At 35.5% G+C, this 536,962-nt stretch overlaps 17 protein-coding genes across 23 annotated transcripts; 4 read left to right on the plus strand and 13 right to left on the minus strand.

Annotated features, from left to right (window-relative positions):
* Positions 1-4,593: 4,593 nt before the first annotated feature.
* Positions 4,594-8,382, minus strand: LOC142975049 (ecdysone oxidase-like). Its single transcript, XM_076117694.1, has 4 exons — positions 7,991-8,382; positions 7,181-7,305; positions 6,453-6,583; positions 4,594-6,120 (listed from the first exon to the last, which is right to left on the minus strand). The coding sequence occupies exons 2-4, from the start codon at positions 7,290-7,292 to the stop codon at positions 4,627-4,629; spliced, it is 1,737 nt and encodes a 578-aa protein (XP_075973809.1). The 5' UTR covers positions 7,293-7,305; positions 7,991-8,382; the 3' UTR covers positions 4,594-4,626.
* Positions 8,383-16,043: 7,661 nt separating this feature from the next.
* Positions 16,044-17,605, minus strand: LOC142974752 (sucrose-6-phosphate hydrolase-like). The gene has a single exon (XM_076117247.1). It carries the CDS (start codon positions 17,603-17,605, stop codon positions 16,148-16,150), a length of 1,458 nt encoding a protein of 485 aa, XP_075973362.1. The 3' UTR covers positions 16,044-16,147.
* A 1,413-nt stretch (positions 17,606-19,018) lies between these two features.
* On the minus strand, positions 19,019-20,855 carry LOC142975005 (sucrose-6-phosphate hydrolase-like). Its single transcript, XM_076117615.1, has one exon. It carries the CDS (start codon positions 20,835-20,837, stop codon positions 19,362-19,364), a length of 1,476 nt encoding a protein of 491 aa, XP_075973730.1. The 5' UTR covers positions 20,838-20,855; the 3' UTR covers positions 19,019-19,361.
* Positions 20,856-26,515: 5,660 nt separating this feature from the next.
* LOC142974838 (lipase 3-like) lies at positions 26,516-28,785 on the minus strand. Its single transcript, XM_076117391.1, has one exon. It carries the CDS (start codon positions 28,772-28,774, stop codon positions 27,287-27,289), a length of 1,488 nt encoding a protein of 495 aa, XP_075973506.1. The 5' UTR covers positions 28,775-28,785; the 3' UTR covers positions 26,516-27,286.
* Positions 28,786-48,526: 19,741 nt separating this feature from the next.
* FoxK (forkhead box K) lies at positions 48,527-116,441 on the minus strand. The gene is made up of 11 exons (XM_076117008.1): positions 115,640-116,441; positions 55,713-55,867; positions 55,140-55,279; positions 54,490-54,764; positions 53,826-53,981; positions 51,931-52,042; positions 51,458-51,554; positions 50,905-51,000; positions 50,337-50,436; positions 49,457-49,562; positions 48,527-48,691 (listed from the first exon to the last, which is right to left on the minus strand). The coding sequence occupies exons 1-11, from the start codon at positions 115,999-116,001 to the stop codon at positions 48,659-48,661; spliced, it is 1,632 nt and encodes a 543-aa protein (XP_075973123.1). The 5' UTR covers positions 116,002-116,441; the 3' UTR covers positions 48,527-48,658.
* Positions 116,442-117,101: 660 nt separating this feature from the next.
* LOC142974590 (GSK3B-interacting protein-like) lies at positions 117,102-126,331 on the plus strand. The gene is made up of 2 exons (XM_076117009.1): positions 117,102-117,280; positions 123,575-126,331. Exon 2 carries the CDS (start codon positions 123,581-123,583, stop codon positions 123,935-123,937), a length of 357 nt encoding a protein of 118 aa, XP_075973124.1. The 5' UTR covers positions 117,102-117,280; positions 123,575-123,580; the 3' UTR covers positions 123,938-126,331.
* On the minus strand, positions 118,071-170,755 carry Dnah3 (dynein heavy chain 3, axonemal). The gene is made up of 72 exons (XM_076117010.1): positions 170,682-170,755; positions 170,100-170,315; positions 169,432-169,545; positions 168,870-169,067; positions 168,407-168,548; positions 167,948-168,086; positions 167,350-167,525; positions 166,792-166,995; positions 166,146-166,382; positions 165,803-165,890; positions 165,405-165,612; positions 164,758-164,972; positions 163,975-164,165; positions 163,388-163,572; positions 161,689-161,951; positions 160,932-161,089; positions 160,359-160,551; positions 159,238-159,464; positions 155,782-155,959; positions 155,129-155,391; positions 154,628-154,829; positions 153,994-154,164; positions 153,521-153,668; positions 153,011-153,209; positions 152,304-152,472; positions 151,490-151,683; positions 150,661-150,789; positions 149,950-150,151; positions 149,388-149,540; positions 148,996-149,219; positions 148,383-148,551; positions 148,055-148,160; positions 147,698-147,867; positions 147,090-147,204; positions 146,547-146,761; positions 145,981-146,187; positions 145,574-145,645; positions 145,294-145,437; positions 144,834-145,019; positions 144,273-144,499; positions 143,028-143,208; positions 142,546-142,693; positions 142,279-142,367; positions 141,962-142,075; positions 141,524-141,649; positions 141,020-141,180; positions 140,099-140,242; positions 139,658-139,777; positions 139,084-139,249; positions 138,421-138,673; positions 137,972-138,098; positions 137,421-137,532; positions 136,838-136,951; positions 136,302-136,479; positions 135,897-136,001; positions 135,482-135,643; positions 134,914-135,100; positions 134,346-134,466; positions 133,800-133,967; positions 133,204-133,439; positions 132,606-132,789; positions 132,064-132,200; positions 131,620-131,757; positions 131,013-131,250; positions 130,386-130,593; positions 129,844-130,094; positions 129,270-129,427; positions 128,769-128,928; positions 128,146-128,328; positions 127,542-127,750; positions 121,946-122,156; positions 118,071-120,803 (listed from the first exon to the last, which is right to left on the minus strand). The coding sequence occupies exons 2-72, from the start codon at positions 170,296-170,298 to the stop codon at positions 120,507-120,509; spliced, it is 12,366 nt and encodes a 4,121-aa protein (XP_075973125.1). The 5' UTR covers positions 170,299-170,315; positions 170,682-170,755; the 3' UTR covers positions 118,071-120,506.
* Positions 170,756-171,077: 322 nt separating this feature from the next.
* On the minus strand, positions 171,078-187,905 carry LOC142974681 (transmembrane channel-like protein 7). Its single transcript, XM_076117145.1, has 15 exons — positions 187,819-187,905; positions 186,521-186,653; positions 182,242-182,413; positions 181,804-181,951; positions 181,072-181,311; positions 180,466-180,614; positions 179,656-179,806; positions 178,674-178,912; positions 177,881-177,995; positions 177,227-177,336; positions 176,563-176,755; positions 175,963-176,057; positions 175,165-175,323; positions 174,447-174,580; positions 171,078-173,982 (listed from the first exon to the last, which is right to left on the minus strand). Exons 2-15 carry the CDS (start codon positions 186,642-186,644, stop codon positions 173,699-173,701), a joined length of 2,313 nt encoding a protein of 770 aa, XP_075973260.1. The 5' UTR covers positions 186,645-186,653; positions 187,819-187,905; the 3' UTR covers positions 171,078-173,698.
* Positions 187,906-188,165: 260 nt separating this feature from the next.
* Positions 188,166-196,928, plus strand: LOC142974593 (protein C10-like). Of its 6 annotated transcripts, none has more exons than XM_076117016.1 (4): positions 188,166-188,337; positions 190,588-190,825; positions 191,346-191,495; positions 193,105-193,241. In XM_076117016.1, the coding sequence occupies exons 2-3, from the start codon at positions 190,609-190,611 to the stop codon at positions 191,477-191,479; spliced, it is 351 nt and encodes a 116-aa protein (XP_075973131.1). In that variant the 5' UTR covers positions 188,166-188,337; positions 190,588-190,608; the 3' UTR covers positions 191,480-191,495; positions 193,105-193,241. The 6 variants fall into 6 exon arrangements, with proteins under 6 accessions (XP_075973131.1, XP_075973132.1, XP_075973130.1 ...); XM_076117017.1 differs by having other exon boundaries at positions 193,112-193,234; XM_076117015.1 differs by lacking the exon at positions 193,105-193,241 and adding an exon at positions 192,438-192,568.
* LOC142974592 (uncharacterized) lies at positions 196,922-209,093 on the minus strand. Its single transcript, XM_076117011.1, has 7 exons — positions 208,651-209,093; positions 202,896-202,970; positions 202,288-202,454; positions 200,605-200,825; positions 200,074-200,210; positions 199,583-199,731; positions 196,922-197,724 (listed from the first exon to the last, which is right to left on the minus strand). Exons 1-7 carry the CDS (start codon positions 208,853-208,855, stop codon positions 197,554-197,556), a joined length of 1,125 nt encoding a protein of 374 aa, XP_075973126.1. The 5' UTR covers positions 208,856-209,093; the 3' UTR covers positions 196,922-197,553.
* A 1,167-nt stretch (positions 209,094-210,260) lies between these two features.
* Positions 210,261-302,793, plus strand: zip (myosin heavy chain 10). 2 transcript variants are annotated; one of them, XM_076117025.1, is made up of 29 exons: positions 210,261-211,049; positions 271,671-271,827; positions 276,479-276,600; positions 278,317-278,340; positions 281,338-281,430; positions 281,505-281,934; positions 282,005-283,344; positions 284,315-284,485; positions 284,961-285,128; positions 285,511-285,657; positions 287,055-287,183; positions 287,546-287,666; positions 288,293-288,526; positions 288,988-289,158; positions 290,337-290,499; positions 290,876-291,014; positions 291,967-292,098; positions 292,489-292,654; positions 293,066-293,169; positions 293,532-293,660; positions 294,222-294,470; positions 295,902-296,072; positions 296,495-296,749; positions 297,020-297,139; positions 297,422-297,571; positions 297,920-298,102; positions 298,716-298,879; positions 299,604-299,691; positions 300,617-300,755. In XM_076117025.1, the coding sequence occupies exons 1-28, from the start codon at positions 210,705-210,707 to the stop codon at positions 299,671-299,673; spliced, it is 5,847 nt and encodes a 1,948-aa protein (XP_075973140.1). In that variant the 5' UTR covers positions 210,261-210,704; the 3' UTR covers positions 299,674-299,691; positions 300,617-300,755. The 2 variants fall into 2 exon arrangements, with proteins under 2 accessions (XP_075973140.1, XP_075973139.1); XM_076117024.1 differs by lacking the exon at positions 299,604-299,691 and having other exon boundaries at positions 210,262-211,049; positions 300,617-302,793.
* A 1,260-nt stretch (positions 302,794-304,053) lies between these two features.
* Positions 304,054-306,787, plus strand: LOC142974599 (inositol monophosphatase 1-like). Its single transcript, XM_076117033.1, has one exon. It carries the CDS (start codon positions 304,223-304,225, stop codon positions 305,039-305,041), a length of 819 nt encoding a protein of 272 aa, XP_075973148.1. The 5' UTR covers positions 304,054-304,222; the 3' UTR covers positions 305,042-306,787.
* On the minus strand, positions 306,218-321,526 carry LOC142974598 (salivary peroxidase/catechol oxidase-like). The gene is made up of 11 exons (XM_076117029.1): positions 321,275-321,526; positions 315,182-315,316; positions 314,496-314,835; positions 313,957-314,176; positions 313,383-313,560; positions 313,022-313,149; positions 312,454-312,636; positions 310,999-311,326; positions 310,575-310,706; positions 308,785-310,383; positions 306,218-308,579 (listed from the first exon to the last, which is right to left on the minus strand). The coding sequence occupies exons 2-11, from the start codon at positions 315,232-315,234 to the stop codon at positions 308,423-308,425; spliced, it is 3,318 nt and encodes a 1,105-aa protein (XP_075973144.1). The 5' UTR covers positions 315,235-315,316; positions 321,275-321,526; the 3' UTR covers positions 306,218-308,422.
* Positions 321,527-360,128: 38,602 nt separating this feature from the next.
* On the minus strand, positions 360,129-369,106 carry LOC142974868 (uncharacterized). The gene is made up of 4 exons (XM_076117439.1): positions 368,966-369,106; positions 362,691-363,598; positions 362,246-362,378; positions 360,129-360,141 (listed from the first exon to the last, which is right to left on the minus strand). The coding sequence occupies exons 1-4, from the start codon at positions 368,977-368,979 to the stop codon at positions 360,129-360,131; spliced, it is 1,068 nt and encodes a 355-aa protein (XP_075973554.1). The 5' UTR covers positions 368,980-369,106.
* A 46,690-nt stretch (positions 369,107-415,796) lies between these two features.
* On the minus strand, positions 415,797-422,467 carry LOC142974565 (uncharacterized). Its single transcript, XM_076116980.1, has 5 exons — positions 422,330-422,467; positions 420,923-421,105; positions 420,149-420,268; positions 417,235-417,381; positions 415,797-416,818 (listed from the first exon to the last, which is right to left on the minus strand). Exons 1-5 carry the CDS (start codon positions 422,375-422,377, stop codon positions 416,306-416,308), a joined length of 1,011 nt encoding a protein of 336 aa, XP_075973095.1. The 5' UTR covers positions 422,378-422,467; the 3' UTR covers positions 415,797-416,305.
* Positions 422,468-460,052: 37,585 nt separating this feature from the next.
* LOC142974605 (ionotropic receptor 75a-like) lies at positions 460,053-476,866 on the minus strand. Its single transcript, XM_076117042.1, has 14 exons — positions 476,743-476,866; positions 475,897-476,090; positions 475,269-475,449; positions 471,451-471,638; positions 470,410-470,537; positions 470,030-470,087; positions 469,550-469,662; positions 468,869-469,077; positions 468,718-468,762; positions 465,962-466,146; positions 464,620-464,755; positions 461,596-461,758; positions 460,408-460,584; positions 460,053-460,253 (listed from the first exon to the last, which is right to left on the minus strand). The coding sequence occupies exons 1-14, from the start codon at positions 476,864-476,866 to the stop codon at positions 460,211-460,213; spliced, it is 1,944 nt and encodes a 647-aa protein (XP_075973157.1). The 3' UTR covers positions 460,053-460,210.
* Positions 476,867-527,551: 50,685 nt separating this feature from the next.
* On the minus strand, positions 527,552-529,897 carry LOC142974666 (uncharacterized). The gene is made up of 3 exons (XM_076117121.1): positions 529,815-529,897; positions 529,213-529,484; positions 527,552-529,027 (listed from the first exon to the last, which is right to left on the minus strand). The coding sequence occupies exons 1-3, from the start codon at positions 529,837-529,839 to the stop codon at positions 527,627-527,629; spliced, it is 1,698 nt and encodes a 565-aa protein (XP_075973236.1). The 5' UTR covers positions 529,840-529,897; the 3' UTR covers positions 527,552-527,626.
* Positions 529,898-536,962: the final 7,065 nt, after the last annotated feature.

Here is a 536,962-nt window from a genome sequence, read left to right on the forward strand (position 1 = left end):
GCGTGCAATATTTATCGAGATTATCTATACTAATATTATAAAGCTGAAGAGTTTATTTGTTTGAACACGCTAATCTCAGGAACGGTGCGAATTGAAAATTTATTTTACTGTTGGATAGCCTATTTATTGAGGAAGGCTATAAGCTATATAACATCACGCTAAGACCAACAGGAGCGCAAGCAACAGGAAAAATGTTACAAAAACGAGGGGAAAATATGACTCATTCTCTCTTATATGACGCAAGCGAAGTTGCGCGGGTCAGCTAGTAATTGATAGTCATGTGAATTTCTAAAATGAAGTAACTGTATCTAAAAGGCCACCGTTAGCTGCATACACCTGCAAGTTCAGTCATGTTTTAAATTAAAAATATTTTATACCTCCGCCAACTAGAAATACTGGTTACAAGGCTCTGTATTAGGTTGTTGGACTATAGTTTTTAAATAGTAATTTCACAGCACTTAGAGTATTATGTGACCATTAGAGACATAATTATTTATTTAAATTACATGAATGACGCACGAAAATGTTATCACATTTCAAATGGCTGCTGAAATTAAATGTATTAGTCTTGACATAAATAAATAATAATGAAATCTATACTAATCTTATAAAGCTAAGGAGTTTGTTTGTTTGAACGCGCTAATCTCAGGAACTACTGGTTCGAATTGAAAAAATATTTTGGTGTTGAATAGACCATTTATCAAGGAAGGCTTTAGGCTATATAACATCACGCTACGGCCATTAGGAGCGGAGTAGCAACCAAAAATATTACAAAAACGTGGAAAATTGTGGCCCTTTCTCTCTTAAGTGACGCAAGCGGAGTTGTGCGAGTCAGCTAGTTAGTTATGAATAAACTATCTTCTGCCCGTGACTTTGCACGGCAATACAAGAGGTAGCCAATTGAGTACTTGACTACCAGTCATATCGGCTAATCTTTAGGAAATGCCAAAAAACATTTTAGTATAGAAATACGGTGTAGTGACGTCACAGTTTCGTATCAACCTGATAAAATGTTTTACTTTGTAATAATAATAAATTCAACATTATTTACGAACATAAAAATGCAGACTGAACATTTCAGGTGATCTTTTTTAGAGTACAAGTTTAATCATTTTTCGATGATTCGGTGAACTACCCAATTGCAGGTTGCTTTGCATTCCTTTAAAATCTGTATTTCAGGCACGCAAAGTTTTAACACAACGGTTCATAAAGAATAATTTGAACACGTTTTTTGTAAAATAATTTTCATTACATTATATTTCAGTAAACTTTCCTGACAATTCAATAAATTTTCGTATAACTATAAATATACGAAAAAATATTAACTGAAAAGTAAAGATATCCGCAAAACACCACGCTTCATGAAAAAATTGTCGTTATAAAAACATAATTTTCATAAATATCACTGAAAAAGTCCTACATAGTATTATTTAACAAAACAGTTTGTAGAATATTTTTCTAATATGCTTTATTTTCCATTTTGTACGTAGAAAATGTTTCTTTCTTTTCATTTTTCTTTTCTCAGCAAAGACAAAAATAGAGCTGTATTTTTCCCTGTTAAAGGAAGAGTAATAAAGAGAAAAAGAGTGTACGGGAGGTTTTCCAATTGACGTCATATGTACGGCGAAGGTGGAGGGAAAATTATTCTCTTTCATGGAAACTTTTTGAGTAATTAATTATGACTCGGTCACTCTAAAAGCAACTTGTCTCTTTAAATTAAATTCTTGCTTCTAGTATATATTTTTCTTTTTACTGTATCTTACTTTTTCTGATGTTAGTGACTGGTTAAAATTTACAAGAAATTTGTTCAGTTTATAACCTAGATTAACTCATAAAATAGTTTTTACTTCGGGGAGTCTACACGGACGAAGCTCGTTTTATAATATTTCTAAATAGTAGGTATACTTAGATGTCAGTCAGGTCTCTTGGCCCGCTGTGAAGTAAATTTCTGACGCATTGGTATCCTAGATATGGACCTCTTTTTTTATGGAAAAAGCGTCCGAAGACTTACAATACAACGGATCATAATAATTAAAGTTGGAAAAACCTAAATAGCGTGATGGAGCGGGAATGACTGGCGTAAACGAGAGATGGCTTATGTACTGCAACGGGTGAAGAAATACTGCGGATAATGGTGTGTATCATTATATGACTGAACTTGACTGCCTCCGTGGCTCCGTGGTTTTGGTCGCCACGTCACTAGCATTGCGTCGGGAGGTCATAAGTTCGATTCGCACACGGAACAATTATTTGTGCGATCCACAAATAGGTGTATCGGGTTGCCTTTAAAAATTCAAACGTATTTATTCAAAACGATCCAGTCACAAAGAAAACCGCAACTTTAAACTAACAAAGTTAAAGCATTGCATTATAATATTCACATTTCAAATACAAAAACAAAGCTTTTGCATTAATTAGCAAAGATTTAATTAAACGAATGTAAGCAATAATGCAAATTACGAAAACACTAGTACGAACTACCGCTGAATTAGCATACATATTGTTATGAAACAATATATTGTAACATTGTAACAACAATATATTGTACCAACAATATTCCGGGTAAGGAAACAATATGTTCCCGGGAACTATGAGAGACGTTTTCCGGAAAACATTGAGTGTGTTCCGGAATTTATGGAAACTTTTGGAGACTAAAGTTTGGGATGAAAGTTAAATGAACGGGATGATTTCGTTTGTGACACACGAGCGAGTAAAACGGCAAACTAATGGGTCCAATTTGTCATAATTTTATTACTGTTAGTTCTATTTAGCGAATCTCAAACTAAACAGCACCTTTACACTACAGTGCATACAATAGATCAAAAATGTTATAGAATAACTATGGAATGAAACTGCTAAAATATACATAATTGTGCAAAAACTGTATAGAACATACATCATTGCTTTTGTTTAATATTTTCGCCAATGAAATATCACATCCATGATACTATTTACAGTGAAGTCATTCGAAGAAATGATCTGCTGAACTTTAAACTGTCATAATCCAGCAAGCTATTAAACAGATTACACTTTAAAGCAGCATCTACACCAGGAGGAGGAGCCGAGCACAAATTTGTGTAGTGTATAACTTAAGAGCCTCAAACGAGTGCGTTTTTAGAAGAAATTTTCATCGGCTTCTAGCGTAAACGCAACTTTACTTTACTCACACAATGCTCGCTAAACTTCAAACCCGTGAATCAGCCACCCAATGATAGATCCACAAGAAAGGAATACGTCTAATTATTAATTCAACCCCCTTTTATTCAGTGAACTGGCGCCATCCATCTTGTAAGAGTTAAGGCAGGGGGCAAGGAATCATGAATATTGATCAAGCCGCTGGAGAAATACGTTACACACTTTTTCTAGACTAAAAAACATTAAAAAGTGAAAAAAGTGGGAGAGATTGGTGAAGATTGAAAAACGGACTGAATGTCAGTACCCTTGGGAAATGTGAATAGATAATTAGAATCTTCCAGTACGGTACTGAAAATTAAATCAATGTCTGATGGACAACGAACAGCCGAAACTGCTGAACGAAAATTTAAATTTGGTTTGAAGATTCTTCAGGAAGTGTACAGAAGCACGGCGAGAGGATTTTTGAAAATTCAAGTCCGCGCGGCTGATGATTCCGGGCGGTTGCTAAATAAATAGTCTTATAGAGTAAGATCCCAGAGCTGCCAGACCTACGTCATTTTAGCAAAGCTGAAATTTTGAGGATTGTTAGTATAAAGGGTCTGTTAAGAGGTATGCACATCCACTACCTTGAAAGCGGGGCCGTTTCTGAGGAAGCGCGGAGTGAAGGGGCGCGGAGTGGATACACAAATATGTACTATAGATACACATTTACACAATGTCACACACTAATTCCCTATTAAACTAAAATTACGATTTTCCATATTTTCCATTGGGCATACGCACACTCGCGAGAGTGTCGCACTCATAGGGAAAGTTTAAAGGCATCTAGGGGACGAATGGCCCTTCGGATTGGTCTGTCCGCATACAAAGGGTCTTAAAATTGTACCTAAAATAACATATAAAATGTAACTATAACGTAGTTTACCTAATTTTTTGAAACATTTAAGACGTCTGGCAGAAGTAATGGCCCCGGGAAACGGTCTGGCAATAGTCAATTTTAATTCTACATAATATCATTAAAAACATATCTGAAAACCAACTTTGCTACTATGACGTAGGTTGGGTCGTTTTTTACGCACCTTCACTCCGCGCTACCTCAGAAACGGCCCCGCTTTCAAGGTAGTGGATGTGCATACCTCTTAACAGACCCTTTATACTAACAATCCTCAAAATTTCAGCTTTGCTAAAATGACGTAGGTCTGGCAGCTCTGGGATCTTGGTTCATTAAGAACAGCCTTAAGTAGAATGGAGAAACTGCATCATGAGAAATTGGTCACAAATTAGTAATTACTTAATAAAAGGTAAATTGGTGGTCTACCAATGGTCGAATGCAGAAAATCATAATATTTTAGTTGTTTTTGCTATGATAAAGACAAGAGATAAAAACAGTGGAATACTTAAATGTTACTGGAAACATCTACACTCCCTTAGTCTAAAATATTAAAAGAAAGATAAATAAAAGCTTAGTCAAATGTACAACTTTATTTAACTTTAAACCACACATTTTGCAGCTTTAATAATCTTTTCCGCTGCCTTCTCTGCTACAGCTACGATCGGGGCAAATGTAGCCCCACTTACAATATCAGGTATGACACTTGCATCCACCACTCGCAGTTTATGAACTCCTTTAACATATAAATCTGTATCAACCACCGTTCCCATAGCATTAGTACCTACATACCTACCATGACCCGTCATTAAACATAAAGAATAACACCTCCAAAACTCACGAGAATATTTTTCAAATTGATCGCATTTTTTCGTAGGTAACATAAATTCTAGGCCCATTTCTTTAAAGTAAGGCGTTGATACTACTTTCATGTAGTGTTGAATGGCTTTGACCAAAGATTCCATATCTCTATCGTTTGAGAAGTAGCCTGTTTTGATGAAAGGCGGGTCTTCTGGGTTTGTGCTTCTCAAAGTTATGTCTCCACTAGATTTGACGTCCAGAGTACAAAGCATTACTGTTAGTATCTGTGTACCATTAGCTCTATTGTAAAAATTATCACATATTTCACTGCTTAGTCCTTGCGTAAATCCACATAGAGATAGAAAAAAGTTATGATCATCTATTATATAGTTTAGTGTTTCATAAAACGGTCGACTAGTTGCATTATCAAGAGTCGCGTATCCTGCCAACATAGGGGACACGAATTTATGAGCATTGAACGGTTCTGGCTTAGCTGTTTTATTAGTTTTAAAGACTAATAGAGCACCGACCATGTTTTTAAGGTTTTTTCCTACAGGAAGATCAGCAAGACAGGGTATATTATACTTTTCTAGTTCCTTTTCAGGGCCGATTCCTGACAACATCAATAATTGTGGAGATTTGATAGGACCAGCGCTGATAATGACTTCTTTTTTAGCCCTTACAGTGATTTTCTTTCCCTTTTTAAGAAATTCGACTCCCACAGCCTTTTTATGTTTATTAAAGATTATTCTAGTAGCCAAACTTTCGTAAGAAATATGTATCTTTGGATTGTTTTTGATTGGTCTTACGTAAGAATAAGCAGCACCGACTCTGATCCCACTGTCTATGAGGTACAAACCTCGTGAATACCCTAGAAGACCATTTCCAATATTATCCAGAGGTACTGGTTGACCAGCAAGTTCAAAGCCTTTCAGATACTCATTACATATTCCTTGATTAGTATCACCAGTAGCATTTACTTTGCCTTTAAGACCATGGTACTCTTTATACGTGGAATTGAGAATGACAGGATCTTTAAGGCATTCGCTCATTTTGAAGTATTTGTCCATATTTTCCCATTTCCAAGATTCGTCGTCTGTAGCCTCGTACCATTTTTCGTAGTCTGAGGGATTTCCTTTGGCATAGATTAGGTAGCCGGTAGATCCTGCTCCTCCTAGAGCCTTGGGGACCAGCATTCCGCTGGACTGGTGGCATTTACCCAAGTAACCGTCTGGTACGGACGTATAGTTCCAATCCACACGAGTGTTCTTTATATATGTCACCATGGCTGGATACTGAAAGGTAAATAAATAATACATTTCTAACTTTCTAACCAAAGAAATATTTCTTACCTATAAAATTCTTTGGAACCTAATTTATTGGTGGAAGCTTGAAACCCAACAGACCAATGAATTTTTGAAGTCATGTGTGTATTTACAGTAATTATTTTATCAGTCGGTCTAACGGTGAAGGGAAGCATTGGAATGAAGCTTTTTAAACAGGCTTTGCCCCTCCTTCATACAGGGCGAAAACGATGTCAGCGGCGTTAAAAATATTATTTTAAACAAGACCTATGAACTCCCACTACATCACTCAGATAGATAATTTTCTTGTACTTCATACTCACATACGTCTCCAAAAAGGGCACTACACCAGCTTCAATTATGAGTACTGAATAGCCAGCTTCCACCAACCTGGCCGTGACCACACACCCTGCAGTACCGCCACCTACCACCACGTAATCATAACAATTTCCATCTGAAACAAAAAGGCTTGGCATTAGACCCTGAATCTACACGATATGTCCATCAGTCTAGCCTTTATTCCAACTATGTTGGAGTCGGCTTTCAGTCTTTTAAAGCAACTCAACACCAGTATTTCACATGGAATGATTGCCTATCGGACCTCCTCGACCTGGGACTTAACACGATACCCCTCGGCAAGACTGGTTGACAGACTGTCAAGCTTCTGACTACTGTTAACGACTGTAAAAGATCTTTGAAAATGACAGCCGGGATCCACAATTTAACGTGCCTTCCGAAATCTGAGGAACTCGATATGCATAATATCATGACCCATCTACAGAGCTATTTGGAGAAACGCAGCTTAACCTGAAAGATCGGTCCGCGCGGCTGTTGTTAGTAAGCCACGAGGGCCTTTAGATATGCAGTAATATGCACAATAGATTATTAATTTATTATTTGTGTTTTTAGTCTTTAAAAAAAGTATAACTTTACTTAAAGCAACCCTCGAAATCGAATCCATGACTTCAGCGCGCAGTCGTGGCAATATAACTACCTTAACCACTACACCACGATAGTCGTCTTCTAACTAAATATATGTTATCGAACTTACCTGCCACATCGGCATCGGATGGAAAGAACTTAGCATTCGGGTTCAACAATGCAAGGATACTCAGAGCTCCTTGCAACGTCTTGATTTTTGATATCACGGAGGCTGTTGCCATCGTAATAATTTAGCTGATAACAAAAAATAGAATAGTTATAGCTGAGTATGGACCTCCCACGCAAGTTGTAATATATCATCACGCTACGACCAAAAGGAGCGGAGTAGCAACGAGAAATGTTGACCCGCGCAGCTTCGCTTGCGTCACATAAGAGAGAATGTGTCATAATTTTCCCCGTTTTTGTAACATTTTTTACTGGTACTCTGCTCCTATTGGTCGTAGCAATTTTGCTACGACCAATAGGAGCAGAGTACCAAATAAATATTATTTTTTTTTTAATCGAACCAGTAGCTCCTGAGATTAGCGCGTTCTAACAAACAAACTCTTCAGCTTTATAATATTAGTATAGATGATCACTTTCTTGTTCTAACGAAGGAGGAAAACATTGTAATGCCTACACACATATTCTGGTCGACCATAATCACTGAGCAGCAATGTATTAATTGTCACTAATACATTGCTGCTTTGACGAAACGTGTAAATCATTATAATCTCTGAGAGTAAGCAATGTACAGCATAGTGGCTTTCGAATAGTTGTCAACTGAAATACCCGATATCCTGCCTGCTCACCCAAACTATATTTTACAAAAAGGAATAAAATTTCGATTGTTTTTCAAGAAACATATATAATAACGAATTTAAATACGTAAATACTTCATGAAATAAATAATTAGAATTAAACTCACTAGTCTACTTACGTATATATTCGCTTAGCCTTTGTTCCAAACTATGTTGGAGTCGGCTTCCAGTCTCACCGGATGCAGCTGGATACCAGTGTTTTACATGGAGCGACTGCCTATCTGACCTCCACAACCCAATTACTTGGGTATTAACACGATACCCTTCGGTAAGACTGGTTGTCAGACTTTCAAGCTTCTGACTACTGTTAACGACTGTCAAAGATCTTCGAAAATGACAGCCGGGACCCACAATTTAACGTGCCTTCCGAAACACGGAGGAACTCGATATGTATAAGATGGTCACCCATCCACGGAACAACCTCGGCAAGCGTAGCTTAACCTCAGAGATCGATCCGTGCGGCTGTTGTAAACTAAGCCACGAGCTCCTCACTCTCACTAGTCTACTTACGTGAAACTCCAAATTATTAGTTAAGACTTCTTTTAATAGAAACTTATTTAAAATGTCTTGATAACAATTAATTAATAGAAATGATAAGAACAATGCAAAAACAACGTAATAAGTATATCTAAGTAATTTACATGTAGTAATAGAAAACTATACAGTGCGTTGTTTTTGTCGCTATTTGAGAAATGGGTGGTGAAAAAAACCTTCATAAGAGAAGATTTTTATGTAAAAAAAATTGGCACCAGTTTGACAGATTATAAATAAGATTGAAATAATCTGACTGTTGGTAGTGTAACCGAACGCTGACCACGAGGTTTCGAGTTTGATTCCGGGGTCGGGCATAGTTGTTTGTAATAAGTATTCTAATATTTCGGAATGAACCCCGAAGTTTGGTAGTTCGATGCCCGGTTAACGATACTAGGCTTGCCTCTATTACTTGGGTCTAAGTCCACTTAGGCGCAAGTGGATAACTGCTGGAGCAGTCAGCCGCGCGGTTAACCAACTGCGCGTAAGGTGACTTACGATTTAAATCCTACCTTGATAAGACTTTAGTAATAGATAGACTCAGGTTTTTTTGTTGCTATTACTAATGTTTGTTATTCTCTGTTGAAGTGTAAGAAAAAACTGCGAAACGTGGCCCGTATATTTCAACACTACCTACAGTAGTTATATACTACTCATTAAGAGTATAATACATGTGTATGACTTTTCGAATCTTTGTGTATAAAAGTCGTGCGATGTCACCGGATACATATCAATCGAAATCAGCGTCGCTAGATATGTCGCTGGAATCATTTTGTGAGACATTTGTCCCGTATTTTATACATAACTAAAGACTCAAAAAAAGAAATCTTTACACTATTCTTCCCACAATGTCACGCCTGTTTTAACATAGAAAAAGGCTTATATAGAAACACATTGAGCTTAGAATCTTATAGACGCGCGAGGGAAATCGCGACCCACTTACTTAACACTACATAAACTTAAAGAAACTGTAATGTAAAGGTACTTTGTTAGTCATAAGCGATAGCGGAAATTACTTAACTTCTTATTCTTATCATATGGTTTGTGGTCAACCTAATGTCAAAGTTGTTCAAGCGACTACGCCGCCCGAAGGCCATTGACGTGACTTCACGACTGTTACCTTAATTGACAATAACTGTGACCGATTTTTAGCGTGCCCTCTGAAGCACGGAAACGCTCAGTACATATACCACTATGCGATCATCCATCTATGGACCGCGCTAAGGTTGTACTCATTTGTGATTCTTGAAGCCAAAGAGATTTTATTACAAGTTCATACATACTATAATGCGAAAAGACTTTTTCTCCGACTTAATATGTCTCATTCCACTCCGTCTATCAACAAAACAGGAGCCTTACGCCTCGTTCCCTCACGTCCCATTACCATACTCCACTCAGTTACAGCCCTTATTATAAGATTACTTGAACGAAGCAAACGATATCTTACAACTAGGCACCGCACAGTGGAATTATACAGTAAATTAATTAGAGTTTTAGTACATTATAACGCTAGAAACTTAGTTGTATTTGCCAGAATATATTTTGCTAAGATATTAGGTGCCTTTTACATAGGACAAACAATATTAATGGCGAAATGTGGATGTATTTTGTACATCTCTACCTAACCCTTCGGATATAACAGGCGTGATATTATGTCTGTGTACCTATACAATGTATAATATACAAGACTTTACACATACCCATAGACTAAAACTAACTATAATTTCTAAATCCCGACTAATAGAGTCTATTCACAATATTTAAATTACCTATCTCCATAACTCATGAAACACACAATATAAATTTGAAATGGCCACCGCATTCGCTGCAACTCTGACCAAGATAAATGAGCATATCGTTGCGCATAAAAATGTAAATCAGAACATTGCAACAGCCACATTCAGTAACCACGATTTATTATACGAGGAGAATTGTATATGTACTCGTATTTTTAAGGAAATAAAGCATTTTATATAAAGAAGAAAGTCTTCCAACTATGTTAAAGTCGGCTTCCAGTCTCACCGGATGCAACTGAATACCAGAGTTTTACATGGAGCGACTGTCTATCTGACCTCTGCAACCCAGTTACCTGGGATAACACGATATCCTTCGGTAAGACGGGTTGTCAGACTTTCAAGCTTCTGACTACTGTTAACGACTGTCAAAGATCTTCGAAAATGACAGCCGGGACCCACAATTTAACGTGTCTTACGAAACACGGAGGAACTCGATCGATATGTATGAGATGGTCACCCATTCACAAATCAACCTCGGCAAGCATAGATTAACCTCAGAGATCCATCCGCGCGGCTGTTGTTAACTAAGCCGCGAGCTCCTCCTTTGCGTACACATAATAATATGAAAACTAAAGTCCTGCACAGTTTTCTGGTTTCATTGAAACTGGCCGCCAAATATCGGCCATGGGGAACATTAATATTATTTTACAGTTTCAAGGTAAATAATATGTGAACAAGTACTACATAAACTACGCTCTGATAACCGCCACTTTACTTCTATGACTAGATACTTATCATTGAAACGTTAGTTACGACTATCTCTCACAAATAGTGTAGCGCAATTCTCTACAGTCCGTACTAACGAGTATCAAGAATTTGACATCTACACTAATCTACACTAATATTATAAAGCTGACGAGTTTGTTTGTTTGAACGCGCTAATCTCAGGAACTACTGGTCCAATTTGAAAAATTCTTTCAGTGTTATATAGTCCATTTATTGAGGAAGGCCACCAATAGGAGCAGAGTACCAATAGAAATGTTACAAAAACGGTGGAAATTTTTGACCCATTCTCTCTTATGTGACGCAAGCAAAGTTGCGCGGGTCAGCTAGTTTAAAATGTACTGCACGATTATTTCCCACGACCGTCGTTGGAGGCGCTGATTACGTTTTCGTACGAAATATCTCGATAGATAGCCGGTTGATGTTACTCGATAGTAATAGAGAATCGCGTTTATTGTTTATTGTATTTCAATGCAAATTCATGATGATTTTAGAAAAAATATTTCATTCAAGTGCTTTTTATCAAATACTAGCTGACCCGACAGACTTCGTCCTGTCAAAAAAATTTGTAAATGTTTTTTTGCCTACGTATTTAAAAAAAATCTCCTGAACAGAACCTTCACCCTGGTGATAGGACGTTGTGAATAAAAAATAATTAAATACAACATAATATATATAAGGATTTAAAAGTAAGTAATCGCTTTATTGTTAATCATGTGAATCATAATTATTATTATTATCATTGTAGTGCTTTGTGGTATACGATGTTTTTTGTTTAATTACCAGGCGCATAGATAAACAAATCTGATGGTTTTCCAACACGGGAACAGGCAACATACAATTGACCATGTGAGAAACATGGGTTTTCTAGATTAATACCACAAACACTTAATGATTGCCCCTGGGACTTGTTTATAGTCATAGCAAAAGCAAGCCGCACCGGAAACTGTAGTCGTTTAAACTCAAATGGCACATCAGTCGGAATCATTGGGATGCGCGGTATGAGAACATCTTCTCCTTCATACTTTCCTTTGAGTATAGTTGCTTCTATCACATTGTTTAGTAATTTTTTTATCGCTAACCGTGTACCGTTGCAAAGACGCGGTTGGTTGATATTTCGCAACATTATAACCACCGATCCAACCTTTAATTGAAGATTGTGAGGTGGCAATCCTGGCAAATCCAGCGAGTTTAAAAATTCCGGTGGATAGTTGACTACATCATCTTGATTAGTAGCCGAATCAACTGATTTATATATCCTCAATTCGCCTTTAATTTGTTCTTGAATTTTGAAATTTAATTCATTTACATCTATGTTTTTTGCAGCCAGTATAGCTCGTTCGCTCAACCAATCATAGTTTCTGTTATTTTGAGAAACATCTGGAAACACCTTTTGAATAAGTTCATCTTTTGATTGAGTTAACTGACAAAAACTTTGAGGAAAGTTAATGCAGCCAGTCAACATGTCTATAGGAAATTTGCCATTACCAATGTCAATGAGTTGTTTAGAGAATATGTTTCCAGATTGGTCATTTTGCAACTCGACGCGCATATTCTTGCTTAAATGTAGTACTTTAACATGTTTCCACAAATTGGAGGACTTTAGACATGCATTGAGTTCATCAGCTGGCGTTGATCGTGGAATCACTGGCAATGTTTGACGAAAATCTCCTGCTAAAAAAATCATTGCACCACCAAATCGGTTATTATTGCTCCGTAGATCTTTTAAGGTTCTGTCTAAAGCCTCCAAAGATTTTTTATGTGCCATCGTGCATTCATCCCAAACAATCAATTTACATTGCTGCAAAACCTTTGCCATTGCAGAGTTCTTCGAATCGTTGCAGGTTGGAGTTTCATTGCTTTGCATATTTAATGGCAATTTCAGTGCTGAATGGGCTGTTCGACCACCTTCAAGCAAAGTTGCTGCGATTCCCGACGAAGCGAGTGCAAGTGCAATTTTATTTTGTGAGCGAATTGTTTCTAATATTAATGAAATCAAAAAAGTTTTTCCTGTACCACCAGGTGCATCTAAGAAGTAAATCCCTCCAGTTTCATTATTTGTTACTTTCATAAGAGTTTCAAATACATACTTCTGTTGTTCATTTAACAGTGGAAGATTTGTTTGAATTAATTCTTTCAAAGCGTTGAGATCATACAGTTTTTCTCGATGCAACTCTTGGTTAAAAGCATCATGCATTGGACGATTGGGCGCGGTCAGGCCTAATTGAATTAATAGTTTGTTTGACATTATCAAGCACATGTCCTCAATTGAAATCAATGCTTCATTGTAAATTTCTTCACTGATTTGTATATTTGGATTTCCCATTCTATTCCGTATTTGATACAAAATATCATCACACATATAATCTTTGTACTTGATCCACAAATCAATTGGGTTTGATGGGAAGCATGTAGATATGATTATAGAAAACAATGTTCGTATTTGATGAGCGTGTGATGATATTACAGCATCATTGAGAGTTTGATCCCAATGAGCGTCATTTTCAAGCAATTGCAAACGTTGACAGGCTTCTCTGTAGGATCCGCACAATTCACCATCAACAGTTCGTAACTGTTGGAATGATGTTGGGCCACGTACATTGACTAATAGCAGTCGTAAATAAAAACATTCATCATTGCTTGGATGTACTGAATAAATCCGGCCAATCGCATCGGTGGAATATACATCTGTATATCCTGGATCTGGTTTTCCTTGTTTCCGTCGTATAAATCTCCTTGAGGATTGATTCCAGGTATAATATTTTTGCATTTCAGAATATAGCAATGTTTGTGCGAAATCATCGTTTTGGCATGTCTCAAAAAAACTGGTTAATGTAGTAGATGGTGGCTGAGCAGCTCTTTGTACTGCGTTCTGTGCTGTAAAATACACTCTTTGTCCATTTTCTAGCTGACCCGACAGACTTCGTCCTGTCAAAAAGATTTGTAAATGTTTTTTTGCCTACGTATTTAAAAAAAATCTCCTGAACTAAAACTGGTTAATGTAGTAGATGGTGGCTGAGCAGCTCTTTGTACTGCGTTCTGTGCTGTAAAATACACTCTTTGTCCATTTTCTCTTTTTCATTTTCATGTCACCACGATATACGAATTTGTTTCGTGTATTAGTTGACAAAAGCAAACTCAATAGGTTAGGTCACAGACAACTTTTTTTTTTTTCATTTGATATTTCTTGAAGTCAAATCCTTTTAAGCCGTACGAATTATTTTGTTTACGTAAAATTTGGATATTAAAAATAATAAAACACTGTTGGTAAAGCGATTTTTGTTTGACTGATGTAATGACGTGGAAACTGATGCATTTTATCTCGCGTGCCGAAACTAATACAAAAGAAACGCGAGTTTCGGAACGCGACATTTAAACTCCTCCAACTATGTATTCTGTGCTCCAACGAACACACGCACATTGTTTTGACAGATACGATCTTTGACTTTAGGAACACACCTACATTGCTTAGACAACAGTGAGTGCATGTAATTTTGATATGAACTTTATACCATAGCAATAAAGCTCAAATTGACTACGTTTTAGTTACAAATCATTTGTATGAGAAAAAGAAAAGGGTTATTTTTAGGATTTTTCCAGCGATAATTCTAATTTTTCTCGCCGTAAAAACCATCCTTAAACTTCAACGAACATTTTAAAAAAAGATTTGGCCAAATTGGTCGAGGCGTTGTTGAGTTATGCGCTTACCAACACATTTTGCGATTCATTTTTATATTATAGATTATACAGGGGGTTTTTCCCTTTCAACAATCTTTGATATTCTTTACAATTATATTCGATTCTATATAGATGCTTGATGTAGATATCCCTATATCTAACTCAAATAATGATAGAATTTTGTAAGTGATAGTTTTACCAGTGAGACCACGGCGGTTAACTGCGGTGAAACGTCAAGCAATCAGTACATAGTATAAAACAAAGTCGCTTTTCACCGTCTGAGATCTTTAAAACTGCGCAAAAGATTTTGATGCGGTTTTTATTTTCTTAGGTCAAGTACAGACACATATGATGGTCATAGTAGGTGAATTTACCACCAGTTCGGAAGTGCTAAGAAACTCCTGGCCACTCTTTTTAATCGGAAAATATTTTTTACAATACTTCTACTACAAAACATTGATTATGTAAGGAGCTGTTAATAATAGAGAGATTTCAAAAGAAAGGTTTATGTATAAAAAGTAATAAAGGTTTTTTTGTAACACTTTGTAAGCCGGGTGAAGCCGTGGTTAGCCGATATACTGCATATTTGTGTTAATAGTCGTTACTATCTTTGGGAAAAACCGTACATCTCAAATTATCAGCAAATATTCAAGATATTTCTGATAATATTACTAGGTATAATACATTGACGTATTTTACTTCAATAATTAAAAAATAAAATAGGGTTAAAAGAAGTGACCTGCGGAACTGCGTGACAATCAAAAAAATATCTGTAATGGCCTTGACAGTATCACTACTAACACAGTAAGATAATTTTATGATACCTATCGTATTATACTCATACTTCCATGTATGCCATATATGCTGCACACGCTTTTTTAAGTCAACTCCCACACTAAGACTTGTTCTTGTGTCTTTTACAAACATACAAACAACGGACACAAAGTACAACCAGACCCGAAACAATTAATTGTGGATCGCAAAAATAATTACCCGTGTGGGAATCGAACCCTCGATTTCTCGACGCAATGGTAGCGGCGTGGCAACCTGAACCACTGAGCCACGGAGGCGGTCTCTTATCGCGTCTTAAAGGTGGGGGTTCTGGCTAGTAGCCGTCTATCACTTCGGCCACTTGTGATCCTTTGTATCACCCCCTCCTTTGCTACTTCAAACGTTGGAGGGCCCCCCATCGCCAATAACTTATAATCTTCTGGTTTGAGACATCCGTATCCTAGAAAATCCTTTATTTTTCTTTCTAAAGCGTTACATTCACACAATAAATGCTTCATGGTTAAATAGTCACGCCTGTTATACCCGAAGGTGTGAGCAAAGGTGTTACTATCAATATATGTTGTTAAACACTGCTCGTACGTTTAGTTTAAGATATGAATAAAATTGATATAAAATTATCGGGAGGAAAAAAAAACACATGTTTATACGTAAAACAATCATTTTAATACTGTCGGCATTTATACCTAAATTTGAATTACAAATTAAATTAAAATTTGAGAAACATATTCATATCGCGATCTTGAGAAAAATGTTTAACTATGCTGGAAAACTTCTTCTCAACTTATACGCTACTACGTTAAGAGATTTTGGACTCAAATTGTTCACTAGCCATCCACCTTCAGGGAAAACTCTTGTACTGAACACCACCTCGCCTTCACCACAAAACAACTCCAAAGAACTTGCATCCAAGAACATTCGCCAGGAGTTGGAGCCAATGGGCAGCCATTCCACTTGTCTGATATCCCCTAACCTATCAACCACGACCTTCCGAGTTTCAGGGTCCCACTGTATCAAAACTTCTTCACCACCATTGCTACCTTTGATCAGCAATTCCACTTTCTGGCTTAAATCTACATCAAAGATCAGTTCACCTGTCTTGTCAAATGAAATAATTGCGTTGGTACTTAATTCTCCATCCCAAACAGTTTCCTCTCTAAGACTTGTCATCGACTCAACAGGTTTCATCAATAATCGGTTTCCCCGTAGCTTCAGTTCTCTTGGAATCGTCACGGCTCCTGACCAACCATCAACAGATTCAGGGAATGGAGTTTCCCACATTCCAAACCAAGCCAATACGTATCTTTTTCCATCATTCTCTGTGGTCTGAGACGCGTAGAAATCGTGGCCGAAATCCAGTTCTTGAAAACCACCATCAGGCACGAACTCAAACGTGTCGTAATTAAATTTCCCAATGATGTAGCCTGTCTGATAGGTATTCTTATACCTGTCGCCTTCAGGCTCCAAGCCTTGCGGGGACATCAATAAGATATGCTTGCCGTTCAGCTCAAAGAAATCTGGGCACTCCCACATGTAGCCCATATCGCCATTAGACTCTCCAAGCACGGTTAAAAAGTCCCAAGTCTTCAAGTCTAGAGATCTGTACAGCAATACACGACCTCTTCCGTCTACCTGGCTCCCGATGATGACATACCAGTGGTCTCCGTACTTCCATGCTTTAGGGTCGCGGAAGTCTGGCGACGCATTCGGAGTGTAGCTCAAAACCGGGTTGCCTTTGAACTTTTCAAAATCAACTCCATCGTCGCTGAACGCTAAATACTGTGACTCGTAAAAGAAGGGATCTATGTCTGTTACTACACGGCCTGTGTACATCAAAACTAGAGTGTCATTGTCAACGACAGCAGTTCCAGAAAAGCACATCTCTTCTTCAGGAATCAAAGCTGTTGGCAATTGTGTCCAATCTACTAGATTTGGGCTGGTCACGTGACCCCAGTGCATAGGACCCCATATACTGTCATAGGGGTAAAACTGGTAGAACAGGTGGTACTCTCCTTTGTAAAATACGAAACCGTTGGGATCGTTCATCCATCCCACTGGTGGCATCACGTGGTATTGTAATCGATACCTTTGGTTAATTTCTCCCTTCTTCCCTTCGATGTAAGCTTCCAATTCTGCTTTTGCATCGCTTTCTTTCAGTGATTTTAGGCTAGCAAGCCCGAGAACACACGCGAACACCAGAATCTTTAAAACAGTCATGTTTGATTGATAGCATCTCAGTTGGTGTTCCGTTTTTATACTGTATTTAAGATAAGATAGTTCAAGTGGTTTGTTTTTGAATTTTATGTCATTTTTAAGAGTTTATCACTGTTTCGTGACTGTGTTGGTTCTGCTTTGAGATTATTGAATAGATCTGTTATATAATTTATTTATTAATTTTGCCATACAAGAAATCATACATTCAGTAACCAAGGCCTCAATCTCATTATTGTTGGTTGGTATTTATATGAAATTAATTGATATTTAGTATCCTCAATTGTTACTTCCCAAGTGGTTGACAGTGCGTCAAAACATACATACATTTATCCCCACAAACTTTCGCATATTATTGGCATAACATCACTAATATGTGGGTGATTCCACCCCCTCGTTGAGCTTGCCTTAGGGCAGTAATAGTGGACCCAAGGACAGTAATAGGTATGAAAAATCATATATAAATGGTAAAACAAGTACGTAAGGGTGCTGGATTATCTCCTATTGTAAAGGGGGCTGTAGTTCATAAAAGGTTATAACCTATCTTCTAAGGCATGAGAACCTTGCATTAACATACATAGGTTTCCGCAAATAAGATCTACTTTCATTCATATTTTTTAGTGAAACCATCAAATATTATCATTGATATGACGGCCCCGGGCCCCCCACAGATAGCTGTTATCAAATACTTTATAGACATATGTCAAGGATTATGGAAATCTCTTCTTATCTTCTATACTACTCTTAAGCCGGCTTACAACTTAAAATATAATATTATATAGTTCGTTTCACTTTCTCTAGGGGCCGATCAATCTGTGCTATATTATATTACCTCCCGCTATAATTGTTATCATTGTGGCTCAATATGTAATTTATATTACATCCCAAGTCAAAAGCCTGTCTAAGAATAAGATCTTGTAAAATCATTTGACAAACATAAATAATCTGTGTCAGTCGGTCACGTATGCGACTGCAACGCGCAGATTCGATGAACAATACGATAACTTTTTTTATGATAATAGCTCCCTTTACACACAAACACTATCGCACGTTCTTAGGACCGTATAGGACAGGGGCTCCTAACCTTTTCTTAGTTCAGGAGCACTTTTATAATATTCTTGCTAGCAGGAACCACTACTTCGTAAGTATATTCAAAACAAAGTGTAATCCTGAAAATGTTTAATTTTAAAATCATTCGCGGACCATATTTTTGACTTCCACGGACCACTGGTTGGGAACCACTGGTATAGGATTATACGCGGGAAAGAAGTGCGGCGCGTGGTCTTTCCCGTCCCCTTACACGCGCGCTCTTTCACGCGCGATTGTTGTTTTATGCGCGATAGATTGTGTGTGTAAAAGCAGCCAATGATTTTGAATACTAAAAATTTATAAAAAGCAATCAACACAACTGAAATACAAATAAATTAAGTTAATGATTTATTCACTTAGAATATATTATACATCGATATAAATATTATCATAATTGGTATCATAATTCATAACTATAATAATTTATTGAATAAATATATAATTTGTATAATGACAATTAAACAAGGGTTCTTTGGGAATAGGTAATTTTATACTAAGCTAATTTTAAACATTTTGGTATAACCTCGACTATTATAGCTTCCAATCATACTTATGAAGTATTGTGAGTTTATGAATCTGAACCATATCAAGAAAAAAATCCTTTATCCCTACCCCTTCTCTGTATTATTTCAAATCCAAATAGAATATTATAAATATTATTATCCAGAAACATTTATAAGGGTACACTCCTATTCAAGTTATAAATAGTGGCAGTTAAATTCTGCGTACTCTTATTTTCTACTAACCACCCTCCTTCAGGGTACGCTCTTGAACTGAACACTACTTCGCCATCACCGCAGAACAGTTCCACTGAACTAGTGTCCAGGAAGATCCTCCAACTTGCAGATGTACCGGGGGTCCACTCCACCTGTCTGACTTCGCCATCTCTGTCGACTACTACTTTCTTGTTCTCCAAATCCCACTCAAGCGTGACATTGGAACCGCCGGTGTTGCCGGTCAGCAACAAGCTCACTCCAACGGTCCAATCAGCGCTTACTATCAGCTCTCCCGTCTGACTTAAAACCACTGTTTCGCTAGTAGTGAATGTTCCCTCCTTAGCTGTTCCGTTCCTAAGAGTTTCCATTGCCGCAACTGGCGTCATTAGAATACGAGTGCCACTCAACGACAGCTCTCTAAATATGGTTAAAGCTCCCGCCCAACCATCTGCAACCTCAGGAGCATACTCAGTACTGTTCCACATTCCAAACCAACCAATCAACAGTCGTTTCCCATCTTTCTCCGTACTTTGTGTAGCATAAAAGTCGTGACCGAAATCAAGTTCTTGGAATTCTGTTTCCACAGTGAACTGGAAGGTTTCATAGCTAAAACTACCCAGCATGTATCCAGTCTGGTATAAATTCTGGTACCTATCTCCTGACGCATTCATTCCTTGAGGAGACGTCATTAGAACATACTTTCCATCTAACTCAAAGAAATCAGGACATTCCATCATGAAGGCATATTCAGTTGCATTGTTCGCTTCAGCGATAACACTAAGGTACTGCCAGTTGAGTAGATCAGCAGTCCTGTACAGCAATACTTCACCTCTTTTATCAGCGGTTTTGCTGCCAATAACCACGTACCAGTAGTCACCATTCTTCCATATTTTAGGATCGCGGAAATCGGGTGTTATTGCGTCGGATCTTCTTAGAACTGGATTGCTTGCATACTTGTGGAAAATCTCACCGTCATCGCTGAACGCCAAATATTGAGACTGATCGTGGACGGTGTCATTGCCTACGTGGCCAGTGTATATGAGGCCTAGAGTAGTTCCGAGAACGAAGGCACTCCCAGAGAAGATCTGTTCCTCTCCTGGTATCAATGCCGTTAACAGCGTCTCCCAGTTAACCAAGTCCGGGCTAGTTGAATGTCCCCAAAACATATCTCCATGGACAGCTCCGTAGGGGTAGTATTGGTAGAAGATGTGGTACTTAGATTCGTAGTATATAAAGCCGTTGGGGTCGTTCATCCAGCCGATGGGTGGCGAAACATGATACTGAAGCCTGTACCTCGTGTTGAGCGTCGATCTATTAGATAGTATATATGCTTCTAGGTCCGTGCACTGCTGGTCACACTCTGAGGAGAGTTTGCAAGAGAGGCAGGTCGCCACGAGGGCAAAAAACACTGTGATAATCTTCAGCAACGCCATGATCGCGGACTGGTGGTACATCACTCTAATTCAAGTTTATATAACTTTTGCATCGTCCCTAAGTATTGATAAGATATTTGAAGGGTTTTGTTTTCTATGATTAAGTACTTCATTATGCACTTATGTATTGGTAGTGGAGTGGATATTAGATGTGTTGTTCGCGGTTACAGAATCAAAAGGTTTGATACGTAAAGTGTGATCGCGTGATTTGCAACTGACGTGCTCGTTGCAACTTCTAACAAGTAAAGTTGAAATGTACTTGTTAAGTGCTAGCAGAATTTTGACACGATGCGAAGGGAAGCGGTGGGGGCGGCGCGGTGAGGGCTGAGGCTCTCGCGCCACGGCCCACATCCATAGCACGCATTCTTCAATATAAAAAAAAACAGATCTTATTTGAATCCGCTGTTAAACTACATGCGTCAATGAATAATATATGATTAGTGGCTGTCAAACGCATCCACAGCAATTCGGCACATCTCTGGTGAAAGCAGATACATACTGGTTTTTCTTTTTTAATAAACGTCTATCAAAACGGTACTTTTTTATACTGGCTCTTGATGGAAATGTATGTAGTTTTTAAGGGCTAAAAGGAAAAGGGCATGAATTCAGTCATTGTACATAGTGCCTTTGAGCCAGTGGCGTATACGGACGACACGAGACGTCGTAAAGACACATTTAAAATATTAAACCACACAGGTTTAGATGTACGTGCGTGCCAATCAGCTAATGCATGTGCTGAAATAAAATATTTAACGGACTTTACATAATGTATGTATTACATGTAACTTGTTGAAGAAATACCTGAAAAAATCTGAATGAAAATCTATGAAGTATTTTGATTTGAGGCCAGGCATTATTCCCGCTATGGGGTTTAGCCGTCTATTTGAAACAATAATCGTTATGATCAAGCTTTTTTAAAATTGTCAATAAAACAGCTGACTTACTACCTACCTTTACCTACATCTACAAAATCGAATCATTTATTCATTTAGGTCAAATATTGACACTTATGATAGTGGTTACAATTACTGAATCTACCCCTAGTTCGGAAAGGGAATAGAGCCTTATGAGAAGAGCTAGCAAGAAACTCGGGGCCACTCTTTTCAATCGCCAAAAGATTTACAAGGTATATATATAAGCTTAGCCTTTTTCCAAACTATGTTGAAGTAGGCTTCCAATCTCACCGGATGCAGCTGAATACCAGTGTTTTACATGGAGCGTCTGCCTATCTGACCTCCACAACCCAATTACCTAGGATATAACACGATACCCTTCGGTAAGACTGGTTGTCAGACTTTCAAGCTTCTGACTACTGTTAACGACTGTCAAGGGTCATCGAAAATTACAGCCGCGACCCACAATTTAACGTGCTTTCCAAAACACAGAGGAACTCGATACGTGTAAGATGGTCAAACAATCAGCGACATCCATACTTCCATACTAATATTATAAATGCGAAAGTAACTCCGTCTGTCTGTCTGTCTGCTACTCAATCACGCCTAAACTACTTAACCAATTTGCATGAAATTTGGTATGCAGATATTTTAATACTCGAGAAAGGACATAGGCTACTTTTTACCCCGGGAAAATGACGCATTTCCCGGGAAAATTCAGGTAGCGAACGAAGTCGCGAATGAATTAACAAAATTCCGTTGTCATGGCAACTGTTTTAATGACGGATATGCCTTAGAGCAACTTCGTTACATGTATTAAGAGATATAAATGATTTAAAGAAAAAAGTATATTTTGTATCATCACGCTACGACCAATAGGAGCAGAGTATCAGTAAAATTTGTTACAAAAACGTGGAAAATTCTGACCCATTCTCTCTTATGTGACGCAAGCGAAGTTGTGCGGGTCAGCTAGTATGATAGAAAGCTGCAACTGGATTATAACGAATATTATTTTGTTGTACCCCGTAGCGACTTGTTCCTACATTCAGACACATAAATTTGAATGGTACGTACATGGCTACTGTCATGTCAAATATTTATTACAGCTGAGTGACCACTTATGTACGAAGGCCAATGATTCATAGTGTCACGTTTTAATATGGAATTTCCTTACAAGAGCTCTTTAATTACTGTTCTTTCGTTATCGCGTGCGGTATTACTGTTCATATTGTTACAATAACAATCGCATTAATATCAACCTTGGGTTTGTAAAGCGGTACACATTCTGTGATGTGCTTTTAAATACAACTCCCGTACTAATAATTGCTCTTGTGTCGCGGGGACTTTTACAAACATACAAATGACAGACGCAAAGTACAACCAGACCCGAAACAATTATTTGTGGGTCGCACAAATAATTGTTCGTGTGGGAATCGGACCCACGACCTCCCGACGCAATGGTAGCGGTGTGGCGACCTTAACCTCATCACACAGAGATTTGTCCCGGGTGGGTTTAGAACCCACCACACGCGGCACTACGGTTATTGCGGCGAGATGACCACTTTAACCACTGCGCAAAACGTGCAGTTAAATATTATCTAAGTTCAACTGGGACCTTTGGGAATGACAGTGACGGTTTCGCAAACATAAAAGGCCCTCTATCGTCAAAAGAATCAATATAGCACGCTCGTACAAACATCAAACAGCTTTTATTTGACTTACAGGCGAGAGAGGTTCGATTCTAGCGCAAAATTCGTTGTTCATTTTGCTCGTGGTGTGCCTTTCACGGATATTTTTTATCACCATAAAGCTGTATGGCAATACGCTTGACTTCTTAAACTAAGAACTATTAAATTAAATTAAATATTCTTTTTTTTAAAAGAGCCTTGTCAATCCTGGAGATTGAAGCTTTGCTTTTGCATAAGTAATAATAAATAAATTTAACCCATTAATGTCAAACTGCTAGGCAAGGGTCTCCCCCATGATTAGGGAGAGGTTAGGCTTTGATTCTACCATGCTCGCCAATTGCGGGTCAGGGACTTTGCATACCGTAGTAATTAAGTAGGTATCTAATATATAAAAATGAATCGCTTAATGTATTGCTAAGCCCAAATCTTGAAAACAGCTGAACCGACTTAGCTAAATTTGTTTTTATAATATTCCTTAAGGTACGAGGATGGTTTTTACGGAGTTAGGCGGTTAAGGCGGTAAGGCGGCAGCGGTACAAGGTTCGCCGGGTCACCTAATTTAATACATATTATTAGGTCGGGGAAAAAGTCTTTTCGCATTATAGTATGTATGAACTTGTAATAAAATCTCTTTGGCTTCAAGAATCACAAATGAGTACACGGTTCATTAGGCTTCTTTCAGTGAGCTCGTGAGGTGCCCAAATATCGAGCTTTTTTGTGTAGAGAAAAGATTTTATTCCAAGTTCATACATACTATAATGCGAAAAGACATAATCCCCGACCTAATATAATGTCAAAGATGTTTTAAATTGGCATACGAGCCTCATACGAAGGCCATCAGATACTACTGGGCAATCTTTACAAGATAAAATTAAGGAGAATTTGATCGGAAATAAGATTAGTGCTTGAAACAGTCGTATACACTAACATACTGTTACTAAGAGATGATAAATGCAACTCAGAATAATAATAATAAAGTCCTGCGAGTAAAGGCAAATGAGAACGTAGCAAGAGTAAAGCCCAAATACTTAAAAATTAGTTCCTAAGAAGCCCACTAGAGGCCTGAATCAGATTGTAATACAAGATTTGTCGATATTTAGCCGATTATCGACAGTAGTAGAGAGTCAATTCAATATTATATTATTTGGTATTAGGTCAAAAGTTCGTGTGATTATTTCCGTAAAAAACATTGCTTATCGGCGACGTCAAACATACCTAATTATCTGTTTACAATCTGTTTACTAGAAAAATGTTGTAAAATTACATTTGTTTTGCATTTTCTACATACTTATTACAGCCATACCTACCCTCTTATTCATAAACACACTATAAACCTATTTTAGGTAAAACGCTACTATAATATGTTTTCTCTTTTTCATTTCGCTAAGGAGTGAAAGAAACAAAACACTTTATAAGCCTTTTATAACTTCAAATATTTTTATGAATAAGAGGGTTAAAATACAACCAGTAGCTCGATTCTTTACTACTATCGACTACCGGCAACTGGCTAGCTATCGAGAAATTTTGTGTGACAATCAGTTTAGCGCCTCTAGCGGGCGTTGTAGAAACAATTTTTGCATCACATTTTAAATGTCAGACTCTCGATACTTGAAAGTACGACTGTACAGAATCGAGCTACAGTTCTATATGTGTACCATATTTCATTAAAATTGGTTCAGTAGATTAGGCATGACAGCGAAAAGAAACAGACATACTTTCGTATTTATAATATTAGAAGGAAAGTAGGAATTTTAGATGATTACATTAAAATGAAAAATGCCCTTGTTTTGTGTCCTTTTTGACACCAAAACACGCTCAGTATAGATACATTAGTAGGCGATAAAATCTCGCATAGAATTTTGATTTTCACCTACAATTAGTTTGGACATTAGCACGAACCGTAATGGGTTCAATTCCAATTGAAATTCAGAGTCGACGTCAAAGTTTTACAAATTACACATTTTTAGATTTATACTAAAGTTTAAAAGGGTGAGATAAAAAAATATGTAATTAATTTAGATTTTTATTAGATTCTAGTTAAATAATGTCTAATGTCTTTTTTTGTAAAAAAATCTAGTAATGATCGCTAGAGCAGTGTTAACTAATTATCAAAATGTTTTACTCAGGATTCGATTCCCGTTACAAACGAATCACGGTATTCTGCAGATAGATATTATGTCACTGTGTGAAATATTTTTTTCAGCGGCATCTACGTAAGTTTAACTATCAAAGTAAAACTATCGAATTTAATTTCAGTAATGTTCAAACTGTTCAATTTCACGTGCGAAGCCGGGGCCGGCCGCTGGTCAATAGACAAAAAAACTAAATATGGTGTACATAACTGAAAACATTCGTTTTTTTTAATCATAAGTTCAATGGCAGTCCTATCTTTGTAACAGTTCGTTCTTTGTCCGGTTTGAATTCATTTTTTCACCTTCAATATAAATTTTTAACTCGTCCTATAGAAAATGTAGACAAATTAATCAAAATAAAATATTCCGGAGCCATGAAGATGGAGATATTTCTCGGAGTTCAGATTATTAAGATATCGCTTCTCTTAACCTGTAGCGTTCATCGAATAGATTCCGAGAACTATAAACACAAGTGTCTTAGGAATTGATTTACTTATCACTATCTAGTTGACCTGGGCTGCACCCGACAAGTAGCTTATTTCATCCAATAGGGGAAAAAGGTTCTAAAGTAAATTGCGTGTTCGCGTTAATTCCCTTATTCAAATACAAATAATAATCGTGCAACGCAAAAGTTAAAAAGTTAGGGTGTACTTTAGGTCCGTTGTTTGTATGTTTGTAAGTCCCCGTGACACAAGAGATATATTAATTGCGGGAGTTGTCTTTAAAAAGAAAAATAATATAAAGATATTTGTTTAAAAATCACACGATATAGCTCCTTGCATTGTGGTATGTACAGTCCTCCCGCATTTAAGTCACGTGGTGGTATCAAGTCTTCATTTTTCATTAGCCCAGCAGGGGGAAGCAAAGAGGTGTAATTTCATTGTTTATACACGCAAAAATAGAACACTACTATCTAGAAAACAGATAATGAGTTCGTAGACTATAAGGTCAATGAATTATACACGTTTGTAAAACAACATGTTTATTATATAATTAAACATTTTCTCCTTAGACATAATTATTACAATTTACAATCAGCTATCACACGCTAGACCCGACCCCTTATCTAATTGAACCGGGTCAAGGCGTTTCCGAGAAAAACAATCGTAAACAAACTTACAATAATCTATATTTATCACAGACTCATCAATACTTAGTAAATGCACCATTTGTTTAAATACATCGAAATAGACACACCCATTTCTAGAAAAATGACCTAGATCACTTATTGCTTTAATATTTTTTAACAAAATAGAGAGAGAGAGCCTTGTGCGCCATGTTCGCAAATGGCGGAGGTATACAAAATCCAGAATTTAGAACATCAGTGACCCGTAGACTTATGCAACTGATAGTGAACTGTTTGACACAGCTACTTTAGGAGGAAATACACAGAATTATTTAATATAATGTAGATAAATCGTGTATGTCAAGAATCTCTGGCAAGGAGAATATTAAAGGTGCACATTTGATGTTAAGAGATCCCAATACCACTAAGAGAGACGTCAAGTTAAATTCTCAATTTCCTATAAACCTGTTCCAATGTATTTAATATAGATTCTACAATGATGTATTTTTTTCAATATATTACTTATTAAATAATATAACGTGTCGAAATGGAGTGGAAATAGCAAACTGAAATGCGTTCAATTGTCTTTTAATTTGTGCATCTTTTTTAACTTAGGATTATAGAATTTATAATTATTCTAGTTGCGCACAATGAAAATCTTCACAAGTTCTTAAAATCTTATCGAAAACAAGTAATTGTCCTTATTCATATAAGTATTTAGGGAATTTAATACCTCATTATTAAGTAGCCTTGGGGCATCAATAGCCCAGAGATAGTCCAAATGATTGAACTGAGCATCTGGTACTAAGAACATGTCAGGTTTGGTAGGAAGTTTCGTACTTAGCATTTTAACGTCTCTCTCGCTTGATAACAGGTCGTTTTGAGACCAAAATAGCTTTATCGGTAGCGTCACTTTCTTTAAGTCGTATTCCGGAGGCGAATCTGAGCCGTAAATCTTAGAATTATAGAAGGCTCCATAGTCGAAATATTGAAATTTGCCCGAAAGAATCTCTTGTGAAAAGTGCACTGCTGTCTTCCACGAAGTTCCAGTACCGATGTGCGCCAAAAACACTGGTAGCAGAGTCTTGTTATACTGCTTCTCATTAAAACCACATAAGTAGAATACAATGTTTTTGCAGACTAATGAGTCTACGTTCTGACCGTTGCAGGTATTCGAAATTTTACCTAAAGGCGAATTTTTGGGGATAAATTCGTATGTTCCCTGCAGCATATCCATCGATGCTAGATTACCAGCTATTGGCGCTAAAGACTTTAATGGAGACTTCATATCTGATAAATAAACTACAGGAGCTAAAGCGAATCCAGCGGTTAATATATTATTGTACTCTGGTTTCATTGATAACATTGCAAACAAGATCGTCGTTCCCATCGAATGACCGATGTAAGTAATTTTGGTACCTTCACCTTTCGTCTTTAGAATGTACTGAATGATTTCCGGAACATCATACAAAGCCACATCGTGCCACGAAAAGTTCCAATAAGATTTCGAATCAGATTTGTACCAGATATGTTCTTTGGAGTACCTGTTTCCTCTTATATTTGCCATCCAGACGTCGTAGCCTGCATCAGCGAGGACATAAGCTAAACCTTTTCCAGGTCCGTTGATGATCCAGTCTGCAGAACTTGCGAATAATCCGTGTTGAAGAAAAACTGTTTTAGACGGCACCTTAGTATTGGTTCTAGAATGCGGTATTCGATGTACATTTAATACATACCCTTGAGAAATGATTGTATGGGTCTCACAGATGTATCCGTGCCTGGATATGATCCCGGGCACTGTTAGAACTACATCAGGATTGTCCAGTAACGAGGCGGTGTCTCCTTCTGGAACGTACGACCATGTATCGGCAACTTTTCTCCCACTTTCCTTGATATCTTCGTAATAATTGTTCATCTCATTGACAAATACATTTTGCTGTTGTTCTACGTAACTCTCAACGGAATCCTTCATCTTCACGGCGTCATTGTAGCTGGTGGTCACGAAAGTCTTCACTTTATCACCTTGTTCTTCAAAGAAGTTGGTTATCGATGGTGGTTCTTTGAACAGGTCATGTATCGCGGGGACGAATGACCAGGACTTTGATGTAACGTGAGGGGTGACTGCACTTAGGAGCACGAGAGGTAGAAACACGTCCATACTGACTAATTGTTAGTTGTGACTGTAAGTGGGAGCTACTAGCACTAGTAATATAGTGTACCGAGTGACCCCGGAGATGGGGTCAAGACGTCACAAATGATAACGTTCATATTGTCTGAGTTACAAAAAAATTGCTGTTTAGCATGCGTGACTAATTTTATCAAAAGGGCAAAACAGGGTTCAATTTTTTGCCGACGGAAAGTCTCCACTAATTGAATATTATTTGCCTAACTACTTGCGTGGTTTTATATCCTACAGGTCTTTCTAAACAAATGGAACTAAATTCTATTCCAACTAGTAATTCTCGAGATGACCACTTTCAAAGAAACAAAATCTTCAAGTCTGTATTATTATACTAGCTGACTCCCGCAACTTCGCTTGCGTCACATAAGAGAGTATGTGTCAAAATTTTCCCCGTTTTTGTAACATTTTTTACTGGTACTCTGCTCCTATTGGTCTTAGCGTGATGATATATAGCCTATAGCCTTCCTCGATAAATGGGCTATCTAAGACTGAAGACTTTTTCTAATCGGACCAGTAGTTCCTGAGATTAGCGCGTTCAAACAAACAAACAAACAAACAAACTCTTCATCTTTATAATATTAGTATAGATGAGGTATTTATAGATTTAACTCACACTACAAAAGCCAGTTGTACGGAAGATACCTTTATAAAAATAAAACGGTGCACTCTTCCATTTTGTGAATAACATCGAATGATTGATGGGGTGCCGAACGATCAGTCCTTCTCAATGTTGTCTTATTTTCTGTCTTATAACGTGAGTGTACGTGGAAGAGGTTATTTCCCAGATGATATTGTTCTGGTGTTATGTTATCACTCGATTTAATACTAGCAACTGTAAATATAATTAATAAATAATTTTAATATCATTGGATAACTCACACACGGTCATCTGAATGCAAACTAAGCAGAGCTTGTACTATGGTAACCAGATAACTAAACTTACAAACACATAATAATATAATGTACCAGGCTCGGAACAGATACTCGTGTTCATTACACAAAAAATTGTCTCGGGTGGGATTCGAACCCACCACAATCGGCGCTACGGTAATTGCGGCGAGGTGACGGATAAACACTGCTAAATATGCAGTTATAATAGTATACTATTACTTCGAAGTTTTTGTTACGCATTACTGTCCCACTGCTCGGCAAGGGTCTCCTCGCAAACGAAGGGGTTAGGCCTTGAGTCCACCACGCTGGCCAAGTGCGGGTTGGGACTTTGCACGGCCTTAATAAATGTACTAAACAAAGGACTATGGGCAAAAATGTATGGGCTCCGTCCCCACCTACCAACAAACATGGAACTGATACCAACGTGTTCATAAAGTGCCCCCTATTTAATTAAAATCCTTTGTTTTTGATAAATCAGTGGGAATATATATTTAAAAAAAAACAATTTGTAATTATTATTTAACGTATATTTTTATTTTACATTTGTAAGTTATTTTAACATTATTGTTATATTACAGTACTAACTCATATGTATAATAATGTCCTCCTAGCCGATATACGGCTACGGCGGTCAGTTTCATTGAAACTGGCCATCTGTGCCGGAATTTGTTTATAGTGTCCAAGTGTGTGCACAATACACAGGTACACTCTCTATTCCATCACTCTCATAGTTTGGTGGGACGGATAACCGACACGACCAGTGAGAGGTCAGGCGCAGGACCGACGGCTTTACGTGCTCTCCGAGACACGGAGGTCTTCGACCTCAACTTCCTAACTCCGGGCAATCTCTAGGAAATTCTTAACAGAAAATCTCAGAAAAGACTGTTTAGCCCGACCCAGGATTCGAACCCGAGACCTCTCGCACCGCAGTCGCATATACTACCGACCGCGCCACAGAGGCACTCATATGTATATACTTATATCATTTCCATTATATGGTTAATACATGTTATTGATTTCATATTTCAATAATTATTTTTACTCGTCAATTATAATGCTGTCTAACAGATGCGCTGGCAGATTAAAATCTGATCAGATCTAAAATCGTGGGTTGGAGAGCGGGGGGAGGGGGTTATTTTGTACCCAGCTATCTTAATGTGCATGCGGCGTCCGCCGCTGTGCACTAATTAATAAATAAATGAGCATGTATTTTGGAATTAGTCGTCAATAATACGTTAACGAGATATTTGTTTAAACGTAAGATACTATGAGAACCCCATGCATTTGGGCAATGTCGCCATAGTATAAAAATATCGTCTTGCCAAGATATATCAATTGAGCTACATTTCATTTTTGTTGATGGGTGGGGACGATTCCGCCCATAGTCCTTTTTGGGCATGCAAGGTTTCATCACGATGTTTTCCTTCACCATTAGAGCAAGTGATAATTATTTCTAATACATACATAACTTTGAAAAATCATTGCTGTGTTGCCTCGGGTTTGAACCGTGGAACACTTGCGTGGAAGGTGCCAGTTTAAACTACTAGGCTATCACTGCTCTTCGAAGTATCTCAAAGTATTTTACACAGACAAATTCACGGGGAAACGTTAGTATGAATTTTTCATCACGTTACAGCGGTATTACATCTCATAAATAACAATAACAAACCCTTATTAGAAAGCCAACAGTTATCAGATTACGCAAAATTACATGTAAAATTACGCCGTAATTTACGCGGCGCGTAATTTACGCGTGAACGCGCTATAAACGTGAATCTTCCGTTATCTAAACTGAAATGTCATGTTATGGGTGAAAAGGATTGTAAATTTTTCTCATTTAGAAATATAAGGGCGTAATAGTGTTTGTAAGTTTGACTGTAAGAAAAAGAACGGTGAAGGAAAAGATCGTAATGAAATTTTGCAAGCCTAAGAGTTCTCTAAACTGTGACTGCCCCTGTGGTACAGTGAGTACGGTAACCACGCCGTGACCATTGCGTCGGTAAGTCGTGGGTTCAATTCGCACTCGGAACAATTATTATTTGTGCGATCTAAAAATAGTTGTTTTGGGTGTGGTTGTTTGTGTTGTCCACAAATAATTGTTTCGTGTCTGGTTGTACCCTGTGTCTGTTGTTTGTATGTTTGTAAAAGTCCCCGCGACAAAAAAACTATATTTATAGTGCGAGTGTTGTCAAAAAACAAGAACAAAAATATTTACGAGGTAAATTTTAGAATTTGATTTCCACAAGTCAATCCCGTTTAACCCGGACGAAGCCGGAGCGAGACGCTAGTTGTATTGCACTCCCTAATATCTTCTAATAAACTACCAATGTAAATAATGAGTAATTAACTATTTTGTTTGTATTTCAGTTAAATAAATATTATCGGGAATTACCAGTCAAGTAAATAGACATAATGCAGAATTAGGCGAATTGGTTTGAACACTATAATAATATAGTGAAAACCGATAATGATATATGAGTATTTTGAGTAAGTAATATTAAGTATGTACTAGTAATTTATATCCATACTATTTCCATAGTAATATTATAAATGGGAAAGTAACTCTGTCTGTCTGTCTGCTACTCAATCACGCCTAAACTACTGAACCAATTTGCATGAAATTTGGTATGGAGATACTTTGATACCCGAGAAAGGAAATAGGCTATATATCATCACGCTACGACCAATAGGAGCAGAGTACCAGTAAAAAATGTTACAAAAACGGGGAAAAATTTCACCCATTCTCTCTTATTGGACGCAAGCGAAGTCGCGCGGGTCAGCGAGTTATACATAAATAATATCACGCCTGTTATACCAGCAAGCATAGGCAGAGGTGTATGAAATACACCCACGTTTCGCAATTAACAATCATAGGTCATAGTCTCATTTATTAAGGGGCGAGGTCTTTTAGGATCGGATTTACCGGTACATGTCTAAACTCTGGGCTACTATGGTGAAATTAATAGTCTCATATAAATCTGAAAATGCCAATATTACTTTGCCCGACTCGGGAATCGAAACTAGGACCTCTCACTTAGCAGTTGGATACACTGCCGACTGCGACACAGAGGCAAATATCATTTAAATCTACTTAATAGTACCTAATCATTTTATGCCACGTTTCTGAATACTTAACAGTAGTTTAACAGTATTCAATTTCGTTTTTTTTGTACGAGTTTAAACGCTATTGAAAACATAACCTACCACTAAATGTACCCCAGAAACCGGAGGTTAAAGAGAAACACATATACATCCATACTTACAAATTTTTACTTCTAAAAGTACGTGGTATAATATTCTAGATCATCGTTCGCTAGATGCTATTTCATTAAGGCTGATCGTTCAACAAGGTCGGTTTAATTTATCATAATAGCTAATGTTAATAATGACTGCTGTAATAAGTATTTTCTAGTTAGTGATACTGACACTAGTTATGCAATTCAATTTTCTATGAATACAATAAATGACTAAGTAACAATATCCGCACGGATCGATCTCTGAGGTTAAGCTAAGCGTGCCGAGGTAGTTCTATGGATGGCAGACGATCATATTAGGTCGGGTAAAAAGTCTTTTCACATTATAGCATGCATGAACTTGTAATAAAATCTCTTTGGTTTCGAGAATCACAAATGTGTACACGGTTCATTAGGTTTCTTTCAGTGAGCGCGTGAGGTACCCAAATATCGAGCTTATCCATGTAGAGAAAAGTTTTATTACAAGTTCATACATACTATAATGCGAAAAGACTTTTTCTCCAACCTAATTATACATCAACATTGCATTTTTGCGGTTCCGTACCTAAAAGGTAAAAATTGGACCCTGTCACTAAGCATCTGATACTACTTAGTCTGTATCTCATACAATAATAAACCGTATTAGCTAGTAAGCTGAAATGTTCACAAATTGTGTATTTTCGTTCCCGCTATATCAAACAATAAACATAAAAAAATTAATATGTAAAATTTTGAGAGGGGTCCTCGTACAATAAACGTGTTTTTTCGTTTTTTTTTTTGTACGGAACACTTTGTGCGCAATTCCGACTCGCACTTGGCCGATTTTTAATGCCATTATCCCACTTCCTTTTCCTAATAATAAGATATCATTGGCAAATAATTAGATTGTCGAAAATAATTGAATTCGTTAAGTGAATTAACTTTGCATGTTTTTCTTCAGTCGCCATGATTTCTCATTTATCAAATTTGTTAAAGTACATAAGATTTATGATAATATTACCTCATCTTGAGACGGCGGAAGTCGTAAAAATTCCGGAAGCAACGCCAGTGGCGACCTCTGTGGCTTAATTAATTAACATAGTATTAAGAAAAATTATCATAATTTTAATTTTGGCGAACATCAAATGGTTCAAGTTTGTTTTCTACTGAAAGAATATTAAGTAAGTTTACAGACTGGTTCTCTCTTTTGTAAAGTGCTTATAGTCAAATTAGAAGATTACAACGAAACGCTTTGCTTTAATATCAATAATATGTTCGTAATAGATTAAATAATACGCATGTGTGTGTAATAATATAATTGTTCCGTGTGGGAATCGAGCCCACGACCTCCCGACACAATGATAGTAGCGTGACGGCCACCTTAACCACGGCACTACGGAGGCCGCCGATCCCTCATCTTACATGCTCGAAGCGTTTTAGTCATTAAAACTTCAGCGCAAATTATTATTTGATTAGTTTCAATAAAACTGTGAAACTACAAAACTAGAGGCTGTCCGCGACTTCGTCCGCGTGGAAACCCTTCCCGTGTAAATGACAATCCCTCGGGAACTCTGGGATAAAAAGTAGCCTATGTGTTATTCTGGTTCTTCAGCTACCTACATACCAAATTTCATCGAAATTGGATCAGTATTAAAGAGTAACAAACATCCATACATACTCACAAACTATCGCATTTATAATATTAGTAGGATTTCAAATGAAATTTGTAACTGAACAATTCAGTTACACAGATTAAGTAAATATGGTTGGATAAATTTACGTTTGAACAAAAGTTTTGTATGAGCTGTGGATTGGAAATTTTATTAAATGTTGGTGACGAAGGATAACCTACTAATTGTTGATTTTGATGAGAAAATTGTAAAACTTTTTCACTTATTAGTTTAGTTTATTGCTTATTCAATAGGCAAGTGGCATTTATTTACCTACAATGCAAAATAGGGAATTTTCCTCGGTCAACAGAAAACCGTATTGCCCAATAATGTATTTGAATATTAAATTAGGGCCATTTCACAAGTGCGAACTTAGTCATCTCATTTTATCGGAGTCTCTCGACACTCGCACTCACATTATCTCATTCCTATTATTTTTTTGATTATGACGTAGTTCGCACGTTTGTAACGGCCTGAGTATAGACAAATCATCTACTCTTTGTTATTGTAGATATCAAACAAATGAGTTATTTAAAAGTATTGAGTGATTGAGTATGTTTTCTGTCTGTAATAAATTATTAACGTATTTCGATGTAATGCGGAATACAGATAGTTTAACTAGATTGACACATACGATAGCTTCGATAGGTGATCACCGTGATAGATTTATTCACTCGGGTGAAGTTACGGGAAAAAACTAGTACTTACAATACGTACAAAAACGTCTCAAAATCAACAAACCAAAAGAAAAAGAGTTCTTCAAAGTTTCATGATTTTTCAGTTGGCAACTTTAAGATTTATGAACGACGAAGGATCTCAAAAGACTCAGACCACCTGATCATGCTTAAGTGTTTTTTTAATACCCACGTTTTTAGGTACCACCTGCACCTACCCACATTTAAAAGGATTCTTCAAGCTCTCGAGTACTTTCACTTGCCGTGATGTTGAATAATTTTAAAGTACCCTGCATTTTTTTACGTAGAAATGACGTCTTTTTTAGTTTTAAGGTGATAAAGGGAGATGTTTGTTTTGTATAAAATTAAATAGTATTTTTATTGATAATATTCTTAAACTGCTTGTGACTAAAATGTGTGATGAAAAGTGTCTAAAACTGTAACTTAGTTTTATAATTAAGTGTCTAGTTAGAGTTTTATGTAAGTGTTTGATACTATTTTAGAAAGGCAGAAAAGATTTTCTGTTTTCAATGTGGTTATCTTCTAAGCTGGATTTGGAAACATGGACTGTGATCATCGGTAAATGGCAAAATACAGTAAGTTAATTTAAATATATATTTATTATATGTTTTTCAATAACATACACATACTAATTTCTACAAAAATAACGACCCAAATTTGCCTTCTTTACAAATATCATTGTCCTACAAAAGTCCTCTAAAATTGGTTCACCTATTTTCAAGATTAGTCTAGAAAAACAAACGTACAGTAATTTGTCAGGATTAGCTCAGATTAATAGTCTCAGGCTTTTGTTTAGATTGTCTAGATAATTTCGGGTGCTAACAATACAAATGCCGAATTACATTAGCATTTTCCTTGTAATTGTATGAGGTCGAATAGGTGTGATGGTGTAGGCAGAGTTGTACGAAATACAACCATCATCAGTCTAGCCTTTAGCCTTCCAACTATTAAAAGGTCAAAAGCAAAGGTTTTACAATGTATATATAAGCTTAGCCTTTTTCCAAACTATGTTGGAGTCGGCTTCCAGTCTCACTGGCTGCAGCTGGATACCAGTATTTTACATAGAGCGAGTGCTTATGGGACCTCCACAACCCAGTTACCTGGGTTATACAGGATTTATGGTTGTCAGACTTTCAAGCTTCTGACTACTGTTAACGACTGTCAAAGATTTTTGAAAATGACAGCCGGGACCCACAATTTAACGTGCCTTCCGAAAACACGGAGGAACTCAATATGTACAAGATGGTCACCCATCCACAGCACAACCTCGACAAGCGTAGCTTAACCCCAGAGATTGATCCGCGTGGCTGTCGTTAAATAAGCCACGAGCTATATCTAATGGTTGTATTTTTACGATACAACCATTATTCTTTTATACATTTTAAACTTTTTCTTTATCATTTTGTATTTGCAATGTTAGTCACACGTAATAAGGTGCGAGTCTTTTCACATACCGTCATATCGGATACGTTACCATACTTCGAGCCTCTATTGAAAAGATTCGAAATTGTATCGGAAGAAATCCAATAACACTTTTAAACTTTGACACAGCTCTTTGAGTCCTCAGGAATTGAACCTGGAACATCCTACATACATGCAATCGCGCCACACTGTCACTACGTATGAAATAAGTAATATTGAAACGAACAGTTTCATTTTTTTATTCTTGTTTAGACTGCCTCCGACAGTGGTTAAGGTTACCACGACGCTACCATAGCGTCGGGAAATCGTGGGTTCGATTCCCATACAAAACAATTATTTGTCCGATCCACAAATAGTTGTTCCTGGTTGCAAATGTTTAGTGTCCATCGTTTGTATTTTTGTACAAGTCCCCGCGACACAAGAGCAAATCTTAGTGCGAGAACCTAAAAAATCGTTACACAATGGAGGACAAACACACCGAGTCTAGCTTTGTATGAGCACATTTTTTCAGCAACCAACCCTATTAGTTCAATTGAAAATCACTCTTTGATATTCATTCACTCACTCATTAATTAGCAGCTTTCTATTAGCGATGCGATTCCGTCCAACTCAAAGAATAGAGTGTCTTCAAGAATCTTTAATTAACATCGAACAGCCTTAGAACACTTTATGAAGCAGGTTCTATGATGGTCTGATGATTTTCTTTGAACGATAGACTACTTTGTTTGATAGAAATGACCGATGTTAAAGTAGTTAACAATATCTTCTTAGGCCTACCTATTATCTATTAACGCAGTACCTATACTGCGTTAATTGATACCTCGTTCTATTAATTGAAGTTTTACGTACGCGTCACTTAACTTTGTGCGTAAAAGCAGAAAGAAAACGTATCTATACTAATATTATAAAGCTAAAGAGTTTGTTCGTTCGTTTGTTTGTTTGTTTGAACGCGCTAATCTCAGGAACTACTGGTCCGATTTGAAAGATTATTTCAGTGTCAGGTAGCCCAATTAGGAAAGCTATAGGCTATATATCATCACGCTACGTCCAATAGGAGCAGAGTATCAGTAAAAAATGTCGAAATGATCGATTCTCTCTTATGTACGCAAACGAAGTTGCGCGGGTCAGCTAGTACGTGTATAATAGGTACAATGTACATACATTATAATAATGTCCTCCTGGCCGATATTTGGCTCCGGCAGCGTTTCATTGAAACCAGCGAAAAAATACGACGGTTTTTTTGCGAAATAAAAAGGTATTCCTTTCAACAAACTCTTATCTCTATCTTTCCCAAAAACTTCTTAATGATACTTATCTCAATGTTTTTTAAGAGTTTAATGTGATCAGAACAAGTTAATACCTAGATTTAGGTCCGGGTAAAAGTTCTAGATACTAATGCCTTCTTCACGATCTTATCTGAAAAACAAACATGTTTTTGACAAACGCTGAAATAAGGAAGGAAAAATAAAGTTTAATGAGGATTGAGGACCTTTTATTGGAGTTAGTTGTAAAATAGTGATTAACTTTGGTAAGATATGAAACTGACTATTTTTTACTAGGTAATTAGTGAGTGCTCGTTGCTCACCATGTTAAATAAAAAATAAATAAAATTTATCCCATAAATGTCCCACTACTGGGTAAGGGTATCCTGCCGTAAAGAGGGAGGGGTTAGGCCTTGAGTCCACCACGCTGGCGAAGTGCGGGTTGGGGACCACCATGTTACCAAAATAATATCTTTCTTTGTAGTGCGTCAATCTCGGGCCAAAATTGATTTCTAAGCTTACAAGGTGTATTTCCACATAACTGCACGTTTTGCCCAGTGATGGTCGCCTCGCCGAAATAACCATAGCAGCGCCGCAAGTAGAGTCTTTGAATCCCCTCCACGAAAATAAAAGTTCCTTAAGCTAGGTATTAAACATTCTTAAAGCTCACTTACAATAGGTAGGTATGTAACTTAGTATTCTCTACTAAAATCTTTTTGCAGAATTTCATGTACAGTAGCTCAATTCTCTATTACTATCGACTACCGACAACCGACCTGTCATTGAGAAATTTTGTATGAAAATCTCTACAGCGCCTCTGACGGGTGTCGTAGGAAATATTTTGGCAGTACATTCTAAATGTCAAAATTTCGATAGCTAGCTGGTTGCCGGGAGTCGATAGTGGTAGAGAATCGAGGTACAGTATGTACCTATCATCTATATTCAGTACAATCAGTACACTAGAATTCCGAAATCTATGTTAAAGGAACGAGGAATAAAATTTTATACGGTCCTTAACAAACTCCAAGTAAATCTCATCGGCATTAAAAGGCGTTACATTTCACGAATATTACGAATTGTTTCTTAGATTGAGAGGCGAGTGAATGAGATAACTCATTTCTACTGAACCCGGACTGAAATGTCTCGCTAGTGATGTAACTTTATCTTATCGATGCTGATTGTACGAGATTTTGATAGTTATCTCGTTATAGAACAGTGAATAAAAAGTCGAGTTATCGAACTCAAGACTCAACTATGATTTTTTGAAGTGTAGGTACGTGTTTTTTGCCCTTTTTTGCCTTGTAGTATGCCAAATTTTTAAAACAAAATAAAATGTCCTGGATTATGTTCCTTTTTGTAAGATATTTAGTAGCAAGTATCAATTGGATTAAGATAGAGGGCAAATTCTATTAACAGATAATCTTAAAATTCCCGTTATATTATTATGACAACATGTTGGCCCCTTATTACATGGGACTAACATTGTTAATTACAATGTTATACACCACGCGTTCTAAAGCCATTGAAATCTGTTATTTATGTACAGTACGAAGGTTATCGACAAGAGAACGTCCCTAAATTCGGTCAGTCTGTGGTTTAATATCGAGTGCAGGAAATGCATGCGTTTCCTCTTGTTTCGATGTATTAAAATTCTCGTGGCGAACGCTCTCTGTGCCATTGTTGTATGTTGTTCAACGAATACGGACGACTTTTATTTATGAGATGTTTGAATGTAAGATAAAATGCGGAAAGATGTTACGTAGGTACCTGAAATCTACGATGTGAGAAAATCAAAACGTGTTAACTTAAACGTATATGAAAATGTAATCAAAGGTAGAATTTATCTAAGTTTTGCAATCTATAGGTACCTATTGGTCGTGTGTGAAGTGGGCTAGTTGCGATGTAGGTACCAAAGTGATATTATTAATGCATTGGATTCCATATAATTATTGAGCTCGCTTACACATAAACGGTATAATGTTTGGGATTCTGTGTCACAGAGATCTTAGCATCTACATTCTACACCAATCAACGCGTGAATTCTGTAGAAGGTATATACTTAGGTACCTACCAAGCTTATTATAAACGCAGCTAAGCACAAAGATCTTGGGATTTCAATTAGGTTTCCGTCGTTAGTGCAATGGGCGCAAATCGGCTAGTAGTTTTTCACTAACCTTGCACCAATTATTACCCACTAATAGCAAAATATCGTGCGGTGTTATTATTTAAAATACTTATTTTTTGTTTCATAACAAGCGGCTAGAAATAGCCAAAAGAGTTTACACACGACATTTTGCGATTAATTTAGTATGAGGCTAATTTCTTAACAAAAAACTAGACTTTAAAGAATAACAATGGTACATAGAGTCATTCGGGTCAAGTGTGCGCACTTTCACCTTTGGGACCACATTGTGAATTAGAACAGTGTAATCAGTAAAATAAAAGTAACATATCAAAATAAACATTTATTAGACTACAATTTGGAAGACAAACCAAATCTGCAAGTATATTAGTTTTCATTGAAACAGACAAAAACAACTGAAAGTCGGAATGCGAACACTTGACCCGTTTTGTGGGTAAGTGTGCGCACAGCTATGGGGTAAATAGACGCACTAGAGGCAAGTGAACGCATTGGTTAATTTGACCGAAATTAATGATATTAATTAAATTATTTTACTAAAATTATCTAGCCTTTGTAGTAAATTTAATGAAAATTAACCAGAACCAAACATTTCCTTCTCAGAAAATCCAAACACCAAACCAACAAAACTACTTGAACATTCTAGGTATAAATATAAAAAAATAAATAATCAAATTAAATAATTTGTACTGTTTCTGGCTTAAACCGACCTATTGAAGATGCAACTACGTTTAATTTAAGTCTTTTGCGAAGACATGACTCGCTTATACCAATTGCTTTACTTTTACCCTGTTCAATTAGAGCTTTTGCTTTAGCGATTTGTTGTAACAGGCGCAAGTTCAGGTATTTTTCTAATATAATTTCGAGGCATGGCGCTACACTAAAACAAATAAGTAAATAAGAGTTTATTTGGTACTAAAATTATATAATTTTATTATTATCTATACGAATCCGGGGCAAGTGTGCGCGTGCGCCCACTTACCCGCGCACACTTTCCCGCAGACCCCAAAATTTAATATAAGAACCGCTGAGTCCAAAGTAATGAATATAACTTTATATCAAGCTTACAAATTTCAAAAACAATAACCATTTAATTAAAAAAACATGACTTTCCTGGTGTTGCTTTACAATCTTGCGTGTCAGAATGTTTTCCAAACAATAAAAAAGACACAATCAAATGGCCTAAAACAGTTTTTTGCAAATAAATAAACAACAAAGAGTGGTGCGGCGCACTGACATGTCGCAACTAGTTCGCGTCGCTTGCAGCTACGATTGACCAAAACAGTCACCCCCGCCCCCTCACCCCGATCAGAGATATAGGCCCTGCGCTCACTTACCCACTGCGAACAGTTACCCCGAATGACTCTATTTAGCTAAAGTACCTACCTACATAACTATTTTAGTTGGATTAAGTATGTTTATTGTGGACCGTTTTTTTATCTTACACGCATCCTGGTTGCCGGCCTAGTAGAAGATGATGAAATGGTCTATTCCTGAAACACATAAGTACTTAGACCAACTAAAAAGCAGCTTTGTTATTCTTTTACTTTGTGCCTTTGGTCTTTGCCATAGTGTGTAACACTGGCTACGATTACAAACGTTTTTTTGGATTCTTTACATTTATTTACTACTTACTTACTTATTTGACTTGTTGTAGGTACCTATGTAACTGCTAATTCAGGTTATAAAAATCTACAAAAAAGATTTAAAGTAGACACGGGAGTTGTGTTTAAAAGTAATCAAATAGAAATAGGTACTTAGATAATCAAAATAACGTGGATACTCATCAAAAACATGTACCTATCGATTTGATAAAATTATTTGCTAAGCTTAGTAAGATGTTCTTGCACTTTAAAGCGGGTTATTTGTGAAGGATAGTGCGGAAAGGTCAAACAGAAATACACAAAGGTCGTATCGGATCGAGACCTCGTCGTCTATTCCATTGTCCTATTTCAGCGTGAATAAACTTTGTAGTGAGCTATTCTGAAGTAATTTCATCTTGCTGTTGGGTGGAACTTTCCAGATAATATACTATGGTGAATGTGAAATGTTCACTCGACAAACTTACAGCAACAGAAAAAATAATGCAATTTTTTTTTAACCTGTACTGTCCCATTGTCGGGCGAAGGTCTCCCCCAAACTCCTCCACCGGTCTCTATCCTCAGCCATCTCCTGTCACCCTTCCAGATAGGTGTCCAGATGTTACAACCTCAGCCACCTTCCAGTTCGGCACCCACGCTGTCTACGTTTCTTGCATCCGCGAATCGAACCCGAGACCTGATGCAAAACAGTCGGCTGTATGTGCTTACGAGGCACGGAGTTCTACGAACGCAACTTTCTTACTCCGGGTAATCTCTGAGAAATTCTAAACACAAAATCTCATAAAATACTTTTTTAACCCGATCTTGGATTCGAACCCGAGACGTCTTGCGCGGCAGTCGAATACACTACCCACAGCGCCACAAAGGCAGTCATACTATGATGCGATAAGCAACAAGCGCCAAAGCATTTTCCCACATTGGCTCTTTCGCATACGATCTATTTAATAGTAATTTATTGACCCCCGGTTTCCGAGGTACATTTAACGGTAGTTTATCTATTAAAATTAAGTAAAACTCATATAAAAAAACGCAATTGAATAGATAAACTACCGTTAAATGGACTCAGAAACCGAGGGTGAGTCATAACTTTACTGTAAGGTTTGTAAATAAATAAAACGAACCGCCAAAGGAGATAAAATACGTTTATTTCTTAAAATTTGTCAATATATCATACGCGCATCATTACAACCATTATCTTCTTATGCATGGTCTTACTTTAGTCAATATAAACAACACGAATAATGTACGCTACATACATTGTTTACATAAGAGATATTTAAGCATTAAATGCCTTATATATATGCCTTATAGTTAGTTTATAATCTAAGTCGCCTGGACTATGACGCTACCCGAGCGCTAACTTTTATGTTATTTATATACAATTGCTCTGATGACAATACTTTATTATGCTTGAACACATACTAAGGCGTGTTTTGATAAGAGCTCTTTAACGCAACTACAAATTTCTTGAAATAATTTATACTTACTTGACTGGGTTTACCAAAAAAATTAAACGTTGTGTGGATAGAATAATAATTGCAAATGATTTAAATTATAAAAGACTTCTTACTCAAACATTTTTTAAAAGATACATACATACAGACATAAACATATTAATCAATTTGAGTTCAACCAAAAATAGAAATCCGTGACATTTTTGTCAGTTCATAGACAATAAGATTTGCTTTGTAATCAAATACCCTTGCGTTTCAAGCATTTTTTTTATTAGCAATGCAATTTAAGAAGGCATTCATCAAACTAACAAATATTTTTCGTTTACAAAACAGAAAACTTAAAAAACATAACTTAAGACAATTTATTTACTTTCAAAACAAAATAAACACTGGGTTATCTGACGAGTCAAGTCCATAACCTGCACTTGGCTAGCCTTATGGACCCAAATAACCCGTCTTTCAATACCGGAGTGGGCCAATAGTTGGCCCAATATTGGATCAAATGTATTTTAAAAACCAACTGTACATTTTGTACTTGTGTACGGCCAAATGTTGGTCATAAGTAGTTTGTAACTACAAACAAGTACTATTAGAGCTCGGGTAGCTAACATTTTAGATGTTCACACTTTTGGAAGTAAATTTTGGTCTAAGTTTTGTCCTAATAACGAAATCCTTGTGTTGTTAGAGAAAAATAATACCATACTTTTTTCTTATGGCAATTAGATTGACAAGCGTCAATTTTATTTAAATGATCTTTCATACTGTAAACACATAGCTTTTATTACCACTACAGTTAAATGAAAAATAATAGAGAAATACCGGGTTTCAAGATAAAACAACTGTTCTTTCCTCCAAATGCAAAAACACCTAAAAATAATATCATTTTTTTTTTCTATACACTTTTTTATACATTTTACCTTCTATCAGTAGTATTCAACCACAATGGGCGACCAAACAAAATATTTTATGCATTGCTTCGAGTTTTTTCTACTATAGGTTTAGTGTCATTTATGATAATGACGTGTCAAGTTAAATATTACACATGAGAAAAGTATATCGAAGTTCGATAAACATTATATCGACAATATTGTCAGTTTCATCGACATCATCGACATTTACATCTAGTAAGTCATCGTTAAAATATAAAAACTCATGTACAAGAGAATTTCATCGACAGACGACGATTGTTATCGAAGTTCGATACGAAAGAAGGTCAATTATTTGAAAAATACAAATTTGTTCTATAAGGTAAGCCTCTCGCTAAACAATTCACATATATACGCATATTAAATGCTAAATTATAATAACCGTACAACTGCGATCTTTACACTACCTACCTACCGTTATATTAATAACATATTACAAACTACTAGTGAATATAACTTTACATATTCAATAACTATATTATTATTTATTTATAATTATGTTTATACACCTAAACCGAGGGAGAAATTATTTGTTTTCAAAGGAGAAAAAAGAAAATTGTTCATTCTAATCTAAATCACAAGATCAAAGTAGGTACATTTGCCGGCTTAATGAAAAATGTCTTTAATTTATTACAACGATGTTAGCTTAGCTAGGGCACAACACAATGCCTTATATACCAGCTATTTAGATTCTTATAGCACTTACTTAAATGACGAACACATTCAAACTTTAAAAGAGGAACAGTATTTATTATTTCATCTCTTTCCCTCTCATATAAGTCAACACGGGACAGAAAGAGAAAACAACATTGAAGATGTTCATACGTCACCCTAGCTACGCGTAACGAGTTTGATATATAATTTATATCATAATATAGTGTCACATATATTTATTCAGTGTACGAACAAAGCGATATACAGACAATTTTGTGTATATGTACATATTTTTTATGTATTTGTTATTTGAGAATTGTATCTAATATATTTTTAAGGTGCAACGACCCATTTCGTAAATTTTGTATAATTTTACATCCCTGGTATGATATTTATTTGACTATGTATATTTAAATGTCTAAACGATATATATTATGACAATACGGTGACTTTAGAAATATAACATTTCGAACACCGCAAATTATTTTCAATAGGTTTTTTCTTCGAATATTCATCTATCTACATTTTTATCTATTTGAAAAATTACTATTTTTCTTATATAAACAATAGTAAGGTTTTGAAAATTCCGACATATTATTGAACTAGTAAAAATAGGGTCACTTTTACCAAATACGTCGGCATTAATCACACCATATCAACTTACTTTTCAATATTTCCCTTTCAGATTGCAACTACATACAGACAATTGATCAAAACTGTTTCATAATAATATGATACATCGCTTCACTGTATTAGTTTTAAACATTTTGACTAAACAATTTACTACTTACTCGTATCGAGAGTTTTGCCCAACAGTGGGACTATCTAAGGGATCGTTGCACCTCTTAACAAAGTATAACAATGTCTATGATCACGCTTTAGGGCAGATTCATATCTGACGGAACATACGTCACGTATTATCGGCTGCGTAACGGCAGAACAGACAAATGTATGGAAAAACACTCGACCGTTCACACTCAACCGATGATGCGTCGGTGCGAAGCCCATACAAATTAAGTTACGCCCGACGCATCTTCTGTCAGATATTAACCTTCCCTTATACAGTATGAGCAGTGCACTTGCGATTGTAACTTTGGTGAAAATTGCTCATCCTGTATATTGTTACGTATACGATATTTGTTGATTACTGGACATTATTGAAAGTAGATTATGGAAATATCAAATAAAATATTGAATATGACTACATAAACCTTATTTATTGAGTTATATAATATGATGATGATGATGAAAGTAGGAAATAATCAATGTATCGTTTTAACATGATTGTAAAAGATCCGGTGCATGCATATACATTCACGCATATGCACGCATGCCCATGCACAGGTATCCGCTCTAAATATTAAATCGATTTAAGAAATTAAACTTAAATTACCCAAAATTAATAATTAAACTAGACAAAAAAAAGTGCTAATTCCCTGAAATGAAATTTTCTTGTTTTCTTTTTTTCATTGATCCAGTATATCAACAAATATCGTATGTAAAACATAATATAGATAAATAAAATATCTATAAATCGTTTATATATCCACTCAAGACAGTATAGACATTGAATATATTACAATAACTCTGGAATATGATAGTATACTTTGTTATATTGGAGATTGACAATAAATCTCATATTTTTTAAGATATATAAAAACATTAAGTCGTGATGATAGTTACAATTTGAAAGTGTATTCATATGTTACAATTTCACTGCTAAACTGCTGAAATGATTTTAATAAAGTTTCAGCATGGAAAAAGTTGAACACCTGGGATCAAACATAGCCTACTTTCATTAAACTCAATCTTTAAGGGCTCAAAATAAGTGAAGCCAGTTTATACGCAAACGGAATCGTGCTGTTATATTGAAAATTAAAAAAACCATACAGATTCACACATTAAATTAAATATTTACTAAAGTAAATATGATATTATTTACTTTTATATATTTATTGTCAATCTCCAATTAATATTTTTATATATCTGTTTATCTACTGAACATTGACTATAATTGCTAGATGCCAGCCTCTTAAATATTCACATAATCTCGAGATTCAAGACTGTATATAAACGTTATATATATGTATTATATAGACACCCAATCGTTATACTAAAGTATGGCAATACTTGTTCCATAGAATATTTTCGAAGCTGGCAACACAGTACCGTAATGTAACAAAAGAAATCATCCCTTTTTAATTTGCAGCTTTATAATCCTATTAAACGTCTGTTTGTTTATGAAGGCTAACCTCAAAAACTGCCAAACTTATTTCTGTATGTATTTGATGAAGCTAATTATCATTTAGCAGTTTTTTATTCACACATTTAAATTGAAAAATAATTCCAAAGAAATCAACATTTTCTTTAGTTTTGAAATAAATCTTTACAGTTCAGGCTTCATTATAAATAATAGACACTTGCGATCTATACAAATAGACCGGATTCGATTCCCGTAATGACACAAAAATATTATTTTGTTCTTCTGATTAGACTTGTGGTACAACTATATAAGAATATCATTGATCTCGCTTACTCTTGTAGACTTATTAATATGAGTGAAAGATTCAGAGCATTGTTGCAAGCTCATAGAATTTTACAGCAAAATATATGTACTCACTAATCAGCTTGTGACCAAAACCGATGCAAACTAACGTATATAATGCGATAAAGATCAGATCTTTATTTATTAATAGATTTATGCCGTGTTTCAAGCGGAATATTGACAGATTTTTCTACACTTGTGCTGTCGGTTTATCCAGTAGATAGGGTATCCGAGACTATTCCATAAGCCGTGAAACTGGCTATTAAAATAACGGCATAATTGCTTATATCATTGTTACTTTCCCCATGTAGTTATACCACAAGTCTGAATCTCGCTACACACATTACGTATGGTAATCTTGCGTTGACACGCCAAGGCAAGATTTCACCTTCTACCAGTTCGTGTATCATTTTACTCTCTGTGCTTTAGGCCTCCCTTCCTCTTACGCTTGCTACGCACATGTTCCGGCCGGCACGTTCGGTTCGACTGTATTTATCAAACAACAAAACCGACTGGAAGCAATCACTGAACTTGTTTGCAGTTGCAGCTGTTGAATATGTGTGTAGCAAGCTTTATGATGATATTAGCCACATATTACAAAGAAACATGTATGCGAGCGATATCAACGTAAGTGGAAATAAGACCTTATTCTTCGTAAATGTGTAGGAGATGATAACAACGGGTTTGTAGCGAAGCGTATAAACAAATATAAAATAAGGGTGTCTTCACCGTGACCGCATCAATGTTTGTTTTCCTTCACCTTAAAGCTCGCTTGCCTTACATAACTGTTTTATAACTTAGAGTATAACTTAGCACTCACTAATCTAACACTGTCTCGTCCAATTGTTTTGCGTATCACTATTATTGCTATGTCCTTTCGCGATGACCGGTGACCGTCACCTATCAGATTTTCTTTATAAATACATTTTATTTTATGTAACATATGTTTATTATACTTAATTTCTGTATCTATTTTATTATAGAACAGAATTGATCGTTCCATCTTCGGATAGAACTAATCAAAGTTCTAATCAAGCAACAGGCCACGACAAGGTCACTAGACCAATATGGTTCCTACACAACCAATCAGCCAGGTGACCAATCGTGCAACTAGTTGACCATCAACTGATCGAACAACAAATTGCGCTCGCAGTTGAACAACAAGTTGGTATACAAGTTGGACAACATGTTGGACGACCTGTTGGGCAACCAGTTGGACAACAAGTTCGCCAATTTAGCTATACACAGTGAGCTAGTCGGTAAGGGGTGTATCGTGTAGAAAATCTGAAGGTTTGGTCTCCGGTGAGGGGCGCGGGCGGCGCGGGGCGCGGGTGTTAGTGGCGCAGGATGGCGGGGCGGGCGCGGGCGCGGGCGCGCGCGGGCCCGCGTCAATATGCGCGCCGCTCCTCCAGCTCCGACATCTGCAATGTACACATATTATAATATATTATCTGTATAATACAAGAACATAATTATCTTGAAACGTTTAAGGTCTTCTTACAATGTGACATGATGACATTTCTTTATCAAACTTGCACCGCGGGAATTGGAACAACATAGCAGCAACGTTCACAATAAATGATTATTTAATTTAGGCCAGCCATTAAGCGACTGGAAGCCAGGCACATTAAATTGGGATAACCACAGTTAAATTGTGGGTCTCGACTGTCATACTCAAAAATCTTCGACAGCCGTTCTCATTAGTCAGAAGCTTTAAAGTCTGACAACCAGTCTTACCGAAGGGTGTTGTATTTCATCCCAGGTATCTGGGTTGTGGAGGTCCGATAGGCAGTCGTTACATGTAAAATCCTAGTATCTATATGCATCTGGTAAGCCTGGAAGCCGACTTCAACATAGTTGGAAGAAAGGCTATTGAATTAGTAATAATCTATACTAATATAATAAAGCTGAAGAGTTTGTTTGTTTGTTTGATTGTTTGTTTGTTTGTTTGTTTGAACGCGCTAATCTCAGGAACTACTGGTCCGATTTGAAAAATTCTTTCAGTGTTAGATAGCCCATTTATCGAGGAAGGCTATAGGCTATATAACATCACGCTACGGTCATTAGGAGCGGAGTAGCAACGAAAAATGTTACAAAAACGGGGAAAATTTTGACCCATTCTTTTAGGTGACGCAAGCGAAGTTGCGCGGGTCAGCTAGTATATAATATAATGTGTGTATAGTTACGTTGGAGTGTCGGGCGCGCTTGTGCGGCGGGTCGTCGGGCGCCTCCTCGATCACCAGCTCGCCGCCCACCGAGCCGCAGCTGTCGCCGCCGCCCGAGTAGCCGCCGCTACACATACATATACACTTAGTATACAGATCAATGCAATGCTTAAAGCTTACACACAATATTGTTATGACCAATAAAACAAAATAATACTGTACGAATACCATACCAATGAATTAAAATAAACCAATAAAATAAAAGTAACATGGCAGATGTCATATTTCAAGACATACAGTCAAGTTGGGTAACTTTGAATCATTTGGGTAATATTGACAGTGAGAATTTAAACTAGTTTAGATTATTTTTTCCAATGAAAGCAACACAATTGATAAAGATTCATTTTAGTTTTGCAAACTTTTATCAATTGTGTTGGTTTCATATCAAACGTTGTACGTCCCGTTATACATAAACTGTCTTTCTGAAAAAGTAGCGTAAACTCTCATTAGTACGTTTGGTGGAAAAGTCAAAATACTGTAAACTAGTCAGAGCTTACACCACGTTTATAAATAAGACAGTAATAACACATGGACGTGTAAATTTCATAGTAAAGAGCGAGAATTAACAATTGTTTATTAAACCACCACAAGCTATTCAACTATTCCAAAGCACTAAATAATCTTTTATGCCGAAATATCTACATATTAGAAGTCATAGATACATTACACTATAAAAATATACGATTTTTTTTTGTAATTATGTTATGTATATTATTTCAAATACCTATCACCTATCAAATTTTCTATCTTAATCTTATTTCTAAATGACTATATTTTATGTCCCACAACACTCCCTTTTTATGTCAATTAAAACAATTACTAGGTATTAAAGTGCACTTACCCGTAGTAAGGCGAGTGCTGGTGTATGACGACGTTGGCGGGCACGTCCTCCTCCTGGATGGACACTAGGTTGCCGCCGGTCGTGCCCACCACGTACTTCTCTGTAACATCACAATACAAACATTATTACATGATTTAGACTTGTCCAATATGATATAAAAAAAAATATATTGTAGAACTATATACTATACTATAACTATATACTATAACTAATACTAAGAAGCTCGTGGCTAAGTAACAACAGTCTAGGTTGTGCCGTGTAATAACTGTATGAAGGTATGATAAGCAGTCGCTCCATGTAGAATACTGGTATTCAGCTGCACCTGGTGAGTCTGGAAGCCGACTCCAACATAGTTGGAAGAAAGCCTAGATTGATGATGTTACTATTTCGTCTTCTTTTTTTTCACCTATCTTAATGTAGAAGTATCATTCCGTAACAAATTACGTTACTTTCAATACAGGAACTAGGTTTATCTTTAGCCATAGCTTCACTGTATAGTATATAATATAGTTCATACTGCACTATAGTGTCACTATATACAAGAGATAGTAATAAATAGCGCGCGTACCTTCCCTCTCGCCGCCGGCGCCGTTGGTGACGACGGTGATCTGGTGTCCCGCCATGACCAGCGCGCCCGTGCCCGCGCTGTAGGCCAGCCCGTGACCTGCCACACAACGTCACTCGGTTACACTCACACAAATACTCATTGGTACATATTGTTTGTGCACACGCTCATTACTAAGTTATTTCAGTATCGACACTTTCCGCTGATGATTATTCGTTTAAATGTTTTGCAACGGCCGTTTGAGGTTTGTTCATCGTAGTAAGAATCTTTTGCTTAGAATGTACGATTATTGCTTATAGCATCACACCTGTTAAACCCGAACGTGTACGCAGTGGTGTACGAAATACACGCAGCGTCACAACTTTAACAATGGTAGTCGCATATAAAAGAGAGGGAGCCCTTTGATATGCAACGAGCAAGTTACCAAATATCCTAAGATATAAAGCAAAAGCACTGTCTGACCGGAAAATCGAAGCCGGGAGACCACACAGAGAGAAAATACTTTCGTAACGTAAATAATAGATAATAATGAATAGTTTATAATGTGTATAAGTACCGGGTGAGCCGGGCGCGCTCTGACTGACGCCGGAGCGCTGCGGGAACAAGTACTGCGTGGACTGGCTGTTGTTGCTGCTCAGGCGCTGCTGACTCGACTGCGAACATACACACGTTACTCACATAAACTTGTGTACTATTACTGGTCACTCCTATGGCTTCAATTAGAAATAAGTCTAATAGTTTGTACGTATTATGAACAGAAATAAGGCCTTTCAAGTATAAGCGGCATCTGTTACTCAATATAATCATATACATTTGTTGTATCTATGTGTTATATTTTTTTTTTATTTGCCCTTTTTGTCCCACTGCTGGGCAAAGGCCTCCCCTCTTTCTTTCCTTAACTGTCTGTCTCGCGTCATATTCTGCCACGATGGACCCGCGAATGCCGTTATATCATGATGCCACGTACGTCGTGGTCGGCCTGGGCAACGATGTCCATCTTGTTATATTATCAATGATTATAGTACGCACCTGTTGGTCCTGTTCCTCAGGCGGGAACAGGTCGGGCGTGGGCTCGCGCGACAGCTCCTCGGGCGTCACGAGCCCCGACACGCCCACCTGCGACGGAGACGTCGGCGCGCTCCTGCAATAACAACACAAACATACTCTATTAATAACCGTTACATTCAACATTTATTATGAGAAAAAATCAGAAGAAATTTGTTGAAAATATACAGTAGCCATTCTGTATAGTCTGTACCGTCAAGTATAGAAAGTTTGACATTTAAAATGTATTGCCAAAATAGTTATTAAGGAGCCCGGTAGAGGCGCTTCACAGCTTTTAGTGTAAAATTTCTCGATACCTAGCCGGTTGTCGGTAGTCGATAGTAGTAGAGAATCGAGCTAAAGTACGCGCCAATTTTTTTTTTTGTATGTGTGACTATAACAACCAGCCAGTGCAAGGCTTTAAACAGTAAAAACTAAAGACGTAAGAGAGGATTGCGGTTGATGGAGATGTGGAGGAACGAGGTGATCGTGTTCCTCCAACCAAAGGGAGGATCCTCCGACCAGGCGAGGTGATCGTGCCTGGTGGGCCTAGGCTGCCCGACTGTTGTAGTCGGGAACTTGTACATATATATAGTCAGTTGCAGTGCAAACTTCGATAGCGCGATCTAGGACTTGTGACGTCAGTCACACTGCGCGTGGTGGTTGATTGCGCGCTGGTCCCAGTAGATGTCGCTTGTTATGTAGCGAGCCGCTACAGAGATGTCACGACGGCGACGCTACCGGTCCATCACTTGCACTTGTCTTCTTCGTTTATTGTTTTTAATGTTTACCTTCCATGTAGCAACTATTCAGGTACACACAGTTGTTTAGCACATACATTACGCATTGGTTGATCATAATTATAAAGTAATCATTGCACTTGGATTTGTCGATTCACGTCCTACATATTTTATCTTAGATTTAAAGTAGTAAATTGCATATAAATTTATGTTGTCATTGATTTTTATAGAGTAGTGTGAAACAAATATCTGTATGACCAACAAATACTTGTCTCAGGCCCCCAGAAGTTACAATATTTATAGTGCGAAAGATAGTTAAATATGAATGATTACTAATAATTACCTTTCGTTAACGTTGGTCAGCATGGAAAATATAAATAAAGCCAGCATTGTTGTAAAATATCATTAGCTATGTACTAGACCGTAACTTCTTAAGGTAAAGGGTGCCTTTTGCATTGCAGAATAAGTAGATACTGAATACTATGTTTTCCTATCTATCACTTGATTTCAAAAGAACCTGTATTGTACTAATAAAACATCGTAAAATGCTAATCCAGAACTATACTATGCACTATCATTTTCTCGTCTTAGCATACTATCATTTTGATCAAATGCATGGCTGTTTTGTTTATAGGAATATATTCTATGAAAACCGTGATATTTAAAAATTACGCACTCATGAACTTTATATAGCTGACATTAGCTGGCCTTTGTCTAGCATTGCTTTTGATGTACTACAGTATGTAACTCGAGCCAGTTAACTTTGTGTCTGAATATAGTAGATCAACGACGAAGGTGTCATTCTGTTCAATCATCCAAACTTCTTGCTATTTAGCTTTTTGTAACCGAACCGGCTGATCGCAGAAATAACATTCAAAACTTGAATATTATTTATATTCTTAAATATTATGCTGTCATTACGACTTTTACTAGTAACTTAGCGACAGAAATGCTTTTGAGTATATTTTAAAATTGATCGAAGTTTCGCCGTAAACATAGCAGACGTATAAATTTCGTGCGTTTCTACGTCTCCTTTACCTATATGTCGCTTTTGATTGCTATATTCAGACACACAAAGTTAACCTACACATACTATAAGTGATAAAGCTCTTAATAATAAATAAAACAGTATATTTATACCTGGAGGACAGTCCAAAAGGTGCTCTGAACTGGACGCCGCGCGGACGCCGCGGGCGGAAGGCGAGCTCGATGAGCTTGCCCTCGCTCTGCGGGTCGATGCGCCAGAAGCTGCCCTTACCCGGCTCCTCCTGGCTGCGGGGCACCTTGATGAAGTATCTGGAATAACCAACATGACAAATATAAGTAAGCTATTCATTCATTAATGTTAAGATAAAAGTCAGAAATTTAACTGCCTCTGTGGCTTTAACTTTTTCATAAAACAGCCTAAATTCGTAATTCGTCTTCCAACTCCTCGGGTGTAATTTTGTCTCATCAAAACTAATATTGTATATTCGTAAGCCTTATCGTGTTTATAATCCGTTGACACTATTTCGCAAAATCAATTGCTTGAGTATATATGACGATCCTGAATTAAAAAAGGGTTTCCTTTACAAATCAACCTCTTAGTGCTGAAATATTGCAAGTCCAGTTACACCCGGTTTCTGAGGTACATTTAGCGGCCGTTTATCTTTTCACTAGCGTTAAAATTCATACAAAAAAAACGCTATTGAATAGATTAACTACCGCTAAATGTACTTCAGAAACCGGGTGTAACTGGACTTGCACTATTTCAGCACTAAGAGCTTACCGGGGGTGTAACATACCTATTTAGTGAGTAACATACCTATTGAGCGATAAATTGTGACGTATAGAATTCTGCCAGCCCTTATCAGCGGTGCGGTAGTAGGGGTAGTGCTTGGTGATGTAGCTGTAGATGCCGGAGAGCGTGAGCTGCTTGTCGGGCGCCGAGGCCACGGCCTGCACGATGAGCTGCGCGTAGCTGTAGGGCGGCTTGGCGTCGTCGCGCGCCTCGCGCACCTCGCGCACGTCGCGCACGTCCCGCACGTCGCGGACGTCGCGGGAACTGCCGTAGCCTGACTCTGAGTTTGATGATGTCGCCTGCAAGAAATTTACATAAGACATAGTAGAGGATGTAATATAAAAGTAACGACTAACCTATTAACAAATCAGTGGCCACTTAAAATACATAAAAATCTAGAGGTATTATTATACATTTCTATTATACATTTCTACTAAAATAATCTATAAAGATTTTTGGATCATTCCAAAAGTTGACGAAAAAGTAAGTCCTTTTCCACCACGCTGGCCAATAGCAGTATGTGCATTGCATTTCTAAAAGAACTCTTAGGCATGACGGTTTTATAGCGATCTTTTTCTTCGCCGATAAGACAAGTTAAAATTATTTTTGAAAAGCTCCGAGAAGTCATTGGTGCGTAGAACAACTAAAAAGAGGTAATACAAAGTGACACTCACCGCAGTTCCATTGGAGTTCGGCCGGCCGTGATCAGCGAGGGCCGCGTAGTGCGCGACCAGGCCGAGGTCGGCGTGTCTCCGGCCCGAGGAGCCAGCGCCCCGGGGAGACGTCGGACAACTGTTCGCTGCACTTATTGTACCTAGAAAGTGATGTATATGTTTTAGATAATGTAGTATCTGTGGGGTTATTTACACTTCCTACTTTCTTTGAGGAATTCTTCATGTTATCGGCATCTAACCTAACCAAATGATTTTTATTGCCAGACTTTCGACAGTTTAACGTACCATCTCTATAGATTATATAATGGTGATCAAATTTCGTCTCCTGCTTCACTATTCCTTGAGCTGCTACCTATCACTTTTGCTTGCTGGTCCTTAATAAAAATATTCAACAGCAGAATGCAAGGAGAATTGGGAGTGGTCGCCATTTATACTTATACCTTGCAGCTTCACCAGGAGACAAGACTACTGCCGACGACCTCATTCGCAATAAGAATGTTAGTTGAATCACGATATAAAAATAGTCTCATTTTATACTACTCTCAAGAATAAGTATCAAGTAACTCAACGGACCTGTAGGAGAAGGTGCTGGACTGCGTCCATCACTGTCCGTAGGTATAGTGATGCGTAGCGGCGGCATCGGCGCCGAGCTGCCGCCAGCGCCGCTCTCCTCCACCAGCGACTGGAACTCTAGGCGAATGTTCGTCGAAGGGAAGCGTAGTGTGCATCTGGAAATTGAGAATAACTTGTTAGGAAATCGTTTTATAATAACTTTATTGCAATTCCAAAAAAGCACATGTCTCATTATGAATGTATGAAACGTGTGCTCTTTTTATATTGGATGAACCAGAATCTTATATCAAATTGCAATAAAATTTAAAGGCTAGATCATCAGATGTTTCCTTCAACGAAAGTAAGTACATTATCAAGCATTATCTATGCGCAGCTTATCAAAAGCTACAGCTTTGAGTCTTGAAACCTTGAACTTTCAAACTTTCAACCAATACTATAACTTTAGCAACTGGTATTAAACTAAATAAACGATCATGAATCTGATAATTCAATATTCTTTTTTATGCTAGAACAGCCTGTATATTATTATTAAATTATCTAGTCTACTTAGTTCAATTATTTAGTTTCCATAACTGTCACGTAAGTTAACATTAATAATAGCCTTTGCATCGTTATTCCTCGCTATTTGGCCATCTGCCGACCAAATAAAAACATTAAAGGATTGAAACTGGTGCAAAACTACTTTTAGTGGAATAAATCAATAGTTGGCGCCCAACGTGGGGCCAAGCTTGGCGCCAGTGTTAAGCCTATAGTCAACTACATTGCACCGACACGGCTACATACGCAATTTAAATGACTACTAGCTTTGTAGAATTCAATGCATAATACAATTTTCAAATCGTGCATCTTTAAATTATCCAGTATTTTACTTACTTCACCCTTGAACGGTTGTAACTACAAGGGTTGTGTTTTAAATGGCACATTATTCTCTGTCCGTACCAATAGCACCGTGCGCAAAATACTCGTAACGGCAATGACAAAAAACTCTCGTCTACAAACAGAATTGTCCTGTCTTTTTTGTTTCGCACTGGACAACCTATGTCTATAGACACAACCGAAGCTTTGGCCTGAGTTCTACCTTTAATTAATGCCTACACGACAAAGCCTGAAATACCTTTGAAAGCATCCAGTCTGGGCAATAACAAAGCACACAGGCAATCGCACAATCAATTATTCATATCCCTTTGACGTTATCGATATGTTTCACATGTTTTCTTTGATATTGGCTAAAGGGGGTGAACCCCGTTACAATACTGCATAGAGTCAATACGTAATTACAAGACAAGTCTATTTCTTGTCAAGGAAATATACATGTAACGTTTACGATTTGAGCTTGAACTGGATATGTAAATGTGACATAATAGTTTCGTATTTGCGTGTGCGATTGTGAAACATGTATTTTAGATACATGAATAGGACGTCAGATTATCATTAATGTGATGAATGCTTATAAAAACTTTCATGAAACATTGAAACCTTAACTGAGTCATTTGAAAGCCATTATCAAAACTGAAACTATTGATTAAAATTTTAATATTCTTTGGCGCCCAACATGGGACTAAACACTAAGTACCCAACCAATATTTTTCTTTGCCTACTTTATCAGACGTTAACGGCATCCAGGCTAGTATTTATGCCCCACCCCTCACCCCTCAGGCAGTGCAGTGAATTCAATAAGCGAACAGACGTCGGGACGCAGCGGTCCGTAATGAACTGTCGGCATGACAACGCGCTCAATGCGCTTTAAACGGGACATAAGCCGTCTGGAGTACGCAGACGGAAAATATATAAGTTGATGGTAAAGAGAAATGCATACAAAAGAGAAATTGAAGTCTTAAAAGAATTTATGAAAATATCAATTCTTTGAAGTTAAATATTTGCTGCAATATGTAAGTGGAAGTAAAATCTAGTAATTGTTAAAATAACTTCACATTGAGTGAAACACAAAGTACGAATTGAAATGAGATTTCTTAAGTCGTAAACATTGTTTTTCACCAAATTGTCTGCCTTTTAAATCTACCCTAGCTGCTGAAATCTTAAATAAAGCATTCCAAAAAACCCACAACGTTTCATATTCAGTCTGTAATAATTCTATTAAACAACTTATGAAAACGAGGACACTCCTAAGATGACATAAACACGTGAATAGCCAAGACACCACACGATCGCACCCGCCCACGCGTCTATTGACGTCCATTCATATCCAGATCAATGCATCCGTGGAACTCTGAAGCTTGTACGATGTCAGCATTTCCGTTGCGCTCGTAGCAGAAATTCAACGGCACGTTTTAGTTTTGTAAATACAACCACGTTTTGTAAAGTTATCTACATATACTTATTTGGTTATACAGCATATTGAAGAAGCAATTTCCTCCTGTAGTCCTATATTCAGCTAAAAATATGAGGTAGTCCATCTAGATTCTAGGGCACGCGTTCGAAAAGCACCTGCCCAATATATGTATATACTGATGGGTACTCTTCGTGGACTAGGCTAGGTACTTTTCGTCAAGGTGCTATTCGAACGGGTGCTCTAGATGGACTACCTTACAGATATGTCTATTTGACAACTGGTGACAAGAAATTTACCCTTTTTCTTAACCTTTTCACCGCCAGAGTAATATTGAAAATCGGTGTTCCCCACGCCAAGCAATAAATTCCTTCGTTTATACCTACAAAATAATAGTCACGGGAAAAGTGTATATCGATAAAACTTCGATTAATTTTACGTGTTCTTATATTATGAGTAAAAATTGCATAAAAGTACCACAAAATTTTATTGAATTTCTCCCATGTGTCAACTTTACACTACTCAGTACTCATTACCCAAAAATAACAATGATATACACGAACAATTTGCATAAAAAAAGTACTTAATTCAAATATTTTATTCAAAAAGTCACAGCACTAATCCCAGTTGTGACGACACCTTTTGACGTTAAGAAACGCCACTGGCGTGGTCAGCGCTGCGATTTCAAATTTTGCCGCCTTATATTAGAGATGTACCAGTGTGACCCGCTCCTGCTTAGCACGGGTATTTAATAACAATATTTCTCCACTATTTCTTGAATGTAATATTATACATAAAACATTCCTTTTTAATCATTCTATCTATTAAAAAAACGCATCAATATCTGTTGCGTAGTTTTAAAGATTTAAGCATACAAATATACTATGTAGTGATAACATATTTCTAATATTGAATAACGACAAAAGTAGTAACTATACCTAAAAGGTACAATAAACATAGATAGTACGTATTGGCATGATAACTGTGTTTTTTTGTTAGTCCTACAACATTAATAATACCTTTATTGTTTGTTTAATGTATTCAAACAATAACTTACCTCTAAATCGTCACTCCTTAAAGATTCTGCTTCAGAATATGTAACATCATCTTCTACACCTTCTAACACTCTCAACAGCTCTTCTGTCGTCATTTGACTTGAAGACATTTTTGTGGCGCAGATGGTGTACGAAAAATTTATTATACACAAGAATTTATGTACCTATTATTAATAACGTATTGCAACAACACTACGAGTGTCCAGCAGCGCGGGTGACGTCAGAGCGCGCCGTCTGATTCCGTCAGTGGCGTACGAAGCACTGTAAGGGATTCCGCTAATAGAGATGCGCGAGAGTTGCCACAAAATGATCGATTTGCACTTATTTAGTCATGAGTTTATCACTAGATATGGTAGTTTTATTACATATTTAGGTTTGTATTGAATCTAATTTAAAACATATCAGACAAAAATTTTTTTTTTTCAGAAAGGAGTGAAGTATTTCAATTTGTTTTCGAAATATTGCATAAAGTGTTTAGATTGTAGTCCTTTTCCTTGCACATCACTAGTTGACGCGTCTTCACGTCTGTGGCGTGGATTTGCGGGCTAAATTTATACATTTTGCATGATGATTTACTTTGTTTTTTTTTTCAGGTACAACTGTCTAATTATTATATGTCTTTGTGTAATAATGTAATAAATATGTTTAGGTAATAATAACAGGAGAAAGAAAACACTTGAAACGTATTGTTGTATGTTTATTTTGAACTATAAAAAAGTGATATTTTTGACGTGCTATCACGTCGATGGCGTCGTGAGCGATTTTCAATTTTACGTCTCTTAACGTCCGTGGCGGTGAAAAGGTTAATAGAGATAGAAATTACGAATACGGAGACAATCTCAAGATGACATAAACACCTAAATGGCCAAGACATTTCTCGTGTCTATAGACGTCCATTCATATTATTTCATATACATATCAAAGCATCCATGAAACTACAGCATGTACGTAGTCAGCGTTTCCTTTATGCTCGTAGCAGAAATTCAACGACACGTATGTACCTGGGATTATAGAGCGTGTTCAGAACTTAGTATTTGCGGTAGATGTTACACAGGTGTTTCTGTTTTGTACTGAAATTGTAGTACGAATTCTAATGTTACGGTTATGGTTGCTGCCGTTACTAGTTTAGTGTTAAATAATACACGAATTAAAATACGAAATGCTCTCCATCCAAATGAAACTTTAATCCTCCAGAGAATTTAATTGTCCCAAAAAGCACCGTACATTTATTTTTCAAGTAAAATAGAATTTTACCGAATATTCAGAATAAGAAACGCATTGTTGCCATATCACGTAGAAAATGTTGGACCTAAGACAGGACGATTTCAATCAGTTTAAAGTGTAAATGAAAACATTCACGAAATCGACAGAATATCGTCGTAAGCAGAACCAAGGATATTAACTAGTACCAACCATTATACCGACTTACAATAGGTTTATTCCCGTAATCGATACTAAACCAGTGGTATTGGGGTTTCCCTATCTTAATTACATCGTCACCGATAGCTCTCACCCTAAAAACAACACATATTTACTTTGGACTCGAACACAATTAGTCAACGGGAATACCCCGGAGTGTTTCTTTGAATCGAGCATTGGGAATATCTGATAGTCCATTAAGCTATGTGCCTTTTAAGTTTTGCTGTTAAGTAAATAAATTAGGCTAAAAGCCGAAGTTTTTTTTTAGAAAACGTCTCCAAGCCCGTCTATAACTAGTCTGGTGACGATAATCCCACAAGTACTGTTTTGTAACAGCAACGTCAAAATTAACATTCATCACAAGCCTAGTCTTACTTCCAACTATGTTGGAGTTCTTCCAGTCTCAATGGATGCAGCTAAATACCAGTATATTACATTACAATTCACAATTTATATGAAACACTACATAGGAACAATTTGGTACACCCGTAAACTAGAGCTTTACTATCAATCAGAAGTACACTCTTTAAATCGTAAAGCGAAAGCTCCTTCAGTACGCAATAAGGCAAACCCATCACCTATCCATTTCAGTACACACGCATCTGTCTAAAGCTACATATAAATAAATCGCGCCGTACAGAGTGCCTCGTAACGCCTCCAGCGCGAAATAAACGCACATTCAGGTCACCACACATATGAGATTCGTAGTTTTAGAGAAAACTCGACAGCGCGATCAATGAAACAGACAGTTGCAAGCGTTTATTGAAAAACTGTTAGTTGTCTTGTAGCGAACGTGAAATGATGGAAAAGATTGCGAATTGAATCATGATTTAGCAAACTGCGTCTGCTTTGAGTATCGACTGCTGTAGGGTACTTGGTAAATTAAGCTATTCAATTCGGTATAGTTGCTATCATTCTTCCAAAATATTTCTTATCATCAGAAATCATCGTGCTCATTATTTAGTTCGTTTCACAGAGCTACTATATGTTCTGTTATACTCCTGCTCATAATATATACAAGTTTACTCGATGGAGCCGTAAGTTTTACTCGTAGTGATCGCGTAGCTCGATCGAGTAACATTATGATAGGCATCTTCAAGTTATCGATTTTGGCTTTAAACCGTATGTGAAAACTAACGCTAGATACCGTATATGCGTACAGCATAGGGCTCTAATGTATACCGACGTTATCAGAGTGCTATGCAACGTATTCGCGTGCTAATGTCGAAGAGACGTCGCTGGAAGTACGTGCGATATTTACACCGCCACTAATGGCGGAATAGTGTGTGGGAAATAGCCGTTTTGTAATATATTCACTGTGGTTTGCGTCAAACTAATGTTTGTATTTAGTGGCGCAAGTATTGTATAAACAGTTTATTAATCTATTAACCTTTTTTGTCCCTTCCTTTCCGTTCTTTAAACGTTATAATGTCGCAACGATTAACACAAATCGAGGGCCTGTCAAAAATAGAAATATCCACTAGAAGTCCTATGCAATACATTAATGTTTCCTAATCACGATACCAAAACTCACACGTCGATAACCACAAAAACACTTAACTAACATATACATAATAAAGAGATTTCTTGAAAAAATTTCAAACCTTCGCCACCCCACCGCCTGTTCTTCCAAGTTTACTAGTTTACATCGAATTCTAGATATATTTTCCATACAGCACAATTCCTTACCGAAAATCCAAAATACAGCTAATCAGCAGTCACATTCTCTATCCAAGCAGTCAATTAGTATTCACATTAATAAAACAACCATAACCCAGTAATAAAGTACTAACCGTATATTTTACGATGTCGCGGCGGCAGTACAATTGTCGTACATAAAAGCATTATGTATTTTTATCGCGATGGACGTTTTACTACTTAGTTAGAATTCGTGGGGAGATATAAAGTTTTTTCGGAAAAGCTTTTTGATAGTCAGGTAAACTAGCATTATAAAATTCGTTGCTAAGCGGATAGTCGTAAAATGTAGACCGAGTGAAATTCGAGGAAGGAATTATTACTTTAGACTTATGCCCAAGGTGGATACTGAATAACCGATTATGGCAATATACGAAGCCTAGGGATTTGCTAAATATAAAAGTAGAGCAGGAGCTAGGAGCTATAGATTAGGAAATCTATTCCTTTTTATCGTAAGCAGCATATTCTAACATAAAGCTTCAACTTGAAATCTTCAACTCAACAGCACATTCAGAATTCGAAAGCAGAATCTAGAAAATTAATTTCTGCTAGAGCATAAAGTTTAACTAAAAATACTTTGAATACACATCTCAGAAATAGGCAGGAAATTAATAACTATCATTAACCTATATAATAAGGTCATACTAAAACAGTACTAGGTAAGAACTTCCTCATAAAATTCCACCTCCCCATAGAAAATCTTTTAAGAGAATCGATCACCGTGATTAAAATTCCCACTACACATTACTGGAGGTTCAATCCCGTCTAGAATGTTCTCAAAGCCTGCAAATACCCGGCAGTTTTATCAGCTGCAATCGTATCGAATATTTCTAGTATTTTCTACTACACGTTATTAGATTGGACGTTTTCTTATTAAAGTTGCAACGCAATATTGACAGGCAGCTGCAATTCCGTTAGAGGAATTGAGGGAGTAATGTAATAGAAGAATAAATATAGTTTATTTAATGCTTATTCCTTTTTACTCTTAGGATATTTTCAAGAACAACTAGTTATTTTCTTCTGTCTCTGGTCTACACCTATGTGAAGAAGGCGTGTTTGTTTGTATGTAACTAGTTATCTTAAAGACTGCCTCCGAGTATACGCCATTTCCGAATACCATATTGGATTAAGCAGCCCAGAGTTCAGTAACTAGACCTTTAGCTAGAGTGTACAATGTACATCCCTTGGCAAATGAGTGATGAGAGTACTATATTTGCGTATTTCATACTCCATTCCTACACTGCTATATATCACAGACAAGCCATAAATAGTGATGCAACAACAAATAGCAAATTCCTTGCTTTTAAGCAAATGCACGCAAGAGCTACAAAAATTCAAAGCTCATCTAAAGTGCTTTCAAACAACAGCTGTGAAATCTGTGACGTACTCGCAGTTTCTTTGCAAACTATGTTCGATGCAATGCTCATTTATTCTGTTTACACGGTACAAGTATTGCAAAAGTTTGCTTCAGGTATTTTCATCATAAGTTATGGAAACTTCGCGTAACTTGCATTCTTTATTATGTCGCAGCGGCACGCTGACAAACCGCGCTCGATGCGACTTTGGAGCAAAATATGTTGCATATTGTGTAGAAAAGCTGATGTCGCATCAGCTTTTCTACACAATATGCAACATATTTTAACTTTTATAAAATACTAAGTTTCAAAACTTTATCTAGAAAAATTCTGGTAATTTTTTATTGAAAATTAAACAAGCTGTTCTTTATTGTTGTTGACAGGAAAGAATTAAAGTCGTTAAACGGCGCTAAAACATATCCGAAAACCAATTCAAATAAACCCATTTTTTATTGTCCTAATTGCATCCTAAATTCAAAACAAATAAACGCAATGCCATCTACAACCTAAATATCATACTACCTAACACTTAATTACATAAGTTTGATGTACAAATCAATAGAGGGCGTTAGTAGTCGTATAATCGTGATTGCGGCCGGTAATTTCTTGTTTACAATGACGTGGCTGGGAGGAAAATATTGTTGTTCTTTGTTTACGTTGAGCAATTCATTGATGATTTGATAACATTAATGATCGTTTGATTGGCGGACGGGTCATTGAGATTCTTTTTATTTGTATCTTACGATTGTAGGGTGTTAGGTCATGACTGCAGTTGTGTATAATTTTATTGTGTTCCTTTTAGAGGATATGGGAACGACCTTCTTTGAATCATTTTAGCGTTAGCGTAAACAGATAATGAGATAAGTAATTAAGTTATAAATTGCAACAATTTCTTGCATTTGGTTTTGTTTACAAAAATCATCTAACTATAAGCTGTTTATTGGAAGAAGGAAAATAAATAGATGTAGTGGTTTTAAGTTTATTATCAAAATAAATATTCTAAAGATTTTTCAACCGACAATTTTGTACTGTACTTTTCTTTTCTTTTCGAGACGGCAAAGGATTCACAAAAGTCAGTTAGAAATTACTTTACAGGGAAGCAAATAAAATATTTTCCCAGACAAAAAAAATGTAGATGCCAAAAACTTGTCAGAATTTAAAATACCCGTCAAATTACCACACATTGTTATAGAAAATAACAATAAAGTTAAATTTCATATGGACCCAAATCATGACAGACATTGAGACATTGAAGTTATTATTATAGCGTGTGACACGGGACGATGGGATGAGCATGGGTGCCGTTATTGAAACGCAGGCCCTTGTACAATTTACTATCAACTTGAGAAAGGTCACTTATAATAACATTAATACATACTAGTACAATATGTTAACTTAAATGCAAAAGTCTGTAGGTATAGATGTCTGTCATGATCTTGTGGAGATACCGCTGAACCGTTTTTCATGAAATTTTGGACATTGTACAAAACTCAATATAAAAAAAACGGATACATTATTTTTCTAAATCAATAATGTTGCCGTAATAGGAGATGAAAATTTTTAATGCGTGCGTCAGAGAGAGACTTTTGCATGTGTAATATCAATATGAACATGTAGGTTAATAATTTGATCTGAAGGTTGATTTTATAAAGATCGTAGCAAGCGGCGTTCTTTTATATATAAATGCATGTATTTAATTTTCCTATCAACAAACACAGCAAAAGGTACAATCAAACTTCAATTTGTTCATATTCACGATACATCCAATATCAGGTCACTAGCGCAAAAGAAAAACACACATATCATAATTGTTATTTAATAGTTTCGTAGTACAAACACTGCAATGTAATAGTGTTTCACGGAACCTGTGGGGGTTGGTCTTGCACCAACTGCACCCTGGCTTGCAGGGGTCGCCACTTCTGTGTAAAATCGATACGTCTGTATTTATCTCTACGACGCTGTGGCGCCCGTAAATACAGAAATGGAACGATGCACTTTGGTCAAGCGCGAGTCGTTATTTAAGGCAATTGTAAAATTAATTGTTTAGTAAATTAAATTAATGTCGGTTTTAGGCGTAGTGTGTTTGTTGAAAGTGCTGATCGATTGTGCTAATTATATTATAGTGTACTTTTACTGCAAACACGTTTTTCCATCTCTACCAGTTCAAAGCTAAACTTGATTAACGTTTATTTGCACATAATTAAAGTGCTAGCATTATTAACAAACCATCAGTTAAGTTTTAACTGAAAAATGTTCAAACTTCGCCGTAATATAATATCACCACTTTGTCGATAAGTCTGTTTTCACGCGAAATAAGCACCACAATTTTAATATTAATATGGATATCAAAATCGTTTGCTTTCGCGATATTAATATTATTATGATCCACAACGGCATGCCAAACAAAAACACGGCACAATCGTTGTTATCTCATAGATAGGTACTGTTATCAATCATTAACATTATCTAGCATATCACGGCGCCGCAGCGACGTCTGTTTCCAAGCAAGGAATATTTGCTCTTATCATAAATGTTGTAAATATTGTACTTTTTACTAGTACATATTGGATAGAAGTGTCGATAAATCCATTGAGCAACTTAAAAAAGAAGGAGGCATTCAAGTCGTCTTTCTTTTTTTTAACTTTTCGGAGTTGTGTGTATTAGAAATAACAATTATCACTTGTTCTAACGGTGAAAGAAAACATCATGATGAAACCTTGCATGCCTTCAAATTGTATAATACATTTCTTGTGGGCATGCAAAGTCCCCATCCCGCACTCGGCCAATGTGGTGGTCTCGAGGCCTAACCCTTGTTTGGGAGAAGACCATTGCCCAAGAGAGGGACAGTAATGGGTAAAACAAAGTATCTACAAATTCTACAAGCTTGCAGCTAACAGCATTATTTGGTATAGTTTCTCCTCTACAGGATAAAGAAGCCAAGCCCCTCCAGCAAGCAGAGTAATCATTTCAGCAATGGCTGACAAAATTTACATTACTTTATCACTATGACAAAGTCCAATTTACGTACGTCATAAGATAATATCAAAATCACGCTAAAGATTAAAAGGTTACTATAACTTTACGAGAATTGGTCAAGTGTTATCTGAGAATTATTTCAAGATTTATTTTGTTAGTGTTTATACAAAATAATTAAAACCGGATCTAAACCTTCTTTTTTTTCAAGAGGTTTCTAGGGGACTGTTAGAACATTAAGTACTGGCTAACGATGGATTAAAACTTATATTCATCTTGCTTATGGTTTTTGTCAACCGTTAGTCAGTACTCTTCGTTCTTGTGTTGAGGTCATAATAATCTGGTATCAAATTAACTTAATACATATAAGCCTATGTCTGCGGCAATGACTTGAGCAGGGTCTGTATGTGTCCTCTAGGTACGAAAAAACTAAGCTTTCCATAGTCAGCTACAGACTGGTTAAAACATGTAATTCATTACTGTCCCATTAATGGGGACCGAGTCTCCTCCCGGATTGAGGAAGGGGTTAGGCCTTGCGTCCTACGCTAGTCAAGTGCGGGTTGGGTATATAAATTCGTGCCAATGATTATTACTGAACCTTACTATTCAATCGTTTACCGACCGGTAAGCAAAGCTAGCTACGATGAGAGATTTCCATATGCATAGCATAATAGCTCTCTTAATTTGAAATATACCAAAAAACTATGTGTAAAAAGCTAAAATGTATTCCCAAAATAGATTTGATTGAAAAGGTTAATGGAATATTTATCGATCAATTTGTATAGGAGCTTCAAATTATTTCTATAAAAAGCACTGATTCTTTTATAAAGTGGTAACTGTTAAAATATTCAAATTGTATTTGTTTGTTCCGTTTCATATTGATGAATGAATTCTCGTGAAACATTCGAGCACTTGATTGATAAAAATATAAAATACCGCGTATTTTGAGTCGGTTGAAATTAGTTATGAAAAGAAAATATGGGATTTTAAATAAAATGTTAAACCTGTCAATTTAAAAAAAAATATCTTTACACATAAATATTAACATGATCATGAAACAGCGGCATTTCACGTCAAAATAAATACATATATAGACTGGATTAATTGCAATGCATTTGCATGTTGCATATGCATGTTCATTGAAGGCTTATATTTTCATGCATATTTTAGGTTTTAAATCACGAAATACTTAACCTGACCTCTAATTATACGCAATCAGTACAAGCTACTACAAAAATAACTTTATTTATCCAAACACCACCAAGTTCCTACTAGTTTCGAATTTTCAACTTTGCACGAATAAAACGTTTCAAACTGAACACAGCAACTTTAAAAGCTTATCAACAAAGTAAATAAAGGTGAGTACAGAATAAGCAATTGAAAAGCAACAACAAACAATGCTTGTAGCGACAGAGAGGGGCGAGTTGTCGTCGAGAAATCAATAGCACGCTTGTTTACAACTAAGTACACACGCACATGTGCGATTATCGTTGCGACAATACTAGACTTGAAGATTATGCGGATAAGTTGCGGACAGTTAAAAAATGACTAGTAAAAATATAGTTTTTTTAAGTAATGAAGGAAACTGTATTTCGTAAAACTTGTTATCGGCAACTATAATTTGTGAAAATCACATGGAAAGAATTAGTGCATCAATTTAGTGTACGTGTTTGCAAAGCACAGACTTTTTTACGTACTTTGTAGAGCACTGTAGGACATCACTGTTGGGCAAAGACCACATTTGGCGTCCAATTGTTTTAACTACGTACAGTAAAACACAGGCAACGGGGAGAAAAAATAGCGGATCTTGTATTAAATTAAAATCCACAGTCAATTTAGGGCACAATGCCTGTTTGCAGCACTTTTTCAAAGGAGTAGGTAATTACCTCAATCAAGGGGGTACTGTAGCCTGTTTTTTAGGGAGAACAAAACCCCTTAAAAAACAACACAAACAATGTTTGTCGCAACAGAGTAGGGGCATGTCGACAATCGTGAGAAATCAATAACGCGCTTGTTTACAACGCTAAGAGCGAATGCACGTTTGCGATTATGCAACGATTGAAATGTCGGAGCTTAAATATGACATTTCGTCGTTTAAGTTCTATCACCACGTGAGTAATTTTTAGCAACTTTTCAGGAGAGACAATTTTCAATTTCTTTCTTTCGATTCTCTTATAACACCAAAATGTCAAAACTTCCAAAATATGACTTACGAGGTGATAGAACTTACTACTTACTTAGAGATTTATGTTTTGTATCTCTGTCTATGGCTAAGTGTCGGGTAACCTACCCGATAGAAAACCATCATAAGACTAGCCTTTCTTCTAAATAGGCAGGTGACTCCCAGTCTCATCGGATGCAGGTTACCAAAGCAAGAGGCAAAATCAACAGAGACAAAATTGCCTAAAGACAGCCAATATATGAAAACTATCATCAAAATTCGTTAGATACCTAAATAATTCGATACTTATCCAGGAGAAGAAGCTGAGGCTTGAAAATGTAATAAGAAAGAGAAACAAGGGGTTTTAAAAGAAAATGAATTTAAAACCCACGTGCAACCTAGTTTAAAAGATTTTCATGTCGCCAAGAATCTTTTAGCGAGGTTTTAATCTTACAGTACATTTCAACCGTAAAGTTGGACTTCCGCTAGATTATTTTATTTTATTAATATTATTAACGCGAAAGTTTGTGAGAATGTACGTTTGTTACTCTTATTGTCATAGTTCTTATGAAATAAGATATAGAAAAAGTAAATACTTTTAAACCTAGTGAATCTTTTCAGCTCTGGATAAAAGTTGCAGAAAGAAAATGTTTCGGAAATCGATGAACACGTCCTGAACTGTATTTGACACCTATAGTTATTTATTTAGAAATGTAACGGCAAAGGTTCTAAAGAATAGCAAACTTAATCAAACTATTAAACGATCAAGTGCTTTCTAACAAGATAACTACTACAGTCCAAAAACTTACTTAAAAATATGCTATTATAAGTATACTAACTACTGATAAATTTGACGTCGGGCCTATATGACGAATATACATAGAATTCTTATTTATACTCTAGAAAAACTCGTGCATGCTGAAACTCTCTTCTAAGTAGTCGAACTATAGCTTTATCTTTACCTTGAAACAAAGAAGAAAAGACTTACAAAATGTACCGCTACATTGTTAATATACAAAAGGGATCCTTTGTAATACCTTTCATATACTTTACATTGTCTCATGAACATATTGAAGCGTACATCCTTGCAGAATGCTTTGAACGCTTTTCGAGATTAAAGAAGATAGAAAACTGTAAAGCTGTTTATAGCCAGTCTTTTGTTAAAAGGAAAATATTGTGATGGCATGACAGAGAATACTTTGAGGTTTAAGCGCAAATTATTTACGATGGGGAGGCGCAAAAGATCATCTATCTAAATGTTCCATATTGATGTTTTATTAGGGTTTAACGAAACAAATAACTTCATCGATCTTTACTCAAGTTACCTAGTTGGCAAGTGATTTCACAGTCACATAATTGTAACCCGGAAGGGCCTCCAGTATCAGACTTCCACTTAACTAGCTTTTATTACCCGCAAAGGTGCTATCATCCTTCCACCCACGTCATCCCATAATAAACGTTGGAGTTATTCAAATCCACGGCAGAATCGTCCGCTGTCATCGCCAACAAGTTGCTGAACCTATAATAAGCACAGCCGCTCAAAATTGAAGGAGTTCGCAGTCGAAACACGTCCACGACCAACAGGTCAACATACTATACGGAGAAGCGAAAATAAACTCTACCGTACTAAAAATAAGGCATGTATTTCCGTAGAAGGTTCACAGACAGAGTATCGATCGCCGATTTCCCAGCAAAACAGGCGTCCTTCACCTCGTGCCCTTTCGGTATAAACCGGCCGATTTACAATACAGTCTTGGAAGTAGGGAAATGAGACAATCAGGCTACTATGTTATTCGGTAGTATATAGAGCACATATTTTTTCGGCGTTCAGTCGCATGTCTGGCGAAAATAGATGGGGAATTTTGGACGGTTGTCTGGGTCAGACAGATTGTCAGCGCTGTCCGTCAATTCATCAATATTTATGTAGGAAATGATTTGGGTTAAGAAAGTTTCCAAAGAACTTAGATAAATTTGATGCATTTATAAAATAGTTTATACGTTCTTGGAACAAAACAGCTTTCGACCTTAAGTTGACAACTTACGGCCGTGGCCTTGAAAGAGAACAAAACATGAGAATACGCTAGTAACAATAAAAACAAAGTTGCAATTTAAAAGACCTCTGTCATTTTGCCGGGTATGAACTGATGCGGTAAATCTATCGTTCGCAAAAGCCGCACTGCCAATTTATCTCGCGACTTATTTCCTTCCTAAATCAACGTGGAAACTTCCCTAGCTTCCCTATCAGTTCCGCTCCGGAATTTCCAAAATCGCAACATCACAGGGCTCGTCTGTCAATCAAATAACGGATGCCAGAAAACTCGCTGATCCTTTGCAAAGTAAAAAGGGTGCTCTCTTTCTGTCGCTTACGTCGCTTCACGGTGGATCGATAGCGAATGAAAAAAGTAGGTAGAAAGTTACATAATCATGCTACCCAGGAACCCTAGTACATTTCCTTAAATGAGATTAGAAGACGAAAATCAAATCTAATCACATTACTTGATCCGTTCAGGCTATTTTTCAAGGCACTTTACCTGAATGAAGTTTTGATAGTCAAACTTATGTGATTCATTCGGTGACTAAGACGAAATCTGTTACCATATTTTATTTGTCTCACCGGCCTTTTGATTAGATTACGCGAGGGTTTCAAAATACTTCGGCTAATTTAATGGATTTCTTTCATACCCGAACTCGTTTGTTCCTGAAAATTTCCTTTATTTTTTCGGAACATAACAGACCTCGCGGACGAGGCGATAAGACATTATTTATAAAAATGGGAACACAAACTAGCAAGAAAATGTACCTTATAATGTAACTACAGACTGGAAGAGGTGTTTTCCTGAATCGACTACCGCTAGGTGGCTTACAGAGTACAGTATTAGAACTTATTCGCCCCAAAGGAAATAAGGCAAACATGTTTACAGACCTACACGTCGAGACGAATGCTTCTGCAACACATCGCTACAACCGGCAAAGCATTTTATTCTGCTACTAGTATCTCACGAAATGTACTAAACATGGGTATTTACGACTGTTTCCGTTTACCGCTAGGTTGCTTTTAGGCTAGGGATAGAAATGTCACACGTAAACCGACTTATGCAAATAGCAGGGTAGAACGACAACTCATTCTGGGAGAGCTTTTGACAAATGAGATGTTATTCTTTCCTTATAAGCCGCTTTATGGGGTCGTGTGGGAGAAGTGACGTCATCAAGGGTAAAACCGTTAGCGTGATGGCTTGTGCCGATCGTAAAGTTTTAGGTTAGCGTCAATGCGTGGATGTAGTATGTCAATGTTTTTCGTACATGTAGGTTATGATTTTTTTCAGCAATTTTCGTAGCCAGAATGTGCCAGATGATGCCAGAACGCGATAGAAAATTAAAGTTTTGAATACCTTATTTGTTTACCCGACGTTTAGATCGAATTACATCGACCGTGATCACGGGCTAACTCACAGTCAGAGACAGTACTTAAGTGTATAGTTTCCAATAATTTTGCAATAGCAGAAAAGGAAGTAGTATTTGATGATTTTATACACTTTGTTAAATGCATAAATGCCTCTCAACATTGTTACTTTGATGTATGACTTTAGAGTATCACCTCAATTTGAATTCTGTGTCCACCCATTAGTTTCTACAAACGAAAATTTAGAGCCCAAAAGCTGATTTTCAATAAACACCGTGTCACAAGTACCCCAAGATTATCAAGCTCAACAAATCACAGGTTGACATTTGTTCCCAAGCTCAGGCTTCGGCCGTCACCTGCGAATCGTCCCGGAACTAACCTATACATAATATAAGTACATTCTACATCCGTACCCTTGCCGAGGCTTATCTGAAACCGGGCACGTGTACTGAAAATTCATCTCGAACTATCTATGGGTAGACGGTTGTAGGAAATCCTAGGGGCGGTTTCTGCTTTGGTTTAGCTTTAAAAACATGAAAGAAAATAAACTTTTTAAACATTAAGGTTGAGTTTCGTTGCCGTACCTGACAAACTATTAAAATCATTCATCAAAAAGAGTTCATGATAAAAGGTGTGTTGACGCATTAGTTCTTGTCTCATAAAATTAATCTTATATTTAACTAGCTGTAAGATACATTACAATTTATAGTACGGTTTGTGTTTAAACCTAGTTTCAAAGGTGTTGAATCCGAAATTCTTTAACATAACTCACTACCGATATCTTGGCAACAACCAGGATTATTATACTAGCTATTCTATTCAGCTAAAATAGCACTAAGTGGTCACCCATCAATAAAATATTCCTGCTGAAAGCTCCATAACCCGCTGATATAAAGACAACTAAAACCAAATCTAACTCAACATAGAAAAATAGAATAACATAAAAGCAACATTTATCAGGTTTCCCATTCAAAAACAAAAAGGTAACTTTCCTCGTATTCATGTTTATCCGAGTTGTTTTCTCACCTTGTTCACGTAAATATCCATTGAACACTTAATTTCGCATGTAACATGCGTAGAGGATACACGTGGAGTGTAAGGAGGGGTGGTCCCTCCGTCCCTCCCCTCTGAGGTAAAAATAAGTGAGTGATAATTAACTGCGTCGTTTGAGGCGACGATTTGGGACGTGTAATTAAATATATCAAGGAAGATATTATTATACATATTATTGTGTCGTATTGTGGTATATTCGAACGTTGGTTATTATGAAAAAAAGTGTATTATAATAGTAGTGTATCCGGTTCGATGATCGGGGTATTTTCCAATTTATTTCAATACTTCTCAATAGTAACTCGGAGTTTTGTAAAGTGTCCGGAAAATGGCAATAAGCTCGTCCTCTATAACATATTTATAGGAAATACGACCCTATAGTAGATAGAAGAACATTACCAGAAAATGGTTATAATCATAACGCGTTATAAACTAAAAACTTATTACAAAGTAAACATAGTAAATATTAATAATAAATATAAAAAAACATAGGTATTAAAAAACCTTATCAATCTGTTCTGAGAAACATCAACAAAAAACAAGGGATAATCCCCCTGTATATTTTAAAAATTAATTAATAACATGGCGGCTACATCTGTTTATATATTTACAGGGTGATGTTTATTAATATTATTATTTATTCCAACATTTCAACCCACCAGGGAGGTTATTAGTCAGATTAATTTGTTTTGTTTAAGTTTCCTTGTTTTTGTTTTTCATTTTCATTAAGGAAGTTGGGGATGTGTTTAAAAGCCTTTCTGAGTAATGGTTTGTTTGAAGAGAGAAACGTAAAGAACGGTTTATTTATAACGCCTGAGGCTTTCGTATCCGTTATGTTGTCCAAAAAGTTAATCATATATTTTCCCCAGCGCACAATTTTTTCGCGCTTTGCTTAAGTAGGACATTTTGATAAATGCAAGTGTTCTTTCTCTAAGCTGTCGCATTAACAAATTTCTACGATAACTATATATATAACCTATGAGACTGCGCTTAGTTTGGTAAGACTTATACAAATATCTGAATGTCCTGACATCTTGCTTACCACAGACGTATGTGATTGAGGCAAGAGAAGTTTGTAAGGATCGTACCAAGTGGCGCTCTTGAGGATCTGCCTACCCTTATGGGAAAATGGCGTGATATTATGTATGTATGTTAAACAAACATTGTATTATAAAACAAAAATCCAAGGAAACATCGAAATTGTATCATAAACAAACAGTAAAACATTTAAAATATTTATTCAGCTCCATTTTAATTTATAAATAATATTTCCAACCGATTTAACTGAGCATATAAACGGAGATGAAATAAAGCATACATTTCTGCCTCATCATGCAACATCGTGCACAGGGGCAGTAGAAATAGGTCAGTGGATAAATCACCTTACATTTATACACGCCCAAAGATACAAACGTGTCTCTTGTGAAGGGACAAAGGGAGGCTATATGTTTATTTACTGTAGGGAGTGTGTTGGACAAGAAAATATATATTACTAGCAACTGCTCGACTTCTTAGGGTAAAAATTATCCATTGTTATTCCAGATAAACTTCATCCAAACAGTGACTAAAAGATATATGTACATAAATTCATCCTTAAAACTTTCTTATTTATTTACCGAGTAGGATGTAGAATAAAATACCGAAAGCGAAATCGAAAAATAATATGAAAATTCCAATTAAAACCATTTTTTATATATACACTAGAGCTAGGGGAATCATTTCTTACAGTCATCCATCTGAAATATATTTGCAGTAACATAACTGAACCTTCTGCAAACATATATTTCTATTCTATCACATACTTTAGCACAAACATTCTCAGTAGTCTCCTCCACTCGTACCTACACATAAAGTATTAAAATATCAAAGTTGTTCCAGTCGTTTTGGCACTATCTCGACATAACTTATTCACTGATCAAGAAACAATGCCTTATTCTATTCCTAGGTAATATCTATTCCTTTCACGGCATGCTGCAGACATTTACAGACTAAGTTTGGATTATACATCACTTTTATCTGCTTGAGCATACCATTGGTAAATAAAATACTTTTAAAATGTACGATTTGCAAATCGATTTCGATTTTGCAAATTAAGTTTGTAAAGATCGTATCAAGTAGCGTTCTCTGGTCTCTGCCTACCCCTATGAAAAGAAGGTGTGATTACATGTACGTATGTAATTTTGACAATATCGTTTTTATGTTAATGAAATGAATTTAATTTATCATTGTACAAAATAGTACACTTGTCTCATAGCGGATATTATATTGAATGAAGCAACTATCAGGACGGATATAGCCAGTAATAGGAAGCAGCAAAAAAACTTAATAGCTAATTAGTAGCTATACTCTCCTTTGCATGAAGTGGTAATTTGACTATTTGAAAATCTTCTTTGGAGCCAATAGTCACAACTCAGAATGTTATTAAATTAAAATATATTTATTTTCTTTCCTTCCTTCTGAAGTTTCATTACTAAAGAGCAGAATTTAGTTTTTTTCCGTTCGATTGGTCATGTTTCTTCCGTCTGGCCGATAGCCAATCTGGTGTTAGAACAATCCAGGCTGCTAACTCTCTTGGCAAATAGCCTTATGCATGGTGACAAGAAGATTAGCGTTTGTTTCCTTGACAAAGAAGGCCAAGTTGTGTGTTGCTATACAAAATATGCTCACATCAAATACCACAGAATATTGGTAGTCTTTGGCAAACATTTGCTTACGGAAAATGTCTTGATGTCACAAAAAGCCCAATTATTACTTCCATTTGACGTCGAGTTAATTTTTAGATATCCATTATCCATGTTTATATTGAAACATGATTGATTGTACTTACATACATACGTAAAATCACGCCTTTTTCCTATTAGTAGGCAGAGACCAAAGTATCGATTGATTGTAAGTAACAGAATCAGATTTTAAGGACATACTAAATATTGAACTTATTAACGTATTGTCATGAAGAAACAGTCATACTACGACCAGTATACTCCATATTTTCTTTATCATATCTTTAATTCTGTTTCTCTGCTATACCTACCTTCTGCTAAAACAGCTTACTCAACATACCTGCAACAAACAAAAGAACCATTACAAAATTGTAGCGAAATTACATCATGAAACGACAATGTAACCTATAAAGCAAACATTTGGTGTGCACGGCATATCGGCTGGCAACAGGGCAGGATGTCGGCGGGGCGGGGGGGGGGCGGCCGAGCGCGGGGTGGCTATGACGTCAGCCAGGTCGTCGAACTCCAAGGTCACGCGAAGACACGCCACCCCTAATACCCACGCGTTACGCCAATTCCGGCTGGATTTTTTATACGGATGTCGCTTTTTCCTTAAGACGCGAAAAGTTTGGTTTTCAAGGGTAGTAGGTAGAATGTAACAGGGAACATGAAAATTTTGGAAACTTTCAAACGACAAACACGTTATCGATTGTGTGGTTTGAAACGAATGTAAGGTCCACGTGGTTTAACATTGTTGCTATGAGGAACTTTATCCCTTCTTGTTCTTCTGTTATATATTCAACAACACCCCAAGTTGTCCTACTTTGAATCTATTTAAACAGTCTACAAAGGGACAGTCTACAAATGATAAACAAGGTACAATAGTATTTATCAAGACTCCCCTCCCAATGGCCACTTGAATAGGCAGCACTAACATACCTAGTACATTGTCAAATACTACAGATTTTTCTATAGGTACCTAGCTTCCATTTCCATCAGAATATTTCATACGTTTCCCTAACTTTTATACCGTCAAATAAAGAGCTAGTTATTGGCAAAATTTATAGATTTCCAATGTAAATGTCCCCCTGACGGGTGGAATGCCCCTGAAACGGTCCGCATCGACAGTTGTTATGTAATGGACCGATCACGCGACCGCTTCGAGTATTTCTAACACACCTATTTATATTTTGAGACGAATAAGGAATCTATTAATATGTTTTGAACAAAGATATTGTATGGTATTGAACTTTGAACTTAAATTTAACATTTTGAAACATTATTGAGTTGAATTTTGCTACAAAATGTGCGTAGCTAGGTGACGCTTCACAACGTGCCATGTGGTCAATTAGATTAAGATACATAACTTTTTTTTATAAAATCACACGCGTTCTACCCTAAAGAGGACAGCCGTTTATTACATCCACTTAAAATTTGACTCTATTAAGTCTCTTTTTCTAGATCGATACTGAAAATGTATTTTCAAAAAAATCTTACTCTAAAATAACTCTGACTTCGTGATTCGGTAAGATGTCTTATACCGAAGACCATCAGTTGCTGTTTCCAGAGAATAATATGATGAATAAAAGAAGCTGCTTTACAAAAAAAAACCCCAGACACCTCCTTTTTGCTTCGTGATTTAATCAAGTTCTTTAAAGACCGAAGGCCGATAAGACCATAAACTATGACATATCCTATGACTAACTAGTACTATAAAGTATTAACGCGTAATGATCGTCATCACAATAACAGTAGAATGTTGAACATTTCTGCGTATTTCTGTACACAAATCGCGATGACCATCCCTATCTGAGTCAAGCTAGCACGCGTGTGTGCGTGTTAAAGATATTGTATATGTAGGGTTGGGGTTACAAACAGGATAGGGACATTTTTGTGACGTTTTAACGGTTTTACTGTCTCCGTGGCGCAGTGGTTAAGGCCACCACGGCTTTACCATTGCGTCGGGAGGTCGTGGGTTCGATTCCCACACGGAATAATTATTTATTTTGTGTGATCCACAAATAATTGTTTCGGATCTGGTTGTCCTTTGTGTCCGTTGTTTGTATGTTTGTTAAAGTCCATGCGACACAAGAGCAATTCTTAAGGCGGGAGTTGCCTTTAAAAAAAAAGGAAGAAGGGTTTTGACGACTGACTATTCAAAGTTACCGACTTTACGTGTTTATAGCATTGTTGTAGATAATTTTATCAAATCGAAATATAATAAACGGGTGAGTGACGTAAATGCGAGTAGACTTATGACTTGCAGTGTGTAGAGAAAAACTATAAATGATGATTATGAAAATTTAGTTCTATATATCACTGTTATGTTCAGACCCCGATAATTATTTGCTTAGCTAAGCTATGTGATAATAATAAAAAACGTCAACATAGTTTAAAAGTTACATAGTACGTAAATCGTGAAAGTTAATTCTTTGGTCAACCCTGCTGAAGGTATGTGTGTGCGTATCCTCAAACAGACACTGTCTGGAGCTTAAGATTGTTGGAATGCCTAACACTAATATACAAGGGCTGGCAATGCGGTACACCAGTATTACAAACACCGTAACTTAAACAATTTAATTTTGAAAAACTAACACTCCTTGCAATTTAAAAATTGTCTCCATGACTGAAATTTGTAGGTAGTTCATATACGATAGGTTGTCTCTAGTGAAACTGAAATCATTCGAAATGAAATACAGGTAAAATAATTATACGCGTTTATACAACAACAACTAAACAATCGGAGAAGGGGCGTCGTTAAGATAGACTAAGAGTCAATGTTGACTAAATTCAAGCAAGCTAAATTACGAGCTAAAATCGGTTGCTCTATTAACATACACGATTGCAAGTAACGTAACAACGTTATTCGCTCACAACCCACCCTAAATAATCTGCACCCCTCACAATTACGTATTCATATAACCCGACTTAATTCCACGGTAACCAAAACGTAGTAACAACACATTTATTCCGCAAAACAATTACATTCACGCATTTCGACATGGAATAAAAACACTGCAAGGATCATACGCTTTTTATATACACCTCTCTTTCTGTCACCTTTTGTGGAACAAGGACAGTTGAAAAATAGCCTGCCAATCCTTTGGACCAACCCTGAAATCTATTTACATAGGCACGATGTTTGTCCATCGCCCGACGTCCCGTGGCCGCATAAATTGAATCCTGTTTGGACATGCAGTATCAACAGAATTTATACCTTAATACTATTAGTATAGAGTTGTTTCTCCTCTGAAGGTACATTTGTGCTGACTGTACATACAATGTGTTTTGTGCTTTATACAGTTATAAATAGAGTTGTTTTTCGTTTATCGTTGTTTTGAAGTAGGTAAGATTTATGGTCAGATATGTAGTGAGTTTGGTGCTGGCAGTAATCGTTTGTTTAAGAGATTACATCGACGTAATGATGATAATACTATTGAGAGATGGTTTGTTTATGTAATTGTAAGGGCTGGATCTATAAAGCGCGTGCTTTATTGTTATTTATTATACAATACAAGGTTCTAAAATTACAGATGTTAATCGGTGACAATTACTATTTAATGTAATGGTAGGTAGAACTTGAATATTTAAATACTTATGTAAAACATAGTGTAGAAATAGACCCTAAACCATTTATAAAATAAATACTCCTCACAATTCTGCATAGAGTAAACCTAACAAAATCGTGAAGAAACCTCTTTGCATCGAATCCGAATAGTTCATTATAGCATACCTTGATGGGAAATACATTATAGGATTTTTGCTTTAAATATTTCCCCATCGATGTACAAACATCGTGGATAAGAAAATGTACGAGGATCCGGAAGATTGTAAAAATCGTACGAAATTACGTGATTTGGTCGCTGCCTACCCCTATGTGAGAAAAGGCGAGATATTATGTAGGTATGTTTGTGTATGTATCCATGGCGGTCCCAATATAATTGTATTATCATTACCACCCTTATCAAAACACTAGCAACAAGCTAATAGTATAATTAGTATCATATTACATCGTCCCACATAATCTGTACAGTCTACAACAGCAAAACAAACATCGTCCCACAAACAAGTTCACTATGATTAACCCAATTATTAATAAAATCGTACATTCGCAAATTGCGTCATACTTATATCTGGGAGTGATCAGGCTGTGCGATGACGTCATCACATACGTCATAACGTGTCTGTGTGATAAGTGTTCCTACGCGTTTGTTCGGCAAGTGACTAATTTGCAGTCCCTAATCCTGCAGTAAAAGGTTTCTGGGGTGAATAACGTCATGAATACGTCATTGTGTGTTCGTATCAATTACTATCGCTTAAAGGTTATAAAAATCACAAATAGTACACAGAACATTAGGAAATAAATTATAATCATCAAAAAATACTCGAAACTGCTTTGAAGGATGCCCGAGGAATGTAGGCTAGAGATCAACCTAGGGCTAAAACATTTTATTGCAACCTTTAACTTGTCAAATATATAAAAAAACAACTTCGTGCCGTTCTAAACATAGATGACTGAAGCACAATTCCGAAGTCCCTAAAAGGGTCTATCTTTGGACCGGTTGAGCTAAAGGTTGGTAGCATTTCTCATTAATCGATTACCTATGTATAGATACGGCAGCCCATCACAAACATACGAAAGCCTACGCATCTATCCACGCCAAAAAATCCATGTCGAAAGAATTCATGTTCAGCATTTCATGTACGAAAACTCCTCACAAACTATTAATGCAAAGTCACGTGAATCAATGCCAACAACGGTGTCTGTCAAAAGAATCCATATAGTGCATTCTATATAGAAAAAATAAAATCAAAATGTTCCAAAGGCATCAGGCGGCATAGAGCTTACTATTTAATCAAAGAAACCTTGTCAGGGGCAGGCTCAAAGGCGGCTTCCAATTAACTCGGCGTCACATCGCCTCCAGTGGGTAAAACCTTTCATTCCCAGCGCTGGGAAAATCGCAGCTGCACTCGCAGACGCTATCGATTGGGAAATCAGAAGTACGGTACCGTCAGTGCCGTCTGGACGTTTTTTTGTTCCGTCATGTTTACAATGGAGCGAAATACTTTCAGGAACAGAAAATGTGATGAATTTAAAATTTAATAAAATGACATGTATTTTCTTGCTGTTTTATTGCTTTAAAAGCTTTCATTATGTAATTCATAATGCTTTTTACTAAATAGTTTGAAAAACTCTGAATAAAACATAGGTTACCTATAACCAAGAATTTCCTAAAGAAATAGTAAACAACCTTCGCCTAAAGCGTAATTTGAAGACCATGTTACATTGAATTCTGGTGTTAGCTTACGGCAACTTAAAAACATTAGTTTTACACCTAATTCTTGTTTACTAACATTCCAAGACAAAACATTGTAGGAAGGAATACTCTTCATACATAGATAAAGAAATATTCTAGAAGCAAATATACTTCTAGCACACTAGCAAAATTAAGTCAACAAAATATCCTACAAGTAAATTATTTTTTCGTCGATCCAGTAAGAAGCAGTTGTATTAATTCAGCCAGTCATCGCTGTAATATTAGGGAGTACATCGCTAGAACGTCTGGAGTCCTGAGTGTAACAGGGTCTACAGTTTCATGTTCCTTAATAACACTAATAACTTCGCCTCCGCTGGAAATAATAGCCTTGAGGAAGTTTCTTTTAATGAAATATTTTTTTTGTTTTTGAAAAGAGATCTTTCAAGAGTGATGATAACGTAGTCTTTGTGTCTATGTTCAGCCATTCTGGAGCGTATAAAAAGGCTGAGAAAAAGATCTACAATAAAGTGACATATTATCATGCCTCACTTGTACATATACTTAATCAAATAGTCTCATAGAAATATTTTCTGACACTTAGAAAATTTTGTCCCGAAGAAAGAAACTTGTAAGGATTGTGGCGCTCTTCGGCATTCTAACCCATTGGGAAAAGGCGTGATTTTATGTATGTGTGAAAGAAACAGACCTCAAGCTTAGAATCATATGAGAACATATAAGATAAGTGCATATTTAGAATAGCTACAATCAGAAATGTAACTCAAAATTCTAAACGAACGTGCAATTTAGCAAGTGCAAATTACGTTTTGAGAGATACTGGCAGCACGCTGCAACCATCCTTTTACGAGAGCAAAGCTTGTTTACAAAACATGAGTTATTTTCATCTCTGAAAGCCGGTACACCACAAATAGAGATAAATTACGTAGAAACGCAACGTCAACAGTGACGCGAGTATGACGAATCATATTTGTATGCAAACGTTCAGTTCGGAAGGTACGTGCCAAATATGTGATTGAGCTTGAAAAGTAGCACGATGACCCCTGGAGGACATTCTAAGGCATTCTCCTTCTCCTTGTAGATCCTCATGGACAATATTGAGCAAGGAGAACTGTCTATAAACCTCCTTTCGCATAGTAACTAATAAATGAATATATACTACACCTTAATTAACTGTAAAAGCTAAATATTTCAAGCTATAGAAACAATTATTTCAAAGGCAATGTATTTTTGTTACCTTGTTGTTAACCCATTATTTCTGTTAAGTTCGAAAAAATTATCGTAACGCCATCTTTTGGTAAACGTCTTCAACAATAGTGATTAACTGGGAGCATAGTTTATTTTTAACCTTTTATAATAGGACTTTACTCAAATAAAATGTAGACTATATAATTTTTTAATTGAAAAGTTCTTTTAAATAACATTATACCAGAGTCTCGCGCGAACTGCCGAGGTGAGCGCACGCGATAAGCTGAGATCGATTTTGTTCGAGCTTTCTATTTTCGCTCTACCCTCATATTTTATTTATTACATGTTACGCGATGGATAACATAGACTTTTGTGATTCAAGTGGAAGCGATATAGTGGAAGAAGAGATGGTGAAGGAGAGTGAGCAACTAGTTGAGAATCAGAATTCGAAGGGAGAGGGAAAAAAAGCAGATAAAAGAGTACGTTCGGATAACGAAGAAATAGTGGAAGATGAGGAGGGATTTATTACAGTGCGAAGGGATAAAAAGAGGTTAGCGAGGAGGCCATCAATAAGTTCTAATTGTGTTGAGAATAATATGGGAACAAGTAAATCAGTAGCTGACAAAGTAATAGTGTGTGTAACATCGAAAGAAATTTTACCCAAACCTTTTGGCATGGCCAAACTGTTGAGAGGAGAAAATATTAAAAATATTCTTAAAATACAGTATAAAAACCCATACAAAATTCTCATTCATTTTGAAGATCGAAATGACGCGGAGAGTTTGATTAATTGCAACAAGTTTCATAGTTTGGATTATAGATGTCAATTTATAGATGAAATTAATTTGACGTATGGTGTGGTAAAACACATTGACTTGGAGATTGAGGAGAAAGAGATCTTGGAAAGTATTGAATGTGAGAGGGAAGTCGTTTCTGTCAAGAGATTAAAAAGGCAATCGGATAATGGAGAATGGATTCAAAGCGAAACTATTCGCGTTTGTTTTAAAAGCACTACCTTACCTCCGTATTTGCTAATATACGGATGTAGGTTTATGGTAGAATCATACACATTTCCCGTTAGCCAGTGTTCGGGATGTTGGAGGTTCGGACATCTAATTAAAACTTGCCCAACTAAGAAGCTATTGTGTCCCAAATGCGGTGGAAATCACAATAATTGTGAAACCATTAACTTTAAATGTATTAATTGCAAAGGCCCGCATATGTCAATGAATAAAGTATGTCCTACGTTCAAGAAAGAAAAAGCCATCCGACAAATCATGTGTGAGGAGAACTGTACATATAGAACAGCAATGATGTTATATTCCGTTAAAATTGATTTGCAACAAAACACAGGATCTACACTACCTATTAATCTAGAAGATAATACAACTCAAACATTCCAAACCCCACTACCTGTTGACGAAGGAAAGTCATATAGAGATGCTTTATTGTCACAAGCTTACAATCAAACTGAGCCGACACATTCAATTAACAAAAAATCTTATTCGGGTGAAACAAGTCGAGATTTTATAATAAAGGAGTCTGCTACCTTGCAAGCCAATACAAAATCCAAAAAAGCAACCAATGAACGAGATGCGGTTTACGCGGCGGCGGTGCAATCTGCTGAGAAAGATCAAAATAAAGGAAGTACAGAAGGCCAACAGACATATACACCTAGGAATACATTTAACTTCAAAAAGTTAATGGACAAATTAAATGAAATTGTTTTCTCTAATTCGAGTATTGCAACTAAAATTAAGTTATTATTAAGTGTTATTTTTGAAGAAATCGTTCAGTATGTTTTAGGATTCGTTAAAAAAGGAGATTTGACTAAGAAAATACTTTCTTTGTTTAATGATGGCTCATAACACATTACGGGAATTCTCTCTTAATATTTTGCAATGGAATTCGCAAAGCATTAGGCCCAAAATCACTGAGTTTGAATCAATTTTGTTTAAAGATCAAATACACATAGCTATAATCTGTGAGACATGGTTAGATGAACATAGTTTATTAAGCATATCCCAGTACAATATTTATAGGAAAGACCGATGTGATGGGTATGGGGGTGTGGCAATTATGCTACACAAATCTATCACATCTGAATTAAAATTATCTAGTATCCATAACACGGGCATTGAAATATTGCATGTCAAGATTAATAATTGTAAATATCTCGAAAATATAGTCTCAGTCTACTGTCCATCCTCAGTCCAAACGACGCAAAGCGATTGGGATGAGTTGTTTTCTTTGGGCTCTCACAGAGCGCTTATAGTTGGTGACTTCAATGGGCACCACTCCAATTGGTCCTATAAAACCGATGCAAGAGGCATACAAATTATGGACTCGGCGCTAGAAAATGGGTTTATATCTATCAATGATGGTAGTGCCACTCGGGTTAAAAATGTGGGCAATTTATTACAACAGTCATCTCCTGATATCACCTTTTCTTCATCCGATATAGCTATTCATTTTTCTTGGCGAGTGTTGAGCGAAAGCTTGGGAAGTGATCACCTAATGATAAAAATTAAAATAAATTATAGGGATTCAGTTAATATGTTTAGTAAACGAAATTATAAAAAAGCTAATTGGTTGGAGTATCGTAAAGATATAGAACGGTTATTTCTTGACATTGATTTTAATATATGCGACCCCCAGATAATGTATAGGAGTCTTATTTCCATAATTAATAAATCTGCTGATAAAAATATCCCTGTAATTAAGTGTTGCAATAACCCACAAAATAATTTTAAACCTAAGCCGTACTGGGATCCTCATCTTTCCAAAGTTGTAGCCGAGCGAAGGCTTGCGTTGAAAGAGTTTAGACGAAACCCGACGCCGGCTAACTTAGCTGTGCTGGAGAATAAAATTTTGAAAGCTAAACAAGAAATTCGACAAGCTAAGAGAAATTGCTGGCAAGAATTTTGCAGTTCTATTGATGGCAATGTGACTTCATCAGAAATGTGGCGCAAGATGAAGTGGATGAAGGGTTATCGACAAGCTGGTTATTTCGTACCTATGGATAAAAAAATAGAGCTCTTGCGCAGTCTAACACCTGACTCAGCTCTAGTCTCTAAACCATTATTTTGTTCAAATAATGCTTTATTAGAGACGGAGTTTATATTGCAAGAATTAGAGTCATGTATTAAAAAGAAGGATACCGCTCCTGGAGATGACAATATCACTTATTCTATGATTTTTAACCTTCCAAATGTCGCTAAAATATTTTTACTCCGTATATATAACATCATTTTTAATTCTGGATGTATTCCTAATGAATGGCGTAATATTAAAATAGTGGCAATACCTAAAGTAGGAAATATTTCAAAATCTAGACCAATTTCGTTAATATCTTGTCCATGTAAGATTTTCCACTTGATGCTGGCTAAAAGGTTAGAATGGTTCATCGAACATAACAGTATATTATCCCCCAGTACGACTGGTTTTCGGAGAGGCCGATCATGCTTAGACTCACTCGCACAGTTAATCACTAATATACAGATATCTTTCGTTAAAAACACAACCACCTTAGCGTGTTTCTTAGATATTGAGAACGCCTACAATAACGTCTCAATTAGCAGTGTGGTTAGAATGTTAGATGACCTTAAAGTGGGCAGTCGAATATGTAACTATTTGTGGGAATTTCTTAAGGAAAGACATTTAATTGTTAAAAATGACACGGATCAGAAAGGTGATGTCATAAGATGGACGAATAGAGGGCTGGCACAGGGAGATCCGATCTCACCCTTGCTATTCAATATTGTAACTCATGAAATCTCAAATTTTTTCTACAGTAGTAATTTGATAAAAATATGTCAATACGCCGATGATTTCGCGCTTTTTGTTAGTTCAGGGAAAATAAGTGACGATGTTAATATTATGCAATTATCTTTAAATCATATTGTAGAGCTGATATCTAAAATAGGCTTAGAATTATCAGCGTCTAAATCACAGGTCTGCTTATTCAGTAGGGGACATAGAAGGCAAAATGTTCAGATATATTTAAATAATATTCCTTTAGTAGCGACGGATAGCTTTAAATATCTAGGTGTTTGTTTAGATTCTTCACTTCGGTGGGGCAAACACATCAACTTACTTAGTGAACATTGTCAGAAAATATTAAATATCCTAACAGTATTAGCTGGTTCGAACTGGGGAATGCATCCATTACACTTAAGACGTTTATATATTGCTTTACTAAGAAGTCGAATAGATTATGGCTGTGTATTCTATGATAGTAGTATTAAGTCTCGATTATATAAATTAGATAAAATTCAAAACAAGGCAATGAGAATAGTTGGTAGTTTTATTAAAACTACACCAATTCATGTGATGGAAAGCGAGTTGTGTTTACCCCCATTACATATTAGACGCAAATATCTGGCATTTAAATTCTGCCTTAAGGTAAAGTCATTTTCCAGTTGTCTGACAAATAAATGTCTGTCAGATCTTGGAGCTCTTAGTACAAACAGATATTGGTCAAATAAAAAAATGCCTGTGTTAATGGATACATATAATATTATCAGAGAAGAAAAAATGTACGCCTCTAAACCACTAGATACGTTTAAATTAAATGTTTGGTGTAGTTATATTGCAATTGAAAATGTAATTAAGGTTAATTTAAAAACTGTGAATAAGCCCAAAAAGTCATTTGAAAGTAACTGTTTGAGAGGTGATATCTTAAGAGAATTGAGTGATACATATAATGGGTGGTATACAATGTATACTGATGGTTCCAAGAGTTCTCGGATTGGTGCTGCATTTTATGATGCAGCTACTAAAACAAGTGGATGTTTTAATCTTGTATCTGAGGTTTCCATAATGACAGCAGAATTGTTTGCCATTTCTGAAGCATTGTCTTATATTGCTACAATACAACACGATAATATTGTGATATTCACTGATAGCAAGAGCGCGCTCCAGCATTTGGCTCGCTGCGCCTCTGGACACAGAGGTGTATCGACAGCCTTTGCTGTTTTGAATAAGATTCACAAAATCCTACTAAATAAAGTTAATTTAGTTTTACAGTGGATTCCGTCACACATTGGTCTACCGGGAAACGAGGAGGCTGACAGACTAGCTAAGATGGCGGCAACGTCAGGCGTAGAGGTTTTTATATTACCAGTCCACTCGGAAATTTTAGCAAAATTCAAAAATTATTGTTATGATGCGTGGAAACTTCATTTCCAATCTATAACCAAAGGGTTATGGTACAAAACCATTCAAAGTGAGCCTCCTCGGGTTCCATGGTTTAATAGTTTTAATGTAAGTCGTAGAATTTTGGTAGCTTCTTTCAGAATTCGTTCTGGGCACATGCCACTTAGAGGCTTTGCATTTCTTATGAGGAAGGTGGATTCTCCTTATTGTTTAGTATGTGATAATAAAGTAGAAGATGTATATCATCTTTTAGTGGAGTGTGTCAGGAATGAGCACGAAAGAAGTTTTTTGTTTAGTAGACTGAATATTAATAAGTTAGATGTCGGTATATTTAATGTTATATTAGCTAAACCAATGTCACCAGAGGCTGCTCTAGTTTATTCTTTAGTTAAATTGTAAGTTTGATGTAATTAGATTAGTCTACGATGGAACTAGCGTAACATATTGTTAAAAGTTCCTTAAACAAATAAAGATATAAAAAAAAAAAAAAAAAACATTATACCAGAAGCAACTACTACTGGCCAATTTAAAGAGGTGAATATTTAAACAGTTTAAGTTTCACGGCATTCAATTATAATGCCAGAAGGGCATAATAATGATGACCAACTAAAACCTGTATGACTCAGACGCGAAACTAAGCACATCATTGCAACTAATCTGATGTCCATTTATGCTGATCACTCTGAATCTCGCATTTAACAAATACAGGAAGATAGCACATTATATTTTAGGATAAAAATTACTTCATAAAATAATGAAGAAGAGAAAGTAGGCGATAGAAACACATCGTGAGGAATAAATTCATATCAAATGTATATTTAGTACTGTACTTGAAGGAAGCAAAGTCCCTTACTCGGGTTTGACAAACGTAGTGGACTTAAGGTCTAGCTTACCTACAAACCTTGCCTAGCAATAAAACTGAATTAAATGTTACGACAAAACTTCTTCTATACATTTCAACAGCAGTAACCAAAGTCACAATACTGAAATCATACAATTAGCACACAATATACGAACCGTATACCCATCGACGCATGAATGGACGGATGGCGAACCAAAAAAATACTATGAGAGTATTCTATATCCTATCGGATGACGTCACACTGAGTCATCGCCCGCAGACGTGTCCTGGCGCGAGGACCTTGGCGCATAATGCCGCTAAATTATCAACTGAATCATAGGTGAAATATTCCTAGCCATGTTTGGTGCGTATGTTTTGTATATTTTCTGTTGTGACTCCGTATTTAGGTGGATAATTTTAGCCTTATTATAGTAGATTGTCTCCATTTCCACTGGGTAACATGTTCTTTAATTTGTCCCCAAAGAAGTCCCATTATTAAGGGCAAAGGAAGTAGTTGCACCAGGCATGATCATCATCAAATTATGTTATTTTTAATACATCCTTTACTTATAACCGGATCCCAAGATGAAACCAGCATCCGGTAAAATAATAAAAACGAGTTACTAGGACTTGTTAGGATAATGTTTGTTGATTTAATATCTTCTATTTGTTTACGAACGAATAGTATCCTATTCTTATTGGAACAATGATGTAGATGCACTAAGCATTATCTGATTGAACTATAAATAGAACATCCTTCACCTATAACCGGATTCAGAGACGAAACCAGCACCCAGTGAAAGAAAGAACGAGACAGTGATAGTTTGGAAGGACAATGTTTTAAACCTAGGCTAAGAACAGACGAGTGAAAAAGTAATACTTATTTATATCAAACGAAAACATAAACTTCGTAAGTAGGCTGTCAAATGGCTGTAGGTTTTACCTCCTTTATTTAATGGAACCTGACTAAATACCGCTGTGAATACCCTTCCTAATAACTAATAAATAAATGATTGTATTTTGGAATTTCCTAAGCTGCGTCGAGCTTAACTTTTGTTTATATAATGTTGAGAACTAGCGGCTTTGTGTACGTTCACACGATGCATTGCATAAATATGGCTACAGTGTTGGATGTAATTTAGTTGCATTCTAATACAAAACAAAATTATTCGCCAACATTATTTCTTTATTATACGACTAGTTTTACTTGTTTTGTGTATTCATTTAAAATCGTAAAACTGCAGTTTCAGACTTTAAATTTATCTCAACGTTTTTATAAAAACGTTTAGTTTACTATTGAAATGCAAGAGGACTCAGTTTTACTTCTGAATAACTTGAGTTATCGTCATCTAAATCCCTCTAGAGGAAACAAAATCTCTTTGAAATATTGCCAGGAAGTGGAACGAATTCCCAAAAGGAGAAGCAAGCACTAAATCAAAAAATACTTTATCTCTGCCATTATAAGGCACTCCCTCCGTAAAACAGTACCACCATAAAATCGTCAACCGGCTATCATTAAAGGCCAAAAACGCGCAAAAAAATCGCCAAGTGTCCGCCAAAAGGCAGAGCAAACTCCGCCGACAGTCATACCAGACAGACTAAGATTGATAATAGGATCTGTTGCTACCCGAAAAGGTACGAAGCAAAACGAACTTTAACGACTTGACAATAAAACTGCAATTGTGCAAAACTCATTCATGTGGTACACGTTGAGATCAGGTTTGGTGTCAAAGAAATTTGAACTGAAAGTCTTGGGGTGTTCGGTTGACATTTGGCTTGGTGCCTGCGTGCTCCACTTTGCCTGGCCATGCGACTTGTACGTCACTGCACGGGACTCGTTACATTATGTTAAATGTATGTGTAAATAACGAGCAGATAGTTCGCCACTGTGTCATATTGATTTCGTTACTTTCATACGTGTTAATTTTAGCATCAGGACTTTGATTTATACGTCAGGAATCTCTATCACGTTCTAAAAGGTTATGTAAATCAGGTGTGATCGGTAAAGAAAATCTGATGCCATGAGAAGGAAATCCAAAAGCAATCTCCATGCAGGCAAGGAATCCAGCTTACAAGAAAGGTTTCATGAAGAATCTGAGCGACAAAAAGCATCAATACTGACCAACATGTCCAAATGACACAGTAATACGTTGTTAAATCTTAAGAGGGCATGAAAACAAAATGTTTAACCCCATGCAGACATTAGGCGAGGCAATAAAGGCACCGCGTGGCGTCATCTCGTCTCGGGGGATCAGTGACCTCGCTCGCGAAAGCTATGGTGGATAAAGAATGCGTATGTCCACGTCGTTTCGTAAACGGTGGACATGGTGCACTTTGTTATGCGAAAACTGGGTTTGTTTTAAAGCAATGTTGCCAATGTAGACTTGGATGACTTTTCAGAGGCCTGCGAAAGACGTACTATACTATAAGTGATGATATCTAGTAAATATAAAGAAGGAATACTTTATTTGGAAAAGAATGCTCTTTGAAATTATGGGACCGATTCTTTTATTCTGAACCGATGCTAAATTTGGACTCGAGAAAGGCTTTATTTATCTAGAAGACAGAAAAAATATTCAAGCAAAAATAGTGCTTCTAAACATAGTTAAATTAGAAAATAATAATCTACTTAAGAATAATTGGAAGCAAAAGATCCAGCAACTTAGTCTAGGCAATTTTAATAAAAGGAAATATCATTACACCTTGTTTAATTTTTTAAATGCGAAAGTTTATAAGTATGAGTGGATGGACGTATGTATGTTACTCTTTCACCGAAAAACTACTGAACAGATTTAAATGAAACTTAATACATAGATAGTTAATAACCTAGATTAACACATAGAATACTCTTTTCCACAGAAAACCTTTTCACGCGGACATAATTGCGGATGGAAGCTAGTACATTTATTTCTTCTGCAACAATAACGTCGCGTTGTCGAAATAAATCGTGTCCTATTTCCATATGACATTGCAACGCATTGTATGTCATGTTTACGTTTGTACTCTCTTTGTCAACTTTATAGTACACGTAATGATCTTTGATTTACATTGATGTCAGCCAAAACGGATGTACGGAACAGTGTCATCTCTTTGTGATGCATACTTTTGATGGAGATTGCCAAGATTAGAACGCGAATTCGGGAGCTTCAGACATATAGACTATAGTCTAACAACTTAGTACAGGGTCTTTGTATGCAAGATTCGCTGTTTGCCGTGACTTGTACAGCTGACGGTGATCTGTTTGGTTTAAAAAAAATATTATAGAAATTCAGAATTATTTATTAGGTTCTAAATAAACTGTGCATAACAAAGCTCTCTACTATTACGCACTATAACTATTACGTCTCGAAACTTTCAATTAATATCCGATTTGAAGATCTAAAAACAGATTCCGAGACACAAAGAAAATTTACGTACATATGATAAAAGAACGAGCCTTGAATAAAGTAATCCTGCTTGTGAATATTTGTCTGTCTTTGCTTCACATGAAAAAGGGTGGAGCCAATTTGAATGTAATTTCACGACACAGTTGTTTACGGCCCGAGAAAGAAATTAGCCTAGTTATTTACCCCTAAGCTTACGAGAAGAAGACAAATTCTATCTAAACATCACCACTAATATTGGCAACTAGATCAACGTTTCATCCATTCATTCATCCATCACAATCTCCCCAACACATATAACCAAGTAAATTCATCACGTAGGTATGTCAATCACACATTCCTGCAGCCGGGAGCCTTTGTAAACAAATCATAGAGCACAAATAGGTCGTCGCGCATCGCGAGCGCCGTGACGGACGGCACGACGGATATTTTCGGATGTGCACAGTTGCCAATGACACTAGACACATAGATCTGTAGACTGTTTATTTATCGTTAAAGTATTGTGAGTTGGTCAGCGTCTATCAACACAAATGAAGAGTTGAAGTGATTATCAGTCTTCTAATTTACAACTGTAGTGGTGAACTTTGGATCGTAATCGTGCCATGATATTGACAATATTGTCATTTTTCAACGAGTTTATAAAAAACCTTAAATAATTTTACACTTAGACCTACTGTTCTACAACTGTCTGTATGTCCTTTGGTGTAAATCGGATGAAAATCTGTTCAGTTATCTTAGTGTCTATCAGGAGTCATCGTGCCGGGCTTTTATAATATGCAGCAACTATATTTAAACCACTAAAACCACTTACGTTGAAATGTCGAAGGAAGAACGGCCTACATATTACAGAAAAGTAGTGTCAATTGTTCGGTTAATGTTTTAATGAAAAGATCGTATCATTTTCAGTATCATCCTACCCATTTCTCCCAAAGAAGAAAACTGAGATGTATCAATAATAACTTCCTTAATAAGAAACAACTTCTATTATCTAAGTATTTATATTTGTAGTTACTAGTTTTTTTATTACCGGGTTGAAACTAAGTGAAAAAGGGTTAGACTTTTCATAAGCTGTAGCATATTGATTGATGATTTGAATGATGATCGCAAAAAAATGGCGGTGAGTTTCTTGTCGTCTCTTCTCACAAAGCTCCACACCTTTTCCAAAATTGATAATAGATTCAGTCTCTCTAAAGTTTATCAGAAATGTTAAGTGTCAATATTTGACTTAATTAAATATTGTCACAATTTAAAAGCAAGCTAATTTCTATGAGGACGCAATATGCACTAGTATTTCTATAGCAACTAAAACTTATCTTTATAATCTTTTGATTAAATTTATTTCCTAAAACTGATTACCTACTTTTTACACTTTGTGTTTATAATAACACTCATTATCTTTTCACGAAGAATTCCTTTTACATTAAGCCGTCTTTGTCCCACATATGGCATAATTAATAAGATAGATAAAGACACAATATTATCGAAAACGGTTGAAATACACTACACTTTATATCGTCGCATGTGTCTGTTTGTCTGTTGTCGAATAAATTAAAAGCTAATAGATTTTTATTGTGTTTTCACCTGTGCCTATAAAATTTGGGCATGAATTTCTTGCCAGCCCTTCTCATTGGCCCTACCTTTGGAACTGGCGGTAAATTCACTATCTGTATTAACTATCATAAGTGTCAGCATTAAACCTAAATGAATAAACGATTTGATAATTCGTTAATGTTCTGTGTATAACAACTGTGTAACTCTGGCAAAGCAAGGGAAGGCCGCTAGTATTTTTCTAATTATTTTTAGCAAGCATTTGGACTTCAAGGCGAAAGTTAATGTATGCAAACAAGCACTGCAGTACAGTAAACGTACACTGTACTTAATAATATGGTAGAATTACACGTAATTATTGTGAAGGAATTATGTCCTACTGCATTTACGGTTAGCTAACTGTTACATAGTTATCCGATATCTGATACCTACATAAGTAAAACGTTGCCTCAACTAACCTAGAGATAAATGTCTTGTATCTGCAAAATGTACAAAAAATATTAGGTCAGTTGTTTTTCTTTTTTTTGTTAAACTTGTTTCTGTGTCCCACTGCTGAGCAAAGGCCTCTCCCTTGAATCCAGTCCCCTCGGTCGATTTTCAAGATACGCGTCCAAGTCATCCTACCATCTCCGTTTGTCAAAATAAAAACACAAACCGTAATAGGCCAATCGTTCGGTAGACCCTATAAGATGATTTGTTCAAAATATAATTTCTGTCTAGAATCTATCTCATTACAATTTAATAAATGTAGCGTGCATCAAAAAAATCATTTAATTTCACTGTCAAATAAGATAACAAAAAATAATAGACAGTAGAAACGCCATTGAAAACAACGACTGCAATAAAATCGATATAAAAACAGACACGTGAAACGAACGGATATACGTGAACAAAAACAGCTCTAATTAAGCCAATTCTCCCATACATTTTGTGAAACATTTCATTCCAGTTAATAGAGATACTTTTAATCTACATAACCGTTGAAAGGCCATTAGTATTCAGCCTAGATCCGCTGAAAACTGCTGGTAAATAAATACAGGCCTGTTCCGTTGCATTTTGTCTCGCATGCGATCGTTATGCCAATGATTCTGGCATAGATTAAGTGAAAAAGCTGATCGCAGATGTATCGGATTAAATTGATTTAGCAAAAACGGAGTGCTGAGCCGCGATGATGGTTTAACTATTTCATAATTATAGCTCTTTCATTGTGTATTACTGCATGTTAAACGAATAGAAAATTGTTTTATCGTAAACTAGTATAAACGTTTAATTTTTATGTTCTTCACATGTTAATGTGTAGAAAGAAACTGCCATAAACATTGAGCATATTCCTGGCACAAAGTTAATCGATTGTCGCTAAAAATCGTTGGGAAAAACGGCTTTATGATAATTCAAATAAAGGCTCTGAATGAGCTTGTATGTTTTTGACTAGATACAGCACATTAGAGATGTCATTTTAATGCTTATTTTCAAATGAAGTTTAGATGAAATATCCTTCAAAATATTATTTACCCATGTGAGTAGCGAGCAATATAGAAGAGGCAGTCTTGAGGGATTATATTTTCATCCGAACGAAATAGACTTCATGTTGTGCATGAAATTGTGTTGAATTACGTACAATATGGGACGAAGGAGGCGAAGAAACTGAGTTTCACGTTTCATCATTATTTCGGCTAGTAGCACCTACTGTATGAACATATTAGAAGCATGTTCTTCCAACCGAGGCATCCCCAAATTAAGTTTTCTATTAAGCTCAGCGGTTTTGGGTTTAAGCTAACGGAATAATTTTAAATGAACATGCTCCATTTATTTTGAAACTGTGCCAAACATACGCTTAAGGGACCTATATTAAATAGACACAAAACTATGTGAAACGGACTATCTAATTCTAATATAATGAAATCTAGTAGGTAACAACTGGTATAAATGCCTTTAGAATAAGGACAATACCGTTTTGGGTCGCAAAAATCAATTAACAGAAAATTAGATCAGGGAATAACAATGAAAAGATAATGAAAATATAAACTACGTACCTAAAATTCGATTACAGCTAGATAAAATTACGCTTGAAAAACCAAATTGAAAATGTTCTGTCTTCGAGGAATTCCCAAAAACAACATTATATTGTTTAAACACGTTTGTTGATCTAAGCTTTTTATAACAAAACCAATACGGTAATACCCATAAAGAACATGTTCTAAAACAAAAATATAATGACGAAAGCGGCCTTGCGTAATTCCCTAGTAAAGTCATCGACCTGGTGATAACCTCTGCAGACTTAGACAGGCGCTAGCTTACTTCCCTTGTGTGAGACCGAACTAAAATAGACGTGGCACGTAAATATGGACATATTGCTACAATACTGTGAGAAGTTTCTATTTAGAGCAACGTTTAGAGATAAGCAATATAACTGGAAAGTTCTATAAAAGCAAACATAGCACAGCACTTGATCTATTTAGAAGTTAACTTTAATGTGATATTTTCGGAAATTTGAACATTTGAGATCTTTAAGACCCCTAGGAAGAGGAAGTTCGTTTTTCTTCTTCTTAAGACCATCAAAATTTTAGTGATAGGTTGAAAAGAGTACTGTGTAAGAAAAGGCTTTTCCCGTAACACCTTTTCAAGTTTCAGGCCTTTGATCAACATTTTGTTATTCAGATAATCTACGGTTTATTACAATTGTAAGCCAAATAAGTAGATTTTAATAAATGCGAAGAATTACGTATTTATATTTGCATCAGAAATAAAGATTAACAGTAAAGTACCAAAATTGAATCCATTACCTTAATTCAAGTAAAATTCTTACCATAAGACTTCATATATCATTAACAAAGAATATCAAATCACGATAAACAGACTCAAGCTACACAAAGAGATACACGTACTTCATAAAGTACATACATCTAGGCATAGGGCCAACAGTACATAAATAGTGCAATGTACGCCCACCAAGGGTCAATCCCTGCACCGACATACTTATAATCGTTCCAAATATGACTCACCCAGAAGGGGTGAACTTTTGGAACAAGTGTATAGATTTGCTACTTAAATAAACGTGATGTTCTGTCGTCTTCTATCAAATTTGAAAGTATGTGTGAGCGAGAAGGATAAAGTATAAGCTTTTGCAAGCGATTTCGTCCGCGTGATTGGATTACCCGAAGAAGAAAATTTGACGTGTTAATTTAGGTTATGAACTGAGTAACAAAACTCATGAAAGTCAGTTCATTAGTTTTTGCGTGAAAGACTAACAAAAGTGCTTCCATCCTCACGAACTTTCGCATTTATAATATTACTTGGATTGCATAACCAAAGCAAGAAAGACCCAGACCAGGCAAGGAACAGGGATAACCGACGTAAATGGGAAGGTGTATGCACTGCAATGAGTTCCTAAGTCCGTGCAAAATGATATTGATAACTATTCTGAGCTTATTAGTAAGGTAGTGAGTATTTAATTGTAAGTGCCAGCTTCTAAAATCGTTTTATTCCCGTAGGAGTGTATCAAAATGTTCAGATTCGAGAATAATTTGATTGAGACTGGCGCTAATTGATTGAATATAGGTCAAATGTCAGGTCGGGCGAAAATTTATATTTGTGTACTCGATGTTTAGACAAACAATCTAAATGAATTTTAGTTTACGTTACACAGTGTGTTATAAACCCCATTTTTGTTTCGTCGTCTTTTTATTGAATTAATCGATAGAGTATACCATTCTGAGGATTAGAGTAAAACTCCGGGCTCGCTAAGACTTGTACTTTTTTCGTTATTCAGTGTCAAAGTTCCGGAATATCCGACTATTGAAAAACGAAAAAAAATTAATTACAATTTAACGGAAGTACTTATTCCAGAATTTATTTATTATATCGAAAGAAGATATAATAACCGACCATTCCACCAATTCCTGAAGCTTTAGCATGAATAGGTCGAGAGATGTGAAATTTTTTCTCATTTTTCGTTTTTATTTTTTTATTCATCTAAACCACCGTAGTAGGTGGTCATTCCTACATCAAAAAATTGCTAATACTTTCTTTTATTTGCAGTATTATTTCTAAAACCTAACTCGCTGGTTTCCAGGAGATATTTGAAAGTTTAGTAATATCCGAAATATCCGCACATAGGGCTGCCACTTCAAACAAAATTTATTAAATTTATTTTTATAAAGTTTTAGCTTTTATATCACGACCATAACAAGATATCATAATTTTGTGGCTTAAAATGGCAAAGATTGGGTAATTTTATAAAGGAAATTAAAAAACAAATTAAGAAATTGTATGATGTTGATTGATACACTTATTTGGAATCTGTCTATAAATTCTAACTCAAAAGACTCAACTTATAGTAAATGAAAGAAAATCCTTTCCGATATCTCATAAGTATACCTAAAAATCAACATTCAACATAAGTACTATTACAACATTTTGTTTTTTTTTTTAATATTTTTAGTTAATTTATTTAATTTTACAATTACTTTTTAAATGAATTTCATATTATTTTTTGATTTACAACTACTTTTTTTTAAATCAATTTTATTGTAATTTTTGTGGTATAACAATTTTAAGAATAATTTTTAATGTATTTTATATATCTACATGAATTATATACCTATCTATAATTTTAAATCAAATCAAATTTTATCATGTATGTACATCAATTGTGTCGATTTTTTTTTTAAAAATACGATAAAATTATTTTCGTCAACTATTTATTTATTATAATTTATACACATATTATGTAATTATATTTGTTGATTTTTTTTCTAAAAAGCAAAATCAATGGTTGTTCCATCTGGAGTTGGAACAATTTTAGGGGACTGAGCGCCAGTCAACCTTAATACCGTAACCGTACTCTGCACTTCAACAACCTCAGTAAGGCGTGACTGAGGTACGTCGTGCAGAACTACGGCCGGGGGGCTTGCCTTAACTTTTTTTTCAAATAAAGGTTTATAATCTAATATAATTTTCGGATACTCGAAAGTGACAACCCTAAGTAAAATTTAAAATTTCAAATATCTCCTGGAAACCAGCGAGTTAGGTTTTAGAAATAATACTGCAAATAAAAGAAAGTATTAGCAATTTTTTGATGTAGGAATGACCACCTACTACGGTGGTTTAGATGAATAAAAAAATAAAAACGAAACATGAGAAAAAAATTCATATCTCTCGACCTATTCATGCTAAAGCTTCAGGAATTGGTGGAATGGTCGGTTATTATATCTTCTTTCGATATAATAAATAAATTCTGGAAAAAGTACTTCCGTTAAATTGTAATTAATTTTTTTTCGTTTTTCAATAGTCGGATATTCCGGAACTTTGACACTGAATAACGAAAAAAGTACAAGTCTTAGCGAGCCCGGAGTTTTACTCTAATCCTCAGAATAGTATACTCTATCGATTAATTTAATAAAAAGACGACGAAACAAAAATGGGGTTTATAACACACTGTGCGTTAACTTGACTTGATTCGGAGAGAGAAGTAACCATAAAAAATGCTAAGTTAGCGTACGGAAGATTATTTTTTGAGACAACTCCTCCACTAAGTATTGCTCTTGCGTCGCGGGGATCTTAACAAACATACAAACAACGGACACAAATAACAACCAGACCCGAAACAACAATTTATGGATCGCACAAATAATTGTCCCGTGTCCGGACCCACGACCTCCCGCCGCAATGTAATGGCGTGGCGACCACCTTAACAACTGCGCCACGGAGGCCGCGATTATAGACACAGACATAAATATTGGTATTTTCTATACTTTTTTGTCAAAATAATACAAATTGCAAGCATAAGCCTGTAGGTAAATAATAAGTAAAGACATGTCGTATCTATTCTTTAGTGTTTGAGTGTCAAAACGTAGCGTGTATTCGGCGTCTACCGTTGCATTGTTCATGATTGTTCTGTATCGGGCACGCTCTCCTTTCTCATCGCGCACCGTACTATGTTATGCGACCAGATTTTATCCGAATGATAAACGTCTTATTGATTTTCACACCCGATTGTATAAGACGACTAAACATGGCGTAAAAAAGTTAATGTTTTTAAAGCAATTTATTAAATTGATTGCTGTAATATTCTCGTGTTAGAAATACGGTTTTTGGGACCTCATTATAATGTTATCTATACATGTTATACTAATAGGAGAACTATAGAATGGACTATATTCTGGAGTACATTAAAAACTTGACTTATTTGACTGTTTCCGTGGCGCAGTGGTTAAGATCGCCAAGCCATTGCGTCGGTAGGACGTAGGTTCAATTCCCACAAGGAACAATTATTTGTATAAGTAGTTAGTTAGGATCTGGTTGTACTTTGTGTATGTGGTTAGTAAAAGTCCCCGCGAGACAAGCAAGCACAGCATCGAAACAGCTTTGCTAAATCTGTCAATTTACAAAACTCTACTCTTTACTTAATTACCTTCATATACAGAACCTCATAACCACTAGTCGTATACACTATTCCATGTAACCGACGTACCTACTAAATTATCTGCACACGTATCTCTGGATATCTACAAACTGTATCTATTTGATAAAGTTTGCTCTTTGCAACTGTGAACTAATTTAGTGCGGGGTTCCGATGAAACGGTTCGTTTTCACTGGGAAATGGAAAATAATTAACTTAATGGAGCTTGCGGTTGAGCAAATAATACACGAACGTATTTATATATGTTTTCATTATAGTTTACCTTAAAGTTTGGGATAGAGTGGACAGTTCTTTGTATTGGGTAAGGTTATGCATTCCGATCGATCAAATTGTCAGAATAATCCAGATTAACGATAGATAAGATTAAGATATTTCACATTAACCCTATTCTGCGAATAAAAATAATTTCAACTTATTTTTAAACGGACAGTTTTATCCAATTTATATTGAAATATTTTATTTTTAGTATTCTGGGGTTTCGTGACATGCCTCGAATAATGTCAAAAGGTCAGTTTCTCATTATTTAGGACTAACATAATAAGTATTTCATACACCATTTTTTTAGTCTTGATATTACAAATAACACTGCAAATAATAACATTCCAAACTTAACCCAGAATTCTCACAAACCTCCCGAAAACTTTACCATTCGTTGACAGACAAATGACGTCACAAGTACCCAAATGACGTCATAAGCCCCTAAAACACAGAATCAACACAGGAATAACTCCTGAAATAGTCCGCCGAAGCAATTTAGTGTGAAGGTCGCCCACTATTATCGCACATATAATTAGCAAGGCGTATTTTGATCACAAAATCTGTGTCGAGATCGGCCGCTATCGGAGCATAAACACGCGTTATCAGTGTTGATTACAACGTCTGATTTAGGTTACGATAACCACTGACATGGTAACAGATTCTGCTTTCAACTAGATATTGGAGATGAGACTTTGAGTAGGAATATTGTGTAGCTTCATTGTGTATGTTTCTTTTAAAGAATGTGTTTCGGTAAACTTGATTCAAAGGTTTTTATAATTAATTTCAAAGATTATTTTTTTAATACAATGTTATTTTTACCATGATTTTAAATGATCTCAGTAAATTAATAATATTTTGGAGTAGTACAAGCTTTTGAATAAATCAAATCAGTTTACTAGTAATCTTTGTGTGTAATAATCTGTCTACGAGTTCAGTTAAATATAAGTCGCAGTTCGCCAATTTTACACTCGTTCTGGATTCATTAATACATTTAATAATTTCGGTACAACTACATTTAATAATACAATCAAATAATTTCGGTACAACTATCTTACCCAAATCCAATATAGACTAGCTTTTACGATATAGAATATTATATTTGTATCTGTGGTCAATCTGAACTGCAGTGGGACTCCCTTTATCAAACGAGTATCGAAAATTTGACATTAAAATTGTGGTTGATATAGTTCCTACAACACCCGCTAGAGGCGATGATCACATATTTATACAAAAGTTCTTGGTAGCTAGCCGGTTATCGACAAAGGTATTAAATCGCTCCTCAGATTTTAATGTTCATTTCACAGGGAACATTTCAGTACGTTTTTTTTTTACAGTTTCAGACTAAAAATCTATATACAAGTCTTAAGTGCTGTATCTAGCACAGCGTACACTGAACTGTAGCCTTTTGTTGTATATAAATGTGCTGACTAGTTACTAAGCTAAGTTTTTCATACGAAAAAAATAGGTTTAAATTGCCTAATAGTAATTTAAGTCAAACATATGTTAAATTCCCAATAAGCCGGGATGCCACGGGCCGATGCAACTCGGACCGGTAGAATGTCGTTGGCTATTTGCTCGCGCTTTACGCATGCGCTGTACAGACTAGAACGTGCGTAGGCGCACGTCGAGACGACGGATCTTTTCGCTTTTTTGTTAATAGCTTGCAAATATAGAAGTTAATACGTTTGTCTTGGTCGCTTGTGGTTTTAGAACTAAGTAATGATGAAATGAGAAATTGATAGTTCAAGCTATAAGTACTCTTCTTGAATAATATTATTTTTTGAAAATTTTGTAATGAGATGAGAAAACTATAATAAAAGCTTGAATGTAAGCCTGTTTACCTTTTACGATTACACGGCAAAACAGCTAAACCAATATAGATAAAATTTAGGAAGGAGATAGTTGAAGACCCAGTGTGACATACACGACCTACTTTTCAATACTCGCCTGGATTCTCTCGTGTAATAGAAAGCCTTTGCTTACAGCCTTTATAGAGGACAGTTGCATGAAGTAAAATAACTAAGTATTTCTCTAAGATAATAACATTACAATGTAATTTACACAGTACAACCTGGGTCCCGAGCTAAGTCAGAACAACGTTAAACCCTAGACTATTGAAATGGGAGCTAGTGCGGTATCTAAACGACCTCTCGACAATAACCCGTCGGTTTACGACTGCTGTTAGACCCTTTACTGTTGAGACCCGTGTGAATACCATTATGCTAAGATAATACAGAATGTAGACGGTCTATGTTTAAATTGTACACATTTTCAGTGTATGTTACTGGTTATGTAATAGGGAGCCCATGGCCAGTTGCGTTCGCCGGTCGGTAAATGATCTGTGGGTTAAGCAACCCTTGGCGCGGTCATTTCATGCATGCATCATGATATTCGAACGGGTAGGAAATCGGTACTGATTTTTGTGACTAAAGATTACAGACTTTAAGCTATGTTAAAAGCCTTCGGGCGGCTTTAACAAATTTGACCTAGTGTCAAAGTTGTTTTGATCACTAACTATACCATAAGAAGAAGAATAGGGAGGTATCAAATTTGGGTTTATAAAAATAAACGCTACACTTTGCCATAGTCATCACCGAGGAAGCGAATGGGCGTGATCTGTTTAAAAATATGTTTCTGAGGTAGACAACTAAAGATTATAACATTCTAGAAGCAGGAAGCAGCAGGAAAGTATGTAACAGCGGGTGTGATACACGATAAACTTTGTCAAGATGTTAGCTGTTTAGGACCGACCTACCCAAAAATTGAGATGACCTATGAGCATAAAGCGTCTTCAAGAACACCAAAAAATTTTAGCTAGGTATCTCGTTTTGATGCCTACAATATACAATTCCACTATTACGTCCATCATCTACCCAAAATATCTCTAGAAACCCTCTTTAAAGCGAAACGTCGTGATAACAGTATGACGTTAAAGCTGACATGTCAACGTCCTTATCGGTAACAAAAGGTAGGTATACTATTCAGATACAAACAATCGGCAGTAGGTTATTAAAACCGAATGCGAGACGAAACTATGAACAATGGTTTTATAGGTATGATCGATAAAATTATAGTGAATTCATATATATATAAACAGTTCAGAGGACAGAGTGAATGTGAAGACAGACAAAAATGTCTTGGCTACTCTTACTTAATTTCCGATAAAAAATAAAGTTGTATTCAACAACAGTTCAAATACATTCAATGAGAAGAGATTGCAGAATCTCTTGGCCCTTCTTACTTTACTTATCGTTATTCCCGAATACCTACTCAATTTTAAGTTAACCCAAAACTTTGATGTGAATTGTAACAATAGTCAAAACGAATTGCATATAAACTTCGAGCGTCACTTATTACTGAGTGTCGTATGAGTATTTAGCCGATTCACAGCCAAACCTATTTACTTGTTTGTTAGGTCTTCAATAGGCAAGTCTATGCCACAACAAAATAGTGCAGAGGACATAAAACTGGCGTATTACAGCCTGTACGGCGGGAGATCACGCGATCGATCTATGTAAATAAACTAAAAGGTGTTTGTTTTCGGCTGTGCAATGTTTACGTAGCGCTGTCTCGCTCACACTAGTGTATTATTAGTATTTTTATCTCTCTTCCGTTGACTGCAGAGCGTTGATTTCGTCTGGCTAGTAAAAGATCATAAATATAGTCAGTCTATGGATTGTTGTTGACTGCTAAATAATGTTAGGAGCTAATTCTTTGAAGTATATTATCTCTAAGACATTGATATTGGTTTCTAGTTAAACCACGAAGCATGTAAAAGCACAAGATTTCGGTTAGGTTTGCGGGTGCATCCACCAACACACAAACAAACATTCAGAAGGTTTCATAACTGAAAACATTCAATATGTATTAATTTCCGTCTAGTGTTAATCTCTTTACAGGAACAAAATAAAGGACAAAATGTACTTGCTGTCATTTACTTATAGTCTTCAATGACAATTAGTACACTAGCTGGGATATGTTCCTATCCTTTCCATATACCTTCTAAGCATAATGGATGGAGACGTGGAATTCTAGAGTGAAACAAATAAAGAATACAGGTAAACATATAAACGTTAACGGTAAACACGAGGCCGGTGCAGTACTGATAACATAAAGCACCTGCTCCACTGGAATGCTGACACGCATAAATATGGCTTGGGAACTCACTTTTATTTTGTTTTATAGTTTAGAAGAGTCAGCAAAAAGTACAATTTCTTGTTTTATTAAAAAACATTAGCAACTTTCAAGTGAAAATTTGGTAACAGCTAGTTCGAAAATGAATATGAGAAAAACCGGAAAGAAATTCTAGGTTCGCTACTTTTACTTTTCAACCACTGGGATCTTACTGGTACCTACAATAAGATATAAGAATAATAAGATATACAATTGTAATATACTGTATGTTGTGCATTAATAAATACAAATAAATAAATTCCGACAAATAGTCCGTATAAAAAATATCATCATCTATAAGCAGTTCTTGTATATCCTTCCATGAACAAAAGCAGTTACAGAATCCAAAACTGTCTTAAACCAGGACCCAAAGAAGGCAGAAAAAACTTTTACATCTAACAAAAACATGACATTATAACCTATCACTCTATTAACAGGTCAACAGCACGACAACCATTAAAAAACCAATTATCACCGAAAGGAACCCCAAAGGGCCTCTTTAAAATCCATACCGTAAACGTAAAATTAGTTTTAATGCTATACCGACGCTATAATTTACCGCCCCGACGGGACATACTACGACCGGCATAAGTATAATCTGAGTGACGTTTACTAGGTCGCCAAACCTGTATCAAAGATAAATAGCATGAACATATAGCTACAGCAATATCAACTTTATTACACATGTGATAAAACTGTTTATAGATTGTTAGGTAAAGAGATGACCTTCAAAAGTTATGCGACTCCAAACGATTAACAAGCATCAAAACAAATAGAATTTTAAAAGGTATAGAAATAAATATCATGACATAATTCTGTTGGAGCCGAGTCGGTTTTTGTTGAGTAATTCGATTTATTTCTGTCGTTTCGTTTTTGTTCGCTATGTGAAAATGTGCTGTGATAATGAAGTAAATGAGCCGTTGTTGAGTTAAAATAAATGATAAAGTAATTATAGAGGTATTCCGCCATTGAAATTGATTAGAAAGGGCACGTCGCAAAAGGATTTCGGGGGAATGAGATTACCGCGAAATGAGGTGTTATGAACTTCTAGACGGAACGTTTTCCATTGTTTTCACTCCACGTGTTTATGCGCACTTGTATATAAACATATTTTAATAATACGCAATGAAAATGTATAACTGCAGTCGTCTGCAGTCATTACAAAGGTACAAAGGTGGCACGTTCTATAACAAACACATCACAAATATACCCAATCAACCTTTCCCAACCCTGACAAGTGTATAAATTACAGACGACGGTCTATCTGGCGCCCCCCTCCTGGCCGCCTCCCCCCTTCGGCGGCAGTTGTAAATAGACGAGCCTGCCAATAAGTCGGTTAGTTCGCGCGTAAAGATCCCACTTGTTTACCAATAGTGTGTCATTGCGCAATGGATCGTTGGCAGTGCAGCGACGCGCATGCGTGGCGGGAAACATACGGGTGGACAATGCGCCTGCGCACGACCGCTTACTAAGCGGTTTCTTGTTATAATTTGAAATTTAACGACAAAAACATTAGAATGAGTAAACAGAGCAGTAGTGATTTAGAGAGAGGACGAGTAGAGATAGGAATTCTCAGCCCCTTTTTTGAGGCAGTCGTATGAAAAATACAAAACATACGGCACAATAGGCGACAACAATAGATATACTAACTAATCTTCGTAAATATAGCTACACAAGTTTTAAATATCTCAACAAGAATACGGAACAAGCACTAGTCAATATACATAACAATTCTGCAGGCCCCAAAACCCGATCAAAACAGCTTAAAAAACACACACATACTAAAAACATTATTCCTAAAAATGTAAATCAAATAGTTCGGAATGTTTCTTCAATAAATATTTATCGTTTTATAGCGTCCACGTGTTACAAGGAACATGATTGGCTGTAACTTTGTATTCTAATTCCGTATTCACTTGCTGACACGCGCGACTTCGCTCGCGAGTAATTTGGGCAAAAGAGTATAAAGAGTTTTGACCGTTAATAGAATCTACGCACGCCTAAGTTTTATAAAAACAGTTCTTAAAGGTATGCAAAATCTTCAAGCTGCACTTGGTCAGCGTAGAAGACTAAAGGCTTAGCTTCTTTCTTTCTGGGAAGAAGACCCTTACCCAGCAGTGGAACAGTGGTGGATTAGACAAAAAGTAGCTTACAGTCTTATTCCGGGCCTTTATCTATCTCCATACAAAAATAAATGAGGTACTTCAGTAGTTTAGCCGTGAAAACGTAACAGACAGACAGACGGACTATTTATTATTTCAGTATATAAGTATGTATATAATACGTGATGGCATCCAGTTTGACGTTTCTAATATTATATCAAGTGGGTGTCACTCGTTTGTTAATGTGGTGTTATCAATGATCGTCTGAATGAGGTTAATTTGGCAGCATTAAGTGATGTGGGGAGATATTGATAACAGTCGATGAAATATAATATGTTTTAGCTTCTACGTGGATTATGTGAGGCTGTCTCGTACGAATATTTTGAAGGTTTTTACGCAGTGTTATACAAAAAAAATGTGAAAACTGGAGGTAAACAAAGACGATTACCTACATGCGACAAAGACATTTTGGCCTATTCGTTAACTGTTAATTACCTAATATTTTTTCTACAAACGCACTTTTGTTATCTGTCTTATATGTTCGTACTAAACATTTGTTTACCACCGTTTCGGAAAAAAACTGATCGTCGTGAGAATTGGCCAGAAACTCACGGCTTGCTCTTTTTTAGGGTTCAGTAACCAAAGGGTAAAAACGGAACCCTATTACTAAGCCTCTATCGTCTATCCATCAGTCACCAAGCTGTATGTCATAAGCCGTAATAGCTAGAAAGCTAAAATTTTCACAATGTTTAACTGTGTAAACAGAAACATGCGCGCACACAATATCGTTCCGTGTAGTACTCGCGCAGACGTACAAACAGTCACGCCACTTGTAAACACCAACACAACGATACGATTATATAGCGAGTAGTGAGTACTAATGGTTGCGCGTGCTACTATTTACTAGAAAGGTAATATAATACTTGTTATGTTAGAGAGAACTAACACTGAATTCTATACGTAACAAATATACTGCAACTATTTGTAAAATTGAATTTACAACTGTAATACTGAATGCCACCCAAAAAAAACATTTATACGTACACGGAAAATTTGCAATTGCAACATATTTTTTTATTTTATCTCCAAAGTCTTCAATTTCTCCCACTTAAAAAAGAGAACTAAATGTAAACTTTTCTTCTCTATCAATTTTAATAAAACTAAAGTCCTTTCTAACTTAAACTAGCGGTATAATTTCATTTCGTAAGCAAAAATAGTCCAATACCGAAAAACCAGCAAACAACAATAAATATCTGGTACACAGTACCCTCTATTAATGTATATCATCCCTACAAAATCACAAATGACTATACGCGTAGAATCAGTCACGCATGATACATTACCGTTACAGTTTAACATTGAAACTTGTGCCACGTTGTAATCTATCAACATCTGTAGGGCGACCTACTTAGGTACATTATCAGCACTAAACAATGTTTATAGGGCTCCCACGTGACTGTTTGGAACTACAAAATTACTAACAAGCTAATTTAACAGATGATTTTGAGTTTAAGGCCGAGTATTTTGACTCATGGATAAGTGTCGCATAACCTATCCGATAGAGAAAGTGTATGAAAAATTTTCCCTTGATAAGTTGACCAATATTTATTCGTAAGTGGCGAAACAAGCCATTAATCTATCTTCAAACTTAATTTGATGGATTAGTTTTGTTCAAGCATTACTCCCACCTTTTCTTGGTAAGGACACGTGACAAGAACTTTAACAAACATACAAACAAAAGTCACAAAGTGCAACCAGACCTAAACAATAATTACTGAATCACACACTATTACTAAGTACCAAAACATCCACCATAAATACTTCCATTTTAGCACAGTTTTAAAAGGTGTCCCTAAATAGATGACCTGGATTATGAAAGGCCGGCCTAAAAGGGGTCAAGGTACCAACTAACCCCTTTCTAGCAAGACCGACCTCTTGCTTGCAACTTAAAAAAAATGGCTACCATGAAATGAAGGCTCTAATTTTATGCAAGAGCTTTATACATTCACTTACTAGTTTTATAGCAGAAGTATACTTTCAAGTTGTAATGTAATAAGTCAGAAAACTTAAAGAGACAGTCCCGAAATTAACAAAATTCTAATTGTCTGAGACATACCACCTACTTAATTAAGCTACCTCATCACTGAAAACAAATTATTCATAAATACGTATATCGTAATAAGTATAAGGCTTTGTAGCAGTTTTCGTCTAATCTATGCCCTACTCGATATTCGTCTTTCAAGTGACACCTTATTTCAACCCTTGGATACCAACTCGACAAACGTTCTCTTTATTTCCCGTTATCAACATAAAATATTGCCTAAAAATTTGCAGTAGGTAACTAAAAACCTTTTGCAGCAGCCCTACAAAACACAGAACATTAACTGACAACATAGGTGTGCGCCCCAGATCGAACAAAGACCTAATGTGTGTTCCCAAGTTATTTTCCACTGCGAATTACTGAATGGACTAACGTAAAGCGTACAGTATACATGTCATCAAGCCAATGTGACGCTAAGGACAGGTAAACAACATGTTTTGCTGATGCAATTGTTATTATACAACGTAAATTATTATGCAGCGGTCAAGGAAAAAAGGAAAAGTAATAATCTCGTAAGTGGAAATTCTCTTTGCTGCTGTGCAAGTAGAAAAGAATTGGTAAAGTATGCAAAAAGTTAGCTATTGAGAAGAAGCGGATATTTGCACGTGAGTAAAACAATACGGACATTTTAAATGTCGGTGTTTGGTATACGCTAAAGGGTGCTCTAAACACGAGTTTAAGTATGTATAGAATCTGCAGCAGTTAAATCAAAGCAAGCCTGCTTTGGGCTGCTGATAAACTACCTTAACACCAACAATACGAAACACAAACAAAGTCAGTTCAATGACCTACGATATAATCTTTCACCCTCAGATCGATCGAGACAATTCTACTAATCTTTTCAACCACGGATTCCGGAACTCTTCATGATCCCATCGTGAACCCTTCGACGATGATGCAATTTACAAGCCGGTAGTAAAGGGATCGGACCAATTGCATCCAATTGAATAAACTGCTTCCGCAACTTTCCTCTTCACGAGACCCGCTGGACCAGCACCGGTTACCATAGCAACGGCCTTTAAACCGCATTTTTTTAAATCTTTTGATAGGTTAAGTACGAATTCAACGGATGGAATGCACAACCGGAACTGCGGTAAGAGATGGTACGAATAACTAATTGTACCGTTTAAATGAGGATCGAAACTAAACTGATTTGAACACCCTAGACCAAAAAATTATATAATATCATGGATAGGGAATCTTTTCCAAGAAGTATGATTAAGTAGTTGTAACCTTTAATTGATAACATTAGGAACAATCCATCAAGTAGTGCCCATCATTACGCAACATCTGCCGCAAAAATGTATAAAATGACATAAGATTGTTCACAAGAAATGAACGCCAAGTACAAAGTAACTACTTTCACTTTTGCCTGCACTTGTCATCGTGTGCAGCGTTTTCCTGTTCCACTTGGAAACTGGCACGACACAGGTTAATTTAGTGGGCACGCCGTGGTGGAAGGGCATGCCCTATAAATAACATCATCTAGGTCAGGTGGGGTGCAGTTTGGCAAGTTTTGGTTTAGATTTAACTATTTCTTTTCTGAAGTTACGAAAGAAAGAACTTTATTCTTTAGAAAAATATCCAGCCGAAGTCTAAAAGGTACTATTGATGAGTCTATATAGATCTTTACTTTTTAGAAAAAGGGTACATAGTAAACAAAACTCCGATTTTAAGTTATCTGACTTAATACAATTTAAACCGAGGCACTTGTTAATGCTTCAATTAACAAATGTTTGTAAACATTTCAAGTTTATATTTAAGTGCAAAACCCTTAGCTATCTCACTTTAAAGATAATGAGACCGCACAAAAAAAAATCGTCGTCTTTCCACAACTTTCCCACCTAATTTCCTAATCTAATCATGCATACTTATTTGTCACCATTTCCAAATAAAAAAAACCAACATAATCCATACTAATATTATAAATGCGAAAGTAACTCTGTCTGTCTGTCTGTCTGTCTGTCTGTCTGCTACTCAATCACGCCTAAACTACTGAACCAATTTGCGTGAAATTTGGTATGGAGATACTTTGATATCCGAGAAAGGACATAGGCTACTTTTTACTCCGGGAAAATATCTCATTCCCACGGAAAACAGCGAAAATCTGAAGAAACCGCTCCACCGCTTTGCGGTTGCACTGGTGTTTTCACTAGATGGCGCTACTGGCAATATTAAATCGCACTATCATTACGTTTTATGTCTTAGCTGGGTAAGCCTACACTTTGGAGATTTTTAACCGAAATTTGATTATTATGCTACTTACGTTATTCTAATCAGTTGAGGTTATACTTTTTCGAATTGATATTAGTTTGAAATAGTTTCCACTAAATATTTCGTGTTAGTTATAATAAATTTGTTTGTATATTCTTTTAAGTACTTAGTTTTAATTACATTATTTTCGTATTTAATGTTAATATTATACCCATTTGGTAGAATTTCGTGTTAGTTTAATTGTATATTTTTTTTTAGTAGTTATGAGTATTATATTATAGTATATGGTCACCCATCCACGGAACAACCTCGGCAAGCGTAGCTTAACCTTAGAGATGGATGCACGCGGTTGTTACTTAGCTACGAGGTTCTCTTATCTATACAAATATTATAAAGCTGAGTTTGTTTGAACGCGCTAATCTCAGGAACTACTGGCTCGAATTGAAAAAATATTTTTGCGTTGACCATTTACCGAGGAAGGCTATAAGCTATATAACATTACGCTTCGGCCAATAGGAGCGGATTAGCAACGAAAATTGTTACAAAAACGGGGAAAATTATGACCCATTCTCTCTCATGTGACGCAAGCGAAGTTGCACGGGTCAGCTAGTATCCTATAATCTAACTCTTGAGCCAAAACCAGCCAATCAGATTCCCACTACCAGGTACAAGCTCAAACATTCCATATACAACACAGAAGGCAAAAAATAAATGATCATCAATGTTTCGCCACATGTCTGTTCCCGCTATAACCTAACATCTATGCACCATATGCACAGGTAGGTGGCATGAAGGCCGACGCTAAACGCAATAAACGCATGTGACATAAATATCCACGCAATACAAGGTAATGACACGTAAACAACATTTTGTGGCTCCGAGACTGTTTAGATCAAGACCTTGGGCTTCTTCGATGCATCTTAATGAAGCGTTTAAAGAAAGTCGAGAAGGAATTTCCGTTTTCATGTGACTTAAAACGGGTTATAGGTATAACGGCTGGCCAAAACCTCAATGAAATACCTAGGTAGTTAAAGTATCGTAAACCTGATCATAACTTCATGAATATGGGTGAATCTACTTATCTAAATCCGTAACGAGAAGTCTTACGGAAGCGTTTTAGGTACCATCAATATAATAAATGTACATAATAAGCTGGCACACAAGAACAAGTGCAATTTCAAGCTATTTTTGACGAAAATATTTGGAAAGCTTCACTGTGCGCTACAGTAAAAAGGAATCTTAACTGCCCCACAATCACTTGATAGTAGTAATCTGATGCACCAGCGCAAACATTGGGAAAAAACCAGCATGAATGGTGTGCATAGTAATGATTTCTGTGGAAACCGTTATGGGAAACACGCGATTTGAAAGCCACGTGCTTGAACCAGGATGTCTGCTACACGTACATATGAACTATGAAGTTAATCAACAATCACCACCCACCAGAGACAGCAGACATCACTTTCTCACGGCGTGATTCCCAGACGGTGACGTCACCCGTGCCGAACGGTACAAGCATCGATCAAGTTATTTGCTAAATGCCTAGTCACCGTTACGGCAAATTTCTCAAAATGTAGACGGAGGTTTTGGTACCATAAACGTGTTAGTACGGCTATAACGAATAGCCATGTGTAAGTATGTTCTAGTCACCACAGCTTACTTTAAAAAATTCAAAGTGTTTCAAGAATTTCTAGAAGTCATCACCTTTTTTCTACTAGGTGGGTATGAAATCATAAGCCTCACGAATTACGATGACAAAAAATAATCTCAATTAATAATTTGAAATTCTGATTATATGGTGACTACAAATAGTATATTAAATACATGAATAATTGCCAATACAAAAGAAGATATAAACAAAATTCTACTAGACTTGCTAATCCGTAAAAAAAACAATGCTAAAATCACCCTTTGTATCCTTGTTTACCTTCAAAAAGCGATTTGAGATAACACAATCAAAACAGATAAAAAAAGACAAACACAGTTGAACGACCTACAATGACAAAATGTAAAATATTGATTAATACACAGTTTGTTTATACAATAGGTAATCAGTTTTACAGCTTAGTGGGTCAGAGTGTCGTTTATGTAACCATTTTAATTAGTACCAGTTGTTTTTTACTAGAATATGTAGTTAATGACTGAATGGATAACATAGTTTTAAATAGATGGCGCTAGTTAGGCTTAAGGTAGAATAAAATAATAAATTGGATCTTGTTTGGTATAGAATTTTGCTTCTCAATAGGGATTATAAGCTTGATATTGCAGTTAAATACATTTGAATCCTTAATTGAGCCCAAACAATTGATAAAAATCAAAAAAGAATTAACCCATCAAAGACCCACTGCTGGACAAGGGTCTCCTCCAGGAATGTGGGAGGGATAAAACAATGAATACCAGAAAATTTATAAACTGTTTACGTTTTAAAAGTGTATGATGCTTCTTAATTGTACTAACTAATCAAAATGTTAACCAAAATAATATCAAAATAATTTGTGAGGCATAGGTGTAATATAAGAGGAAGGTTAAATTATATTTTTCTCATGTGTACGTTGCGTCATAGTGAATATCTAAATACTGCAAGGTAAAGAAAACAACAACATGTAATGTATGCAAAAGTGATGCAATTCTAGTAATGCTTTTCCTCATAAGGGTTTAAGAACATAAATCAGGTACCTATGTAGGTACCTGGATATTTGTGAATTATTTATATTTGTTTCAATTCACCTACCTAACAGCGACCCTACATGAAAAGATTGATGGATGTAAATGAGGAAGGGGGTGTTGGTAAGGAATGCAAGGAATTCTTTGGTCTCTGCCTACCCCTATAGGAAGTAGGCCTGATTTTACTTTGCCAAATGTGTGTTGGAAATGTTACTCCCTTTTCTCTTTAAAGGACTCTCAAGTATGCAAGGTTTCCCCACAAAGATTTCCTTTTACACTTTCAAGAACCACTTCAAAGATGAATAGTCAAAAATTTTGAAGTAAATGTCAGGTAGCAACCATTTTAGACTATAAATAATTATTAATTATTCATTTTGTTATTCACTCTAGACTTATCTTAATTTAGCTTCCTTCTAGTACTTCCTTCCTTGTACATTATGTATCACATTTATACATTGTTATTGCAATAAATAAGGAAATATGGTTACCCAATATTGAGACCAAAAAGCTTGTTATTTGTGGTGAAGAAATGTAGGTGATGAACATGCTTAGTTATTTTTATGTGTGTACCTATGTAGGTATTTCATTACCTTCTTCAAAGATAGAAAATTATTAATTTTTCAGCCTATTATGTCATTCTGTACCTGAAAAAGCATTCTCTAGATTTAGTAATGAGAGGAAAGCTGGAAAGAGCTGCAACCGATTTGACAACAGAAGTAATACCAGTTAAGAAGAATTGAGATCATGCAAATAGACTTTGGAAATAGTGAAATAATGTGGGCTTACAGAGACATGTAACCGAGACATGAGTTTTCCAATTGGAGTTTCTAATCAAGGAACAAATAATGTTTTCTTTCATAACGACCATAACTTTGGCATGTTTCTTTACAATTAAATGTTAGACTTCAATATTTGCAAATATCTTTGAAGTCAATACATCCTGTATAAATAATTTATCTGCTATTTAATTTGTACACAAAATTACCATTTTATTTTATTTCCTGCTAGCATAACAAGCCAATTAGAAAAAGAATACAAAGCCATACATCTATGCATTTTATCATTGACTTTGGTCAAATTAGATTAATTTAAATGTCAATAAATATTTAAATGATTTTATAAATAGGTATGAACATAAGTGGGTTGTGTTCTAGTCTATGTTCAAACTACAAATACTGTTATTAGGTACTATATTTTGGGTTTTATTGATTTAGGTAATATTTTTTGTTTAGCATGGGTTCCAAGCCTGGTTGTTAATGTATGTATATAATATATGTATATATTTAGCAGTATATAAGATTCTGCTACTACAGTAAAAATTCTGCTTAGTTTGGAATCAAATGATTGTGTGTGAACTATCCAATGATATATTTATTCTGTATATCTTATGTGTTATTATATATATATCTTCAGACTGAGAGCAAACGAAGTTAGACTGAGTGTTTAGTTCTGTTTCTATATTTCTAACGATTGCTCTTTGAACTTTGCCTGTTGGTTTTGTTGTTAACTCGAAAACTGCTTTATTTCTGTCAGTACGTTTTGAGGAAATTCGTATAGTGATATAATATGATCACTTAAACACATAGGTATGCATTAGTTGTTTAGGATTGTATGTGTGTATGTATTAGGTAGTTGAAAAGAGTACCTAGTGTAATAATATGCTGTATGTTTTCGTTTCACAAGTATAAGGATAATAAATGAAAGTAAACAGCGTCATATAAGTCCAAGATAAGAGTACTGCAGTTAGTCACTCACAAAATTATCTTTATCAAGTACGTCTAGATACTCAACAAAAAATTTCATATTTCAAAATGTCAATCGCTTGTGTGAGTCAAACAAAAAATACTCGGCACACAATGACTTGCTATACTTCAATAATAATTTCCATTGCATCATGTAGTACACAAATGTTTTGGATGTATCTTATCAAGTAATAACATCCAGCTCAAAATAACTACTAGCAACAAACGTGATAATTGTTATCTAACTATTCATTAAGCTTCAATGTTGATTGTGAAATTGCAAGATTCTGTTTTTGTTTACCACTACTGATAACACAAGTGTGTGCTTCCAATAACACTCACTACACTGTGCATATTAACAAATTAACTTTGGTGACTAATTATATTCTCATACTACCTGTTATAAATGAGTTCACTCAAGCTTTGTGTGGAGGTAAATATTGTAACAAATGACAATCGGCATGCAAACAACAGAAATAGCCACACATTACACACCATCATATAGTGTCAGCAGCTCACACACATCCAAGTGGCTAATTATACACAGTCTGTATCATACCTCCAAGTCTAGGAGCATGATTAACATAAGCCACATGTGTCAACAAAGATTATGAACACTACATTTTTTTAAACAAAAATACAACAGGTGGGTTGAACATAAACAATATGATTTGTTTACAAACAATAGCTAGTGTTAGGAGAGAGTGCAGGAGGGCGGCAGCGCGGGGGCATGCGGCGGGTACTCACCTCTTGGGCAGTAGCATGGCGGCGGAGCCCTTCCGCTGGAACACGCCGTCCACCAGCACGCCGTTCTTGCTGTTGCACGTCAAATAGAACTCCGGATGGTCATAGAACAGTTCCAAATGCCTCCGCGATATAAAACTCGAATGTCCCATGTTAACGTCCACTTGTCCACGACTAGAGTTCCGACCGATGATCACCTTCTTCTGCCGGATGAGGTACTCGAAGTCGCGGCCGTCGAGTCTCGCGATCGCGATGGGGGCCGGCTCCTGGGCCCACTGCACCTTGGAGGGCGACGGGGGCGCCTTCAGCGAGAGCAGCGCCCACGCGTCGCTCTCCGTGCTCCGCGTAAACTGAGTCTGGGCCATGGCAGGCGCGCGCGGACCGATATCACCAACGCTGTCCACACGCGGGGCGCGAACGCCTTGCACGAGGGCACATCACAATACCGCCGCGAGAACCGCTGCCGCCGCGTCGCGACCCGGATATCCGGAACCTGCCGAACCCGTGCCTTTACAATTTGAGGTTACTGACGGGACGCACATGCGCAAAGTTTCTACTTGTGCGGTAAACAAGAATTATATAAACCACCACACCACCACGTGATAATAATGTATACATATACCTAGTCCGGAAGAGCGGATCGATACTATAAAGTACGGATATGTCTTATATGAACGAAATATTAACCTTTTAGTTGTTGCACAACTGAATTTTCGCAATTGGACCGAAATTAGACACTAAAGTAAACACGAGGCGAGAACAAAAATAACCAAAAACGTCAGTTCGGCATACGCAGTTTACAAGTTCGCCGCGCCATCTATGCAACATAGCAACAAATTGTAAATATGCCATTTCATTTCACGCATGTATGTCAACCGATGTAGAAAATTATGTTAAGCTTCCGAATGATTGACTTTTTTAGTTTAAATATAATGGTTGTTTAAATATATTAAGTGCTTTAAAGGTTTTACAAATAAAACGAGGGCTAAAATTTCCCTACAATTGTGTCAATAATAAAATACTACAAATTGCACGGCAACATATTTGAGTGAAACGAAACTATACTAATAGTGACATCCAACGGACATCGATTATTCAAATATCGATTATAAACATAACAAATTGTATAGCTGAAAGCAAAACAAAAAGCTGAGACCCTAGTAATTTTACCTTTAGTTGTTCGAAAACGAAAAATATTACTAACGCACGTTGCTGAAGAGACAATTGAGGCAGTAATAATCGTTCTATTACAGTTTTTATTGGACTCAAGCATTTCTTAGTCGCATACAAGATCTCATAAAATCCGTTTAGTTGCTATAAAATGTTCCTTTTAACAACATTATTAACTCCTAAAATTAGAGTTACTAAATTCAAGAAGAATGTCTGTGTTAATAAAAGAAAATAACGAATCGATTTAATTGTCTATGAAGTAATCTGGACAACACTAGCGGAAAATACGCTGACGTCATCCACTTTAATCTTTTTTACTCTATAGACTTTGTTGACATTTTGAGACTGAGTTTGTATTACAAATTGTGTTTATATGAAACTTTGCAATGAAAACGATAACATATAATTCTCACTAACAGATAAGGTGTCAGTTAAAAATTGTAGCTGACTGCAGTATTAAAGACAGAAATAAAGGTGAGTGTCGGTATTGTACTATTTGACCGCGAAATTCGAATTAACCCTCTTATTCCTTTTGGCACAACTTATTTTTTTCTTTATCTGACCATAAATAACATTTTTTTTTATTCCGGCTTAAGAACTTCTTAAATCAATTAGGAAGAAAATTGAATGTGAAATCACTCTTGCCGCTAGAACCATGTTTCTCACGTAGTTCATGCTATTCTTGTGATTTTCACACGACGTGGCGCAGCCGTATCTACGTGCAAATTCTTGTGGATATTATGGCATATTAATAGACCACCTGCATAATTTTATAGGCGCTAGATTCTCGCGTTGGAATCAAGCCAGAACGAATAGATAAGTTGATCTAATCTTTTTATTTTGATTCAAAACACATGACTGCAAGTCATTCATTCCTTTCATGGTGAATGGCATACCAAGTATATTATTAGTGCTACATATTCAGTGCTCCTCTAATTCTGATATATTATAGAGAATAATTTTTGTCTCAAATTTTATGTAATTAATTCTCTAGTTATAAAAGCATATTTTGTGGCTTCTCAGTTCTGTAATATAACTGCTAATTAACTGTTTTATATTATGTCATGAGCCAAAGTTGGTAGGTATGTCTTTTATATAATTATGCTGCTGTATAAAAGAATTTAAATATTAGAATTATAAGTTTAATAGTAAACTATGTAGTCAACTTATTAGGTTGAATAAAACAACAGAATAAATCCACAAAATAACTTATATTTGGCAAACATGATTATGACAATATCACAGTTACGATTAAACATAAAATTAATACTAAATAAACGGAAAAGGCTGAATAAAATGTTAATCTAAAACATCCACTGCCTATAAAATAAGTTTTAATTTGATTACAAATCTAAATAAATTATTTATATTCTGAAATAAATTATAATAAACATGAAATAAAATTCACAACATATAGCCTTGACTAGAAATAAAATAGGCTTTTTGTTTGTAAGCTAACAGACTTACCATTAGCTTAAATCATTATAGCATTGAGAAACCTTTGGAACACACATAAGTAAAATATCAAAAAGTATAAATGCTGTAAAGAGCTGTTTATACAATGTCCATTGCAGTGTCTTCGTTAGGAATATGTTTCATCCATGTTTGCATCAAGAAGATAGATATCTAAGTTCGAGTTAAGAAGATAGCACCCCTGATTTCTGAGGTACATTTAACGGTAGTTTATGTATTCGATAGCATTAAAACTCCTATAACAAACACTATTGAATAGGTAAACTACCGCTTAATGTACCTCAGAAACAGGGCATTAGTAAAAATATCCATTGCAAAGTTAGTGGTCAACGATGCATCAAAGTTGTTAAACACACTCAAAGGGGCCTGTGGCATTTTAGCAATTGATACATCTTAATGCCATCAGTAAATCTGTTTCAACTCGGTAGGTTATTCTATTAACTACTTATAATTTAGTTAATAATTCAAAAACCTTGTAGGACTTTTTGATTTTTCTTTTGTTATGAATATAAATGTTTTGTTTTAAAAATCTTATGGGTTGTCAATCTGATCATGTTAGTGACCATCAATGCACATCAAATTGTCCTTCATGTAAAATTATATGACATGTGAGTAACTGTGTGTGCAAACAATTACTTTTAATGGCTTTAAAATGAGGTCATCATAGTTAAGGATTTTAAGATGTCTCATGTGATTATTAGTACTACACAAAACTATGTTTAGTTTATAATTTCTGATAAAGGTAAAATCAAATAATTTATTCATTAAGATCAAATGTTGACACTTATAATGGATGTTACAATTACTGAATCTACCACTAGCTGGGAAAGGAGCTAGAGCTTTTTAAGTAGAGCTAGCAAGAAATAAATCCATGAAATCTAGGTAGGTACCTATTTGGCAACCATATTGTTATAATGCAAATAATATCGTTTAATTAGTGCCTTTTAAGTGTTTTTGTTTTAAGAAGTCCTTGTAGTAGGTACAAGGTTATTATAGATTCACACCATCAGTTTGTATAGACTTGTTTAGATAATATTTATCAACCAAAGTCATTTTGGAGGTTATCCATATAAGGCACATTAATACAACACTTCTATCAAGCCCTTGTACTGGCTCCAATGTCATTGGAGTTAAACAATCAACAGTTAATGTATTGTCATCACACAGTAGGGAACCGATTTATCAAATTCAGGTCAACTGAATTGGGTTACTGAGCGGCTTAGAGTATAATTTGTAAAGAAAAACTATATGCATCGAATGTATTGTATATGGTATATGGGTATTGATCACCCAAAATCATTTAATTTACACCACGACGCAGTATTTGGGTAAAGCCTAAGCTTTTATAGTTCCCATTCTTCATACGCAAAACCAAAGTGCTACTCTCCGAGACATAAATCCTGGTTCCATCTAGTAGGGAATAGTAGGGATTCAGGACAATATAAATAAGAATGGATGGCAACTCTGACCAATCTGAGCTTGTCTTTAAGCCCGGTTTCCAACGCGGAAGAGACCCATTAATGACTTCGCTAAACTCGCAAGCGCAAGCTGCATACTTGTATTTCCACCAAAGTGGAAACCGGGCATGCATACTATGGAGTATAAAGCAGAATGACGAGTGGGATAAAGAGGGGGGGGGGGGGGTAATTGATTAATGACGGAAACAGTGTGTTGACAAATGCGGCGTGAACTTTGACTGTGTTATGTAATGTCGTGAGAACATACGCTTGCGCAATCTGTTGATGCAATCACAACACGTGTCGATATTTATTTTGTTTGAATTATTACCCGCCATTTATGTACACCGGCACTGTGCATTAACCATAAAAGGAATTAAAAGATATTATATTTCGGTACGATCTACGTTGCGTGTCTGCACAGTTATACGCGTAAAAACTATGCCACTAATGAGGACAATTGATAAATTGCGCGTGTCATTGTATTTATATTTTAAAATATAACTTGAATCGGCATTACCCGGCTGCCAATGAAACATGAATTTGGTAGCAATATGTTCAGCTGCTTATAGTCAGAGAACTAGCAAACATTTTATACAAAAAGTAATTTGAACTCTTATATTTTGGCGATACCGTTGCGTTATATTGGGTGAATTTAAAGTATCCGTTTTTGAGAAAAGAGTGCATTAATTTACAACAAAATATCTGGCATACCAGGTGTACTTTGTGTACCAATTTTCCAAGGCTAAAAACTACGTATTCGTTTGCTATTAATCATCCAACTGTGTCAAACTAGCCACTCCTCTATTAATCCAGTGCTTCTCCTTCACTTCGGAAGGCAAAGTAATATACATGACAAAGTTAGAGGAATGTCCCGTAGTGGCCAGCACTCCCTTCCGCTCGCTCGTCTTGTAGATAGGACAGAAGTAGCACGGCGGAGGTCGGAAGTTCCCTATCAGAGCTGGCTGGAACCAGATGATTGGGATCGTGTCGAATAAGATCTTAGGATATGATTCGTCTAGTTGCATCGTCTCACGGTTCCATCGTGCACCTTCAAGGAACAAGCCCTGTGAAGAATAAAATTCTGTGTTATAACATTTCTAAGAAATTGCATTTTTGGTTTTAATTTTCAAGCCATACAATTGTCTTAGTAAGACTATAAGCAACCATTTCAATAACCTTTATGCGTCAAGAAATAGTCTACAAGTTCCTACTTTGGCTTGTCAATAAATAACCATTATTAATGTAAACAAAATTACATACTGCGAAAAATAGATGCCTAATCTCCGGTAGAAAGACGGCCAATCCCTTGAAGACGATGGCTTATTGAAAGTTATCGTAAGATCATAAAACCACACCATGCCTTACGCTAAACTCACCCAGACGAACACACTGTGCTCGTGATCCTGTTTATCCATTTCCATAGTTTGCTGCTTGCACATAACAATACAATTCATAACATAGAGAAAACTATTTATTAAATTAAAAATAATTCCCATATCGGAAACTAAGTCCATTAGCAAATTAATTGCTAGTTCAACGGTTTAAACTAGATTTTTCCACCATGACACAACATTATTTAGGGAATTTGACGTCAAATTATATTCTTAGATTATATCTTATTAATCTCTACTAATATTATAAAGCTGAATCTATACTATAAAGCAACCAATATTATAAAGCTGAAGAGTTTGTTTGTTTGTTTGAACGCGCTAATCTCAGGAACTACTGGACCGATTTGAAAAATTCTTTCAGTGTTAGATAGCCCATTTACCGAGGAAGGTTATAGGCTATATATCGCGCTACGACCAATAGGAGCATAGTAGGAATAAAAAATGTTACAAAAACGGGAAAAATAATGACCCATTGTCTCTTATGTGACGCAAACGAAGTTGCGCGGGTCAGCTAGTTTAAAATAAAGTGAACTGTGGCGTTGCTATATAAATCTGCTCATAGAACGAGTAGAAGTACTTAAATATTTTTTTACGAAAAGAAAATATACGTTCAATCACCCGTTCTTCAATTAAATTACAGAAAAATCTACACTGATAAAAGCATACATTCAGTAGAATTTCAACAAACGAGACAGATCTATCTTAACATACAAGTTTTTCACAATGATTGTGTACAGTAAAAACCATGAAGCCAAGAGGCATACCTACCCTATTTTTTGCCACCAGCTTGCAGTAAATAAGATATAAGAACCCACCTTACAATACACCCCGAAATACGGTTGTTCACTGCTCTCGGACTCCATGGAAGTGAGCACGAACTCGAAGTGCACTTGATCTATGGGTATCTTGTTGTGTCGCGAGTAATTCTGCAGCACCCCCGTCAAGAACGACTGCGTGAAGTAGAAGCCCGAGATCCAGAACACGATGGGTGGCCCTTCGTCTATCCAGTCTTGTAGGAATTTCAGCCTAGCAGAAATAAGAGAAGACGTTATCAAATAGTCAAAATTATCTTCTTGAGTGCTGCTAAAACAAATTATATTGCCTGTTTTTACTTTTTGATTCTAATTGTGGTAAATAACTTTCTTTTGTGGCCTTAATCAAAAAATTCATCCTATTTAAAAATAAAACCGAATGACTCTGATAAAACCACAATTTTCGTATCAAAATATATAGTAATTTTGGCTAAAGGACCATGCAAAAAAATGTATGGGCAGTGTCCCATCCCATCAACAGACATGGGACAAGTTTCAATATCATTATTACGTCCCATGAAAAGTCAGTACCAATTTTTAGTTCGGAATTCGACGGGGTTTTTTTTAAAAAAGACTTTTGACAAAAATAAAGTATTTTTATTTTAAAATAAAAAAATACATTTTAGACGATAATTACAAAAAGCAATTGTTCAACTAGACATTTTAAGTATTAATAACACAAAAACAATTGTGCAAGTAGATACTTAATAACAACAGAACTATTATCCAGACAAAAATAACGCTATATTATTCATCTATTATAATAGTCGATAACAATGCCGCTGGTAGATTAAAGTCGATATGTCGACCTTTGCCCATATACCATACTAGCTGACCCGTGCAACTTCGCTTGCGTCACATAAGAGAGCCATGATTTTTCCCGTTTTTGTAACATTTTTCACTGGTGCTCTGCTCCTATTGGTCGTAGCGTTATGATATATAGCCTATAGCCTTCCTCGATAAATGGGCTATCTAACACTGAATGATTTTTTCAAATCGGACCAGTAGTTACTGAGATTAGCGCGTTCAAACAAACAAACAAATAAACAAACAATCATACAAACAAACTCTTCAGCTTTATAATATTAGTATAGATAATTGATATTATATGGGCACAACCTCCAACCGTACGCGCCCCTGTTAGGCATGTGCAATACCACTGTTCAATAGCGGGCGCAGGCGTCGAAAGGGTGCGGTCGGGGTAACGGAGCAAGGAGGGAGGGTAAAGTACGTCTTACGGCTGTTCTCTCTCGAGTTTTTTTTAGTTAAATAGTACCTTTTCAATTCAGTTCTTAATACTTAATAAAACTGTATAAGTATAACATATTTTTTTTTATTGCACGATAACCCCATATCCTACAGTGATGTCGCCATAGTAAAAAATAATCATAATGTCGAGATGTATTTAATGAGATATGTTTGGCATCTGTTGATGATATGGGACGATTTTTTGCATAGTCCTTTCGTGAAAATAAAATGTATCAATTGTAGCAGAAGTTTCACCAATAATTTGCCAATTAGTTAACGTGATAAAATATTATCTTTCTAAACCAATATCATGTTTACACGCAAGTTCACACAATATACTAAAATGTACATCAGTATCATTCATAATTACTCTTCTACTTTCAGACAAACATGTCGGAGCCAGTCCTGAACGAGGAGACCTGGCCTCAGGAAGCCGAAGCGGCCATCAGCGACATCAAGAAGCACGTCAAAACTGCGTGCATTTCCCCCATACTGCATAGCAACAACCAGAGAATCTACATCAATCTGACTACCCTGGAGAACTCCGACTACTGTATTGAAATGTCAGCAGCCGGGTTCAGAGTCGTCGGCAGAAAATACGATGACACCAGCCTCTCTAGTATAGAGAACATGAACTATGAGACTCCTTACGCTTTACTGAACAATATTAGTCAGAAATATCGGGAGTCTTTCGGCGGAGAGCTCATGAACAAGCTGCTGGACCTCGCCAGGAAAGCCGAAGGTTGAATACTTGAGCATGTTTAAACCAATCGGTTATAGGCCTAACCCCAAGCCCAATATCAGTGATGTTCGCTTGAGTTTGAAAGTGCAATTTTAGTTTTAATTTAATTATATTTTGTGGTGAACTTTTGAGCGATAGTTCAATAACATTGGTTCTGTTCAGTGTCATTCGCATATTAGTTTAATAAAGAACCAATACCCAGGGTCCCAGATTCGAAATATTGTTGGCGACGTAGTCGAAATTGTTAAATTTAGAAATTGTGTCAAATGTCACCTGTCAGTATTCACGTGTGCTATATAAATGTTTATAACTAAGTTTATATTTGTAGTACTTTAGTAATACTAATGCGACTAGTGCTGAATGCTATTATAGTTGAAATAAACAAATAATAATGTATGTATTAAATTCAGTGTATTTATGAATAATGGATGTTGTGTCAATGTTTTCAGTGCGTGTATAATGTTCCTACGTTTCTAAGAATGCATAATCAATACGAATTTTGTTAGAAAATGTGACAAACATTCTGCACTAGTTCGCTGTACAAATCTGTATTTATAATCTGAACTCTCTGACAGTAGTTATAAGAATCTCTTTTCGTTACAGTTCGCAGTACTTTATACTACTACTACTATACTTTGAATATAAAATATAATATATATCGATTTGTTTAATCTATGAGTTTAATGATATAGAACAATCTCCTGCAGTAACTGTCTTGTGACGTCAGTAGGTACTCAGCATGCTGTCGGAGAGATCAGACAGTTATAGAATTTTCCAGAGGTTGTGTGATCAATCTATGAGCTTTTTAAACCATTTGCGATAATGTCATGTAATTTTTGTAATTCACTGTTTATTGAATTCGATTTTATCTACAATTCCAGCAAAATGGCTTTATGAGAAATACCTATTAACATAGAGTTCTCATCTGTGAAACTTGAAAAAATAGGCTTCGGCATCAATCGGCTTACCCGGGCGGCAAAACCTAACATGTGTAGGAGAACCCGATCAGCACGAGCCGGCCAAGTCAGTTCTAGCATGCCTGGCAAAGCTGTTAAAGTTAGGCAGTAATTTTGAATTATAATTGTATAGTTTAGTGAATTGCAAGAATTATAAAACTACCCACATTTGGTGAAGACTTGGTGTTAAACTAGTAATATTTGATAGGCTACTCGCAATTTGACACGTCACTCTGTGTTTGCCTTCACTGTGTTGTGTCCTTAGAGGATGGTTCAGTTAACTCGATTGTTACTTGTCATCGTGGATGCTTCCTAAGTGCATTTAGATTGAAAATATGGCCAGTAGTTAACTTAGAACATCCACGTCACATTTAATTTAACTATATTTAGAAGCATAATATTATTATGACGTGCATCCTCATTTGCAGCTACCTATATGACAAAAAATAGATAAAATCATGTCAATTCTTTATACATAGTTTTTTTTTTATTTTAGATGCATGGAAATTGTCCTACATGTCCATGACAACCTAAGGAATCTCTATTTCAATACCTGAATTACGTGTAACTCGCTTTCAATGCATAGATTTGTATTGAAAAGTTCTCTAAAAGAGCGTTGCGAGCAGCAACAACTATATATGAGAAAAGTCGCTCTCTACGCTGCTCTCATTGAACAGTAAAGTTAAAACTTGATTAGTAACAATCGATGTTAACACGTAGCGGCAAATCACACCCTAAATAAAGGGTAGTAGTGACTGTTTTCCAATACATTATAACCGATAGATATAATTAAAGATAGTTTCGGCGGCCTATCGCTTCACGTGCTTACTCACGTGCACTCTCGGTACAATTGTCGACGGACTGAGTACAAACTTGTGTACCTCGTCGTTTGGGGACATGTGATAAACCTGCTGCATTTTTTTTCACAGTTATAACTTGTTCTAATGGTTAATTCTATGTATAATGGTGGCTAAAAACCTAGGAGTTCTTTAAAACTAATTAACTTACTTAACTTAATCTTAAATCGGTGCAATGTGCTAAGTGTCCAACTCGCACTTGGCCAAACTAAAGACCTAATATACATATGACTCATTCTGGGAGAGGACCCTTTTCCAGTACTGGGATGGTAATGGATTTAATTTAAATTAGAAATTGGTCCTGAAACGCGACGAAAATCTTACAATACCTTTCAAAAGCAAGAAGACAAAATTCCAAAACCTAAAATTTATTATAAAAAATGTATATCTAAATCGCATATCAATAGCATTTTGTATTAAAAACTTTTCTAAAACTAGCAGGTTATCTGTCAATTGTTCAAAGACTGCAATAGTAGAGGTAAACTATAAAACATCGCATGTGCCCAAACGATACATTTCTTTAGACGTATATACACGATATAGAGTAGTCGACTTGTTTGTGATAGTAATATAAATTAATATATTATATTTGTGTTTTATTTCAACAACCTGTATGTTTCTTTTAAATTGGCTTCAACTACAGGATGTATAAAAGAAAATCATGCACAAAAATTATCTTGTGTCGCTGTGGGGCTGGCTTTGAAACAACAGATTCGAATTACAACGTGCTCTAAAGCTTTGGGAATAGAGCCTTGTGCGCTAAGTTACTCTATTGTAAGCTCTATACCATCACGCTATACGACAGGCGACATAATAGAAAAATAATTACAAAAGTCGATTAGTATCTATGTTTAAAAACGACTCATACCTGAGCAACGTTTTGTCAGTAATCAATAAATAATGTATTTCTATTATTTAGATTCATTGTCAAAGCCTTTAGCCAACAAGAAGCTATGTCGGCTCCACATGGAAGTTTAGACGTCTAATAAAATATTAAAAAACAATTGATTGAAAAATTAAGGCGAATATAATTGCTAGTCAATTTCTTATGGCAACACTTTGACAAAAAATCCTCCTGAAAATCGATCATGTATCATTTAGAAACTCAGCTTTTAAAAACCTGAATAAATTGTCTACTAAACCTCAACCTATAACTCTATTCGCAATGTTTCGCAAAGCTTGCTATTATTAAACACAGTCGATACAATCACGAAACAAAGCTGCTATCGTAAGTTATTCACGAGTCAATCAAACGATCGGCGATACCTATTGCAAACCACTTATGATCTCGAAATAACTGACGTTTGACATTTATGTGTGTGCAAATATAACGCCGGTGCAGTTTCAACATTCATGATTGGTGCTAGTCGGAAATTGGGCTTAAAATGGTAAAGGTTAATTTGGGTGGACTAATTGATTGAGACAATATAGAGGTAACAGAGATAGCAAAGGTCTGAACTAAAAGTGGCTTCTTCAAGCCATAAGGCATGTGGCGAAAGGCTGTTTTAAGTACTAGTCAGAAGTTTAATTTTGAGATGCTCTAGCGAAGTATCTGTATTATAAGGGATCCAGGATTTTGCTTAGTTATTGAAATTATGGTATTGGGTTCAGTGACTTTAGGGTGTAATGCTTCATATTTGATCTGGGGTATCATTTGAGCGATGAATCAATGAGATTCTCCCCTAGAATCGCTAGTGCGCTTACAATTGTATCTTCTTCTTCGCTTTCAACGTCACAAATTGGTCAAACAGATGATAATCTAGGTAATTATCACAGTCTACTAGTTATATCCTCACCTAGCTAGAAGATCAGCAACATAAGACCCCAACGGCTTCATAGATGGGTAAGACTTGGACATCCAGGCGGCCGGCACGATGCCCTTGATGAAGGCGTTGTTGCAGGACTCCAGCTCGGCGCTCATGATGGCCAGGCCCTGAGCCGCCATGTGTACTCCGTGGAGAGTGCGCTTGACCACCGCGATGAGGCGGTTGTAACGGATCAACTCCTGGGAATAAACATAGGGTAACAAAACATTGGTATTGGAAAATGCCTGACATATTTAGGGACACCTAAATCTACTATTTCCGAACATGTAACGTAACAAAATCATAAAAATCCTAAATTGTTGATCTTAATGTTTTCTTTCTGCTAACGAAATTTAGAAGGTGATAGATATGCGGAGGGCCTCGTGTGATGCAGTGCCATCGCATTTCCGATTTAAAGATAATTTCTTACACAGGTAGGTAAGTCTTCAAGATTAAGAAGAGAATTTTTGGGAGTATTACGCCACCTACTGCCTTAATTTGATATCTTTCGAAAAATTTACAGGCAAGTACATAACTGAGTTGTAAAAAGATCACGAATGCTGTGAAGCCTTAAAGAAGATAATTAATACTTTACCTGTTTTAGCACCGTATTCATGCTGTTATAATACATGACGGGGTACTTGAGGGACACTTCGAACACGTCGTAGGACCGGGGCAGGCGGCCGAGCATGTCCTTCGTCATATCGACGATGCCGCCGCCTTCGCCGCCGCCCTTTGCTACTATTGTTGTTTGAGTCAGCAAGGTGCCGAATAGGAGCTAAAACAAAGGAAATGTTACGATTACAAATTTGCTCCAAATAGGTAATTAAAATATGGGCATGGGTTATGGTAAAAAAGGTTCATCCACGTTTATAACAACAAGGGAAAAGTAAATTTTCCCAACGATTTGCTTTGTCAATTTCGTTGCAGGTAAAAGTTATTTTTCAGTATTGGATGGTTATGACCGATGATGATGAACTGATACGTAAACTTAATCCTGAAATCTTTCTTATCAATGTTTGCCTTGCAATTAGCTACAATCATTATGCTAAAGCCAACCTTCAAAAAGCGTTATAGGTTAGTACGTTTAAAAGCCAACATTTAAAAATGATCACTTAAAATACTAAGATAACTATGTCAGATTCAATATGATATATCGATGTACTTTAATAGATATCATTTATAGCTCATTAACAACACGAATAACATCAAACTCACAGCAGCAGTCTCCTTATTATCCTTAGTAATGTCAGCGTTCTCATGTAGCCCGAACACCTCAGGTTTGGCAATCATGGGCAGAGCTTTGATGTGCTCCAACACCGAGTTATAGTCCATGCTCGGTGGCATGCAGTAGTTGCCGCTAGGAGAGAACGAGTACCTGGGAAAGAAGAACACCTCTATGTGCTTTCATGAGAGATTTTTGAAACGTTTTTGTACGATAACTTTGCCCCGAAAGGCCTGACCCGGACAAGACACTAGAGGAATTACCACCCCGAAGTTAAAAGACATTATTTGCTGACAAGTTTAAAGGAGTTTACACGAAATGCAAACTCCTATAACTTTTTTTTATAAAAAAACAATCTTAGAGGAATATAGCAGGCGACACTGTGTACCGTGACCTTATTGAAAAAATGCAGCACTTAGGATTACTTATTTAAATTGTGAAGTGTTTCGATATATGTATATATTTTAATAACCGTTATTCAAACTACTACTTACTCTGGATTAGTAGTGACTTCATCATTGTAGAAGGTAGAGAGTAGAGACAGAATGAGTCTTCTGTCCTTGTCGTCAGTCACTCTTCCTCCGTAGTTACATTCTCCGGCTAAGTAGTTGAGCGCATCGAACGGCGTCTCAGCGTATTCCGTTAAGAACATCTGGAATAAAGAAGGTACTTTTGAATTCAACTACTCAAAAATAAACAATATGTATCGTTAGTAAATACGGCAGTTTCATTTAAGAATACCTACAAATGTATTTAGGTACCTACTTAGAAACAATTTAAAAAAGATGAGGTTTTGAATTCAACGGTAGGTAAGTAGTTTATTTTTCTATATCTCGAAAATATTATACAGCCAGTCTTTAAAATGTGACGTTCCTTTTCGTATTGATACGATCAGCTTTAATACCACTAAACGTCCACTCATCTTTAGTACGATCTCGCAGAAGGTTACTTAACCCACTTTAAACATAACATCTAGTAGTAGGTACTTATTACGCGAAAAGTAATGGTAACTATTGCAGAAGCGTATCAAAACCAGCTAAGAAACGCCACTGAAAAAAGATTACCAACCTGCAACTGCATAATACAGATCCTCAGATCGCTCTCATTGAACTCATACTGTATGTTCCACCCTAGAGGTCCGAAGGCTCTTCGCTCCTGTACTATAGCGTGGAAGAAACACAGCGCGAACAGCAGGCGCCGCCAGTCCTCCGTGCGAGGACATGAGATGTAGAACTCAGGGTCGCAGATAGGATCAGATATGTATGACCGAAAGATATTGTTCTTTAAGCCTTTGGGCGCTTCGTTTGTCATCTTTACACCTGGAAATGGTAAATAAGTAAGGCCAGTTTTATTTAAACCAGCCCATCACTAAGGAGGTAATCTGTTATTATGTACGTGTACGTGGTCTCCGAAGCACAAGTGCACACTATAACTTCATCATTGCCAATTACGGGCACACACTGAGAAAACCTTAACAGAAAAACTCAGTGAAAGATTTAAGTTCGACGCGGTATTTGAACCCAATACCAGAGCGCGGCAGTTGCATACACTATTAAACACGCCAACGGTACAAGATTCAACTTAACTAGAATCTTAAAACCGCTACTTACCATTTTGTAGCACAGTGACTGGGAAAGCCCTGCTAGGATACGAGGTCAGCCAGCACCTGAAGTTATGATGCGTGGCCTGAGGGATGATGACCTCGGCACAGATGCGCTCCAGCTCGCCCATCCAGGAGTCCATCACGTGGCAGTTCTGCAGCACCACCCAGCCGCCCGTCACGATTGCTTGGTTTATCATATTCGCTGCTATTGGACCCTAGATTTTTAAACATACAAGTTAAAAAATATCGATTAAGAATCGGACTATATCAATTGTCAGCACGAATACGAACAAAATCCAGCAGAAGAAGAGCATCCTTTTTTGTTCAAAGCTATCTTCTGCTAGAATGAAAAACTACAGAAAGTAAGTAAGAGGAAATCTGTGTCCACAATTGAGGTCCAACTGGAATATTCTATTAGCTAAATGCATAAATAGAATTTAGTCTGACCTAGAAATAAAATCCTAGGCCTCGATATCGTAGTCTCTTCAACTACAGCAGATCGCAGTGGTAGTATCAACCACTCTAAATATAATTAAATCAATTAGTTTTACATATTACCTCATGCTGGAGTCAAAAAAATATATACGATAGGACATAAAACCTTCCTCCCATTCAAAGTCTCTTGAAAACACACCTGTCCTTGCCCAAGGGAGATGGTCTCAAAAGACACGACCTTCTTCTCCATGGAGAACTTGACCAGCCCCGACATGGGATCGGACCCGGGGGACAGTATGAAGATGAGGGGGGAGCAGCAGTTGCTGTCGTTGTATGACTTCTCCAGGTCGAAGGGAGGGGGCTCGATGTACTCGCGACCCATTTGCTTGACCACGAACTGTTGGACCAGGGGGATGAGCTTGTCTGGACGGATGCATCTGTGGAGAGGGTGAATATTGTTTATTAGGAAGTAAAAAATAAATCTCGTTTATTTTTATAGGCAAGCAATACAAAATGGGGTAAATAGTTAAAATTCTGTTTACTGTAGTTACTGTATCACCTATCAATTGATAAAACTCATGCTTTTCCTGTTTTTAAATAACAAGCGATCAAAAAAAATTGGTCGTAAATCCATTCATTACATCTATAAAAGACGTGGTGTAGAGTGTTGTGCAAGTAAAATTACCACTAAAAATACCATTTAAAAAAAATGTAGCAAATATAAGTATTTATTTAGTTAAGTAAATGTAGAAAGTTGAGGACAATAAATATAAAAAGTTGTTCACAACCTAATAATAAATGTTTACCTTAAAATAATCAGCTTGGCAATGCCCTCAATTCTATCGAATGGTTCCGGGAAGGTGCCCTCGTGCGGCGCCGACAGATCGTAGAGGTCCTTCCATAATGATATGTTCTTTTCAAAGTGTTCCTTGAATCCACGCAATCTAGACAAATATAATGAAAGCTTACATTATTAACAGAATAGGTACTAAGTAGTCAAGTAAATACGTCGTAGACTTTAGTGGTAGACTAAGCATCTTTTCCTGATTCAATAAAAAAATATAAAAGCAAAAATCATTGTAAAACGCATGATTGTATTATTTCCCGTATAATCAAGTTAAGATTTTTAATAAAATGTCGGGGGTAAACTTTATTAACAATATTTCTATCCAGAAGAAATATCTTCAGAATGAGCTATTTTTCTAATGTATAGTAATTAGTACAACTACAACTAGATAGAAAGAACTTACTCTTCCAAATTGCTGCAGCGTACGATCTCGGACCAGGCCTTATCAGTGAGCCAGGTAGGCGCGGGGTTCTCGTAAGGGTTCTCTAGAGCAACGCCACCGGTTAACAGGAAGGCAACCAGTTCGTCGTCTATGTTACCCTGTGAAGAAAATAGTCATTGAGGAAAACTTTCAAACTAACTCTTGCAACCCGCAGAATTTCACAAATATACAAACAACGGACACTAAGTACATCCAGACATGACACTCTTTTGTTTGTTGTGACTCACATCAACATTTGTATCGCATGATCAGAACTATATATTGCTATACATTGTTAGTTGTCTCTGCACTCAGAGCTAGCTAGTGGTAAGTTGAAAATACGGGTAAGTCTATATAATTACTTGACCTGCAGTAGAAGCTGAAAAAAATGCCTGTTTCCATTCCAAGGACATATTTTCTCACCACGCCAAAACCAAATCGATTACGCCGTTTTCATCATAAAGAAACAAACGCACTTTCAATCGTATTATAGTATTGATATTAAAGCCTTAAAAGATTTTTACCTTAGCCCTTGCGATCCCAAGTGTTAGAACGAGAGAGAAGATAAGCTTGTCCTTCTCAAAGAGACTGCGGCACACGTTATGGTAGATACTCTTGGTGAAGTAAGCGTTGAGGCCGGCGAGGCGCTCGTCCAAGATGTCGCTCTTCTCCGAGTTCACTATCGCTTGGTTGTACAAGTTTATGAACCTGAGGACAAATGAGGGTAGAATGAAATTAAACTGTATGAGTGGAGGAGATAGTTTTTAAGCGCGTCATATCGACGACCCTATATAGTGATGAAGCCGCTGACAAGAAAGAGTCGGAGATTTTTGTGTGATGAATCATATAATTCTTTCTTTCACATCTTTTTTCTTAAAGGCCTTTTTGTTAATTGCACAGTACGTACACTTTTACATTAATGATGCTCAAAATATGTATGTCGCTACGATACACTTTAAAGCGACAACATGATACTTAAAGTTGTCAGACATTTCTGAATACATCTGCATAATGTGCAAGAACAGTAAGCACGCGATATCAAATTTAAATTAAACTGCACTTTTCTATACAGTAAAAATAACATTACACAAAAACTAGTGGATATTTGGAACTGGTACTTACCATCCTAAAGAATACTGGTACATAGGATCAATATTGGCCAGGTCAGATATACAGAAGAACAGCACAGAGCTGTGAGCGGACACTGGCACGTATAACAGTCTGGCCTCGTCTATCTCCTTCTCAGTAATGGCGGCCGCTGCTTGCTTGGCCTCAATCTCGATGGACAAGATCTTTGATGATGATAGGATCTGATTCGCTGATTCGTCTTCTAGAATATTTCCGGCGGAGGATAGTACCTGAAAGAGGAATAGACATTAACATTTGGTTCTAGGTGATCCAGTGACTTATTAAGGAAAGACGAATTATTAAAGTGTTTAGAAGTGTTTTGTAGATATCGTGACGACTTGAAGTCGTCTTCTTAAACGAAAAATAACTTAAATTTAACAACAATTACAGACAGAAGAAACATATAAATGACTCATTTCATCCCAATAATGACACTAGATTTTGACGTCATATACAAGTACTTAACGCCAAGAAGCTTTTTTGCCATTTCATAATGAGTAGCTGTTTTGACTAATATGACAATTACCCTATTGACTTAATAGAGTGTACTAATTTATTAATCGGTATTATTTCTAATAATACGATCTTACTTCCAAAATCTTGTCCTCAATTTCCTTCAAAGTCCTCTTATTATTGGCTCCCTCTACAATGAGCTGGTTCTTCTTCAGCTCCAACTCAGGTCTGTCTTGAGCTACTACGATACCTAGCAGCTGATCTTGCAATCCTTGAGGGGTTATCATGAAGTTCAGGAGAGTTACCTAGGCGACGAAAAGTAAGTCAAATATTAGGAAGTCAATGGAAGAGCGTTTGGCCAACAGTGGGACTTTGATATGAGTTAGAGAAAAACATCCCGTTTGATATGAGAGGTCAGGAATTATTAAAAATTTTGAAGTAAGTGAAGAAGATATATAGCCAGACTTTAAACGATTTTCGCAATATTTTCTATTAAAAAAGTGGCACATAACGATAACAGTGTCACACTACGTAGGTACCTAGTTTTCTTCTCACAAATCTATAATATGTACTGTGACAAGTTGTTTTTGCTGTAAATATGAATGTAAAAAATGTAAAAATAAACGTTTTGTGTTTTTGTGGTTTGTATAATAGTTAGTTGTAAATAACGTATTTAACATTACCTTGACAGCAATTTCAGGCAGGTAGTGAGGGTTACTCAGCCTGGTGGTGATGTAGAAACGGAAGTTGTGATTGTACTCCAAGATATTGTCGCCTAGCTTCAAGCAGTCGACCCCACCCGACCTAAGGAACAAAAAGTAAATCAGTTGTCATGTCATCAAGAGAAAAACGCCACGAAAACCGCTCTCAGCTGTAAAGTAAATGACATTCAGAAAATAATGACACCCAGCTACAAAACGAGGCTAGGAGTACATAATTATATTACAAGTTTTATTCATCGGTTAGTGAATAGTTACGGGTACATTAGCATCGACACTCCCTAGCTGGCCTGCTAGTTGGGGAGTATCGCAAGAGCAAGGTTACGCTAAGGCTAAACCTCTACGGGTTACTGTCTCCTTGCTGCTGAATGTACATTAAAAGACAGCTCCATCCATCGTTAATTTTAATAAAAGAGCTTTGTTACTTGTCTATTCAAAACAAATAATGATGTGAAAAGAAATTCGACCTTTCTGTATTATAAAATAATTGCACTAGCGTTAACAATACGCTTGCAAGACACAATGTATTTACCTGAACACGTTCCTTAGCAGCACGGGTTCCATGACGGCGTCGAGCGTCTCCCTGATGTTCTCGAGTATGACGGGCAGGCCCAGCTGTATGGCGTTCTCTAGCACTCTGATGTAGTTACCGTCAGTCAACTTGATCACCTTCATCTGATTCTCGCGCTCCATGTTCTTTATCCATTTGTTGGCTTGTTCTGAACAAGATTTTGATATTACGACACGAATTGGAAATTTTTGATTCCAGTTTTGAATAGTACGAGTAAAAATACATATTGCGGTCTTTTTTCGTTAACTTTTAACGTAAAAACTTTCATTTTATCTAAAAACATATTTCCACTACAAAATGTTCAAGAAGTTGTTGTACAAAAAATCTAAATCAAAATTAAACGGTGACATAAAATATCGTGATGAAACCTTGCATGTCTAAAAGTTCTTCAACACATTGCGTAGTTTTCATGCCCATTTCACTTGGCTACCATGGTGGACTGAAGGCCTAGGGGCTAGGCCTTCGTTTCGAGACCTTTGCCCAGCAGTGAGACAATAACTGGTTGAAAATACTGTGAAACTTTTGTTACCTTGAGGATCGATCATGAGCGCCCACCGCCTAGACTTCTGCACGATGATGCCGTTCTCGATGGAGAAGGCGTCCACCGGCAGGCCGGCGATGTTCCACGCGCGGATGATCACCGGCTCACCCAGGGTCGTGATCAGAGAGAACTGCTCCGAACAGGGGATGTCTGGAATTCGATTAGTTTCCACTAAGTTATGAAGACTACAAAAGAGCCTTTAGGATGTGGAACATTAAGAAAGATGAAATCAAAAGATGATGATATGTTACGGTTTGATTCCCGGATAGAGTGTACTATTGGTCTTTTATAATTTCTATCAGAATATTTTTCAACAGTAGCGTAACGGAGAATGGTAATGTACCCCAGTAAATTGCGGAATATAAACGTTTAGACTTAACATTATTATAAAAAAAAAACTCACTGAGTTCCCTTGATCGTTCGTTCCACACAACAATGATGTCTTTCCTGTAGTTCACAGTGTAAGGGCCCAGGTACGCAATGCACCCGGCTGCTAGCAGTACATCACCTAGAAACAATAATGTAGTGGTAGATAAAAGTAACTCTCTTATTAATTGGATTGGTTTTACGTTACAACGTGGGGGACGTCGCACCTTCTTTACAGTATGGCTATGCGGTGTGTTGCACTAGGGACCTCGGACCCAGATTTTTTTAAAATTGTGTCTTGTGGTTTGGTTGTAGAGGGCCCTAGTTTTTAACGCCCTAGTCTACTTAGCTACACCACTGCCCAGCAACCATAATTTGAAATTGGCCATACGAATAGCCATTGATATTATCACTAAACAGTTTCTTATATATTTTCACTCACCAATAATATTAGACAATAACTCTTGAAGTTGGAACGCAAGTTCAGTCCACCTTGCCTTCTCTCCTCCGAGACCTCCGATAAGTTTCTCAGCACGCTGCAACTTTGTCGAGCAGAGTGCTATCTCATCTTCCAAGCCCTTCTTCTTACGGGTCATCTCCGCGAACTCATCGTTAAGAGCCTAAGGAGAGAAGAGTTTACACGAGTCATCTTACATTCTGCTTTTCAAGTATACTTCTACATTATGGATCCGAAATAGTTACGAGCAAATACATGCATAAAAATGTAAATTTCTCAAACTTATACTAATATGTACGAGAACAACAATACAATCTCCGCATATTTTAAGACTGATATCACAATGTTTGCAAGACAATTTTGAAGTCAACTGGATAAACTTTTTAATTGGTAAAAAAGAGCTTGAATATGTAAAAAGAAAACAGCTTATATAATCCGATAAGATAGGTCAAACACTGGATCTCTATCGAAAATAGGATAAATGTGAAAAATGTTCACGTGTTATGTTGTTATAATCATACCTGTAATTTGTCCAACACAGCTTGCAACTGTGCTCTCTTGGCGTTCAACGTGTTCATCTGCATCTGTAGTTCGGATTCGGCCTCGGCCAACGCTGCTTTCTTCGGCGCTACCACCTAGGATGAACAACAGAACATTTAAGAAATTTCACACATGTATTGCGTTCTGCATGCTTGATAGTTGAGTCAAATCCCAAAAAACATAGTTTCTGATCTGCACTAGGATCGCATATGACGGACTCAATGCTTCTGAGGTGTAAGAACGTTAAAAGACGGCCCCAGTCCTCAATTATCCTACTAATATTATTATTATAAATGCGAAAGTTTGTTACTCTTTCACACAAATACTACTAAACCGATTACGATGAAATTTGCTATGTAGGTAACTGAAGACCCAGAATAACACATAGGCTACATGTTATTCCGGAGTTCCCGAGGCATCGGGATTTTCGGGAAAAGGTTCGCAGCCCCTAGTGATAACAACAATTAGGATATTTCGAAATACTTTTCGGCGGTTTAATTAACTTTACCACTAGATTGATCACTTAATTAGACGATAAATAAATAAAATAGTGATCTATACTACCTTGATGACTCTGTCGTACACATCCATAGCTCGCACCCAACGGCACAGACCTTCACAGGCAGATGACACCTTGGCTATCACGGCCGGGTCGAACTCACGATCTGGGATATACCTGTTAAATACAACGTTTTTATAATTGACAGAAAATAAGGGCAAACAGTACTTTCGATGTAGCATGGCATTATCTGAATTTAAAATACGCAGAAGTAATCGAAAATAAGGAATTCGTAAATGAAACATGATATTATGTAATATGTGGGAATATATTTATATAGAATAGCTGACCCGCGCAACTTCACTTGCGTCAACAAGAGAGAATGGTTCAAAATTTTCCCCGTTTTCATAACATTTTTTACCGGTACTCTGCTCCTATTGGTCGTAGCGTGATGATATATGTATAGCCTATAGCCTGCCTCGATAAATGGGCTATCTAACACTGAAAGAATTTTTCAATTCGGACCAGTAGTTCCTGAGATTAGCGCGTTCAAACGAACAAACGAACTCTTCAGCTTTATAATATTAGTATAGATTAGTATAGATGTAACACTGACTTGTCTCTAATCTTCTTCATGACAGCTACAGGTATGTTGTCTTTGTCGTAGTTCTTCAGACTTTCTAAGAATTTCATGTCTCCAAGCATCTTCTGCGACGGACCCCAGAAGTCCTCGAAGGGTTTACCTGCAACAGAATATACATTTAAATTGACTTTCAGAATTTAGAGTTTGAAAGTAAACATTCATATTACGAGTGATTCGCCGGCTAGTGTGGTTAGCCGTTATAATTTAAGGTTTTAATTTAGCGTGTAATTAGTTGTCATCAGCGAACCAAAGTTATCAAAGCGCCTATACCGACCTAAGACTTAATAGACAAAAACCAGTACCGTATCCCGACGAACCCTTTTAGACATGTGTCAAATTATATAAGTGTAATGTATCGTATTTTCACGTGCCAAACGGTGTTTAACTCCCTATAAAAAGATGGCAGATCACGATCATCTCACCGTTAGCATCCATCTTCCTATCACCCTTAATGCTCTTCATCACACAGACGGCCTCCATCACCAGCTTGACGCCGGCGGGAGGGTTCTTCATACTCTTCACCAGGGTGATGTCAGCTGGCTTCAATGTGTTGAGCGCGTTGAGAGCAGCCTCCAGCGCTGGGACTGCTTCAGCCAGGTCAGACTCGCAGTCGTCCTTGATAGCCTGGGCCGCTGCTGCTGCTTCGTTGGCTAGAGCTTCGTCTGCTCCTACTATCTGTTAAATGACAAGTAAAAGCGAGGTAAAGAGTGCTTGCAATATTTATAACGAGATTTGTACTTGAACAATTTACAGTAGGTTTAGCAAATATTACATTTGAGTAAGTAAATGGCATACAATATTCTCTCCTTCCTTTCTCTCTCTTACTGGGTATTCGTTTTTTTATGGTAGTGATGAAGTCAACCCTCTTTATACTTAAACATTAAACAGTTTTACTCGTTTTCTTAGTTATTCCTGCAAAGTTGGTAAAGCTTTGAGTGCTCCCACTCACACATCAATATGTTCTAGTTTTTACGAGTTACCTATTCTTCGATTATGAATATTGTTTCTAAAAAGAGAAATGAAGGTTCTACTTCAAAGTGAAGGAAAAGAAACCCTAAGGAGTTTGTAAAATTCTGCTATATTACCTCCTTTTGCTTCTCCACAACGACAGTATCCTGTTCAATCTTGATCATGAGTTTCTCAGTCTTGTCTGAAGTCTCCACCAACAGTGGCTGTAGATCTCGGAGCTGTTGCTGCATCACAGCCACCTGGCCTGCTGCGAAGTCTAACTGTTCTAGACCCGTTTCATACCTGGGGGTCAAAAATGTGTTGTAGTCTAACAACTTAGTAGAAAGCCATATACGATTTAAAGAAGTCAAACAAGCCTTCCGCTGCATAATTTGCGGGTGATTGTCGTTCTATATCTATCTTTTATATATAAAAATGAATCCCTATTTCTCTTGATCACGCCATCACGCGTTAAGGGCTGGAACGATTTCACTAATTATTTTCTATAATATTCCTTGAAGTACGGGGATGGTTCTTACAGAGAAAAAAAAAGTTTATTGAATTATTTATTTATTAATTTAAAAATTGGCTGTAAGACAATACGAAGTTTGCGGGGTCAGCTAATTCTAAATATTGTATACTTACGTCATTCGCACACTTTGCAAACGGGGCTCTCAACTAACCAGATTGATAGTGAATAGATTTCTTTACCTGATTCTTGCGTTCGTAATTTGGTTGACCTTCAAAGCGTAGAGGTTCTGGAAAGCCTTGATCAGTTCCAAGTAGCTTGTTGGAGTCACATACACCTTTCTTTTCTGCTCGTTGTAGAAACTGAAAACAAATATCGATATTAGCAGAAGGGCTTGAATAGTACAAAAGTGCACACACACTATTCGTTTATTTATGTTTCGACTTTTGGACATTCTAAAATGACTTTTGCTGAAAAAATAAAGTGTCATTAAGAACATTAATGCAGAAAATGTAAGGATATCATTAAATTGGTATACAATACAATATAACAGTCAATTTTATTTATTTATCATCAGTTCAGTTGGGTATCATTTTTTAATTCCGTACACCAAATCGAATTAAATCTTCTCGCGGTAATATAACTCTACTAAATGGTCTCCAAGAGGCTATTCTAATACATACTCATCGCTTAGCTTGACGACAGTCATATGGAAGAGCTGGCACATCTCAACGCAGGCGATGCGCAACTCATCCGTCACGTTCTCCATCTGTGCTATGAACATCTCTGCCACGCGCTCTAACGCCTCTGGCGGCCAGGCCGTGAACCTAGACCACAAAGAATCAATCTTGAAGTATAGCTTGTTGATTTGAGTACTATAGTGAAGTCATGATATTGTTAATCTTTGAAAAAAAAAAAATCTTGTACAGCAACAGTTGACACCTCCCACGCCAATGGTCGCAGGTTCGAACCCGAGGCAACACACCAATGACTTTTCGAAGTTATGTGTGTATTAGAAATAATTATCACATGCTCCAACGGTGAAGGAAACCATCGTGAGGAAACCTTGCATGCCTAAAAATTTGTTTAAAACATTTATTGAGGGCATGCAAAGTCCCCAACCCGCACTTGGCCAGCGTGGTGGACTCAAGGCCTAACCCCTCCCTCATTACGGGAGGAGACCCTTGCCCAGGAGTGGGACATTAATGGGTTAAATTTATTATATTATTATATTACAGCAACAGTATTTTTTAATTATCTCAAGTCACTAGTAGGTATATCTCTGGTAAGGCCAGAAAGAAAAATAATATCACGCCTGTTATACCCGAAGGTTTGGGTAGAGGTGTTCGAAATATACCGACGCGACGTTTCGCCGATAACAACAATAAGTCCCGTGTAGAAGAGAGCCTATTGCCATTTAGCAGTTGAGCCATTAAACATCGGGCTATTATTGAAAATTGTCTGATATAAATTAAAAAAGTACTATGTCTGACACTGAAATCGAACATGAGACTGTCGTAGCTCTGACTGTAGCAGTCGGAGACACTACCGACTGGGCCACAGAGAAAATCAACAATAAAAACTGAAGTAATGTAATGTCTTACCAATCAATAGTACAGCAATTAATGAGTGAAGGGAACATTCGGAGTCGGTTCCTGAACGAGTCTCCGATGGGTGACATCGCCATCACTATACGTAGGTTAGCCTTCACTCGCTCCACGTAGAAGCCGAACATCGCTAGAGGAGTTGTCTCGATTTTCCTTCCCTAAAACAAAAAATATTGTTAACTTATGCATGGTCTATTACCTACAGTCATTATACTTATTTTTTCGAAATTATTTTTATTATTCATTTCTATTCTTTCGTCGACTTTTTCTTGGTCGATCTAATTTCTTTTCAATTTGTGATTAATCTAAGCTACAGTTAACAAGTAAAATAATGTGAAATTGAACTCTGTACCCCACGAGAACGACCCATTAATATGTTCTTTTTAAAAAGACTTAAAGGTATAAATGAAACTTCTGTTAAGCGTCTTAATTCTGAGCCAGTTAAGGGTAGAAAACAAATGCTAATTTAGTGTAAGACTTGTATTAATAAAAGTTACTTACAGCTTCTCGCACGGCCGCCTGCATCTTGTCCAATATCTCAACCTTCTCGTCCATACCGTACAAGTTTGGTATGTCGCCAGTGTTCAGCAACATGTTGATGTCTTCCACCATACCCTCGTACATTATCTGAAGTCAGAAGGCATAGCGTATAGAACGGGCATTTTGATATTTTTTAAGTATTTGGTGGCTTCTAAGCGTTAAACAAATCCTTTTTCAAAAGTCTTTTTTCAATCAGGTTTATTGGGTGGAAAATTAATTTAATTTTAAAACGGCATTTTGAAGAATTTCATTCATCTAGTTCATTTGGAGATTTCTAGTCCTAAATAGTCTTGGCTCCCGAATGCATAGTGCTTATGTACATTTTTTGAATTAAAAATTCTTACTGAAACTTCATAAAAATGTCTAAATACGTGTATGCCAAGGGCAGGTTGTTGTTACCTGATTGTCAGCGAACAAGAAGACCAGTGGTTTCCCGATGATACCGGCCTTCATGAGTAACTTCCTGATATCATCACGCCACTCGTTCTGACCATACACTCGGGATATTTCTATCTGTGAATTTGTATTGAAAACATTTTGTTAGACACGTTACATAGCCTAGCCATTACCTACAATAATAATTATCACAAAAGCTATCATATAACATAATTTTTTCAAGGATGCTTCAAAATAAAAGCAAAAATGCACGCAGCTTCTTTAGAAACTAAAATACTATGGGTCTTAAGTTTCATTATGTTTTGCTTGGTGGCACTTACTTGAATGACATTCATTTCTAGGATACTAGCAGCTAATTTCACTGCACTGCTTCTACCGCTGCCACCGACGCCGACCAGTAATAAGTTTCCTAGGATTGAGCAACATATTAATCTTAAACCGCTCATCTATTAAATAAAGATAAAGCCTTAACATCAAAACAAAGAAAATCTGCGCCAAAACGTCGAGCAAGGTAAGTTCGATATTAGAATAAATACAAATGCAAATATGAAAAGGCTAGGTTGAATAAAAGAAAGTTAAGTGTTCACCGTTATCCTGCAACAATACTCGGCAACATCTGGATATATGATCGAGCGCGTATCTGAACATGACCAGCGCCATAGGAGACGACGACACCACGTTGTACTCCTCGAGGTAGTACTCCATCTTTACCGCCATGTCGTCCAGGTCCAACACCTAGTGAGATCAGGAGGGATAGAATTTTCTTGATAGTATTCTATGCGTCTCTTAGTCCTAATAGATTTTACAAGTTTTATATTGTATCCCATACTCAAGGCCTTGTCTAGGCTATGCACTACTATGCCCAAACCCTTCCCCAAATATATTACCTAAAATAAATTATAAAAGTCTATTAGAAAAGAAATTTCGTTTAACGTTCTTAAGACCTAGTCTTCTCTTTCATTTCGGGAGTAAACCCTCTTTAGCAGTGGGACAGTAATGGGTTAATAGCCTTATGGTTAAATTGTCATTACGTGAAACATTTAAAATACCTAATTATGTAGATTCAAACCTGATCATATATCTTAGGATCAGCATCAGGCTCCATATAGTTTCCGAAGAATATGTTGGCTGCGTGTCTATTGGCGCACTTCTCACCGTCCGGTATGTAGCCGAGCTCGTTCATCACCTGGTCGAAGTGCACGCGGAAGTTGCCGTACACCGCCTTGTATACCAACTCGAAAAGACGCTGTCTGTGGAGAGAAAATAATGATAGACAAAAATCTATACTAATATTATAAAGCTGAAGAGTTTGTTTGTTTGTTTGTTTGAACGCGCTAATCTCGGGAACTACTGGTCTGATTTGATAAATTCTTTCAGTGTTAGATTGCCCATTTATCGAGGAAGGCTAGATAGCGATGATATATAGCCTACTATATATCATCGCTACAACCAATAGGAGCAGAGTACCACTGAAAAATGTTACAAAAACGGGGAAAATTATGATTCTCTTATGTGACGCAAGCGAAGTTGCGCGGGTCAGCTAGTCTTTAATATAATCTCTTTATTGTCCACAATGTACCAGAAAAAAAAGAAATACAATAAATTAAAACAGTGAGAACTTAAATATAAATGAAATACTAATGAACAATCGGCGGCCTTATCGCACAAGTCAATCTCTTCCAGGCAACCATGGGATGGAGAGAGAAGTGTAGATGTAAAAAAAGGGGTAGAACTTGTATACACAAGTAATATAAGCTTAGATACATGAGTAACATAAATAAAGATAGGCCATAATAGCGTCTCGTTCCATCAACAGTTTATTGTTATTGCTGTCGTCTTAAATAATGCACTTACCCCCGGTTTTTGAGGTACATCTAGCGGTAGTTTATAACGTTTAAACTTATATAAAAAAACGCTATTGAGTAGATAAACTACCGCTAAATGTACTCAGAAACCGGGGGTTCGTTTTAAATCGACTAACGACCGAATCAAAGAAACCTCTCAACGACGTTTGACGTCTATCGCATAAAAGAAAAACGTTTTTGAGCATGATTTCATTTCGAATGATATAATATATGAGATTTCAGTTGATTGTGAGTTTCGATAATTATACTTCTTAATGTTATATTAAGCCACTTGGCTAATTAACAATTGGACTTGTGAAAAAATGGTGCTTTTCATTTCAAATCTGTGCTAATAACACATTTGGGTGAAGCAAATGTACAACCACGTACGAAACTGAAACGTAAAACTTCAAATGTTATACTATAATAACTACTTATATTTAAACAACTTAAAGACTATTTTAACTTACCTATCAGAATCATCAACCAGCCTATCATAGAACACCCTGTAGGTTTCATGGACCCACAGTATGACGAGTTTGTTGAGCTCCTTCAAGTGAGTGGAAGGCACTAGAAGGACTCCCTTGATGACTCTCGCAAAGTCTCGCAGATTGAACAGGTAGTGACATTTGCTGGGCGTCGGCAGGAACTGGTACGTGACTGTTTTGTATACTTCCATTGTCGCTCCTACTACGGTCTGTAGGAAAAGTTTAAAGTAAGAGACTTGTATTTGTTTTTTTTTTCTGTTATGACATTAATGACTTCATCTTTAAATCGTACAAAATAGTTTAGTATTAAAGAGAGGCACTGCATTGATATGATAGATACTCATGTGGATCTAAACTACTAAACTTCTTAAACTGCCGCGATAGTTAAATATTACTAAATGGCTAACTATATTTTACACGTAGAAAATTTTAAAGGTTTCGATACGAAAATCGTCGACGAATCTTTTTAATTTTTATCGCGTTTCGTGGATGCATTTCGCAATTTAATCATTTATTTTACTCTATATTTTTCGAAAACCGTACCTTTGACTGTCTCATAAGCTGTTCAGGGAATCCTTTAGCAAAGTGCCAGTCCATGATAGTGATAAAGATCTTGTTGAGGGTGTTGTCTTCGAACGAGTCCAGTGTCACCAGCACCATGTGGCGAGTGAGACGCGAAGAGATCAGGTTGGACCCTCCGCCGGGAGGTAACATGGCTGATACGAAGAGCTAGAGGAAAATTTGCGATGTGAATATGATAGACTGTTAGTAATTGGAATTTGTTAATGAATACCATCAACATAATATTATAATGCAACGGGTCTTATACGCGATTAAAAATTTAAAGGTTAGGATAGCTTATTTGCTGCCCGACGTTTCGATCGCATTACAACGACCGACCGTGGTCACCACGGTCCTTTTTTTTCAACCACTTTACAGAAACATGAGAATCAAACCAAGAGTATTAATTTGTTATTTGATAATAATCTACGGTGTAACTCACCACATCGACGACTTCCTGCCTCACCATCTCTTTCAAGTCGTACCAATGTCCATGATCGATCCATTGTCGTATCAGCTCTAGAGGAGGCTGAGCGCCGTACTGTTCCTTTTGAGGCATACTCAAATCGTCTACGAATAGGACACACTGAAAAGGTTAACAAAAAATTACGTTTTATCATACATATGTTTTTAATTAATTAATAAATTATTTCTTCATAGATCATTTCCAATACAATAATAAATAATAATTGACCTGTAAATAACAGGAAAATATAACGAACCTTTTTTCCCATAGATGGTCCAAAGACACCTTTTCTCCTTCTGTCTACTTTAGACATAATAATGTCTTGGGTCTGAAACATAGAGTAAATGAGGTTTCATAACATATAGCACAAACAATGGAAAGTCGACAAGACGAGCTTTTACCTCCGAATATTATTTCTATTTAGGGACCCAATAGGAGATTCATCTTGTGTCAAAGAAACATGCTTAAGGAGGCTATATGGTGTAACATAACACCATGAGTCTGGTGCCTCTCAATTAATATGTTTTCTCTTCGCTTAATCCTATCATTTTTAACATAGGTAGAGGATCGAGATAGGTAAGATTTCAAAAGCTACAATAAATATCAATACACTTTAATTAAAACTATCACTTTTATACGGAGGTAATTTTAATTAAAACTCACCTGATTAGCAGTGGTTCTTGCGGAGAAATTGATGGTATTAGTGATATATCTTTCCTTTGGCAAAGTGAGCAAGAAGTTCAATATGAGCGAGGACTTGCCAGTCCCCGTGGGACCCACGATCAAGATCGGGATGCGGGACTTTACCATCTTTTGTACGAAGTAACGGAGACAGGCGTTCTCATTCGTCAGGATTATTAGGTCGCCCACCTAATGCAATCAGATTTTGATGAGGAATGCTTTCGCCATTGTTACATTGTGCATTTCGAAAATCACTTCCTCTCCGTGACTTGCGGGTTTTTTTAATATACTTACATTTTTATGTCACGTACTTTAATAGAATAAAGCAACGAAATAATCAAATCTATTAAATATTAGCTTTGGCGATAATTCCAATAAAAAAATATTAGATATTTCCAACTAATAAAATAGCAATCTTATTTAACACTCATAGTTAGTGGAGGAAGGAAATATGTTTTAATACGCCAGGGGCACTCTTTGTTTGTTGATAGCCGATAGTGGCCGAAAATCAACCCTATTTACCGACTCTCATTTACACACTTACATACCTTAGCATTCGGAGCCAAAGGCATCTCCTTTTCCAGTTCCATCCAAGGTATCCAGGTGCCATTATTTCTCTTATCATAGACGTAATCAAACACAGTATCCTTGTCTTGGAACAGCTGGTTCTTGGTTAACTTGAACGATTTCGGTTTAGGGAAGGCCGCGTTGTTCCCTTCTAATAGTTTGCGGAAGAACACGTCGAAGCTCTTACGGCTTTCACCTATTGGGTAATATAAAACAAGAACTTTAGGAAAAAAAAAACGTAATTCCTGTAAGTGTATCATATGATGGTATAAGCCCTCAATTATTTGTTTTAAGTTACGAAAGTCTAACAAAGTATTAAAATTCAAGCTTGAACTTCTTGATTGTGCACGTAGCACATTCCAACACCAATTTTAGTACTTTATTAACGCAAAGCCAACTAACAATATCAATGGAGTTTCTTATAATTCTATATGGCTTCTTTACGTTATATTACTCCTGAGTTCACCATTTTCCAGTCCCAGCCGATATTGGATACGTAGCAGTATGTTTAATCTTTTACTCACCGTTGATAGTAGCACAGAGTCCCCATAACAGCGCAAATACAAATGTACACTGTAGCCATACAGTGCTGAACTGACCCTCGCCTTCCAGCAGACACGTGAACAAACGCGTGAACGACTGTCCAAAGAAAGATAGAACTGTTTATATCTGAAAGAAAACTAACGGGCAGATGCAGGAAGATCATTGTATTTTATCTGATGATTAAAGTATTTTAGTCAGTAAAATACACCTTAAAGTGACAAAGACTGCACGATACTTAATGATACTTGAGGGTATGACGAAGAAATGTCCAACAACATTCTTAGTATTATAGTTTGTATGTATATAGCTATGTGTATTTATCACTATTTATGTATATTTGTATACTTCTTTCCATTTTCATCTTTCTTAACTATTTGTTTATCTTGTTCAACTCACTCCTTCACTTCTATTATACACCTACTTCTTCTTAGCTCTGCATCACCCGTAGGTTGACTGGTAGAGAATGCCATTGGCATTAAGTCCGCCATTATACAACGTTTGTATATAAAGTAAATAAATAAATAAACATTCGGCCGTAAAAGGGAGATGCAAAATCTTAATTGCTAATTACTTTTGCTACAGAACTCACGTCAAACTGATGTATCTCGCCAACACTGACGAAGTGTGTGCACTTAAACTGTAAGATCTCGAGTATAGGTGGCACCAGCCACTCGATCAGCTCCTGTATCAGCTCGTACTGCTCCGGGATCAACTTCTTTGTCAAATACACGTTGTATGACACGAGGAATGCCCGCCATCCTACGCACATATGAAAATGGAATATGAAAAATTACCCAAAGTACATAATAAAGAATTTAAACTTGTTTTGTTCTTGCTTCGCAATCAATATTCTCTTAAGTAAGCTTAGTTTTCACACTTGGAAATCTTAGGAAGACATGAAGCATTGTATATAAAATAAAGTATCTTAGCTAGCTTATATTCTTACCTAGCTGTTCGGGTTCCATGTAGATCATGCCGCATCGAGACACGGTGGCCGGAGACGCAAACTCCAAGTCGGCTGGCTCGAAGATTAGGTTCATTTTATTTGTCATCTACGCAAAGTTAATACACATGATTGAATTGTAAATAACACGTATAAATATCTCATTTTTTTTTTTAAAAAGAGTATTAGTTTTTATTCTCATTTTAAACCAATGAATTTAGTTTCCTTCTTTAACGAATAAAGTAGTGAAGATAACGAGAAAGGACTTGTCCTCAGCATTTGCGCATATTTAATCGTTTAGGTTAACACTCTTTCATAAAACTTTTCCCACCTGAATAATTTCTCCGCTCATTAAACAGAGTTTCTTGTTATCATCAAGCACTGTGTTCATGTTCTCTATCCACACAGCATCTACGGGTCCATCAAATAGAATCCACTTGCGATCACGAGTGATTGACATGGCGTACTCTCGGAACGCTATGGCTAGGACACCATCTGACCTATAAATTTGATATACAGAACAAATATTATACGTTCAAACCATTGTAGAGAAAATAATAATTTTCTAAGCGAATTAATGCGCTTAAGAAAACTCTTGAAAAAAAAATCATGTATTGTTACAAAATATCTGAAAAAGCAGGGGAAAAGAGAACTTCCTAACAAAATTTCGAGCGTGAAAGACAAAAATTAGATTTTCGCAAATGACATTATCGTGTGATTTCAATACTAAAATATGTATGTCTGAAATAAACTTCTCAATATTATTAAATGCTCCTATACCTATGGAAAAAGGCGTAATTTTATGTTTAATATATACCTTTACACTTCCTAATTTAATTAATTATCGATGAAGACAACGATTCACTGCATAAAAGACCACTAAAATAAGTAAAAAGAGTGCTTATAAACTTGTTATTTTAGAATAAAGAAAGCACGGTACGTACCACTCATGTGAAGCTGGATCAAAACACCCATACAGCTGTCCCATGGTGATCGCTTTAGGGTTGAGTATCCGGTATATAGCTCCGAACTCCTTGTGTCTCGGCGGTGGCTTCATCAGCTGAAGGGCTCGGAGGGAATCCGCTAGGGATTGGTACGCTTGTGTCTTGCCACCCATAGGGGGACCCACTATCATGAAGCCGTGACGGACTAGCATCATCTCGTAGATCTGGGAAAAATACAGACGAATGTTAACGATGTGACTGCCTCAGTGGCGCAGTGGTTAAGGTCACCACGCCGCTACCATTGCGTCGGGTGGTCGTGGGTTCGATTCCCACACGAAACAATTATTTGTGGAATCCACAAATAGTTTCAGCAATTAAGTGAAATGTTATACCTGAATAATCTTTTCCAGGTACCAGTCGGTTGCCTGAAGATTCCTCTTGTCTAGGTCTTTCTTGATACATTTTAGTAGTTCAGCACGATCTGGTTGAGGTATTTCCACGCCCGGGAACAGATCCGAGTATATACCAGCGAATAGTGGCACGTCCTGGGTAATGATTTGAATTAGTGGAAATAAACATCAGATTAAAGAGTCTAGTATTGTCTCTAGGTTTTTAACTTTATTATAAACCCTTTTTCTTCACCACGTATACCAAAATCCATTGAAAAGGTAAGATTATGATCGACAAACTGACTGTCAACTTTGACGACAGTGTTTGAGATAGAACTATAGCAACATAGGTTTATATGTATCCTTTGTTAGAGATTCATAACATGAATAAATAAACTTATACTTTTATTTGAAAGTTTTTATAAAACTAAGCCTAAAGATACAAAACCTGAATAGAAAAGCTGTAGAGAAATCATCCCCCTCATTTTGTACAATCACCCACACCCAGCAGCGAAACTGGAAAAGCATAGCTCAAAAAGGAATAAGTAGCAAATTATTTATTTACCTGAGACAAGAACTTGGGCATATTAACATCAATAATAGCCCTCAGCACGAGCTGCGACTCGTCTTTCTCCGGGTAGTTCTTCTTCAAGGCTCCCGAGGCCAGGAGCACTGACTTGACGGCTCGCATGCCGTAGTCATAGTGGTTCTGAGATGACAGCTGTTCTGAACACAGCTTGTATGCTTGCACGATCTTGCGGGCCAATCTGGTGGAAATTGAAACCGTATTTTAATAAACTTAGAGAACTGATTCTGAACTAAAGTTTGAAAACATATAGTAGCTAAAATCTCTCGTCTCATCTCATCTAGGTAATTATTTTCTTGGAACCAATAGATTTACTTCTGAACGAATGTTTAACTGATCGATGTTAACTGGTAGTTACAGTGATGAATCTTCTACCAGACGCAGAAAAGTGCTCTTAAATTCACATCATCTGCGTTCACGAGAAGACCTATTTTATATTATATTGCAGATTAAAATCTCTTGCAAGTAAATGGTCTATTTTATAACATTCTAGACAGCATCTAGCAATCTCTACTTGTATGCGATCCGAAATATCTTATGCTTATAGTTTACGCAATAATCCTACCATTATTTTGTTAGCCTCCACTGTCCCACTACTGGGCAACGGCTTCTTTCACTTTTACCCAATTATTATCATCACGACCACAAATCCTATCATACCCTCAATACATCTTTATAAAAAGTACTCACGGTCCAGCATTAACGAATCCGTTGGAGTACAGCGTGATCTCTCCGATCATGGCGTAGTCCGGCACCATCATGGCTACCGTACGGAACAGCACCTTCAGATTGTCCGGCAGCTCTGTACGACCCGCGTACCTGAGGAACAATAATAATATGATATGTGTTAAATTATTGACAATGAACTCTCAATAATAGCCTAGAGTTTGTTAACTTGCCCGGTAAATGGCAATAGGCTCGCCCCACATTACATGTAACTAACAATATTAATAGAGGGATATATTATATACCTTTGGATAGTAAGTCAGTTACACTGGATGATGAATAAAGGCACAGTAAAGTTCAGCAACATTAAGCGCATGGTTTAAAAGCGGTTCATTGCAAGTGTTAAAAAGTGTTTAAAATTAACAAGAAGGTGTTAATGGCAAACTATTGGTGTCGAAGTAGATACAAGACCACGCAAAATTAAATGGGCATGCTGATAATCTCGTCATGCTATACTTACATAAGTCCAATCCTCGGCGGTTGTGCGTAAAAACAATAATTGGAAAGAATTTTGAAATGTCATTCACAAAATTATATACAAAGACATAATTATCGACAGAAATGTACAAAAAGCCAACTTAAATCACGTCCCTAAAATCCCTTTAATAGCAGTTTGTCAGTTTTTTCTAGAAATAAACCATCCATCCCTTTCCTATCCCCGGTTTCTGAGTACATTTAACGGTAGTTTATCTATTCAATAGCGTTTTTTTATATGAGCTTGAATAGATAAACTACCGCTAAATGTACCTCAGAAACAGGGGGCTAATTGTCTACTTATACATACTTAACTTACCCAGGATTCATAGTAATAAACACGGAACAGGTCGGGTTGAGACTGATCTCCGTGCCTTCAAACACGAAGCGCTTCTCTCTCCTGAGGATAGCCAGTTGGATGGAGAGGATCTGCTGCGCCACCACGGATAGCACTTCGAGCTCAATACGGTTGAACTCGTCGAAGCAAGCCCAGGCACCCGATTGCGCTAGACCCTGGGAGTCAGATTAAAATATTAGATCAGTAAATAATTAAAATCGGGAATTCGACAACTAATGGCTGATTTCTGAAATATATCTCTATTAGTAACGCTTCGTGATGGTAATGTGTTTCTAAAACGCAACGTTTCTAAAACGTTTCTAAAATTGTGTTAGTGACCAGTTTTAGCTGTAAAATTATTTAAAAACAGCTATTTACTCAAAGTTCATGTTATAATCCTGATACCTTAAAAGTTTAATAGTCGAGCTGACCAAGACTATTCTCACTGGCCTTAAAATGGCTTACTTATGGACTACGATACTAAGCTTGCAAATTTAAAACAGAAAAACTTTTAATCACTGCATCTTTACTAATATTATAAAGCTGAAGAGTTTGTTTGTTTGTTTGTTTGAACGCGCTAATCTCGGGACCTACTGGTCCGATTTGAAAAAAAAAATCAGTGTTAGATAGCCCATTTATGGAGGAAGGCTACAGGCTATATATCATCACGCTACGACCAATAGGAGCAGATTACCTACCGGTGAAAAATGTTACAAAAACGGAGAAAATTATGATCTAATGTGCCGCAAGCGAAGTTGCGCGGGTCAGCTAGTACATAATATTAAGATAGACGAACCTTAAAGAATTTGCCGAGCGCCTTATAATCCAGTCCATCAGAACAATTGAACACGACGCACTTCTTGGCGACTGCCTTAGCGAGATCCTTGGTAGTCTCCGTCTTGCCAGTACCTGCTGGACCCTCGGGCGCACCTCCCAGGTTCAACTTCAACGCACTCATTAATGTTCTAGGGAATAAAACAATAGGCTTTTTTATGTCGGAGTTTTTCAAATTGTTTGATTTTTGAAAGACTGTAGGAACTTTTCCTCGTATCCAAATAACGAGAGCAATGGTAATATAAAGTGCCATCAAGCCTGTTATAATTTTTTAAATAATTGGATAATCGAACCCCCGACATTCGTGCACTGAGGTAGGAGTGTGATCAACTTAACTACTGCGCTACGGAAAGGAGTCGTCATTCAAAATTATATATTCAACTCTTTTCACCACATTTTTCCAATCAGAACAATTTGGACTGTTCTACTTTTACTAAACTAAAATATAATTTCTAGATAGTATTCATCTATCTGTCATTTTATCTTCAACGTAAATAAATGGTCAGAAAACCAACTCAAAACAACAACAAATTTAACCCATTATTGTCCCACTGCTGGCCTGCTGGGCAAAGGTCTCCTCCCGTAATGAGAGAGGGGTTAGGCCTTGAGTCCACCACGCTGGTCAAGTGCGGTTTGCGACTTGAAATATCATAAATAACCGACATTTACCTAAAGCAGCGATCAGTGAGCGGCGTAGCGACCAATCGCCCAATGTTCCCAAGGTACTCGAACCCGTAGTCGACTTCAGTGGTGATCATGGAGCATGTCATCTTGTCAGCGCGCAGGTAGTAGCGCAGCTGAGAGATCCAGTTGAAGTCTGATATATCTGACACGTTCTTTGATACCATTTCTTCGAGGATCGATCGACCTGAGAGAAGATAGAAGTAAAAATGCTTATCTGCTTCCGTGATGAGAGTAGTAATGTGAAAAATTGGAAATATTCTTAACAGAAACCTAGATTTAAAGTTTGTTATCAGCTTACTCCGAACGTAGGTGTATCAGCCTTCATTCAACTCTAGCTTCAAGTTCGAGAAACGTAGAAACTCTTCTAATATTGTAAATACGAAAGTCTGTCTGTTGCCTATTAACGTTGAAACTAGAGAAAACCAAGTATCAACGATATTTTAACAAAGTTACCTCGCAGGCGCATCTGCTGGAAAAAGTTAGTATATATTTTACCATGCACATCAAGCACGATGAGCGCTTCCACAGTGATTCTGTTGCCAGGGTCTAGCTCCCCTTGTACCAGATATACTAATCCAGTGATCTGTTCTGTACTGCGCTCTACCAGTTGCGGCAATGAGTTCGTCTGGATTGCTTCTATCGCCTGGGTAAAATATAATTGTGCAATAATTTTTCAGGATATAAAAAGTCACTTAAAGCGCCAAAAATTTCTTCAAATACAAGATTTATACAATAATTGTAATCGTATCTCTTTATTAATTAACCTTACTAATATAAATACGAAAGTTTATGGCGATATTTGCTACCTATTTCTCGCAATTAACTACGAATGATTCCACTTTACAGGTATAAACTTCTAGCTTAGACACTAGAATAACATAGAATACATTTTTATCGGTAATAAACTATTTTTTTATTTGAATATCATGCGAGTGAGTTCGGTCAATGAAGGATATAAGGCGTCGTACCTCTGTAGTATACTGTACACAAGACCCAGCCTGCACAATCTGCCCAGGCCAGATGAGCACCCATTCCTCACGCTTAGTAGACGGGTACGCGTTGATAGACTCCGTGGCCACGTCCCGAAGACTCACGATCATTTGGTGTTCCAGCTGTTGCAGCCAGCGTTCCACCATACCCTGAGTGAAATGAAAAGTATCTAGTGTAATAAAACCCGTATCTATTGATATATATTGCTTTATTTAAACCAAAAAGCTGCTTGGAAATTTAAATCGCTATTCAAGTTTTTCGAACAAAGTATACATTTTTTAACATTTTTGCGATTTTTTTAGGATATCATTCATTTTGGATAGGAAAGAGAAAAAGAGTACTTTTAAACGTCAACATGCCTACGGGCAAAGAAGGAGGGGCGTGAGTTTAAAAAAACAATAAAAACATCACGTTATTTCAATAAATTTAGTCATTAAGGAGTCAATACTCACTAATGACTTATTGAAAATAATAAATGCATAACCCTCTTCTTACACTAGGGTAAAAACAATTTAGCGATAGTTTAGGCATACTAAACAATCGCGTAATTGTTCATCTAACCTCTAACTTAACGTCTTACTTTATCTGGTACCAGTCTTTCAGTTAGTTTACCTTTGCATCAGCAGGCTGAATACTGGACGAAAGCTTGACAATCTCGCCTTCAGCGGAAGCCATGCCTATGATCTCCTTAGCGTTGTTGAAGTCTAATGTGTAGATGCCCTCGAAGCACTTCTTCAAGTGAGGCTGTACGCGCATGGGATCCTTGGTCTCTGACAGGATCTCCAGCAACTCGTCGTTAGACAAGAAGAAGAATCTGTAGCAAGAAATTTATCCTTCAAAAATGTAGTAAATGTGTTGTTTCCTAGTATGCTACTACCATGCCTACTTTAAAAATACTACACGCAGTTTTTCCTGTTCCTGAACAGTCTGCCTGGCTGATCAGACAATCAGCTCCATCATGTACACATGTCAGAAAACAAAAGATAAGGTTTCTTTTGTTTGAGGAGATTGTAGAAAACCACTAGATGGGAACACTCTTTGGCAGGACGCATGCCCTGTCGTGGACGAGTATTAGGTCAAATTATTCTTATATACGACAAATGTATTACAAACCTTGGGAAGAACAGCCTCTTCTTCTCCAAATAATCGTTGAGTCCTCTCTGAATATCATCCAGCAGTGCATTGCTGTACCTCAGCTTCTTCAGAAGACCAGGGTAGTCTGTAGCTGGCAGTACCATTGGGTCTTTGGCGGTAGCTGCCATGATGGTACGCCACTCCTTGTCCACGTCGCGGAAGTTCCTCGCTTCTGTAGGCATTTGACGCATGATGTCTTCGGACGAGAAGATGGGCTCCAAGTACATCCATGTAGCTTGACACTGAGGGATTAAAGATAATGATATGATCATAAAGATAGCCTTATTTAAGACCACTCGCCATTGAAGCGATTTTAAGGATAATTTTAAGACTCATGGATACGTGTCATATAGTGATCCGAACCAATTTAACTCAAAAACTAAGTAATCGGTAGACATTTAGAAGTATGAAAACCAGAATGTAAATTCTCTTGTTTTATTCTCCAAAATAAAACAGTGTTCTGTGCCATGACATGGTTGGCTGGCATAATTCACCTCTGTTTCAGTCAATTAAAGCAAAAAAAGTTCCAATGAATTGTGCTTAATCTTTATAAGTAATAAGGTTTTGTATAAATCAAACGCTTGTAATTTCCATTCTTAATTAACTGTTAAGCAAATCTCTGTTTCAAGTACCATAAGCCACTGGTCCAGTATATCCTGCATGCTGATGAGCTTCTCCTCCCATTTGACCATGTCTGTCTCGAACGCCTTCACGTACGGGGAGCCGCGCATCGTCTGCGATTTGAGGATGTGGTCGTCCAGCTGCTGTTGGATATCATCTAAACCAGTCAGGATGCCCACACCAGTGTCCCTGGTGAATAAGAAAACAAAACCATAAATTTTGAATCCCTATGTGGCGTGGTCGGTACCGACCGCCGTTCATTACCCAAGGTTTCGATACCCAAGTCGAAAAAAGTGCTATTGGTCATTTCTAATTAACATTAAAATATTACAATAGTAACTTGTTATTGATACTAATATTAGCGAAGCTTATTATCTTCACTGAATACCAAAAAGTAACACTACACCTAACTATGTAGTCATTTAAAGCGACAAGGGTACAAGAATAAATAAATATTATTTTTGTGAATAAGTCTTCCACAGAATAAATTTTAATAAATAGTTTGAAAAGCATCGGTTTCTCTGAATTTCAATTGCCATCCAATGAGTTCATGTAGGAATTATTTTTACAATATCATAACAGAACGTTTGTTTAGTTTATTTACAAGGCATTCAATAAAATACCGCAAGGGTACGTTTCTAAAACCAGTCATGTCAATGAAGGGTTGGATAATGGGGTGCCCCAACTGAAACAACCTCTAGCGGTCAAACTTGTTACCGTTCCTCTTGATTTTTTGTATTGTTATGCTATAGTACAAGGCTAAATATTTCAGAAAATTATATTTTTTAATAACAAAGATCTGAAGTCTATGGTTCATTATATTTTTCAGCTTTTAGTAAGCGCCATCTATATTTCGCTCGTAGAAACCTAAGTCTACCCTTATATCTGAGGGTGGGTTTTATTTTCAGTAGGTACGGAATTTGACAACAGATGTCTGGAATCAAACACTTTAAGGAGAGACTTAAAGACTGAAACAGCGACTTATTTTACAAACATTTTTTTATAACTTTGTATGATTAAATATAACTGTAACAGGGAAGTTAGAAGTTAGTGACAAGCAAGAATATTTCAAGTAAAAACGCATCCCTTAAAGCGCCCTCAGAGAAAACGAGAAGCTTCAACGCCGGAAAAGCACGAACTTAACCGAACGTAGCTTAGAAAGACGACATTAGGGTGGAAGGGGAAATCCTTTCCCTTTTTTATTCATTTTGTCTGTTTAAATACGTTTCTAACTGTTTTTTTGGGTATAGTACTCTAGAAAAAACCGGCTTATTTTTCTGTAGAGTATGAAATCAGAACATGGGTATAAATTCTCAGGGAAAAGGGGGAAATTGTTAAAACCAGTTAACATTTTACAAAACTTACTGGACGATAACATCGCAATGTAGACAATGAGAAGTCCTATAGAGAATAGATGGAAAACACTTGCTTATTGTTCAAAAATGTCTTCTGCGACAAATACGATCGACTATTTCTTCATTCCACACAAGAGCTCGTTAGCTCAGCGGTGAGAGCGCCCTTTAATTCTAACTCTAGAGGTGGTCGGGGGTTCGAATCCCTCACGAGCTGATATTATTTTTATGCTTTAGGACATTTTTTTTAATATTCCCCAGAAAATTATGTAACTTTGCGTCAATTGCGATACATTTCGTTAAAGAGAAAAGGCTTTTTCTAATCTACCCGGAAAGGAAAATAAGAACTCGTCTATAGATACATATAAATAATTACGTATCTTAACAAATATTCAGTTTTAGTTTCACTTGTAATTTTGTGGAAAATCGGCACCCTCATCAAGGGCGGGGACAATTGTCGGAATATAACGAGGTTACCCGAACTAACCCGAATGTGAACTTCATTCACAATGTCGAATAACGCCAATACCTTGCATTTTCCCCATTTCCTCTTGTTTATTAAATCCTTTTAATCATTGTTCAATGCGAAATATAATGTGTGTTATTTTGTGCCTGGTAAAACAGTACTAAAGGGGTAGATATATGAATTATGACAAATACAATCATGTATTTCAACCCCTTAAAGTAAGGCTCGTTAGCTCAGTGGTAAGAGCGCCCAAATTTTCCGAAACTAGAGGCGGTCGGGGGTTCAAATCCCTCACGAGCTAGCTCTTTTTTGATGTTTTCCTTTTTGATACATAGTTTTATTTTTTTAAAGGAGTTTGTAGGGATGTTTCTAGTAAGCTTCCTTTGCTTGCCTCTATGAAAATAAAACGTTTTCTATGAATGAGTATTTTTCAAGTTTTGTAATAATTTAATATTTTGTCTAATGAAGAAGGTCGATTTGAGGAGTGTAGTATTAACTTTTCTTCAAAATCAATAAAAAATGTTGGATTATTTTAAAATTAATTTTGATCCTATATTTAGAAAATGTAGAGTGAATTTTACTATATACGGAAACTTATAGCCTGATAGTTTCCGAAGAACGTTATACTATTTACTTAAAATGTATGCACAATATTGCAAGAAACAATACACTCAAATCCCCGCGCTTCAACAAACAACCCAAATGCAAAGCTTGATAAATCAGAACCATACAAAGATTACCGAACTATGCCGAATATAAATTGAATGGGTTTCTAACTACAACAAAGGAAAAACCCCTCTTTCCTACACGCGAATGCACGCCCCACACCCTTCACGTCCCTTTGTGGAAAACGTGAAAATCGGAATCACACGAACTTTGCCGAACTATGCCGAACGAAATTGAAAGGAATCTACGCTACGTCGATTTCCAAAGCGTTTTTTAATGCACTTTGTATACTCTATTTGACGAATGCATTCGACTTTTTGAAATTCAGTATTCAGAAGCTCGTTAGCTCAGCGGTCAGAGCGCCCATTACTCATCACTGTGCTAGAGGTGGTCGGGGGTTCAAATCCCTCACGAGCTAAATATATTTTTGTCTCTTTGAAATATAGGCGATTTTATTTTATATATTATTATATTCAAACTATTATTACGAGCTACGACATACAGAATACTGGATGTTCTAATGTCATATGGCAAATTGAGTATTCTTTTAACAAACTTAGATATTGGTTTCCATAACAGATCTTCGGTGTAAGATATGCTTACAATAGTTTGGTTTTTAGTCAACATCAGATTCAGGCATTATGAATAAAAATATTTAGGCAACTCAATTGTAAACCCGCTTTAAATCTCATTAGTTTAAATACTAAACCTTCTCTTCGTTTAATTTGAATGTATCGTTATGTAACAATGTATGAAATTGTATCATCGCCTATCAGAAGTGTCAGCATTTGACTATAAATAAATGATTTGATTTTATTTTTTGCTATTTACCAGGTGGACAAAAAAATTTAAATAGTTGTCATCCCTTCTGCCTAATTATAAGTAACTAGCTGACTCGCGCAACTTCGCGCCAAACGTTAGGCATTTCAAGGTAAAATGCGTGTTCCCGTATCCTATTATATAATAAAAATATGTTCCCATACCTGTAGGGCATAACCTCAAACTTGACTCCAACCCATTCCTCCTTCATCTTGTTGAGCGCCTTCTCGAGGGCGTACTCCTTGGAGGCGTACTGCTCGATCTCCTCGAGCTGCGCCGCGTACACGTGCACGCCCTGCTCCACCATGTCCGCCAGCGTGGTCTCCGGGTCGTGGACTACTTCCGTGCCAATTAGCTCGCTGATCTTAGCCCAGTGGCGGTCTCGCATGCCCTGGGAGGAGAGTTGATTTAAGGTATGGAGTAGATAGGTGGACAAAGGGGAACTAAATGTGGAATTTCGTAGTGGTATCATGAAATGGATAGGTACTATAGTTAGTTATTTTATAATGGTTTTGAGTTCGAAAACAGTCTGTTATTGGGTTTTAGCATAAGAAAAAAGAAGATTCCATAAGTTTAATGAGACAAAACCTTAATTCATGTCATGTTAACTATTATACCAAATATTTTTTGTTCGAATATCTCATAACTTTTAAACTCTCGCGTTGCATGTTTAATGTATAATAGAATACGGGAATTAACGCGAACACGCATTTTACCTTAAAATGCCTAACGCGACACTAACCGTGTCCCTATTCTGTGTTAGTGTAGTGTGTGGTGGCAGTTGGAAAATTCAAAATATGAGGGATGGACATTCGTCCGCCTCATATACACGAAGTCCTGTCATCGCTGCTCCAGTCAGCCTGGGACCACGGCGAGTGCAACCTGCGCCGAAACGTTAGGCATTTTAAGGTAAAATGCGTGTTCGCGTTAATTCCCGTATTCTATTATACATCGAATATCTCACTCCAGGAATAAGCAAAAGTAAATCTTGTAATTAAAAGTAGGCAGGTATTACGTTTTGAGCCATCAAGTGAGAAAGCTAAAAAGTTAGAAGTTCAGTTTCGGGAGACCAATCGTTAAATATACAAACGTTTATATGTAAATCACAAACAAAGTATCGCTTAATAAAGCTATAATCGGGCCGTTATAAACGAACTACGTCATAATCAAAAGAATGAAATAAATGTGACAATGTGTAGCGACACAAGGTGCGAGCGACAGACTCCGAAAAAGTGACATGACTTAGTTCGCACGTTTGAAATGGCCCGAGAATAGTACAACTCACCTTATTACAAATAGCACAGAGCACCGGCAGCAGCACTTTAAACTTCTCCACCTTGTTCCTCACCATGTCTGCTATTCTCTTAGCGCCGGGGTACTCGTACATCTGCTTACCCAACTTGTACAGCAGCTTCCACCACGCTTCCACGTCTTCTGCTATCGTTTCCGCGTCTAGACCTAGGAACGGGCCGTGGTACCTGGACAACGATATATCGTGATAGATTACGAGCAAAAATGTGTCTTGTGATGATTAAGGTCCTTTTTTTAAATTAAAAATTTTCACGCGGGCTGAGATGCGAGTAAAAGTTAGTAAACAATTTTGAATATATGAGTGATCCTTCATTTACGTGTAAATTACTTATTTGAAATCTCATTGAAAAAATAAACAATTAAAAAAGCATCCATTCTGAAGTCACTCATTTGTACCTATAAATTAATAGAAAAATACTTGAATTATCATTTGAATCATGACAAATCTGCCGCTTATTCTTTATTTCAAAAAACAACAACTAACCCATAAAACAAAAAGACAGTTTTGACAAATTTACATTACTTTGTAATAGTTTTCTCCACTCACCACAATTCATATCCCTCATAGAAGTCGTGCGCGGTGTGCCACAGTCTATGGAACGGTTCAATACCAGTCAACATGGTCTGCAGACTGAAGTACACTGACTGTTCCTGGTCTAGCAGTATCTCTTCGTTGATTATGTCCTCGGCTTCTCGCTTGTCATCCTATTATGAATATAGAAACAAGTACTTGAGTTTTGTAAATCTATACTTAAAATTAAAAAGCTGAAGTTTGTTTGTTTGAACGCGCTAATCTCAGGATTTACATATCATCACGCTACAACCAATGGGAGCAGAGTACCAGTAAAAAATGTTACAAGTTGCGCGGGTCAGCTAGTTACTAATATACAACATAGACAGAGTTCTTCTGTTGGTAGGCGAGGAGTAAGGCCTTTGACAATTTGTATGAAGTGTGGGTCTAAAATGATGAATGCAAATATTTAAAGAACTTGACAGTAGATTTCTGACCAACATGTCTTAACATCAAAATGTCTCTTCGTGTTGCCTTGAGGGAGGAATACACTAGAGGAAAAATATTCTGTGACACGTGTCACCAGCGACATCGAGTGGTACGAGGTTGTACTTGTACTACGCTTCGCTCGTTGCTTCAGACATCAGTTGCACGATGTAGTTAAGCATATCAGCGAAATCGCCCGGCTTTGCCTGACAAGTAGTCGTTACTTATCGTGAGCCATTTGTTCCCCTATATATGTATGTACCTCAGAGATAAAATTACTTAAGTATCATGGCTTTACAATACTTACAAGTAAATTATTATTAATCTCATCAACTCGGCCGACGACATCTTTCAAAAGGTCCACATTTAACAACGGAGGATCAAATCGTCGGAACAGCTCCAGGTCTTTCTCGTGTTTCTTCAGCTTGTCTTCGAAGATGGTCTTCCTGCTCCTGAGCTTGTCTTCCGCCATGGTCTTCTTCGTGTTGAGGGTCTTGAGCGTCAGGTCTATCGTCTCTTCCATGTCCAGCGGCCAGAGGAACACTCGGGTGTTCAAGTTTATATCTTCAACTACAATGTAAATAAACATAAAGTGATAGCTGTACATAATTTTTCATCGGAACTTGTTAAAAATTGTAAAGACATTTTGTTTAAAACCAAAAAAGTAAAGAGAAAAATCTAGGAGGTTAAAGAGACTTCATAAATCAAAGAAATATAAATGCGACGTACCCTATACCTATTCTTCATGAAAGGAGAATGGGCAAAATAGTATGGAGCCTGGGCGATCCGCGGCCAAACTTGATTTTTTGTTTTTTTAATGTAGTTTAGTCCTATAATTACCGTGTAGAAGTTTTATTGCCGCGACGCACTTATATGACGAACAAAATACATTTTTGTTTTTGAGCACTTTTAATAGTATAAAAACATATTTTTGGCTTATATTCGGAGATTAAATAAAAAGTACTATTCATATTATTGCATACAAATGTAGACATTATTAATATTCGAACAATCATAACATGTAAATATATAAATATCGTAACAAGTAAACATCTTGCTCTTCTATAATATATTCACTGAGACGACTTATCTGTCTTGAATGCTCAGCTTAAAAACGAGGCGTTCATAGCCAGTTGCACTCACTGGTCGGTAAACGATCTGTTGGTTAAGCAACCGTTGGCGCGGTCATTCTATAGATGGGTGACCGCATTGTGGTATTTGAACTGAGCTTCTCCGTGCTTCCGAGGGCACGTAAAAAGTCGGTCCCGGTTGTTGTCAACTAAGATAACATTCGGGCGGGTTGAACAACTTTGAAACTAGGTGAACCATATGATAGATAGATACGAGTTACGATTATTGTTCATTTTGATGGCATTGCAATTGTTATAAGAAGATGTAACGTTATTACACAACATTAAATGCATTACAGACATGAAATAATTGTATTTGTTCTATGAAATTCCATTATATTTACATGTCAATATATTGTTTCCTGAAAGGAATGCAGCGAAACGTTCTTAGTAAAAGTTGTTCCTAGTTATCATTACTTTAATTTAACACTACTTTCATTAATGGCCGCCGACCGCCCAGGAGTGCCCATTCTCCTTTCTTAGTAAGTAACTATCGCACTTTTAAGAATACGCAATACTTAACAAAAGTCAACACATCATTTAAAACTGACTCACAATACTTTGAAACTTTTGAGACAATAGTATTAAGCAAGCAAGCTAATACTATAAATGCGAAAGTAACTCGGTCTGTCTGTCTGTCTGTCTGCTACTCAATCACGCCTAAACTACTGAACCAATTTGCATGAACTGAACATTTGGTATGGAGATACTTTGATACCCGAGAAAGGACATAGGCTATATATCATCACGCTACGACCAAAAGGAACAGAGTACCAGTAAAAAATGTTACAAAAACGCGGAAAAATTTCACCCATTCTCTCTTATTGGACGCAAGCGAAGTTGCGCGGGTCAGCTAGTAAATAATAAAACTCTTACATATAAGATGCGCATGCTGCATCAGAAACAGCACATACTCGGCGGTGGTGCGCGACTTCTCTTTGAGGTCAAACATGGCGCAGTCTCGGCTCTCCTGTATGAAGTTGATCAGCTCTACCAACTGAGCTGTGGTCTCAGGACTCTCTGATGCTCGTGCTGCCATCTCTTCGTATACGTTGCAGATGCTGCAGGTAAAAATTGTGTCAAAAGATCACATTCATGTTAGTTGATTTAGTTGGTCTTATCGCAGAATCTCGGGATTGATTCTAGGGCTAGACAAAATAACCAGTTTCAGCTTTTTGGACTTTTAACACTTTAAATGTCTGGAGATACGTAACTTTAAAGATCCTTAACCAGTAACCTGTTAACTTGGCCGTTAAAAAAACGATACAACTATTTTTTTTCTTTAAGAATTCGTAAGAATAATATTCTGAAATTGTTTCACATTCAGCCCCTGAAATCATTTACGTTCGTAGATATTCTTTAGTTCTGCTCAAAATCATCTGCTAAAAATATCTATCATAATGTGACTCTTTTAGCAAGATCTTGCTTCACAAAACATACTTCCAATAAATAAATAAACTCACGCTCTGTTCCACTTCCTATTAACAGCAATAAAATGATCAACAATGTACTGTCGGAGTCCGTCCACGATCTCCCAGAGCGTATCATTGATGGGCCCACAGTCCAGCATCACCATGTTTAGCGGAATGTCTCGGCGAAGGAACAACACCTCGTCGCGGAGCTCTTCGTACATGTAGATACGGGCTGAGTAGTCCTGGAGACGAGAGACTTGTTATTAAAACGGTTGCAAATTACGTTTGTGATATGGGAGCAGCCTTAAACATTTATTTTAGCATTTTTTTTTGTATTTATTGTTATAGCGAACATTATAATTGTGATGTTATATAGAAATATATAATCTGTTTAAATTTCAACTGTCAAATTATCATGTTTCACTCTCTCACTCTCCTTCCTCTTTTTAACACCTACATAAAAATCTCTGAATCACCCCAAGGTAGACTGGCAGAAAATGCCCCTGGCATTAAGTCCGCCTTTATACAGCCCTGTATATAAAGTCTGAAATAAATAAATAAATATACAGCCTTGTGAGAGCGAGACAGAGAGACAGCGAAGTGTCAGTGAAAGGGACCCGTTTTTACCCTTTGGACACGGAACCTTCATAAACTGTCGCCAACTTCAAGCTCGTGGTCGACTATTTAGGTGTGTATACTCCTAACAGTAAGTAAAGTTAGCGACGGAACGATGCAAATACAAAGAATTTAACACAAATAACCTTTATGAATACGGTTGACGTCGTTTTTGGCTCTCGTAGAACAAAAGCTTTTAAACGATAACTAAATCCATACCTTCAAGTATGGAGCTGGTTCCATAGCAAAGAATCTCAACAACTCCTGCTTAGCTTCTCCATTGAGGATATAGAAGTAGTCATTGTAACTGCTAAGGAAGTTCTTGGGACCAGCTCGGTTGATACCGAAGTAGTGCAGGGTCTTCTCCGTGATGTCCTTCATGTAGGCCTCGTCGGGAGATACGCCGAGCAAGTACGGCTTTGGACGATTTACAGCTGAGAAATAATATTGAAATTATCTTGTACATAACCTAATGTCAAAGTCTATCAAGCCTTTGATTTTAAAAATTGGAAACAGCCAGTGCCTACAAATGAAGCACCCGGGGCAGTTTAAACACATAAATCAATAAAGATAACGAAAGAAGATTTTCAAAGGTTCACTAAACTCACTGCGCGTTTAATGACAGGTAAATGCAAGTAACTATGAAGATAGAAGTTAAGTAATACATATGCAGTTGATGTTTAATTATCTAATTCTATTTTACTCCACTCACGGTAGGTAGGTTTATCCCAGCATGTAATTAACTATCTTACTAAAGTGAATCAAAATCGATTCAACCTTTTTAACATGAAAGCGGCGCATACAAACAGTCACATTTTCAAATTTATCACAATATACGCATGGGTCGAAGTTCTATATTCCCTTACCAGGATACATAATCTGGTCAACACTGGGCAGCTGATAGTTGACATTGATGATGGTCTCAAACCACTTGATGATGTAGTCCTTCATCTGAATGAGGGTCGGCTCGAAGGAGAGGTTGTTGGTGCCGGGCTGGCCCAGGACCTTGATGCGGATGAGGGGACGCTTGATGAACATGTAGTCGCGGTAGGCGCCTTCGTAGTCGTTGCCTTCCTGGAGAAGGAATTACGGATTTTAGTGGGATTTTTCTTCTAGAAAATGGGGTACGTTAAGACTTTCCTTCTACCTTGAGGGTTAAGTACGGCTTAAAATTCAGGAAAACTGTTGTATTTTTTGTTGCTGCAAATAAATGGCCTTATTTTTTGTAGATAATACATGGAAAGAATTATATCTTGTAACTTACAAAATAATAAGAGAAATGTTCAGCGAAGTGGTAGACGCTCCTTTCAACTAGGTCTCGAACTTGCTTTGACATCAACGAATGAATGCATCTGAAAAAAAAACGTTTAAAGACTTTATTGTGACTATCAAGTGACCATCGCCTGTCGACAAACCAGTCAGCGCCCCTTACGTATTCCGCAAGAACTATTTTCAAATGCCCCGCTACTAAGAAAAGGTATCCCTCATATCCCTAAACACCTGCAGTTGGTCTTGTGCAATCCATTGTGGACAGCGGGGGGACACAAAAGCAGTCAAATCTAGTCGATAGTACCAACTGAAAAAATAGCGCTACAGCTTCAAATTACCTAAAGAACTGTTCAACTTGAAACGTAGACTCTCGTCTCTTCATAGCCACATACACCGACCAATGCTTCCTCATCTTCACCATAGTATCAGCGACGTCTATCAGCCAGTTATCCTGCAGCTCCTTCTTCGTCTCCTCGCACAGTCTGGTGAGGTTCTCAGTGAATTCTTGCGGGTATTGCGGGAAGGGGACTGTGGCTTGCATTTTTTGCATGTCGCAGATGAACATGTTTTGGTATCTGAAAGGTAGTAGGAGTAAACCTCTAAGATCGTTGCCCTTCGGACACCTCAACCAAAACCTGTTTTAACTTGTCATTTTGGTACTTCAAAACTTGAACATGCAACAAATAAAATTAGTATGCTGCGTGCCCATGAAAAATGACATTACGCTGTATAGCTAGTATCATAATAATTGAATATAATCACTTGCTTCTACGACAAAGACAATATTTTTCAATTTAGATTCCTAAATTCTTCGTGATATAGTTAGAAAAAAAATATTCGTATCATTATTATTACTTTTACGACTATCAAACAGTTATTTAGTCAGCACATATACATTTTTACAAAATCTACTTAATCATGTTTCCAATGATATCGTGAACGAATTCCCAATATTTAAATGATAAAATAAGCAACAGGCCTTACCTCTCATGCCACATTCTCCTCAACTCAATAAGCACAGGGTTTCCTTCATAGTACCGATACCACATCGCCTCTTTAGCCTTCACCAGTGTCGTGTGCCACGGTACTGGGGCCCTCACAAAATGTGCCGGCCATAATGGAGGGATAAATGCGATCTTCAGCCGTTCTCGCTCTCTAGGGTCTTCGAGCACGTATGTTAGAATACATCTAGGAAGGAAAATATATTTTCAACACTGTGCATTAAATGAATAAAGACTGACAAATTAAATTAACTGTGCGGAAGTAATCAAGAAGGCGTTCTAAAAAGACACAAACAGATGATGTCGATTATATGGCACCGAAAAAATATTTGTCCAGTGGTCCTCTATGACAAGGTATATGAATGTATATTAAGCAAAATAAGTTTGTAGGAATCTTGGCAAGTGTGTGTTCATTGATCCATGTCTGTATTAACAATATTGTTACTGTGCACTTCTCAAAATTTTCTTGCACAAAAGGTTTTGAACACAATCAAATATCTTATCTTTAATGTGCTGTAACCCAAAAATGAGATACTTTTACCTCTTCATTGCCATAACAAAGAAATCTCGTATGTCTGCCTCGCTCTGTCTCACGCAGGCCTGGTAAGTGAGAATGAGAAGGCGTCTCTTGATGGCGATTGTCTGCTTGTCTACTTCTTTCTTCGCTCGTTTGTACAGCTCTACTGGGAAGTCTGGGATGTGCTGGTTGACTATTGCCTAAGAAATAAATAAATTATAATGTGAATCAGAACCAAAATAGTAGTAAGAGTGTCATATGAAATTTTACAGAAGAGAAATCTTAAATTTCCCCGCACACGCCAACCTTTCCTGCAAATGGTCAATGGTTAGAACCCGAGGCAACACACCATTGACTTATCGAAGTTATGGGTGTATTATTAATAATTTTATATCCCTTGTTCAAACGGCGGAGGAAAACATCGTGAAAACCTTGCATGCCTACATACCTAAATTTGTAAATTTCTTGAAGGTATGCAAAATCCCCAACCCGCACTTGGCCAGCTCGGCCAGCTCTCTCGTTGATTTAGTTTAGGCAATCATTTTAAATCTGTCATGTTTTCTAGAAATTAACACTGGCCTATTACACATTAAATAACTGACTCAAATAAGATTCTTCTAACCTTTGTCAAATAGAACTCAATCCTGGCGAGATCGTCCTTGTGTATAGGCATGTAGTGTTCCCGCTCAGTGACTTTTAACATCTCTTCCTTCTGCTGGTCAGGGTCACGAGGTAATTCGAACTCTAACTTTTCAAGGTGCCTTGAAAAATAATAAATAAGAAATCAAGATAATTTTAAGTTTCTTGCGTCGAAAATATTATATTTGGATAGTATAGATCCACTGTAAAATAATAATGTTCCATTCTTATTTATACAAACATACTCAACAGTCAAAAAATTTATCTAACTACCCACTTGTTTAAAAAGTCCCTTTTAGTATTACTTACTATCTACTTTTGAGTCCCTTAGACATTTAAAACAGAGCGTATTATTATTTAACTTTCAATCAACCCAAGTAACATAACAAAAGAAAAATAATTATTGTAAAACCAAAAAGAAATTAATAAAGAAACACTTTACTTTTTCAGCGCAATGACGGCAGCTTGTTCGGCAGCAATTTTTGCTTGTCGTCTCTTCTCAATACGTTGCCTCTTCGCTTCTGCTTCTGCCGCCTTCTTTCTGTTGTATTCTCCAGATACAAGATCTTCTAGTCTTACGAGACCTAGGTATATTTTTTTTATATTCATATAAAATTTTGTAAGTGAATTGATATTTTTTGCCTTAAATGCTATAATGATATGTTAAACATTCAATGTAAAGAAAGATAGCATGTTGACTGCATTAATCAGCAAGCTTAAAAGGAGGAAACAGCAAAACGATTATAATAAATGCCCTATCATGTTGAGAATAAAATATCTCTGCTTAACATACTTCTTTCACTTCCTCTCCTAGTCATCTTCAATGTCATCATTGCACACCTTCAAGTATTAATTTATTACCTTCAAAACCTTATCTTAAGTTACTAATAAGATACGTAAGTTACCTTTCTGCAGCTTAAGTTTATTCCTCTCTTTCTCAATATTTTCCAGTCGTTCCTGCTCTCTTTCAGCCCAGGGCTTGAGTGGCGGGAACTGCGTTTCTCCGTTGGGTCCTAGAGGTCCGTACAGCTGAGGAGGCACGCGACGTTTCGGCGGCATGTTGATCAGACGCATCGTTTTTGTTGCCGGAGTGTAGGCGTTACCTGTATTAGAATTTTGTTTTAAAAACTTTCGTATAATTAAAATGCATTTTGCTTGCTAAAATAAGACGCTAGTTTTTCCCTTGGCAATTTGTTTCAAAGTAACGCAAACGTAAAGTAATGATTAGAACAGAATAGTAACAGTAGAAGTAGTTCAGCGGGGTACCTATGCGACTGCCTATTATGAAATTCATAGACTGGTTGTATTAGATCAGTAAAAATAAAAAAAGTACTCACTTTAGACGACGATCGAATACACAGTTAACAATCAAAGTACAATATGGCGAGTGACGGTGTCGCTTCACCCGTTTGTATACTGCTACTAGTGTTAGTAGGATATTTCAAACTTTAAGAAGAAAAATTTTACCAATAGAGTTAGAAGGTTTGGTGTGTTCAAAACTGTCACGGTACGGCACTCCTCGCGTCCAAGACCTGCCTTGCATCAATGGCGGGAACTCGCTGCAACCACCGTCGTTTTCTCCTACGATGTTACAGTTAAAAAATATATATAAAACAACTGAAGATACTATCAAAAATAACATAGACAATAAACTTTATATTTAGCAGATAACTACGCTAAAAGTCAAAACAATTCAAATGTGATATTGTATTATTGTCAGGCTACAATTGGAAAAACATCGGGTCGTGACTTTTATGCATCTACCTACAATTACTTTCTACGCGATTTTCAACCTGCAATGGGTGCGACTGATAGTCACGTATTCCTATTGAATTTAGAGCCAAACATTGATATTCGGGTTTCGATCTGTAAAGAAAATTCAACAGCAGACGCTGTTGTGGCAGAAGTCTTCGCTAATATGTTCGCTATGCACGCCCGCTGCATCACTTTTTAAAGTTGAAATTATAACGAACCACATGGTGAGAGTAAGTATGGTTAAAATCCTAACCATCACCCTTTGAATATTTTTCCACCACAATCCCAGCACAGTCTACTTTATCTAGATATTTCATACTTCCCAACAGTAAAAACTTAAACCTTTTTACTTCCTACATACTGACATAATTATAGCATACCTTCAGGGTAAAAGTTCTTGGCAGCTCTTAGCAGTTCGCTATCCCTGCCTACTTCTTCATCGTAGCCAGCCCTGGGCATCCACGGCAAGGTCTTCGGCTTCCTCGCCGGTGCAATGAACCGGGATGGACATAGTACGGTGTCTGATGGCAATGGCCGCTTCTTAACGACTTTTTTACGTTTGGAGTCGCCGCTTGCCATGTTTTATTCATGGGTTTCTAAAATATGCATGAAAATGCTGAATTGTTTTGGTTTGTTTGAGGTACCTATGATTATTTAAAGTATATATTGTATATTATATTACGTTGTCTTGTATACTCGTCTCTATTCAGTGCTTGTAGAGTATACTTATACCCACCTTATATCACGCCTGTTATACCCTAAGACGTAGGCGGATACATGCACGTTTCGCGATTAAACATGCCAGTCCCAACAATAGTGAATTTTTTACAATTAAGTACTATCCACAAAATACAAGTTTTTTAATGCAAGCAAATAGTTTCGCGCAGTTTTGAAGAAAAAAACTGCTGTAGATACTGATTTCTATTATGGAAATTACTTTAGTTTGTAACGTAGAAACTTACCTTTATACACTAAGATCTTTACACACTATCTAAATAATATAATACTATTATTTGTAACTAAATGAAAAATAAATTATATTATGTAGTACCCTGTCACTAGATAAATAAACGTTGCTAAGGACGCGTTGTCGTGGCAACCGATATGTCATCTACTAATGCCACGTGAGTGCCTGGCCGGTAATAATAGAAAAAGGAGGTTCCAGAAAAAAGGTGAAATTTTTATAATTACTGTATGTCTGCTTATAGACAACGATAATATTGCACACTATTAGTAGCCTTAGGTTTACATTGCGCATTATAATATGTGTGTAATCGTTTCCTTTCGTTTTGTTTCAAGCAAGGTGTAGGTTCTAGTTTATTGAGTTAGGCACACAAAAGAATAATAAAACAACAAACTACAAATAATAATTATTAATTTATTATAAAATTCCATCCACAAATACCTTCATCACATAAATGCGATACAAATATAAAATGCTTATAAATAATTCATCAAAAACATTTTTATTTATCTCTGATACATTGATTTCCTTGTACGAGTTATAATTCAATATAAAATATAAATTCATCGAAATTACCGCAAGATTTATTTCATTATAATACTTCATAATCTCTGGTTTGTAGAAATAGGAACATAAAATCAACTAAATAATAAAAAAAGGTACGAAATAAAACGTTGACATATCTACACTCATGCGCTGTTGTCATTAAAATGCATTAATAATGTAAACAAAAAACAAAAGTTCTCATGCAATTTTTGTCGTCTTAGGTCCAACCAGCGGAAACTCGGCGAAGATATTGAGAAATATTTCAATTAAAAATAGACCTTAACACTTTTAACATATGGATTAAAACGGCATGTCAAAGGTCCTCATAACGTGAGTCCCGGCACGTCGTCTTGCTACTATGTTTTAAACCATACGTCATAGGAGTTAAAATTTATTTTAAATTGATTTATTTCTCATTATTTTGGCCGAGTATTTGCTAGTTTGCGTTGGTCTTTCAAAATATAAACGACAATCTTGGTATTCATGTATGTTTGTTACTCTTTTACACAAAACTACTGAATAATTTTTAAAAAATGTACCGTGACCATAAAAGCGCATCAAGATGTATCCTTATTTCATTACATCAATCGAAAATGCAAGAACAATCGCATGAGAGTGGATAAAACATTTAGTAGTAAATTATTATTTTCAAATACTATTTTTATCACAATATACAATATGTTAAATAAATGCATATAGCACCATAGTACACAATTATTACAACAGTTACATATTATGCTTATATTAATTATTATATTTCTTATATTAGTACTCTGTTGGCTAAGAATAATATAAAATGAACTTTGAATAAAAGAAGCAGAATTTTAAATTTGTTATGAATGTATAGACATATTTTTTATAGAGAGAAACATAGGGTGATACAAACATGCATGCACATACATTTATGCGTGCATGCTTATATCAAAAACATTTATTATATTAATCTAGCATATATTATGAGCACGCACATACGTATTACGTGCATGCTGGTATATGCTAGATTACATTTATGTTAGGAAATAAATTAATTAGGTTAGAACTGAAGGACTAATCTACAAGTAACCAATACAATTTTATTAGTTTTGTATAGAAATTTGATCCATTTTGGCAAGTGAAAAATTATTAAATTCACGTAATTTAACTGACTTTGCCATAAAAAGTTCTTTAGAAGTCATTTGTTACAATTATTTCAATAGGTCTATCTTATTCTATTATTTATTATATAATAATATTATGTATTAAACCACACAACCACATCATTGACACAATAGAAAAGTATTATAAGAATCGGATTCTCTCGTTTTCGCACGTATAATTCGCCCTGAGTGCGAGCGAGAGGTCCGATAGAAATTCACGTATCACAACCAGTCTATTGACTATGTCACAATAAATGCTAATGTTATAAAGCTTTAGAAAAACTACGATTGTTATAGTTGAAATATAATACTGAAAAGAATTCATTTGGCACAAACATATTATTATAAAGGTTTTCTAATTTTGCAAAGTATAAATCTTTTCATTTCATGTAAGTATCAATATTGACAAAGATACTATTTTGACATTATGACAAAACTATATTATAAGTCGATTAAAGTTTACTGAATCTACCAAAATTTAAATTACTTCTTGAGAGTAATTACATATTAATAAATTTTATGTTTGTAAAAGTCCCTGCTAGACAGAAATATTTTTTTTGATTAGACAAAAATTTCATACTATTTTATGCTTTCTAAATTGCACTGCGCCGAAGTCGAGTTTAAAACCAAATAAATAGAATTGCATCTAACATTTTTATAAAAACATTGAGCAGAGAAAGTTCTTAGATAAATATAGGAAGACGTTTTGCCCACTGTTGGGACAAAAGATATCACACATACACCTATCTCACTCTTAGCAAGAATATAATACTAATATGACAATATGGCAAGTACAGTAACTCATTTAAAAAGTCACCTTAAAATTTCAACGTTAATCTGTTCCTTATACTTCATGGCAAAGCTGTTGATTAGAAAAAGCCTCGAAAAAGGACTAACGGTAAGCGTTCATACAAGTCCCTGAGGACGAAGCCACGGGTAAAAGTACGTATCATAAACTTCAAACTGTGTTAAACCGTGTATCTTTTTAAGAACTATTCTTAAACGTTCGCGCAGGTTTTTTCAGTGATATATTTATTATGATTAATTATTATTATTATATTAAGTATCGATTGTATACTAATCCATATCAATTTAGACTCAAGGTCTAATCCCTCCCTCGTTTGGGAGGAGTCCCTTGCCCAGCAGACAAGTGGGACAGTAACGGGTTTAAAAAAAATTAGGCGACGAAATTGACCTCGAAAGCACTAGGACTATGATAGCGAAAGATCGGGAAAAATGGAGATCATTGGGGCTTTGCCATCAGTATCATAATAAACATATCAATATATCTAACTTGCCATACTATCCTATAACTTTATAAACGGAAGACTCATCAAATCCACTGTCGATCACCTTCCTCGCTCTTATTCAAGTAATTACTAGAACCTTGCCAGCTGAACGAGCTGTCAGTGTCTCCGTCCTCTGGTTTCTTCTCCATGTAGCCCGAGGACCTGTTCTCTTTGGCATAAGACCGCGGTCTGCCCTCCATCATTGAGTGACTGAGTCGGGAGGCATCGAAATGGAAGCCGGAGTTGGAAGGCTTCCGGACCTCCCGGAGGTACTTCCATGTGTGACTGTCTGGACCTTCGTCGTTTGGTTTTGGACTGTATAGCCATTCTGGAAGAAGAAATATGGTAGATCACATACCTGTGAAACTATGTATGTCTGTCTATTGCTGCACGGAGGAATTTCGCATAGAGAAAGTTGAAGATCCTAAAATAACGGGGATCCTAAGGGATTTTAAACCAAAATCGGCAAGTGCTATTCTTGGGCTATTTCAAACGTGCGATCCAAGTCATGTCATTCTTTCGGAGTCTCTCGCTCGCACTTACACATTGTCTCATTCATTTCAATCTTTTGATTATGACGTAATTAGCACGTTTGTAATGGCCTGATTATAGTATAATTTTCACTAATGAGTAGTAACGCTAAGGAGGATAAATAAACTTCGCAAGTAATCTAAAGTAATTCACATAATCTTGACTAAAATGCCCAACAACATTTTGAAAATGGAGATGAGAACTTATTTTAAACTCTTGGAGTTTTTTTTTGTTTGAATAAGATTTTTTATTGTAACTGACCTCCATTAGACACTTTAGAGATAGCATTGAGTAGGAAGTCCTTGTCTTTAGCTTGCAGCACCAACATGTGCCGCAGTATTCCCACCATCGAGTTCTGTGCGAGGGCCTTAGCACGCATGTAGTACACTGCCACACTGAGGAAAAAAGTATACAATATTACATTTGTTTGTTATTTCAATGTGCAGGTTATCTTATGGCGATATTAGCTAACTTTTCAAAGTTTTAAGTAATAGATGTCGTCAAGTTTGTAGTCTTATAGACCTTTATTTAGGAAATCTATTCAATAAAAATCAATCACTAAAATGTATACACGCGCAATGTTGAACAACTGAACTAAATTAGATTTTTTTAAAGTGTGCCGGTGTGTTTTTTTTAAACTGTCGGAAACTGCCGTATGGAATCGACGGGATCAAAATTCCCGTGGAAAGGGAATCAACGGGATAAAATTGTACTATACACCCGGACGAAGCTGGGCTAGACCGCTAGTATTTATTAAATTTGCATATTGACTTATACTCAACACATACATTTTACATACATTACAGCACTTCTTGATGCAAGTTTGTGACATTTTGAACCTTTGTCCCTATATTTATTCAGCTTATACGCAGCTGTAAACAGTTTCTTGATGGTTCTTCTGTGAATAATCTGCAGTACTATTTAATCATCATCATAGTACGTAGTTGATTTTGTACTGTAAAGTGTGTTAGTTATTTACCATAAAGACAGCATAACGAAGGCAATAACGCCAGGTCGGACAAGGAAGCCGAGTATGGCGCGCGCCGTGTGCCGCTCCTGCAGCTGCAGCACGCCCTGGCTCACCACGGAGTACACGAACTCGAACTGACGGAACGGACCGCACGCGTGCGATGATGTTCTGCGACAATACATAGCTTTATTACTATAAAGTACTGCTTAGTTAACAATATACGTCGGAATATAGCAACAAGTGGTTGCGTTTGTTGCTATATTCCGACGTTGGTATGCAGAAAAGGAGGAAGTTCTCAATTCGACAGTATTTTTTTTTATATAATAGGATACGGGAATTAACGCGAACATGTATTCTAACTTAAAATATTGAATTGAAGCATTTTAATGTAGAATGCGTGTTCGCGTTTCCCGTATTATATATTAAACATGCAGTGCGAGAGTTTAAAAGTTATGGGTGTTTTTTTCTGTTTGTTACCTCATAACTTATTACTGAGTGGACCAATTTAGATTTTCCTTTTTTTTTTTAAAGCAAATGTATGCCATGTGGTCTCATTTCAATTCCGGAAAAGAAGGGTGGAAAAGGTTGAAATAGCGAATGAAAATTCGTCATTTATAGAGATACCGTGAAACGTTGTATTTAGGCATTTGATATATCACACAGATTCGCTTAAAACTTTATAGTGCAAAAAAAAGGTGGAATAAGGGATGATTTTTTATTTCTTAGTTTATTTCGGAATATTGTTTGTTTGATTCTGTTATAGATAAAGATATTGTTTTTTACCATAAAATCCAACAAAAGTCTTACCTAAAGAACAATGATCCGAGTCCGAAAAGCGTTGTAAACATAGATAATGTCACAAACATGTACAATATAGTCTGCGTTTGCGCAGCGCGCCACACCTGAAACAATCAGCGATTGCTCATTTACCCATCATAATTATTAATTATAGCACATTTATCAATACAAGTAAAATATATTAAAAATGCGTATCTATATAAGGTAAAACAAGATAGAGATGATTATTAAGACACTATTTGTGAGTTAAGTAAATCTTGGAGCGGTCATTCCATAGATGGGTGACCGCATAGTGGTATTTGAGCTGGGCGTCTCCGTGCTTCGGAGGGCACGTGAAAAGTCGGTCCCGGTAGTTGTCAATTAAGATACCAGTCGTTAAGCCACATCAAACGCCTGCGTGCGGCTTGAACAACTTTGACACCAGGTTGACCACTAACCATACGATCAAGAAAAACCTTTAAATGAGAAATAGGTTTAATTATCTATCTTTTTTTCACGTCAAAGGCTGAACATATTTCAATAATATTTGAAGAAGGCATGACATAAACATGCAAAAAATAAAAATAGGTAAATTTATGCTACAATACTACTACTATGATTAAATAATACCTTAGTAGCAGGCTGGCACGCTCGGAGCGCGCACTCCCGCTTGAGGTAGAAGAGTGCGAGGAACTTGAGAGTGACGGCCACCACCAGGAGGGGGGAGAACAGCATGCCGAACCACAGCACGGCCTGGTTGTAGATCAGCGTGAGCGAGTTGTACGCGATGTTGAACTGAGGTGCGCTTGATGATGGACTGAATCTATAGAGAAAAAGGTAAAAAAAAATAGAATTCGGACCACAAAATAAATTAATGTTATACATCTATGTATGCTATAGCAACACTGAAAAATATTTCAACATATTTTTTTAAACAATTTGAAGATTAGGTAATATTTTGTTATAAAGTTAGGTGACAAATTTACTTTTTGATATGTGCATTAATGAGTTTATACATAGAGTGACTAGAGCGAGCAATACAAACATAATGTTGCATAAAATATTAGGTGTGAATTTTTTGAACAGCTAATTTTAAAATGAACGTATCTAAACAAAATAAGATACTTTAGTATCTTAGGTAAGTCAAGTGCTATACAGTGCCTTACTTCTTACCGTAATAAAAAAACAAAATTATTAATTAAACGAAATATAAACTTCTGGAAAAGGCAACGCAATTGTTTATGACAAAAAAAAACTGAATTTTGTACAAAAAATAAAACATTGTGCAACTCACTTATGTATAAAAGACCTAGTGAACTCAAAGAGTGGCAACACAAGCAATGAAACGATCGCGTCTAGCAACACCAGCCGGTACGTCTCCTGACCGAACGACGTTTCCCAACACTGCAAACAAAATATATAATAATTGTGCGAGAAAAACAAGCCGTGAACTTTATGTTACAATTTTGTATATATGTACAAGTGTGGTAATGCTCAATTTCATATACATACTGAACCTACGTTTATTATTTTAGTGTTGTGTAATAGAAGACAATTTTTACGTCAACAATTCTTACTAATATTTAAAACGCGATAGTACGTCTGTCTATCTCTTTGCAATGCTTTCGAGGCTACACCGCGTAACTCATTGATGACTTAACATGTTGATAGTTGACGATCCGGATTCTTCGTTAAGGAGCGGAAATTAATGAATAATGAGATTGATCCGAGCCGTGCGATAAGATATTGATTAAAGAGATTCAAACTAGGTCTAGGATTCACATGACCGTAAGACAACAAATGAAATTGGGCATTACAGTGTAGATACAGGCTAGTAACGTAACTCATCACTTTACGTTTGCTAACAAATCAAATAGGTACTAAACAGCGAACATTATTTAAGACGACATGTGTATTAACGTAAGTGAAAAGCGGTTTAAAGCCATACCTCGGTTCCAGAGCGAGACCAGAAGACCAGCAGTAACATAAGAGTACCGATGTCTAACAGCCAAGTTCTAGCTATAGTCACGTATAACGCTGTACGGGGCTTGTAGAATTCTAACCTGCGGAATAACAAGAAAACACTTATTTAGTCATTCTATCATAGTGCCGTAACAACTGCTATATTGGGCTATGCGTAAGGTAACAGTCCAACAATGTTTTTTATATCCCATTGTATTTTACTGCTGGACAAAGGAGTCCCCTCGAATGAGGAAGAATTAGCCCTAGATTCCACCATGCTGGCCAAAGTATGTGTATGCTTGTATGCCTTCAAGAAATTGACTTTAAAGTAAAGTAAGTTAAATAACTTTCTTGGCATGCAAGCAATAAAAAACCACGGCGAGTGCAACCTGCGCCGAAACGTTAGGCATTTTAAGGTAAAATGCGTGTTCGCGTTAATTCCCGTATTCTATTATACATTAAACATGCAACGCGAGAGTTTAAAAGTTAAAATTGAATACCATTTTTTTATTATGTTCGAAACTGTTACGACAAGATTTGTACTGGATCAACAATCCCTCGGGATAAAAATTATACTGTACCGGGACGAAGCTGGGCCAGTCCGCTAGCAGATAATTTCTACAGCTGCGTCTACGCTACGATGAACCAAGCAGAGCATGAGACGAGCTCAATTTTTCCAATAACACCGTCGTTCGCGGCTCTTAAGTCAGTCCACACTAAATAAACTTGTGCTCCACTCGGCTTGGTTCGTCTAGCGTAGTCGCAGCCTAAAGACTCACTTGACAACAACATGAAACAGCAGCGGACAGAGCGTGAGCACGGCGGTGAGCAGCACGCTGACGAGCAGGTCCCAGTGCTGCGTGCCGCGCGCGGCGCCCAGCAGCAGCCACAGCGCGCACTCGGCGCCCACGATGAGCGCCAGCACGAACACCGACATCACCACGTTGGTCACGCGCTGACCTATCTTGGCCCAAGTTGTCAGAGATACTTGGTTCTTGTTCTGTTCGCTGAGTAGTTCCTGCGAAGATGCATTTTTAGTACAAAGCGATGTGTGCACTAATGGTGATAGAGTGGCTAGGAATCTTAAAGTTCAATAACCCTACAGGATAATGTAAGTCAAAAAATTTGGGACAAAACATTGGTATTTAAATAAATAACCGGATTTTTTTACATAAAACAAATACAATAACACGTAACAGTATAGAGTCTTTACCATTTCATAATTTACATAATTTGGGTCTATACATACTATAGACCCAAATTATTTCAATATTTATGCCTTAAGCTTAAATTGAATTCTGTAGGCCAAAACATACGTGAACAAGACCTAAATATGTACAAGACTTTTACACAAAGTTTTATAACAAAAATATCAACTAATGTATAATAGAATACGGGAATTAACGCGAGCACGCATTTTACCTTAAATGCCTAACGTTTATGGTCGCCGAAACGTTAGGCATTTTAAACACATAAAACATGCAACGCGAGAGTTTCAAAGTTATGAAAATATCAACTAGTCATTGACTCTGAAATACTCATAAAAACTTCCAATAACAGTCTATATTATATAAAAATGAATCATCGAAATCTATAATTCTTGGATAATCCTTTTTTTATATGTTTGTAACTGTCGGGACAAAGTGTGTATGGGATCGATGGGATCAAAATTCCTATGGGAATGGAATCAACAGGATAAAATTGTAGGTAGTCGGACGAAGCCGGGCCAGTTCGCACGTAAACAATAAATATTCTACGTACCTTAAATTCGTTGTAAAGACTGTTAGCATTAAGCGCGGCGGCTTGAGCCGACACGACGCCAAAATCCCACCCACAGAACACTTTGTTAGCGAACACGTGACTCAAGCCGCCTGATGTCTCGATAAAGTTCACTCGATATGAATAAGCCGTCCTGTGAACAAACAAACATAGACTTAAACATAATCATTATAAATTAGTTATGACAACATTATGAACTATGAGAAACCTCATACAATAAAACCTAAATATGTTTTGATTATTAGTACAGAGAATGCAATTTAAAGCGATTAAACTTGGCAATTGTATAGAAAATATTGTGTTACGTGCAACGTGTTCGGGTGCTGCGTGTATTAAGCCGCGACCACACTAAGCGAGCAGCCTGGCGAGGCAATATCTCAGTCTCTTTTCTTTAAAATCGAAATGAGCGAGACCGAGGTATTTCCTCGCCAGGCTGCTCGCTTAGTGTGGACGCGGCTTTAGGCGTGCACGAGCAACAATGTATACGTATGATTTTGTATGTGATCGTCTTAGGTCACGAATAGTTATAACTTTGCACAAAAATATTATAAGGCAGAATCACCGTGTCTCTCTGTACAGGTATTCGCAAGTATCTTTACAAACAAAACTTATTTCGGAATATTTAAGCGCACAATTTAGTACGGTATTTTACAATTTATATAATGACTATACATACTGAGTTACGGTAATCATTTTGGGAAGGTCAGTGACTCTTAAGACTAATATAAGTTATAGATAATTGGTACCGCATATAACAAGGGTTAGTATTTTGGTAAAGTATACACGACTCACCTATAACACAGTACTCCAAAGAAAGTGATGTACACGGAGACCATAGTGAAGAAATACGCGTACGGCATGTTGTACGTCAAGTTGCCTCGCGACGATATGTCGCCGTCGTGATAGTGACCGTAAAACAACATGGAATCTTCTAGACCACCCTGTAATCAAGGTTATTTTATTTTCTTCAAATTTTATACTCTAGCAAAACTAAACAATTAGTGGACTGAGATATTGCAAAAGCACGATGCTTAACAGAGGGTACTATCGAGTATCGAGAGTTTGACATCTAAAATGTAATGCAAAAATAGTTTTTACGACACCCGCTAGAGGCGCTGATCAGAATTTCTTCTTCTCATCGGTTGTCGATATTAGTTGGAAATCGCGCTACAGACTTCGAGTTAGGGTGAACAATAAAAATCGGGTTAGATTTGTATATGGTACAATCAAGAGTCCTCACACCACTTCCCCGATATCGCACTCATTTCATGGTCGTACGTCACCTTACCACAAAATCTAAACACCCTCCATCCCTAAACACATTCCTGGGCCAAGGCCCATCTTAAACTTTCGCTAGTCTAATAAAAAATATCTCTCTTTCCAATGTAATAAACCTACCTTCCCAGTAATAAAATCCAAGAAGCTAATCCTGACAGGTTCCTTCTCCTCATCATACAGCGCTTGAGGTATGACCACGAAGGCGATGACGAGGGTAGCCAGCACCAGGTCCACGCAGAACAGCCAGCGTAGGAAGTAGAAGTACGAGCCTACTGCTGATCCGAAGTGACCCTCGATGTTGCGTATAGCTTCGTACCACAGCTCGACTGAGAAGATGAGGTCACGGAGACGATCGCGCATCTAGAAAATAGTTTATAGAGTTATTATACAAGGTATGGCTGAGCAAAACTTACAGGCGAGTCGGCCACTTCACCGGCCTCCTCAAGCAATGCATTGTTACATTCATTCATTCGTTAATATTCTTGATCTTTATTTTAATGATAGACTTAGATTTTTTTCTTATTCCTCACAGTTTTAAACTAGTTTCAAGGTTGCATCAAGCTTATATTTTTTAAATTTTATCCTAATTGTAATTGCTTTTACATTTTGTACACATTACTAATACATAAATACGCCTTGCAGTAGGCAACATTTTGGCCTGAAACCATACAAATAAGAACATACAATACGATACGTGCCGTAAAGCGTCGCCTGTTTCATGCCGGAAATAAAACCGCTTCAAATTATTATTTTACTCCTTGTCTCTTTAAACACTTTATAGAGGAATCCCAAAGTTAAAAAGAAACAAACAAAATGAAACTTATAGTCAAGAGAAGGCAAAGGAAAACGTACCCTTTTAAAAGCAAAACTGATCCTGTATTTCATTCTCTTGTACATGGATATGGGTCTCCTTTTAGACCTGAGACTAACAGACGCTGATAGCTTGGCGCGGACGTTTCTCTTCATCGTCAGACCTTGCGGCAGGTCTCTAAGGGCTTCCCTGAAAATATAGCAAAAATATGTTAACATTGTTATATTCGAAAAACCTATCGTTTTGATTTTGTTTAAACCAGAAAAAACCATCTCAACTGGCTCTCCCCGTAAGAGCTGCTTAGTCTCTGTGAGCCACAACGTTTAAATCAAGGTCCACATTACCATTACGTTAAATAATTTATAATCATAGCTAAAGATACATTCATCACCAGTTGCCATTGACTTCTCAACCAATCAGGATTATCAATATGTTCTAAGCCCTGGGGCCCTTTCACACTGGATCCATTCTTGCCTTACCTCCTCAACTCCTCAGCAACAGGATCGTTTTCCATAAGTCTCTTGTGTTGTTCCATCTCTCTGACGATGATGTCAGCTTGCTTGTCGGCCGAGTCAGGCGCGTCGGCCGCTCCACCAGCCTCCTCGAGCAACGCATTGTGTTCTGAGTTGTTGCGACGGAGACGGAGAGTACCTTTGATAAAAAATATGAATGTATTTCTTTTGATGTGCATTTATTCTCCATCGGCAGATTTAGAGTTTTAGTTAAGGCAACTTATGATGTTTAAGGGTGGTAGCGTGACATTTGAGTCGTGATACGCTTAAAAATGTTTGAAAAGTATATAACGTAAATATCAGATAGTAAATACATTCAAATTATGCTAATATTATCAATTTCCACACTTTGCTCAGTTGGCCATACGCCCCCTATTACCCGGCTATCTATACTTATATTATAAAGCTGAAGAGTTTGTTTGTTTGTTTGAACGCGCTAATCTCAGCTTTCAGTGTTAGATAACCCATTTATCGAGGAAGGCTATGGGCTATATATCATCACGCTACGACCAATAGGAGCAGAGTACCAATAAAAATGTTACAAAAACGGGGAAAAATTTCACCCCTTCTCTCTTATGTGACGCAAGCGAAGTTGCGCGGTTCACATATAAGATGTGTCTTCGTAACCAGCGATCTTGTATAACAAGATGTTTGATGATTGTGACTAAAGTAAAATAAGTAGTAAGTGCCGTTCATCTTCAGTCTAGTCTTCTTTCAACTATGTCAGAGTAATTTTTCAGTTGATTTTATGTTTGTAACGAACAGTTAAATTGTTTCTTTGATATGCTCATATGCTTGAGACATTTGTAGTGTAGGTACAGATTTGAGCTAGAATTTCGGCTTATTAGTTGAGGAGGAAAAAATATTTATACAATACAGTTAAGGTAATAAGTAAATGAAATAATTCATAATCCAATAGGTTTTGTGTGTTATTTCAAGGATAGAAAACAGGAACAATTGCAAGGAAGGAAGGTTACTGACCAATTTTACCAACACTTCCTTAATCTTAAGCTTTCAGCGTGTTCAGGACCAGATTTCTTTACGGCCTATGAATAAGTGCAGAAGAACCTATCCAGCAGATAAAGTCCCTGCTACTTTGAAATCTGTTAATCTCTACGTAAATAATACTTGTTCAAAAGTAATGAACCCTGGTGTAGTTACGAAAGAAGCACTTGAAAGACAATGTGACAGAAAAAATGGCACGTGAAAATATCTGTCAAAATACTACCAATAAGTAAACAAGAATTAATAAAAGGTGGTAAGACATATCGTTCAAGGACTTACCTCTTCTAATAGTCTTTAATTCAAAGACCTCATCATCATCGGCAAACATGTTTCACAACACATTGCACATTAACTTGAAAACTATTACAAAAATATATCCAGAGGTACAAGACTAAATGTATTAACAACCACTTTGATTAAAACTTATTTATACCAAATGAAAGAGACATAATAAGCCGATATAAACAACAATAAAATAAATTGAACACTCTAATGTCCCACTATAACTGGGTAAGGATCCTCTTGCAAAATTAGCAAGGTCTTAGATCTTACACCACACTAGCCAAGTACAGGTTGTAGATTTGACCTATCGTCAAGAATATACAATAGGTACACGATAGTCAATTGAAATCAAATGGTCGTTATTACATTTGGCTTTTAAACACAAATAAACTAGTTGAATATAACATGTGTATTTCTGTATAAGGTAAAACAGACACTGGATAGAACTACTAATTGTAATTATTAAATCAAGTGTTAAAGGTTATCGCTCACTACAGTGTAATGACACGAGCGGCGTTCTAAGCCGTCAGTGGTCGAATGTTTGTGTCCTATATTAAGAAACTTGATTGGTTTTTGCATATTTTCTACCTGAATTTAAAAGGATTTGTTGTTGTTTGTTCCGGTCGGAATGAAGTTTTTTTATATGAATTGATATAGACCTAAGGTACACTAATGCAATAAGTGACGAATTTATATTACGGTCTCTTACGGAAAGAAGAATTTAACGGAATGCTGTCGTCTGTATTTAGAAAGAACTTTTTAGATTTACATTATCTGGTACTTTATCTATAGGATAGGCTAGTCATCACTTACAATTAAATTTAAAACCAACTCAAGTCCAGGGCTTCTGAATTTACATGTGACCACTTTTATTATTTATTTTTCGTATTATTGATAAAGGAGAATGGGCAAAATAGTATGGAGCCTGGGCGATCCGCGGCCAAACTTGATTTTGGTATTTTTTAATGTAGTTTGGTCCTATAATTACTATGTAGAAGTTTAATTGCCGCGACGCACTTATATGACGAATAAAATACATTTTTGTTTTTGAGCACATTTAATAGTATAAGAACATATTTTGGCTTATATTCGGAGATTCAATAAAAAGTACTATTTCTTATATTGCATAAAAATATATACATTATTAATATTCGAACAATCATAACAAGTAAATACATAAATATCGTAAGAAGTGAACATCTTGCTCTTCTATAACATATTATTCACTGAGACGACTTATCTGTTGTTCATGATCTTCTTCTTATTAGAAGAAGCCTGTCTTGAATGCTCAGCTCAATAACGAGGCGTTCATAGCCAGTTGCGCTCACTGGTCGGTATACGATCTGTGGGTCAAGCAGCCGTTGGCGCGGTCATTCTGTAGATAGGTGACCGCATAGTGGTATTTGAGCTTGGTGTCTCCGTGCTTCTGAGGGCACTTAAAAAGTCGGTCCCGGTAGTTGTCAACTAAGATAACAGTCGTTAAGCCATGTCAAAGGCCTTTCGGGTGGCTTGAACAACTTTGACACTAGGTTAACCATATAATAGATAGATAGATAGCATAATAACTACGAGCTAACTTCACTTCATACGTACCCAAAGTGAAAAAGAATAAGATCATCTTGTGACAGATTTGGAAAATCGTCGAGAAAAAAGGCTGATCGCCGGTGATACTTTGGAATGCTGCTCTTTGTCTATTGTTACGATTGTTGTTTATGTTGATGGCATTGCAATCGTAATAAGAAGATGTAACGTTATTACACGACGTTAAATGCGTTACAGACACGAAATAATCGTTTTTATGTTGTATGAAATTCTATTATATTTACATGTCAATATATTGTTTCCTAAAAGAATTGCAGCGAAACGTTCTTAGTAAAAATTGTTCCTAGTTATAATTACTTTAATTTGACACTACTTTCATTAATGGCCGCCGACCGCCCAGAAGTGCCCATTCTCCTTTTTAGTTTCTATATTTTATAATTTAATTTATTATTACAAATATTCAAACATATCTACATAAATCACAAATAATCACCAAAGCTCAACATTACACTATGGTCAGCAAAGACCTTAACAGTAATTAGTGGTTGTTAACAACCGCCTTGGTAATGAGTAATGAACCCTTATTAAATTTAACTGGGTTACTGGCCCTTTACTGCATCACTTATCAAATATTATCGAACTAAATATGAATTGCCAAAAGTGTTGGTGAACACAAAATTCTAAAACGGCACAATAATATCATCTCTTGTTGTCATATTTTTTATGAGGCACAGCAATTTTAATGGGTAAAGATAAAACATAGAGTAAGAGTTTTAAGATAAAACAAAAAAAAATAACTTTTAAAACAATTACATATGACAGGGGACGCATGCCTCGACTAGACTAATACAATACAATATAAACTAAATGTGAAATATAATAAAAACTTCCTGCTTATCGTAATTTGTGGAAATGCATAGGCAACTAGCCAGGAAATTGTTTTAGGATGATTCAATCATGGGACTTTACCGACGTTAGGGTGTCTGGAACCATGTTATTTGTATGTTATTAATGAGGATGGTAAGGATGTTTGAGAAAGCCTAACTGGGTACTTGAATACTTGATCATACCTTAATATGTTTGCAGAAATATATGAAATACGTCTACATTTCACCATTTACAATGTTAGTCCTATATAATAGTTGCGAGTCTGTTTCAATCTATACTTATAAAGCTGAAGAGTTTGTTTGTGTGAATGCACTAATCTCAAGAACTACTGGTTCGGAATGAAAAAATATTTTTGTGTTGAATATACCATTTATCGAGGAAGGCTTTAGGCTATATAACATCACGGTGCGACCAATAGGAGCAGAGCACCAGTTAAAAAAAAAGACTATATTATGATATATTCTCTCTTTCGTGACGCAAGTGAAACAGGGCGAGTCGGCTTGTTAGTTTTTATTATGATAAAACTTACTATATGGTAGTTGTCTAGATGGCATGAAGTTGACAGCCACCTGCCTTGCAGCATTGTTCCTCATGGTGAATGTACGCCGCACACTTGAAGGTCTTTGTTCCATCTCCTCAATCTCTTCCTCCATGATGACTGGCTGTAATAAAACAATGATATTCATCAAAACTTACTTTTTGATATCATTAAGTAATTTAGCTGTAAAAATAGGTGACATGAGAAATGAGAAAGGGAATACAGTTGAAGATTTCCCAACTGACCAAATACTAAAGAGTAAATCAGACACAAATAAGTACAACGCAAAATCACCCAGTTATTTAAGTTTTTGAATGATGTAAAGAGTGAAAGAATAAAACTGCATTTATTTCTAAAATATTGGGATTTTATGCATGTCTGTTTGATGGAATAGAAAATCTGGAGGGGCTTACACTAGCAACGCACACAAGTCAGTAAATATTCAATGAGGTCAACAACCCCTTTAGAACTGACAGTATATGATATGGATGGCATATGTCTCCATTCTTTACTGGGTATTACAATGAAGTTATTGTATCAAAACAATGTATTAATAACCATATAAACTAATCATAATCAAAGATTAAATTTAGTCAGGAAATGTTTAAAGATAAGATAATAAAAGTATTTTGATGTTTCTCTATTGTTTGGAAAAACCTATTGTTTAGTTTAATTTCTTAAAGACAATACAATAAAGGTACTCTCAGGAAGTATTAAAAATAAAGTTGTTAGGTCTACTAGAGATGTCCCACAGGCTTACTTAAGCATGCTGTATTTATGAATTGTTCAATTAAACAAATATAAATGAGTTATAAATAAGAACACATTTTGGTATTTTTGTTTCTGTCCATATCTATCTAATCATGTAAACAAAGTGTTTATCTATACACATAATAATAATAAATAACTTTCTTGTTTTACAGTAACAAACTGTACTTAATTGTTTTAATATCATGGGTTTTCATGCTAAAATGTACAGACATGAGTCATGAATAGGTACAATTTTGATTAATAAATAATGAAGGACATAGCTTATTTTATTAATATCTTAAATCTTAATGAGTTCGTATCTAAGAAACGCGCCTGATACAATCTTCGCTCTTCTTTTTTCACACAAAGCTTTGAAATAGGTAATCATAAGTTTCAGATTTTAATAAGATAAACAAATAGTAACTTCAATAGACTACAAAGTGTGGGTTTTGTATGGCTATTGCTTATTCAATCAAATGGTTTGTATTTTCTTCAAGAAACCGTATACAATAAGTCAAAATAAAATAGTAAATAAATACCTGCGTGTGTGTTTTTCTGATTAACCTGACACTGACATGACGGATAACAGAATTTGATTATTTGACAAATCTGTCAGTTGATTGACCTTGCAACGAATGAATGAAATGAAACAACGGAACGTCATCATCACCCTTCACTCTGTATGATGGCAAAGAAAATAAATAAGTAACAATAGAGGTCGTAATGATGCTACGGGCACCATGCTCTAATTTACCATACTGTGTATTTCATACACTGAGTATTTCGGATAGCGACGATACCTATCATATGATTAAAATACCTCCTGCGTGAAATGAAATTCCTACAAGTTCAAGCGCTACTCTTACTCATTCATTCATAAATCTGTCATTTTCTGTTTCATGAAAAAGCCAGCCATACCCGATTCTTAGAAGATTTTTATTCTATTTATGGAAATACTGCAATTTTTTGGTTCATATCCACTGTGTGTTTGAATGCTGCAATTATATTAATAGTTCAGTGAAGTAATTCCAGCAATTGCGCATGGAACGCTATAGAAGGTAAGCACAAGTCATGTGTCTTTAATACCACAATTATTTTTATAAAAACTAAACACCTTTTTTATGAAAGCGTCCTGTTCATTTGATACAATTGAGGACACGTAGTGGTTTCTATATTTTAAGCGGATGTTCGCTGTGGTAGTTTCAATTTAGTACTCACATTTTGTTCTTTTGAATAGTTGGTGACTAAGTTGGGGATAATCCTTCATGGGTCACGAATTCACGATAACGCAACAGGCTAGTTCATTTTATTGAAAAGAGGATAATTGGTAAAATAAATATGCGGAGAATTAAATGTGCTATGTATAGTAAAAAAAATACAAAAAAATAATGATAATGGAAAATAATGTGCACAAAGAAATATATATTGTCAGCTTTAATTAGAGACCAATATAATTAGACATACAAATTCACAGTAGTGGCTAGCTGACAATATTCATGATATTATGTGCGTAACTGTGTGTTAAAATTATGGTAACCATGCACAATGCACATAATAATTGCAACAAAATTCAAAACAGTAATAAACTATCAAACAGGACTTATACCCTTTAACAATTTTAAGGCTAGCAATACCTTATTTGCCACACTTTAAGACTTGTTTAGTAATTTACTATTATGCATACAAAACATGGAATAGAATCTATGCATTTAAATTTAATAAAAAATCTAGTTCATTAGTAGTCTTATCTGTTCATTCTACCATGTGTCAGATGTCCTAACATATATTTATTAAGGTCACAATACTGAACACGGACAGACAAAATTCAGTCCAAGTTAAATGCATCCTCATTTGCTTCAACAAGACGTTATGACAATATCAATTGAAGCAGTTAGTGTAGGAACAACTGATGTCTGTGTTATCTATGTAAATGATCTGCGCCTGACCTTTATATGTTTATGAAATAAATCATTATGTCTTGTATAGGTTTATTATAGAGACGTCATATGTTTGTTGCAGAATAAAGACTTGTCAGAGCTCTTTTAAAAAATCAAAAAGGTTATCAAAAGGTTTTAAAATTTAAGTAACCATAATTATATTTTTAATTGGTGTTGACACTTTTTACATTCTTGTTGGTTACTGTAATAGATGTACTCAAACAAATATGGGTAGAATCTCTTTATTCAAGAAAAAAGTTTGTACAATTTCCTTATAATTTAATTTTAAATATATCTTGTGAACAGATCTCAGCACCATTTCTATTCTTCAGATCTTCAACAGTTCTAATAGTTGCAAATAGTTCTTCGTGACTGGGAATAGTCTTGCAAAACACATACGCTGACGTTGGTTCCCGTTCACTGTACTCTCCACGTCTTAAAGCTTGATACACCACAATATATCTAGAATTTATAGAACGAACAACTGTACGAGATTTATACGTTTGAGAGCCGCATACACAAGTAACATTTACATTCACTTCGTCAAAAGAATCTACGGCCATCATTGGTTGCTTTTCTACTTCTGATTTCATACTATGTTCTGCATATCCGAATACTGTTAGCGTTGCGTTCTTTCCATCAGCACATGTACACATTGTATTGCTTGAATCTCTAGCGAAGTAGTAAGTAATGCAAATGGGAGCATATGTTCCTACAGGATAAAATACTACTTGAATCCATTCTCCGAACAAACTGTCTATATTAGCAGGACTTGCAGCCTGAACGGTCAACGCGAATGAGAGAAGAATTACTTTCCACATGTTGCACTTTAGTAACTTGTATTGGAGTTTACTTATGCTGATGTTTAATGTGTATATCGGCTTTTATATGTTGTTTTATCATGTTACCTTTGACATTTCTGATAAATCTTCGTTTATTTACAAGATTTTGATGGGCGAAAGAAACTGACCTAAGTCTTGTCTTTATTATATTTGTACTTGTTGACTGTTCGCAAACGAACATTCACCCCTTAATTTGTTTGACTGATATAACGAAGAATTATTAAACATGTACTCGTAGAAGATTCATCTCAAATGCTCGGGCTACGTTATTAGGCACTCATATGATTCCACCGAAAATACGGTATCGTGACGTCATTACACTATATTCCTACAATGAGCCGCTACCATGGCTTATTTTCTTCATTGTATGGGTAGTAATAACAGGGTCTACCATATACTTGAACTTGAACTTCTGAAAACAATAAAGTAGGTAAAAAAACCCTATATGAGTAGCTTTACCTCATTATTTAATACCTGCCAATTTTTTACTGTATTTTTTACTGAAACACATCTATAATTTATCTTCCAGTAGCTAAATGCCACAGTTAGCATGGCATCACCACAGAACATCTCGGTGGACCAGATGCGTCAGATCCTGGGCGAAGTGATAGATGCCCTGGAGTCCCCCGACTACGCGTCCAAGCTCGACGAGGCCAAGGAAGCTGCCGGCAATGAGATGCTCAAGATGATGCAGATCGTCTTCCCCATGGTGGTCCAGATCGAGATGGAGACTATTAAACGACATGGATTCACTAATTCTAGAGAAGGTTACTTTTTTTTATTGTGGTATTTCAAAAATAGCGCATAACAGGCACGTGTGTCTTTTTAAATTTGCATGTTCTTAATTTTCTTCTTTTAAGAGGCTAGGTACGTTTTCTATAAAATCTAGGGTGTTGATAGAACCTTTAAAGAGATAATAGATTGTAGCGAAATCGAGAAATGAATTCGAAATCCCACATATCAATAATGCTGGCTAACTTTCAGATAAAGTTATCTTTAGAAAATATATTATGTAATTCATCTTAAAAGCGAGAAATTTTATTGAAGCCTTAGTGAAGGTTCATATCTGACGTAAAATATGTCGGGCGTAACTTAATTTGTATGGGCTTCGCACCGACAAATCATCGGTCGAGTGTTTTTCTATACATTTGTCTGTTCTGGCATTGAGCGACCGATAATACGCGACGTATGTTCCGTCAGATATGAACATTCCCTTAAACTTTAACCTTTCCATTTCTCATACTTTACACAGCTTAAAGATAACTAACCCACATCTTCATATTCCAGGCATAGTCCAGTTCACTCAGTTAGTCCGCGAGATGGAGAGCCTGGACGGCGAGGTGGCGCGCCTCCACACACAGATCCGCAGCCACTACCTGCCTCCTGTCTCCATCAGCTCCACTGTGGACACCTCGCTCTGAACTGACTAACATTCAGGTATATAAAAAAATACAGTAAATTTTCAGAACAAACATCATTCCCATCATCCATTAACTGCAAGTTTGACTCATTGCTTAACCCGGTGGTGACCTCACCGCAATAACCGTTGAGCCGCGTGTGGTGCGTTCGAATCCCATCCGGGACAAATATTTGTGTGATGAGCACGAGTATCAGTTCTCAGCCTGGTTGTTATGTATTTAGAAGTATATAGGTATGTTTATCAGTTGTTTGGTTACCATAGCACAAGATCTGCTAGGCTAAGAAATAAATCATTACTGATTCATACATGAGCTCATTAAATCTAAACGAAATAAACATTACATTTATTTATGTTCTATGTGCTTTCGACTGAGGTCGGTTCAATTGACTTATTAAAATAAAATGTCTGCCTGGGCTATATGAATATGAACCTATAAATCTCTATAAATTAACTTGCAGGTGACATATTATTACAATAACGAATTCAATATAACAAACCTTTATGAATGAATGTTACTAAAATAAATTGTTTGTACAATCCGATTAGTAACTTTATCTGTGAATCACACAAGCACTTAAGTGGTCTGTCAGTAGGCACACATGATAATGTTCTTGGAGTAAGAAATAATTAAAATTATAATATACTGTACTTAAGGCCTAACCCCTCCCTGATTACTTGCCCAACAGTGGGACGTTAATCGATTAAATTTATTATTCTATATTAAAAACTTCTTTATTAAAGTTACTAAAATACTTTGTTAAATGAATTAGTTAAGATCTAATTTTCGATCGCCAAATAAAATTATTAGAGGCATGATAACTAATCTAAAATGAAACACCTGTGTGTAGAATACTTCAGAAATAATTTTAATAAAAGTAAAATATATAATACCATTGTTGTTTATAATTCCGTCCCAGAACTTTTGACTTACATAACTGACTGCAAAATAATTGTTATAGGTGGTTGCCGGCAGCTCCGACACAAGGCCGTCGAAAGCACATAGACAGTAGCGACATCTATACCCAATACATGTATTATTTAACGCTTTAAACATAAACGCATTTATTTTGTAATAAACTATCTACTAGTATCTTATCTTTCATTGCTATCTTCAATTGCTAGACCTGCCTAGTATGCAGTTTGAAATGCACTGTGTTAGTGTAATAGAATTTGTAACATGCAGAATAAAATATGGAACGCAAGCAACGGAAATGTAAATATACCTTTTACTTAAGTTAATTTTTAAGTTACTTGGGACTTTATAAACATACAAATCAGAAAGTGAATTATCAAACAAATTAAAATTTTAACAAATTAACTCACAATTTTTGAGACTGAAAACTGTGAATAATTTGGGTGAGTTTGGGAGATTTCTGAACTCAATGAAAAATTATAAGCGTAAGTGTTATCACAGCCGCTCAATGCATACTGCATTGATAACTGCAGAATTACTAATACGTTGACGTATTTGTCAAAATAGTAATTCTATCATTCTGAAATAATAACTTTAGAAAACTTGCAAAGTGCATTTTACTTTTACGCTGGTCATCCCAGCTGACTGAGTGAGTCATCAAATTTAGTAATAGTTTGTTATGAATAAATATGTCTTCAATATAACCATCTCAGTTTTCAGATCATCACAAAACTATATGGATCTCAAGGAAATCTCAAAACAGCCGGGCGCCATCATGAGGCGACGTAAACTTAAATACTTTATGTGTGCGTGTGTGCTACTATACATATACTATTTTTTTGGTGTGAGTGACTATTTGTATTCAAAGAGTTTCGACGAAGAGTTCGATTACCCTTTAAACGTTAATATAAAGAACATTGTGGAAGATATCCTCGCGGGTAAGAAAGCAACAGTGACCCCTATCAACTACTACCCTTATAGATTCCTGAGCAACTCAGGAAAATGCTCAACAATAGAAAAACTAGATCTTTTCATCGCTGTCAAGTCCGCTATGGACCACTTCGGACATAGGAACGCAATACGACAGACATTCGGCCAAGAAAATCTTCCAGGAAGAATCATAAAGACTTTGTTTTTCCTAGGAATAGATGGGAAACCAAAATCTGATTTACAAAGGAAGATAGACCAAGAGATGGCTGAATACAAAGATATAATTCAAGTGGATTTCAAAGACGATTATTACAATAATACTATTAAAACTATGATGTCGTTCCGGTGGGTGTACGAGCACTGTTCTACGGCCGACTTTTACTTATTCACGGATGATGACATGTACATATCAGTGAACAATCTCTTAGACTATGTGCATGATAAAATGGAGCCACGGAAGTCTAACGCCGTGTCCAAGTTAGAGGAAGATGAGTTTATGCCTGAAACTACTCAGGCAGAAAGAAATGAATACTTATTTGCTGGCTACGTCTTCAAGTCTGCTCCTCAAAGGTTCAGGTCCTCAAAGTGGAGGGTTTCGTTAGACGAATATAGGTGGAATCGATGGCCTCCGTACGTCACAGCAGGGGCTTATGTACTATCAAACAAAACAATCAAAGTAATGTACATAGCAAGTCTTTTTATAAAACATTTTCGTTTCGACGATATCTACCTAGGTATTGTGGCTAAAAAGGTCGGTATTACTCCGACCCATTGTGAAAATTTCCATTTTTATAAAAAGCCATACAGTAAAGAAGATTATAGGAATGTGATTGCGTCACACGGATACAGTGACCACGAGGAGTTGATTCGTGTGTGGAATGAACAGAATAATGTTACTTAGTGATTTTGATACTTTAATGTGTTGTTTATTCTATTGGCTGTCGATTCTAAGTCACAAATTCTCGAAATATTGTCAATTACAGTATTAAATTTTGATCTAAATTGCATGTTTGTTTGCGAAAACAAAATAAGAAAATGTTATTTCATATCTGAACGAACTGATCATTTTATTGATCAATCTGGCTAAATACAGAAAAACAAATAAGTAGTATGATTTGAATAAAGTGTACAAAAACATGAAATAACATAAAGACCAAAAAAAATATTGTTGGTTTTTTATTGTGTTTTCGCAAAACTATCAGTGTATCATAGGTCTTTTTGGCAAAATATCTGAATTTTACATAGCTTGGAAAGCTTTGTAAAATAAATATTAGAAGTACATATTGTACAATGTGATATTGCTACTCAAAAAATATAATTAATCTGTATCTAGTTTTAACGTAATTCTATTTTAGTGTAAGTAAGTATATATTATTATTATATCTATGCTGAAATATGTTGCAGAAAAGTGAGTTTAGGTATCTTTAGAAAATTAAGTTAGGTATTGACTTAATTTCGTTGTTTTTTTTTTTATATGGCAACACCTTTCTGCTGCATGTTCGCCATTTAGCTTTATGTGTCTAAATATAACATCAAGCTGTTATTCAAGTGAAGAGTTAACCAGTATAAGGTAACTTAACGGAAGCACTTGTTGCTATATTCAGGCATATAATGTTAAATCTATACTAATATAATAAAGCTGAAGAGTTTGTTTGTTTGTTTGTTTGAACGCGCTAATCTCAAGAACTACTGATCCGATATGAAAAATTCTTTCAGTTTCAGTAGATAGCCCATTTATCGAGGAAGGCTATAGGCTATACTATAACATCACGCTACGGTCATTAGGAGCGGAGTAGCAACGAAAAATGTTACAAAAACGGGGAAAATTTTGACCCATTCTCTTAGGTGACGCAAGCGAAGTTGCGCGGGTCAGCTAGTGCCTGTATAAAAGGTAACCAATAAAGACCGGATTATTATTAAAAAGTATTCAGATGAAGTACAATTCAAAATGTATGTAAATGAGTGCATTTAGCACCTTCATTTTTTAAAATAACTTAAGCAATGCTCGGGTCTTTTTCAGTAACCTTATAGTTATTAAAATACCTCGTTCCTGTGCGAAGTACTTGAGTATAGATTAAATAATTAAGTTAGCTTAAACTGCCATTGATTGGTTAGTATGTAAAGATGAATTAAATCTTCATAAATATTAAAATATTGCTTTATTCATCTACAGGCACACATCTAACCCCCGGTATCTGAGGTACATTTAGCGATAGTTTATCAATCCAATAACGTTTTCTATGAGTTTAAACGCTATTGAATAGATAAACTACCGCTAAATGTACCTCAGAAACCGGGGATAAGTCTCGCTCTACACATATTTGGTTCAGCAACATTTATCGAACAACAAAACCGACTCGACTCATTTATCCGGCTTGTGCCGATCGGGTTCATTTACACATATTCGGTTTTACCGCCCGGTAAGGCCGATTATTGTCGAACTGAATATGTGTAGCAAGATTTATGATCTGTACTCACGCGCTGTTTTACTCAAATAAGCCGTGAGTTTCCAAGTGATGCCTGGATAGAGTAAAAGTCTATACGATAGGCGGCTTCAAGTTATGAGTTTGCGTGTCCGTAGATTTGAATGAAGCTTTAATGTGTAAGTACAGTTTATTTTGTTATGAATTAAATCGAATTAATGAACACAAATGCTCAATTTGTTTTTAAAACAAAATGTGTATCAAATAATATTTTATTAGTCATTCCGCAGTTAACTTGTTTACAATAATGTTTGTACGGCGTCTGTATTATTTATTACTCTCTCAAGCAAAACTTCATAAAAATTATGATTGGTTACTATACTTCCCAGGGATATAATCTGTCTTTGAGGCGCCCATAGCCAGATGCGCTCACCGGTCGGTAAACGATCTGTGGGTTAAGCAACCATTGGCGCGGTCATTCTTTAGATGGGTGACCGTATTTGGTACTGGTGGAACTGGGCGTCTCCGTGCTTCGGAAGGCACGTTAAAAGTCGGTCCAAGTTGTTGTTTACTAAGATAACAGTCGTTAAGCCACGTCAAAGGCCTCTCGGGCGGTATGAACAACTTTGACTTGACACTAGGTTGACCACTAATCATACGACAAACAAACAATCTGTCTTCTTGCTGAGTTATTTCCTTAAGCCTTTTGGGCTTAATAGGATTGCTAGATAAATATTCGGGTCTGCATGAATCGGCCTAGCCGGGCGGTAAAACCTAATGTGTGTAGATGAATGTTCAGGATAAAATGCTTGGCGAAACATTCAATATTGTAAATAAGATAATGATAGTCAATAATAAGTACATCACGTCGGTATAAACCTACGTTAAGTTCTTAGTGCTGTCCTTTTCCTTTTTACATGATTTGTAATATGTGGAAGAGAGATATCAGATATAGTCTAGTTATAGTTTTATGAGTAAATGAATTTGTACTTACTTAACTATAAGCATGTATGGGATCATCCTTTAACCACGTGAAGCTATAAAAGAGAATGCTTTAAAAATAATCCGTTCGAAAGGTCTTAAACGCGTATCAATATAAAGGTTTCTAATATCATCACGTGATTGATGGATGATCCCTATGTATAAAGTAAATTTTGTAAAATAAAACCCATTGAAATAGAAAACGACTTGATTTATTATAATCCATGTATATTATTAATAATATATGTATATTACATAACAATTTTAAATGTGGGGCAGTAAATAGCTTATATTATAAAATATATTCTTATACACACATAGTGATATACAAAAGTATCAAACAAAATAATTATTCCTTACAGTACATAAGTGTTTTTTGCGCTTCTATAGTCCAACAAGTTAGTAGAGAGCCCCAAAGGCAAGTTCGCGAGTGACAGATTAGAATGTCACTCACGTCACATGCTTGCCACTGCTTCTTTTTTGGACAAACACAGAATTAATACTTTTTTCTTTAGAAAAACGACAATGACTCTGACAATTGACTGACGTCAATGACAATTGCTTTTGTGTCGGGGGGACTTTTACAAACATACAAACAACGGACGCAAAGTACAACTAAACCCGAAACAACAATTTGTGGATAATTGTTTCTGGGTGGGAATTTTGATTTCACGACCTCCCGATTCAGTGGTAGCTGCGTGGTGACCTTAACCACTGCGAAGGAAAACTTATACTCTACTATCTAAAACTCTAAATAAATCGTGCCGGCCAAGGGTCCCTACTAAGTTGTAAGACTATATGAGCGTATCACATCATTATTGTTAACACTTAACACTTGCCCATGGCGTCCATTTCCCTGAACACGTAAGTAATCTTCATGATAGCGAGCCACAGAGCTTCGTCGTTGATCTCCCTGTGCAGTACTAGACGAAGTCGCCTCTCGTCTAACGCGAGACATTTCACTATGATGCCTTCATCGTCCGGTGTCTTGCAGTCACCCTGGAAATAAGATGTACATTATAATATTATTAACTACAGTTATCTGTACTAACTTTATAAAATTGTAGTTTTTTGTTTGTTTGGTTGAACACGCTAATCCGAGGTGGTGGTGCAATCTACTGGTGCGTATTGAGAAAAATCTTTAAATGTTTGACAGACTAATTATTGAGGAAGGCTATATGCTGTATAACATCACGCTACAACGAATACGAGAAGAGTACCTACCAGTACAAAATGCTACAAAAACGGGGTAAACTATTACCCATTCTCTCTTATGAGACGCAAGCGAAGTTGCGCGGGTCAGCTAGTTCTAGATAACGAGATGTCGTGTTGGAATCCGAATGGTTGTGGTGGAACTCAGTGGTACTTAGGTCACTACTTATATTTTGAGCCTTGACGAATCTGATTGTTTTAGACCCCATTTGGTGTTTTCATCGTAAAGTTTGACCTTTTTGAGTACTACATTCCTAAGAAAGTTTTGGAATCTGCGCTGAAAATATTTTCAATATCGTCGATCGAAAATTGTAAGTGTGCGGGAAAATGGTATTAGGATGATAAAATTTTCGTGCAAATATTTTTTACGACTTTCGACGTGACTTATAGAAACAGTCGTGTCTATATCGACTTATTTATTATTTTGGTGATAAAGTCCGATCTTTTGAAAATTTAAAACGTGCATATGTAGAGTTCTATTATGATTATTTTTCCCTCACCAATGAAATTCCTGAAGGGCGTCCAAGGTCACCAGTTGTGTCCGGAAAAATCGATGCTGTGCGAAAATTAATTATGCATTTTCGTTTTCTGACACATCAATAGATCGATACAATCCTATACATTATTTCCACTCTTAGATATAAAATATTTGGAGAGAATATTTCCGTTTAGAAGTTTTTTTCTAAATGAGCCAATTTTTTTTCTACAAGAATTCGCAAAGGTACTCGCGCCGATTAGTGCGAACAAATGCTTGAAAATTCTATCGTTTCGCTTCAAAATACATGTATCAAATCGTGACAGATCACAGATCTAGGATCTATGCGCATGAGCCCAAAAATAAACGTCAGTCGACTTTATGGATGCTTTAAGATATACCAAATCCAAAAAAAGTTTTTCGCGCTCGAAGCACTTTTCAACAAATAGTCCCTTGTTTTTTTATAAAAACTTTGTCACGGCCCAAAATGTCTTTTGAAAAATGTAGAATGGTTAATTCTTATTGATTTACAATCAAAAGTTTACTGAAAGACTGGTTTAAAATATGGAAAAGCCACAAAATCCTACAGGTCGAGTGCCATAATGACAATGCCCGCCGTAACGCATCTTGTTAAACAACCGGCTGTTATGTGCACGAAAATAATCGAATAAATTAGTTTCTCGCCATACACTACAGTTTGACATCAAATGACTTTATTTAGTTCCAAAACGTCAAGAATAAATAGCATTAACCTTGATTTTTCATCGGCACAAGAAACAGGTTATGCTTTTAAACACCCTGTTTTTGAGGGGTCTTCGGGAAAGAAAAAAAAATATTAAAAAAATATTTCGACCAGATAAAAAATTATCTAGATCATGCATAAGAATACCCGAGAACACGATAAAGTAGTTTTCACTCACATATTTACCGTTTTTCATAGTTAGGCTCAAAATATAAATAGTGGCCCACGTATTTATTCGAAGTAGATCAGTGCAGTAAGGCTTTTCTAAGTCGTTCGTAACGTGCTTGATATAAAAAAAAATTGAGTGACTAGATAAAGCAACAATATTGATCAATGTTCAGATAGAGTACCTAAGTAGTTTTCACAAAAAATCTTCACTTTGTTAAGCAAACACAGACATACTAGTAAGCAATTGATTTAATGATTACCTGTGTCTCAGAGAGGCTGACTTGTTCGAGCCTCTGTACCACTTTCTCAGCGTTGAAGGGACTGTTTTCTGATATGGAAATGAACAGAATGTTCGTGTGAACGCCCTCCACGTCTACTGAGAACGACTTGAGGAATAGACCGTTGACCACTGGAAAGGAATCAAATTATAAATATTCATTAAAGCTGTATATTCAGTGGACTTTATGCTTAATGCCATACTCTCCCAGTCAACCAAGTGATGCATATATAATCTTACTAAAGTATTATAAATGCGTGAGTTTGTATGAATGTTTAATACTCAATCACTTCAAAACCAACGAACGTATTTTGATAAAATTGGTGGTTTAGAATCTGGAGATTCTGGAAGTAAGGAACCGATGTGATAAAATTATTTAGGTATGTGTTATTTGTTAACATAGGATACTATTTACTCCGAAAAATCTTTTCACGCTGACGAATATAACAAAAATGTGTATGATAAAGAACATACCCATAGCGAGTCTCTGTGCCCGTTTGTGGTCAAGACTGAGCAGCGGCACCACCTCGTCCAGGGCGACGATGGCGGCGGCCGCCAGCACTCCCACCTGCCTCATACCACCACCCAACATCTTGCGGATACGACGAGCTCTGGAGGACAAGGTAGTTATAACTTTGTATATTTTGTATTAAATTAAAGTATCCGAACAAAGTTTCACTTCAAACTTCTTAATAAAGTTAAGATTAGTGCAGGAAATGCTCGCTAATGGCCAATCAGCCTTCTGAATGAGGAATGAATTAGGCCTTAAGCCTACACATTAGTCAAATACAGGTTGCTGACTTTGCACCTTCAATAATAGTCTTATGTAAATCAAAGAATAAGTATTCAAGGTTGCATCACTACGTTTTCCTTCCCACTTAGAAGGAGTGTTAGTTATTTCTAACACACAACTTCAAGTGTTTAAAACACTGGGTCAACAACAGTTTGGGTCTCAGTTAAAGTTCGACCCGTCTAAAAAGTCAACCACATCACTCCTGTACTTACTGTTCAATAAAATGGCAAGATCCCACCAGACATGATCCCACTGGCGCAGACAGTCCCTTGCTGAAGCAGACGGAGACACTGTCACAGTCCCTCACGATCCTGGCCGCCGGCTCCTTGGACTGCACAGCCGCGTTGAACAGCCTCGCCCCATCCATGTGGAGAGGCAGGTTGTGTTTCTTACATATTGCTCCCAGGTCGTCCAGGAATTTCAGAGGAAGTACCTGCAAGATAAAAGTTTTGTCTGTAAAAGTTATGTTCCAAGATAACACTTTAAGAAATTTTCAGTGAGTGAAATAATCTAATAATAACAAAATTGTATTTACGATAATAATGTACCACAATGATTCTTTATCATAGGTTCTTTATCTGTACCTATTGAAACCTCCTCGAACAGAAGTTATTTATTCACTAAAATACCTAACTGAATAAGATAACTTATAACTTCAGACAATAACTAAGTACTTAAAAGTTGTTAAGTTGTAAAAGAACTTCACACAATTTCACTTTATCCAAATAATAATTACTTACGCTGACGTTTGTAAGGATATGACCTTTTTAAAAGAATTGACTATACAAAAGTTGCCCGTAGTGCCCGTATTATAGCATCTAGTGACCTGATAAAAACTTTGCTATCAATTTACGGTCCGCACCTAATTACTTAAAACAATAAACTTCTTTCGAAAATGAAGTCCAATACCAAAAGGTTATCTCAACAATCGCTAGTGGATTCCAATACGTCGATTCTCTTTTCTCGAAGACCCGATACCGATGGTAGGTATTATCAAACCTAAGTAACTGAATGTTTAAATTCGACTTATTACTTACTGAAATAATTAATTTGCATAATGCGTGGATAACGAGTCCTCTAATAAACGAAGTTTAAAGGGCAGCGTAATTACAGTCCCAAAGGCCCGTTAAAAAAAATTGTTCCGTTTATTGGTTACTGCTAAGTATTTTGCTGATCATTTTATCTGAACTAGATCCACGATGTCCTTACTTCAATCAAAGATAAATCTTAATTACAATTTAAATTTAAGTACTTAATCTCAAATTTTATCTGCATCATTATCTAAATCCGATTCCCATCTTACATAGCAATAAAGATTTTAGTCTGATGATTCTGTAATTATTAATTACGTTTGCTAAAATCATTTACAGATTAAAAACTTGATAAAATCATACATTTCAACTTAGTTTAAATAATAAGACAAATAAAATAAGATATCAAATCGAAAAGAGAAAAAAGTAATTAGGGATCTTAATTAATTAAGTCGTGAGAAGATCTTGGCAATAATTCGATAAATTCCAGTCACCTGCTTGAAATAGCTTTAAGGTTAAACAAGTAGGTAAATGAAAATGTAAAAAAAGGAAGATCATTGAACTACTTACTTATTAAATAATTTTCTTAATAGGAAAGCGGAAAACGGAAAGAGAGCGGGTGGCGGATCGGAAGGACGCCATGTTGGCACTTCCCCGTGTAACCCGCGCTCCTTGTTTCTACTTAGAGTTACTTGCTCTACAGTTCGCCTACTGCGCACCGGCTTGTTGCTATGTTTTGATACACAAAGTTAAATGGCGCGTCATATTAGCTACTAACAATAAATACAACTTATTTAAGACGCAGATTCCTAATAAAATTACTGCTATGAAGGACACTTTGAATTTTGTTAGATTATGATTTACCTTTCCACCGCAAACATTATGCGTATTCTCAACAGTGACGAGCGCTGATATAGGTTCATGGATATCTGTTCCCTGGATGTGACTCTTCAGGTACTCCAGGTCGAAGGTGCCGTCTGGTTTGTTCTGCAGCACAGAGAGGTGCACGCCAGCTACGTGCGCGGCCGTTGCTGATGAGATTACATGCGTGTTTTAAAGTGTTAAATATGTAGATTTTCTTTAGCAAGATGTAGGGAGATAAAAGTAGTTAGAACAAAGAAGCTCTATTATCGTATGTTCCAGAAATGAATAAATAATGGTTGCCTGGAAGAGATTGCTGGTGTGTGATAAGGCCGCCAATTGTTCCTACATACCTTTATTTTAATTTTATCTTTCTGTTTTTATTTTGTTTTATTTTTATTTTATACATAGGTATTCAGTGTAGAATAAAGAGATTTAATTTTAAATTAAGTGGGTAAGAAAACGGTAGGTAGGTAAATGGTTAACAATAACTTTTATGGAGAGAATCATCCGTTGGTCAGGCGGGATGCAATTCCCGATCGTGGCCGTGGCTTGATGGTCACATATCACATGAGAATAGTTAATATAATAGTTAAGACGTTAATACATACCTACTTCATATTTGTAAATATGTGACATGTGTCCGACGAATGCCTCTTGTCCGCGTTTCTGACAGTGCACCATTACTAGAAGAAAAATAAATAAGTAGATAATAATCATTTGAATAAATTCACCTGGTCACCTCGCCGTAAAACACGAAAAAGCGCCATGTGTGGTGAATTTGAACGTTTGGTTGTGAAATATAGAATCTGGGGGCACGGCAGTGCCCCCGCAAGTCGAGCAAAAAAAAGCGGCACGGCCGTAAAATACTTTTCTCGAAGCAATTCGGGCTATTTTTGACACCCCTATAATTTCGTTGTGGGTAAAACAAGAAGCCTGGATTTTCAGCAACTAATCAGTCATTGTATAAACACGGTATATTTAAAATTTCAGTCAATTTGAACCAGTAGTTTAAGAATGACAACTTGTTAAAATTTTGAATTTTGTCACTCACTGATTCACTGACTCACTGACTCACCGATCATCAAAAGTCTAAGGTACTTCTAGCAGACTTAGAAGCTTAAAATTTAGAATACAAATAGGGTTTAGTGTCTTAATCATGGGAAAAATTAAATATTTTCTAATTTCGGTCCAGTTTTCTAAATACACCAACTGCAACAATAACTTTGTAATCCCATATAAATGTATAAGATTACAAGGTTACATTTGCATTTAATTATTATTACTGTAGAAAATAAATACTTAGGTGTAAATAGGTACCTACTATATGAGGCATAACGGGAGGTGGTATAGGGTGGGTAAGGGTGTTTAGGCCATGAAACTGAACAACATTCCCGTAGGAAAATATGTTGAATTATGAAAAAAAAACGTCTTTCCATACAAATTGGACTTATGTTCGCTCTACAAAAAGAAGTGAGATGCCATCAAAAACATTCTGTAAAAACCACAAGTCTCGCCGTAAAAAGTTGTGAGATCTATATAATACCAAGTCGATTAATCTATTTAGTCTCTACTTAAAGGATCTTCTGTCTTAAGTTATTACGTATGTTATTATCATGCCAATTTAAAAAAAATACCTTTAAAACAAATAGATCGACTTGGTCATCGCATGAAAACACAAATTCGCCATTATTAACATTTCAGGAGCATTAACTTCTCGTCGTGCTGTGTAGTGTGATACAAACTAATAATCAAATCATGCGATGGCCAGGTCGGTCTATTTGTTTTAAAGGTTTTTTTTTTAAATTGGCATGATAATAACATACGTAATAACTTAAGACAGAAGATCCTTTAAGTAGAGACTAAATAGATTAATCGACTTGGTATTATATAGATCTCACAACTTTTTACGGCGAGACTTGTGGTTTTTACAGAATGTTTTTGATGGCATAAGTATTTCAGTATGAATTTAGGTTACTATAGTACAAGCTATGCTTAGTCTGGAAATAAATCTCCGTGTGTAAAATGTCCAAAGATATTCATTGATGGGGTAATACTAGAAGTACCAAGATTCGTCTTTAAGAATAAATCAGGTTGAAGAATCGTGTTAGGATTTATCTCGATATGATTTCTGCAAAATCGAGGTAATAAATAAACTAAGTAAAGTTATAATAGCAACGTGACTAATTATACTCATTATTATGACAACGATTTTCTCTTAATTATCTCTTGTTCAGATTAGATAAATGATAACGGAAAATTATCTATTCTCCAACACCTGTGGCCTTTCCACAATATATCGGTTTGTCTGTAGATATCTCATTATAATTGATAATACAATCTACGTATAATTCTTTCTGGTTTAAAAAAAATAAACAAAAGCTTTAAATGTCTTTCGACTGCCTTCGTGGCGCAGTTGTTTGGGTCGCCACGCCGCCGCCCGATACCACTGCGTCGGGAGGTCGTGGGTTCGATTTCCACACGGAAAAATTATTTGTGCGATCCACAAATAATTGTTTCGGGTCTGGTTGTACTCTGTGTCCGTTGTTTGTATGTTTGTAAAAGTCCCCGCGACACAAGAGCAATTCGTAGTGCGGGAGTTGTCTTTAAAAAAAAACATGCTCGCTGGTGGTCAAAAGTCCCAAACCAATATAACAGACGCCAACGAATTCTTCAAACAACAGTTCTTAGAGGAATACAAAGTCTTTAACTTGCAGCCTAACCCCTTTCTCATTCCGGGAGATGACTTTAGTTTAGCAGTGTGGCAATATTAGCTGATGAGGGTTGCAATTTAAAGTTAATTATAGAATTGACACCAAAGTCTATCTGATTTCTTACTAGTCACACGTTTTAAGAATTCCGATAGACTGATAATACTATTAAAAGCAATTAAATACAAATCTATCAATCGTATTTAATCCTCCGTTATTGTATTTCAAATTTTCGATTGCTATCGCTCACAGATTAACACTTAAATATTTTGTGATTATAAAACGTAAGTATCTATTTAAAATACAATAATTATACAAGATTACTGATATCGAAAACAATTAATCTTAAAATAATTAGGGACTTATATCTAATTACGAAGTTTTTTTTAGATGAATTGATTGTTTTCTTATTTTTAACCTATGGAACTAAAGTGTGGCGTCCTCTAGGTTCTAACTTCCTACCCCTATTGTTAGAAGGAGTGATTTTATATTTACGTAGGCGAAGTGGAACCGAAAAAATTTCGTGGAGTAACAAACACATGCTCTATTTCTGCACAAGTTTTTACACGAATAAAAAAGCATATTTGTCCAGTATCAGTTATAAAACACAGCTGGAGGTTATTGAGTAGGTACACATGAACTGCATAACGGATGACAGACCCTGACGCAATGTTCCTCTTCAATTGGCAACACCCTTGACCAGTATGAAACGGGCAACGATCCTTCTGATGGATACCCAGTTATGGCTTTGACCGAATATAAAAGGTCATGCTATCAACAGCGAGGCGAAAGTGCGGACCTATATCTGCCATTACTAACCCTCGGTTTCTGACGTACATTTAGCGGCAGTTTATCTATTCAATAGCGTTAAAACTCATACAAAAAAAAACGCTATTGAATAGATAAACTACCGCTAAATGTACTCAGAAACCGGGGGTTAGTCTTTCATTTTTGGATTATCAATTTGCATAAGATATGCGGCAGGACTCATGTAACTATAATTTTTAAGTTAACAATTCAAGTCTTACCAAATCCCCCGTTCCATCAATACTACGACGCATTAGTTTTGATATGATTTCGGATTCGAATTCCAGGACACGATCAATTTATTGCTCCAGATGATGTTCCATCCAAGCTAGTTAGTGAATACAAAATCATCAGCGATTCCGATAATCGTCATATTGTACAAATTACCTTTCTGCTCTTAGAAATTCCTTACAATTCTTACAGGATAGCACCTTACTCCAATCCTACCGTGTTTTATGTAGACCAACAATTTAGTAGAGAGCCTTGTAGGCAAAGTTCTCGACTTCCTAAGGTACTTTTACAAAATTCTGAATTTAGGACATCAGTGACCCGCAAGCTTATACAGCTGACGGTGTTTGTAACAGCTACTTACTCAATTTTGGAAATACATAGCATTAATCATAATTTTAGATGAATTGCCAAGCCAACGCTCTATTCTAAGTTATCATTACCTTTCGTGTGATTAAGATAAATCCTTATCCTATCCCATATGGTTGGTTGCGCTTAAATCGATTTCACACGACTAAAGTAGACGCTGCTATGCCAACAAAATGATGAAATAATTATCATATATTTCGTCAGTATTTATAGACCAGGTACTCAAATAAGATTAATTGATAAGATTTATGATACACTAAATGTGATGTTAAATATACAAATGCTGATCATAAAATAAGAAGTGATCGTTTTTATCTTGAGGAACGATCTTTTAGGCAACCACTTCTTTCAATTTTATGGTATGTTGTAAATTAAAGATATTCTTGTGAAAACAGAATACTAGGAAGCTAACAATGAAATTATGTTTATTATTTTAAAAATTAAACAGCCGTCATAAATGTGCACACGCGATTCACGGATAAAGATATCTTCGTAACTAATGTGTGCATTAATTTATTGCTTTTTTGGTGGTATTACGTTATTATTATGTTGATATTTCCTTCTCAAACAATAGTTACAAGCTGAAGGCTATTATAGAGCTGGTATTACTACAGGTGTCTTGCTAGAATCTTTCCGATTTTCCCAACGGGACTTCAACATGGTCTCCGAGACATTGAATTCAAAAGTAGGTAGGTACCTAAAGATCGCTGCATCGTGCTCTAGGTCCTGTTTAGACACTGAAAAGTATTATTCAAAACGTAAATTGAACAAGCACCGCGATCATTTCTCGTTCAAGAAAATAAGAGCAAAATTTTTATGAAATCTCGTCGCAAATCATTTAATTTTAATGCAATAATTAATGTACTTTGTACGACCTTGATTGTCCTGCTAGTCCTGTGTTATTTTTATTTACTAGAGATCTGCTAGTCATTATATAGTTTGTGTTACAAGACACAAACAAATGACTAGAGACTAGACCTCTGTTTTGTGTAATTTTAAAAAAGGCACATGACTTATTTCTTTGTACCTAATATAAAATCGCTTTTCTCAAAATTACATATTCTTGATTAAAGGAGATATAAATACATATAGTATAATTACTTTATTTTGGTCAGATTTCCGAAGAACACTCGAGAGGAACCTGTTTTTAGGATATTAACAAATCCGGTTGCAGCATTCGTGTGTTTTATGTTTTTAAAGTGCCGCTAAGGTCATTGTACAAAAGTACAAAATCCTTAACTGTTACGGGAAAATGTCTTCAAAATAAAATTATTGGTAGTAACGAGGTTTTTTCGTTGGATGACTAAATTAAATGTTTTTGTGAGAACTATCTCGTTTCAGCAGGTGTGACTAATTTATCGCGAATATCGATATCTATGTTTTGCTGCTTTTATTTATTTTCTATTTTACTATTGGAAATGTAAAATTGCCGTAAAATGTTCGAAATGCCGTTGATCTTTGTATAGATCTTTTCATATTGATTTTGACTTTCAGGCTTTGCAGACCCTGTTAATAATAACATTTATGAATATTGCATATCAGTTAGCCAGTTAACCTTCGCGCTTTTAGCGATACAGCAAGACATTTTTAGGTTTATTTTTTTTTGACAGGAAAATGCATTACAGCATGTTCCGCTCCAGGGAGGAAGCGGGGATCTGTCGGGCTCTCCCGTACCTTTACCGGCGTTAAATTTGGGCATACCGACTAAAAACCTGACGGTGTTCCTTCAGCAGTCACCTTATAGTGGCCAGGACGCGGTACCTCCGATCGGACCTGTTCCCAGGTTTATTTTGTACCTAGGTAGGTACCTACAGATTGCTCATTAATCTGTTTCATTCCAAATTAGAGTTGGTTGTGTTGCGATGAAACCGAATTTCATTTCCCTTCTTGTGTAGTAATAAGGGTGTATACTGTATAGAGTTACGTTTGAACTAAAGTTTCCAAGAGATGCGATAGATTTTTATTGTAGCAAAAAAATATGCATTTCGCTTTCGCACAAAAAAAATTGATGAAGTAAAATTAAAGTTATATTTAAACCATTCAAGTTATATTTTTACCCTATACACAAGCAACTCGAGTGTTATTTTAAGTTTTCAAGTAATACAGATCCTCTATCCTCAACAGATTCTGACCTTAGTGGGCCAGTTGAGCATAAAACGGAACTAAATTGGAATCTTTCAAAGTGGAAAAAAGACAAATCGATGAACTCTGACCCTGCACACAGGCCACCAATAAATAAATAAAAACTCACATGCAATGAGGTTGGACATGGTACCCGAAGGCACAAACAGAGCTGCTTGCTTCCCCAGCAACGCTGCTACTTTAGTTTCAAGGGCGTTCACCGTGGGATCCTCTTCGTAAACATCGTCTCCAAGAGCTGAGTTCACCATCGCATGTTTCATAGCCTCTGTAGGCTTTGTGACAGTGTCCGAACGCAAATCTACTATGTAGGCCATAGTTCTGAATTAAATTTTAATTTTTAATCAACAATAACAAAGTCACATGCGATGTAACCTCACAAGTGACCGGTTAGAATGAACGCCGGCTGTTAAATAGTCGCACTTTCAAGCGAGACTGACTACAATGAGATAAATAATTGAATGATTCTCGCGTCTGTTATCGTACCGTAAAATATTATCAATGTACTCGTCAACACAGTGACTTCAGATAACTCTGTAATCTGTCTAAATAGGAACATTCAAATTCTCATACCAATTTGAGGTTGGTTATTTTTGTTGTTCAATGATTGATATAAGATTAGGTAATGAAAGGAATAATCGCTCAGTCAAATGTGGACTTGATGATGCTAGACATAAGGACAGTTTTTCTACAATTTGTGTTGTGAAATATCATTAATTTATGTACTTGTGTCATGCGATGACGTTGACATTATTGACAGATCACAATCCGTCATTCATGTCAGGTGTGACAATTGTCTTGACAGTTATTTTCTAGATGTTGGCAGCCGAATTTACTCTACGGTTACACCACAAACTAACAAATTGCGCTAGCAGCGACTGTTAAAACCTATTGAGTCTTGCTTGAGTAATTTAAATAAAAATAAGCTGAGTTAATCGTTCACATTCATAATATTTTCCATTTTAAAACAAGTAACTCTCTGTGCAATGTCTCCTAAAAATGTTTTGTGATACCTGCTTAATTTATGACTGTTTACTTTATCTTAAGTATCCGAGAACAAGTGCGAGAACAAACGATAACATAACAAAACTGTTTAGTCTTAAAACAATTTAATGACGCCGAATTTTTTTGAATATTATTATATTCGAAATTGTGACGTTATACGAATTTAAAACTCAAGTGTGTCGCCGTATCTCAAAATACTTCTAATGGACTAAGAACACTTGCATAAAATAAAACCTTTCTCCTTTTGGGTAGGCAGAGGCCAAAGAAAATCACTTGATAAAAAACTTCCTTTGCCTGAGTAATTTTTTGTCTTACAGGTCCACCGATTACAACTACTGACCTTTTCGTGGTATGTCCCCAATCTGATCTGTGTACGTTCTTGTAGTGCATCCTTCGGTTAGTTAGTTTTAAAGTTTTTTTCTATGCAATTTTAGAGTATAAATCTCCTGTATTTATATTACTCCAAATATTTTCGTTCAAAATGTATTATAATTTTCACTTGTGTGTGTATCCAAACACACATAAAAACTTTTGGAGAATCATGAACGCATCTATAGTTTGTTCTCTTATATGGCTTACATGACAGCTGACAGAAAAGTACCAGTGATTGGCTAGCTTGACGTGCAATGTGTATTCATCGAAAATATCAGCCAATGGGAACGACTACAATTTAACGGTCATCATTCGATTGGCGTAATTGAAACCAAACCTTAACGACAAGAAAGAAGTGTCGGCGAAAAGTCGTTAGCTTATTTTAGTTGTTTTTTAATTACAAAAGTGTATTTTACTTGGCTATTTGCGGCATGAACACGTTCAACGCATGTACATTATTCAAATAAGATAAAAGTCTAGTTTATAATTAAGCAAAACAACGAAAATCTGTGTTCTTATTTGGGCTAAAATCAACGTGAATCGGGCGTCGACCGGTTCATCCCTCCTACTCGTAACCGTCGCCGACTCGCTGTCAGTCGCTATCGTCATTTTGTACGTATCAGCGCCGTGCGCGGTCACGGCAAACGCGAGGTAACAGGACAACGCCGTGTGTATAGCAATAAGTCGGGACGTGTGTTGTGGTGTGTCGGTCTGAGTGACCGTTTAATGTGGTATCTAGTGCCGGTGTTGAGTTGTCGTACGGGCCGCGCGGCGTGATTGGGCGGCGCGATGGTGGACATGGATAGAAACGATCCGGAACTCCGGTACTTGTCGGTGGATAGAAACAGCTTCAATGACCCGGCCACACAGGCGGAATGGACGCAGAAGAGGCTGGTGTGGGTGCCCCACGAAACCCAAGGGTTCGTGGCGGCCGGGATCAAAGGGGAGCGGGGTGATGAGGTGGAAGTTGAGATAGCGGAGTCAGGGAAGAGGATCCTGGTCCCAATAGATGATATACAGAAAATGAATCCACCCAAGTTTGACAAAGTTGAGGATATGGCAGAGCTGACATGCTTGAATGAGGCCTCCGTGCTGCACAACATCAAGGACAGATACTACTCTGGACTCATTTATGTAAGTATCTTGTACTTTTTAAATTTGACACCTCTACAGCAATATGTATATCCTGAATTGAATAGATTCCTCAACAGGACTACCAATCATTTACTATTTTAGAGTATTACACCACAAGTTAAGTATATTATCTTATCTACACATACTTAGGTAGGAAGCAATCTAAACATTTATGACTAAATTGATGAGTAAGGGACTCATCTTAGTATTAGGATTATTTGGTAGGTAATAAGAGGCAAACAGGGTACATATGAGAAGGCTGCACAAGGAACACATAAATATGATGATCTTTCAGACAGTTTTGGTAATAAGTACTGTTTAAATTTACAGGATGTACAACATATATTTTTCAATAACTAAATTTATTCTGAAACATGTTTTACTTCAAGTAGGTATTTACCTAAGAAGGTACCAACTTCTGAAAAAGAGCTGAATAGGATTGACTAAAGAATTTAGATAGCATTAATGACCATAGGTGGACTATCAATCTGGGAATTACTTATATACAATAAGCTCTTAAATAATTAAAATTGTCCTTATTGACTATTCTACCATATATGTACTAAAGTATATACCTTACGAAATATTGATGTAAACTTGTAAGAAAACCCCTCAATTTATTGTTAAGTAAGAAACCAATACTAGTAGAGTCTTTCTTCTTGACCATAGTCTTGAAGGAGAGCCTTGACCAGCAGAAGTACAGAATTAGTTAAAAACCTTCCAACAAGTCTTTACCCAATAAAATATTATCTGACTTTAAACTACCTACCTAACGAAACAAACTTAACTTTTGGTTATCTACGCAACTAATACAGTACTCCATTAGGAACATAATTACGTACCGAATAACTCTAATGAGTTTAAAACCAAACCATATTAAAAGAATGTATGAAGCTATGATTCATTCTTACATAAATATGTGTGAGGTCATACCTGTACACACTTTTTCTTTAAACTAAGGCTTGGTTTTTAAATAGTACCACCTTATATTTTTCTTAAATTTGGTTTGAAATATACCTGTACATACATTATTTGTCATCTTTGGTTCTTTTTATGATTAAGAGAAGAATTCTATACTTATTTATGAGTTAGAACTGATTTGGTTATGATATATGCTCCATTTTCTTCATTTTCAAATACAAAACTTTTTTACAGTGCTTAAATTCACTAGGAATTAAACTACGAAATAAAATAAATTATCTAAAATGTTGAAATAGTAAGTCTTTACTACAACTCTCTGAAGGATTGAGGCATTTCATTGCCTTTTTCCATTATTGTATATATATGATTCAATCTACCTAGTCACCAATGTATTTTCCTAGGTAAGAAACTTTTGAACACTCCCAAGCCTATGATATAGCCTTTACTGTAATAAGGTGTGAGAATCTTCACCAACCAGTAAGCTATCCTCTCCTTACAACTGACTACAAACTCCAGAGTCTTAGTTATGTGGTTTCATTTACTTACCTATTTACACATTTGCTTCTCAGCTTATCTAAATACACAGTGCCTGCATTCCATAGTAATATTTATATAAATACAATGTATTTCAGTTAATTAAATCAAGGTAGACCATGACAATAAACACAATACAACAAATTTTCCTTACATTTATAGTATAATTTACCGTTTCAACATTAGCATTTGTCCTATATTAGTTGCGGTTCCTTTAGTATGGTGTAGAGGATAAATATAGGTTTGTAATATATTTATGTCAATGGTGACTTCACCTTTACTCTTTATAAAGGTATTCGTCATTGATAGTGCTTTTATACCAAGAATTTGTTATCAAATTGTACTTATTTGATATTTTTGTATCAACTCTTTGATTATAAAAGTAAATATATTAGTCACTCTAAATTTATGTCATCAAGTATGTAATTTTATTGATAGTGTAAATTATACATGATATAATTTAAATAGATTACATACTTATTTGAGGGGTGTAGAGATACAACTTTCATATGGTTTTGTAAAAATATAGATTGTTATATTATAGAGTTGCTTCAAAGCCCTTAGGCTATTGTACTTTTAGACAATTTGTTAGTAATGTGCTTAACAATAAAAAAAACACATTAACAATATTTTTTTGTTGTAATTATCCAAGAAAATAAATGGGTTGGTATTTAAAATGACAGAGTCATGTGTGATGGGTTGTTAAAATCTATATAATGGCATACTGTAACTGGAGTCAATTCTACTTCTATGGGGAAAACATACAAGTACCTATTTAAAATTCTTCCTCAACAACACCATAACGGGCAATATACTAACAAATTGCACTGAAATGAACTGACAAGCCATCACCGCACATATGGCTGTTTAATTTATACTAAAACGATTATATTGACCATATGGTCTGCACAAAAACATCAACTGCTCATGAAAGTATAAAGCTTATGACACATTATACTCGTCCTAATATGTACAGGTCACAACTGGCCGTCTTGCCATTTTAGTTACCAATTTACAAAGTCATATATGGAGTGAGCACTGATTGCCCTTTATGTTACCTAGCTTGATGTTTGTGCGGACAATTAAATGTTTTTTTAAAGATAATTTGAGGATGAATGTGTGCATTGCCTTGGCATGGTTTGTGAATTGAATACTTTTGGAATAATTGAACGAGGATTTCAATATGTTTGTTTATTGAAGGTTTTTGTATAATTTTACGGTAACGTATGCCCTTCTTATAATTACTGGTCTAATTACCTAAGTACAAAGACAAAGTTATTTCGACAACTGGAGCAGTAGTGGTTCAGTTGTTAAAAGATTAATCGGAATTGTGTTCAAGTCGTCAAAATTTCGAATCTTATGCACATACATACAAGCTTAACTAGGGTGGTTAACAAGAGCAAGTAGTTGAGTTGTTAATGGTTCCTATCATTCATCCTCATACAAAACAACTGAGTCTAAATTTCATTCACCTATTAATGAGACTAAGTATCTCCATCAAGAACCTAATTCCTCTATCATTATTCCACTTATCACAGATCAGTCTATCTGGGTGGTGCTTCACGTCCACCACAAATAATGTACAGCACAAAGGTTCATATTACACGTACTGTATGTCGTAACCGCCAACGTTTCGTAGTTCATTGTGCGTTGCATTTAGCTGTCATGTGCTTATCAGATAACAGCTTACTTATTGCCCTCCTTGTTACCACTGACGTACTTTGAAGTTCAATATTAAGTTCCTTGAAGTACCTACCTATATAAGCTACTGCTTATATAAGCCTTTGGTTTTTCCCAGAGTCATGCTAGTCCTTCCTTATTTATGTTATCCTGGTACATTACATACAAGGAATGGAGACGCTGATTACAGGTGAAGCTGAGCTCCTTCATTTGTCCTTTTTTCGTCTAATTTGGTCACACTTCCTCACGGAGTCACAATACGTTAAGTGGTTTCTTGAGGGTCTAATTTTAAAGCTTAACTTTAAAGAAAACACTCTAAAAAATATCTAAATTAGCCTTGCTATACCAAAATCAGCATCCCCTGCACTGCATACGAAGATGGCGAGTTTAGTTTCTCCCTCCAGCAACAACCTAGAATCTCCTCTCGTAAGCTATCTATCAAGAATTAATTATTCACAATTCGAGGAAACGCTCACGGGCTAGCTATTGGATTATTCAGAAGATCGCGAGTGCTGTTGCAGCATCCATTTGTGTATATTTACATCTAAGTTAGAAGCACTTTTATAGATATACTGTGAGGAAAATACTCCTATATTTTTTAAGTTACGGCTATCGAAATCACTCGGTCTCCTCCTAATAATGTGCTCTACTATTTCAATGTAAAACATACATGGTACCCTAAAAAAATCATCTAATCAATCCAGACTAAGCTTTTCAATCCATGAATGTCCTCATTCCAACATACTTTTGTTTCAAGTAGAAACTTTCATACTTTTTCAAAATATTGTCCAACTGTTAATAGCTTACTGTATACATAAGAAGACATTACGATCAATTTACAAGACAATATTGAACGATCAACGCTGTATGATTCTCGTCTAGCAACTTAAATTATCATTAACTAAAGGGTGACCACGTTCGTTGTTCTAATTCGCTATTATCTCTGTAAAGAACCGGTTCCGATATCTCGAATTCTCCGGAGGTAAAAATGTTGTCTTTCGAATAAGTAAACTTAAATACACTTTGACTATCGTATTAGTTTCGAAAAATACTCGCCTTTTAGTTCAGAAATATTTGAATTTAGCTGAACTTAACCGATTAATTATAATTCAGGAATAGACCAGCCTCTATTTTTAAGGCTAATCTTAATATAGTTTAAGCTATCATAACATCAATAAGACGACTAGCCTTTGAAATAAATAGGCTGCCGTGTTATATTTTTTTAACCCTGCAAAATAATAAAATCGCTGAAGTCGTTCTGGTATACCCGAACTTCATATACACGCCTTTTAGGCCGAGAAATATACCTAGTATTGAAAGAATAAAGTAAAAAAAACACTACATTAATTCTACTGGAATAAATTTATAGTTCTACACTATAACTAGTTGCCACAAGTACATTTGGCATACAACCTCAAGTGTCATCAATTAAGCCAGTTCGCGATATTAAATGGGGCGTGAAATCCTTCGATTTACATAACAAAAGGTGCCACCATTCATTGTCGGACAGTCACCGTCGATTGTCCCCAGCATGCACAGATTTCGTGAGTATTCGACATTTTGTCCTTTACAATGACAACACGTATCAAATCTTGTTACAGAGTTATTCTTTGCGACTTATTACTTTGTATTTCTGTTGAAAAATTCTTTGTACGAAGGAAGAAATCGGAAAATGTCCAGAGATTCACCCCTTCTCGTACGATTTTCTGAAGCAGATGTGTTTAATGTGAATGGGGAGGTTCTTGATTCGACTGTATTTTTATATTACCCTTAAAATTTACAATACGTCTTCTGCTTTAACTAATGTGAAAATTAAATAGAGATAAAGTTAGTAGCCAGTCAGAATACTTCCTATTGATAGTTGATTCTTACGAAACTACGATCTGATAGAAAATATCATTTTCGCAATGCCTTTTGACTTGCAAATGCAACGTTGTCAATAATCCCCTATATTTATTCCAAACATGGTCTTGATTTACCACTTAATTGTAACTTTGCATACCCTTTTATAGACGTAGCATAAATTAGAAACTTGTTCGAGCGATTTGTCGCATGAGATCATTTTGTTTCGACATGCGAAATTCTCTAAAGCTACAAAGCTTTGCACATAAGTGCCATGTGACTCATATTTTAACAATGGTGGTCCCTCGAAATATTTTTGGGCGCATTTTTTGGTTTCTTTGTAGTCTGTCGCTTTGAAAATATGAAGTTTTGGTTGCAGTCACTGTACTTTGTATACCAATGGAAGCCTGTGGTTAACTTGGCTGTTTGCTTGCTGGTTGTAAATTTTTACTGCTCTTTCTATTTATGTTGTTATTTTTCATGTAAGTTGATAAGACAGCATTTCGCATGAACGACTCAAGTAACCAAATGATAGCTCAGCATTAAGTTCGGAAAGAATATTTGCTGAAACAGGTGTACATATAAGGTCTTCTGTGAAATTACCACAAATCACACGACAAATAAAAAAAGGTAACCTCTCGTACGTAATTTAATCATGTGCCGGTATTTTTACAGATGTCGACAGGTCACGTAATTCGTTAAATAATCGCACTGAACTTTAACTCCAAGGTTCCACAATAAAGCCGACTCACATTTAAAAGACCCCGATAAATTCACATAAATCGATATTATTGTGCCACAAATTGCCAAATTATACCACTTTATCAGCTCTACCTATTATTTTACGATACGAAATGGTAATTAGGACAGACATTTTCTTTTAGTACACTTTTTATTGCGTGTGTGGTGCCTTGTGTAACTCCAGTTTACATAAAACAGAACTTGGAACGTTCCCCTAAAAACATAGCAGCAAAAATATTGTACCTCTCAACTCAACGCAGAAAAACAACCGTAGTCTTAACTCCCAGATAAATAAAGAATCACTTATCTCTAGTAAACTTAGTTACCGTTACCCTTTGAAGGTCGACCCTACTTTTGACCGCAAGGAACACGGCTAGACACATTGATCCAGCTGTCTGGCTCCGAAAGAGAAATTTTATTACGAGCTTTATCGTTTTCTGGGCATACGACGCTTCTTACGACTTCGTAATGGTTTTCCTTGTGTCGGAAAATAAATGATACCAACTTCCAGATAGCGGGAATGGTGACGCATATTTGTACGTGGGATTCATACTTGTAAATGTAGGGGACGCCTACTTAAATAATGACATATTATTTGATATGTTATCGGCGAGGCCCTTCAAAAAGGTCAGGTGCGTAGTACTCGCAATCTGCGAGCGTCCATGACGTGTGAATTTGAAGTGTACGAATCCTTTAAAACCGTAATTAATGACTTGTATATTCTTAGCAGAAAGCTGAATTCAACATCTCCATAATTGAGTATCGCACAAATAAGCCCCGTTATGCTTGCGCTGCTGTACGTGTTACACGGAATTAATTAGTCAGCTCCTAAGCGTTCAATCGTAATTCATATTATCAAGCCCCAAAACTATAACCTTTATTACTGTAAACTGTCCTCCTTCGGTTGTCCAATTGTTTGACAAATAATGGCCCACAGTCGACATTATGAATACTTCATTATATCGCGTATAACAAGTTTGTATACGTACCTACTACGAGTACATGCGAAAATATTTTCTTGTTAAAGACTGTTGACCTCTGCGAATAGGATTAGAGGATTTGTAAGTTCGAGTATGTGGTGACGTCACGGCCAGTATGTCGGAGCGTTCCTCGAAGGTTTTTCCTTTTATATAAAATATTTCTATTATATGCAGATTGTTTTACATAGCTGACTCTTTGTTCGTTACTTATCAATTTAACTGATGAGTCACGTACTTACAATGAAGATAGGAAACATCGTCCGATTGCAACGAACGCTCCTTATCTGCGAGAGAAACGAGAATTAATTTCAATTTCTTCATTAGAACGAGCATCGCGTACCAGGATCACATAGAGCCGTGTAGATCGTCGCCACTCACCGAAATGCAACGCGACCGATTTGAACGGTCGTTTAATACTATACAAGGGTTTAATCTAAACCGTCGTTCGAAAGTTGTTCGAGTTAATTCAAACGTTTGGCTAAAGCGTCGTGCTCGAGATGAATGTCAAGGTGAGGCGCGCCGCCGGCCGAAACGGCCGCGGATGTCATTGACCCTGCGGGGGCGCGGGGGTGTGAGGGGGGGACGGCCCACGCGAATATGTACGCTACGTTTCAACCTCCACCGACGTTCTAACATCCTGGTACTTGTGGCAAACTTGACTGTTAGTCCTTTTCACTCTCGTGTGATTTTTTACCAGTTTGTTATCACCGATTCGCACAAATGTTTACTTGCTGCAAACAAAAAAAATGCGTTGACTATAAACGTGTAGTCTAGGAAGGGAATTGCGTTTAATTTTTTCTTTGAGTCTGTCTACGTGGACTTTGGCCGGTGTTTCTGCTTCGTTAACAATCTTCTGACGCAATGTAGCAAACAAAATAAAGGAAAGTTTTTGCCGGGACATAAAATACATGGATACGGTGGAAACGTCAATATGTTCCCGACGTTTTTGATTGGACTGTGTTTACAAAAGGCTTGCCAAGAGTAAGGTTGAAATTATGCTTGTATCCGCTCAGGGTAATATTATAGTAACTCACGTCTTTTCTTGAGATCGTAATGAACCACTTCTGTTTAATAGCGACTGCAGGACTAGACAACATACGGTAGTACCCGCCTTCAATATCATAACAATAGGTGATTAGGCACATTGCCAGATATTGTAAGGCTAATGGTATTGAGGACAAACTTACTAGATGCAACTTTCAGACTAATTTCTCAGTTCCTGCCTAAAATATGGATACCACTTAATAAAAGTTTGTGTTAACGATCGGCCATTGTGACTACTAAATCACCGAGGCGATAATATTATTCTTCAGTAGCTTAATTATACACCTAACAGGCATTGATAGATAGTCATCACATACGGCATAATTAAGATGAAAGAAACGGTCCTCTGTTAGCAAGTCGCTGACCTACTCGACTTGATAGTGTATGAATAATCCGTAGTAAACTCCCACTCATAACTTCCTGAGAAACCAAATACTGAATCAAATGAAGATAGTTTAAGAAGAAAATCATATTTAGCTCTACTGCTTCACTGCATGATCTAGACAAGACCCCAATTACTTACGAAAATGTTAAAATCGACTATTTTTTTAAATACTCTCTTGTTGGTATTAAAAGAGGAAGCACCAGCTAGTGCAGAAACCATAGGTGGTAATAAAATTGGGGTTTTAAAAATAATACACCCATTCAACATTTTTCAGAATCAAAACAGTCCCTTTATTTGCTGCATGCGATTATAGAAGGCATTTCTGAATGGTATGTTTTGATAAGTATGTAAAATGGAAATACATATTATCGAGTGTACTGACTCAGCTTCCGCCATACTGAGCTATTAATGATACTGGAGTTTTATTTATAAAAGGTGATTAATTTATGAATAAATTACTCGTTATTTACATTTAGTTACGCAAAGAAAGCTGTTTAATGAAGTATACGTAGCTTTTTGGTACTTATGAATACAGAAATGTACTTACATATTTTTTAAATTTCAAAGTTGTGTAAACTTTTTATTTTCATGAATTAGTAAGTAGTATTAAAGTTTCCTAAGCTAAGAAGTTTTATTTATTGGAAATAAAAACTAAACTACAATATTAAATTATTGGTACCAAGAAACTATATTTTTGTTAATTAAGGATAATGTACCTAGTTACTTAACTATCCAAATCTTGGTAGACTAATTTCTTCAGCAACTAGGCTAGGAGTGAGAAAGAAATATAAACTTAACCAAGAGGTTAGCTCCTTCCTAATGTTCTTTTCATTATAGGCTCTTGTCCGAATAATTTCTTCGTAACGGTACATCAACATTCATAAATGTCCATTTGTGACCTTAATGCTGATAAATGATTGTATTTTTTAACGATCCCGGCTTTGTGAAGCCTAAAGGCAATTTTATAAACAGCTTAGTATCTGTCGTGTATAGAATAGGGTCAGTTATATGATAATTATAACGTGATAGTTGTACTAACGATTGCTAAGATATTTTGCCTACAAGACAAATTGGTTGTGCAAATAAATATAAGCTTGTCGTGGTTTTAGATATACGGCTTAAGATAAACATGTTAAATATATTTCCTGTACATTTTCATCAATATTTGAAGACGACATTAACGTAAATTAAGCAACCAATGATTACAGTTAAGATTCTTTAGGGTAGGTACAGCTACATATGTACATATCTTTGAAGTTCACCAGACTTAAACATAAGTAAAGTAACTAGTTACGTGCTGGTGTCAGTAATTCTTCTTCTTATCGTATGGTTAGTGGTCAACCTAGTGTCAAAATTGTTCAAGCCGCCCAAAGGCCTTTGACATGGCTTAGTAATTAAAACTCGGATATTATAAATTCGACCGGTCCTTGCAATTCAGTATAGCAGTTTCCCCAAAATTAAAGGCAACAGCATCTCCTGTTGCGACCGCACCATCAATAATTCATAACAGACCATATCACAGGTATTTCATTAAGAGAATCACCCCCCTGAGTCTTCTCCCTGTGCTGTGTATGTACATATGTAGTTATACCACAGGTCATTCCCATTCGCTGCTCGCTTTTGAGTATTCCACTTTTGGCACCGATTTTATCAATATTGATAGTGCACTGTAGTCGCTGAAAAAAATGGCACTGAAAAAGAAATACTTCCCCGTTTTAGGGCTGAACAATTGGACTCCAATATAAGTATGTTATTGAGGCATAAATGATTCATGGTTTGATTTACTTATCAGATGCTTGAAGTCTTCTTCCGGATTAACTGGATACGGCTGATTTATCAACTCTTCGGTGTCAACAAATTGCTCATGATTTGGTCTTTATTTTATTTATGTCATGTTTGAAGCGCACTTCCGGCTTACCCAGATACCTACTGTACTATTAAGAGGTTGCCATAGAGAACAATCTTCACGTGGTCATATTTTGATAAGAAGTCGTGCAAATATCTTACGTATGGTTATTATAAGTCTGGATTAAATATAATTAATCAAATTAATCTACGAATAAATTGAATTCCGCCTTCGTCCAAGATACCTTTGCATAATAATGACGTCAAGTAAAATCGCATTTGCATCGATAAGCTAATAAAACTGATTTAGGTTTATTAGTCAGTCACGTATTGCATTTGCAATGAACTTTCGAGAGCCTGCCTGTTAAAAAGTTGTAAAGTTAAACTCGATTAGAGCATTACTTGTCCTGACTGCTATAATAAGTAAATGAGTAATGGTAAATTATGTCAATTTATTAATATAAGGATGTATTTACAAGTACATAAGGATGTTTATCAGTTATTTTATTACCATAGTACAAGCTCTGCTTAGTTTGGAAGCAAATGACCTTGTGTGAGTTGTCCAATGGTATTTATTTATTTCTTTATTTATTTAAAGTCATATTGTGACAAAGAACAATATTGGTCTATAAGCTCATCAGACAATATTATCTCATGACTTTTCACAAAGTCCTTTATTACCAACTAGCTGACCCGCGCAACTTCGCTTGCGTCACATAAGAAAATCATAATTTTCCCCGTTTTTGTAACATTTTTCACTGGTACTCTGCTCCTATTAGTCGTAGCGTGATGATATATACCCTATAACCTTCCTCGATAAATGGGCTATCTAACACTGAAATAATTTTTCAAATCGGACCAGTAGTTCCCGAGATTAACGCGTTCAAACAAACAAACAAACTCTTCAGCTTTATAATATTATAGTATATAGTATAGATTTCAGTTTTCAGCATATTCAGGGTTTAAAAGATAAATGTACAGTGATAAACCGAATGCACTACAATTGTACATTTTTGTTTTAAAAGCGAATTGTACACAATCACTACATATACGCTATTTATAGGGACGCTGCCCCCGCCGCCGCGGCCGGCCCGTACCGTGCCGCAATACTAATATCGTGATATCTCCTAAACTATATGTCTAAATAACACACTGTAAACTGCAAAAATAATCTAAATTAAATGCTCGTGATGATGAACTTACTTATTTTGATAAGGATATATGTATTATTGGTTATATCACCAGTTAAACATCACCCAACGAATTAAATGTTTTTTTAATACAGAAAAGTAGTTTTTGTGACTTAAATAAAAAAGCTGGATATATGTCATCGCGGACTTTTTTGTAGAACTAATAAAGACCAATGTTTTTGCTATACATTGTTCTTACTTGTATCCAACGGTATAAGCGGCGCACGCACAAATGCAATCTTCAATTAGATTTTTTTTCTGACTTCTTGGACATAAATCGCTATAACTCAGCTAATATAGTTTCAATGTATTTCAATTATATATAAAAACCTGTCGGAGAAAATACTCTTTCTATTAGTGAAAACCGCATCAAAATCCGTTGCGTAGTTTTAAAGTTTTATGCATACGAAGGGACTACAGATAAAATGGGCGACTTTGTTTTATACTATGTAGTGATACAGCCACAAGATTGTCCACAAGCGTCTGTAGAAAAAATCAAGTAAGACTCCAGCATAACTGTCTCGTGTGAACGTACCGTTAGCTCAGAATCTGCGTGTGGTATCTAAAATAGAACATGCAGATTGTCGATATTCGCCTATACACGTCTCTTAGTGAACATACGCTTATCTCCGTTATCGCTAACACTTATCGCAACGATAACGCAAGAATCTTATATGTATTGTAGTTTTTTATCAATAGATTTGGTCTTTGGACGGAATTTAGATCGTTTTATCTAAAGTCTGGTGAAAAATTCTTGACCATGTTTACTCTTGTTACTTTTTATGATTTTCAAATTATTTTTCACCAAAGTGCGTAAAGTAAAATAATAAATTCAGAGACGCTGTAAAATCGTTTATATTAAATCTTGGATTCTTTCACACAAACGAATAGGCTTAGTTGTATGTAAGTCGTCTCAAATCTTTCTACCGTAATTTAATTTTATCTTTTACATTTCTTGCTAATACAGATTCAGTTTGATCGAATTAGTCCATATAGCAAAAATATATTATACTGCAAACAGTTTGATAAAATAGTTTCAACCCTTCTTTGTTAAAGTGGTTCAGTCTTCAGTAGAATACAGATAGCGCTAATTACAGGAAGAACCACATAGTTGTATCCACAGAGACATGGTTTGAACTTTGAATGCGTATGAGCCTTGCGTCCGTCCTTCCGTTCACTGCAATTATCTCTCGCTGTTTAGATAACTGCACGTACTACAGAGAAATGCATTTTTATTACTATGAGTAATATGTGCCGTAGGAATGTCTATTATTGTACAAATATTTGCCCATTGTTTACAGATAAATATAGGTATTTATGTCATAGAATATTTGCTTATTGCATATTTTAATAGTGACTGACGATTCGTAAGTATTTTGATAGAAACAACGCCATCATAGGTATGCATTATAAAGTCCCCACATAGCAATCCTTTGATGATAGCATAAAAATTAATCAGACATATAACCAATAAAAAAAGCAATAACCAATAGACAGAGACTCAATAATAAAATTAACCATCCTTATCAATAAGACAAAAAGCTTCAAAATTCCACCATATTTGGTGTGAATCACCGCAAACAATAGTGCACGGTTGTTTCCACTTAGTCATCCATTAATTTGCCTACCCTCAAAGCAATCAACAGTGAAGTCTGGACGCGCCCTCCAGACACCCTATCCCTCCCTCTGGGGGGTTGCAGACGGGGTTATGAAACTTTCAGGCACCGAGTGCATTGAGGACTTTTATAGATGACGATGCGACATCTATACCAGTTTAGTGTCCATAACTATAGATGAGTGATTCAGTGAAGCATCAAAAACTTTGTAACTTTAAGTCTTTAACCCTTTTCTTCTAGCTTTTCTATAACTATGATTTTACTGTAGCTTATGTTGCATAATATAAAATTCGCAGTCATCAAAGTATTCTAAAAAAAGTCGTTTCGATGTCGGGTAGTGTAAAATCTTGCACCCAACTCACGATAATTTATAGGGGTGCCACGGCAACATATTAGGGAGCTTTTCTTTCAATTTTCAGTGAAAGGGTATGTTTCAGCGACAGGTGAGGGGATGTTGAATGGAAGTCTCACAGTTCCGGCTTGTGTTGTCTCTTGTGTTACGATTCAGGATATTGTTGTTTACGATGAAAGCAGTTGCGTAGTTGATGTTTCTCATAACAGGCTGGTGTGAATTAAAAATGATTTCAGTGACGAATCTTTACTGTGTTTTGACTGAGTTTAATGTTTGTTTAGTAATTGATTGATATCATCATTGCAATTCAAACTATTCAGACTGTAATCTTGTAATGTCCCCAAACTTTTGAATCACTTTCATTTAATTTTGATTTTGTTTTTTTTAATGAATATTTTTTTTTTCGAAATTATAGGAATAGAACCGCAGCTAGTAACTGTAAACATTTGGTACTACAGAAACGTACTAATTTTCTTTAGAGTTTTCGATTCCATAGTATTCTAAAAGTTCAACCGAGCCCAAAAACCCACTTCGCTTCATTATTTTATGTGCTATGTAACCGGTTAAGCGCCTCGTTTAAAAACAATGCTTACTCATAGCCATTACACATGACAACACGTCATTTTACACTTGTCACTATGTAGAAATCCTTGCGAGGACCTCGGCCTCATACGCGCCCATCTGCATGCAAGTCACCTACCTAACTTTGTGTTTTTCTAGAAGACTCTACTGCTTTTGTGCAATTTAATCCGAGCTTAGAATGTAATTAGCTCTGAGTTTATATAGTTAAACTTGAGTTGGATATACTTAGATACTTTTATCTGCGAAACAAGACTACAGTTTTATAAAGAATCTTCTCATGTGAAAGGAAAACGGAGTAAAAAAGTAGAATGTGTCCTTGCCAGGGCATCTATCGCCCTGCCAAATTGTATCCATATTAGTTGATCTATTCGTTAAAACTAACCCTCTTATTCATCAAAATATATGAAGTTATGAAAGGTTTCTCTTTTTCATTTCACTTAAAGAAACAAAACACTTCATATGTTTTGTTTCTTTTAGTGAAATGAAAAAGAGAAACCATATTATAGTAGCTTTTTAACTAAAGTAGGTCTATAATGGGTTTATGAATAAGAGGGTAAATATACAAACAAACTAAAACATTCATAATATTAATAGGGATATAAAACGTCAGAAAAAACATTAAACTTATGACGGAGTGAAGGATATTTGTTTTGGCAGTCAACACGGTAATGCACTGAAACACGACACTGATGCTTCATGACTTGCGAATGATATTGAAAGGACTTTTTGTTTTTATGATTGTGGTATATCAACTTACATGGAGTTCGCTTGTTGTATTTACAGTTGGATTGATCAGTCTACTTTAATTAGATTAACGGATTGATAGGATTTAGACTTGTCTCAATTTCTTAACTTAAGAAGATGACAGTGAAGACTGAAAGCAAAATAAGATTTCCATCGACTAAAAGAATCATGAATAAGAAATGAGCGCTATTTTACGCAAATGCAAAAAAATGCTACGTTTCCTTCTAAAACATCGCATTTATCAAACCAAGTGGGCACGTGCAAAGCTAAAATGTTGCAGCGAGCTTTCCCCTATACGCTCTTAACTACGTCGATTTATAGTGCTCTCATCTCCCCTGCACTGCAGATGCCGCTGCGGCCAGGTATCCGCATAACGAAGTGGTTTGCCCCAGTATCATTCGCCAATTTTACATCCACAACATTCATATTTGATTTTAGACCAATTTGCAACATTACAGGCGCCGTTCAATACCAGTTCTTGATTAGCTTTCGATGGAAGCGTTTAAAATCAAACCGTTGTTTTAATTAAAGTGTGAAATTCATTAGTTTTTGGGTGATTGCGTATGTCTATTTTGAGGAAGTTTAATTAAAATCCAGCTTGCCTTCAAAACAACGTTTGCTTTCATGTACAAAAGATCCCCCTAAGATATTTTTTTTTATTTAAAAGTTACCCTAATGTTTTTCTTTCATGATGAGGTTGTTTCCATATTACGTGCGTTGTAATCAAATAATAATAAGGTTTTATGCTCGCCATACAAGATCAGGTTATTTTAACAAGAAACTACAAAGAATTCATTATAAAAGACCCTAATCAAGTATCAGACCTGTGTAGACACTGTAATTCGGCCCCGGAAACTATCCAGCACATCACCGGCGCGTGCAAAGCCCTTGTACAGTCTGACTACAAACACCGCCACGATCAGGTAGCAGCAATAGTTCATCAACATTTAGCCCATAAGTACAATTTCATTCCTCAAAAAACGCCATACTATAAATACAAACCTAACACTATCTTAGAAAATCAAACATGCAGAATTGATTGGGACCGAACAATTATAACAGACTAGCTGACCCGCGCAACTTCGCTTGCGTCACATAAGAGAATCATAATTTTCCCCGTTTTTACAACATTTTTCACTGGTACTCTGCTCCTATTGGTCGTAGCGTGATAATATATAGTCTATAACCTTCCTCGATAAATGGGCTATCTAACACTGAAAGAATTTTTCAAATCGGATCAGTAGTTTCTGAGATTAGCGCGTTCAAACAAACAAACAAACAAACAATCAAACAAACAAACAAACAAACTCTTCAGCTTTATAATATTAGTATAGATAAAACAGTACATTACAACAGACCAGATATCACACTGCACGATAGAAACACTAACACTATATACATCATTGACATAGCCATCCCCAACAGCCACAACATACAATCAACAATATCAGACAAACTCTCTAAATACCAGGATCTTGCAATAGAGTTAAAAACCCAATGGAGAGCAGATACAGTCCACATTGTCCCAATAGTCATTTCATCAACTGGTATTATACCTAAATCACCAACTCAAAGTTTAGACATTCTTCACATGCCCAAACACTCACTACATCTACTACAAAAAGCCACTATTCTTAACACCTGTCGTATCACTCGCAAATTTCTTACATCCTCATCTATCTCATCAACATTTTCTATTTAGCGTGTCACGCTTAGCTTCGGCCCGCATGGCATGTAGCTTACCCCTTCAAAAGAGGGAGATAATAACACTCTTTTTAAAATAATAATAATAATATTTATTTACTTCAAAAGTTCAAAAGTTACATGACAAGTTACATTTAATTGTATATTATAATTTTACATAGTTATTATGACCCTGCCTCTCAAACTAGGAGCTATCCTGTATCTTGAGAGGCAGTGTTCGGCTATATATTTATTTAACAATCTATAAAAATACAATAAATAAATGCCTCGATTGCAATAGAGCTTAGCCACTAATGCTATTATTAATCCCACATCTCATAAAATCTAAATTCTCGGTGCAATATTGCGGTGCCGAACAACTGGTTTTACTTACAAGTTCATTTTATACCGCCTTGTCTTAATTAAAGCTAATCACTCAACATAAAATCACGTTGCTCCTATTCAGTTTTGTAGACTTGTGAATATGTAAATCTCGTTTGTAAACCACGTAGTCTAAATTAGGAAATAAATTTTCGAGTCTCTAATTATTGATTTTCTGACAATGACTAATGTTTCGTGTTGATTAATGCCGATACCATTAATAAAGTGCTTTATGTCGTATAATCTATTTTGCATTGTGAGCGTTCGATAAAGTCCTTAGCAAAACTGGGCGAGACTTCTTGGTGGTCCGACTATTTATCACTGCCATCCACGATAGAATCTAAAGCTCGATACCGTCTCATAAGATGTGATAGATACAACTAATGTATTGACTCATTGGCTACAATTTTGCACGAAACATATGGTACGTTTGTTGCTATTTCCATATGAATGATGTAATCCTTGTTTTTACTTACGAAAGTCTTACATCCATACCTAAATATGATTTAACTTGTTTATTTTCGGATAGCGTTGAGCCAAGTTTTATGTAAATTCATTCAAAAGCAACAATTCTACCATCTGCGACCTTCCACCAGTCGTGATCCACGATCGACGGACCACACGTGCGTGTAAAATTATTATTGAATAATTGACTATGAATGAAACTGTTGTTCATTGCACTAGGAATATTTCTTACCGTATCTACCGTTCCCTATATACTTAAAGCTATTTTTGGTCCAGTCACGTTGGTATGTTATCTGATATGTTTGGAATGCAAATGTCGTGGTCGATTGAGTTATTTTACAGCGGAGTATTGGTCTAATTAATATCACAATAATAGGTACTTGTATATTGATTTATTGAGTGTCGAGACTGACGTAAGTTTCCGATTCAGCATATTGTGCTATTGCACGTTTATGATTTTAAGTGGGGCAGTGCTAAATTATCGCTTACTATAATGAATTCGAAGCGAAAGGTGTTATTCTTATATGATTTATTAAATCAATTAAATAAACTGCTGTATTTTGGACAGTTATTAGGGTTCAGTATAATTTGTATACATCTGGGCGGCAAATTTAATTTTTAGAATACACTTTGACACTACATAACAACTAGGTAAATATGTACAATTTTGACAGCTACGCCAGATGAATTCTTAAAGGCAGTTGAACCCAGACTACATTAATATAATAAACGTAAAGATAATTGCGGACCCAAGGTATTGCCCTGTTGAACACCGCATTATGTTTAGAAAATACTTCCTTTGTTCTCTTGTTTTACTCATAATGAGTCAAGTTATCTGTAAACGCGCCTCGCAAATAAAATACCGTATAAAATATTTAATCATTTATTTGCATGTCCGTTGTAAAATACATGCATTCGAACAAATAATTATGTGATATATTGTCGAAAGCTTTGGTAAAATCTATTGTCATAATAAAGATAAAATAGATCAATTGCTAGTTCGAAGATCTAAGAACGTTATAATGATTTATTTTTCTAGTCTCTACAGTTACTTGTCTAACGTACTCGTCAAATTAGTTTTGACATTACCATTGTCGGTATAATAAATGAAATTAATTATTTTCAACACAGCTTTGTATGAAAGAATGTATGATTGTACGTTGTAAGTCAAGCAGTTTAATTGGGTTAGTATGTTACATGTAAATGATGAGTCAATATCTGACCTCGATACATAAGGTATTGAATATTGAGAATTAAATACTTGTGTTATTATTTTATTGATTTATTTTATGAGGAATGCGATTTACTCGAAATAAGTCCCGCGTTTGTTTGTGTTTAAGTATTATCAGACGTATATTCGTGTGACTTGAAATCACCGAGCCACTAAAAAGCTTAGTCTCTGAGTTATTTGAATGTTCAACAAAGTTGACTGGTTTTGGTCGTCACGAAGGTCGTGGGTTCGATTCCCGCACAGAACAATTATTTGTGCGACCCACAAATAATTGTTTCGGGTCTGGTTGTACATTGTGTCCGATTTTAAAATGTTTGCAAAAATTCCCCGCGACTCAAGAGCAGTTCTTATTGCGGGAGTTGTTTTTATAAAAGAACAGAAAAAGGATTATTTCAATAGATCTTAGTAAAATCTGGGGTAGAGTAAAATCTGAGGTAGTCTATGAAGTCGAAGTCAATGTCTAATAACCGGAACAGCAAGTTGTTAAGTTCAATTAATTTATTCCAGTAATAAATATGTATCCATAAAAGCTCATCTTAGTTAATATACAGTTTACTTTGTTGCATTGTTACGTGTTGTCTAGACTGTAGACAGTCGTCGTAAAACCTAGACGTTACGAGTATTACGAGGCTCACCCGCCTAAGCCTTGCAGCGGTACTTCCGGACCTTCCTTAGTAAATATTTGTCTGTCTGTGTTTTGCTTTTGTCTAAATGAGTTTGGTTTTATTTTCTGTTTCCAATTTTCTTTCCATTTATTTTCTTCGATTTCGAAAATGGGATGTTTCCTCTTTGGAATGTTTGTTTATATGATGTTCGCTTTAGGCATTACAGGAGAAGTCGTCAATTTATATCGTTAGTAACTGATTATTATAAATTAAAAAATTTCGAACTGTCTTGGAAGTAAGGCACTTTTACTCTACCGTTAACAAGCTAAGGCAAAAAAACTGGACCAGAGTTTTACTACCATTCAAAGATTACCTAGAACGTCCCCTGTGGTCTGAACATACTTACATAAGTGTTGGAAAAATAAATGGTATACAATTAAAGTGATTGAACCATTCGTACGATTCGAAGAATTCAGTACGCGTAGCCTCGTGTTAATTCTGTAACGAGTTAAGTAACTGTTTATACATGAGAATGCTGATTATTTAATTTATTTCACTTTAACTTTAAGGTCTTTTTAATAAGGTTGTGGGGATGGTGTCAGTAGATACCGTTTGTCGATCTTTGAAGTAATTTGATTGAATACTTGAAGGTAGTAATTCATGGATTGATGTTATCACCAAAACCGGTGACTGGAATTTGGCAACTTTGTGCACTGTACAGAAACTACAGTACTCAAAATACACATATAAATGAGATTAATAGATTTATCATTAAACGATCAGTCGTAGTCGCAAGCACAACAGAAATAAAATAACTCAAGACATTTCGTTACTAAAACCTTCACATTACGTTGCCTTAGTGACTATAGCTTTAAATCCTACTTATTCTAATCACAAAACTATGCCTAGGAGTGGGACAGTATCAATATTACCACAATTTATACAATAAAATTGTAAATATCAGACATTTCTTACATCATGCATTTGCATAAGGTACGCAAGCTCGCACAAGTTCCCACAGCCGATAACCGACCTTGTCGCCTTAATATAAAGTCTATATTTATAGGTCGATTCGTCTTGATACTTTGACATAATCAGCCCTTGTATTTGCGCTGGACATATGTTAATTGAACTCTTTATTGCTGTAGGGAGATAGCATAATGTAATTGTTAGTTAGAAACTATAATCGTTTAAGTTATTGTATGACTAAGATTATCTGAAGGGGAAGTAGTTCTTCAAATGAAGTATAAAGAATAATTAAGATTAGTTTCTTATTGCATACTAGCTGACCCGCGCAACTTCGCTTGCGTCACATAGAATGGGTCAAAATTTTCCCCGATTTTGTAACATTTTTCACTGGTACGCTGCTCCTATTGGTGGTAGCGTGATGATATATAGCCTATAGCCTTCCTCGATAAATGGGCTATCTAACACTGAAAGAATTTTTCAAATCGGACCAGAAGTTCCTGAGATTAGCGCGTTCAAACAAACAAACAAACAATCAAACAAATAAACTCTTCAGCTTTATAATATTAGTATAGATTATTATAATGTGAAGGTAAAACTGGAGACGCAAATATCATAAAAAGAAAATGGATGCGATTTTTCTTATCTCCTGTATTGTTTTTTTCGTTTGTAATGGCTTGGTATCTGAAGCAAACTAATGCGTATTATTCTATAACCACATGTTAATCAAAATGGAAGTCTAGTGAGATGGAAATAAACTTCACAAGTGCAGTATCTGCGCAATGATGTTGCAAACCAGAAAAAAAAATATTTTGCCTTTTAGGTGTTATCAAGATTAATACTTGTATGGTCTTTCAACTTTCTATGTTCAACCGTTTTGGAAAGAAAACGGTAACAGCTGAATTTGATTATGATCTTACAAGTTTTTTGGTGGGCAGATATAATTTTAACGAGATTCTCAGAAAACGTTATTGAAATATTTGATTTAGAGCTCATTTTTCTGTCAGCAGATAACTTTATTGGAGGACACCTTTGGCAATTTCAGGAGTATCTGCAAAAATCTGTCCAAGAATTATTTAATTAAAATCTATTAGGAATTGAAACTGCTTACTTTAATTTAGATTCTACATTTTACTCATGTATTGCGGAACTCCAAAGCCGTCAGTTCAGTGACAGGGGTGCAGCTAATCGCGGCGATTCTTATCTCTAGTGTAAACTCACTGGAGCGACGTGTAACTTAATCTATAACATAACAATGGCGTGGTCGCCGCTTGTGTAACGGTGACGACATAGCGACAACCATAACACTGCTCTTTTATTACTTTACTATGAGTAAACATAGAAAAGTAGCTTCTATTTATTTAGGTAGTTTACTGCTGAGTAAAGGCCTCTCCTCGGGTCTTCCAGGAACGCATTGATATCATTCTGCCACCTCCGTTTGAGCCCAACTAATGTCACCTCAGCCCGGCGATTCTTTCTTCCAAATAAAATGTAATATTTTTATTTGAACCTACAGTCGAACACTGTTCTCTCATATCTTGGGTTTCTTAGTTCGAGATACTCTAGTCCGTCTGATCTCTATAGTAATTCTCATATAAACCAGGGTTTATGGATACGCCAGTATAGAATTTTTTGAATCCTGATTCAAGGTATGTGAAATAGCACTGGTATGCAAATATCTTATATATTTTCCTTCTCTTTGATGTTATAATCCGATTCAACAATAATAAGTTAAAATTATTGTGAGAACTGTGTGAAGACTTGCATTCTTGGGACGACGTAGGAATCGACAAGCTGTATCATATACCAAAGGGAAAGGATGTTGGGTTTCCCCACACACCAAAAAGGGTGTCACAGGACATTACCAAGAAAAAAGAAAGCCGAAAACAAGACAATCCGTCATCTTTATTCGAAAGCTTACATTGTCCGTTTACCTTCACTCCATGACATGTCCATACATCATGTACATGTCACAAACACTTTTGTACAATTCGTCGAACGAACCATATGTGCTGCCTTATATGGTGCTGTTTTAGTTCGCCATATGCTCTGAGTACTGGTGACTTGCTCACGACTGCCCATTGCTTATTACACATGGTGCATTGATTAACTGTAAACGGAGTGTAATCAACGCCCGTATTGACTAAAGATGACTTTTTTGTTAGGATTGATATTGATACGGTGATTTGATGCGAGCCTCATATTTTTCTTCGCATGTTTGGGATGATTTCCACTGATTTAGCGTTCCTAATTTGGAATGAGTAATACTGAGATACAGCCTTCACTGGCCCTTTATAGTCGACCTAATTTAGGTATGATTTACATGCTCTCAATATTTCACATGATACTTATCTAAGGGGTTAAGGATATTTCCAAACAAAACAATCTTTATTATGTAATTTTTTGTCTCGAATTGTTTTTTGCCGACCGTTATACATTACACGTCAAAACATTTGCATAAAATCGCTGAATTATGTATATTACTCGCAGATTGTTATCTCGATATTTCTCGCCCTTTACAATGTTTTTACCATATTCGCATTTTTACAACCAGATTTATGTTTTAATCAAACGAAATTCTTCACCTTATATGGTCATGTTTCCAAGATTTAATTGTGTATAATAAAATATGAACAATACTGGGGTTTTGCACAGAAAAGCGGCTTGCGTAACCCTGTAGTGCCTTACATGGCAAAAGTCGGTCCGGTCTGTGGGACCTTCAAGAAGTGGGTCGCAGTTAATGCCATCTGGTCGGACAGGGCGCGATGCAACTGTGGTGTAACACCACCGTAACGGTACCGACAGCCTGCCGAGATCACCACCAGCTAATTAACATTCTGACGGAACGCCATTCCGGTTTTGATCCTTTTACGATTCGTTCATTTACTTGTATGCCACGTTATGTATTCGGGTTATGTAAAATGTATGAAAGCTTTCACGGAGATCAATATGTAATCAAAGGATTTTTTCGGTCGTCTTACAGAAAGAAAATATTTATGCTGTTATAAAACCAATTACGTGACGATCAGTTGTCATCATTAGACTAAACTTGACTATGTAACACATACAATAGAGACGCAACGACGTACAATATCAAAACAAATAATTTTCAATCACATCTTTCACAATCCTGCCAATAAACACATTGGATTGTTTGACAGAAACACAAACAACGCTTTAATATCTCACATATTTACTGATCTGTTCGTTTGCGTATCGATATTGTATCAATAACATATGGTTATGAGTTATGACTCATTGTTACATGGAAGAGGCCACATAGAATTTATTGGTAGCTCTTGCTAACGACTGTTCGTGGACTATAGTTATATGGTTTATGTTATGTCTACTAGCAAAAGCTTGTATTTAAATAGCCTATGAGTTATTCTTATTCGTTAGCTACAATACAGTAAAGTTTCATCAAAATCTGTTCTGTAGATATGGCGTGATTGAGTCCCAAAAATCTATTTGAATTTTGAATTTATAATATTAGTATCAATGGCGCTAGGGGCAGGGCTGCTATGGAGATCTAAAGTAATGTAATTAGAGCTAGTAGCGTATAGGAAGCTTGAAACGATGATTCAGGACATCAAAAGCAGCTATCAATTATGTTATTAATTGTAAAGGATCCAAATCGAGTAGTCATGCAAGGTTTTCTTGACATAAAAAGCTGTAGGCAATCAAAAGGTACATTGATAAGCAAGGCGTAGATTTAGTAGACTTCCATAACGATCAGAATGTGGGTGTCAACAGCAGTTTTGAACTAGTAGTTCTATATTGGGTTTTAGGGAAATCTTAAAGGTACGTAGTCTAAATCTGTCAAGCTTGACAATCGAAGGCAACCTTTTATGCTAAAATGTACCTCCCACAGTTTCACCACGTACCTAGCTATTTTATATAGTACCATAAGTTTTGATGCAAATATGCCTATATCACATTGCCAAATATTTTTTCAATCGGTAGTTAACCAAACACTTTTACTGCATTAAAACACAGCTACTTTCGTTATTAAAGGCTTATTTAACGATTTATGAATATGTGTTCGACAACTATAGATAAAGTGTCAGCAAATATACGGAACCAACTGTCAAAATTCCATTTGATACGTTAAACGATTCTTTTTTAAATGTGAAGAAACCAAGGCTCAGTATAATAATAGGTAGAGAATGTGAAGTAATGTTTAGTACAAATTACAAACTATTCCGCACACCACATTCCGAATTACGTTGTACAAACATACGATATTCACAGGTGGTTCGATTCTTCCTATTGTTGGAGCTATTGTGTGACATCATGTTACCGATACTCCGTTCACATCATTGTGGACGTATTGTATAGTCACGAGCGAAAATATCTATACACTGTCATACATTTTCACCCATTTTTTCGCCTAAAAATATAAATTTGGTTACTGCTATTAGTCGCGGTGATTGTAAAATTACTTTAAAGGTCAAAGTAGAGTCATTCCATTATATTTTTTTTTTACAAAATAGCTGCTGAAATATGTCTGCGTATAAAAACATACATGCATAAAAATCACGCCTCCTTCCCATAGGATAAGGTAGGATAGTCAGAGACCAGAGCCACTCGGTACGATCCTTACAAACTTCTTATGCTTCTGACACATTCTCCTTCTCCATCTTGTCATACAGGACCGCTGTCATATGTCGGTCCGGATATCAAAAGATCGGGTGCGATACGAGTCGCACATGATCTTCTTGCAAGACATCGCCGATATGATCTGTGTATTGTCATTGTATACCAATTTTTGCTTTTGCCTGTACATCCATATTGGTGCGACGCACACTTGCACTTTTAGATTTACATTCTGTTATAGGTGCTTGGGACAATGTATCTGTGATTGTCAATGGGTGATTGTCGTATACAGTTTGGGGAATGAGGAAAAATATTTTTGTTGATGAACTTTAGTGTGAAGCAGCCCTAAGACTGTCAAAAATATTGCGCAAAGAATTGAACGTCACTTTGAATCTAAAACTGGCTTTATTGAACAATAACTTTAATCAAACGTGGAACTGTCTGCTGCAGTGGTCAATGAGTGCTCCATGTCGAAGACAGCTAAGTTAACTGACTTCTACAGTGATGTAAAGACCAATGTATGAAAAAATCTAAATTGCAGTTTCTATTAGGCCTTTGTTTTACCACTGGGGTCAAACGATCCAGGCAGATTTAATAATGTACAGATTTTATAATAGTTAATAGGTTGTTGGAAAAACTATTATTGCATCTAATCTCTACCAGACTTTTTAAAGAAGACATTCCAAATGCGTAAGTTGTATTATATTTTTAATCAATGTACTAATGTCACATTCCTTTTTTCCAGGTAAGTTCCCGTTTACTCTCAAATAGCATCAGAATTTAAGGTTAAGTAGATATAAAAGCAATAAAATAACGTTTCCACTTTCGTTCTTAGTAACGAGCGTTATACACTCGGTAATGTATAAAGGTCGTTTTACTATAAAATCAATGCATTGTGGGGAGCGAGTGATCAGAGAAAACCGGTTGCTTTACCGTTGCCACTGGCATTTCGTCCAGGGTTCTGTGTCCATGTGATTTTTACTTAAGAAATATCGTCCTTGCTGTTATTTGTTTAAATTTATAAGATATATTTAAAAGAAATAAAAAAGAAAAATAATTTTAGGACAGATTAATTGTCTTGTAAGGGTATTGCGACAAATAATTGAAGATGATCTCTGAAATTGATGATACTTTACAGTAATTTGAAGTGAAGATAAAGAAGTTTCTGCTAAATGCTTTTTATTTAAATTAAACTTTCGCTGGTAAATAACTTGGATTGCGTTTAAAAGCAAATCTAGCTAATCATTGTGTTCACATTACTGCTTACCATCTCTAGTAGAACTAGTGGGTATAAAAATCAATACATTAGGTCTACCTCCAATAACTAGTTACATCATTACATCCAATTCAAACAGTAAGTATCCATTATGGCAGAAACCCTACATCATACCATTTACGGTCAAGTAAATCCCATCTGTTCTTACCTAATTGAATGGCTTGTAATCGGTCGTTCCGTTACGTGCTCGGTCATTGTCGTCGACGCAGGTCGGAGGCCATTTCGAGTTATACTTCTTTATTGTTCGTTACTTCTTTGTACTTGTATTGTTTAGAACGTTTTTCGTCGAGAAAATGTTTCATTTTTATCGGTTTATTATTGCTTCAGGATGTTACTCCTCTTAACACCTGTTTCTGAATACATTTAGCGGTAGTTTATATATTCACACTGTAATTTTTATAAGAGCTTACACGCTGTTGAATAGATAAACTACCGCTAAATGTACCTTAGAAACCAGGGGTTAGAATAGAAAGTGTTTGTGTATCATGTATCTCAGTTGATAACTAGTGTACGTCAAATTGATGGTCACTGTTCAGTTCGTTGCTGCTTTGACGTAACGTGTTAATCACTATAATCTAAGGGATTAAACGATGTACGGGATAGTGGATTTTAGATAGTTGTCAACTGAGATTCATGCTTTCAAGTCGAGCAAGATCAAAATATTCTTCTTATATTTTTAAGCTGCACATATTTCTTGTCTATTTTTTAATATCACTTCTGTACTATTTTATTATTTATCCACTTGTCCTAGACAGTTTTTATTTATGGTGTCTTTTACAAGCTACGCCATATGGCGTACTGGATAACTTATTCCACTATGATGAATTGTTTAGTCACAGCTGCTAGCCCAATAACTGCCGTAGTTTAAGCACCCACCCGTTCTGAATTCTAATGTCCAGACTTACCGAATAACTATCTGGTAATCCTCGTTGGAATTTGAACCGAAAAACAATGGGCGTAAGGATTAAATGCGATATTTGGACATGATCTAACTGGAAATGTAGCAAGGTGCGTCAAGGACATCACTTAACGTTTGACTGTGGTTGTTTCAAGTTTTTTTTCAACCAGTTCGTGTCTTGGAGCTAGGGCTGGTCACGACAAGATTTAGATCCACCAACCGCCATGCCGCTACCATTCCGTCGGGGGGTGGTGGGTTCGATTCCCTTACGATGTTTGTATGTTTGTTAAAGTCTCCGCGACATAACTCTTAGTGTGGGAATTGTCTTTTTTAACTTAATATAAATTAATCAGCAACTTCTTAAAAACCTTTCTCGAATGTAATAAAACAGTCACATACTCATGTAAGACCCCACGCTATCTGTAATTACAGATTAAACTCTATAAATATCGTAATACCTCGATTTGATTAACGCTATTAAAACATTATTATTACGAGCTAATGGGCACCACGCATTTGAATTTATTACTTCCGTTGCGTATAGTTATTTAATTGATGTTCTCGAACTGGTATTTTTTCTGTCACATTATTGTTCTACTGCTAGGTCTTCTCTGAGACAAAAGCTGTATTAAATTTTCATAGATACATACATAAAATCAAGCCTTGTTCCCACGCGGGTCGGTAGAGACAAAAAAATACTACTTACTAACTCTCGCTGGTTACAAGTACTACGCACTTGTCTTTTTGCGAAACATCACCTATATGGTCTATGTATGTATGTCTTTCTAGGACGACCCCTTTCTGTTTCAATTTAATTCAAAGTTTCGAATGTTTTAAAATGATCTGTGGTCCCAGTGCCAGCCCTGTCCCCACCGCCCGCGCCTCGCGGCGTCCTCAACGCACGAAGGCCGGCGCACGCGCACCTCCTCGAATTTTGAACATCGTACAACAATATACCACTTACCGGATATGTCGCACGCTTCTAACGTTTCGCTAATAATAAAATTTTTGACATTATACTGATAGACATAAGCCTTCTCTTGCTATTAGAGATCATGAAGGTCTATATTGAATAACGAGAAGACGACATTTTTTCAAGGGACAATTTGCCTATCTTCTAGAAATCTTGACGTTTTTCTTCACACAAAAAGTTCTCTTTTAACCACACCTGTTTTCGTTTTCCAGAGATTGCTCGAGATTCTCATACGAATCTTCTAAGCGGAAAATCAGTATTAATATTCAATAATGTCACCCGGCTGTCGCGTTTCGCCAAATTTCTAAACGGTCTTCCCATTGTTTAAACAAATTGCTATTATGTATACAAAAAGAGCTTTTAGGTGTGCTTGTTAAGTGAAGCTTCGGATTGGCGTGACGTATGTTTTTGTTGTTTAATTGGATTTTGATAGTAATTGGTCATGGCTGTTTGTGGAAATGACTCTATGGGCGATGGTGCCGATGAATGGGTTTACGGGAATTGTGACTTGCTTGTAGAAACAATAGCTTGGAATGTGAGGCTGCAGTCTGAAAAAAATTGGACAAAAATAATGTTATACCTTTTTTTGGAGTAAGTGAATCTGATCAATTTTTGCTAAGACTAAAGTTCTTAAATCCTTCTTTTTTAAGTTGGTTTTTATCCTTTAGCGACCAGATGCGGTCCTGTGTGACAAGAATGGATGATAATGAGGTAAGGAAAGTTAAGGATCGTATCATGTGGCGTGCTCTGGTCTGTGCATACCCCTATGGGAAAAGAAGCATGATTTTATGTATCTTATTTGTATCTGTTCTTGTAACGAAAAATATCCATATTTGTGAGGTTAGTATGATACTTTTGTTTTATAAGTTACTGCTGAATAAAGTCATCTCTAAAATATGTATTAGTTAAAATATAAGTTCCTTTTTCATATAAACAAACAAACCAGACTAAGAAATATGTGGAATATTGTAAAATAACGACTCGGAACATTAAGAGGTCATCGAGAGACGTCGGTTTATCAGTCGCCTAATTGAATAACATGAATTATATTAATTAAATTATTTGGTACGTGTATTATTAATTGGTATTACAATTGTTTTGTTCGGTTATTTCCTACGAATACTTCAGTAGAATATTAGTTTAATATTGATACTTAGTTTGTTTACACACGCTGTCGGGTAGGTGTGGTCTTAAAGCCATGGTTTCTTTAAAACTAGATGAATACTGATATTTAAAAAAACGATCTAAGAAACACTTAGCTTGCTACATTATTGTCCAATCTGGCTTAGGATTTTGGAATCTGGAATGTAGTCTAAAAGTCACATAAAGACAGGGATTGAATTGATTTTCGTATCAATCTGTATATAAAGTTATTATTTGTAACTAAACATTGATGAATCTGCTATCCTCTAGGTGGTAAATAGCAACTAATGATATGAATAAGTTATAAAAGAATCCATATTCTAGTCCATTTTCAACATTTCAAAAAGACGATTAGTGTCAGGTCGCTCTAACGAACATCAAAACCATATAAGGTGTTTTTAAACATACAAGTTTATCACAGAATTAAATAATTTGAGAACGAGATAACCAGATGGCACCGAATATCTAGTTGAACGAGAAATGCAACTAGTTATACCGCTCTATAAAAATGTCATAAAACATTACCGTGTTTCGGAGACTAAATAAAAACTTTATTTGATTATGTTTTTATTATATGGCACGTTTTGGATTTGTAGATTTTAGTGTTCGATCCTAAATAATTGCCTCCGAAAAAACTGATCCTGCTTAGGCTCCTGATAAGGATTTCTTTGAAATCCTAGTTTTCGTATTTCCTTGCTTCGTGGGCTCGAACCCTCCGAGGGCTTTAAATAGATCTTTCATTTGCTACAAGCTCAAACAATTATTAAAATTGCTTAATTAAAGTTCTAAAATAGGGTTTATGAATCTAGTACTTAGGTCACTATTTATATTTTGAGCCTTGACGAATCTGATTGTTTTAGACCCCATTTGGCGTTTTCATCGTAAAGTTTGGTCTTTTTGACTACTACATTCCTAAGAAAGTTTTGAAATCTGCGCTGAAAATATTTTCAATATCGTCGATCGAAAATTGTAAGTGTGCGGGAAAATGGCATTAGGATGTTAACATTTTCTTGCAAATATTTTTTACGACTTTCGACGTGACTTATAGAAACAGTCGTGTCTATATCGACTTATTTATTATTTTGGTGATAAAGTCTGATCCTTTGAAAATTTAAAACGCCAATAAATAGAGTTCTATCATGATTATTTTTCCATCACCAATGAAATTCCTGAAGGTCGTCCAAGGTCACCAGTTGTCTCTGGAAAAATTGATGCTGTGCGAAAATAAATTATGCATTTTAGTTTCCTGATACAAGAAAAGAATGACACAATCCTTAACATTATTTCCACTCTTAGATATAAAATATTAGGTAACAACATTTCCGATTAGAAGATTTTTTCTAAATGAACCAATTTTTTTTTTACAACAATTCGAGAAGGTCCTCGCGCCGATTAGTGCAAACAAATGCTTGAAAAGTCCATCGTTTGGCTTCAAAATACGTGTATCAAATTGTGATAAAACAGGGATCTCGGATATAGTGCGCTTGAGCCCAAAAATAAACACCAGTCGACTTTATGGAAGCTTTAAGATGAACCAAATCCAGAAAAAAATATTCGCGCTTGAAGCACTTCGGAACAAATGGTCCCTTGATTTTTTATAAAAACCTTGTTACGGTGAAAAGTGCCTTTAGAAAAATGCAGAATGGTTAGTTCTAATTGATTTACAGCCAAAAATTTACCTAAAAAAATTACCTGGTTTAAAATATGGAAAAATCACAAAATCCTACAGGTCGAGTTCAATAAAAACAATACCGGCCGTAACGCATCTCGCTAAACAGCCGGCTATTATGTGCACGAAAAAACTAATTAATGAGTTTCTCGTAATGCCGTTTCAGTTTGACATCAAATGACTTTATTTAGATCCAAAACGTCGAAAATAAATACCGTAAACATTGATTTTTCATCGCCTCAAGAAACAGGTTATGCTTTTAAACACCCTGTTTTTGAGGGGTCTTCGGGAAAGAAAAAAAATATTAAAAAAATATTTCGATCGGATAAAAATCTATCTAGATCATGCATAAGAATACCCGAGAACACGATAAAGTAGTTTTCACTCACACGTTTACCGTTTTTCATAGTTAGGCTCAAAATATAAGTAGTGGCCCACGTACAATACTGTAATGTCTATTGCAGCTTTCTTTAATTGCCGTGGCGCGGTCGGTAGTCGTGTGCTGATCATGAGGTTTTGATTCCCAAGTTGGTCAAAGTACTATTGGTCTTCTCTATATTTGAATATTTCTCAATAGTAACCCGCAATTTGTCATGTTTACTGCTTCTTTAATGAATGAAAGTAGATTAGCATTGCAGCTTTACAACTGCCTACAAACGTCATAAATCTATCTCATTTACATCAAGTGTATACTAAAAATGTTTCACGTAACGAGATGAGTTGTTATAATTGAACATAAGCCCACCCACCATGCTCAGGCGCCGGTTCAACGACCTCACAATAATGTGCGAATGTCATTGTGCAGAGGATAATTATAAGTAATCGTTCACTAATATAATATTATAGCCGAACTATATTTAATTACACCGGTACATATACTTAGTATAACTGGTGGCCAGCGTGGTGGACTCGAACCTAAATCCCTTCTTATTGGTTCTTATGCTGGTAGAAGCTATTGGCTGAATTAATCCTTTTTAACGCTGCTCTACTGTAATACTTATGCACGTCATGTTTTCTTATCTCTTTACCTGCATTTATCCAGGTCCAGGTTTTAATATTATATGTTTCGTAGTTATCTCTCCCTCGGGATTTTACATAATTTAAACGGGTTTCTAGCCTTTGAAGAGGTTTATGTCCCATTTAAATTATATACATCTAGTCTTGTTACGAAAACAATAATGATTTGCACACTGAGTATCAAGGAAACAAGCCTAACAAAATTAATTAGAGTTCCATGTTATCGTCGTTAGTAATAAACACGGTTCATGCAATTAACTAATACGTATGGCAATATAATTCCCGGAAACATAGATTTCCTACTAGTTTTTAGCAGTTCTCACGTACGGAGTCGATATAAGCTAAGTTACGTGACAATCGTGAGTTGTCACGATGTTTCATATTTACCAGAATTACTACCTAATGAGGTAATCAGGGAAACTTTCTCGAAACACCAGAAAGTCTGCTTTTATTGCGAATATTCTATAAAATTTCGGGTATTTTTCTTCGATTGTTATAATTCTATCAAAATGGAAGTTAAACTGTAGTATAGCATCTATGGTACCATAATCCAACCCTGCATGTTCCATGAACGTAAAAATATATAAAAGGTCTAAAACATATTTCTTTAAGGGTCTTAAAAATCTATTTTGTTTTACAATGTGTTGGTTCGAAGATCAGGAGTAGGCTTGAATTTAAGTAGTACCCACGGCCCACGCAGAATTGGCCACGACTTGTCGTCGGTCGTTAGGTAAAAATACTTAAGAGACATTTTAAAAATCATTTACACAGACCGAAGATTATTTTTTGCAGTCATTTCAAATCTGACAACGCATTAGCGTTTTGCAAATTATCACATTTACGCTTTACTTTTTAAAAGTAGGCTGAAGGCTTTGTTGAATTGATGATCGTGTGGAATTATCTGTATAAAAAAGGCAGTTTAAAATCACTTTAAAATTTTGTCAGCATTAATGTATGTTTCGTGTTAGCTCTATTTATAACTAAATAAATTTAACCCATTAATGTCTCTGCTGGGCAAGAGTCTCCCCCTGTAATGAGGGAGGGGATAGTCCTTCTTAGGGTTTCTCTAAACATAACAAAATATTAGTAGGTAAACCTGTCTTAGTACCCTTATTTCACATTTGGATCTTCAAATTCGCCTACTATTATTTCTCCTTTAAATGATTTATTTTGAAATAGCAATTAGCAACAGAAAAGTTAAACATGCTTTCAATCTCACGTCATCATTATAGGAAGTGATACAAAAGCGATTTATACAATTCGACAGTATTAAACAAAAATAACCTACATTCCAATAGGACAGTGTTGATCTACGCATAATCGAAGTGGTTGCTAGTTGCTCAACGTCTCAAGACAATAGTGGCGCCTGCGTCTGCGCCGTCGTGACCCCAATACTTTGCGGCTCGCAGTACAAAACTAATTACTCTCATTGTGGCTGATCGACACCTTTTGGACATTGATTTCGTGATGCCTATGTAATACATATATTTCCTTATTCTGCTACTAGGAAGTATAATCATTAAGTACAAATAGGACTAGGATATGATGAGAAGAGATCTATTGACTATTTCTAGAAACGAGCGATCTGGTTAACCTGTATGATCGTATTGCAAAAAAGATTTTAATCAATTTTACAGATAGCACTAATATTATGAGTTTAGGTTCTGAGATATTTTGAAATTTAGTTTGAATCTACCTAAAATAACCTAATATTGTTATACAGGAAATCTTTAAAAATGATAGTTTCAATAATATCGAGAACTAAAAATACTCTCAAATTACGTTATCAAGCAGTGATAAAGGCAATGTCAAGTTTTCTGCCATCGTCACCTAGTCCAGAGATAAGATTAATTTCACCTACTATCTTAATTAAAAACGTCACCATTATCTTTGATACGGAATTTCAATATTGCGTTGTGTATCGATAAACTCGATAAATTATAAAACCTACGAAAGGAATATTTTGTTTTAAGGACAATGTTTTTAGTATTTAAAACTGAAGCTGAAAATGTAATTAATAGATGACGGGACGCCTGTAGTTGCGTAGTTGTAGAAAGTGTGTACATATACTCACACAAAGGAGCTTTCAATTTAACCCAAAGAAATAAGTAATTAACTAAAACAGGCCACGATAAATTCAATTGACTTGATTCACTAAATTAAAAGAAAAATAGACGATATTTATAACCTTTGTATGATTTTCTTTTCCACTTACCACCTAAATATCTTTTTATAGAGCTAAAAAACTAGGTATTCTGTTGTTACGTTCTCAAACAAAGTAGAAGTATTATGTTCACCGTTATTGTTCTCTATTATCTAGTTTCGTGGAAGTCGCCTCATATTGCATTACTAATATTTCTAATAAATGATTGTAAGGTGTACGTGCTTAAACCACAATAGGGATCAGGCTCATCTTAAAAGGCTGGCCTGGTTTTTGTTTTTGCAGAAGATTCTGCTATGACGTCAATTTTGACAGGGACATTGGTTATATTATAGGAAAATACGTATACATTTGTTCTTTTTTCTCCGCTGCACGTAAAAGTCATTGATCTACCATTCGATAAATAAGAAAACTTTTAGTTTTTTCTTCCTACAGTTTGAATAAATCACGTTGTCATCGTGATTGGAAGTTTTTGATAAGAATTCTTTATTTGCTGCAGATTGTTGTGAGTGTCAATACGTTTGATACTACACAATGAAAACTAGATGTAACTGGTCTATTATTACAATGTAAGCTAAATAATCATGAGCTAGGAAGAATCAATGATAGAACTATATTATAAACTTACTCGTACTCTTTCATACTTAATTTTTCTCTCTGCATCATCTCTGGACTGGCAGAGCTGATTCAAAGTTTTTCCATACAAATCTGTGTCCGAAGTAAATAAGATAAAATGACGTGGTTGAGTACATCTTTGCATTGAAAATCTAATTAGTTCTATCCTATTCCAATAGAGGAAATCTATCAAATGATCGTATCACTCCGCAGCTAAGAGACGCTCAGGACAGCGCCACGTCTATTTATTCGACAAGTTCTCTCTGGCGGCCGTCCAACTATCCAACACGCAGCTTTTAAGGGACCGCTACATAAAACCGATCGTGTTAATAGTTTTACTACTGTTTATTATATTTACTTGCTATCATGTCGTTAGAAATGTCTCTGGAAATGAGCTTGCTAAGATATTAGATAGTTCGTGTATTATTTTGGAAGTTTATTGAGATTGATCTTGATGGAAAAGAATTCGTGCCGGGAATTTTGGTAAAGGAATGAATAAGGGACCTTAGAGGTGGCCTTAAAGTTTGTTATCATGGATATTTGGAAAATACTTAATAAATTATGATTGATAACTCAGAATGTTCAAGTATAAGGCTTAAGATTTTATTACCTATAGGTGAGAGTACAATTACTTAGCAAAAACGATCTAAATAATTAAATTATAATTGCACCTGTATTCTGTTGCGGCTTAGATGTCCCCCACAAACATGTTTACAAATCAATTTCTAATAACCATAAAGCCATTATAAATCTATATTTCTAACTGACCTTAACTAAACATGGGCAGTGCCGTACGCAAAACCAGTACATATTTAGTCATATGAGTCATTTTAACGGTCTTTGCGTTTGTCCAGTTTTTACACAACAACTTATAAACTAGACACATGTTGCCGATCTCTGAATCATTGGCTGTTGCCTGTGTGAATTGTTTCCGTTGGTATTGCGCTAATTTTGGACCAGCTTTCAGTGAGTAGGCCTACGCGATTTATGTGCTTTAGATCGTTCGGGATTAAAGTAATTATAGTAGTTGTTAGTTCATACGGTTTCCTTTTTGGTCTATACATTTTTTTGATCATATTCTTTCAACTTTTCATGTTTTACCCTTTGTCCTTCGTATTCTGGAGCGCTTGCAGCTTGCTGTTAGGAAAGTTTTAAACCAAGATTGCAACAAGACTCGTCTTTAACACCAGTTGTTATTAAAGAAATACCTATTTATTTGTAATATTAATTTTGTTATAATATTTATTCCATTTCTATGAAATTTTTAGACAAAACAATCTCTTCTCCCTATCAGCATCCGTTTCCTGCTAGCTGCATTCGAATATGATATATGTATATTTGAATGCAACTTATTATTTACAATTTGCGATATTTGAGTATAGTAGTAGTATAGATAGATAGCTTTTTATTATTGTAAAAGAAATTATATTTAAACATATTTCAAGAGTAGTTCTTCCTAAGACATAACAAAGAAATGTCAGCGCCTCTGATGAATCAAACAACTGTTCAATTAGCATGCTGAACCGGAACTTTGAAGACAAAGGAAATGTGCTCACTTCGTTCTAATGCAAGTTTTATTACATACCCTTTTGTGAAGTGATAATTGTTTCATATCATATTGTTTAAATATGGATTTGGGAACCACGTCATAATCGTGAAATCTGTTTAAGAGTCAATAAACAAAAAATTGTTTTAAATTATTTCTTATAGGAATGCATTTGTGTAATGTGACACATGCATTGCATAAGATTGTGAAAGGTCTTAAATTTATCGATTCATAATAATATTGATCCATGGCAACTGTAGTTACAATAATTTTACTGAAGCAGGTAATATGGTATTTTTATCATTTCAATTTCAAGTTTTTTTGTTGCTGTTCACATGGCCTTTAGCTTGCACTAGATACAATAAATTATTGAATTTATTACTGTCAAATATATAATATTAAATTTAATTTCAAAAACAACTCCCTTGAGCATTTTGCAACATTTTAATTAAACAAACATACATATAATGAACAATTCACACCAATTACAAAGTTATTTGCGGATATTTCGCAACCCACACGAATGTATTTTTACATTGCAAAAGTTAACCTTATTTCTTGAATACCAATAACGTAAATATTGTAAATCTGTGTACTAATATTACCGCAAGTATTGTCTCGTGAAGTAAACGTTTTATTGTTGTTGGCTACGCCGCGTTTTGGCGGTCGATACACTTGCGCGATAAAGTACTGAGAGTACAGTCGGAAGGACAAATTACTGACAGATTCACGGCTGTGACTCTTCATGTTGCCGCACGATGTCATGTGCTGAAATTAAAACTGAAAAATATAATTTAGTCAACAGTTGATTTGTATTAAACTAGTCCCAAAAATTAAGGGATATAAAAAAAGAATCCAAATTTTTGGGTGATTTTCAACAAGCTGTAACTCCGAGGAAAATGGTCGTACAGAAAAAATAAAAAAAACAAATTGTAGCTTCAAGTGTCTAATTTTTAGATATGACCATGAAATTTTTTTGTCATGGCCAGGTCTGGAGAAATCCAACGAAAACTACCAAAAAAAAATATTTCAAATTTTTTTCCCTCCTAAGAAAAGGTCCACGGGCTTCAAAAATTTTTTTTTGATTCTTTCGTTTTAAATTTCTTTTAGAAAATTTAATCCTCTTTAATTTGCCGTATTCAAAAAGCCTGTACGACGATTTGCCACGGAGTTATCGTCAATCAAAGCAAAAAAGTTATTTTTGACTTTGATATTCAATAACTCCGGAAATAATGATCGTACAGGAAATCAAAGGAGGGTTTTGAAAACTGCACAATATTCTCTATAAGAAAATGTAAACATCTTCTAAGAAAAAAATTTTTTTTGAATTGAAACCTCGGACTGAAAAAAAGACAAAAATTCGCGAAATTAAGGATATTTGGATAACTTGGTATAACTTTGGATAAAATCGATGAACGAAGAATATAATCGGTAATTTTTCAACCTCAAAGTGTCCCCTAATATCCCTCAAAAATTCAAAGCGCTGCGATTTTTTTTTCATTGTGCCCCGAAGCTTCAAATTCTTTGTTGTTGCAAAAATCACCATTGTGAGCAATTTTGTGATTTTTATTCATTTTTTTAATAAACATTTTTTTTTCTCTCTAAAATCTTTATTTTTTCGATTAAAAAGCAAATCGCAAAACGAGAGATCGTCTATCGCTGCCATGAAGTCAAAATCGAGATTCGTCAGTCCATAAGACACTGGTCCACTGTCTACGACCCCAATCGTGATGGTCATGCGCATAAGCCAATCGGGCTCGACGATGTCGTGGAGTGAGCATAGGCACGCGATTTGATTTTTAATCGAAAAAATAAAGATTTTAGAGAGAAAAAAAAATGTTTATTAAAAAAATGAATAAAAATCACAAAATTGCTCACAATGGTGATTTTTGCAACAACAAAGAATTTGAAGCTTCGGGGCACAATGAAAAAAAAATCGCAGCGCTTTGAATTTTTGAGGGATATTAGGGGACACTTTGAGGTTGAAAAATTACCGATTATATTCTTCGTTCATCGATTTTATCCAAAGTTATACCAAGTTATCCAAATATCCTTAATTTCGCGAATTTTTGTCTTTTTTTCAGTCCGAGGTTTCAATTCAAAAAAAATTTTTTTCTTAAAAAATGTTTACATTTTCTTATAGGGAATATTGTGCAGTTTTCAAAACCCTCCTTTGATTTCCTGTACGATCATTATTTCCGGAGTTATTGAATATCAAAGTCAAAAATAACTTTTTTGCTTTGATTGACGATAACTCCGTGGCAAATCGTCGTACAGGCTTTTTGAATACGGCAAATTAAAGAGGATTAAATTTTCTAAAAGAAATTTAAAACGAAAGAATCAAAAAAAAATTTTTGAAGCCCGTGGACCTTTTCTTAGGAGGGAAAAAAATTTGAAATATTTTTTTTTGGTAGTTTTCGTTGGATTTCTCCAGACCTGGCCATGACAAAAAAATTTCATGGTCATATCTAAAAATTAGACACTTGAAGCTACAATTTGTTTTTTTTATTTTTTCTGTACGACCATTTTCCTCGGAGTTACAGCTTGTTGAAAATCACCCAAAAATTTGGATTCTTTTTTTATATCCCTTAATTTTTGGGACTAGTGTATATTAAATCAATTTGACATGACATTGTACAAGACAACGCTAGTTACCATTGTACTACTCCATAGAGTCGATTTATATTGGAATAAATAATTATTTATGCATTTGACATAGCTACATCCTGTTGTTTTCGAGCATTGAATCGTCATTAAAAAGTTTGTGAGCATTAAGTAAATGAGACACCACAGTTAGGAAGCCAAGAAATCTTAAGAGAAGGAACTAAGACACAACACAACACCAAGAAAGAATAAATTCTTCTTCACAAAGTCTTAACGAAATTGAGACCTAATATTTGTGTATGAGAGCGTACTCAGTGCATTGGTCGGTCAATGCTCGGCGCGTCGTCACAACAATGGTGATTTTACACCGCACACGTGGTAACGTTTGTTTTAGTGTTAATTGTACCAGATTGGGATAGCTACTGCTTTTTACACTGCACTTATCACTTTTTACACCACTGGGGAGTAATTAGGTGTAGCTTTAAGTTGAGAGATTTAAAAGATTGCACTGTATTACCCTGTAATTTGGTCTGAATTTTATTCGGATAAATATTAGATATAGATGTAGATACTCATGTTATCAATGTTCCCTTGTTCAGGAGGATACCCTTGGCCAGTAAAGATACAGTAAAATAAAATAACAGACAGTAAAAAAATGTACATATCTCGACTCAAGTTGTTAGCTTTTTAGATCTAACTGTCGTATTCTGAAAAAGGCTGAAATTGTGTGCCGAAACTTAAAACGAAGTCAAAGACTTCTACTATTAGACGACCAAAATATTGTTTTATTTTTTCATCTAATTAAAAAAACAACAGAACACTTTGGCATCAATTCCACAGCCACAATTGTCATTACATCTTCAAATTAATTAAACATTATGTGCCAAAAAGATAAAAGTTTACGTTTAAATTGTAATGCGCAGAACCTCATTGTCACTTGCGTAATTTGTTTTTATATAGAATTTATGTATTCAGGCCAATGAGTAATGCTTTACCTAGTTTGGTGATATTTCTTTTCAAGAATTGATGACTTATCCTCAAGTAATTAATGAGAAGTTTTCAAGTGACGTGGAAGGCTAAAATTATTCGGTTCCCCGAATGGCTTTATAAGGAAATATTATTTACAGACGCTTTGTACGTTGCAGTTTCTAATTATAAAGTTATTCGTCTTTATAGCTTGGGTATTAAAATTTTCGTTGGTGCAGTTTAAGGCGAAATTTTATACTTGCATTAAAGAATAAAAATTGTTAGTGATGCTACCTACTTTTACATGATCAGAATTCGAGCCATGAATAAGCTATCAAACAGCAAAAAGTGTTGACGACCAATTTGTTACGGTACAGAACCATTTACATGTTCATTCAATAAAAATCGTATTAAATTCGGAAGTCTTTTTTATCCTGGGAATTGCAAAAAATCATGTATGTATGTCCCAAAATTCATCGGAAACTTCAAAAAATCACCACAGGACATAGAAATTCATACAATGCGTGGAAATCAATGAGTCACCGTATAAGTTAGTTGACGAAATACGAGGAAACGCTTGTTGAATTCAAATGAGCGTGACCGTTTCAAGAGATAGTTACACACACATGCAAACACCGCGTATTTTCCCATACAACGTTCTCGAGTGCCTTTGACAAATGTACTTTGAAGTGCTATCGTGCTATTATCATAGTACATTCTTAATTGGTTTTCAAATTAGTGTTTGTAGTAAACTGAAATAAGAACATCGCACTATATTATGAGTGAGACAAATTTTAAAATACTTAATAGAAAATATTAATTACTTTAAAAATCTTAACAACTCATACACTTGAGTCTTCTTCAGGAACTGCTTTATCTATTGGTGAAAACTGCATGAAATTCCGTTCAGTAGACTCAGTAGACGGAGTTAACACTAACGGACAGACAGACGCGGCGAGGGACTTTATAATATGTAGTGACACAGTCATTGATGTCTTTTTGCTTGAATACCACTGATGGATGAAACGAAATTGTATTACATATTTCACCACTTAATTTTTTAATAACGGTACATTTTGAGTACCATTTTGGTCAATTGGAAAGATAAATGACAAGTAGTTATACGTAGTACTTAATTATAGGTGTATGAGTACGATCATTTATTTCTTTACTGCTTGTACTAGGAGTCGTACATGGTGTTCGAGAGCAATTCTTAGTCCGGGAGTGTATTAAAAAAATGGTTCTGATGATACTTGATATAGGAGATTTTACCTGATTTGTAATGATAATGGGGTTAAACGAACAGTAAGGCAACAAGACTTCTCGGGAATATTTTGAGCTTAGTCTTTCCGTGCTTTGAAGAACAAAATTGTGTTCCAAACAGTGTCTGTTGTCAATAAGCAGCCAGTTACATTATGGGGACAAGATTTTCATACAGACACACAGGAAAGGGCTATCCAGGTAGAAAAATCGTAATATGTTGCGTAGTATCCAAACCGTCATCTATTCGAATCTGACGATAATATGTTTATTAGGTAAATCGGCGGTTAAACTCTACCACTGATCATAAAAAAGTAACATTAAAACCAGCCAAACATCTAATATCAATGAGTCAGAGATAACAATCTCAATATTATTCTTTATTAAACGTGAGTAAAATAAATATTTGTCGAGTTAGCTCACTTCAACATACTTGGGGGAAAGGCTGCGAAATACCTGCGATGACTCAAGACGAGATGAATGTGTGACCCCAATGATACTTTATGGCGAAGTGAATCACTTGCCAAAGGTTTGACCCTACTCAATTATGACACCTTGTAAGGTATGATTTTATACTGTATTTGAACTTTAAGACTTGGTCTCACTACTTGGATAAGTGTCAGATCTTATTAGGTGGAGTTTTGGCAGATTTTTTTTCATAGTCATCGTATTTTTATATGGCAGATAGGTAATCCGACACTTATAAGCTGTAAAACTGAACCTAAGCATTTTCAATAAGGCATATGTGGTGATAACAGGGTTGCGTTTTATGCCTCTTTTCTTCTCATGAAGGTTCTTGATAAAGTTTGTATTCTTTTACTGATGTCACCTTTTTAAAGGGGTGGTGAATGTAGTGTTGGTGAATAATGGTTATAGCAGCGTTCGTAGTTTTGGACTTATGTAAATTATATTTTAGTATAACGAGCTGCTCCATGCTACCGTAACAATTGTTGCAGATGTGATAAGATTATTTATTCTAAGGAAACAATATTAAAAAGAAAACAGTCTACTTTTATTGATAAAATCATACACCTAAGCTATAAAAATAAAATAAGTGGTAGTTAAACCACATCGAATAGAATCCACTTTCTTTGTTCATCGCTAACGATAATTTTATCCAGTTTGATGACTAACCAACAATTTATGTAATAGGTTTCTTTTATTTCTTAGCTTCTGGTTTTAAGCCTTACTCATTGAAGCTCTCAAACCTGTAGTATATGACGCACAGATCTGACGCAGATTTTATTGAGAATATGCTGTTCATCGAAATTAACTGTTTTTAGTACAGTGTAGTACACCAATGACGTTTACAGTGGTTCTTTAAATGAGGTTAAGGAGAAATATGAATCGGAATAATTGACCACATCGATCAGTCATTTTAAATATTGAGTTATTTTTAGGTTTTACTAAGCGGAGGACGTTTTGCAATGGGTTTTACAAAGATCTGTTTTTTTAAGTTACTAGCTGAGTGCGAACTTGTCTTTTAGTTTGCCGCTGTACCAATCAAATTGTAACTCATAGGGTTGGTTCACATCTGACGGAAAATACGTCGGGTGTACCACATTAAGTTTGGTATTCGTATCAACAAATCATCTACTTCTCTGTTCTAGCGTAATACGACAGATGACATGACGCATTTTCCGTCATATATGACCCAACCTTTAAAACTGCCAATAAAAAATATGACGAATTCTTAGAACGTGATTTTCCTTATTTATCGTTGAACTAAGATAAGGTACTGGTAGGAATGTTTCGAATGTGCAACGTATTAGCATGTAATCTGTATGTTAGACGGACATATTACCTTTATTTGATTGTAATGAGAGCTTCTGTTTGAATATTGATCGTTCTATTGAATCAGTAAATAACGCACAAGTGGAGAAATAATTTTAATCGGTGATACATCAAAGGAATTATCTGTATGATAATTTTATGTCGTAGGCGTATTATTCTTTAAGTTTGTTACCGAGTGATATTAAATTATAATCGAGAGAAGAGAAGACCATTAGACTAGAAGTAATTAGAACTTCCTGATCTGGGAGTTAACCTTATAATAGATCTCCTATTATTATTTAACATAATGCCTACTGCTGGACATACGCCTGCTCCGAAGGTTTTCATAGGGTTTTGTCCTGGGTAGTCCTAATTCTGCGGACTCCAGTAACCCTTACGACGTTCTGTTTGTATCAAATGACAACATTGACTAGTATCGAAAGAACGAAATAATTGATTCAGTTTCTTGACTTCCATCTAGACGTGTCGTAGAGTCCTAAGTCTAACGCAATGTCTAGTACCTACCGGTATCTTATGAATAATTAGAAACAAGCAGTAATCTTAGCCAAGAAGAACAATAGCTAAGAATGTAGTTTAACGGGAAACAAGCACCAACAGTAGTGTTTACTGAATTTAATAAATATCACTACACAATACGGTGAGCGTCAGACCGTGAAATTAACGCGACTCGCTGAAACAATCAACATATGACTGTTTTTGTTGGTGACAGCAGCTATGATTCTTCAGAAGATGAAATAAAAAGAGACACTGGGCTAAATGCTTTTATTCTATGGAATGTCTTAGGCTTAATTAGTGCCTTAAACTAAACAGGATCTTGTCTCCTTCGTTGTCACCAAAGGAACGCTCGCCAAAGTACTAAATACCAGATGGTTAAAATATACAATACAACTGATTTAGAGGTTATTTGGCTGTCGTAAAGTTATGTTGGTATAGATTTTTTGTGAGTACAATATCAGCTCCTCGTTATTCTGAGTACCTACCTATGATTTGAAGCAGACTATTTCTTTCGGGTACATTCATAAAACTTTCATGCCAGAGGGGTTCTAGAAATGTATTGTAATGTAAACTTGACAACTCTCCACTTACGGGTGCTTTTGATCCAGCTTTTAAAATCCAAGGGTTGGATAAATATTATAACGTTAATATCATCTGATACTTAGCGTTTAATCTAATCAAACTTTTTTTATACCGATCCAAAGCATAATTGATGTGCAGGTTTGCGTAAAACGACAACAGGTCAACCCTTTTATATTCAGATGCCTTCACTTGAACCTCCTGTTTATAATTCTTTTATAAAAGCACGTGCCAGTACTATAAAAATGGGTGCATAAATAAAGTTTACACTGAGGGTTGTGTTATGATAGACCGGTTCGGCGTTAGACCGGAAAATTGGCGTGCGACGTCGCGACTCGACCCGACTAATTGAATAACACCTTTAGATTTTTTTATTGCTTTGTGACTGTTATAGAAATGGATGTTTAGTGATTTACCGTAACTTACTAACAACCGTATTTTATTCAAATCGAAGCATTTATTGGCGATATATGGGTATTCGAGTTCTTGATACGAATATAGTGACAAAATTGGCATTTAACGTATTTTTCTCTTTAGTCAGTATTCAACCCACGTTTAAAATTGTTCCAACCACCATCAAATTATTTTATAAGGTCTAAAGATTAACAACTGTAGATACTACATAGTCATAAATAACCAAACCTGCTATTAAGAAATTAAAGAAAAACAAAACAGTAATTATAAGTTAACAGAATTTCAATCGCATTTAAAAACACCTTTGGAACAAATAAGGTACCATATCTCACCGAGACCAATAAGTCATGCGCCGTCTTCAAAAGAAACCATTCAATATAAATCCAGTTTTGATATTGAAATGTCTCCGAATTTATTTTGTTAACAAAACCGGCAGGTGGTTGTCCTCCCCCGCCACCCCTCAGGCCTCAGGGGCAGGTGCAATGCCCCACGACCCTCCCGCCAGAGATTATGGGCTAACGTGAAAGTCAAGAGGTAAATGAATGGGGAACATTTTTTGTCATGTCTCTTCGGAAATATTTTTGTGTACTTATCAGGATTTTGGTTGTAACCTACGTGTATTTGGATAGTATCTTCTGGTTAAAATGAAAAGGTCGTCTCCATTACACACTGTGACAAAAATTGCATTTTGTAAACATTACGCATTTTCATACCTACCTACTATAATATTGTTAACTCAAAATTGCTACAACTATCCTTGAAAAAGTTAAAAACATATTTGAAGTAAAAATAATTTGCCACCTGTTAATTATTGTTTATTTATAACCAAAACAAACTTTCCACAGCTTTCTTCTTTATTAGCACCATTAATTAGGGAGAGGTTAAAACTATAATATTAATGAAGTCGTTACATTTTCCTAATGGATTCAACTCGTAGGCCGCTCCTACTGCATGTATATGGGAATGCCACCAAAAACATTCTGTAAAAACCTCAAGTCTCGCAGCGCAGTCTTTCTGGCGTAAAAAGTGGTGAGATCTATATAATACCAAGTCGATTAATCTAGTTTGTTATAATGTTTGTTAGCTCTTCAAGGAAAATTCCTGATCGGATTTGAAATAAAACTAGCAACTATCTATGTGCTAGATTTATTTGTATGTAGGGTTATATATTATATAGTGTTCTATAGTATATTATTTACACCAACAAACATTTCTGCACTGATAAAGTTTCAGGTAAGAACCGACCTGTCATCGAAAAATGTTGTATGAAAATCGGATGAACACCTCCGACGGGCGTCGTAGAAATGTTTTTGGCAGTACATTCTAAATGTCAAAATGCCGATAGCTAGCCGATTGTTGGTAGTCGATAGTGGTAGAGAATCGAGGTACAAGTCGCGAGAGTTTAAAAATGATAAGTCTAATGGTCATATTAGAGCTGAGAGTTTCCGTGTTTCAGAGTACAATAATAATAAGTATTAGAGGACATTGTACGGTAACTTAGTAAATAAACTACACAAAAATAGAAGCAAATAGACTAACAATCACGTAATAGAAAAGGCAGGTATTCCCAAAAAAGAACTTCTAATATAACTTGGAGAGAATCCACGTTTCGTGCAATTTCAATGCCACCAAAAACATTCTGTAAAAACCTCAAGTCTCGCAGCGCAGTCTTTCTGGCGTAAAAAGTGGTGAGATCTATATAATACCAAGTCGATTAATCTATTTCGTCTCTACTTAAAGGACCTTCTGTCTTAAGTTATTACATAAGTTATTATCATGCCAATATTAAAAATATTTTACGTTTAAAACAAATAGATCGACTTGGTCATCGCATGAAAACACAAATTCGCCATAAAAATTTCAGTAGCATTAACTTCTCGTCGTGCTGTGTAGTTTAATACATACAAATCATGCGATGACCAAGTCGATCTATTTGTTTTAAACGTAAAATATTTTTAATATTGGCATGATAATAACTTATGTAATAACTTAAGACAGAAGGTCCTTTAAGTAGAGACGAAATAGATTAATCGACTTGGTATTATATAGATCTCACCACTTTTTACGCCAGAAAGACTGCGCTGCGAGACTTGAGGTTTTTACAGAATGTTTTTGGTGGCATTGAAATTGCACGAAACGTGGATTCTCTCCAAGTTATATTAGAAGTTCTTTTTTGGGAATACCTGCCTTTTCTATTACGTGATTGTTAGTCTATTTGCTTCTATTTTTGTGTAGTTTATTTACTAAGTTACCGTACAATGTCCTCTAATACTTATTATTATTGTACTCTGAAACACGGAAACTCTCAGCTCTAATATGACCATTAGACTTATCATTTTTAAACTCTCGCGACTTGTACCTCGATTCTCTACCACTATCGACTACCAACAATCGGCTAGCTATCGGCATTTTGACATTTAGAATGTACTGCCAAAAACATTTCTACGACGCCCGTCGGAGGTGTTCATCCGATTTTCATACAACATTTTTCGATGACAGGTCGGTTCTTACCTGAAACTTTATCAGTGCAGAAATGTTTGTTGGTGTAAATAATATACTATAGAACACTATATAATATATAACCCTACATACAAATAAATCTAGCACATAGATAGTTGCTAGTTTTATTTCAAATCCGATCAGGAATTTTCCTTGAAGAGCTAACAAACATTATAACAAACTAGATTAATCGACTTGGTATTATATAGATCTCACCACTTTTTACGCCAGAAAGACTGCGCTGCGAGACTTGAGGTTTTTACAGAATGTTTTTGGTGGCATCTCACTTCTTTTTGTAGAACGAACATAAGTCCAATTTGTATGGAAAGACGTTTTTTCTTATAATTCAACATATTTTCCTATGCGAATGTTTTTCATTTTCATGGGCTAAACACCCTTACCCACCCTATATCCCCTCCTGTTATGCCTCGTATAGTATGTACCTATCAACACCTATTATTTATTATTTTCTACAGTAGTAATTATTCTTAACTGCAAATGTAATCTTGTAATCTTATACATTTATATGGGATTACAAAGTTAATGTTGCAGTTAGTGTATTTAGAAAACTGGACTGAAATTAGAAAATATTGAATTTTTCCCATAATTAAGACACTAAACCCTACTTGTATTCTAAATTTGAAGCTTCTAAGTCTGCTAGAAGTACCTTAGACTTTTGATGATCGGTGAGTCAGTGAGTCAGTGAATCAGTGAGTGACAAAATTCAAAATTTTAACAAGTTGTCATTTTTAAACTACTGGTTCAAATTGACTGAAATTTTAAATATACCGTGTTTATACAATGAATAATTAGTTGCTGAAAATTCAGGCTTCTTGTTTTATCCACAAAGACGTTATAGGGGGGTCGAAAATAGCCCGAATTGCTTCGAGAAAAGGATGTTACGGCCGTGCCGCTTTTTTTTGCTCGACTTGCGGGGGCACTTCCGTGCCCCCAGATTAATTAGCTAAGCGAACTCGCTACAATTTGTACTCGATATTGCTAATATATGGGTGCAATTTGTTCGTAAACGCGCTTACTTATTTTATGTATTACGTTTAACATAGAAATTAAGGTAAATATTTTTTAACAAGTTTTGTACAGGATGTTAATTATTACGATTTCTGCATATTTCTTCTCCTTATTTGTGTTTTTCGTTAGCCTTATTTGACTGCAAGGTGTAATTTTTTATTTTGTAGTCGGCTCGGCGGTTCTCTATGAAGGACTCTGATCGTGTATATTCTCCCGTTTTTTGAGAATTTCGTTTGCTAGACAAAACGGTTTCACAATGACTTTTTGATTTTTTAAAATCATCATAGTATACCTATTTACTTTAAAAATTATGAATGTAATATGTTGTATCAAACACAGCAGATGTTATATCTAAAGGGATTTCAACGTTTCGTATGCCTCATGTCTCCATAGCACAAACAAAGTCTGACGTCACCGCTATAGCTTCACGGCCGTAATTACATCATTCACTATCTATATCTCTGAACGTATTGAATGTTTGACAACGGACTCTTGTAAACATTACCACTGTTTGTATCCCACAGAATAATAACTAAATGCATTATGTAATAATTTATTAGCAATCGATTTAGTTTATTGATGTGTACGGTTCGATGTTTAGGTGTATATGCTCATGTCATAGCTAGCAAGCAATGATTGAATTTTGTTAAACCAGAGCCGCTGTCTTTGATTTGGCTTAATGACTAACATCCTACACCAGAGCTAATTGCAAGACGCACACACTCCAAATCAAATAGTCGCTCAGATCTAACACCACAAAGTAATTTCCTATGCATTGAGCATAAATCGAATGGTTTCTTCCACACAAACACACACACACACACACGTTTAAAATGCTACAGCTTATAAGCACCGGCTTTGTTGCTGTAGTTTATAAAACCGTCTTTTCTACGCTACAGTGTTCCTCTCCAGAAAGTTCTATGGCCAACAAGTACCATTCCCCAAGAAGCCGTTACATCAGATCCTCAAGCCGGACCTTGAATTAGGACCGGACGCAAATGATGTATGTCGTTATTACACGTTATTTATTTTTACAGGCACCAGCTGCCAGAACCGTTACAATAATAAGAATTTCGTCATTTTCAATGTACAAACTGTATGCGTGGTTCGTTACGAAATTTGTCCTAGCAGCCAATAAATACTAGAAAATATAAGGCCCTTATAACAAGGCATTACTGTTTATATCTATGTTATTACATCAATTGCTTGGTGACAGCACATATTATATGATATCATGTAGGTATGTTGTATTCGAAACATGCATCTGGACTGGGACTTTACTAAATCAATCCTCAACTTCTATGAAGACGCTCCCCACAATTTTTTAAAGAACATACCTTGCCACTCTTCTGATACAAATATTAATGGTTCTTCCAGGAGCTTACTTATTAATCTATTCCATCTATCCATATACGAATCCTACTGCTCACATACAGTACGCATTAACAAGAAAACTATCTCACAAACACAAGATCATGAAATAACCATATCACTTTCCTCAATGGGCCCATGAATGAGCGATTACTACTGCCAAGTAGTAAACAACGTCGTTGTACCAATTGTCTTCTGCAATACAGCGAAATTGCAGGCAAGAACAAAACGCTCTTGTATCACGACGGATGCGCAGATATGCATGTATCCTGCACACACACGGTTCAATGACCACGATTTTGATAAATATACTAATTATCAATGTGGTGTTAATTTTTTTTTGTTGAGTATTTTTATTTGTATCCCTTTTTTGCGTGGGAGCTGCTTAGTCATTGTTGATATTTGGTTGTCGGTTTACTCCCTCGAGAACTGTTTGAAATTGGGATTTTACCGTCTGATAGCCTGTACGGATTAAATTATTTCTGAATAGTACACAAGCTGTTAGTCCTGAGCCTAAGAATTATAGGAAGCATTTAAAAGTATGTGTACCAGAAACCCTTTATTTTCTCCTAATACTCACCTATTCGTTATTTTTCCTTATTTTTGAATCAATCTCGTACATATTCGAGCGTTGATACCAGCTCTGAACTCATACCTTAGTCCCACACCTGTATAAATTACTCTAAACTAAGACATCACCAGCCCCTATAATCATCAGATCACAAACATAACGTTTATGCAAATACTTAACGTACAATATAATATAAATCAGTCAAATAACTCGGTCCGTTTTGGAGACACGTGGGCGACGCCATTGTTATGCATGCATGAATTACTGTTGATCTAATGTTAGATCGCGATTAGATAAACAGCGGTATGTTTATAGATACAATTGAGATAAATTGACGAGACGTTTTGAATGGGAAATGTTTTTGAAAGTATGATATTATTTAGACGATGTTTTTGTAGAGTAATGAAGGAATCGAAGGAAATGACGCTGTGTTTGTTTGTGACAGTCATATACGCTCCGGTCTACCTGCATGAATATACCTGAGTGTACATGAATAAGTCTTCAGTAGACTAGAGCCGTGGCTGTTAGCCACTGTCTATCCCAAAAGGTATAGGTTGTAGGCTGTTCTTATAATATTGTCATGATAGAAGATATTTTGAAGAAAATAGCGAAATTAAGTAAGGTACTTTACAGTGGAAGAACTCAAAAGATTCTAGTAGTTAGGAAGTTTGTAAGGATCGTACCAAGTGGCATTCTCTGGCATGATTTTACGTATGTATGTTTGAGTAGTTGGTTTTTTTTTGCCATAGGTATACAGATGACCTACTTGAGTATCTCAGTGCATCAGTAGATAAGACTGGCATAAAATTAAAACATGGAACTTTGAGTGGACGTTGATTAGATTAAATCGATAAGTATTTTGAGGAGTGCAAAAATAAATGAAATAAAATAAAAATCGCGTATTACTCTAATCTTATTATTTAATTAAATAAGAAACCCGTGTGATTCAAGTTCAAAAGATCAATTAGTGTTTGTTAATTGGAGAGTAAGCCTCCTAATTCGCACCTAATCATTTATTTACTGTAGGATTATTCTAGTAGTCGATAAACATAGTTATCTTATCAAAGCATCTGAATCATTGTTACAGTTTTCCGAACAATCTCCCTAAGAGCTGATACAGCCTAAAGAAAAAGTATCCACTGACTGCAATTTCACCACACAAAAGCAATAAGCTCGCATTTTTCAAAATATACATACATATATGATTATGTGTATATGAAAATAATCACCTAATCCTCTGCTTTTCAAATATTACCCTTCAAAATCATCTATTGACTCTACAACTCAAGTCTTACCTTATAAAAAGTACACTGTGATCATGTGAAAACACACAAATGCCCATATAAGGGCAACACACGTATGATCAACACACGTATGATCCATAAACGACTAAACAATGACTCATGCGCACTTCACATTACCTTTACACTTGTAAAACGTAATTTCAACTTTTTCCCAATACAGTTAAGGGTGATTTTTCTTTGGCTTTTCGTAATGTGGGCGATAGATAAGGTTTTCTGTCGTTAGCTCGTAATGTACTAATTATATCGTCTTTTAGGAAGTTCGTGGAGGTATCCGAGGCGAATTGTTTACAATGTTGCGTGTTACAAGTACTTGCTGAAATTCATTAATAGTTTCTGCCGGTATTTGCATTTGAACTATACAATACTATACTTGATATGCAACTTAGTTCTTAGAATTATTAGTTAGTGATTACTTGCAGTGATACCTATAAGAAAATTGCTCAAAAATGCTGTCAATCGTCATCTTACTTTTTATAGCTAACCGTCACCAGTTGTACAGTAAATCGTTAACGAATACAAGCTGTTACGATTATTTTGCAAATGAGAATTCGTAAAATTATTAATACATTTTTATGTGATCATTTCTAATCAAGGCACAAAGATTTTCTCAAGATATTTTCCTCAATTCTAACAAAATATAAAATCAATGAATACTCTGACGAAACATCATTGCATGCATCAATACACTTTACTATATGCAGCTCCTTAATTATGAAAATAAACCTGTCTCAACGCATAAAGCTACACAGTAATTACATCTTAACATCTCAATAAGCCATCAAGTCCAAATATGGTTTCCACAATATTAATAATGTCTAGATTCAGTAGATACCGAAGTACTTACGGTGCAGTAATTAAAAGGCGGCCTCGCGCGGCCTTGCCCGCTGTTTGAACAGATGCGAGCACTAGCCCGTGAGTCAGGATTCTGAACCCTTATGACAACTTTTATGTATAAATATTGTAGTTATTTATTTAATATTAATCTGTAAGCGTAAAATCAGGTTATGTGTTACAGTACTTAAATAATATATGATCCTTTTTTTTAGTTCGTCGATATCAGGGTAAACCTAGTTGAACAAATTTCGCGTGACTAGTTTTTTTTTACACATTAATCTGATTTGTTATATGAAATTAGAAGTGTTAATTTGAAATTTATAGATTTTTCCCCATTGTGGAGCTCAATTTCAATTTTATTTTGATAGAATCATAAAAAGACATTACCCACCTTTCCTAAGGTTAGTTTTGATAGAGTTTGTCGATTCTCCTTCCAGAAATTCGAGCCAGCGACCGTTGCGGCGGCGTTATTAGCCATTTTAGCCTCGATTGCGGACGACCTCTAGGGATCCATTTCAATAACAATTTGATGAAGACACTTAATAATTTAATTATGTCTTTTTACACACCTGATATAGTAAGTACCAACTAGATACCCACAAGAGCTGTTCTGGGAAACACTTTTCGCGATTCTTGTATTCTTGGACAATGTGGTTTCTCAAAGAGATATAATATGCCTTGAAGGAGAGCTTATATACCAAGATACGTATCAATAGACTTGTAAAGCATGGTTTTAAGAACCTTTTTTGTGTAAAGTTGAACAGTAATTAACTTAATTAAATTAAAACTTAGAACCAAATGGGTTCTTAAAATGTGCTCCTTAGTTGATACCGGTGTAATAATATAGACCTTTGAAACATTTAAACAAACACAAGAAACTATTCTGATTCGAATTGAATAATGTAGTCTCCATATTAATTAGGAGTAGCCATCAATTTGTCTCATGTCTTCCATTTAAAAACAGTATTAATAGCCTTGAATGTGTTTATAACACTTCTGTTATGGTACCAAGGTAATTGTTCATGGTTTTAAATCAATTATTATGAATCATTGTTTGATTATGGCATTTTTTTGACCATATGGTATCTTTTTGCTACTGATACAAGTAGCTTCTTTGTCATAGAGAATTTCGATAATAGGTTTCTGAGTTCTGTGTTCTTGAAGAAGTTATAATCTCTTCTAAAATATGTAGTCACTAGTGCCCGGTTTCTGTGGCACATTTAGCGGTAGTTTATCTATTCAAGCTGTCATTTTTATATGAGCTTAGCTTACCGTTAAATATACATCAGAAACCGGGAGCAATAAGCACAAAGTGCTAAAACCGATAAATCGTTGATATATTATGGCTAGAAGAAATAATACTGTCTGTAATCCTTCGCAATCCTAACTATCTATACTTATAATAAATCTGTAGAGAGGTCAATTCTGTACATTGAATATATTTAAAAAAAAACCAATGGGGGATGTTTAGTAACGGATACTGATACCGAATCTGCAATTTATAATTTTCTTTTCTGTCTGTCTGTCTGTCTGTCTGTCCTCCGTCTGTATGTGTCGCTATCACGTAAAAACTACCAGATAGAATGCACTGAAATTTGGTATATGCATAGAATAAGTAGTGGAGCAATTTCTAGGATACTTTTTATAGCATACAATTTCAAAGATTTTTAGAAAATTGAATAAAATACGTAGAAATCGTTTGAACCTGCGTTTCCCTATAGAGACCATAGATGGCGTTGCAATTCATTTCACAACATTCGCATAGTGAACGCGGCGCCTGCCGTATCGATACCTGTTGTTCGCACCAACCAATAGATGGCGTATAACGCCATCTATTGGTTGGTGCCGGAACAAAGCATGTTTTTTCTAATTAATTTATTTTGATGGCTTTATTGTAAAAAAAATACCTTTGAAACATGCTATACATTTATAAGATTATCAAACATAAATGTTGTATGATATATTACACAAAAATGTTGGTTTACGTGGGTCCGGTGTGGTCGGGATATATCCTAGATCTATGGCAAACCGAGTAATTTCGTTTGTTGTCGTTGTTCGCAGCAACTAACAGATGACGTTGTTGTTCGAAACACATAACCAAATTAATTGGTAGCATTAAGGAAATAAATTGGATAGCTATGAAACAGACTATGTGGTAAGTTTTAAAAAATAAACAACGGATGATATATAAAAAATAATTACGGGTTACGCGGTTTCGGACGTATCATCGCAAGTATACATTATTACGCGTGTGAAGAGCTCCGGCGCAGATAGGTCTGTCTGTACCTGTAATAATATTCTGAATCCAGACGGGTAAGCAATGGTCAGTCTATAATAAGGTATTATATTTTACAATGTAAACTGCTACGGATACAGACGAGAGCGGAAAAGAAGGTAACCACAGGAAATCAGGCCTGCCTGAGCCTGTGTCACATTGTGTGCCCTTCGGGTCCCTTTCGTAAATAACCATTAGATGACAAAAGAGTTGTTAGCATTTTTATGTGTAGGTGTATCGAGTGCTTCGCAATTCACGTGCTCAAACGAATAAGCAACAGTACGAAATTCACGCGAGCGGAGCCGCACGGGTCAGCTAGTTGTGAATATGTATTACTAGCTGACCTGCGCAACTTCGCTTGCGTCACATAAGAGAGAATGGGTCAAAATTTTCCCCGTTTTTGTAACATTTTTCCCTGTTACTCTGCTCCTATTGGTCGTAGCGTGATGATATATAGCCTATAGCCTTCCTCGATAAATGGGCTATCTAACACTGAAAGAATTTTTCAAATCGGACCAGTAGTTCCCGAGATTAGCGCGTTCAAACAATCAAACAAACAAACAAACAAACAAACAAACAAACTCTTCAGCTTTATAATATTAAGTATAGATGTTCATAGGTACTATAATATTTGCATAATCGAGCAAATCTTTCACTTAAAAATCGCCAAAATTCGCACCACAAAAATACAAAAGAAGATATTTTTCGTCACACAAAAGAATTTATCGTTCGCGCTCGTAAACTGGTCCGTAAAATATGTTAGCGGCCATTTTCGTTTGCCGAATGTCTTAACGGTGACTCATGTGTTACGTTGTTACCTCCCCATTGTGCGCGTGCGCTGATTGCGACTGTAATGACACATCGGAAGAATGCCTTCACTGCCGGATTTTAGATGCTAATGATGGAGAACTAAGCTTTAAGGATCTGTTTAAGTTTACAAAGGAAATGACGCTTGACTTGCAAAGGTACTTTGGTATTGTAGAAAAAGGTGCAAAGTGAATTAAACTTAATAATTCATGTTGTAGGAAGAATAGAATAGAAAAAATACAATAATAATGTCTTTTTAGCCGATATTCGGCAACAGCGGTCAGTTTCGTTCAAACTATCCAACGGTACAGGACTTGGTTTAAAGCAAAAAAATAAATATAATAGTAGTAAAAATAGTAAGATTGATGGTTAATGTAACTGGAGGTCTTAACGCGTCCTTACACACTTTCCACCTCGATTAGGTAATAAGCGTGCAAATAAATTATCTATATATTAATCTAAATACAATTTAAAGCATCATTAAAATCACACATGTGCCCTATAAATCGACACAAAAAAGTAACATATTCGCCTATCATTTTGTCACTTAAATCTTGTAAAATGTCATTCAATATTGCATTTTAAACGCTAGCCGCATTACCAAAGTATTTATTAGCTCACCCCGTATAAGGCGTTAGTGTAACACCATGTATAGATGTGGTCCCGTGGAAATTGTGTCGTATTAGTTTTTGTTGTTTCGTAAGTGGCTTGCGACATTGCTCACAATTGGATACACAGCTGACTAAGTCGTGACGTACTGAAGGTTTTTTGTGGGATTTCAATGCTGGTCTGCTGATTTGAACGGGAACACTTATGGTTATTGTAGAAGTCAATACTTTATTTTAGGCCTTTGATAAGGTAAACTCAGATTGGTTAAAGATAATTAGGAAGGATTTTTCTTTGATTTTAATTATAAGCTTTCTGCAGTATAGAAGACAAATGCGTAGTAGCAAATAATCTAGACATGATCTTTCTCTGGTCTCTGCTCTCTGCCTACCCCTATGGAAAGAAGGCGTGAACTGAATAGTGACAATTAGTGTGTATTATCATTAAACAAAGTTCTAAGCCGTGGTCCGAACTAAAAAACAGTTGCAAAGAACCGAAGAACAAAAAATTCTGGGTCTACAGAACCATGTAACTGCTTCTGACTGCCTTTGAATGCACGTAGAGTAGTTTGTCCTGTGCCTGGCAGGCTTAAAATAACAAATCTAAAATTACAACTATACCAATATAACGACGATATTAAGGAAAACATACCACCAGTTAATTAGTTATTAAGCTTATTGTTTTACATACAAATGGTACACAGTAAACAGGTAGACTGTTATCTGTACGGTTTCCGGTTCAAAACCCGACTCTTATCTACCTAATATGTTATTCGGGTACCTCACCTAGCAACTGTTTATTGCTTTTAAATAGTTTTGTTTTTGTTTTAGAGAGTTTAGAATTCGATATTATCTAGAAAGAATAGAAAGAACGATAAATGAGTACGAATGTAATGTTGCTGGGCTAATATTAAGAACTGAAAAAAAATAATTATTATACGCTATTGCATATTGTATCCGTAATGCAATACCTAAATAATAAATCTGTAGGATGTCTCTCTGTTATACTGTCTTATTCAACCTGATCAAGAGGATTTTCTTGTATTCAATTATATTCCAGCCGAAATCTCTGGACAAGACTATACTTCAATACTTGACTTATGATAATTATACCTGGTAAGCAAAAGACCTCCTCAACTTTCCACTAGCCGGTCCCCGACGGTAACCTTTTCTTATAAAAGTATATAATCATTGGTTATTTACTCCATTCTTATTTAATAAACAAGTGTCATGCAATCAAAGTTAGTATAATGTTAGGTAAATAAATTAATTGGGTTTATCTTTTCCCGTCCAAAGTGTACAAGTATGATACGAAACAACGGCTATTTAATTAATATTGGACGCGATTGCCTCAATTTTACTACCTATGTCCATTTATGTAGTTGTCATTTTATTGTTATAAACTTTTGAGATGAGACATACATATAGAACTGAATTAAAATGAAATCCAACGTATATCTAGCATGAAATTACTATGTACCTATATTTAACTAGCTGACCCGCACAACTTCGCTTGCGTCCAATAAGAGTGAACGGGTAAATTTTTTTCCCGTTTTTGTAAAAAAAATTACTGGTACTCTGCTCCTTTTGGTCGTAGCGTGATGATATATAGCCTATGTCCTTTCTCGGGTATCAAAATATCTCCATACCAAATTTCACGCAAATTGGTTCAGTAGTTTAGGCGTGATTGAGTAGCAGACAGACAGACAGAGTTACTTTCGCATTTATAATATTAGTATGGATATAAAAAACATACCTTTAAAAAGCGTAAAAAATAATATTGTGCTATGTTTGTGCCTTAAAATAACTAGGCTTAATGTTTCCTTTTCCATCTTGATAGTTTTCAGAAAACCGAAGTCTGAGATTCAGAACTTAGTGATCAGAATCAGGATGTAAGTGTTTCATGTTAGATCAGAGATTGATTTCATATATCCTAAAGATGCAGTTACAAGTCTTAATTATTTCTTCCAAGATAAAACTATACTCAATTAGCAATTATCAATCCACAGATCATCACTTAACCACAGGTCACAGTTTAGTAAAACAACATTATTTACATGCGCATACGCAGCGGACGGTTCAGCTCGTAAATTGATTGATTAATTGAGCTTATCGGAGCACTGATAACGTATCAACGTTTGATGTCGCCGGTCTCATGTGCTAAGGTTGTACTGATTTATTGGTGATAATAATGCAGTTTTTTTTTTATCTTAGTGGAATTTAAAACATGATATTCCCCCTGTTTTCAGTATATTTTTTATTAAATAACCTCAGATCTTTTAATTTGACGCCTAGTGTTATTTTTTTAAAAACTATTCCAGAGTAGCCATTCGAAAAACTGTATTAAAGACTCTTTTCACATTCAGACTCCCTTTATCATAAAAACAGTAATTATACTAAAGTTAATTAACCCCACAACTTAACACTAAATATATGAATGTTCTGAATTACCATGAAAGATAAGCACTTTGCTATTATATCCACAATTAATACGAAAGGTCAAGTTTTATGTCGAAGAAACCTATTAGTAAAACATTTGAATAATTTTATTACGAATTAAAACCCTATAGTTTCTCTGCGCGACTTCGTCTGAGTAGAAAGATCTCTCAGGTGAAAAAGCTTCTTAAATCTAATTTAGGCTCTAAATCAACTGTGTGCCAAATTTCATCAAAATTCATTTTGAGCTTAGTTTATACTAGTCGGAGTTCAGTATATACTAATAAGCACACATCTATCCTTACAAAATATCGCATTAATAATATATAAGTAGTCCATCAAGATTCAATACATATCAATTCCGCAGTGTCAGTACCCAATTAGTTCCCATTTATAATTCTAATGTTAATTACTTGTTTTGCTCAGAGACCTAGACTATCTACTTGACCTAAATACTTAGTGTTTTAGTGCTAAAGTCATTTGCAACGATAGTAGGCAGGCCAGGTTTCATAGAATTCCATCTGCTTTATACGTATGATATGTGGAGCGGTATTTTAACGGTCGTTTTATTAAAATGTTGTCTAAGGTCGATTTTAATTTGTTGCGAATGTCATTTAAAGCGAAAACTAATAGTATACTTTATGGTTTATTGATATCAATACTGTAATCAGTGATAGGATTATTTATATGTCCTTTTTATGCAAACTTTTTAAGTTACCTCCTATTTGACTTGATAAAGTAGAATGTTTAAGAAAGAGCAAGAAAAATTGTGTTGCTTTACTTGAAATAATCTTCGTAGAATAATCGTTAATGATGTTTAAAACACGCGAAAGTTAGATTCTATTGTATCAAATTTTCGCGTCGGGTCGGAAGGTAAATAAAAGAATAAGAAAATTGTATGCTAAGAAACAAGACTTTTCAATAACCAGAAATCATGTGACCTTAACAACACGGATACATCTAATATATCTTATTTTCTAAATAATATAAACTTCCGTCAAACGGTTGACATAACACGAACAGAATATTCTTCATGAGACACGTTACATGACAAAAAGATCATGATATAATGTTCTTATAAGAAGTAACACAATAGTTTATGCGCATGCGCGGATGTGAGCGATTGTTGCGCGTGATTCACACTTGCTAGTTTCTTGCGCGCATTTCTCAACGGATACGGATACTTTCGTTTTCTTTTGGCTTTTTTTAACTTGTATGACGTAAAGATATCCCGAAGATATTGTTTTAAACTAACTAACCTGACTCCGGTATATTCTATGTTAGCCTATAATTTTTCGTTGTCAACATTTCTGAGCTCTTAAAAGATGATGAGATCACTTGCTGCTTTAGCTGTGGTATAAAAATAAGTACGCGATTAAGTTTCTTGATATAAGAGCCCTACATCGTTAATTTAGAACCTTTATTACTTCTATCAAATGTCAACTAATTAGCGATGTAACTCTTTAGGGGTACCCAAGGGGTTAAATGTGTCGGCAGCAGTCCAGACCTTATGCCTGGATATCGTTTAGGCAACTTGCACCCTGGGTTTCTAACACCCTGTATATTAGTTGGCTCCCTAACAACAAACGAGATTTTGTTACTAGTTTCAAAATAACAGACACGGTTATTTTGGCACTTATAAGTATTTTCGTAGTACTCTATCGAAACTTTGAATGTTTAGTAAATCTAGCTAAAACTATGTAACAGTAAATATCTTTCAAAAACTAACCGAACGATTATTGTAATTGCTTCGCGGCCGTAACATTTGCCAATATATGGAGATTATCGTATGTTTTGACTGCGTGTAAACGTTTCAAATATTTTTATCGATAAAGCAACGTGTTTGTATACTTCTAAATAAATATTGCGATTTATGAGTCATCTTAGGCGAGGCGTGAACAGGCGAGGATTAAAAAAATATGTAATGTAATGAAATGTACATTATTATTTAATGACTACACACGCACAATTTATAGAAGCTGTATATTCTAAGTCAGAAGTATCAATATGATGAAATGATTGATTTTTACAAATATAAATTATATACTTGTTGAAAAACTCTTTTGTAGTTGAACTAAGCGTTGGCTAAGGATAGAAAGCCTAATATGAGTACTGAAAAAGTTTTGAGTAACAATATTAATTAAAAAGCGTATGTTAATAATTGTTCTTTATCAATGGATAGATTACCTAATTAAAAGTATGTAAGTGCTATATTACTACTATTAATTGATTATATTGGCACGTGTTAAATTAAGCACTTCATAAATGATCACGAAACAAATTTTCTGTTCACACAACCGTTACTAATGTAATTATCTTCTCATCATAGACAACCGCTGATTGGTTAATACATACTTATAACCCTACACATTCAGTTATTAAAACATCAGGGTCCATAATACCCATATCGAATTTCATCTCAGTCCAAATATTTAGTTCCACCAATTGATAGCTGGTGACAGCTCTTTATCAAAAACTGCTATATTATTATGAACCTTATTACTTTATCATTTAGTTTGTACTTCTATTGCTTCAGTTCTCTTGTTACTGTCACAAGACCAGCTTATCTGATTGTCATTAAGATTTCAATCTTCAGATCTTTGCCATCTATGAAGTTAATTATTCCTTCGTTCCGATTTGAGTGGCAATTGAAGAATGTATTCTAGTAGAAATGTCTTTAAACATTTTGAAATTTAAAATACGGAGTTTTTTAAACTTTTAATGGACGTTTAAGAAAGTTGGTTAAGTAATGGACGTCATCTGTCACGGGAAAACTTTTAATTTGCTACTCAAAGAAAAAGTTTTACGTGAAGAAAAGTCTGTCGAAGTGAAAGATCGATGTCTTGTATGAAAAGTTTAGGATTGGTAAAATACGGTTAATTATACGTCTTCAGCTCCGGTCATATCTACAATTACGAGGTACATAGCAGAAATTTAAGTATACGATAAGGAAAGTTTTTATCTGTATTCTTGCGATTTAGTTACATACAGTGTCAATGTATAAAACAGTATCAATAAATGAAAATTACATATATTTTCGCCTTTGTTCACTCTTGCCTTATAATTTAATATATTAATCTTTGTGCTTCTTCCACAGACATACTCCGGCCTCTTCTGCGTGGTGGTGAACCCGTACAAGAAGCTGCCCATCTACACGGAAAAGATCATGGAGAGGTATAAGGGCATCAAGCGGCACGAAGTACCTCCACACGTGTTCGCCATCACTGACACTGCATATCGCTCTATGTTGCAAGGTATAGTACATTTATTAGCTCTAAAGGAGATCATCCAGGCTCCATACATTTTTGGGCCTTTTTCAAAGTGCCGGCCAACAAAAAAAAGTGGCATATATCGATAAAACTAGCCATTTGAAGCAATAGTTAGTATGGCACGAAACCGGTAGGATCGCTTTGAACCGAGTTATACAGGTTTGAAGATTCATAATATTCAAACATTTATTCATTTCTAAAAGTACTGTGAAACATAAAATAATGATTGATTTTGCTAAAATTAACTATCTAAAGCAATTTTGATTGTGAAGCGACCACTCTGAAGTTGATTTAAGGTCGTAAGCATAAGTATCAACTTGGAAACGGGTCGTCACCGTGTCAACTCGAGCTCATCAGTAATTCCCTACTGTAACACACTTATCGGAATCGTTATGTGATCGCCCCGGCTCACGACGATGGAAGTGGTGCGTATGCGCATTATGCAATCACCAGCACCCAGGGTGGAGTGCGGGGCTATGTGAAAATTCCGATAGAAGGGCGGGCATACCCTCTGAACCGCAACATGTGTCCTCATAACAAGGGCCCTCATCACAAATCGTGCCCGAAGCACAAAATATTGTTCCACATGCCGATGAGTCGGACATAACAACCCAACGGCAACACTCTAGGTGACCTCTTACCTAGACGATTTTTTGTTAGTTGCACACAATCGAGGGTGCGGCGCCTTGGGTTCGCTAAGGGGGGATGCGCTGACCTTGCGCTAGTCGCCAGTGACCAGTCCAGTGGCGACGCATTGGGGCGCCGGGGGAATCCAACTCGCACCTAAGGGGCCACACCCTCGGTTGTGTGCAACTAACAAACCATCGTCTAGGTAAGAGGTCATCTAGAGTGTTGCCGTTGGGTTGTTATGTCCGACTCATCGGCATTTGGAACAATATTTTGTGCTTCGGGCACGATTTCTGATGAGGGCCCTTGTTATGAGGACACATGTTGCGGTTTAGAGGGTATGCCCGCCCTTCTATCGGATTTTGCACATAGCCTCACTCCACCCTGGGTGCTTGTGTATGCATAATGCGCATACGCACCACTCCCATCGTCGTGAGCCGGGGCGATCACATAACGATTCCGATAAGTGTGTTACAGTAGAGAATTACATACAAATAATACTGATGAGCTCGAGTTGATACGGCGACGACCCGTTTCTGAGTTGATACGTGTGCTTACGACCTTAAATCAACTTCAGAGTGGTCGCTTCACAATCAAAATTGCTTTAGATAGTTAATTCTAGCAAAATCAATCATTATTTATGTTTCACAGCACTTTCAGAAATGAATAAATGTTTGAATATTATGAATCTTCAAACCTGTATAACTCGGTTCAAAGCGATCCTACCGGTTTCGTGCCATACTAATTATTGCTTCAAATGGCTAGCTCTATCGATACATGCCACTTTTTTTTGTTGGCCGGCACTTTGAAAAAAGGCCCAAAATGGATGATCTCCTTTTCTACTTTGGTTTCTTTTTCTAGTTGATGTCAATATTCCCGATATTCCATTTATGAGGAAGGAAAGGGCATTTGTGTAATTAAAATTCCTGAAAATGATCGGAAAGTTCTGTTCTAGTTACAGTGATGGATATTAAGTCTGTTTGGTTTACGGTAGGTTAATGTATTATAAGTTTGCTTTTTACTAAGGTCTTTGCTGTAGGGAACAGAAAATTTATTTTAAAATTAATTTCTGTTTTGTTATTACTTTAAATTCACACGATATATTTGCGGCAAGGTTGCATCTACCAGCCATTGATCTGCGCGGTCAAAACACCTAGCCGTTCTAACTCATCACGATACATTCTAAACGGCACTACGATGTCTACATCAATACAATTCGCTACATTTAATCGACTGAACCAATTACTTTTATAGATAACAAGCTGATTTATTATATTTTCCAGTTTCTAAAACTCCATTTATCTTTATTTCTAGGACATTTTAAAAGTAACTTTTTCGCAATACATGTTATAAACATAAATAACGCGAGTGGCTTGTAAGATATAGAGACAGTTGCTATAACTCACTCCGTATCGGTGCCATTACTGAACAATTAGACGAAACCTCTTATCTTTGTAGTGATGTCACCTCGAGGATGTCGATAGTTAGAAAACTTAACCTGTCTTGAACTCACATTCTTATTGGTCTGTAATTATGCTTTTGTTTCCAAAATTACCAATTGTTTCGAAGACCCAGGATGCTTTTAGGCTACGTATAGTAATAAACGTACCGCTTTGAAATCTTCAACAACCTGAAAACTTTTTTATATTTTTTTTGGCTGGGTCTTTTCAAACTTCCTCCCCGAAACTTTCTGCTTTTATCCGAAATTAAGAAACTCATCTAGATTTTGTCCTAGCAATTAATAGATCTTTAAAAAGATAACTAATTTCTATATTCGGATTTGCATTCATTGCTAAAAGAGCTATTTCAGTACCATGTTGCTCTTCGACTAGTTTTTTTCACGAATATATTCGGAGCTCCTAAAAGTGGCAAACGCACGAGTCAAACTCAACCGACCATGAACAATACAATGCTATTTAAATGTCTTGAAATGATTTATTGGCCCGCTGTGGTCAACTCAAGGGCTTTGTGTACTAAACGATACAAATACTTCGGATTTTTCTACCAAATATGGTCTGTAATAACTTAAAGATTGGATATTTTGAGTCCTACGAATGATGATCGACTATTTTTTTACTTTTCTAATACCTTTTTAGGAATTAATATTGATATCTTTATTAAAGTACTACTGCTTCTTTTTGAATGATGAAGATTTTCAGCTTAACTTATGTATGATTAATAATAAATGAATACAATAATAATTGTTAAAGCTATTTTGAAGTTTTAAGTGTATCCTGCCGCCTATGTTTCGGTTTACCGAGAGATGAGTACATAATAAAAGTAGCGTAACGACTTAAAAGCTAGGGTCTATGAAGCCATAGAGCCTGTATCGTATGACATACAACCAGATGGTTATGCACATCACTAGGCGCTAGAGTGCTAATGACTCTTGTAACAGGTAAAAGGAAACGCCCACGACAACGCGACAGTTTCCTAATAAACAACTGTCATTGTTTCCAATACAAAGTGTGCTGAGGAAAATTAATAGACGTAGAAAAGGAACTGAAATGTTCTTCAACGGCCTTGAATTTGAGTTTTAACTTGACTCTAAGGCTCAGGACTTTAATTGGCTGATGGACAATATAGGATCCAGAAATAAGGGGATGCAAGTCTTAATTATAAGTGCGTCACTCTACCACAAAATCAGGATTAAGACCTCAAGCATTTCAATTTCCAAGATCCCTGACCAAGTGTTCCTAGGAAAAACATTTTAGATTCCCAAAACAAAACTCATCTGTTACAAATTCTAGTAGATAAACTTAAATAGGTATTAAAAAACTCATTCTTTGTCAAGTGTCCTGAAGTCCCATGATCAGCAAATACTTATCGATATAGGCTTCGGAAGGCATGTCTGAGTTTGAAAAAGTTTAGGAAACTTGTTAGTAATGTTAGTGTACGAAAAGTTCTTCAAGCCTTAGTTGTAAAACGATTTCCAAGTTTCTTTTACTGGGTAACAAGATAGGGGAGGAAAAGAAAAACTTTGTCCTACCCCCGAAGGAATGTAATAATGTCGTCGTATACAACTTCTGAATGTAGGCAGACTGAATGCAAAGTATGTAGCATAATAGTCACGAAATATTATTCACCCCTGAATAAAGGGGTTGTGGATAGCATAATAACAGTTCTAAAGCGAAACTGTGAGATTAAACTTGTCTGGAGCTTAAAATAATGAAACTGTTTTGAATGTCCAATGTTATACCAACAAGACAAAGCCCCGGTTTCATCAGTGCTGAATAAGTATCGGTTAGCTAATCAGCTGGAATTTGACAGTAGTTTTCCTACATTCACTATTGATGGGACATATTATCTCATTAGCTTTCGAACTCGCCCTTAGTTGAGCTTTTTATTGGTTAAATGTTCTCAGATTTCTAATTTTCTTATCTTTTCAATGTCCTTTAGTGAAATTGGAACAGTCTTCTTTACTATTATATTCAAATAATTTAGTACTTGCTGATTTTATGTCTTGATTGTATGGAGCAAAGTAAATAGATAAAGTGATTGCGTTATTGAAGTGCCGTCGAAAGGTCTTGGGGTCAAACAGTTACCGGTCAGATTATTGTGGGCGAAGCATTATAGGCATTTTGCAAGAGGCTTATTACTTTACGTAACTTTGATTAAGTATTGATACTAGTATATATATGAGTATTAACAGTATGCAATGAAAAAAGGCGTTAAAACTTTCCACAATAGGTTATTATTTGCTGCAGACTTTTTTTTTAGATATGTGTTGTGTCTTGAAAGGGCATTATTGGGTGGGATGTTATTCCTTTTATGGTGATTGTTTTAAATTAATAATCAATCACAACTTTCATAATTAGGTTTGTGGCTCAATGTTTAAAGTAGCCACGGTGCGCGGGGTCGGCGTCCACTCTCACACCAAGCAAACATCTTTGCTAGTAGCTAAAACAATGAAAAATGTTGAAGTAAATTATTTTATTTCATAACTTAATTTTGGAGTCAACTTAAACATTGCTTTCTTATTATTTACTTGGTCTTTTCCACATTCCAGATCGCGAAGACCAGTCCATCCTCTGCACAGGAGAGTCAGGTGCCGGCAAAACAGAAAACACGAAAAAAGTGATCCAGTATCTTGCATACGTCGCCGCCTCTAAACCCAAAGGCTCAGGCGCGGTAAGAATATTTGTTTACTCTTTAAGAAATACGCTGTATGTTTCAGTTTGAAAAGGGCTCATGTCTCGTATTTGTTATGTGAGATATGCCCTTTTTGATATTGGGTAGTCAATACTGGTAGTCCTGGTTAGTTTTTGTTTAGTAGTTTCATCTTACATTTGTTCGATTCCTGCAATAGTTGTCTCTAACAAATTTATTTTGTGTTAGTTTCGAATCAAAAATATTATTAAATGAATGTGTGGTGAACCTTCTAGGCCAAGTGCTGAACCCGAGATTGCCAATATTGAATTCGAATTAATAAAGATCTATTAGATAATATTACTAAATCGAGTTACACACATCAACATTGGTATGTCCAGTGACTTGAATAACAAAGTCAATTTATATTTGTGTTGAATGTGTTATAAGGGTCGATTATTCCATCATCAAATAAATCTTGAGGTATAATTTCGTTGTTTTGACATATTCTCCATACATTATCTGTCAAGACAGCAAAATGTTTCGCCGAATGAAATTCTGATGAAAGATTAATCGGCCTCAAATTGGATTATTTTTGTATGGTGAATGCACCATAATATAGCAAAAGTATTTATTTGTGTTTGAGAAATACAGTCAGCCTCAAAAGTCATTGAACACATACATACATTCATCATAGTATGCATGTTATGCCGTTAAGAAAATTATTTAGCGTTAATTGTTATGGTGAGTTCTAGTTGATTGCACCTGATTTTGTTCATGTATTTATTAAAATTTTGTAATAAACAGACTCAAGGACTAGCCCCTTCCTCATTACGGGAGGAGACCCTTGCCCAGCAGTGGGACATTAATGGGTTAAATTTATTATTTTATTTAATAAACAGATATTGAAAATATAGTTGGAAAATGACTTATGGAGTTGACTGTACATTGTTAATTTTGTTTTAGTAGATTGATATTTTGTTTTGTTAGCGCACGCATGTATATCGGTTCGACTATCGAGTTCGGGTGAGGACTTCAAACCAGTTTGTCGTATATGCTAGTCTTTTATATTCAGACTCGACAGTTTTTATTGTAACAACAGCTAGATATTCTGTTAGTTTTACATAAATAATGATTTTATCTAGGTCGCAAGTAAAACGTATTTTGCTAATTTACAATTTCAATGTTCAGCACAAAGCATCATGTTCTACTTTTAAGTAATATCACAAGCTATAATTTAAAGCAAAACCACCAAGTCACGCTATCTCTTTCTTTTTACCAAAAAGAATAGGACATTGTATTTTCTGGATGACTTTTGCTAGTATTGTAAAATGAACCTTCACTCTAGTTGTATAGAACATGTTTTGGTTTTTCCTACGCTATTGTTCACGATGTTCAAGACACTTGCATGCTACGACGGTGGCATGGCAACTGTACAGCACACGGTTGTACTATTCGTACTCTTTTTTGGTGTTGCTAGAGGAAAAAATATTTTGTTGCTCTAACTTTGTAAAAGTTTTATTGGTCATTTTCTATAAATGGTTAAGTTACCTGGATTATTTTCTTTGATATAGTTAACTTTACTATTATATTATACAGTAAAATAAATGAAATGTTTTAAGATGACATTTTATTTTTGACTCTAGCAACACAAAAATAAAGGTAAAAACTATAAGTTGAAATCTTTTGCAACACTGATGTATATTTTTTTATTTTCCCTCTCTTTCACGCGACCTGCAATCGGTACGACAACTACAGGGCCCGACACCACAGTTGATTATAGTAAGTCAAGGAAATAAACGATAAAAACAAAATAATTGCCTGCCGACATGTTATGAGGGTGAATCATAAGGAGTGGTCTATTATTCTCTATGTAAATATATATAGCTTTAATTTTACAAAAATAAAAACACATTAAAAAAAGAATATCGATTTTTGAGTCTAGTAAGGATATTCTAGAAGAATAATCCGGACAGATACATAATTCTTCTCCATAAAGGAGATGTTTAATTCCAGAAGACTATATAAGTATAAAGTAATTCTTGCACTACAGAATATGTAAGAGACTTAATGTAATTATGATTCTTTTCTACCATTATATCTTAAATTAGATTTATTGCCTCTACCAAATATTATCTTGTGTTATTGTAAACAAAATAATTTCTTAGCTATCTAATCGATAGATATATGAATGAGAATAATAGACCATGGGGTGCTAAACTGCTTCTACAGGACATTGGTGAATTTGGATATTTGGTTGTATACATTAAGGCTTCAATGCATGTTTGAATGACTATCAGATATAAGAGCATGTATTATATTATATACTATGTATATTGTATATTCTCCTGTATATTTACGACGTTCCTAGGTGATGGCTTTTCTATATATTAAATAAATATAATGTATATTCCCGCTTGTGTACAAATTATATTCTTATTGGAATTAGGGTGTATAAAGTATACGTATTAAATATGTGTCAGTATATTTATAGCTTCTAAATTGAGTTGCAAGTAGATGATATTGTTATTATCCTGTTTAACAGGATAATTTCATACATAGTATTGTTATTCTCCTGCAATGAAAATCCATTAGCCTGTAAAGGCTGCACGTAATAACAAATATTTATATAACACTTTTTGTACATAACCCTGTTTTTAAACATATATTTAACAGTATTAAAAATGCTTTGACATATCCATACCTTACCACATAGACGATATACATATTTATACTTAATCCCTTTATTGTCCTTATGACCTTAAGACCGCATTAATAAACCAATAATTTAGTTTAAACGTTCTTGAATAGATGAATCCAGAGTAATTGAAAAGCCTTATAAGGTAATCAATTTGTCTCTTTTCTTTCGACCTGAAAGGAACAAGACAGAGATATAGCCTCGCAAGGCTGCTGAAACAGACTCAGAACAGACTTAAATCTTCATTTTCAGAATTTCGATTTTCACTAACAATTTTTACTTACTTTTACAGAGTGGTTTATTAAATCGGATCTAAAGCCTAACGTCCAGCGCTAGGTATAATAAGTTAGTTTAGATCACATAATTCAGCCAGTTTCTCACTTATAGTATACTTAACTGCTATAGTTTGCGGTGCACATGTTTGAAGAACAGTGGACTTACTCCCGACCTAAAACGTATTCGAATTCGATAGACTCACATTCGAACTTTTGTCAAATCATATTTTAAATTCCAAACTAGCGATTGAACAAACACCGGCTTAAAATGATAATAATTAGAATCAAACAAACCAATTAGTTCAACTCTAAACCAGCATTCAATCATGCGCTAGTTTGGAATTTTAGAATTCAATTTGACATTATCTCGCCTCTGAATTCAATCGAATTCGAATTCAATTCTCTCTAGAGCTGTGGTTTCCAAACTTTTCCTAGTCCGGGACCACTTTTATATTATTCTTGTTAGCGGGGACCACTATGTAAGCATATTAAGAAGAAAGTGTAACTACCATCCTTAAAATTTGAAAGTCTTTCGCGGACCATATTTTGACTTCTGAGGACCACTGATGGTCCGCGGACCACTGGTTGGGAACCACTTCTCTAGGGAAAGCCGGCAGACTTAACTATGCTAGTTAAACCAAACTAACTTATTTTATCTGACGGTAGACGTTCGGCTTAAGTGTTGTACATTTCACAATGGACAATCTACGTACAGTGGCTAGTAAATACACCTCTTTAATATTTTACGACTTGTCGTAAATATGTTCTGTTTCTAAGAACTAATCGTTATTATGAACAAAATTGTTTATGGTTTTTTGAAAGTTTTTGTGAGTCATGATTTGTTGGATGGTCACTAATGGTTGTAAAAATTGATTTCCTTTTGAAAATTTTAATATTGATTAAAATGACGATGTGAATGTAGGAATCTAAGTCTATCGTCACATATAAAAACTATATTTTCCCTGGTGATCTTTGTTAAACAACACATAAGAACACATAACAAGGCTCGGGCCACATCTGTATTCGTTATGTATTTCAAAAACCGTTATTTGCTAGAACAAGAATCAAAGAAAAAGAATCTCACGCAGTGGGACTTGAGGCGATAGGCAAGACGCTGATGGTCTATACTAACCAATTACAGTTTTGAACGATATATAAGGCTATGGTGGTGATAGTCGTGCTCTTAGTAATTTTTCCAGCATCATAACATATCATAAAACTTGCAACATGTAATACAATCTAAACCTTATTACCAACACAATAAGAGGTATATTTCCACCACTGTTTAGTTTTCATTGCTAATCTTGCTAACACTGTATCACGTAACTAACCCTGTGACGTTTTACGTTTCGTTTCACGCTGCTACTTCCACGTAGACAAACGGACCTACATTCGAGGTAATGGAACGCTAATTAAATCATTGGTGTGGCCATATTAAAATATTCACGAAATTAATGTTATAATTATTATTTAAGAATATTTTTTATTTCTATTACCATTGCAGTTCAAAAATTGGGTCCTCCATATCAAAAGACTATTGTAGAACATTAATTTCGTAGAATACAAGTGTCTATATTGTTCAAATTTAATCAATTACACAATTACATTTTTATTAACTTATGTTGCACTTAAAATCTTGCAAGCTAATTTTCCTTTTCATATTTCACAAAATCGTACCAATAACTTTAATATTATTACGTACTAAAGTTAAGTTCATCATCCACTAACAGTCCTTTTTATCCAATACAAATGCATGCATAAACGCAACCAGATAAATATCTATACTAAGACGGACTTTTCTTATAGGGCGAACTGGAACAACAATTGCTACAAGCTAACCCGATTCTAGAAGCCTTTGGTAACGCCAAGACTGTTAAAAACGACAATTCTTCACGATTTGTAAGTATACTAACAAATCTATAAACCAAAAATATCTATGAAGAAATACTTAATACGTATATTCATGATTCCAGGGTAAATTTATTAGAATAAACTTCGACGCGTCTGGTTTCATTGCCGGCGCGAACATCGAAACGTACCTACTCGAGAAATCGAGAGCGATAAGACAAGCGAAAGACGAAAGGACATTCCATATATTCTACCAACTCCTCGCCGGGGCCACGGCACAGCAGAAAGCTGAGTACATTCTAGAAGACCCTAAAAGTTACCCCTTCTTATCAAATGCCGCTTTACCAGTCCCCGGCATTGATGATGCTATGGAATTCCAAGCGACCATCAAGTCAATGAACATCATGGGAATGAACAATGAAGACTTCAACTCCATATTCAGAATAGTGTCAGCTACGCTCCTCTTTGGTTCGATGCAGTTCAAGCAAGAGAGGAACTCCGATCAGGCCACGCTCCCTGATAACACAGTAGCGCAGAAGATCGCGCATTTACTTGGTAAGTGTATTAACCACGTCTGTTATTGTGATTATTTGAATTACTTTCTAATGCTTCGTTTGTGTTCCAGGTCTTTCGGTAACAGAAATGACAAAGGCGTTCCTCAAGCCTAGAATCAAAGTGGGTCGCGACTTCGTAACGAAAGCACAGACCAAGGAACAGGTCGAGTTCTCCGTGGAGGCCATCGGCAAGGCTTGCTACGAGCGCTTGTTCAGATGGCTCGTCAACAGAATCAACAGGTCGCTCGACAGAACCAAGAGACAAGGAGCTTCCTTCATCGGTATCCTCGATATGGCTGGTTTCGAAATCTTCGAACTTAACTCCTTTGAACAATTGTGTATCAATTACACCAACGAGAAACTCCAACAACTCTTCAATCACACTATGTTCATCCTAGAACAGGAAGAGTACCAACGCGAAGGTATTGAATGGAAGTTCATTGATTTCGGTCTCGATCTGCAACCGACCATCGACTTGATCGATAAACCCATGGGTATCATGGCGTTGTTGGATGAGGAATGTTGGTTCCCCAAGGCAACTGACAAGACCTTCGTAGAGAAGCTCGTGTCAGCACACTCCGTCCACCCTAAGTTCATGAAGACTGACTTCCGTGGAGTCGCCGACTTCGCAATTATTCACTACGCTGGCAAAGTAGACTATTCCGCGGCGCAATGGCTCATGAAGAATATGGATCCTCTGAATGAGAACGTAGTTTCCCTGTTGCAGTCATCGCAGGATCCGTTCGTATGTCACATATGGAAAGACGCTGAGATTGTAGGCATGGCGCAGCAGGCCATGACCGATACGCAGTTCGGCGCGAGGACCCGCAAGGGAATGTTCAGAACAGTTTCTCAACTTTACAAAGAGCAGTTGACGAAACTGATGGCGACGCTCAGGAACACCAATCCAAACTTCGTAAGGTGCATCATACCCAACCACGAGAAGAAGGCTGGAAAGATCGAAGCGCCTCTAGTTCTGGACCAGTTGCGCTGCAACGGTGTGTTAGAAGGCATCAGGATCTGCAGACAAGGCTTCCCGAACAGAATACCGTTCCAGGAGTTCAGACAGCGTTATGAGCTTCTGACTCCTAATATAATACCGAAAGGTTTCATGGACGGCAAGAAGGCTTGCGAGCAGATGATTGAGGCTTTGGAACTGGACCATAACTTGTATCGCGTCGGTCAGTCCAAGATCTTCTTCAGGGCTGGAGTACTGGCGCACCTCGAGGAGGAGCGGGACTACAAGATCACGGATCTGATCGTCAACTTCCAAGCGTTCTGCCGAGGGTACCTCGCGAGGAGAAACTATCAGAAACGACTGCAACAGCTCAATGCTATCAGGATCATTCAGAGAAATTGCGCCGCGTATTTAAAATTAAGGAATTGGCAGTGGTGGAGACTCTATATTAAGGTAAGTGGAAATTTGTTTATTAGCTTTTGTTCATGTGGATTTCGCTTTCGAAAAATAATGAAAAATTTATGTTGTCATAGCCTAGAATTGTGTTGTTATATAAAAGTTTTGCAATGAAATACAGAATCCCTTTCGTATTTACTATATATTTACGCATAAAGTAGACGTTTGTTACATAAATGGTTAAATAATGTAATTTATGTCTCTACGTTTAAAACCAAAGGTTCCCATAACGTTCGTAAACAGCTCGCGTTATATAACAAGTTTATAATATAGGGCAAAGCTGAATGTTTTCTAAACACTATTATATCACGAGGTATAAAATAAACTTCTCTATTGTACCTCACCTTTGATATAACTAATAAATTTTATATCAAAACATTATGTGGGAAAGACTATACGATATATAAATTATAGAAATATGACACGAGTATAGATATTTAGTCTATAGATGGTCATAAAGGGGACTGATTTATAAAAAACTTCAGTACATAGTCTTTTAAAGTCTTTTGTCACTATTAAACTTGTTAAAAGATAGAGACAGCAAGAATTGGATGTCATTTAAAATTAAATTTAAATATACGATCACTACGTTTGATTTTATCACATCTAGGTTAATATTGGACAGCTTATGTGGAGGATTTTTGACAGGTTATTTTAACTTATGCTGCCACATTATCTATTGAATACGTTATTTGATACTTATTCATCACATGAAATAATAATTGAGGCAATATTTCTAAAATAACAAAATACAAACAACAATTTATTTTTGTGACTCCGTAATTCCCTGTACCTACACGTTTAAAACTGCTTCCAGTATATTCATTCAAAATGTAAAATTTAACATAAAATTGCAGAAAAGCTTACACCCAAAAACTAAAGCATTTTAGAAGATTTAAACAACCTGTAAATAACGTAGCCTAAGTCCTAACTAACCTCGAAATGTCTGAGTGAATTCCTTCCATAGGTGAAACCGCTGCTAGAAGTGACGAAGCAAGAAGAGAAGCTGACACAGAAGGAAGATGAGCTCAGGCAGATCCGCGAGAGGCTCGATACACAGCTCAAGAGGTGCCAGGAGTTCGAACAGAAGTATCAACAGAGTAATGCTGAGAAGACGCAGTTGGCTGAACAATTACAGGTGATTTATTTCTATATCATTGTTGAAATATTACAGTGTGTGTTGCGATGTTAAGATGTTTGCAAGAAGGTTGTGGATTCGATGTCCACATAAGACATTTTTTAATTTATTAAATCTGTTCAGGTGCTTGGATTTTTTAATTATTTTATTTCGCTTTATTTGCGTCCGTAGCTGGATTCATATCAAACCTAACATAATTAACATGCTTATATGAGTCCCCGCGATCGAATATTTTTTCTTATCGTAGAATTGTTTTCAAAATACTGTTAGAAGAGATATTTAAGTAAGTTGCGTTTTGTACAAACGTAAATCAATCATAACCTAATAGAATAAGCGTAATTATATCTCGTAATAAGTGATCGTGATCAATACGGCCTTTTAGCTATCATTTTTGTTAATGTTCTATAGCCATATGTTTGCAAATAAACAATGACATGCTTACGGATATTTGTATAGCAATAATGTTATATTCCAGGCTGAACTCGAACTATGCGCGGAGGCCGAAGAGAGTCGCGCCCGCGCAGCTGCAAGGAAACAGGAGCTAGAGGAACTGCTGCACGACTTGGAGGGACGTATCGAGGAGGAGGAAGAACGATGCAACGCGTTGCAGCAGGAGAAGAAGCGGCTGCAACTCAATATACAGGTAAATGTCAAAGGTTTATCCTATCGGGGAATAAAAAAAAATCTATGTTTTATAATTATGAAGGTTGTTATTTTTGGTCAGATTAAAACACAGTAAATGGGTTTCGGATTTCATTGTAATGTTAATTTACCAGAACAAAATATTTTTTATTCATACGTAAATTATTTTTCAAACATTTTTTTATTACCATCATTCTCTTCCGCTTAGTGCATAGTGCATAAATGCATAATTCAGCAAGCAATTATGATTTTATTATTGAAATAGAAGCTTCTCGAATTTTTTACTCGATATTGAAGTATTTCTTCTTTCATAACATGTGCTAAAAGAACAATACTCCTTGAACAAAACTACTTTTAGTAACACATACTTTGTTTTTACTCAGGACTTGGAAGAACAACTTGAAGAGGAAGAGGCTGCTCGCCAGAAGCTTCAGTTAGAACGCGTGCAATGCGACGCCAAGCTCAAGAAGTTGGAGGAAGACCTGGCCCTCAGCGAGGATACCAACCAGAAACTTGTCAAGGAAAAGAAGGTAAACATACTTTTTACAACCACTGTCACATTTTATAGTCACATATTATTACTAGCTGACCCGGCAAACTGCAAACAGTTAGGTGTGGGCAACCCTTATCACTAAGGGGTATGAAAAGTAGATGTTGGCCGATTCTCAGTCCTACTCAATATGATCAGAAAATTTCATGAAACGAGTACGGTAACGAAAACTGTGACGCGAGAATTTTATATATTAGATAAATCTTTGTGACCATTGGTAAAAGCGGTATATTCCCAGTTGTCTCCTCTACGCTGTCACCGGGGTGACAACTGGAAATTTTCTTTCTACTTTAATTCCCAGTTGTCAACCCGGGGGACAGAGTAAAAGGGAATATACCGGTAAAAGCTTGTAGTTTTTTATTTGTTTTGCTAAATGCATGCTGACTACGAACCTAGTAGTAAAGGTGATCACTATACCACTACCACTGTTTTTAAGGTCGTGGGTTCGATTCCCAAGAAACTAGCTATCTGATTCAGTGTGATGTATGGTTCGTCCTATTTGGTTACATTTTACAGTCCAAGTGTTTGTTCACGTTCATAAATTTTGATCGGTACATACTCTAGCTATATCGAGTAGTGTTGTTATGTATTATTATGTTAGTTTGTCGTATGGTTAGTGGTCAACCTAGTGTCAAAGTTGTTCAAGCCGCCCGAAGGCCTTTGACGTGGCTTAACGACTGTTATCTTAGTAGACAACAACCGGGACCGACTTTTTACGTGCCCTTCGAAGCACGAAGACGCCCAGCTCAAATACCACTAAGCGGTCACCCATCTATAGAATGCCCGCACCAACGGTTGCTTAACCCACAGATCGTTTACCGACCGGTGAGCGCGACTGGCTATGAGCTATGTATTATTATAGTTCCATACAATAGCATATGTAATGTAAACTAAATTAATTGTAGTCAGCCTCTGTAGGTAAGCGACTGTTTGATATAAAAGGCGTCAACCATGGTCTTTTATTTACCCATTCATAGGCATCAGGTAAATACACATCAATACATACTTCTAGGAAATATGGCTACTCCTTTCTGGAAGTCTTATTATAAGGTAGAATTATTTAGTAACAAGTGAAACATATATTAATGACAGATATCTGAGGCACATTTTTTTTATCAGTAGTTTATCTATTCAAACTCATGTTTATGTAAGCTTAAACGCTATTGAATAAATAAACTACCGCTAAATGTACCTCAGAAACGGGGCATAAGAGTGCTAAGGCCCGGTTTTACCTCCAAATATCTATAAGATAGCTTATTACATAGACTTTGAGGCTTTATTTAGCAGTTAGGTTATCTGATACTTATTCACGACCTGTGAAACTGGCCCTAATACTCTTGTACTACAAAAATAGTAAATATTGTTTTTTCGTTGTAGATTTTGGAAGAACGTGCCAACGATTTGTCCCAAGCCTTAGCCGAAGAGGAAGAGAAGGCTAAGCACCTCAGCAAATTGAAGACGAAGCAGGAGTCCGCCATCGCTGAGCTTGAGGAGAAACTTTTGAAGGTAAATACTTTTTATCAACTTTATTTGAAAAATCTCTATGCATGGAGAACTCTTTCAGTGAATCTAACTTGAGTATTTAAAAAAAACACACACATATATTGAGGCCATGCAAAGTCCCTAACCTGCACTTGGCCAGCATGATGGACTTAAAGCCTTACCCGTCCTTCATTGTGGGAGGAGACATTTGTCCAGCAGTCTCAGTCTATAAACCATAACTTTTTACATGTGTATACTGTTTTTATTTATTGTAAATAAAAATAACTTAAATTAAAAAAAGAAAAAAAATTTTAATTACCCTTAAAAATTGTTTACATGTACTTCAAAACCGAGTATTGTTTCTCATAGTGTATGTATTGTAACAGGATCACCAAATGCGCCAAGAGACGGACCGTGCCAAGAGAAAGTTGGAGACCGAGCTCCAGGATGTCAAGGAACAGCTCGCTGAGAGGAAACTGCAAGTTGAAGAGCTGCAGATTGTACTTAGTAAGTTAACAACCAACATAGGTGTTATTGTAACTGCAGGTTTGGCGCAGTGGTTAGTGCAACAACCGTAGCGCCGCGTGTGGTGGGTTCGAATCCTACCCGGGACAAATCTTTGTGTGATGAGCACGAGTTTTTGTTCTGAACCTGGTTGTCAAATTATCTATATAAGTATATATTTAGAAGTATATAAGTATGTTTATCAGTTATTTGGTTACCATAGTACAAGCTCTGCTTAGTTTGGAATCAAATGACCGTGTGTGAGTTGTCCAAATTGTCATGTTTTTTGATAATACGTAATATAAAGCTGTAATATACAGCGTATACCTTTGTACGTACGTACGTATGTGCCCGCGTACGTAGAAAACTTTTTTAGATCATACATGGTTTGTGTGTTGCAAAAATTGGAATAGAATGTTTTATTGTATTTATTTATATCGGTAGTCAGATCAAAAGTTGGTTATTTTAAAGTATCATCTTTGACTTATCCATCCATTGTAAAAAAATCTTGTGACGATGATTTTTGAGAGAAGCACACTTTCGTTCGAGAATACAATATCGAACAGGAGTAACAAACGTTATACCTATTTATAAATACCCTAGCTATAACTGTTCTTTTTCCTCCCCAGCTAAGCGCGAGGAAGAGTTAGCCGCAGCGCAGAGTCGTGCGGACGAGGAGAGCGCTCTCCGCGCGGCGGCGCAGAAGGCGGCGCGCGAGGCCGAGTCAGCGCTGGCCGATGCTCACGAGGACCTGGACGCCGAGCGCGCCGCCAGGACCAAGGCCGAGAAGCTGCGCCGTGACCTCAACGAGGAGCTGGAGGCGCTCAAGAGCGAGCTGCTCGACTCGCTCGACACTACTGCCGGTATGTACAACTATACTACAATATACTCGTGGCATTATGTATGTAACATGTTGACTTCTGGTAGTTGAGATTCTATGTATTCAGTCAGAGTACGTTTTACTTATACGTACGCCTATGACGATTTCGAGTGATCGTTTTTGTTTTATTTAAAGTCTTTGCATCTTTTATCGATATAAAGTTAAGAACTTAAAATAAAAATACGAAGAATAGTTTTGGTTATAAATATTTCTCTTTTTTATTAGGTACACTAATGTAGACTGAATTCAATCTTTCGAATGGCTGTGAATCAACCGCGCATTTTTTAATTTAACTAAACACGAATACATTTTTTTCACAGGCAACTATATAAATTTTAGAAGATTTTTTTTATCTTATCTTTAAACTTGACCAATAAAAACTTGCTGTTATAACAATAATCTTTATTTTATCAACTCCTACTAACCCGTAACTTCTCACTGCAGCACAACAAGAGCTTCAGAAGAAGCGAGAACAAGAAGTAGCGGTCCTCAAGCGCAGCATAGAGGAGGAGGCCGTGGCGCATGAAGCGACATTGTCAGAACAACGACACAAACACTCGCAAGAACTGCAGCATCTTAACGAACAACACGAACAGATCAAGAAGGCTAAAGCTGGTGAGTAATATTTTAATTCCATTATAATTACTATGAAACGTATGTACTATGTAAATGAAAATTAAAACGAAAAGAGAAAGATCATAATAGTGATGTCCTGTAAAAATTTGAGGTTCGTTATGTACTTGTAACTAACGGCCCTTTATCGCTTATTGTATGATGTGTAGCAAGGAAAGTTTGTGGCGATCGTAGTGTGTGGTGTTCTTTGGTCTCTGTTTATCGCTATGGGAAAATCTTTTTGAAGAAAGCACAGTGATATAAAACTTTATGGCATCATTGTTATACAAAACATTACATATATTTTTAATACCTCGCTACTGATTCACTATGAAGCTTTTTTCAACCGAATATTACCGAATTATTAGGTTTTATATTATTATAGTCTCAAAACTTTTTACATAAATTTAAATCAGTGACACCGTCACTCGTCACAAAAAAAACATACAATCAACTTTCCAAATCCGAAATCACACGTCAAATGAAAACGTCAAAAAAACATTTTAGAAACAATTGTCTACAAACATAATTTTTTGCAATATTTTAGTGTAAATATATATATTTTTGTATAATATTATGAGAGATGGCCGTGTGCAAGGAGCGTAGGCTTAGGAACGTGAAGTTTGGACTGTCTAAAGACGATAACTATGAGGTGGAGAGTTTGACGTATCCTTGCGAGGAAGGCAGCTCGTTCAACTCAGCTAGAGATTACTGGCAGACCAAGTGCTTGAATGAATCGTCGCCGGAACGAAGACAGGATGCTTCTTTATTGTGTAATGTTAAAGTACCTAGTTTTAGCAGTTGCTGCATGTAGTGTTTGTAGTAAAAGAAAATATTGAAGTGCAATTGACTTACTTTAAAAAACTTACTCTAAAAAACATTCTATAGGCAAAGATGTCTTGAGAATGTTTAAAAAGAGTGGTGATGTGGTAGACGTGAACAGTATCTTTTGATTATTCTCAACTCGAGCAATGTTGTTAGATTTGTCTGTTGTAAAAAATAATTTAATGGGTAGAATTGTATTAATTCAATTTACGCGCGTTTAGTTCAAAGTGTATATATTATATTCAAATCTACTTATTACTTTATTATAAAACCAAATAGCATACTTATTTATGTACTGTAACATATGAAATAGCTTTTGTTACAGCATCTAACTAATAACCGTAATTGTTTAACAGCCTTGGAGAAAGCAAAGCAAGCTTTGGAAGCGGAGAATGCGGACCTCGCGACCGAGTTGAAGAGCGCCAGTGCGGCGCGGGCCGAGGGCGAGCGCCGCCGCAAGCAGGCCGAGGCGCAGCTCGCCGACCTCGCCGCCAAGCTGCAGGATGTGGAACGTGCACGGTACAATAACAAGCATTTTATAACGTTGTTGTTGTAACATTATTTATGGTTGTATAGTCACATCGCTGTTATATGATTATAATTGTTTCGTATGGGAATCGAACCCACGACCTCCCGACGCAGTTGTATCGGCATGACGACACGACCTAAACCACTGCGCCACGGAGGCAGTCAAACATACTAGCCAAATATAATAAATTTAAATCACCACTAGCTTTTTTATAACTACTGTAAAGTTCAAACGTCCTTTACGAATACAAAAATCTCATTTTCCACGTAACCGTGACATTTGCACAGGTATCAAAGAAGAATGAAATATCAATATAGCATTCATCATTTCCATACATAAGTTTACTCATGATACGTTGTGTGGCAGGTCGGAGGTGCAGGAGAAGTGCGTGCGGCTGCAGAGCGAGGCGGAGGCGGCGGCGGGGCAGCTGGAGCAGGCCGAGCTCAAGGCGTCGGCCGCCGCCAAGCACGCCGCCACCGTGGGCGCGCAGCTCGCTGAGGCACAGGTCACTACTGCCACTACTTATCCTATAGCCCCTCAGTATACAATGCACATTTTAATTACCACTGTATCACTTATTAGCCGCCTTCACACACACTGTATCGCACGTTCTTAGGAGCGTACAGGATTACGCACGGAAAAGCAGCGGAAAAGCGCTCTGAGAGAGCGATTTTCTTCGCGGGCTTGACAGATGAGCGCGGCACGTGGTCCTACACGGACGCTATTTCACGCGCGTTTGTTGTTTCATGCGCGATAGAGTGTGTGTGTAAGCCCCCTTTACACACACACTCTTTGAATGAATTGAATGAATTCGAATCCCGGGCCGACCTCGGCTTAGTAATTTAGAGAGTACCTACTGCACAGTTGACTTGCTTCAATAAAACGAATATCCGCTATCGATAAAAAATACAACAGAAATGTGTTATTTCCCACAAAAGTTAAGTGACGAATTAATTTATGCATATGGCCGGCATTTGCATAATCTCTGAAAGATAAGATATTTGGATCAAACAATAAAATAAACTTGCTTATTATCGAAATAGTGATTCACTCAATATGGCCGAATCTAGAACTGTAGAAAGAATTTATCATGTTAGTTTATTTAAATAATTTAACAACAGATTTTTCACTCTTATTCACTAATATACGTTATATATTCTGCAGACCACTTAACCTATCAATTTGATTTTGAGTCCAAAATTATCGTCTATTAACTTCATTTGAACACTCATTAGGCAATTTAATTTATCAGTAGTTTAATTTCTCCGTCATACTGTAATGTAAATACATTGAACACAAAAAAATCTGGACTGGTCCGTCACAACATTTATAGATGTTTAATATTTTTTTATTCTTAATAATATTTTTATAACCCGTAAAATTCTCTCAGCAGAATAAAGACCCTATTATATCTTAACCATATAAAACTTGTTATATTTTGTTCCATTTTCTCCCAGGCTCTACTTGAAGAAGAGACGAAACAGAAGCTGTCCTTGCAGACGAAGCTGCGCAACATTGAACAGCAGCTGGAACAGGCACGCGACCAGCTCGAAGAAGAGGAGGAAGCTAAGAAGAACCTCGAGAAACAGGTATTGTACCTAACTTGAAATTGATCTACAGATATTTTAGTATCAGAAATTAGACAATTCGTATTTTCTACGAAAGTAATGAGTTTGTTAGTTGGATAGTTAACTTGTCGTAATTTTAAAAAAGCTTAACGCCGCCTTTAGTACCTCTTTATTTCTCGACGTTTCGGCCAATCTATATTCATTGAACTGAATGAAAAAGTTACATATATAAAAAAGTGTAAAATAAGGGTAAAATACATTTACATCACATTATTTATCAATCGTATGTGTGCCTTAAGTCGGAATATACATAACCAAAGAATTGTACAGGTAACACACTTTGCTTTCTCTCCTGATGAAGGCAGACTTGTAGATACAACAAAGACTTTTATACGAACGTTTTTCATACAGGTGGCAGCACTGACTCTTCAAGTTGCGGACGCCAAGAAGAAGGCAGAAGAAGAGGCGGAGAATGCGGCCGCGCTGGAAGAACAGCGCAAGAAGCTCAGCAAGGATGTGGAGGCGCTGCACCGGCAGATACACGAGCTGCAACAAGCCAATGACAAGCTTGACAAGAGTAAGTACTCTTCTTCTTATGCCACTTTGAGTAGGATAGGAAAGACATGTTTTCGTTCACAAAAAAAAAATCTGTATAGAGATTTATCTTATGTTTTTACTACCGGTCACGTGCTTGTCGTAAACCCTTTTTGGGAGGACACACCATGGTGTTATGTGAGATTCTTAGTGCTTGTACTATGGATGCATTTTAAATCAACCAATCGTATCGCATAGCGTAACACTGGCGAACTCTTTGACTTCACAATAGAAGGAGGTTCTTCATTAGTCTGTTTTATTTATGTCTTTGTTACCTCATTTATTTTGTGGGGACCGATTCTCTAAGATTTTTTGAACGTATGTGGTTTCCTTTATTATATTTAATTCGAACTGCATTTGAAGAGTGGTTTTTAAATTGTGCTGTCTATTCTAGGTAAAAAGAAGATACAGGCCGAATTGGAAGACACGAACATCGAGCTGGAGGCTCAACGCGCCAAGGTTATGGAGCTCGAGAAGAAACAGAAGAGCTTCGACAAGGTATGATATTCTTACTATAACTACTTGGTGATTTCTGATACCGGTTTGTTTTGGGCTGGTGTGTTCATCATACGTCCCAACATAATGTTATCAGAAGATTCCACGATGAGAGCAATGCTGTGTATAAGTGAAATATTAAGTCGGGGAAAAAGTCTTTTCGCATCATAGTATTAGTACAAATTGTACAATCATTTTAGAAGAATGTGAGAAGAAATGTTTGAATTCCAACTAATTCCACTTGATTTTGTTAAGGTTATGTAATTAAGAGGTTATAACAATATGAAGAGTTTTAGCGACTTTTGTAGTTTAATATACTTATACGTTATACATTAGTTTTATTCATCTGTGTTTTGTTGTGTCAGGTGGTGGCTGAAGAGCGCGCGGTGGCGGAGCGCTACGCGGCGGAGCGCGACGCGGCCGAGCGCGACGCGCGCGACAAGGAGACGCGCGTGCTGTCGCTCACTCGCGACCTGGACGACGCCGCCGAGAAGGTAATCTTACAATACATACATCTATTTTCACCAATAAATACAAAACCAGAATGGTTACCGTGGCGTAGTGGTTTAGGTCGCCTCGTCGTTACCATTGCCTCAGGAGGCATTGTCCTTTTTAAATACTATCTGTTTTAATACATTACTTTGGATCTATTGCGAATAAAGTAAGAGCCAGTGCGAATTGTGACTTTTGCCACCGTCACTGTTCCGTCATTCTTATCAAATTCATGGTGATATATGAAGATGTTCGCACTTTACTATGAGGCGGTTGGGTAACACTGGCTATAAGACTTTATTTTAATTTAATGAATGGTTTAACTGTATTAATAGTAGGTTCAAAGTTTAAAAGCAAAAAACTATAGTAAAGTAAAATTATTGTATTAAGTCTGTCATTTGCAATATGAGATCGACATTGCAGTTAGATTCTGTTGTTAAACAATTTATTTTTATTACAACACAATACCAGCAACGACAAATATAGCTGAGGATAATAAAACTAGACGCTAAATCTTAGTTTTTTTTTTTTCTTTAAACAAATCGTTACTATTATATTTGCAGATCGAAGAACTAGAGCGCACAAAACGCATGCTACAGTCGGAACTAGACGAGCTGGCGAACACGCAGGGCACGGCCGACAAGAACGTGCACGAGCTCGAGAAGGCCAAGCGAGCGCTCGAGTCCCAGCTCGCCGAGCTGAAGGCACAGAACGAGGAGATCGAAGACGACCTGCAGTTGACCGAAGACGCTAAGCTACGACTCGAAGTCAATATGCAGGCTATGAGAGCGCAGTTTGAGAGAGATTTACAGGTATGTTTTGTTTAGTTGTACTTTTTAGGTTGTGTAGAGATAGATATAATGATTATTTCTTTAAAACGGTAGAGTGAACCTAGGTAACTTTGAATCATTTGGGGAACATTGACAGTGGGAATTTGAACTAGTTTCGATTATTTTTTCATATGAAACCAACACAATTGATTGATTTTAGTTTTGCAAACTTTTATCAATTGAGATGGTTTCATATGAAAAATAATCGAAACTATACTCTTTAAAATATAGCTTGATTAGAATGACAGATGTCAAACTGTTTTGACTAGGGTTGTAGAAGTATTGATCAAAATCGATAGCGAAAAAATCGAATCTAAAATAATTATATTCGATTAAATTATTTTTGAATTTGCTTTTTACGAATTGTTGTTGTGAATCTTATTGTTTAAGAAAATTCGTATAGGACGATCAGCCCTACTTTTAACACCGCATGGAGACCTCTCCTAGTTTAGTATTAATTAGGATCAACTAAATAAAACAATGAAAACGGTTAAATAAAATTAAATTATTCAGTTAATGGTGCAATTCTGATGATAGGGATGAGGATGATAGTAATATAAGATGCGCAGTTAATGGTGCGCATCCTAAATCAGTATAATCCTCATCGCTATCATCAGAATCGCTGGAACAATCTTGGAGATTCATTATTAATTCTTGGTCACAAATAGTATCAAAGTGTGCTTCGCGATTAACGATTAATCAATCGATTTACTCTTATCAATTGTGTCTCCTCACTAAAATTTTTGCAACATGACGTAGCCTTGTAGAGAGGTTGAAAATTATTAGGTTTATTTTTAAGACTTAAGAAAATAGTACTGATTTTTAGTTTAAAGGCTGATTGTATTGAATTATTCTGATTTCTTATTGAGGATCTGTATTTAAAAAATAGTTATAATGCAAGACAAGACAGATTTTTCGTGTTTCAATTTGTAATACTCGTTAGACGTCGCTACAAAGTTGTGTCATCTGTTTTGCTTAGAACTGTCATTTTAATCAAGCTATATTTTAAAGAGTATAGTTCAAATTCCCACTGTCAATGTTACCCAAATGATTCAAAGTTACCTAGGTTGACTGTAGTTTTGTTGAGTTTTACTTTTTAGGTTGTGTAGAGACATAATGATTATTTATTTTAAGTTTTATTCGTACAGTTTTTGTATGGAGGCATGTTATTGTCAAAAGTAAAAGAAACTTATTGTATTGGCAAAGTTTATATAACGTACGTTTATTTGCATATGTATTTACATTGCGTTTACGTTGTACGTGTACTAACATTGTTTTATGTACACGCAGGGCAATATATAGGTTTTTATTTAATTGCAAATTAAATGCACATTAAAGTTAAACAACTACAGCAACGATCATAAATTCGTCGTATAGTGTTGAATACTTCATCAAATTATTTACGTTTCTCAGGCTAAAGAGGAGCAAGGCGAGGAGAAACGGCGCGGCATCGTGAAGCAGCTGCGGGACCTGGAGGCCGAGCTGGAGGAGGAGCGCAAGCAGCGCGCCGCCGCACTCGCCGTCAGGAAGAAGCTCGAGTCCGACCTCAAGGACGCCGAGCAGGGCCTGCACCTCGCCAACAAGGTTTGTACTTATTACTGTTTTGATTTTGTTTTTAAACAATTGGTTTAAATCAATGGTTTCCAACCAGTGGTCCGCGAATGATTTTAAAATTTAAAATTTTCAGGATTATTATTATATTTTATTTTTAATATACATACTTACTTACATAAAGGTCCCTGACAAGAATAATATAAAAGTGGTCCCGGACTAAGAAAAGGTTGGGAACCCCTGATTTAAATGAAGTGAAGTCGATTTTATCATATGTCGTCTAAGATATCCAAGCTTTATTCCAGTTCAACGTCTAGTGAATCCGTACAAACACATACAATATTACACATTACAACACCACACACAACATCAGTGAGTCCTCACAACTCACGCGATACGCGGCCGCAGGCTCGTCGTCGACATTTCCAGTGTCGTTAATAATATTGTGTCTCCAGGTGAAGGAGGACGCGGCGAAGCAGGTGAAGAAGCTGCAGCAGCAGCTGAAGGAGGCGGCGCGCGAGGCCGAGGAGGCGCGCGCCGGCCGCGAGGAGGCGGCGGCGGGCGCGCGCGACGCCGAGCGCCGCGTCAAGGCGCTGGAGGCCGAGGCGCTGCAGCACGCCGAGGAGCTGGCCGCCGCCGACCGCGCGCGCCGCCAGGCCGAGGCCGAGCGCGACGACCTGCTCGACGAGCTCAACAACACCTCCGCCAAGGTACCGCACTATACACACTTGTATTTGGAACCAAAAAAAGTTTTATTACTTTATTTAGCTTTACTTGTCGTAACAGCACAGGCAACGCTGATCGTGTTAACTTAAATAGTAAAAAAACAGTTGTTGCAAATTGAATATTATTTTATGTATCGTGTTTCCAATAAAAAAAAAACTAATTATTCTGTTTGTAACTATTCTGTTTGTTACCGGTTTGTATCCATCGCCCTTGCATATAATGATAACGAACTAACGTTTATTGCGTCATTTCAGAGTACACTACTAGTGGATGAGAAGAAACGCCTGGAAGCGAGAATAGCGGCGCTCGAAGAAGACCTCGATGAGGAACAGTCCAACAACGAGATCCTTAACGACAGGCTGCGAAAGGCACAGGTAAAAATAATATTATACGTCTTAGAATATTATTCAAATATGTACGAAAATGTACTTTTTAACTGAGATAATACCTAATTACCATTAGTAAGAAGTTATAATAATATAACGTTGATGGACTTCTAATTTATCCACTAAATTGCTACCATGGATTTTCATAGCTGGCAAAAATTTACAAAGAAAGAAAAAACATTAATATAGCAAACCAGTTAACAGTTTTTATACTAAATAAAACAATGATTCAAAGTTTCGATTATCTAATATATTGTATGTTTGTTACAGAACCAAATCGACCAGCTCACGATGGAGCTCGGCACAGAGAAGTCGGCGACACAGAAGCTGGAGAGCGGCAAGCTGGTGCTGGAGCGACAGAACAAGGAGCTCAAGGCCAAGCTCGCCGAGCTCGAGACCTCCGCGCGCACTAAGACCAAGGTAAATACCACTAGAACAACTATTATATTGTTCTATATAGTTACACGTTATTTCCACATTTTGTTTAGCCGTTTCACACTCCTGCTTGGGATCTTTCTATTTTTTCAGAAATACGCAGTCCTGGAATACCTTTTATGATAAATTTCATTAAATTTGATGACTGTAACCAAAGGCCACCAGATGATTTAGGCTGGAGTCCAGCCCTGCTCCAATCACACAACATGAAAGCCAAATTATTTATTTATTTTTGATATCGAATGACGCATCGGCGAAGCGTGATTGACTGAGTCCTACTTGTCGAAAAATTTGTCTTTAATTTCACGTAATAATCATGTTATTTGTTTATAGGGCGTAATAACGTCTCTGGAGCTGAAGGTAGCGAACTTAGAAGAACAGCTGGAAGCGGAGTCTCGCGAGCGGTTGGCGCAGCAGAAGGCCTCGCGCAAGCTCGACAAGAAGATGAAGGAGTTAGCGCTGCAGCTCGACGAGGAGCGCCGACACGCCGACCAGTACAAGGAACAGATCGAAAAGGTACACATCTATACTAATATTATAAAGCTGAAGAGTTGCTTTGTTTGTTTGAACGCGCTAATCTTAGGAACTACTGGTCCGATTAGAAAAATTATTTCAGTGTTAGACAGCCCATTTATCGAGGAAGGCTATAGGCTATATCATATATCATCACGCTACGACCAATAGGAGCAGAGTACCAGTAAAAAATGTTACAACAACGGGAAAAATTTTGCCCCATTCTCTCTTATGTTACGCAAACGAAGTTGCGCGAGTCAGCTGGTATCTAATATAACAAAGTTACGTTTTAATGGAGGCCCTACATCTAAGCCGAATGAGTCGTCAACTTTTTATCAACGACTCTAAATTTCGTTCAAGTAGAAAAATATTGACGACGACAAAAAAACAATCATAGGTCTGGAGGAAACTGGTTTGTGTGCACGAATAAATTGACATGTTGCTATTAGTCGTCTAATGACATTCACAGGTATAAATCTTTGTTTATGATTATTTGACAATAAAGCTAAAGTTTAGTAGTAATCTGTTGGCTAAATACGCTGGCTAATAAGCTGACTCGACTATATTATGTGTCTTTGCTTTAGAAATAGTCATTAATATTGTATTGTATTTACAGATGAACGTCCGCGTGAAGGCCCTGAAGCGGCAACTGGACGAGATGGAGGAGGAGGTGCAGCGCGAGAAGGTCGGCAAGCGCAAGGCGCAGCGCGACCTCGAGGACCTGCTGGAGACGCACGAGACCGTCACGCGCGAGTGCAACAACCTGCGGAACAAGCTCAGGTAACACATACACCCTTATTCTAAACTTACCCTTAGCGCGCGTTCTCACTATGTCGTGACGACAGATAATCGTGTAGTTTTAAGTGTCGTGGCTTATATGTTTAAATGGAGGTGTTCCCATATAGAACGACACGACTTACTGTCGTCTAAGACATTTTTTGCAGTGACGACAGATTATCGTGACAGTGGGGACGGCTAGATACGACACTACGATAAATTTTTTTGGCGACAAACAATCGTTATAATGGGAACAGCTAGAGACGACAGTCGTCTATCGATAAATTAATCGTTACGACATAGTGGGAACGCGCCCTTATTCTACAAGCCAACTACCGATATGATGTTAACATAATCTTATATTTTTAGCATAGTTACAGATTACCGTTCCTCAGCTAAAGTAATACGTTTAAGGGAGCTTCACTGCACTGACAGGCTGCTTGCTTAGTGCCGAGCGATAAGCTGTCACTATGCTCGGTCCATTACAAACGTGCGAACTATGTCATAGTCAAACTGACATGACGTAGTTCGCACGTTTGTGATGGCCCGAGTATAGGCTTTAGGCACCAAGTAAGCCTTCTGTTAGTACTTACGTAGCCCTTATATTACGTGCACAAGAAAAACATTGTCTTGGTGTTTAAAATTGATATTTTTGGTCAAAAGCAACAATTGGGGTTTACATCCAAAATTCGACAGTTCCAAAACAGTCTGTGGTTTTTATTTTTAGCCACAAACTGCAAAGCGAACTATCGGTGGTCGGTAGATCTTCGTATACAGACGAAACTGATAGTGAATGAGGCGCTGGGAGTATCGAGGTATTGGACTATTGAGCGATAACACTTGATAGTTTGGAATGCGACTATTTCTGTGGACTGGGATTGGCGTTCACGCTTCATTTCTTAAAGCTGGTGATATGATCATAGGTCTTTGAGGATAAACCACTTACTTGGCAATTCAAAATTTACATAGGCATGTTCCAGGGTACTTTTGTAAATTCAAAAGCAAACCATAATACTAATGTATCTAATGCTAGCAAATTCAGTGTATTAGGAATACCATCTTCCTCTATAATAATGTTCTTATAAAAATTAAATGCACATTTAAAATTGTAGATAGAAATAGGTGCGCTATAGGAAGGGAGGCCTTTCGGCCGCATTGAGACAGCTAGGGCAAATGATAATAACGATATTCATGGGCTCCATAGAACCATCCATCCAATCAATCATCGTAAGGGATTATTTTAGTTTCCAAGTGGTTTACCTTCTCAGACTTGAACAAAGCAGTCACCAGCACTTCCTAAGTGATCGAATGTGTGCTTGCTTCACTCATCGAATGACCGAATGGGTTTGATATCATTCATGGATCATTCATTCATCACTGTGGTGTTTCACAATAACAGTAGCGTTGTGTTAATCGACCGGCGGTTGGACGTCTATGAGCTACTGTCTACCGTTGGGCTGCAGACGCTTTATACAAATAACTTGTTTTAATGTGACGTCCTTTCAAATGCCGAGAGAAGTATATTGATGATGCATTCAGCTTCTAAGAAATGTCTGGTGTAGACAATGATGAAAGTAATTATTTTATTTACTAGTACATAATAAAATTTGTTCGTGAAATTAACTATAGATTAGGCAATGGTTCGGTCAATCGGTATGGTCATCAATATACTCCGGTCTCGCATACAAACTTTACTGTATCTTTATTCATTGTACTAACAATATGCTTAAACCTTTGTAGACGGCAGGGCGGCGGTATCGGACTGTCGGGCGCGTCATCATCGTCCCGCATGAAACGCACGTCGCTGGCGCCGGGCGCAGGCTCGGGCGACGAGTCCTTCGACGACGTCAACGACACCACCAACAGCGTCGAGTAGCCGCCTCCACTCGCGAACCGCCGCTGATAACTATATCGTCGCGACAGGTTTATGCCGTCGCGTCCAGTTATCATCGGCCGTTCCGACGTCGTAACGTCGACAGTCCACCACTCTCTGCGTGACAGCAACGCGAAGCGTATTCTCTGTTATCTCCGAATGCATGCGTCTCTTACTGTTATCCCGATAAGTTTTAATTTTAGTGACTTTATGACTTAGGATGTAAGATTTGAAAAATTTATTGTTATCGCCTTTCGCTTTTTCTATTGAAGTACTTAATTAATGAATTGTTATTCGTATTGCTGTTACGCGAGCGTGAGTACGATCGTTGTTTTTGTACGAGACAAAATTCTGAGCGAACCACTACAATAAATTCGTGGGAATTTATTCGCGTGGCGTTATAACTTCACAAAATCATGATTGTATTATAATAAGTGGACTATTATGTAAATCGAGTTAATGTATGGGAATAGAGAAACATCTGAAAAATAAACGCATAGGCTTTTTGTATCTAATAATATACATTTTCTTTCATTGTATAATATTATATATGTACGTGAAACAAATTATTGTCATTATGAAATATTTTGAGTACATTTTATTTAGTTCGAGATGTATGAATATGTACACTTGGTATTATATGGTTTTATTATTATTTAACTTGATAATGTTATAAATTTGTTGGTACAAGTGGTCTAGCCACAGTATACGGTTTAAAAGACTACCCCCGGATTGGTAAACACCTTTACTGTATCTATTTAACGTTAACTTGTTGAATGTTGAAGGGTATGAACGTTAATGAAGGTGATGCTCCCGGGTGTACGTGTACGCCTTCATACGTCTAGAACAATAACAAAGCGGGTGCTCAATTTACACTAAAATAAATTGCATTTAAACAGTCGAATCTCTGAAAATTCAATAGCAATTGGTGATAAAACCCCTCCCAGTATTAAACTATACATTCCTAACAATCGAGATTTTCACTTTGCCCAGACAAAGTCGGACGGGTAGATTGTTAAATTACTCATTGGGTGATATTGTAATGAAATTTTTTTTAAAGTATTATAAAAATGTGGCAAAATGTAACTTTACTGTTTGAATATTGCATTTAGAACGCGACTGAGTAAAGAAGACTGTTGTTGCGATTATTGAACCCCCAAAACTCCTCACATTATACGATTTTACCGCTTATAATTTCTATCAAAGTTTTCGCGAATCGAACGCGCTCAATACCGCTCAGATAACTAATCCATCTTTATGAAATTATTTTTACAATTCTTCGCTGAGCGGTTGAGCGCGGTCGTTTCTTCACTTTCATCTATACATGTAAATATAATCAGTGGGAGACACTGAGCGCTTAGTTGCCATACAAATTTTAATGATAGTTGATAAGTGAGAACATGTGAGCTTTCGATGTGATGACATGTGGCGGCGCACGCTTCCAGTACTCTAACTCATATTTTTCGAGCACAAAATGTGACTCTGCAAGTGAAGTTTTCTAACAGTCAACAATTTTACACGAAGCGATGCGCCGAAGCGTGTCAGTGTAACAATATATCCCGACATCTCCGTAAACTGAACATCTCATGTAAATACACCTCGCACAGGTGGTTATGTAAATTGTTTACAAACGAGCGGTATTATGTCTCCGCGAGGCGACACTTCGCCCCAAAACGGCTTGCTTTTATAAACATAGGTAAGACTCGTAGTAATAAATTGTGGCCTTAAGTTTTCTTTATCGACTTATACGTAAACGGAGCGGAATTCGTCTCTTGTAACAGAGGCAATAACTTGTATCTTGCGAGCATTTTTTTATCATTATTTACCAGTCTTCATGACCACTTTTTTATTCATTATTATAGTTTTTTTTTCTCCGAATAATAATATAAAATTTAAATGTAAGTAAACATTGAAGCATAAACTTATTTTACATAAATATTATATTTAATTATTAACAATATTGATAATTGTAAAATTGGCCATAGGTTGTAACAAGTTATCAGTTGGTATGCCAATTAAACAATTTTTCATGATTTTTACATAATTTGTTTTATTTTTGAAACCCATCTTAATTCAGACACTACAGAAAAACGGCAGATTTTTTATCACTGTCCAAAATCTCGTCATATTCCGGACTTCGGTATCGTCCGGGTATAGTACAATTTTAATTTTATTCTATTGATTCAATTCCTGTGGGAATACTGATCCAATACAAACCTTGTCCCGACTGTCACAAACAAAACGGCAACTTTTTTTGCTTATAACTTCTTTAATTGTTAATTTAGGGCAAAAAGTTATTAAACATATTTGTTGGCAAAATAATTTACTACGAATTATGCTTTTACAATTTTATTGTAAGACGCATAGTTTCCGAGATATAGCGAAAAAAGTGTTTCCACCCCCTTTTCCAAGATGGCGGCCGGGGGACAAGAGTGGCGTCCTCTAAGAAATGCAATATCCGGCCCTCAAATTGTAACATTTCAATGGACTAGTTATATTTATTAAAAATTGATTTGGATTTCAATGGTTTCATTTAATTAAACAAAGTACTGTAACTCTTTGGGACATTTTGTTCCCGATATTACGTACTTATAGGTTGCAGTGTAAATTGATGGGAAAAAATCGTGGCATTGAGTCACAGTGTTACTAATCGGTACTTTTCTTCCCAATGGGTAACAGTGTAACACAAATTGGTGTGACTCAACGGGAACAAACGATTTAAAATAATGAATTTAGTTTAGTTGTTTATGAGTTATCCGCGTACATACATTTCGATGTTTTTTTCTACCTATGATATCGCGTTCTTCAGAAATCTTATTTACTTAAATATACGTTGAAATTTCGCTACAGCCACCTCAATTTTAAAATCACTGCCAGCTGAAGATATAAGAAAATTCACAATTCTGGGATTTTGGCCTGTATAGAGAAGACACTCGTCTGAACTGGTCCTAACTATTATTTCTAACTAATTATTATAACAGGAATAAGAGTACTTGGCTGAGAAAAGTTTCCGCCAATTTAGCTAGCATAGTTTTTGACCCTGTCCTAATTCATTCAAATTATCGAAAAAAAGTATGAGGCTTAATTTGTTTATTATAAGTCAGCAATCATAATATAACTAAATGAAATACAGTGACTCTATAGTAAATCCAAATTAAATTATTTTATTTTTGACTTATTAATTAATTATGTATGTTCGGCTCTGCAAATCTGCCAATAAAACACCATGACAACTGTATCGTGTACAGGGTGGTTATAAATGTCATTGTCAGTGATATCGCAAAAATCTTAATTGTCAAAATAGAGTTTGACAGTTCGCAATCTATCAAAGTGCACGGCGAGCGCTTTGCGGTCTTGTAAATTCCTTCTTTTCTGAAATAATTCTTGTTACAATTTTACTCGAAATAGTTAAACGATTACTGTTTCGCAGTAACACCCAGCTTCAGTCCAGTAAAAGCAATCTTTCATATAAAATGGAATCTTTAGATGAATATTTTGATACTGCGTTAGCGCTCGTGAAAACCTGTGGAAACCTTATAACTGAACACGTTAATGGCTGCAAAGTTTTCGTGAAGAAGTCTTGTGACATTGATCTTGTTACTGAGACCGACAAAAAGGTGGAACAGACGCTTGTGGAGGGTTTAGCAAAGAAATACCCATCGCACAAGTTTATAGGTGAAGAGTCAGTGTCGGACGGTGCCAAATGCGAATTAACAGATGCCCCAACCTGGATCATCGACCCGATCGATGGTACACTCAATTTTATTCATGGCTTCCCTCATTGTTGTATATCTGTCGGTCTCGCGATCAATAAAGAGTGTGTCGCTGGTATAATCTACAACCCGAATTTGCAACAACTCTTTACCGCCAAAAAAGGTCAAGGTGCGTTCCTGAATGACAGACAAATCCACGTCTCGAATATCAAAGAGCTGCCTGCTGCTTTAGTGGCTTTTGAATGTGGAACGAGTCGGGATGAGGCAAAGTGTAAAGTTGTCTATGAAAATTTCAAGTTGATAGTGTCAAAGGGTCATGGAATGAGGTCTTTGGGGTCGGCTGCATTGAACATGGCGATGGTGGCTATGGGTGGTGCTGATGCCAACTTTGAGTATGGTATTCATGCTTGGGATATAGCTGCTGGGGACATAATAGTGAGAGAAGCTGGTGGTGTCTGCATTGATCCTGCTGGGGGACCTTTAGACTTGTTGTCGAGAAGAGTACTATGTGCCAGCACTCCTGAGTTGGCTGAAGAATTATCCAAAAACTTAGTACAATTTTATCCAGAAAGAGACTAAGTTCTCTTTATTATACATGCAGTTGACCTGTCATGTAATTTTCCTGTTATTAATGTTGATGTATTAAATTGTAACCGCAACTAACCTTAGTTAATGTGATGTGGAGTAAATAACATTACTATAAAACTATTTATTTCAATTATATTTTGGACTGGAAATATTCAACAGTACAATTTGTACTTAAATATTTATACATTAAGTAGATAAATACTTAGTATCAATTTTAAATAAGGCTAACTTTGGTAGTTACTTAATATTGAATCATATACCAAAGTTCTATGGAACAAACTCATTGTACTTAAGGACAATACTGTTTATGAAACATCAAACCTTGTTTGAAACTTGATGATATAATCAATGACTCATTGTTCATTGGTGTAAACATCATTAGTATTGCTGTATTGAATTATTGAATCATCAGATTGTGACTATAGGAAAATTTTGATATTGTTGATAAATGTATACTAAAAAATCTGATAAAAAATATATTTTTTTTCTTTTGAATAATAGTCAACCTTGAAATTGAAATGTATACTGATTTATAGCAGATATGGCTATGTAATGGTAATTAAAAGTTATTTACTTACAAACTTTGAGTTTTAGATAAATTTAGAACAAATTGAACAAGATCTGTTTATATTCTACTTGATAAGATAACCTATGCTTAACCAGAAGTAATGTTACTGGGCATTAGTCAGTTGTTTTCATAGGTACATATTATGTACCTATGTAATCAATAAAATACATAAACAACTACTTATAAAATCTATATAAAAACAAGTAATGAAATGATAAGCAGTGATAAAATGTATGAAATATTGTCAGCATTATAATTCCATTACTGTAAAGTACCTCTAAGTTTATTGTTATTAAAAAAAAAATTGATGGATGGTAATTTTTTAAGTGGCTAATTGTCCTTGCTCAGGATTTCACCCTACTGATATTTATCAAAATTTAGAATACTAAGCCCCACTTTCATAGCTTATGAATGTCAGATAACCAATCTGGTAGATGAATTGACTGCAAATGTAAGAAAACAACAGTACTTATCTCTATCTAACGGATAAACTATTTTATACCTATCCAGAAGTGTTGATTCATCTTAATGCTTGTATTCTTAACAATAATATACTATTAAAATTTACCAGGAATTCTATTAAAATAAAACAGAAAATGTTTGTTTCAATATTTATTCACAGTTATTGTCTCGTTAAGAGATTTAATGTCTCTATTCCTCATACTGCCAGTTAATTCACCATTAAGAATAATAAATAAGAATAAATCTGTATATTATGTCGTAATGGTAGCCACTGAAATGGTTTAGAAATAAATCGAATTTGTAGCTTTCAAGCCAAGGTACAAATAAATATGCTTTGGAAAACAGCTTGCAGTGTATTTCATTTTTTAAAGTACAAATACATTTTTTCAGAGTAAACCATTTCAGTAGCTTCAAAAACCATTTTCATGGTTAACAATTTAATGTTTGTTGTAAAGAAGTTATAATATAACAATATATTAAGTTAATTATGTATTTGATTAATTAAATTATTAATTATCTATTGTTCAAGTATGTACTTAAATTCAATTGATTTTGTGCTGAAAAATGATTTTGGCATTTAAAATATAATTTATTTGCTAATTGAGCATTTTATTATTTATTGCCTTACAAAGTAGTAATTTCAGGTCCAAATAAAGGGTATTCTTGTTTCTTTAGATTAATGAAAAATCGCCAAAATATTCAAAAATCATCAATATGTACATTTTTGTGGATTTAAAAAAATTTTACAATCAGATTATTTTTAAAATAATTTTATTGATTATGCATGTTATAAGTATGTTATGTATTCATAATTTATATAATTATTATTACATTTAAACAGTCTTTATGTCGTTATTTGTCATATTATATTGTCAGTGTATTCATTAGTCAGTATTGACGAGATCTGTTATATTATAGTCATGTAGTCAGCAGTCATTTAGTCATTGTCAGAAGTCGATGTTGTGATACAATAAAGTCTATTTTGTCCAAATGTTGTTTTTATTCAGCCAATGTAAAAGTCATATAGTCAGTGAGTTGAAGTCAAATTTAGTCACGTGGTCAGTTAATCTAAGTCATATGTTGTCTTGTATTAGTCAGTCTTTAGTCATATAGGTCATTAGTCAACTTGTCAGTGAAAAAGTCAAATGTCTTCATTCGTCTTTATGTCTTACTTTTTATTCTACAGTCAGTCAGTCTATGCAAATGCCCAAATCTGCTTATCATTATCTATCTCTAAATTATTGTTAAGTTACATCAGTCATAATCTTACTAACATAAATAACATTCCGTAAATAATAGTAATAAGTCAGTCTATAAAGTCTATGTCATGTCGATTAGTCATAAAGTCCGTCCATGCATTAACACAAAATGTCAGTCAGTCAGTAAATATCGTTCAGAAAGTCATGTAGTCCTGTTTAAAGGTATGTCATAGTTAAGAGTCAAAGTATTCTATTAGGCATAAAGTCAATCTTCAATATGTCAGTCGGTTACTTTCAAGTAAGTATTATGAAAGCCATAGTCATTTGAATAGCCCTTTTTTGTCTTTCGTAATGTTCATAGTATAGTAAAGTCCTCATTGTCATTTTAAGTCAATCAAATGTGTCACTTGTGATAGTCAATAGTCATAGTCTATACGTTGGAAGTCTATAATCAGCTGCAATCAAATTTCTTTTGTTGAATATAGTCATAGTCACGTTTTAAGTCGTTAATCTCATAATAATGAGTATGGTAAGTTTTGCCAATAGTTCAATCAGCAGTAGGTAGGTATATTTACTATTAGTTAGTCAGTGTCAAGGTCAAAGCTGTAATATTATACAGTCGAGTTAAACATTAAAAGTCACGGTCGTCAATAAGTCAATAGTAGTCGAGTCAATAATTCGATATTCAGCTTTGTTTGTATGTCATAATCAATCATTATAGTCAGTCTCATAGTAAGTCAGTCAGTCACATAAAGTCGTCATGTCTTTGTCATAGTCTAGTCAAATACTTAGTAGCTTATCTTGTAATATTATTTTTCACAGTATTATATCACCCACCCTTTTATAAAATTGTCTAAAATGTTACATTTGAATGCAAATAACAAACAACGGTCTTCTATATAGGCAGATAAACCGTTACGTGATCTTTCAAATGGTCTTATACTAAAACATCACTTCATTTTACGTGTCACTTTTAACACAATCTCTGTCACATTGCCATGTATTGTAGAAACATTTGAGTTGCATTTGACATTTGAGTGCCGCTTAAAATTGAGTGATACTTTAATATTTGTTCATAAAATCTATCTACAGCAGAGTATACATTCATCCTACTTAAATAAATTACACTAACTCTGTCTTACATCAATGTCTGTCGTGTCCTGGTCGTCGTCTCCTGAAACTGCTGAAGATGATGGGTCTAGGGATCTCCTTCAAAGCGTAAGGATCCGACTTCATGGTTGGCATTCTGTGTTGTTCCGGCAGATCCTTGTTCTCTTCGTAAACTGCCCATTGAGAGGGACTGAAAATAATACAAGAATGTTTTTTAATAATTGAATATTACGACTGTAGGTTTGCTAGATTTTTTTGTTGGAGTGTTTATTCAGTTCATTTGGTTTAGTTATATTTTAAGGTCTGCACCCTTGATTCCTCATTTTACTTCTATAATGCTGAGATTACTTTTGACACTACATATTGATAAGCCATTGTTCGAAATGCCAACATACCTTATTTCACTAGGAATAACATCGAAAGCCACCGACGGACCCGCAGGAGCATTCGTAGGCTTCACTTTCACCCTGTTCTTTTGTCGCTCCTGACTCTTAGGCTTCGCTTCAACATCTTCTAAAGACGCCATCTTATCCATGGAAGATCTCTCTTCTATACTTCCATCAGGACTTCCAGGGTTATTATAATTCTCTTTCAAAATCTCTTTCCCATCTTCTTTCGTTACAGGTTTCTTTTCACCATTAGAATACTTATGTAAAACATTCCTTATGTAATAGTATTTATTAGTCTGTACTGGCACTTCGTCATTACGTCTAGTCGGTCGTTGCAGGTACGGTTTAGTTGCAGTGTCATACAAGTAAAAGGTAGACAGTTTCATATTCTTGTCAGTCACGTCAAAAGTCGAGAAGTCTTTTACTGGTTCAGCTTTATACCTGTCAATTGGTCGGTCAGTAATGTCATTAGGTTTTTCTGTGGTCGGCGAACTGCCTTTATAAGTGCCTACGTAGCCAAAAGTCACAAGTTTGTACAAGTCAGTCGTGCTTTTAATGTCTGGTTTGTCAGTCGCTTTATTCGTCACATTGTCGTCATTAGATCTAGCTGAAGAGTGATAATTGTATCTTGTTGTGTAAGTCGGTCTGTTGTATCTGTAATTTTGGTTCTCATGTCTATTGTCATAGTAGTAAGGTCTGTTGGGTCGTCTGTATGTGTCGTCATAAGTCTGATAAGTCACTTTTACTACATCTCTGTCGCGTATAGGACTAGGAGTCGCTCTTCTTGTAGTTTGTCGCCAAGATTCAGTCGGTCTCGGCACGTAGTTGATCAAGTAAGTGTATTTGTTAACGTTTTCAGTCACGGTTATCACAGGTCTTTGATTGTAAGGTCTTTTATGTGCTACATTGTTGATAACAACAGATTGTACCTGCTGTGTGTCTTCATCGTCATAGTCATACTCGTCATATTTAGCCGGTCTTTGTCTCGAGTCCATTTGTATGTCGTCTACTCGTCTACTCTTATTCTTAAAGTCAAGTTTGTCGTCAATTTGCACGTTACGTCTTGTCACACTAAGTTTAGTCGTCGAGTCAGTTTTAGTCACATTGTCAGGCGTCAAAGTCGTCACGTCATCAATATTTAGGTTTAGTTCGTCATTGTCATCGTCTTTAGATAGTTTAGTCGTGTTAAGTTTGTCAGTTATGTTTTCTTTTGCAGTCGTGTCTTTAGTCACAGTTGTATTAAGTATTAGTTTGTTTTGAGTCAGTTTGACAGCTCCTTTGGGTACTGTTCTTTTAGTTGTAGTAGGTCTATGTGTAGTCGATTTTTTTTTAGGTTTCTGAGTAGTAGGTCGGTCATCGGACTTTCTAATGTCATTGTCTGAGTCAGAATCTATTTCGATCCAAGGAGAAAGGTCAAAGTTGTTGAGAAGTCCGTTTTGACAGGAGATTCTGTCGTTGTCAGGGTTGTCGGGGGAGAGGAACACGAAGGGCTGGACTGTTTCTATACTGTCCAAGGTACGGCAAAGGACTTGCGCGAATGAGATCCTGCGGATTTGTTGCAGTTGCGCTGGTGTCAGTGCAGAGTCTTGCCCTCCATTTTCGTACCTGAGCATAAAAGGGAAAATAAATTTAAGCGTTGCATCGTAACTTCGATATGTATTTAATGAATCCAACAAGACCATTTGCAACAAGTCAAGTATAGATGGCAGATCAAGGAGGCACGTAAATTAAATTGAAAATATATAGCAGGATTTAGCGATCAAATCGAATGTATTAATAAATTATCAGTCACTTACCAGAATCGATCGCCTTTCCTCAAGCTGGAGAACTGCTGCGCGATGATGCAAGCGAAGGTCGGTCCCACCAGTCCTCCCATCACCGGCCGCTCCGCCATGCCTGCTGTGAATAGATCTATGTCGTCCACATGCCTGAAATATAAGCACACGAAGACATTGAAATAAGGCCGTACTTATTTTCAGTTTAAAAGTAAAGCCTATTTGCTTTTGGCTCAAGTAGGTATATAGTCCGATGATTTTGTTTCGGAAAATAACATGAAGAAATAAAAAATAAGCGTTATTGGTCCTTATTTTGAAACAAGTTAAGCTTACAAATACCTATAGACAAACTATCTACCTATGACATTTATATACGATTGCTTGAGCCTGAGGTAACTAAACCAATTAAGCTTTAAGTATTGTTCTACGTGCATGTTTCACTTACCGATACAACGACATCATTTTCCTAGCAGCCCTACTCGGCATAACTCTGAACAGGTCTTCAAACTCCTCAATAGCAGACAGTCCACAGGGTTCCCTCCACGCAGTATACGGGGGAACACCATGGTCTCTCCCTCTTTGTATATTTATCGCTGCCAAGTCCATTCCGAAGTCAAACTGAGGGGTTTGGAATAGGTGGTTGGTGAGTTCTTCGGTGATGAACTCGTCCCGTTTTTGTATGGGCTGGTTTAACATGCCGAGGAGTAGACGGTCTACTGCACCTATGCTCCAGATGTTTGTAGGGTTTGTGAGTTCATTGTGAAGAGATACGTCTGAAAAGTATAAAATATTTCGTTAAAAATATATGGGATTGACAGAGTCCCTTATCTAAAATGTAGTTTGATGAACTCTTTTGGACTTTTCTGTTTATACGAGTTTTATTTCGTCTAAGCTCAATGTTTGTCTAATAATTAACATTAATTTGAACATGAAATATGGTTGACTATCAAACGGTCGAAATTTATTTGTTGATTTTTCGATTTTTTTGCGCAATATTTCTACAGTTACCTACTCATCAACTACATGGCAGCTATTTCTTTTGGTCTTTGTTAAACTTAACACTAGTCAACAGAGGTCCCCGGCTTACTTACTATTTTACAGCTATTTAACAGGCAGACCGATTACTTGGTTGCACCTAATGAAGAAATTTAACCCATTGATGTCCCACCGCCAAGGGTCTCCTCCCGTAATAAAGGAGGGATTAGGCCTTGAGTCCACCGCGCTGGCCAAGTGGGGGTTTGTTGCACCTATCTACCGAATAACTTTTTGTTTGATCTATGTAATGTAACACTGTTTTGTTCTAGAAATATCCGTGGCATGTATTTGTTATAAAACAATAGAGTTCAACAGAATATTGAGAGCTGTCTCACATTATTTCCGTGTTTGTATTATTTCTTACGATAGAACGGAACTATAGGTGTGGCAACCATTTCTTATGTGATACAAATGACTTCATTCACAGCTTGAAGGAAATATGTATCAATACTTTACGGAAAGATATTAGTATTATTTGTTGCCATCGTTAAAAATTTCCTTGAAAGGAAAATTACGTAATATTTAATTAAGCTAGTTATGAGAAAAAGTAGATTTTATTGGAGATTTTTTTACAGTTTTAAACATATCGTTATGGCTCGATTATTTTGACTAAAAACTGTATACGCCTTTTCAACTCGACACTGTACGGAGATTCTAACCTTGATAATATAAAATACTCATAATTTTATTTACTTCAATACTTAATTTTTCTCCCTGCTAATTAAATAGTTAAGTAAAAATAGCGCAAATATGATTTTATCTCGGTTCGCTTGACATTTCTTCGTAGGTTACACTTCAGTATTCAGGTATAAATTCAGTTTCACTGAGCTGTATGAAAAACTAGAATGATGTAAAAAGTACTTACTGTTACTCATAGGGCGATGAAATCTGTCGAAGCGGACCATGGACGACTGGACTAGGCTGTGGCCGAACCTGAAGGCGGCCGAACCGAAGGAACTGGCCGGGCTTGGGTTGATCTTTGGGTTGTAACCCTTGTAGTAACCCTTCTTCTGCAGCTCCAGCTCAAAGCGGTGGATTACTTCGTTACCTGGAGGTAATAAATATGGTAATAAGACTCTGATTCTTCACTGATCGAAGGCAGATTTTTCCCCCTTATTGGTTTCCCGAGTATTTTATTTGTTTTTATTGTTTAGCCTACGTTAAAAAAAAATTATAAACCCACAGCTTATTAGATATAATCCAACCAAAGAAATAACTAAATTATTTATTTATTTTTAGATTAAGATTAAATTTTCAAGAATATAACACCCGGATACTGTGTTTACGTTCAATCGTATTTTTAGCTCTTCGTATTTATATTAATAGGTGGATTATTATTAGGTGTACAAATTATGAGATATAAATAGAAAAATCCTTCCGTTTTTGGCTATCATTGAAGTGTTGCAAAAAGTTTTAAATATTCTTCATCTTACCTAGTACAATCGGTAGGAACTCCCTATAAGTAATATGTTGGATCATGGCTCCGACGATTTTCCTCGTCTCCTGGTAGATCTTTTCATCACTCCAGTGAGGGTTCAGGTGGGCCAACTCTTGTGCCATTCTATAAGGTAAGTAAATAATCGTTATTCGTACTATCCGGAAGAATTACAAAACAATTTTCGTGCTCGTACCCTAAGAGTTAAACACTAATTTTAATGATAGTTGAAGAAAACTTGCAGGGGCTCTATTGGTTTCTTCTACATTCTCATATTATAATCATCACCGCTCAAATGAAACGAAACCGAATGGATTTCTTTCTTTGTATTATGATTACCATGACGGTAGAGCTCTCACCTATTATGCTGCCTCATCCACACGATATGCGCGGCCACCAGTCCCGGGTGTTCATTGACCCTGGCGTCTCCAGACTTGAAGCAGTCCGTGGAGACAGCTCCTCCGCGACAGAGCTCATCGCGACGTTCCGGCGGAAGGACTGGCCGGCGTTGCTGGACTCGACCGTATTGCAGCATACCTAGGGAAAAATATGAAATTTAGTACTCACTCTGTTCCATTTTTCCTCTCTTCTCTCATTTTCTAACTCATTGTTTGTAAGTATGTTCAAGAATTAAAAAGGCAAACTGTCCTTTAGGAAATACATATAACTTTTAAGAATAAAATACTTGGTTTTGTTCAGAAGTGTAGTGTATTTTGTAAAGTTTGTTTTTGATATCAAGTAATAATGCTGTCATTCTTCTACAAATTTATTCACATATAAAAGGTGAAAAAAATACAACATCACAAGAGTGCGTCATGTGTGGTGGTCAAGTCGAAGGTGGTCGTTGCCAACCTCACTTCACAAACTAGATGAAGGAATGGCGACGACGAATAAAATGTTACAAAAAAAAAATCGATCTATCCAAATTCTCACCATTCCTGAACAGCCTCAGTTTATCAGACTTTACAGCAGAACTCCCGTACAGTGGCGACCCATCAAGATACGCAGACACCTGGTTGAGCTGCTCCCTCCATCCCAGCGCGCAGTCATCGCGAGGAGCTGGAGACGAGCGCACGAAGTCCAGGCATCTCACGCCTTTGGGACCGTAGAACGGGTCGTTTGATGGTACCGGTATTGGAAAACATTCTGGATGCTGTTGAATAATTGGCAGGTTAGTACTTATGATCGACTATAAAATAAAGAAGAATAAAATTTGATTTGTGATTGGAGCAATAATTGGCAAATTGGCCTTTTCAACTTAGCATGAGGAAACAAAGAACAGCACCCGAGGACTGAAATTGAAACCCAATGTTAGCACTGAAAAATAATGAAACTGATATGTAAATTAATGAAACAATTTCTAAACTAAACTGACAAAATTAAGACAGTCGTAAGAATCGTTCTTTATTGAGTAATTATTTTTACTGACAACATAAACAATAAGACTAGCACGTATGCAAGTAGGTACTTACCAAAAACTCAGCTGGAACGAAATCCCTTCCACCATCTTTACAGCACCGCGGCACAGATCCATTAAATCCTCTGGACTGTGATGATGACGTCACGTCATGGTCAACGAACTGACCCCACTGCATCAACAGATGGGTCACTCCAGCCGCTTCGGCATCCTTGTCCTCATGGATCGAAGAACTGATCTCTCGAGCCGAAGGTAGTTTGGATCCGAAGATCGACCGCCTCGGAGCTTGAAGCCCATCAGAGTACGATGGTGGAAGGAACCTCTGGACTGGGGTCATAGTAGACCCCCATCTTGGCCGGTTGATGTTGTTGCACGTGCCATCGTGAGTACGATATCTGAAAGTTAATTGCGTTAAAAATCTGCTTTTGAAATGTTTGATAAAAAGTTAAACGCTTTTATGGTAATTCGTTGCGGAATTAGAACCTGCGTTTCTATTTTAAGAAAACCGCCTGCTGCTCATTGTGATTGCATTTTCGTTTAGCACTACGTTATCGAGAATAGCCTTACTCTAATAGTCGCCTTCCTAACTTATTTGGTAATGGATTTAAATAAAAGTGACATATACTTTTCTTGTTTATTATTCCGAGAAAAACTTTACCACACAACCACCAAAAAATACTCTTTATAGTTGCGTACAGCTTGCTGGTTCTATCATAAACTTAAATACTAAATTCCTCTTACCTTTTAGAAGCTGGTGGACATTTGGGAGCTCCTCGCAGCGGGCAGTGCTGCATCAGAGGCGACTGCCTCAACGCACTTGCTGTTGGAAACTGTGTCTCCTCCGTGCGACCTTCCAAACCCTCGCCATTGCCTCCACTGGAACAAGATAGAAGATATTAATTCTCAGCAGGCAGTAAGAGTTGACTTACTACCCTAGCATACAGACTTACATATAAGCATATAGACATATGTACTTCAAACATTTCAAAGGATTTTTGTTTTTAATATTATTCGATTAAACTACTTAGAAGAAAAGAAGGTAGGTTGTCAGGAAATCCTCTTTACATAATGTTTTTAAAAGGAAACATGTGCATATCCCACGTAATGGGAGATAGAAAAAAATGGAGCTGGTTTCCGACCCTTGTATTGTACTGTTTTATATGGTGGTGAAAATGAGTAGGTATTAGTTTCCAACAATTAACAAACTGAGATTGCGATTAGTTGATATCATTATAATCAAAAATGTGATGTGAAGGTAGACGAGTCTAATAGAGCTTTAGTAATTATACACAAAATAGTAGCTTCAGCCAAGGCGAGACGTTCATGGCTAAGGTAATTAGAATTTTTAGAGTATCTTTCCACGATAGCACTAACCTTTAGAAACCTATCAGAGACCAATATTCTACTTAACAATTATTTTAGAGTGAACATACAAAAAAATCATACAATACATAAATTGGAAATCCAAACAAATATAAAATCAAATAGAAAAGTAAGCAAATTTGAAAGTCTAAATTAAAATTTGAAATTAAAATCAACTATTACGTATCCAATGAATGGATGCAAAGTTCGCGTCAGAATTGCAAAACCGGATTCCAAAACGGATCTACTTTAAAGATCTCCTATTTATATTATAATAATGAAGCAATAAAGTAATGTTAGCGATGGTATAAACCTGCATTTATTTTGCAATAACATTGAGAGGCTTTTAAGGTCGATAGAGTTGAGGAAATGAGGTTTTAATACACGAACTGCTTTAATCAATTTCGTGCTTTGTTATATGTAGGTACGAATCTCATTGGTTTTCCCTATGCATGTCCCTATACAGTTGCGGACCCAAAATACAAAAAAATGTTTGCGTATTATAGAAAATATTGTCATTTAGACCATACGGAGTGACTTATGTGAGTGACAAATGTGACATTTTTTTTCTTTTAGTCATATTCCGAAGTAGGTTTAACCCATTATTGTCCCACTGATGAGCAAGTGTCTCCTCCCGTAATGAGAGATTAGAGGATTTAAGGTCTTGAGTCCACAACGCTGGCCAATTGCGGGTTAGGGAAGTCAAAATCAAAATATCTTTATTTTAGTAAACTTAGTACAAAGCATTTGAAAAAGTCATCATTATATTGTATTTTTGAATGTTAGTATTATTATATTGTTATACCAATGTAACATAAATAAGTAAAGATTATAAGCCATTAACATAACAGGGAACATAAAACAGAAGGAAAAGTGCGAGCGTTATGTAAATGTCTGCGTTTCGAAAATATTGTGAGATCGAACCATTGGTAGCGGAGAAAGTGATTCATAAAAGTTTCTCGACGAGTTTAATGACGTCTTGTTTGTTTGTTTGTTATGTAAATTATATGTTTAGTGCGGCCATTATTGTGCTTTCTTGTGGCTTGATTGGTTTGCGTTTAAAAAAAACGTATTTGCATTTCATTACAAAATAGAAACGTACGGAATTCGTTATTTTTGAGTGTTAGTGTTGATATTTTGCAAATTATTATTATTATTAAGTATAAGTATAAGTTTTCAAGTAAGTATGTCGTATTTTAGATTAAAGTTTCATTCATTTAGTTGAAGCTAAGCCATCAAAATAGCTAAATGTAAGTTATTACAATTACAAGCAACTGGATAAAGATACCTATTTGTACATTACAGATGTAAGTTAACCTATTGTTGTGCATTTCTGAATAAATAAAACTAAAAATTACAATAAAGTCCATAGCGTCATATACTTTCGTGCTTTTAACCAATAATATGCACATTTCAAATTGTTTACAAGATGAACTTTAAAATATGTTGTAAACCTTCAAATAGTCGCAATTTCAATGCAAGATTTTCTAAAAACATTTAGTTTATATCTTCCGTTTGAAATACCAATCGATTAAGCAAGAGCGGATATAACATCGTCTCATATATTTACATAATTATACATAAATACATTTATTTGCATTGCATTTAGATCTTATGTGTGAACGAGAGAATAATGAAAGAAAACATCGTCATGATGAAACCTTGCATGTCAGAGACTTCTTTAGAACAATTCTTGAAGGGATTTTAAGTCCTTTACCTGTACTTTAAGGTCTAACCTTTCCTTAATCTTTATTGGAAGAGACCTGGCGTACTAGATAGGTACTACCGAATAGATTTTTATTTTTGAAGTCTAAAAGGGATAGGCTAAGACCGCTGGTCGGTTTTTTTATACAAAATGTATTCGCAACACAGCTATTCGGTTGTTAATAGTCAATAGTGGTAGCAAAATGTTCCATCTATTAGATTATTTTACTTAAAATTGAATATATTTCAATTTATTGAGCGCTGGCCTTGTGCTGCAAGGATTGCTTCAGATCACCCTTCTTATTGATACTGAAGGTCGAAGATTTCACTAGCTTTTGTTTACTTTATTCAGATAATGTTGAAGTAAATAATTGTATAATTGGTACTAAGGTCGGATGTTTTATTATTAGTAGCAGTGTTTTACCTTTTTCAGTCCGTAGTCCGAGAAAAGACAAGAAAATTAACATCATGAGTGATTATGGCTCAAATTTATGTCATATGCAGTACAAAAACAAATATATTTTCGTTTCTTGACCTTAGTAAACATAGGATTTTTTTTTTACTAGAGAAACGTTAAAAATCTCCCCCTTTGACAATTTTAAATACTTTATTAACGTGAAGATACTTGCTCAGTAAGTGTAACGATTATAAGACTTGCTGACATTTATTTATATATTAAAATGTCTATATATAAGATGACAGCCATACACATATTTTCAGTCCGTTAGTAAAGATACATGAATAGGTAAGAAAAATAACGCAGAAATGTGTGCAGTTGAACCTTTAACTTCCTACGTCAGGCCAAAGGTTTATTAAATTACCATATAATAAACTTAACGCCTATAAACTCTCGTAAAACTGGTTACTTATTTATAACCGAGGTGCGGCTGGTTTCTCTTCAGTGAAACGAGTAAATCACAACTGGTTTTCACTATAAATGATTAACACCTGTGCAGTTCAATATTTACTTTATTTGATAGCTTGTTCCGGCTGTAATTGGTTTAATCGATACTTATATTATTAATAGGTTTGTTGTGTTTCTTTTACGTATAACGACTGAAGTAATTCGGGTAATATTTGGTTAGATGTTTGATTATATCTTGATAAAGAAGATATATTTATTGAGGGCTTGCAAAGTCCCGAACCCGCACTTGGCCAGCGAGATAGACTCAAAGTCCTATACCTCCCTCGTTTTGGAGAAGATTCTTGCCCAGCATTGGGACAGTAATCGGTGGCAAAAAATAAGGATATTTTGTATTTTCATTAAGATACATTTATTCGGTGTGTTCACGGGATATCTATCCTATTAACATTATAAATAGGAAAATTTGTGAAGATGAATGTATGTATGTTTGGTACTTATCCACGAATAAACTATACGACGGATTGTGATGATAATTGTTACACTGATAGTTTATAACCTAGATTAAAACAAAGTATATTTTTTACCTAGAATTTTTTTTCGCGCGGCTTTTGTCTAGTTAGACAGTAATTAGTATTAAAGTTTCGTTTAACTATAGGATGTTCTTTGTGCTTTCGTTTTAATTTTGTTTATATTCGTTTTGCAATAGGAAGCACTAATTAGTGTGTGAAACTTCAAGTATGTTATTTGAACGTGTAAATAAAAAAGTACTTGAAAAAAATTTTGATTGAGATTGTATCTTCCTTCATTAGTATCGTGAGAATAGAATATGCATTACAAATTAGTTTATTAACACTGATTTACATATTTTATTTAGAGTTTATTTAATCCTAATAAGCCTTAATAGACATCCCATTTCTATTTAAATTTCAAGGTATTAAATTATTTCAGTTTCTAAGATCTCTAACAGAAAAGTCATCGAAATTTGGTGATTTTTCTATATTTGACAGAGACGAACAGAATAGTTGTCTCTGCAATTTTGATTATATTTACTTACATTTTAAATGTAAAGGTTAAACTCTAAATAAAACTGGCTAGAGAAAGAAATATTTTTTTGATGACATCAAGCTTTTTAATCATGAAAATAATTGCATGCGCGTAAAGCAGAACTATTCTTATAAAAACTATGCTTTCAGCTTTCGTTTCCAATATTTTACGTTCTAAACAAAATTAGCATGTTTCAACACCACACATGTGATAAGAGGCCTGTGTGACCTCACGTGAAAGTGAATAGCTTTCACTGCTCACATAACTATTATAGATTCAAACTTGTGTTATGAAAGCGATGGGTGAGACATATATGGCAATCAATTTTAAATATTTTACGAATTTAGTTTTGTTTATTTTTTGGCAGTAATGCGCATTCGCATGCTTGGCTTCTTTTTATTCAGGTACTAGCTGACCCGTGCTACTTCGCTAGCGTCACATAAGAAAGAATGGGTCAAAATTTTCCCTGTTTTTGTAACATTTATTACTCATACTCTGCTCCTATTGGTCGTAGCGTGATGATATGTAACCTATAGCCTTCCTCGATAAACGGGCTAAGATAAGCTTTTCAAATCGGACCAGTAGTTTCTGAGATTAGCGCGTTCAAACAAACAGTCAAACAAACAAACTCTTCAGCTTTATAATATTAGTATAGATTTTCGATGAATTGTAAAATATTTAGAATAAAAAAACAAACATATCGTTTTAAATAATATAAAAAGTTAAATAATATATAAAGTAATTATCGTGCTTAATAATTATGCACGTTGTAAAACATTGTATTTATAGAAGAGTTCGTTGATGTCTTTTCTATGAAGAATTTAATTTTTGACTTTTGTACTAGTTTTATTACAATTCATTCGTCTAGTGGTTCTGTAATAGCCAATTGATGTTTCGGTTCATAGAGTTAATTTTAAGTTTACATAAAATTCTAACGATGAAAGATCCTTATCACATAAATAGGTATAAGCGTCGAAAATATATATCTTACTAGCTGATCCGGCAAACATTGTTTTGCCAAAAAAAATAAATAAAAAAACATTGTCCAGCGGACAAAATTAATACACAAAATTAATCTAAACCATTCTCAGATCCCCTTGAAAACACACAAAAAATTTCATCAAAATCGGTCCAGTCGTTTAAGAGAAGTTCAGTGACATACCCACTAACAGAAGAATTATATACATATATAAAGATTAGAATGAGAAATTCTAATACTGAATTCAAAAATTATAAAAAAATATTATAAAAAGTTGACCCTGAAAGAAATGATGAAAACAACGATCATTAGGATGATTATTGCAAAATATGTGATTATAGCTTTCAGTATAATTTTATAATTAACTCTAAATTAGCTGAAATCTTTACTAAAATATTTATGATATGCTGATTAATATATGAATAACTATATTAACATAATTTGTATGATTTTATAGCTTACATTTTGTAAGATTTATTATAATTAAAATAGATTTAAATATTTATTTTAAATCTATTGAAGTCATGGACAAAATGTCGAGTTAGTTTTAGCAAATATTAATTAGGTTTTTAATTAATTCTTCATGAGAATTAACTATGTAAATAACAATTTTTCATATCGATTTCTCCTACTTACGGGTATTTTATATACCGTTGAGTTATAAAATAAGTTTTTTGGCACAAACAATGTAACTACAACTAAATAACAAAAATGAATCATTTTTATATAAATTAAAAAATTGGAATATAAAGAAATAAATACTACTTTTCCTAAGTTTACTGGGTCAGAAACTGATTTTACAGCTGCCCCTTAACTTAAAAATATCATTAACTCTAAATACAAAAATGATTAAATAATAATAATAAAAGTCATGACCAACCTGCATTTCCCGCCAACAGTCAAGTCAAGTCAATCCAAGTCAAGTCACGTCATATTGTCACACAGTCACTGTCACGATCACTCGTCTGTCAAAACATTGTCAAACACCCACCTTCGTCTAGTCTTACATTAAAAAAAACACAGTCAAAAAGTCTCCGATTAAAAAAAAAAGAATGACTAGAGTTTGAATTTGGCGCGCGAGTCAGTCAGTGCGCGTCGGACCGCCATAGCGTCCGCGCGGAACTGACGAGGGGGGAGGCGCGCTCGCACTCAAATACTACCACTTCTACTCGGGAAAATGTCGTAATTATAATTTTAAAAGGTTCATGTTGACATTAGTGCCACGGTACGATAAACAGTATTAAACAATTTGATTTGGAACCGATCGATTTGTTTGTTAGACTTAACGTTTTTTGATGTTTTTTCAATTGCGTAGATACCACGGATGTCGTATTTTTGCAACGGCTTGCAAAATGTTGTTATGAAATGATTAGTCTTCCTTCAAAGCTTAGTGAACGATTAGTTAATGAGATTACGGAATACAATTTAAATCATCATTTGGAATTGCACTCAAAAAATCAATCCATTTGCCAGTCAAAATAGTTTCATTTACTCGATCTAATAGGTTGCGTTATTACGCGAGATTTTCATTAAGTGATATTATGGTTCTGAATGTCTCAACAGATAAAACAAAACTAAATTGAGTTAAGTATGTATGGCATCTTTAATTGTAACTTACGTTACGTCCATCCTCACAAATTTTATATGTCAAGTAACTTGCGTTAGTATAATTAGAAAACAATAAATTTACTTCTTTTCGGTAATTTGTACTAGTATTATTTTTTAACAACTGTTATTTTAACAAGGGGGATAATATTTTGCAGTCTTGGAAAACATTGTATACAATTAGCTTCTCTTATTTGTACTAGAATTGTTTTTAACAACTGTTATTTTAACAAAGGGGGAATGTTTACATAATGTTAACAGTTTTAGAATAATCTTTAATTCCGTCAAAAACCCTCCTCCATATACAATTTTGACTTTAATTATTTGTGAGGAAAAAGCACCTAAAAACTTATTTCCCTTTTTTCGAGGTATCTTTGACACCACGTGATAAGTGACCTTTCGCTCTTATTAGAGCCGAGGCACACGGACACGCTTCACCTTTTCTTAAGAAGACACTCGGCCAGTAAATGTGCCAAGGCTGGGTACGTTCACATGAGGATGTGCACTTATATTATTTAGAGTGGTATCATAAATAACTGAAATTACTACCATTGATCTGATTCCTTCTGATTACATTTACTTGTGTGTTTGTTGTCTGTAGTTCTTTAATAAGTTTTGGTGAAGGTTTGATATTTTGGTATGGTCCATAGACTATGTTTTAGCGAAAGATATAGGGTACTAATTTCTATAAAGTATAAGTATAAATATAAGTACGGGTCTTATCTTAACTCAGTTTCTTATTTATACCTTATTAGAAGAAAAAAAATCTTGGTATGTTCTTCTTTAATAAATTTATATTCGGATTCACACAAGGCAGGCAATAGTCTTATGGGGATATAACTTCTATTCTTGTACCATGATTCAAAGAAAAATCCAAAATCTATCATTCATTTGCTACCTCTAAATAACTGAGTAGACACCAGGTTTTAAATGTTTCATGAAGTTCAAACGAGATTTAAAAAATATGATGATTTATGATTTATAATCAATATTTCAATCAGGGTCATAAGATTACTTACGATTGCAAAGTGATGAGCCGAACTCTCACGGCCGCTCTTTCAAATCAGCAATACTTACTGTTGTAAATATTTTGCAAATAAGAGCAATTGATGCAACTAATACAAGATATATGGCTGTTAGATTGATCTAGAAGCCGACGTGATAAGATCATTGCGTTCACTGGACTGTAAACTATTGCACTACTTGTGACGCTACATTGAATAGAAAGATGGGTAAACTCGTGAACTATTAAGAATCTTAGATACGGATCTTGCAGTAATGACACAGTAGAGTAGTACTTATATGGGTATAAAGCACATTTTTATATCTTTTGTAAATATTATATACGTAGAGTACAAACCCATCACTGCTCTTCTGCTGGGTAAGAATCTTGTCCAGAAATGAGAAAGGGGTAAGGCCAATCCATCACGCTTGCTTAGTGAGGTTAAAGGATTAAGCAGTCCTTTAAAATTGCTTTGCTTATTATGACATACCAATTTTATCATAAAAGTTAGGTATATTTGTTGGAAGTTTTGGTGTTTTCAATATATCCGATTTAAAGATGCATGAAAAGGGAATAAGAAAAGAGAGCTTAAACTTACATTTGATAAAAACTGTAAAACCTTACTTTATTCATTTAAAAAGTCAGCTGCCTAATAGTACCCGGTCCTTACGTGTGAAAATACATCCAAATATCGTTTACCAGTGTAATAAAACTTAGAATAACAGCCGTACGTAATATGAAGTCATAATTATAATGTAATGCAGCAATCACGTCGATAATACGTGCGATGGCATGTGCTCTAATATGAAAATGTGCGACCATGTTGCAATAGCGGCTTTCCAATAATTCATTAGCGAACGATTGACGAGGAACTCTTTGAGAGGCTATAGTAAATTATGAGTAAAAATGAGGATCTTTTGGTACTTGTATGTACTTCTGATGTTTATGTAGTCTTAAATAAAAGGTGGGCAATCGTACTTACGAGTATATTTTATTTACCTGAAAGTTTGGATAGATATTTGGCAGTCGTGTGAAAATTACTGAACAGATTTGGATTAAATATGGTGCGTACATATAGTTTGTAACCTTGATTAACCACACAAGTTACTTATTACACCGGAAAATGACTGCGTATGAAAGAAGTCGCGGACAGACGATGATAAATATGCGAGATTTTTTTTTTTAATGATTTCATATCACGATAATACTTGAAGTATACTCGTATATAATATAATTTTCATTTTTTTTATTTAATAGTGCATACACCTTAATATAAACCAAAAAACCACAGAGCAAAATAAATCAAATTTCGCCAAGATTTGATTGATTTAGTAACGTTTATCTGCCGCGTATATTTGCGTCACCTGTTGTGACGTCACGACTGACACAATCCAGGTCACAGACCGAGCTAGGTGATCTCAAACAGGAGCACTTAGACTTAACTTGATTATGTGATCTGTTATACTAAGTTTAAGTCTAATCTTGTAATATAATTTCAACATTTTGAAGAATATTGTTCGAGATTTTTGAAGACATTCTTCAAGTATTTCGAAGCGATTTGTAAACTTGATTGATAAAATAAATTTACAATTTTAACCCATTAATGTCCCACTGCTGGGCAAGGGTCTCCTCCCGTAATGAGGGAGGGGTTAGGCCGTGAATCCGTGAGAAACTTGATAGATAGATAGGAATATTTTTGCTAATTTAACAATTCTCTCAAAATCCTTTTAATTAGCCCTTCAAAGCTGAAATTGGGTGCAGGTAAGTTAATCACACATTTACAAAATAACATTCTGAAAAACTGTACGTACCTTATTGCTGGTCAACCAAAGGAGAATGGGCAAAATAGTATGGAGCCTGGGCGATCCGCGGCCAAACTTGATTTTGGTATTTTTTAATGTAGTTTGGTCCTATAATTACTGTGTAGAAGTTTTATTGCCGCGACGCACTTATATGACGAATAAAATACATTTTTGTTTTTGAGCACTTTTAATAGTATAAAACTATTTCTTATATTGCATACAAATATAGACATTATTAGTATTCGAACAATCATTACAAGTAAATATATAAATATCGTAAGTAAACATCTTGCTTTTCTATAACATATTCACTGAGACGACTTATCTGTTGTTTATGATCTTCTTCTTATTAGAAGAAGCCTGTCTTGAATGCTCAGCTCAATAACGAGGCGTTCATAGCCAGTTGCGCTCACTGGTCGGTAAACGATATGTAGGTTAAGCAGCCGTTGGCGCGGTCATGCTATAGATGGGTGATCGCATTGTGGTATTTGAACTGAGCGTCTCCGTGCTTCGGAGGGCACGTAAAAAGTCGGTCCCGGTTGTTGTCAACTAAGATAACAGTCGTTAAGCCATGTCAAATGTGTCACGTCGAAAAAAGGCTGATCGCCGGTTATACTTTGGAATGCTGCTCTTTGTCTATTCCTATTGTTACGATTTTCAACTTCTAACTGCCTCTGTGGCGCGGTCGGTAGTATATGCGACTGCGGTGCGAGAGGTCTCGGGTTCGAATCCTGGGTCGGGCCAAAAAGTCTTTTCTAAGATTTTCTGTTAAGAATTTCCTAGAGATTGCCCGGAGTTAGGAAGTTGAGGTCGAAGACCTCCGTGCCTCGGAGAGCACGTAAAGCCGTCGGTCCTGCGCCTGACCTCTCACCGGTCGTGTCGGTTATCCGTCCCACCAAACTATGAGAGTAATGGAATAGAGAGTGTACCTGTGTATTGTGCACACACTTGGACACTATAAACAAAGTCCTGCACAGATGGCCAGGTTCAATGAAACTGACCGCCGTAGCCGTATATCGGCTAGGAGGACATTATTATATTGTTACGATTGTTGTTTATGTTGATGGCATCGTTATAAGAAGATGTAACGTTATTACACAAAGTTAAATGCATTACAGACACGAAATAAACTTTATTATGTTCTATGAAATTCTATTATATTTACATGTAAATATATTGTTACCTAAAAGGATTGCAGCGAAACGTTCTTAGTAAAAGTTGTTCCTAGTTATCATTACTTTAATTTGACACTACTTTCATTAATGGCCGCCGACCGCCCAGAAGTGCCCATTCTCCTTTAGACTTTTATTTACATCTATATCAATAACTTCATTAATTAGGTTGCATAGAACTAAGTGGATCCCAAAACGCATTACATGAAATATGATATTTCAATTCTTGATACTTCGTAAAAAGAAATTGCATATAAAATTTAACATCAAATACCAGTGTTTGTAGTTATTACTCTAATTAATTTTCGAAGTATAAACATGAGGACACATTAGAGCACACGCTTGAATGAAAGTTGTTGCTCTCGGAAAAGGCTCATCACCGTATTCTCTTTCGCCTTATCCTCAAACAACAACAAGCACGTTTAAGCGGTCACCTCGCCGCAACAACCTTAGCGCCACGTGTGGTGGGTTCGAATCCCACCCGGGACAAATCTTTGTGTGATGAGCACGAGTATTTGTTCTGAGCCTGGATGTTAATTTAACTATATAATTTTGTATTTAGAAGTATTTAAGTATGTTTATCAGTCGTCTGATTACCATAGTACAAGCTCGGCTTAGTTTGGAATCAGATGACCGTGTCAAAAAAATTAAATATGAAACATGCGTTCCCGGGGCTAATCCAATTACGAGTGCGCTTTTCAGTAAGGAGTTAAAGTTTTTTAATTCAAAAGACAACTCGCACAGAAAATTGCTCTTGTATCGCGGGGACTTTTACAAACATACAAACACCTTAACCACTGCACCACGGAGACAGTCGAAACATTGTTCATATAGTTACGATCCATTTCAGAGTTGTTATGTCTGCGACCACAAACCTTTTTATTTATTTGTAAACCTTGTCCTTAACGTCCTTTATTTTTTTTAAACACCTTCTTCTTTCAATCTCTGCATCACCCTAAGGTAGACTGGTAGATAATACCTTTGGCATTAAGTCCGCCTATATACACCATACATGTATATGAAGTTTAAAATAAATAAATAAACCTCTCTAGGATTTTCACGCAACAAGAAAGTTTAAAGTTATCTTATGTATACTCTACCTTTACAAGATTTCTATGAACGCTTTTATGACCATTTAAATGATCTAATCTAAATAATATTCACATTTCGACTGCGTCTGATGTTGCGATTTCTATTAATAAATTCAACATTTATTATTGGAAATTTTAACATCATCGTTGTTTTGATTGAAATGCTAAAAATAAAAGAAACCTTTTTACACATAACTAGCTAAGTTCAGTGATAATATTTTTGTATCGAACAAAATCCCGTAGAAGTTTCATGTGAAAGAGTGATGAACATATACATAAACATATACATCCTTACAAAAAAATTAACAAGATTACTGTAGGATTCTGATTAGTATTATGTACACGTGATCGAAACTTTCACGTAACTTCTGATAAAAGTGTAATATGAATTTCTAATTTATTTTTCCGATTAGCTTTACTTCTCTTCCATATCTTCTAGAATGATCAGATTATTATCCAACTTCCTTAAGCAAGAGTTACGTTTAGACTGACTCAACAACCGAGGCACGGCACAGAGAATTTGTTAGGAAAAAATCAAAATCTTATTTCCCTTACATTGGTAGTAGTGTTGGTTTATTGAGTAAATTCTAATGTACCTATAACTTATATGTATAGTAGATACAGTTAGTGTAAGGTAGTGATAAATAAAGTCTGCTTTCTACTCGGTCCGCGTATGAAAGTATTTTTAAGTAAAAAAAACCTGAAATACAGTGTCACGGAGTGCAGAGAGAGATCATGGTAATGATGAGTTTAAAGTCAAAATCAGTTTTGATAATTCTGATCAGCGATTTTTGTGTAATTGATTGATAAACGATTTACTTTTTTCTATATGATACGGGACAAGGCTTGTCTCGTATCATAACATTACATAAATGTAACAAAATACACGAAACGGTACTAAACCAGAATATTTTAACGAAAGTTAGAAAATCCTGATATCATTTCGATCGATCCAGCTAGATATCGAACTACGGCGCTTAGGCCAAACAGTCAGTAAAAAAACTTCATAAAATAGAACCTATAATCAGATTATCAATCACAATAACCTTATAAACGGGAGTTAATTTAACAATAACAGTAAAAAACATCAGCCAACTTCCGCGGTTGAGTAAAAACTCAATTGCAACGGTTTCGATCTATTTCTTGAGTAGCGTTACATCGATTACGGAACAGCTGTTCGCAATTCATAATAATCGTAATATTGTTTTGTTGACAAAGTGCGTAATTTTGCGCGGAAGTGGCGTAACCTTTGACTGACTATCTTCGCGGGAGGTAAGCGTTTTATGGTTACGCATCTTTGAATTGTTAAGCTACCTGCTATGTAGTTTTTTTAACCAGCAAATTGTGTGTCACGGGTTTTACCTGTAGTCTTAAGTGCTTAATTTTGATTTCGCGTGCGAAGTTTCATCCCCTAATTTATTTGAATAAAAGAAGCCTATTTTTGGTAATGGGTAATTGATACTACCATGCTGAACTTCGTGAGACTCGTACCAAATGGTCAGTAATGGGCATTTTTTTAACAATCATTTAGTTTAGATTTCATGTTACCACGTAGCCGTTGATAAGGCCAATAAATAATATAATTATTCAATGAATATAAACGTATATAGTGTGTCGTTATATAACAACGTTTTTACAATACGCAAATGGAGTTCACCGCACTGTATCAGGAACATTTCTTTTAACGACCAAGGAAGTGTCATGTCAGTATGCACGCGATACAGCGTGACTGACAAATCGAATGATATTAGTCAACATGCACTCATCTTTTTCTAATAACGAAGGTGAGAGCGAGACGGGCAGTGTTTTCACTTTTCAACTTCACATTTCAGAATGAGGAAGAGAGCTTCGAAGTTGTAGTTATTTATTGCCTTTTAAAGGTTTTTCGAATTTCCGTAGTGTTCATGAAAGTGTTACGGATGTTATTCCTGTGTTAGATATTAAATGTTATTTTCATTTAATAAATGGATAAAATCTTGTGCAAAATCAACGCAGACGCAGGAGTTCCCAAATGGAGATTGTGTGATAACCAGATAGAAAGACTGTCAATATGATGCTTAAGAAAAAATGAGAAATTGGCAGTGAGATACAAAAAAATTTAATAGTAGCCTCCTTATATTGGATATTTGCTCTTTTTGGCATGTATTAGCAATTTATTATGTCATGAAAGATCCCATATTCACCTAGTTTTTGCCATAGCCATTAGCGTATAACTTAGATTACCATCCGTGCAGATAATTTAAACCTAGCACTTGCATTTATCATACTTTTTATCACTCGAAATCTTTACACCCCGATGAAATTGCGGACATCCACAGTTTCATAGATATGTTACTGTAAAAGCCCGAACTGTGGTAAATCCTAAGATTTTCCGGTAAAACCTAAGATTTACCAACTCTCAATGGTAAAAGTCCGAACAAGCCAGAGTTTAAAAACTATGTTACGATATATAAAAAAATCCTCCTTCATAACTATGTTTATAACTATTTCACGGTATAATTATATACTGTGACATAGTTATAAAGAAGGAGTTTTGGGCATAGCGACATGGGTAGGTTAGGTTAGAAGGCTAAGGTGGGAGCGAGCGAAGCGAAGCTCCCACCTTAGCCTTCGTGGTTATTTTTTTTTAACCACCCAGAAGGAGGAGCCCCGCGAAGCGGGGCTCCGGCGATATCTCGATATCATCAAGTGAATATAGGTAAAAGTTCGAAATAAAATAATTGTTCGGACTTTTACCATTGCGAGTTGGTAAATCTTAGGTTATACCGGAAAATCTTAGGATATACCACCGTTCGGGCTTTTACAGTAACAGATATATTATAAAAGTCGGTTTGCCTGTTACATTTTACAACTAAACCACGGAATTGATTGACGAAATTCATGGAGAATATGGAGATACTTACTGTCTTAAAAAACTGGGGGACTACCAACGTATTTCGGTTACTCGGCTTGCACATTATTTTCTACCTTAGACTATAATTAAAGCAGCAATGTACTGGATAGTGATCATCAATTTGACGTAGGCTAGTTGTCAACTGAGATACGTGATAAGCCCGTTAGGCTTTAAGACTTATGTTTTATCAAAAAATACTACCTAATGGCTAAATGGGAGATGAATCTTCCAACACACGCGAAACCACGCGGGTGTACTAGTTATTTTAAAAGATAACCAAAGTAACACTCTGACATAACAATGATGGATGATCAAAATCATATCACCTTCTAATGTAATAGGAAATGACTCGTACAAATTCTCATTTTTTCTATACAGTTGTAAGTTTTTTAGTCGGTCGTGGTGAAAGTTATTGAAGTTTATCATACGATGTTATACAATTGGAAGTGTACATTGTGTTCGTGTATTATTTCCGTTGACAGTTTCTCGTAGATTCATGTAAAGGTTTTGATGGGAAATTGTGAACAAAAGGGCTTTAAATAATAACTATAATGAAGGTAAATGGTGTAGGAAATAGCTGAACATGAAGTGTTAAATCTTAACTTCTCATACATACACAATTACATTAAATATGAGAATTTACGATCATCTTTAAAATCTTAATTGTGTGTATGGTGAATACAAAAACCAATAAACCTTATAGTACATAATACATCAACAGCCAGGGCTCCGCCCCAGCTTCTTCCAAGTTACGTCGACATAGCATCAAAGAATAATTTGTTGAGGTTATGTCGATGTGCACTTAAGCCTTCTTCGATAATCACTCTATCTATTAGTGAAAAGCACATGAAATCCGTTCAGTAACTCGATTCTCTACTACTATCGACTACAGACAACCGACCTGTCATCGAGAATTTTTTTATGAAAATCCGATCAGCGCCTCTGGCGGGTGTCGTGGGAAATATTTTGACAGTACATTCCAAAATGTCAAAATTTCGACAGCTGCCGGTTGACGGTAGTCGATAGTAGTAGAGAATCGAGGTACTGTACATTTTGAGTTTATCGCGATCAGACAAACAGACGCGACGAAGGTTGGTTCATATTATGTAGTGAAGAATATAATTAATAAATGATCTACTGTTCCATGCTACTAGGTAACATGCACTACAACGAAAACTTTTTGTATATCCGTTAAATTGATATTATGCGTGAAAAAAATACTATGTTACATAACACGGTCCATTGCATCAGAGATTTGCGTCTGCGTGTCGATGCGTTTCTGAGAATATTCGGTTTATGAGTACTACGGATATAGCAGGTTGGGTTATATGAATAACTGAGATTCTTCCTGTTGAATGTATGTATGTAGATGTGATATTTTGTGGCAGAGAAGCTGAACAAATATACTATACGCCTCATGAATATTATTTATTATTTTTAGTTTATTGACGTAAGAGTGAAAAGTTTAAAATTAAAAAGAAAATGAAAGATTTTTGCTTGAGCTCCCGCTTTTTCAATCTGTTGCTTTTGTTTCTTCACACAATAAAAAAAACGAAAAAATATTTTTTTATTGAACTTTTTATAATTGTGCATGTTTCGTTGTAGTTGGTATCAGAAAATGTCATTGTAAATTTGGAACGTGCTTTTTCTTTAAAAAGCTAATTCTTATATTTTATCCAGTATTTTTCACAAACCTACGTATTCGTATTCCAAATTACCTTTGGATATCGAAAATACTGTCCCAAGCTCTCTTAACACAGAAATTTCCTTTTGAAACACATAAGTAGGTATCCCAACATGACAACATGTTCAACACAGAACATTCCTTTAAAAAAAACACATAAGTAGGTATGTATAAAACTACAGCCTCAATATGCTTTCGTAACCCCAACCCTCAACCTTGTAAAGCGCCGAGATCGGAACAACTTTCCCCCAGTCGATACAAGTTTCTCTTCATTCACAACTCTTACTGTGGATGTCCGTTCAGTTTTCACCCCAACCGGTACGACTGACTGCTATTTTCACTTGCCAGGTTTTATTTTTAGTATTGCACCTTTTTATTGGATAGAATCTGCCTTAATAGTCTCACTTGTGTATGCAACTCTTGAGTTCCTTGGGTCTTGGGATATATTCCCAGGTCGTGTAAAGGTTTTGCTGATTTGTATTCCAATAGTCTCAATTTTATCTTCAAAATTGCTGCCTCTGCAGTCCGTGAGGTAGTGTATACGACTCGTACTCATTAAGTCTCCTGTTTCATTCCTGGTTGGGCTAACTGATATTGGGTTTATTCTCGCTTATTGCTAATAGAATATAATCAAAAGATGCTGAATGGTATGTTGCGATAGGTTGGCCCCCTATTGCATGGGATTACGTACCATTATAGTTCCGATATTGATACTGATCATGCCACTTCCACTCTCTAACTTTTGGCATAGTAGTTAGACCAATTTTTTTAGCTTTGTTTATTTATACCGGTAGCTTCGCTTTCATCTAAAAGTCTAAAATCGTCTAAAAAGTCTATTTTGTCATCTAATAAAGTTTATCAAACAGCTATAAATATTTTGTTATCACGATTTCAAATGAGATAATCCTGATCAAAATTCGCGTCAGCTTCCGAAATTCGTTAATCTATCGTATAGGAAAGTGCACGGAGGCGCAGCATACGAATTAGTTAGAAAGGCATTCGTGCTCTCACTTGATTGCGGTGCAAATTATCTTAGAACCTGGCTACTTTCGCCTGATGACTTGTTATATCTAAGTCATAAATTGAGAGCTGAGAACTAACTACTGAGTCCGTATTAAAAGTGATTTGAACTTGATGATGATATTTTATTCTTCCAACATTGACACTTAGATTACGTTGTGAAACCTTGACCACTTGTACGGGAGGCAATGGTCAGGCTACCTGGTTATCACTACCAGGACTGGCTAACTAGATATTAAGTACATCAAAAGAGTTCTCAGAGCTATTGACCGTAGCATTCCTGGAGTAAAGAAGAGAGATGGGCTAACATTGCCACGAAGTGGGTGCCACAAGATAGAGAAGGCTCAAACGGATGGCGGGACGACCTGGACGCGTTCCTAGCCATTCGGCCGGATGCAGCAAAGAACCGAGGGGATTGGAAATCCAAGAGAGAGGCCTTTGCTCAGCAGTGGGACACAGAAACATGCTAAATAGAAAAAGAGTTCATCATTATGCTACATCTAAAATGTGTAAAAAAAAATGGCGAATGATATGGAATGATATGAAATGAATAATATGGAGAAAGGAGAAACGAAAAAAGCGTATGTACTACGCTTTAAATATAATACAATTACATAATGTAATGCTACAATCTCTTTATCAATTCTAATTCAGACAAAAACCACGTACAAGAAACATTCATCTCCGACACTCGACGTGATGTACTGAGAATTAAATAATTGAATATTTTCTAATAATGCCTTATGTAATGCTTGTTAGAGAACTTTTATTAAGTTTTAAAAGTTATGCATTAGCAGTCTTAAAGCAAGAGGTACACTAGGGGACAAATGTTGTTTCATACGCTTTGCTAGTGACTTCGGGTGATGTTGTGTGACGTTTTCGGACTTCGCCCAACATTCTACGCTTAATCTTGTCGCTATGGATATGAGTCGCGACATGTCGGCAGACATGTTAAGCAAAATCGCCCGAAGAGAAAAAAGTGAAATTCTTCATAAACTGTCTGAAGTTTGATGACGTTTTTGGTATATATAATAGGTTCGCATCTAGGCAAAATGTCAATTTATTTTAAACACTTCTGTCTGCAGGTAAAATATGCGACATGTTTGAAAAAAATATTGCATTTGTGTCTGAAAAAAAAAAGTTAGCTGTTTATTTAAAAATAAGTAGTTTGCAACCCGTTGGTACAGTACAGACGTACATATGTTTATCATTTCAAAGTTACGTTGATGTAGTATTTCGTCGTGCTATAATGAATGGAACACTCTCATAATATGAACTTTATTTAGCTTTAGTCGAACGAATGTTATGTAATATTCCATTTTAACTAATTCGATCACACTGTTGTATGGAATAAAAACATGCAATGACTTCCGTTGTGTGTGACAGAAACAGCGCGGTTTGCAATTGTATTTTGCGTTTGCAGTTTTCCTTGATGATTTGAATAGCTATTGAGGAAGGTTAGTTAATGTATTATGTGACGTATGAAAATAAAATAAAAATAATTTTGATGCTGCTTTTAGGGTTTTTCTGCATCAAACATAGGTCAGTTGACGTACTATTCTCTGATTTTACATAGCTTATGTCTTAGTTGATATTCGGCTACACCGGCCAGTATCATTGAGACCAGCCAACTACGGTGGATCAGTTTATAGTGTTCAAGTGTGTGCACATTACACACTTTAATAAAACGACAGAAAAGGCTGTTTAAACTTATACGAAGATATACAGGGTGTGGCGTAAATAATGGATAATCCTTTACCAACGGATGGGCGACTTCCCGACTGATCTAAAAATTAAAATTTACCTCTGGGACAGTATCATAGTTTTCGAGATTTTGGCCATTTTGTGTGTTTTTTAAGAAAGCGATTTACGCTCTTACTTTTTGATGCTGTGATCACTAATTAAGGCTTTTTTTTAATCCGTTTTTTGCAAATAAATCCTGAATAGATGTGCTATTGAATCTACAATCTTGTTTTGTTATTACTACTTGTTTATTATTTAAATTATGCATTCAAAGTTAAATTTTATAATATTTCACAACTTTCGCTATATAATAAAGATAATTAGAAATCTAAAGAAAACTAATCTGTTGACAAATAAATCATTTTTCATCAAATTGTAATACATTATTTTAAAATAGACTTGGTAGAAGCAGCACAGTTCCAAGCTTTTTTATCATCTAAATAATCTTTAATAGTGTAATTACCCTATAAACATGAATATTTGAAAGCAAACTTAGCTTAAACGCGTGCAAAAATAAAATTAGTCGACCGGCAAAAGTGTTAATAATTTAAGTTCTTTGTAATATTTTGACAATAATCAGTATTAATGCTGCATGTTATACTAATTTAGAATTCTAATAAAATTTAGAAATTATTTGTGGCGTGGGCAGTAAAGCCACCATACATTTTTTTTTCACCACAAGTGCCCAAAGTTGCACGAAAGTTGTGAAAGATTATAAAATTTAACTTTTATATATATATATATATATATATATATAAATATATTCTATATATACTGGTCTTTATGGCTTCTATATATATATATATATATAGAAGCCATAAAGACCAGTACTGTACTTTTATTTACATTTATGCATGACGAGATCGCCAGCCTTTAGTGACAATTATTTTAAAAACCTATGTATATGTTACTGTAAAAGCCCGAACGGTGGTAAATCCTAAGATTTTCCGGTATAACCTAAGATTTACCAACTCGCAATGGTAAAAGTCCGAACAATTCTTTTATTTCGAACTTTTACCTATATTCACTTGATGATGACGAGATGTCGCCGGAGCCCCGCTTCGCGGGGCTCCTCCTTCTGAGTGGTTAAAAAAAATAACCACGAAGGCTAAGGTGGGAGCTTCGCTACGCTCGCTCCCACCTTAGCCTTCTAACCTAACCTACCCATGTCGCTGTGCCCAAAACTCCTTCTTTATAACTATGTCACAGTATATAATTATACCGTGAAATAGTTATAAACATCGTTGTGAAGGAGGATTTTTTTATATATCGTAACATAGTTTTTAAACTCTGGCTTGTTCGGACTTTTACCATTGAGAATTGGTAAATCTTAGGTTTTACCGGAAAATCTTAGGATTTACCACAGTTCGGGCTTTTACAGTAACATATATAATATACATATGTGTTTTGTAGCAAATGCTTATTTAATTCTTAAAAAAACAAATTAAAACTCACTACAGACCATAACAATAACACATTTGAATAGTAACTCTCCTGTCATTGAAAATCCACACTTATGTATAATTTCGAACCATTTGCTTAAAAATAATATTTAATATCATGATTGGGACCGTTCCATGGTTCTTCCGTGAAATATACAATAAAAAAGCTCGGGTATAGAAAATAGTTATATAATCATACAATGTTTATTTACAGCAAAAATATTAGGTTGGGGAAAAAGTCTTCTCGGGTTATAGTATGTATGAACTTGTAATAAAATCGTTTCTCTACACAAAATAGCTCGATATTTGGGTACCTCACGAGCTCACTGAAAGAAACGCTTGCTTTAACAGTGAAGGAAAACATCTAGAGGAAATAAATATTTCACGCCTTAACCATTATCGACTATTGACAACTGGGCGGCCATCATCAAATTAAGTAAAAAACTTATCAGCGCCGTTATCATATTTAATCAGAACAATTTTTTTCCATTAATTTTAAATATCATACACTCACTAGTCTATAGAACCGACTATAACAAATCACGCTACAGGATTCTTTGGCAGAATTATAACTCAAGGCCTAACTTCTACCCTAATTCTAGGTTAATAATTGTTCATCAGTGGGACCGCACTGGGTTACATTTTACTATGACATAATTTCATAAATATACAAGCTTACTGTATAAACATTCCCCCCATTCTTTTCCACATAACCTCAAACAAAAAGTTTCTTTACGTAACAAGGCTTTTCAAAAATGTCACTATTTATTCTCACATAGAAGTGACAGAGTTATATAACATAATATAACAAGTGCGAGTGTATAGTGACGAGTCGGCGTCGCTAATTAGCAAATATGTAATGAGCACTTTCACTTACTACTGTAGACACACTGGGTGATGATAAATTACTATTATGATCATAATATTGAAGTCACAAGAAGCGCTCTTATTAAGTAGCCTACTGGTTGGTAGACAATCAGCGAGTTAAGCGCCTATAGCGAGGACATTACAATGATGGGTGGCCAGTGTGGCCACATAGTGGTATTTGCTCAGAGACGTAAATATTCGAAGTTGTTGTTCATTATGATAACAGACGTTAAGCCATGTCATAGGCCATTCGGGCTTGTTTTCTCCCCAAAAATTGCTCTCGTTTCGTGATCATACAAATAAGGGACACAAAATACAACCCGACCCGAACGGTTTGTAAATCGCACAAATATATTTTTGTTTTGTTTGCAGGAATTCAATCCACAATGCAGTAGTAGTGCAAGCGACTGCACTTTAGTGGTCTCTAGTTCGAACCCGTGGCACACCAAAAAGTTATCTCTTAAGTAAGTAAGTTCGGTTCCCTTGGTTAGAATTTGATGAAAATTGTTTTTAATTTCATGAAGAACTGTATTTTTTTATAACCCTGAAAAATAAAGCACCTACTTACCGCACCCGCTATACCCCAGCCACAAATGTCACACAGTTTACGTTCACGTTAGGTTCCGTTACTACTTAACTATATTACGTAACGCAAACGTATACGTGTTACCGAGTTATGATCCATCGAGTACGTGACGATTTACTGATATAATAAGTTATGAAACGATTTCGATTTTATTATTAGAAAGTTTTAAACTTGAATTGTGGTTTAAATTATTTCAATTTGGCAGTGATATAATCTAGTTTTTTATTAAATTAAGTTTTTTTGCGTTTCGTGTTCGTAAAAATAATCTTTAAGATTTATAGAATTAAAAATGGCGGATAAGACAGTGTACTGAAATCTTCAGAAGCAAAACCGAATAAGTATATAAAATGTGAATTTTTAAAAAGTAGTTCTTGAAGAAATACTAAGTTCTGAACTAGGCTACATTATTTAAATTATTTTTGTTCCAGAAATATTGGGGATTAAATATTAATTTGTTTATTTGTAGAACTACGCATGTATACGTAACATTAAAGTGTCTTCGTATGAAATGTGATAACATAAAGCTTCTTTTCTAATATTAGACTTTTGAAAATAACTCTATTTATTTTAAACTTTATGTACCTACAAACACGCGGGCTACCATCCCAAAGGCAATTTCTACCAGATCTATATCAAATTGATGCTAAGAAATGTTTGCAATCTAAGACTACACTACAGTCATGTTGACTAAACATAAAACATGTAATACTGCAATTCACTTTAGAAACTGCGATATGAAATCAAAACGTGACATTACCCATCACTATTCACGCTCTACCTAAACGCAATTGATTTATAACAAGGAAAACACTGTAATTTGAATGTTTATACATTTGTATGTAAAAATAAAGTGGAAGAGTGGGTCATAAATGGAATAGGTAAAATAGGTTTATAGTGTGTTTATGAATAATAGGGAATAGGGATAATATTTATGGAAACGGATAAATAAAATGAAAGCACATTGTTTTTCTTTCGACTAAGGGAGAAGCTTAACCCCTGAGACCACCACGCTTGCAATGTGTGGCTTGAGGACTTATCAATGACATCTTTTAGTCCTTGACTTACTTTACTTTGGTAAAATAAACTTAGGAAAAACGTATCTAATCTAATATAATTTACTGACCTCATAAATAGTGTTCTACGTTACGTCACGTCATTTGCTACAAAGGCTTGATCCTATTTCGAAAAATTATAAGATTCATAGATTATTCCAAGAGATGAACATAGTATTACTATCCATACTAATATTATAAATTCGAAAGTAACTCTGTCTGTCTGTCTGTCTGTCTGTCTGACTGCTACTCAATCACGCCTTAACTACTGAACCAATTTGCATGAAATTTGGTATGGAGATATTTTGATACTCGAGAAAGGACATAGGCTACTTTTTATCCCGGGAAAATGACGCATTTCCCGGGAAAATTCAGGTGGCGAACGAAGTCCAGAATAATCAATATTATAATCACATTGAATAAACAAAATTCCGTTGTCATGGCAACTGTTTTAATGACGGATATGCCTTAGCGCAACTTCGTTACATATAATAAGAGATATAAATTTTGAGAATATTTTTCGTGAAAAAAAAGCATAATTTGTATCATCACGCTACGACCAATAGGTGCAGAGTAACAGTAAAAAGTGTTACAAAAACGTGGAAAATTCTGACCCATTATTTCTTATGTGACGCAAGCGAAGTTGCGCGGTTCAGCTAGTTCACAATAAAGAAGAAGCAATACAGGCAAAGCCGCTGTCAAATGTTAGTTGTATATGTATTCCGCGATTGTCATCGTTTATAATGACAATATTTTCTATTGTTATTGTATAACTTTCACTCGTAACTCGCGGTTGTCGCATAGACGAAGCAAAAAACCTTTGTTATATCGTAACCGAATAAAATATTTATATTTAACTTTATTTCAAAACAGGAAAACTGCAGTCAAAATTATTTTGAAATGTAGTATGACAATATATAATGTCGTAGACAGCCTCGCTTACTGGCAGAAAACCGATTTGTAAGTTAAGCAACCTTTGACGCGGTGATTTCATTGATGGATTGCCGTTTAGTGGTATTTGATCTTCCTGCTTGGGTACACGAACCCTTTGTGTAAAAAAGTCGTATACACTCTTAATATTCAATCATTAATTAAGGTGACTTTTAAATTCGTATGTCTTTTTTATGTTTCTTACCTCATTAATGGGTGGAGTGATTGAAGAAATGGTGGATCTATTTGTGTTTAAAACGTGGTGTCTTTCATTTGCACAAATATGACGGTCATCTAGACCATCCAAACGAATACGGGAATTAACGCGAACACGCATTTTACCTTAAAATGCCTAGTCTGCCTGGGACCACGGCGAGTGCAACCTGCGCCGAAACGTTAGGCATTTTAAGGTAAAATGCGTGTTCGCGTTAATTCCCGTATTCTATTATACATTAAACATGCAACGCGAGAGTTTAAAAGTTATACTTTTTGTGATATCTTTAAAGATTGATTATTTTAAATACATTAATGATATGTCATGTTTGTTTCATAATGCTAAAGTGGCGCTTTGGATCGATTTTTTTTATAAGAATTACAGATTAAGCTACTACAGTTACCTAGCAATAATTCTCATATCACCGTGGTAATATACCAATTAGCGGTGTTTATAACAAGTTCCCATGTGGTTTGGCAACAACTAATGACTGGCACACATAGTGATACTACGATCTAACTTTGATCTTAGGTACTGAGAAAATCTGGTCGAGTTATGACATTAGAGCAAAGAATAATCGATACATTTGTAGTACTTTAGTATCTATTTCTTACGAGTAAATAAGGTTTCGAGTTGATGACATTAAATTGATTAAAGAAGGAATCAAGGCAAAGCTAGATGTTGCTTACATATTTCATATAATATTTGTATGTGGTAGGGTATTAGTTTTTAACATCTCTGATATTTTAAACGAAGATTGAAATAAAAATGTTAGAATAAAGTGATCTCGCAGCAGCGAATGCCGGAAAAAATCTTTTAGAGTATATAAAGATATGTTTAAAACTGATTTTCAGATGTGGAAAATACGACATCAAGTTTTATTTTGAGATTTTAAATTATGAGTTACTTTTAACTGTAAGGAGTCGTGGCTTAAATTTACTTCATTTTAAGAGCAGTGATAGCCGAGTGGTATAAGTTGACACCTCCCACGCCAGTGGTCGCAGGTTCGAATCCGAGGCAACACACCAATGACTTTTCGAAGTTATGTGTGTATTAGAAATAATTATCACATGCTCCAACGGTGAAGGAAAACATCGTGAGGAAACCTTGCATGCCTAAAATTTGTTTAATACATTTATTGAGGGCATGCAAAGTCCCCAACCCGCACTTGGCCAGCGTGGTGGACTCAAGGCCTAACCCCTCCCTCATTACGGGAGGAGACCCTTGCCCAGCAGTGGGACAGTAATGGGTTAAATTTATTAAGATTTTTATTTCAATATTGGTTTAAAATTTCAGATGTGTTAACAACTGTTATTTTAGATTTAGATAAAATAGCAAAAGTTTTGAAGGTTTGTTCCAAAATCATTTACGAGAGGAAGAGATGAATTTCTCAAAGCTTAATCTCTATAAGACACATCCGCATGTAGGCGGAAGTAGCAGCAAAACCGATGAAACTCAACAATAGCTATTATAAACATTATTATGGGAATTAGAAAATATTGATTGCATCTATCGATGACACTTTTCCTATTGTTCAGTTTGCAAGTTTTTGTTAGTAAAGAAATCTGTTCGATACTTGTGCGACTACAATTGTGTGAATATGATACTAGAGAGCAGAGTTTCTAGTTTGTATGTTGTTTTGTTATGAAATATTGATGTATTTTTGATATTTTAAGATTTAGGGTTATTATAAGGTATGACAAAATGTACGGATCTGAATGAGGTGAAGGAAGTTTGTAAGGTATCGTGGCAAGTGGAGCTCTTTGGTCTCTGCCTACACCTTTGGGAAAAAGGCATAATTTTATGTAAGTACATATGTATCTATAAAGTGTTTATTTTTGTGTCTGGTAGAATAATTTATTTCCTCTATTGGATGGCTTGAGCGAGCTAAAAATTGATTCACGCATCTTTTTCATTGAAAACGAACTTGACAAAATGATTTCTAAATTAAAGTCAATTTGACACGAGTATGTACCTATAGTATTTTGCATGTATTTGCTATAAAACTAAGTGAATGTATGTAAAAGTACTGAAAACGACTCCGACGTTCAAAGATAAATGCTAGTTTTTGTTAGTGTACCTAACGAATAAAATATATATAATAAGACCAAGACTGTTTTACTTATCGTTAGTTTTTTTTAAATATTTAATTATAGATTCAGTTTCGCAATGAAGCGACACGCAATAGAAACTACTTTAAAATAGTTAATAGTTTGTTAATGTCGATGAACATGACAATTTGACTTATTATCTATACACGAATGTAGTATTTCATAAAAAATGTACTCCGTGACAATTATCAAGTGAAATTAATTTCGATAGTAATTTGAACCTATTATTATCGTGAAAATTATACAGATTACTAATATTATTGCAATATTATTTCATAGCAATTATTTTTCTACTGATTTATTATGTTGAGTAGTTCGTTCCTTGACAATCATGTTTTAAATCTGATTCCTAAAAAATCCTAAAAATTCCTGAAATCCTGACAGTCTGAAGAATCCTGAAAGACGATTTTATTTTATAAATCTCCTTTGTGTAGTAATCGAACTGGAATCCGTTGTCCTCAACATACATGTAAGTTTGTTTTTTCCTCAAATGAAGAAAAAAAAGTGTAGTCTTTATTCGTAGGCAGTTCAACTAAATATCGACCCGAAATTGCACATTAAATGTCAGTCTCGTTTACGTGTTGGACATTACAGTACCATGATTGTATGAAGGAATCTCTTACTCGGGTTTTTTAAAAAAGACAACTCCCGCATTAAGAATTGCTCTTGTGTCGCGGGGACTTTTACAAACATACAAACAACGGACACAAAGCACAACAAGACCCGAAACAATTATTTGTGCGATCCACAAATAATTGTTCAGCGTGGGAATCGAATCCACGACCTCCCGACGCAATGGTAGCGGCGTGGTGACCTTAACTACTGCGCCACGGAGGCAGTCAGTGTTTAAAGGTTTACTTGCTTTCTTTTTTAATAATAAAGAAAGAAAGAATGTTTAAAAATAATAAAATCATCATCTTGTTTTATTTTCTTTATTTTAAGGGAGATGGTTCAAATTGCTTTCGCCGCCATGTTTTTACTGCATGTACCTCAAAATTACCTTGCAAGAATAAGGAAATTGCACGCAGCTGTTTTATAAATCCTGTCATGCAATTCGTTAAAGATGAAAGTGATTGGCAAGATGTCAAACGAAAGTGCTTTCATCGTATTATTTACATTGTTTGTAATTGTATATCTTTACTTAATATTATGTACACGTGAGACTGTGTGTGGTAGTTGCTATTGCGTAGTTATTGAGGTCTTAGCTTTGAATTCCGAGTAAATTAATAAAGCCTTTTTTAAGGGTTTTTGTCAAAATGTCCCATTGTTATTGAGGTACCGGGTTCGAAACCAGAGTAAATTAATGTAGACTTTTCTGAAGATTTTGTCGAAAACGTCTGCGTGATTACCAATAGTTTACATGTAGTAATAATGATAGTTAATCCTTAGAAAAAAATGTTATACTGTTTTTCCTGTTTAAGCGGGAGCATTTTAAGAGCATCTAAAAGTATTTTAGTGGTACGCTCATTGCAAGATAGATAAGCTATTTGGGCTACGTATTAGTTACATGTTATCACAAAAATATTTAACTAGATTGTGTGAAAATAAACATTATTTAAAGACATCTCTTCTTTCACGAATAAGATAAAAGAGAGTACCTTAAACTAGAGCGAAACTGTTTCACAAAGCTAGTTATTAAAAAGACCTCTATCAAAACATATCTATATTATTATGAGTGTTTCTATTTTGAGTTAACGAGCCAACGTTAATGATGGGCACGTACATACATACAAACAAACAAAATTCCCATGCTATCTTCTAAGTTAATATCTTAACAAGATATCAAGAACAATGTATTACTCTCTCTATTGTTTACTAGCGAAAGTTTTTTAAAGATTTAAGGGGAATATAGATTAGAGCCTTTACTAAAGTTCTATAGAACCTTAGGCTCTATATTACGGGTTAATGTTATAAGTGTTTTGATATACCTCCCGCATAGGCCTTTTCAGCCACGAACGAAAGTGCATGAATTCTACCTGACGTCACCTTAATCATCTGCAATAGGTGTATTCAGGCCAATGATTGATAAAAAAAACATATTTCTCTCTTTCAACTAAACTTAACCTACAATACCGTGTAAAACAGACCTTATACCTTTTTTTTTAAATGTATACGACTCATTTAAAAGCTTCTGTTTCGTGGTTTAATGCTTTAAATAATTATTTCTCAGGGTTCATATGTTTCATGCACCATAATTGCATGAACATTCAATGCCGGTTACGAATACACAAGTAAACTTAGTCTCTATTACTTTATAAGAATAAAATCTGCGATGATTTAAAACATTTCTATTCACTTTCGGTCGAATAAAAACACAACTATCTTATTGGGAGCACATTGGCGAACGTTCGCTAGAACGTTACAAGGAACTCTAATGTGTATTGATGTTAACATTGTTTATTAAACAATGTTATTTAGTGTGATAATCAATTTTACTCGTACACTGTGCGAAATTGTTGTTTAAATTGTTTAACGCTAGTTATAGTGGGCTGGTTTTATTAATTCGTTTACATTTAAAGAAAAATGCGATGAGAATTGATTGTCAATATGCCTTTTCTTCGAAGTAAGTGCCTCTTTTGAAACCTCGGATACGATACCCGGATCGGACAAAGTGCTATTGGGGTTTTTGTAATGGTATATGGCTAGTATTTTAATATCTTCTAATGTCTACTGGTATAGGACAAACATTGCAAATAGCGATACATGGGCGAATTTCACACACTTCTGCCTACATTTGTGAGAAGAAAAAGCTTAAATTAACAAATAAAACAAAAAAATATTTAAAAAAAGAATACAACGCAATTGACACAATGTCATATGTTCCACAAACGACAACAACCGTCTCTATATTTTTTATAAATCTTTTATAATATTGCTTACTATACAAGTCACTTATTATCTGAATAAGTAACTTGTACATATAGTAAACAATACAATTGACACAATATTTATTTATTTATTTTAAACTTTGTATACAGAGCTGTATAAAGGCGGACTTAATGCCAGGAGCATTTTATGTCAGTCTGCCTTAGGGTGATGCAGAGATATTATGTTACTCCACACAAAACAACTGAGCAGCGACATTTAAACACACACATTTACACCATACGCACATAAAACGACCACATTCGCATTAAAACACAAACACACACATTTGCACATACGCACATATCAATAATATATACACATACATTATGTTCGACAGTATGTTATATCGGTTTCACTCTCAAGTGCAAGGTCTTGCTTTCACGGCACTTTCGATTTTACCGACACACCGCGTTCCTGGGGCAACGACCTCCAATACGCATTACGATTTATTAGATTGTGAGCTACCTCGTTTGTTTTAATTGAGTGAAATCATTAATTGTGATAAATTAGTTCATATTTTTATTTAGTAATATGTTATAGTTGTTTATGCAGCTTGAAGAACTTTGAAATGGCTTATTTTTTCTTATCTTAGGGATGGGGGTGCCGGCTAGTAGCCCGCTGACATTTCGACTACTGTTGATCTTTTGTGTAACCCTTTTTCCTACTTCAGACTTCCCAGGAGATCCGTTCTTTTCCTTCTAAAGCGTTGCTTTCACACAATATGTGGCTTAACGACTGTTATAGTAACTTGTCTTCCAAAATACGGCGATGCGAGATTTTACGTAAGTAAAGTTACTGCGAGCCAGCTTTTAACTGACCGTGCCATATGTAGCGTTACCCAAAATTAATAATACCCTAGGGGCACTGAGCAGTCTTCATACAAAAGTCGATAGTGGTAGGAAATCGCCCAGCGGACGTTTGTCAACTGTCAACAGTAATTTCTCTTCTAGCTTTCGTCTTCCGGAGAAACTAGACTATAATACCACTCCAATCATACATAACTATGTAGCAGGTCAAATTACACTCACTATTCACTGAACACTGGTTTAATATTCCGTTGAAAATCACTACTTGTGTTTGAATACGCCTTTCGTTTTCAAGTGCAAGGTTTCACTCGAGCCATTCGTGTGTAATTGTGTATATCGTAATTGTATGTAATGATAGTTGTACGAATGTTTATAAAAATGGTTTATTTTTAATGGTTATCTTCTATTTAACTGTGTGATTTTAACTTTAACTGCACGTTTGGCGCTGTGGTTAAAGTGATCACCTCGCTGCAATAACCGTGGCACCGGGTGTGGTGGGACGAATCCCACCCGGGACATATCTTTGTGTGATGAGCACGAGCATTTGTTCTAAGCCTGGTTGTCAATTTATCTATATAAGTATGTATAACCACATGAACACAACAAACGATATTTTTGCGTGACACTGTCACTAAGAAACTGATGTTGAATATGAACAAATTTTAGTTTTCGCCTTGTATTTATAACTTTGTATACACACAGTAGGTACGGTTACATTAAGGACATTAAAAAGGAAATAAAACACTAGTCTCTCAGTAGGTTGGATAGATACTAAGGGCTACAAAGTAGTAAGTCAAACTACCTTATCTAAACTACAACCAGACGATTTTCTCGGCGACTAGTCGTCGGTGCGTAATTACCCTTAATCAATGCATCATACCTGTTATAAAGAACTTATTAAAGCGCCGGTATGTTATTTACCGGATAAGATAAGCCCTGAAATTACCGGTAAAGTAACAGGAAACTGAATTAGAGACGTAATTAGGGATGCTGGATAGAGCTGAGGATAAGCAATCGAGAAAGTATGTAAAACTGACAGCGCCCCTAGCGGGTGTCGCACGGACTAAATTTAGTACATTTTAAATGTCAAACTTTCGATACTTTGTAGTACTGAGTATAGAAGATAAACGAGCAGCTATCGTAAAAGTATGAAAAGCAGATGAGCGCCCCTAGCGTATTCTGCAAAAACTATTATTTTACCTTATAGATAGATACTTTAGGTGCCTACTCTTTTGATTGATAATTAATTAATTAATTGTTATACTTATGAATGAATGATATATAATTATTATCAAGACGTTTTACAATGGTAAATATATACATATACACCAATTAAAAACCGGCAATTCGCATGTACATCCAAAAATAATGTTGTACTTCTTAATTTTTCTCTTTATTATGTTTTTAAGAATACATGTTGTTTTAAAGTCCGTTATCCTGTATATCTTTTAAACTAATCTACGATTTATTATAAAGGCGTATACAAGTTACAGTTTTATAACTGTTTACTTAAAATATGTGTGTATAATGACCGACGCTCAAGCTATTCGGAATATTTGTTAAGTCACTTTGAGGGTTGTAGAGCGTGTAAATAATATTTAGTTTAAAGCCATATCTACCCTCTATTTATTATATAATAATTATTTGAAGTTATTAAAAGGCTTATAAAGTGTTTTGTTTCTTTCACTCCTTAGCAAAATGAAAAAGATAAAACATATTTATTATAGTAGCTTTTTAACTAAAATATGTAGGTTATAGTGAATAAGAGGGATAGTATTTTAAGTCTTAAATATATAAACAGAACTTACTTAAAACTCCGACCACAACAAAATGTTTTTGTTAAAATATCCAATATTTGTTGACGTATGTTATATCATCCTTATGTCGGATTGCTGGTTCTGTAAAACTGTGAAAAACGTTGTTGTTTTTGAGTTTATCATGAATACTCAGACAGAATTGTGTGACTTACTCGACAATACATAATATGTATATGTAGTACTAACGGACCTGTTCGACTCCGCCCACGTAAATTGTTTTGCCTCCTTAAACAAACGGGTTTTTTGTTTTTAAAAAAACATATGTCTTCCTACGGATTATGAACTATGACCCTACCAAAATTTTACCTTAACCAGTAAAGCCGTTTTCACGTAAAAGAAGGACCAACAAACACACTTTCGCATATCTAATAATAATATTAAACACAGTAATGGTAGGTTTGTCAGGATGTCTGTAACTATTTAACTACAAGCAATATTCCTTTTAAAGTCAATTATTTAAATCTCCATGTTTCTGTCGTTAGTGTTTCCTTCTTCCTACAACGCCTTTTCCGTTGATCGCGATGGAAACGCTACATTATGTGATTCTTTGATACTATTGTGGTTTATTCTTGTTATTGTCGTTGTATATAAACGTGTAATTTTTATACTTTCCATATATTCTGTAGGGCAATTTTCTACAGACGGATACCACCTATCAAGGAGCGAGCGGTTGACGATACTTGAAAAAAAATAGTTCATGCGGAATTTTGCTTACTTCTCCAATCCATTATTGAGTACCTATATGCCTCTTCCTTTAAAACGCTACTTTCTAACACCTGTGTTATACGATTGATAGCTTTTGAATGTCACATCTACGGTATTGGCTTCAAAATATTCATAACGTGAGCTTAGTAATAGAAAAAGAACCAAAAAGAAAACATCCATTTAACTAATAAACCATAATTTGCCAACTTTAAATTATAATCAAATCTGCTTAGAATTTAGTCGGTAGTATGTGTGGAATGTATACGAACTAATTTGTGTTAGGTGCTCGCATGTTACGAAGGTTTCCTCTTCCTGACCATCTGTTCCGTACGGAACTAGTAACAATTGACCACAAATAATTAGAACAAACACACTTAAGTTAATTACTTCCACATTTCCCTGAAAACTTAGAGGTTGATGACCGATGACGTCTGTCATGTAGTCGTTATTATAATAGTCACCACGCGAGCATTGAAGAGGTGGGAAGGTTTAATCACAAAAGAAAACTTTGCCTATTACTGAAACTGATATAATCCAGGAAAAATGGACCATAGGAAATTAACGGCTCATGGAATTATCAATTGATAACATAACCAATAGATAAAGTGACAGCAAATGTAATTAATCTATACTATCTATACTAATATTATAAAGCTGAAGAGTTTGTTTGTTTGATTGTTTGTTTGTCTGTTTGTTTGTTTGTTTGTTTGTTTGAACGCGCTAATCTCAGGAACTACTGGTCCGATTTGAAAGTTTTTTTCAGTGTTAGATAGTCCATTTATCGAGGAAGGTTATCTATACTAATATTATAAAGCTGAAGAGTTTGTTTGTTTGTTTGTTTGTCTGTTTGTTTGTTTGAACGCGCTAATCTCAGGAACTACTGGTCCGATTTGAAAGCTTTTTTCAGTGTTAGATAGTCCATTTATCGAGGAAGGTTATAGGCAATATATCATCACGCTACGACCAATAGGAGCAGGGTACCAGTAAAAACGGGGGAAATTTTGACCAATTCTATCTTATGTGACGCAAGCGAAGTTGCGCGGGTCAGCTAGTCATCACATATTCTTTAAAGAACGGACAACCATTCTTACTTTGGAGTATTCTGTTATAGCCTAGGTAACTGGGTTGTGGAGGTCCGATAGGCAGTCGCTTCATGTGAAATACTGGTATTCAGCTGCATTTGGTATGATTAGAAGCAGACTCAAACATAGTTGGAAAAAAGGCTAGGCTGACGATTAATGTTTTATATAGAGTCGATAAAGCCGGCCATAATTCTTAGAGCGGGAGTAGTCTTTATAACATAATAAAAAGAAGGCTTTCTCCACTTATTTAATAGTAATTAACTTAACGTAGGTGAAATGTTTTCTTTATAATATAAGTTATATAATATTATAATTAACCGTTATTAATATTACGTGTTACTACACGTAATATTAATAACGCAGCGAAGCGAACCCGCCTGTCACGATATAAAATACTAAAAGTATTTCTTTTGTGCTTACAATGTTACTTATAAATATTAATTAATTTAATTAAAAAGAATGTGAAGGATTTAATTAATAAATAGAATGGCGAAGAATGTTTGATATTGACGTTATTTCGACATTATTATTTTTATTGGTTTTGAAAACTTAGTTTTAATTAAGGTTGAACTATTTTATCAAAGTCATCTACGCGTATTTTTTTAATTGAATGGCGGATTTTGTTATTGGCTGAAAATAAAATATAAACATGATATTTTAACTTGCGTGGTTCCTCACGGGGTTATAAATTCATTTAATTTGCTTAGGGTCAAATCGTTGGTAAAACCAGCAGCCTTTATTTGAGCCCGGATCTTCAACTGTCAACATATTCTCCATTTTGGATTTTATCAAAACTATTCAACGTTTTGGCCACGAAAACGCAGACAGACTGACGCAGACTTACGCATTTATATTATTGGTTGGCATTTATGAATTTCGAAATAAAACCTAAACTATTTTAAACTTTTACTTCTAAACCAAGGCAGTTATTTAACGTGACTTTAAAATGTTATTTTAATGTCTAAAATAATATTAAACATAATTATTTAACTTACGCAAGACGTGATAATACTTAATTATTGTAACGCTTTGCTGAAGATCTGATAGTGGTAATTTAATTAAAATTATATGATAAAGAATAATTAATAAAACGTAAGTGTAAATACAACTGTAGTTATTATATTGTGGCTGTTAATGTGGTATTGTTTCCTTGGGAGTGATGTAATTGGATTATGTAGTGAATTATAAATCTTATTACCTTTTTCACGTCAGTCTAATTTTTTTTCTTGTCACAAATTCAGTGGTAAATAACCAAGTGGTATGATTTTTCTTGTTATAAATATAATTAGTAATAATCAAGTGGTAAGAGTATTTGCCACCCTTGCAAATGGTAGCCCACTAATTTGTTTCGGTGTGTATGAAATAATATAAATAATTGTAGGCTAAGTTAATAATTGCTAATATTATTAATTTTATTATCTTGTTTAAGTGTAGGTTAAAGCTGATCAAGAAGTATATCTTGATGAAACCTTACATGCCTAAGGTATAAACTGAAAAATGTAAATACCTACCTGAATTTACCCTTCGGAGCGGATTTAAGTTACAGAGAAACTCGTACCTAGTTAAATCGAAACGAGAACAAGATAAGGCTCAATTCCATTTTTTTATATAAAAGGTATCAAATACTCTGTCATTGCCGCGTATACTAAGTTTCCCACAAAGCACCGGTTTTCGCGAACCGGTATAATGTCTCCGTGCTTTCTCGTGTGGCAACGCGCAGCTTTCGCGACTCTTTCGGCGTTCACCGTCATAACTTGTTCTTTCTATTTAAAACATGAATGCTGATTGTTTTAAAGATTGTAGACGGAATTTTACTGCGATGTTTTTGAATTAATGTTATAACATATTAAGATAATTCAATAGAATTAGTAACAGAAGTAGTATCTAAAACCATAATAATATTTGAGAGAAACAGTTTTTACAAGTGGTGGTGTATTAAATTTATTCATGGTTTGTCGATAATCGAAGCTATTCAGAATTTCCTAATTAAAAAAATTAACAACCGCAATCTAACCTTTGAGATTGCGAGGTTAAGGTTTTTTTGTTTGTCGTATGGTTAGTGGTCAACCTGGTGTCAAAGTTGTTCAAGCCGCCCGAGAGGCCCTTGACGTGGCTTAACGACTGTTATCTTAGTATACAACAACCGGGACCGACTTTTAACGTGCCCTCCGAAGCACGGAGACGCCCAGTTCAAATACCACTATGCCGTCACCCGTCTATGGAATGACCGCACCAATGGTTGCTTAACCCACAGATCGTTTACCGTCCGGGAACGCAACTGGCTATGGGCACCTCAAAAGTTAAGGGTAGCAGCGTGTCATTTTTGTATCTACACCGGACTTACAACAGCTTAACACTCCTATAATCCAGAATGTAAGGTACCTGTAAGGGTTAAATATATGACCACTTACCATAATTTCAAACACAAAAAATAGTAACGCGACCATAAATTGTCACCAGTGTCGCATGTATCCTAACGGCGTACCTGTCAACCCTTCTAGCGCCCTACTAATCTAAAATTAAACATGCATAAAGTTTGGAATAATGGCTGGCCATTTTAGACCCAGGTATCTAGGTAAGAAAAAAGCAAATTCCCAATACTGTCAAATTAAGCCTTCCTGCAAATGAATCATGTGTAACATTACCAACTCAGAACACATTCGACAATGAACTCCCATCCATACATCCATACAAACATACATACATACAAGACATTTAACAAACAGCTCTCGTGCCATCAATGTCAGTTTACGCAAGTGACAATGAAAATCGCGACTCCGACATGACTAGGAATTAACTTATACTTAAACATGTATCATGTGATTTTGAAGGACATTTCCATTGAGTATTTTATGACTTTAAAGTCATTCCAGTCTAGGGCAAAGAAGACGAATGACTACAATAATTTTTGGTTATAAAGTATTAATATTCATTCGTCTTTTTTGCAGCTAATAAAATTAAGATATAATAATTCTAAGTATTCAAATAATCAGTCTCAGTTACTAATGTAATTATCTGTAAGTACCTACCTAGAGGAGAGCATAATAATTATTATTTCACTTGACGAAAATATTTCAAATACAAACACCGGATCCGGCGGACCGGATTGCAATCCCTATTCCAGACGATTCATGTAAATTACTTCTTCTTCTTCTGGTTAGTGGTCAACCTAGTCTCAAAGTTGTTCAAGCCGCCCGATGGCCTTTGACATGGATTAACGACTGTTATCGTAGTAAATAGCAACCGGGACCGACTTTTAACGTGCCCTCCGAAGCACGGAGACGCCCAGTTGAAATACCACTATGGTATACATTGGCGCGGTCACCCATCTATGGAGTGACCGCGCCAATGGTTGCTTAACCCACAGATCGTTTACCGACCGGTGAGCGCAACTGGTAATTACTGGTATTCAGCCGCATTCGGTGACTGGAAACCGACTCCATCACAGTTTGAAAAAAGGCTCACCTGATGATTTCATGACTTTAAAGTATTTGCATTGGAGCAATGTTATAATGTTCCGCGTCTGTTCATTTATTTAACTAATCATAATATATGATAGTATTTTAATACGTTTTCATTGAAATAATTTTGAAAGTCGTATAAAATAATTGGCAATAAACTTAATTAGGTTTATCTATTAAATAAAATATTTTACTATTTTACTTACCTTAACTATTTCGTGCACGTGATTTCTAATTAACTAAAAATATTAACATTTTACAACAAAAAAACCTTTACACCTTTTACTCATATATCTTCCTGTTGAATCATTCTATGTATTCTTCTTCTTCTAAGAAGAAGACTCTATGTATTTAAAAAAATGTATTAAAATTCGGTGTATTAGTTTCTAAGATTTAGACAACATACATACATTCAGGCATAGGAACAGACGGGGGAAGAGACTTTGCTTTAAACTATGTAGTGATGGTAACTTAGATTATAAGCTACTAGCTGACCCGCGCAACTTCGCTTGCGTCACATAAGAGAGAATGGGTCAAAATTTTCCCCGTTTTTGTAACATTTTTTACTGGTACTCTGCTCCTATTGGTCGTAGCGTGATGATATATAACCTTCCTCGATAAATGGGCTATCTAACACTGAAAGATTTATTTAAATCGGACCAGTAGTTCCTGAGATTAGTGCGTTCAAACAAACAAACAAACTCTTCAGCTTTATAATATTAGTATAGAAGTATAGATTAAAGATACTTTAATTGAATTGAATTATGTGAAAGTTTATGTTTGTCTGTCGCAAGCAAATTTTTTAAGTAAGCAACACAAGTGGGTGGCAAGTGGGCTTCAAATTTCTAACAAAAACAAACTCTAGCGTGGGTTTTGAAGATGTTTTGTTTGCCAACAAGTAGCATTGCTTCATTATGGCTATTGCCAAGTAAATTGCAGTGACCTTGGTAGTGTACCAAGTTTTATCATTTAATTGACTTGAAATAGAGAAGGTATCTACAGTGAAAGACTGCATGAGAGATGTTAGTGCCCGCACTAGGGTATGAGCAGTTTATGAATGTTAGAAATCAGCTTATAAACTCAGTTATCAGTAAGTCAAGCCACGTCAAAGGCCTTCGGGCGGCTTGAAAAACTTTGAGAGCAGGTTGACCACTAACCATACGATAAGAAGAAGAAGTTATCAGTAGCGTTATTCTGTATAGTCTGTACTACCCAGTATCGAGATTTTGACATTTAAAATATACTGCCAAAATAGTTCCTATTCCTACGTAGCGCGCTTGAAGCACTGATTAGATTTTTGTATAATTTTTAATTTTTTTCTGCAGCTAGCCGGTTGTAAGGAGTTTTTTTTATATAGAACTAGAAGTACCCTTGTGTTTAAATTATTCAAGTGCGATTTGGGCACTTGGCCAGCGTGATGGACTCAAGGTTTAATCCCTCGCTCATTCCGGAAGGAAAGTCTTGCTCGGTAGTGAAATGTTATTCATAGAATTTCCAATTTGAATTTTTACCTGTGTATTTTCTACTTTTTGTGAATGAAATAAAGACTTGTCACGGATAGGAATCAAACTCTTTCGAAACCCTGGCATTAAGTCCAGTTATCAACTAAATTATTATAAAAGTAACTGTGAAAGTGTAATATTGTTTACACAAAATGTAACAATACATAACAATTGGGTCACAGTCACGGCTCAGCGCTTTTCAACAATTTTCATACTATTTTTACCACGATTATATAAAATGATTGGCAATGTATGCAACTGGTCACGAGGTCCTGAGTTCGATAATTGGGTTAAACAAGAGTTTTTTGTTCGAATTGAGCAGATGACTGTCTCGCGAAAATCAGACTTTACAATTAAAGATACAAAGTTTCAATAACCCAACCCATAGCAATCATTTAAAGATCATATGTTTTTTCTCTTATGTTTTTTGTTTTGTTTGGAAATAAAAGTCGAATCAGCATGTCGTGGGTTTAATTTCTAAATATTACGAATGTATTACATATAGTATTATCAGTATGGTTTTCCTTGTTTAAGCCACTCGTAGGCTTTTGCCGTTGGCTTGAACAGCTTTAACTATATATATCCAATAAGAAAAGACAGCATATTTTTGCGACTTAAGCAATTACTATTGAGAAAAGTATACGATACAGTTTCACTGCTAAAAAAGTCATAAAAATAACAAATTATTCATAAACACAACTAAACAATTTCTATAATAATACTAATCAGTGTTCTAAACAACTTCCGAGGTAAACTATGGTGACCATTGTGTGGTCACGATGATCACGTAACGGTAACTAATGGTAACTAATGGTTACCGAAGTAACCGATGGTCATAGCGAAGGTGATTTTTGTCAAAAGTACAAATTGTCCATTTGTTTTTTTCTCTAGTACCTCATTGTTTTATAGTTTAGTGACCTTTCTCACGAAATTTTGGTAAGTATAGTCGTAAGCGTGAATCAGTGTACACTAATGTATTTTGAAACTTAAGGAAACAAACCACCTTCTATTGACTAAAGACATATTTTTTTACTTCAGCAAGTACATTCAGAAACACATATGTATCTTGTCATCATAGTATCATGTTAGGTCAGAAATTCTTCTGTCATTTCAGAAAAAATCATCAAAAATTTTGGTTATACTGCTAAAGTCATGTTGCTTAAGTGCAGATATTATTTTATTTGAAGTCCTACAATTAAGCCTGGAACAATCACTTCTTTCTTTTCAAAGTTTTATTTATTATGAATGCCAAAAAATTGGGGACAATCTACGCATGTGGTTTCGCGCTAGATAGTATGCTATTAGTATATAAATTAGCATAACCTATGTCGTAAGGATACACATTTCCTACCGGAGGCTGTTGTTATTGCAAAACGTCGATGACTCGCCGGACGCGACGAGCCACCGACACAACCAGTTTGACAAACGGTATAACATAACATAAGAAAAACCGTGTGACTGTACTCGTGTGAATTATGTCCAGTTTATCTATATATCCTAATATTATAGATACGAAAGTTTGTGAAAATGTCTGTATGTATGTATGTATGTTTGTTACTCTTTCAAACAAATACTATTGAACCGATTACGATGAAATTTGGTATGTAGGTAGCTGACGACCCAGAATAATACATAGGTACTTTTTATCCCGGAGTTTTTGAGGGTTTTACACGGGAAAGGTTTCCATGTGGAGGAAGTCGCGGGCGGCTTCTAGTAATAAATAAATTAAACCCATTAATGTCCCACCGCTGAGCAAGGATCTTCTCCCGAAATGAGGGAGGGGTTAGGCGATGAGTCCCCCTGGTCAAGTGTGGTTTCGAGACTTTACATGCCCTGAATAAATGTATTAAGCCAATTTTGGACATCAAGGTTTCCTCACGATGTTTTTCCTTCATCGTTAGAGCAAGTGATAGTTATTTCTAATACGCACATAACTTCGAAAAGGCATTGATGTGATGGCTCAGAAGTTATCTTACATTTTGCATTCTGTACGCTATGCAAACTTGGTATCAGAGGGATAACATACTAACAGAGCTGTGGCGACGCAATCGGTGCTGGATCTGACTGCTTATTTTGATTTCCGGGTCAGGAAAAGTAGAATTGAAAGATAAAATTCCTTATTTATATTTTTAATTTCTCAATAGTAGCCCTGGGTTTGGTAACGCGCCTGTTAATGGTATCAGCTTCGCCCCCTATCAAATGATACTAACATTGTTAATGGCGAAACCTGTGTATTTGATTCTCTGCCTACACCTTCGGATGTAACTGGTGTGATGTTACGGATGTAAAATCAGAACAAGCACTATTTTACTGTAAAATTAGGTTTCCTTGCAAAAGTTTCTAAACACATTAAAATAATTACAGCTCTCTACTATAAAAATTCAATATGCACGTTTTCTAAATGGCCAAAATTCATTGAATAGAATTTAAAGATTGCCACACGTTGCGGATGTTGGCTATCAAAAATATACCATATTGTGATAAAATTATGAAATCTATGATTGATGTCAGTTTCAAAAAGAATATTTTTTTTAGTGATGCAAAGTTGCATTTTTATTTAAAATTAGCGATTTGTGACCTATTGCAATTTGAGGTTTATGTTGCATTTGGCTGACTGTTTGCTGCTGAGCGAAAGAATTTATAGAAACATTTAATGCTATGGGCGATGGTGTAAGTGTGTCGAAAGACCAATTCTCGAAAAAATTTGAAACTTTGAAAGAGACATTCGGGTGGTAGTGTCGAAAAAGGCTTTGCTATCTCATTTTAATAAACTGTTTTTTTCAGTAGCAAAATACATATATATCAGAAGCAAAAAGTACCAATGTTGTTGAATTATTACACATAAGCAAGCACATAATTTGATTTATACCTACAGTTATATAACGATTATTATAATTGGTTCCTGTTTAGAGTGTAATCTTGGTAAGACTTACGTAAATGCGTATATAATAGTAAAATAGGTTTATAGTGAAATAAAAATGTTATGTTTAAAGAAAATTTGTTGCCTTCAGTTGTTCCGGAGTTATAACGTTATACTCTCACTTTATTATTATCATCCTTTATGCAAGATATTTCGCAATATTATAGTTGTTGCGAAATGTCTGACATAAAAAGTGCTTATAACAGCAATAGTCTTCAGAATGTCTAGGGAAGAAATTCTAGGGACACACCTGCGCGTCGTTGCGCGCCGAATGTTCCTTCCATCCGCCGAAATTACTTTGCGTTACGATACTGTAACTTCCGTAGCCCAACGTTCGCGCGCCCAAAAGTCAACAGGTGTGACTCTACACTGTGTGCGTTTTGGCAAACTATCAGCTACAAATTATTAGCTTCGTACAAACAAAGCCATACAGGATGATTCAAAATTGCAAGTATACCGTGAAATAAGGTGCAAAGTGATGTAATTTGCTATTCAAATGTGAAATAATTGCAAATAGTCGGTATTGTGATGTGCAAAAACTTCATGCAGTTTATAATAGATTCGTTTTTGTTGATATCTTAATGGAATCTAGATTGGTATTTTATGACAAAAGCTTTATTTTGTCATGCATAAAGTTAAGGTTTGTTCAAAACACTGTGTTACGTAAATACCTAACGTTTGATCTACATAGCTGATTGTCGGCATTGTAAATCTTTTGGCGATTGAAAAGAGTGGCCGCGAGTTTCTTGCTAGCTCTTCTTATAAGGCTCTACCCCCTTTCCGAGCTAGTGGTAGATTCAGTAACTGTAACGACTATCATAACTGTCATCATTTGACCTAAATGAATAAATTATTTGAATATGAACTTTAGTGACGTATTTTAAGGACGTCTCAATTTGTTATCATTTGGTATTTTTTTGCTAATAAAAGTCATCTAGTTCTAGGTTTTTATTAATTTATGAAGGCAATTAAGCTCGAATATAAAATAGATACACTAACGAATGTAAAAATACTCTGCAGTTAAAGGATTCTGATAATTTAGATAGAGATAATACTTAATTAGTTACAAAAAATAGTTCTTAAAGACATTTAATATTGATAGTTAGGTGATAGAGTTAGCAAAAATTTTCATTGTAACATTTTGATAAATATACTATACTAGCTGACCCGGCAAAGGTTGTTTTGCCATATAAATAAAAATAATATAGTGTCACTTAGAGGAATAAAAAACAGATCTTTAACATATCGTTAGCGCATCTCCAATTAAAAAGATGATCTTATTTTTTATTGATCCATTTATGATCTTTATCTGTATCACCTTCATATGTTTATGACTAGCTGACCCGCGCAACTCCGCTTGCTTCACATAAGAGAGAATGGGTCAAATTTTTCCCCGTTATTGTAACATTTTTTACTGCTGCTCTGCTCCTATTGGTCGTAGCGTAGTGATATATAGCCTATAGCCTTCCTCGATAAATGGGCTATCTAACACTGAAATAATTTTTCAAATCGGACCAGTAGTTCCTGAGATTAGCGCGTTCAAACAAACAAACAAACTCTTCAGCTTTATAATATTAGTATAGATATAAGAAATATAGATCATCTTAATAAAACTACAGGTTTATCATCTTCATTTGACTTTATAATCAGTAACTGTGGTGTTAGTAACTTGTCTATATATTTAGTACAGTCCGCAACAAGAATACCTAAATGAATCTACACTAATATTGAGTGTTAAGAGTGTACTTAAATGTGTCTTCGTCGGTTTTTTAAGTTTTCAGGCTAAAATTGTGGAAACAATGTAGCATGTTGAAGACCCGAGTGTAAACTTACTTCAGAAAATCCTAATTCTTAAAAATATTTCGACTACCTTTACTTCAGAAAAATCAATCTTAATTCGTAACAATATCTCGACTGCTTCCGTGGTTTAGGTCGCCATGCCGCTATTATTGCCTCAAGAGATCGTGGGTGCGATTTCCACACGGGACAATTATTTGTGCGATCCACAAATAATTGCTTCGGGTCTGGTTGTACTATGTGTCCGTTCTTTGTAAAAGTCCCCGCGACACAAAAAACCAGCGTGCCGAGTCGTGGGGAACAGGTAATGTGTATATATAAAAAGATCAGATAAGCCGCTAGGTTTATTTAGTAACTAAAAAACATTCTAATATACATATTTTTTGCTAACTTGCAACACATAGAAAGGTATAAAATCTTAATTTCAAGGCCTTGCTCTCATAATTATCATATTCTGCTCATCACCTTAGTGTCAAGGTTCTATAAGAAGCCTTTGATGAAATTATGTCTTAAAATAATAATAATTTATGTAAGTATATCACTATAGGCACATTTTATTGATTTTGAATAAAACATAGATAATGTTGTATCGTCATCAAAAGTGCTGCGAATATTTCTATAGATTAATAAGTAGAAATGTATGAAATACACCCAGGTTTTGCTATTAACAATGTTAGTCCCATGTAATAGGAGGCGAGACTATTGACATTTACGGGACAAGTAACCAAACTTCAGGTTTTGATTAAAAATATTGTAATACAAATTAGTATAGGACAATCTTATCGTATCTTAGGGGTGGAGGTGAAGCTGAAACTTCGACCACTACTGATCCTTTGTATCATGTAGTGCAAAACTTATACCGAACAAACATTTGTTCAATTCGCAAATAGTTGTTTCGGGGTTTTGGTTGCACTTTGTGTACGTGTTTTGTATCTTTGTAAAAGTCTTCGCGATACAAGAGTAGTTAGTGCAGGAGTTGTCGTAAAAAATGTGTTTAAAATGTATATCATCTTTATTCCAAGCCTAGTAACCCAGACATCGGGCCCGTTGCAAATAAATCTAATACCGATTACCTACTTCTCATAAATGGATGGCCCTACGATAAGGTTAATGATTCATTTCCCTGTTTAAATGCTTCAGGATGTGTTGACCGTTATATGAGAGCCTTTAATAAGGTCTATGATATCGGTCACAATTTGCCGTTTCTCAAGTGGTTTTACGATAATCTGTTCCAGTTTGACTTTCCGGTGTATATTTCTTTATTAGATGTTCCTGCAACTTCGACTGGATAGGAATAGTTAATAACTGTAGCTAATTGCATTAAAATCTGTACTACTAAACTCAGAGCTAAGTATCGATAAACATTCTAATATGAATTTTAAAAGACCCATTGTACTCTGCCCGACCCGGGAATGTCTAAACCAATGCAAAACTTCATGATCAATCGGTTACACAACTGATCGCGCCACAACGGTAGTCAAATATTTGCTATATTTCCCGGGGTGACAACTGGGAATAAAAGTGGGAAGAAATTTTTCAGTTGTCACCCCGGGAGACAGTGTTAGAGGCGACAGCTGGGAATATACCAAATATTTTAAGATTAGAAATATCCCATGCCTATAATTATATGTATAGTACTTATTGCTATTTACGCCTTTGTAAAATTTCCTAATAGTCACGGATGTAAACAGTACCACTTAACAAAATATAATCGTATAATTATCACTTGACTCGTATGCAAATGTATAAATTAAAAACCAATTAAAGATATCGGCAAAGTCTTATAAAACACGTTTTAAAGTTCAGTGTTAAGATTGCGATACATATAATGAGAGGATTCAAAAAAATTGCAGCAGAATCGATGCGGGCATTGCAAAATTGGGTCTGGCGAAATTATGTATTTGTTAGACATGAGTCTGAGCAATTTTTAATGAAATAAAGACTATAGGGAACCGTGTAGTATTTGTTAAACTCCGTATGTTAAGTGTAACTGATCATCTTCCTATGGGGAGATATCTCCCTTCTGTAAGCACTAATTTTACAGCCTCTTTACAGGTAGGTTCTTGAAAAAACAGTAGGGCGAAGACCCTTCGCTCTTCAGCTATCTTCGTATGAAATTCATTAAAGATGGCTCGACAATTTAATCGTGAAAGCGTAACAGATATATGGATGGACATACAGATAAATACTCGCAGTTATAATATATGTAGTTCTTACTAAGCACACTCATAAACATAGTTCTATGGTACGGAAGTTTGAAGAGCGACAGCAAAGTCAAAGCATTTTTTACAAATCGTTACGAAATGTTACTAGGAATTTGGAAAAGACTTTTTAAGACTTAGAATAATGTTTCTAAAAGAGAATCCTATAAATCTTCTACACAAATAAGGCATATAATGATAGCATAGAATTCAGACTCGTTATACCACATTTACTTCATGCATCAGTCTCGTGTGTTTTGGACATACACGCCCTACGGAGGTATGTAAATTGCAATTTTGTGTTTGGATTACAAATTAATTGGTTACCATACTTAGTTTATTTCTTCATTCGTTATAACACCTATCAATTACTTTATACGTACTGAGAAAAATAATGCGTACCTGCGTGCCTACTACTACTACTAATATTGAGTAAAGTAAAGTAAAGGAAATTCCTCTACAATAAAAAATACTATTTAGTAATATTGTAGTGAGACCTTTTTTTAAATATTAACACCGTAATTAAAGGTATTTAACATTTAACCATAAATTGCTAGACGTTTCGGCGCTGATTATAAATATGGCCGTGGCCGTAATCGCGCGTATTTCCGCATATATCTAAAAATAATGCAGCACAACAGATTGAAAGCTAAAATTTACTAAATTTTCATACTGATCCATCACTTAAATATTTATGTAAATAGTGTCTGCGAATCAGTAAATACATACAATTTAAGTAATTGCTTCTATATGTAAGCGGTAGTGAAGACATTGATGAAAATTCACTACTCATTATAACAGGCTGCTAAATATATTCTAAAATATTTCCATCGCAATCCCAACGTCCAAATAACGCACACGAATTGCACATCTCACATAAAATCGACATTGCCTATCCTTTTCTGTCCCACACATGTTGCCATAACCAAATAGAGATAGCAAGATATCTTTAATGTGATTTCAGACCCTTAACGGTCGGTATAATTATGAGGTAATTTGTTGAAATTTAGAACGTGCATTATAGATTTTTCTAGAATCTGTATGGTGTAAAGTTTGTATGAGAAAAATGTATTGCCTAAGTGTAAATTGATACCTTAATTGATAAATACTTGGGATGACTAACGTTTTGATTGCGAAATCAAATCTTGCCGCATTTTTATAATAGTACTAAGTTTCTAAGTGGAAAAATATATATTGTGAAAAGCGGATGCGAAAAAACAAAAAAACAAAAACTAAAAAGAAAGAAATCATGCCCAGTATTTATAAATGGAAGTATAAAGTAAGTATGTAGTTTTATAGAAGGATCAGCAGTCAGGACTCATTCCTTTTTGACCAATCAACGATGCCCCTGTATAATTTAAACATTTCATAGTGCTCCCTATTTCTTTATCAAAATACCAAAGTACCTTACTGAGAGAGCATAGAGAGTTTTCAGAGACAATATGTCTGCTATTTTTTCTTATTATTTATCACTAACCTGGTGAGTTGTTTCAGTTTAGCAGCAGCTTGCAGTGAAGCGTACCCGTAGCGGGAGAACTTAACAGCCTCTTCTGAGGGTGCGTTGAAGGCTGCCACGTAACGTGCTGGACTGGTGTCATCTAGCCAAAGTCCTACGAAGATAATGAAGAGTTAACAAAGATTGCATTAGGTGATACCTACTGGTGAAGAATAGCACAGACATTTTATCACACGAAAATTTTGAGATTAGATTAGATTAGATTTATAATTAGAATTTACTTCATAAGAGTATTTTAATTACTTGTAGACACAGTAAGTTAATTAAGGCTATTGGATATAGATTTAAGGTTACATCAAGACAACGCTTGGTGTTCCGGCGGTTTTTATCACCTTCTTTTTGTAAAGCAAGGTGGAAAGAGCAATGAATTCGCAGAAGACTAAACTAATGGAATCGTTCAACTCACCCATAGAATACAATTTCGGTTCCAACACAGTATACAACTCATGCATTTTCTGCATTCCATACTCAGCAGCCTCCATAATCTCTCTTTTTTCACCCACAGTTATATTCCTCGGTTCTCCTTCATCAGTCAGATCCAATTCATCATCATCCACATAAAAATCTTCATCAGGATCATCAACATCTTGCTTCTCGTCACTTACGTTACCTAAAGTAGTATTTTCCTTCGTCAAATTTTCTTTATCACAATAAGTAACTATTATTGTGGAAACATTTTTCGCAGAAAGCAATTGATTGTCATCTCGGCCCCTTTCTATAATAGTGATATTATGTACCTCTTTTGCTAAAGTACTATTGAATAGAGGCATTAAATGTTTTAGTACTTCTATAATATTAGCTGATGTTGTATTCTGTTTTGTACTAGGAATAGTCAAAACTTCTACAAATTTAGGTCTTTCAGTATATTCTTCTATATCTGCTACACTTTTAGTAGTTTGCTTTTTCACTCTTGCTGTGTCTACCTTTTCTTCAATTCCGCTTTTTATTTGATTCACTTTCTTAGTGTTATTAGGGTTTAGTATTATAGCTTCGTTTAGCTTATCGGGTTGGCCCGTGATATTGTTTTTTATTCTGTTAATAGACGCTATTATAACATCAATAAGGTCTTCTTCTTTCCTGCTAACGTTTTCATTTGTTATATTAGCTATAGTATTTAAAAACAGTTTGACCCTCTCTCTGTTTTGTTCTTTGCTGTGTGGGTCTTTGCTCAAAGTCCTGTTGTTGATTCTAAATACATCTTCGATGATTCTTGATAAAGGACAGTGGGGTGTAGTGGAGTTGGGTTTGTTTTTTGTTTCCTCGTTACTGACACAGGTTACTAAGAGTAGGGTTGTTATGAATATGTATTTGTATCTGAAAAGGAAAAGATGAGTTTAGGGCCAATTTATGAGAATGTAAAATCTTAAAAGTTTTTTTTTAAATTTTGTGATTTTTTAAGAATTTCTAAACTTGGCTTGAAATAAATTTGCATGACTTAGTTTCATGGTCCAGTGAATGTCAAATTTGAACCCGAATATTTAGTGGCTATTCATTAAAAAAATGGCCAGGATTTATTGGCCACACCTTCCTAACTGGCAGTAAAACTCTCTGTATTATTGACTATCATAACTCAGCGTTTGACCTAAATAAGTATTTGATTTCATTTTGATTTTCATTACAAATTAGTAAAGTTTTACGCCGCAGACGTTTTTTGCGAGGAATAATACTTTACTACATAGAAACAGTAAAAAGTTTTTATAACACTTCTAACCTAACAGAAAACATTCTTAATAATGCACATAACCTTTAAAATATTATGTAAACATAATGCGAACAGAATTATCGTGAGGGGCCATCATTTACTCAAAAAGTACTAGTCAAAAGTACTTGATCATCAAAAATGATGAGTGTTATACAACATACTTTCATTCACAAGATCTAATCAGAGATGATTTGATCATTTATCATTTTACTAGTGGGAGCCCGCGGCTTCTTCTTATGTGAGTGTCCCTAGGCGATGTTTTTACTGTGTGGTATATGGTATATAAAATGCAATATAATTGTTATTGCAATTAGATTTAGATGTGGAAGGTAAATGTGATTTATGTCAACCATTTTATTTTATAGTTTTATTAATGGTCGGACTATAAGAATTGGATAGAACAGTATAAAATTCTGTAAATTATTGAATAGGTAAAAGGTTGTGGATATTTATTTTTGGATTACGATTAATTGATGAATAAATTTTTAAATAATCTGAAAGCTAGTTTAACTTAATCCCTTCTAGTAATTTGTAATTGTAAATTACCAAAAATATTATTACATAGTTCTTGTCAATTTAGTCAACATTTTTCCGAACAAAGTCGAAAAGAAGCCGGAGCATTTCTTTGATTTTATTCAGAAAAAAATTATATTATGCCGGGATCTGACGAGATATCTATCGCAGGAATTGATTATACCTGAATTGAGTGCAGTACGTTCGTTAATGACTGAATGAAAGTAGACAGACAAACAGAGCTACTTCATTTTATTATAATATTATTTGTCAGTAGAAAACAATAAAACAATATCTTTAGTGACATGTTATACAACGTTGCGTATGATTGCACGCGATTACTTTCTCGAAGGCAGAAATGGAAAGTGGGCTTTCACTGCAAGTGTCGCGACGGTACACTGTGTATTGTGTACTGTGTATTGTCTGTGTATTGTGTATCGTCTGTGTATTGTGTATTGTTGACACTGGACAGTGTTAGACACGGTTAGTTCGTTTTTTGTCTGATACTGATGTGTCTAATTGTAGAAATTAGAAATATTGCAACAGGTTCTGGACAAAAATGACGAACATTTTTTAAAAGTTTTTTTGTAATACTTTTCATATATTTTTTTAAGAGATTGATGATGTTATTTGATGATGTTTAATATTATAGTTCTTTCGTGGAATTTAATATCTTTGTTTATCGTTATTTTCTACCTAATTCTAGTTCGTGAATTCGCCCGTGTGGAAAGGTTGAGGTTAACAAGTATCCTATGTTAGTCCTACTTATGATCAACTCGTGTGCCAAACATTAGATTTATTCACTAGTTTTTATGTAAACGAAAAAAAATACAAAAACATTAATCCGTAGAGACTAAAATATTGGTAGGATACTCAGAAAAATAATCATGTTTGTTACGCAATTATTTTAGTCTCTACGGATAAAATATATCATATTTAGAAATGCTCTAGCTTTATATCCATTAATTATGCATTTTTATAACTCATCCAATCAAACGCATAATCGAAATCTTTCCTAATCACATATAATAAACACGAAGTATTTTCTGCCTGTCTCTATGTTGCACTCTCACGGCCTAACCACTGGACAGATTTTGAAGCAATGTGGCATATATATAAGTAGTACACTGGAGGTCAATCAAAGCCTACTTTTTTCCTCTGCTATCAATTCTTAAAGGAATAGGGGATAAAAAATTTCGCGCGAGCAGAGCTACACTACTTAGCTAACAATTAAATAATTTCTCAATCCAACTTTTAACAAGATTCCCCAAACATTTTGCAAGTCTACTTATTATATAGATAGTTTCACAAACTTGCCAAACATTGGCCATTATTGGTGGTCAAATTAATGAAGGTTTGCCTCATCATTGTAATTGAATTGGCAAATGTTTGTCCAATGTTGGGGTATTGGAAGATATTGGACCACAGATGAAACGATTCGGAAGGCCGATTACATTTTTTGTTGGTTGATTGGTAAATAGATTACACCAATGTTTGTTTTAATTAAAATTAACGCCAACTGATTACGAAAGAATTGGTTTTTGTTTGAATGCTAATGAGATGCAATTTAAAGACAATTTAATTTTATCTTCACGTTGCGCAGAAGGCGAGAAATAAATAACGTAGAAGAATAAGAATGGCACGTAACATATTATGAATAACGAAAACTTCAATGAGAGTAGCGTCATAAATAGTGAACTATGACACTTTGACAGTCTTGTTGTATAATTCGTATCTCAAAAGAAAAAAGCTACTTTAAATATTGGTACCAAACGGAGTAAAAGTGTGGAAAAGTATCTTATGAACAATTTGTGTTGTACAGTGTGTAAAAAATCGAGAAACCAGCTATTTCCGAAAAGTGGAAGACATTATACTCGAGTGGGACATTACATTTAGAACAGGAAAATATGGATGTGCTGCGAAAATAGGGTAGTACCGCAACATTATTGCCCGCTTCTCTGAGTAACTGCCTTTATAACAACAAATGTGACAGCCAAAACTCTAAACTAACTCTCATGAAATTTCCCACGGTACTATCTCTAATCTCTGCCAACCACACGGAAACCTCAGTCTTAATAAAATCATTCTCCCATCATTACTACCTCGAAACATTCGTATAACATGTTGTTAATGCATGCATATATATGTGTATGCATGCATATACATGTGTCTGCATGCTTACGTAATACCGTGTCACAGGAAGCAGGAAAACGCATGCTCTTATGTAAAATGATACACGAACTTTTTGCTGTTGGTTTTTTAAGGAAGGTTGATGACACCGTTTCTACTTCGTTTTGTATCTGTTTTGGTACCACGCTTTATCTTAATCTTAGTCAGAAAGGAACGCCGCTACCATTGCGTTTTATGTGCGATCCACAAATAATTGTTTCGGGTCTGGTTGTACTTTGTGTCCGTTATTTGCATGTTTGTAAAAGTCTCCGCGACACAAGAGCAATTCTTAGTGCCGAAGTTGACTTTTTTAATAAAACTGTGTCATCTTGATACTAGTGGTAATAAAGCCTTAACGACAAGTTATTCTTAGCCTTAAAGAAATTATGTCTACATATATGAGATTTTTGTAAAGCAAAACTAAAAATTATTCGCTGCGGTGAACGCAATAAAAACATGAGATAAAGAATACGACTAGACCCGAAAGAACTATATATTTATGGACCAATCTTTTTACGTTTTTGGACTATGAAAGCGATGCGGTAATAACACAGTCTTTCCTCCAAAATGCCTTAGTGTCAGCACAAAACAGCAGATTCCAAAATATTGACTTTTCAGTAGCTTTAAGGAATTGACAGAGCTGACCGTATGCGAAGGATGAAATTCAGCTTCTCCGGGAGAATATGGTACACGTCTTTTTGGACAATATTGGTTTAAAAACTTCTATTCTATATAAAGCCTTGGTTATAATTTAAACCACTTGTACTATCATCCAATCCACAATAAGTTTCTTGGAGTCCGTTAATGAAATTTCTTACTTTTTGTACAAGATAAAACTGATTATTTTTTGCGGTACAACGTGCAATCTTTTACCAATAGATGAGTCATTATATTAATTTCATGCATGAATAGCTATTAATGTTTCAACTATGTTGGTTTTTTGGTTATCATGGTTTTTGGTTACAGATAACCTATGCTTAAAGTATCACTTTATAAGAGTTTTTTTTTTTATAGTCAAATGTAGAGAACAGTGTTTAAAATAATTCACGTTTTGCCATTATCAATGTTAGTTCCTTAGTGCGAAATAGTCCCTCTTTTGCTATATACTAGCCACGTTGACGGAACCAAACCTAACATAAAAAAACAAAATGCAACCGAATTGAAAACCTCCTCCTTTTGAAGTCGGTTAATTACAAAAAAATCATTATACTTAGCCAGGAATTGCATCCGAGACTCATGATCACCAGTCGTATGCTCTACCTCTTAAATAAACAATGGCAGTAATAATAGTAGCGTCAACAATAAAAGCCTACTGAATGCCGTGAGGCAGTGGTTATCGCAACGCTACTAAGACTTACGTAGTATCACTACGCCACTTATGTAGTGTAACAGGGTCGTAGGTTCAATCCCTACATCGATTTTGGTCTATGCAATATTACATTTTTAAAATTTCTTAGTCCAACAACTATCTTATCAAAACAAAAAACTATGCTAACGTAACTACATTCTTATAATTTTATAGCTTTATTTAGCTGTCCCATCCCAGTCGTGATTGCCATAGTTCCGTGAAACTCTCTTTACGGCGGTGTCTTCCCATATACGTGTAACGTGTTTATTGCATCGATGTACATACATTACATAGGTTAGTGTAGGTTAATCGATGGTACAATACTATTACATCATGCTTTTCACGTACTTATAAGAAGAAGCGTAATTTTATACGAAATAATTATTCCTAGAACAATATATTTGTTTAATAGTGATAAGTCCCTATAATGAAAAGTATAATGTCATAAGAAGTAATACGACGTTACTTTACTATTTACTTATTCGATAGCAATATAAAATAAGGGTACCTTGGCCAAAAATTACTGTTTATTTGACTATGTGTTTATAAATTCAGAGACAATTTTGACATTAAAATTGGAAATAAATAATTGACATTTATTTAATTATATTCCAAGCGTTATGTTTGCCGGGCATCGAACTTGTAACAGTGGCAAAGTAATATTTTGACTCGTTTATTTATGGGAAGAATGGCTAACAAGGAATCAAAATTATAGCATACGTTTCTAATAATTCCAAACTCTTCCTTATTGTCTACTTAGGTTCTAGAAAAAACTAGGGAGAAAGGCTTTACACAACGATGCTCATCCCCAACATCAAACTACACAATCACTAAGCGCTTGTAACCACTGAACCATCGAATACTTCAATGTTGAAACAGTCGCATAACTTCAAAACTATATTATAATAGTAAAGTATAAAAAAAAACATAATTAGCATAGAAAACAAACCTTAAAACTTCCATATTAGCAACATAAAATCACAACACAGACGAAACACTCCCGCCAAAATTTGACAGATTTGACAGTTCAAAATTTATGGTCCTTATTTTTTTTAATCGCGGCGTTGATCCAGGCGCGTGTAGTGATACAGCCAAGCGCCATTGGACTAGCAGTTACATAACGACGGGAGGCTGGAGTGATTAAAGTACAGTTATAAGACCTCGCATCGAACGATGATCTCTTCTCAACTTGCTCGTTTTGTGGCGAAATGAGCTTTTTTGGCTTACACCGTTCAAGAACATTTTAAAGAGATTCCGTTAAATAACCCTATTATCGATATTATACATATAACTAGTAGTGGTGATGAAAAAAGTAATTGGATGATAGATTTTTTTAAATATTTCTCTGTGGCGCGGTCCGTCGTATATCCGACTGCTGATTACAAGGTCCGGAGTTCAATTCCCAGGTCGGACAAAGAGTTAAAAGTTTCTTTTCTGAACTATATTAGTTTATTATCAATATTAGTCTGGAGTATGATAACAAGTCTGGTATATGGCAATAGACTTACCCCATATTAAATGGAACTAACATTGTCAACAGCAAAACGTGGGTGTATTTCATACATCTCTACACACTCTTGTATAACAGCCGTGATATTAGTATAGTAATAAAAAAAGGTAATTCGCTGATAGTTTTTTTATATAACCTTTCTCAGTCGTGATCTTTGAGCTCTGCATTTGATTTCATGTTCTCCTTGACATTGGACGAGTTCATAATGGTAGTCTAAATATTGAACTCACGATTCGTTTTTATAACGTCGATAACATAAATAATGTTTATTAGGTATTCGAGAATATTACGTCTTACGATTTTCTTTACTTACATACGATTATTTTAACAGTTCAAACAGATATTTGGAAACTGTTTATTTGCTATTTTTTTTTAATCTTATCACACTTATCTAAGTTAACAATTAGTATACGTCAAATTGATGCTAACTATTCAATACGTTTAATTCAATATGTTTTGGCGTATTAATAATAGATCATCGATGTTGTTGTTGCACGCAACACTCCATCAACATAACAGGTATCCTGTATATTCTGATTTGGCGACTAATAAAAGCAATTATTATACAGTTCATTGAATCTCTTCTAAAATATCTTGATTATACGTTATATCAAAGCAGCATTGTACTGCGTATTAGCTGTCAAAGTGACGTACTAGTTGTCAACTAACATACGCAATACGCATCCTAGTCACCGAAGAAGAGGGAGGTCGTTGCTGCGATCTTGACTGATGTTATGTCATGGATAGAGCAAAGCTGAAAACGGACATAAACTTCTCTGGACAGCCGAATTTAATCATGACGTATTAAAGATATAAATCAGAGGTTCTCCTATATTCAAAACCCAGTAGCTCGATTCTCTACTACTGCGACTACCGACAACCGGCTTGTCATCGAGAAATTTTGTATGAAAATCTGATCAGCGCCTCTGACGGGCGTCGTAGGAACTATTTTGGCATTATATTCTAATGTCAAACTTTCGGTACTCGACAGTACCGAATCGCGCTAATGTACAATTTGGCATTAGCTCAAACCCGACAGATTGAAATCAATATAGTGTCGGGATGCCAGTTGATCTTTTTCTAGTAATGTAATCAATATAACAGTTGTAACTGTTGATCAGATGAAGGAAGGAATTACAGTCAAAGAATAATCTGAGCTCTATATTTTTTGTTGAGATCGTCTGTGGTTAATAACGCTACTTTATTGACATGCCGTTAAGACATTGTTGTATCGATAATTCTTCGTTTTGAAACGCAAAAGCGGACACCTTTCTTTAATTGTTTTTTAGCGTCAGGAGCAGAAGGGTAAATGTATGTTGTAAACGTTGTGTATTTGTGAAATGTTTCATAGTGTTTGCGATATTTATTAGCAGTTTGAACAGCTTTGACACTATGGTGACCATTTAAGTAGGGATGAAAGACTCTTAGTTTCTCGTCACTGATCCTGTAAGAAAAGTTAAAAGGATTTGAACAAGTTTATATTGCGTGTAACTTACGAAGCTTTTAACTTTGCCGTCGAAACGTATCTCATACTCTTCTGTCACTGATCTAGAATTTTAGTTTTGGCTTGTAATGTTAGTTGTCTTGCAATTCTTTGGTCTTATTCTTTGGGCGTTAATTCGTAAATAAATAAATAAACCATGTTATTGTGGTAACTAGAAGCCCCTGGATGTCCTTACACAGTAGTTTTAAAACTACAGAAGGGTTTTCCACGTTCTCAAGTTCGTGTCGGTGCAATTGAGATACAATAGCCTTAGGCGACAACACACTGATACGCCGGACATGAGCGATTTATCCGAACGGTTAAAGACCTGTGCCGTGACAATGCTATTGTCATTGTATGAGAGTTTCTAGACGAGATTAATTTACGTTCAGAAACGGTAGTAGTAATCTTGTTTGTATATTATGTACTGATTTAAATAAAGATTAGGTTTGGAATAAATTATACCTATTTGCGAAGCTATAAATAAGTCGTTTGTAGTCGGAGAGGTATTGCTACTGATCATGAGGTCCCGGGTTCCCGAAGTGAAATGCTTTTGGAATATTAATTTTAATTGATGATGGCATATGACAATAGGTTGGCCCCTGTTAAATGGCGTTGGGCACTTCATAGGTGTATTTCATAAGTATGCCTACATATTTGGCTTTAACAGACGTGATGTTATAAGGAATAAGATACATAATCTTTCTAAGTAACACTTACCTATACTCCAATTTGTTTAGATATTTAACAAAGAGTAAATATGTAAAAAATAAGGTTCTTCTATAGGGCAACTTTTCATTTGCAAATAAATCGTGTCAAAATAATCTCATATTCCTTCTTTAAAATACCATATTAGAATTTAAAGTGTTGCCAAGGCAATCGTTCATAATTTTTCAAGAAGACCTTCTTTAATCTACGCTTTCTAGGGCCTCCAGTCCTTAACCATCAGTCCATCATTTCCTAATCAGCTAACATTTTTGATATGTGCAGAACGTATGCTATAATGTTCAAGGTTTGTTTCGTAACTTATTTATATGACACACGTGACGCGGGTTCCTTACACTGACCGTCACCTGCTTTGACGTAATATGGTGGTAAGTGACCCTGAGACTTACATATTGATTTAGGGTTAGGGAATGTAGTATGCAATGTGTTTTGTAAATATAAGCTGCTCAGAAATTTCCCTAGATATGAGGCAAATCGTGATAAAACATTGCAGACCTAAAATTTGTTTAATTCATTTATTGAGAGCATGCAAAGTCCCCAACCCGCACTTGGCAGCGTGGTGGACCCAAGAAATTACCCCTCCCTAGTTTGCCCAGCAGTGGGAGAGTAATGGGTTAAAAATGAGGCGTATATGCGTCTTCTCCCTCTTGGTAAATACATTATTAAATTTAAACATTTTATTCTCGTAGACTAACCTTTTGATGCATACAACGGATAACCAGAATTATTGATCAGTCAAATGTCTGGTCTGATTAGAAAATCGAATCCTTGATTTATCTCTAAGTACTCGTAACCAGCGGTTCTGTGTGACAAAATGTATGGATGTGAATGATGTAAGGGAAGTTTGTAACGATCGTACTAAGTGGCGGTCTTTGTTTCTGCCTGCCTCTATGAGAAAAAAAGCGTGATATAATATTATGTAGGTATGTATGGTAGAGAGCAGCAGCAGTCTTCACTACGCTTCGCATGTCTTATTTACATTACATCACACCTCTTATAAAGGAAGAAGTAGGCAGATGTGTAAAAAAAATCACGTTATGCCTTATACTCTGTTGGTCCCATGCGATATGGCTAGTAGAATTAAAAATAGAAAACAGAAATAAAACGCACATATCATAAACAATTTTTATTATAAAAATTACGTTAGTAAAATAATATAGTCTTATAAAAACACTGGCTCTTCCTATTATTCACTTACAAAGATTTTAAAACGAAACGAAAAAGAATGACCGAAGCAGTGTAGGAAAGGATACAAGTAGACAGAAACATCGGGATTACACAAAAAAATATGAAACTAACCTCTGAAAATAAGGTTTTTTGCCCTTAGTTAATTATGTAAAAATCTCATTATTTTATATATTTATTTTGTGATCGATGAAAATCGCGCAAAGATGCAAAGTTGAAAATTTAAAAACAATAAAAGAGACCCCCTTTAAGTCGTAAGTTTCAAGAATGAAAAGGCATATATTTTCAAGGCACGGTAAGCTATTTAAAACCTATTCGATCACGTGCATTTATTCAAGTTCAACCAGAATATTCATGTTCAGCTTTTTTGTCCTAAAAACAAACAATTTAAAATTTCATGGATGGTTTTTAAGTAAGTGTCTATGGGTGATTTAATAGTCGTCGTGCAGTTCTGATTGTTCCCAATCGTTTTACTTTTTTAAATTAACGAAGAATACATGCTGTTACGAATTCTTTTGTAGGAAAACTGCCTTTTTACCAAAAGTAAATACGAAAAGTTATTTTGAGTTTGAAAGAAAGTAATCCTTTTCAGTCCAGTATAAAAATAGGTATTAAATAAATCTAAGAAGCTTCTAAAACATTGTTTCATGTGTTAAGCTCTGAAATTGTGATATATTCAATTTTATACAACAAATCAATTTTTATGTTACTTTCTACCTCTTGTAGATGCGATAATTGTATCAAAGAAATTCACATTACTAGTTTCTTTCCTATCTATAAATCTGTCCTCAATAAATTAAGAGTTTAAGACCTCAAAAGTGCAACTTATTACTTACAGTAATTTCTCCGATAAGATCAGACCGATCTATCATTGTGCAAATAAGTCAAATAACTGGATAGCAATACCGTTAATTTATAGATAAATTAAAGCCTTCGATGTTTATTTTTAAGTGTATCTGTTAAGTATATAAAAATTATGTGCTATTTATTTTTGTTTAAGCATTTGCCAGCATCAGAAAATATTATGCTTGCGCCTTATAATGATATAAAAATAATCCATTATAGCGATTTCACAACATACTACTACATAATTATGTTGACCATGCATTCGTTTGCATGGTTATTAGGCATTGTTTTACTGCCCTAGAATGTTGTAAAAGGCCTGCCACCAGACTGTTGATTCATCTATGCCATGGTATAACAATAGGTACCTTTACACACACGCTCTTCTACAGGCTGCTTCCTTCCTCAACGTCTAGAGTAGCAAAGGAGAAGGGTGACACAAAAGATCAGGAATGGTTGAAGTGTCAGCCAGGCATTAACTGGCAACCCCACCCCTAAAATAAGATAAGATCTTCGCGGGCTTGACAGATGAGCGCGGCGCGTGCTCTTTCCGTTGTTGTATCACGCGTGAAAGAGCGTGTGTGTAAAGGCACCGTTTGACGTGACATAATTCTGTAACTACCTAACTATTACAATTTCAGAGCTTAACGAGTATAAAAATCTATTCTATACTAAAATACACTAAAATAAAATCTCTATGTAAAACAACAGATCACAGATAAACGTGAGTCGTCACCAGCAATATTGTTATTATGTTATTGCTGAATGTTTAATAATTATTATTGTATTTAATCCTACGGTACATGAAAGTATTGATGAAATAAAATTAAGTGAAGTTGAAGAAAGGTGCAGACTTTAAATCCATTTAAAAAAATAAGATTCTATAAAAAAAAGTCGAGTTCTTTTTTAATTTGTTAGTCGTTGTTCGTGGAACAAAGGCAAATACTCAAATAGAGATTCCATATTTAAAAAAATAAGAAAATAATTTATTTTTAATTTCGATAAAATTTTACACGGAGGCGGGAATTCTAGGAAACATTTTGTCAAATGGCTTTTATACAGGGTGTGGCGTAAATAATGGATAATCCTTTACCAGCGGATGGGCGACCACCCAACTGATCTAAATATCAAAATTTACCTCTGGCACAAGTATCATAGTTTTTGAGATTTTGGCCATTTTGTGTGTTTTTTAAAAAAGCGATTTAACCTCGTTCTTTTTAATGCTGTGATCACAATTTAAGGCTTTTTTTAAATCCGTTTTTTGCAAATAAATCCTGAATAGATGTGCTATTGAATCTACAATCTTGTTTTGTTATTACTACTTGTTTTTTATTTAAATTATGCGTTCAAAGTTGAATTTTATAATCTTTCACAAAATTTGTGCAACTTTGAGCACTTGTGGTGAAAAAAAAATGTATGGTGGCTTTACTGCCCACGCCATAAATAATTTCTAAATTTTATTAGAATTCTAAATTGGTATAACATGCAGCAATAATACCGATTATTGACAAAATATTACAAAGAACTTAAATTATTAACACTTTTGCCGGTCGACTAATTTAATTTTTTCACGCTAAGCGCGTTCTAGATTCCATAGCACATCTATTCAGGATTTAATTGCAAAACACGGATTTAAAAAAAGTCTTGATTTGTAATCACAGCACCAAAAAGTACGAGCGTAAATCGCTTTCTTAAACAAACATAAAGGCCAAAATTTTTTGCATTTAAATCCTAAATTAATGTGCTATTGAACCTAATATCTTGTTTTGTTATTACTACTTGTCTTTTATTTAAACCATGCATTCAAATTTAAATTTTATAAATTTTCAACACTTTTGTTTAACTTTGAGCACTTGTGTGCAGTGTTGAAAAAAAAAAAGAAATACAAAACATAAGTACTATTCAAATAATAAAGATAATTAGAAATCTAAAGAAAACTACTCTGTTGACAAAAAAATCATTTTTCATCAAATTGTAATACATTATTTTGAAATAGACTTGGTAGAAGCAGCACAATTCCAAGCTTTTTTATCATCTAAATAATCTTTAATAGTGTAATAACCCTATAAACATGAATATTTGAAAGCAAACTTAGCTTAAACGCGCTGATAAAATAAAATTAGTCGACCGGCAAAAGTGTTAATAATTTAAGTTCGTTGTAATATTTTGACAATAATCGGTATTAATGCTGCATGTTATACCAATTTAGAATTCTAATAAAATTTAGAAATTATTTATGGCGTGGGCAGTAAAGCCACCATACATTTTTTTTTCACCACAAGTGCTCAAAGTTGCACAAAAGTTGTAAAAGATTATTTTTTATAAAATTTAACTTTGAATGCATAATTTAAATAAAAAACAAGTAGTAATAACAAAACAAGATTGTAGATTCAATAGCACATCTATTCAGAATTTATTTGCAAAAAACGGATTAAAAAAAAGCCTTAAATTGAGATCACAGCATCAAAAAGAACGAGCGTAAATCGCTTTTTTAAAAAACACACAAAATGGCCAAAATCTCAAAAACTATGATACTTGTGCCAGAGGTAAATTTTGATATTTAGATCAGTTGGGTGGTCGCCCATCCGCTGGTAAAGGATTATCCATTATTTACGCCACACCCTGTATAATTTTTAAATCTCTTATATACAAAACATTTCTTATATAAAATAGTTATAAAATATAAGTAACTTTTACAATTAACGGAAAAAAAATATACGTTTCAAGTCTTAATAATCCGTTCGATGTACTGAACAATAATAGTTTTCTTACATGTTATATAAAATTTATATAAAAATATTAATATTATTTATTATGGACAATAAACTCTGTCTTCCGAGATCACTCCTTAGCTTCCAATATTTTCTTATCACATATTCAGCGCCTGAAAAAAAGAATAAAAGTCTTATTATTCTGCCTAGTTTAATTTAGTTTTAGTTTTGTTTATTAACTTTAACGTCATCTTTTAATTTAAAAAAATAACGAATCAAAAACATTGAATTTAACGCCATCTAGTCTATTTTACGTAAACTATTACAGAATGTATCATGCCATTATCCGACTACTACCATCTATTCCATTGAAAATAAAACTTCACTTCGTTCACCTGTATCTAGATGTCGCTAGTGCGTCCGCCGCACTTCCCGCTCCGTCTTGTCCTGCCGCTTGAGGTCATTGATCGTTGTGACGCTTCCGAAGAGAACTTTCGCTGTCATTTGCTAGAAACATACAACTATTATGTTATTTATTTGATCTATAGATCTATCTATCGTTAGTGGTCAACCTAGTGTCAAAGTTGTTCAAGCCGCACGAAATGCTTTTGACATGACTTAACGACTGTTATCTTAATTGACTACAATGAGTCCGACTTTTGACGGCCCTCCGAAGCACAGAGACGTTCAGTTCAAATACCACTTTGCGGTCACCCATCTATAGAATGACCGCGCCAACGGTTGCTTAACCCACAGATCGTTTACCGACTGATGGGCACAACTGGCTATGAGCACTTATACATTAGCTTACTTAAATTACAATATAAGTATATAAAAACATCGCCATTTTGTTTCAGGGAGTCAATAAACGTGATGATGAAATGGCTTTACATGGTACACCCTTTTATATCGTACCAATGAAGTACGTAGCTACCCTTAGAAACTTTTATGCTCGCTTCGACCTTGGGTCGTAAACATTTTGGTCGCATAATTACTTCGGGTACTTTAGTTACTTACTAGTAAAGATTAGACATAGTATAGTATAGGCTTGAGGCTATGATTTACGAAAAAATGTTGAACATTTTAGGAATGGAGCAATACCTACTCTATGTACAGATCTTATTAGTAGTAGGTATCTTATCCTAGTCTTTGCTCACTTCAATGGGAACTAAGCGTGATGGAATATTGGTACAGCCGCAATTAGGTACAAATACCTTAATGTGCACTGTCGCATTTTCAAACGCCATACTTGAAATATATCTACGTACATTGATTATAAGTTTATTTTGTAGTCACCAATAGGAATTTACCCATTTTCATTGACAGATATCAGGAAAGAACTTACCAATACCGATTTAATAAACTTAACAGCTCACTACCATTCATACATAGTCATCGTATTCCAAACTAAGCAGAACCTTTACCTACTATGTTAACCAAACAACTGTTTAATGCACGTAAATATATTTTTCAATAATTTTGCTATAGGTATAATATACCTGCTATGGTAACCAGACAACTGATAAACTAAACTACGTATTCTTTTGAAGTGTTTCTCTATAGCATCCTTGGTATTTTCGCAAACAATCGTGAATCGTCTAACCACAGACCGCAGAAGAACAAAAAATATCCTGGTGCCACAAACACCACACGAATCGCCAGACATTCCCAAACCGTCACGTAGCCACTTTCAAAATGAAACAGGCTATACGTCATAACTATGACGTCATTTAACCCTTCCCCGTATGGGCTATAAATTAACAAGCCTTTCTTGCTGATTTCGATATGAAAAACTGAAATGTCCTTGTGATATGCAAGGTGGGGTAAATGGGTAAAATGAGACGGGTTAGATTGGGTAAAGTGGGGATAAAGGGTTTTTTGGTTTGTTATGAGTTACTGTGTGATGTATACTATTGATAGAAAGTCGAGTCTGTTTTCTGAACGCGCTTATCTCAGAAACTACTTGTTCGAATTGTAAATATTTGTGTTGAATACTCCATTTACTATGGAAATCTAAGTTGTGTCATGCTAGGATTATTAACAATTTCAAATAGTATGAATTTGATACAAATAGGTACCTATAATTGTGGGTAAAGACAGAATAAACAATTAAATGAATCAAGTACCTATCTACTAAACGGTCAAGGATAACATTAAATGTTTGTTAAATATTCCTAGTTAAGATTTGTAATATAACAACATAATTATACAAATCAATAGGTACTATCTAGGAAATTAGACGTACGAAATACAAAGATAGAAATATCTAATTAGCACAGAACAAAACCTCTATCAGCATGCTTCGTAGTCCAATTTTTACCGGTTTTAATTAATAAATCTCACGCATCAGCGAACATGTAAAATTTTCGTTGAGCACACTTTGGCCGAGTTACAAATATGAGTGGTTACAAAATGCACCACATTGACCAACGGCTCGTACCTTCGTGTGTGGAAACAGACACAATTAAGTACATTATCATCGGGCTTCACAGAAATGCCCTTAAGGTGACGATTGATGGGCAAAGAGAGCATTTTACGAAAAACGACTACTTTTAATTATATCCTCATATAAAAAATAAAGTAAAACCTATCGTTTTCATCCAATAGCATCCAACAAATTTGTATTTTTGTGTCTAGATTGTAGCGCATGAAAAAACTGTACCTACTAAGAAATGTTTTAAGAATACTCAGTTGTCTAAAAATCTGAAACACTGCTCGTACATATATTTTATTGAATTACAGGCCTTGATTTGCGGGTTTTCTAATTTCAGTCCTGGTGAAATTTTGACCTTCCCGACAATGTAAAAACGTACAGTCAATATACCTACTTTATTAGATATAGAGTAAGTATACAATAAAATACAAAGGTTTCTTTTTAACAAAATAATATTTTGAAATGATTTCCTCCTCATACAAACTTTTTTATATATTACTCATGTTTTTCTCTGAATATTGTTAAAGTTATATTATGTTGCCAATAACATCGCCTTAACGATACACTTACAAAGCGGATCAGCAGTGGTTGCTCCACATCCAGTAATTACGAGTACAGTCACCAGCATTATGCACATTTTAAGTATCAATTTTTTTATTGTACGTCTTTACATACATTTTAATAGTTAAAATATAATACGTATTGAAATAAATATCATAAAAATTACTTAAATTAGTCTTAACAGTCATTTAAATATTAAAAATACAATACGTTTCACAATAAATATCGTCAAAATTGTTTCAATTAAAATTGATATTGTTTTTTATTACTTTAATCCGAAATCGAGCATTAAAATGTTTGTAATTGTTGTAAAAAAAAATTCGTTAGTATATGACAGAATAAAAAATATTTATCGAGTTGGTTACTTAATAATATTTTATTGATCATTGTCTGATAAAAATGACGGAAAAGAACTAGTAAATAAACCATCCATGCCCTTTTTTTCCAGCAAATGAGGCCTTTTACAAATAACTTAGGAAAAACACCTATTTCATGTACTCAGAAATTATATTGTTAACTTAAACAACATACTGACCAAGTGACCATTAATGTACAGTTTTTTTAAATTGCTACATGTTTAAAATCGTTTAATTGGTTATACATGTTTTATTGTTCGTGACTGTACTGACTCGATCACGCAACACATTAAAATTAAGGAATCTGGATCATTTCTCTTCAATAAAATCTTCTGTAACAGTTTTTAAAACTTTCTTTTATTTTGTGCATTAAAAGTGAGTAATGCAATTTATATTTTTGAAACCAGAGCAGTTTCAGAGAGACTTTATAAATTGTCTTAAGACTTAAATGTATTTGACTAGCTACTAAGTTAAGTTTTTTTTATGTGTAATTAAAATAAATTGTTTAAGTGGTGTAAAATGGTCTAAATGTCACTCCCTATAATTTATTTAAAAGAGCAATTGCTAAAATAGTCGTAAATACTTTACTAATGATCCTGGACTCGATTCTTGAATCAGACAAAGTCTGTGGTTATTCTTGCCCTATACCAACTACATAGGTGATGTAGTTGGTAGGTAATTACATCAGTAACGGAGAAACATCGTAGAATACGTGCATGAAATGAAATGAAATCATACAAAAACATAAAATACTATGGCCGAGATTTTTTTAATTAATTTTTCGAGCAATGTCTCTATCCTGAGCTAGGCCAGCGTTTTGAAACCAATTCCCATAGCCTCCTTAGTCCTTCAACGATGCTTGCCCATCAGTAGAAAAGCAATTATTTTAATTTATTTGTAATAAGTTGTCTAACAAAACCTAGCCCTTATTATAGACATATTGTTGGTTTTACTAGTTCGTGAATATGTATGTAAATAGTTGCGCAGTCTGTCAGTAGCTGATAGGATGCACGCATCACTGCACAATTGTATCAAATACCTGCGCTATGATTAGTTCTACTATGAGAATATTATCGAAATTGTTTTAGTATTTCGTTAAAATACTCTACTGAAAATGGCTTCAGTAGAAGCTGAAGAATGTTAAAGAAGATCACATTTGTATACTACATTGAATAAAACAAAGTCAATTCCGCTGTTTGTCCTTATGTTTGCTTAGATCTTAGAACGGATTTTGATGCGATTTTCTTTGTTAGATAGATTAGGAGGGAGATAGAGAGGGATTAAAGAGGGAGGTTCATGTGTCAAAATTGTATAGGTTTTTTTTGTAAAATAACTTCATGAACCGGGTGAAGTCGTGACGGGCCGCTAGTATAAGAATTTTACCTCCTAGTAGGTATAGTATTTATTTAGAAGTTTACTCTAAGCCTTCTTGGATTATGTCTATTAATGAGCCATACAATAATAATTACCCTAGTCTTATAGATCAGTAGCAAAAAAAACATTAAAAAAATAAATACAACAAAATATGAAATGTGCCATAATTATAAACTCTACTTATTTTACAAGTAACGCAATTTCCTAATGATTAATAAATTATCTAGAAACTTTTAAAAGAAAAAAACCTTAATTACCCAGTACTGTTTCTTAATGGAAAAGGAAATAAGTAATTAATATGGAACGAATTCAATTCTTTTCAAACAACCCTTTTAGCCAGTTATAAATTACATTCAGCGATATCATTGTAAGGGATGGAAAAGGATATCTTATTTTGGATTTGGTTATTTATAGATCGCTTTTTCTTTCCTTTGACCTTTGAGTAGGAACCCAATGGTACATTTTTACACAGTAAATGCTTGCTTTAAGCGAATCGTTACATAACATGCGAAAAACTGTCTGTCTATCATGTTTTGACGTTTGAAAAGTGTTACCGATTTAAAAAACGTAATATGTTTTACATCGAAACCGTTTCACAGATTTTAACGAAGCGAAAAATAAGTATAGTTGAAGACCTGGGATATAGCAAAAGCTATTTTTTTTCAATACCAAATCGCATAATATGTTCGTATCCGGGCTTGGGTTCGTTCGAAGGCCGGTGATTTTTTTTTTCTCGATATTAGACCGGAGTAACGTTCTCTATCTGGGACCAAAATTGAAAATTATCAAGCGTAAGCTTTAAGTACACACCTAACAACAAGGTATAAACAATGAACCTGAACGAAATAATATTGTTTTAAAAAACTACATTTAACTTTAACCCTTCCTGTCTACCCTTACTTGGTGAGGAGGGAGCATTGACGCGAGGACATTCACGGTCCAATTAATAAGGGACTCCGGTGTCCTTAGCTATCGATCGTGCCGGACTATTTCAAACTATGTTGCAAAGAACTTTCAGTAAGGGCTAGTTTATTTTTCAGTTCTTTTGACGGTTTTAGCAATTTACTGATCCGAATAACCATAATTTTCTAATAACCAATAGTTTTAAAATCTCTTCAGTCACCAGACTTCAAAGAGCATTTAAAAATAATGATGTAACTGAGTAATAAGATGATCTTAAAATATTTAATTACGTCAAATGTTGATACCTACTACAATTGTTGCAATTACTGAATCTATCACTAGCTAGGTAAGGGAGGTATAGTGCTTTGAGAATAGCCTTTGATAATATGCTATAAAATATTGCATATGAATAATTAAATAAGTAACACATCACAATTTTGGCGAGACGACTTGAAAACCTATCTGAATTGGCTGAGACAAACAATGGCAGAAACCAGTGCAAGATTTTGGGAACAATTTTGACTAACGTTGGTACAGCATATAAGGGGGATTTGGGATGGGCACTAGAGATAAGTTTAATAAAAATAAAAATCTAAATGACCGACAGTTTAGCGTCATCTCTCTCAATTACAGCAGAAGGAAAAAAGACAAAGAATTGTTGCAATACCTGATAGTTTCCATTGCTAGTGACGCTGGGTGGTGTGTAGCCTCTTCCTCCATAACCCTGGCCAGCTCCTCCGTGACACAGCACGTTGTTATTTGAGTCCCTGGTGGCTGCTGTCGCGTACGAAGATTTGCAGTTTTGAGACATTTTTGTTAGCCTGGAATTAATAACAAAAACCCTTTATTTAATGAAACTTTTACCTCAATTCTTTACCATTATCGAGTACCAGTTTCTCGATGACAGTCGGTTGTCGGTAGTCAATAGCAATAGAGTATCGAGCTACTTGAGGCTTTAAATTAATGAATTACCTGAAAATTATGTTTTTTTATGGTCATATTAGCTACTTAATTTTTCAACAGCTTTGAGAAACTAGTTACAAGCTACTAATGTATGTTGTGGAATGTATAGTGGTTATTGTGATTACCGCGACATTTCTACCGCACCGAGGGTCGTGCGATCAATTTCAACGAATGAAAGAACAAAAAAGCATTTGTGTATACTTTAGGTTGTTTTTTACTTTTGATTATTTTATCTCTGCATGCTCTCAATGCCCAAAATTGATACAAAAGCTCATTAAAGAGTTTTTGGAAATATTTTGTACCGTTTTTTGCAACCACTTATAATTGTAACATTAAAGTTGCAACTTAGTTGCACCACATCAGGTAATGCGAGCAAATTTTAATACAACGAGTCGACAATTTTGTCCAAATAAGTAGTTTTGTAACAGTATATGCAATCAATAATGTGGAGCGAGTTTGTGAAGAAATTATTATGTAGAGCAGTGATGGAAGCTTTCATGGAGTCTTTGACCATATTTTTACGTTAAGGAGAATTGCGTTAAAGCCAAAACAGGTACAGACAAAAGAAGGTATAAAATGGAAAATAAAACAGTCAAATTGAGAACCTTCTCCTTTCTTTGAAGTCGGTTATAATTACTCAGCCTGTAATGCTTTGGCTTTTAAGCTGATGAGTTAATTTCGATCACAGTTATTAAGGTAGTCGTCTTGCCAAATTCACTTTCGCAGTGGGGTAGTAAATAAAAAAAAAAAAGTGTAATCCAGAAATAGTTGTTTCGTGTGTTTTGTTTATTTGTGTGTTTGTGAAAAGTAACATGGCACTAGAAAAAAAAATTTTAAGCCAGGTCCCATTAACAAAAATTACTTATTTGAAAAATTCCATGCCGAGGAGCAGCTCTTGATCAGGGATAAAGCTGAGATCATAATTAGTAAACCAGACTTACTAAAATCATTAAGTTAATTCATTTCTAAAATAGCTTAAATCTAAAACCCCTAAAATATTCTAACTCGCCCCAATTTCAACCCCCAAAACGACAGGGCATAAATTATTTAAACCACATCTAATATGCAGCTGCACAAATCAGGGTAGCACTAATTATTTCAATCTAGACATAAATCAGACCATTCGTAAGGTCAGGATAAATTTAGAAACAAAATGGAGACGATTTGACTGAATTTTTTAGGTATTTTTATTGGACATGCTTGCCTGAATAGGTATTAGCCTTGGTTGTCCATTTATGGTGAGGAGTATTAAAAATTATATCGTCTTTATTGTTTATAAGACTTAAGCTATTAATTCTAAGGTAGTTACTAATATTAAAAAGCAGCTTCTGCTCTCGCTTGCTTTCATCCACTTGAGTTTTTATGGGGTAAAAAGTATCCTATGCGTCAACCAGGTTATTAACTATTTGCGTTCATCAAAATTAGCTCAATAGTTTTTGGGGGATTGAGTAACAAATACAAATAGTTTTGCATTTTGTGTGAGATGTGCATATAGATGAGTTAGCGAGTTTGTTTGTATGACTTTCGTTCACGTGAAAACGAGTGGAGTGGAGGATAAAAAATGGGTTATTGATAGACTATATCACGGGAAAGAATATAGGCAGAGCCATAAGCATATCAGATAAATTTACATAAATGTTTAATATACAAGAAAAAACAGTTTTTGTTCATCAGTATACACGAATAAACAAGATTCACCAATCATGACCTTACATAACACGAAAAACATGGATTAGTTTCGATTGTATGATCCATAAAACATAATTTTAGTGCTATATGAATCTAGACTGATCTATATAAATATCCGTTTTAGTATTTATGAGATAATAATCTCAATTTTTGTTTGCTGCATTTCCACTTTTAAATGGGTCCACTTCTTTCCATGATTTGTATAAATAATTATGCTTGAATGGATTTAATATTCGATAAGTTGTATTGCCGTTAAGTAGCAGGGTTTGTTCAGTTTTTACAAATATTCAGTGGTATTCTATAATTGTGCTTTAGACCTTTTTGCAATCTGAAGCACTACATAGCAGGTGAAATAAACATAATTTTCTAGTTATTATTCAGAACAGAACATTTCCGAAAGCAATATTTTTTTTATAATTCTTAACGTAGGTTTAAAATATTGCCATCATGTCAATCCACAAATATTTTTGCTTGTCTGTTCTTATCCAATAGAACAGTTTTATAAATTAACCAGCGATTCCGTGACGTCACTAGTAGATTTCAACTAGTATCTTATTTCCTCAATACTCTAATTAAACTCCTTTCTTAAACTTACAAATACGACCTTAAAACATAAAAGCCGTCTTGCAATGTCTTCGGCGAGGTGGTAATTAAAAAAAAGCCGGTCCCAAACTGTAGCGGTATAGTTACTAACTGTAACACGAGACGAACAATTAAATACGCGGTTTGAGGTACAAGCGCCAGCGATTTTGGGAGGAAAATTAATTTATTAATATTTCCAATGGTAAATTTACCAAAAATTGAGAAGATTTGTAGTGTTTTGTGTCTGTAACGATAACTTTCGTGTATAAAGCTTCCTAACACTTATTTCAATTACTGAAAATCATTGGAAATACTAATGAAGAAAATTTGGTGTAGCAAGTAACTTTACAAACAAATAATTTGCTAAAGGAGTATGTAATGTTAAGCTGTAAATTGGTCGTTATCATATCAAATAACTAGTCTACGTTCACACGAATTTTCTACCGCATCTTGTTACTCCTATATCTAGGATTTATAAAGCCGGTTATAAAATGTATCAAAAAAAAATCTTTTGAGTAAATATATCTGCTATTTACAAGTATACACTATAGACCATACTACAGTAAGCCCATAAGTGTCAGTCCCAGTTATCAGACAAGCCCTCAAAAGGTTTATCAAGACAAGAGGCTGCGTCGCCGATCACTATCGACGCATCACGACTGCCCTGCTTCCGTGCACTTCTTTCACGCCGCGAATTAATTTGATATTTTAAGCACCATGCTTTTAACACATGGTTGGGTAAAACAAAATAATATTATCATCGCGCGGGCTTTCGTAACGGGAATGATGTTGGATTAAAGTTACCGAAATGGGAATCTATCTAAATTGGTTTGGAAATTTAGTTATTATAGTGTAGTAGATGTAGAAACTTGTAGAGCTTTTGGAGTCGTAGTCATCTCTTACTTATTTTACGAATGCGAAAGTATGTCAACATGTTACGCATTGACAGTTATACCTGAAGTATTTTGAAGTAGCCGCGAATTAAAGTCCCAGGATAGGACTGAAACTAGATTTAGATCCGTCTAAAGCCGCACAAATCAATTGAAAATTCAGGGGATTAAGGAAAAGAAAATAATATTCATGAGCAAACAAATTTTCAAATCTAAAATCTTACGACGCGGATAAAGTCATTGCCAAAGCGAGTATTGAGTTAAAGACTATGCCTTTACGTTTTCTTAATTACGTATGTTTATAACTAAAATAATAGTCTCAAAGATAATATACTATACAGTTACTCTCAGATTTAAAGTTAATGTTCTGTAATAAAACAGTTACTTTTTTATAGAAAAATAAGATAAGTCTTTGCGCTCGAACAAAAAAGTTTAATTACAAAGAAATATACCGTGCATTACATCTAAAGATTATATGAAAGAAGTAATTACTTAATTTTAATTACGTAATACATATTTATTATGTTATTTCTACTGCGTGGCGTGGTTGTTCACGTGGTTGATGTATCGTGTCGCGGGTTTGAGTCCCAGTTCAAATAAGTACTAGTATTTGTTGATAGTTTCTTTGTAAAATGTATTTACACACTAGTTTTTGTATTGAAATAAATGGTTTAATAAAAATGTTGCATTTGTGCCGGGTTGATCTATCATCATACCATTTTCTTTGTTACTGAAATACGTCCTTTTTTAAGAAAAAATAAATAAAGCCTAAATTAATAGATAGAGACAAAAAAATACATTTTATTTTTCGTAACTGTAACAAATTTAATCGAATATTAATGAAATCTTTACTTCCCGGTTAGCGGGCAGGCATCTCTTAGAGTAAGAGAGGAGTTAGGCCTTAAGTCCACCACGCTGAGTTGGCGACTTTGCAATATTTATATATCTTGTTAGTTTTTTATAATACCTAACAATGAATAATCCATTATTAATATTTTCGCTACAACCTCTAACTTGAAACTCATCTCGTATTTTTTTGGCGCTCCGTCAAAATGGATTACCCATTTCTTCTCGTTGACTGTACCGACATAGAAAAATGGCGTTTTTATGTGAAACTCTTTATAATTGGGATAAGCATTCATTTTGTGAACATTGAACGATGTGTTGCCAAGAATTTGGCGCTTAATTTGTAAGTGTGAAATGAAAATTGGTTGGGTTGAAATAGGGATGAAATTATTTATGAACGTTTTGCAACACGGTTTTTCTTTTTATTGAGTCATATGTTTTATAGAGTTTTATTTTTCAAGTGAAATAGGTACTAGATTATTATTCTATGCAAAGAAACCTAAACAGGAATGAATTATTATTTTTTTTTATATCATTTCACATTTTAGGATTAGTTTTTATCAAAATATTTTAATATCTTTGGACAACTTACTCACATTATTTTAATTTCAAGCTAAGTAGAGCCTGTATTACGGTAGCCAGGCAACTGATAAACGCACATTCATTAATAAAAAATCGAGATAAAAGTCAAGAAAATAAAGTGACGTATTAAACTATTATGAAATATCCATAAAAACGCTGTCGTTTACATCTTAACACGTCACTATCATAACGCACTTAGCAACCGCGTATCACCTTGGAAAGGACCAGTTGGCGAATTTAATATAGAGCGATTAAATAATTGCAAAATAATTGTTTTCCAACCAAAAAATAAATATTGCACCTTATTGTTAACGAAATAAGGTCGATCTTCAATGCAAAATAAGTTTGCAACCACATCCTCAATGTAATACGGAATTTTACCGCATACCTACTTTTTTAAAGATCACAATATATGTATATATGTGCTCTGATTGTTGGTTGTCAAAATGTATAAATTGCATTGAACTGGATACAGCCTTTTAGTGATATTGTTTATTTAAATCTTTATACTTTGGTTTATGTATACATGCTACGTCACACAGCGGACACGATTTACGGATATGCCTTTGATTTTGAAATATTTTTGGGATTATCCTAGTTGGAAAGTCGAATTGTAAATAATCAGCTGGTACGTTTTGTATGAGTTTAAAAATAGAACTAAATTGTGTCATGAAATTGGATACACCATAGATCAGAACGTGTGGTCTTCACCTAGTAAATCAGTATAAAAGCAAGCAAACTTTATCAAGGTTTGTCATTTGATGGGTTGATGATTATGCGATAGTGGTTAACAACTTTAATAAAGACAACTCCCGCACTAAGAATTGCTCTTGTGTCGCGGGGACTTTTACAAACATACAAACAACGGACACAAAGCACAACCAGACCCGAGGCAATTATTTGTGGATCGCACAAATAATTGCTCCGTGTGGGAATCGAACCCACGACCTCCCGTTGCAGTGGGATCGGCGTGGCGACCTAAACCACTGCGCCACGGAGGCAGTCGACATTTTTAACAAGACATGTTTTTATTATTTTTTAGTGAAAACTTAATCTCATGCTAAGAAAGTATTTAATTGAGTTTTAGTATTGATCAGCTGATCAAATAGTGAAAGAAAGATGACTATACATCTCGACTTAAGTTATGATGTAACAAACACAGCCGCGGGAATATCTTAGTCAATGAATAACTAAGTAAGTTAGAAGTAAAACCTCAGGGATTCCACTAAGTAATCCTCTCTTGAGGAATTATGAGAAAAACATTTAGCACAACATTCTAACACTTAGGTTTTCTATTTATTTCTTTATTGTTGTAAAGATCTTGTCTTACCCCCGGTTTCTGAGGTACATTTAACGGAAGTTTATCTATCCAATAGCGTTAAAACTTATATAAAAAAAACGCTATTGAATAGATAAACTACTGTCAAATGTACTATTCATACACTTCTTGCACTCTGCCTGCACGAGTAGTTAAACCAAAATAAAATATTTTCCAAAACAATTTCCTACGGTATCATCTAGTAGACAATAATTATAGTGCAGTGTAACGGGAGATCCGGATGGTGACCTAATGGTCCGAATACTTAGAACCGGTAACTGGTATTTGGTACCGGGATTTTTGAGCGCAGCCATTATAATATAGATTGACTTAAGTTGTTGCACTTGTGACGAAATGTTAATGATTGACCGTGTTGAAATATTGCAAGTTTAATACTTTAGCAAAGATTTTGGTTAGAAAATTGCAGATGTGTTTTTAAAACTGCTTCTAGTAAACGCCAGAGATAAGAATGTATTTTGTCAAAAGACTTTTACAAACATAATCAAAAGACACCAACCTAGTAATTACAAGATGATGACATGAATATTTGCTTTGCGTGGGATTCTAATTCAAGTCTCACAGATCACTTTGGACAGACCATTAGGGACTTCTTCAACACTGCGAGACAAATCGGTATTAATACCCCAAATAGTCAAAGCAATAATTATTTGAAAAATTTAAGCGATCTGCTCATACACGCACGTTTTCGCACGCATACCCTTTGTGAACGAGCTCACATATAGCTATTCTCTTCATTGGTTGGGTCATATCTTTGCCGTTTGAAATATTTGGTTGAAAATAGGCTAAACTGCGATAAGGTAGCAAATATTTTTTTGATGTTCTATCTATAGTAACACAGGACGGCTTGATAGTACATCCGTAAGGTCAAAGCTCTATACATGTAGGACTCTATAAATTAGCTTCCATTTATACCGATGCCACTGTAGGACACGGGACCTTTAAGTGTGGGTTCAAAACTTGCGATCCATCAGAAATATTTTTCATCAAAATATTTTTGTATAATACATGTAACTGACTATCATGTATACAGTCGAGTTCTATAATATGTGACCGTGTTGATGAATCAAAAATATATAGGCAATGTTAAGTTTCATAAAAATCTAAACACAATACTTTGAGTCATTGTCTGTAGCAATATTATTGATATTATGTAGTTAGTAGTTACATATTTATTATGATGTAACAGAATGTAAACATTTTATTACAAGGCAAAGCTGTTTAGATTTTTATGAAACTTATCATTGCCTATATATTTTTGATTCATCAACATGGTCACATATTATAGAACTCGACTGTACATACAACATGTATATGTAATAATATAAAAACGTAATCGTATGTCATCTGTGGTATCTTTTAATGTTAGATCAAGCGTAAACCGGGAATGAAAGGATGATTGATGAGTTTTATCAATTTGAAAGAATTTAGTAGCGCTGTACAGTTATCATAGTGTATATTTTATTTACTATGACCAGAAATGCGTTATGTGACATTTGGGAACGCATCTAATATATCATGAGATTTCGTTAGATTTGGAAACACAAAAATATTTTTGAAAATAAGGAAACGTTTTGATAATTTTACTCTTCAGAAAATAATTTATCAACGTTATAATAATGACTTTTGAACTTTAAAAAAAACATCAAATAAAAGTTATGAACTCTAATTCCCTAAAAATACCTGCAATATCCAGGAATCGAATCCATTACACATACACAGTTATAAAGATACACGTGTTGAATGGTCATTAACATCACAGAATAACAACATCCGGCACTTAGCACTAGCAAAAGTGTCGAAATTAATAAAAACTGTCATGTTTACTTCTATTATTAAATTTCGGATGGAGTGCTATTTAGTATTTATACTGGAATTAACTCTCACATGCATATTACAGGTCTATCTCACTAGTCCCATTGAGTTGTCCCGACACCACAGACCACTGTCAATTTTTTGTACCACTAGTCCCGCCACGGACTGAGTCCTATAATGGGACTAGCGGGACATAAGGATGGGTCCGTCCAACCAGTCTCGTTAAGTTGTCCCGTGGCGGTAATGCCACTGTTTTGGTGACAGTAGTTCGGATCCCAATGCACAAAAATCAGATGACTATTAGGACATACGGATGGGTCAATCCCACTAATCCCTTGGACTTGTCCCGTAACAAGTGGGACAAAATGAATGGAATATTACTACGCAAGACATCTCAGTGCATCTTTCATTGACCCTACTGAAATCCAAAATCAATTAATTTATGTCAAACGTTGACACTTATGAACGCTGTTTCAATTACTGAATCTACCACCAGCTCGTGAAGACGGAAAAGCTAGCAAGAAACTCACGGCCACTCTTTCACATGTCGTGGACACTGTCGCTCGCTGAGACCAATTATTAATTCCCGTACTATATCAAATTATAAAATGACACATTGCACACCTTCACTCTCACTTTAGTAGACTTTAGTATTAGTTAATAATGTCCTTTTCATAATACTTCATAAATACTCACTCGACAAACAAACGTGGTACTAAAGACTACATAAAATAGTGTATGTCTTTATATATCAAGTAATAGAGAGTATGAACGGTGTAACGGTAGCCTTACATCCGGGTTCGTGTCATATAATCAGAACATCCGTTAAACGAGCAATGTTGGGAAAACCCTGTGGATAGGTTCCGCTCCTATTGGCAATTAGCATAGCGTTTTCCGGGTGTAGAATACTGTATTGTGACGTCATCAATCTAGATTTAACACTTTCTTAAAGACGGATTTTGGTTGAAGGTCGTTTTTATACTTTATACAGTAATAGTAGCTAGTCTGCGATGACGAGCTTTTTTGGCAATTCAGGGGATGGCTTTTTAAAGAAATGAGTAGCGTGTGTTTGATCTCGGATATTTAAGTGCCTTTACGTAAAATCAGTCAAATGGTTTAGCCAAGAAACGTTTAAGATCTGTAGATAGGAGAAAATGATCTTAAACTATTTATACTTTGGTAACTAAATCATACGCATTAAAATTGATAACTTGAGGACAGATAACTTGAGGAGGATCGCAGGAAGCCGGTGGATATATGCCGCATCAGATCGGTCACTCTGGAAATCTATGGGAGAGTCCTATGTTCAGCAGTGGACTGATACGTGAAAGTTTAAAAGTCGAAATAAAATTCTACAAAAACTGCTTTTGCCGAGTTGGGACCCTGCAAGTTTTAAGGTTTTCAGGTCTAACGGAGTTGCGTCAGTATTCTTCTTCTTATCGTATGGTTAGTGGTCAACCTAATGTCAAAGTTATTCAAGCCCAAGCCCAAGCCCATAGGCCTATGACGTGGCTTAACGACTGTTATCTTAATCGACAACAACTGGGACCGACTTTTTACGGACCCTCCGAAGCACGGAGACGCCTAGTTCAAATACCACTATGCGGTCACCCATTTATGGTATGACCGCGCCAAGGTTCGCTTGACCCTCAGATCGTTTGCCGACCGGTGAGCGCAACCGGCTATGGTTATGCGTCAGTATTGAAACGTGTCGCCTTGGACACCGATTTGGATGGAGGGCAGGAAATGGCTAAGGGTTGTGACCGATGAAGGAGTTTGTGGGAGATCTTAGCCTCACAATAGGGCAAAAACAGCTTAGGAAAAGAATGAAACCGAAATACAAATCACGTGATTATTATTGGTAATTACAATAATATTATTGTTGTCGAATTTTAGTGTCACGGTCAAGATTTTAGATTAAAGTGTTTGTTTGTCTGTTCTAAAGGCTACTTGCTAACTAGGAAATGTTCCCGATCAAAACAAAATAGATCCGGCATTACTGTTTGATTGACATACATATTATGAGATTACGCCTGGTTTATTAAAGCAAGTATCAATTTCTGATACACACATAACTTTGAAAAGTCACTGGTAGAGCTTTGTGTTAGAAATACTAATAAAACTGTACCACTGACTTCTAGAACAAAAGTTTTTTAGAGTAAGTATATTGGATGACTAGTTATTGGAGATAAATAATAGAATAATACTATAAACGACTTTCAAAATGGCCATCTGACGTAGTAAACATTGGGACGTTGCTGAACTAGGGGGCTATAATGTGAATGTCAGTTGAAAACTATTTGGTTACCCTTAAAAAAAATAGACCAAAAACTACGATTCAATGATACAGTCTATATATGGATAATATATATGGTGTATATATGGGTAAACAACGAAAAAAAAAGACCAAAAACTACAATACGAGTAATTACGTAAATTTTACGTAATTACTCGTATGTAGCCAAAGTTCTGTACATCATTGAATCTTAGTTCTTGGTCTATTTTCTTTCGTTGTTTACCCATTATTGTCCCACTGCTGGGCAAGAGTCTCTCTCAGAATTTGAAGTAGAGGACCGTTTAAATATTTTTTATGAATGTGTGAAGCTTTTTATAAATTATTTAAGCGTTTGAAATCTCAAAAAGATAATAATCTTTAGCAAGCAATTTCTGTCATATCTCAAGTGTAACTAATATCTTATTACCGTACGTCACAAACAGAACGGGGTAAATATTAAAGAGTAAAGGATTCATTTTATAATGTTTACTTTAGTAGCAAAACTAATTTCCGTAGAAGCAAATTGAAGACATCCTTAGACTGAGACTTGAAACATGACACGCTTTGATAGGTCTCTTAGGAGCAGTATAACGCACTTTAAGAGCATGTTGCACTATTTAACTATGTAGTTACTTCTAAAACAAAGGATTTTAAGAGTAAGTATATTGGATGACTAGTTATAGGAGACTAGCTGACCCGCGCAACTTCGCTTGCGTCACATAAGAGAGAATGCGTCATAATTTTCCCCGTTTTTGTTACTTTTTTTACTGTAACTCAGTTCCTGTTGGTTGTAGCGTGATGATATATAACCTATAGCCTTTCTCGATTAATGGCCTATCTAACATTGAAAGATTTTTTTAAAATCGGACTAGTAGTTCCTGAGATTAGCGCGTTCAAACAAACAAACAAACAAACTCTTCAGCTTTATAATATTAGTATAGAAATCGGACCAGTAGTTCCTGAGATTAGCGCGTTCAAACAAACAAACAAACAAACAAACAAACTCTTCAGCTTTATAATATTAGTATAGATAAAAAATAGAATAAGTTTATTAGTTATAAGCGACTTCAAAATGGCCATTTGACGCAGTAAACATTGGGACGTTGCTGAACTAGGGCTATAATGTGAATGTTAGTTGAAAACTATTTGATTACCCTTACGCTGTACATTGGTTTTCTCTTATAATGAAGTTAGGTTGTTTTCTCATAATTCATGTATGTGAAGGTAGAAATGTTCTTCATAGTGTGAACTGTCAACCGAAATACACAATACGCATACTGATCCATATATTATTTTCCCGAAATAATCAAATTAGGTTTGTAGCGGCTCGCTACATACAGCGACATCTACTGGGACCAGCGCGCAACCAACCACCACGCGCAGTGTGACTGACGTCACAAGTCCTAGATCGCGCTATCGAAGTTTGCACTGCCACTGACTATATATACAAGTTCCCGACTACAACAGTTGGGCAGCCTAGGCCCACCAGGCACGATCACCTCGCCTGGTCGGAGGATCCTCCCTTTGTGTTGGAGGAACATGATCACCTCGTTCCTCCACAGGTTAACATCTTATCAAATAATACTTATGTTGATTAATTGTATTTAATACGAATTATTATGACGTCAAATGTAGCCTGAAAGGAATGCCTTTATTCAGGAGCTGCAGTAGAATACTTATAGGTCTATAAAAGAAAAATCAACATAAAGGCCAGCCTTATCAATATATTTTTATTTTTTGGACAACTCACACTCAGTCATCTGATTCCAAACTAAGCAGAGCTTGTACTATGGTAACCAGACAACTGATAAACATACTTATATACTTCTAAATACACACTTATATAGATAAATTAACATCCAGGCTCAGAACAAAATACTCGTGCTCATCACACAAACCAACCAACCCGGGTTATTGCGGCGAGGTGGCGCTTGTTCACGTTGGAACTCGCGGGCGCGGTGACGGTCGCGAGCGCGGGGACGTGGCGTTTTGTGTTCACGTTGGCCGCCAGGCGGGCGTTTGGCTCAAACTGGCTCAAACTGGTTGATCTTACTTGACATCGCGAGTGAATCGCGCCCGCCACCGCTAGTTCGACGTGAACACACACAAACATCTTCACGCGTTTGATATTGGCGCGAGCGCGCCACGCGGGCCGCGCGCGACGCCGCTAGCTCGCCCGCGACTTAGACCGCGCGAACGGTTTGTACGTGAACACTTCGGTACATCGCCATATGTTTGATATTTCGAGACCGCGCCCGCCACCGCGCCCGCGAGTCAACGTGAATGAGCACACCACTGCGCCAAACGTGCAGTTAATAAGATACATGATTCATAGACTGCATTTCAGTGTTGATTTGATGAAAAATCTATCTGCATCAATACGCTACATTACCGTTCATTACATATAACATTTCACCAACATAACTCGTGTAAATGAAATTATACTAAAAGCAATCTATACACTTAATAAAGTTCACAAATGTTCTCTGAGGATAGTTCTCGGAATAGTTATCTTATAAAGTGACAGATGTTGTGGTGTAGACATGGATACACATAAGAGCTTTTAAATAAACTTGTAGTTTGATATTATAACATCTCTATGTTTGTAAACTACGATCGAATTATTTTGTTGTGCGCGATTCACTACTGTCGGTATCGAGTACCGAGAGTTTGACATTTGTCCTATAAAATAGTTGGCCGAAAACTCCCGCTAAAAGCACTGATCAGTACCTCGATTCTGTACCATTATCGACTACCGACAACCGGCTAGCTATCGAATTTTGACATTTAGAATGTACTGCCAAAATGTTTCCTACGACACCCGTCAGAGGCGCTGATCAGATTTTCATACAAAATTTCTCGATAACAGTTCGGTTGTCGGTAGTCGATAGTAGTAGAGAATCGAGGTACAGATTTAAATAAAAATTTGATGTAAAAAGTAAAAGTATATATTTAGTAAATAGTTATATTTATTTTTACGGTTTCAAATAAGCTGATTTTTTGTGATAAGAAACTCACAGCCAATCAAAAGCATAGATAGTTTATGAACGAAATATAATATAATTGCAACTAACGTAGATCAGATCTGTAGACACCCGAACAGTTTATTGATCGGAGTACGTCTTCGCAATCACAGCATCCTATTGGTCACGTACGTCGTTCGTGTAATATTGTGAGTAAAAACCTCTGTGTTGAGGTGTGTATCCACTTGTCCATGAAATACTTCATAATAAACGGTTTGAGACTTTGAAGAATATTTCCTGACATTGTAATACATCTAACATAAGTACCATCTAACTAATAGTTACTTATTTCAACGCAAGGGACAGTTTTTGAAAAGAAAGAAGTATTTTAATATCAAGTTTTCAACTCGAGCCATGAAACATTTCATTACATCGATTCTTGGGTTCAGCCATCAAAGCGTAAAGGATGAATAGCCAGCAGAGCCGGGCCAATATGTGAAGCAAATCAAGTATCATAAATGTTCGTATTAATCTCCGTGTACGGTAAAGTTCAGACATTGTTATCTATACTTCTATACTAATATTATAAAGCTGAAGAGTTTGTTTGTTTGTTTGTTTGAACGCGCTAATCTCAGGAACTACTGGTCCGATTCGAAAAATTCTAAGGCAGGCAAGAAGGCTATAGGCTATATATCATCACGCTACGACCAATAGGAGCAGAGTACCAGTAAATTTTTTTACAAAAACGTAGAAAATTATGACCCATTCTCTCTTATGTCATGGAATAAACGTATCTACGATCAAATATGGTATTCTAAAAAGTACCGTATTTTCTATAGTGAGTACTGAGAATCGAGAGTTTGTCATTTAAAATGCACTAAATATTTGTTTTTATGGCACTCGCTAGAGGCACTGATCAGTTATGTATGCAAAATTTGTCGTTAAGACGGTTGCCGAAGACAACTGAGATAGAAAATAGTTCTCTTTTCATACCAAAAATACACATCCACGGTGTAATCTAAACTGTTAACTACGTACTAATCCTATAGTGGAAGCACACCTTTATGTACATTTGGAGTCCGTAACAGGCGTATCGGGTCGGTGTGAGGTCGGTATCGGGTCGGTATAGGGTCGGTATCGTGTTTCACCCCTAAAAGCCACCCAGCGGTACATTTATGTAAGCTAAGTAGCGATCACTAGCGCTTACTGATATTCGTTTTAGATAAGTTGCTGCTCTTACGTTGATTTTATTAAGGGTTTGGTCTAAGTGATAGCCTAAAGCGATGTTAGTCTTACTATACTGTTATGCTTAAAAATATACGAAAGTTACAAATTAAATTGTATAAGTTAGCATGCTTAGAAGTGGATTATTACTGAAAAATATTGTTCAGAAACATAGACTGCTTTTATGATACGAGCTACGGCAACTCACCACCGGATATCTAACTCAGGTCTTGAGTTTGATACTCGGTGCAATATGCTAGCTATTCACATTGTAAATGGCAAATTATGGATGCATTTCAGACACTTATGGTTGCTTGATATTGTCAATTTATTGGCAGAGTACTTCACTTTGACGAAGTAGAATAATTTGATGTTAAATAACTTTTACCAACTATTTCTTTCCAGAAATGAGTATCGATTGCAACAGAAAATCAGTTTATTCACAAGCGATTCATCGGATAATTTTTAAAACGCACCTTAAAATAAATTCATTTATTGGTCACCAAGAACAATTTTGCGAACAGACCCAATAATTTCAAAATTGCTAATAGCAGTACATTGAAGTAGTGAAACTCGCTGAAAGTCTATAACTTAAAGTGCACTAAATCGGCAATTTTATTCGTAAGCTATCGCAGATAAGCGTCCCTCAGTGAACTAGTGTCAATAGTGTTAATGGATTAACTTTGTTTACCGCATCTGTATGGATTTATTCACTGTTACTCTAACCAAACTGACTTTATTGTAAACAACTATTTATAAGCTTAGTTTTTGAAGAAACCGACAATATTTTGTAAAGAAAAAAGTTTTGCCATGTATTTAAAATGACTATTAAGTACGTGTTATGACCAATATTTTTAAGATAATTATTATATTCCTGTAGTTTGAAGTACCAGCCATATTTTTTCTTTCTTACACAGATATGTTGAGCTAGGATCTTTTAGGAGGAGGTAATTAGGTTAGTCTTCCACGCGGCTTCGTGCGAAATAAAATAGTATCTTCTGTAAAAATATAATATATGTAGGTATATGTATATATAAGCAACATTCAAATATTTATTTATAAAGCTATAATAATATGTAAATGAACCGCTTATCACACTTTACAACTCAATTCCCTAACACGCTTCTTACGAATTACAAAATATTAAGTCCGTAAAAAGTACCAAGTGACGTATATCAGTAACAAAAGGGCATAAATTCCTTTGTAATCGTTACCACATACGACAATATTATTTGGAAAACCCTACATTGTAGTCTAAACCACAAACAGGACTTAGTAAAGAATGAATAAAATTATATCAATTACTGACTCACGCAACCTTCGACCGTTGACAAAGAAAGTAGGAACATATAAAACATTAGTCATTATTTTATTAATAAGCCGTTTTATTATAGGTAGAATGAATAATAAGAACTATACTAATATTGTAAACTACTGCCTGTGTTTTTTTTATTTATCGTATGGCTATAGATCAATATATTTAACAAAAACCGGGACCCGACTTTTTACCTACCCTTAGCTTACATACATCATCAATAGAATTTAGGCTATAGGTTACTTAACTGATCGTTTACTAACTAGTATGCGCTACCAGTAGCTCGATTCTCTACTACTATCGACTACCGACAACCGACCTGCCATCGAAAAATTATGTATGAAAATCTGATCAGCGCCTCTGACGGGCGTCGTAGGAAATATTTTGGCAGTACATTCTAAATGTCAAAATTTCGATAGCTAGCCGGTTGTCGGTAGTCGATAGTGGTAGAGAATCGAGGTAGCTCTGATCGCCTTTGTGATGCAGTGGTAGCAGTGAACAGAGTAGTAGAGTTCGTGTTCACGCTAAAAAGTAGTGTATGTCTGTTCTAATGTCTAGAGTCTTTACTTTTCAACTGCACTCCTAATAGTCATAGCGTGATGTTATAAAGCCTACATACTTTTGTAGTAAATCGACTATTATTACAAAAAAATTCAATGCGTAACTGTGGTATCTAACATTAGTTTGTTCAAAACAAACAAGCTCTTCAACTTGATATCATCAAATATGGCTTAGGACTTTAATTAAATATCCCTCCTCAATCTTCAATCTCTCGCGTAAACGTTTTCTTAGCGTATAATAAATCTACACGATGTAGGTATCGTGTGAACATCTAGACCTAGAGAAAGTCTAGGTCTTTGAACCTAGAAAGTGGGCAGTGCGCAAGCGTGGAAAATATTTCATAGCCATTAACTTTGCTAACGTATAGACGGGTATATTATAACTATAAATAATCCGTGACTTTGTCTTCATGAAAATGTATTGAAACTATTACTATGCATCCAGAACTGCATATCTATACCTTCTTTAAAATAATAAATGTAAAAATCTCTTTGTCTGGTTGTTACGCTTTAAAAATATACTTAAACCTTCTTTACGAAGTTTTGTATGGGTTTTGTCGGAATTAAAGATCCACAAGTTATTTTTAAATAGACCACTAAGCGCTTGAGATATGGTATACAACCTTTTTTCATACATTGGGGGCTATCACGTATCTCAATTGACAAAAATTTGAAAGCCATTGTGCTGTACATTGGTTTTTCCATTAGATGGTAGTGATAAACACGTTACGTCAAAGCAGCAATGTACTGAATAGTGGTCATCAATTTGACGGACACTAGTTGTCAACTGAGATTCTTGATACGCGTACTGAGCCACGTGGATGTTTTCCAATTAAGATTTACGAGTAATAGACCCTTACTTGACCAACGTAGTGAACTCAACGCCCCTTTTTTATTCCGGGAGGAGACACTTACCCAGCAGTGGGACAGTGGTTAATTTATCTATACTAATATTATAAAGCTGAAGAGTTTGTTTGTTTGATTGTATGTTTGTTTGTTTGTTTGAACGCGCTTATCTCGAAAACTACTGGTCCGATTTGAAAAATTCTTTCAGTGTTAGATAGTCCGTCTATCGAGAAAGGCTATAGGCTATATAACATCACGATACGTAGAGGCTATATATTAACATCACACTACGACCAAAAGAGGTAGAGCATCAGTATAAAATGTTACAAAAACGAGGAAAAATATGACCCATTCTCTCTTCGGTGACGCAAGCGAAGTTGCGCGGGTCAGCTAGTTAAAATATAAAAGTAACACTACATACACAAACTTCCCTTTTATAAACCAAATTACTAAACTAATCCAGTTACAATATTAAATCAAATTTACAAGACTCTACCTAGCTATCTAGCTCAAGTAGAGACATTACAACTAATAAAGCAACTGGGACCCGTTTGTTTCGGATAGAGTCGTAACGGAACAATAATGTAGAGTCCTCGAATTACCGATAAAACAATTTATTTGTGTCACACAATTTTCCCGGTGTGTTGGAGCCATGAAAACAGCGGAAACAAGAATTTAATATAAAAAAAAAATCAACTTATTTATTCATTTATGTCAAATGCTGTCACTTATTATATAGTCAGTGATACAGAGAGTGAATTAACCGCCATATCGGAAGGTAGGGCCAATGAGAAGAGCTGGCAAGAAACTTCTAGCCACTCTTTTTAATCGCCAAATGGTTTTAAAAATATTTATGTTTGGCATATTAATTTTGAATACAGGGGCTACTATAAAGCAGAGTTGTGGCGATCATAGCCAGTTGTGCTCACGGGTCGGTAAATAATCTGTGGGTTAAGCAAGTGGCGCGGTCATTCTATAGATGGGTGACCGCATAGTGGTATTTGAACTGAGCGTCTCCGTGCTTGCGGAGGGCACGTAAAAGGTTGCTCCCGTGGTTGTTTATTAATATAACAGTTGTTAAGCCGTGTCAAAGGCCTTTCGAGCGGCTTGAACAATGTTGACCACTAACCATACGGTGAGTAAATGAAACTATTAAATACAAGGGTTACCTCAAAATGGAAAGAAATGGGCATGTTCAAGATCAATTACACTATTTGAAATGCTACAATGCTATTCATAGCGGTAGTTTGTAGCAAGAACCGGAAAACTGAACTCGTGAATAGCTCTTTATACGAGCTATTTACAAACTAACTTCAAATTTTCCTAAAGTAACCCCATTCTACATACCTACCATAAAGATTGTTATTTTATCTTACGTACAGTAGTTAACTTGTTGTCAAAGTTTTTCAAGCTGCCTGAAGGTGATCGACTGTTATCTTGAGTGAGGAATTTATTAGACTGACTTGCCCACAGACTAGTCTGCAGGCATACCCGCTGGACCCGGTAATTAAAGGTTTGTACGTACAATGAAATATAAAAAATATTTTTTTTCACGTGCTCTTTAAAGCTCGGAAATGCTGAGTTTTAATACCGTTAAGCAGCCACCCATCTCTGGGAAGTTTGCGCAAAAGGATGCTTAACCGATCATTGCCCGGCCGGCCAAAGACAGGCGTCATAGCAAGCTTACTAACATAGTACAGTAATGAGGTGTCAAAGTGTTTTTACGTCGATATAAATCAGCAAAACAGGAACGATTTCAATTTCATTGACGTGATCGTATCTCATTGACAATACGAGTTCAATCAAGCAAGTTGTAAGCCATTAGTTTCAAACAGCCTGCTAGTTTTTATCAATATAATTTTTTGCCATCAATATTCAATTATTTGGCGCCACACTGAAAAAGCAAGGCTTACCTTATCTTACCTTATCTAAACGATCAGTGGGTGAAGCGACCATTGGCGCGGTCATTACATAGATGGGTGACCGCATAGTGGTATAACGTCTCCGTGCTTCGGAGGGCACGTTAAAAGTCGGTCCCGGTTGTTGTTTAATAAGATAACAGTCGTTAAGCCATGTCAAAGGCCTCTCGGGCGGCTTCAACAACTTTGACACTAGGTTGACCACTAACCATACGACAAACAAACAAACAACAACCTTATCTCACGTTGTTCGCGCATGTTCATGCACTTTAAAACACAGTGTCAACTAGTTACAATTTTATTTATATTTCGTATTTTCATTACAAAATATGTTGATACATAATTAATCTTTAAAAACCAGTACTGTAATGATAAAATGCTAAAAGACCCAACCTTGAACGGCGAAGGTGTTATTTGACATTTCTCGACTAAATTAAAGGTTTACGATACATTTAAGTATGAGAATAAGTGAGCGAATTTGTTTTATTGTTTACTTGTTCAATAAGTTGGTTTTCGATAATTGAATGTAATGATTGTAATAAGATAATTTATAGACTTTTGATCACAGTATCTTTTTATTAAAGAAACCTCTTGTTTTAACATTCCTATACCTACCCGGGACAAATCTTTGTGTGATGAGCACGAGTATTTGTTCTGAGCCTGGTTGTCAAATTATCTATATAAGTATATAATCAGAAGTATATAAGTATGATTATCAGTTATTTGGTTACCATAGCTCTGCTTAGTTTGGAATCAAATGAATGTGCGAGTAGTCCTTTAATATGTATTTGTTTATTTATTAATTTATTATTGACCTGCATGATTTTACAGGCGTGAAAATTCTTATCTCCTATTTTCCTTTTTATGATTTGGAAGAAAAGAGTTGAGTAGTATCCATCAGTAAGACCATTTTTTTTTTTTTTTTTTTAAAGACAACTCCCGCACTAAGAATTGCTCTTGTGTCGCGGGGACTTTTACAAACATACAAACAACGGACACAAAGCACAACCAGACCCGAAACAATTATTTGTGGATCGCACAAATAATTGCTCCGTGTGGGAATCGAACCCACGACCTCCCGATGCAGTAGTATCGGCGTGGTGACCTAAACCACTGCGCCACGGAGGCAGTCAATATTTTCATTACCAATAATTTCTATTTAAAAAAAAAACCAAGTAAGGGGCATAATTATGTTTGATAACGAGTTTTTCATTATTTTCGCGCAAATTTGCCACAATCAGTTTAGCGATTTAGATGTAAAAGCGTCATAGACAGGCATATTTTTACATGTACTACATTTGTATAGAAATATATAGGTCGTGTGGATTAATGCCGTAAAAAATCATGTATTTTTTTAGATTAGTTAGCAAAATCTGATAAAAAGAAAAAATACTGAAATAGGCTTTATATTTTTGATCAATATTACGCGCAGGCGTGGCTGAAAACTGGCCATTTTGTAGTAAAAAGCTTGTTACCTTTTCATTGTTACGATTTTCTTCACAAAAAATGCACTATTACCTATGAACTAAGAACAATGGGATTGGTCGAGAAACGTCAGAGCTCTCAATAATTATAATTAATGACGATTCGCCTAAACGCTTATCCTAATTAGCAGGATTTATTAAAATCTTTCAAAAGGACCATGGAACATATAACATTCTTTGCGTCATTTTAAAGCATAAAATTATGTTTATGCCTGACGCGTATTTTTTATCGATAGACTTATCATGTATTTTTTACATGGTGTGTATACTACACACACATTGCACTTGTATCTGAATAAGTCGCTGCACATTAGGTAGAACATAAACACAATTGAGACGTAGGAGAGGAATGGGGGATAAAGAAGATGTAACAACAACGGCCTTTTTTTAAACAGGCATCCGCACTCAGATACGAAAGTTTGGATGTTTCTTATTCAATCACTTGAGAACAACTAAACAGATTTTGGTGAAACGTGGTTTTGTTATCAGTCATATAAGTTTCATCTACGCGAACGGAGTCGCGGGTAAGAACGAGTATAGTACAAACCAGAACAAAACTATATCAGATACTTAATACATGATTTGCAACATATTATTAACTTTATAAATAGACTTGCATTGCTTTACAAACAATGTAAAAACCTTGTTATTTTTTACAAAAATAAGTAAATTAAATGTCGACAAAAACTGACGCCCCGCTGCTCTCATGGCCCCACATTTATTTACTGACGTATTCCCAAATTGGTAGCGATCGCAACGGAATTAAAACGCGACTTGTGATTTATGCTTGCTTTGCTGACTGTACTTGGGAATTAACAGAGATTTTACAGGTACAATCAGAAAAAAAAATGCTGTAGGGTGTTGGGAAAAAGTGCTACTTTTTTGACATTTTATTATATCCTGTAAATTATAAAAGATCATTTTTATTGCTAATATTATGCTTTTTAGGAAGGCACGTAAAATTGTGGGTCCCGGCTGTCGTCTTCGAAGATCTTTGACAGTCGTTAACAGTAGTCAGGAGGTTGAAAGTCTGACAACCAGTCTTACGAAGGGTATCGTTTTATATCCCAGGTAACTGGGTTGTGGAGGTCAGATAGGCAGTCGCTCTATGTAAAACACTAGTATCCAGCTGCATTCGGTGAGACTGGAAGCCGACTCGAACATAGTTTGGAAAGAAGACTAAGCAAATACTTTATTATTTTTACGATGCCGTCTTGTAAGTGTCATCTCTCAGTGCCACGTGCCGTGAGCTCGAGTCTCAGGTCCAATATTAGAGTGATGATTACGAGTAGTTTTATCTATACTAATATTATAAAGCTGAAGAGTTTGTTTGTTTGTTTGTTTGAACGCGCTAATCTCAGGAACTACTGGTCCGATTTGAAAAATTCTTTCAGTGTTAGATAGCCCATTTATCGAGGAAGGCTATAGGCTATATATCATCACGCTACGACCAATAGGAGCAGAGCAGCAGTAAAAAATGTTACAAAAACGGGGAAAATTTTGACCCATTCTCTCTTATGTGACGCAAGCGAAGTTGCGCGGGTCAGCTAGTATACAATAGGATTGAGAGGAAGTAGGACAGACAGAGTTATTTTCGTATTTATAATATTAAGTATGGATATTAGTATGGCTTAGTATGGATATTAGCATGGATAGCGGATGCAGTTGAAGACTTGAAAGGATGCCTATCGGGCTTCCACAACCCAGTTACCTAGGTCATAACACGATGCCCCTCGGCAAGACTGGTTATCAGACTTTCAAACTTCTACTATTGGTAAAGGTCTTGTTTTCCAAAACAAGGAGGAACTCGGTTAACATAATATTGTCACCCATCCATAAAACAACCTCGGCAAGTGTAGCTTAACCCGAGAGATCGATCCGCACGGCTGTTGTTACTTAAGCCACGAGTTTCTTAGGTAAATGAAAATCATAGTTTATATATTATTAAGTGCAATAGGTCAATAATTACGTGCCGTTTGCTTTATAACTTGATGACAAGTTACTTAGATCATTATGTAATTAGATAATTAGTTTATTAAGTACCCCTTCACACTTGTACGCAGGTTTAAGTATTTTATAATTCACTTTTGCCGGTAATTATGTTAATTCATGCTCAATATTGTAAATGTGAAAGTGTTTGTTTGTCCTTCCTTTACATGAAAACAGCTGTACTGATGTGGATGAAATTTGGTATAATGATAGCTTATAATTCGCATAAGACATACTTACGCAGACCGAGTCATGAATATAAGCGAGTAACAAATAATTTAGCTAGCTAAGGAAGTTAACCAAATTCGTAACTGGCTGAAAAAAGGGACAAATCTCCCATCGCATGCAGTGTCACTCAGGTAACTTAGATCGAAGTACTTTCTGCTCAAAGTAAAAATAATTTTCTTTATTTTTTCTTTCCTTTCTTATACCGATTTGTTTAAAATGTCTGATTTTACTTTTAGAGTAATGATAGAGGTTGGCCAAGTGCACCTTGAATAAATATGGCATTAAAAGTAACAAAATTGATAAATTAATGTTGTTTGTACCAATTGTATACCAAGGTGACGCGGAGATAACTACAAATGGTAGAGTTAAGGGCGGATTCCTAATATTTTTGTTGTAAGAAATATGGTAAGTATCTATTTATTTAATTTTTGCATACAGCGAATTTTTGTCAGATTAGAGTATACTTTAAGTTTAAACGTGTATTCTCGTTAAATCATCGTCATTTCTGTCCCACCATTACCGGATAAATAGGACATAGTATAGTCTAATTTTTGACTACAATTTATCTATAAAATCTGGTTGTCCGATTTTGACTACAATACGTAGGTATCTGCATTTAAAGAGATGCAAAAAAACCTCAAATTACGCTCACTAATCTATTAAATCAATCGTAGTATATGCTAAAACAATAACAAAAAATATAGACGAACAAAAAATATAAACACAAACAAAAAATTGTACAAAAACTGTGTGTAGTTTTTGTTAGTAAAGAACAACTAGTCTTTTTGTATGTTTGTATTGATAGGCTCTTGAGTGTTCGACAGTGAATTACTTAATTACTAAAGGTAATAAACTAGCGAAGTTTCTTTAAATATATTAAAAAGATTGATAATATATTATAATTGATTGATGGGATACATTTTTAAGAAAAATGCAGTATACTTGTACATTAAAATGATGAAATATGCAGTTTTATGTTGATAACAGCGTAGATTTGATAAAAAAGTAGTACGTAAAATCAATTCTAAGATAATTACAACAAAATCTTATAAAAGAAAATCAGAATTGACGTAAACACAAACAATAAAAAAAACAAAATCAACTCACCTTTTCCAAAAGAACAAAAAAAAAAACACTGAACAGAAAAAAAAAACACGAAAATAGAACACAATTCCCGCGCGAAACTTGAATTTCGAAAAAAACAAAATGGTGTTCTGACAGCTGGATGTTGAACGCGAAAATTCTTGATATTTTTTATTATTAAAATTAATTGTTAAATTAAATTACACTGTTAGAGTGTTAAAATGCGGGTTTTCGCTAGCAGTGAGTGCATCAGTTTGTGCGGTACGGTAATGAATGGTAGCGAGGTGCTTGCTTGAACGGCTTTGGCGGTAAATGTGTGTCTTGGTATAATTGGCGCTGCGCTGTTTGATACTTTCCGTTGAAGTCGCGGATAAAAAAACTGTTATGTCTTTTGTTTAGTGATTTAAAGCACGATATCTTAGTATTTGTAGACTGATTTTTCACGATTAAAACGATATCGAAACGGATTTAAGATTCAAAAAGATTTAATACCATCATGGAAGATTATTATATTGGAATATTTTTATTTTGTATTTTGATATTTTATGTTTGATTACGACTAGGAGGCCTGTGACCAGCAGCGGGACAGTGCAGGCTAACAAAAAAATACTCTAATAATACAAGACTATTGTGTGTATATGAATAAGACACACTGAAACTTTACTAGCATTGGCAAAATAACTCCTAACTTAATGAAAAAAAAATCAACCTTAATGCTCCATTATATTATCAATCATTAAAATAATGAAGTAATAAGTCAATTAACGCGACAGCCAAAGGTTAAAAGCTGTGACTAGTATCTTAATTAAGATGCAAGTGGATTCTAAATTAGTGACATCATGCATGTTTTTCTGCGAAATTAATTTAGTAGTTCTATTTAGTTGAATAAATTGTTGTTTACTATATTTAGGTTCCCAACAATAACTAAACAGTTTAAGGAATATCTTGTTCATATTATAGTAACTTAAATCTTTTTCTACCTTTCGAAATTAACCTTTAATGCAATGTTTTCTCTCGACAATAGTGAGGATATTTTTAGTATGTTTTTTTTTATTTTGCTAGTTCCTATTATTTAACAGTTTAAGTTCAGTTTAGGAAAAACCTGTACAATAAGTGGTATAACACAAAAGGTGGTAGTCACTTATACTTAGTTGTTAACTTGTGCTCTGACATACGTCATACTGAAATACAGTTCGTGTAATATAGGTACTCTAAACGTCGAATATTCTTTGTTTTATCAAAAGTAGGTATTATTTTGTTTGTGTGACTAAATTATAAGACTTAGCTTGACCGCACCCACAAAAATGTTTTCTCAAAATTTTACATCATGCTTTTGTGGCTATAGGTACCTACAATTATTATTCATAATATATAATTAATGACTAAACATTTCCTGTAGCTACCTATGTTGTATAGTTAATTAAATTTAAATGTTAGTTTAATTTAAGAATTGAAAAAAATATTTGTAAATAAATCTGTATCTTTTTACTGTTTTTCCTATTAAATAACGCTAATACAATATGTTTTAAAAAAATGCATAAGAGGGAAAAATATTTTTTTACTATAGCGTTTTTTTTAATTCTTTTATATAAATATTTAATTAGTAAATAATTTTGATTTACAAGTACACCAATTGTAATCAAAATTTCATTACAATAAAAGGAAAACGACTTTACACTTTTATTATCGCTGTTAATGAGAAATAAATAACTGGTATTTACAATCAATTATTTTATCAACATTTTTTCAATAAAAACAGTACAAAAAACTATCAAGATCATTCTATCCCACTAGAACTACTAAACCATTCTCTAAGCCGACGTCAAAATATTTTGCAAAATACAATATAGCGCGACAAGTATCAAGTGAATGCTGTCGGAGTACATAGTGTAGCGGTCTGTAGCGTCGAATCGACTTGGCATTTTGGCTGACAAAACGCTTGGGCCGAAGCTAAAATGTATGGAGAGAATATTATGTTTATACTAGCTGACCCGGCAAACGTTGCTTTGCCATATAAAAAAAATTGTGTCACTTCTTCTTCTTCTTATCGTATGGTCAGTGGTCAACCTAGTGTCAAAGTTGTTCAAGCCGCCCGAAGGTGTATGAAATACAATAATTCTAAGCCTACTTAGGTGTATGAAAAATAGATGTTGGCCGATTCTCAGACCTAGTCAATATGCTCAGAAAATTTCATGATAATCGGTCAAGCCGTTTCGGAGGAGTATGGCAACGAAAACTGTGACGCGAGAATTTTATACATTAGATTGTTACTAGTTTTTACCCGCAACTTCGTACGCCACGCCATCTGAATTGTCCCACGGGAATGCGTTATATTACCGGGGTAAAAAGTAGCCTATGTCCTTTCTCGGGTATCAAAATATCTCTACACCAAATTTCATGCAAATTGGTTCAGTAGTTTAGGCGTGATTGAGTAACAGACATACAGACAGACTTACTTTCGCATTTATAATATTTGTATGGATATACGGATTATGCAAATAAGATATTTTAGTCTTTTCGTGCGACTTTGTTTCCGTTAGTTTAAAATAGCGAATTTTCTTTTCTACACGTTTTTTTACATGAGTTTAAACACTATTGGATAGATAAACTACCGCTAAATGTACCTCAGAAACCGGGGGTTAGTATGATTGTAAAAATCCTAATAAAAATACTTATCACTAAACTGTATGATATGAAATCTACAACGTCGGAATAAGAGACGAAAATTTGTTAGTTGAAAGGGTGTTGACCGAAGAGACCATAATTACTAATACAAAATGTCAAAACTATTGCAGTATGCATTTCATATCATTGAGAAACTATAAATTTAGTAGTCGTCATTATTATTTCTTGAATAAAAATATACGCTTCGTTTACACTACAATAATAAAATTCTAAGCCTACTTCTAAGTGCAATTTTACAGCTTTCCAACCTTATAATTCCTATAAAAGTTGGTTCAGTAGTTTTAGAGGTGCGTTTGGACAAACATACAGTTTTGATTTTAAAATTTAAATGCAGTAGATAAGCTTATAATTTATTATTAGTCATCATAAAAATATCGCGCCATATTTCTTTCGAATATCTTCCGGTTAATCTAGTTTTGAGCTTGATGATAGTCCAGAGTTCAGTTCCTAGGTGAGGCAAACGTGGTTTAAATGTCATACAAACTGTAAATGTAACAGTGAATTTTGTTTTTGCAAAATGTAAATCAAAATATACGATCAATGATTTATACCTAATAGAAATATTGTTAAAACTATTTGGCGATAAAAAAAAGCGGCTAGGAGTTTCTTGCCAGCTCTTCTCATTGGCCCTACCTTCCAAACTGGCGGTAAATTCACTCTATGTATCATTGACTATCATAAGTGTCAGCATTTGACCTAAGTTAATTAATGATTTGATTTTGATTTTGATTACGTATGTGGTGCGCTATACATATCCGTTATACATGATAGTGATTAGTTTTGTTTTCGATTTAGCTTCAAGTGATTTTCTTTGATAAAATATTTTCCGATAGTATTAGTTAGCCTTCCAAGTCGTCTAGTGTGGAAAATGATTTTACCTGCAAGCTACTCTACATAACGAAACACAGCTTGAGACCTACATCTTTGTAGAGTGCCCTGTTTGATTATATTTATAAAATTATTTTGAAAAACACGGAATTATTAATTTGTAATCTATGTAAATCTTGCGTCACAATGCTTCTTACTAAGTTGTAGGGCTATAACGTACTTACAAACCCGTCTTCCTAAATCATCTCAGATGTTTTCAGCATAGATAGGACTTCCCGCGCATCTTGCGTCACAAGAGAGAATGGATCTGTTTTTCCCCGATTTAGTAACATTTTTGATTGCTACGCTGATCCTGTTGGTTGTAGCGTGATGTATTATAGCCTATAGCCTTCCTCAATAAATAGGCTATCCAGCAGTAAAGAATTTTTCAATTCGAACGAGTAGTTTCTGAGATTAGCGCGTTCAAACAAACAAACAAACTCTTCAGCTTTACAATATTAATATCGATTTCCTTCCATAACCAACCCACAAAAAACTTATTTCATTCATCTAGATATAGCATTTCATAGTAAATGCATTCGACCTTTCAAATTATTATTTAATCAAACCATGTGATATAATTTAGCGACCGGTTTCATACATTTAAATATCTCATTTAATATATTTACGGTACAAAAAGGTCATAGTATTTTTAATTAATCTTGTCACAGATTGTAAATCATAAGTTTTATGAATTAGTTCATTCTTATTCATATGCATATATAATATCATAAATAATGTTTTTTTTTAATGTCTTTCTGACCGATATTTGGTGTAAAAATATCGGGCATCATGCATCTTCGTTGCAGTATTTTTATTGTGGCTAAAAACTCTTCCAAAAACAATCTTACCATAAATAAAATACCCCAGTAAAAATATAAGAAACAGGTTTATTGTGTGGTGTGGTGACCCCCTGAATATTTTATTAAAAAAAGAAATGGTATTTGCTATTATAGCGGCAACGGAAATACATCATTTGTGATTTCAGCTTTCTAGCTACAAAAGACAAACAGACAGCGGAGGCTTATTAAAAAATACCAATAACTATTCAGCAGTTGTATGTTTACACTACCGCCCAGATATTTGAGCCAGACTCTTATTTCAAAATTCAATTTCTAATTGAAAAAAATAGTTATACATTTTCCTTTATTTTTCTTCTTCAGTATGTAGTTAACCGATCTAGTTTCAAAACCAGTTCTGTAGCACGATTCTTCACTAGTGGAACCATCGAGTATCGAGAGTTTGACATTTAAAATGTTCTGCCAAAATAGTTCCAACGACGCCCGTCAGAGGTGCTGATCAAATTTTCATACATAATTTCTCGATAGCTAGCCGGCTGTCGATACTCGATAGTTGTCAGAATCGCGGTACAGTAAAAAGAATTACAGAAATAGAAACTTTACATGAACGAATAGCAGTCTTGTAGTTACTAACAAAATGATCTACAAGAAATGTTACTAACTTTTCAGAATAATTTAGGAAATTCTGAAAGCCTATTCTTAAAGGTTAGCCCTAAGGGAGTGTTTCAAACTTTTCAGCTTGTCTTGTTTATTTTTTCTCAAAAACTTTTTTATTTGTTTCCACCAAGAGACTTGTATGTTTTTTTACTGTTTCTGTGTTTAATATTAAACTTGTTTGTCCCTAAGGTCAGTAGGGATGTATTACACCTGACTAAGTTATCATAGCAACAAAATTGTGCGCAGGTGAGTTAATATTAAGGTAGAACGCTTGTCATATTAATATATCGTTAGTATTCGTAGTATAAATATTCATTTAACTGCATTTTAGTCACATATTTGACTTTGAGAAAAGAAAATGACGCGTTCATAGTCTGAATAGCATAATTATTCGATAGTGTTACGAACTAAAAACCCCCTCGTCGACTAAAAACTGACGTCGAACTTAATGTGATACACGAAATATGGGAAGAGCCTATTGCTATATACAGGGCACGCTATTGAACTATGGGTTGTATCGGATACAGCGACATCTACTGGGAACAGCGCACAACCAACCACCACGTGCAGTGCGACTGACGTCACAAGTCCTGAATCGCGCTATCGAAGTTTGCACTGCAACTGACTATATTATACAAGATCCCGACTATAACAGTCGGGCAGCCTAGGCCCACCAAGCATGATCACCTCGCCTGGTCAGAGGATCCTCCCTTTGGTTGGAGGAACATGATCACCTCGTTCCTCCACAGTGTTATTATTAATTCTATAAAAAAGTTCAAAAACATTTGGCCCGATCGTACTCGACCTAAAAATCGAACCCAAGACTTTATGATACATCTTCTACTTCATCTCTTCTATTAATTACATACCATATAGCCAGTCCTAACTTAGATAGTTGTTAGTCAGTAGTACAAAAGCCTATTCCACACAAACGAGCGTATACGGCGTACGCGTCTATAGGTAAGCTTCCCACGGCGAACTGTGATGCAATTCTAGTGTCTAATGTCAGAGGTGCCCGTTTTTTGTACACCGTTAGCCCTGCACAAATGTACTGTGGTGTGAAGCATGAGCGGCCAGCGGTTGTATAGGCGTCAGCGGATGAGAGAAATTGCGGCTAATTGTTACTTATTGATTATGTCCTATACAAGAGAGAAATGTAGACACTGCCGAAATTTAAGGAAAACTTTTGATGATTTTATAAAAAATATTATTCGTTTTAAATTAAATTACTAAAACTCCAGCTAAACAGTAAGAAACATTGTTATAGAGGTGAATTATTAGTATCAAAATTGCGTTTGATTTGAACTTAAGACTTCACTATTTGAAAACATCGCAAAAAATATTTGAATGGGAAGTGCATATGCCTCAAACTTTTGACTCCAATGAGATAAAGTAACAAAACCTAAATCATACCTTAAATCTTCGCAAAACACTATTTTTAGGCGAATCCCATCAGCCAAAAACCTATTAACATAATACAATTATCCAGTTTTACATTATACCAATACGGTCACAACGTAAATCATCTAATAGAAGATAACTACAACTAATAATTAGTTCTACGTACATTGAAAGCCAATCCCACATTACACATTGTTATGTAAATATGTGAAAAAGATAAAATTACAACGCTCTAAGCCATAAGCGACGAGCGAGAGCGATAAACAACACATTCATGAATTAAGATGTTAACATTCATTCAACGTTCTGCGTTTAAAATTCTTACGTCCAATTCCAATTTTGTTTTTTGTTGTTAATTTTGATTAATGTGAGTATGTGCTATTTCATAAGCGGTAGCGGGGAGACTTTGGACGGGAAACAGCGGGATGCAGTGCCAAAGTTTAATGTCAAAGGTGCATCTTTTTGTATACCGTTAACTATGCAAATGGTGTGTGGGTTAAGTTAAAAGATGTTGACGAGAAACTGTAATTAGATATTCGAACAATTTTCATATTAATAATACTTTTGAAATATTTTTTCATATCATAAACTTCTTTTCCTACAATAATTCTAGCGCAATCACAAGCGAAAGTGCTTTTGCAATAACGATATTATCTTCTTGTGCCATCAGCCTATTGTTGATGAATGAATAGACCTAAGCAAGAACAATAAGCATTTTATCTGATTATTTAATTAGAAAGCTTGCACTATAAGAAAATATCTTACTTAGAAACCCTCATCCATACCTATACTACTACAAGAATGCAAAAGTCTATCTTTCTGATACGCTTTACAACTAAACAGTAGAAGTAAGGATGATCAATTTTGCCTCGAATATAGATGAAGACATTCATCCAACATTTATCCCCAAGCGGCAAATATCCATACTAATATTATAAATGTGAAAGTAACTCTGTCTGTCTGTTACTCAATCACGCCTAAACTACTGGACCAATTTGCATGAAATTTGGTATGTAGATATTTTGGTACCCGAGAAAGGACATAGGCTACTTTTTACTCCGGGAAAATAACGCATTCCCATGGGAAAATTCAGGTGGCGGACGAAGTCGCGGGTAAAAGCTAGTAGGGAATAAAACTATGTACGCAAGTGGAGTCCCGAACGTCAGTTAGTGGGTATGATATAGGTATTCAGCTTAAAACATTGGTTATCAAAAAAATAAAGTCATTAGATACAAGTATAAAAACAATAAATTTTACCTATTAATGTCCGACTGCTGGGCAAGGGTCTCCTCCCGTAATGAGGAAGGGGTTAGGCTTTGAGTCTACCACGCTGGCCAAAATGGGTGACCGCATAGTGGTATTTGAGCAGGGCGTCTTCGTGCTTCGGAGGGCACGTTAAAAGTCGGTCCCGGCTGTTATCTTCTAAGATAACAGTCGTAAAGCCATGTCAAAGGCCTCTCAGGCGGCTTAAACAACTTTGACACTAGGTTGACCACTAACCATACGACAAACAAACAAAACTACTATCGACTATCGTTACTTTTGACAATCAAACGATATCATAATACTTGTCATTAACCATTACATAGACGTTGTGTGATGAATAATATTATGTTTGAAGCAAATGCTGTATGAAAACAAGAATTTACAAACAGAATTAATTTCCAATACTTATATCACTGTAAAGGAAAATGACACGTGGTCTATGTCATCGAAAGTAGCGGGATTTTGCATGTAAGTAATCAGCTCATCTATCTATACTAATCTATACTAATATTATAAAGCTGAAGAGTTTGTTTGTTTGTTTGTTTGAACGCGCTAATCTCAGTAACTACTGGTCCGATTTGAAAAATTCTTTCAGTGTTAGATAGCCCATTTATCGAGGAAGGCTATAGGCTATATATCATCACGCTACGACCAATAGGAGCAGAGTACCAGTAAAACATGTTACAAAAACGGGGAAAATGTTGACTCATTCTCTCTTATGTGACGCAAGCGAAGTTGCGCGGGTCAGCTAGTAGTTTCATAATAATACTCGGTTCTAGAGTCCAGCTTATCTCTCAAGCCTTAGTCCCAAGTCCCGCCATATCTTCTTCTTTACGCCGCGTCTCAGGGGGCTAGGCAGAGATGGCGCTGATAACACCGTCTTTGTACCATCCACAAAGGTCTGTATCGGCGCGATTGTCTCACAGACTTGATGTTAGAATAAGATTTTTGTTTTAACTTGACACGCTGTTGATAACACGTCTTTTCATTTTCATTGTTTAAGATGTTGACAACCTCTTTTGTGGGTATTTCAATATTTTGAATTAATGTTGGAGAAAAACATATAATAATGTGTACATGTGTTGTACATATCTTCGTTATATCGACAGCGTTATTTAAGGTACACTGCAAATCAAAATCGAATATCACTATTTTCTGCTCTATGATAAAAAAATCTGATGGCTAATAACCTCACTGGCGCTAAGACGGCAAATTTAACTATGATGGTCGCAACCCACTACTTCGGCCTCAGGAAGTCATGGGTTTATATAGTACACGTGAAAATGAAATGAAGAGAACACAAATAATCGTATTTACTTTGCGTCAAATACACAAGCAAATCTAATTCCGAAAGATTTCAGAAAAAGAAAAGAAGACTAGTATCATACTAATGGGTGGTAAATAGAGAGAAAATAAAACAACATTATTCTTAATTTATTTATTTAACATAATAAACGTCATCGTCTATAATAACTCTAAGAGGCGGAAAGAGTGACCGTTAGTCCTCTTTCGAAAAATTCCAGTCAAAGTTTGAATTAACACAGGCTGCCTGATACGTATTGATTTTGAAAACATCGTGGATTTTTGATCACCAACGATTTTAAGGCATTTCATTTATAAAATGTATACTAACGTAGTAAAATAAACTAAAAATACACATAATAAACTAAAATTATCGGTCAGTTTCAACACATGGATCAGTAGCGTCATTTCCTACAATCGGTACTCTAAACTAGTGAGCTTTTAAAACTTTAAATTGTATAAAAAAAAATAACAGTCTGTCCTGATCAGTTTTTATAAAAAAAAATTGGATAAGTACTCTTTTGTTACAATAGTATAGTAGAAAATTGCTCAAAAAGAATATTTGTTAGATTTGTTGTTAAATTACCTTATTATTTTATGAATTCGGAAACTGGCACTTAAGCCTAATATAAAAACCTATTGCCAAAAATCATCTTCACTTTCGAAAGAATTGAAAATATCATGAGTTGGCTGAACATCGTCTGTAGTCTCATAGTTTGACAGATCAAATCGATCAGCTAAGAACGTATCAGCTGAATAAGTTGGAGCCTTCTCAGTAGAAAAGAAACTATCAACGTGGTACACTGAAGCTCTTGTCGAAACATCATCTTTTTCCCGTCTTTCTGGCTCTGTACTAACAGGGATTTCTGGCTGGCTATTGTCAACGAGAACTTCAGATGCTTGACTTACTTCTTCTTGAACAGGCTTCTCTGTAACCTGGACTTCGTAAACTGGTGGTGGTTCTGGCTGACAGAATCCTCCCCAGAAATGCCAGCCGTGGGGGCAAATGAAGACTTGAGGGAATAAGATCTTGTTCCTCGTGAGACAGACGTAGTAGTGGTTGCTGCTGCCAAATAAGACTCCATGCTGGCCGATAGTGAGGCAGTCTGCTACTGGCTTGAAGCTGCATTGACCGTTTACGATGGGGATCTGGAAAATGAAGAATGGTATTGAAATAATTCATATTGTTAACATTTTTTTAGTATAATAAAAAAATACTTCAAGTAGCTAAAGTAACGTTTAATATAGGATTTTAAAGATAAGGATATCTAGATGATAATAAATTCGTTTTCATATTCTTCAGTTTGTAGTGCAGTCCTAGTCAAAAACATGCTTAGTCTCTCGAGAGTTTATTGTGCCTACAATAGTACGTAAAGTCGTTGATTCTACAGTGTCTGCAAGTAACTTTCCATCAATGTCTTACTGGGTTATGAGAGTAGTGAAACAGAGAGTGAGTCTGTGACTAAACAATACACATCCCAATACACTACACAAATTTAATGAAAACCTATACATCCGTTCGAAGGTCTTTATTATTTAATAAATCCTTTGGTTTAGTTTCTTACCGAGCATTGTGCAGTAGCAGGGTTGTACGCGTAATGTCTTGGGCAGAAAGCAGCTCTGTGATCAGCTGGTCTGCCATCAGGCAGGCCTTCGGGAGGAGAGCAGAGGTGGAACTTCCTACAGTCGTAGGCGTCCGGGAATATTCCCACCTGTAAAAAAATATATCAAGGCAACTATGAAAATGTGAGTCGTTGATGATTAAAACTTTTTAGACTATGTTGTCGTCCTGTAATCTTTAGCCATTATGAACTAAACATTTTGCTTGTTAGTGGGCATGCTACTGTCAAAGTTGTTCAAGACGCCTGAAGGCCTTTAACCAACTTAAGTATCGTTAAGTTAGTTCGTTAAGTTACCCCAATAGACAACAACCGGGACCATTTTTAGCATGTTCTACGAAGCACGGATACCAACAGCTAAAAAACCAATACCCGGACACCCATCTACTTACTATCCGTAGCAAAGGTTGCTTAACCCACGCATTATGAGGTACCAGTACAACGAGTACAGCTATTTACTTCTCAAAATACAAACAAAAAACATAATTGCTTCATGAATCAGATGAGATGAATCAGCACACGAGTTCGACACAGTTCTAAGTAGATTAGTCGAGTCTGCTCATATTAATTTAAGGTTAGCTTCAAACTTAGCTTGTTTGTTTGAAACTGAGTACTTCAGGCCGTTCGAGAGCTCTAGACGAATACGAATATTAATAGGGTTAGTGATTACATTAGAAATTCAATGAATTTCATTGTGTTAAGTAGCTTACTAGACGATGCTTATGGACTCCGAATATTGATGGATGAGAAGAAAATTCTTGTCTGATTTTGTTTGAGAATTTGTATGTTTTTCCATTGAAAATATACAAGCAAACATGAAATTACTTAGAGGTAGGCAGAGGATGCAATATCAATTATTGCAATATTTTTCATTTTCAACGTTTTCATATCATTGAGGAGCTCGTGGCTAAGTAACAACAGAGGGGTAAGCTATGCTTACCGAGGTTGTACTGTAGATGGGCTATCTTATACATTTTGAGTTCCTCGGTGTTTTGGTAGGCACGTTAAATTGTGGCTCCCGGCTTTCATTTTCGAAGATCTTTGACAGTCGTTACCAGTGGCCAGAAGTTTGAAAGTCTGGCAACCAGTCTTACCGGAGGGGTATCGTGTTATAACTCCGGTTGTGGAGATCCGATAGATAGTTGCTTCATGTAAAATACTAATACTCAGCTGTGTCCGACGAGACTGAAAGCCGACTCCAGCGTAGTTGGAAGAAAGGCTAGGCTGATTGATTTTCGTATTCATATCACAATACACATCTTGAACTTAAGTGCAAACCAAAACGATATAATTTTGCCATTATTAGCAACCCTTCATCAAATTAGGTGTGAACCAAGGATCGATTCCTAAACAAGAACAGCAGAATAACAATTTTAATTTCAATTGATACCCATTATAATAAGGTAAGCATAATAATATAATTGGTGTAACAAAAACTGTTTATCAGTCGCCTACTGATTTAATGACAATGGTTCGCCTAGCACGACACGTGCCCACTTAAATCAAAAACACTGGTCGGTCACGATAACGTAGATTGACAATGTTCTTTAAAAGATTTTATATTCATTTATAAATAGTTCTATAACTAGCTATCCTGCGTGTTTCAGGATATTTTAAAAGTACTGGCTACGCTTTAGCTTGAAGGTCCCATCTCGTGAGAAAAATCGGTTCAGTCGTTTTGGAGCATTGGCCGGAACAAAGAGACCTTCGTACATAATGGTGAAGGCAAACTATATGAAATACAGCCATGTTTCAATTTTTATAAGGTTTGTTCCATTTATTAGGGCGCAAGCCAAGCCAAAGAAAAAGAAGAAAAGGATTTGCCGTACTTACATTATACGTGTGATAATTCGTCTGTTAGGTTTTTTAACTACTGAATCCCATTTTCAATATATGGAGATAGTTTTAGACCCATTAAAAAGACCCTGCTTATTTTTCAGAAATATTGCACGAAATACAATTGCACGGGAGTGGAGTCGCAAGTCAGCGAGATGTAAATGTAATATTTAATATATAGCATAATTTTGTCGTCGAACTAACGATCTCGGTGTCATCGTCCGCGATCCTATAAACAAGACCTAACCACGCAACTAAGTAGCACTCACGAATCATTTAAGATTTCATCTCATTACCAACTATTAACCAAGACGCTAAAACATAGAATGCATTGTATGATAACTACACGATAATGACGCGCTGACACCTTTGAAATAAAAACCTTTTGTAAATTGCAAGCGATGATTGTTGAAAATCATTTTGATTGATCTTTCAATGGGTGGAGTTTGTAAAACAGTTTGTAGGTATCGTTGTTTAAAATTAAAATATGTTTGTCGGGTCTTCACGAAATCACGAAAGCTTATGAAAACATTTGCTTTGATGATGAACAAAAAAGTAACGGGGATAAATGCAGGTTCAAATTTGTTTTGCGTGATGTTTAAGTTAGATTATAATGTTTGTGATCAAATAGCAGTACTAGATAATAGACAAAAATTACGACACATTCTATCTTCAAGACTAGTTAGTTTCTTAATTTAATTGCTGATTAGCGATGCAAAAAGCATCTATCAGACTAACTTAGCTAAAACATCAATCTGGTCTGAAATACATAAGTTAAGTTATAATTATTTCATTAAGTTGAAAAAAATATTTTTTACAAATAGAAACAACACATCACTCATTTGATATCAACAAAAATACTAGCCTGTGTGTGACGTCATATGCGAGCATTTTCCAACAAAAAAAATACAGTCGAATTGAGAACCTACTCCTTTCTTTGAAGCCGGTTAAAAAGAGTTACTAACTGATTAAACTAACAGTCATTTATTAATAACATAATCTTCGGTATTCCTTATGCACTTACCTGTTCACAAGTATGTACAAACTCCTGGGTAGTGGCTTGACACTCAGGTACTGCATCCTGGGTACATTTGCCGAGGTGAGCGTTACACGTGAATCCGTCTGTACATTCTTCTAGAGGTACCTGAGAAGAGAAGAGAAGAGAACTGTTTAGAAGAACTCTGTACTAGTTAGTAATATTTACTTCTGATTTTCTAAGCATTATACAGATTGGATTTGTATAGAGGAAGTTGGGAGTATAATAATATCTTTATAACTTTAACCAAGCTGAGGACAAATTAGATATTTAGCCTTCATTTATCACTTGTTTTGTAATTAGTTAATTATATAGTCACTCTTAAACTGAGTAAACAATATAATTTTCTGTGTATACTTTATTTTTTACTAGCTGACCCGCGCAACTTCGCTTGCGTCATAAGAGAGAATGGGTCATAGTTTTCCCCGTTTTCGTAAATTTTTTTATTGCTTCTCTGCTCCTATTGGCCGTAGCGTAATGATATATAGCCTATAGCCTTCCTCGATAAATGGACTATCTAACACTGAAATAATTTTTCAAATCAGACCCGTAGTTCCTGAGATTAAAGCGTTCAAACAAACAAACAAACAATCAATCAAACAAACAAACTTTTCAGCTTTATAATATTACTATAGATTTAAAATTTGCTATTTTTTTTTAAATGCCTGAAAATACAAATCACATCATTTTTCAATATAAAAAATCAAGTGCCCGTTTTTTCACACCGATATAGTAAGTCGTGGATGCATTTCATTAACCTACCTTAAGCCATCCCATTGGCAAAGGCACGCAAGTAACAGCCAGGGTACAGTTCTGGCAAGCCATGCCGGACTTGGTGCAGATTCCTTCCACGTCCAGCTCTCCGGTGCCGAGAGACATGCCTAGAGGCACTCCAGCCATGCGGTTGCCATTCATCAAGCCTCCAAGCTCGAAGGATTTGGTATACTGGAATAAAGTTAAGATGGCTTAGATCAGTGCCCCGATTCTCTACTACTATCGACTACCGACAACCGAACTGTCATCGGGAAATTTTGTATGAAAATCTGATCAGCGCCTCTGACGGGTGTCGTAGGAAACATTTTGGCAGTACATTCTAAATGTCAAAATTCGATAGCAAGCCGGTTGTCGGTAGTCGATAGTGGTAAAGAATCGAGGTACAGGGGTTCCCAACCCTTTCTTAGTCCTTCACTTTTATATTATTCTTGTTAGCAGGGACCACTTTTATATTTTTCTTTTTAGCAGGGACCACTACGTAAGTATATTAAAGGTAAAGTGTAATAATCATGCTGAAAATTTTTAATTTTAAAGTCATTCGCGGACCACATTTTGACTTCCGCGGACCACCGGTTGGGTACCACTGGTTTAGATGTTGGATGGACGCTGCCAAGGGGCAGAGTGTGATGTGGTCTTTTTTATTGACCTGTTGTCAGTTATGTTCCCTTTGTTTTTGCGTCTTCGATATTACCGACTTCAAAAAAGAAGGACATTACAAATTAATATTACATATACAAAATCTAAAACGAAAAAAAATTGAAAATAAAAGAAGTATCGGTTATTGACAGTGCGGTAATGTTAACGGTGTATTAAAAACTCTGGGAGTTCGGAGTTAAAATTATGAAGCTTCGATTTCTACTGTATTAATTTTCGTCCTGTTAGAGAATATTATTGTTTTAGTTTACAGGCCATCTTGGGCCATCTCGGGCGGGTCGCATCGGCCCATAGTGAAATAAAAAAATAAAGTAACTTGCTCAAGTGACCGTGAGTTTAATCAGAATTGCACACGCGATAACATGTGGCTTTGAACAAAATTATATTAATTTAAAATAATCATTATAAAATAGACCAAAAAGAACAAAAACATGCGTAAGTTTCTCGTTATATCTGCAATATTCTAGAGAACAACAATCTTACCCTTCTAAGCGTGTGGTGAATTTTGTAGTCGTTTAGAAGCTTCAGGGATAATAATGAAATTCAATGATTATACTATTCAAAATATCATTAAATAAATATAGAGCACTATTTCAATCGATAAAATAGGCAGCGATTTGCTAAAAGTGTATCGAAATAAAGTCATTTAACCCATTAAAATCAACGACATAGTACTAATTTATCGCGAAAACGGTATCGATTTTACCTCTACCTATTATAAATTCAATCTTAAATACTCACGGAGTGCGTAAACGCAAAAATAGATAAGAAAATAATTTTATTCCACATTTTTTAACACAAATACACAAACAGGTCTTGAAGCAACGTTTTTAGAACTAATACAGAATGTTATTAAAAATGTATGAATTTCTGGGGCCGATGATCTTTGACACTTATATCAAATGTTCTGAGATAATTTCGGTACAAAATACAGTACAGTGCTGCTATTTGTTTATTATACTCTTGATACAATCGCGACATTATTTTGCACTTAAACTTCTTTATATTAAAAGGGTCATTTTTACGATTAACTTTAGGCTATAATGATAGTACCTACTGTGGGGACAATGAATAAGTTGTGTTTATGAAAATATGTTTTTGGAATTAAAAAATTTCACTTGGTACATGCACAAATATAAATATAATCTTATGCTGTAAATGTAAATGTAAGTATGCTTAAAAAATTAGGGCGTAAATATGGTGGGTGGAAAACTTTGGACTCCAGTTTTTATCTTGAAGGTAGTCTGTAAGTGTGAGGACGTGTTTGTCTGTTTGTATGCTTGGTGCAATGTCACGACTACGAGCTATGCAACGATGAGGGTTAATTATTGCGTTATCCACTTTGGTCACCTGACCTTGCACCACATAGATTTACATGTTTCTTAAATCTGGACAATTTAAAACAGATAAAAATATCCCATTACTGTCCCGCTAAAGAAATAATGGAATGAGACCAGGGATCGGCTTTGAGTCCACTTTGCTTGCCAATTGCTATTTGGGTTTTTAATTTGAAGGAAAAGTATCAATTAAATCGATAGCCAACTATATTTAATTTTATTTATTTGTACTTGCATGGGGAAGAAGACAGCCATACTTATATTTTTGTATATATTATAGACACCCGGAAATCGCATTTTTCTACTGGTAATGAAGGCAATAATAATGCATGAATTTTTCAGTATTTTATCTCTTTAAACAATGGCATTAAAGAATATTCCTTTGATACATTTCTAACAGTCTGGAAAACAGACGTGTTTATAAAAAATGAATATTTAAATAACTCCACAAAGTTCTTTCCGCTGTGGATTTTCAGTACACATTTTAGTTCATTATCTTTTATTCCGTTTTAAAACTTTATGAAAATCGTCACAGCGCAGCGGTACTGTTTAATTTGACGAGCGGCGCCGGGTGAAGATAAAAGTAGATTTTTATTCTTGTTGTTATTTAAGACAGAAGGTGCTTGATATACGTGCATTCCGAAACACGGTTATGTTACAATACGGTCACCCATCCGCAGGAAAAACCTGGGAAAGCGTAGCTTAACCTCAGAGATTGATCCAAGCGGCTATTGTAGCCTTTCTTCCAATTATGTTGGAGTCGGCTCCCAGTTCGGTCATAATACCAATACCTTTCGATAAAACTGGTTGTCAGACTTTCAAGCTTGTGACTACTGTTAATGACTGTCAAAGTTCTTTGAAAATGACAACCGGACCCAGAAGTTAATTTGACTTCTGAAACATGGACGAACTTGATATTATATGTAAGATGGTCACCCATCCACAGAACAACAGTTGCTTTTAAAAATGAAATGAAAATATAAAAATCATTAATACTTTTTGCAGCAGTGGGACACATAAGGGGCTAATAAAAAAAAAATGCTTTGTACTCTTTACCAGTAGTTAAACTCCTACGAGTGTTGTTAAGAAATATAGAGACATCTATATTTCTAAACATCCGTCATTGGTTATTACTAGTTTTGTACAGCTAAGTATTGCGGTTGCATCGTGACCGGTCATCGACATTCGCCCTTTACAACTAATAGTGTTACGTTGGTTCAATGAATGTACGCGGATCTTAGTGAACGTTGATGAGGTCAAGTGTTAGATGGGTAGCCGGTTAACAGTAGTTACTATTTTTTGTGTGCTATAGAGTTCATTTTGAACTTAAGTCACTGTATTAAGATATCATGAGAAAAAATAATTATTCGGTAAGTATTTGACAACGAATTGGTCCAGATAATGATGACTTCGAGATATTAAAAACTTTACTAACGTTATAAGACACTACGATTAGTTTTCTAGAATACTTAAGGATGTGAGGGATATAGATGAAATCCATGGAAAGAAAGGTCACATTGCAAAAGAACCTGAAAGTTCATGAAACAGTTTTAGCAATTATTATTTCAAGCTATTGTGAACTTGGCTCATGAAAAAGCCTCAAGGCTTCTTCATGAGCCCAAGGCTTTTTCATGAGCCAAGGACACAAGGCTAAAGGTCTCTATTTCATTTCGAAAGAAGACCATACTTACGAAGTCATAATGGGGTAAAATATGTTTCTTCTAATAATATAAAATTTCTTTGAAACGCAAATGTATTTGTAAATTGAGTAGGAGGTCAACAGTTACATCACAAAGCTATCGCTATACAGGAACTGTAAAGATAAATCGATAATGAGCTAACAGAATTCAAGTGTACATTGACGAGGGCTTATCATAAATAATTTTACTCAGAAATTACTCAACTGAAGCAAATTAATCCCACCCTTATACATTATGTATAAATCACCCTAGAATAAATTATCAAGAGTAAACAACTTCCAATAAATCTATCTCATTGAAGGTCTAACAAAGCGAAAAGTTCGCTACTAAACCTAAAAGTTCATCGATTCAAGTCAAATTGAAAACTTTTATAGGCCCCTAACGCCCAAATAATTAGTTCGTATCGCCTGCGATGTCATCCAACTTTTTCAGGCTATTATCCTTCAAGTAGCGCCTTAACGCCTTTTTAAAATGTTATAGCAAAATGTTGTAACAAAAACACTCATTGCTATTTTCATCGATCAGGCGTTTATCATTTATTGCTATTTGAATTGGTAAGGCGTTATTATGTGTAGCGAATTTCTTAGAATATTTCGGTGATATGAGATCGAGTGGCAAATTTCAATAAGTCTCGGATCCCGAGCCCTATCGATGTCATAAAAATGTCGTTTCGTTAGGCATTGTAAATGTGTATGATGCTTGAGGCTATTTTCAGATTTTTAGGGTTCCGATATTTTCTTTTGTTGAAAATTCTGAGCACCAACGTGTTATGTTAGTACATACTCTACTTACATAAACACTCATTAAATAAATAGATATTCGTATGCATTTAATAGTACCTTCTCATATCATTATTTTCGAAATATATCTCTTATGTTTTCGATGAATATAGTATTGTTTAGCCGTCGCTACTTGAAATAATCTTACTTAATAATAATTACTAACTAATTATCTTATACTTAATGATTAAAATCGTTTGTAAAATGTATACTTGAGATACGTGTCTACTTTTCCTTCGACACTCAGATCATTAACCCATGAATTCAGTTTCCAAGTTATAATATTCAACTTACATTAAATATGCATTTCTATGTAACTTCCATTTGAAATCAGCTCTATTCAGCACCAGTCAATCTATTTCAAGACGTAATTGATATGCAGACTACGGCTGCAATCCCATTTGCGTCGCAGTGACCATTACTGCACTGAATAGCGAGTGAGGAAGGAATAGGCAACATTATTCATGATAGAACTTAGATTAGTAAGGATGTTTTGAATATAGAGACGATAAAGTGTCGGGTGATGTTTTGGTTTCTTGTTAACTTAAGTAGGTTTAAAAAGTTGCTACTCCTTACTTTTGTTTGGTCACAGGCTTGGTGTTAGGTAATAGACTTGCTTTCTATTAATTGAGTGAATTAAAACACCTCTTAAAGGGCTTTTAATCGTTAATTTGTCGTGTGTGTATATTTCTGCATATACATCTAATACGTTATAGGTAAAAAATGGTGAAAACTTAATCTTTTCTGAATTATGTATCTATTTTACGTTAACTTGACATTTCAACCAACTTGCACGGACTACATTCACAAACTATATGTATAGTTCATTCACAGAAACAATATGAAAACTCTATCCAATTATTTACTTTAACATTATTAACAAAAGAACAACTTAACGATATAAGTCGGTAACGAGAACTCGAAATAAGTAAGTTCCTAAAGACCATATTTCAAAGCAAAAAAGGCGTGAAAAAGTTAAAAGGCCCGACTGAGTGAACGATTCCGTTCAATACCCTGACGCATGATACAAGCGAACAGCGGGAAATGCGTTTTCAGGAAAAAAAACCTTTTAAAGTTTTCATGTGACCTGTGCTCGGTCTTGTCTAATTGCAATCTGGGATGTAGTAACTTATCGCTGAAATATCTTAAGGCTTAATTGCTGGATAAAATTAATAGCAAATGGCTGGAAACAGTTGTAAATAAGTATTGTAGGTACTTGATAAGAAATCCTGTAGTTATCCAGAACTGCTGCAGCTATCGGGCGTTAATCGACTAACAAACGTAATACCTTTGTACTAATTTCTCGATCCTGCTAGCCCTGTCCCCGTGGGAATTATGGTGCCATGGAGCAAAACTTGTCGTTACATTCATAAACATAATAAATAAAGAAATATAAATAAATTTACCCCTTGGCCATTAATGTCCCACTGCTGGGCAAGGGTCTTCTCCCGTAATGAGGGAGGGGTTAAGCCTTGAGTCCCCCACGCTGACCAAGTGCGGATTGCGGACTTTGCATGCTCTCAATAAATGTATTAAACAAATTTAAAGCAGTTTATGTATACACACATAACTTCGAAAAGTCATAGGTGTTGCCACGGGTTCGAACCTGCAACCACTACTTACCTGCAACGATTTGGAATAGTCGTCCTGAATATTCATGCATTGATATAATTCAATTACATTACATTTTCTAAGTAAAGTGAATTCTTATGATCTTAAACCAAGCACTCAACGATCATCGATCAAAGAACTTCTTATTACATTCGCAGCGAGTTTCATCCGTTTGTCAGAAGGAGCCACGCGAAATAACTTCCAAGAAATATGCTTTATACACACACGTACATACATACATACATACAGACACAACACCCGGAACAACGCTAAACGCTATTCTCCTTATCTTTGCTTATACATTAGAGGGAGATGCAAGATTGTTTTGTATTAGTACACACAGAGACTGCAGCTACTATATGGATTATCATATAAATTGACGATGATAAGAGCTGCGAGTGATACTAAAGAATATGGGGAAGAATGCTTGCGATTGTTCCTTGACAAAATGTTGACTTTTTCAGTCCCAGCGACAGTGACCACGAGGTCTCGAGTTTGATTACTATTCAGTGCGTTTAAGTTCATATCAACATGTCAGTTTGAATAAGTAAACTACCACTATATGTGCCTCAGAAACCAGGCATAAGTTAAGTATGGTGCTATTGATCTTGAACAATCTTTGTTGGTAGCCAGCTGTCGGCTGATGTAATAAAAAATAAATTTAAACCATTAACGTCCCACTGCTGGGCAAGGGTCTGCCGTAATAACGGAGGCCTTAGGCCTTGAGTCCACCACGCTGGCCAATCGCGGGTTGGATCGACTTTGCATACCTTCAAGAACTGTTCTAAAGAACTCTCAGGTATGCAAGGTGGCATCACGTTGTTTTTCTTCACCGTTGGAACAAGTGATAATTATTTCTAATACTCACATAACTTCGGAGAGTCATTGATTTGTTGCCTAGCGTTCAAACCTACAACCACTCGCGTGGGAGGTACCAACTTATACCACTCGTCTATCAACGTTCACTGATATAATAAATGATTTTGATTTGAAGAGGACTGTCTTCTGCGTCTCCAGGCTTTAATGGAGGAGATGCCTCATAAAATTAGCGAGACAATCAAACTAACGACCCCAAAATCTCCAATTTCTATAACGAAAAATTCCTTTTTCTCCATATTCCTGCAAATACATAAGGTGTATCTTATGTAATATTTTTTCTTTAGGTAAAGTGCTCAGCAGGCGGCGCGGCTAACGAACCATGGCCGATTCCATTAAAGATATCGATCATCAAGGGAAGCGAAATACACTTGGATCCTATAAAATTACTGATATTTACTTTAGCCATTGAAAAAGTAGTTTTTGATAGCAAACGCCGTATAAAGACTAATTTCTACAACTTTCGACAGTACAGAGAACCGACCAGTATTTCATTTGCTAATAAAATTTTGCTCTACTATTTAACATTTATATTATGCTCTTGTTAAATTTTAAATATAAAAAAAACATTCTTAGATTTTTTAACAAAGCATGACTCTGGGACATAATAAATAAATAGAAGACTGTATTTTGAGCACAAGATTTAAGAACCTTAACTATTGCACACTGAACGATGACGTAGACCGCGAAAAAAAAAAAATTTCAATCTTCCAAAATCCCAAAAATCAAGTTTTATTTTCCACACAAACTGATTCCACTCACAGACACATTATCTTAACTTGCAAAATAAAACGCGCTCAAAGGAAATTGGACAAGCGCGAACTTGACAACAACACAATAAAATGATATTTACGAAGTCGTACGTCCTACTTATGTCGGTTCATTTCCCCGGCGAGGCACGGTGGGTGTTAACCAACCCCTGCTTCCGTAGGGGACGTTATATTTGACGGTTTCAAGGGAGGGTTTTCAAGAAAATCGGGGCTTTTTAAACGAATGGAGAATCGTTTTTTATTTTCTGAGTAAAATGTAGGAATTTCTGTGAAGTTATTTTAGTTTTCTATGTAGGGCTAATCTTTTGTAACAAATGTGTAAGTATATTTTTTGCATAAGAGAAGTAATCCTGTAGCTTTTTCACGCTTTAGCTGTAGCTTTTTCTAAGCAGCTGGCGTTCATTGGCGCCCATAGCCAGTTGCGCTCACCGGTCGGTAAACGATCTGTGGGTTAAGTAAACCTTTGCGCGGCCACTCCATAGATGTGTGACTGCATAGTGGTATTTGAACTGGGCGTCTCCGTGCTTCGGAGGGCACGTTAAAAGTCGGTGAGCACACACGAGTGACGGTGACGAAGAAGTTCAAGGGTTTGTTTCCTTATTGACATGATTGATTATAAGTGCTGTAATAATTAACCCTCTAAACCAGATCAAAAAAATGGAGGCACAAGATCCAGAAAACAAATTACAAATTCTCAAACGGAATTTCATGACCTATATCTTTGCATGTAGTAATGTATGTCTTTGCATGCAAGCGACGAGTCCGAACATCCCAAAGGTTTCAGAAATCCTTAAAACTCGTAGTTATATAAGCCTATTGGCGTCCTTTGAGCTAGCTTTCAGCCTTTGTGGGGTGCATCAAACGCGCACTATTTCCGCTTCCGGGCGACTAGTCTGATCTGAACATCCCTCGCATAGACTAGGGATAGGGGTAGAATAAACTACGATTTAATACTGATATTAAAAGCGGATCTGTTATTTTATTTTATCGTATGAATGATGGAGCAGTGATAGCCGAGTGGTATAAGGTGACACCTCCTAGGCAAGTGGTTCAGGTTCGAACCCGTAGCAACACACCAATGACTTTTCGAAGTTATGTGTGTATTAGAAATAATTATCACATGCTCTAACAGTGAAGGAAAACATCGTGAGGAAACCTTGCATGCATAAAATTTGTTTAACACATTTATTGAGGGCATGCAAAGTCCCCAAACCGCCCCAAACTTGGCCAGCGTAGTGGACTCAAGGCCTAGCCCCTTCCTCATTACGAGAGGAGACCCTTGCCCAGCAGTGGGACAGTAATGGGTTACATTTATTTATTATTATTATTATGAATAGTAGGCATCCAGTGTCGAAGTCGTTCAACAAGCTCAAAAGGCCTTTGAGGCTTAACGACTGTTATTGTAATTGACAACAACCGGGATCGATTTATAACGTGCCCTCTGAAGCACGGAAGCTCTTAGCCCAAGAACAACTATGCGATCATCCATCTATGGAATGATACCTAGATTTGCTTTACCCACAGACTTTACCGGCCGGTGAGCGGGCTATAAGCGCCTCAAAGTATGTTCTGTATGACAAGATGGACGGGTGTCAACGAAGTAAGGAAATATTGTACGGACGGTAGTAAGTTATTTGGTCTCTAGGCCTAGAAAAAAGGGTGATTTTATATATGTATGTAATATTAAAATAATATTTTTTTATTTATTAGATTTATGTATGTATTATGTAGAACGTCATTTTTTGAAATTTTTAGTATTACAGAAATACGTAAGAATGAGGTGCCTACTAAACTGTAATTTTTCTACAGCTGCTGAAAAAACGGTTATGACATGACTGTGTTTTATAAATATCGTGAGGTTCGAAAAATAGTAAGTTTTTTAGTTATCTTATCTTATAATTAAATTCCTTTGCCTAAATTCTTTGTTGCTATTATTAAAATTTATATCCTTTTCAATTTTCAATTAATTAATCGTGCTAAAATCCTCTTTTCGGTTCATTTTCGACTTACTTCTGAATGTATCACTTTTGGTATCAAGGAAGTTTTGTCTAAATAATTGTTTACACAAAACTTTGACCTACAAATTAAATAATACTCTATAATTTAGATTTATCTGGTCCTACATAAAGTAGCAAATTATTATGAATGGTATATCAAAATACCCTGAACAGAAAGTAATCCTGAGCTTGTAGCCTGATTTATGATCACTGAACCTAATTGAAATTTACTGCGAACAACCATTTTGTTGTGGCTTATTTTATTTTAGAGCCTTGCTAACAGTCACGGAAAGTGAAGTCCTTGATTTCAATCAATCTTTTTCTGTAATTCTGTTAGTTTTTAACGTTTGCTGATTTAGCTTCAGGAGTGTGATTTCTGAGGAGTCAACTATGATTGGAGTTTTGTATCTTAAGAACTGTTGAAGTAACTGGCGGCTTATTTCGCCAAACCAAGGGCTAACTAACTTCTAACGCGTAATTACATAGTGATTTTTAACCCTAGTCTCACCAATTTAAAGAAAAACCCCACTTATGTCTCTGAGAGGCCATGTAAACCATAATTATAATTAGTGATAGAACATCGTTAAATAACTATCTGGGAACTAAAAGGAAGTGGCAAAATTTCATTGACAATCTTTATCATTTGGTTTATTCTACAAACTGGTGGCACTCGTAACTAAATTTAGACAAGCTTAATCTCTCTCTTCCATGCTATGAATCCCATATGGTAGTGGGGTCAGCCTGGTATTTCTCTTTCTTAGACAAGCTTAATACAAAACCTAAATAAATATATTAATGATTTGCCATTTCCTCTACCATTTTCAGTGGAAAAACATCTCAGAAATAAACGTAGCTGTTCTATATGATGATATTTTCGCTCAGCTAGTCTACATAGTGTTAAGTCTGTTTGCTCACAGTCGATTGCGTGTGGACACAGTCGCTCGTCGCGCACCAGTGCGTTCTTGTCACAGAGTTCGTCACACGCGCCTGATTGTACTGTTTTTTTTCATACTACTATGTAGATAGTGCCTTATTTTCATTATTTGTTATACATGACTCATAGAGAGGTTTTAACTATAGGGAGTAATGAACATGGATATAATTACACGCAAAATTAAGGCTATTTGACACTTCTAAAAAGGTTTTGTTTATATAGATTTCTTAAATATCATTGAACAACTCACACACTATCATTTGATTCCATACCAAACAGAGCTGGTACTATGGTAACCAAACAACTGATTAACATACTAGGTACTTCTAAATACCTACTTATGTGATTAATTAAGAACCAGGCTCAGAACAGATACCTTTTTCTCGCAAACATTCAGGGATTCCAACTCACCCTGGACAATTATATTTTTTTTTTTTTTTTTTTTTTTTTTTTTTTTTTTTTTTTTTTTCTCTGTGCCAATCTGCAATCAGTAGATGAAAGTGCTACTTTAAGCAGATTTGTTTAGGGTTACTGTGGTGTAGAGTGCGATCTCCAGCAAGATCAGCTACCCTGTATTTATATTCAGGAGAAATTAATTTAATATGTCCTTTCTCTTGAGGCGTTTTTGGTAGGTGCGTGAAACCAACTCCTTTGCAAGGGCATTAGGGTGTTGTTCTATTCGGCTATGGTACTTTTCCTTGTTGTTTAAGATCTCCTCTGCTATAGTGTACATGTTCAGATGTTTATGTATCTCAGAGCCCGTGACGAACCATGGTACTTGTGCTATTGCTCGTAATATTTTGTTCTGCATTCTTTGCAGTATTGCGATGTTTGAATTGCTTGCACTTCCCCAGAGCTGAATGCCATACATCCAAATTGGTTTCAAGATGGCCTTGTATATTAGAAGCTTGTTATCTAATGACAACCTGTTGTTTCTACCCAACATCCAGTAAAGATTTCTGTGTCGTATGTTCAGTTCCTCCCTCTTAGCTTTGATGTGCCGGTTCCAAGTCAGACGACGATCCAGATGTAGGCCCAGGTACTTAACACTGTCCTGATGTGGTAGAGTGGTGTTTTCTATGTGCACTGAGGGACAGTTTTCCCTACGAAGGGTAAAGGTCACTTGGACTGACTTTGTGGCACTAACTTTGATCCTCCACTTTTGAAGCCACCCAGCCACAGCATCAAGCCCCCGTTGCAGTTTCACTGATGCTATTTCCGGATTTTTATTGCTCACCATCATTGCCGTGTCGTCTGCGTAGGTAGCAATCGTAACTCCTTCCGATTGTGGTAAGTCTGAGGTGTATATTGTGTACAGGATTGGACCCAGCACAGAGCCTTGAGGCACTCCTGCTTTTATGTTATGGAATCTGGAGGTTGATTCCATTTCTTTCACTTGGAATATTCGATCTGTAAGGTAGGATTTTAGTAGGAGGAAATAACTGTGGGGTAGACTTGTCCTTATCTTACAAAGAAGACCTTCATGCCACACCCTATCAAATGCCTGCTGGATGTCCAGGAATGCAGACGAACAGTACTCCTTTTCTTCTAGTGCTTTTCTTATCTTGTCGACAACGCGATGGATTTGCTCAATAGTGGAGTGTTGTTGTCTAAAGCCAAATTGGTGGTCAGGGATGGTTTTGGTATTTTCCAGAAGGGGCATTATTCGATGGAGGATCAGTTTTTCACATAATTTTGACAGGATGGGCAAGAGGCTAATGGGCCTGTATGAGGTCGTTTGATTTGCTGGTTTCCCTGGCTTATGTACCATAAGGATTTGTGATACTTTCCAGGCGTCTGGAAAATGTTGTACTCGTAGTATGCCATTATACAGCATCGTAAGGAAAACTATCGCTTTTCTTGGGAGTTCTCTTAGGATTTCTTTCGTAATAAGATCATACCCAGGTGCCTTTTTATTTTTGAGGTTTTTGATAGTCCTCCAGACCTCTCTCAGACAATTATATGGAACCTTAAAAGGTCATATTAGACCTTAAACAGTGAATCAAACTCTCACAATCACATACACTATAATCTCTATAACATTTAATAATTACTAACAAAATTTAATTCTCTATTATAAACTAACATGATTTACCAACCGTTTCTAAAGTTCTGCATATTTAGTCGAGAATTCGTGGCGGACCACTGCGGTGCATATGGCGCAGTGGCCGGTGCTATGTTGCCAACTATTTGAATTTACGAATATACGAGCTATGTTTCATATTCACTGAATGATAATAATATATTTTGTTTAGGTGTAGAATCCTACTAATACTATAAATGCAAAAGTTTGTGTGTATGTATGTATGTATGAATGTATGTATGTATGGAGGTTTGTTACTCTTTCACGCAAATACTACTGAACCGATTCCGATGAAATTTGGTATGTAGATAGCTGAAAATCCAGAATAACACACAGGCTACTTTTTATCCCGGAGTTCCCGCGGGATCGGGGTTTACACGGGAAGAGTTTCCACGCGGACGAAGTCGCGGGCGGCCTCTAGTATATAATAGTTTTTGGACTGTTTTACATTAATTTAGAAGTTAATGTGAGATGCCCGTTTTTTAATGATACCAGAAATTACTAAACGATCCTGCAATTTTTAAACAAATCGGTATATCTTGTGTAAATGGAGATCGATATAAATATGAAAATTTAAAGGTTATTTCATTGGCTTTTATATTAACTTTTCTAATATTTCTAATACAACTTTACTAACACTAATAAAAATAGCTAACCGAAATTTTCTTTGATTTTTTTAAGCTGTACGATTGAGTGTGAGGAAACAAACATGTTAGTAGTTTTTCAACAGCATTCTCCAAAACACTTAAAACATATAAATCGTCAAACCAAGTTGTGAACACCTGCAATGCCTCTGCTCTTACTTCATTTTAAAACCAAATCAGTTTTGGCAACAAACGGGTCAGGGCTAGCCAACCTGCGGTGGTCGTTTTAAACTACGTCCAATTGAAGCCGGTCGCTGTGGGCAGGATTTCTGGTGGACAACCTCTGAAATATTAGCTAAGTGATTACTATTGTTCGGCATTTCTATTTCGATATGAAAGTACAGGATGAGAACGAAATACACATACAGATCCTATCGGTAATGTTTTTTACTCTCGAGCTATTACAAACGTGCGAATACGACATGTCATTTCATCGAACTCTCTCGCTCGCACTTGCATGTTGTTACATTGCCTCAGTTCGCACGTTTGTAATGACCCTTGTATAAAAGTCAAGCTGACAGTATTTATGGATATGAATAAAGAAGTGTGATGAAATCCGTGATTAAATGTGGAATTAGCCTGAAAGTATAGCTTCACAATGAACACATTATTAAATTACCTACCTTATGTCAACAGAAGGTTTACATGCGGTTCCGCCTGCAAAAAGTAGCAAATTTACTTTTTTTCAATTCCCTAACTTTACCCGCGGCTACTTTTAAAAAGTCTACGTATATCCTTCTACAGCATATACATATTATAACCACTATCAAAATGTTATTATAATTGGTTTCCGTTATTAAGTGAACAGACGCCATACTGATTCACTTTTACATAAGGGTAGTCTATAATAAGATTTCAAATGACTGAGTATGAAATATTGAACAAGACTTGTTTTTAAAATTACCTGGGTAGTAACAACGAATCTGTTTTTCTTTAATTAACTTAAATTTTTCATGTTTCATCATGTAGAACAATTTGTACGTTGTATGAATAATGAAACAAGCTTTCATGAATTTATTAACAGTTATTTTTCAGTCATAAATGAAGATTGTTTCATTTCAGAGGTTCGTTTGTGAAGGTGTGAATGGGTCGTAAAGATTGACAATAAATTTCAATCAAAGCCTTGTTGATTGAAGGCAATATAATGTAATGTAGTTTTGTGCATATTATTTTTATATATGTATATAATAATAAACTCGTAATTTGATTTTTTGGTAATATGGTGGTCAGTATCCCTGCCTATCATGCGGCAGTCCGGAGTTCGGTTCCCCGCCAGAGACCCACGTGCCCGCTATGTGGACTTTTAAACAGACTGACATTCGAAAGTTCGAAGGTAGTTTTTTAATTTTTTGAAGAAATGTTTCTTTTATCATTTCATGTTAGTATTTTTCGATAGGTAATAATTATTTTCATGTGATATGTTATTAATTCTCTCTTAATAAAGATATTATGACTTTCTTAAAACTAAATCGAGATGTAATCGAGAACAAGAAGTAGCAAAACAGCAATGCGACATTGCCAAGGTATCCCCGCTATTCCAAATTTCCACGCATCCATTCCATTCCATCCACGGATTCTTTGGTAGCCATTTGGAATATTACCATCAATGGATTCCGAAACGCGGACCAATTGGTATATAGTAGCTTATATTGTATTCTGTGTACATCTTTGAGCATTTGAATTGATTGGATGTGAGAATACACATAATATATCGACTGTGTTGTATTTTTGTAAAGATATGATTATTTCAATAGTTTACTGTAAATTATTATAGACACCATTTGGACAGTGAAGTGCTGTGGGTTTTTGATGGCAGAATACGAACGATTTGTAATTTAACTTCAAACATTCATATACGTACAGTCTTGACTTTAGTTGTGTAGAATATTAAATCTGTGCCATACCTAAGCGCTCTGCAGATTCAACTTCTTCTATTTTTTATTCATATGATGATTTTGCTGAGTTTAAAAGAACATAATTATCATGTCTGGAAATATTCAACAAAACATTAATTTCCGATTTGTTCTATAAACGTGACAACCACCAAATCTGTCTATAGTTTCAGCGATCAATAAAACTTTAAAAAGTACTCAATAATGTATGAAGTATTCTAAAATGCCTTTGAAAATTCATAAAGGCCTATGACAAACAAGCTCAAGTCCATAAAAGGCGGTCACTAATAAAAACTCTCGTCACGATACCTAACAAAGCGCGAAACTTTCGAGACCAAATTAAAACTGAAACTCGATGATTTAAGTTATATTGTTTTATAACTATTGTAATGTTGTTGGAAATTTAATTTATTATTTCTAGGGCTTGAGATTGGCCGGGCTTGTCTGTGATTTACTTAGAACATGTCAGATTGTTCAAGAACTAGCTGAAATATGTGGTTTCCTACAAGTTGACAGCCTCATCCCCCATCCCAGCTAGAGAGGGGCTGATTTTATAAAAAAGCGTTAATTTTTATTTTAAAAAAAACAAGCCCTAATGTTTTTTGTGTATTTGCTTGAGCTTTCGATTATTTTCATGGAAATCTTGAAATAAATCTGGCAGACAGATTATTGTTACTATAATATTTGCATTTTTACTACATAAACAAATAAATAAATTTGACCCATTAATGTCGACTGCTGGGCAAGGGTCTCCTCCCGAAATGAGGGAACGATTAGGCATTGAGTCCACAACGCTGGCCAAAATCGGGGCCTACTTATCAAACTATAATTACACCAAAATATAACCCACGAAAAGATAAACCAATTTATTTTTAAAAAATCTTACAATCCAGACACTTTCAAAGCCTGCAAAGTCCATCAGCGTCAAGCCCTTCATTAGCGAACCTCGAACATAATTAAGTTATATAGTGAGGTATAAAAGTAGGTAATCGAGTTCAAATGGTATACCCTCATCATCACGATGGCTCAGTTTGACATATTTATCACTACGGTAGGGCCGCCATAGTATATTGAGGGGTACTTTTGATACTCAATTTAACTGTGTCGAGTAGTAGTTGAGTGTTCTTATTTGGTTTCATGTGAATTGGTAACATTACATAAATTTTTAGGCAAAAATAGAAATCATCTGTTTTGATGTGATAAGAAAAGAAGAAGTACGTCAGACTTTTTTTATAACTAGTATGAATTATGAAAAATAACCCAACCCGCACACTTGGCCAGCGTGGTGGACTCAAGGACTAACCCCTCTCCCTCGTTTGAGAAGAGACCTTTGCCCTGCAGTGGGATATAATAAGTGGCAATAATAAGGAATGCTAAATTTGTACAGCTTGATAAACTCAAAACCTAAGCATATCATAAACGATCTGTGAGTTAAGCAACCCTTGGCGCGGTCATTTTATAGATGGGTGACCGTATAGTGGTATTTGAGCTAGGCGTCTCCGTGCTTCGGAGGTTCCATGAAACACACGCCACATTTATAACTATTAAAATATACGAATTTTAAACTCACTAAGTAATAAAAACGTCACCTAGCTCACAAAACTGCTATACATAATAAAAAACTATGTACTTATACATGTGTTCGTCAAACAACATTTCGAATACATTATCTTCAACATATATGATGAAGATATAAACATTTTATGTTCGTCCGAGGACTTCCAGAGCTCTTCAATAACATTTCCATGTCATCACATTTTAGGGTTACATTCCTTGAAAAATTACAAGCTGCACTTTAATAGATGAGTAAGCCATCTTCAGCACAGTTATGGGTGGGTAGCATGAGATGTTTGAAGTTGTTGATGAAGTTTAATATGGCTTACTTCCAACATTTGTAAAAAATCTGTGACTACACTTTTTTTCGGCTGCAAATGCTAATACTAAATAAATATAAATAAATTTAACCCATTAATGTCCCACTGCTGGGCAAGGGTCTCCTCCCGCAATGAGGGAGGGGTTATGCCTTGAGTCCACCACACTGGCCAAGTGCGGGTTGTTAACAATATATGTATATTGGTTATATTATTAATGTGAAACTTAGTCAATCGATGACGCTTTTTCAATAAAACCACTAAACCAATTTTCATGACATAAAATATTAAGATAGTGAAGACTCAGAAATAACTACAACTTAGTCTATTGCACATTACAGCCGGGTAAGAGAATCCTACTAAAATGACCGAGAAGTCAGCTGTCTTAAATTCACCAACCATACTAGTAAGCAAAGATCAGTTAACACTATGCCATATGTTCTTGCCGAGATCGTTTCACGATGTCACGTTCCGTACGTTATATGAAGCGAGTGGAAAATGATTTATGAAGGGACTTTGCGTAAAGATTTTTCCGTTATAGATGATACGTGAAAATTGTTATGATAGCCTAGTGGTCTAACCATTGGTTTTGAGAATTGAAATCAATTAAATATGCCATTTTTTATGCAAAAAGGTCCACGTATGATTGCCTTACGGATTTGCACACTCAATTGAACTTAACTTCACTTTGTGACTTCGGCGTCGTTTGGAGTAGATAATAATATGTATATAACATATTTTTTTAATGAAAATGGTAACATTGTGATATGATTATATTTTGTGGGAGCAAACAAAAATGTCGGGGACGATGTCTGCACATGGCATTAAGTTGTGATTTCAATAACAATGAAGAATATAATCTGTCATGAACCAATCTTCTGTGCTACGTTTGACGCATTAATAACCATGCAATTTCTATTTTAATTACAGTTTCACATAATTTTGTTATTTACATATTCACACAAATATTACTGTAAGTGACTAGAAACTATTTTCTAAGTTAGTATAATATAAAAAGTCAACTTTCCTCACAAAATATTCATACCAATATTACATCCTTACCCCACTTTTATTTCCATCAATTCAAGGTTGGGAAGGGCCGCTAAAAACTACCCCTGACCTTAGTAGGGGCGTAGTAGGGGTTGTAAAAAAGCCTGCGACGAAGGGCACTAGTACGGCACGATTTATAGCTCGATCGACTTGGGAATTTAATCGAATACGAGACTCGACTATGTAGTTGATTTATTACCGTTAGTTTGATCGAACTCAATCGAGTAATACTATTGCCGATTAAGATAAGGTGGCTCTAAAATAAACTTTGGATGTTAGGTAATTGCGCGAATGTTACCACTACTTTACGATTTTCTCACCTAAAAAGCTAAGAGGAAGATGTTTTTGTAATTATATAATTATGTATATTATTCAATTCTACTTAAAGTCTTTTCGAAGTATTAAACTTAAATATGATAATATGATAAAAAGAAATAGCTTTTTTCGACTTACTATTTAATTCGTGAAATTATATATTTTGACGTTTTGAAGGTATAGGTATTATTAAGTATAAATAAAGTTTTTATATTTGATTGTTACAGAAAAAATCGCCTCTCAATAAACAAAAAGAGAAACATAAGAGCAAATTTTGAAATACTGAATCCTATCACCTTCAATACTAGTTAACAAACACAATACTTCCTTTTTATCCACAGTCGAGCAACAAGAACTCACCATTCCATATAATATGACATACGAGATACGCGGAACCCATATTTTATTGTTTTTTTATGACCGAAGCTCGATGGAGTTCGGCTACTCTACTAGAAAATTGTATTCTACGTTTTATCATTTTAAGGGTAGGTCTTTTATGTAGGGTTTTGAATTTCTATTTAAAAAGATAACTCCTACATTTTGAAATGATTAATACTTAATAAGAGTAAAATTTATGGATTCCACTCGATTAAAAATGTATTAATATCATGAAGAAATTTTGTATGATTGTTTTTAGGTAGGAACCTACCCAAAGTGCTGTACAATTAAAACCTTTTACTCGATTTAAGAGAAGACATTGGCTACCTGTAATTATTTAATTTTATCTAATAAAGCGGTCTGTCCTGGCTTCGCATTGGTCGACATAATATAATTTCTTGCAATAAAAAAAACCCTATATTAATGGATAATATTCTAGCATTCAAACGGCAAAAGATTTTTTAAAATCGCTCCAGTATTTTTAGAGCAAGTTCGTTACAAAATATTTACAAACAAATTTTTTTTTTTACTACATAGTAAAGGTTTTTCTTAAGTTTGTCGTAGAAAATTGCCAGAGTTACTTACACCGAAACATTCGCATTAATTAACGCATATTAGAATCCTATCAAACTTTAAAAAGTGTTGTGATAACTACTGAAACGCAGATTAACTCACCACACAATATATTATCGGCCATTAGTCCACTAAATTTCGGTTTAAACCGCAACGCAGTACAAAATCGTATCAATAGCTAGCTCAAAAGGTTTCCACATTACCGTCGCTATTAGCTCCCACTAATTGTACTGATGTAATAGATTATATCTGTTTACAGCTGTTCTACGTGTTTGTGGTTTATAGATAGCTTTGAATTTTGAACGGAATTTGGTTGAATTGAATGATTTCATTCGTAATGGAATTTGAAATTTATTTCAGTGAAAATCGTTCACGTGACTGTTTTATTTTGTAATGAGCGTTACATTTTAAAAATTACTGGATTTCTTTTGCCTAAAGCTAGAACGCTATTTGTTGGGCACTGATTTCCTAAAATTAGTGGCCCACTTAAGATTTGCTAGAATTATATGTTGTTTGTGGTACTTTACTTAAAATTTTATCTAATTGCTTTACCTTAGTGAAAACCGCATGAACATTCGTTCAGCAGATTTTAAATTCATCACGAACAGACAGACAGACAACACGTCTGCCCGACTGTCTATTATGCTCTTTAACTACACTTTTATCGACAGTCTTTAAAAGTAAAAAACATACTCCCTGGATATATAACACAGCAGCTACACACATCAACACTGTCTAGGGATATTTTGTATTTACTCAATTATCTCAAAATTTATTAAAGATAACATGCAACATGTATATATTTCTATAAAGCCCATTTATCTGACTATACTTCAGAATAAAAAAAAATCTGTAATTATTTTGCGTTAGCAATTTAATACTTAAATAAAGAAAAAACTAAAATATTGGTAAAACTAACAATTAATGTTTTTCTTCAGAAAATGTGAAAAATAAGAAAAAGTTATTGTTTTTAGCAGTTTTCTGAAAAATCAGTAGTCTATAAAGCTATCTATGACATTTATAGCAGTCCTGCAGCGATTTTTCATAATTTGGATAGAGTTATCCAAGTCTTACTGCTGTATATTGTCCCAGGTCCGGCTAAGATGCAAAAAAGTGGCTCTTCCGTTGCAATGTTCGCAGGGAAATTTCTCAAAGCTCTTCTTTGGGGCATACTCCACGCGTGCTCTATGGGGTTTAGGTCAGGTGATTGAGCGAGCCAGCTTAAGACCGATTTGTCATGTTCCTGCAACCATCTCGTCACCGCTCTTGCTGTGTGCGGACGGGTGTTATCGTGAATGAGGTTGAATTCTTGGCCCATTTGAAGTTTAAGGGGGTAGATTATCGGCATTAGCACCTCATTACGGTATTTTTTAGCCGTAATGGTGTTTCTGATCCAAACGCGGTCTGTTCGTCCACCGAGAATAATTTCCGCCCAAACCATCATTGTCCCGCCGTGCTATGAATGGACTTCCTGAGGATATTGCAGACGGCTATCACGACCAGAGACTCGCCAAACACGTACTCTACGTGAATCGAAATGAAAACTGAACCGGGACTCATCGGTAAACAGTAATACAGTCTACGGGATATCATCCCAGAGCAAAAGTACAGGGAACCCACTCTAGTCTTCGTCTGCGATTTCCTCAGCAGAGTGCTGGAGTACGAAGCGGTCTGCGAGCGTGAAAGTTATCTTCATGCAGCATTTTCCTCGCAGTTTGGTCACTCACAAGCAACTGGTGCTCTGACTGGAGCCTCCGCACCAACTGCATGGCCGTAACATTTGGTTTTCTTTTCACGGCAATTTGCAAAAATCGGTCTTGTCGATAAGTGGTTATTCGCTTTCCCCCTGGATATCTTTCAACCACTTCACTAGTAGCACGGTAGGATGACTGTAACCTAGATATCACGTTTTGTCTTGTTCCAATCTCGTCAGCAATACTCCGTTGAGCAGCCACAGCGTAGAGCATGCCCACTGCCCTTAGCATTGCTTCTCTCGTTATATAGCGCCGCTGCATGATGCACACAATTGATTTAACTCGAAATTAATCGATAACTTGTTATAAAACTTAAATCTGGCACAAACAAATATCCCGATACTACAGTAGTTAAACAAAACTTGCGGACTTCGCAACCATTATGCCGCGTAATTATTTTATTTTTAATTATTTTTTATAAATTCAAATTTAGAATCATCCAAAAAGGTTTAAAAAATAGTCTTTCATCAAAAGATTTTTAAACTGGCCAGTTTTTTTTGAGTTTAAGAACTTTATACAAAATATCCCTAGACGGTGTTGATGTGTGTATATAGCCATACTCCGAAGCAGGCCTTCACATAACATGCCATGTCTACCACCCATAAGAACATACGACTCCTCAACCTTCACTTCATTTTATGTACTGTGGTGAGAGCAATAAATAAATAAAACAAGTATTGATAATAAAGTTTAGGAGTCCATCTAGGGTACACTTTTCTTATTGTTCTTTAATAGTTTAATACATGTGGCTTCGCCTATGTGGCTTCTACAACATACATACTACAAAGCTCTATGACAGTCCACATCGAGCACAAACGTTTGTATGAGACAATTGACCCCCAATACTGCCCACCCTTCCGACTTCATATTATTACGTCAATAACAAAGTTGTAGATAACTTTTGGGTTTTTATGACGGTTCAAGTTATAAGAGGTTTGTGGTGTGGTTCAAGGTCATTGTATTGTTGAAAAGTATTTCACAAAAAAAATTAAACTATTAGTGGCACTATATTCATTTTTTTAAAACCTACAGCGCCATTCTCGAAGTTATATATAATAAAATGAAATTTGTGTCAGCGCCTCTAGCGGAAGTCGTAGAAACTATTTTTTCAGTACATTTTAAATCTCGACACTCGATAGTACCGAGTATCGAGAATCACGCTATTGTTTTACGGTGTTTCTCACAAATACGGCTTATTTACTCAATATTTCTTCACTACTTTTAATAGCATACTAAATGTAGTATGCTGCAAGTTTCGGACACTACAGCAATTTGTTGATTGTGACTTTTAAATTACTGTCTTAAGAAACTAAAATATTAATTATTAATTAAACCATTTCTTTAGTATTTAAACAAATATATTAGAAAACAAAATTAAAAGAAAAGAAAATCGTTAGATTATCAACAGATATCCCATAGAAAATTGGCTTCATTGGCAAGCCCTCAAACAGAAATCGTGTTCAGCTCATACCTTGTCCACTATAACGCCAAGGCGGTCCCTGGCACGGGCAGGCCCATAAATTTTTGTACCTCCTGTCCTAGGACGATTTATGTGTTTGAAGATACGTGGCCAATGGAAATTGCTCTGTTATTATATTATACATGAATAACAGCCTATCGGCTTAGATGATATTGCCTAGACGTTAAATTGCGTGATAAAAGGTTTTTCTGTTGATGTTTTTATGTTTTTTTTTAAGGTAAATTATTTATGTTTTTGGTAAAGCAATAAACTGTTACATTGGTGATTGCTAATTAAGTTGCGTCAAGTTGAGGGTTATATTGTTATTGTGGGAAGACGTCCATATTGTTGAATACTTGAAATTTCTTAGTTCTCCAAAAATTTATTTTTTGTGAAAACCTTTACATAAAAAAGTAAAATAATGCTCTTTTAGGAGTTATTTTAATATTTATAATTTTACAATATGCGTTTTTAAAGATGACTAATTTTGAAATAAACTAATTCTAAAACTATTCTCTTGTGACCTTATATCGCTACAAAAACCTTTAAATTTAAAATATTTACAGTAGCAATAAGAGAGATTATAAAATTTCAGTTACTATAACAGCTCGTCATACGTGCACAAACAAGAGGGAATATGTACTGAAAATGTACACATTGTTTATGTCTACTGAAAAATGAAAATTTGTCTGTCTGTCTATTACGTCTTCGGGTAAACCGCTGTACCAATATGGATGAAAATTAACATGAAGTAAGTTGAAGATCCAGTCCAAAATATAATAATTAACTAGGTCCTGTTAGCGTTTTACAGTAAGCTACTAAACTAAATAGATATAAATTTAACCCATTAATGTCCCACTGCTGGGCAAGGGTCTCCTCCCGTAATGAGGGAGGGGTTAGGCCTTGAGTCCACCACGCCGGCCAAGTGCGGGTTGACTAAACTGATTACAATAAAGTAAAAATGAAGGATTTTGAGGCGAACTTAAAACATTTGCTTGTAAGTTAAGCAATAGTTTTCTTTTTTTAGGAAACAAAAAGAAAAAAATAGTTTAATAGAGAATCCACGCGAGTGCAGTCACATGTATGTATATAGTTTGTTTTATATAAACGAGTTATGCATATAAAGAACTTGATTTTCCAGAACCGTTTGATGGACGGCTCGACGTATTTCAGAATAATGTATTAAAAATTGTGTTTTTTGACTTTATCCTCTGAGAATACCTATTTGAATATTAATCGTGAACTTTTCTGTTAAAATTTTATTTTGTAGATCACAAAGTTTTCTTTCAAATTTTTTGTGATAAAAAGTGTTTAAAATATTTATTTAAATAATTTTAGAAGTGGTTAATTTTATACGTTAATTGGCTGAAAATTCAGACACAATACAAATAGGAATTCGTTAAATCAGATATTAAGAAAACTATACTAAATTACAGTGCATAATACAAATAACTTATTTGAGTGACAAAAGTCTACCTCCTTTTTCCGTTTTCCAAAAATCGCAAGTCGATATTATATTTTTAACAAATGAGAAATATGCTGCGTTAAAAAAAACACTTGAAAAAATACATGTATACATACATTCACGTGTTTTCGTAATAGCCATCACATGGATTCATGGCAATCCCATGGATATTGTCTGGCATAACCATTGAATACTGATGAATTGTTATTACTACCGCCTCACTCCAATAGCCTTCGTATTTTTAACCAAATGTATGGGGAAATTACATTGAAACAGGATGAAGTTATTTTTAACACGAATTTGAAATGTAAGGAAATTTTGGTTGTGAGTATGAAAGTACTATACAACAGTAAAAAAAAAAAAAAATTAACCCATTACTGTCCCACTGCTGGGCAAGGGTCTCCTCCCGTAATGAGGGAGGGGCTAGGCCTTGAGTCCACCACGCTGGCCAAGTGCGGGTAGGGGACTTTGCATGCCCTCAATAAATGTGTTAAACAATTTTAAGCATGCAAGGTGACATACAACAGTATTTCGAAGTAAATCTGACTATGTAGGACATCTATGGCTAAAATACTTATCCAATCAGCAAGAAATGATGTGTGTGAAAGGTGTGGGTATAAGTTACTTATTTGATAAAAGTCTTATGCGATGTTTAATGTTACTAAATCTTAAACACTTAACTATTTATAACTGGCACCCACCGCTATGCTTGAGCAGCAAAATATTACAATTTGTTCGGTTCACGAGTTCCCGAAAATATTTTCCATTCAGGTTATACACTGTAATTGAACCAAATGTCGTCAAAATCCGATTAATAGTTTTTACTAACACACATCCTTTGGTCACATCCACACATAAGCATTTAAAATATTAATACAGATTGTTCATATAATTGCGAGTAAAAAATGTTAATCGACTAAATATTTCAAATGCCGTTAATTGGGAAGGATTTTTTAACTAAGTATCTAAGTAAAATCCGAAAGAAAAGTATTCGGATATTTTAAGTGCAAAAACTGCTTAAAAATCAGTTCACTTAAACTAGTTCTAGTATCTTTATTTTCCATTCAGCGAGTCGAGAGCTAATAAAACAGCTAGACGGGTGGGATTTCTTAGGGAATACCGTTCAGTAGACGAAGGAAACGAACTCCATCGTAAACTACTGTTATCTAGGCATTTTGGACGATAGCGGAACTATACGGTGATGGAGCTGGGGAAGAAACGCTTGGCTATAGTTTAAATAATGTCCGAAATAAAAATATTTTTGTCATAACATTATCATATGCAATAAAATTCGATTTGATCGATTTTCGATCCTTGACGCACTTTTTAGTCCGTGAAAATAGAACTTACGCAATTATATGTGGTAACGCGCCGGACTTTTTGCATAAGTTCTATTTTCACAGACTAAAAAGTGCGTCACGGATAGTCTGTCGTCTGCGCTGCACCTTAAAGTCATTATTTCTCGAAATTTATCTACCAAATTAACTGCTGAAGATAAAAATGTTACGCTACTTAAATAAGTTGAATTTTATTTATTTTAAGGAGGAATTGAGTGAATTTGTTAATGTGCTTCGAATAGATTACTTGTAAAGTGGCTTTAACTAAACAAAATCCTGTAGGTATTTTAAGCAGTTTCAGTTATTTCCACATGATCCGCAAACAAAACATGATATCGATTGATTTTTAAGTTATAAGACAAAATCATTGCAAATTAAGTATTCTTTGAAAAGTTTACACTATCATGCAAAAAATTTACACTATCTTTATTAAGTCTTCAAGGCTCCTGGTAAATGTCCACTTCACGTACCGCCAATAAAATTGAACGAAGTCGACCTAAAAGAGGTTCAACAATTTAAATACCTTGGACATTATGTTACTGGGAGTCTTGAGGACCATGTGGACATTGAAAGAGAACGCAGAGCAATGGCAGTAAGGAGTAACATGCTGGCCCGTAGATTTGCTCGGTGTAGTAAAGAAGCGAAAATAACACTTTTCAAAGCTTACTGTCAGACTTTCTACACGAGCAGTCTATGGGTCAGGTATACTCAGAGGTCATATAATGCATTAAGAGTCCAGTACAACAATGGGTTCAGGATGCTGTTGGGGCTGCCCCGATTTTGTAGTGCCTCCAACATGTTTGTAGAATCTAGAGTTGATGGCTTCCATGCCATTATTCGGAAAAGGGTCGCTTCCTTATTAAGGAGAGTGCGGGACAGCACCAATAGCATCCTGAAAGTCATTGCTGAAAAATATGACTCTGGCGTTATGAAAGCGTTTATGAGTATATTAGTCAGATAGTTCTGTAGCTACCTAGATTAAGTTTATCCTTTAGCACTGTACTTTTAATTTTTATGGACATGGTCTGAAATAAATATATTATTATTATTATTATTATTATTTGTATGTCTGTTCATTATCTCGGGACTATGGAGTCCCGGACTTTTAGAAGGCGTGCGTGGGGCCGAAGCCAACACGTAGAGGCCCATTTAGACAGCTTTAATATTCAAACGATGTGTAAGGTGTCACAATCCGGTGACTATCCCTGTCTACACTATAAAATGCACCCAAGGACAGTCACCGGACTGTGTGGGACTATGGCAAAACTAAAGGGAAAAACTACTTGGACTATTGGATGAGGTGCTTATGGACTGGGAAACTGGGAAATTACGGGAACTATGGCGCCTGCCGACGACAATGTTGAAAACACGTGAAAATGGCAGGCGGAGACTTGCCAACTCACAAACTGGGCCACCCTAAACAAGTCGCATCAATAGCAACAAGGGGGCAACAGGGACGTGAGCGGCTGAAGGACGGAGAGGCCTCGCTGGACGTTAAACTCAGCTCACGCGCCTTTGCTAGGCTCAGGCATCACTGGCCCACTAGCCATCTTACGCTCAGCATCCGTCCTCCGAACAGAGTGGGAGCTCTGCTCTTGCGACTCCACTCTGGACGGCCAATGAAGGCAAGCCAGAGGCGGGGGACCGCTTCCTCGTCAGTTTTCACTCCGACCAGCCAACTAAGGCAAGCCGGAGATGAGGAAGGGTGACTTCCCCCTGGAGCACTCAGGTACCGCGGGGTCGCTACTCGCTTATTATTATTATTATTATTACACAATTTTTATACAGCGTGTCAGTCAGATACTCTCTCCCGTATGTTCACCAAGTTTAAACGCCTCTTTTAATACGGTACGTGTGAAGTAGAGTTTGTGTAAAGGTTCACTGATAACTGGCCAACTTTCTTTATCAACTCCAATAGATTGTTAACTTTTATTATACGATAAATTTAACCCGAACAGTTTAGACAAGTAATAGACTGTTTTTGTGTCAAACTCCCGGTTTTTGAGTTCATTTAGCGGTAGTTTATTTATTCAATAGCGTTTTTTTTATATGAATTTTAACGCTATTGAATAGATAAACTACTGTTAAATTTACCTCAGAAATCGGGGTAGAAAAGTATTGCTCATTCAAAAATGTGATGGTTGATGATGGTAACCAAGTCTCATGTTTGAGGCCCAGAGATTGTCATATAAAGTTTTAAAATCCTATATATGAAGCCTACTGTTTTGATTTGTATTTTACTTTATTTATGCCGCACAGTTTTGAACCTGTCATTTTGACTCTTAACTTTAACTATCTCTACGGCAAAGTCCGGCGTGATTGGTTACTATATGAAAGCGTAACTGCAAACAAACTATCACACCTGTTTTGCGTGAATAGCTTATTTTTATTTGTAAAGGTATCTCAGAATAAAACTTATTAAGAAGAATATAAACTATCTGTGAGCCAAATGTCATTGAAATCCATAGAGCCGCATGTCATTGAAATCCATAGAGCCGCTTTTGCGTGAAAGAGTGCCAAATAGAACACCCTCACAAGCACATTTATAACGAGTAGGATTAACCACACATGTTTTCTAAAGCATAAATCCTTAAAGCCAAGCAAGCGTCGTCAATAAAAACATATAAAATATTTATTATAATACCACTTCCAAAGGTTTATGACGTGAAACCTCTAGTTGAAGGTTTAAAGAATGAAAGGGCTTTGTGGAAACGTATACGAGAGTACGTCGGGCGTCCAGTACGTAGCCCCAGGAATTACACGGGTCAGGTATGTGTATATAATATACTGGGTTTATATGTATTGCTGTTTGGAAATGGTTTCAGTGATAGCGATTTAAATCCAAGGAAAAATACTTTCTTAAATATCGTTTTAAACCTTCCATTTGGATGGAGATACGTTGCTGGCTCAATAATAACGTCGTTACGGGTTACGAGAATCATTAGCAAAAAAACTTAATCAAGTTTAAATCCTAGCCGATAGTAGCCTAACGCCCGGTTTCTGCGGCACATTTAGCATTCAGTTTGTCTATTCAAACTGTTATGTTTGTATGAGCTAAACGCTATTATATATTGAATAGATAAACTACCGCTTAATGTACCTCAGAAACCGGGCATAAGACAATCTGTCTATTTCTGCAAGGACTCTTTCCCAAGAGTGGAACAGTCACGGGTTAAAATTTATTTCCTTTCTACCCGCTATCACTCAACCCAAACACTTATAATGAAAGGTCGATAAAAACTGTACTTTCTTGTAGATTTGTAAAGGTTCGGGTCAAAAGGTTTTGTTTTGTATTTAATATTGATAATGTATGCCGATGATGTATAGCTACGGGTATATCGTAAATAATGTTTATGTATCATAATTTATAAAGGATTAGAGTGAAAGGAAACATTGAAATATTTTGTCGCTCTAGGGAATTAAATTGGGTAGTTTTGGATGTATACTATATAGGTATTGCTATTTGTATATTTTTAACCGACTTTAAAAAAAGGAGGAGGTTCTCAATTCGACTGTTTGTTTTTTTTTTCTATTTGTTACCTTATAACTTTTTACTGGGTAGACCAATTTTGATGGTTCTTTTTTATTTGAAAACTAGTACTTGCTGTGTGGTTCCCTACTACTATTAATTCTTTACTACTATCGACTACCGACAACCTACCTGTTATCGAGAAATTTTGTATGAAAATCTGATCAGCGCCTCTGAGGGGCGTCGTATGAAATATTTTGGCAGTACATTCTAAATGTCAAACTTTCGATACTCGACAGTACCGACTGTACAAAATCGCGCTACAGATGACCGTGTCTAGCAAACCATTTTGCATTTAATGTCTGCTAAAACATCGTCAAAACCACATTAAATACCTTACATTTTTACTCCAATTTAGAATTAAATCATACTCCTACCACACACCCACGTATCAACAAACAAACACACATATGATATTTACCCTGTAATACTCTGCAAAACGTTGATACGCGAGCCCCGGGGTTCAACCCGTGTCACAATGGCTGTCGTCTGCAAACTCTGTAAGATAGTAAGGGTACGGTAAGTTATGTTTTATCTTTAATTAAAGATTGAGTGAGGTACGTAGGTGTTGTAAGGGAAAAATATGTCAGTGGTCTAGTTTACTGTGTGTTGTTTCGTTTGAAATTTTATTTGCTCTTTATTTTAGCCGCTTTTTGGCTTTGTAATTGGCGGAAAATTAAACTGTAGCGCGATTCTGTACTGTCGAGTATCGAAAGTTTGACATTTCGAATGCACTGACAAAATGGTTCCTACGACGCCCGTCAGAGGCGCTGATCAGATTTTCGTACAAAATTTCTTGCTGACAGGCCGGTTGTCGGTAGTCGATAGTAGTAGAGAATCGATCTACTGTTGTGTATGTCCCGGAAATAAACAGCAGCGCGATTTTCTACAGTTGATACTAACCGGTATCGAAAAATTTACGTTTAAAATGTTCTGCGAAAATGGTTCCTGCACCTCTCTTTGGAGGCGCTCGTCAAAATTTCTCGATAGCTAGTCGGTCTAGATTGTCGATAGTTATAGACAATCGCGCTACTGTTATGAGAATATATACAAGAAGCTCTTTGATCATACAATTATATTTTTATGCCTTAGAATGAACAAGCACCTAATTTTTCATATTTTTTTTTTGTAATTACTGTAATAGGTAGCCAATTCTTTTACTTCTAATTAGATTTGTAAAATAATCCGTCTTTTTTGTTTTCTTCAACAGTAAAATCATAAAAATTTAAACAATCTCGAAATTTCCTAATCCTACTTTAATACATTTCTGCTGTGTTCATAATTAGATTATTTTTATTCAAGCATTCTGTTTCTTTACGGCACTTAGTCCTATAACTTTTGTGTACGAAATATCGTAAAGAAAAAGTATATTTGTTTTTATTAGGACATCATAATAACAATATTGTACGGTTGAGCATTGTGTTAGGAGTTACGTTTTGTGTGACTGAGTTGGCTCTTTACTAAAGATGACTAAAAGTTATTGCCAACATTGTGAATGTTAATAATCAGTAACGCGATTTTCTAATCACATTCACATTTGAATGTACTCAAAAAAAGTTCCTATGCTAGGGGCTCTGATGAAATGTTCATATAGTTCCTGATAGTCGACAGCGACTTTTTATCTTAATTGACTACAACGAATACCGACATTTTATGTGCCTTTGAAGAATGGAGACGTTCAGTTTGACTACCACTAACCGGCTACCCATCTATGTAATGTCCGCGCTTAGAATGTTCAACTATTATGTAACGATTTATTGCAAAATATGATATTGACATGTGTATTCATCAGCATAAATTTATCAGCATAACAAATACCGTTATATCTAACATTATGCAACTTCTCGACAAGATATGTACATCAATTTTTCTCTCCTTTACTACGGCATTAAATATTCATATTACATAAAACTAGAAGCTATAAAATATTTGAAATTCAACGTGTCCTTTCACGAAGTTATTCGACACGTGAGGAACTATTCGCGCACCTGTTCAACTATTTTTACAACTCGCTATTAAAACGTTTATAGCATACTAACTTATTTTGACAGTCAGCAGGGACTCTTGAAGGAAAACTGTTACAGATCCTTTTTGTTAAAAAACTGTGAGAAAAGAAAAATTGTAAGATATTTTCAGTATGATATTATATTATTTATGTTATTTATATTTTCTTAATATTACTTACAACCACTTAATACTACTCACTAACCAACCATTAAGCGTTCTTTCTCTATTTCCAAAACCGATGATATTAGAAAACTTACGTTTGACCCTGGGGTCTTCAACTATCACCATGTCAAACTTCATTAAAATCATTTTATGGACTTGCTACTGAAAAACACGGGAGGCATAAACAATAAGATACAGGATTTAAATTGCCCCTTATGACTTATTTGACATACACTTTTCAGTACCTCGATTCTGTACCACTATCGACTACCGACAACCGGCTAGCTATCGAATCTTGACATTTAGCATGTACTGCCAAAAAAAGTTTCTACGACGCCCGTCAGAGGCACTGATCAAATTTTCATACAAAAATTCTCGATGACAGGTCGGTTGTCGGTAGTCGATAGTAATAGAAAATAGAGCTACAGTATATTTTTTATCATTAGGATCTTTTTAAACAAATAACAGATTCTTGAATAATTTTAGTAAGATATGTACACTAAAATAGTATTTCAAGCAATATAATACAAGAAACAACTTTCAACAAAGTACTAGAACACTTACATTTTATGACGCAACATACTAACAGTGGCATTTAAGGACAGTCGTCGTGTCGTCGCCATAACATCACTGAAACATACTGGCGAGACTGTCTCGACATATTTCTATAAATATATGACAATATCACGCAATATGATAGTGCAAATAATATGGTAGAAACTGAGAATTGCTTAGAAGAGCACTAGTATTAGACCAACTTAAATTCCAATAGTGTCCGACCGAATGTTCGGTTTTTTAACGGCCGAAACGCAAATTTCGGTTTAGTTTCGTTTTCGACAACAAAACCTGCTGAAAGTGCATTCGGGAGATTTGGAGCTTGATCGGCTATTGACACGTTGAATTAATGACTCCTATCCATTTGTCTTAAGTTTATTAATTATAAAAGCGTTTTTTTTTATTTTCCCTCAAAAATGATCCTTGTAAGGAAGTTTCGGTTTCGGCCGAATCTGAACTGTTGCTGAAATTCGGTTTCGGTTTCGGTCGGACACTAAATTCCAAATATATGACTGATATTCGTAACCGGCGAATTGTCAAAAACTAAACAATGTAATCTAATATTCTACAGTTCACGTAGTGAGCGTTTGAAGTTTACAATCAATTGGAAGAAGCTACGATTTTTTCTACGCAATATTTTATAGCTGCATTATTTACACAACATGTTACAACTGTTAAAATTCATAAACAAATAAGAAGAAAAAAATAATAAGGTCATATTAATATACATATTTCCTATACTTAAATATTTTACACGTGCTGTAGTACTTATCAAGACTTTGAAAACATTACGGAGAATTCGTTTTGTAAACACTTCAAAGATATACAGATTATGCTTATAATTTTCCGAGAATTCTTACTTCATCACTCTAGGAAAATGAAAACAGTCACGCCCCTATATATTTACTTATACATACCGTAAACAATAAGGAAGCGTACAGGTTAAAAATTTAAAAGGCCTTACCGCCGGATAAGGTCGTAATCGGCACTTAAGTCTAGTGCTGACACTGTCCCTCTTATTCATAAACACTTTATAAAGTTATTTTAGTTAAAAAACTATTATAATATGTTTTGTCTTTTTCATTTCCCTAAGGAGTATAAGAAACAAAACTTTTTATAAGCCTTTCATAAATTCATATCTTTTTATGAATAAGAGGGTGTGACTTTATCCTTTGTTTGTAGTTGTAACTTAGAGCATCACAGTAGCTCGATTCTCCACTGTCGGTAATATCTTTTATCGAGAGTTTGGCATTTCAAATATATTGCCAGAATAGTTCCTATTAAATAAAATTGTAGAAAATATTATTAATCTAAAATGAACTGCCAATCACGTATAAAACTGTCTCAAAAGTCACTTATTTTTAGCGAATTTCAAACAATCTACTTTACCGTTGACATTATCTTGAATAGTTGAAAATATATTCTATTATATGCATACTATAGAGAAAGTGGGTGCAATATTTTATATTTATCTCAACGTTTGGGGTTCTAAACATGTTATATGCTTAGATATTTCATTGAATATGGATGAAGTCGTTCCGAGTGATGTGCATTTGCAAAGTGGATGGCGAAATTAAATTATATTTACGATTATGTTGTCTGTCTGAACTTGTAAAGGCTGTGTCATACACATGAATACACTATACGAAAAGCGAAGTGTTTCAGTCTAATGAAGGCGAAAAAAAAATTCTGAAGAAATCATGTAATGGTCGCTTATTTATTTATTTATTTTAACTTCATGTACATAGACGGACTTAATGCATCAAGGCCTTCTCTACCAGTCAACCATTGGGTTAAATAAACAAGTTAGTGGTAGGTTATGCTTATGGCTTTCTATAGAGTTGTTTGGGATTCTAGCGAGTATAACAGTACCTTTAAGATATTGTACTCATTATCTTTCAAATGCTGAACTACGCTCGGACTCGTTGAGAATTTTCTTATTTATACTTTACTACCTGCGTCTAAAATCCGTCCAATAGTTTATTTTTCAGAAAGAGTAACAAACATATTTATAATTGTATCACAACATATTATATTAGTAGGATTTTCGAGACAAACCCTTTGTTTATTAAATAATAATTCCGCTTAAAAAATAAATTGTGTTGCTTATCACACAGTCATTAAGACTACATCATGACAATGTTTGTATTTGAAACTTTCATATTTTTTTAATGTATAATTAATAAACCATAGTATTCAATGTCCAGCTCGACAGCGCAAGAATAATTCTCTACTCTGTTCCAAGCTAAAGCTCTAGTGTGTCCCACACTTAAGGGTGAATAAATGTAACTTAAATGTTCGCTGTAGAGTGAAACTTGAACTGAGTGGGTTCATTTTAATGTAGATGTATCTTGTCTAGTTCTTAATAATAATAGAAGCCAGTTGTTCTATTTTAAAGAGAAAATTGAATTAATAAGGTGATTGTCACAGCTACGTGGTATAATATTACTGTTCTGCAAAATTATCTAATGAATATATTCTGACAAAAACATATTTAATATTATAATGGAAGTCTCAAATGCGATTGAAAATTAGAGGTATGATGCCTTATTTGATTCGATTGAGTCGTTGAGTAAACAAATATTATATGTACAAGTTGCAAAAGCTTACAATTATTGTAATCTTTTATTATGACACATAATTGATTGATATTTTAATTTTCTATCATATTTTAATTCATTAGAGTCGGAAAGACTTTATGGAGCTTATATGCCCAGAAGAGTGCAGCATTTTTGTGTTCTTCTTCGTATCGTATGGTTAGTGGTCAACCTAGTGTCAAAGTTGTTGAAGCCGCCCGAAGGCCTTTGACGTGGCTTATTTATGTGTTTATGTCCTGTTTAACTTTAATTTAAAACAGACAGACTTCCTAAAAAAGTATGTAACTTCTACTCCTAGCTCTCGTAGACAATTTTGCTTTAGAAAATCTCCACAACACAGCCACAAAATTATACATATGAAAATATCTTCCCGTTGGTTTTTTCACTCTCCCTTTTCATTCTTCGTATATCCACAGTGAGAAAAGTTGAATCTCACAAACTTGTGTTGAGGGAGTTTTTCATGAAAAATTCAAATATTAATTTGTGTGAAGGAAAATTGGTAAAACTCGCTTGTGTGCTGTTTACATACAGTTTTGAAGGGATTTTGCAGTATTTGATGGTTTCTTTGACAGATGAAAGTATAATAGTTATGGAAAAAAAGAATATTATTATCGCCCTGTTATTACCAAAATGATCGTTTTGAAGTGTCTTTTTTCTATAAACCGAAGGTCCATTCCTCTACACTTTTGATTACAGACTACTGACTAGATATCAATATTTTTTTGTATGAAAAAGTAGTCAATGGTCTGTGCGTGTGTAAAAAACTATGATATTCCTTAATAGGTTAATTTTATAGTAGAAATTTGAATCAGAAACTGAATTACAAAAATATTTACATTTGTTAATGATTAACTACGCAGTAGGTTTTAAATTTAAATTGCTCGATTCTCGATTACACCGAGCGTAGGAAATCGTGATTTGGTGTCTTGGGGAATAATTAATGTTTGTTCAGACGAGTAAATAAAAAAAAATGGTGCGTTGACTTTTTTCTAAACGATTAGAGGGATATAGCTAAGGATCAGGAGTAGAGATGAATGGATGGGTTGGTTGGAGGTTTACCCCATGATTAGGCGGTACAAGTTACAAATAGCTGATGTAAAGTACAGTAGGTAATTTATGAAGTTCGAATATAATGTCAATGAACAACTTACACATTGATTTTTAACTAAGCAGAGCTTTGTACTATGGTAATCAGATAACTGATAATGATACAAAAATATTTACTTATGTAGACAAATATACCTCACAAATATATCAACTGCACGTTTGGCGCAGTGATCAGCAGTGATCGTAGCGCCGCGTGTGGTGGGTTCGAATCCCATCCGGGACAAATCTTTGTGTGTTGAGCACGAGTATTTGTTCTGAATCTGGTTGTAAATTTATTAATTTAAGTAAATATTTAGAAGTTTATAAGTATCTTTATCAGTTATTTGGTTACCATAATACAAGCTCTGCTTATTTTGGAATCAAATGACAGTGTGAGAGTTGTCCAATAATATTTATTAATATATTTTATTTATTTCTCCTGGGATTCGAACTTACCACACAGCAGTTATTGTAGCCAATTGACTACTTTAACTAAGGAATTAAAGTGTATGAAATTCCGAACTATAGTATCATAATAATATGATTACCCACAGTAGTGACGATCTTATTGTATCATACAATCTCTTAATATATCAAACACATAATCTCTGATATAATTACGTTCAAACTTCCCACAAACTTACTTGGCGATAGTTATAGGTTATTTTGATGAACCATTAACTCCCAGTTTATCCCTAAAGGGTCGTTGCTCTGAGCGAGTATTGAACAGAAATGCTATTGAAAATGGATTTACATGAATTACGGACGGTTTTGTGTACAATGAATCTTAGTAGTGATAGTTTGTGGGATTTATTCGCAACTAAAGGAAGACAAGAGGCATGATTTCCCAGGATAAAAGTACTATTTGATAGTCTAGATTATAAGTACACATTTGTGTATACAATTTAATCGAACTAAATTTAGCTATTTTTGCCTGACAGAGTCACATTTATCGATCTATCATAACTAATCTGCACTGCTTCTACGCCCATATAATACCAATAATACGGTTGTGACATTGTTATTATAAATTCAAATTAGTTTTATTAGCGCATGTCTCATTAAGTGAGATGCTTTTCCCAGACGAAAAGAGATTTAAATGAAAACAATAACTCAGATCATACGTGGTTCATACTTATCAATAGTTGGTCCCGCTCATTTCGATCTGAAAGTAGAGAGACCTAGATATTGCCTCGCGAGGTTGCTCGCTCAGTCAGGAATAATGACGTCCATGGACCAGTACTTTACAAACCACCTCAATCTCTTCAACTCCATAAACTTTACGTACCTACTATAGTATTCTATAGCTGATTCTCTACAAATCTTCATTCATCTTCATATCCTGGGACTACTAAACGTCATCCACGTAAAATAAGCCTCAAGTCAAAGACAGACCCGTCATACGAATGATTACTACTATAGCCCAGTAGATTTCCCTCAGGAACGAAAGGGTCGCAAATTCGAATCTAATAGAATTACTGTAATGTATCGAGTCGCCTGCCTTTGGATTGGAGTGTGACGGGTATGGTACAGTCAGCAATAAAATACTATGACCAAATCGCTATACATATGATTATGTATTACTATAGGTCGCTCGCGACTACGTCCTCGTGGAAACCCTTTCCGTGTAAATCCCGATCCCTCGGTAACTACGGGATAAAAATAGCTTATGTGTTATTCTAGGTCTTTAGCTACGTATATACCAAATTTCATCGTAATCGGTTTAGCAGTAGTTGCGTGAAAGAGTAACAAAAATCCATACATACATTCATAATAATATGTACATACATACATTCTCACAAACTTTCGCATTTATAATATTAGTAGGATGTACAAACATCGCCAGTCATACTCAAAGGTATAAGGGTAGGTGTCAATTACACCTACGTTTTGCCATTTACAAAGTTAGTCCAATGTAATATGGGGGCGAGCTTATGAACTGAATACTTCTCACGTCCGTTGCGCAAAAATACATTTTAGTAATCGCCTCTTTACAAGAACAACGTGACATCTCAAAAACGTTATTTTTATTATTCGATATCCATCACTAATAAGTTGAATTAAGGTGTATTTTTTGCTTATTTTCAGAAAGCACATTAATTACAGTAAAATTAAATTGTCAATATTTTTGTATTTATCAACGCTTAAATATTCAAAATTGCTCTCTTGTAAAGTTGTTGTTTAATAAATGTCACGTTGTTCTTGTAAAGATGCGTAATGCATTTTGAAAACCTGATTGTGTTCATGGAATTTTGATGCTGACTGTACATAAGATTTTATTCCACAGAAGGAAGAGGTTGTCATATCCGGTTACTTGTACAATGTTGTACTAGTTTTATTCCCTTTGCAGAGGTTATACTTTCCTTATTCAACTACCTGTGTGGTGCGTCGGTTGTACACGCAACTGACGTCACATGTACTAATCCTAGGTCGGTAAAAAATTGTTGAGATTTATTTGTCAAGAATATTTCGTTGAAATTTAGAAGTAGGTATCAGCTACAATTTTTTATTCTTCTTGATGTATTCCGGTTGAAGTTGACTTTCAAAAACGTTTCAAAATTTCCTCCTCTTGACTTAAAATCACACGATTGAACATCAGCCAAGTCCAACAAAACAAATCATCGAGAACGGCACAACTTTATATTTCTATTGTGAACCGTTTAAAATACCAATACCGCGATTTGGCACAAAACAATATAATTTTACATATACGTTACAGTGATATTATGAAATTCGAGATTTAATATTTTTTCTAGAAGTAAATGATATCGTAAATGTGTATATGAAAATAGGCACATCAAATGCTAGTTTGGACCTACCGCAATTTAAGCTTAAAACACACAGTTTTAGTTTAATTTAATTTTACATATTCTACTTGGTACGTAAAATATTCTTAGAAATCACGACAAAAATCTTGATTACCTTCGTGGTGCAGTGATTTGTAAGCTTGTTAAAGTCCCCGCGACACAAGAATAATTTTAAATGCGGGATAGGTATGTACATATGTAAAATAAATGAAATTAAGTCTTACTTTTAGTCACTTACTCTACACGTAATGTTTACGAACCTACGTAACTATGTTTATAGAAGGACTCCAAACAAAAACACTCTCGCGATTTCATTGTTTTTGATTAACTCGCCTCGTGATAAACAGTCGTAAATGTTCAATTCGACCGACACTTTAAATCATTTTCTAGTAAAACTGTAAAATGACACATTTCTAAAAGCCCCACAACATCCACATAAACAAGTTTTTGAGCATTGAAGCTATGTTTTCAATCAACGGTCTGGCAAAGAGCCACGGATTACTATGGAAACTATTAAAATAAATCCGTTTTTAACAAACTAACGTATTGACAGACAGACAGGCCCTTTGTTTGGGCAAATCGTGTTTGGTTGCGTAAATCGGTTGCGAGCTCAATCCTACTGGGTACGGAGAAACTATGTCACATTTTAAATGTTGTGTTTGGGAATGAGTGGGTGATATTTTTATAGAATATGCTTGGGGCTCTACAATGAGAAGTGTTTATATATAATTAAAATCCATTTTTGGAAATATCTGTAGCAGTCTTGCGTAGTGCGATTATAATAAAATATGATTAAAAAAGCTTTTTATAGATGACTGAAAGGCTCATGATGCTGTATCTGATGTGTATATAATACATTTACGGAGAAAAATAAAACATTAATATTTAAGCTCGTTTTTTTATTTTATAATTCAGACTTATCAACAACAATAAGGTGTTAATATTCTACCAATTCCTACACTAATTTCATTTTGTGCTTGCTTGACCATTAGGTAAATTGTGCTTCTGCTAAACTGTTAACAGACATTTAGTCATATAACTTGAATTAGAATGTTTATGGGATATTAAACTTATTATTCTTCGCTTTGTATACGCATCTGAAATGGAAAAAAAATCTACTTAAAAAAACAATTGTACATTTTTAAAGAAAAATTAAGTATCATCAATCAACCACCATACACACTGCAGAATAAAATGAATAAAGAGTAAACTAAAGTATCTTTTAAGAACTTTAAAGATGAATATACTGACCTTTCCACCAACATAATGAGAGTGGCCAGCAGATACCCTCCAGCAAGGAGTATGAACGCTGGTGCTGCTCCTCCGAGTGCTAAGGCTCTTGGAGAACTTCCCTCACACTTGACTTCGTTGGATGCTGTACGAGATTGGATGCAGGAGACGAAGCCACGCTCTTTAAGACGCATGAGGCTGGAAATACATTTTTCTGTATAAGGTTTTGATTTCGTCAAGAAATGGTAACTACATTTAAGAAGAATATATATTATTATATAAAGTGAATCTACAACTTTGTGAAACTACAAAGTTTTAGGACTTCGCATTTGAAATAACTGTGTTTTTCACTGTAACACACACACATAACTGTTTAAAAAAAATTGTTAATATTAATAATATATATTCAATAAAATATAAAAAACTAAATAATAGTTTAACTCGTAACGTAACATACCTTTTTAACAATTTACTAAATAATAATAATAATTTGATTACAACTTTTCTTGAGTAAAATATGAGAATTATAATATGTAAAGCCTATAAAATACGGGTACGAAGAAAAAGGGCTGTCATTTTTTTTCTATTTGAACAAAAAAGGTACACATATCATGTAAATAAAGAAAAACAAGGGCTACATCGGCGCAAATCACGCAAAACATCAAATCAAATTCCATGAAACGTAACCGCAGTCCGCTTAGCTGCAGGCATTCATTAATTTTGGGACAAAACACGAGAAAGTTTCACAGAACTCCCGGATTGACCCGTTTTATTTTCAAATTCGTCGAACTTTCAGTTTGATAAAGCTGAGCTCGGTTTACGCTGACGATATGTTTTTGTTAGTTTTGTAGTGAAATACAAAGTTATGAAACAAATAACGAATTTTGTTTGAAGCTTTTCTGGAGTCTGTCTGAAAGTCTTTGAAGATGTATCTTTCGTATCGTAAATAGATGAATAGCAGTGCTAAGATTGCTCTAAATAACACGGTTGTGGAAAGTCTACAGTTGTGACAAGGCGGTTACACACACCCTTGTCACAACTGTAGACCTTCCGTACAGTAATTTTTTTATGAAACAAGATATTGCAATTGTAAACACTTACATACCAATACCGTTATCTTGTGCTATAATACTACCTTTCCAACAGCAATTACTAGGCATGGTTTACATATTCCTGGACTCGATTATAATTTAATTTTTAGGCTGTTACCTCCAAGACAGAAACTCTTTGTAAGGACTATTCTTCGGTACACAAGGGTACAAATGGGTCTCCTCCATTGACTGTAAAGATCCGAGTTCACATAGCTCCGTCTGATCAAAGGTCTGTGATATCAATGAGTTGGCGCTGTTTACTTCTGTATGATACGCATAGCCTGAAAGAGACAAAATCTTTGTTTATAATACATCGACTGACTGTTGTCGTGGTGTCTGTGATGTATATACCATATATATATATATAAGTTCTTTAGTTATTCTCTACAATTCGAACCATCGAGTATCGAGAGTTTTGAAATGTACTGCAAAAATAGTTTGTCCGACGTCCGCCAGAGGCGCTGATCAGACTTTCATACAACATTTTTGATAATCAGCCGATTGTCGATATAAATAGAGAATCGGGCTACTGATAACATTAGAAATAGTTCCTTTAAATGACTAGTTAGAGGCGCTGATGCACTTTCGACAAGAAACTTCTCGGCAGTTATTCAGTAGTCGATGGTAATTTCATAAAATTAAAATTACCCTTACAAAGAGTCTTAGATCTTAATTTTGGGTTCTCGGTATTAGCTGTCATAATTGCGGTCGATAAGTCCCTAGTGTAGTTTTACTTCTCATATAACATTTATTGACATTGAGTAGGGTAATGCAGAGAGGGAAATCTTGTTCTGAGGTAATACCTTAATTACGGGCTACTAATACTTTCCTTATGTTTGCTTTTACTACCTCTAGTAATTAGAAGTATAATGGCATAGTATTAGTTAACTTTGGAAGTCCGAATGAAGCAACTAACTGCTGCAGAGAAAGTTAAACATAAATTTAAGAGTCTCAATGCAAGGCGGGAAACGAAAGGACGCCGTCGTTTTATTAGAGACAACTAGGATATAAAAATCCAAAAAAAAAATTGCTTCAGCAAAGAAATACATTTGACAGCTGGACGTAACACTCCTTTTTCTGTGGAAAATAATTAGAGATGTATGCTAGAGTTCACCTCATTAGCCGTGGGCGAGGTAGTCCTAGGCTTGTTTTTGGGCATTTAAAGTTGGGCAAGAAAAGTCCCGAAAAGGTTAAATAATAATAATAATAATGTCCTCCTAGCCGATTTACGGCTACGGCGGTCAGTTTCAATGAAACTGGCCATCTGTGCAGGACTTTGTTTATAGTGTCCAGGTGTGTGCACAATACACAGGTACACTCTCTATTCCATCACTCTCATAGTTTGGTGGGACGGATAACCGACACGACCAGTGAGAGGTCAGGCGCAGGACCGACGGCTTTACGTGCTCTCCGAGGCACGGAGGTCTTCGATCTCAACTTCCTAACTCTGGGCAATCTCTAAGAAATTCTTTACAGAAAATCTCAGAAAAGACTTTTTGGCCCGACCCAGGATTCGAACCCGAGACCTCTCGCACCGCAGTCGCATATACTACCGACCGCGCCACAGAGGCAGTTAAATAATATCATATTGTAAAACAAACTTTAACTATAACAATGCATGCACGATATGCATCGTAGTGTATAAATCTGCTATGTGCATACATTTCGTGCAACAGGCTGCTGTGATTGATAGGTACATTGTGTTCCAATCCCTTAAGATTTAAGGCAACCAAGATGGTTACCACCTCGACACCTGCAGCGCATAACGTCGTAACACCTTTTTTATAGAAAATATTTTTTTTACTCTATCGTAATTGCGGGTATGAGTTTAATAGATCCCTCTTCATTATCGTATGGTAGTGGACAACCTAGTGTCAAAGTTGTTCAAGCCACCCGAAGGCCTTTGACGTGGCTTAACGACTGTTATCTTGTTGATAACCACCGGGACCGACTTTTTACGTGCCCTTCAAACGGAGGCGCCCTGTTCAAATACCACATGTGGTCACCCATCTATGGAATGACCGCGCCGAGGTTTGCTTAACCTAGAGATCGTTGAGCGCAACTGGCTTTGGGCTGAAATCAGAATAGTATTAATTACTTTTAATTAACGAGTTTTATAAAGGCATATGGTCATATATTTTAAAAGTTACCGCGCATAGGGTGGTATTCCGAGGTTCGTACCCGTAATTACGATAGAGTAAAAAAGGTTTTTCGATGAAAATGCTGTTACGACCTTATGTGCTGAAGGTGTAGACCTATTCTTTCATGCATAAATATGCGCATTTTTTTATGCAATTGGCTCTTATTTATGATAATTTTGAATGATGCATGCAATTCGCTTAATTCGATGACGTAAGATTATGCTTCTTATTTGCATGGACGTCACATAGTGGATAATAGATGAGTGAATTTGACGTCATAGTTGACTAGGTATTGCAATATTCTATGTATTTTAGTTATTAATTTTTTGTTGATGAGAATCTTAATTTCTTTTGATTGTCGTGAATCGTAAGTACTTACTTACATGTTTATTTTTATTGTAATAATTAATTTAACTCATACAACGAAATACATTGTCTTTTTATAAAACTCCATGAAAAAAAAACTGTTATACCCAAGATTTATAACATAAATTTGCATGTTGCCTTTAAAAATGTTAGTACCATGTAATAGAGGGCAAGCCTATCGCCAGTAACTGAGCCCGTTACCAAACTAAAAAATAAAATAATAAAAGTTCTTCGCCAGTTCCAGGCAATCGAAACCGAAACCTTACGATATGCAAGTAATGATACCTACACAGAGACAGTCAGTTAGTATTCAAACGAAAGAAAAATCGCTTTCTGCTTATATTTTACTAGCTGACCCGCGCAACTTCGCTTGCGTCACATAAGAGAGAATGGGTCAAAATTTTCCCCGTTTTTGTAACATTTTTCACTGTTACTCTGCTCCTTTTGGTCGTAGCGAGATGATATATAGCCTATAGCTATCCTCGATAAATGGGCTATCTAACACTGAAAGAATTTTTCAAATCGGACTAGTAGTTCCCGAGATTAGCGCGTTCAAACAAACAAACAAACAAACAAACTCTACAGCTTTATAATATTAGTATTAGTATAGATAAAAACCGAAGTAAAAAACCTACCTCCTTTCTGTACCATCTTGATTCCTTGAACCAGCGGCTCCAATAATGGGTCATCTTTCTTTTTATTGAATACTTTCTTTTGACGGAGCTCGTCCTCAACGAGGGCGTTCCTTTTGTTGTAATAGTACGATGGAGTCTGCAAATACGTAGATATATGTAACGTGGTAGTTACGTGACAACTTATGGGAATGAGGGTCTTTCAAGAATTTCTATGGGTACATTCGTTGCCCAAGGTTTTTTGAGGATATATAGGTTTGAAAAACCAAAACTAATGGCAATTTGACAGCCATTTAGTCTTATTATAATTTAGTTCTTAATACGTGTTTTAGTATGATAACGGAAAAAGATTTCGGTTGCAAATTAACAATTTTAACTGCACGTTTGGCGCAGTGGTTAAAGTGGTCACCATGCAATAACCATAGCGTCGCGTGTGATTGGTTCGAATCCCACCCGGGACAAATATTTGTGTGATAAGCAGGAGTATTTGTTCCCAGCTTGGTTGTCTATTTATCTACATAGTATTTGAAAGTGTTACAATTTCATTGATCTTTTGAAACTCAACTGAATCTTAACTATCAAATAATGAATAAAATACACAATAAAAATAATAATCACTTAATATTAAGTTCTAATATTAAGAGTATAGTTTCTATATAACCAATTACGTAGGTAAGCAAAGGTTTTCCACTAGATAAAGTTGTCGAGCGTGTAGAATAAATAGACTCTCACTCCATTAGTTTTAACAGCTGATGTATCACCATTTACAGGTGGAATAACTAACGTAGATATTCTTTTATTTGCTGGGTGAATATTTGAGTTTATAGTGATTTGCACATTGGTGCACGTTTGGCGCAGTGGTTTAAGCGGTCTCCTCGCCGCAACAAACCGTAGCGCCGCGTGTGGTGGGTTCGAATTCCACCCGGGACAAATCTTTGTGTGATGAGCACGAGTATTTGTTCTGAGCTTAGATGTAATGTATCTATTTATATAAGTATGTATTTAGAAGTATATAAGTATGTTTATCAGTTATTTGGTTACCATAGTACAAGCTCTGTTTTGTTTGGAATCAAATGACTGTGTGTGAGTTGTCCAATAATATTTATTTATTATTTATTTTATATTTTGGGTACTAAGCTAAATAATTTCTTCTGATGGATGATAATACTAAGTGTTAGATAAATATAACTAAAATTTTTGCTGAGCGAGGGTCTCTTGCAGGAATGATGGGAATTCAAACCTGGTTCTATGGGTTCGAACCCTAGATGGCTGGCGTGGATCGATCCCTACCTGCACTGGAAATCTTCAAATACTAATCCAAAATATTGTATTAATCTAGAATTACCTGCAACCAAGACCGAGTATACCCAATATCCTCATAGATCAGCTCCAGTGGGCTCTCCAGGAGTTCCTTCAAGGAGTTGATGGAGGGAGGTGGACCGTTCAGCAGCCAGCTTACCACGGAACTCGTGTAGTAGTTGTAGATGAGGACACAGGAGAGACCCGTGACCAGGATTGTTACTTTTCGAGCTGGTGACAATATGAGAAATACATATTTTTGTTGACAAATTTTGCAATTTTATTACTTAAAAAGCATGAATAAATGTAAATTGCCCTACTTCTGGACGAGGGTTGCATGTGGAAATGAGAGAGGTCCTTGATTCTACTACCCTAGGCAAGTAAAGGTAGTGTGATGTCACTATTTTGTAGGTTACATACCTATAAAATTATGAAATGATACTATCTGTGTACTATGTACTTTTTACTTCCCATAAAAATGTAGACGCTACACGTATTAAAACTTTAATGCATTTGTGTCATTCTTCACTATAGGTTTTTAGCAAAACCTTTTTATAAACTGCAGAAATACATCAAAGCTTTTCACCACTTTGCATGCCTGTTTCGTCTCCAGTCGTCAATTTCTATCCAACTCCTTCATGCATATTCAATATATCTTCCATATTCCAACCACAGTGACGTCACACGACACGTCATATTAAACGTCAATCAGCACCCATGGTATCAACATCCGCATTAATCAATATATCAACCGTTTGCGTTAGATGTGGTTCTTTAATATGTGACTCTTTACTTACTGACTTACCTTATTTCCTTTATTTATCAATAATTATCACCAAAATCTATACTTATCTATACTTAATATTATAAAGCGGAAGAGTTTGTTAGTTTGATTGTTTGTTTGATTGTTTGTTTGTTTGTTTGTTTGTTTGAACGCGCTAATCTCAGGAACTACTGGTCCGATTTGAAAAATTCTTTCAGTGTTGGATAGTCCATTTAACGAGGAAGGCTTTAGGCTACATTTCATCACGCTACGACCGAGCAGAGTACCAGTGAAAAATGTTATAAAAACGAGGAAAATTTTGACCCATTCTCTCTTATGTGACGCAAGCGAAGTTGCGCGGGTCAGCTAGTTTCATCATAAGTCTCAAACAGATATTGATCTGTTTAGATATACTAACTTTCTACGCTCAGTATTTTCGGCTGTGTGTTGTCGGTCAGTCAGTCACTCAGTAACGGAAGAGTTTTATAATGTTGATTACAAACTCCTTTTTTTTATCTTTATTGTTTTAAGCATACTAACTGACTCGCAAAGCTCCGCTCGAGTATAATTATGGAGAGACTATTCAAAAGTAGTTTTGTTTGGCATACTCAATAAAATAAATGAAAAATCTAATCATTCTTTGATTATTAGGTGTAGAGTGTAGATTAGTATACGAGTATCAAATGGTGTCGGATAAAGGATAATTTGTGATGAAGGTACATCTTTGTTCTTGCTTAATAAGGCATACAAAAGAGCGACTACTTCGACCGCATTTTTAGCAGATGAAAGAGCCTCTGGTCGATGGAGGATTAGCATCACTTTGATACGTCACTTCGGAGAGTCAGTAATTTTCACAGAATCGTGTCTCTACAGGATTTGTTCTGTTGTTTGTCATATGACGAGTGTGTGTTAAAGTCCTAAGGGCTTGCTCGGTTGACTTTTCAGAATCGAAATCACGTATTTTCTCCCAAATATTGACAAATATGATTGCCAAAGTTACAATATAATAAACTTACCAGTTGGGAAATCATTGAGTGGAGCTGGCCTTTGTTTTAGATATTAGCTTATTAGCGACAATTTCACTTTAGGCATACCTACTTGCCAAATTTTTGTAACTTTTTTTTCTTTAAGCATTGACTTGGGCATTCCTCACGAATAGGTACTTATATGCACACATAAGCAAGGCAGTGAGTTTGCAGCAAACTGACGGCCTTGCAAACAATATTTTAAATTCGTACAATGGACAAACGACACTGAACTTGAAATGATGCTTGTCAAATATGTTTATTATTGTTTATAGATTAAGCGTTCCTGAACCAAGACTATCATTAAAAAATATAAATTAATTAAAGATATACATCTGGCGCACAATACTAGTGAAAATACCTATATTTTTTAGTTGATAAAGTTAACGTGACACAGTAAAGATGACACAATTGACGGTATAAATAAAGAATTAGATTCAATATCCTGTATCGTTTTGCATATCACCACCAAGTCTATTTCAAACAGGCCACAGATCCATTTTGTATATGAAATTTGAAACTGTGTCAATTGTTAATGTAATTGTGTGGTTGTAGCCGTGCCTTTAATTCCCCAAAGTGGTTTCCTGAAGCTAATTGCCTAGGGTTTTGTAGGGACCCCGTTGTTTGAGTTTCGTAATTTGGACATTTGAAGGTAGAAATGTTGTTTTGTTTCTCTTTTTGTGATCGTACGGGTTGTTAGCTTTGCAACCCTTCACTTGTGTGGTGAGTGATTTTTCTTTTAGATAAGTGATTTAGTAACGCGTGAAACTAGAGAGATTCTTGATTGCTTTTGTTCTGAGTTGGGGGAGTGACTACGAACGTGTATCAATTTGCTATCAAAAATTGTTTTAAGTACAGAAATTTTTTTCAGCGTTTTGACATAAAACTTCTCATTTACTCGCGGTTAAAAATAGTTAGGCTATCCTGTCTTTCCCATTTTTTTGTTTACTGCTCCGAAAGAACAACATCGTAAACTTGTTTTTAAATCAATGAAAATCTTAAAGGAACAATTACCTGCTGAAATTCTTTTCGTTCCACCATCATCACTGTCCTCGTAATCTGTACAAAAACGAAACAAAACATTGAACAATATGCCCAAAATTATACAAACACAAAACAGCATATTTCCAAATGAAAAAACAACAATTTACAATTGTTTACTTACATTGCTGGCAAATTGAAGCTATAACAGAAAACACAGCGTACTGAGCCGACGATGGACGCTGTTCTAGGTGAGCTGACAGCAATAGTAACAGCGCACATAATACAGATACTCCTATGACTCCATACCATGCTACAGGACTTAGAGGCATCAGGAACTGATTCTCAAACTTTCCAGGACCTTTTGTTGGTATTCGGTAATAGTACCTCGTTCTAAATGGACGATATAACATAGCAGTGATCAATGAAAATGTTTTAGTTTTATCATGATATATTTATGTCAACTTCTTTAACACGATCAAAAATAACTATTGTCAAAGATTCTTCAGATAGTAAACGTAAAAGTTTCATATAAAGAATATCAGCTTCAAAACATAAGTAGGAAATATTATTTATTTATTAATTTAAACTTCATGTACAGTAGTGGTACAAAGGCGGACTTAATGCATCAAAGCATTCTCTACCAGTCAACCATTGGCATTGGGTTAAAAAAAAACAAGTTTGTAGTAGGTGTACTATTATCTAGCTCATTGTTTGTTATATCATAAATATAATTAAAATACTAATCCATTTCATAAAATTAAGTCCAGCTTAATAAACTACGTATGACAGGTTAAATGGACTCAAATAAAGGAAAACCGTTTTAATAAGCATCTTACTATATATTATTTTATCTATTACTTACTCGATAGACGTTAGAGGAGATGATAGAACATCAATTTTCTGCTGTATAGGAATCAGGAAACGTATAATTGGTGATATATCTTGTTCTCTGAAATACAGACCGTCGCCCACCACCTGTGCATGTGAACAATAAGGCTTTTAAACAAGACTCAAAGATCCTTCAATCAAAAGTACAATATTTTTTAATTCATTACTGGTTGCAGGGCAAGTGTCTCTCCTCAAACGAGAGAGGGGTTAAGCCCTTTAGTCCACGAGTTTCATCACGTTGTTTTCTTTCACCGTTAGAGCAAGAGATAATTATTTCTAATACACACATAGCTTCAAAATCTACTTGGTGTGTTGCCGCGGGTTCGAACCTGCACCCACTTGCATGTGAGGTGCCAACTTAAACCACTCGCCTATCACTTCCTGTAGTTTAAGTAAGTAAGTAGTATAAGAAAAAAATATTTGTTTATAATGCTGTAAAATTGTATGTACCAACCTTACCATTACTTCTTTCAAAGGTTCCAATCCATCTATCAGCAACAGTATTTGTAAAACTAAAACAAATCAAAATCTTATCGAATATACTCATAAATATAAATAATAAATATTGGCTTTATACCTGAAATTATGCATCTTCCGTGTTTCGGAAGGCACGTAAAATTCTGGGTCCCGGCAATCTTTGTCGTTAACAATAGTCAGAAGCTTGAAAGTCTGACAACCAGTCTGACCGAAGGGTATCGTGTTATAATCTAGGTAACTGGGTTGTGGAGGTCAGATAGGCAGTCGCTCCATGTGTCTCCACTGGTATTCAGCTGCATCTGGTGAGACTGGAAGCCGACTCCAACATAGCTTGGAAGGCTAAGCTGATATATATACCTGAAGTTATGCATCTCAGCGACAAGGTAGAGAATGGCACCAGCTGTATGCGTGATCATGGGTACTCCTGGCATCTTGTCCTTTTTCGATAATTGCTTCAGATCAAAGTTCTTGAGAGCTGGAGATACCTACAAGAGAAGAAAATCACTTACCTTTCTGAGGTACATTTAGCGGTATGTTATCTATTCAATAAAAAGAGCAAGCCGTGAGTTTCTTGCCGTTTCTTCTCACGAGCAACAGCTTTTCCGAAACGGTGGTAGATAAAAAATATTTTGACGATTTCAAATACTTGTTAAAGTTTATGAAATAAAGAATATTTAATATAGACTTTGACAATAGTGTTTAAGCTCATAATAATATAAAAATGTCAGTTTCAATGGAAAAACTAACGTTAAATGTACCTCAGATCTTAAGGAGCATTAGGACCGTCATTTGTTAGAAAATTGAAAAAGACTAAACTAAAGGAAACTAGAAAGGTGGAGGTTTCTACAGGTGGTTTTTTAAGGTGCAGGGAAACACTTGTATAAAGAATATCAGATTTTGCCCGAAGCTCCACCCACGGCAGTATAAAAAAAGCTGTTTCCTGCTCTAGATATATGTATTTCTACAGCCGTTAATCAGTCTTATAGTCGTTCTATCTTTGTCTTTCTTTTACATTACAGAATACAACATATTTGCTCAGTTGTAAGTTAGAATCTATACTAATATTATAAAGCTGAAGATTTTGTTTGTTTGTTTGAACGCGCTAATCAGGAATGACTGACGCGAATTGGAAAAATATTTTACTGTTGTATAGCCTATTTATTGTGGAAGGCTATAGGCTATATAACATCACGCCACGACCAAAAGGAGCAGAGTACCAATCAAAAATGTTACAAAAACGGGAGAATATAAGACCCATTCTCTCTTATGTGACGCAAGCGAAGTTACGCGGGTCCGCTCGTTGACAATAACAATTGTAAAAATTTTAAGTAAATGTTCTAAACATTCACAAGGATTTTGAAGAATAAGTTTCAGGTAAAAGTCCGTAGTTTTTCTTACCACTAAAATCATTCTCATAGTCCAATTCTGAAAATCCCACCGTCTATAATACTTATAACCATTTAAATCGCAATTCAGTTTTAATCCTACTCCAAGGTCCCAGGTTCCAATCTGATTGACAATCAAGTTGCCTCCCTGAATCTTCCCAAAGTTGAACACGTCATACAAAGTGTAATATCCGGGTTTACCTGTTGGAAATAACGAGTTTTTTTTAGAAAGGAACGTATGATAAAATTGTAAGGCAATATCCGACAAAAAAATAATGACAATATCCATACTAATATTATAAATGCGAAAGTAACTCTGTCTGTCTGTCTGTCTGTCTGTCTGTCTGTCTGTCTGTCTGTCTGTCTGCTACTCAATCACGCCTGAACTACTGAACCAATTTGCATGAAATTTGGTATGGAGATATTTTGAAACCCGAGAAAGGACATAGGCTACTTTTTACCCCGGGAAAATGACGCATTTCCCGGGAAAATTCAGGTGGCGAACGAAGTCCCGAATAATTAATATTATAATGACATTGAAATAACAAAATTCCGTTGTCATGGCAACTGTTTTAATGGCGGATATGCCTTAGCGCGACTTCGTTGTATTATGAGATATAAATTAATATAAATAATTTTGCGATATTTTTCGTATAAAATTTTTATAACAACCTCATGTCTGTACATTATAGATATTAAAAAAAAACTAAGATGGGGGATGTTCATACAACCAATAGAAGCCAAAAATATGATTAATTTTTTTGTCTGTCTGTCTGTTCGTTGTTTGCTTTTCACGCAAAAGCAACTGGACAAATTTTGATGAAACTCGCTAACATATAGGCTATTTTCTTTGGAAATTCGCTCTTTAAGAGGGGTAGAAAGAGAGGAGTTTGTACGAAACTTGGCTATATGATTAGAAATTAAGAATGACGCAATAAGGATTTTTGGAAATTCTGCCTTAACGGGGGTGAAAAAGGGGGGGTAAGTTTTTATGAAACTCCGTCGGTTTTGGAGCTAAATCTATAAAAAATTAAGTTGTTTAGCAAGCAAGTAGTCATGATCTCCTGGTAACTGTGAAAAGGATTATAGAGAGTTAAAAAGGCGTGAGCGAAGCTACGCGGGTCAGCTAGTTTGGAAATAATTTAAAAAGTAGAAAACGCAGTAAAGGAACTCTTATAAACCCCCGACGCAAAAAGGGAGGTGTTATAAGTTTTACGTGTCTGTCTGTCTCTCTGTCTGTGTGTGTGTGTGTCTGTCTGTCTGTGGCATCATAACTCCCGAATGGATGCAGTGATTTTATTTTTTTTGTATTAAAGGTTACTTATGTGCGAGTGATATCAGACATGTTTGTTTGTTGGGTTTAATATATGTTGTCTGCGGTCTGAGTAATAGTTTAAGCTAGATCCAGATCACAGATTCGATTCCATTAAAAAGTTTCTGTGCTCATAAATTATTCTAGGTAGTATCCCGAACTTAGAAAATATGCATATAATAATAATATGGCAATACGTGTCCGATTACGATATCCTACAAACCGTCTATTGTCTGGTAAATATTCTGATTCCTTAAATGACAACACAAGTACACGTTATAGTAGCGTCATTGTTAAAATATTCTTGTCATCCTTTTAAATTGCAAAGATTAGGTGGCTATCAAAGCGAACACGAGATTTTCATTTTCTTAAAAGTATCATTCAACGACTATAAGATTTTTGACACAATGATAGGATATTTACTAGAAAAAAAATCAAGCAATGATTAGAGCAATTGTGTTTCCACATATTTACGTTTTACTATTGCTTCTCAATGTTGACGAGTCTATTTCTACTGTGAATTCTAAAAAGCAATATACATATAGATTTAGGAAGGTCGATGACTATAATTACTAACAAATATTGAACTATCATTAGAATCACTGAAAAAAATTGTCAAACAACTGTTGCCCAGCACATTTTTAAGATTCTAATCTGTGAAGTCATTCTAAATATCAAATTCTCTTAAATCGTTGCAATTCGACCGAAACGTCGAGTAAACAAATAAGGTAACCTTTAATTTTTATACGAGTATTATGTTTACAAGTCGCGAGGGTTTTAAATCGTTAGATGTAACATGATATACAATCAAGTATCGGTCAATTTATCACAATAAGTGCTATAGAAATTACCGCAATAAGTCTCATCTCTTCAAAGAGGAAGTTTGATTTACTCCTAATATAAAGTACATCTATCCAAGTTATCATAACTTTAGTTTTTCCGGTACATTAAGGGTCGCTTGATCCCTTACCGCTTGAAAGTTTTTGCTTCTTAAGTGCGAAGATAATTACTGGACGTCGTTATAGATATCAATCTAAAGGACCTTTCTCACACGTCATTAGTTAGTCGAAGTTTGTTTGGATACCGCTTGGTTCAGACTTGCGACTTGCGTAACGTGTAAAGTAGTACGGAAAGGCGCAATAAAAAGACAAAAAAGAAAAAGTCGGACGAAATTAAATTTTATTCAATCAGTCTTATAAAAATGTAATAATTTTGTAAACTTTATTAAAAATTGATTTAAAGTTAGATAAAGTTTGGTTTTCCCTAGTAAGCGTTCTATCTGAGTGAATGTTGTTTTATATGGCATTTAAAGTCAATTTTTGAACAGAATAAGTAATTAATCTGTGAATGAAGCAAAAAGAGTTTTTGAAAATCGTACCAAGTAGCGTTTCCGGTTTTACCGCCCGGCTTGGTCGATTAGTGCCGAACCGAATACGTGTGTAGTCAATCCTGTCACTGGTCTCGACCATGCTTAATGGCAACGAGTTGTGGTAAGGACCCCTATCCCTTGTCCATTTTGTTAATTATCTCTTTAGTTTTATCTTCGATGTAATTAGAAATTGAATGAGACTATTCTTCCTCTTAATTACTATTGAAAAAGATACTAAAATTACTATAACACTTTCCCGTAGCTCTCGTAGATCCTGAGCTCCGAAACGTTAAATAAAATCCAGGTAATTGTACCAAACTTTTATGCTAAGCTTCATTAAAACTTATGATGAACTATATCTTTGGCATGATCATGTTATTTGTTTAATGCTGGGGCTACATTAGCGGGCTATGGCGAATATTCGTGTTAACGCGATGAATGTGGCCGGGTTCATCGTGTCATCGCGTAGTATTCGGGCGAAGACGATGTAGTATCGAGGAGCTGTCGGTAAACTGGCGCGAATCAAAGGGATTTGTCGCGCCAATATTCGCTTAGGTGGCTACATCTACGTCAATTCAGTGTCGTCCAGACTTTGAAGCGAGACGGACGTGCATTTAATTTTTAAATATAATGCAAAGCCACTATTTCCTCCATTTTTAATTTACCGCTCACGTCTCCGCACAACAAACTGAACAGCACAAGGCACGATGCATCGCGTCAACTCGACACGAATCCTCGCCCGCCTTAATGTAGACAAGAACATCGCCCATACCCGAACACGATGTTTTTGTCGCGCCAACACCATACGAATCTTCGCTCGCTAATGTAGCCCCAGCATAAGATTAACATAATAATAACACGAAAATCCAGAAAAAGCCTATGAGTAAGTATTATAAAACTCATTAATTTACATTTTAGTTTAGTATAAAAAAGTTTAGGCTGACTGACCCCAACACCATAAGTGGTGTATAGCTACGAACATGGAAAACTTTTCGCAAGTTTTTTATTTAAACAAACAATATCAAGATGAATATCAACTGATGTACTAAAATGATACTACCGTACAACAACAACCAAATTTCAAATCTATTCACAGCATAGCTATCAACTTTTCCATTATTCAAAAGCAAATTATTATCGTATCACTTACCTCGCCCCACTATAACATCGGCATCGACACTTATATTCAAATTATTAAGAACTTCTATCGCATTTCGAGCCCCATATATAATAGTACTATTGATTTCTGAATCATTATATCCAAAAATAACATCGTCATTTTCAATAATAAGCCATTTGTGTTGTGCTGAGAATGACAGGTGTTCAGAGGCCTGAAACCAGATCATTAGTTTGGTTAAAGATTTTGAACTAACGAGCAGTGAAATCTTGTAATTTGGTGGAAATTGGTGTGAAGGTAGACTTTCTTTGTTGGTTAAGGGGTGAATATAGTTTGATATTTTAACAACTTTTCTTGCAGATTGAGAAAGCAATTATTAGGTATTTTTCTCGTTTTTAAAGATGCCCGATATATCATTATCTATCTATTAATTTACATTGATTATGACATTCCTGTAGTAAATAAATTCGAATCTGCGGCAGCACTTCAAAGCTTTTTGACATTCGTCTATTTCATTATTATACAAACGATAATTCAAATTCCAACTCACAATAGTAGCTCATCTGCTAACAAACATAAATTGACAATGCATGCAAAGTTGCAAACGAAATCTTTGGCTAATTCAAATAAATGTTCAATGTATAAAAAGTAAGTTACTCACAAAATTCATGACATCTTCAGCTTTATTACAGTTTCCGTTCAACAACACCCCTACAGAGTGTATGTCGTACGCCAGACATTTTTGTACAGAACTCAAGTCATTTCCAACGCTCTTGATTGATGCTTCAGATACTGCGATCGAATATTTGGAAGCTAATTTCGTCAATTTTATAGGTCCTGAAAAAGTAATATTACCTTTAGATCTACCACGAAATGAAATCAATTCATTTAGATGAAGTATTGACAACCCCACCTATATATTAGCTTAGCCTTTGTTCCAAACTATGGAGTCGGCTTCCAGTCTCACCGGATGCAGCTGAATACTAGTGTTTTACATGCCGACTGCCTATCTGACTATTGCCAACCCCACCTATGGTTGTCAAATATACCACCCCAAGTTTGGGAGATAGAATCAATGACAAGAGCTAGGATGAATAACTTGGTCACTCCTTTTTATCGCCAAAAAGCAGGCATAAGCTACCATAACTACGGTAGCTTATACCAACATTTTGACTAAGCTTAAGATTAATTAATTGCCCGATAATACGCCTACAATTGCGTCGGGAGGTCGTGGGTTCGATTTTCACGCGGAGCAATTATTTGTACGGTCCACTATTAATTGTTTCGGGTCAGGGTGTGCTTTGTCTCCGTTGTTTGTATGTTTGTAGAAGTCCCCGCGTCACAAGAGCAATCCTTAGTGCGGGAGTTGTTTTTAAAAAAAATAAAAAATAAACTCTTTCAGGAAAAGGACCTACAAATCTTTGATAAAAAGAAAGGAAAGACAGCATTCCACCAATTTTCTCCATTCATCACCAATTTCTTCATAAATCCTTACCCGCCATTCGGCAATCCAACACACAGATCGTCTTAACGTCCCTATATCTGAAGTAATCAATAGCGAAGTCCACATTTAAGTCCAGACCCACCACGGTCCAGGGAAATATCGCAGCCAATATCACACAGAACCACATTTTGTAACGTTATGCTAACAGTTTGTGCAATTCAATGCATATTCTGCCTTATATATTGTAAGATTCGATACGGTCAGTGTAAAATGCATGCATGAAGCAATTTATCTTTTTTTTTTCCTTTTAAGTTCAGCTTACAACAACTGGCAAGTTATCGAGAAATTTTGCATCAGAATTTAATCAGCGCCTGTAGCGATTGTCGTAGAAACAAATTTTTCAGTACATTTTAAATGTCTTGATACTCGATAGTATCGACTGTAGAGAATTGCGTTTCAAATAAATTTTTGCAATTAATTACAATGTAATTTTATAGACATTCATGGTTTCAACCAATATATACCAAATGTTGAAAAAAAGCATAATTACTAATTATACACAGCCAACTCGAGCAAAGCCAAGGGCAAAAACATAAATATATTCAAAATCAAATCTTAAACTACTGAAACAAATTAATATTTATTTCAAGAGGAAATCAAACCATCGACTTCCCGCAGTCGTATAGTACGCTTCACCTAATGCAATAACACTTCAAAAATAATTAAATTATAGTGGCCCTAACGTATTTCAAAGAAACTCAAACGTTAACTAAAACCTAGTCGCCCGGTCACACGAGACAAACTACTCACGTTACTGGACATCTTTAAAACTATTCTATTTCCAATAAAAGCTGTACTGCAAACTAAAGCAACTAAACTTCTATAGTGAGAAAGAGATAGCACTATAGTCCCCGTATAACTCCATCCCTTTCCAACATAACTTGGACCATACTGTCAATAAATCATACTTTTTCAAACTTTATAAAACTTTTCTGCACACCGTAGCAAGTTGTCATACTGACATGAAAATGGCCGACTTCAATTCTTCAATTGAGTTGTCATAGTTAAATCTATTTGATATCAATAGGCTTTTGATAATAAATTCTGACTGTTGTTTGCAATTTTGTGTATTTTGTTGCAATTATTTGATTGAATATTTTATTGTTTTTGTGTAGTATTTGTTTCACGAGTACCTAACTGTTTTTATGTTCACTGTATTCAGTACATAAAAAATACTTATTTGAGGTGCATTTAAGTCTTCTAATAATAATCTTTTGTGGTGTTTTCTGGAAAGCCTTATCAATCCCGTTTTGTTTTCTTTGTGTAAGACCTAAAAATTCAATAATTACAATAGTAAAAACAGACATGCCTGAGACTTCAAAATAAATATTCCATTGCTGAAATCTAAACCTAAAGCTATATTATTATCGTATACTGTAAAAACGGTTTTTCTGTATTTTTTACATACACCTTGAAAATATCATATAAAATGTATCCGTGTGTAAAAAAACTAATCAATGTAACCTTTAAAGTAAGGCTTTTAATATCTCGTTTGATGCGTGTTTAAAATAATATTAAAATCAAATTAACATTTGCCTGCGGCGTCGCCCACTTTTAATTGAAATTCCGGTCCGGTGCTGCATATATTACAAACTTTGTTGAAAATATGCTTTACACACTTTCAGAATTGAAATGCAGCGCTGAGTCTCTCATTTTTTGGATGAAGGGGATTATGAATTAAGGGAAATATGAAACATTTAATATTTTCATGGCGTCGTCTACGGCGGAGTGGGTATATTATTACTATTGCGGGTATTGAAAAAATATATTTGTGTGATTTTATAATTAGTATTTTTCGAATCTCGTTACTTTTTATACTCGTAGATAACAGTTTTGTGTGCATCACGAAATAGGATAAATTGTTTGTGGTGGATTTTCCAAAAAGAAATTCTGAAAATAATTACATTACTCGAATTTCTGGATGTATAGCAAGATATAAAAAACAATTGAGTGATCTATAAATCAAGGAATAGTATTTCTTCAGTAATATTGAAAACCAAGTAAAAATACTTTTATTGTTTCAACTATGACACGATATTGACAACAAAATGAAAACCCTCTACTCAGTATTAAGGCCCCAAAACTTGACAAAAAAAGTACAATTGCTTTACAAAGCTGACGGCACAAAAACCAAAAAGATATGAGAATTTTTGAAGCCCTAGTTTAGGCACGTGTTTACCTATTTTAAGGCAAAACCCGATTAAATTACCTGTCGTTGAGGCTTTGAGGGAAATATTGAGATTGTAATAAGGCAAGGTTGGAAGGATGAAAATAAAACGTGTGCTCGCATACAAGGCTTTCTTTATTAAAAGCTATGAGGTGGTCCCGGTTCCGCTTGATGTATTGTTTTTGTATCAGGTGGGTTTTCATGAAATATGGTGGAGTTTAGACTTGATTAAAAGATTAAGCTGTTATTTATTAATAAGCTTATTTTATAAATATGTAGTAGACTGAAAAGCAGAGATATAATTTGTTATGATTAAAGTTAAAGCTTAAATACGAAAAAAAAACATTAGTAAAAAAAACGTTTTTAACATTCTTTCGTATTAAAGGTTCTTTTTATTAATAAATACCTACCTAATTTGAAGATTGTAGCAAATAAAAACATAATTATTTGCTACAGTCTGCCTTTTCCCAAAAAACCAATGTCTGTTTATAATATAATGTTCAGAAAAATATTTCTAAGCCACTCAGACATAAATACAGACAGTATTCTCATGAACGTCTCAGATTTTCATATTAAAGAGGTAAGGACGAAGCGTTTTCTCAGTCAAAAAGCCAGGTAATCCTGGAATTGATCCTGTGCCTATGTACTATGTTCTTATTTGTTCTACGTGCTAGTGTTATTGGCTGTTGTCAACCTAGTTCAAATGATTTGAAGGTTTTTGTTATAAGGATATCTTGAAAAGCTGAGATGAGCTTTTTTTTAAAGTTGTGTTTAAATTAAATTTTAATGGGTTTTTACAATTACTCATTTTGAATCCTTTCTTTTACCGTCGAATTTCAAAAGATGGATTCTTTATTTGGTTCATTTGGTTTTGTTGGGCACTGTTTTACCGGAGGCACGATTTAGTAGGTGGTTTTATATCAGGATACAATGTGAACTTAAATGTTCTATAGTTATAACTTTATTATGGCTTAATATCAAACAAAATCTTAAATACTTTTATGTATATCACCAAAACTTGTACGATTTTTCACGTGCACCAAAATCCTAATAAAATTCGAATTGAAAAATCTCTTCTTGGGTTTACATCAAACTTTTAAATTTTCTCGCTTTTCAGTTGACCACACGTCTCAGAGCATTTTCCTTCTCAAACGTTATTGGACATTTGAAAGCGAGCCGTTGCCTGCATTTTTCACTGAGAGGTAACTATACATTAGAATTTACTACATATTTGCAAATGTTTGACACATTATAGATATTATAGTAAAGTGTTTAGCACGTGTGAGAATTTTGGACAGTCTGTAGAATTGTATTTACGTAGTTATTAAACAATTTCCATTTTACACAACATTATTTCTTGAAGCGTTTATGAAAATTAGAGAATTTACAAAAATCGGTATATTTATATTAATTAGGGTGCTACAATTTCTGTACAACTGGACAATTACGAGATTGAATTTATTGTTTTGCAATCGTTTTCTATCATTAAGGAAATTAAGCCTACGAAGCCCATTTAATAACTCTAATTTTATTTATTTATTATTATTATTTTTAACAGTTGCTGTTTAAAGTGACAATATACATAAGAAGTGTAGGAACACTTCGTATATTGTCACTTTGTACAGCAACTGTTTAAATTGAGAATAGCGTAATTTTTTTCTTATTCTTTATGCCGTCAATGATGTTACGGAATACTACAATAACACAATTTGCATGTAAAATGTGCCTCTTAACACAATATGTTATTATTCCTTAAAATCGCTACCTATATATATACAAAATGTAGTCCCTAATGTGTATTAACCCTTTTGCATGCAGGGGCATTTTCCGGTAAAGATATTCGTTCTAACCGTAGACTAGCGAGTGCCAGCGATGTTCCATGGAATGTCAAAGTCTCGATAGATACGAATCAACCGTGAATAGTTTTCAAAATACCGATTCATTGGCAAATGCATTGTTTTGCCTGTACGGTAGGGTGACCAATACTGTATAGAGAACTGATTTTGGGTTAATTGTCTTTCCTTGTTCGCGTTTAGCGTTTTATATTATTGTATTAGAGGAAATTACTTTACACCGCAATATGGTGTAGATTAAACCCAAAGGTCCCAAAGAGACTTTGAAGCAAAAATTAAACTTATAGATTTTATGAATTGAAAACCGTAACACAGAAATTTTGAGTGCTGGCAATTATTTCAAAACTTTATAATTTGTAGTCAAAACTGTAGAACACAGAGAGCGTTTCTCGTGGGATTTATTGTTATTGAATTGATATTAATATTATTATCATGGCTTTAGGTTTTCTTATCAACTTATAGCCGAATAACTTAACAAAAGGCCTTGCAGGCAGGATAAGCAGAAGACGTTCACGGCTCGATCTGATACATAAAATTGTGTATTATAAACATCTGCGACCCGCAAGCTTATGCAGCTGACAGTGGCTTCTTTGATACAGCTACTTTATTTTGGAAACACATTTTTTTTCATTTTAATCTAGTTAAGTCGTTCATGCCTCTCTACAATCTCTCTACGGTTAAGACAAGTACGGGTAAGAGTCTCTACTGTCCAGTTACATTCGTATCATGGCTTTTTTTCTCTAAATAACCCTGAATAGAAATACTTTATAACCCCAATAACCCTTTCTATCTCAATAAAACGTACAATATCCGGCAAATAAAGATGGGTACCGTAGCGCGGCGCGGCCGTAGCTGGCCCAAATTCCCACTGTAATTGAATGAGTTCCACCAGATTCCACCAGCCGGATACCAACGTCATTATAGTGTTTTCTTTTTAACGACTTTTGTATGGACATGGCTGAATGTTGGTAGATATCTGTACTAATATTATAAAGTAATATTATAAAGCTGGAGAGTTTGTTTGTTTGTTTGTTTGAACGCGCTAATCTTAGGAACTACTTGTCCGATTTGAAAAATTATTTCAGTGTTAGATAGTCCATTTATCGAGAAAGGTTGTAGGCTATATATCATTACGCTACGACCAATAGGAGCAGAGTAACAGTAAAAAATGTTACAAACACGGAGAAAATTTCGACCCATTCTCCCTTATGTGACGCAAGCGAAGTTGCGCGGGTCAGCTAGTGTTGGTATATCATGGTAGATACTTTATTGTAAAAACTTGTTAAATAAAACCCATGGTTAGAGAAAATTACAGCTGTCGTAGCAATTAGGTTATTACGTAGTTATCGTCACGGGATCGTGATTATTCTTCCATACATGTACACTGAGTCCACATGCAAATCTACAATTTATTATTTTTGTGTCCGCAATTTATAATATAGCAATAAAAAAGTAATCTTTAATGCGAGAAGAGAAAAGAAAAATTCTAATGTTGATTTCATCAAAAGATGAAGAATTAAATGTATTCTTAACATTAATTAACTAGATATATTTATGTAGCGAGACACTATCCATTATCGACAACCAGCTAGCTATCGAAAAATGTTGTATAAAAATTTGATCTGCGCCTCTAGTGGGCGCGTTAGGAACTATTTTTGCAGTATATTTTAAATGTCAAACTCTCGATACTTGATAGCATCGACTGTAAACAATTGCGCTACCATTAACACAGTGTAATCAGATATTTGTAGTTTCTTAAATCAGAGACTTATTTGTGAGCCATAATTTCGAAAATAAAATCTCTTTATTAACAATTATTTGATATACTTAGAAGCTATATCTACAATAACATAAACACCAACTTAGGACTTCAGCTTCGCTTCACTTCTTCGAATCCACAACTTTTCTTACAAAAATAATACGAAAGAACAAAAAGTTAGTTTCATAGAACAATGAAAAGAAAACTGTTTTATTTTCTCACAATTGTTAGTACAGAAAGTAATTTACACGTGCTAGCTTTATTGTTAGCCTATTGTCTTCATTAGTCCACAATCTGAGAAAAATAGTACTTAATATTACTTTGATGATACGACTTTCTGGAACTTGGACTTTTGGAAGACATTAGTGAATTGGTATTGAAATGGATCACTGATAAAACCAACAAGAAATGCTTCTATATTTATTGCGCATCAATACTAATGTAGGTAGATTAATAACTTTAAAAGACTACGCAGCCTTACTAAGCAGGGATAATGTCGTAGTTTTCTACTTTAATTTTTTTAATAAATACTGGGATAGTAGACGTTTCTGTTTTAAAAATTCAGTTTTTTAAATTGGGTGGACCTAAACCACCCCATACTAAAATGTTAATCATTGAGATTCCTTGCTATCGCCGAAAAACATGCTATGTAACAAAAAATATATCCGCGTCTAAATCGGTTTAGAAGCTACGGTGTGCCATATAATACACAGCAATCAATTTTCTAAGCAACACATCCCTTTTTTCGCTAAAAACACCACAAAACGTTTTAATATTATATTTGTATTTTACAATTATATTAAAACAGAAATATGAAGTTAATCCGTATATAATTTAAAACTGTGACCGTAAACAACTTGTGTCATAGTGGGCGGGTACAAACGTCAACGTTTTACCCTACCCTGACAGCATTCTTCTAATTTATTTCGGGAGATTGTTGATGTACGAATATTTAGAAAGGTGGAAGACCTTCCTTTTACTAGACTCGTGATATTACAAATGTACAAACCACGTGTTGTCATGTTAACGGATTCTCTTCCCCTCATTTGCACATTGTCACATTCCGATGATTCTTTTGAATATGACTTAGTTTGCACGTTTCTAGTCCTCAATACTCTTCATTTTTCGTTTCTAATCTGATTTCATCATACAATCCACGAACAGATAATAATCATAATGACTTTTGATCCTAGCTTTCGGTAATTAGACTAGGGTAAATCCAACTTATACAAACGCCCAGAAGTGGGACAATAAAAATTATTTTATATGTGTTCAGTTTGTCTCAACACCCAATTAATTTAGAATACATTTCGCAAATAAAATAATAAATTTCATCCATGTTATCGTACATCCATGTACCAGGTAAAGTCCGAGCCGAGTCGTCAGCAATTCCGTGACGTTTCTAAGTTATGACGTCATAATTTTAATGGCCGCTAACACCCCTCTCACGTCTGAATGTCACGTACCCTCAGAGGACCAAAGGGTGGGATATTTAAATGTTTATTTCAAAGTTTTAACGCAGTTGTTTTGATTTTTTTATTTTTGTGGTGTTAGATAGTGTGAGGTTAGAAATAATGCTTACTTTTATTTAATGTAAACATCTATTTGTATGTTTTATACGTTTTTATAGCTAAACAACTGACCCTATTTTGATGATATTTTGAACGAAGATTGTAAGAAATCCAAGGTTAAAACGCTGCAGTTTCTTTAAGAGTCAATCTTGAGCAGCTGGAGTACAAGGTGCAAATTTATAGGGCGAGTTTTGGTCAGATAAAAACTATACTATATCAATTAATAATTTGATTACAAGTATTTATCTACTGATTTTGATAGCTTTTTATGTGTCCTACTATCAGGCAAAGGTCTTCTTTCCCAATTTATACGTATTATAAAGAAACTAATCAAAAATATTTCTACAAAGTTAGAACAACCTCTTAAATCATTCATTATCTTTAATATCGCAACTCAAAGAATAACGAACATAGTAAAACGTTTTAATATTAAAATGTCCCTTGTTCAGCGAACAATTCATGTTACATTGAAACTGAATTATCTGAAGACTTTTATGAAAACGTAGGTAATCAAATTTCTAAGTCATTAACTTTGTGAAGGTAAAAAATGTTCTATGTAAGGACATCTTATATTATATGCTATCTTGGTTTTAATGGCCTCATTAGGGGTCATTAGGGCTTGGATATATTAATGTCTATTTTGATAACTGTGTAACACAATTACAGTAGTTTTTCGTAGTGTCAAACCTGTAGCGCTATTTTCTTTAGTCGGTACTATCGAGTATCGAAAGTTTGACAGCTAAAATGCCCAACAATTGCCTTTTTTACCTTCGGTACGCTTGAGGAGCTGATAGGTTTTTCATACCAAACTTTTCGGTAGCTAGCTTGTTGTGGATAGTAGAAGCAAATAGTTTCTCTGGTTTCGTAGTATCGAGTAATGTACCTAAAATTTTGTTCCTATAGAAATCCATCTATTATGGTCGCTGTTTAGGTTTTCATACATAATTTTGCGATAGCTAGCCGGTTTTATTTAGTAGTAAGAAATCATCTGTTTGTTGTTTTCCGAGTGGCTGTTACATTTTCAATATTTCGCTATTATAAATAGAATGACGAAGTTTGGTGAATCACTTAAAAATAGTTTCATTTCATGACTTGGTATCAAGTGTATTTGCGGTCAAGGCTACATTCCCAATGTTCCAACATTTGCATAATTGTATCGGATTGGTCAGGAATGTAGCTTTGTGGTTAAACGTCATTGTACAATAATTGCATTTCTAAACAGCTAATTGCATTCTATTACATACCATTCGTGAATCGTGTTAGTGATTGATTGATTGTAAGTTGTAGGGGTTTATGCTACTTTGCTTATACAGCTAAACCGCTGAACCTATTGGTATTAATGAAAACAGTACCTCTATTCTCTACCAGTATCGACTACCGACAACCGGCTAGCTATCAACATTTTGACATTTAGAATGTACTGCCAAAATATTTCCTAAGACACCCGCCAGAGGCGCTGATTAGATTTTCATACAAAACTTTTTAGTAATCTTTTTAGTAATAAAATGACTGCCTCCGTGGCGCAGTGGTTTAGGTCGCCACGCCGATACCACTGCAACGGGAGGTCGTGGGTTCGATTCCCACACGGAGCAATTATTTGTGCGATCCACAAATAATTGCTTCGGGTCTGGTTGTACTTTGTGTCCGTTGTTTGTATGTTTGTAAAAGTCCCCGCGACACAAGAGCAATTCTTAGTGCGGGAGTTGTCTTTTTTAAAAAAAAAAAAAAAAAATCCTAAATTTTCCTAAAGTACCCAGTTTTACGGTAGGTATAGTTGTAAAGCAGTCATAGCCGAGTGGTTTAAGTTTGTACCTCCCACGCAAGCAGTTGCAGGTTCAAACTGGACCAATGACTTTTAGAAGTTATGTGTTTATTAGAAATAATTATCACTTGTTCCAATGGTGAAGGAAAACATCTTGATGCAACCTTGCATGCCTGAGAACTCTCAGGCATGCAAGGTTGCATCAAGGTTTGATTTGATTTGATTGCTTTAGAACTCTAAAGAACAGTTTTTGAAGACGTACGCAAAGTCTCCAACCCGCACTTGGCCAGCGTGGTGCACTTAAAACCTAGCCCTTCTCTCGTTACGGGAGGAGACCCTTGCCAAGCAGTGAGACATGAATGTGTTAAATTTATTTATTATAGTGTTCAATAACACTATAAAATGTAATTAAAATACCAAAATCCCTTGTCCAACAGTGGGTCAATACAGGCCAAATACTAACAATAGCTGTCTACATTGAGGCAGTATACTGCAATCGACAGCGACAATTTACGTCGAATATTCTAGAATTCGGGCCCGTTTAGTTTTGCTTGTAACTGTTAGAGCAATTTACGGTGCGACGGAATCAGACAACAGCTATTAGCAGAAGATATAGGGTATCGGTGCGGAACAATTTCGATGCGAATTGTGTGGAAATGGAGCGTTGTGTGTGGTAAATAAATCTTGCTATAGTACTAATATTATAAATCATGTGGATGTTGGTAATTTGTTATGGAAAATTATCATAAAATAACTAAACTATAACTATAATGATGATGCAATTAAAAATTTAAAGCTTAATTGTTTGATACGTCATACTTTTGAGCTCGAAGAATCTTTCCGCGTGGTCGAAGTCTTGAGCAAATCCTAATCGAAAAGGTAAAAACAGTGGTTTCATTTCGAATAAATTATGTTGTTGCTTGGTTTTTTCTTGACCTATACTGTCTAATGGCTTTTACCTTATACAATAATAATACTTAAAGTGTCATGGGTGCGACTCGACCGCACAATACACATCAGTTAACGCACGGTGGCCACATTAGCCAAAAATACAGCCAACATAACGATAAGAATACATCGCTATTCCATAACAAGCTCTACTCTTCTCAAATTCCTTCAATTTTCCCATTCACCGACGGAAAGATTCCATTGACGGCAAAATCCCCTTCCACTTGCTTCCTAATTCAGGACATTGAAACGGCACTTAGTTATTAAACACTAGTGCAGGCCGGAGACAAGCGAATATTGCCACAATGAGAATATGTGACGAGGTTTCTGAATGGCGTTATACTGAAGATTGAACCAAGATGGTGGAACTAAATTCTGAGCTACAGTGACGGTTTTGTATTGATTTTGATTCAACGTTTCGTTTATTATGGAAACGTGCTTTAAGTGTACGGAATTGGTGTAGAATTATTTAAGTACAATACTTGGCCAGCAAGGTGGAATTAAGGTTTAAACTCTCCTCGTTTAGAAGGATACCCAACAGTGGAATAAAAACAGGTTAAAACATTTTATACATAATATCACACCCACGTTTCGCCATTAATAAGATTATCCTTAGTATCGAGTATGGTAACGTGCCAAGTATATAGCAATAGGTTCGCTCTTTACCTATATCATGGGACTAACATACTTAAATAACGGCGAAATTTACGTGTATTTCATACACCTTTGTCTAGACATTATTGAAGTACATATAGCATGCTACTACTAATAATTTGTTTGTACCGCAAGGTTCTCTACTATATCATTAGACTAAGTTAGTTAAAACTTAATATATTTTCTCAATCTCACTTATCTGTTCACAAGAAAATCAGATCATTTTACATCTCCAAGACTGAACAGGACCGAACAAGTAATATACAGAGCGAAGTTTTTCATCAAAAAGGTGAGGCTGGTTTAAAATTGCATGAGTTATACCAAGTTGTCCGGAGTCACGGCGAGGTAATCTCGACAACTTGCTGCAACTACGCTCTCAGCAACGAGATTGGTTTTAAGGAAATTTGTTGAGAAATTGACTCATTTTTCTTTTCTTGAAGATAAGTAAAAGAAGGAGAAAGCAGTTTTCATGGTGTTCAATATTGGTTTACTAGCTTAAACAATATTGTAGTAAGTAGACATGTCTTACTAACAAAATAAATGGGCTTACGTTGAAGTTTACAGTAAATACGATAGGTGCATGCACATTTTACCATAGAATTTTTATTAAGCCCGTTAATTTCAGGATGTATTTTTTGGTTAAAAAAGGTGGTATGCTATTTTCAAGGTCCCCTCCAGCCAAAGAATCTATAAAACAACGACCACTGCACGAATTTGTGCAGACAACTACCTAAAATCTCAGGAATGATTTTTGGTCGTTGTCCGTTTGATTTACGAGTTAAACGCAACAACACCACAATTCGACTTCCAAAACGGTTTAAAACCGTGCTTATATTCGAAATATGTGCTAACATTCGAGCTGAGGTCCCAGTTTGCTTCCACAAGCATACCAATTGCTTTCAGTCTCAGATCATAGGCTGGCTGGCGGCCAAACTGTGAAGCAAAATTCCCTGTAGCCCAACAACTTGGTAAAGAGCCTTGACAAAGACGATTTATCTAGATTAAAAGCTATAATTCTGGGTAAATCTAAAATAAAGTAGCTGTATCAAACAGGCCACCGGCATCTGCATAAGCTTGCAGGTCACTTATGTTCTAAAGTCTGTATTTTGTACCTTTTTACCAGCCGTGAACTTTGCATACTAGGCTCTCTATCTAATATATAAAATTCTCGCGTCACAATTTTCGTTACCGTACTCCTCCGAAACGGCTTGACCGATTCTCATGAAATTTTGTGAGCATATTGAGTAGGACTGAGAATTGGCCAAAATCAATTTTTCATGCCCCTGGTGACACTTTTTTTTAAATTTTTATGGCAAAATAACGTTTGCCGGGTCAGCTAGGTAAATTATAACTTTTTAACATTCGTTTTCTTGTTTAGTACCTTTATGTTAGAATAGCAGGTCCATCATAGCGGAGTATGACCCAGGACGGAGAGGTATGGAAAAAAAAGGGAAGACCTTTGCCCAGCAGTGGGAAAATATAAAGGGCTAATAAAAAAAAATAGAAAACGGAGAGTAACGCGACTACGGATTTTATCTTAGAATACTTGACGTTTCGACGCAGGTTGCATTCACCGTGGTCGCAGGCTACTAAGTTGTTGGAGTATGGAAGCCCTTTTGGGGCAAATAAGTATTTGTTATTGCTACCAAAGAAATGCGTATAACTAAACTTATGTTTTTGTTTTTTTCCCTTTCTTCGAATATGCATTGCTTATGTTTATTTGACCAGAAGTTTATCAATTGTGTTGTGTTTTGTTGATGTTGTTGAATTTATGGCTCGGAAATTGAATTGGTTGGTCGAGCGACTGGTCGGGCAACTGATCGACAGATTTCATGTTCCGTTTCTACTTCTTATAAGCTTTAAATGTAGTCAAAATCACAGAAGATTAAAAGCAGTTTGTTCAGCTTCTGTCAATTAAATAAACACATTTATTTATTTGAGTAGGTCTAGTATATGAAATTACGATTGAGAAAGGCACAGTAAATGAATTTATCATGACAATATGAGAGAGATAAAAATAATTGAGAAGAACTGGCAAGAAACTTTTAGCTACCTTTCTAATTGCTAAGAAGTGTTTTGGTTTTTATTTCATATTTCTTATATGGCGTAAACTAATACATTAAAAACAGAAAAAGATGTATATTATAAGCAAGTACTTATATATTTATTAAAAAGTCATAAAAAGCATCTAAAATTACAGTACAAAGAATAATTTCTTCTCAAAATTACCTCGCCGTTCCCCCTACTGTTCAACGTCAAATCAACCTTATTAACAATGCAAAGAAAACTTTCTGTTGAACTCACTGTGAGTATTTGAGCAGCATTTACATGTAATCAGTATGAACGTGAACAGGTGAACAGCTAACTCTTTGAATACCTTTGTGGACAGTACTATGAGTGCTAACTATAGTGGCTGTAGTTTAATCTGTACCGAGATTGGAAAAGAATAGAAGTGTAGGTACTACTATATTTGGTGGCGATTTACTACCGCGATAAGAAACAGTTCTAACTTTTAAGATATTATTGTAGGGTTTTTTGCCATTTAACAGATTTTATAGTGTACCCAGTTTTTTATAAAGAAAATGTGTCTATATTTTGTCATGTGACTGAATATTGCAATAGTAAGCATTATGTCATGGTTATCATGTATTAAAACGATTTTTTTATTCAGATTGTCTATTGATGACAATAAGTTTAGATTATTTTTATTTTAGATTGAGTTTTTTTTTCGTCAATGTGTATATATAGTTTTAATTTTAATAATCTAATGTAAATATTTAGTTATATAAGTTCTGTACTGTAAAATAATCTTATTTATTAGTAATAATCTTTAATAAGAAAGTTTTTTATAACAATTATTTTAAAGTTTGTTTCGAATCTTGTTGTGACATTTTCTTTAATAAGTAAAACATGGGTACTATGGCCATTATCGTATAGTAAACTACAACAACAAATAGTAGTAACACAAATACACTAACTCAGTGAATGCCTTAGTCCTGTGCATTTGAATAAAGTTGGCGAAGTGCGCCGAGAGGTGGCGCTCCAAATTAATGCCTCAGCTTGCTCTCCATGTAACAGTTGTTCTACAACTAGTTGGGGTTTCATTTAACGTATTATTAGTTTTCTAGTTTGGACTTTTGAAGTAGGTTATAATTTATATTACTTCTCCATTCTCGAAGAAACGTTCGTAGCTAGGTGTATCCACCGATAAATGATCAGGGAATTTAGCAACTTTAGCTTGTATTTTATAGATGGGTAGTCGCATAGTAGAAACTAGCTGACCCGCGCAAATTCGCTTGCGTCACATAAGAGAATCATAATTTTCCCCGTTTTTGTAACATTTTTCACTGGTACTCTGCTCCTATTGGTCGTAGCGTGATGATATATAGCCTATAACCTTCCTCGATAAATGGACTATCTAACACTGATAGAATTTTTCAAATCGGATCAGTAGTGTCTGAGATTAGCGCGTTCAAACAAACAAACAAACTCTTCAGCTTTATAACCTTAGTATAGATATTAAGTATAGATTATAGATGGGCAGTCGCATAGTGGAAATTTGAACCGAGCGTTTTTTATTAAGCAAAAAGCATAAAGCATAGCATATAGTTTAAGCAAACGATAGTGAATGATTTCTCCATTGCCTACAAGATAATAGTATATTATATACTACCTATATTTCGACTTATATTTCGTATATTTTGAGGTTGGTAACGTTGCCAAACCTTGAGATACTATTGAAAATCTTAACCTGAACTAACTATAATAAATCCGAAACCGAATTAAGTAAAAATATTGGATTAAAGATGCAATAATTCCAAACTAAAGTCGACACTACTAATTCCTTGACAAGTTTCTTATTCGTGTCCAATTATTTATATATTTGAACAAGTAAAATCTTCGTACGCAATCCAATTTTCCTTACAAAGCTCTTTTTTAATTTGTAAATGACTCTTATTAGTCCTCTGAAACAAAAGTTGTATGTACCAATTTACTGAAAACCCTCAAGACATGTTCATCAAAGCCATTAGCGCGGTAATTACGTGCCGTTAATTACCAAAAAACAATTTAATTTCAGTTTTTCCTTAGGTAAAACAATTTGACGGTAATGTAAAGAGATTCGCGGGGAGTCCCGGCAAATCCCCGGGATTTGGAGTTGAATAATGTCCCGGTTTTAGTCCGGGACGCGGGCATTCGTTTTGTTTATACAGCTCATCGGTTATGGCTGTAGATTGTAATACTGTAATACTGTTACGTTACTTTGGTAGGGGATTGCTTGCTTGTTTTGAATATTAAAATTGTTTTTGGAGAATAACTTTAGTAAATGGAAGGGCATTCTGAAAGCTTTTCTTTAAAGCTGCTATGGCCCATACTGATGGACAAAATGTGGATTGGTAGGCATGATATTCATAATTTATTTTGATAAACGAAATTTGTCCGATGTTTTGGGCTTACATCAAGTGATATCAACACAATGACGCTGCAACTGTTTTCTAGTAATTGTTCTAAAAATTAAATTTGAGTAAGACCTTACAACACATTTTAGAAGAGGAAGGAAGTTCTGAAGGAATAATCCTGACCAGCAGTGACACTTTAATCCTTGAATATTTTATGTTTATGGTATACCATATAGTCAACCCATGACAACGTACCTACACGACCAAGAGGACGATATTCAGTCATGTGTATAAGATCGTATTAAAATGGCCGTTTTGACCTCTAAAGTCTCTATATCTTTACATTCTGAGACGTAAATTCTAATCAAACAGAAATCTTTATCTCGATATATTGAAACAGTAATGTGATTCTGTCTAGGACATATTCCTTTAGGCGACTCGGTTAATAAATCTCTAAGGTCGTCGCGTCGTCATATAAATCAATGTGTGGTTTCGTTGATAACTTTGTAACAGATGTGTCGATGTAGTGGTGTAGAGGAATTTAAGGAAGAAGATTAAATTGATGTAGTATTTGGATGTAGTGTTTTTGATTTTGGGGTTTTGATTAAAAACTACGAAAAAGAATGAAGGCTTTGCACAAGTAAATTATTCTTCAAGAAATTTTGAATGGTAATAAATATGGTAGTGACAAATGCTGTTGGTCTATTATTATAGATAAGTGGCTGATTAGTTGTGTGTAAATTTACGGTTTGTTCGTTTTGGGAAGATTTTGTGACCATTTTTTATTTTTTTATTGACAGTATTTGGAATGGTTAAAAGAAATATGGAAAGAACATAGCGTGGTTCATCAAATATCAGACCTAAATCACCAATTATGTGTATTTAACTATTTTCTAAACATCCCAACTGGAACTCAACACTTCATTAACATATGAAAACCACGTAATCCAAATACGAATCTCAGAAAACCCTAAACATAGAATCAAGTAATTCCAAAATAATATTTCATAATAAAAGCTAATTAACAAAGGAAAACTGTCAAGGTATTGTACGAGAAGATCCGCGCGCAAAGCTTAGCTACCAGCGGCTCATTACCAGTAATAAAATCCTTTAAGACCGAGACTTGAGCCTTTATAGTACGATGTTTAATTTAACTTTATTACTACTAGTTAGTTCTGCTGGCTTCGCTTGAGATTATCTGATATTATGATGAGGGAGATTTATGGACTGAGTGTAGAGAAAAAGTTCTGTATTTGCATTTAATACCTTTTAGTAGGGAGCAATAACAGTATAAGTATTTACCACCCTTGTTTTCCCAAAGCTGTGGGTCTTTAGTACTGGTTACTTGCTGTAACGATGGATCTCGAAGAAATGCAAAATTTAAAATCCCTAGAGGATCAGCGGTGGACTCTACACCCTTCTCTCATAATTGGAGCAGCCCAGCAGTGAGACTATTATGCTGCTTATAAATTATGCCTCCACTGGAATAGTCCCTGAATTACAGATCTACCACGCTTGATCATGAAAAAGCTGCTATAGGTATTCAATAGCGTACAACAAATTCCGATTACCTTTTACACAGAACCTTGAAATCCAAAGCCCAAATGACTCCACCAAACTTTTAAATAAAAATTGAAAAGCAATTTTTCATTCGAACAAACTGAGAGGTCCATTTATACATCAGTACCGAGTGGTTTGGTGTAAAGTTTATGATTTATATCCGAGCCTCGAGTCCAGCTATGTTGAAACACTGGCTATTCTCAGGTGATTTTAAAATTGTCTCCACCAAGATAAATGTAAGCTGCAAAACGGAAACGGGCGGGGTTGTAGAAAGAGAGATTTTATGTGTTTTGTCTCTTTCTTTTGTATTGTTGGGGGTCTGTTTTCGTCATTGTTTATTAAGATTTGACTGTTTTTATAGTTGTGATTATTATACAGCAACTATTTTGTACGATTATATGCTATAACTTGGGCTTTCTGTTGGATGGCCAATGCAGATAAAAGGAATGGTTTAGGTACAGACTTCAGCAGTAGTCAAAATCAGGATTTTTTTTAAATATTGTTTATTGTTCTTCGTTTGTGTCAATTTTTTTTATCACAAGCTATATACTAAGTTGTAGATTATTAATCAATATAATCAATCTTATATCTCAAAAAGGTTTTGCTTTGCATGATTTTTGAATACGTGATAATATCATACGGGATATCAACTCAATAATACATTTTTTATCTGCTTGACATTTCAGCAAACAAAAGCCAAACTATTTTAGCTTTGGCACTTGATAAATAATCTAGATTTACTATTAATCTACAATAGTCCTCTCTCACTGCAACCCCACAGAATCCATGACAACGTATATAAAGAGGGGGGCTTGGATTTTCGCCAGCGGCGTGCGAGTTTGCGCAGAATTAAGTCATCTTATACATTAGTTATAGCACGTTGTACCGCAAACTGTCGCGAGAGAATTATTGTCTTTCGATGTATTGTTGGTGCATTTGAAGTAAACAGTAGAGATTATAATTGCGCGATAAGTTAAGTGAGAGGACGTTCAAGGTTCATTCGTCGACTCCTCTATTTCTTCTTAGAAAATAATATAATTAAGGATTTTTTTCTCATCGCGGTATGTCTGTTGTACCCGAAGTTGCAGGCTATGGTATATTATATTAATGCAAACTGATTTTTACAATGTAAGACCCGTGCTATAGAGCTAATGCTATGTTTCGAGCAACATACAAAATATCAGGTCACCATCTATACTAATATTATAAAGCTGAAAAGTTTGTTTGTTTGTTTGTTTGTTTGAACGCGCTAATCTCAGTAACTACTGGTCCGATTTGAAAAATTCTTTCAGTGTTAGATAGCCCATTTATCAAGGAAGGTTATAGGCTATATATCATCACGCTACGACTAAAAGGAGCAGAGTACCGGTAAAAAATGTTGCAAAAACGGGGAAAATTTTGACCCATTCTCTCTTAGATGACGCAAGCGAAGTTGCGCGGGTCAGCTAGTCTTAAATATTCTAATAGAAATGAAAAAATCCTCATAGAGCCTTACCCGTCTCTTGAATCAGACACAAAACCTTGTGATTACTGATCACTAACATTGTGTATCCTTGAAACTGTAAATGCACTGTCGTCAGAACTTGACCACCGTGAAAAGTTTCAAGTCAATAGGATGGTAAGCAACACTTGTAATTTCGCTCGCAAGATTTGCCCCAATTAGACTAACATACGTACAGTACAAGTCGAATTTAAGAGATAACTTTAACAAAATACAGATAATTTTCTTCAATAACATTGCACATTTACTTTCAAAATGATCCTCCGAAACTGCAGTTTCACTACGCGATAAATCTTGGTAGCGCGGCAATCCCACTGACACTATAAACTAGCGGAATTCACCCGGAACAAGCGCATAACTCCACGTGTCTTTAGTATAAGACAATGTCTTCTACACGGGTATAGACAGGGCGTTTGGGCTTTTGGAAAATGTATGGCTACTGGATTTTAGGTAATGTTTAAAATAGTGAGAAGAATTTCTTGAGGTACTATTTTCTCAAATGTTGTCACACATTAAGTTCTTCTACTTTTTCAAATGTCCCACATGTTTTGATGACTTGAAATGTTTATTTTAAAAAGGGCCTGAAGTTTAGTGGTTATTCCTAATAAGGGAATCATTAATGATTGTTTGAGTAACTGGTTCTTTCAGGTGCTCATTGCATTGCTAATTATTCAAAAAGCAGTCGGTAAACTATCAGTCAGTTGGTTTTTGGTAGTAAAATAATATCTTTCAGGTAACACGGGGGTATTTTAATAAGCCTTTCTTTGCTTCAAAGGGTGCCTACGTAAAAGTCACTCATGGTGTGTTTTCTCAAATAGCAGTTGTAAAGCCATATTAAATTCTTCGGGTGGCTTGAACAACATTGACATCAACCAACAAAGAAAACAACATAATGGGACTCAAACCCCATACGTTGCACCAATAACAGTCCGAATACATCGCACAGATGAAAACAAACGTACAAAATTTAATAAAGGACAATCGACGTAGCGGCCATAACTCGTGATGCAGGCGTGTCGTGGAAAATATCCAATAACAACCGACACTATAAACTTTGCCGTGGTTTAAGAACTTACTGGCAGTTTGTTTGTCTTATTAAAAGATATGTATATTTTCGTGTTCCTTTCAATCTGTCGGCAATCAAACAGGAACTGTCAATGGCAGTATGGAATAATAATGAAGCAATGTTATTATTTGTCAAATTTTAATTTGATGGGACTTTTTTAAACGCTTGAATTTTGTTTTTTTACGACGTAACTTAGATCAATGTAACGTGTCGATTTGTACTCTGATATTTTTTAGTTTGCTGATTGTCTTTTTAACCAGTCCACTTTTGTTAATTGTAAAGATGCAGTTCATGCTCCTAAATTAAGTTATTTCATTATAATACATTGTTAAACTGCTTGATACAGTTATCATCTATTGTATTAAGCGAATAAATAAAGGTATTGATCACTTCTCCCTCAAAACTTCTATTAAAAATATAATTATTCTATAATCTACAAACAATGATTCTAAAAAACGCGAATTGGACACTCAAGCCATTTTACAACTGTAACTGAAGCGGAGTTTTTATCGAGCCCAAGTACAAGGACAGTCTAAGTTCCAAACTGAACTGGATTAGTAAAGTTTCAATGATTTAAACTTGTGTTCCGGACTCCAGATACCTCAGATTAGTTTCATTATTCGTATCGTGTAAGAAATGTGAACTGTTATTAAATTCTATTATTTTTACTTTCGTTTTTATTATATATTTTTTTAATGTGTTTGTGACAAAAATGTCAGGTGCGCAGTACTAGTAACCGGCGGTCTTGTATAACAAGATGCATGAATGTGAATGACTTAAGAGAAGTTTGTATGTGTTTGTAAGTGGCGTTCTTTGGTCTCTGCCTAAAAAAAAGACGTGATATTATGCATGTATGTATTTCTAAATGTGTCTGAGAAATAGCAGGACTATTCACGTATAAATGATTTTTAGGCGTGAATGGTTTAAAAAATATTTATACCTACGTGAATAGAGCATTGGAGTCTTGCGTGATTGACAATAGTCCGCTGAAACTTTTTTTTTTTAATATTAATTTGTATGTTGCATGGCAAGCCAATTTGAAACTCCTTGAATCAAATCTAAATTATAGATCTCAAGCCTAGATTACCGAGTTCATCATACATTTAACGCAAACAACTCAAACCAGGATAAACTCAATATTGGAAATATTAAAATCGCAGACAGGAAATTAGAGTAAGAGAGCTGACAACACGACGACATTCAATATGAATTGCATGCAGTTGTCATACGACGATAGCTTTGGTAAGCACTTGTAGAGAGTGGCTGGTGAACTGGCTAAACTTAATATTATGTTATACTTAATATTATGTTTAGCCAGTACCAGTTTTATGAACGTAAGATAAATCGTGAAATCAGAATTTTCTACCACACTATCGACAATTGGCCAGATATTGACTATATTTTATATGAAAATCTGATCAGCTCCGACCCTAGTGAGTACCATAGGAACTAATTATTAAATTAATTTGAAATGTCAAACTTTTGATACAGAATCAGTTTTAATACAATATTATCTTTAAATAGGTTTAGATTAAATGTAAACAAATAGTCCATATTTTTATAAATTCAAAACAAACAAGGACAAATTGAATCAAAGACGCATTCGCAAAGTGCATTTCTAGGTGCACATTATTTTCACTACAAAAGTTGAACCGTTCCTTTCACTCAGTGTACCACATAAGTGCTATATTTTGTTGTACTTTTACTTAGTAAGGTACGGATAAATATGTTTTACAAATTCAATTATTCTTTCAAACCCACGACAATATTTTAATTTATGACAAACTTAAATCAGTCAGCCTGCGACCACGGCGAGTGCAACCTGCGCCGAAACGTTAGGCATTTTAAGGTAAAGTGCGTGTTTGCGTTAATTCCCGTATTCTATTATACATTAAACATGCAACGTGAGAGTTTAAAAGTTATTATGACAAATTTACAATTTATCTCTGATGAAACTCGTTTACCAAATATTTTTAAAACTTATCTTATTTTAGTAGATACTTAATTTGAGACTGAGAATTATACATAAGTTTTATGTTTAACAATGAAATGAGTTCTTCTTTACTAATTTATTGAAATTATAGTAAGCTTTCATCTATAATATAAAAATGAATCGCAAAATGTGTTGGTAAGCGCATAACTCAACAACGCCTCGACCAATTTGGCCAAATCTTTTTTTAAAATGTTCGTTGAAGTTTAAGGATGGTTTTTACGGCGAGAAAAATTAGAATTATCGCTGGAAAAAACCTAAAAATAACCCTTTTCTTTTTCTCATACAAATGATTTGTAACTAAAACGTAGTCAATTTGAGCTTTATTGCTATGGTATAAAGTTCATATCAAAATTACATGCACTCACTGTTGTCTAAGCAATGTAGGTGTGTTCCTAAAGTCAAAGATCGTATCTGTCAAAATAATGTGCGTGTGTTCGTTGGAGCACAGAATACATAGTTGGAGGAGTTTAAATGTCGCGTTCCAAAACTCGCGTTTCTTTTGTATTAGTTTCGGCACGCGAGATAAAATGCATCAGTTTCCACGTCATTACATCAGTCAAACAAAAATCGCGTTACCAACAGTGTTTTATTATTTTTAATATCCAAATTTTACGTAAACAAAATAATTCGTACGGCTTAAAAGGATTTGACTTCAAGTCATATCAAATTAAAAAAAAAAAAGTTGTCTGTGACCTAACCAATTGAGTTTGCTTTTGTCAACTAATACACGAAACAAATTCGTATATCGTGGTGACATTCAAAGCAATATTACAGCACATGAAAATGAAAAAGAGAAAATGGACAAAGAGTGTATTTTACAGCACAGAACGCAGTACAAAGAGCTGCTCAGCCACCATCTACTACATTAACCAGTTTTAGTTCAGGAGATTTTTTTTAAATACGTAGGCAAAAAAACATTTACAAATCTTTTTGACAGGACGAAGTCTGTCGGGTCAGCTAGAAAATGGACAAAAAGTGTATTTTACAGCACAGAACGCAGTACAAAGAGCTGCTCAGCCACCATCTACTACATTAACCAGTTTTTTTGAGACATGCCAAAACGATGATTTCGCACAAACATTGCTTTATTCTGAAATGCCAAAATATTATACCTGGAATCAATCCTCAAGGAGATTTATACGACGGAAACAAGGAAAACCAGTTCCAGGATATACAGATGTATATTCCACCGATGCGATTGGCCGGATTTATTCAGTACATCCAAGCAATGATGAATGTTTTTATTTACGACTGCTATTAGTCAATGTACGTGGCCCAACATCATTCCAACAGTTACGAACTATTGATGGTGAATTGTGCGGATCCTACAGAGAAGCCTGTCAACGTTTGCAAATGCTTGAAAATGACGCTCATTGGGATCAAACTCTCAATGATGCTGTAATATCATCACACGCTCATCAAATACGAACATTGTTTTCTATAATCATATCTACATGCTTCCCATCAAACCCAATTGATTTGTGGATCAAGTACAAAGATTATATGTGTGATGATATTTTGTATCAAATACGAAATAGAATGGGAAATCCAAATATACAAATCAGTGAAGAAATTTACAATGAAGCATTGATTTCAATTGAGGACATGTACTTGATAATGTCAAACAAACTATTAATTCAATTAGGCCTGACCGCGCCCAATCGTCCAATGCATGATGCTTTTAACCAAGAGTTGCATCGCGAAAAACTGTATGATCTCAACGCTTTGAAAGAATTAATTCAAACAAATCTTCCACTGTTAAATGAACAACAGAAGTACGTATTTGAAACTCTTATGAAAGTAACAAATAATGAAACTGGAGGGATTTACTTCTTAGATGCACCTGGTGGTACAGGAAAAACTTTTTTGATTTCATTAATATTAGCAACAATTCGCTCACAAAATAAAATTGCACTTGCACTCGCTTCGTCGGGAATCGCAGCAACTTTGCTTGAAGGTGGTCGAACAGCCCATTCAGCACTGAAATTGCCATTAAATATGCAAAGCAATGAAACTCCAACCTGCAACGTTTCGAAGAACTCTGCAATGGCAAAGGTTTTGCAGCAATGTAAATTGATTGTTTGGGATGAATGCACGATGGCACATAAAAAATCTTTGGAGGCTTTAGACAGAAACTTAAAAGATCTACGGAGCAATAATAACCGATTTGGTGGTGCAATGATTTTATTAGCAGGAGATTTTCGTCAAACATTGCCAGTGATTCCACGATCAACGCCAGCTGATGAACTCAATGCATGTCTAAAGTCCTCCAATTTGTGGAAACATGTTAAAGTACTACATTTAAGCAAGAATATGCGCGTCGAGTTGCAAAATGACCAATCTGGAAACATATTCTCTAAACAACTCATTGACATTGGTAATGGCAAATTTCCTATAGACATTTTGACTGGCTGCATTAACTTTCCTCAAAGTTTTTGTCAGTTAACTCAATCAAAAGATGAACTTATTCAAAAGGTGTTTCCAGATGTTTCTCAAAATTACAGAAACTATGATTGGTTGAGCGAACGAGCTATACTGGCTGCAAAAAACATAGATGTAAATGAATTAAATTTCAAAATTCAAGAACAAATTACAGGCGAATTGAGGATATATAAATCAGTTGATTCGGCTACTAATCAAGATGATGTAGTCAACTATCCACCGGAATTTTTAAACTCGCTGGATTTGCCAGGATTGCCACCTCACAATCTTCAATTAAAGGTTGGATCGGTGGTTATAATGTTGCGAAATATCAACCAACCGCGTCTTTGCAACGGTACACGGTTAGCGATAAAAAAATTACTAAACAATGTGATAGAAGCAACTATACTCAAAGGAAAGTATGAAGGAGAAGATGTTCTCATACCGCGCATCCCAATGTTTCCGACTGATGTGCCATTTGAGTTTAAACGACTACAGTTTCCAGTGCGGCTTGCTTTTGCTATGACTATAAACAAGTCCCAGGGGCAATCATTAAGTGTTTGTGGTATTAATCTAGAAAACCCATGTTTCTCACATGGTCAATTGTATGTTGCCTGTTCCCGTGTTGGAAAACCATCACATTTGTTTATCTATGCGCCAGGTAATCAAACAAAAAACATCGTATACCACAAAGCACTACAATGATAATAATAATAATTATGATTCACATGATTAACAATAAAGCGATTACTTACTTTTAAATCCTTATATATGTTGTATTTAATTATTTTTTATTCACAACGTCCTATCACCAGGGTGAAGGTTCTGTTCAGGAGATTTTTTTTAAATACGTAGGCAAAAAAACATTTACAAATATTTTCGACAGGACGAAATCTGTCGGGTCAGCTAGTTCTGAATAAAAGTTCTTCCATAAATATGAATTATTTGTATTCACACAAACCATTGCGGTTATATTAATAAATCATAGGAATATATGTCAGACAGCGCAGTGGACAGATAAGCGAAAACGAAATGTAGTGGCTTTGACAAAACAATAGATTTATTGCTCCAGACTTACTTGTATGTGTACAAAAGTGGCTTGTGATCCAGTAATGGAGATATCGACAGCAACTACGCATAAGGTCGTATACAAAATAAGGCAAGTTTACAGTACGGGCGTTTAAAGTTTACTTTTGTCATAATCTAAAAAAGTGAAAGAAATTTTCATTATAATGACGCTTATAATTAGTGATACCCACATATCATCTTTATACAAACAACATTGATAGAAAATGAATTGTAATTAATGTAAAAATACTGAAATTTTATACTTACGACTATATGCGTAGGGATGCAAGTATTATATTATAGAGTTACGACGAGTTACGACGATATGCGTAGACCAAAATTGTCTTACCTTCAAGTTACGTCGGGTTACTACCTTATGCGTGGCTAGAAATTTACATACCGGAAAGATGCAAATTTTTACGACGTTAGTCGTGGTACTTAAACATATTAAAAAAAATCATTTTTTTATTGTTTCAAATCAACTTTATTATTAATTCACAATTACCAACCGAAATTTGAGGGTAAGTCATAATATTAAGTTTTAGACCTGAGTTATAATTTGAGGTAGATAACTTTAACATTGAATAAAATAAACAGCCAAAGGAATCCTAAGTATTATTATATTATATCAGACAATAAATCACGGACGACAACTTTAAGCAATTTTCCACTAACATAAAAATAACAGTTTTGCTTAAAATATAATCAGTCTTTAATTATTATTTAGTTTGGACTTATCGAATAATCAGTCAAAATTATGCCTTCAGCTTTATTTGCACTCAGTGCTTTACAATGAAAATTCAAAAAAATTTAATTATGTTAACGTTACCAGGGTATAGATTTATATGATCTTCTAAAGATCGTTATAACCTCAAAAGATATGTTTACCAAATGCTGTAATGGCGTCTCGATCAAGCAGCACTCAGAGTTGGTTACATCTGCTCTAGCGGCTTAAGCTGTACAAAGGCTCTAGTGTTTGCTGTTGTAGACTTCAAGGTTTTGCAGTTGTGGCATAGGAGTGCTTCAATATAACTGTTTTGGTCGCATCCTAGCGTTTTACTTGTAATTTTAGGGGTCAGTCGTTGATATTAAAATAGTTTGATAGTCAATTCATAGTATGATTGAAAACAGTTGACAGACTGAACCACCACTTCACCTAATGTAAATATTAAATATAATAACTTTGAGCTCTATTATAAAGGTATATTACTCGGTTATAGATGTATAGTTACAAGAGCGATAGTTCATGCTATTAAAACGCTTTGGGTGCTTTAACATAATTATGTAATCCCCATGGCTGTAAAAATGTTTCGAATGATACCTTCTACATTTATTTGCCGTACAAAAGCCATATAAATATCTGATATAACGCTCAAGGCGCTATTAAAGACCTACGTAACTCTTTTATAAATGAGTAATACACTAGCCCTGAAAAAATCTGTTATATAACCTAGGGCATTACAAAAAGCTTAGTTACGCTCTTGAGCGCTATAGAAGCAACGCATAACTCCGTTTAAACTCCTAAAGTACCCTTATACATTTAACGGTGTTATAGAGGACTCCATTAACTCTATTATACTTCCCTAGGCTGTCTAGCGACGCATGTTACATACTCATATATCACTATAAGTCATCTGGTTCCTACTAAACGGCTACTGTCCCGCTTAGCTGTTAAAGGGTTTTTTTAAATAGCTACCATACGATTTATAGAAAATTGTACAGCATTTGAACGACTCTTATTTACCTATCAGGCTGTATAACGACTGTATAAGCAGCTTGTGTGCTAGTTGGGTTGTATTACATCTTGAACTGAGCGAGTATTATGTAAATCATTTAATGCCAATTGTACCTCTTGAGAACTTTTCCTGGCATCATTACAATTACCGCTCCTTGTTAGCGATATCTCGACCATTGACTTGTACAAATTCCAATTATGACCGGATTCACCTTAGACAGGTTCTAAAAAATAATAATAACAATTCAATAACCACTACAACAAATAAAAATGGTTCAAAATATTAAATTTATTCATAATTTTAGCAAATACATAATGTCATAAAGTCTTATTTAATATATAGTTCGATTCATAACGTCGTATGTTCTAGATACGACTATTGTTACTGAGATTTGGTTATTTCATAACGACGCATACAGAGGTAAGTATTAGTTACGACCCCTAACTTTCAGAAATGAACAACGCATAACGTCGTAACTATAATGTTACGACGTTATGCGTGGGACTAGCTTAAAATTATAAATATTAAAAGAACTACTTAAACGTAAGAAAATATCTAATTTAACAACTTTGTATTGCGTTATCATTTAGAGTGTTTCATAATTAAACAATCAAATATCAACCAAAACTTACCGATTCGACGGGATTCATTGGAGGTTATGTTATTATTGTCATTAAGCGCTAATTTTAAAATTCTTGATGATCGTAGGTTGTTCATTTTGATTATATATAATAATAATAGATATTACAACATAAATCACATCAAAGTTCTTATTGTTTACTTATTTACTTAAAATACTTTATCGCACGCGCTGTCAGTGACATACGACCGCGGTAACTGACTGTGATTGGTCAGGCGCGAACCAATAGCGTAACGCATATCGTCGTATATCGAAATGCTACCGTATGCGTGGTAACTTTCAAAATATACGACCATATGCGTTAATGAAACTCGTTAATTAAAAGTAATTTTACTATTCTGATTTCAGGAATCTATTAAACTCATACCCGTAATTACAATAGTATAAAAATTGGATTTTCGATGAAAATAGTGTTTCGACCTTATGCGTGGTTGCTGTCGATATGCTATATTATTTAGCGTACAAGCTTTTTCAAGCTACTTTGTCTGTTTGAGTGAAAAGATTTCCTGCGGCGTAAAATTTTCTATGTCTTAATCCTGGTTAATGGTTATAAACTATTAGTGTAATTTCATCAAAATCCGGTCAGTAGTTTTAGTGTGGAAAATATTCAGCTGTTTGCATTTATAATATTAGTTAGACAAGTAGGTATATAAGTAAGAATTCAGACCGAAACATTTTTCCATATTATATATGTTTTCTCTATATCTTTTCTGAAAAACAATTTGAATATTTTTTTAGATTCTGGTCCTCAACGATCTCATTGTTAATAAAAATCTGTTGGAAGATTCAGTTATAAAAAAGTCACAGAAAGGCAGAAATTATAAATATTTATTGGTATTAAAAAATCTTCTACCAGCTGCAATAGGGCCAACCCCAGTAGACTTGCAGATTTTCCAGCTCGAGCATGTTATAGTTATTATATCTTAAACTGTACAACATCCCTTAAAAACTCAAGTAACAAGAAACAAACAGCAACAACGCAACTTGGCGAACAGCCATCGTTTGTACCTAACAGATTACCAATGGTTATAATAATACTCTGTCTCACACAACCTTTTCATATACTCATATGTTAAAACGAGAGAGCAATACACCTTGTAAAATGAAGCAGTAAAGTACATCTTTATCAAAGAGTGGTGAAAGCTCTTGTAATAATTTGCTGTCGCACAAACAAGATGTTTATTTATATGCATGAGTCAGCAATATTATAACTAACCAGACCTAATATGAGACAAACCCTTGTATAAATAATAGGATCTCATCCTTTTACCCCCGGTTTCTGAGGTACATTTAGCGGTAGTTTATCTGTTCTATAGCTAAACTGATATAAAAAACGCTATTGAATAGATAAACTATCGCTAAATGCACTCAGAAACTGGAGGTTAAATATGAAAAAACTACAGTGTCTTTAAACACACTTAAACCACAGTCAAATGGATACACGATAGATTGTAGGGGGAGTTTGTCTTATACATCTAAAACTATTCATCAGGTCTTCGTTTTGATTAAATGCAGAAGTCGGTTTGCAACCACGGCCTGTGTTACTTGCATCAAGACATCAAAGAATTGAAAGTAAAATGCATGTTAGTGTTAATTATATAGTTATTTACTCATATTGTAAAATGCAAATATTGGTTGTTTGGATATTTCAGTGGCTGATTGTAGAGACCGTTTATGATCTGGATGAATACATTCGATACTCTTTACTTCGGTAAGATACAAAGGAAGAGTAATACAATAACATTAAACGTATTTCGAAAAATATTTCTTAACATAACTTCTCAAAAAAATTAAGTCTCTCTCTCTCTCATCGAATGGTTAGTGGCTAACCTAGTGTCAAAATTGTTCAAACCGCCCGAAGGCCTTTGACGTGGCTTAACGACTGTTATCTTAATAGAAAACAACCGGGACCGACTTTTAACGTGCCCTCCGAAGCACGGAGACGCCCAGTTCAAATACCACTATGCGGTCACCCATCTATGGAATGACCGCGCCAAGGTTAGCTTAACCCACCGATCGTTTATCGAACGGTGAGCGCAACTAGCTATGGGCGCCAAAAATTAAGTAAGAACACAAAACAGACCATTCATCAAGATTATGCAAATATAATCTTCTTTAAAATTAAACGTACACATTAATATCACAAGTACGAACAAAGGTAGCTCAAAAATATACAGAACTTTCGTCAAGAGATTAAGCACTGTACAAGACTAACAAAACATACGTGTTCACGCTTAAATTATGCAGTGTAAGCACAGATACTTTGTCAAAAGTACTTTGTATAAATTAACTAAATTGGGAAAATGTTTCGCATCAACTTCTGCCCGTGACTTTGGCTGTATGCAAAGATTTCTCACAAAGGTTTATTTTACGTTAAAGCCTGTAGATTGGCAAAAGATCACGCTTTCCAACATTAGTCTGTAGTCTCTACCACTATCGACTATCGAGAACCGGCTAGCTATCGAAAATTTTGTATAAAAATCTGATCAGCGTCTCTAGCGGCAGTTTTAGGGACTATTTCTGTAGAACATTTTGTCAAACTCTGGTTATTTGAGTCCCAATAGTTGTGCTACTGTTGTGCTTTAGTTAGTTTGACATAACATTATGACCGTATTCCTGTATTATAATTGTTAGTACTAAGTGTGGATTTAATATTTTTAAAAAAAAATAAAGATTGCAATATAATATATGTAGATGATATCGAACTCATCTAGCACAACACAGCGAGCCTAAACTAGTGTCTTTAATGTAAAAGTTTACAGAATTTAAATGTTTAAAAAAATATAGAAGAGTTCTAATTATAACTAGACTACCTGTTCTGAGTGAGAAGCGTGAGCGATATAATCAGAAACTTTTTGATGATTTTTGCATGTTGTAAATTCGCTTTCTTATTGATGTTTGTACCTGTTTATGTAGTAGGTAATGAAGGCATTTTTGAAACCTCAATTAAGTATCGATTTTTAAGAAGTGACTGTTTACTTGCGTATCAAAATAAATGCCTAAAATTTTAAGTCTGACACTAAGACGATAGAAAGAGGCGCCCATAGCCAGTTGCGCTCACCGGTCGGTAAACGGTCTGTGCGTTAAGCAACCGTTGGCGCGGTCATACCATAGATGGGTGACCGCATAGTGGTATTTGAGCTTGGCGTCTCCGTGCTTCGGAGGGCACGAAAAAAGGCGGTCCCGGCTGTTGTCTACTAAGATAACAGTCGTTAAGCCATGTCAAAGGCCTTTCGGGCGGCTTGAACAACTTTGACACTAGGTTGACCACTAACCATACGATAAGAAGAAGAAGACAACGAGAGGCCGACAGTTATTTTACAAAAAAAAAACTTACAACTTTTACACATAAACCTACCTCTTGAATCTATCTCTATAATCTATAATCTAAAATTGATTTATACTATGTAGTGGGGCCTCTTATTTTCAAGGATGTAACTTTAGGTACATGTTTTAGCATTACACAGTAGCCATACAAAAGCCGCTATTTCTTCTTCTCTAGGCCAAGCCAACTTCATTATGAAGTAGGAACTTTCTTAAAGTTAACACCGTTAATTAGGTAGTTTTGTTAGTTCCAGCTGAAAACTTACGATATTGTGGAACTCAATATTTAACTTATGATATTTTGTTGTTCTCCCGGGATTTGTAGTTGAAGTTTTAGTGCTTATTATGTTAGTTACTGTGAAGCGTGGGAGTTTACATTTTGTAAGGCTTACATGCTTGTACATTATATTTGTTTTGTTTTAAGTTTAATTTTAATATATGTAAATAATTAAGATTGAATACTGTGAGTACAAGTAAACCGTACGAGTAAACCGTACCGTATAAATATGTTATTATTTCTTCATATATGTATCGAATTCAACATAAATTACAAACTTCTACCAGAAATAATTAAGCTTTCTAACAATAACCCTACACTATTCACAATTACTATTCGATCGACTATCGGCCAACGATTAGCTACTGGGAAATTAGTATGAACATCTGATCAGCGCCCTTTGTGTATTCCGGTCGAAATTTTTAATATCGAACACTCGTTCAGACTAGATTGACAAAAATCTTGCAACAAGGTGACTATTGTGTATCTCAGTTGACAACTATTTGATATACACTATGTTGTACATTGCCGTTTATTGTTAGATTACTTTAAAGCAGTAATGTATTGTTCAGTGGCTATCAATTAGTCATCCACAAAAAGGATTCAAGGTGCTGTTACATTTTCCGAACAATTTTTAAACACGCATTCAATTCAAAGTACATCGTCACTTTAACGTATTGTCAAACACTTTTCCCAACAGTAGAAGTCTATTTTTAGACTTGAACCTTTAAACCAGGAAACCAGTCTGTACAACCATATCGACAAAAGCGAGGTCGTCTCCTTGATTACAAACGTTAATATTTTACGACGACAGAACATTGTGCCTTCATTGTGATATACGACTTGTGAAGGTGATTAGTGGACATTATTGATGAGATAGCAAGGTGTTCTGGTGATAATACTGTGATGAGATAATTATGTTGGTAGGGATTGTTGTAGGAGACGATTAGTGGGTAAGTTGTCTAATTAAGTGGGAAAAGGTTTTTAGATACGTAGTAGTGAAGCTGCAAAAAACGAGTTTCTCAGGCAGAGAAGTTACATCACGTAGCTACTAATTTAATGCTTGCCTTGTCTTCAATCATTTTTATGTCTGAATTCATGAATTATTAGTTTGAATTCACTTTTTAAATAGCACATCGGTCATAAAATCGCTCCTAAATTTGCAAAATTGGCCCTTATCAGTTTATTTTATAACAAACTGATCATTTTCTTCCGGAATGAGGGAGGGGTTTAGCCTTAAAAATTCCGTAGCTCTTACCAACGCTGCCAGTTTTTATGTAAAAAAAAAAATTTTTTTAAAGTTTCCTGCCAGCTCTACTTACAGGCTCCACCTTTTTTTATTTTATTTTTTTACAACTCCCGCATTAAGAATTGCTCTTGTGTCGCGGGGACTTTTACAAACATACAAACAACGGACACAAAGCACAACCAGACCCGAAACAATTATTTGTGGATCGCACAAATAATTGCTCCGTGTGGGAATCGAACCCACGACCTCCGAGGCAGTCAAAAACCAACGTTTGTAAAGCTTAGTTATAACAACAATTACCAGTCCAGTTTCGGCTTTTGAGAGGTGTTGCTTTCTTTAAATTAGACTTCACGATCCAACATCTCTTTCATCGAAACTCATCCGAACCTTTACCTATAACCTACAGTTCACGCACAATAAACCGCACGTGTCATAACATACCTACCTAGTTATGTGACCGTTAAAATTTTATAGCGAAAAATATCACCTATCAACTGTGGTCAATAGAGGCCGCGTTAATTGATCGTAAAGACAGCTCAAGTGTATCATGGGAGTAACTCTTTTGTTACTCACGAAAGGGTCCTTTCTATGGGACAACGGGGATATACAGAAGCGTAGAATGTAAAAATCTATAGCGCGATTTTGTACAGCAGATACTATCGAGTATCGAGAGTTTGACATTTTAACTATGCCGCAAAATTAGTTCAAATGACGCCCGCTAGCGGTGCTGATTAGTTTTTATTACTTTTTTTTCAAAAGCTAGCCGGTTGTCTATAGTTGGTATCTTGTGGTAGAAATTCGTGCTAATGATGCACTTTTTCATACCCACTATCACTCGCTATACATTTCTTTTTTCAAAGGTTATTGTGGATTAATGCGTTTCGTCAAAGCAAAGTGCACTGCATAGTGGCTATTAAATTGACGCACACTTTTTTTCATTAAGATACACAACAAGCATGCTCATCAAGTCAAGAATGCCTCCGTGGCTCAGTGGTTTAGGTCGCAACGCCGATACCACTGGGTCGGGAACAGCGTGGGTTCGATTCCCACACGAAAGAAAAAACTAAAGACGAATTCGGTATTGCAAAAACATCTAATAGAGGTATCGTTTAAAATTCAGATAGACTGTGAATCCATGTGCATTGGCTCTTAAATCCAAATCACGAAGCTACACTAACTAGATTTTATAGGTTTATAGTCTGCAGTAAAGTTAGATTGGGTAGTAACGTGCATTGAAATGAAAAAGGTACACGATATCCTTTAAAGTGATGCGCTTTTGTCCACATTGTGTTTTAGATAGTTTATTTTTACAATAAAATGTGTTTGGATTTTAGTAACACAGTTTTTCACTATCGGCTATGTCGAGTAGCGAGCGCTTTGCATTCTAAATTGGAAAAAATAATACTTGTGGAATACGTTAGGAGTGCAGATCATATTTTTCTGCCAATAGAATCGATATCTAACGGGTTGTGGATAGATCAATCTTTTGAAACCCTATATTCTAAAGCATGCACGTTATAAAACCAAGAAAAGGTTTGTCATTGATTAAAATTTTCACCTTCTACCTGATTATATTCAAGTATTTATTAAAATTTAGTAAGAAGAAGGTGTTAAACATATGCAGTTGTTGAGCCACTTTTGGAGCTGACTGTACCTGTCTTTTTAAGAATACATTATAATGTCTTTGCAAAATAACTAAAGAAAATTACGTAGAACAAGTTCACTCTACACTCACTAGGATACAGTGTAACATCGTACAGCTAAGATAACACAGTGTCACTTGAGTGATATCAGTAAGGCGGGACACGTGAGTGAGACAATACGCAGCCTGTATCTGTGTACCGTGATAATGTACACACGTTATGTACCGCCGCACCTGTGTGGTATCATGTTATGAGAAGAAAGCGATAATATGTTCTTTGGTAACAGGAATTAGGCTTAACATGGCATGAGAGGAACGCGATAATGGGTATGTTCTTAGGTGGGCTAGGAATAAGAAGAGTTTTGGATACGTATACTTGACTCGTGGACTTACTATCTGAAAAAAATCTCATTAGAGGCGATTCAGCGGCGTAGCCGTGAAGTGGTAGACAGACTGATAGACAGAATTTTGTTTCTACTACACTATACTTTCCTAACTTTGTATGGTGTTATATGGATATAGATTTGAAAAATGTCATGTATGACATTATTATTTTTACAACGAAATTTAAGACGAGAAGTTGACCAACAAAGTTAAGAACAATAAATCCTACCTCAATTACTTAAACATTTATTGAGTGCGAGCAACCTGCTAGACCTATTTAAAATCGCAGAGTATAGACTATTTATAATGTAACTAAAGCAATTATTTATTCATCATATCGTATGTGGATATAGTTAACGAGTTCTAGAAGAAAAATATCAGCGAACGTTCAATATACTACCCACTCAATAAGTCTATGAATACAAAACAGAATCGCGTATATTCTATAGTTTACAACCGGGACGTTAGTGCATGCGGTTGAAAAGTGCGGCGCGACAGAGCCACGGGGAGACTCGAAATGAGCATACAAAGCAGCCCTATACGCTATTGATGCACCAGACAGGTAGCGACGGCAGAATAGGAGACAAAAATACTGATTTTTGGTCAAACTTTAGAAAAGTGATGAGGTTTTTCGAGAACTAAAAATTTTTGGGAATATTATTTTTGGTCAAAAAGGAAAGGTTTCTTGACAATTTAAAATTTTGGTAATTTTTATTACTAGACCTGTGTGCTGTCGCTTGCATTTAATTTTGCGTTAAGTGAAAATATGTACTTACTCATTCATATTCTTGACATATTGTTTGTTTTCTACCAGGGAAAACTAGACAATTACTCGTAAATTTTCGTCCTGGTATTGTCAACTATTTTCATGGAAATCTATTTTGCAATTCTCTATCAACACCCATAAGATTTGTTTAGTCTTGTTTATATTCTTGTTTCGTCTTGTTTATATCTATTAAATAAACTAGGTTTGTCGTGTTACGGCTTACAGCCGAAAAAAGACATACCTACTTTATTTAATTTCCGATTAAAAAATCCCTCAATTTGTCTCAATCTTCATTTTTGTCTGCTGAAATATACTCAAACGACATTCAAATTACATGCATTGAACAATTCATAGAACTAAAAAACTCATACAATCTGTAAAAGCAGTGAGTACGAGTTATACGTTCCATCAGTTTTGTGTCTGGATGGGAATAGTTGGAAAATTAGCATATAAAACAGCCTTCTGCATCGATGTAGCGACTGCAGAATATATATAGAAATTGTAAAAGAACACAATTTATTTTCAAAATATAAAATTGTGGAAAATGTAGAGTCAGAAATACAATTTATGGGTGCTTATTAAAACAATAATCATCAGTGAGATGACTCTCGTCAAGTTAGCAGAGTACCGCATAATTTTGCTTTCTACACTAATGGAACATTCAAAATCTGATGCAAAATAATTTTCCAAAATGGACCTGTAGCGCGATACTGTACAGTCGGTACCATCGAGTATCGAAAGTTTGACATTTAAAATGTACAGACAAAATAGTTCCTGCGACGGCCGCTGGGGGCGCTGATCTGAATTTCATACAAAATTTCTCGTTAGCTAGCTGGTTGTCGCTAGTCGATAGGGGTAGAGAATCAAGCTACTGACATACCATAAGAATGTAATTCTTTCTAAAGAAGTAAATAATCACAAGTATTGCTACTCACATCATATTGAACAATTTGGGAATACTTAAAACAGAAACTTCTTTAACATCCTTTGATTGTCATATTTTACACTCGCATTAACGAACTGACTATTAAACTAGGCTGCGAATCATTCAAATAGGCCTTCATAGAGCAATTTCAATGTATCTCCGATGATGGACGCCCACTGTCCCAAATAAAACCAATCGTAACAAAACCATTTTTCATATGAACCGAAATAGTTTTGCAAAAAACGTTCAAACCGCGTCAGTGTTTTTAAAATAAAATCTGTCAGGAACATAAAAAACAGATTTTTGGTACAAATATTGAAATATTTGTTAGTTTGGAAACAAATATTTTGCGTTCCCCGTGGTTTAGTGGACAATAGATAAATCTTTATACGAATATGTTATAGTTAAATTGTTTTATTTAGCCGATTTGTTTGGCAATATATTGTAGGATTTTGATTGTTTTTGCAGGAGAACGTAAACTGTTTGAATAGATTTTGATATTAATATAACGACACTTTAATAGTTTCAACTATGGTATGTTGTTCCGATGGCTCTTTGTTAGTCCGAAAAATGGAATAGAACATGTTAATCAAAAGACCATACATTTCTAAATTTGTATTTTTTTAACCTGTTGTGTCCCATTATTGGACAATGACTATGTCCCAAAATAACAATTATGTTACGAAAATGTTTACATACAATATCATTTTAGAACTCTTAACAAATCCAAAAAGTTCCCAACTGAAAACCCCACTGATATCAAAACCAAAATGTCTTCACCCAACTCTTCACGTCAGCTACTTATATCAATACAAAACTCATCACTTTCAAACAAAATAATGTCAAAACAAACATCTTACGATTGTTGCTGACGGTGTCGTGTCAAGTTCATTAACCCGGTGACGTCACGACGGTGTACCGTCATGAACAAAGCTCGAGGTACTGTGCAGGCTAATTTTCGCTTGGTATTTTGAAGATAGACTAAGTAAAGTGGTTTGATGAACTGGGGTCCCTAATCCCTGATTAAAACAAAAAATGTATTGTACAGACGAACTAGGCATCTCTAGCGGAGTTCTCTACAGTCGGTATTACGAAGTATCGAGAATTTAACATTAAAAATGTTCTGCAAAAGTAGTTCTTAAAACACACGCTAGAGCAGATTGATCAGATTTTCATACAAAATTGATAACTAGCCGGTAGTTGATAGACAAAAATGTAATACAGGGTGATAAGCAGATACTTGTCTAAATGAAACAAGTTTCTGACCAAGATATGTTGGTAAAAATCAACTTAAATCTAAACTCACCACTCCGTTTATCTGATACGTTTAAGCTTTAATGTTGAACTTTTTTGTACTTGACCGGGTGGACTAAAGTTGCTCTCAAAAATCACACTTGATAGTTACTCCTTTCAGGCACCAAAATTAACCCTTTTGTCTTATCTTTCCTTCTCTTTCTAGAGTTAGTTCTCTTAACCTTAAAATACTAAGTAAAGTATTCAAAAAGTACATAAATTATGCAAGTTTAATTAGTATTCGGGTCAATAGTAAGAGCCGACGAAGTTTTTTCATTAAGTTCCCTTGAAACTCTGAGAATAAGCCTTAAGAATTTTAAGTTTATTCGCCTCTCTATTATTCCGAAGATATTCTATTTGTCACGTCCCAAGTTTGTATAATTTAATGATTTTGGAAGTAGGTACGTGTATTTTATAATAATTTTAGTTTTTGTACGTGGTTACATTTGCTAAACCAACATAATACGAACGTGAGGAATGTAAAATCTTACGTGAAATATAAATATATTTTAACTTTCCTGTAAATTATATTATTAACCACTGTAAAAAATCATCTGAACGAGTCCTCAAGTTTTTGATCAAAAATCTTTACAAAAAGAAACATTACCAAACTCTTTTTATCTCAGTAATGACAAAAACGTAGCAACGAATATTTACAGAACAAAATATATTTATTTTATTCAATAATTATTATCATGTTGTATGTGAGAGATATATTATGTTCAACCACAGATGATTATGGAAACTTCCTCTTTTTTTTGAAGTCGGTTAATAATCGAATGCGACTCAAAATTTTGACCAATAAGTTCAAAATTTTAAAATATTAAGAGACTTTAGTGGTTTATGGAGAAATATTTTACGTTCATAGTGTAATCTGTCACGGTGATCACCCCATTTAAAACAAAGCGTGAAGATAAACAGAGACACAAATTAGTAATAGATCAACATCGTTAATACAACGTTAATATTTTGTATTAATTAATCATTTTCTTCGAAGAGCTGGGAAATAATGGATATTCTATATTGATGAATGAGTTCCTAGTTATTAAGAAAAGCTTTCAAACTTTATAATTTTAATTGAATTAAGAAATAACTCTATTAAAAAAGTATGTAACGAATAAGTCGTAAATTAAATAATATTAATATAATATGTTTGTTATTAATTTACAATTTTACAAAAAGCCAAAATTCTACTGTTTAAATGTCCACTATTTAAGCCACAGTTTAGTATTTATATCATTTTCGAGTTAGATACTTATAATAAGAAAGTTACTATATATCCTATGTATTAATTATTATTGTTACTCTATTATATAATAATTAACATTTATTATGTGGGCTTCTAATTAATATTTTCACAAAACGTGATAATATCCCAAACAGAAGTGGTGAAATGCAAGCCACATTTTGCTACGCAATTTCGTAGCTCGTAGACGGTCTACGCCATCAGCTGTTCTCATATTTCATTGTCTATGCGATACAATCATAGTGACTGAGTGTATCTATCAATCAGTATGACAGACATTCTGCGGAGGCTTTTGATGGCTGTAAGTGGGTCTTGTATCGCATTACTGAAATTATTGGTTATTAAGAAATTATTCACGTAAAATGTTAACTATTGTATGTTGATTGCGATTAAAAAGTATTTGACCACATGTAAGTGGTTGATGGTCAAACCCCAATCATTACGCTTTTGACATTTCGACATTTTGAAGACAATATAATATATGTGTACATAGGTAAATAAAAATTAATTACCAAATGTATTACTAAGTGCAAAACATAAAAACGCGTCGACCAATTTTTGAGCACATTTTCAAGCACAATGAAGGTTTTCACGGAGACAAAAACTAAAAATTTTAATAAAAAATAGTAAAATATGTATCAATTGACAAGTCAGCGGAACCGCTTAGGTCAGCAAGCGAGAATTTTTTATCACTTGTCGCAATTATCGCAATCAATTCTTGCACGCCTGAGAGTTCCTTCATAACAGTACTTGAATGGATACTAATTCTTCGGCCAACATGGTTGACTTAAATCCTCACTCCTTCCTTATTTCGTAACGTGACCCTTGTCTTGTAGTGGAATAACAATAGGTTTTTAGGTCTCAAACAAAAGATATAAAAGTATCAAATGCATTTAAACCCTCTATCGCGTTATTCGTTTAGTACTGACACGTTAGTTTCGTACCACAAAATTCCAATTTAGTTTAATTTATACGAATAAACTGACAATTTGGGCACAAACATGGATTCTGGTTTACCTTACCTTTTGTCAATAGGGATTGTAGGATTTTAGCCAAATTATGTAAATCGCCGTTTATTTCTTGATACTTTAAGACAAATATACAAGTGGCGCGATTCTGTACATTCGGTACTATGGAGTATGGAAATTTTGACGTTTAGAATGTACTGCCAAAATATTATATTTCCTACGATACCCGTTTAGAGACGCTGATCAGATTTTCATACAAAATTTCTCGGGTATATTCCCGGTGTCCACCCCCTGCTTGTCCACCCCGGGTGGACAGAGACACAAATCTTTTAAAAAGTTCTCGGTGTCCACCCCTGGGGGACAGTGAGAATTAATTTTAAATTATTCCCGCTGGCCACCCCGGGTGGACAAAGACACGAGTTTCATATTACTACTCTCGATTTTCACCGCCGGTGGACAAAGCCACTGCTTAAATAAACATTCTCAATGTCCACGCTTGCTGGAATTGGGTGTAAATAATTATAACAAAATTAATTAAGTAGGTATATAGTTTAATCATATTATAAACATCTTTTACTTTTGCAATCTACACAAATAATTATCACAATAGGTATTAATCAAAGTCACAGAAAAATCTTTACATCCTCATCCTTTCTAGAAATAAATCAATATTGAAGTCCCCATTGAGAAGTCCCATTCGCATGTCGTGAATAAAATGATCACTTAAAATATATTTTTTTACGTTTATTGTTATAACTTATACCTTGGTTTAATAAGTGGCGCAACTTAGGGTCAATCAACATTATATGGGAAAACACACAATAGATAGTGTACCTACTTCTATTTACCTTAGAGATGGTGATAATGATTAAACTATATACCTACTTAATTAATTTTGCTATAATTATTCACACCCAATTCCAGCAAGCGTGGACATTGAGAATGTTTATTTAAGCAGTGGCTTTGTCCACCGGCGGTGAACATCGAGAGTAGTAATATGAAACTCGTGTCTTTGTCCACCCGGGGTGGCCAGCGGGAATAATTTAAAATTAATTCTCACTGTCCCCCAGGGGTGGACACCGAGAACTTTTTAAAAGATTTGTGTCTCTGTCCACCCGGGGTGGACAAGCAGGGGGTGGACACCGGGAATATACCATTTCTCGATGGTAGGTCGGTTGTTGGTAGTCGATGGTAGTAGAGAAGCGAGCTGTTACAGTGTTATTCATTCATGTTTTGTTACTTTGCGGCGCGTGTCAGATACACCTCATTTGTCTGTATTAAATACAAAAACTATGCAAAATTAGTTTTACCTGTTCGGAAATTTTGTTTAGTCCTTAACCTTATAGTAACTATGATATGTATTTACAGACATTAACACTGACGAACCGCTTTTAAATACTGAAACTCATTATTGTCAAAGACTGATTGAGCTAATGGCCGAGAGCTGGCAGAAATTAAGAAAGATAAAAATATTGTCGTTAAGTTTTATATTGTTGATCACAAACATAGCTGTGCTTTGAGCGCACTATGATGTTGCGTAATCACGTGATTACTGGATGAAGTAAATTATACGGGAGCATCTTCAAGTTGTGAGTTCTGCAATACATACTCTGATTTTTACTTTGAGTTACTATCGCGTAATACTGTATAATGTACGGTACTCAGCTTATAGAGCTACAAAAAATTTACGTTTCTTTGTTCAAAATGTCTCTTAAATAAATGCCACTCTCATCAGATTGTCATAAATCTGAAAAGTCTTCAATTCACAATGAAATAATATAACAATATTATTGATAAGTCAATGAATCAGAAAATCCTTCTGTTTTCCTATTATACGCTACGATAAACGAGCGGTCGGTAAACAATCTGTGGGTTAAGCAAACCTTGGTGCTGTTATTTCATGGGTGGGTATTTGAACTAGGCGTCTCCGTGCTTCGGAGGGCACGTAAAATGTCGGTCCCGGTGGTTGTCTACTAACCGGTGGTTTGAACAACTTTGACACTAGGTTGACCACTAATCATACCATAAGAAGAAGTTTTTTTTAATCTTCACAACCACTGTGCTCACTTGCTGCCCATATTCTTATTGTCTCAAGTTAGTAGGTGCTCCCAACATACGGTATGATCAGAGACTAATAGATAACCTAGCTATATACGTTTTCCATAATTGACGTTTAGTCTATAACATTGATTGTTGGCTCCTCGCATGATCAATAAATTATTGTATCAACCACATTGTAAATCTTTTGGCGATTGAAAAGAGTGGCCCTGAGCTAGCTCTTCTCATAAGGCTCTACCCCCTTTTCAAGCAATAAGTGTCATTATTTGACCTAAATGAATAAATGATTTGAATTTGATTTTGAATGAAATAATATAACAATATTATTGATAAGTCAATGAATCAGAATATCCTCCTGTTTTCCCATTATACGCTACGATAAACAATTTGGGGTGCGTTCGGTATAATTATCACGGTTGTCACAACGGCTTCGGCTTTCACTTGGTTTGTGTGGCTATTTTCCTTGAGTTATATAACTATAGTATATTATTGTTGCTTACAGGGTTAAATGAAATAAAGTAGCGATACCGTTTTGGGAAAAATAAAGAGCATGGATTGATAAAATGCTAAGTAAAGTATAGAAATTGTGTCGCTTACTTTTATAAACATATAAACAATGGACTTTAAGTGAATTCAGATTCACAAATGGACATAGGAACTCACGACTATCACGTTTTGGGAGTAACGTAGTGTGGACCTTACATTTCGCCATGTATGTCGTAAAACCGTGTAGAAGAAGAAAAGTTACTTTATAACTATCAATTTATAATAATAATATTAAGCAGTTTCTTAAAACTTAATTTATTTAATAATGTGTTATTTTTTTAACCCGTTAATGTCCCACTGCAGGGCAAGGGTCTCCTCCCAAACGAGGGCGAAGGTTTAGGCCTTGAGACCACCACGCTGGCCAAGTGCGGGTTAGGAACTTTGCAAGCACTCAATAAATGCGTTAAACTATTTATAGGCCTGCAAGGTTTCCTCACGATGTTTTCCTTCACCGTTAGAGCAAGTGATCATTATTCTTTATACACATAACTTCTATAAGTCATTGGTGTGTTGCCTCGGATTCAAATCTGCAACCACTTGCGTGGGAGGTGCCAACTTAAACCACCCGGCTATCACTGAAAAAGTTACTTTTACAAAGTTAGTTTATAACTATCAATTTATAATACTCATTTTAAGCAGTTTTCTTAAAACTTAGTTTATTTAATAGTGTGACATTATATAAATAAAATAACAAAACACATATCACCAAAACACCACCTCAAAATAAATCTACCAGCAAAAAACATCATCATGCTTTCCCATGTCAAAATTAAGATGGTTGTCCTAAAATGTACCCTCAATTTGCAGCCTTTGTAAGCCCATACAGCCTTCATAATACACTGTGTGACGTCATAAAAGAGGTCAGTTTTTATACAATACTACGGTCCACGGTTCATACTTTGACGTGGTGAAGCAATACAAGCTCTACCGTGAAAAAGGAAAGGTACCGTAGCCTGTAAAGCGGCATCTTTTTTGCTTCGTGGCAGCTGCAATGATGTTTGCAGCAGCAAGGTTAGAGTTGAAATTTCTTCTCCTTAGGGACTTATTCTTTACTAGCTGATACGTTGTTTTGCCATAAAATTAGATAATTTAAGAAAAGTTCCGTGACACACTTACAGAAGAATTATATATATAAATATTTGCGTCTTACCCATTGTCTTACATCTTCTTCTTCTTATATAAAAATGAATCGCTACATGTGTTGGTAAGCGCTTAACTCAACAATGGCTGAACCGATTTTACTAAATCTTTTTTTTTATAATCTTCTTAAAATAAGATGATTCTTAAAGAAGTAAATAATGTTAAACAATAAAAATAGAGAATCATCCGTTACGCGACACGAAATTCGCTCAGCTAGTGGATTATAAATGCTAATCCTACGCATAATGCTTTAACATATCATATTGCAAAAGATAATGGCTGACTAACGTCCAAATTAATAACAAGTATCTTGCATTGCGTCGCGTATAATAACATATACAGGACAACGCTTCATGCCACCGAATCCATCGCGTCTCACCGCTTTGCATTTCTCACCCGCTCCGGACTTTTAGTAAGGATACAGTCCAAAACACATAACAATATTTGTGCGGACACCGTTTGTCCTAATGGTCTTTTTTTGGTCGACCTTTGACATGTTTCCGATATAAAGGGTTGAAGGCTCTATTAAAAAGTTGTTTTGCCATGTCATTCTGGCTTTAACGAGGCCCGCTGACATTAATTTTTTTATGTTGATTTGTTTGAGAAAATTCCGCAGTTATTACGGGTTGTGTAGGGGAAATGTTGAAAAAATGCGGTATCAGGATTACTTAGCATGTTTTTGCTGGCGTTGGAATTAATATCGGTTGGATAAGCAATGCTTCGTCGTGGTTTTAGGTCCATCGTTTCGGCTTTTAAGAGCTGTTTTTTGGTAAGTTTTGCTCGGTATTTAATGTTGTATTCTTAAACTACACCCTTACATAACATACGTAGAATGATTATCAAAAGTTAATAAAGGAAATGAAACCTTTCAAAAATGTATATGTTAGGAGTAATGATACAAATTCTACAAATATAATGGTTTAATATATTGCAAACAAAACTATATATTTAAAATGAAAAGTACGAAAAATCTCCTGGTATTTTATGCAACTTAATGCAGATGTAAACAATAATATTGCTATGCCAGTTTCTGCAGGCGCTGATAACAGCATTCCTTTAATAATAACGTAAAGTTTATGTCTGTAAACTTATGGTTAACCTTCATAAATTGTAGAGGCACATTACCATAACAAATTAAGGAATAATATAACATCTCGCTCGTATTTTGTTAGAGGGCTCTCCCCAAACAGTTGGATAATATTATGACATTCCTGGTAATCATGTCACGTGAACTTAATGATATGCACCCAAAATGGGTCATCAAATTTGAAGGACTTACCCCCGGTTTCTGAGGTACATTTAACGGTAGTTTATCTATTCAATAGCGTCAAAACTTATACAAAATAAACGCTATGGAATAGATAAACTACCGCTAAATGTACTCAGAAACCGGGGGTAAGAGAAATTTTGACTTACTTACACTCAATGTAGGATAAGCTGTTTAACTGTTTAAACTGAAGGTATTTTATTTATATTAATCAGAATTTATAAAACTTTAGCACATTCTGTCTTTCTAGTCTCACTGAAAAAATTAAGCCTGTTTGACCAATTGACCAGTTTGGGTCTGTGTTAATTATGATTAGTTTGTTCACTGAACCACAAAGCAGTAACTTAAAGAATTACAGTTTGTCTAGCGGACTAAATATAACTAAATATAATTATGACTAAATATGGCCACCTACTTAAAAGCATTGCAATGAAAAAATGTCTTCGTTTACCAAACACTTTTGGCGGCATTTCTCAAAACACTTTCAAACACTCTACGAAGTCACGTCACTGATCAGTAAGCCTTAAAGTTACCACTTACAAACAAATCATTAAACAAAGCAATTTCAAACAATCACAATAAAACAAAAACAAACAAAAACACAATGGTGTTACGTGACGTTGACCGACTTACGAACTTCAGAGTCGTTGTAAATCTCACCTTTGTACGAAACAAAAGATCCCGAGCTAATCCTTTACTAGAGACACTGCTTACTCTATTGTTTGTGAAACAAAGAACATACATCACTTGTCCCGATTTCATGTGTGGCGTGGCGTAGCGTAGATTGTTTTAATTGTTGTACTTATGTTTGTTGTCGTGGGAAGTTTTTGTTGGGAATAAAACACTAAAAAACACTTGTTTTTAACCCATTAACTGTATCATGTCTGGGCCTTATGAGCAGAGGAGTGAGTAGCTAATGTTTGAATTAATCGTGCTGCGAAAGTGTGAGTAGGAGAATTTGAATTCCTTCAAGCACTGGTAACAGTTTGCGGCTTGCTATGGTATACAAAATTAAAAACTTAAATCATCTGTGACCCATAAGTTTAAGCAGCAAACAGCTGCTGCAGCTCCTTAATTTATTAAATTCATAGACATATCAGTTATAATCTAGATAAATCATGGATGGCAAGACTTTTTACTAACTTATCGGACTATAGTATGAAGACAAAAAACAATGCTAAGATATCTATTTTTGCCAACCACTTCTAAACTAAATAGCCAGCCAACCACAGAACAAAACAAACCTTCTATCATCTGAACAGCAAAATAATATCACGATTAGTCCCAAAGTTGAAATAAATTCCGTTCTAAATATTTACAAGATCGGTATTTGGGAAGTTTGCCGCGTTCAAACAAACATCTGGTATTGAAAACCGAGATTTACGGTAAACAACAAACAGTTGAGATGTTTAGCATTATTGGCGTGATAAACAAAACAATTTGTTTGGTTAGATATTGTTTTTCAAGTACAAAAACAAATTATAACCACATTCTAAAATCAGATGCTTAGAGAAATGATAGAGTGGTCTAAGCATTTGTTTCCTACGCAGGTGGTCGAAAATTTGAGGACAAGGCAATGCACCCATGATTTCTTGTTGCATGCTTGATAGTTCTTTAGAAAACATAACTGGTTAACTGTAACTGTTACCACGAAAGTTTTGTATTGCAAGCAGGTACAAATATCTAATAACTTAGTAAACAGAGAACTTTTTGAGTTCTCTGACTAGAACAACTAACCAAAACACTGAAGACCTTAAACACAAAGCAATACAGCCATAAAATCCTTTAAAACATCACTATAACGAAATAGCCAACTCATCATCAAATTCTTAATGACCTATAAACATTTCAATAACCGCAGCAACCGAAAAACCAATGGTGAGCATGGTGACAAACACAAATTAGTCTCATATCCATGGTTGTTTGAACCGTGCAATAAACTCAACCTGGGTCTGCGGCGACGATGGAAATTCTCTCGCAAACTCATCTGTGAAGTGTGCCATTTGAGTTACCGGGACTAGCTGTGGTGTAACACTGAAGAAATAGCGGGACTGTAATTGGATAATTGTTTTTTTTTTGTAAACAATTTGTACATTTTTACTGACAATTCCTGCTATGACAATAAAAAAACGACTGAAGAATTGAATTTTGTGCCTACTGAATACTTACAATACATATGACCTTTCAATAACATACATATTATTGCGACGTTTTAATACGAATTGGAATAAAAGTCTTTATTTATTATTACAATTATTAGTCATTGAATCACATACAATTTTGTATATATTAAGAATACGTTTAAAAAGGTACGCTTCACCCACAACTCATCGAACATAAATAATAAATAGATTTATAATTTTTCAGGAACACAAAATATCTGTGGACTACCGAAATCATGAAGAAGGCACCACAAACAAGTCAACAATGGCATAGGGTGACAGCAGAGGCACTAACACCTATATGTGGATGAGGCGAAATCCTAAGGTTTGTATTATGCACTTACAAATCAAGTCAACCGACTACTCTTCACGCTTGTTCATACGTACTAATTTATAGCCCGCTTCAGTTTATGAATTAGCCCTCCCCCTAGATCGACAACTCGGAGGTCCCGAGTACTCTTCGTTAATTAGAGTCCTGTGTAAATTTGCTCAGCCGATTCCACTTAATAATTACTGTTAGTTTTTTAAAAGTATTTTATAAAAAATAAACCGTTTAATGAATTACCTTATTATGCGGTTGGCTTTTGGTGAAGGTTGGTCCTTTTATTTTGGTTAGGGAAAAGAAAATTTTTGAGTAAAGTTTTAAAGTAAAATTTAAATTTTAATAGCACTCGTATTTGAATTTCGGGAATCTGTAACCCGACAAAGGATTTTTAGAAAACAAACTCACAAGTTACAACATTATTTTTTGGTTAAAAATATATGTCGACATAAAAAAGGGGATTTTAGGACCTTCCTAGAATCGGCACTACTATTAATTATATCTTCTTAAGCTTATTCAACAGTTAGAAATTACCAAATTCTATAAAAACTTCGCCTCAAAATTGGATCTTTGACGAAGACCGTCTCTACTAGCCAAGCGTTAGAAGGATGTGAGTTTGATTCCTGAATATTCAGGTATATTTACAAAGAAAAAATGATCCAGTGGAATTTTGTATTTTTATACTATAAAGATAGAGTCTATTTATAAAAGAATACTATTTTTAGTATATTTATTATAGACATCAGTTTCTACGCATTCTCCTTTCTGTTCCATAAAAGTCCAAAATAGCTCGCGTTATTTGGAATTCCTTTGTGCATATTTGTATATGACGCGTTTTTGATGTAACTGATCTGTTTATGCATGAGAAGTTCTTATTCATACTAATGGCCAAAATATTTACGGAAATAGCACCCTTTTATGGGAAAATTTCATTAAATTGAGAATAGTATTTAATACTAGCCTTCGCTCACGATTTCGGTGGTAAAATATAACGTATGTGTTAATCTAGGCTGTAAACTATCTGTGTATTAAATCTTATTTATCTTATTATTATTATTATAAGGAATTTAAATCGTACATACATTTTACCTTAGATTACCTGACGTTTCGGCGCAGGTAACACTGCCTGGCCGCAGTCGCGGATTGCAAACACATACACAAAAATAACCTTTGCTATAACTTCATAAATGCCCAAATAAATATAATTAACAGATAATTTAATAAAGTGATTGTATTATATTAAAAAATCTTTCTCAAATCCCTAGATAAACTGAAGGTACTGAATCTACATTTGTAATCATATACATCCATACTAATATTATAAATGCAAAAGTAACTCTGTCTGTCTGTCTGTCTGTCTGTCTGTCTGTCTGCTACTCAATCACGCCTAAACTACTGAACCAATTTGCATGAAATTTGGTATGGAGATTTTTGGATACTCGAGAAAGGACATAGGCTACTTTTTATCCCGGGAAAATTCAGGTGACGAAAGAAATCCCGAATAATCAATATTATAATGACATTGAATTAACAAAATTCCGTTGTTATGGCAACTGTTTTAATGACGGATATGCCTTAGCGCAACTTCGTTACATATATTAAGAGATATAAATAATTTTGAGAACATTTTTCGTGAAAAAAAAGCATATTTTGTATCATCACGCTACGACCAATAGGAGCAGAGTAACAGTAAAAAGTGTTACAAAAACGTGGAAAATTCTTACCCATTCTCGATTATGTGACGCAAGCGAAGTTGCGCGGGTCAGCTAGTAATACATATTACCTGGATTACATCAGTGTCAACGATCTAATAGCCAGGTGCAATTGAGCGCCAACTAATATTAATGACAAGATTATTGCAATGTATAGTATAGTCGCTTTAGTTTCATATTGCTTACTTGAAGCTTCTTGTTAAGAAAACAATCCATACAAGCTTTCATTTTAAACTAAACTACAATTATTTAAACTAGTGTCTCTTAACATTGTCTGTCTCTTTCTAGCATCGTTTTGTCTCTGTCACTCCTCAAAGGTCCTAAGGAGTATTTCCATTAGTTGTATTAGTAGAATGTATTGGTCTCTTAAGGACCGAGATGCATCAGTGTAATTGGATGCACTTACGATAGTAAAGACTCTAGCATAAATGATCCGTGAATAAATTGTGGTGGCTCGGATAAAAGCTGAAAGTACAACAATGAAAGCTGTTCGGTATAATTTTTAAAACTTAATACCCGTTTTTTTCAGCTTTAGGTATTTCTTGATAATAAAATTATTCCCTTTTTTCAAAGGGAAAATAATTAATTTGGAAAGAAAGTAGATATAGAAGGAACCTATAAGTCATATAACGTGGATATTTTTTCAGTCTGGAATTTTATTTTACTTATTTTTTAGTTTGTTTAAGCGCCAAGCGAATGTAATAAATATTTGATTCTTAATTATGGATGTAACTAAGGGTAAGTGTAATGAAAAATAGTAAAGATTAGTTGTCGACATTTTACGAAAGGTAATAGCAATAATTATTGTTTGTATTTGCACTGTTTGAATTTTCAAGTAATTTTTTCTAGCATTTTTTTGTAAAATATATTGTAGCACTACTAAAACCCAATCAATATTCCTGGATAAAAGTATTAAGAGATCTACTCAGTCTTCTGTTTATTTACTCAGTGAATTTTATTCAATTCCAATTGAACCGTTAAGACGGATTGCTAAATAAAATAAACGCAAATAAGATCACTTTGAATTTATTTCGACAAAAGATTTTGGACATTTTATTTTCAAGTTCATTTGGGTCTTAAGTTACTTTTGTATTTTATCGTATGGTTAGTGGTCAACCTAGTGTCAAAGTTCTTCAAGTCGCTTCAGAAACCTTTGACATGACTTAACGAATGTTATCATAGAAAAAAACAACTGGGACCTGGAGCACGGAGACGCTCAGCTCAAACATCACTAAGAGGTCACCCATCTATGGAATGACCGCGCCAAAGGTTGCTTAACCCACAGATCGTTTACCGACTGCTGAGCACAACTGGCTATAGACGCCAGAATTAGACTGATTTGATTCCGATCTAGGTGTTTGTTACTGCTCAATTATGTCTAAACGTTTGGCTATCACTGAAGCATAATATACGATTAGTAATGAGGAACATGCACATGACTCTGATTACAAGTAAATTATGCTCAGTCGCTGCGTTTACGGGGTCATATAATATCAAGTGTCTATATTACATAAATAAATCGATTGTTTAAATATCTCTTTCTTCAAAAAAGACACACTTGTCTTGTATTTTAAAATGTATGGATGTGAATAAGGCGAGGGAAGTTGGTAAGGATTGTACCAAGTGGCGTTCTTTGGTCCTCTGCCTACCCCTGTGGGAAATAGCTTGTTGTTATTATGTATTTATATCTTACTTCAAAATAAAGATAAAATCAATTATAAAGAAGGATATAATATCAAACTAACAATAAGCTGTGGTAATTACTTAAGCTGCAAATGGCAATCGTTGTGGATTTATGGCCTAAGCGCTTTTGTACTAGAAAGGTATGTACTCGTATCTACGAGTCGGACAGTAATGAGCTAAATATACTCTACTTTTATTCCCAGAAAGAAAATTTCAAGGAAAGTGTCATCATAAAAAATCGTTTTAAAATTTGTCGTTAGCCCAAATTTCAAGAAATTCTTGGTACGAAATCCAGTATTTTGCGTCAAAGACGACTTGGCGTGGTACCAAGCTTGTGTTCTCCGCAGTCGTATGTTATACCACGGTAACAATATCTCAGGTACTGTAAAATGTAAAGGGAATGTGTTTATAAAGATATTTGAAAGATTCTGTTTGATTTTTGGTTAAAGGTCATTGTGGCAGGAGACTGTATCAGACCTTTGTATCGTGCAATAAAACTTTGTATTCTGATTATTTATATTAGCCATAAAAGTAGTAGTAACAGTGTTTTTCTGTCGTGCCTAATCACGGTACTTAAGTTATATTTGATTCTGACTACTATGTTCTTGGACTACATTTTTGTGAGGTCAACTACGTTAAAGTTACCGAAGTAATATATGAAATTAATATCAGAATTGTCCATTGTCAAAATTTTATTGTGAAAGAAAGTTGTGGTGACTTTTGATTATTTTCATTTACTGCTATACCATTACGACTAATTAATAAAAGCCTCAAAAAAGTAATATTTTATTATATTCAATAGTCATTTACAACCTTTATTATTTGTTTCAGTGTATCTTCGAGCTTCGTAGTTCCATTATTTGTCTCTCTAACATTGCTATGCGTTTTTCCCAATCACTACTATCTTGTTCTGTGGTTGCTTCACCTTGTGGCGTTGAATCCATCATTCTAGCAGTTTTTGGCATCACTGTTTGTTCTTGAACTATCTTTGAGGCTTTTGATATATCCACTGCCTTTTCTTCTACTTCTTTCTCCAAATTACTTGCTGTTTCCTCATTTTTTTTAGTCACAGGTTCTACCATACTTAAAAGTTTCGTGTGATTTGCTGTTACATTGTTTAGCGATATCATTTCAGCCTTTTGAAATAAATCATCACTGGGTTCAGTTAGGTTACTGTTGACTTTAATAGATCTTAATATTCCCGGTGGTAGAGTTGTCTCTTGACTTGTTTTTACCAATATTGGTATATTTTCTGTAGGCATAGGTGTTGTAATGTTTTCTGCAGTTATAGACGTTGGTGTCTCTACAGGCTGTGATTTATTACCTACAGTCACTTTAGTGGAGTTTATCGCGTCTATAGCCTTGGTGGTCGCTTCTTTTATTGGGATACTTTCCGTAGTGTGCAAATTTTCTGTGCTTTTTTCCGTTAATATATACACTGCAATCGTTCTAGAGGGATTTATCACTATGGTATCTTCATTCCTTCTTGTAACTTTTGCAGTGGTGGTTTCATCGACATCGTTTTCTTGGCTTACTGTTGCAGGTTTTTCATCTTTATCTTCTAATTTCGTCATATTGGTAGGTATATCCTTCACCATTGTTGAATTTGTTGGTTGAACATTTGAGCGTATTATATTTTGTAAGGTAGCTTCTGTTATCGTTTCTTTGGGCGATGACAACTTCAAAGTTGCATTTTTAATTGATTCGTTTGCATATCTTTCGATATTCTTTTCTATTGTTGGTAATTCTGATAATTTATGTGTGCTATTTAGGTCCATTGTTCTTAAGAGTTTAGTTTTATTGTCTGTAGTCTCATCTGGTAACAGTTCTTTCACTGTGTCGTTTGCAATAGTTTTAGGTGATACTGATGATGGCTTTAATGTAGTATCTGCTACTGGAGTTTGGTCTGAAGATGTATTGCTTTGGGACCTAAAGTTTGATGGATGTGTAGTTACCGCCTTAATTGTTGAATCATATGTTGCTACGACTTTTAGTAACGTTTTATGTAAAGGAATAGACACTTTAGCTGTCGTCAAAGGAGCTGAAGTTTGCTTAATTGTAGTTTCTTTCTCTGTTGAAGTTTTTAACTTGGGTACCTTTGTACTATTTTTGGTAGCCGCTTTTTTCGACAATTTTATATTTTTACCCTTGCTTGGTGTCTTTTTTAACTTGCGTTTTTGGTTTTTCCGTCTTTTTTTAGATGTTCGTTTCTTATGTTTCGAGCTAATCTATGAAAAAAAATATGTTCAAACAAAGCTACAATAAATTTTTAGTTAACATTATTATAAGCGAGCATCAGGCCTAGCTTTTTTTTAAACTATGTAGTAGTCGGCTTCCAGTCTTACTGGATACAACTGAGTGCCAGTATTTTACATAAAAATATGTGATATAACTGAGCCAGCAAAAAACTTACCTGTATATTCATTTCATTACTATAAAGATCTTTGACATTTGGAACGAATAACAAATAATCAGGTTTTATTTGTATTAGCAGGGGTTCTGGTTTAGAATCATCATTATGCTTGTGTTTATGTTTTCTTATTTTAGATTCCTTGCTTCCATCATTGTTTGTTAATTGAGCATTTTGTTCAGCATCGGTAACATTATCAATAGCATCTTCGTCATTTTCTTCGATATTATTACATAAGTGTAAAGAACATTGCAGAAGAGTAATACCTGAAATTGCTGAAACATAACGAGATGTATTACTTTACACAAGGGATTCATTTAAGACAGTATGTGATAGGTTATATTATGACAATGATGAACACAAAATTTCGGGTACGATAGCCATATTTGTATAACTGCTGTTAAGTTTTCCAAATCTTATTGAAGTTTTTTCAACAGTCATCCGAAGTTTGATGACGTGGCCATTAAATGGCGATAGATTCGCCTGATTCTATCCTACAGGACCTTCATTGTAAACGCGAACTATAAGTATATTTCACACACTTTTACCTACACCTTTGAATCTAACAAGCGAGATAATAAAGCAATAAAATATCAAAATAATACCTATCACAAATCCAAAAATATTCATAATGTCTTCGAATTGCAGCTAAAACACAAAACAGCTGCATTTATTTGACCAAATAATCTCTATCAGCATACTAATTAAAAGCTATTAATTTAATTATGTTTTTCATAATTACTTGTTGTTTCAATTATGAGTGTAGTAGTGAGACCAATTTGAATTTTAGTGCTGCAGTGTTTGTATTGAATGTAATGGTCTGTGAATGTCTGTGCAGTTTGGAATTATCGAAACTGGGGGATAATTACTGTTGTGTACTTGTTTCAGTTTCAATTTAAGGGATGTTAAAATTAGTACGATTTTTCGATAATCACATAGGCTTTTTCTAAAACTCTAATAAACATTTACAAGATAATGTTTTCTCAGATAGAGTTGTAAAATTATAAGCTTATTGTGTTTTTTCTTTCTTGGTTAATGTCAATTTTTAATAAGAATTTTTGACTCCCTTACTGAAAATCAGACTTGATTTATCTACCTAATGGGGCCTATTTTTGACAGTAAACCGAATGATGACGATCGGACCCGAAGGATTTAGTTCGGTACAAACCGAAAAACTTCAGTAGTTGCTTCGGTTCGGTTTTGTTCTTAGATAAATACCTGCCGAACCGAACGTGACGAACCGAATATATGTGTAGAAAATCTAACACAGGTGGATCCAGGTATACACCAAATCCTTTATGGTATAAAATGCATCCGCCATGTGCAAGGTTCTACGGATATCGTAAAAAGGAATGAAGCCGGATTTCGCACGTTGTAACCGTGGCTTTAGGGGCTCAGCAGAGCTTAAGAAAACTCCGTCGAAGCGACGAGACGGTTTAGTTTGTGAAGCTACGGTTTTTACGCTAGGGATTGACGATGTTTGGATAAAAAGTAGTTTGGATATTGGAGTGGTAATGAAAGGTTTTTTAATTTCATTCAAGTACTAAAAATAAAATGGGATTTATTTTTCCTGAATTTTGACTGAGTTTTATCTCGCAGCGTACATATTATTAAGCAAAATGTTACTTAGCAAAAAGAAAATATTATAGAAAATAGGTTTCTATTTTTTATTCAAAAAGCGTCTACAATACTAACGCAACTATACCATCTAGGTAACTCAGACATGCTACATAAAAAATGATTAAATTTTCACTATCAGCGTTTTAAACTAACAAAAATATTGGCTAGTGACGTGACGTCACTAACAAATACCACTACTTTCGCTTGGCATTCAACTTATTTTGTCTATTCATTCATAAGCATTACTCATATTCATACAAACTACTTATAAAAATTAACCGACTGGCATACATCCAAAAGCTGACCACTTCCATATTAAGTTAAGTGCTCACTGCTTATTTAGCCAAAGTGCAGGTAATATGTTAACGCTGTGTGTTGGCTCACTTACCGTGTAATCCGGGGTTAATGCTGTTATAGGGTGTTGTTGATTACTGCTCACGTACAGGATGGTTTAGTTGTATTATAATGTTTATCTGAATGTGAATTGGGTGAATAAGGTTGGTTGAGTTTAGATAGTTAGTGTAATAATTTGATGAAGACAACTGAAAATGCTGTATGCCTTTAAAACACTTTTTATTTAAGCGACATGAAGTGTCGCTTAAATAGTGCTTAGTGGTGTTAGCTGAAGTGTATGGAACACACCTACATTTTCCTATGTATTAGTGTTGTTTGTCGATACCCCGGGATAGATTGCTTGCCCTGCCCTCTGTTAGGTTGCAATCAATTAAGAATCCAGGAAAAATTCCAGTTCCTCCTGAAATTTGTTTCCTAGTTGCATGTAATAATAAAGTGTATCTATAATAAAAACAAGACTTGCTTTATTAAATACTGCGTCTAGATGTTGAAGATGACAAGCGGTTTTGTTATTACTAAACCGCGCGTTTGAGTAAAGTAACTAAACTTCTTATAATGAAAAGGTGGATACATATAAGAGTAATTGCTTATAGCTGCAAAACGAACGTTTTAAATGGCGTTTAATGATAAGTGTGATATGATAGCTTTATTATTTCTGTTTGCAGTTGCGATAAAAAGATTATTGAGACAGCAACTGCATTTATGTAGTAGAAACACTATTACAACATTCATTCATTCGTCGTATGGTTAGTGATCAACTTATTGTCAAAGTTGTTCAAGCCGACCGAAGGCCTTTGACATGGCTTACTGTTACAGCAGAGCTTCTTGTATTAAATGCTTACTTATTGCCAAAGGTTATTTTTAATACCCTCTTTACATGGGTAAGTCAAGAACAAAATTGATCACATTGACGAAAATATCTCATGAAGACGTTTCTTACGAACATATTTTATTATTGAAATAAGAAGCAATTTCAAAATAAAACATTTTACACGATTTTATGAAAGTTATACTCATATAAGTAGGAGTGATAGCCGAGTGGTATAAGTTGACACCTCCCACGCAAGTGGTCGCTGGTTCGAACCCAAGGCAACACACCTATGACTTTTCGAAGTTATGTGTGTATCAGAAATAATTATCACATGCTCCAACGTTGAAGGAAAACATCGTGAGGAAACCTTGCATGCCTAAAATTTGTTTAATAAATTTATTGAGGGCATGCAAAGTCCCCAACCCATACTTGGCCAGCGTGGTGGACTCAAGGCCTAACCCCTCCCTCATTACGGGAGGAGACCCTTGCCCAGCAGTGGGACAGTAATGGGTTAAATTTATTTATTTATTATACTTAAGCTTTTGAGCTTCAATCCGAACTAAACCGTTCTATTCGACAAAGTCTTTGCGACAAATGCATTTCATATAATAAATATGTTCTAATGTATACCAATCTCAACACTCCCATCCGACAATAAGCACAGAAGTTAGTTTCAGTTCTCTGCCTCCTATTATTTCACATCTTGGCAGCTCCACTGGTTAGTTTCAGATATATGTGTTACATATTTCATTGTCTTAACGTTATTTACTGGGAACGTGTTAGATAAATAACCTAAATGTACGAGATATTAATTTAATTGATTGGTTCATCAATATACGGTAGTCAGAGATTCGTTTGGTATGTGTGTGCTATTTCCTTATTATTTTGTTAAAATATGTCGATATGCGAAAGGTAACGTCGCCTCAAATGATTTCATTCTTAGTCCGAGTGTCGATAAATTTATTCGACACTCTATTTCTTTAGCCTCCTTATGGGAAATAGGCGTGGGATGTATGTGTGTATGGACACTCTATTTTGGCGTAGATATTTTTTCAGATCATTTCAGCATTGAGTATTTGATTCAATCAGACATACATGTGCAACATTTAGCAGGTTTCTTACTTGGGTATTTAACTATCTTTTTGAGTAAAATTTGACCTGAAATCTAGAGTAAATATCTTCGGAATGAAATTCGTAACTTAACTTCATCATGGCCAAAGCATCGATTGTGTTAATAGCCTCTTGTAACACAAATGTCACTTGATGGACCACTAGGGACCCCTAAACCTCAAAAAAAAATCCATTTCCGCTACTACACTCTTCACAATCAGCATCACATTCCAAAAGCATTTCTAACACATTTTTGCACTTAAAAAACAATACATTCAAACTGTACAAATTCCCGCCTGTAGCAGTACAGTGTACATGAACGTATTTGCTCACCAATTTGAGCCGAGCACAATGAGAGTAACTTCGACAAACTTCGTCGTGTGTTCAACGGCTAATGTAATTTGGTTGTTTCAGTAAATTGTGAGTAATGCACGTTTTCCTCTCTTATTCTGTTAGTTATTAGCAAGTTTTGACGTTAATTTCTATTTGCTGGTATTGACAATGATCTTGACTTTTTGGAGTTATGATATAATATGATATGTCGTCAGTGGTCAACCTAGTGTCAAAGTTGTTCTGTCTTGGACGGCGGCCACCCTGCTAGCGGGCGATCCCCCCTGGGAGCTTCAGGCGGGGGTCTTAGCGGAAGTATACCGCTGTAAGATGGAGGCGCGAGCTCGCGGCGAGAAGCCGGATTGCGACGAGGTGCGGAGAATCAGGTCGGAGGCTCGAGCTGACCTGATTATCAGATGGGAGGAGCAGTTGCTGTCCCCCGTCGCTGGCCGAGAAACGGTGGAGGCAATCCGGCCTCACCTCATGCGGTGGGTAAATAGGTGTTGGGGGGTACTGTCGTACCGGCTGGTGCAGGTGCTTACCGGTCACGGTTGTTTCGGAAAGTACCTGCACCAGATTGCGGGCCGTGAAGCAACCCCGGCCTGCCATGAGTGTGACGCGCCCGTAGACACGGCGCGCCACACCCTGGAGGAGTGTCCGGCCTGGAGCCCACAAAGACACACTCTGTCGGCGTACGTCGAGGGGGACCTCTCGCTACCAAGTGTCATCAACTCGATGCTTGAAAGCGAGGGGTCCTGGAGGGCGGTGTCCTCCTTCTGCGAGTCAGTCATGTCGCAGAAGGAGGCCGCGGAGCGGGATCGGGAGGCGTCTTCCTCCGACCCGCGCCGCCAGCGGAGACGAGGACAGCGAAGGAGGAGATATGCGCATCTCCTCCCCCCGCCATAGCCTGCCTTATTGTGTTTGATTGTGTTTGTGTTGTGATGTTGTAAAGTATTGTTATTTTGTGTTCTTGGGGGCTTGGGGGCCCCCACCTGGGTAAAATTGGGCGCCCTTACAAACTTTGGGCGCCTGGCATGGAGGTGCCGCGCCGGGGTGGTCGCAGTGAAATACGCAAGTGAACCTGCACCACCCCACTATGGCGATGACGTTGTTCCGGTGGGGTTTTAGTGGGTAGTACCTAGTCTCGGGTGAGTCCCACATATCCCGGTTTTGCCCCAACTTAAAGCCGGGAATGCGTAAATGCATTTCCCCATCGTCAAAAAAAAAAAAAAAAAAAGTGTCAAAGTTGTTCAAGCCGCCCGAAGGCCTTTGACATGGCTTAACGACTGTTATCTTATTCATAACAACCGGGACCGACTTTTTACGTGCCCTCCGAAGCACGGAGACGCTCAGTTTAAATACCACTATGCGGCCACCCATCTATGGAATGTCCGCGCCAAGGTTGCTTAACCCACTGATCGTGTACCGACCGGTGAGTGCAACAAGCCACGAGCGCTTTTTGGAGTTTTACTATACATACATAATATTATTATCACGCCTGTCATGCCTGAGGGTATAGACAGAGGTGTAGTACACTCACGTTTCGCTACAATGTTAGTTTCATTTGGTAGGAGCCTATTGCCATTTACCGGGCACGTTACCCAACATCGGGCACTATAATATTGAGATATATTCTAAATATTACAAAGAGCAATATAGAACTCGGCCATGCGACAGTACAGGTTAGAATTATTGTGCTGATGTTCCTAAATCTGTCATTTACTTATTTTATATTTTATTGGTAACTAAAAAATTGGTCGTCTGGAAGGTAGTATTAATCCACAGTTAAAAAAATCAAGTGGATTTTGAAGAACTGACTAAATAAAATTGACATTGTTACATTATTTACAACAAGCTATAATTTTATTTATGTTCAGAATTATAAATAATTAATACTAATAAATAACTAACGACTGAAATATAACTTTATCAAATAGAATTTTGTAATTCGGCAAGGCATGTATAATCTTACGGTATTTTTAACATACATCTAATAGCTTTAAGAGCTTACGAAAAAAAGTAAAAATTATTACTCCAAGCACTCAACACATTATTTATTCCCAAAAACCGCCATTTAGCGCAGCACATCCATCTAAAACTTTTCATATCAATCAATATAAACGGAAGATTTTTGATAAGGCGTCTGCAGAAATAAAACAAGCCTTATTTGTTGAGAATATGAAATTAGCAGAGTTTTTCCTTGTACGAATATTTGATGTTTTTTCCCCCGATTTAGGAATGTTACGATAACATATTTATTTCTCCTATTGTTTTCCTTTTAGTTGAGATAAAGGTTTTCTCGTGTGGTGTCGAATGATAATCAGGTTACCCGTTTTATTTTCGGCTGTTCTTTTATTTAGCTCTGTCGCAAATCTTAATCGTGCTAAAAATAGATGTTCCGAAATAGATGTTGTTTTTGTACTTACTATTGTTTCAAGCCCGCTGGTTTTCGAATTTAGTTGTTTTGTTCTTTTGATGACCTCTAAAGTTTATGTTATATTAATGTCTCTACTAAGTTTTCATTCACTTGCGACTTTTTGTACAATACGTTTTGTCGATATATTTAATCTTAGGTACTCTGTGGTACCAGAGTTTCTCTGGTAAGTGCTGATGGTGTAGTCGAGGAAGGTTTTAGTCGGTAAGAATCCGACATATATCTTATGGAAAGGCACAATTACTTTAGACCTTTTGTGACTTTCGACTATCGGGTATAAATCTATGGCAAATGCCAATTGACATACAGTCGTTACATACATACGTGGGTAACCTGATAAAGGTTTGCAAAACTAAAATAAACCTTTATCAATTGTGTTGGTTTCATATGAAAAATGTTACCCAAATGATTCAAAGTTACCCAAATTGACCTTACGTCAGGGGATTTTAATTATTTTGTTCAGACATCAAAATTACTCAAAAACGATCTAAACTAGTTAAAACACAGACAGTCATAGGGACCTGAATAGAAAATTTTAAATGCGTTTTCGATCTCACCAATTCGGAATAAGAATCAATTAGGCTTCTAGGTGAAATTACGACCGTTGTTTCTGATACATTTGCTGTCACTTTATACATCAGATGCACTATCAGACACTTATCCATTAGCTGTAAAATTGCTCCTATTTCTATTAAAACATTATCAGTCCGACATCCGATCGAATCAAAACAAATTGACAACTATAACTGTCACTATCTGACAACTACTAAAACCTCGTACATAACGAGCCAAGTTTTGTATACAAAAACTTATAAAACTTTTAGTTTGAATAGTTTGGGTCTTGTAGAGGTATTGTATGAAACTTTCACTTGGGTTAGTCAAATTCTCTGATACTTTAAGCGTCGGCAAAGAATTTTGGTGAAACGTCGCTCGTTCTTTTGTGTGATTTTCTAGGGTATTTTATTTTGGTGTGGAGAAATCTTTTAGGTTCTTGGTTTAGAAAGTGTGTTGTAATAATGATAATAAATCTATACCTATATTATAAAGCTGAAGAGTTTGTTTGTTTGATTGTTTGTTTGTTTGTTTGTTTGTTT

The sequence above is a fragment of the Anticarsia gemmatalis genome, chromosome 8 (assembly GCF_050436995.1).
Source record: "Anticarsia gemmatalis isolate Benzon Research Colony breed Stoneville strain chromosome 8, ilAntGemm2 primary, whole genome shotgun sequence".
Lineage (NCBI taxonomy): Eukaryota > Metazoa > Arthropoda > Insecta > Lepidoptera > Erebidae > Anticarsia > Anticarsia gemmatalis.

Excerpts from the sequence above, each read along its gene's own strand:
- LOC142975049 (XM_076117694.1), bottom strand. The coding sequence starts at position 7,292 with ATGGCAACAGCCTCCGTGATATCAAAAATCAAGACGTTGCAAGGAGCT. Across the intron at positions 6,584-7,180 it reads ATCCGATGCCGATGTGGCAG|ATGGAAATTGTTATGATTAC; the intron begins GTAAGTTCGATA and ends TTTTTGTTTCAG. Across the intron at positions 6,121-6,452 it reads TGCCCTTTTTGGAGACGTAT|TATCCAGCCATGGTGACATA; the intron begins GTGAGTATGAAG and ends TTTACCTTTCAG.
- LOC142974752 (XM_076117247.1), bottom strand. The coding sequence starts at position 17,605 with ATGACTGTTTTAAAGATTCTGGTGTTCGCGTGTGTTCTCGGGCTTGCT.
- LOC142975005 (XM_076117615.1), bottom strand. The coding sequence starts at position 20,837 with ATGGCGTTGCTGAAGATTATCACAGTGTTTTTTGCCCTCGTGGCGACC.
- LOC142974838 (XM_076117391.1), bottom strand. The coding sequence starts at position 28,774 with ATGGACGTGTTTCTACCTCTCGTGCTCCTAAGTGCAGTCACCCCTCAC.
- FoxK (XM_076117008.1), bottom strand. The coding sequence starts at position 116,001 with ATGGCCCAGACTCAGTTTACGCGGAGCACGGAGAGCGACGCGTGGGCG. Across the intron at positions 55,280-55,712 it reads TCCAGCACCTTCTCCTACAG|GTACAATAAGTGCAGCGAAC; the intron begins GTCCGTTGAGTT and ends ATCACTTTCTAG. Across the intron at positions 54,765-55,139 it reads CGAACTCCAATGGAACTGCG|GCGACATCATCAAACTCAGA; the intron begins GTGAGTGTCACT and ends AATTTCTTGCAG.
- LOC142974590 (XM_076117009.1), top strand. The coding sequence starts at position 123,581 with ATGTCGGAGCCAGTCCTGAACGAGGAGACCTGGCCTCAGGAAGCCGAA.
- Dnah3 (XM_076117010.1), bottom strand. The coding sequence starts at position 170,298 with ATGGCAAGCGGCGACTCCAAACGTAAAAAAGTCGTTAAGAAGCGGCCA. Across the intron at positions 165,613-165,802 it reads AACATTTCTCTTATTATTTT|GAAGGCAACGACTACGAAGG; the intron begins GTAAGTTACAAG and ends TTCCTTCTCCAG. Across the intron at positions 153,210-153,520 it reads CATCGTGCTTGATGTGCATG|GTCGATCGATCCTCGAAGAA; the intron begins GTAAAATATATA and ends ATCTTCTCTCAG.
- LOC142974681 (XM_076117145.1), bottom strand. The coding sequence starts at position 186,644 with ATGGAGGAAGAGATTGAGGAGATGGAACAAAGACCTTCAAGTGTGCGG. Across the intron at positions 175,324-175,962 it reads CTCGGATCATTGTTCTTTAG|AACATCATCGCACGCGTGCG; the intron begins GTAAGACTTTTG and ends GTATTGTCGCAG. Across the intron at positions 173,983-174,446 it reads CTCTAAAGTGTCTAATGGAG|AATGGCTATACAGTCCAAAA; the intron begins GTCAGTTACAAT and ends TTCTTCTTCCAG.
- LOC142974593 (XM_076117013.1), top strand. The coding sequence starts at position 193,128 with ATGGATCTCAAGGAAATCTCAAAACAGCCGGGCGCCATCATGAGGCGA.
- LOC142974592 (XM_076117011.1), bottom strand. The coding sequence starts at position 208,855 with ATGGCCTACATAGTAGATTTGCGTTCGGACACTGTCACAAAGCCTACA. Across the intron at positions 202,971-208,650 it reads CATGTCCAACCTCATTGCAT|TAATGGTGCACTGTCAGAAA; the intron begins GTGAGTTTTTAT and ends TTTTTCTTCTAG. Across the intron at positions 199,732-200,073 it reads GGCACAGAGACTCGCTATGG|TGGTCAACGGTCTATTCCTC; the intron begins GTATGTTCTTTA and ends ATTCCTTTCCAG.
- zip (XM_076117024.1), top strand. The coding sequence starts at position 210,705 with ATGGTGGACATGGATAGAAACGATCCGGAACTCCGGTACTTGTCGGTG. Across the intron at positions 291,015-291,966 it reads CGCAGCTCGCTGAGGCACAG|GCTCTACTTGAAGAAGAGAC; the intron begins GTCACTACTGCC and ends ATTTTCTCCCAG. Across the intron at positions 294,471-295,901 it reads AGTTTGAGAGAGATTTACAG|GCTAAAGAGGAGCAAGGCGA; the intron begins GTATGTTTTGTT and ends TACGTTTCTCAG.
- LOC142974599 (XM_076117033.1), top strand. The coding sequence starts at position 304,223 with ATGGAATCTTTAGATGAATATTTTGATACTGCGTTAGCGCTCGTGAAA.
- LOC142974598 (XM_076117029.1), bottom strand. The coding sequence starts at position 315,234 with ATGCAGCACTGCCCGCTGCGAGGAGCTCCCAAATGTCCACCAGCTTCT. Across the intron at positions 314,836-315,181 it reads TGTCCACCAGCTTCTAAAAG|ATATCGTACTCACGATGGCA; the intron begins GTAAGAGGAATT and ends ATTAACTTTCAG. Across the intron at positions 310,384-310,574 it reads AGGAAAGGCGATCGATTCTG|GTACGAAAATGGAGGGCAAG; the intron begins GTAAGTGACTGA and ends TTTTATGCTCAG.
- LOC142974868 (XM_076117439.1), bottom strand. Across the intron at positions 362,379-362,690 it reads ACCGAAATTGTATTCTATGG|GACTTTGGCTAGATGACACC; the intron begins GTGAGTTGAACG and ends TTATCTTCGTAG.
- LOC142974565 (XM_076116980.1), bottom strand. The coding sequence starts at position 422,377 with ATGTGGAATAAAATTATTTTCTTATCTATTTTTGCGTTTACGCACTCC. Across the intron at positions 420,269-420,922 it reads TGCCAATGGGATGGCTTAAG|GTACCTCTAGAAGAATGTAC; the intron begins GTAGGTTAATGA and ends TTCTCTTCTCAG. Across the intron at positions 416,819-417,234 it reads CTGCTACTGCACAATGCTCG|ATCCCCATCGTAAACGGTCA; the intron begins GTAAGAAACTAA and ends TTCATTTTCCAG.
- LOC142974605 (XM_076117042.1), bottom strand. The coding sequence starts at position 476,866 with ATGTGGTTCTGTGTGATATTGGCTGCGATATTTCCCTGGACCGTGGTG. Across the intron at positions 469,663-470,029 it reads TTGAAAGAAGTAATGGTAAG|GTGGTGGGCGACGGTCTGTA; the intron begins GTTGGTACATAC and ends TCACATGCACAG. Across the intron at positions 461,759-464,619 it reads CAAGATGGTACAGAAAGGAG|GCTATGCGTATCATACAGAA; the intron begins GTAGGTTTTTTA and ends TGTCTCTTTCAG.
- LOC142974666 (XM_076117121.1), bottom strand. The coding sequence starts at position 529,839 with ATGAATATTTTTGGATTTGTGATAG. Across the intron at positions 529,485-529,814 it reads TATTTTTGGATTTGTGATAG|CAATTTCAGGTATTACTCTT; the intron begins GTATTATTTTGA and ends GTTATGTTTCAG. Across the intron at positions 529,028-529,212 it reads GTAATGAAATGAATATACAG|ATTAGCTCGAAACATAAGAA; the intron begins GTAAGTTTTTTG and ends TTTTTTTCATAG.